We start from the raw sequence: 576,716 nt of genomic DNA, 5'->3' as shown, positions 1-576,716 counted from the left end.
GCACATGTATCCCAGAACTTAAAGTATAACAATAAATAAATAAATAAAAGGATGTTTTGCTACAATGCATAGCTTGAAAACTTAAAAAAATTATCTTCTTGAATTACTGACAATGGTGGAATCTCATAGCAATCTTCAGACTATCCTTTAAATTCTGTTTCCATAGACTCAAAACTAGACTAATTGTCTTGTTAGAGATGTAACATGGCATTCTAGCTAAGACTTTGGTTGAGAAGTTTAATTAATAAAAAAAGTGTTATGAATACTTAATTTTTCACCAAAACATTTTTTCTTATTATTTATATTATTATATCTGACTTGAAGATTATCTATCACAGATGTTCTTTTATAAGATTTTAGAGTCTGTCATGTTGCTCCCTTGAGAGGCAAAATGAACATTCTCATTTTAATTTACTTAAGATTTCCCAAATGAGACTTTTTTTTTTGAGATACCCTTGTACTAAATTGAATCAAACAACTAAAATTTAAATTCAGCTTTTAAAGAATAATTGGTTAATGTTATGAACATTAACTAGTTCATTAAATAAGTCTGCAATCATTAGAAATTTGAATTTGTGAAATCACCTCTACTATTAACTATGTTCTTGGGTTCAGATAAGCAAATCATGAGACAAAATAGGTTTTATTTGGCATCAAGCTTATCTAACTTTAAGAGAAGTAACAACACAGAATGTTTACAAAAGCACTGCAATTGTCTTGTAATTCCCAGGTACAGTTTTCAATACCCTCGTCACTCAGTACTCACAAGATCCTAAGAAAGGTGGCTGAGTGAGTAAGCACCATCTTGAATAAGCACCATCTTGCCTGAGACAGCCCCTTCAGTTTTGATTCACACCAAGTCATGTGGACCCTCTTATGTACTTTACATAGGCTCTAACTCAAGCTTGAATGTGGCTGCTACATCAATGCTTGTTGTTCCTTACTTCCTGAAGAATATGGACAATGAAGTACAGTTGCTTGGTTTAGTGCATTAGTCCTCAGCCTGATTCTGAGTTATGTTGGATCTGGTATAGGCGCACTCCTAAATAATTTCCTGCATTCATGTTTTAAGGAGTACTTGACCGGGGATGAAATGAAGTGTCACTAAGGCTGGAAAAAAAGGCTACCACAGAAGTTGTACCTTTGCTTTCAACAATCTAGTTGGTCTTATATTTAATTTTGATAAACTTCATATTAATAATTATTCTGCCTTACAAACAGAATAAATATTCTACCATTTTTACAAGTACTTACTATTTTTAAAAGAACTGCTTATATCTACTCTCTTAATGTTTGTATTAACTGTCAATCTATTTCTATATTTGACTAAAGGATATTTACTAACAACTGTTATTGTACATAAAATTGCTTTCACAATAATTAGTTATGACATTATTTTTAAAAAGATAAAATAGAAGAAAGTATATACTAAAAAAGGAAGCTGAATAAAAACCATAAACATTCTTAACTGTTATATAACCTAACTTTTGTTTATAATCAATGGTTGTTTGCAGAAAATGTAGTTTAGCTTGACAAGTCCTACTTGTCTATTTTGGTTTTGTTGCCTGCGCTTTTGTGTCAAGTTCAAGAAATTATCGCCAACACTAATGTCAACACCCTTTCCCCCTACTTTTTGAGTAGTTTTACAGTGTCAGGTCTTCTGTTTAAGTCTCTAATGGATTTTGAGTTGATTTTTTTAGAATGATGTAAGGGAAGGGTCCAATTTTATTCTTTTGCATGTGATTATACAGTTTTACCAACACCATGCATTGAAGACACTATGTTTTCTCCATTGTGTGTTCTTGACACCCTTGTCAAAGATTAGTTGACTGTATATGCATAGGTTTATTTCTGGGCTATTAAATAAATTAATTTATTTATTGTTTTAATTGACATTTGTAACTGCACATATTTATGGGGTATGTGGTGTTTTTATACATATTAATGCTATATAATAATCCATCAGGGTAGTTGGTATATCCATCACCTCCTGCATTTATCATTTCTTTGGGGTGAGAACATTCAAAAGCCTCACCTTTAACTATTTTGTAATTCACACTATTTCACTGTTAACCATAGTAACGCTACTGAACACTAGAACACCAGAATTCATTTCTATCTAATTATAACTGACAGCACTCCCAATTCTCCCCTCCTCCCTCCTCTCTTCAGTCTCTGGTAACCATTGTTTTCCTCTCTGCCTCTAGTATATCAACGTATTACTTTTTAGATTCCACAAGTGAGTGATATCATATGATATGTACTAGAAGTTCATTCATGTTATTGCAAATGATGAGTTTTTATTATTTGACAGCTGAATAATATTCCATTGTGTATATATACCACATTTTCTGTAACCATTAATCTGTTGTTGGACACAGGTAGATTCCATGTCTTGCTTATTGTAAACACCACTGCAATAAACATGGGAGTGCAGTTATCTCTTCCATATCTGATTTTATTTCTTTTAAATACATACCAATTAGTGGGATGGCTGATACAGTAGTTCTTTAATTTCTAAAAGAACCTCAATACTGGTTTCCATAATGGTTTTACTAGCTTACAATTCCACTAGCAGGGTGTAAGGGTTCCTTTTTCTCTGCATCTTCACCAACATTGTTTCCTTTTGTCTTTTTGAAAATAGCCATTGTAATTGTGGTGAGGTGGTATCTCCTCATGGTTTTGATTTAGATCTTTCTGATAATTAGCAATGTTGAACATTTTTTCATATACCTGTTGGCCATTTATATGTCATCTCCAAAATATGTAATAATGCATTCCATCTATTTCTAAAATCAGGTTATTTTGTTGTCGTTGTTAAGTTCTTTATATATTCTGGATATTAATCCCTTGTCAGATATATAGTTGGCAAAGATGTAAGTTGTCTCTTCACTTGATTAATGGATTCATTTTCTATGAAAAATCTTTTCAGTTTGAGGTAATTCAATTTGTCTATTTTTTCTTTTGTTGCCTGTAAGCACAAAAAATAAGATAGCCAGAAACAACCTTAACTAAGGAGGTTAATGATATGTACACTGAAAATTATAAATCTTTGATGCAAGAAATTGAAGAGGACAAAAATAAGTGGAAAGGTACTTCATATTCATGGATTCAAAGAACTAATATTATTAAAACAGCCATATTACACAAAAAGATCTACAGATTTAATGCAATCTCCATCAAAATACCAATGATATTCTTCACAGAAATAGAAATAAAAACAATTTTAATTCATAGAGCACCCCTAAAAACTTCAAATACCAGAGCAATACTGAGCGAAAAGAACAAAGCTGGAGGCATCGCACTACCTGATTTCAAAATACGGTACAAAGTTCTTGTAATCAAAACAGTTTGGAACTGGCATAAAAACAGACCAACGTAACAGAATACAGAGCCCAGGAATATGTATTATTTAAACATTCTTGGCTGGGCATGGTGGCTCACACCTGTAATCCCAGAACTTTCAGGAGGCCACAGCAGGTGGATCACTTCAACACAGGAGGTAGAGACCAGCCTGAGCAACATGACGAAACCTTGTCTCTAATAAAAATACAAAAAATTAACCAGGTGTGGTGGCATGTAACTGTAGTCTCAGATACTTGGGAGGCTGAGGCAGGAGGATCATCTGAGCCTGAGAAGTCGAGGCTGCAGCAAGCCATGATTGTTCCACTATACTCCAGCTTAAGCAACAGAAGTGAGATCCTGTCTCAAAAATAAATAAATAAAATAAATATTGTTGACCAACCCAATATCATGAAGTGTTTCACCTAGTTTTCTTCTGGTAGTTTCATATTTTCAAGTTTCTCATTTAAGTCTTTAATTCATTTTGGGTTGATTTTTGTATGTTGTGAGAGATAGAGGTCTAGTCTCATGCTTCTGCGTGTGGATATCCAATTTTACCAGCAACATTTATTGAAGAGACTGCCTTTTCCCTAATGTGTGCTCTTGGCACCTTTGTGAAAAATGAGTTGGCTATAGGTGCATGCATTTGTTTCCAAGGTCTCCATTCTGTTCCATTGGCCTATTTTTCTGTTCTTATTCCAGTACCCTACTGTTTTGGTTACTATAGCTTTGACATATAGTTTGAAGTCAAGTAGTGTGATGCCTCCAGCTTTATTCTTTTTTCTCAGTATTTCTTGGATATTTGGAGTTTAATGGTTCCACATGAATTTTAGGATTGCTTTTTTCTATTTCTGTGAAGAATGTCATTGGTATTTTGATGGAGATTACATTAAATCTGTAGATTTATTTGGCTAGTATGGGCATATTAGCAATGTTAATTCTTTCAATTCATCAGTTTGGGATATCTTTCTATTTATTTGTGTCCTCTTCAGTTTCTTTCATCAAAGTTTTATAGTTTTCACCTCCTTTGTTGAGTTTATTCCTAGCTATCTTATTTATAGGTATTATAAATGTAATTATCTTTTTTATTCCTTTTTCAAATAGCTCACTATTAGCGTATAGAAATACTATTAATGTTTTTAAAATTCTTTTTAATTAAAAAAAATTCTGTAGGGATGGGGTATTCTATGCTGCCCAAGCTGGTCTCAAATTCCTGGCCTCAAGTGATCTTCCCGCCTTGGCCTCACAAAGTGCTGGGATTACAGGAATAAGCCGCTGCACCTGGCTAATAATTTTTAAATGCTGATTTTGTATACTATAACTTTACTAAATTCGTTTATTAGTTTTAACAGTTTTTGGTGGATTCTTTAGAGTTTTCTGCATTTAAGGTAATGTAATCTGCAAACAGGGACAATTTGACTTCCTCATTTTCAATTTGGATGCCTTTATTTCTTTCCCTTGCCTGACTGCTCTGGCTAGAACTTCCATTAACATGTTTAATAAAAGTGGTAAAAGTGGGCATTGTTTTGTTCCTCATCCTAGAGAAAAAGCTTTCAGCTTTTTCCTGTTCAGTGTAATGTTAGTTGTGGGTTTGTCACATATGGCATTTATTGTGGTGAGTTACATACCATCTATACCTAATTTGTTAAGAGTTTTTATCATGAAGAGACGTTGAATTTTGTCAAATCCTTTTTTTTTCATGTATTGATCATATGGTTTTGGTCTTTCTGTTAATGTGGTATATCATATTTATTGATTTCTATGTATTCAAACATCCCTGCATCTCTGGAATGAATCCCATTTGATCATAGTAAATGATCTTTTTAATGTACTGTTATATTCAATTTGCTAGGTCTTATCCAGAATTTTTGCATCTATGTTCACCAGGGATATTGGCCTGTAGGTTTTCTTTGTCATTGTGTCCTCGTCCAGTTTTGAAATAAAGTTAATTCTGGCCTCATAAAATAAGTTTGGAAATATTCCCTCCTCTTAAATAATCTGGAATAGTTTGAGAAGAATGGGTATTAGTTCTCTTTTAAATGTTTGATAGAATTCAGTTGTGAAGCTATTAAGTCCTGGACTTTTCTTTGATGGAAGGCTTTTTATTAATGATTCAGTTTCCTTAAGCATTATTGCTTTGTTCAGATTTTCTACTTCTTCATAATTTAATCTTGGTAGTCTGTATGTGTCCAGGAATTTGTTCGTTTCTTCTATGTTATCAAATTTGTTGGTGTATAGTATTATTTAAGTCTCTTATGATCCTCTGTATTTCTGTGCCATCAGTTGTAACGTCTCCTTTTTATCTCTGATTTTGAGTTTCTCTCTTTTTTTTCAGTCTAGGTAAATGTTTGTCAATTTGCTTTATCTTTTCAAAAAAAAAAAAACCCATTTCATTGATTTTTGAATTTTTTTTTGTCTCTATTTTATTTCTTCTCTGAGCTTTTTTTTTTTTTTAATTCTACCAATGTTGCATTTAGTTATTGTTTTTCTAGTTTCTTGAGGTGTACTGTTAGGTTGCTTATTAAAAGATAGATAGATAGATAGATAGATAGATAGATAGATAGATAGATAGATAGATAGATAGATGTAGGCATTTATTGCTGTAAACTTATCTCTTAAAACTGCTTTTGTTGTCTCATAGGTTTTGGTATAATTTGTTTCCATTGTTTTCTGTCTCAAATAAATTTTTAACTTCTCTTTTATTTTTGTCATCGACCCATTGGTTGTTTAGTAGCCATACTGTTTAATTTCCATGTATTTGTAAATTTTCCAAAATTGTTATTGTTGTTGATTTCTAGCTTTATGTCATTGTGGTCATAAAAAATATTTGATACAATCTCTATTTTCTTAAACTTGTAAAGATTTGCTTTGTGACCTAACATGTTATCTAACATGGAGAATGTTGAGAAAAATGTGTATTCTGCAGCGGTTGGAGGAAATGTTTAATATAAATGTCTGTTAGATCCATTTAATCTAGAGTGCAGTTTAACTCTGACGTTTTGTAGTCGATTTTTTGTCTAGGTGATCTGTCTGTCCATTGTTAAAGTAGGGTCTCAAAGTCCCCTGCTATTATTGTATTGCAATCTATCTCTCCTTTTAGGTCTAATAATATTTGCTTTATATATCTGGATCCTCCAGTATTGAGTGCATATATGTTTTTACAATTGTTATATCCTCTTGTTGAATTGATCCCTTTATGTAAGGTCATTATCCTTATATAATGACCTTGTCTCTTTTTACAGTTTTGACTTCAAGTCTGTTTTATCTTATGAAGGTATGGCTACCCTTTCTCACTTTTTGTTTACTTTTGCATGGAATGTCTTTTTCTATGCCTTCACTTTAAGTCTTTAATGTTTGTCTTTAATGGTGAAGTAGTCTCCTGAAGCTAGCAAGTATTTGGGCCCTGTTTGTTTTTAATCCATTCAGTCACTCTGTATCTTTTAAACTGTACAATTTAATTCATTTACCCCAGGTAATTTTTGACAGGTAAAGATTTACCCTGACATTTTAAAAATTGTTTCCGGGCTGTCTTATAGATCAATTATACCTTCTTTTCTTGTTTAGCTCTCAAGTTTGGTGGTTTTCTGTGCTGCTATGCTTTCTTTCCTCTGTCTGGTTTGTTCCTGTAATTTCTTTCTTTATGATCGCCATGAGGTTAACACAAAGACTCCTGCAGTTACACTAGACTATTTTAAGCTGATCACCGCTTAATTTTTTTATCATAAAAATACTCTAGAGTTTTTACTACCCCCACAATATATGTTTTTATTATCTTAATTTATTACGATTTCTTTAGCCACTAACTGTAACTTGTTTTTTGATCATTTTGACTTTAAACCTTCATACTAGAGGACTGAGAGATTTACATAGCACCATTATATCACTGGTGTATTATCAATTTGATTTGTTAATTTACCTCTCATGGTGAATTTTATACTTTTACGTTTTGTTTTTATTCCTTAACCTGTAACATACTTTCACATGCTTTAATGATAGGAATTATCGTTCTTTGGTTTCCATGTATAACACTTCCTTAAGTATTTCTTGAAAGGCCAGTCTATTAATAATGAATTCCCTCAGATTTGCTTGTCTGGGAATGTCTATTTTTCCTCCATTTCTGAAGAATAGCTTTGTTGAATATATATCTTAGCTGACAGTTTTTTGTTTTTTTTTTTTAAATTTTCAGCATTTTGAATATAACATCCTATTCACTCTTCTGCTGGGTAATCTGCTAATAGTCTAATGAAAATTCCCTTAAAGGTGACTAGACACTTTTGTCTTACAGCTTTTAAAATTCTGTCTTTGACTTTTGACAATTTTATTATAATGGACCTTAGCAGGGTTTTTTGAAATTGAATTTAATTGGGGACCCTTGAGATTTCTGAATATGAATGTTCATATATCTCTCAATACTTGGAAAGTTTTCAGCTATTATTTCATTAAAAAGGTCTTCTGTGACTTTCCCCATCTCTTCTCTCTCTGGAAATGCTATCATGCAAAATTTATTTGCATAATGATGTCTCACGAGTCCCATAGGTTTTCTTTATTATTTTTATTTCTACTTCAATTTGTTCCTCTATTTCAAAAGATGGTTTTCAAGTTCAGAAATTCTTTATTTTGCTTGATGTAGTCTGTTAAAGCTCTCAATTGTATTTTTTTATTCCATTCATTAAATTCTTTGGCCCCAACATTTCTGTTCATATCTGTTTTTTAAATGTCTATCTCTGTTGAATTTCTCACTCAGATCATGTTTTCCTTATTTTATTGAATTTTTTGTGTTCTCTTGTAGCTCACTTAGCTTACTTAAAATTATTATTTAGAATTCTTTTTTGGGCATTTGGTAAATGTTCTTTTCTTTGGGGCCTGTTACTTGAGACTTATGTCTTTCTTTGGGGGTGTCATGTTTCCAAGGTTTTTTACATTTCTTATGCTCCTATGTAGATATCTGCATATCTAGTGGAATAGTCACTCTTATTAATTTTATATAGTAGTTTTCATGGTGAAAAACTTTTTTTTTTGGAGATGGGACTATGAGTGTTGGTTTAATATGGTGTAATGGCTTTGTTTTTGGGTGGATAGTGTGTTTTCCATCCATTTTTCTTCTGCTGTAATCCCTGTCAGCAATGTTTGCAACTGCCTCAGTGGTCTAGGCTGTAGGAATTTTTGATGACAGTAGAGTGGTTTCACTGGGTAGAGGCTCTGGGCACATTGTCAGGCTGGTTGCATGTGGGCACAGAAGACTGACTGGCCTTTCATTGGGCTCTCTGGAGAGTTGGTGGCTGCTGCCAGATGCCTGTCAGGCTATGCTTGGGGGCACAAGAGTGTGGCCAACTGGGATGCTGTGTGGTTCTTTCTCCAAACAGGCAAGGCTGCAGCTAGACTGGATGTCAGGCTAGGTATGCATAGGCATGGCAGTGCTGGGAGGCTCTGTGGCAATCTGTTGGGGGGCAGGTCTTCCATAGGACCCGTTATTGGGCCAGATACAGGTGCACACATTCTTCGCAGGCCATCTGACTGTGGGTCATGGGTGTGTATGGACAAAGTAGCTGACCTGCTGTTTGGTGGCTCCCATACTGGGCAGATTTGCCTGTTCCTTCAAGACAGGCAAATGGGTTTGGATACTGGGGTCTGGATTATTCCTTCTGGCCTAGGCTCTGGACAGCTGGGGTCATGGTGCTGCAGGAACCTGTGTAAACATGGTGGAATGATGGTGAGGCCTCAGAGACAGATAAACAATCAGTTGCTAGCAGCCCCTAGAAAAGGGTGCACTTTAGTAATGAGTGCAGTTTTAGGATGGCACCAAGCTATAGAAGCTTAGGTCACAAGGGCGATGAGTGCTCAGTGTAGGCTTCTACTCTGAGACAATGTATCTGCCTGAGCTCCTGGTTAATCTGCAAAATGGATTTGGTGCCTGTGAAGATTGGGGGCCTTTACTCTAACAAGGATAGCTGGCATTTGGTGGCAACAGGGGCTGTCGGACACCCACAGCTCAGCTTTTCCCAGTAAGAACTCCCTCCTGACTCTAAGTTGGTTTTGATGGGAGAGACAGTGAGGCAGGGGCAGAAGGCCTCACTCTCTTCTCTCTGGTGCTATCCTGGGCATCTGTGCTCCACAGAAATTTTGACACTCCCCTGGTGCTCTCCAGCATAATTCTTCAGCGAGTCTAGTCAAAATATAGTTATTTGTTACTTCAGTTTCTTTTTGTGGGAGGGTGAGTCCTGGCTAACTCTAGGTTGCCATCTTGCTGACTTCACTGAGGCTGCTGATTCTGTTCCACTGGTCTATGTGTCTGTCTTTATCCCAGTACCATGCTGTTTCAATTTTGAAATCAGAAAAGATGCTGTCTCCAGCTTTGCTCTCTGATTTCTCAAGATTCCTTTGGCTATTTGGGATGTTTCAGAGTTCCAAATGAATTTTAGGATTGTTATTTCTACCTCTGTTTAAAAAAAAAAAAAAAAAGCTATCGTAATTTTGATGGGGATTGCATTGAATCTGTCAATTGCTTTGTGTAGTATGAACATTTTAGCAATATTGTTTCATTCCATGAACATGAGATAGCTTTCCATTTATTGACGCCTGCTTAAATTTCTTTCATCAGTGTTTTTTTTTAATTTTTAAAAAATTTTTATTATTCTTAAAGTTCTGGGGATACATGTGCAGAATGTGTAGGTTTGTTACATAGGTATACATGTGCCATGCTACACCCATCCACCCGTCATCTACATTAGGTATTTCTCCTATTGCTATCCCTCCCCTTACCCCCTAATCCCCAACAGGCCCCAGTATGTGATGTTCCCCTCCCTGTGCCCATATGTTCTCATTGTTCAACTCCCAATTATGAGTGACAACATGCAGTGTTTGGTTTTCTGTTCCTGTGTTAGTTTGCTGAGAATGATGGTTTCCAGTTTCATCCAGGTCCCTTCAAAGGACATGAACTCATTCTTTTTTATGGCTACATAGTATTCCATGATGTATATGTGAAGCATTTTCGTTATCCAATCTGTCATTGATGGGCATTTGGGTTGGTTCCAAGTCTTTGCTATTCTCCTTGTTTAATATCTGTGCTTTTTTTTTTTGGTTTGTTTGCATTGCGCTACTGTGTCCTTTTTCATCTGTTTTAGTTTGTTTTCTACTGCTGCAATAGAATACCACAGACTGGGTAATTTATAAACAATAGAAGTTTATTTGGATCAGAGTTTTAAAGCGTGGGAAACCTATGAGCATGGTGAGCATTATCCCATGGCCAAAGGGTGGATGACAGAAGCAAATGTGTGTGTGCGTGAGAGACAGAGAGAGAGAGAGTGTGTGAGAGAGAGTGAGAGAGAGAGAGAGGAGAGAGAAGCATCATCCCATGGCCAAAGGGTAGAAGGCAGAAGTGAGTCAGGGTGTGTGTGTGTGTGTTTGTGTGTGTGCATGTGTGTGTGTGAGAGAGAGAGAGAGAAAGAGAGAGAAAGAAAGAAAGAAGAAGGAAAGAAAGAAAATAAATAATAAATAAATTAATTAATTAAATAAATAAATCAGGACAAACTCTGTTTTATAACAAATTTAGTGTTGCAATAACTAACCTATCCCATGATGATGACAAGCCATCATGAACTAATCACCTCTTAAAGGCCTCACCTACCAATACAGTTACACTGGAAATTAAATTTCAATGTGAATGTTGGAGGAGACATTCAAACTACAGCACCATTCCATATATATTATTTACTGTGTTTTCAATAGTCTATTCTCTTTTCTTTTGCTTCTAATTTAACCTTAGCTGTTGTGATGTGTTTTTCCATTTCAACATTTTTCCTGATCTATAAAAGAAGTAGAGCTGGTGTTGGCGGTGTATTCATTCTCTAGGGCTACTGCAACAAAGTATCACAACAGAAATGTATTGTCTCAAAGTTCTGGAGGCTAGAAGTCCAAGACAAAGGATGTCAGCAAGACCGGCCTTCCCCAAAAATCTGTAGAAAAATTTATCCTTGCCTTTTCTTAGGTTTTGGTGGTTTGTCAGCAATCTGTGCTCATTGGTTTGTTGCTGAATCACTCTAATCCTCTGTCTTCACATGTTCTCCCTATCTGTGTCTTCAAATAGCTACCTTTTAATAAGGACATCAGTCATATTGTATTAGCAGGCCAAGCTACATGAGTATGACTTCATCTTGTCTAATTACATCTGCAACCACCCTATATTCAAAAAAGATCACATTCTGGGGTACTGGGGGTTGGGACTTTGTATTAGTCTGTTTTCATGTTGCTGAGAAAGACAAGTCCAAGACTGGGTGATTTATAAAGAAATAATGGACTCAGTTCCACATGGCTGGGGAGGCCTCACAATCATGGTGAAAGGCAAAAGGCACCTGTTATATGGCAGCAGGCAGGACAGAATTAAAATCAAATGAAAAGGGTTTCCTCATATAAAACCATCAGATCTTGTGAGAATTATTCACTACTGCAAAAACAGAATGGGGGAAGCCACTCCCATGATTCAATTATCTCCCACAGGGTACCTCCTGCAACACATGGGAATTATGGGAACTACAATTCAAGATGAGCTTTGGGTGGGGGCACAGCCAAACCATATCAGACTTCAACATGTCTTTTAGGGGAACACAATTCAACCCATAACAAGGTGGATCTGCTCTATGCTCCTGATTCTGGCAAGTATCTTTTTTTTTTTTTTTTTTTAAATTTATTTATTATTATTATACTTTAAGTTGTAGGGTACATGTGCATAACGTGCAAGTTTGTTACATATGTATACTTGTGCCATGTTGCTGTGCTGCACCCATCAACTCATCCTTTACATCAGGTATAACTCCCAATGCAATCCCTCCCCCCTCCCCCCTCCCCATGATAGGCCCCTGTGTGTGATGTTCCCCTTCCTGAGTCCAAGTGATCTTATTGTTCAGTTCCCACCTATGAGTGAGAACATGCGGTGTTTGGTTTTCTGTTCTTGCGATAGTTTGCTAAGAATGATGGTTTCCAGCTGCATCCATGTCCCTACAAAGGACGCAAACTCATCCTTTTTTATGGCTGCATAGTATTCCATGGTGTATATGTGCCACATTTTCTTAATCCAATCTGTCACTGATGGACATTTGGGTTGATTCCAAATCTTTGCTATTGTGAATAGTGCCGCAATAAACATACGTGTGCATGTGTCTTTATAGCAGCATAATTTATAATCCTTTGGGTATATACCCAGTAATGGGATGGCTGGGTCATATGGTACATCTAGTTCTAGATCCTTGAGAAATCGCCATACTGTTTTCCATAATGGTTGAACTAGTTTACAATCCCACCAACAGTGTAAAAGTGTTCCTATTTCTCCACATCCTCTCCAGCACCTGTTGTTTCCTGACTTTTTAATGATCGCCATTCTAACTGGTGTGAGATGGTATCTCATTGTGCTTTTGATTTGCATTTCTCTGATGGCCAGTGATGATGAGCATTTTTTCATGTGTCTGTTGGCTGTATGAATGTCTTCTTTTGAGAAATGTCTGTTCATATCCTTTGCCCACTTTTTGATGGGGTTGTTTGTTTTTTGCTTGTAAATTTGTTGGAGTTCTTTGTAGGTTCTGGATATTAGCCCTTTGTCAGATGAGTAGATTGCAAAAATTTTCTCCCATTCTGTAGGTTGCCTGTTCACTCTGATGGTAGTTTCTTTTGCTGTGCAGAAGCTCTTTAGTTTAATGAGATCCCATTTGTCAATTTTGGCTTTTGCTGCCGTTGCTTTTGGTGTTTTAGACATGAAGTCTTTGCCCATGCCTATGTCCCGAATGGTACTACCTAGGTTTTCCTCTAGGATTTTTATGGTATTAGGTCTAACATTTAAGTCTCTAATCCATCTTGAATTAATTTTCGTATAAGGAGTAAGGAAAGGATCCAGTTTCAGCTTTCTACTTATGGCTAGCCAATTTTCCCAGCACCATTTATTAAATAGGGAATCCTTTCCCCATTTCTTGTTTCTCTCAGGTTTGTCAAAGATCAGATGGCTGTAGATGTGTGGCATTATTTCTGAGGACTCTGTTCTGTTCCATTGGTCTATATCTCTGTTTTGGTACCAGTACCATGCTGTTTTGGTTACTGTAGCCTTGTAGTATAGTTTGAAGTCAGGTAGCGTGATGCCTCCAGCTTTGTTCTTTTGACTTAGGATTGTCTTGGAGATGCGGGCTCTTTTTTAGTTCCATATGAACTTTAAAGCAGTTTTTTCCAATTCTGTGAAGAAACTCATTGGTAGCTTGATGGGGATGGCATTGAATCTATAAATTACCTTGGGCAGTATGGCCATTTTCACGATACTGATTCTTCCTATCCATGAGCATGGTATGTTCTGCCATTTGTTTGTGTCCTCTTTTATTTCACTGAGCAGTGGTTTGTAGTTCTCCTTGAAGAGGTCCTTTACATCCCTTGTAAGTTGGATTCCTAGGTATTTGATTCTCTTTGAAGCAATTGTGAATGGAAGTTCATTCCTGATTTGGCTCTCTGTTTGTCTGTTACTGGTGTATAAGAATGCTTGTGATTTTTGCACATTAATTTTGTATCCTGAGACTTTGCTGAAGTTGCTTATCAGCTTAAGGAAATTTTGGGCTGAGACAATGGGGTTTTCTAAATATACAATCATGTCATCTGCAAACAGGGACAGTTTGACTTCTTCTTTTCCTAACTGAATACCTTTGATTTCTTTCTCTTGCCTAATTGCCCTAGCCAGAACTTCCAACACTATGTTGAATAGGAGTGGTGAGAGAGGGCATCCCTGTCTTGTGCCAGTTTTCAAAGGGAATTTTTCCAGTTTTTGCCCATTCAGTATGATATTGGCTGTGGGTTTGTCATAAATAGCTCTTATTATTTTGAGGTACGTTCCATCAATACCGAATTTATTGAGCGTTTTTAGCATGAAGGGCTGTTGAATTTTGTCAAAAGCCTTTTCTGCATCTATTGAGATAATCATGTGGTTCTTGTCTTTGGTTCTGTTTATATGCTGGATTATGTTTATTGATTTGCGAATGTTGAACCAGCCTTGCATCCCAGGGATGAAGCCCACTTGATCATGGTGGATAAGCTTTTTGATGTGTTGCTGAATCCGGTTTGCCACTATTTTATTGAGGATTTTTGCATCGATGTTCATCAGGGATATTGGTCTAAAATTCTCTTTTTTTTGTTGTGTCTCTGCCAGGCTTTGGTATCAGGATGATGTTGGCCTCATAAAATGAGTTAGGGAGGATTCCCTCTTTTTCTATTGATTGGAATAGTTTCAGAAGGAATGGTACCAACTCCTCCTTGTACCTCTGGTAGAATTCAGCTGTGAATCCATGTGGTCCTGGACTTTTTTTTGGTTGGTAGGCTATTAATTATTGCCTCAATTTCAGAGCCTGCTATTGGTCTATTCAGGGATTCAACTTCTTCCTGGTTTAGTCTTGGAAGAGTGTAAGTGTCCAGGAAATTATCCATTTCTTCTAGATTTTCCAGTTTATTTGCATAGAGGTATTTATAGTATTCTCTGATGGTAGTTTGTATTTCTGTGGGGTCGGTGGTGATATCCCCTTTATCATTTTTAATTGCGTCGATTTGATTCTTCTCTCTTTTCTTCTTTATTAGTCTTGCTAGTGGTCTGTCAATTTTGTTGATCTTTTCAAAAAACCAACTCCTGGATTCATTGATTTTTTGGAGAGTTTTTTGTGTCTCTATCTCCTTCAGTTCTGCTCTGATCTTAGTTATTTCTTGCCTTCTGCTGGCTTTCGAATGTGTTTGCTCTTGCTTCTCTAGTTCTTTTAATTGTGATGTTAGAGTGTCAATTTTAGATCTTTCCTGCTTTCTCTTGTGGGCATTTAGTGCCATAAATTTCCCTCTACACACTGCTTTAAATGTGCCCCAGAGATTCTGGTATGTTGTATCTTTGTTCTCATTGGTTTCAAAGAACATCTTTATTTCTGCCTTCATTTCGTTATGTACCCAGTAGTCATTCAGGAGCAGGTTGTTCAGTTTCCATGTAGTTGAGCGGTTTTGATTGAGTTTCTTAGTCCTGAGTTCTAGATTGATTGCACTGTGGTCTGAGAGACAGTTTGTTATAATTTCTGTTCTTGTACTTTTGCTGAGGAGTGCTTTACTTCCAATTACGTGGTCGATTTTGGAGTAAGTACGATGTGGTGCTGAGAAGAATGTATATTCTGTTGATTTGGGCTGGAGAGTTCTATAGATGTCTATTAGGTCTGCTTGCTGCAGAGATGAGTTCAATTCCTGGATATCCTTGTTAACTTTCTGTCTCGTTGATCTGTCTAATGTTGACAGTGGAGTGTTGAAGTCTCCCATTATTATTGTATGGGAGTCTAAGTCTCTTTGTAAGTCTCTAAGGACTTGCTTTATGAATCTGGGTGCTCCCGTATTGGGTGCATATATATTTAGGATAGTTAGCTCTTCCTGTTGAATTGATCCCTTTACCATTATGTAATGGCCTTCTTTGTCTCTTTTGATCTTTGATGGTTTAAAGTCTGTTTTATCAGAGACTAGTATTGCAACCCCCGCTTTTTTTTGTTCTCCATTTGCTTGGTAAATCTTCCTCCATCCCTTTATTTTGAGCCTATGTATGTCTCTGCGTGTGAGATGGGTCTCCTGAATACAGCAGACTGATGGGTCTTGACTCTTTATCCAGTTTGCCAGTCTGTGTCTTTTAATTGGAGCATTTAGTCCATTTACATTTAAGGTTAAGATTGTTATGTGTGAACTTGATCCTGCCATTATGATATTAACTGGTTATTTTGCTCATTAGTTGATGCAGTTTCTTCCTAGCCTCGATGGTCTTTACATTTTGGCATGTTTTTGCAATGGCTGGTACCGGTTGTTCCTTTCCATGTTTAGTGCTTCCTTCAGGGTCTCTTGTAAGGCAGGCCTAGTGGTGACAAAATCTCTAAGCATTTGCTTATCTGTAAAGGATTTTATTTCTCCTTCACTTATGAAACTTAGTTTGGCTGGATATGAAATTCTGGGTTTAAAATTCTTTTCTTTAAGAATGTTGAATATTGGCCCCCACTCTCTTCTGGCTTGGAGAGTTTCTGCCGAGAGATCTGCTGTTATTCTGATGGGCTTCCCTTTGTGGGTAACCCGACCTTTCTCTCTGGCTGCCCTTAAGATTTTTTCCTTCATTTCAACTTTGGTGAATCTGGCAATTATGTGTCTTGGAGTTGCTCTTCTCGAGGAGTATCTTTGTGGCGTTCTCTGTATTTCCTGGATTTGAATGTCGGCCTGCCCTACTAGGTTGGGGAAGTTCTCCTGGATGATATCCTGAAGAGTGTTTTCCAACTTGGTTCCATTTTCCCCCTCACTTTCAGGCACCCCAATCAGACGTAGATTTGGTCTTTTTACATAATCCCATACTTCTTGCAGGCTTTGTTCATTTCTTTTTCTTCTTTTTTCTTTTGGTTTCTCTTCTCGCTTCATTTCATTCATTTGATCCTCAATCGCAGATACTCTTTCTTCCAGTTGATCGAGTCGGTTACTGAAGCTTGTGCATTTGTCACGTATTTCTCGTGTCATGGTTTTCATCTCTTTCATTTCGTTTATGACCTTCTCTGCATTAATTACTCTAGCCATCAATTCTTCCACTTTTTTTTTAAAATTTTTAGTTTCTTCGCGCTGGGTACGTAATTCCTCCTTTAGCTCTGAGAAATTTGATGGACTGAAGCCTTCTTCTCTCATCTCGTCAAAGTCATTCTCCGTCCAGCTTTGATCTGTTGCTGGCGATGAGCTGCGCTCCTTTGCCGGGGGAGATGCGCTCTTATTTTTGGAATTTCCAGCTTTTCTGCCCTGCTTTTTCCCCATCTTTGTGGTTTTATCTGCCTCTGGTCTTTGATGATGGTGATGTACTGATGGGGTTTTGGTGTAGGTGTCCTTCCTGTTTGATAGTTTTCCTTCTAACAGTCAGGACCCTCAGCTGTAGGTCTGTTGGAGATTGCTTGAGGTCCACTCCAGACCCTGTTTGCCTGGGTATCAGCAGCAGAGGCTGCAGAAGATAGAATATTTCTCAACAGCGAGTGTACCTGTCTGATTCTTGCTTTGGAAGCTTCCTCTCAGGGGTGTACTCCACCCTGTGAGGTGTGGGGTGTCAGACTGCCCCTAGTGGGGGATGTCTCTCAGTTAGGCTACTCAGGGGTCAGGGACCCACTTGAGCAGGGAGTCTGTCCCTTCTCAGATCTCAACCTCCATGTTGGGAGATCCACTGCTCTCTTCAAAGCTGTCAGACAGAGTCGTTTGCGTCTGCAGAGGTTTCGGCTGTGTTTGTTATTGCCCTGTCCCCAGAGGTGGAGTCTACAGAGACAGGCAGGTTTCCTTGAGCTGCTGTGAGCTCCACCCAGTTCGAGCTTCCCAGCAGCTTTGTTTACCTACTTAAGCCTCAGCAATGGCGGGCGCCCCTCCCCCAGCCTCGCTGCTGCCTTGCTGGTAGATCACAGACTGCTGTGCTAGCAATGAGGGAGGCTCCGTGGGTGTGGGACCCTCCCGGCCAGGTGTGGGATATGATCTCCTGGTGTGCCTGTTTGCTTAAAGCGCAGTATTGGGGTGGGAGTTACCCGATTTTCCAGGTGTTGTGTGTCTCAGTTCCCCTGGCTAGGAAAAGGGATTCCCTTCCCCCTTGCGCTTCCCAGGTGAGGCAATGCCTCGCCCTGCTTCAGCTCTCGCTGGTCGGGTTGCAGCAGCTGACCAGCACGGATCATCTGGCACTCCCCAGTGAGATGAACCCAGTACCTCAGTTGAAAATGCAGAAATCACCGGTCTTCTGTGTCGCTCGCGCTGGGAGTTGGAGACTGGAGCTGTTCCTATTGGGCCATCTTCTAACAACATATTCGCAAGTATCTTTTTTAAATAATTGTTTCATTAACAAAATTCAATCTTGAGAGGTTGTAGGTTTCCAGGAATTTATCAATTTCCTCTAGGTTTTCTAGTTTGTGTGTAGATATACTTACAGTAGTCTCTGATGATCTTTTCTATTTCTGTAGTATCAGTTGTCACAGAGTCTCTAATGATCTTTTCTATTTCTGTAGTATCAGTTGTAATGTCACCTTTATCATTTCTAATTGTGCTTATTTAAATCTTCTTTTTGTTCAGTCTAGCTAGTGATCTATCGATTTTGTTTATTATTTCAAAAAACTGAATTTTTGTTTTGATCCTGTGTATTGGTTTTTGTGCTTTTGTTGGTATGCTGAACAGACCAATATTGAAGGTATATAATAATTGTTATAGTTTGAACGCTTGTCATCTCCAAAATTCATGTTGAAACTTAATCCCCAAAGTGTTAGTATTGAGAGATGGGCCTTTAAGAGGTGATTCATGGATTAATGTATTAATGAGCTATCACAGGAGTGGGACTGGTGGTTTATAAGAAGAGGAAGAGAGGCCTGGACTAGCATGCTCAGCTCCCTTGCTATGTGATGTCCTTCACTACCACAGGACCCCGCAGAGAGTCCTCGCTAACAAGAAGACCCGAACCAGATGCAGCCCCTTGACCCCGGACTTCCCAGACTCCAGAATTGTAAGAAATATTTTTTTTCTTGTAAATTACCCAGTTTGGGGTATTTTGTTATAAGCCAGAAGAAAATGGACTAAGATACTAATTCTGTTTTAGAAATACTGAGTTCCTACATTAAAAGTGACACTTAAAACAAAGGTTAGAGAAGAATTAACCAGCCATGACATATTGGATATTTCACTTACAACATGGGGGCTGGGAAGGGAATGAAACATTGCATCTAAGTACCTAACGGGATCTGACTAAAATTTTTTCTCTAACATAAGCAACCTGAGTGGGTGACACTTATAGACAACTTCATTTGACAGATGATATTTCTTTTTACCTTCAAGTTCATGATTAACCTTGATTTTAAAAGAACAAGAGGGCTTTAAACATGTACTTACAAATATGTCATTTAGTAAAGGTTAAAAGACAGACTCTCATTATATGCAGTTCCAAAAATATCACTATTAGAGGTAGTCATTTGGAAGCTTGTCCAACTCATTAATGAGAAAAGAAGGTATTAACTTCTCTTATTTCTCTATTGATTTCATTTATTGCATGGTGCATTAAAGGAGAAAATAAACATTCAGTTGTCTTCTCTGAATTACAAGTACAGCATTTGGGTGCTGATATTTCAGTGGTAGTTCATGTCCATTAATGTCCACAGCTTTGAAGAGAAGTTATCACATCAGACTCTGTCTGCACTCACAAGTCAGGACAGCAATAAATAACAATGAATTAAAGGAGCTAGGTATAGTAATGGATTCCATGTACTCAGAATTCAGCTTAGCTCATTCCATCTAGAGCTATCTTGAAATATACATGAAGTAAATTCATCTTTAGGGACTTTCATTAAGCTGTGAAATACCTGAAAAGTCTGCTACAGAGTGAAGTATTTATTTCATGCTCCCTTTGTAGTAAAAATATAGAGTGGAAAAAAATGAATGTTTTAATATATAAATGCATGAAAATTATTTGAATATATTAAACTTAGCATTGATTCAGCAATCAGCCTTAATCTTTTTTTAGGGGAGGGGGCAGGGACAGAGTCTTGCTCTGTCGCCCAGGCCAGAGTGCAGTGGCACCATCTCTGCTCACTGCAACATCCACCTCCTAGGTTCTGGGTTCAAGCGATTCTCCTGCTTCAGCCTCCTGAGTAGCTGGGACTACAGGTGCATGCCACCACGCCTGGCTAATTTTTGTATTTTTAGTAGAGGCGGGGTCTCACCATGTTGGCCAAGATGGTCTCAATCTCCTGACCTCATGATCCACCCGCCTCAGCCTCCCAAAGTGCTGGGATTACAGGTGTAAGCCACCATGCCTGGCCCAATCAACCTTAATCTTATACTGAAATCCTTTGTTAAATGTTTGAACATAAGCTGATTTTGGGGTAGCAGTGACCATTACTTGAGTAATGGTCAGGTATAATGACACTATATTACTAAGTATATAATGTCATATACTTAGCATTGTATGTACCTGAGGAGTGACTGACATATGTATCCTGTCATCAAATTTCTATTTTAACCATAACTGCTTTCTGTATAAGGTCAATTACTGCACATATTCTACATTGTTAGCAATGTATATTGAATTTATCATTAAATCATCATCCTGGTAAACAGGATTGGATAGAAATATTCTCAGGTGGTACCATACAAACAGTCTAGAGTATATATTATTCAATTTTTAAAGGTGTTATGCTATGAAAAACTAGATTCTACTCCAAGCTATTAAAATTATTCTGAGTCACCAGCACAAGAGTACTGTAGTACTTTATAGCACAAAATTTCTATAAGAGAAAAGTTTTTGGAGGTTATCTAAAAGCTTATAATGAATAAAATAAAGAAATCCACAGATATTGTTCTTTAACCCCAGAAGACAAATGAAACAGTGTGTTGAATTAAAATTGAAGCAAGAGTCCACTAACATTATTAAAAGACTTTATCTAAAACACTTGCTTTATTCCTTCAAAGTTTTGTAGGCTCCCATGTCACAATTTAACAGCATGACTGATGATATACCAAAGACTCAAAATCAAAGTTTTTATAAAGGGAGGGAAATGGCAGCTATAAATTTACTGTGGTTCAAAAAATTCAGCAAAATAATTATACCATTAAAATATAGCATTATACGTTATCTTGGAGTGAATAGACTCATAATTTATTCAAATTATAATATATAAACTAATCCTCTAGGGCATATTTAGCAGTGGAAAGATTGAAAGATAATGGATTTGATTTGGAAAATGCTGATGGGCTTGTGGAAAAATACTAGGTGGTGTTCAAGTGACTTTTCAGAGGCAGCAGATTGAATAACTAATACACAAAAAGTATCAGCAATACTTTATATGTAACTCTAAACTCTATCATCCATACTTATACTTCCTTCTCCTCCTTCCACATATACACATTACTTGATGAATTAGAAATAAGAAGCATCATGCTGTTATATGCTCATTTTTCAAAACAGAAATCTATGTAGAAGAAATAGGTAGTTGATATGATTTTATATGTATATTAAGCCTGTTCTTTAAATTGCACAGTTATCTATTCTTAATGACTACAGTGAGCAACAAGAAATTCAACCATGCAAATGTAGATGGACATTTTTACTGAGCTGATAATTCCAGGTATTTATCTTAAAGAAGTTAACTGATATTAAATAAACTGGTATATGCAAAATCGAAAAAGCACAAAATCATTAATGTCATTAAATGTAATAAAATGTAAGATAATTCAAACCAGTTATTTTGATAAAGCATCATGTTCCAAATGGGAATTCTCCTTTTCAGTATAGTGTAGCAAACAGAGTGACCAGTGTAAAATGAATTGTCAACTATAATACATTGCCATAATATGTAAACTTTATCTAAAAAGCTAAAGTTGGCCTTGACCAATATTCCCAATTCAGTCCTCTACAATTGCCATCAGGAATTTGGTATGTATCTTTCCAAATGGCTTATAAAGCCTTTAAATTCTTATACATGTTTTTATATAAATGTTATTATACTGCTGCATAGTATCTCCTAGTATGGATATGTAATTGCTCACTTTATTTCTCCCCTATACATGAGCATTTAGTTCTAAGTTTTAGTTTTGCATGAGGTATATACGAGCAATGCTGCAGTGAACAGATTTCTCTATCCTCTATTCTCTATTCTTGTACACACAGACATTTATGTAGGGTTGACAGTAAGGGCAAATACATATAAAAAATAAGAGGCTTAAGTCTCTCTGGTGACAATAAGAAAAGAGATTCTCTCAGCTGCCCATCCCAACCCTCACTCACCCTTTTCTGAGAATATCTACATAAGAACCTTTCAAGTTATTTGTCTCTTTGAAATGCATGCACATCTTTTAAAAAACTAAATTACCCTCTCTCTAGCTTTCTCTGGAATCTGGGAGTATCATCTCTTTGAAATGTAGGAAGACAGTGACCCTATCTCCCAGTTTCTGTAGGAGGTTAGGAGCCTAACTTTGCTGGGCACCTGGCACCAAGTTGCAAATCTACTACCTGGCATAAAGATATAAGAAGTTGAGTTTTCCTTTAGATAAAGCCAATTGGCTAACACAGATCATCATCTCAATTACCAAGTGAATTTAAAATGAACTCTATAGAAAAAGACTGTTATTTGATTAAGCACTAGATTAGCTTGACAACATATATGTAATGTATTGAATCTGTGTGTCATTAAAAGAGTAAGATTTCCATCTTTGCAGTGTCTTAACAGTATTTCCTGTAGTGCATATCACATTCTAGTTTAGTACTTATTCAATAATAAAACCACTTCCTTTCTATTCTGTCTTTGTAAAGAAGTTTTATGTATTGGAAAGGGATTTTATTTTTAATTCTATTTCCCCATAGTAACAGTTCCTCTTCTTGGCAAGACATGCACTAAGAGTGAAAACCGAATAGCAATTTTGCAGGGAATCTTGGTAGTAATTATTAAAATAAATTTAGTCTAATGGTAGATTATGAATACCTATTTTTCTATATATGTTCACAAATATCAGAGATATAATCAATCTTATACATTCTTTGTGAATCTAATAACATCTTACTTTATTGAGTTCTTAAAACGTTTCCTAAGACTTGCCTCTTCTATAAAGTACTTGTTCTACATGTTTTATCTGTTTTCTTAACACCCCTTCTTAGCCCTCACAAACTTAAGTAGGTTACAAATATTTTGTCTGTTGCTTGTTATAATTTTGTTTATATCATCTTGCTATACCAAATATTTTGTTGTAATCAAACGTATCTATCTTTTCCGCCTTGCTTCCAGCATGTGATAATTTAGGATTTTCTTAGCCCAATATCAATTTTTTCCCATCTATGCTATTTTTTTTGTAGCTTTATTTCTTGTTTTTACATTTATGCTATTTTCCATATTGTATCATTTTGGGAAGCAGTGAGATAGAAATGTGATTTTTTTATTCCAAATGGCTAGCCAGCTTTAGCAACAATATTTGTAGATTGGTCCAGCCTATCAGAACCCTTTAGCTTCTGTTTTCTTCAGTGGATTGAAGCAAATTTATACTGTCTGTCCATGGTTAAAGATATGCAGGCTTTTTTTTTTTTTTTTTTTTTTTTTAAGATCAAGTCTTGCACTGTCACCCAGGCTGGAGTGCAGTGGCGTGATCTTGGCTCACTACAAGCTCCAGATATTCAGGCTTTTTAATAACAATGATTTACAAATGGGATTAAAAGTGCTATAATTTAATAGTGTTCATGTTTTGAATAATACGATAGATTTCAAACTGAATAATACTGTAACTACTGGTATTTTCTCTAGGAGGTTTTCCAAAATGAACATCAGATTTTTTGTAAAAGCAGATTTCTGAGTCTCATCCCTACAAAACTAAGTAAGTCTGAAGTAAGGCTCACAATTTTTCAGTAAGCAAATTGGATGCTTTTATGTACATATTTCAGGAAACCAAACAACATTTTGAAAAGTCACAGCTTATGATAACAATCACTTTTAGAAAACTTATTGAGTTACATACATATGCATATATATGTACTTTATAAATATACATACATGTACATATGTATTTTATGTATGTATATATAGTATATATGCATACATAAAAATGCATATACATGTATACATACATATGCATCACATATATGTGTATATACATATTACACAGGTATATGTACACATTACACATATGTATATGTACATATTTATACATACAAATTTATACATATATACACACATTTATATATACACATATTTTTATATATGTATTGTATATACATATATGTACATATTTATATGTACATATGTGTAAGTGAGAGGTGACAGTGTGCTGGCAGCCCTTGCTCTCTGCACCTCTTCTCAGCGCCTCCTCAGCTTCCGGCCTCCGCCTCCACTCTGGCGGTGCTTGAAGAGCCCTTCAGCCCGCCACTGCAAGCGTGGGAGCCCCCCTCTGGGCTGGCTGAGGCCAGAGCCTCCTCCCTCTGCTTGCCTGAGGTGTGGAGGGAGAGGCGCGGTCAGGAACCGGGGCTACCTGGGCAGGATCCAGGGCTGCGCGCCAGGCTCCCGGGCCAGAGTGAGTTCCAGCAGGCGCGGGCGCAGGCGGCACGGCCCCGCACACTGAGCAGCCAGTCGGCGCCGCAGGCCCAGGGCAGTGAGGGGCTTAGCACCGGGGCCAGCAGCTGCGGAGGTTGCCCTGGGTCCCCCAGCAGTGCCCGGCCGGCGCTGCACTCAAATTCTCGCCAGGTTTAGCTGCTTCCCCGTGGGGCAGGGCTTGGGACCTGCAGCCCGCCATGTCTCCGAGCTCCTCACCTGCAGTGGGCTCCCGCGCGGCCTGAGCCTCTGCGACCGCCGCTGCCCTCTGCTCCATGACGCCCAGTCCCATCTACAGCCCAAGGGCTGAAGAGCGCAGGCGAGGCTAGGGACTGGCGGGCAGCTCCGCCTGCAGCCCTGGTACAGCATCCACTGGGTGAAGTCAGCTGGGCTCCTGAACTGGATGGGAACTTGGAGAACTTTTATACCTAGCTGGAGGATCGTATGTGCACCAATCAGCACTCTGTATCTCGCTAACCTAGTGGAGACTTGGAGGACTAGCACTTTGTGACTCTGCCTAGCTCAAGGATTGTAAATGTCCCAATCAGCACTCTGTGTCTAGCTCAGGGTTTGTGAATACACCAGTTGGTACTCTGTATCTAGCTAACTTAGTGGAGACTTGGAGGACTAGCACTCTGTGACTCTGCATCTAGCTCAAGGATTGTAAATGCACCAATAAGCACTCTGTGTCTAGCTCAAGGTTTGTAAATACACCAATCAGTATTCTGTGTCTAGCTCAAGGTTTGTAAACATACCAATTAGTACTCAGTATCTAGCTCAAGGTTGTAAATGTACCAATTGGTACTCTGTATCTAGCTCTGTATCTAGCTAACTCTGAATCTAGCTAACTAGCACTCTGTGACTCTGTGTCTAGCTCAAGGATTCTAAAGGTACCAATCCACACTCTGTCAAAACAGACCAATCAGCTCTCTGTAAAATGGACCAATCAGCAGGATGTGGGTGGGGCCAGATAAGGGAATAAAAGCAGGCTGCCGAAACCAGCCAGCAGCAACCCTGTGGGGTGCCCTTGCATGCTGTGGAAGCCTAGTTTTTTTGCTCTTTACAATATCTTGTTGCCACTCATTTTTCGGGTTCACCCTGCGGTTATGAGCTGTAACACTCACTGGCAAGGTCTGCAGTTTCTCTCCTGAAGTCAGCGAGACCACGAACCCAAGGTCTGCAGCTTCACTCCTGAAGCCAGCGAGACCACGAACCCCCCAGGAGGAAGGAACAACGCCAGACCCACTGCCTTTAAAAGCTGTAACACTCACCACGAGGGTCTGCGGCTTCATTCTTTAAGTCAGTGAGACCAAGAACCCACCAATTCCGGACACATAAGTATACATATACGCATATAAAATATAATATAACTCAATTTGTACATACATATATAAATTACATATATATGATTAGAATATTGGTACATTTTTGATGCCTGAGACTCATACAAAAAAAATCCCTTTTATTAACGAAGTATTCTGTACTTCTTGCCAGTGTCTCATCCAGTGTGTGTGTTTTTATGTGTATCTGTGTGTGTATGTAATTGATTTTTCAAAGTCAGAGTATTCTCTTCTTTCTTTTGGCTATTTATGCAGCTCATCCTAAATTCAAATTTTATGTTTAAGTTATAAAAACAAATAGTGGCAAGACTTTAAACGTAATGTGAAATAGTTACTCAGTTTTATTTCTAAACTGTAGGAAATGGTAAATACAATAAACTATCTCACACGAAAAAGAATCCTAAGTGTTTACAAAAAACAATTTACTTACGGTATTACCAATGTTAAAATTACTCTGAGAAGTTATTAACAATTGTAAAGATGGGCAATGAGAGTGTAATACTCCTGATTTTGAATGTACTGTTAGGGGGAATTTAAGCACAATGGATTTCTTGTAAAAATGAAAATTAATATATAAAAAAGAAAATTCCAAGCAGACTGCAATCTTTTTCAGAAACTACTTAGCATAAGCTTTATATTTCTAACATTTGAGGTTAAGCACCATTTCATACTTAATACCATTGGACTTTGAAATATAAAAAAGGTTGAAAAATTGTACCTAGAGTAGAAAAAAACTTAGGAGTATGAAACATATTTTAGAAAGATAGATTTAATTCAACATTAAAAAAAAAACAGGTGTTAATAGTCATTAAAAGATATGTATTACTTAAATCAGGGTCTTTTACTTTTTCACTTCAGAAAATCTGGTGCTATGTAGATATGTAGAATACATATCCAAAGAGGTCAAAAGCGTTTTTTTTCTTTCTTAAATATGTAATATATAAACATATATGTGATTTCTAGGCAAAAGTTAGGTTTAATGAAAAGAGAGCTACATTTTATGGTTCATGACAACTATTATTTATTTCCAGAACATAGCTGTCAAAGCAAATGCACTTCTTGCCGTGTTTTTTGGAGTTTTTTGTTTTTGATTTTTGTAGAGACAAGGTCTCTCTATGTTGCTAGGGCTGGTCTTGAACTCCTGGACTCAAGAGATTCTCCCTCCTTGACCTCACAAAGTGTTGAGATTAGATCTTGCCAAGCCTAGGCCTTTGTTTTGTTTCGTGCGCAATAAATTAATGAATCTTTCCCATCCAAGTTCACTTAATGTATAAAACAAATTTGGTCAAGGTCTCATTTTGCATTAGCTTTGGATTGTGCCAAAAAACTCTTAACATTTTCTTTGAAAGAAGTAAGTTTGGATCTTTCTTAAATCAGTAAGTTGGACATGACATAAGTAAGTCCCTTAAAAATAGAAGGCAAAAGTGAACAAAGTTTTCTAAGGCAGAAAAGTACATCCCATATTATCTTTCTATTATAGAACTATAGTAATTCAAAAGTAAGACTTCAGTCAAAATATTTATTATTTTCCTTAATTGGCTTAAATGGTAATGCAAATATTGTGAGTCTGCCTTAAGTTTCTTAGATATTATACTTTAAATGTCCCAACCCTTATACAAAACCATACACGACCTAGTGTCTTTCACAATTCATACTATAGAAGCTCAGATTTAATTGTATATGCTTTGAAATACATTCTCTCCTTGACCATTGCTATCACAAACTTGAGAAAGAATTGCAACCGTCATATCACATAGGCCTTCAGTTATGAACATAAACAGGAAAAAGAGAAGAGAGAAAGGACTAGGGAGAGAAAAGAAGAAATGCTCATTTATAGAGTTTCCAAGGGGTAGTAACCATATCCAGAGGGAAACATCCATAATACAGATGTGCTGTGAGTACTTTTTCAGTCATTAAGGTCATTTTAATGTATTTAAGAAGAGTGACCACATGCCACACCAGCTATGAATGGGTAAATTATATGTAAGGAAAATAATTTTACACAAAGTTTCAAAAGGTTTGTCTTGTTTTAAGAGGTTCTCACTCTGTTGCTCAGGCTGGAGTGCCGTGGTACAATCATAGCTCACTGTGACCTCAAACTCCTGGGCTCAAGTGATCTTCCTGCCTCACCTTCTTAAAGTGCTGGGATTATAGGCATGAGCCACCATACCTGGCCTTTCCAAAGTTTTGAATAGAAAATTGCTAAAGAGAAACCTCAAGCCTTTGTGGCTAATAGAATCTAAAACCCCCCCTAAAAAGTGAGGATACAATAAGATGGCAAAAATATAGACTCAAAATGACCATAAGACTGGAGGTAACATTTTATTACCACCCCAGCACTTACATTAAAAGCTACAACTTGGAAGGCTTACCAAATCCTAAGGAACTGTCATATAAAAAGATGTTTAAAAGGATGTAAACATTATCTTCCATATGATGGCGACAATGACAAAAGCCTAATTGTCATCTGTTAAGTTACAGAGCCACTGGCAAGGATACTTCTCCCAAAGTTCCATTTTCAAATAAGTGCCGGCACCCAGTGGTGCTGCCTTTTGAAGTGCCACCTGTGGGAAGACTCACAGCTAACATGACATCCATAACCCATTCTCAGGAACTTCTTCAGAGCTGAGGCACACACGAGAGAAGCAGAAGCCCTATCAGCAACACTGGGATTTGCTCTCTGCTCTCAAGGTCTCTTGATCTAGCTTAATTTTGCCCACATCGTTTTCTTCATTAGGAAAGCTTTGGTGGTTTGCAAGAATCTTCTCCACTAGGAACCGGGCAGCTTCCTCTATGTTTATGTTATCCTGTAATGCAGAAAGAAAGAACAGGGTTAAATTTTAGAATTAATTCCTAGAATAAGGCATTAACAGTATGAATGGGACCAGAAAAATTTGTTACAGGTGGCATTGCAAGTGCACAGCTACTTTCCTGTAATACTAAAGTGTGTGCCCACTTAGAGCTGAATGTTAAAGAATAATGTGGTGATGGAAAGAATTCCCTTATTTTTATGAAGGACACTTTTTTTGATGTTCCTATCTTAAATCTTTGCCACTGAGGTTCAATGAGCTATCTCTATAGTTGAAAATGAATCTTTGCTCTGGGCTGCAATTCATATAATGAAGCCATTCCAAATAAAAAAAATTCCGGCCCTTGAATATCTAATTCAAGCAGTCAGGATACACTGTGAAAAAAAAATTGAAAGGGCTCAAACCACATTAAAATATGATAAATGTATCATGTCACTTCTCCATCTCTAAGTACAAATTATTCCTTTTAGTTGTCATGTATAAATTAGCCTGAAACAATGTTGTCAGTGCAACGTCCATTAAGGACACCCTAAGGAATTATTAGCTGTCACAGCATTTGTGTGACTGAATTATAAGTTATCATTAAACACACGGTAAGTAACACATTGAAAAAACTGTGCTTATTTTAAAAAATATTTAACTGTTCATTTTTAAATAATTTCAGATTTACTAAAATATTGCAAAAATAGTGAACATTCCTACCATTCACACATATTTCTCAAATATTAACATCTTAGATAACCAGAATACAACTATCAAAATCAGGAAATTATACAATAGTGTAGTATCAGTGTTAGTCTAACAAGCTTACTCAAATTGTGTCAATTATTTCAATGCCCTATTTCAGATGTAGGATCACAAGCTGTACTTCACTGTTGTCGCCCCGGGGTCTCTTTTACTCTAGAACAGTTCCTCAGTCTCCTTGCTTTTCATGACCTTGACACTCTCAGAGAGCACTGGCTGGTGAATATACCTCCATCTGCGATGTTTGATGTTTCCTTATCATTAAATTCAACTTACATATTTTTGGCAGAAATAAAACACAAGTGATGTACCCTGCACAGTTTATCAGGAAGCACACTGCTTAAAGTTGTTTTTGCCAGGTTTCTCCACAGAAAAGTTATTATTTTTCCCTTTGTACTTAGTGCAAATATGTCAATATCCTGTTTCTTACCACACTTTCCCCCACTAATGTTAGCATCAATTAATTCCTCCCTACAACAGTCATCACTGTGGTGTTTAATGGTGACTTTTTATTTCTGCCATTCTTTCTACATTTATTAGCTGGAATTCTACTGTTAGAAAGAGGTTCCCTTCTCCCTCATTTATTTATTCATTTGTTCATTTCTATCATGGATTATTAGTTTACTCTGTAAGTTGAACCCATTACAGAAATTATTTACGTTGTTGCTCAAATTGTCTTACATGTTTGGAGCTTGTATGGCAGTATCCTGTATCTTTGTGACATGTCCCCATCATTTCGTGAGCACTTCCTTAGTTTCTCGCACAACAAAATATCACAGGCACATCTTTACTTTCCTTGTCCCATCCACCCTGAAATCAGGCATTACTCCAGGGATTCCCATTCTTTTTACTGGAGAATGATATTTAAAAACCGAATTTTGAGCACTCGGTAAGTTAATTGGTTCCGTGGTGTCATTGCTTTTAAGCCCTCTCAGCAGGTATGGCTAGTATGGTACACGCATCTATATCAACTTCATCTGTTTACACATATGTGTGTGTACATACATACACCTACACACATTCTCACATATATATGCAGATACTCTTACACACACACACACACACACACATATGAAACCTGAAGCTCATATTAATGTCTAATCCAATCCAATGCTACAAGGTTCACTGCAGCCTTTTTCCTTATTTGTAAAGCCTTTATCAGACAACAAGGAACCTAAAAGAGCTAGGCTACGTACAGGCATCTTTCACAGCACTGAAACCAGCTTTTTAGTTATTTTTTGCCTCCACCCCCAAGATAAGTGTTAACTTTAATTCAAGTATTGATCTTTTGAACGTCCAAGTGACATTCAGTCTCAGCTATCCCTGTTATAGCAAATAATTATAAAATTCTCTAACTGTATGTGGAAGCAACTGGTTAAAATTCCAATGTCAGTGTAGTCACATATTAATGTAATTCCCATATGTTAACATTATTAAAGTTTTATATTAGAAATCCATTATTTGCCATAAAGGTGAAATGATGAAATGTATTTGCAAAAGTTATCTTTTGCCTGTATTCCTAGTGAAATTCAGATGACTGCAGTTCAAGCAAAAGTCAGATCTGAAGTCAGCTGCTGGCCAGCTCAGAAGTATACCTACTAGTGACATTTAGGCAGTACTTTAAGCCTTAAATCTAAGATTTTTAACCTAATTTTTTTATTACTGTTATTCTCTTGGAACACCCCTGGTTTACTGCTAAAGAAATTCTACAGAAGCCACTTCTACTATATTTGTAGGGAAACACAGAACAAATTTGAAACTTTTAAACAGTGCTTCACCTTTCACCTCTGCGTGTAATCGTATCCATAAATAAAATGAAACCGATGACTTACACAGTCACAAGCTACTAGTCACGTGACGTCTTACATCTGGGGGCAAATCTGGATTTATTACCTGAAAGATTAAATAAAGCCTAAAGGAGAATTTTGTCTATAATTTATAAAACTCCTCTACCAAAATGTACACTCGCATAAGCAGTTACATTTACTGCCTTTTTTTTTTTTGGTCTTTTTACAGCAAAGCTGGGAAGCAGAGCAAATCACCCAAAAGGCATACAGAGCAGACAGAGGGCATGAGTGTCCAGAAGAACATGTCTGTAATCCTAGCACTTTGGGGGGCTGAGGTGGGCAGATTGCTCCAGCTCAGCGCTCGAGTCCAGCCTGGGCAACATGGGAAAACTCTGTCTCTACCAAAAATACAAAAAGTAGCTGGGCATGGTGGCACATGCCTGTGGTCCTAGCTTCTTGGGAGGCTGAGGTACCTTCTCTATAAGAAGGCTTTCTTTCTGTGATTTTCTTCTTCATGTCAGGTTAAGTGCTCACATAGCACCCCTGGGTTTCATCTTTCTTCTACCACTGTTTTATTTAAAGAAGGAAATTTTAAGATGCTATATTTATTCAGTTAGCCTCTAGCTTAGGAGTGTACATTTCTGCCTCTAGTAAACAGTCTTTTTTTTTTTCCCAGTCACTCCATCATTACTCAATATTTTTGGAGCAGTCTCTCTTTTGCGCAGTCTCTCATTGCTTTGCTTTTATCCCGCAGATCATGATGGGCATCAAGTAGTTTTTTTACTCTAAGGGTAAGTTTCTAGTAGAGCTAAACCTAATCTGATAATAAATACCCAGAATGGGGTGGGTGATTTGGAGGAACAGTGATACATACATACGTGCAAACGTATATAAAAACACACATAAACACACACACGAAATCCACAGAACATAAACTAAAAGCTAGAACTGTGTTAAGATTTCAACAAATTTATGGTATAATGTTTATCTGTCATTACAGAATTTTTCAAACATTTCATCATTCTTACATAAATCGGACTGTCACTAACCCCCTTATATGAAACTTCCAATGCACACAACTCCCCTCCAAACATTTCATATATGTATTATTTTCACCTTTTTTCTATATCCAGACTGTTAAGAATTTTTTTTTTTTTTTTTTTTTTTTTTTTTTTGAGATGGGGTCTCACTTTGTCACCCAGGCTGGAATGCAGTGGTGTGATCTTGGCTCACTGCAACCTCTGCCTCCCAGACTCAAGTGATCATCCCGCCTCAGCCTCCCGAGAAGCTAGGACCACAGGCATGCACCACCATGCTCAGCTACTTTTTGTATTTTTTGGTAGAGACGGGGTTTTGCCATGTTGCCCAGGCTAGTCTCGAACTCCCAGTTCAAGTGATCTGCCCAATCCGCCCACCTCGGCCTCCCAGAGTGCTAGGAAACAGGCATGAGCCACCATGCCCGGTCACTAGACTGTTAAAATTTTTGAAAGCCAACTTACTGTTTTACTTTTTCCTTCAGAAAATATTTTATTCAGCTTTCCATAATCGACAAAAGAAAAAATTCTCACTTTACTATTTATGAAGCATACCACAAATGTTGATACTTTCCAGCTGTTTCAAATCTTTCATACACAGTTAACCTAAAACTCTTCAAACATCATCTGAATAAATCTCCTCTCTGATCTTTTCACATGGTCCTGCATGTGACACACATCTTCACCAGAGGCATCTTCCTATTCATTTAGCGTTTTGCAAAAATCAAAAATTCTTGTGCTTGACAATACCCCCATCCACTCCAGTTGCATGAGAAGTACCTCAGTTAAAAACTCAGACTCACAGAAAATGTCATTTGCTTTTTGCTCTAAATAACTCTTTTTGTTTTTATGGAAAATCTGCCCTTCTATTAGCCATTAGCCAATCTGGAAAGCAGTACTGTTGTGGACTGAAAGAAGCTATAACACATCCATGCTACACTTCTCATTTTCCAGACTTTCAAACACCACTCACATAAATACATCTAAATACTTAAGCGTTACAGCCTAGATTTATGAGCTAGAAAGCAAAAGATGCATAAGCAAAGCAGATCTCACCTTTGCAGAAGTTTCAAACCATCCGGCGAAGCCATGTTCTTTGCAGAACTGGTCCATCTGGGAAGGAGTCTGGCTACTGTCCTTGTTCTGGTCACATTTGTTAGCCAAGAGGACAGCAGGGATAGGGCTGCCATTTGGAAGATGAACTTTACTATCCAGATCACTTTTCCATTTTAAGACTGCCTCAAATGTAGAACTTCTTGATATATCAAAGACTACAAAAGCACCAACAGCTTCCTTGTAGTATACTCGGGTCATGTTGCCAAATCGCTCCTGCCCTAGACATAAATATAGGAAAAAAATAAAAACTTGTCATTCAGACAGAGTTTACATTTAAGTATAACTCCTTTTACCCCAACAGCAATACTATGAACAAATATCTTCCATTCCAGAGCAGCATAACCTGGTGTGATTAAGGCTATCCATACAGACGATGACCTATACAGCAGATGTGTCTGATAATTTGGTTTAAGTACCTAATGAATTAGTTTTATGTTCTGTATGATATATTCTCCATAAAACCAATATGATAATATTTAAAGCTACAAAGTCTGTCATTTATTCCAACTCCTCTCCCCTTAGTTTAAGAGAAGAGAGGCACTAAAGGAAAACACAAAGCTGGAAGTAGAGGAAGAAGAGACAAGAATAGAAGAAATGAAGCCTGTAGGAAGGAGATAAGTGCAGTGGGTAACATGCTAGTCCAATAGATTAAGGCTCGACATGAGATAAAGTAGCTCATGTTCTCAACTCATCTCTCCTTCATATCTCTAGCCCATACCCACTTCTGATGCAATATGCAAGATTTCACCCCGTAAGTAGCAGACACATGAAAATCTATTTCAGAACAAAAAGCACAACTGGTTGTGTTGTTACAAGAAGAATCAATTCCAGGGTTGTTCAAATATCATTGTACTTATAAAATAATTTAACTTATGTCAAACACTTTGGGAAAAATCTGCTTTGTACATTATATGGGACTTTGCAAAGCATTCTTACTATCTGCTGTTGTACTAATCTTTGGCATAGGAAAATCCTTCTTTTCATCTGACAGATGTAACAACAGGCAAAGGGATGCTTGGCCAGGATTACAGTATCACTGACTAAAGAAGACAGGACTAGAATTCAGGTCTTCTGACTCCCCCACACCTATAGAAGTGGGATGCTAGCCTTTCTGAACTATCTTGCAGTTGCCTTGACTTAGTTACTGACTACAGTGTGAAGGAAAAATGATTGGCAATCAATGCACATCGGAGATGTATCACTCTGTTCTATGATAAAGACACTTTCCTCTTGAAACACATGAGCAACCGGCTTCATCTACATTTTATTGATACATTTTATCTGCACAGATGCAAAGATACCCCAAAATATAAAATTCTTCCTTCTCCAAACTCTACAATGCAATATAATTTTATATATTGCTTTAGGGAATAATGGAAGAATAAAACAATGGCCAAATGTGAATGGATAAAGTTAAGGTTTGTTTTGTGATGACTCCTCATATTGTTTAACTGAAGCTGTATTGTAATAGTCCAAAGGTCTAAATTTTACTGTAACAAATGGTCACATAAAAAACCCTAATATTATGTTCATATATTATTGTAATGTAAATCTGACCAACTATATAGTTCATTGGCTCATAATGCTGACATTTATAAAAACTTCGATGATATGCCAACTGTTCAAAATCACTATTCTGCAGAAAGACTACATATGCATTGAAATGATTCAGATTCCAATTTCAAATGCAGTGCACACATTACCAACCACTTCCATTTTCATATATTTCAATTATTGAATATGAAAGGACTAAGCAACAAGATAAGATAGTCTTAAATTAGGAAATTGAAAAAGTAAGATTTCAAGATAATTACATGGTAATAAAGTATTCCTTTGGGCTATATCTTTAATTTAGAAAAGAGAGTGGGGTGTCAAACTAGTAAAAGAGCAGTCAGAAACCTAGAAGTTAACAAAGAGCTGTTAAACTTTAGTGACTATTTTTTTGGGGGGGGAGGGGAATGATCTTTAAATTTCAAGTATTTCCTTTTACTAGTGAGTCTTATTTAAATATTTACTCATATAACCTTTCTGGTAAAGCATAAGAAAATCAGAAATGTTTATGACAAGTAATTTAGAAGAAGATCCTGTGGCTTAAAAATATTAATTTTCTTTAGTTCTCAAGATTAGGATTCAAAATTTGGTGGCAGTCCTGACATCAGAGTGTACTTTTTAAACAACCACACTATATGGCAAATCAAAAGTGTCAATTACTTGGTTAAGTAAGTGAAAACAAAAGGCAATGGCTGGGAGAAAAAATGCAAACTGTTTATCTGACAAAGGGCTTATACCCAGAATATATAAACTCTCAAGACTCCCAAAGAAGAAGATAAAAAAATTAATAATGTAAGCAAAAGATTGGAACAGTTTGCCAGAAAATGTATGTGATGAAAAAAAAAATAAGCACAGGAAAAGATGTTCAACATCATTAGTCACTGGGGAAATGCAAATTTAAATCACAACTTGACACTTCACTCCCACAGGAATGGCTAAAATTAAGAAGTCTGAATACACCAAGTGTTGACCAGGATGTGGACAACTTGAACTCTCAAAGTCACTTTCATTATGTTCACAGATGCCAAATCAAATGTCAATCAACAGATTAATGGATAAACTATCATCTAGTTATACAACGAAATACAGCTCAACAATAGAAAGGAAAGGAACAAAACCATGGATACAAGCAAAAACATGAATTATCTCAAAATCATTATGCTTTGTAAAAGAAGCCAGGTCAGAGCGCAAGTGGGTAATGTTACATGAGTTCATTCATATCAAATTGTAAAAAGTGCAAACTATGACAATACAGTAAGAGAAAGCAGATAAATGGTTGCCTTGGGAAAGGCAGGGTATATATTCCAAAGGGGCAAGAGAAGAACACTTTTGTGATGATGAAAATATTTGAAATATTGACTACAGTGATGCAAAAACTTTTCAAATTGTACTGCTTATTGTATGTCAATTATACCTCCATAAAAGTATACAAAATAATACCTCCCTTTGAGGGTAACTGAGAGGGTTAAACTTAGTTCCTGCCTAAGTCTTCCAGGGCAGTTTGATGAACTACAGCCAATGACCTAATCCAGCTAAAAAAGGTTTTACTGGAATTCAGTTACCCTTATTTGTTTACATGTTGTCTATGTCTGTTTTTGTCTTACGATGGCAGAGTTGAATAGTGGTCACATACATGAAATGGCCTACAAAACCTAAAATATTTGTCAGGCCCTTTATAGAAAACGTAGCTGATTTCTGTTTTAGAAGGCTAAGAATATTTTATATCTTGAAGTGGAGGTGGTCTATGCATGTTAAGTTATACTTCAAGTTCAAAACAGTGTAAAATGCCAGGTAAGCCCTGCATAAATGTCAGCTATTATTGAGTGCTCCACAAGTTTACCGCATGATGAAAGCCTGAGTATTCTTTTTAAAAATGGTGCCAATTAAACATGTGAAAGCTTTAAACTATTAGCTCGTTATGTGCTCTACCTTGTAATTGTAAAAATGGTTTGCAGAGAAAAACAAACTTGATAAATCAAGTCTAACTATGCCAGGGATTCAAAATGCTAAGCGCCCAACATTCAAGCAACCTCAGGCAAGAAACTTTTTTGGCTTAACTATGCCAACTGGTCTCAGGGATCTGTAGGGATCACTAAGTCCTCCTGGCTCTAACATTGATATTTTAGGTTCCCGTATTATAATTTGAATGTTATACCGATTTTCTATATATTCTATAATCACTGAATCCAGACAGCAATGGAAATAAAATGTAAATAACCCAGCATCAAAAGGCCAATACCATGTATGTAGGGAAACAGTTTGTTTTCTAAAATAATAGCAAAATATACTTTCTATTTTAATGAATTTGTAATCTCTTTTTAATAAATTCTTAATTAATCCATTAATGCTTCAGAAATGGTAAAGCAAGTTAAAAAACAAAAATTTCCAAAACACATGAGGTTTAATTAGGGAGTGGGAAAAGATAAGATGAATTTAAAATAATAATTGTAACATAAAATTAAGGGTTGCTCTCCAAAAACCTAAGTAGGTGTAACCTATATTTATATTTAACTATGTTGCTTCAAAGATTTACAACACATAGATATGCTAAGTTCCTCCAGTTGTAAAACTAACTTAAATCATGTACAAAGTATCTTTTTTGCTCATCTACCACCTTTTGAAACCCAGATTAAATAAATCTGTAAAGTAAAAGAGTAACAAAACTGAATGAAGAAAAAAATAGGAAAACCACTGCAGATGATGCTTAAGAAAAATATCGGGATAAAAGTGAGTGAAAATCATGGGGAAGAGGAGAATACATGGGCATCTGTTAGTTAGAAAGACTTTGTTGGAGCCTTAAACTAAACCCTTGCCATCCATTTATTTTCACATTGGTCTGTCTTTCTCAAGTTCCGTGAAAGAACAGTGAAAAGACTAGATGTTTATAGCCTACTCAACTATTAAAAAGCACAAAAAACTTTTGAAAATACAATTGAATAGAATTCTAAAACAACTTTACCTTGCTCTTTTGTCTCACCCTCCAGAAGTCTCCCCAAATTTGTATCTATGCACTTCTTTCACCATCCAAGAGAAGAGTTCTACAAACCTAAGGCAACTTAAACTTGTGGACGTGGCCCACTACTTAAGTGTTGATTTAGTGTGAAATCCTTATTATTTTAAGGAAATACTTAATCTGAGATCTTCAAATTTTCCTTCTTTGGAAGAGTACTTTAATCTCTCAATCTTTAGTAAGTGCCTAGGAATACGTATTAATGGTGTTTTTTCTACACTTTATGATGTTTTGACAACTTGGGGCATTGCAGGCCTGGGGAGGGACTGATCCTCCCACGGGTAGCTAATTTCTAGAGACAGCAAAGGAGCTATCTTGGAGCGTACCTCTGACATGCACACCATATCAGTCAGCCCATCAATCCTAAATCCATACCACCTGCCTCCTTGCACCAGGATCCTGCAGTCTAGGACACTATCCCCTGTCCCAAATCACCCCACAGCCCAATACTGGACAACTAGAGACTACTACTATCACCCAGAGTACACCAAAATTATTCAAACTAGCCAGTCCTCAACTTGCTTAGCTTGCCTACCCTACCTCACTGGTTCCTTCCTGCAAAAGCCACAGTAAAAGCTCCAGCCCATGCATTTTCCTTGCTCCTTCTTTCTCATGACCAACCCTGCTGCTTTTCCCTGTGGCCTCATGTGGTGTGGCATAATGTGCCCCCACTCTTGGGAACTATGATAAACTATCTTTCCAATGGCAATCCATCTCCTGATCTGATGTCCCCATCATATCTGACTAAAAACAAAATCCTGGGTACATTTATTACAGAATGAGACTCGCTGAAAATTTCATATCAAAAGCTTAAGAAAATTGGAAGGTCAAGATAACATACACATGACTAATTTCATGATAACCAGAACATTTGGAAATTTTGAAAAGTATTTGTGCTGCTGTTTTGACACCAATAAACCAAAATTCTGCTATCCTTTTAAAAGTGTATTGCTTTCATATGTGAGTCATGAAACCTGTGTCCACACAAGTTACTATACCTTTCTGTGTTTAGATTACAGGACCACTAAAACCTATAATTCATTCAACTCTAAAGGTAGAATGGCAAATGGCTGAGAGCAAAGGAAAGTTGTAGAACTTCCTATCAGTGCTCTACTATCTCTACTAATAACCTGAGCATCTTTTAGCTTATGAGGGCTAATTGAGGCCATGAAGGATGGTAACACATTCAAAAGGGAAGGGCAATAGGACTGCCATTATCAGGGGAATTTCCATGTGCAGTAATACAAATATGTTATTATGCTGACCAGCTGCCTGCCTGGACAATTGTGAATGGATAGCCCAGACTGCGGCACTTAAAGGTGTCTCAGGACTCAGGAACAGTGAAAGATTTACAGATGTAAATGGGCCAGTTGGCTTTGCTTATAATTCAGCACAACAATTGAGCTTGAATAAGGCTGAGGATGGCAAGATTGTACAAGAGCCAGATTACCCATATGTAACAAAGATTTTAAAAAGCCTTGTAAATGACTTGGTATGTAATCAGCCACCAATAAACACTGGAAACTTAACTGCAGTATCTGTGTTTAAGATGGAGACTACAAATAATTACACAGACTAATTCCTCAAAGCACGGCTTCTTTATAATTAGAAATATGTGTATATGTGACTGAAAACTACCATTAAAATCAGGAAAGTGTCAAGAGGTAATATTCCAGATTCTTGCTCATGAAGGATTATAGGAGAGTTATGAAAAAAAAGACAAAGGGAGATTACTAGGTATACTAACTGACAAAGTATAAGATGGAGCAAGGCAATCAGGATCCACGTTCTATTTTGGATGGGAATCAAAACGATGGAAAATAAGTTTAGGCATAGATTATACAGTTTATATCTTCCAAGCATGCATTTTATGCTTGGGTAAATATCATTTATATGAATTCAGTTATGTTTTGAGCAGCAATCCCAAAGCATGTGTGAGTTAAGAGACTGCAATGGTCTTACACAAAAACTGCACTAAACTGCATCTGTATTTTAAAGCCAGATTCCTTCAATGCCGTAAGAACAGATTCATGTATCCGAGGATCACAATGGTTCTTAACTTGAAGAGTTCAACTGAATCTGCTTGGCTACATGTATAGAAAACATTTGATAATTCCAGCCTATTGTACTTGCCAAAGCTTTCAAGGATAGAGATTTGTCATAATTTCTTTACTATCTTGCCCTTTCACTAAAGCAACCAAAAAAAAAAAAAAAAAAAAAAAAAAGACCTAACTAGTAAAAACACCACACCTTAACTTAGTTATGGCAAGTAACTGGCTCTACCTACTATTTTGCAATCAAAGAATATTTCTATTATTTGAGAATTAAATATGATCCAACTTTGTTACTACATAAGGCAAGTATGCTTAGCCATGGGGGAAGTTTGTGGAGCAGCCTTAACTTTGCCTTCATGACATCATCATTACTTAATTCAAATGGTATGAGCTGAGATTCACTAGTAGCTCAAATATTCAAACCAAACAGTTAGTAATATAGTTCTCCAAACTTCAGGCTAAGGTTTTTTTATTTTGCTTTTTTTGGTCTCTAAAACAGTTTTTTTGTTTGTTTTTTGGTCTCTCACTAAGCTATTTTTCTCCCTCACTTTCCTTATATTAAAATTCTATCTCTGAAAATCTTACTTATAATGTGAGCCTAATCATTTCTATAAATTTACCTCTAATTTTGTAAATTGCTGGTCTGTACTTGCTGTATGGGATAACAATACTTGTTGAAACAATATCTAACATCCAGAAATCCCTTTTGGAGATCTTAAACTTTTGTTTTCCTTCCTGGTAAAACTCAAGCTTTGGATTTAGTGAAAAGTGCAAGGATATCCCATCTAGGCAGACGTATCAGAATCTGACAAAAACTGGATATGACCCCTTCCTGTCATTCGAGGTCTGTGATTAATAAAAAAAGAAGAGGTGATACCAGAAAGAAAATTTATATCTTACTCCTGCTTTTACTTTCTCAAGTCTCTAACTATAAACTCTTAAAAATCTAGTTACTCATACTAATTTACTAGCAGTAGGACCCAATTATCATCTAATAACAAAATGCCATAATTTACGTAAAGAGTAAGGCAAGGTCAATCACCCTTCTAAGCAAAGTTTTAAACCATCTTTGTGAAAATCCTCAGCTATGCTGCAGATTCCTGGAGAATGACCGTCACATGGTAAGGCAACCTTTAGAATCCATGACTTTGTCAAGAAGCAGAAATACTGCTCATTAGGGTTCTGTGCAACAGCAGGAAGTATTTCGAAAAAGTCTCTGGCTTCAAAGATGACTTTTCAAACGAACTTTTGGCTTTTGGTAACAAACAACAACAAAAAGCTGAGTCCCCGGCTGATTACTCCTTTTCTCTGAGGGACTGAGATGCATACATGTATTCTCCTATCTGAGGGAGAGAAATGTGCTCTTAAATGAATGAGTTATAGGTTACAATTATTTAACACTCTTTGTTAAGTAACAAGCTATAAATGACAAGAGCACTACCTGGCAGACAGACAGTAGACCTGTGATCCGCACCCCCCAACTCTGCTATCAGCCAGGTAGCTATACCCTTTATGGGCTTCTATGGACTGTAGAATGAAGGGTGGCCTCGGGCATCCTCTAACCCTAAACCAGCTCCCATTCTAATGCTCTATTGCAGACTGAGCTTCTTAACACCTGTAATGATTGAACAGAGTAATTTTGGCATTTTATTTATTTATTTATTTTTTCCGAGATAGGGTCTCACTCTGTTGACCAGGCTGGGGTACAGTGGCGAGAACACAGCTCACCGAAGCCTTGACCTCTCTTAGGCTCAAGTGATCCTCCTGCCTCAGGCTCCTGAGTAGCTGGGACTACAGGCACGCATGACCACGCCTGGTTAATTTTTGTATGTATGTATGTTGTAGAGACAGGGTCTCACTAACAGCCCAGGCTGGTCTCGAACTCCTGTGCTCGCGGGATCCTCCAGCCTAGGCCTTCCAAAGTGCTGGGATTACAAGCGTGAGCCACTGGCGCTTGGCTTGGTACCATTTCTATGAACTTTCCAATAGTTAACATCATCTTAAAACGCCCACTCCCAACCACTACACCAGGCAAAGTTCCAGTGTTCATAAATCAGAGCAGAGGGAAATGTACCCCCTCAAACAGAACAAGTGAAAGCAAATGGCAGAGAAACAGTGTATTGAGGAGTCATGGGGGCGAGGGCACCAGGGATGGGACTAGGTGCTGGTTTAGGAAGAGAGGAAGAGGTGAGCGTAAAGTTTCAGAAAAGCTTTCCCAAATCTTCACCGAGTGTCTGTCCTGGGCTTCCGAGGAGAGCAAAGTATTTGAGGAATGGAGTTTCCCTCACAAAGGCCAGTCTCAGAGCCAAGGCGGGTGATGGAAAATGATCTGGAAATGAACCTGACTTTTGGTCTTGGTGGTGTCACTAACTAGGAGTGCAGCTTCAGGTAAGTCACCCAATCCCCCTGAACTTGAGTTGAGACTGAGAGGCGCCGGCCCGCTTCAAGTCAGCCTTCCCAACTAGTCCTCGTGTATCTATGATACACTTGCATTATTCAGAGTTCAAACTTCTGGAAAAGGCCCCCCGGCCTCCTCGCCTCCCTCTGGCGTGCAGGACCTGCTCCAGCTCCTACTGCCCATCCCATCCTCCGGGCCCCACCGAGTCCAGCCGACCGCGTCCATCGCATCTCGCCCTTGGATTCGGCCTCTCTCTTCTAAACGTACCCAGGCAGACGAGTTCAGGCAGAGAAGAAAAAGTAAAGAGGCAGAGAGGAGCCGGGCGGCCCGGCTGGGCTCTGGAGTGGGAAACTAGCGGCCGCGCTTACCCGCGATGTCCCACAGCTGCAGGCGCACCAGAGTCCTGCTGTCCCAGTTGAGGACCTTGAGGGCGAAGTCCACCCCGATGGTGGCCCGGTAGTGCTGGGAGAAGAGCTGGTGGACGTAGCGCTTGATGATGCTGGTCTTGCCCACTCCAAGCTCGCCGATAACCAGCACCTTGAAGAGGTGCTCGCGGGTCTCAGGCGCCGGGGCGGCAGCCGCCCCCAGACCAGGGTCCCCGGCTCCCCCGCCCGCCATGAGCGCTGCGGCTGTCCGGCGTGCTGGGGCTCCGAGTCTGGCCTCCCGCCCGGCCTCGCGCTCTCCCGCCCCGCCCCCGGCGGCCGCGGAAACTCCCCCGAGGCCGGCCCGCCCTCCGCCGCGCCCGCTGACGCCGCCTGACCGGTCACAGGACCCGGAACCCGCCAGTGCTCGCGACCCGGGCGGGGCTGGACCGGGGCAAGGCCTGGCGCCAGCCTGGGGAGGACCCTGCGCTAGGTGGCTCCCGCCACTCCCTGCGCCCCCCAAGCCCGGCCGGGCCCAAGTGGACTTCCTCTCCCGGGCGGCGCCTCCTGGCGGTCGCGGCGCGGAGGGAGGCCCAGCCGCCCGCTGGTGGGCCTCCGGAGAGCCGGCCTGGAGCCTTCGTGGGCGTCGGAGGTTCACTGGGGCCCTGAAGAGGCGCCGAGGAGGCTGAGCCGGCCCGGGGCCTGGATTGGCCTGGCGTCTGGGCCCAACCTGGAAGCCGCTGGCCTGGAAATCCACATCCTGTCCTACTGTCCCCGCAGGGAGAGCCACACCTGCGGGCCTTGCCCTGGGTCGCCAGCAGTCCCCTTTAGATGGGAAAGGAAGTGGCACCGTGACTTTGAACTTAACAAAGGACGGGTAACACTGGCCTGGTAGTTCTGTTTTTAACTTTTTGAGTGAACCTCTGTAGGGTTTTCCGTAATGGCTGTTCCAGTGCACACTCCCATCACCAGTGTACAGGGTTCCCTTTGCTCCGCGCATCACCGACACTTACCGCTTATCTTTTTCATAAGTCATCCTAGCAGATGTGTGGAGATACCTAGTGGCTCTGGTTTGCATTTCCCTGTTCATTAGTGATTTTGAGCGCCTTTTCTTATACCTGTTGGTCATTTGTACTTCGTCTGAAAAAGTCCATTCAGATCCTTTGCCCATTAGTTAATTGGGTGTTTTATTAATTTATTTATTTTGGCTAAGTTGTGTGAACTTAATGTATTTTGTATATTAACCTCTTATCAGATACATGGCTCACAAATATTTTCTCCCAATCTATAGGCGGGTTTTTTTTTTTTTTTTTTTTTTTTTTTTCATTTTGTTGATTATTTCCTATGCGGTGCAGAAGCATTTTAGTTGGATGAAGTCCCATTTATCTAGGTTTGTTTTGGTTGCCTGGGCTTTTGGTGTGATATCGCAAAAATCGTTGCTAAAGCCAGTGACCCAGCCATCCCTCTTCTGGGTGTATACCCAAAGGAAATGAAATCAGGATCTCATAGAAATCACTTTCAAGTTCATGCAGCATTATTCACAGTTGTGAAGATTTGGAAACAACCAAAGTGTCTGTTAACGATTAATGGATAAAGAAATTGTGATATATACATATGCATGCACGTGTGCGTATTCACGGACGCACAGACACACACAATGGAATGTCAGCCTTTAGAAGGTGACCCTGACATTTGCAACAACATGTATAAACCTGGAAGACATTATGCTAAGCGAAATAAGCCAGACACGAAAAGAAAACCACTGTGCCATATCACTTATATGTGGAATCTTACACACACACACACACACAGAGAGAGAGAGAGAGAGAGAGAGAGAGAGAGAGAGAATACATGGAATCAGTGGTGGTTACCAGGGACAGGGAAGAAACAGAATGATTCAGGTCAAAGTGTACAAAGTTGCAGTTATATAGGATGAGTAAGTCCTAAAGATCTAATGTAGCATGACCGTTATAGTTAAAAATATTGTATTGTAAACTAGAAATTTGCTAAGAGAGTAGAATATAAGTGCTGTTACCATTAAAAAAAAAAAAAATGCAGCTGGGTGTGGTGCACCCACCTGTAGTCCCAGCTACCCAGGAGGCTGAGTGAGCTTAGTCGCACCACTGTATTCCACATGGGCGACAGAGCAAGATCATCTCAAAAAAAAAAAAAAAAAAAAAAAAGAAAAGAAAAAAAGAAAAAAAATTGTGTAACTATGTGAGATGATGGACATGTTAATTTGCTTAACTCTAGTAACTATTTCACTATATCAAAATATCATGTTGTATACCTTAGATACACACACACACACACACACAATAGTCTGTTTAAAAGCTAATCATGCTTTAGCATTTAAAATATGGAAGGAGTTTGAGAAAGAAGAGACAGGGACTCTGAAGCCATCTTATTTTACTTCCCTAACAATCCTTTTTCAGCCTTCATCTGGTAGTGTTTGGATTAGATGTAAATGTTCTAAGATAAATCCTAGGAAATCGATTGGAAAGTAGTAGCCTTGTGGGTTTTTGTTTTAAAGAAGAAACATGGAGGACAGCCCCTTGCTTTCTCCATTTATAAAGCTGAGGGATGCACCCCATCACCTTAATATTTAGAAACACCTGGAGCTGACATCCTCTGGCCGCTTCCTTAAATAAACTAAAGCAGCTGCTTACCCTACTATCCTCACTCTAATTGACAATTATTGAAAAGTATTTTTCAGAGATGGAGGCATTTTAAAATTTAGAAGTCAAGATGGGAGTAAAACCTTTTTCTAGAAGAGCTATTGAAAAACCACAGATGGGCCGGGCGCGGTGGCTCAAGCCTGTAATCCCAGCACTTTGGGAGGCCGAGACGGGCGGATCACGAGGTCAGGAGATCGAGACCATCCTGGCTAACACGGTGAAACCCCGTCTCTACTAAAAAATACAAAAAAAACTAGCCGGGCGAGGTGGCGGGCGCCTGTAGTCCCAGCTACTCGGGAGGCTGAGGCAGGAGAATGGTCTAAACCCGGGAGGCGGAGCTTGCAGTGAGCTGAGATCCGGCCACTGCACCCCAGCCTGGGCCACAGAGCAAGACTCTGTCTCAAAAAAAAAAAAAAAAAAAAAAGAAGAAGAAAAAAAAAAAAAGAAAAACCACAGATGTGCCTCTAAGGAAGTATGGCCAACCAGTACATGGCTTTTATATCTGCCCAATTAGCCCTTCCAAACCCATGTACAGTTTGGGGGAAAAAATGGAAATCCTCCAATTTTTGGACAAAGTGCAGCATTTTGTTCCATATGTATGTAATACAATAGATTTATTATTATTATTATTATTTGTCCTTCTCTGGCCCTCCTGAATTTCCACTGACTTTAGAGGTAGAACTGGGGTGGTGTTTAAAATTAGAAAAGGTCACTGCTAAAGGCAGGGTAAAGTTGTGGATCAATGATTCAAAGACAGGATAATGGTTTAGATGAATGTTTTTCAAACTTGAGTGTTCAAGGTTTGTTAAAACAGAGGGGTTCTGATTCAGATCTAGGGTGAGGCAAATAATTTGCATTTCTAAAAAGTTCCCAGGAGATGTTGCTGCTAAGGGTCTAGGAGCACAGTGGTTTGGATCAGAATTCGCTTCTCGAATTTAAAAGTTCATATGTGTCTAGTAATATATACCACATTTTTTTTGTATCCATTTATCCTTCCATAGATATTTAGATTGCGTTCACACTTTGACTATTGTCAGTTGTGCTGTATTGAACATTTGGGTTCTAATATCTCTTCAAGATTCTGATTTTCATTCTTTTGGAGAAACACCTGGAAGTGGGATTGCTGGATCATATGGTGGTTCCATTTTTAATTTTTTGAGAAATCTCCATAATGTTTTCTATAGTGGCTGCACCATTTTGCATTCTCATCACCAGTATACAAGAATTCAATTTTCTCTACATCTCTACCAACACTTGTTGTCTTTTTAAAAATGTAATAGCCATCCTCATACAATGGAATATTATTCCACCTTAAATATAAGGAATTCCCATAATATGCAACAACAGGATGAACCTCAAAGACGTTATGCCGAGTGAAATAAGCCAGTCACAATAGGACGAATTCTGCATGATTCCAATTACGTAAGGTATCTAAAACAGCCAAACTCAGAAAATTAGGAAGGAGAATGGTGGTTTTCAGGGTGTGGAGTCAGGGAGAAAAGGGAAATTGCCAATGAATGGATGTAAGTTTCAGTTATGCCAGATGAATAAGTTCTAGAGATCTGCTGCACCACATTGTGCCTACAGTTAACAATAGTATTGCACATATAAACATTTAAGAAAGTAAATTTTATGTTGTGTTCTTACTACAATTATTAAAGCTCATATAAATTATGTAGGATCTTATAAAAGTTTAGATTCTGATTCAGCATATCTGGGATGGAACCTGAAATTCAAATTTTCTAATAAGTTTCTAGGTGATGTCAATGCTGTTGGTAGACCACACTTTGGTTAGCAAGGTGTGATGGTTAATACTGAGTGTCAACTTGATTGGATTGAAGGATGCAAGGTATTGTTCCTCGGTGTGTCTGTGAGGGTGTTGTCAGAGGAGATTAACATTTGAGTCAGTGGACTGGGAGAGGCAGACCCACCTTCAACCTCAGTGAGCACCATCTATTCAGCTGCCACAGTGGCTAGAATTAAAGCAGGCAGAAGAATGTGGAAGGACTAGTCTTCCAGTCTTCATCTTTCTCCTGTGCTGGATACTTCCTGCCCTCGAACATCAGACTCCAAGTTCTTCAGCTTTTGCACTCTTGGATTTACACCAGTGGTTTGCCAGGGGCTCTTGGGCCTTCAACCACAGACTGGCAGCTGCACTGTTGGCTTCCCTAATTTTGAGGTTCAAGGACTCAGACTGGCTTCCTTGTTCTTCGTCTTGCAGATGGCCTACTGTAAGGCTTCACCTTGTGAGCTTGTGAATGAATACTCCTTAATAAACTCCCTTTTATATATACATCTATCATTCTCCCTCTAGAGAACTCTGACTAATACACATGGATTCAGATTAGAATTCAGTAGTTCCCACATCTGCTGTGCATCTGACTCACTTAGGGAGCCAGCTAGTTAATTAGCCCAGACCTTCTGTTTTAATGTTTTAGAAGAGGATCCCAGGAATCTGTATTAAAACACAAACAAACCTAGATAAGTATGATGCACACACTTAAGAAACCAGACGTACATAATACCAAGTACTATAAGTAAGTGTTGGACAATATCTGCTTGTACAGCCCTGAACTGGAGAAGGTTGCAGGAGAATGGATAAGTGTTAGAATCCTGAGCTGGTATTTTAGAGGAAAACAAGTTTTCTTTCTACACATGAAATAAAGAGAACATAATACAAGTAATCTGAGACTTGTCACTGAATTAATGCAACTGCCTTTATTTTAAACACACATTTCCATTTACTACATATAAAAATAGCCCACTCAGAAAGTCACCCTGTGATGTTCCCCTAAACATGTATTATGCTTTCTGCATTTGCTATGCCTTTTATCTAGAATGTTCCAAACCATTACCCCATCCCAGGCTCTCAAGTAAGCTGTCCTCATCCTTCCTGTGCTAGATCAAAGGATTATGTTATTTTCACTCTTCATTTTCCTGGCAGATTTATATATTCATTTATTTATTCAAAAGCTTATAATTATACCTTGAAATATTTTAGATATTTTAGCTACGATGATTAGCAGCATAGATAAATTCTTGTTCTCAGGGACTTTATATTGTAGTGGGAACAGGAAAAATAAAAAGCAATCAAATAAATGAGATAATTTGATATAGTTATACAGTTCATGAAAAATAAAATAGGAAAATGATATTTAACGAGACTCATTGAATGATGAATACAAACCACACTAACCAGCAGGCCTACCCCAAAAGAAATAGGAAAAGCAAACATCAGGTTTCATTTGGTTCCCAGATGGACAACTGATTTACTCAGGACTATTGACTCAGGACTATTCACTGAAAAACCATGCTTTTTCTATTCCTCCAGCGTGCCACCTTTATCGTAATTCAAGTGGTCCTGGAGGAATGGGTCTGTGTCTGCTCTCTCTTGTCTTAATTAGTCTGTGGTCTTTACTTGTAACCGATTCTTATTTTGTGATTGTAACTATACTCTAAATCTTTTCTGGTAAATCAAATTCTCTCATTCTGTAATTCTTCAAGTTTCCCTTAACCATTCTTGTTCCTTTATGTTTCCATATAATTTTAGTCTCAGCATCTCAATTTTCAGAAACACACCTGCTGGGACATTTATTGTCATTACAGTGAATCTATAGATCAATTTGAGAAGAACTGGAAATTATACAACATTGAGTATTCAAAAATATTGACATGGTATATCCATCATTTATGTAGGTCAACATATTTCAGTACTTTTAAGACGTCTTAAAATTTCTGTAGCTAGTATGTAAAATTAAAATTAAATTAATTTGTGTATAATGAATTGATTCAATGACCCTGATAATTCTAAAAGTTTACTTATAGGATTACATTTTCTATCTATACATTTTTTTAAAAAAAGAAAAATTTTTCTATCCTTATTTTATTCCTTTCTCATAACTTATTTCACTGGCTAAGGCTTCTAATATAATTTTGAATAAAAATGGAGATACTAGAGATGCTAGTTTTAGAGGTAAAAATTTCAGCGTATCACCATTAATTAATTTTAATCAAGTTCTCATTTTACAATTGTGTTAGGTTTACAGAAAAGTTGCAAGGATAGTACAGAGAGTTCCTATGTACTTACATCTAGTTTCCCCTGTTGTTGACATCTTAAATTAGTATGGAACATTTGTTATAATTAATGAACTGATATTGATACCATTAACTAAAGTCTATGCTTTATTCACATTTCCTTAGTTTTGGTCTACTGACCTTTTTCTCTTCCAGGGTCCCATTCAGGGTACTCATTACTCTTAGCCGACATGTCTCCCTAGGTTCTTTTTGGCTGCGACAGCTTCTCAGAGTACAGGCTAGGTATTCTGTAGAATGTGCCTCAGTGGGGATTGTCTGATGTTTTCCTCCAAATTATACTAGAACTTCGAGGTTTGGGGAGAAAGACCAAACAGGTGAAGTGCCATTCTCATAAATTACATCAAAGGTACATGCCATCAATATGACTTGTCATTATTGATGTTAATCTTGATTGTTTGACTAAGGTAATGTTTGTCAGATTTCTGCACTGTAAAGTTTTCCCCTTTTCCATATTGTTTTCTTTAGAATGAAGTCACTATCCACAGCCAACATTTAAGGACTTGGGTTAATACACTCTCTCTCTCTCTCTCTCTCTCTCTCTCTCTCTCTCTGTCTGAGAGATAATCTCTCATAAAAAGTTTTGAACTCTGCATGGTAGATTTAGATCTCCTCCCCTATTCATTTATATGTCCAAACATTTATGATGCTAGTATGAACTCATTGATACTTCTTTTCTGCTTCAGCTTACACCCCAATATAACCTTATTTTGTTGCTCATATTGTGCTAACTTTGGCCATTGGAAGCTCTTTCAGTTGGTTCCAATGTCTCTTTGATATTTCCCTGTCACTGTGGGTTTTGTGGGTTTTATATTTTAGTTTTTTCTTACTTTCTGGCACTACAAGATACTGCAAGATCATTATTTCATGCCACAGACCCAAATTGGTCATTTGTGCAACAAGTCTAGCATCCTTTCACTGGAGAATGGAATAAAAAACTAATATCTTTGAGCTAGGTGTGCTCACTGGTACTGTCTTGTTGCTCAAGACCCTCTCAGCTGAAAGAACAAGGAAGTACGTGTGTGTACTAACTCATGTATACATGCATATTTATAAATATTTCTGTATGTATCTAAGAGTATGTATTTTAAGCTAAACATGAGTTCATACTATTGTCTCCCATTCTGATCAATGATCACATGGATCCTTCTGGCATTCTCCACCTGTTTATGTGTAACCTCTCACTCCAACAGTGAGAAACCTGGCTTCTGTCATCACCCAGCTATTTACTTAATTGTGCATTTCTAATGTAGTAAATATATTATACAAGTATATATACTATACAGGTATAGTAATTTCAGAATTATTGACCCATATCCCTGTGGGAAACAATTGTATCAACTAGAATACAGAGCTTATGTAAGGTTCTTTTTATCTTCAGTGTTATAGACTCTACTTATTTCTAAAGATACTAACCAAGTATCTTTTCTCCATCCTCTTTAGCAAGATTATTTCATACATTTGTAATACAGTTGTTTTTTTAAAAAAATCATAGCCTGCATCTCATCCTAGGATCCTCTTATCTCCTAAATGTTTGTTTAATTTGCAAACATTAAGCTCCACTCTTCATGGTGTAAAGTTCTATGGTTTTCAGAAATGCAGAGAATCATATATCTGCCAGTATAGTATCATACCCAACAGTGTCACCGCTCTAAAAAATCCTGTGTGCTTCATCTATTTACTTCTCCCCTCAGAATCCCTAGCCACCATTGATCTGTTTACTCTCTTTGTAGTTTTGACTTTTTAATGGAATGTTGTTTTAATTTATATTTCCCTAACAAAAAATGGAAATGAGCAGTTTTTCATACGCTTATTTGGTCACTTGTATGATATATATTCACTTGTATGTCAATATGTGTCACTTGTATGACATATATTCTTTGGCGAGGCATCTGTTCAGATCTTCTACTCATTTTTATTTTGTTTTCTTGTTAGCTTTTAAGGATTTTTTTGTATATTGCATATTTCAGATATAATTCCTTTATTATATAGCTGTCTTTCAAGTATTTTTTCTAATCTGTGTCTTATCTTTTCATTCTTTTAACAATGTCTTTTGTAGAACAAATATTAATATGTATAAAATTCAACCTATTCATTTTTCATGTATTTTGCTACTCTTGTATTTAAATATTCATTCTTAAATCCAAAATCATCTATAGCTTACCCTATGTTTTCTTCAATAAGTTTTATAATTTCTGTATTTGTATTTATGTCTATTATTTATTTTGAGTTTCTTGTGAAAGGCATAATGTCTGTGTCTAAGTTCACTTTTTGCATGGATGTCCAATTGTTCTTTTTGCATGGATGTCCAAATTGCATGTGTCCAATTTGTGTGAATGACTGTTTTTCTCAGTTGAATAGCCTTTACTCTTTTATCAAAGATTCTTTTTTATGTTTGTGTGGGTCTATTAATGGACTCTCTATTCTCTTTTCTCATCCATATACTTATTTTTTTGCTAATATCATGCTATCTTGATTACTGTAGCTTTATAATAAATATTGAAGTTATGTAGTGTCAGCCCTCTGACTTTCTTTCTTTCATATTGTGTTGGCTATTTTGAGTCTTTTGCCTTTCCATATAAATTGTAGAATCTGTTCATCAGTATCTAAAAACATGTCTTGCTGGAATTTTCATTGGGATTGCACTGAGTCTATATATCAGAACAGACAGTTTAATAATATCGAGTCTTCCAATCAATAAACCCAGAATATCATTCATTTTGTTTAGATCTTCCTTATTTCCTCAGCCGTGTTTTATAATATTCTACATAAAGGTTATATACATATTTTGTTAGATTTACACCCCACCTTTAAAATTTGTTAGTGTTATTGCAAATGATACTGCTTTTTAAAATTTAAATTCCCATTGTTTATTGCCGAGATATAGAAAAGCAATTGATTTTTGCATGTTGACCTTGTCTATTGAGAGCAGGTTATACTATATATTAGTATATACTAAGTGTATTACTGTGTGTGTGTGTGCATTAGTTCTAGGAGTTTTTAAATGGGTATTTTGGAGCATTCTACATAGAAAATTATGTCATCTGTGAATATGATCATTTTCTTTTTAAATAATCTCCATAATTTTTCTTTTTTATGTTTTATTGCACTATCTAGGACTTTGAATAAACTTTTTAATACAAGAGGACAATCTTGCTTTATGTCCAGTTTCTTACAATTAAGATGTTGGCTGTAGATTTATAGATGTTCTTTATCAGGTTGAGAATTTCCCTTTATTCCTAATTCTCTGAGAGCTTTTATCATGCATGGGTTCTATATTTTGTTAAATGCTTTCTCTGCATCAATTGATATATCATATGGGTTTTCTTATTTAGTGTTTTGATGTGATGAATTACACTGATTGATTTTTAAATTTTAAATGAGCCCTGAGTACCTGAAATAAATCCCACTCAGCCATGATGTATAATTCCTGTTATACTTGTTGGGTTCAATTTGTTAATATTTTGTTAAGGATTCTTATGTCTATGTTAATGAGAGGTACTGGAATGTAGTTTTTGTTTCTTGCAAGATCCTTCTCTGGAATTGATATTAGGGTAATGCTGGCCTTATAGAATAATATACACGGTGTTTTCACGGCTTCCATTTTCTGGAAGAAATTGTGGAAACTTGGTATTATTTTTTCCTTAAATGTTTGGTGAATTTACCAGTGAAACCATTTGAATATGGTGCTTTATTTTTGTAAGTTTATTAAATAGTGATCAAATTTCTATAATAAATAAATGGATAGTCAGTTTATCCATTTCTCCTTGTGTGCGTTTCAGCAGTTTCTTTTAAGGATCTGATCTATTTCAGGCAGGACTAATTGACTTTTCTTACTCTAGTTTTTTAAGGTAGAGGGTGAAATTTTAGATTTTTCTTCTTTTTGAACACGTGAATTTAATGCTAAACATTTTAATCTAAGCACTGCTATCAGTGCATCACACACATTTTGATACATTTTATTTTTCCTTCTATTTGATTCAAAAAATTTTAAATTTATGTTGATTTTTTTGACCCTGGATAATTTGGAAGTGTGCTACTTTCCAAATATTTTGGAATTTCCCAGCTATCTTTCTGTTACTGATTTCTACTTTAATTATATTGTGGTCTGAGAACATAATTGAATGATTTTTATCTAATATATTGGCCACTAGCGATTTAAATTGCCACTAGCAATTGCCACATATGGCAATGTAAATTTAAGTTAACTAAAATCAAATAAAAATGTTAAAATATTTCCTCAGTCACACCAGCCATACTTTAAGTGCTCAGTAGCAACTTGTATCTAGTGGCTACTACGTGGGCTAGCACAGATGTAAAATATGTCTATTATTGCAGAAATTTGTAACAGAGTGCTGTTATAGAACATGACATAGGAGGATATCTTTATGATTTTAGGATAAGTTAGAATATTTAAAACAGTCACAAAAACCATAAACTATAAAGGAAATATGCAAAAGTAGACAATACAACTTAGACATTTCTCCCTCAAAAAAAGCCGACAAGAGAATTGAAGCCAAGTTAACAGACTAGGGAAATCTATCTGCAACACATACAGAAACAGAAAGCTCAAATTTGGAATATATAAATAACTTGTAAAACTCAATAAGAAAATACATACAACAAAATATAATGAGAGAACAAGTTGTGAAAAGATACTTTACAAAAGAGGATATCCCCATTGCCCACAAACATGTAAATATGTTCAATCTCATTAGTCATCAAAGAAATGCTAATTTAAGACACAAATCAGTGGTTTTTTTCACACTTTCTAGATTGGCTAAAATTAAAAAATGCTGACAATACCAATTGTTGACAAAGATGTGGAGCCATTAGAGTTGACATGCACTACACATAGGGGTATAAATCCATGTACCCAACTGGAGAACTGCCATTATCCTCCAAAGTTGAAGACAAACATTTACATTCCGAGGCACATACTTATGCACACTGAAAAACATGCATTTATAACAGCATCATATTTTAATAAACACAAAGTAGATAAATTATTGCATAGTCATGCAATGAACTATTATGCAGCAGTGAAAATTACTACGGCTATATGCTACAACGTGGACTACTCTCACAAACATACTGAGGAAAAGAAACTAGACACAATATATTCTGAATAGTTTGATCCACTTACTTGAAGTGGCAAGAATAATCTATGGTGTTATCATTCAGGATAGTGTTTCTCTTTGTGGAAAAAAGAGGATGTAATGTTTGGAAGGGGACCTGCTTGGACATTCTAGAGTTCCAGCAATGTTAGATTTTTGGATGTAAGATCTAGGTGCTAGATGATGGTTATATTGGAGGTGTTTATTTTGTAATACTTTATCAAGTTGTACACTCGTGACTTGTACACTTTTCTCTATGTAAATTACACACTAATGAAAATGTTTATTTAGAAAAATATTAAAATGGGCATTTCCTAGAAGCATGTATATGAATGGTCAAATGAATATATGAAAAATTTTTAAACCAACTAGTAATCATAATGAAAAAATACAAATTAAAATAAGAAAATACTTAACAACTATCACATTGGTCCAAAATATTATACTGTTACAAAATTACATGCTGGTGACAATATGGAGAAATGAACATTTTCATCACTGTTGATGGGAATATAAAAATTCTAGAATGTTTTATACATTTTGCCAGTATCTAGTGAAATTGTATGTGCACATATCTGATGTATTAGCATCTCCAGAGAAAGAAGCGATAGGGGGTGTGTGTGTGTGTGTGTGTGTGTGTGTGTGTGTGTTTCCTATTGGTTATATATACATCCTATTGGAAGGTAGAGAAAGATATTTTAAGGAATTGGTTCATGTAATTGTAGAGGCTAGCAACTCCAAAATCTGCAGATCCAGAATCTGCAAGGTAAATTGGCAGGCTGGAGCCCAGGAAAAAAAAAAAAAAAAAAAAAAAAAAGGACGTTATAGCCCAAGGCTGAAGGCAGTTGTCTGGCAGAAATCTTTCTTCTTCATGGGAGGTCAGTCTTTTCCTTATGGCTTACAGCTGATTAAACGATGCCCACCATATTATGAAGGATAATTTACTTTACTCAAAGTCTACTGATTTAAATATTACTATAGTTTGAATGTTTGTCCCCGCAAAAACTCACGTTGAAATTTAATTGCCATTGACAGTATTAAGGAGTGGGAACTTTAAGAAGTGATTAAGGCATGAAGGCTCTGGCCTCATCAGTGGGATTAATGTGATTATGGAAGGATAAGTATTGTCCCCTCTTGCTGTCTTGCTGTCTCACCTTCTGCTGTGGGATAATGCAGCAAGAAGGTCCTCATCAGATGCTTTGATATTGGACTTCTCAGCCAGAAGAACTGTGAACCAAGATATTTCTGTTCATTATAAATTACCCAGTTTCAGGTGTTATATTATGGCAGCACAAAATGGATTAAGACAAACGTTAATCTTATCTTAAAAATACCTTGACAGCAACACTGAAAAGTGTTTGACCAAATATCCTAGTACCTTGGACTAACCAAGTTAAAACACAAAATTATCATCACACTCAATAATTCAATACCTACGCTAAAAACAAAAGCCAGCTTCTTATAATTGTTCACAAGAAGTCATGTATTAATTGCATTATTGATTGTAATAGGGGAAAAAGCAGAAACTTGATCATTCCTCAGTCAAGAGGAATGAAGAAAGTGATTTATTTATATAGTGAGATAATATACAAGAGGTAAAATTAATGAAATACCATGTTTTTGTGGAGATATTCCTCCTACAGCCTTTCAGTGTCCTACTCTAATTGGGACTGAAAGCTCTTAGGCTGGCTTACACAGCTTTTGTTCTGGATCTTTTCTTACCCATCACTCCAGATTTTTCTTCACCTCTCTTCTGAATTTCTGACTTCTTGGATCTCCAGTCTACCTCATCTTACTAGAGCATATTCTTTAATAACTTCCTGAGAAAATATGCTTTGAAAGTAAATATTTTTGAGTCCTTATATGCTTGAAAATACCATTACTCCACCCTCACATTTGACTTAACTTTTGAATAGCTATATAATTTTATATCAGAATTTTTATGCTCTCAATTTTAATTTCAAAGACATTTGTTTACTAATTTTTCGCTTTCAGCATTGTTCTCATAAGTCCAATGGCATTCTGATCATATTTTGTCTAGAATAAGTTTTTGTCCTTCTTTACCCTTGATATTCTGAAATTCCATAAGATATACCTTGGTGTATATCTTTTTGTAATCACTGGACTCCTTGAATATGGAAATTTATGTCACCCAATTCTGAAAGTTTTTCTTATATTATTTCTTTCATAAATTCTTCCCCTTAATTTTCTTGATTCTTTCTGAAACTCTATTAGCCGGTTGTTTCAACTTCTGGGTTGCTTCTTTTTATTTGTTTAGGATTTTTAATTTTTGTCTTAAAGTTGGTTATTGTTACAATAATGCTGTATTAACAAAACTCTGCCTAGTTCAGTGTCATGCAATAACATGCATTTATTTTCTTGCTCATTGGTCTGCACTTGGTTGCAGCTCTGCAAAGATTGGCTAGAGTCAGCTGAATTTGGTCGGAGACATTTCCCCCATGTCTTTGTCATCTTCCTTGGACCACTGGCTTCTTGAATGACAGATGTTTAATTAAGCGAACAGAAACTCACGTGCCTCTTACAACTTTGGTTTAGAACCAGCACACTGTCCTTTCTACACACAAGTAGGGTTTGGTGTCCCTAGCCCGTCCTCAATGTAGTAAGAAAATATCTGGCACATATACACCATGGAATACTATGCAGCCATAAAAAGGATGAGTTTGTGTCCTTTGTAGGGACATGGATGCAGCTGGAAACCATCATTCTTAGCAAACTATCACAAGAACAGAAAACCAACCACTGCATGTTCTCACTCATAGGTGGGAACTGAACAATGAGATCACTTGGACTTGGGAAGGGGGACATCACACACCGGGGCCTATCATGGGGAGGGGGGAGGGGGGAGGGATTGCATTGGGAGTTATACCTGATGTAAATGACGAGTTGTTGGGTGCTGATGAGTTGATGGGTGTAGCACAGCAACATGGCACAAGTATACATATGTAACAAACCTGCACGTTATGCACATGTACCCTAGAACTTAAAGTATAATAATAATAATAATAAAAAGAAAACTATAAAAAAATAAAGAAAATATCCTCCACCTTGCAGGGAAGAGGAAAAAATATTTTCTGAAAAATTATGGAATTTATTTCAGCTGTGTTACATTTTTTTCTTTTTCTTTTTCCATTTTTGGGTTCTATCTAGATGATTTTCTGTTGATTTTTCATTTTTGCAATCATATTTTTTATTTCTAAGAACTCTTCTTTGTTCTTTGATAGTTCTTTTTTCAAATAGTGTGTTTTATTTTTAAACAAAGAAATAGTTTCTCATATTTAACTGAACCATTGATTGCTTTCTCTTTCTCTCTTTTTCCTGGTTTTTGTTCTGCTTTCTATGCTTGTCTGTTTCTTAGAGTTTTTTTCTCTTCATTAAGTCTCCGTCTTATATATGGGAGGCTATCCTTAAATGCCTAATATTACGTTGATTCAAGAGTGAAGCACTATCATTAACTGAAAGTTCTGTAAATGTGGCAAGGGATTATTGACTGGTAAGTTTCACTGTACGATAATTGGGAGACCCAGCTACTTTGTTGCCCCATTCCATGTCAGCATCTATAGATCCTTTCTCTTTGGCTGCTCAATTTCTCCAGGAAAGAATCTTCCAGTCTCCTATATGAGAGAAGTAAGCCTGGTGTCTAACTACAGGGCATGGAATTCTCAATGTTCAGTACACAGACTGTCACCCACTCATCCTCTGTCAGTATGGTACTTTGCCCTTCATTGCATCCTGCTTGATGTCCTCTCCAGTGTAATTCTCCCTGATAATAACCTCATGTATTTTTTCAGGAGTGTGGATGGGTAGCAGTCTGTTGTACAAGAATGCAGAAAAGGTCTCAGCAAGTAATTGAACATAATAGTGACTTTAAACTGTTGAGAGTCCACCTTGCAGTCTCCATTTGCCTTCATTAGAATCTGTATATTCAGTTCCTGAGCTTTTCTAGGTTTGCACTACAAATTCCTGATATGGTTTGGCTGTGTCCCCACCCAAATCTCACCTTTAATTGTAATAATCCACACATGTCAAGGGTGGGGGTTGGGTGGAGATAATTGAATCATGGGGGCAGGTTTTTCCCATGCTGTTTTCATGATAGTGAATAAGTCTCACGAGATCTCATGGTTTTATAAACGGGAGCTCCTGTGCACAAGTTCTCTTGCCTGCTTTCATGTAAGACGTGACTTTGCTCCTCATCGTGAGGCCTCCCCAGGCATGTGAAACTGTGAGTCAATTAAACCTCTTTCCTTTATAAATTATCCATTCTTGGGTATGTCTTTATTTGTAGTGTGATAACAGACAAATCCAATTCCTTTGTTTCTTATAAGTGTCCCCCTCAAGAATGACTAGACTTCTGCAGTCTCATCTGTGTGTCAGTTACCACTATCTGTATGCTTTCCACCTTCAAAGTATGTGTAGCTATTTCTTATTTCCTGTTCCATCTCCCGGCCTAATTTGATCCTTTGAGTTTGCAACTTTTAAAATTAATGTCTTGTCATGTTACCGGAATTTTTGAAGCAAATGATGATAAACACACCTGTTCAACTTGCCATATTTAACAGAAATCAGAATAATACTTATAAAATTAAAATCAAATCATGCCTCAACCCTGTTTAAATCTTCTCAGGACAGAAGATCTCTAGACATATTTATCTTGTACAATTGAGACTTTATACTCACTGAGCAACAACTCTCCATTTTTCCATACCCCAGCTTGTAGCAACCACCATTCTACTCTCTGAATCTATTAATTTGATTATTTCATATACCTCATATAAGTAGAATCATGCAGTATTTGTCCTTCTGTGACTGTGTTATGTCACCCACCACGGTGTCCTCTAAGTTCATCGATGTTGTTGTAAACAGTAGGATTTTCTTCTTTATCTTTTTTTTTTAATGTTTATGCTTTAACTGCAGTTAAAATATATGCCCTGATTTCTGCACAAAGTGATATACAGATAATATTTGCAAACATGCAGATGTGTGAAATATGCAAAAATTAATCTTACTTTAAGAAGCTATTGAATACTTACTCTGTGCCCTGCAGAGTTCATTGCTGTGTATGTGTGTGTTTTCTCAATACCTTCTGTTTGAAGTATCAACTTCTCATTTTTCTTAGGTTTCTATAGTAATGTGATTAAGAATAAAAGCAGAAAAGTGCCCCTATTAGTAACATGATTTTAAGTAATTATAAATATCTTAAATATTTTAAATATATCAGGCAATTACATTTTACAGTAATTTTTGATAGATTATGTATTATTATTTAGCTATTTTCATTGTAATTCTATGTTTATTTCATATAATTTGCCACAAGTAATGTAGAAAAGCTTGGCAAAATATAAATGAAATTCTAGCCAGTATGGACAATTCTGTTTATTGCCTTCTGTTTCTACATTGTGCAGGAGAATTTTATATTCATGATATCAGACAGCCAAATATGATTATAATCTCTTTTCAGTTTAGGATATTATATTTTATATTGCATGATTTTTGGGCAGCCGCATGGTGGTGTGCAGGCAGGATGCATTTTTTAAAATTATTTATTCACAGAGCTAGTTGACCAAATCTTCCAGAGAATGCACAAAAGTCAATTTTACAACTTATTCTCATATACTATGTATTAATATTATTAAAATAATATTAATATTATATATTTAATAATATACTTTTTGGATCTGCCAAAGGCCATTTTTTCATGAATGTATTTTATTTATCTGCAATATGATTTTCATGTCTAAACTGGTCATTGCAATGTTTATTCGATTGCCTGGACTTTTTGAAAGGAAATAGAAAAAATGGGAGAAAGAATATTTAATAAATGCCTCTTTTCTCTCTAAATCATTCAATAATATAATTTGGGGTGTGAATATTTACACATCTTAGACTGTCATGTATGAATGTCTTCATGGCTTTATGGAGTTTTGTATAGAATTATATGACTTGGAAGGCACATTTCAACACAGATTATAATCATGTGTTGAAACTTTTAATTTTATCTGTTTCAAATACATTTTGAAATGTTAGTGGATAAAGCATGTAGCCCCTGTAGGAATAGCAGCTGCTGGGCGTGGTGGTGCACACCTGTAGTCCCAGCTACTCAGGAGGCTGAGGCAGGAGAATCACTTAAACCCAGGAGGTGGAGGTTGCAGTGAGCCGAGGTCACGCCACTGCACTCCAGCCTGATGACAGAGCAAGAATCTGTCAAAAAAAAAAAAAAAAAGGAATAGCAGCTGCTTGTCTAGTAAATGAATATGGCCCTATGAGTAAATCATGTCTGGATACTAGTTTAGTGTCACTGTAGACAATATTAGTTCATTTTATTTAAACACTTGTTGTGTGGTAAATATTATTTTAAGCCCTATACATATATTAATACTCTTAATTGAACATCACTGTAACATGGGTACTTTTATTATCTGTATTTTATGGATAAAGGAAAGGAAGTTAATGATGACACTGACAAGAGGTGGTAAATCCTGGATACAAACCCAGACATCCTGTTCTAGAGTCCTCGCTCTTCACCAGTCTACAATGTGGCAGGTTCTGGCCCTCATCAGTCAGTAGTTTAAAAGAGATATGTAAACTAATCTTTATTAACGAGGCATGACAATTTATATATTGGAATTGTTTGGCCTCAAGAGGGCAAGCTTTGCAAATGCAAGCCTGCTGAGCAGTGACAGCAAATGTCCTGGAACTCATAATTAATTTACCTAGGAATTTCCTTGTAGCAAAACAACAGGAAGTGTCCGCAGTGTATTGTCCAGTGTATGTGGTTATGGCATTTTGGGTCAGTGAGAATATCAAGGGCATTTCAAGATTTGATACACATTATTTAAATGTGTGTTGAAGGATTATACATCACAAAATGCCATAGTCAAAATTTCCAGACTCTGACCTTTGGAAAACAAAACTGTTACCAAGTCAGTCTAGGTCGAGGTCCTGTTGCTTGCTGCACAGTCTACATACTGTTGCTTGCTGCACAGAAAGGCAGCCACTGAGACAAGTATTGCCAGGAAAGAAGGCTTTAATCAGGTGCTATAGTTAAGGAGATGGGAGATCAGTCTCAAATCCATCTCCCTGACTGACTAAAATTACGGGTTATATTGCAGGGAAGAATTGTAAGCATGTGTAGGAAAACAGGAATTAGGAAGGGGTAAGGAAGAGGAGTTGGTTAAAAGGAATCAAGTAGTCAGGCAATCATGATGGGTAAGGCACCTGACCTTTTATTGTCCAGATGCAGTGATCTGTTAAGTTTCAGTTCCTTGATACTGTACGGGAGGCCTGATTGTTGGTTCCTGAGGAAGGAACTCAGATACGACAAATGTAACTTGATCTCAAATTTCAAGAGCAAGGGGGTCAATTTTTATGCTTATTCAAAATAAACCATTAGTTCCATGGGATACTTGGGTCAGTTTTAAAACCCTGAGGCCATACCCAGCATACTCGTCATAATTGGACAGATATATTCTGAAAAGAAAAAAAAAACTGAGTTAATTCCCTTTTCCTTTTACTAATTTGGTACTGAACTATTTCTGAACACCTGTTCTATCCCACGAATTGTTCAACTAGAGTATAAAGTGCTCAATACAACCAAAATTGTTGTCTCTTTAAGGTGATATAGTAATCAGGTAAATCTACATTAAACTTCATTAACAAATAATCCTCAAATTACAGTTGCTTTACTTGGAAAAGGTTTATTTTCAGTCTTGTAGAATCTAGTATAGGTTTGGGCATATCTCTAGGCAGCTGTGTACCATGTGATGGTGTGGAATCCATGCTACTTCCATCCTGTGGTGTCACTATCTCAACTGCTGTGTCTATAATCACTAGGCCAGGGCAAGAAAGGACTGGACAGGTTACACCAGCCATTTAAGTGCTTTGGCCGAGAAGTAATGCACATCATTTATATATGCAAGACACTGGTTAGAACTAGTCATGAAGATCTGTCCACGTATATGGGGTATAGGGATGTATAAGTTTACTGCAGGCCTGCAAGGAGAGGAAACCAGGTGTCTCTGCTGGCTAAACAGAGAGTAAGAAAATACATTTATATTGTGAAAGATAAGGCGTTACTCTAATGGTTACAAGTAAATTATTATGATGACCCCTGTTTATGTACAAAAAAGCTAAAACTCAGATAATTGTCTAGTGGCAAATACACTAATGAAAGTGTTTTACCTATCATTTATTTTTAAGTTTGAGCCAGGGTTTCTCAACGTTGGAACCACTGACAATTTGAGCCAGATAATTCCTTGTTGTATGGTGCTTTGCTGTGCATTGAATGACGTATAGTATACATATGGCATGGCTGGTCCCTATCCACTAGATGCCAGTATCCAATCCCTCCTCCAACAGATGTGACAACCAAACATGCCTCCTGACGTTGCCAAATATCTCCTGGGGGGCAAAATTACCCTAGATTGAGAACCATCCTCCATAACATTTTCTACAGCAAACCTTTGGGTTAACACAGTAACATAGGCATGCATGTATGCCTTATAATATATAAAGCATTTTACACTGCTTCATCTCAGTTAATAAAATTATTGGAAGAGAAAGTTATTATTATATTCAACGTATGAGGAAATTGCAGGGCGTCAACTCAATCTGAGTCCTCTCGCTCCGGATTCTTACATTTACACTGTAAGTATTTATGGAGTACCTGCTGTGAGACAGGCACTGTTCTAGTTATAGAGGATACAAGGATGAAAGATTCAGTTTCTGCTCTTAGGGGACTCCTGGTCTAGTGGATAAAAGACACAAATTAACATAAAATTACATAGCAGATAATTAAACTAAGTGCTCTTATAGAAAAACCTACAGTGCTTCAGAGAGAGGGACTTCCCCATGGAACTTTGAGCAACACAACTGAAGCACAGTACAAAGGAAGAAAGATAGCAGCAACACAAAGACAGCTGAATTTTATTTCTGAGTCATCACAGGAAAAAATGAACTGAAATATAGGGAACTACAGGATCAAGAGGAAAGAGAATTATATTTTGAGCTGTGAGAAGCAAGAATTGTGAAAAACACTGCTAAGCCTTAAACATACAGGGAAGTGCTGTCTGAAGAGTTGCCAGTGACTGAAACACCCCTTACTGACTAGGCGTTCTATAATGTTAATTCTAAAGAAGCTCATCTAACTGAAAGGAGAAATCATACTACAGAAAATCATTAATTTTTTTGAAAGCTCAATCTGTGTGTCTCTAAAGCAGGAAAAAAAGGCAAATGATTAAGAATAGGAGTAAAGAAGGTAATCTTTCATATAAATGATAAGCAATATAATTTCTTTCTTTTTTTTTTTTTCCTTGAGATGGAGTACTCCAGCTCTGTTGCCGGGCTGGAGTACAGTGGCACAATCTCGGCTCACTGCAACTTCCGCTTCCTGGGTTCAAGTGATTCTTCTGCCTCAGCCTCCCTAGTAGCTGAGACTACAGGAGTGCACCACCATGCCCAGTTAATTTTTGTGGTTTTAGTAGGGACGGGGTTTCATCATTGTAGCCAAGATGGTCTCAATCTTTTGACCTTGTGATCCGCTCACCTTGGCCTCCCAAAGTGCTGGTATTACAGGCGTGAGCCACCACACCCGGTCGTGCAATACAATTGCTTAACATGTAGCCTGCCTGGAAGCTCAGTGTGCTGCTCATTTGTTCAAATTTTGAAATGAGGTCATTTGGAACTAACTTGTTTTGCCTTTTGCCTTTTGATTAGACTCTGTCTTAATATTTAAATACCTCAATTAGTTTTCAGTTCAAGAAAGGTTTTTATCAAATAGAGATCATTAGTGAGTGATTCTCTGTCAATGTATGATTTAATAATGTAACCAATTAAATGACTGGGGACTACACAAATTGTTCTAGATGTGTTTTGCTCTTTGAACTTCCTTTTGTGATACTGTGAATTATTTTGGAAAAATGTTTTAAATTCCTTGTTTGGACACTAGAGACGGTGCAAAGAACACTCTCTCAAACACAAGCATCTTGGCCTTCAGTGCTCTTTAATATTGGTCTGTTCATTTCTCTCTTAGCTTTATTCATATCATGCCATTGCCTCTGTCATCAACTTCACAAGTAGCAAATAGGGACTCATCCTTTTATCTGTCCCTGTGTTATCTCATTACTCCAGGCTCACTCTACCCTCTAAGGCCCCTATCACCCAGTCTGAAATCCTCTTCTTTTGTTGTCTGATCAAACCTTCCCTTCATCCAACCTTTCCTGATTTGAGGTATCAAAATTTGCCCTCACATTCTCCGTCCTCTCTAGGCAGTTGTGGGAAGTGACTACACTTCTTGTGTTGGTCAAGGACACTGATTCCTCACTTCTCCTTACTTCCCATTCTTATTGTCCACTTGTCTTCATCAAGAAAAACATACAGTGGGAGAGGAGCCAACTCGATCTGATAAATATTGCAAGAGTAAAATTTGAAATACTCAACATAAAGAAAATGGATAGACTGGAGGAACAGCATAAACAGAGGATGGAGAATTTTGGGAAAGAGAGGCGGGAAGAAAGTTTCAGTTTCTTTTTGACTTGGAGTAGGGAGGAGACAGAAGTATGTGCCCAAGAGGGACTACATCCTCTGAGTTGAATCCCCCAGAGGTTCTCTCTTGTGTGCCTGGGATGTCCCTGGGGGACAAGCCTCCCTGTTGCAGAGAAGAGGAATCCTGGGCTATGGGAAGGGAGGTGGAAAGGACAGGCTATAGCTTATTGATATAACGGTTTGGAAACTTCACTTCTCTAAGAAATAGAAAGAAGAAAGATGAAGGGGTGGCGTCAGGAGCAATGAAAATAACTTGGGAAGACAAAGGGGTTCAGTGAGCTTTGAGGGCCCTGGCTCAAGCAGACCTTCATATCTGAAAGGTAAATTATAACATCTGGTTAGGAGCACAGTCCAGGCCTGAGAGCTCAGCTCTACCACTACTGACTATGCTATTGTGAATAATTAACGTATGCGCTAAGCCTCATTAAGTCTATGCCATGAAGTTTTGAGAACATCTAATAAAATAAAACGTGATGAGAAATTGCACAATGCTTGGCACAGGGTAAGCACCCAATAAATGACAAGCTCTTCCTGTTTCTCACAATGGCAGGGAGCATATGGCTGTGGGGTGGTGCTAGGGCAACTTGCACAGTGGATAGAAACACAGACTTTAGGTCAGATAAAACCAGACTGAACTGTGGTTTGATTTGGACCTTGACTACATTCAGACCTGGTCTTTGCAAATGTGAGGTTTTGATAATGCTTGATAATCTTGATGAGCCTCAGTTTTCTCACTTTTAAAAGAGGCTTAGTAAAATATATCTCCAAAGGGATGTTATAAGGTTTAAAGTAATGATTAGATGTACTTTATAAGTAGCTCTTAGCATAGTTCCTGGCATAGATTAATACATTCTATCCAGCATTACTAGGATCCCAACAATTATGTAGGCTTTTTATCCTTGATTCAGCTTTCTCAGGCTGATGATCAATGAAACAATTTAGTTCTACAAAACTATATTACACTCTTATGGGTATGGCACTTGGCTAGACACTGAGGGGATTTAAAGCATTATAAGATACAATGTCTGTCTTCAATGTGTTCACAATCTGATGGGGTGAGCAGACATGTACATATAAGTAGTAAAATAGTTCAGTTGCAAAAATAGGGAAGGAGGGATTAATGTTCATTGGAGAAACCCGCAAGTTCCCTGGAAACTAAATCTTGAAGGCTAAGTAGCATTTCAACAGCAGAGAATTGGAGGAAGGGTGCTTTGAGAGTTAGAATGGCTATGCAGAAACACTAGACATAAAAATGCTTAATGCATTTGGAGAATAATTAATTTTGTGTGTGTGTATGTGTGTCTGTGTGTGAGGGAGAAAGGGTGTGTGTGTGTGATGTGTTGGGTATTGGGATTACTGTAAATAATTGTATACTTATCGTTTTGGGATTTTCCTTCTAAAATGACAGGAATTGTTTCTCATTCAATTGTACATTTCACACAACTGCTCATAGTGCCTTGAACAAGGTAAGCTTGAGTGAAACAAATTAAATTGAAATGCTTTCTCATTAGATTTAAATTTCCCAAATATCCTAAGGTTTATTGCTTTCTTTGCATGATGAATGTATTTGATAGAACCATTCCAATGAACATGCTTAGGGGTCCATCTGCTAGAGTTTCAGAAATGATAGCATGAATTTTTAAGTTATTGTAGCAATTTACTTGCCTTTAAGTAATTCATCCTTCATTCTGGATTTAGCAAAACCATGCAAGAATTTAACCACCTCCCAAGATTTTGATTCTGGCTGATAATTATGAGGTTTCTCTCTGTCAAGGAGTAGTAATAAAGAAATATTCCTCTGCCTCTTTGAGTGTAAGGACCTGGAGGTGGAGGTCTGGAGAAGAGGCCATTGCCCCAGCAAAGGAGGCAGCTGCTCCAGAGATACACAAGTGCTAAAAGAGGAACTGAGGGAAAGACTGGCAGCCAGTGTCCTTACCAAATGAACTCAGATGGATCGTTCATTTCTGGCCTATGTATTGATAAGGGAGGAGGAGGAAAGAGAAAGACAAGATAATGCCGTTAGTTTTGTTTGCACAGGCAAGAACATACTTTAGAATTAGGGGTATTGCTGGAGGGAGCCAATCCTCAAATGTATTTGAAGTCAATTTTATTTCAGTGATAAGTAAGTAAAACAGAATAATGAGATTTGAAGGATTATCATTTCAATATTTACTTTGTATTATGCATGAACTACTGTGTTGTCAGCTGTCGCTGTCTTTTTATCTTTATCTCTCAGATTGTCAGGTTTGCCCTCATCATTGGACAATTCCCTTGATCCATCCTCCTGTTCAGTTACCCTCTCTTTTTTTTCTCCATTGGCATAAAACAAATGTTCTAAATATGTTCTCTGCTTAATTCTCCCATTTTTTATTCTCCTGTTCTATGTTATAAAGATAGCAATAATCTTTGCTTGGTCAAGTCTGAGATCTTGCCTCTCACTGCACTGGCACCCCTCGGGAGCCCTCCTGACTGATGCATTCCCTTCTCTTCCTCCTGGGGCATCCTTCTCTGGTTCTTCTCCTCCCTCTCTGATTGCTTTTTGTTTCAGACTTCTTTTGTGGGGCTCCATAATCTATGCTACCATGATACATTGGTGTTCCTCAGGGATCCTGGTTCTCTCCTTTATTTACATTAGTCCCTGGGTGAAATCATCCAGTCTTACAGTTTTATAATAATATATTTGCATTTTGAAGACCCCCAAATGTTCATCTTTAATCCTCACCTGTCCCCTGAATTCTAGACTTTTATACCTACCTCCCTCCTTACCATGGTCAAAACCAAACTCTCCATTCCTACCCCAAAATGTGTTCCTCCTCAATTTTCATTATCTCAACAAGTGTTATCTCCATTTTTCTGTCATGCAGGCCAAAAATTTCAAAACTCTCCTTGACTCCATTTTTTATCTTACTCCCTACATCTAATCTGCCAGCCATTATCTGCACTCAGTATTTTAAAAACAATTATTAGTGCCCACTGTGTTCCTGTTACTGCTCTGGAAGATTCAGATAAAGAAGATAATAAAGCAGATCAAATCCCTACTCTTAGAGTCTTGTGATTTTAAAATAGATCCACAACCAAGCAATCTTTCATTGCCTCCCCACCCACACTACTACAACCCTAAATTATTGCAGTAGCACCTCTGCTTCCACCCTTATCACCTATAGTCTTTTCTCTCCATACTAGCCAGACTGATCATTTTAAAACCTAAATCAGATCATGCCATTTCTTGCTCCTAACCCTCCAAAGGCTTCTCATCTCACTCAGAGCTAATCCAAAATCCTTACCAAAGCCCACAGGGCTCTATATGACCTGGGCCCTGATGTTGCTCTGATATCCCCTCTATCACCTGCCCTTCCCTTACTCTGCTCCAGTCACACCAGCTTCCTGGCTTTTCCCCAGCAACAGTCAACAACACATGACCTTAAATCTTGCTGTTTGATATATTCCTACACTTCAGGTCTCCCCTAAAATGTCACCTTACTGAGGAGGCCTTCCCTGATCTTGAACATAAAACAGTCTCCATACCTTCATCACTCTATTGTCTTTACCCCATTTCATGTATGCACACATGTAATGTATGTATATATGTACATATGCATGTATGTGTGTGTGTGTGCACATCCTGGAGGCCTCCTGCATCTAGAATGTACACCTTTGAGAGCTAGGATTTCATTTTGCTCACTGCTGTATCTCCGTGTCTTAGAGCACTGCCTGACAAATATGCACTCAATTAAGATTAATTGAACCTGTCTTCAATCCTGGGATTTATGATTTTGTTATTTATAAACGTGTTGACATGAAGTCCTTTTTGATTACGGGTCTGCATTTGTGAGTCAGCTAATTCTAGATAAGTGTGGCATTGATGGCTTCAAAGCAAGGAAACTCCACTTCCCGGTGACCTTATCAACTTTCTATTCTAGCCAAATTAGGTGTGTGAACTTTCAAATCTAAAAATTAAGTATTCCATCTCTTTGTTGTGACTAGTTTGCAATATCTGCTAAACTATTACACAGAAACCCTGCTACAAATATGCAGTTACAAAGCCCCTTGGAGGTAGTGTAAGTAATTAGCATTTAGTGGCTTACAGCAATGTCAAATTAACCATCTCATCATTAGGCATTTTAGATCAACTATAAAGTCAGGTGAGCTATATAGAAGAGAAATAATTACATGCACTTTAATCCTTAGATTGAATTTGCTGTGACTTTTTGCCTAATCTCTGTTGGTTCCTTAAGAATAAGAGATCTTGGGTCGCTTCCAAGATGACTGAATAGTAAGAGCTCTGGTCTGCAGCTCCCAGTGAGATTGACGCAGAAGACGGGTGATTTCTGCATTTCCAACTGAGGTACCTGGTTCATCTCATTGGGACTGGTTAGACAGTGGGTGCAGCCCATGGAGGGCAAGCCAAAGCAGGGTGGGGCATCACCTCACCCCAGAAGCACAAGGGGTCAGCAGATTTCCCTTTCCTAGCCAAGGGAAGCCGTGATAGACTATATCTGGAAAAACACTCCTGCCCAAATGCTGTGATTTTCAACAGTCTTAGCAACCAGTAGACCAGGATATTCCCTCCTGTGCCTGGCTCAGCAGGTCCCACGCCCATGGAGCCTTGCTCACTCCTAGTGCAGCAGTCTGAGATTGACCTGCGAGGCTGCAGCCTAGCGGGGGGAGGTGTGTCCACCATTGCTGAGGCTTGAGTAGGTAAACAAAGTGATGGGAAGCTTGATCTGGGTGATCCCATTGCAGCTCAGCAAGGCCTACTGCCTCTCTAGACTCCACCTCTATGGGTGGGGCATAGTGGAACAAAAGGGAGCAGACAACTTCTGCAGACTTAAACATCCCTGTTTGACAGCTCTGAAGAGAGCAGTCATTCTCCCTGCATGGCATTCAAGCTCTAAGAATGGACAGACTGCCTCCTCAAGTGAGTCCCTGACCCCCATGTACCCTGACTGGGAGACACCTCCCAGTAGGGACTGACAGACACTTCATACAGGTGGATGTCCCTCTGGGACGAAGCTTCCAGAGGAAGGATCAGGCAGCAGTATTTCCCATTCTGCAATATTTGCTGTTCTGCCGCGTCCACTGGTAATATCCAGGCAAACAGCATCTGGAGTGACCTCCAGCAAACTCCAACAGACCTGCAGCCGAGGGCCCTGACTGTTGGAAGGAAAACTAACAAACAGAAAGGAATAGCATCAACACCAACAAAAAGGACATCCACACTAAAATCCCATCTGTAGGTCACCAACATCATAGACCAAAGGTAGATAAAACCACAAAGATGGGGAGAAACCAGAGCAGAAAAGCTGAAAATTCCAAAAGCCACAGTGCCTCTTCTTCTCCAAAGGACCACAGCTCCTTGCCAGCAACGGAACAAAACTGGATGGAGAATGACTTTGATGAGCTGATGGAAGTAGGCTTCAGAAGGTCGGTAATAACAAACTTCTCTGAGCTAAGGGAGCATGTTCTACCCCATGGCAAGGAAGCTAAAAACCTTGAGAAAAGGTTAGATGAATGGCTAACTAGAATAAACAGTGTAGGAAAGACCTTAAATGACCTGATGGAGCTGAAAACCATAGCATGAGAACTTCGTGACGCATGCACAAGCTTCAATAGCCAATTTGATCAAGTGGAAGAAAGGATATTAGTGATTAAAGATCAAATTAATGAAATAAAGTGAGAAGACCAGATTAGAGAAAAAAGAGTGAAAAGAAACAAACAAAGCCTCCAAGAAATATGGGACGATGTGAAAAGACCAAATTGATATTTGATTGGTGTACCTGAAAGTGACGGGGAGAATGGAACCAAGTTAGAAAACATTCTTCAGGATATTATCCAGGAGAACTTCCCCAACCTAGCAAGGCAGGTCAACATTCAAATTCAGGAAATACAGCGAACACTACAAAGATACTCCTTGAGAAGAGCAACCCCAAGACACATAATTGTCAGATTCACCAAGGTTGAAATGAAGGAAAAAATGTTAAGGGCAGCCAGAGAGAAAGGTCAGGTTACCCACAAAGAGAAGCCCATCAGACTAACAGTGGATCTCTCGGCAGAAACCCTGCAAGCCAGAAGAGAGTGGGGGCCAATATTCAACATTCTTAAAGAAAATAATTTTCAACCCAGAATTTCATATCCACCCAAACTAAGTTTCATAAGTGAAGGAGAAATAAAATCCTTTACAGACAAGCAAATGCTGAGAGATTTTGTCACCACCAGGCCTGCCTTACAAGAGCTCCTGTAGGAAGCACTAAACATGGAAAGGAACAACCAGTACCAGCCATTGCAAAAACATGCCAAATTGTAAAGACCATTGATGCTATGAGGAAACTGCATCAGTTAATGGGCAAAATAATGAGCTAACATCATAAAGACAGGATCAAATTCACACATAACAATATTAATGTTAAATGTAAATGAGCTAAATGCCCCAATTAAGAGACACAGACTGACAAATTGGATAAAGAATCAAGACCCATCAGTGTGCTGTATTCAGGAGACCCATCTCATGTGCAGAGATACACATAGGCTCAAAATAAAGGGATAGAGGAAGCTCTACCAAGCAAATGGAAAGCAAAAAAAAAAAAAAAAGCAGGGATTGCAATACTAGTCTCTGATAAAACAGACTTTAAACCAACAGAGATCAAAAGAGCCAAGAAGGCCATTACATAATGGTAAAGGGATCAATTCAACAAGAAGAGCTAACTATCCTAAATATACATGCACCCAATACAGTAGCACCCAGATCCATAAAGCAAGTCCTTGGAGACCTACAAAGAGACTTAGACTCCTACACAATAATACTGAGAGACTTTAACCCCTCACTGTTAATATTACACAGATCAATGAGACAAAAGGTTTACAAGTATATCCATGATTTGAACTCATCTCTGCACCAAGCAGACCTAATAGACATCTACGGAACTCTCCACCCCAAATCAATAGAATGTACATTCTTCTCAGCACCACATCACACTTATTCTAAAATAATTGGAAGTAAAACACTCCTCAGCAAATGTAAAAGAACAGAAATCACAACAAACTGTCTCTCAGACCCCAGTGCAATCAAATTAGAATTCAGGATTAAGAAACTTATTCAAAACTGCACAACTACATGGAAACTGAACAATCTGCTTCTGAATGACTACTGGGTAAATAACGAAATGAAGGCAGAAATAAACATGTTCTTTGAAACCAATGAGAACAAAGACACAACATACCAGAATCTCTGGGACACATTTAAAGCAGTGTGTAGAGGGAAATTTACAGCACTAAATGCCCACAAGAGAAAGTAAGAAAGACCTAAAATTGACACCCTAACATCACAATTAAAAGAACTAGAGAGGCAAAAACAGACAAATTCAATAGCTAGCAGAAGGCAAGAAATAACTAAGATCAGGCCGGGCGCGGTGGCTCAAGCCTGTAATCCCAGCACTTTGGGAGGCCGAGACGGGCGGATCACGAGGCCAGGAGATCGAGAGACGATCCCGGCTAACACGGTGAAACCCCGTCTCTACTAAAAAATACAAAAAAACTAGCCGGGCGAGGTGGCGGGTGCCTGTAGTCCCAGCTACTCGGGAGGCTGAGGCAGGAGAACGGCGTAAACCCGGGAGGCGGAGCTTGCAGTGAGCTGAGATCCGGCCACTGCACTCCAGCCTGGGTGACAGAGCAAGACTCCGTCTCAAAAAAAAAAAAAAAAAAAAAAAAAAAAAAAAAAAAAAAAAAAGAAATAACTAAGATCAGAGCAGAACTGAAGGAGATACACACAAAAAACTTCAAAAAATCAATGAATTCAGGAGCTGATTTTTTGAAAAGATCAACAAAATAGCCTGCTAGCCAAACTAATAAAGAAGAAAACAGAGAAGAATCAAATAGACACAATAAAAAATGATAAAGGGGATATCACCTCTGATCCCACAGAAATAAAAACTATCATCAGAGAATATCATAAACACCTCTGTGCAAATAAAGTAGAAAATCTGGAAGAAATAGATAAATTCCTGGACACATACACCCCCCAATACTAAACCAGGAAGAAGTTGAATCTCTGAATAGACCAATAACAGGTTCTGAAATTGAGGCAATAATTAATAGCCTGCCAACCAAAAAAAATCCAGAACCAGATAGATTCACAGCTGAATTCTAACCAGAGGTACAAAGAGGAGCTGGTACCATTGTTTCTGAAACTATTGCAATCAGTAGAAAAAGAAGGAATCCTTCCTAACTCATTTTAAGAGGCCAGTTTCATCTTGATACAAAAGTCTGGCAGAGACACAACAAAAAAAGAGAATTTTAGACCAATATCCCTGATGAACATGGTTGTGAAAATCCTCAATAAAATACTGGCAAACTGAATCCAGCAGCATATCAAAAAGCTTATCCGCCATGATCAAGTCGGCTTCTTCATCCCGGGGATGCTAGGCTGGTTCAATATACACAAATCAATGCATGTAATCCCTCACATAAATAGAACCAATGACAAAAACCACATGATTATCTCAATAGATGCAGAAAAGACCTTCAACAAAATTCAACATTCCTTCATGCTAAAAACTCTCAGTAAACTAGGTATCAATGGAATATATCTCAAAATAATAAGAGCTATTTATGACAAACCACAGCCAACATCATACTGAATGGGCAACAACTGGAAGCATTCCCTTTGAAAACCAGCACAAGACGAGGATGCCCTCTCTCACCACTCCTATTCAACATAGTGTTGGAAGTTCTGGCCAGGGCAATCAGGCAAGAAAAATAAATAAAGGGTAATTCAGTTAGGAAAAGAGGAGGCCAAATTGTCCCTGTTTGCAGATGACATGATTGTGTATTTAGAAAACCCCATCGTCTCAGCCCAAAATCTCCTTAAGCTGATAAGCAACTTCAACAAAGTCTCAGGATACAAAATCAATGTGCAAAAATCACAAGCATTCTTATACACCAATAACAGACAAACAGAGAGCCAAATCATGAGTGAACTCCCATTCACAATTGCTACAAAGAGAATAAAATGCCTAGGAATCCATCTTACATGGATATTAGACCAATATCCCTGATGACCATGGATGCGAAAATACTCAATAAAATACTGGCAAACTGAATCCAGCAGCACATCAAAAAGCTTATCCACCACGATCAAGTCGGCTTCATCCCTGGGATACAAAGCAGATTCAACAAGGGATGTGACTTTGTTGGACCTTACAAGGCTGGACCTTACAAGGGATGTGAAGAACCTCTTCAAGGAAAACTACAAACCACTGCTCAACAAAATAAGAGGACACAAACAAATGGAAGAACATTCCATGCTCATGGATAGGAAGAATCAATATCGCGAAAATGGCCATACTGCCCAAGGTAATTTATAGATTCAGTGGCATTCCCATCAAGCTACCAATGACTTTCTTCACAGAATTGGAAAAAAATTACTCTAAAGTTCATATGGAGCCAAAAAAGAGCCTGCATAGCCAAGACAATCCTAAGCAAAAAGAACAAAGCTGGAGGCATCACGCTACCTGACTTCAAACTATACTACAAGCCTACCAAAACAGCATGGTACTGTATCAAAGTGGATATGTAAATCAATGGAACAGAACAGAGGCCTCAGAAATAACACCACACTTCTACAACCATCTGATCTTTGACAAACCTGACAAAAACAAGCAATGGGGAAAGGATTCCCTATTTAATAAATGGTGTTTGGAAAACTGGCTAGCCATATGTAGAAAGCTGAAACTGGATCCCTTCCTTACACCTTATACAAAAATTAACTCAAGATGGATTAAAGACTTAAATGTAAGACCTAAAACCATACAAACCCTAGAAGAAAACCTAGGCAACACCATTCAGGATATAGGCATGGGCAAAGATTTCATGACTCAAACACTAAAAGCAATGGCAACAAAAGCCAAAATAGACAAATAGGATCTAATTAAACTAAAGAGCTTCTGCACAGCAAAATAAATTATCATCAGAGTGAACAGGCAACCAACAGAATGGGAGAACATTTTTGCAATCTACCCATGTGACAAAGGGCTAATATCTAGAATCTACAAAGAATTACACAAATTTACAAGAAAAAAAAAAAAAAACACCAAACAGTGGGCAAAGGAGATGAACACACATTTCTCAAAAGAAGACATTTATGCAGCCAACAGACATATGAAAAAATGCTCATCATCACTGGTCATCAGAGAAATGCAAATCAAACCACAATGAGATACCATCTCAGGACAGTTAGAATGGCGATCATTAAAAAGTAAGGAAACAACAGATGCTGGAGAGGATGTGGAGAAACAGGAACGTTTTTACGCTGTTGGTGGGAGTGTAAATTAGTTCAACCATTGTGGAAGACAGTGTGGCGATTCCTCAAAGGTCTAGAACTAGAAATACCATTTGACCCAGCGATCCCATTACTGGGTATATACCCAAAGGATTATAAATCATGCTACTGTAAAGACACATGCACATGTATGTTTATTGTGGCACTATTCACAATAACAAAGACTTGGAACCAACCCAAATATCCATCAGTATAGACTGGATAAAGAAAATGTGGCACATATGCACCATGGAATACTGTGCAGCCATAAAAAAGGATGAGTTAATGTCCTTGCGGGGACATGGATGAAGCTGGAAACCATTATTCTTAGCAAACTATCACAAGGACAGAAAACCAAACATCACATGTTCCCACTCATAGGTGAGAACTGAACAATGAGAACACATGGACACTGAGCAGGGAACATCACACACCAGGGCCTGTCAGGGGGTTGGGGGTTGGGGGTTGAGGGATGGGGGAGGGATAGCATTAGGAGAAATACCTAATGTAAATGACAAGTTGATGGGTGCAGCCAGCCACCACGGCGCATGTATACCTATGCAAAAACCTGCATGTTGTGCACATGTACCCTAGTATCATAATAAAGAATAATTATTGTCGTACCTCCAGCACCTAACCCAATGTCTTCTTAAGTGTCTTCTCATAATTTTACTTATATTGAAAATTTATAATCTATTGAAGTTAACGAAACAGTGTTAAGTATTATACCCTCTATAAATTGTACTTTAAACTTCCAAAGATCCTAGGACCTCATATAATGCAAACTTGTTCATATAAAACAGTATAGGGTGGGAGGAGAGTGGTGATCGGAAGAGTTCCTATTAGGTCCTATGCTTATTACCTAAGTAACAAAATAATCTGTACACCAAACTCCCAAGACACACAATTTACCTATATAACAAATGTGCATGTGTTTATATATTTGCCTGTATAACAAATATGCCCTGAACCTAAAATAAAAATTAAAAATATAAAATAATACATCAGAGCGACCTATTTTCCTATCTCAGATACAAGACTAGTATAACAACATTTTTTTAAATGTTAGTGCTCCTTTAAAGCTAGTTGTTTATTGAAAGGATCAATAATAATGTGTATCATCCCTCTTTGTGCTAAAGATATCAAAACACCATATTGGAATCAATTTAGTCATCCTCATAAGATTCTTCATTCCATCTTATGTTGAATTTATAGATGAGAGGACTAAAGCACAGAATGTGGGCTGGCTTACTCACTTATCCACTATGATATAGCTAGAAAATAGCAGATCTATTCAATTTTGCTTCTATTTCCCTTTTAGACCTACATTCCTAGTTTTTGTACCACTCTTGGTAATATGTAGATATTGAAAAAAATTTCATTCCTAACTTGGTGATTTTTCACGAATTGTTCCTCAAATATCTTAGAAGAAATCTTTACTTGTTTTTTCCCAATTGCTTGGCTTGTTTCTTCTACTTAATCTTAAATAACAATCAAATTCTGCTTTGTGTTATTATTTTTACTAGATTATCAACTCTTAGTGTCTACCTTACCTTATTGTTAGATGTTTGTTGACTCTGCCCCTGGAAGAGTCATTCATTTGGTAAATCCCTGATCTTAGAAAGTGCTTCACCCTTGCAATTCCTATGTGCAAGACCATCCTTAGATTCTCTTTTGGTTCTTGGTGAGATAGAAACTGCAGGGCATTAAAAGAGAAACCAAAGACTCTCACTTTATTCCTAGTTAACCACAATGTTGAGTGTTCCACCTTTGTAGTGTTTCCAGTCCTTTGCTGCAGGTGAGATTCTTGAATACTCATGAGCACCTCAGGGTTGGTAGAGCTGCCTTAGAAAAGGCAGAGTCATTTTGCCCTGAGCCTACAGTCAAACCCCACAGGGGGGCTCCACATGTATTTCCAGCAGGGAGAGGGTGTTCTCATCACTTCTATTTATGTTCTCCTGGATAGAATCTGGGTGTCCATGGTAGCATCCAGTTATAATTTCGTATTGCCTTATTTGGGATGCAAAGGGACAAGCCTTTTCCCAATATTTCTAGAAACATGGAATACTGGCAAGCATGATTTCTCAGCAAAGGTCTTTAAAAAGCTTTGCCAACATTCCTTTTCCTTCCCTTACTGCAGGTAGGCAATTCAGCTGTAGGATGGGGCACATGAGCAATGCCTGTTAACCTTCTGCTCCTATGAGAAGAGACATTATTACATGGCCCATGAGAGAGGTCTCAGGTCCCATGTACAGGATTTCCCACAGCATTGCCCTAATATGGCACTTGGTGAATATTGATTGAAGTATTAATCTTTGCATGCCCTTGTTTTTTCTGCTTCTCAGCTTGCCACACTACATAGCTCAAGTTCTTAAGGATATTTGTCAAATACAATTGAGGTAACATCCTCTGAAGAGCTTCTGAAATTAATTACTGGAATGTACATTTTATGCATCTTTGTTTTTACATGCATAATGCATTAGATACTGACTTTACTGTGATTTGCTTTATAGCCTAGGCAAAATTTCATCCATTCTTTCCCCCGCAGATTCAGTTCCCCAACAAGCTAAGGATGTGTGCCAAGGCTTTTATTCCTCCCCTGGAGATCCACATCCTCTTGCCAAAATATCTGGATACATTTTGATCAACTTATGACCTTTTGATTTTGCCCTAGTGTCCTACAGCTGATGTAGCTGTGCTTGTAGCCAGACTCCTAACCTTAGTGTGGTCTGGAGATTAGGTGAAAGAAAATAAGTCTTATCTCATAGGCCATACTTCTAGGAAAGCTGGGTTAATTTTTAAATGGTTAAAATTTTCAATGAATTCACCATTGAACAGAATTTGATGTCATTTCTTGGAACAAGTGCTTAAGACTGTATGAGTTATCCCCTCTCTACTCAACAGAATCCATGAGGAGGTCATCTTGGGTTGCATGGAAAATGGCCATGTTCCCAAAGCTTAACTCTTTACATAGTGCTTCTGAACCTGTTTGTACTTATAATTGCACTGTTGAAATGCGACTGTTGGGATGACTAGTGAGTGAGGTTATCTAATTCTGACATTGACTTACTGCTCTCTGATGATCTTGGAAATTCTGATTTAATGCTTTGCGAGAAGAGCACCTTACTCATTTTTTGCTATCAGATCAATGATTTAAAAATCTCTCTTCAGTATTTGGGGAAGTATGGTTCTCTTCCTTCCTATACAAAATAATAATAATACTAAGGAGAGTTCCTCTATATCAAATTTAAATCTTAAGACAATATAAAATGAATAATAAATACTTGAAAGATGTTTTGGAACAGCTGCCACAATATTCAGAGTATATTTTTGGTTAGAAATTTTCAAACCACAGATTGCAATTGATGTATAAATTTGGGGAAGCTTATGTTTCTCATTTTTAAAATTCCAAGAGAATTGCTCCTTAAAGTCAAATGTTGTTCACTTGGATGGAAAAGGCTACTCTTTTCTGCACATTTCTGAACTGTGAAATTTAATTTTATGAAGATTATTTAACTTGGAAAATATCTGAATTGCATTAACTCTAAAAATTATCTTGATAAATATCATCTGAATTAGTTCCCTTGAAATAATTCAGAAATTGACACCTAAGCACTTCCAGCTCTAGACTCCAACATCTCATGCCACTTGCCAAAATAATCTCATCTATTTTATTGATTTGGTTCAGGCCTGAGGAACAATGGTTGGTGCTCTTTATTTAGAGCTTAATTTAGAATTACCCACAAGGAACATAAGGGGAATATTGCAGTTTCTCAACTGCTTTAATGTGATGAAAAGCTGAGGGCTTTGTTTTGTGGTTCTTTGCTGATAACCCTGGCTAGGGTATATTTAGGCTGTTCCTGCTTCTCAGAAGGTGTGAAGCTAAGTCACAGGGCAAAGTTTTTGTTAGTTTCTTATGGTACTGACATTAGCAGACTGTTCGTAATGAAACTACACCTTTCCCAATCTGTTTTTCCTATTTACAAGAATAAATTGTGTTTTAGTCAGGATATAATCTTATGTAATTCCCCTGGATACTATTTTCTAATTTTAAAAATCATTGTAGATTGTGCTTTCTTAATTTTAAAATTTCCAAGGGCCATTCTCTGAGAATCTCTTCGATATCTTTGTTTCTGATGCTCATTCATTTTGACAGAAAAAAAATGGGAGACAATTGGACTGAAGCATGTTTTTTATATCAACTCTTGCAGTCATTTTTTATCTCTCTCCCTCACTGATTCTTATGTTTCAAATCTCAGCTGCAAACATTCCACTCTCTCTGCTATAGCACTGCTCAGAGTAGATTACTCATTGTTTGTCTCAGGAGTCATTATTTTTAGTAGCTCAGTCAGGAGTTTAGGGATACAGCTTGAACATATGCTATAATTCAAATAGAGAAAACCCTAAGTCTCTTAGGATCCTGGGCTTCTAACACTTCAGCTGCGAGGCAGGTGAGAACACAGGCAATTCAAATCTCATCACCATTTATGGCATATGACCAGGAGGGCTTCCATATCTCCTATATTATCTCCTATTTTACTGAATCTTAAATGTCACTTTTCATAAGAGTGTTCTGGTACAGGCCCCTTGTCTCATTTACTCTACAGGGGTTTGACCACTCCTCATGAGAAATATCTCCAGAATACAAAAATCTTTAGTACAGAGGATTTTCTCACACAACTATCTCCTAGAAACATGTGAAGGCAGTAGGAAGAGTAGATTTGCCTTCAAAACAGTGGCTTGTCAGAAGGAATATCATAGAGCTAATGAAAACTTCTTTTTCTTACTTCTTTTTCTTTTAAAATAGAAGAAACATTTCCTCTGGCAACCTATTATAACCTACTGCAGGGATTCTCCCTGAATCTTCTATTTAAGAAAATGGATAGCAAGTGGAGCAGAGGTGATGTGGGGCGATGGAGGGGAAGAGCAAGGCGACTACCTTTTACTTCTTTAGGAAAGATAAACACACAATCTGCATTCTGACACTCACTGGCTATGAGGGAGTTTGCTGGAAATAAGAAATTTCATGGATTATGAAATCTCAGTATTATTCCTGGAGCTATTATATGGCTTGATGCCAGTATGATAGTATATAAATTCTCTCTCCCTGTATAAAACACACACACACAAACACACACCTCAGGACTGTCTATCCAGAAAATGCCTTTAATGGTGAACTCCCTGCTTAAAGGCAAGATACAACCAGCTTTGTTGAACAGTTTTCTTTTCCCTATTTATGACACCCCTCCTCTTGTGAATCTTGCTGAGAGGAATGCTCTTTATGTTTCATCCATATAATTGTGCCTGACATTTTTGCAGCAACCAATCTAGTGTTTATTTTGCTGTGTGGCCAGGTACAAATTTTAATATAGAATAAGATTCATCCTTCTCCCACCCTGTTCATATTAATTGGACTGCAGAAATGACAGACTGTAATCCAACCCCACGTCAGATTTGAATATCGAATGTAAAATCACTATAACCCCACGTCAGATTTGAATACCGAATGTAAAATCACTATAACATGATAGAATCTAGCAAGGTTTATAAATAAAAGGCAGTAAATCGTTGAGTTGCTCATTACACATCAAATGTTTCTGGCTATAAAAGCTATAAAAACAAGTTTAACGAAAATCTTAGTTTTTATATAATTGTTATAATTGATCAAATATAGCTATTCAGTTTAGTAGGCGAGCTGAAGGAAAGTATGCAAATTTGAACATACATTGGCAATTATCCCTCTTTTAAAATTACCTACTTAAGATGTATCTAGTACTTTGATGCACACCTTACCATTTTTAGCATGATTTTCTCTCTAATTAATAGATCGAATCATTGGTTTCTCCTCCTTCTTTTTTCTTTATAGATCTCTTTGCACAGTAACAATGAGATGATACAATCATTTGTCTTGCTAATTATTTTGACAGAAAATGGAAAAATATATTTCATTTTAAAAGGATATTTAAACTTCTCTCTTGCCACATGTTCAATGTTGAGGCCCAAAATATCTAGACAGATTACTGTATGCATGGGAATAGGCAAATAATAAGATTGGAGAATTGCTGAAGGCTTCTTTCAAAATATACTACAAATATTATCATATTATATTTCAAAATTAAAGTACTTCAAATTATAGGAATGTTTGGATATTTATGCAAATGAATGCATTTTCAAAATATCTAGGCAGTCTCTATTGTTAAGTTGGTATACATTTTTATGGGATACAATTATCCTTTTCACCATTCATTATATTTTTACCTATGCCCACTAGTAATGTCTATGTCATTTAAAGTTATATCTAGCATTGTTTTCTTATGAATATTTGCCATTTTAACCAAACATGAGGAAATTCTTAATGGACAAACATTTACCAAGTGCCTCTTCTGTGCAAGGTAATTCACTTCTCAAATGAAAAATGATTTAAGGAACTGGGAATGCCCAGCCTATAAAAGACCAGATTGATGAAGAGCTATATAACATTGTTCACACATTTGAAAAACTGACTGTAGATAAGAGATTCATTTTACACAGTGCAGCTCCAGAGGCAATAATGCCAAATTTTATTCAGCAGACATTTATCAAGAGTCTTCCATGTGCCAGTCACTGCCATGAAGCCTGGAGATACCACAGTGCATAAGACATTTCTCTGCTCTCAAGAAACAAACTATCTATTGAAACTCAAATAGGTCAAAGCCTCAGGGAAGTCAATTTCAGATTAACACAAAGACAGACTCTCTAACAATTAGAACTCTCCAAGAATGTAATAGGCTGTCCTGTGAGCGCTAAGTTTGCATGTGATACTCCAGGATATGACAGAGGAGAGGCAGAGCCCAAGGCAATGAATTTAGTAGTGATTTAATGCTAGACTGGAGTGGCTGCCAAAGGTGTCATCAGAATGTAGACATCAGGCCATGGTCAGTAATGGGATAGCAAGTGGTTGATGGGAATAAAGTAAGGGGAAACCTAGAAGCTAAATCAGAGCAATGAAGCTAGATGTGAATCAGCAAGTGCATGGTGAAGGTTGTTGGCAAACATAGCTACCTTTCATGCCTGTGGGAGATGCCTGTTTAGTATGACTAAAGGAACCTGCAAGGTCCCTGACAAAGGGCCAACCAAATGTCAAAGTTAATAGCATGAAAATGCAAAACATTCTATTAAATTTTAATTTCAGAAAAATAACGAATACTTTTTTGGTATAAGTGTGCCCTATATATTGCATACTGTGCGTGTGTGTGTGTATATATATGTGTGTGTGTGTGTGTGTATATATATATATTTATCATTTTTCATTGCTTATATGAAATTCAAAGTTAACTGGGAAAACTGTATTTTATCTGGTCACTTTAACCAAAGTAGCATCAGCCAGGATGTTTAAAGGGGATCCATTCATAGGATCAAATTAAAATCATTCATCAGTATTTACGGGTACTTGATATAAGCTAGATGCTGTGCTCAACATTGGGAATACAAGAGTGAACCCGGAAGCCATGACCTTTCTGCTCCATGATGTTACTTCTAGTGGAAAGAAAAGATCATTATGTAGGTGCTTTGATGCAGGAAGCACAGAGTATGGTTTCCAACACATTTCAGTGAGATCAGGAAATCTCTTAAGATATGGCTGTAGCTCTTTTTGGTAAACAGCTTTATTGAGGTAAATGCTATATAAAATGTACATATGTAATCTTTACAATTTGATGAATTTGGACACATACAAACACTTGTGATACTATCACCACAATCAAGGTAATAGACATGCCAGCACTTCCCAAACTTTCCTTGTTTCCCTTCCATTTGTTTTTTTGTTTCTAGTGGTAAGGATACTTTACATGATCTATTCTCTTAACAGATTTTAAAGTTTACAGTATCTTATTGTTATCTATATGCACTGTGTTGTACACCAGATCTCTAGAACATACTCATCTGGCATAATTGAAATTTTATGCCCATTGAATGCCAGCTCCCAATTATTAAGACCTGAAGCATTTATAGGAGTTACTCAGAGGTAGGAATAGGGTGAGCATTACTGGCAGAAAAAAACAGCAGATGGAGGAGATTGAGTACAGACCCCTCAAAAGATGCAAATAGTTCACAGACTTCAGTTTAAATTGAAATTTGGGATTTACAAAAGATAAGTTTGGAGCAAGGACTAGATTTTGAAGTGCCGCAGATCCTGGTAGACTGAACAAAGAAGGACGAATGTGGGAATAAAGATAAAGACAAAAGAGTATGTTTGGAAGAAGGGGTCAGGGGGCTCCTTGCATCTAGTGAACAAGGGCCCTAAGCTTCTAGAGCCCTTTGTATTTACTGAGTAAAGGAGATAGGGAGAAGCGGGTGGTTGTTGGTTAGTTGCTTGACTTGGTGCAGGCCTGCATGACTGCGTTTTTTTGAACAGTAGGCTCCAGATGTCCCAGTAGATAACCTCAAGGAGCACGGTGCCAGGGAGTGACTGCCCTTGGCATACCTTCTGGTGGCAGGTGCAGAGGCGAGTTTGCCCACATTCTGCATTCATGAAGAACAGTTTGCTGTTTAATCATATATCCTCCAGTGGAATGCTGAGTTGGTCATGACCCTCAGGCTTTTGGCTCCCAACATTGAAGGGTTTTGGAAGCAGGACATTTGGATGCTACCCTAAAAGAAATGGGAATCTCCAGAAGGCTCAGCAGGTACCAGGTGTAGAGAAGGTGATGTGATCAAATTGACATAAGAGATATAAGTAGTGGGGAAGCACAGAAGTAGATAAATTTTAGAAATGTTTAGAAAGTTGGATGAACAAGATAAGTGATTGTTTTGATGTATGGTAAAAGACAATAGGAATCAAAAATAGTCCCCAGGTTTCTGACTTGTGCAACCAGAACATTGATAATGACATTGCCAGATGCCTCAAATGTGAACACTGTTGGAAAATAATCTCATTTTGCATAAGAAACAACTAGACGTGGAAGTCTTATGACAAGGGAAGAAGTCTCATACGCATCTGTATTTATTGGCCTAGAGCTAGGTACTCAGTACCTATCAACATGGAGACTGAAAGCAAGGGAGATGTAGATGGAAATTGAAACCAAGACAAAGGAAGGGAATGTCCAAAGTGTTGGCAAAATGAGGCAGGCCTTAGGATAAAACCCTGGGGGGACATCAACAATTACAATGGAAATGAAAAGTGGGAGTCTGGAGAGCTGGTCAATTTTGTGACATTTGACACATATCCATCAACCTCAGGTCAGTTTTGTCATTTATAAATTGAGTGATACAATATAGGATTGTGTGAGGATTGCCTGTGATAACACAGTGCCTGACATACAATAGATACTCAATGTACTTAGCTTTACAGTCTGTGCATACCATTCACACCTGCTGACATACAATAGATACTCAATGTATTTAGCTTTACAGTCTGTGCATACCATTCACACCTGCTGCATATATAAAGCTTGGTTTATTTTATACATCAGTGGTTCTTAACATTTTTTATTTTGGTTGAGTTCCTTTGAAAACCTTATCCAAGGCCTCCCTCTTTCCAGAAAAATGGATATGAACTATGCAAAACAATCCCAGTGCCTGACAGAGTGCTCTGTATATAATAGACACATTGTAAATTTAAGAATGAATAAACTTACTATGAGTAAATTATATTGTGATTGTATTAAATAAAAGGATGCAACTGATTTTTTTTTAATTGCATACCACTCAAGGAGCTTGTGGACCCTGCAAAGAGACTCCATCTCTGCAGCATTATCTGAAGGAAGGGGACATATAGATTGTGTATGCCTCAGTATTCTCTTGGGGTTTGGGTGTCTTTGTTTAAATCTATTCCAGGTGTGCAGGCTACAGCACAGCCCTAGGGGTTCTTAGATTTAAGATAGAAGTAGGTACCTCTGTCTTGGGGGCTGGTTTATTCTAATGGTAATCAGAGTATTTTTAAAGGATAAATGTCCCTCCATATCCTCTTCTTTTACTCTATTTTGGAAATTAGTGACTGCTGTCTCATAGCTCTTTCCAGATTGTATTTTTCATTTATCAGTAAAACCAGTAAGCTTTATGGCATATGGTAAGGAATGACCTTGAGTTTTTTTTAATGGAACTGTAGTCTGCATTTATAAAATTATATTAACACGTCTGCATATTTTTAAGCCTGTTGACTTTGCTTCTGTCATCAGAAGCCATGTTCAGGGAACAATAAAGACTGTCATTTTAAACTGTGTGTACACAAATCATTGGTAGTGTGCATCAAGCCATCTGCTCTGCCTGGAGATTTTTCTTTTTCTATGCATATCCTAACTGTGAAAAGTTTAAGATGATAATGTCATGCTATCCATTTCCTGTGCTACGATTCTCATTACCTTGACTTAGGAAAAGATGACTACTGATGAACTAGGTGCAAAATTCTGGCATCAGATAGGTCCTTTCACTTCTATATATCACTTGTCATCTAATTCAGTAGATGTTTTTCAAATGTTAGAAAATCTCTCCTGAATAAAAGCAAATCCTGGCTTCATTGTCTGTTTTCCCCTTGTTCCTCACATTTTTCTTCCTCTATTCTTCTATTCCCGATTATTAATCGGAAATAAATGAACCATGGTACAAAATTTCAATCACTAATCTTTGTATAGAAAGATCACATTCACTCTCAACATAACATCAACATTTTTTTGATAGTAGAAAGCAACGGTTTTCTTCTCTCAAGTTCTTTGAATAATTCTGTTTACAACTGAGTCACTTTTGGAAGTTCCTTCTTTCCTTTCTGACATCCCAGAGGAAAAGAACTATATCAAGAACTGTGTAACTTCCTATAAGACTCACCCAGATCATTCATATGTGCTGAAAGTGAAATCCAAAGATGATTGGGTAGGGCTGCCATCTCAGTATTAGGGCCTACTCAGAAAGGTCTATTCTTTTGTTCCTAACCTTTGGAAAAAAAATACGTATCTGTCTGAGCACAGTGGTTCACTCCTGTAATCCCAGCACTTTGGGAGGCTGAGGCAGGTGGATCACTTGAGCTCGGGAGTTCAAGATCAGCCTAGCCAACATGGTAAAACCGTGTCTCTGCTAAAAATACAAAACTTAGCTGGGTGTGGTGGCATGTGTCTGTAGTCTCAGCTACTCGGGAGGCTGAGGAATGAATCACTTGAACCTGGGAGGCAGAGGATGCAGTGAGCTGAGATCATGCCACTGTACTCCAGCCTGGGTGACAGAAAGAGACCCTGTCTCAAAAAATAAAATTACCTATCTATCATCCAGATACTGAAATTTAAAAAAAAGTTGTTTTATTTCAAACACTGAATATCAGAACACTTGAGTTACGTTAGAATCCATGTTTTCTGTGTGAAGCAGATTTGCCAATGCTAGTGCCTTTCAGAATTCTTTGGCAAAGAGTTTCTAGGAGTTTCCAAACCCTGTGGATCCTGCAATACCTATAATAAGGATGAAAGAACAACACTTGGGATGTGAAGTCAGGGGTCACTGGAAACGGGGAAGCCTGACCTCCTGCTATCCTTGATCTCACTTATTTCTCTTTCTCTCCAATTTCCTGCATCTGTCAAAACCTCTTCGCTGGGGTGGAAATTATTATAATATTAACACAGTTCTTCAAATATGTGACTAAGCAAAAGATTTAACCCAGTGTAGGATTCTTTGCATCATTGAAGTGGAGCTTCTATAATCAAATGCTATTTTCAAGAATGTCCTTGGAAGGAATTGAACTTTAACTGCAAATACACTGACTATCCATGCCCTGGCATGACCATGAAAAGGGTTTCCAATAAATAGAATAAAGCCCAAGGAGGGTGGTGTTTCTGAGTTAAGGTTGCTCCTCTGATACTTTCTTTTCACCCTAAATACCACATAAGGTTCTTGACATATAAACTAATGAACCACTTGTAGACATGCATTTTCTGGAGAATGCAGCACTGCCTTTTATGATGAAGTTAAAAGAGGAGACCCTATCATTTAAAAATTCTCCTTTGATGAAGTCACAGGCTGAAGAGGTAGTAGAAGTCACTCCTGTCTTCTCACTACTCCATTCATAATGATGATGAACAGAAGAAAACTAATATGCTAGGTGCTTTATATGATACTTCCTTTAGTTCTTATAGCAATGTCAATAGTCCCTATGGTCACCTCATTTTATAAAGGAAGACATTAAACTCAGAGAATTTAGATAATTTGCTCAAGATTCTTTACAGACAAAGGGACCAACACAAGTGAGCTGCCATAGCCTGAGCCAGTCACATCTGAGAATGCCCCAAACAACAGAATTACATCGCATCTTATCATTCATGAGATTGACTTTATTTTAAAGAGAGACTTCATTTTTAAATGCTAATCCATCATGTGACCCTTGACTAACCCTAAGTCCAGGAATACCTCCAGGATGTCTGGTTGATTTATTAGTCTTTATGTAGAAACACTTATTCACTATAAATTTTGTCTTTCATCCAAAACAACCTTTTATGTTATTGCAGAAGTCATAGGTTGTGATGTCAGCAGCATTCTCTCAACCACCTACACATTCCTTTCAAAGCACAGATACTTTTTTCCCAAAATATAAGCCCTGGGTCTTGGGGATGCAGCATGAAGATCTACCTGTCTTGCAGCCACTTAAGACTATGTGTCTGTCTGTAAGATCCCCATAATAGATCACCTCCCACTGACAAACTGGGCTTGTCTGCCTCATTCTTTGGTTTCTTGGGTCCTTTGGCATTTGGGGACTGCTTTGCATATAGGGCCCTTTCATGGAATAATGATTTATACAAACAGTAGCTGGCTGTGACTTTTTTTGACACACTAGTTAATTTCCTTCATGTTACAGATAAGGGTGGAGACAGTGAGCACACAGCAGAATGCCAGGCTCAAGATCCCAGATTGCTTCATATGTCAGATTCAATGGCCAAGAGTCTCATTTTCGATTTTTGTACCCAGGGAATTCTGAAACCCTGAACTATAAGAACCTGAAATTTCAGAGGCTCACTGAAGAATTTAAAATAATTTGACTAAAAATTATTTCCTCTACATTCACTTTGATGGAGCAAGGCTGCCTGGGTTCATGCCCTGACTCCAACACTTGTTGTTGTATGGCTTTGGGTAGGTTGCTTGATCTCTATATACCTCAATGTCTTTATCTGTGAAATGGGGATGATATTAGGAGTCTGCTTCATACATTATTGTAAGGATTAAATTAATAAAATATACCAAGAACGGACATATAAAATAGAATTGGCAAACATGTTAAAACAAATGCCTATAAATGCATTCTTTGTGTTCAAAAAGTTAAGTAGAAACATGATGACTAAATGCAATGCACTGCACCAGGACAGAAAAAGACATTAGGTAAAAACTAAGGAAATTTTAAAAAGTATGGATCTTTAGTTAATAATAATGTATCAGTGTTGGTTTGTTAATTGTAATGAATGTGCCACACTAATGCAAGATGTTAATAACAAGGGAAACTGGCTGTGACATATATGGGATTCTCTGTACTATGTTCCCAATGTTTCTCTAAATCTAAAACCATTCTTAAAGTTTATTTAAAAAATAAATTAGATACTTTAATAAAAATCAGGCAATAAAAAATTCTAATTTCCTACCCTCACCTTCTTTCCTTGTTTCCTCCAAAAATCCCCAGGGGTTGAGGAAAAACAGGTTATACTATTTCATGGTGTTAGAGGCATAGTTGATCTGTATAATACTGTTCTCTGTTGGGGCCTTGAACCTCCAATAAAGCCACTGTAACTCACTCTTCTATCCTTGTCTTATTCCATATTGTTCCTAGAGCTAAAGGTCTCCGACAATATTAATCCGTTTTCAAACTGCTATAAAGAACTGCCTAAGACTGGGTAATTTATAAAGAAAAGAGATTTAATTGACTCACAGTTCTGCATGGCTAGGGAGGCCTCAGGAAAACTACGATCATGGCAGGAGGCGAAGGGAAATCAAGACATGTCTTACATGGTGGCAGCAGAGAAAGAAAATGATGGAGGAAGTGCCACAGGATTTCAAACAACCAGATCTTCTGAGAGCTCACTATCAGGAGAACAGCAAACGGGAAGTCTGCCCCTATGATTCAGTCACCTCCCACCAGGCCCTTCCCCCAACACGTGGGAATTACAATTTGAGATGAGATTTGAGTGGCAACACAGAGCCAAACAATATCACCGACTGAAGACTGTATGACTCATTTTTCAGTGAGCTCCCCCTAAACACACCATAGTATCATTCTAGTCTGTTGTGGCCACCCCATGTAACCACTCTGTACTCCCAGAATATCAGATGGTGAGTAAGGCATCACCTTCCTTTCTCTGGTTTGGCTTTTTTCCTTTTCTGTATTTCTTGTTTCTTTTGGTTGTGTGTTTGTTTGTTTGATTGATTTTTACCTTCATTCAGAATCAGCCTGGCTAGATGAATGGTTTTCCTAACAAATTTATATTTTTAAGTTCACTGTTTGTCCTCTGATTACCTAAAAAATGATATAGATTAGGCATTTAAGTGGTACACTCCTATAGTACTCTGAGACCAACCTGATTCTGCATTTAGAAAATGGTTCTTCAGAGGATGACCACCAGTCTGCATCTTTCTTCTGAGTTGTCTCATTGTAAATGTCACACACACACACACACACACACACAGAGGCACACTTTCTGTTCTCCAGTAACTTCAAATGAATAGTTATGTCCAGAACATGCCATAGTCTATGGTCTATGATCTATGATGACAGGGTGGTTTTCATACATCATTCTCTCTCTCTCTCTCTCTCTCTCTCTCTCTCTCTCTCTCTCTCTGGTTTCTCTTTCTTTCTTAATTCCCAAGCTAGAATCCACACTTACGTATTAATGATCTACTTTTAAGCCTCCTTTAAGATCCAGCTCTGGGGAATCTTTACCTCCATAATCTCTCCTCCTGTAAAGATATGTCATTACTTTTTTACATGTCTCTCTCAGGCATGTGAGATCTTAGAAAGCAGAAATCCTGAGAATACATTGCTATGCTAGATATGGCAAGCATATGTGTGAGCATGTGTGTTGCAGAGGTTTATGTGTTTAAATGCGCTTGTTGGCTAGGACCAGTCTATATGAGTAGAAATAAGAAAACAAAAGATAGTCATTTCTCTGTGTAGTAGAGAAATAAGTATTTGGGGAGTCTTTACTGGCTGTCAGAGAGAAAGCGTTTGGAAGATGATAGAGCGGCATTGGGAGAAAGGAAGCAGTTCAGGAGAAAATCAGGCCTAAGAAGAACAACCAGAAAGCCATGCAGCTTTTTTGAATGGTGACATCTAATACTTGTTTTAAAATATTGTTCTGTGCAATGCAATTACCAAATCTTCAGTAAAACTTATGTGAGTGGTATGTTATGAACTAAATGTGACCCCTCTAAATTCACATGTTGAAATCTAATGTCCAATGTAATGGTATTTGGAGGCAAGACCTTTGGGTGAGAATTCAGTGATGACGATAGAACCTTTGTAAGTAGGATTAGCACCCTTATGAGAAGAGGCCAGAGAGCTAGCTAGCTTTCCTTCTGCCATATGAGGACACAAGAAGTCAGTCATCTGCAAGCCAGCAGAGAGTCTTCACCAGAACTCAGCCATGCTGCACCCTGATCTCAGACTCCGTGCCTCTGGAACTGTGAGAAATCAATGTCTGTTGCTCATAAGCCTCCCTGCCTATGGTAGTTGTTTTAGCAGACTGGACTAAGACATCGTGCCTTGAGAAAAGAGGACAAGGCTAGATGATTAGTTTGGGGAAAAATCTGCAGACAGGACAGCAGGAGAGGTGAGGTGACTGCTGAAGGGTTTTATTAAAAATTCATCAAGGGCAGTAATAAAAGTGTGATGTGTCCAAGGGAATCTAAAGACTTCCTGGAAGTTTTTGGAAACTTTAAGGATGGTGAAAAAGTTTTCACAGAAGTTGACTGAAGTAAACAATTTGAGGGAAAGGAAAAGATAATTCTGAAGTGTTGAGGGATTTGAGGAGATTTTAATCATTCAAAGTTTAAACAAGTTTAGCATTGACATTAGAAAATAATATATTAAACTCCATTTTCAGTTCTGTCAATATATCATGCTTTGCAAACTGCAGATTTTCTCCACTTAAGAGATAAGAGGGTGGTGTTTCCATGTGTTTGAGAATAACATATAAACTACAGCACTTCCAGAAAGGAACATGTCTTATTCAGGCATATGATGTAAGATGAGGCCTTTCTAGTCTATGTATTTGGGACATTTGAACCTCAAATAAATAAATTCACCAATATTGAGAGGATTATCTACTCTGGGATTTGTGATAACAAGAAAATCTTTTGAGAATAAACATATCCATGGTATGACAAGAACAAAATAAAGGTCACTAAATATTTATTTCAAAATATGTACATACATATACATTTGAATAGATACACATCTGAATATATATTTGGATACGTAATTGAATATATATATATAAATTTATATATGTATTTGTGTATATATATGTGTGTTGTATGTTTGTGTATTTTTTTAAAAGAATGTAAAATCCATATAAAGAACCCCATTAGAATATAGCTAGTATTCATTTGGGACCTCTGAAACCTGGCTGGCCAGGTAAGGTTAAAGTAAATATGCCATCCAGCTCCTTTTCAGTTCTTTTTCTTTCATCATTTTCATGTCTATTAGAATTCCAATTCTTTAGTATCATTTCATTTTAGTAGTTGTACAGTGATTGGTCTTCATTCTGGTAGATGCTTGGTGATATTTCTCTGGTGTAAATTTGCATTTCCATGATGACTCATAAAGTTGAGCACCTTTTTCCGTGTTTAGGGCCAAATATATCCTCCTGTGAAATGCCTGTTCAATGTTTTGCTGTTTTTTTCTACCGAGGTCCCTGATTTCTGCAGTTGTTCATATATGCTTTACATAAGTGCTTTTTTGGTTATACGGGTTTGTTAGTGTTAACCAGCTTTAATTTGTTTGGTGTTTGCATGTCACATATTTTAATGTATTTTTAAAGCTTTATATGTTCTTATGTTTACATTGTGTCTTTTATCCAGTCTGAAAATTTTTGCTGCATGTTTTCAATGTTGGTGATAAGTACTGATTTCCTGATATTACCACAATTAGAATATAAAGTAGTTTTGTTTAAAATAAGTTTTAAAAATCTTTGTGAATAATGTTGGTTCTGAAGTCACTCACTACCTTCTAAAAAATAAGATCTTATTAATGTGAGGCCTCAGGAAAAGTTTCCCCCAAAACATACATATTCTAGGTAAGTAGACATGTGTTCAATTTAATAGCAGTGAAAATGTCGAAGTTTGTATTTATTGAATATCATTTATATAAATACCACATTTTAATAAGCTTAAACTAAGTGAAACCAAGTACCTAAAATAAATACCTAAAGATGCTTCAAAAATGCCAGAAAGTCTGGCATGTAACTGATGAGAAAGGATTTTTAATGTGTGATTCCTCAAACCGTTGATTGAGCCTTGGGATCCGTAGAGTAATTGCAAGAAGTCTAGATATGTGGACCAATCTCTACATCATAATTTTTTAGCTGAATATAAATAACCAACCCGCTTGCTTCATGTTTATTTTGGTCCCATTGTGATTTATATACAATAAATCTATACTCCATTACCATCGCTATGTATTTTCTCAGTCAACCAATGTAATACTTACGACTGTTAATATAGAGTGACATGTGATATTTTTATGTCCTTGATAGGGTTCTTATATGTGAAAAGTTTTGGAGATCACTGATATATTGAAAAATGTTATTTTTTATCCCAGGGCCTAAGATTTTTCAACTACGAATGGAAATTTTAACATCTACCATGTAGAAATTTCGTGGATGTTGAAGTATTTAAAAACTGTTAATGTCTCTATCTGTCCTTCCCCATATGTATTAAAAGCATGTCTTTGCTTTATAAAATAAAATTTCAAAGTAAAATCAAATTTATTGATTCTCAATTTCTCACATTTCTGATTTCTTTAAAAAATTAATATAGATAAAATTGTTAGAAAAATCAAACTGTTTAGCAGAAATTACTGTTGGAGATGGGCATAAGAATAACAATCATAGTTTAGATATACAACTGGTGGTCATAACGCTAAACTTATGCATTAAAAGAGGTCATTTAAACAAGTTAATTTATGTTTCTTTCCACTAAAAAAAAACCCTGTCAGCCAAAAAAAGTAAGAGTTTAAGTGTTTTACATATATTACTTATTTTAATCCTTACAACAAACTTTTCTGTTGTAAGTGTATGCTAGTATTGTTCTCATTTTATAGATGAGGAAACTGAGATGCAAAGATGTTAAGAACTTTCCTCAAGGTTAGAGAGCACATTCTCTCATTAAGGAAACGTTGCCCAAATCTAATATGAGAGATTGTCTTTGAATTGATTCTTATGCATTCTGGATAAGTATATGACGTGTTGTAATGGTGGGAGGTGGCAAGGAACTCACTCCTTTCCTCCGTCATCCCAGGAAAGCATGGCTGTTCTTTCCCTGTTCATTGAACATAAGCATTGTGCTCTTTCTCTCCTTTTCCTTCACAATGAGCAACTTCCTCTAAATTCCTCTGAGCCCTATTATTGTGTGAACGTTCCCATTTTTAGAGATGGCAAATTAAGGGTAGCCTGGCTGATTCTGATTTTTCTGATATCAAGCAGCCTTAAACCATTTCTCCTATGAAATAATTATTTTAGGATAGTAGAGTGAAATTTCCTAGATGTGCAGAGAGAAATAAGATTCCTGAGGCACATTTGCCATGATAATTCTCTGAAGTAAAAAAAAAAATCATATCTATGACAGAGCACTGAAATAAAGTGTCAATAGCATTACTAATTCCCCTAGGGAATGTCAGTGGCACACCCTGGTCTGTGAAAAACGTTTACAGTTAAAACTACTGAAGCCTAGGCTTTTACGTTTTTCTTCTGGTTTGTTATGATTGAATAGGTATACACAAAGATAGAAGAGTATTTGACTGATGTCTTAATGAACTATTTTAATAGCACATGCCTCTCTTGAGAAAATTACTGCTACTTGAAGCCAAATTTTGCTATTCTTGTGAGCATTGATTAAGTACTTAGTAACCATGTACATATAACACTTTACTGAATAAACTGATGACTGGGCATGAACATATATTTACATAGGCAGAGAATTTCAGGAATAATTACACTCTGAAACCATAGCTATTAATGCAGAGAAGCCTTTGAGAGAATGGGTCATCCAGAGTTATGTTTGTTGATTAGTAACTGCTCCTGTCCCTTCTTTCCATTTTACTTTGCACCAGTGTTACTTAACATTGAATAATACTGTCAATACTGTGTATTTAGTCAATATTTTTTGTTATTGTTTGGGAAATGATTTAACTACATTGTGTAAAACACATTTAGAGTAACTGTTACTGGTATATATATGGCTCATTTCTACTTTTTCTTCTTTAGAAAAAAGTCATTCGTTATACAGGTCTAACCTTCCCCCCCCCGTCGGCCCCCCGCTTTGTTCCTCTCAAAGAAGAAAGGAAAGAGAGAAGACTGAAAAGACAGAGAGAGCTAGAGAGGGAGATGGATCCACAGATTCCATCTATTATTTCTTTCTTTAATTTCCGTAACTGAGCGTAGGAGAATAAGTCGTTCAAGTCCCTCTTGCTAAATGGGCATCATAGTTTGAGAGTATTTTGGAATTTTCAGGACCCTCATGCTCTGATATAAACGTGAATAAGCAAAGGCCATGACATAGGGAAAGAAGAGGCTCAAGAAGAGACTAGAGGATATAAAAAATATATTGACACAATATAAAAGCCAACAGGTGAAGTGGAGCAGAGAGCTGCTGATATCCATGTGGAAATAAGCTGTGAATGACTCAACAGGAGGCCAAGATTCCAGTTATGTCTCAAGGAGAGAAACGGGGTTTTAAATTAGTGGGCCCAGCCCTTGACCTCACCTACTGCATCCAGCCACATGCTTGGCTGATCTGGCCTCTGGTGAGACCCCATCACTCCCTTCCTAGAGTGAGTGCTCCCACAGACAGAGTGCAGATTTTTCTCTGACAGTGGAAGTCCCCACACCTTAGTGCTCTGTTTCACTGCCAAACACACATTATTTTTTAAAATTATTTTTTCCAAAGACAACTACAACGCTGTCAGTTTTTTATCCAATAAATGGTGTGGAACAGGAAGAATCTATTATTTCCCTTATGAGTTTATCAGTAGAAAAGATATAAAGCAATCCAGCTGTGCAGAAAAGGGCGTAATCTGTTAATATCACCCTGAGTGAGAAAAATATAGGCCATGATACCAAAAACCTGTTTGCCATTTATCTAGTCTTATACATAGTATAGGAGACTGGATTATCTATAAATAATCTCTGGGTCTCAATTTGTTAGAGCCCATTGGGTCATGCTTGAACAATCTTGCAATCCTAGAAGCTTGTCTATTGCTTCTTATAAATCAAGATAAATAGAATATCCATATTTCTTAGAGACAGGAAGTTTTGTTTTTAGACTCAACCATAAAGTACATATATAATAAACAGTACTTTGGAAGAATGTAAATAAGTATTTAAGTGGCATGAACGGTAGGGTCGAAGAAAAATATTGCTGTGTCAATTTTCATCCCAGAAACATCAATAGGTAGTTAAGGCTGCACCTCAGCCCCTTATAAAAACACATAATTCATTTAGTGTCTCTAATTCTCAATGCTCTACTGGTTGCTCTGGAGAATGAAATTCTCTCTTTGAACTTAAAATTAAGAAACTACAAACAAATCATACTTTTTATTAAAGTATGACCTGGATACAATTCCTTGGGGGTCGTGTTAAAAATGCAGACTCCTGGGTCTTGCTCTCCCTCCTTCCCTCTCCTCCCCAAAAAATTCCGTGGCAGAAACTAACTTATAAAGGAAGAGATGACAATATCTAACATAAGCTTCTTTAGACTGGTTTCATTAATTTATTCATTCAGCAAATGTTTATTGAGTACATAGTAAATTCCAGGTATTTTTAATCCTGGAATTTAAGTGGTTCCTACTCTATAGAACCTCAGAGTTTCTTGATAAGGAGACAGTTCAAATTAGTGCCATAAGTAGTAAAATGGAAATGTACCCTGGGCTAAGCTGGACCCAGAGTAGTGGTGGATAAAGAAGAGATGTCAGTTTGATGGAGGAAGATGCATGATCTCCACTGAAAGAAAAAGATAAATTGAGAGAAAATCAAAGGCAGAAAGGCCAGACAGGAGATCATCAGAATTAATCAGGAAAGATATGGGCATTGAGAAGAGGAAACACATTTCTTTTCTTTTTTGTTTCAAAATAGATGTCACCATTCCTTTCTGAAATTGCTCCCTGTTTCCCTCCCCCAAATATACACACATACACATAGGCCACCATCTCTCACAGTACACTATCAAATGGCCCAGCCAAGGGTCCAAGTTCTGAGCCCATGACCATTTTTGTTACCTATCCCTCCGAGTTTCAGTGGACCAGAACTCAGTCATAATAAAAAATCTGAGAGAAACCACATAATAATCAAAAGATGAAACCACAACAATTTTATAGAAGCAGAATGTTCAACAAAAGCAAGACCTAACAGTAATTTTTGGAATATAGTAACAATGCAAGATAAGCAGCAATTGAAACTATGGCCAAGTCATGACCATTCTGTTAATGTTTGTTGTTCCTTTCTTCCTTCTTTCTCCTCTCTCTCACACCCTTGCTTCCTTTCTTGACACAAGCAGAACAAGTAATGGTGGGTGGTGCCAGAATGGGGGTTAGAGATGGGAGATGAGGGAAGTCTGATAAGCTGAGACATGAGGAACATAGGAGAACGAGCAAATAAGCAAAGAGGTTGAAGATGTTGGGGCTAGGCTTCTCACCAATGAAGGAGCGAATGTAAGTATGGAATAAAGGAAGAGCTGAGTGACCTTAAACTCTGTAGTGTAGACTGCAAGAAGATATTTAACAGAAAATCTAAATAAAAGGTACAAGTCAAGCAGCGAGACCTCAGTATCAATTAACATACCTAGCACCCAGACTTTGATTTTTAGATAGTACTCTTTATTTAAAAAACGAAACTTTCATAGAGAGATGCTTTATGCAGGGCTGAGTAAGTAAAGTAGAAAATATTCTTGAAACATCTTGTTGCGCCACAAAAGAAGAAAGTGTTGGAAGAATGAAGTAAATATTTCAAGGATATCTTATCTAGCCCAAAGAGTTGCCACTGTCCAAACCTGGGGAAATTAGAGCATACAAATATTTATATTACTATATCTATGTTGAATATAGACAATTAAATGAATTATGTTAAATATATTTAAATATATTAAATATAAACAAATGTATATAAGAGAAACTACTTTTATACTTGGATATATAATAAATATAGAAATGCTGACATAGCTTAAAATCACCACTTACCACTCATTATGCTAATAATTCCATAAATGCTAAATCTAATAGATGAAAATGGGATGAGGAATGGGACATTTGATGGGCCTGAAATTTCTCCACAAAATCTGCTTGTTAATTCCAAAGTAATGTTACAGAAGAGAATCCTGGTAAATACCATTTTTATCAAGTGGTCAAATAAACACCATCAATAATAGGCCAAATTGGCATTATGTACCACCTGACAGGATGCAACTGTGTAATGTGGGTGTCTTTGGGAGGAAATATCAGATAGACCTACATGGAGAAAGACTACAGAAGGAATGTCCTGAAATTCCAGAAATGTCAAAATCATGAAGATCAAGGAGAGACTGAGAAGTTACTCCAGATTGAAGGAAACTAGAGAGACATAATAAGTGGTTACCATGCGAAATACTGATGTGGATGTTTTTATTATAAAGGACATGATTAGAGTAACTGGCACAACTCAAAAGGGATGTCTGGGCAAAAGGTATATTGGTATTCCTGTATATTAATCTTGTTATTTTTCATATGTCTACTATCTCACACTTTCAAAAAAAAAATCCATTTAAAAAGTGAAGAAAAAAAACCATTTCTTACCCAAATTGCCATTATCTTTGGTTATCTCCTGTGTACCTGAAGAGGCAGCTGGGCACTATTGTAACATGATTCTTGCTGTACTTGCTTAGTCGTATGCCACTTCAAATAGTCACAGAAATTGGAAATGGGATATTTGATGAGACATACTAAGTGTGGATAGATCAACATAAGAATAGCTTATTCGTCTCAACCATCTACTGTGTTCTCATTTAATTTGTGTACCAATTCCAAGAGTTAATATTATTATTCTCATTTTCCAGATGAGAAAATTGACATTCAGCTAGGTTTAAGTGATAGTTTTAGTAAATTATGGAGCAGAAATTTGAACCCAGCCAGTCTGATCCTATAGCCTACACTATTAGCCACTTTGGTATGCCATTTCTCATAGATAAGATCGAACTCTTGAAAGGCGGGGCTGGTGTCGGGATGGAAGCCATTGTGAGAGATCTATTGTTCACTTTGGATATGACCTCCTACAAGTTGGCCACTTGTAGGCCAAAACTCGACTCTTAGCCCCTTCCTTTGGCCAAGCCAAAGTAGGCAAGGGCACAAAGGCACATGTCAAAAAGGTAGGGGGAAGAGGAACTCTCATTTTCCCAAGTGACCAGAGCACTAGGCAGGAAGGGCAGGGCAGAGTATAGACTGGACCCCACGGCCATAGCTGAGACCCAGACACCATATCAAATGAAACCCAGATCTTTATCCTGACTGGGGACAGCCATGTAAACTTATGAAGATGTAGGCACCCAAGAGTTGTGCTGGAACCTACAGAACTCAACATGGATAACTCAATCACACATCCCAGTGGGCAGGGACTGTGGAAGTACCTGCTGCATGCCTTCCCTCTTCTAAGATTGGCTCAGGGATTGGGAGGCCTTGAGGCTGTATCTGCATGCTTACTTGCTCCAGGCTGCTGTGTAAGGCACAGACTAGTGTAGCTGAGCCTGAGTCACAAAATGACTTATAGTCATCTTATTACAAAATTCACTCCCCCAGTGAGGGCAGCTGGGACCCCTAATTTGTCTCAAGTACACAGTACTATTTCATCTTGGCATTCCTGCTCTTGGGACCCTAAGGGATACAGCAATGAAATCCTAGAGCATTTTGCTTATTTATAAGCAAATTTTGCTTATTTTGTTTTACAGCACAGTCATCAACTTTCTCCTGAATGTCTTATTTTGCTTTTGCCCCAGAAATAATAGTTTTCATAGATAAGGCAGCATTTAGGACTCCCTATTTAAGATTCTCATTTTTCACAATTCACAAGCAGATTCACCCTGTTTGATGGGCTTTCCCATCGAGACAAACTGACTAATAATCCTGAGGCCAGCATTAGCCTCTATGGCAGCCACTTCCTTCCCACATATTTTTCCACAACATCTACGTGACTCCCCTGTTTCCAGCTTTCAGATCCAAAGTCAAAACAAAAAGAAATGATAAACCTAAAATATTTCTGAAGGGCAAAGTCACCGGAGCTCAGTAGCATGGATACCGTACCTGTTGCTCATGAAAATTCTGCTAGTGCAGGTTAACTAAAAGAGATTTGCAGCAGACATCACGTCAGTAGGAAAAAGTGTGTCTGGAGTTGGTTCCTGCTGGAGGGTTTGTGGTCTCTCTGACTTCAAGAATGAAGCCACGGACCTTTGCAGTGAGTGTTACAGCTCTTAAAGACGGCATGGACTCAAAGAGTGTGTGGTAGCAAGGTTTATTGTAAAGAGCAAAAAGACAAAGCTACTGCAGCATGGAAGAGGACCCGAGAGGGTTGCTGCTGCTGGCTGGGGTGGCCAGCTTTTATTCCGTTATTGTCCCCTCCCGTGTTCCGTTTCTCTCCCATTAAAGTGCCCTTGTTGTAATCCTCCCTGCGATTGGCTACTTTTAGAATCCTGCTGATTGGTGCATTTTACAATCCTCTTGTAAGACAGGAAAGTTCCCCAAGTCCCCACTCAACCCAGGAAGTCCCGCTGGCCTCACCTCTTAAAAGTACAAGTCTAAATGAAAAGCCTTGTTGTTAAGGCTCATTTTTCAAATGTTTGTAACCAAGATTCTATGGTTTGAATGTTCCCCCAAATTTTATATGTTGGAAACACAATCCCCAAATTCATATGTTTATGATATTTGGAGAGGGTACATTTGGGAGGTAATTAGGAGTAGATACGGTCCTCAGAGTTGGATCCCCACAATGGGAATTGTGGCTTTATAAGATGAAGAAGAGACTGAGTTGGCCTATTTTTGCCCTACCACCATGTGATGCCCTCTTCCATGTTATGATGCAGCACAAACAGCCCTCACCAGATGCCAGAATCATGCTCAGAGACTCCCCAGCCTACAGAACCATGAGCTAAATAAACTTTTTTTAAAATAAATTACTCAATCTGTGGTATTCAGTTATAGCACCAAAAAATGAAGTAAGATGCAAGATAAAATCTGGACAGATAAGTTTTGCAGAGAATTGAAATGATGCCCATAAAGACCTATTTAGATTTGAAGTGTAATGGTCAATTGTGTGATAACAACTTAAAATGTAAAAACACAAGTTAATAATTCCTGGAATATCTTTCAAGAAAAAAAAAAACTAAGGGTATTTAAAATTTCAAAGAAAATAGAGGAGAATAAATGTACAGGAGAATAAATTGCCTATTTTTAGGCAGTTGAAGCCCAAAAAAACACAAACATCCCGACATAGTGCTGTGTACCTATACTTCCAACTACTCAGGAGCCTGAGGCAGGCGAATCACTTGAGACCAGAAGTCTGAGGCTATAGTCCACTGTGCTTGTGAATAGCCACTGTATTCTAGCGTGGACAACATAGTGAGACTTCTTCTCTAAAAGATTTATTATCACATTTATTCGGGAGGCTGAGGCAGGAGTACCACCTGAACCCAGGAGTTTGAGGTCAACCTGGACAACCTGGCAAGACCCCTTTTCAAAAATAAAAAAAGAAAACAATGCAAAATAAAATAAATAGAACAAAATTTTATTCTAAATCAGCCTTCAGTTTTAATTCTCTTGACAGGTATTACTCAGATAATATTCTTGCATGGTACCAGTATTATCACACAGGATGAAGTGAGTACTTTGAGATATTCTACCTTATTTGCCTATGTTTCCCAATTTTTTTTTCTACCCAGAAAGAATCCTTAAAAACTATCTGCATCCTCTTTATTGGAAAAGCTAGCCTAGATCCATTCTCCACAGAACTGCCAAATGTAATATCATTAGAAAAAAATGCCATAACAAAGCTCTTAGTTTTGAGGGGTAATTTTCCCCTGATTTGTTTAGATGACTTTTCTCAGTGTTGAGAATCATAGCAAGAGGAGATCATGCGTTCACTTTAATTAAAATATAGTTATGAACTGAAAGATTTATTTAACCATGTGAAACTAAGTAGAGAGACTAGAATGTGTTTATCTGCAGCAGAATAACAAGTTGCAAAAGAACACAAAACATCTCACCACATGGGAGAGCCAAGATTCATTTTATGGAATATTATATCAGGATTATATCTCACAAATAGTATTTATGCTGTTGGAAAGTCTCACTCAGAAGAGTGTCTTGCAGAAGAGAGAGCTGTTGTCCTTTCTCTTTCTTTTTCCTATTAAATCTCTGCTCTTAACCTAAAAAAAAGTTGAGGTCACTTGAAACTCAGAAGACTGTTAAAAACGTTTTATTGATTATTTCTGGGTCCACCCCTAGCTAGGAGATTATAGACAAACTACTTAAAAGTTTTTTGATTTCTATAATGGGATGCAAAGATTAAGTGAAGTAATAAGAATTAAGATAATTTTGTCCTTTCATAATGACAGATGCAGATTCTCTCTCTCTGGCCGAGGTCATCATCTCCCACTTTGGTCTGCTACCCTAGATGACAAGCCATCCTTCTGATAGTCAATGCTAGAACTGCAGATGTAATACCTGGAGGGAGGCAACTTGTTCCAGCCCATTGTTTGCAAGGCTCTGTAAGATCATGGGGCATGTGTGTGTGTGAATGTGCACTGAAATGGAGCTGCCCCAGCGTGGAGAGCAAAGGGATCAGCTGATCTCAAAAGGCTTGTTAGGAATTCCGGAGTTAAGTGGCTTCCAAACTTGAAGATTCTGTAGACAAGTAAAATTTCAAAGAAAATACAGGAGAATAAATGTAGAGGAGAATAAATTGCCTGTTTTTAGGCAGTGAAAACACAATAAAACACACACACACACACACACACACACACACACAAACAGCCGAGCATGGTGCTGTGTACCTATACTTCCAACTACTCAGGAGTCTGAGGAAGGTGGATAGCTTGAGATCCTAAGTTTGAGGCTATATCCACTGATTGTGCTTGTGAATAGTCACTGCATTCTAGCCTGGGAAACATAATGAGATTTCATCTCCAAAAGAAAAACAAAAATAAAAACAAAACTAAAAAAAAAATTATTCCTATACCATCTTTATTGGTATTTCATAATATAAAGACCATGAAAGAAAGAAATAAAATTAATTTATGATAAATGTATTATCCTGCTTATATTTGATTTATTTTACTACGTACTATTAGATACTCTGTGAAGCTCAATGGGTCTGTACACAGCCTTTTATAAATCATTATTCTAAAAGACCTATACCTTTCACTCAAAGCTAGTTTAGCAATGGATATCCTTATCAGTAGCGTTTAAACTTGGTTGTAAATAAAGTTTAAAGTGTGTTTATCCTTTCCATATAAAAACCTTCTTCTCTTATTATCTGATTTTGTGCATAATTTTTTTTTGCACAAAAAAATGTGCAAAAAATGTTTGTGTGTGTGTGTGTGTGTGTGTGTGTGTGTGTGCATGCCATTCATGGTCAATACCAGTATGGTTGTCTTCTGAGACATCAGAAATGCAGCTTCAGCCAGCTTCTACATTTGTGGCTGTGTCCAGAAATGCAAATATATTAATACTGACTAAAACCAAATTTGATCTGAAAAAAATGTGACTTTCTTAGAGACAAAGAATCTGTTGAGTAAAATGCAGTCATTTCTCCCAAGGCTAGCTAGACACAGCCTCTTATAACATTCTAAAGTTCCCAGTATATTGAGTTGGACACTGTCTCACTAAGCTCAGACGAAAAATATTACAAACAAGTTGATTAGCTAATGTCCTTGATGCCATTCTGTTTGCTATAGTCTTCTTATTATAAGATTGCTGTACAAATGATATATGCTGCAAGCTAGGTTCAAAGCATTACTTCCTTTCTATGACTGTGTAAGTGAAAAACAAGAGAGATAAAGAATGAGAAATAATACCTTTACAGAACTACAAAATAAACCTCCTATAAAAAGATTTCCATTAGAAGATAGATGCAAGTGAAGAAACAGATGAATCTTAATTACTATAATAGAATATCAATAGCATGGAAGCCAATCTGAACTCTCCAAAAAGTAAGATGGGGATTGACAGACATCCCCAGATGATAATGTGCATCAGGATTATGATAACTTTAACATTTTATATGTAACACAGCTTTGAAATTTCTTTCTTATTGTAAGGATAAGGTATAATATCATAGCGATATGTATAATAAAAATTAAATATGGGACTGATAAAATTCAGGTATTGGGATCAAAGTTGAATGGTGCTTAATGAAAATAATTTTTAATGTAGTTATTTAATACCCTGCTGCTCTTCTTTTTTCCTTCAAACCATACATCATTTTGTAAATACTCAATAATATATGACAATTTCCTTGTAAACATTCTGAAATTATGCCTACTTATGCTAATTACATATGGCCATTACTCTTACACTAATTACTTTCCCTTTTTTTCTTTCTTTCTTTCTTTTTTTTGAGACAGAGTTTCACTCTGTCACCCAGGCTGGAGTGCAGTGATGCAATCACAGCTCACTGCTGCAGCCTCGACCTCCTGGGCCCAAGCAATTTTTTCACCTCAGCCTCCTGAGTAGCCAGAATTTTAGGAGTTCTCCACCATACACAGTTAACATTTTAATTTTTGTAGAAATAGAGTTTCACTATGTTGCCCAGGCTGGTATCAATCTCCTGGGTTCAAGTGATCCTCCTTCCTTGGCCTCCCAAAGTGCTAGGATTATAAGGGTAACATACAATGCCTGGCTGCTGATTACTTTTAAAAGACAAGTCCTAAATGCTGAAATAGAGAACAAATCTATGTACTACCTATCAATCATGTCCAGTTTCACATGAATGATTGTAATTTAATGTCACTGAATAGCATGTAATACTTTTCATTTTTCCTCTTACTTCAACCCATGTCAGTGGTTCATCTGCATTGTATTCTATTCAGTTAAAGAGTTTATTATTGTATAAAAAATACTTGGGAATTATTAAATAAGATTAAAAACTTTTGAGCAGAGACTATGGGGTTTTCTAGATATAGAATCACGTCATCTACAAGCAGGGATAGTTTGACTTTCTCTCTTGCTATTTGGATCTGATAAACAACTTTAGCAAAATTTCAGGATACAAGATCAATATACGAGAATCAATAGCATTCCTATCCACCAACATCCAAACCAAGAACTAAATCAAGAATACAATACCATTCACAATTTCCACTAAAATAATAAAATACCTAGGATTACAACTAATCAGGAAGGTGAAAGACATCTACAAAAAGAATTACAAAACGCTGCTCAGAGAAATCAGAGATGATAAAAACAAATAGGAAAACATCCCAAGCTCCTAGATAGTAATAATCAATATCATTAAAATGGCCATATTGCCAAAAGCAATTTACAGATTCAGTGCTATTCCTATCAAACTACTAATGCTATTCTCCACAGTATCAGAAAAAACAAAACTATTTTAAAATCCATATGGAACCAAAAAGAGTCCAAATAGCCAAAAGAAGAAAGCAAACAAAAAGAACAAAGCTGCAGACATAATGCTGCCTGACATCAAACAGTAGTACAAGGCTACAGTAACCAAAACAGCATGGTACTGGTACACAAACAAATACATGGATGAATGGAACAGAATGGAGAGCCTAGAAATACTGCCACACACCTACAACCATCTGATCTTCGATAAAGCTAACATAAACACACAATGGGGAAAGGACTCCTGTATTAGTCTGTTTTCACGCTGCTGATAAAGATATACCTGAGACTGGGCAATTTACAAAATAAAGAGATTTATTGGACTTACAGTTCCACGTGGCTGGGGAGGCCTCACAATCATGGCAGAAGGTGAAAGGCAAGGAGGAGCAAGTCATGTCTGACATGGAAGGTGGCAGGCAAAAAGAGAGAGCTTGTGCAGCACAACTCTCATTTTTAACACTATCAGATCTCATGAGACTCATTCACTATCATGAGAACAGTGAAGGAAAGACCCACCCCCATAATTCAATAACTTCCCACTGTGTTCCTCCCATGAAATGTGGGAATTGTGAGAGTTACAATTCAAGATGAGGTTTGGGTGTGGACACATCCAAACCATATCAACTGCCTGTTCAATAAATGGTGCTGGGATAGCTGATTGAAATCTTCTGCTGGGATGCAGAAGATTGAAACTTGATCCCTGTTCTTACACCATACAAAAAAATATACTCAAGTAGGATTAAAGACTTAAATACAAAACCTAAATCTATAAAAACTCTAGAAGATAACCTAGGAAATACCATTCTGGATGTATGACCTGGTAAAGATTCCATGACAAAGATGCCCAAAACAATTGCAACAAAAACCAAAATTTACAAATGGGACCTACTTAAATTACATAGCCTTTGCATGGCAAAAGAACCTATCAACAGAGTAAACAGAGCACCTATAGAATGGGAGAACTTATTTGCAAACTATGCATCTGGCAAAAGTCTAATATTCAGAATTTATAAGGAACTTAAATTTATAAGCAAAACACAAACAACATCATTAAAAAGTGGGCAAACGACATGAACAGGCACTTTTCACAAGAAGCCATGCATACAGCCAACAAGCATATGAAGAAAAAAATGCTCAATATAGCTAATCATTAGAGAAATGCAAATCAAAAACCACAATGAGATACTATTTCACACCAGTCAGAATGGCTATCATTAAAAAGCCAAAAAATAGCAGGTGCTGGTGAGGTTATGGGGAAAAGGGAATGCTTATACACTAGTGGTAGGAGTGTAAATTAGTTCAGCCATTGTGGAAAGAAGTGCAGCAACTCTTCAAATAACTTAAAAGGGAAATACCATTTGACCCAGCAATACCATTAGGAGATATATATCAAAAGAAATGTAAATCATTCTACCATAAAGGCACAAGAACGCATACGTTCACTGCAGTACTATTCATAATCTCAAAGACAAGAAATCAACCTGAATGCCCATCAACAGTAACTGGATAAAGAAAAAGTGGTATATACACACCATGAAATGCTACGCAGCCACAAAAAAGAACAAGATCATGTCCTTTGCTGCAACATGGATGGAGCTGGAGGCTATTATGCTAGGTAAACTAATGCAGGTGTAGAAAACCAAATGCCACATGTCATCACTTATAAATGGGAGTTAAACAATGAGAACACATAGACACGAAGAGGGGAACAACAGACACTGAGGCCTACTTGAGTGAAGGGTGGGAGGAGGGAAAGGATCAGAAAAAATACCTATCGGGTACTATGCTTATTACATGGGTGACAAAATGATCTGCACATCAAACCCCATGACACACAGTTTACCTATATAACAAACATGTACGTGTACCCCTGAATCTAAATAAAAGTAAGAAAAAAACCTTAAAACCTATTAGCTACTAATCAAAAAGAAAATATGGAATGTCAAATTTGAAGTATTTTCACAATAAAGTGAACTTTAAAACATCAATACAATAAAATCATTTTAAATTCTAATTTTTTAAATTAAGTAATAAACCATACTATCTCATAAAATTAATAGGCATTATCATAAGACAGTTTGCCCCATTAGGGAGCTAAGAATGCCAGGGGAAAGACCTGTTGACTCATTGCCACAGTATTATTTCAAAAAGCAATATGGAATTAAACTTAAATTTTTATGAAAAAGAAAACACTGCTAATGCAAAACTAATTCCACTAAGCCAATTTCATTTCCTTGCATACTGCTGTCATAGATGAAAGCACTTTATTTTAGTTGAGAACTCAAGAACTGAATGCTGAAACAATATCATGAGCTACAATTTATAAAATGTGGAAAAGTCTGTTGTTTTGATTGTATGTATATGCCAATAGTTATGTTGACTTTTGCTTCTAAGCTGCCATAAATGTTTCTTCAACACCAGTTGTGTTTCTGGGCTTCAATTCCTTATTCCAATTTCATTGTCCTACCATCATCTGAAAATCAATATACCTAATTTTTCTTTTTTTTTTTTTTGAGATGGAGTTTCACTCTGTCACCCAAGCTGGAGTGCTCATGATCTCGGCTCACTTCAACCTCCACCTCCCAGGTTCAAGCAATTCTCATGCCTCAGCCTCCCAAGTAGCTGAGATTACAGGAGCACGCCACCATGCCTGGCTAATTCTTGTATTTTTAGTAGATGCGGGATTTCACCATGTTGGCCAGGCTGGTCTCAAACTCCTGACCTTAAGTGATCTGCCTGTCTTGGCCTCCCAAAGTGTTAATGTTGAGTTTTTTAACCTTCCATCTAGATCAGCTTGTTTTCCCAATGTGCTTTCTAAAGGTTCTGTGTCAGTCAAACATTGTAACATGTCATTTAAGAACCTCAACACTGTAACCCAACCTATTCCTATTTCTTTAGTGCAATTTTCTACTGTTACTATGTTCTATTTTCTGTTAATTTTTGTGTATTTTGTTTTGTTTTTGTTACAATTATCTTTAAAAATCTGTAGACATTTTTTCTCTGGGAAGATGCCCATGTATCTATAAACCCAACATTCTTTATGCTACTTTAGGGGGTTCAAGAATATTTAACAACTCACAAATAAACCTCTATGAGTTGTATTAGTTGGTGCAAAACATTATATTTTCCAGGTTAAGCATCCCTTTGTTCTTCATGTATATATATAGAGAGAGTTATGGAGTACATTGTGGTTCTAAATAGTTATATTTAAATCCCTAACCCCCACTGTGACTGTATTTTGTGATGGTAACTTTAGGAAAGTAGTTAGTGTTAAACAAGGTAAAAAAGGTGAGGTCCCAATCCAGTAGAACTGGTGTGCTTCCTAAGAAAAGGAAAATATACAGGATCTTTCTCTCTCTCTCCCCCTGCCCCACCACTCTCTCTCTCTCTCTCTCTCTCTCTCTCTCTCTCTCTCTCTCTCTGTCTCCATGCATACACAGAAGGGCCATGTGAGGACTCAGTAAGAAGGTAGCCATCTACAAGCCAGGAAGAGCCCTAATGGCACCTTGATCTTTGATGTCTAGCCCTAATGGCACCTTGATCTTTGATGTCTAGCCTCAAGAACTGTGGAAAAAAAAAAAAGTTTTTCATTTAAACTACCCAGTCTCAGGTATTTAGCCTTTTGCAGACTAAAGTAGGTAGGTGGGCAGGCTGATTGATAGATAGATAGATAGATAGATAGATAGATAGATAGATAGATAGATAGATAGATAGATAGACAGGCAAACATGTCCTACCCAAACTTTGCCTTGCAGGGAGATCAGAGAAAGGCTGTCAGGCTGTATATCTCCAAGAGATCTTAGCCACATAAAACGCAATGTGAATTATGTCCCCTGGAGCCATGCAATGCTGCAGCTCTGGGTGACGGGAGGAGTTACTGAGAAGTAGAAGTTTGAATTGATGCTAGAAGTATAAATTAGTCTTTCATGGAAAGACAAGGGAAGACAGGTATTCCAGGCAGAAGGCACACTTTGTGAAAGGTTATAGGCAAATATAAACATGACCTTCTTAAGAAACTTCAAGATTTAAGAACTTCTAAGGTAAGAGTAGAAGACACATAGGAGCATGTGTGCAATCAAATCTTTGAACAAAACTGAGTTACCTGTTGCTGTTATTGTTATGGCCTTTGCCTAGTTTTGCTTAAAACAAAACAAACAAAAAACCTTGAAGTAATACACATTTTTTAATCTTATTTTCATCTTTATGCTCAGTTGGTCTCCAAGTTCTAATGTTTTCTAGTTTTTAATATCTACCACTTTATCATGTCACTGTCTATTCCCACTAGCATGTTTTACTCACTGTTGGAACATTGTCTAACTGCTAAGTAGACAGTACTTGTTCCTATTCCGTTTCAACCCCTGAGCCATGTTTAGAGGATGTAATTGGTTTGCTTGGATATTTTAAGAAGATAATGCCTTGGCAATACATTATTACTGACTTTTATGTGGATTGATCAAAGTGAAAATCTATCTATAAAGCCCTGAATGTGGAGTGAGTTTACAAGCAGAAGAAGGGTTAAGTGGCTGCTTTTAAGAAAAGAATTACATTTAGTGGCAGAAGGTTTTGATTTAGCTGTAGGATACTTAAGAATTAGTGTGCTACAAATATATCTAATCATATGCTCTTTTGGTTCCTCTTTGGGGAAATATTGCCCCAAATATTTACTATTATATATTCTGAGCAATACCAAGACCCCAATCCAGTGATCAATCTTTTGTCTCTCAGTGAAGTGCTCACCCCTCTATACTCTACATTCTGTCTTGTTTTTCCAGGACTGGGGCTCCACAAGCCTTATTTTTGCCTTGCCAGCTAGATCCTTGTTAGCTTCCAACAATAGGGAGCACTAGACGAAAAATGCAAGGCTGCAGGAGAAAGAAAGGACACTCTCTTTCCTTTTGGTTCCTACCTGGCAGCTTACGGTTCCTATGAGCATCACCTTTCTTTGCTTCTTCACTCTGGCAGAGCAGTACCTTCCTGGAGCAGCAGCAGGAGGCAATTTGCAGTTTTCTGCATTTCCTCTGAGCCAGTGTTACAGTGACTACTCAGAGACACCAGCACCAGTTGGTTATCCCTATCTGCTCAGAGAACTGTCCTAGGCCCACAGGCTCTGTCCTCTAAATTTCTAAGTTTTAGTAATTCCACTCTCTGTCCTTGCACCCTAAACATTAGGGGTGGTGTCTGATTCCTCAAGTTGCTAATTCTGTGATCTACCTCAGAGTTCCAATTTACTCTTTCAGTTAGTTAATAACTTTTTGCCTACTTAACAATTATTTATATTAAATTCTCATTATTCAAATAGTTCATATATGGGTCATAATTCAACCAAAGAAGCAGAAACAGTAGAACCAGTAGAATATCTATCTATCTAATCTATACATGCATATGTATATATGTATACCTATACATATGTATCTACATATACACCTATGTGTGTATATATGTATGTGTATATATATGTATATATGTGTATATATGTATATATATCATATATATGTATACGTGTGTGTGTGTGTATATATATGATTGGGGGGGGCAGGCTAGGCATGTCTGAGATCCATAAGGCAGGCCATCAGGAATGGAATGCTGGAACTCTTGGGCATGGGCTAAAGCTGCTGTCCACAGTTGGAATTTCGTGGACAGGGAAGTCTCAGCTCTGCTTTTAGGTCTTTCCATTTATTGAATCAGGCCCACCCAGATTATCTAGGATAATTTTCCATATGTAAAGCCAACTGATGATGGACCTTAGTCATATCTATAACATACCTTCACAGCAACACTTAGATTTGTGTTTGGTTGAATAAATGGGAACCGTAGCCTAGCCAAGTTGACACAGTCAAATACCTTCACAGTTGGTGTGGTTTCTGTCTCTTTCCTGGGCTCCGACTCGCACAAACCATCACCTATATGTAGAGTGCTGGATTTTCTAGCCAAACAAATGACAGGAAAGAATAATCAGTGGGAGGGAGTCTCTTTCTAATTTCTCTAAGACATTACAACACTAGATCACTTGTAAATCTAAAGTGCAGGCTCCAGCTCTTTGTCTTTAAACATTTTTAAGAGTGATGTATATTTAGGAAACCTGCTTCTATACCTGCCCTTGGCTTCTTGTATTCGATTTTACCCACAAATTATGAAGAATGCATCTAAAAATTTTACTGACGGAAAAGAATATAGTTTTACTAGAACAGTGCATTAAATAAAGTCTTCTTGATTGATAGGGCATTAATCAACCTGAATCTATACCATTGTCTATTTGAATATTTGCATCAGATGCCTACATGTTAGAACTGCTGTGAAATGTGAATTTTTTTCCTATTCTATTCACTTAAATTGTTTTGATCTCAGGCAAAACACTTGGTGAGTTCTCTGACCTTGAGCCACTTTCCTGTTTATTTTCTGAGTTACTGTGAGGTTCAAGTGGGATAGTGTACAGGAAGATGCTTTGTGCATGCTGTGAGGCATTCTTTTTGCTTTAGGAACATCAACTGGGATTTCAAAGACATGAGCACCTAGCAGTTCTGTTTTCTCAGCTCTAATATTTTAACTCATGTTCTCTTTCCATTTTGAAAAGCTTTAGTGCCTCTCTGGATTTATTTGTTGAACTTATTATTTCAATAAAATTAATTTAGAAATAGTTTCCTTTGAAAGGTACTTAAAAAGAGATTTATGACTTTGATTTTCTAGATTCATTTTTGAGAATCATGGACACGACATGGAGAGATTGTTTAGCTTCCACTAAGTACCTAGTGTTCCTAAGGTAGCCTTTATGGAGCTGGTTAGCCAAACTTAGACCCAAGACACCAAAGGGAGCTCTAACCCTCACTACATTCCATTCTTTTCTAAAGCTCTGAAAATAAATGCAGTTGGATCCTGGTTTTATTCCATCCGGTCTTCATGCTAACACAATTGTAGTCTCTGGGATATAGCCTTGAGAATAATTTCCCACCTGCTGGGAACACAGTGTCAGAGAAGGTGGAATATGGATCTGCTGAATATTTCCTTCTGGAAAAACTGTCCTATGCTCTTCTAAGGTTTGTTTCTGAAATGTCCAACTCAGTTGGCTGGAAACACTGTGTAGAGGATGAATTTCATTTCCTGACAACAGCCATCTATTTATACGTACCCAGGAATGATAGGATATTAGAATGAGAAATTAAGGAAGGGACAGTTTTGATATGCATGTGTATTAGCTTGCTAGGGAAGCTATAACAAAATAACACAACCTTGGTGGCTGAAACAAAGAAATTTATTTTCTCATGGTTCCAGAGACTAGAATTCCAAGATCAAAATGTCACCAGATTTGGTTCCTTTTGCAGCTTGCAGGTGGCTGCCTTCTGGCAGGGTTTCACCTCTGTGCACACTCATCTTTGATATCTCTGAGTGTTCAAATCTCCTCACAAAGACATCAAGTAGAATGGATTAGAGCCTACCCTAATGACCTCATTTTAACTGAGTCACATCTATATGCAGTCACATTCTAAGGTACAAGGACTTAAATCTATGAGTTTTGAGGGTGATGCACTTCAGTCCATAAACAGCATGCAAATAGCTCAGTCCTGGTATGGTGATAAGGCATTTTGTCATTTAATTTTTAAAGCAAGTTATCAAAATAGGCTCTATTATTTTCCCCACTGTGCATGTGAGAAAATTCATACTAACTGAAGTTAAGATGGTCGATGTTGATAAGTTGGTGGAGTTGAGGTCTTGTGAATGGGAAAATGGTCCCTGCCGTCAAAAGAAATGTAAGAAAATCATAAACCTGAGGAAGCTGCTGTCCATGAATTATGTAACATTTCAAGAAGGTAAGGAAACAGGTTGGACTTCAATTTCACATCAGTGTAGTGAGACCTTTCCTATACTTTTGAGTTTTCCAAGATCTCACTCCAGAAAAGCTGATTATGCCAGAATGTATCCAGAAAAGGCTCCTCTAATTCAGACTTAACTTTGTCAGTGCTTTGCATTTAATGGGCCTTCTTCAGAGGACTGGCCTTGGGCTACTGGACTCATTTCTAGGGCTCACAGATAGTAAGAGTACCTGGGAGTATATGTTCCCTCCACCCAGGGTTGCTCACCTGGCAATGGCTGACTAGAGCATAATCAGGAGGACAAGCACCTCTGTGTAACTGCCCTTGGAAATTCCCCTGGGAAACAGATTGAGGCTGGGACTTTGCTGGAAATTTCACCCTTGCTTGGTTTCTTCTCGTTTCCTGCTCTGCTTACCTGGTCCATGTCAGTTTCCCTTTGTGGCATATTCTTAATAAATTACTTGCACATAAATCTTGGACTCAGGGACTAATTCTGAGTAACTGAACCTAAGGCACTTTCTGTGGCTAAATCTTATTCTAATTTGCTTGAATTCTTTAGAGAAAACCAAGGATTAAATCAAATCTAAATACTGTGATGGAAAAGAACACAAAACCTGGGTTTAATTCCTGGCTCTGCCGTGTATCAGCTTAGTGATTGGATCTTTCATCACTGATTCCAGTGCAAAACACCAAAAATCAAATCAGTCAGACTTTAAAAAAAAATGCAAAGGAGTTTGTTCATTTATCTAACCTCAAATCCAAGAGTGGCTCTGACTTTCAGCGTGACTGATGTTAATAAAAATTTGTTTCATCCCTTTTGACTTCTCGCATTGCAGCAAGATGGGCACCATGAGCTCCAGTTTTCACCTTAGTAGTTCAGTAACCTCCACAGAAAGAGGGCACCTAGTCTCCCAAATCAGTCCTGAGATTTATTCTGATTGGTCCAGTTTAGGAAATGTGCCTTCCCTTGAACCAATGAATGTTTCTAGTTGGCCAGTTGGGCTGGGGTAGAATCAGCCCCAACTTAACTATATTAACTGAGGGTAGGGAAGAAGTGATAGGTTTCTTAAGGTAAAACTGAGGTAACAGAAGAAAGATAAATGGATATTGAGTAGACAAAATTAACTAGCACATACATTGAGCCTGAATGACATAATTAACATTTATAAATCACTCTGTCCTTACTGTTAATTGGAAGTATAGTCCTTATTGTATAGGGTTGTTATAATGATTAAAATGGCATGATATAGAAAGAGTTATCAGCACAGTGCCTGATGCATAATAGTTGCTCAATAAATGATAGTTATTAATACACTAGTGATAGAATTATGCTTGGTCATCTCATGGTCCCTTCTGTCTAAAGCATTTTATTATTCTAAGTTTTTGAGTGATGAACTCAGACGTGAGGGAATAAACTAAAACAGAACCCATATCCTAAGAACATGTGCCTAGAATGGCAAAAGCTTCCAGGAGCAAGTCAAGTCATGCTTAACATTATAACAAGGCAATTCTAATCTGAAATCCTATTGTAAATATCATTGTGATTATTTTGCTGTAAAGATTATTTTGGGTGGAGGATATTGGGAAGGGGAAATAATTAGGGAAGTAGAGAAGCATTCAGTGTTTGTACTTCTTTTCTACTTCTCACCATACCTGTTAAATTGCTAAGAAAATAATAGGAAAATACAAGATGTATATAATTTTTTTCTGATTTTTGTGTGGGCGGCTGTGAGATGACAAAAATAAAATTTTCCTTTTATTACTTTATAATGAAGCTCTATTTTATCATTTTACATAGCTATGTGCTAGGCAACAGTAAAACAGACTTCTCCATATATATTATTTCTGGTTTAATGACTAAGAGTCACTCAATCATTTTCCTGATTGAATGTAAATATATCCAAATTAGTGTGAATTGCCTTCACAGTTAAACATTTAGCCTTTTTTCTTGGAAATAACCTTAACAATTACATTTTTAGTATTCAATGGTCCTTGTTACCTTAGAAGAACACAGAAGAAAAGAAAATATTAAATGAGAATATTAGCTTTATCTTCATTATTTTGGCTTCATAACTCTGAAATTTCATTCTGAAAGTCATTTTGTACTTACAATTTTCTGGATAATACAAACTCTTCCTTTTAAATTGATCTTTAAATTTAGGATTGTATCCTTTTCAACTTGAGAAAAACATATTTTCTTCTCTGAAAACATTTCCCTTCTTGTCACTGGGTAACATTATTTCATTCATTTTGAAAAGAAAGAAATATTTTATCAGATACCCAGACATACCCATGTATTCAGTGTTCTGTGTGGGACAGGAAAGACCTTGAAGGGATAAAAATGTACAGTTTTCTCATTAGTGATTGGGCTTATAACTTTAACAAGGCCTCTTTCCCAGTGCCTTGATCATGCATGCATCATTGGAGAAGAGGGAAAAAAAAAAAATTTCCAATCTTTTTCTAAACCCAGAAAACATTTCCTTTATCACAAATATGAACAGATAAAACAATCTCATTAAAACTGGTTAAGAGATGGAATCACATCTAAACATTAAGAAGTATGAAGCACCTCTACATATAATATTACCTAAGTCTCCAAGAGAAGTAAAAAAGCAAAGTCCAAAATGGAAAAAATATATGGTAACTTAAATAGAATTTATAAATTATTTAAACATAGAATAACTCTTAAAACGTAACAAGACCCCAAAATTGACTACATTCAAGGAAAACTGTAACTCTGAACTTGGGTTTTATTGTATACTTTTATTCTTCTCATTAAAATGTCTCCACATGAAAGTAGAGAGATAGTATAATAATCCTCCACAGAGTCACATCCATATTCATCAGTGTTCAGAATTTTCCACACTTGCTTCTTGTTTCTCATTTAAATTTTATTTTTGAAGCATTTTAAATGCATGTCCTAAACATTACATCATTTTTTCAGTATACCTCTCTAAAAATATACAGATATTTACTTGTATAAGCACAATGCTATTATCACCCCTAACACAATTGCAATGAACTAAACGTTTGTTTCACCCACCGCCATCAAATTCATATACAGAAGTCTTAATCTCAATGTGATGGTATCTGGAGGTAATATCTTTGAGTGGTAATTAGGTCATAAAGGTAGAGTTCTCATGAATAAAATTTGTACCTTTATAAGAACAAGCCAGACAGCTACCTAGCTCTTTTTGCAACAAATAAGGACACCAGGATATCTGCCAACCAGGAAGCTGACCTTCACCACCAAACGCTGGATACCGGAACCCTGATCTTGAGCTACTCAGCCTCCCAATATTATGAGAAATAAATATTGGTTGTTTAAGCCACCTATTTAATGGTACACTGTTACAGCAGTCTGCACTAAGACAAGAATTAACAATAACTTTTGATTTTGTGATATATCCAGTCCATTTTACAATGTTTTCAACAATCAACAAAAGTCTTTTAAAAGGTTTGCATATTTTTAATGGTAATGACTGTAACATTAAGTCATTCTTATCATTAAGGCATTTTAATTTAGAGTAGTGTCTTCTATCTTTTTATTTGTCATGCCATTAACTTGTTGAAAAAACTAAGTCAATTTCCTGAAGAATATCTTACAACCTAGATTTTTGTTACTTCATGATTTCTTTTAATTTGTTCCTCTATCCCCTCGCCATTGTTCCTGAAAAAGAAAAAAGGCAAAATATTGATTAGATTGAAATATGTTCATTGCTAACATTAAAACTAAATGGGATTTTGGCCGGGCGCGGTGGCTCACGCCTGTAATCCCAGCACTTTGGGAGGCCGAGGCGGGCGGATCACGAAGTCAGGAGATCTAGACCATCCTGGCTAACACGGTGAAACCCGGTCTCCACTAAAAATACATTAAAATACAACAACAACAACAACAACAACAACAACAAAACACAACTTAGCGGGGCATGGTGGCGTGCGGAGTTTGCAGTGAGCCTAGATCGCTCCACTGCACTCCAGCCCAGCCGGGGCTACAGAGGGAGACTCCGTCTCAAAAAAAAAAAAAAAAAAAAAAAAAAAAAAAAAAAAAAAAAAAGAAAGAAAAGAAAAGAAAAGAAAAGAAACTAAATGGGATTTTAACATTATTTCAACAACAAGCTTTATATTAAAGGTTCAGCTCTGATCCTGGTTCTGTTAGATGCATACTCAAATGCCCAGCATTTGCAAAATGCTCCATAACATTTCCTTTTCTTGCAGGAAATTGCCTGTGAATGAATATAAGTATCTGGAAAAGTTTGGTACTACAAGCTGGTCTTTAACACAACAAAAAGAGCTGGTCTTTGACATATAGGGGGACTTTGAAGGTCTGAAAGCCCAATGTCTAATAGATGCCTTGGGTAGTTATTAAATTCCTAGAAAATTTTAGATATGAAACTTAAATATGTTGATATTAAACTCCTAGAAAATATCAGAAATAACAAGGCTTAACACTTTTTCACTTATTTGTAGCCTGGCTGATTTTTTACTTTGCAAGTCTTAATGCTTTACATGCCCTTGGGTTTGCTTAATAAATTAGATTCTTTGGAAAGCCCACTAACTTAAAAAAAAATCACTTTTCATTCATTTAATCAGATATTCATTTATTAATAATCAATGAATCACCACTTCGTGCCTGTCACTATTCTAGAAACTGGAACAAAGATATAAAAACTCTACAATCATTTTAATACTTTCCAACTGAGTTAAAAATATTCCTCATTTAGTACGTGTGTATACAATAAAGCATGAACAAGGCTTTACTATGATACTAAGACATGTCAGGCAGGCCACGTGCCCTCTTGATATCTTAGTCTAGTGGTTGCGACAAACATACCCACATCCTTCTGGACCAAACTGTGCTACACTTGAAAGGCAGATGAGATTCTATTGATGTAAAGGAATGATCAAGATTGTTTCCAACTGAAGGCTCTGAAGTTTTTATTTCATTAAAGTCCTCATTTTGCTGGCAAAGTAATACTAGAAACAACTGGATTGATATGTGTTTTATTCATATGTCTTAAAAAGTCACATTTGGTTTGTATTCAAATGGAATTTATCATGAATTCATGAGCATTGTTTTTTATTACAAATCGTTTGTTGATTTTTTAGTGATGTTTTATCATTCACTAGCAAAAGGCACTTGAGAACTTTGTGATGTACATTCCTATTTATTATTTGTTTGTTTTGCATTTTTATTATATGAAGATCTTCTTCCTCCCATCCCCATCTTATTCCTGAACAGTGTTCAGTGACAGGTAGCAGGTTGAGTGGTCCTATGGAAAACGGGTACATGTCAAGTCAAAGACATCACCAGAAACTCATTATCCAAGCAAACATTGTTGTGGTTTGTCACAGAAGCCTGACCAGGGACAACTCATTCATGAATAAAGAAAGTGCAGGAAGAAGAAAAATAGAAAGAGTAGAGTCCTAGATTTCTATTTTTCGTTAACATGAAACTCTGGGCTTCAGAAACAGGCCTTGCTTTGCCACTCTGACATAATGAGGCAAAGATAGAGACAAGTGCAGCTCACCACTTTATTCTCATTAGTTGGCACTACCTGACACTAGGTTCAAGCAATCACACTTTGTACCTTCTGACTTGGAGCATGGTGTGATATAAATAGCCTTTAATATATCAGAAGGAAAGTGTTTTAGACCTGAATCAACCACTTACTAGCTATGCAAGTATTGGTGGAATTTTTTTAACATTTCTTTACTTCACTTTGATTTGGATGCAAAATGGGGTTTAAAATACTTTAAGGGCTTTTGTGAGAATCACATGTGATCATTAAAGTAACAACTCTGAAGGCTATGCAAAAAAAGAATCACAATTCAACTTCCTGGTAATATGTTTTGAGCAACTTTTTTATTTTTTCAAACAGGGATTTTATTGTTTTTGTGTCAAGAAACATTCACTTACCAGGAATTAAAATGGATATAGATGCTTCTCTTTAGCTGATTTTAATGTAAAGGACATAAATGTAGGTGGTGTTGGTGAGGCTGCATGCTGAATTAAAGTAATCACAGGTGTGGGAACTCATCTAGGAAGTGACAAAGGGTTAATAAGTTTAGAAATTTGGCTTGGCTTAACCTCTATCAAATAAGGGAGTTATAAATAATTTTTTTTTTAATTTTTTTATTATTATTATACTTTAAGTTCTAGGGTACATGTGCACAATGTGCAGGTTTGTTACATATGTATACTTGTGCCATGTTGCTGTGCTGCACCCATCAACTCGTCAGCACCCATCAACTCGTCATTTACATCAGGTATAACTCCCAATGCAATCCCTCCCCCCTCCCCCCTCCCCATGATAGGCCCCGGTGTGTGATGTTCCCCTTCCCAATCCAAGTGATCTCATTGTTCAGTTCCCACCTATGAGTGAGAACATGTGGTGTTTGGTTTTCTGTTCTTGTGATAGTTTGCTAAGAATGATGGTTTCCAGCTGCATCCATGTCCCTACAAAGGACACAAACTCATCCTTTTTGATGGCTGCATAGTATTCCATGGTGTATATGTGCCACATTTTCTTAATCCAATCTGTCACTGATGGACATTTGGGTTGATTCCAAGTCTTTGCTATTGTGAATAGTGCCACAATAAACATACATGTGCATGTGTCTTTATAGCAGCATAATTTATAATCCTTTGGGTATATACCCAGTAATGGGATGGCTGGGTCATATGGTACATCTAGTTCTAGATCCTTGAGGAATCGCCATACTGTTTTCCATAATGGTTGAACTAGTTTACAATCCCACCAACAGTGTAAAAGTGTTCTTATTTCTCCACATCCTCTCCAGCATCTGTTGTTTCCTGACTTTTTAATGATCGCCATTCTAACTGGTGTGAGATGGTATCTCATTGTGGTTTTGATTTGCATTTCTCTGATGGCCAGTGATGATGAGCATTTTTTCATGTGTCTGTTGGCTGTATGAATGTCTTCTTTTGAGAAATGTCTGTTCATATCTTTTGCCCACTTTTTGATGGGGTTGTTTGTTTTTTGCTTGTAAATTTGTTTGAGTTCTTTGTAGGTTCTGGATATTAGCCCTTTGTCAGATGAGTAGATTGCAAAAATTTTCTCCCATTCTGTAGGTTGCCTGTTCACTCTGATGGTAGTTTCTTTTGCTGTGCAGAAGCTCTTTAGTTTAATGAGATTCCATTTGTCAATTTTGGCTTTTGCTGCCGTTGCTTTTGGTGTTTTAGACATGAAGTCTTTTCCCATGCCTATGTCCTGAATGGTACTACCTAGGTTTTCCTCTAGGATTTTTATGGTATTAGGTCTAACATTTAAGTCTCTAATCCATCTTGAATTAATTTTCGTATAAGGCGTAAGGAAAGGATCCAGTTTCAGCTTTCTACTTATGGCTAGCCAATTTTCCCAGCACCATTTATTAAATAGGGAATCCTTTCCCCATTTCTTGTTTCTCTCAGGTTTGTCAAAGACCAGATGGCTGTAGATGTGTGGTATGATTTCTGAGGACTCTGTTCTGTTCCATTGGTCTATATCTCTGTTTTGGTACCAGTACCATGCTGTTTTGGTTACTGTAGCCTTGTAGTATAGTTTGAAGTCAGGTAGCGTGATGCCTCCAGGTTTGTTCTTTTGACTTAGGATTGTCTTGGAGATGCGGGCTCTTTTTTGGTTCCATATGAACTTTAAAGCAGTTTTTTCCAATTCTGTGAAGAAACTCATTGGTAGCTTGATGGGGATGGCATTGAATCTATAAATTACCTTGGGCAGTATGGCCATTTTCACGATATTGATTCTTCCTATCCATGAGCATGGTATGTTCTTCCATTTGTTTGTGTCCTCTTTTATTTTACTGAGCAGTGGTTTGTAGTTCTCCTTGAAGAGGTCCTTTACATCCCTTGTAAGTTGGATTCCTAGGTATTTTATTCTCTTTGAAGCAATTGTGAATGGAAGTTCCTTCATGATTTGGCTCTCTGTTTGTCTGTTACTGGTATATAAGAATGCTTGTGATTTTTGCACATTAATTTTGTATCCTGAGACTTTGCTGAAGTTGCTTATCAGCTTAAGGAGATTTTGGGCTGAGACAATGGGGTTTTCTAAATATACAATCATGTCATCTGCAAAGAGGGACAATTTGACTTCTTCTTTTCCTAACTGAATACCCTTGATTTCTTTCTCTTGCCTGATTGCCCTAGCTAGAACTTCCAACACTATGTTGAAAAGGAGTGGTGAGAGAGGGCATCCCTGTCTTGTGCCAGTTTTCAAAAGGGAATTTTTCCAGTTTTTGCCCATTCGGTATGATATTGGCTGTGGGTTTGTCATAAATAGCGCCTATTATTTTGAGGTACGTTCCGTCAATACCGAATTTATTGAGCGTTTTTAGGATGAAGGGCTGTTGAATTTTGTCAAAAGCCTTTTCTGCATCTATTGAGATAATCATGTGGTTCTTGTCTTTGGTTCTGTTTATATGCTGGATTATGTTTATTGATTTGCGAATGTTGAACCAGCCTTGCATCCCAGGGATGAAGCCCACTTGATCATGGTGGATAAGCTTTTTGATGTGTTGCTGAATCCGGTTTGCCACTATTTTATTGAGGATTTTTGCATCGATGTTCATCAGGGATATTGGTCTAAAATTCTCTTTTTTGTGTGTGTCTCTGCCAGGCTTTGGTATCAGGATGATGTTGGCCTCATAAAATGAGTTAGGGAGGATTCCCTCTTTTTCTATTGATTGGAATAGTTTCAGAAGGAATGGTACCAACTCCTCCTTGTACCTCTGGTAGAATTCAGCTGTGAATCCATCTGGTCCTGGACTTTTTTTGGTTGGTAGGCTATTAATTATTGCCTCAATTTCAGAGCCTACTATTGTTCTATTCAGGGATTCAACTTCTTCCTGGTTTAGTCTTGGAAGAGTGTAAGTGTCCAGGAAATTATCCATTTCTTCTAGATTTTCCAGTTTATTTGCGTAGAGGTGTTTATAGTATTCTCTGATGGTAGTTTGTATTTCTGTGGGGTCGGTGGTGATATCCCCTTTATCATTTTTAATTGCGTCGATTTGATTCTTCTCTCTTTTCTTCTTTATTAGTCTTGCTAGTGGTCTGTCAATTTTGTTGATCTTTTCAAAAAACCAACTCCTGGATTCATTGATTTTTTGGAGAGTTTTTTGTGTCTCTATCTCCTTCAGTTCTGCTCTGATCTTAGTTATTTCTAGCCTTCTGCTAGCTTTCGAATGTGTTTGCTCTTGCTTCTCTAGTTCTTTTAATTGCGATGTTAGAGTGTCAATTTTAGATCTTTCCTGCTTTCTCTTGTGGGCATTTAGTGCTATAAATTTCCCTCTACACACTGCTTTAAATGTGTCCCAGAGATTCTGGTATGTTGTATCTTTGTTCTCATTGGTTTCAAAGAACATCTTTATTTCTGCCTTCATTTCGTTATGTACCCAGTAGTCATTCAGGAGCAGGTTGTTCAGTTTCCATGTAGTTGAGCGGTTTTGATTGAGTTTCTTAGTCCTGAGTTCTAGTTTGATTGCACTGTGGTCTGAGAGACAGTTTGTTATAATTTCTGTTCTTGTACATTTGCTGAGGAGTGCTTTACTTCCAATTACGTGGTCAATTTTGGAGTAAGTACGATGTGGTGCTGAGAAGAATGTATATTCTGTTGATTTGGGCTGGAGAGTTCTATAGATGTCTATTAGGTCTGCTTGCTGCAGAGATGAGTTCAATTCCTGGATATCCTTGTTAACTTTCTGTCTCGTTGATCTGTCTAATGTTGACAGTGGAGTGTTGAAGTCTCCCATTATTATTGTATGGGAGTCTATGTCTCTTTGTAAGTCTCTAAGGACCTGCTTTATGAATCTGGGTGCTCCTGTATTGGGTGCATATATATTTAGGATAGTTAGCTCTTCCTGTTGAATTGATCCCTTTACCATTATGTAATGGCCTTCTTTGTCTCTTTTGATCTTTGATGGTTTAAAGTCTGTTTTATCAGAGACTAGTATTGCAACCCCTGCTTTTTTTTGTTCTCCATTTGCTTGGTAAATCTTCCTCCATCCCTTTATTTTGAGCCTATGTATGTCTCTGCATGTGAGATGGGTCTCCTGAATACAGCAGACTGATGGGTCTTGACTCTTTATCCAGTTTGCCAGTCCATGTCTTTTAATTGGAGCATTTAGTCCATTTACATTTAAGGTTAAGATTGTTATGTGTGAACTTGATCCTGCCATTATGATATTAACTGGTTATTTTGCTCATTAGTTGATGCAGTTTCTTCCTAGCCTCGATGGTTTTTACATTTTGGCATGTTTTTGCAATGGCTGGTACTGGTTGTTCCTTTCCATGTTTAGTGCTTCCTTCAGGGTCTCTTGTAAGGTAGGCCTAGTGGTGACAAAATCTCTAAGCATTTGCTTATCTGTAAAGGATTTTATTTCTCCTTCACTTATGAAACTTAATTTGGCTGGATATGAAATTCTGGGTTTAAAATTCTTTTCTTTAAGAATGTTGAATATTGGCCCCCACTCTCTTCTGGCTTGGAGAGTTTCTGCTGAGAGATCTGCTGTTAGTCTGATGGGCTTCCCTTTATGTGTAACCCGACCTTTCTCTCTGGCTGCCCTTAAGATTTTTTCCTTCATTTCAACTTTGGTGAATCTGGCAATTATGTGTCTTGGAGTTGCTCTTCTCGAGGAGTATCTTTGTGGTGTTCTCTGTATTTCCTGGATTTGAATGTTGGCCTGCCCTACTAGGTTGGGGAAGTTCTCCTGGATGATATCCTGAAGAGTGTTTTCCAACTTGGTTCCATCTTCCCCCTCACTTTCAGGCACCCCAATCAGACGTAGATTTGGTCTTTTTACATAATCCCATACTTCTTGCAGGCTTTGTTCATTTCTTTTTCTTCTTTTTTCTTTTGGTTTCTCTTCTCGCTTCATTTCATTCATTTGATCCTCAATCGCTGATACTCTTTCTTCCAGTTGATCGAGTCGGTTACTGAAGCTTGTGCATTTGTCATGTATTTCTCGTGTCATGGTTTTCATCTCTTTCATTTCGTTTATGACCTTATCTGCATTAATTACTCTAGCCATCAATTCTTCCACTTTTTTTTCAAGATTTTTAGAGTCTTTGCACTGGGTACGTAATTCCTCCTTTAGCTCTGAGAAGTTTGATGGACTGAAGCCTTCTTCTCTCATCTCGTCAAAGTCATTCTCCATCCAGCTTTGATCCGTTGCTGGCGATGAGCTGCGCTCCTTTGCCGGGGGAGATGCGCTCTTATTTTTTGAATTTCCAGCTTTTCTGCCCTGCTTTTTTCCCATCTTTGTGGTTTTATCTGCCACTGGTCTTTGATGATGGTGATGTACTGATGGGGTTTTGGTGTAGGTGTCCTTCCTGTTTGATAGTTTTCCTTCTAACAGTCAGGACCCTCAGCTGTAGGTCTGTTGGAGATTGCTTGAGGTCCACTCCAGACCCTGTTTGCCTGGGTATCAGCAGCAGAGGCTGCAGAAGATAGAATATTTCTGAACAGCGAGTGTACCTGTCTGATTCTTGCTTTGGAAGCTTCCTCTCAGGGGTGTACTCCACCCTGTGAGGTGTGGGGTGTCAGACTGCCCCTAGTGGGGGATGTCTCTCAGTTAGGCTACTCAGGGGTCAGGGACCCACTTGAGCAGGGAGTCTGTCCCTTCTCAGATCTCAACCTCCGTGTTGGGAGATCCACTGCTCTCTTCAAAGCTGTCAGACAGAGTCGTTTGCGTCTGCAGAGGTTTCGGCTGTGTTTGTTATTTTTACTGTGCCCTGTCCCCAGAGGTGGAGTCTACAGAGACAGGCAGGTTTCCTTGAGCTGCTGTGAGCTCCACCCAGTTCCAGCTTCCCAGCAGCTTTGTTTACCTACTTAAGCCTCAGCAATGGTGGGTGCCCCTCCCCCAGCCTTGTTGCTGCCTTGGGGTGATATTGCAGACTGCTGTGCTAGCAATGAGGGAGACTCCGTGGGCGTGGGACCCTCCTGGCCAGGTGTGGGATATGATCTCCTGGTGTGCCTGTTTGCTTAAAGCGCAGTATTGGGGTGGGAGTTACCCGATTTTCCAGGTGTTGTGTGTCTCAGTTCCCCTGGCTAGGAAAAGGGATTCCCTTCCCCCTTGCACTTCCCAGGTGAGGCGATGCCTCGCCCTGCTTCAGCTCTCGCTGGTCGGGCTGCAGCAGCTGACCAGCACCGATCGTCTGGCACTCCCCAGTGAGATGAACCCAGTACCTCAGTTGAAAATGCAGAAATCACTGGTCTTCTGTGTCACTCGTGCTGGGAGTTGGAGACTGGAGCTGTTCCTATTCGGCCATCTTGCTCCGCCCCCCGAGTTATAAATTATTAAGTTAGAGTTCAGAATCTGTGAGACAGTTTGAGAAAAGAATAAGCATATATATAATTTGTTGAAAAGGAAAATAGAATTTGGCTGCAGTAAAAGAGGAGAGAGAAGAGCAGAGTAGGATAGTTTGAATGGTAGGAGAAATGGGAGAGGGAGAGGGAAAAGGAAGGAAAGGAGAAGGGGAAGGGAGGTAGGGAGAACAAAGAAAGAGTCTAGCCTAGGACTTCCAATGACTTTGGAAGCCATTGGTAGCCCCTAGATTGAAATCATAGTTTCTCAACCTTAGCTGCACTTTGGAATCACCCATGAAACTGTAAACATACTGATGCATGGATCCCAGTCCCAGAAATTCTGATTTAACTGGTTGGGGGTAGACTTTTAAAAATCTCCCCAAAGTAATTTCTAATTCATAGGTTAATGTCTCTCTATCCTTAATATACAATTTGCCTTGAAAAACTGCCTGCCTGGGCTGGAGGCTGATATTCTGCATCCCTAAGTAACTTCCAGCTCCTGACAGGCTCCTGACAAGCTTACCTGTGACTTCTGGAAAGGGATGTAAGGTAACTGACAAAGTGGTAAAATAACAATGATGCTAATGCCAATGATCACTATTATTTAATGAGTCCCAAATATGTGCCAGACACTGTGCTGAGGACTTCCAGAATTAACTTGTTAAAGTCCTCAGAACAACCATGTAAAGGTTTATATTATTATTAGCTTGCTTTACAAATAAGGAAACTGAGGCTTGAAAAGCAGGGCATCTTACCGAAGTTTAGAAATCTGTATATGTATTTGAATCCTTACAGCCTGATACTGAGCTTGCGCTATTAACATTTTTATTATCCTGGTTTTTAAATAATTCTGAGCCTTAATTTTAAATATTAGGCATACCTAGGGGAGAAAATCTGAAAGAAGGAAGTAAGTCTGGAGGGATCTCCAGTATTGGCACAGATGTAAATAAGTTTAAAATCTATACCTGCATTACAGATTTTGGCCATGGGAAGAGCTGAAAAGAGTGGCATGAGAATTGTTGCAGAAAAAGCATAAGTTATTTGTTCAGGATAAGGCAAGTCACAAATTTTGCCAAGGTTCACAGCTATGGTTTCAATCTTGTCTGCTCATGACATAACTTGGTAAATTTTTAAAATCTTGGTGTTTAGGTCCCACCCCAAACCAAATAAATCAGATTTTCTGGGAATAGGACACAGGTATTAGCATTTTTTAAGCTTCCCAGGGATTCCAAATTGCAGGTAAGATTGCCAGTAACTGAGTTTGAAATATGAAATCCTGGAAGGAAATTGATGCCACTGATGAGAAGATGTCAAATGTCACATTTTCTGAGCAGCTTATTCTGGAATCTGGAGGCATTTTCTTCTTCATCTGAGCTGGTCTTCCTTCTTTCTCTACTTCTCTGAAAACACTGACCACATTCCATCTTTAAAATGGGTATTTGTGTCTTATCCAGCTCCCTTTGTAGCCCATAGCTTTGGAGACCATAGGGCAGTACAGTATAAAGCAGTACTACACAAAAGGTATTTTGCTAGTCTGGGTTCTAAGAAAAGCTCATAGCACCAAAAGTTTCCATTGCAATGTTGGGTAAATATTGCTCTTTTTGAGAATTTCAGCAAACATGGCATTTGAAAGCTCTGAGGTATTTTGTAATAACAAAACATCTTTAATTTTGTCTCACTGAGGGTTTCCAAAAATACTCAAACAAAAACTCATCATAAGTGCCTGTAGGGAGAAGGATCCCTGAGGGCAGCTGGAAGACAGTGGAGATGGAGCTAGCAGCCCCAACTTATGAAACTCAGGGGCAACTCTCCATCTGAAACAAAAGAGGTGCCAAATCAGAGAGGTAATTCAGTAGCACTGCGCTGGTGGAGGTATGCTACATGGGCCCTTTGGGCAAAAACTCCTGCTCAGCTTACCCACACAGCTGGGAAATCCCCTTCAGGACACCCCCAGTCACCATTTTGGATGAGCGAGGCTTTGACATTTTGAAAGATCCATGGCAAACCTGGGCTTAGGCCACCATCTAGTGCTGAAAAGGAGGCAGCGATCTAGGACTAAGGATATTAACAGGCGATTATCAGACAACATCTAAACACATGTACACTAGAGAGACCAAACCAACCCAGACAGTGAAGACTGGAATAAACAACTGATTCTTCCATGTGAAGACATACATGCACATCCACAAGTAACAAAAGCAAACAGGGAACCATAACCTCCTAAAATCCACAAATCAAGAAGCCAGTGAGAGACCCCAAAAAGATGTCAATGTGTGAGCTCTCACCTCAAGAATACAACATACCAGTCTTCAAGAAACAGTGAACTACAAAATAACACTAAAAATCAAATAAGATATTATCACAGAAACTTAACAAAGAAATCTAAATAATTGAAAAAAAACAAATAGGAATCCTGGAACTGAGAAACACATTAGTGGAACTGAAAAAATGCATTGAAGGGTCTCAACAGCAGAATTGTTCAAGCAGAAGAAAGAATTGATGACCTCAAAGACACACTTTTTGAAAATATATATTCAGAAAAGAAAAAAGGAAAGAATAAAAAGCAATGAAGAACGCCTAGAAAATCTAGAAAATAACCTCAGAAGAACAAATTCAAGAGTAATCAGCCTTTGAGAGGAGGAAGAGCAAGGAGTAGAAAGCTTATTAAAAGAAGTAGTTACTGAAAACTTTTCAGGCCTAGAGAAAGATATAAATATCCAGGCACAGGAAGATCAAAGAGCACCAAATAGATTCAATCCAAATAAGACTACCCCAAAGCACATAATACTTCCCAGAGGTCAAGGACAAAGAGAGGATCCATCCTAAAAACAGCAAGAGAATAAAAGCAAATAATATATAAAGGAGTTCTAATTCTTCTGGCCATCGACTTCACAGTAGAAACCATACAGGCCAGGAGGGAATGGGAGGACATATTCAAAATGCTAAAGGAAAAAAATAAAAAATAAAAAACAAACAACAAAAAAAGCCTTGCCAACTAAAAATATTGTATCCAGCAAAGCTATCCTGAAAACATGAAGGCGACATAAGACTTTTTTAAACAAACAAAAGCTGAGGAAATGTATGACCACCAGACATGTCTTATAAGAAATACTAAAGGGAATTCTTCAATCTGTAAGAAACGGGTGATAACATGAAGTAAGAAAATCATCTGAAGGTACTCACTGGTAAAAGTACACAGAAAAATTCAAATATTCTAATATTATAATTGCATTGTGTAAACTACTCATATCTCTAGTGTGACAATGAAAAGACAAATATGTCAATAATAATAATAATTACAACAATTTCTTAACCAGACATACAAAATGATGTAAATCAAAACATCAAAAAGTTAAAATATGGGACGAAAAATTATAAACTTTTTAGTTTTTTGTTTCTTTGTGTTAATGTTAAATTGTTATCTGTTCAAAATAAATTATTATAACTATAAGTTATTTTTTGTAATCTCAAATAACTACAGAAAACCTATAATGGACACACTAAAAATATAAAACAAGGAATTAAGATACACTGTCAGAGGAAAAGGAAGACAGTAAGAAGAAAAGGTGAAATGAGTTGCAAAACAGTCATAAAACAACAAAAAACCAAATTGTCAGTAGTAACTTCCTACCTATCAATAATAACATTTGAACAAAAATGGAGTAAAGTATCCAAATAAAAGACAGAGTGGCTGACTGGATAAAAAAAAAAAAAAAAAAAAGAAAAACAAAAAAGGAACTAACCATATGTTGTGCAGAAGCAAACTACTTCACCTATACTAAAAAGAACCACAAGCCAAAAGTGAAGAGATAAAAAGAAAATTCTACTAAATGAAAACCACAAAAGAGGAGTATCTATACTTATATGAGACAAAGTAGACTTCAAGGTAAAAACTGTAAAAGATTCAAAGGAGGTCGTTATATAATGATTAAGGGGTCAGTTTGGCAAGACGATATAAGAATTGTAAATATATATGCACCAAACACTAGAGCACCACAATATCGAAAGCAAATGTTAACAGATATAAAGGGAAAAATCAGACTGCAATGCTATAATAGTAGGGGACTTCAACACCCCACTTTCAGTAATGGACAGATTATTGAGGGATAAAAGAAAATTAAAAAAGAAACATTAGAGTTAAACTACACTCTAGACTAAATGAACCTAACTGACATTTACAGAACGTTTTGTTCAACAGCTGCAGAATACATGTTCTTCTTATCAGCACATGGAACATTTTTCAAGACAGAAAATATGTTAGGCCACAAAACAAGTCTCAACAAGTTAAAAATATCAAAGTTATATCAAGTATTCTTTTTGACCCACAATAAAATAAACATAGAAATTAATAACAAGAGGAACTTTGGAAATTGTAAAAATATGTGGAAATGGAACAACATGCTCTTATATGATCAATGGACCAATCAAGAAATTAGGAAGAACATTAAAAAATTTATTGAAAAAAGTAAAAATGGAAACCCAAAATACTAAAACCTATGGAATACAGCAAAAATAATACTAAGAAGGAAGTTTATAGTAATAAATACCTACATTGGAAAAGTAGAAAAGCTTCAAGTAAACAACCTAACAATTCACCTCAGGGAACAAGAAAAGCAAGAGCAAGTAAAACCCAAAATTAGTAGAAGGAAATAAATTGTAAAGACCATAGTAGAAATAAATGAAATAGAGACAAAAAAAAAAAAAAAATTAACAAAATGAAAAGTAAGTTTTTTTAAAAGACAAACCAAATTGACAAAGTTTTAGTTTGACTAACAAAAGGAGAGCAGACCTAAATAGATAAAATCCAAGCTGAAAAAAGAAACTTGAAAGTTGATACCAAACAAAAACAAAAGATCATTAGAGACATTTATGAACAACAACTACATACTAACAAATTGGAAAACCTGGAATAAGTGGATAAATTTCTGGGGGGAAAACACATACAACCTACTAAAATTGAACCATGAAGAAACTGATAATCTGAACAGAACAATAATGAGTAAAGAGATTGAAATGGTAATTTAAAAGTCTCCCATTAAGGAAAAACCCTGGATATGACAACTTCACTGCTAAACTTTACCAAAGACTTAAACTGATACCCATTCTACTCAAACTCTTCACAGAAATTGAAGAGGAAGAAATACTTCCAAACTCATTCTATGAGGCCAATATTATCCTTATACCAAAACCAGTCAAGGACACAAGGAAAAAAAGAAAAGTATAGGTCAATATCACTGCAAAAATCTTCAATAAAATGCTAGCAAATAGAATTCAACAACAGATTAAAAAGATCAATCACTATGACAAAGTGAGGTTCATCCCAGGGATACAAGGATGGTTTAACGTATGCAAATCAAAAATCATGATACATCACATTAACAGAACCAAGGGCAAAAGCTATATAATCATTTCAATGGTTGCTGATAAAGCATTTGATAAAATTTAACATCCATTCATGAGAAAACCTCTCTGCAAACTGAGTATAAAAGGAATATACTTAAAACAATAAAGGACACAGCTAACATAAAATTGAATAGGGAAAACTGAAAGCCTTTTCTTTAAACTATGGCAGAGGACAAGAATACCCACTTTTACCACTTTTATTCAACATGCTACTTGAAGTCCTAGTCAGAGCAATTAAACAAGAGAAAGAAGGGGCCTAGAAATTGTAAAGGAAGAAATCAAATTTTCCTTGTTTGCAGAAGACATGACCTTATATTTAGAAAAACCTAGAGACTGTACCAAAACACTGTTAGCACTAATAAAAAATTCAGTAAAGTTGCAGGATCCACATACAAATAAACATACAAAAGTCAGTACCATTTATGTAATCTAACAGTGAATAATTGGAAAAAAAAATGAAGAAAGAAACCCCATTACATTAGTTTCCAAAATGATACCCAGGAATAAACTTAAACAAAGAAGTAAAATATCTCTACAATGAAAACTATAAAACACTGATAAAAGAAATTAAAGAGAACACACACACACACACACAAAATGAAAAGACATTCTATGCTTATAGATTAGAAGAATTGATATTGTTAAAATGTCCATATTGACCAAAGTGACGTAAAATTCAATGCAATCTCTATCAAAGTACCAATCATATTCTTCACAGAAATTGAAAAAAAATTCCTAAAATTTCTGTGGAATGACAAAAAATTCTGAATAGCAAAATCACTCCTGAGCAAAAAGAACAAAGTTGGAGGCATCATACTGCCTGATTTCAAAATGTACTACAAATCCATAATAACCAAAACAACATTGTATTGGCATAAAAGTAGACACATAGATCAATGGAATGGAATAAAGAACTCATAAATCAATTAATTCATTTAAGCCAACTCATTTTTTACAATGGTGCCAAGAACATACCTTGGGGAAAGGAAAGTATCTTCAATAAATGGTGCAGAAAAAACTGGATTACCATATGCAGAGGGATGAAACTAGACCCCTCCGTCTTACTGTATACAAAAATCAAATCAAAATGAATTAAAGATTTAAGTTTAAAACCTGAAACTACTAGAAGAAAACCTTGTCAAAATGCTAAGGATATTGGTCTGGGCAATGATTTCTGGGGTTGGTCCTCTAAAACAGGTAACAAATCTAAAAAAGACAAATAAAATCACATCAAGCTATAAAATTTGTGTTCAGCAAAGAATTAACAAAGTGAAGAGATAACTTCCAGAATGGGATAAAATACTGGAAACTGACCAATATCCACTGTATAAGGGACTCAAACAACTCAACAGAAAAAAAAAAATAATCGATTAAAAAATAGGCAAAGAACATGAATAGACCTTCTCAAATGAAGACACACAAATGGCCAACAATTATATGAAAAAATACATAATATCACTAATCATTAGGGAAATGCAAGCCAAAACCACAATGTGACATCATCTCATCCCAATTAGATTACTATTATTTAAAAGACAAAAGATAAGTGTTTGCAGCCATTTGGAGAAGGGGGAAATCTTATACACTGGGTGGGAATGTAAATTAGTACAGGCATTATGGAAAACGGTATGGAACTTCCTCACAAAACTAAAAATAGAACCACTGTGTGATTCAGCAATCCCACTTTGGGGTGTGTATTCAAAAGAAAGGAAATCAGTGTATTGAACAGATATCTGCACTCCCATATTTATTGTAGTACTATTCACAATAGACAAGATATGGAATCAAACCAAATGTCCATCAATAGAAATGAAAATATGGTATATATTCACAATTAAATATTGCTCAGCTCTAAAAAGAATGAAATACTGTCATTCGCAGCAACATAGATGAAACAGGAGTTTATTATGTTATGCGAAATAAGTCAGGTACAGAAAGACAAATATCACATATCTTTACTCATAGTGGGAGCTAAAAAAATTGATCTTATTAAGGTATAAAGTAGAATGATGATTATCAGAGGCTGAGAAGGGTAGGAGGATGGAGAGATAAAGAAAAATTGGCTTTGAATATAGACATACGATTTGAAAGAATAAATTATTTTTTTCCACAGCTTAGTAGGTGACTATAATTAATAATTTATTGTGTATTTCAAAATAGCTAGAACAGGAGATTTAGAATGTTTCTAGCACAAAGAAATGATAAATGCTCCAAATGATGAATATCTCAAATACCCTGATTTGATTATTACATGTTATATTCATGTCACAAAATAACACAAGTATGTGAGACATTTGTATAATTACTAGTATCAATTAAAAACAATAATAGTACCAAAACAAAGAGTTGTTGTGAAGGATTAAATTAATTGAAATTAAAATAATAAATATACTTAGTGATTTAAATTAAATGACATCATTTATATAATATTCCATACATACAGTTCCCAATGTTGGTGAGTTTCTTTCTTTTTTATCTTCGTGGCCTCAAAAGTACCTATTACAGACCTTATGTTAAACACACATGCACAACCATGATCCTGGCAATATTTTTTTTTCTTTCAAAACAGTAAGAAAATCCATAATTCATAAGTGGGTGTCAGGATTGACATTCAGCATTTGTTATTCATTTCTTGATTGGATATTTGCTGGATAATTAATATATGCAAGGTACTCGGAGATACAAAAATTGATAAGATGTGGTCTACTTATGGACTCACTGCGATACCTCTTGCTGCACAACTCTCTTACTTCTGGGCTGTCAGAAAGGCTGATGACGCAGCAAATGCTGGCAGGAGTTATCCTGCTGGTTGAGCAGAGGGAAGGCTCTGAATGGCACCAGAGCTGGCCACTCTTACCTTTGTGTTCCTGGGCATTTTATATATATATCTATTTATTGAATCAGCTGTGGAGTCAGAGCAGAGCACAATGCCTGACCCTCAACAGATCTTTTATAATTGGCTACTTAATGAATTAAATATGGGATTTAATGTTGTTTGACTCTGTGTCCCTACCCAAATTTCATCTTGTAGCTCCCATAATTCTCACATGTTGTGGGAGGAACAACAGTGGGAGATGATTGAATCATGAGGGCAGGTCTTTCCTGTGCTGTTCTCATGATAATGTATGGGTCTCATGAGATCTGATGGTTTTTAAAAACGGGAATTTCTCTGCACAAGCTCTCTCTTTGCCCACTGCCTTCCACATAAGATGTGACTTGCTTCTCCTTGTCTTCTGCCATGATTGTGAGACCTCCTCAGCCATGTGGAACTGTAAGTCCAGTAAACTTCTTTCTTTTTTTAAATTGCCCAGTCTCAGGTATGTTTTTATCTGCACTGTGAAAACAGATTAATATAGTAAATTGGTACAAGGAGTGGGGCATTGCTGAAAAGATAACCCCAAATATGGAAGCAACTTTGGAACTGGGTAACAGGCAGAGGTTGGAACAGTTTGGAGGGCTCAGAAGAAGACAGGAAAATGTGGGAAAGTTTAGAACTTCCTAGAGACTTGTTGAATGGGTTTGACCAAAAGCCTGATAGCAATGTGGACAGTAAGGTCCAGGTTGAAGTGATCTCAGATGGAGATGAGGAACTTGTTGGGAAGTGGAGCAAAGGTGACTCTTGTTATGTTTTAGCAAAGAGACTGTCAGGATTTTGCTCCTGCTCTAGAGATTTGTGGAACTTTGAACTTGATAGAATGATTCAGGGTATCTAATGGAAGATACATGATTCAGGGTATCTAATGGAAGAAATTTCTAAGCACCAAAGCATTCAAGATGTGACTTGGGTGCTGTTAAGGGCTTTCAGTTTTATAACGGAAGAAGAGCATAAAAGTTTGGAAAATTTGCAGCCTCACAATGTGATAGAGAAGAAAAACGCATTTTCTGAGGAGAAATTGAAGCTGGTTGCAGAGATTTGCATAAGTAATGAGTCAAATGTTAATCCCCAAGACAAAGAGGAAAATGTCTCCAGGACGTGTCAGAGGTCATCACAGCATCCCCTGCCATCACAGGGCTGGAGGCATAGGGGAAAGTGGTTTCATGGACTGGGCCCAGGGTCCCCGTGCTGTGTGTAGCCTAGGGACTTGGTGCCCTGTGTCCCAACTGCTCCAGCCATGGCTGAAAGGGACCGATGTAAAGATCAGGGTGCAAATCCCAAGCCTTGGCAGCTTCCATGTGGTGTTGAGCCTGAAAGTGCACAGAAGTCAAGAATTGGGGTTTGGGAACCTCTGCCTAGATTTCAGAAGAGCAGAAGTTTGCTGCAGGGGCAGGGTGCCCATGGAGAACCTTTGCTAGGGCAGTGCAGAAGGGAAATGTGGGGATAGAGCCCCCACACAGAGTCCCTACTGGGGCATGCCTAGTGGAGCTATGAGAAGAAGGCCATCCTCCAGACCCCAGAATGGTAGATCAACCAACAGCTTGCACCATTCTCCTTAAAAAGCAGCAGACACTCATTGCCAGCCTGTGAAAGCAGCAGAGAGAGAAGCTCTGCCCTGCAAAGCCACAGGGGTGGAGCTGCCCAAAACCATTGGAACCTACCTCTTGCATCAGTTTGACCTGGATATGAGACATAGAGTCAAAGGAGATCATTTTGGAGCTCTAAGATTTGACTGCCCTACTGGATTTTGGTCTTGCATGGGGCCTATAGCCCCTTCGTTTTTGCCAATTTCTCCCATTTGGAATGACTGTATTTACCTAATGCTTGTATCCCCTTTGTACCTAGGAAGTAATTAACTTGCTGTTGATTTTACAGGATCATAGGTGGAAGGAACTTGCCTTGTCTCAGATGAGACTTTGCACCGTGGACTTCTGAGTTAATGCTGATATGAGTTGAGACTTTGGGGGACTGTTGGAAAGGCATGATTGGTTTTGAAATGTGAAGGTATGAGATTTGGGAGGGGCTGGGGTGGAATGATATGGTTTGGCTCTGTGTCCCCACCCAAATCTCATCTTGTAGCTCTCATAATTCCCATGTGCTGTGGGAAGGACCCGGTGGGCAATGATTGAATCATGGAGCCAGGTCTTTCCTGTGCTGTTCTCATGATAGTGAATGGGTCTTATGAGATCTGATGGTTGCAAAAATGGGAGTTTCTCTGCAGAAGGTCTCTGTTTGCCCACTACCATCCATGTAAGATGTGACTTGGTCCCACTTGCCTTCCACCATGATTGTGAGGTTTCCCCAGCCATGTGGAACTGTAAGTCCAATAAATCTCTTTCTTTTATAAATTGCCCAGTCTTGGGTATGTCTTTATCAGCAGGGTAAAAACAGACTAATAAAGGATTCTTCAAGAACCAAGGGGATTTTGATGGAGTAGAGATTAATTTAATAGAAAAGTGTGTCCACGTCTACATGAAGAGAGAAATGTAACAAATAAAACTGATGATTTTGTGGTGGTGTTTGTCAGGGAGCATACAGAGTTTATATCAGACATTGTCTCTCACATTCCCACCCTGCCCCATTTGGTATTGAGTACAAAACCAACTCTTATTGGAGGACATTGGTCTGGTTGGGAGATGAAGAGAATGAGGAGGAGGAAAGAAAGCTCTTCATCCCCTTAGCAGTTGTTTTTTAATGCTTAATGTAGCATTTCTTCCTCCCTTTGGCCTATTCTATTGGGAGCCTCTGGGGCCATGGGTGAACTGTCAGCTTGTTATACAAAATGTGAGCCAGGATTACAGGTAGGAATGTAAAAATTTTCAAAAGTAGACTTTTCTACAACTCTTAAGAATTTTTTAAATTCAATGTCTCTACTCACATTTTTGAGACAATAATTCTCCATCCTTGCTGCACAGTAGAAAAACCTGGGACAGTTTCTGAAAGATATGGATACATAGGCTGTATTTCTAAAGGCTGCAAATTGTCTGAGAGATTGGACCCAGGTATCAGTTTTGTTTTTGTGTTACTTTGGTGCTCTAATGTACAGTCCACAGTAAGAACCATGGCCTTAGAAGGACTCCATTAAATTTCCACCGTTATTAACTGATTCATTGGTTATTATTGTTAGCAGATTTATCAAAAATTTGGGGGCTGAAAAGACTCCTATGATACTGGTTGGCTAGCTGTTTCCAACAATGAGAATTTCTTCTACTAGAAGAAGCATAGTCACAAACCATTAGGTCATGAGGGTCCTATCCTAACTGGTGACTCTCACCAGCAAATTATGAGGTGTGTCAAATACTGTAGATTTTTGTACTTTAAAGGTCAGGAAAGAAAACAATTCTAGTGCCTTTTGCCAAGTGACACATAATTGGTGACACAATAAATACCTATTGACCTTTTTATTTAAAACCTTTGGAAGAATCTTTAATAACTCCCTGAGCAGTTACATGATCAAATTGTGCAGTGGTGTAGACAAAACATCATTTTCTAACTTCAATTTTGAATACAAGGGACAATGGTATTTGCTAGGAAATAACTCTCCAATATTTAGTCTTTTTTCCCAATATGCTGACTGATGCTGCAATTTGTGGTTTCCAAAATGCAAAATAGATTTCCCTCTCCTTCCTTTAACGTTAGCAATGGGTGCAAAGTTTTTTTAAGATTCAGATGTGGTTCAGGACTTATTTTAAAAAATTTAAATATACAGAGATGCTGTTTCTTAAACTTTGCATAAACATTTTGAGATAAAATTAAAACCTGTCACATATTTGTGTTGGTTTTAAGGAAGTAGAATATAGATAACATTTGTTTTCAAGTGAAACTGCTTTATATATTATGCATAATGCTCTGCAATGTCATTACTTTAACATAAACAAGAGGCAGAGTAAAACAATGTTTGTCATTCAATTTTACCTGCATATGCCAACAGATATGGTAAACAGAGATGATAATCGGGAAAAACCAAATCTTTCATGAGTATATTTTTTCCTTTTAGCTTAGCCTTTATATGCCAGGCAAATTTAGAATGGTTTAATAGGAAAAGGGAAGGTAGATAATATTTACAGTTTCTAGGATTTCAGACCTCAGATCTAGAAATTTAAACATAGGGATTCAAAAAAGAAGAAATGATGATCAACAGTCTTTCTGAAGGTAAAACAGACTGAAGCTCTACAACATTGGACTGGTATCTTATAACCTGTTATAATGGATAGGAAATATATTGACACCATTGCAGCAAGTTGATGGGAGGCATAAGTGTAAATCATGCCATAAATTACATCCTCCTCATATCTTGGGAATAACCATGTCTTCAGGTCACTTGGTATTGCTAATGTGGGTCATTGGTCAGAACTTCTTCATTACTCACATCTCTTTGGATCTCAGACCCTGCACCTCTGAGGCTCTCTGCTGCCAGGCATTGCAATAATTCTTTCACAAAGGGTATGCTTTGAACAGGAGAAATAGAAGGTATCTCATCAAGTAGTAAATTATACATATTTCTACAGGAGAAATAGATTGCATTTCATCAAGAAAAATATCACCCTGAATGAACAGAAATCACTTATTAATTATAAGTCCTCTCTTCTAGTAAAGCATTTTCATTTTATCACTAAGGTTCTACTATAACCCTGCAGGAGTAAGAATAATTTGATCCCTATCCTATATTTTTATATATTTTTAATGTTGGGCAAAAATTAATTTGTATTCATTAAAAATTATTTTAAAAATTAAAAACTCAACTGATGCCTTCAATCATTGAAAAAACACTTCTCTCCGTGACCACTACTTGTAATAAATTAAATACAGTATTCCAATGTGAGAGGATTAAAGTTATTTTAACATACATCTGTTTACTAGTTACGTGGGATGGACTTGATGTAAGTCTTCACTATCAGACTGAGTTTTGATAAATAGAAAGAACTGGTTACAAAATTCTGTGCTAAAAATTTCTTCCATGTGCTCCTCTGTGTGGCTACATGGAAAGAGACTATACATTGTAGCAAAGAACTGAAAAAAGAAAAACAAATCAAAAGAATTTGTGCTATCAATTACTCTGTTTTCTGGGTGCAGTCATGGTGGTGACAATACTGAAAATGGAAGGAGACTTAGAGGTTTGCATAATTAAGAGGTTAGTTAACCCTGGATTCTTTTGATCCTATGTCTCTCATAATCATCACTTATTAACTGTGTGACCCTAGGCAAAATACTTAGTATATCTAAGCCCCAGTCTTTTTATATATAGATTGGGTCAAATAACTATGGCAGAGGCAGTGAACTGTGTTCACCATTTATGATGTTAGACATTAGGGTGACTATATTTCTTAGCCTCCCTTACCATTTCAGAAGATACATGACTGAGCTCCACCCAGGAAGTGTTGGTGGAAGTGAAGTGAATCCCTCCACTGCCGGTTCTGGTCTTTACAAGCATCCTGCACAAACCTCCAGCTCATGCAATTGCCCTGTGTAGTGACTTAGAAACTGCAGAGTCCAGCTGGGGTTGCTACTGCATGAAAGAAGGTAGCTCAACCAGCATGTAACTTTATGTAAGCATGAAATAAACGTTATTTTATTAAGGCACTGAGATTTCATTTCCTTCCTTCCTTCCTTCCTTCCTTCCTTCCTTCCTTCCTTCCTTCCTTCCTTCCTTCCTTCCTTCCTTCCTTCCTTCCATCTTCCCTCCCTCCTAGCTTAGTCTATTCCATTAATACAGCACTTCATACCTACTTCACTCAGCTATATGGATTAAACAACATCAAAGATATAATGCTAGACACATAGGGGCGCACAATAAGTCCTGAATGCACTTATTATTATTTTACATAATCAACTCATTATTTTAGAGATAAAAATGCTGAGGATTAAAGGAGTCAAGTGATTTACCCACGACCAAACAGCTAACTTTTGGAGCAGCTAAATATTTCTAACCTAGGTTTCTTTTATTATGGATTTCCCCCTAAATCAGATGTACCACCTTAGTGAACGAAATATTTAGACATGCTAATTCTGAGTGAGGTTAGTCTATAAAAAATAAGAACTGAGTTTATTTTTAAAATATAGCCAATACGTTGAGGGTTTACTGATACCCACACCATGTTGGTCTCAATTTTATAATTGTTGGTTGGTTCTCAGTAGGAATTTAGCTGACTATTTTTACATTGACTCATGAATATCTTCACATTTTTGAGGATAGAGTAATTTCTTCTCTAACTGTTTTTTTTTTTTTACTTTGAAATTCTTTAGTAAATATTTTGGTAGTAATAATGACCTATTTTTTAAATGTTACTTTTAGAATGACGTTATGTTATTAAATTGCCGAACCATAAGACAATTACTACAAATCTTCTTATTTCAAGTATTTTTCTAATATATCTATAAATTACCACAATTAAACTGTGACTCAAAGGTAGAATTGGGCTTTCTTGTGGTAGCTGTCCATGGCAAGTCAATGAGTGGTGGTAATTCTACTTACGTAGTTAGACAAACTTCCCCAATTCCATAGAATCTTGAAGTCCCTAGGGAGATAATTCATACCCGCTTTCCAACTGGTGATTCTACAGTCAGCAGTATAACATTTCCATTATTTTTCTATTCAAACTAAGTGTGTTTATTTGTATCAAGAGCTTTCAGAATAGTGTTTTTAGCATAGCTTTTCAGCATAGTATGGTGGTTAAGAGTGTGGGCTTTGCAATCCAATGGATATACTTCACTAGCCTTGTGATCTTAGGCAAGTTTATATTTTTGAGCCTCAGTTTTCATATTTATAAAATAAGTCCTATCTCAAAGGATTTTACCAAGTCAATTGTGATCTAAAAATATATTGTTTGACAATCAAAATAATAATTATTTCTAAATAATTGATAAACTAGTAATCTCAGAAACTAGCCTAAAATGATATTATACATAGAAAAATCTTTTGGCATGAAATAATTTCTCATACTACTTACAGAATTCAGAAAACTATAATAATCAAAGTGTCTAGAAATAGTGAAATGATTAAATAAATTAAGATGTATTCACATAATGAAGTTTATGAAGCATTTTTGTTAATGTCAGTAAGAAATACCTTCAATGCTTTACCTTTTAGCTGATGAATACTAAGCAAGTCACTTTAATGATTTACCCAAGCCCCCTGTGTGCCACATGGCAAAGCCCATGGCATGTCTCAATTGTGCTAAGTCTTTGGAGAAGGGAGAGTGTTGGCCTTCATATAATTTGCATACTGCCTGTATCTCTGCCATCTTTGTTTCAGCTGCTAATTTTATGCTGTTTTTGCTCTTGCCTATGGATACTTTATTGCTCCTATGGCTGTTCCATGCATCTGTCCACAGGCACCTAGCCATCTATTCCCGGCTTGAGTTGGCCATGAGGAAATGCTTATACAGCATTGACATCTTATGTCCTATGAGGTTCTCTTCCTTGCTGTCATTAAGAGCTCATGTACTCAGGTACCCTCTGCTTCTGACTTCTGTTATTGACGCCCCATGATACGTTCTTACTATTGAGCCACACAGTCTTCTCTGTTGCTGAGTGTGGTAGATTCTGATTGGTTTAATCCCTGCTCCAGGATATAATGAGTTTAATTTTTGCTTCTGTCCACCCACCACCCAAGCCTTGTGGCTGATTTTCGCCCAGATATCATGCTTTCTTCTTCTCCTTCTCGCTCTCCTTCTCCTTCTCCTTCTTTTATTTCCTTCCTTTTCTTCCCCCTCCCCTCCCCTCCCCTCCCCTCCCCTCCCCTCCCCTCCCCTCCCCTCCCCTCCCCTCCCCTCCCCTCCCCTCCCCTCCCCTCCCCTCCCCTCCCCTCCCCTTCCCTTCCCTTCCCTTCCCTTCCCTTCCCTTCCCTTCCCTTCCCTTCCTCTTTTGGGTCTTGTCCTATCACTTCACTTACGCTGCAGCGTAGTGGTGTGATCATGGCTCACTGCTGCCTCATGCTCCTGGGGCTCAATGGATCCTCCCATGCCATATCAGCGTCCAGAGTAACTGAGACTATAGGTGTGCTACTGTGCCTGGCTATTTTTTTTTTTTTTTGTAGAAATGAGATCTCTCATTTATTTCTCATAACTCTTTTTTTCTCCTTCTTTCACACCATCTGTTGCCTTTCTCCATAACCTAGTTTCCCCAGGATACTACCACCTGTTGGTTATGGTGCTATATATTTGAACCTCAGTTAGGAACCAGGTATTAATTATTTCCCAAAGGTTTCCTGATTCTGTGGGAGATGGAGACTTGTCTAATTCCATAAACAAGTGATTCCTCAGATCTGGTCAAGTGGAAACTCCTGCTGTTGGTCATAATGCTAAATAAAAAAAAAAAAGCAGGAAATCCAATTATCAGATTGGTGCCAAGGTAACTGGGTTGTACCATTAAAAGTAAAAGCAAAAACTGCAAACTACAATTACCTTTGCATAAACCTAATATAAATGAAAGCTGATTCTAACTCTGTTAAAATGAAACTTACATGAAAGTCACTGGAAGGAAAAATAAAATCTATTTGGATCATATGACTATAGGTTTTTTCTTTAATTCCCAATTTTCTACAATGTGTTTTATTACTTTTGTAATAGAATAATACTAAATTTAAAGAATCATTGCATGGAAGTAATCCAGAATCTAACAACATACTTATTTAAAGCAAGTTTCACTTTAATTTTCTTTTGTGATTTTCCTTGCTATGAAGAAATAGTAGTCTTTGTGGGTGATTCTAGAAGTGCCTGTTCCCACTACAAGTGTTTCGATATACCTTTGCTTTGACTTCTTCAGGTCTTTGTTTTCAAGTCTTTATCTGTAGTGTTATCTACGTGTGTGGAAATATCCTCCCACTTTCTCTCTTTCTCTCTCTCTGTGCCCCCCTGCCTCCACCTTTCTTTCTCTCCATAATCACATCTGTAGCTGGTACTCTGTTGTTCTGACCACATGCCCTTGGTGCCTACCTTCCTCACACAAACCAACATTAAAATGTCCAACCTCCAGCATCTGCAACTCTTTCCCTGAGGGCTTTCTCTGGAGACAGGAGCCTGCACTTGGGACACACAGGGAGTAACTAGAATTTGACATGTACCTCCCTCCCCAGCAACGTTCAACCATGATTGACAGGAATTGCTCCAATTGCTACCCTGAATTCTCTTGCCCCAGAGGGAGTAGGGACACTTGTGAGGCAGGTTCTCCTCTGTCTCCCAGAGTTCCCAGCAGGACTGAACTCCTGTTTCCCATGGTGGCAACCCTGCATGGTAATGTCCCTTTATTGCCTGCATATTGTTTGCTTCCTCTGTTGCCTGCTCTTCTACCAGAGCTTCCAGGGATTGCTTCCCCAGTACACAACTTGTGGGAAAGTCCCCCTCTCAGGGTCTCTTTCTGGAGAAATTCAACTTAAGAAAAGATTCATATTCATATCCATTTATTGCAATTCATATAAAAATGGCTTAAGGGTTATAGCTGGCTCTGAGGTAAGTGTGAACTCAAAATGTGGCAAGACTGCGAACAAAGTTAACACAAATTTAGGCAGAAATAGGAGAATAATGATTAAAGAGAGTCAAAGTATATGTGTGGTATTGTGTCCAGTTCTGGATACAATATGTTCTTAAAGCATATTCAAAAATTGGGATATGATCATGGCCTGATTAGGAGATTAGGAAAACAATAACAAAGGTAACAATGGAAAGAAGTGAAGCTATTTGGCTTGAAGAATAAACTGCTAAAGAATGACATAATCACTGTATTCAAGTAGCTGAAGGGAAGTCATGTGCACAGTGGACTAAATTTGTTCAGTGTTTTTCTAAAAGGCAGAACTAAGGAAAAATTAGAGAAAAGCAATATTCAACTCAGGAAAGGAAAGAATTTTCTAACAAGTAAAGCTTTCCCTTATCAAATATAAGATTCTAGTCTCTGGAAATACTTAGGCAGAGGTGAAAAAAAGTCACCTAAATCTATCCTGACCCTTAAAATAAACTCTGGTTACATATGTAATCCTCTGAAAAGCTCATTTTTGTCCCTAGCATTTTATCTGCAGAATTTCATAGCCTACCACCCTGTTGCCTGCTTTGATGATTTTTCCTTGTAGATTCCCTGGTTCCTGTCATGCCTCCATTCTGGATTTGGGCCTGAGTTCTGCTCTCTGACCAGCATTATGGTTTAACAATGTGGTTTTGGACTTCTTCTCCCAGTGTCTAAGGCTCTCTGCCTTCTCCTTTGGCACAGCAAGTGCAGGTAGTTGGCCCTGTACCCAGTCCAGCCCATCAGTGGTGGCTTCTTGCTGTCTAGGAAGAGGAACAGAACACAGGAGAATAGAATCCTAAACAGGGTGAAAGTTTATTTTAAATGACTTTTAAGTTTACTTCCAACTCTAAGCCTCTGTCACTATTTTCCTTTTCAGTTTTTATGATCTTCATTCTTAAGCTTCATTTCTCTTGTTTATTAACTAATAAGTCTTTCTTCTGAGGCTTCCCTGGGAAAATCAAGCCCAAAATCAAGGTTTCTGGTGTTATTAGTTCAAGTCCTTACCAAAGCTCTTCCTCTCGCTCATGTTTCTCTAACTCCTGATAATTGGTTTTGTTTGCCTGTGTCTGAAGACAGGTACTTCTTTAAGAAAGGAAACCTGCCCCTGCTTTTCCCATGGGTGATTTATGTTGCCCTCACTTAAACTGATGTCCCACTTCAGTAGTTTATGTCTTACCTGCAGTTCTTCTGCAGAGGACACTGTCTTCCACACCCAACACTGATCTCTGGTTGGGCTCAATGGACTCTGCAGGAAAGGGGGACCTGCTGTCCATGGGCCAGCTCTTTCTGATGCCAAAAGGAGAGCTTGCTTTTCATGATGAAAACATGTGTTGTTCCAGCTGGCAGAGTTAGAATTAGTAGGTGGAAATATAGAGCTCTGGACCCCATAAGGATCTTGGAATAAATCTTCAGGGAATTGAGCTGGGAAATCTATATGGTATTATAACATTCATTTTCTATAATACTTTCTCAACAAACCTTTATTGAATATGTGCTTTGCCCTGAATTCAGAAATCAGAAAGAAAACTTGATCCCAAGCACAAAGGAACCACGTCCTTCATTCTTCCCTGGGCTCTGGAGAGGAACATGAATTAACAGGCTCTATATTGGATGAAAATGAGGATGGAAGCCCTGTTGGGCTACTTACTAGCTGAGAAATTTGAGGTGCGTTAGTTCAGTTATCTAAAGTTTCTATATGACAGCAGTAATGGAAAGATTAAATGAGAATGACTTCAAAGAACCTAGCACACAGTGGCTGGAACACAGCGGGTTATAAAAGTGTTGCTTCCCTTCTCTTTGATTCCCTCACAGGGCATTCTCTGTAGAAATCATGGGGCAGTTACTCATACATCATTTATGGCATCTGGACCCTAATCCTTGCCTCTCCAAATGCCTTCCATATTGTCCAAGGAAAGCTTCTGGACTCTCCCAAATGGAGTCCTTTGTGACCTACCATGACATTTGGATACGTCTTTGGACTATGGATCTTCAACATTTTTCTTTTTCTTCTCTATCATTTTTCTTTCCTATTTTTGTTTCTCATTCTCTCTCTTATGACTTTTCCTCTTGAGACGCAAACATTTCATAATTAATTATTCCATCTTTTAGGCACATTGAAGAAACCTCTGGTGTCCCAGCCCCTGTTTCTGGTTCTTCAACATTAGACTTCCTGTATGGTGCTTGCTCCTGCCATCAAAACGCATAACGAATCTCATGGTGTGGTCCTTGTACCATCACATTCTCTTTTTGAATGATACTTGGGAAATGCCTTACTTTGCAGGAATCTCATAGCAGAAAATGTGAATAACAGAGACTCCTTTGTTTGGGAACCAATGAAGTGTCTGTTGAAATGTAGAGGAGTAGAACTTAGGGTGAACAGAAGAGAAGCAGTAAGATTGGAAATGAGGTCCCCCTAAAGTGTGAACCATGGAAAGAAAAGCCTTGCAGGGTGTGAATAAAACAAAGCCGGGACCATTGGATGCCTTTGCCCCCAGAGCTCCACTAGAATGCCAGGAGTTTGTTCAGCCTCACACCCTCATCAAAAAGATGAATGACAATATCTGCCAAGGGCACTGCAAATTTTAATTTTGGAGTTCATTTAAAACTGCTATAACATGAGCTACCACTTCTTCATGGTCAAATTGTACTTCTCACCTACTTGATCTGTAGATCTTGTGTGGCATTCTCCAGCTTTCACCCAGAAGACATGTTCTGAGTCAAATCAAAACCTTGGAATTGTTTCTTCTACTGGTCTATTTCTATTATTATAACTCTCACAGACTACAGAGAAAGAACATACACATTTAATAAATAGAAAATATTTATTATACAGCGTTATCAAGATTATTTGACAAAAGGCAGTAACAAGCCAAAGGAAAACACGTTTACAAGAAGCTGAACAACTTGTATCAGCACATACATTAAGGTGAAGAGTTTCGGCCCTCTTGGTATAGGGTATGTATGTGTACATCTCCAATTTTGAACAATGATGACATAAGGACTAATACTCTATTTATTCAGGAGACCCCGTAATCACAATAATCATAGGCATTCAGAGTAATAAAGTGATCACAGTTGAATGAACATGTTCACCAAATGTCTTAGACCAACCTAATATCATCTTATACTTGAATATAAGTTGTTTTCCTTATCTATTCTAATTTTTACCAAATCTGAATACACAAGCCCTGTGATATTAGAGATGTATATTAGTGGCATTAAGAGTAAAAAATAAACATGATTCACTAATAGAGATCATATGCTTTCCCTCATGAATTTGTCAATTACTAAAAACCCATCTATTAATCACTGTAGCCATTGATTTTCCTCTGTCTGCTTTCTTACAATGAAAACATGGAACCGAAGTCCACATCTCAGTCATGAGATCTTTACAATAAAGGTGTTTTAAAATAATTTTTAAAGGAAATGCAGTTCATTCTTGGTGTGGAACTGACTAAACTTGGCAGTAGAAGTATAAGAAATATAATCCTCCAACATTGGAGTGGATGTTAAATTCTGAACAAATGATGCACTGGATATTTAAAGATTCTAAGATGATTTTTGGCTGAGAAATCAGCAGCTTCAATATGAAGGAAGCATATTAAAATATGACTGAACATAAGGCATAAACAAAGATATTTAAGGGGGTTTGAATTCATTCCACCAATAATAGAAGAAATCAAAACAGCAAGAAAAATCCTTTTATTGGGGATAAAAAGGGATGGTAAAGATGGAATAAGTGGATTACATGTCAATGGATATTACACAATAGCAAATAACAGAAACAAAACGTTATGACAGCAAAGACACAGGAATAAAAGTCCATGAACATAAAAATTAAAAGAAGGCAAAATGTGACTGATAAAGATTTTATAAATTATGAGCTGAGTTAGATGTTACTGTATGTTAGACGCTCAAGTAGCTGTGGAAAATCTTTTAAAAAAGCCTAATATAACCTGGAATAATCTAAATGCTTTGTTCAATCTTATGTTTTAATAATGTGTGCAAGCTTATAAAATGTACCGTTTATTTTCACTCTCAGTTTTTGTGCACTTTTAATATAACAAATTTTCAAATCACTTCATTAATAACATGTTGCCACATCAGAAAATATCTGAAAAATAAGTTCCATCTTAGAAGAAAAATGTCCATCCAAGCCGCATATGAAAACATTGAGCTATAGTATTCAAACCTTCAAAGAGCTTCTGTAGATATTGATGACAATGATGTATAAAACATTATTGGAACATAAAAAATATATATAGTATATTCAAAAGATAATTTCTAATTGCAGTTAGATTGACTACTAGGTTGACATTTGACATTACATTGCACAAATTTTACGATCGCACATATACAAGGACACAGGAACATATTCACTCGCTAGTTACAAGGACTTCAGTGACAATAGGATAGAATTATTTGTCATTTAAACCAGTAATAGTTGCTATGAGTACACCATTAGATTCAAAGATGGATTTGTTTCTGTAATACGTAGGAGAAATAATGGCACCAAATTGTACATATACGCATCTTAGAAGTTCAACTGGTGGGTATTATTTGCTACAGTAAGTGGAAGGGTAACAATTTTGCCACATGGTTTGTTCTTTAACTGAAGGTCAATGGAAAGCCCGCTTGGCACAAACACAAGTTAATCCACAAAAGGGTTCCCGCCACTCTCGAAATAATCTCTTCTGGCCTTTTCCCCAAATCACCAATAAGTGAATATGGAACATGAGAAGCTGATCATGTGTTGTTGTTTTTTTTCCCAAAGTCCCATGCTGATGGATTGTCCTATTTCTAGCTCCTTCCTCCGGTAGCACGCCTGATGAAGCACTTTTTGGTGATAATTTTGCTCTTATTCCTGTTTTCCTAAATAAAGGACATCCGCAGAGCAGCAGGGGGGTCCATGCACCTTTCTTCAAGTGCAGTCTCAAAGCTGGCACTGGATGGGTTGCGGTGGATGAAGAGAGACCCCTGTGCGGCTCCGTTCCTGAGTCTCCTGAAGATGAGGAGTCTAGTTAGCCCAGCGGAGAGAAGGGTTTCTGAGCAAGGAGCTGCTGTCCCATCATCCCATCATCCGTTTGGAATGGGTCTGGCCTGGCCCTTCCCCTCCGCGCACCTGCTCTGTCCGGCTCCACCAACTCACTTCGAATGCCATCAGGTGAACTCATGATCCGACTGGCATGTCCACGTAGGCTGTTCCTTAGCAAGCATGGCCCAGTGTGTGTGGGCATATATATATCTATGCACAATTGTGCAAAAGAGGAGATTATGTTTGTGATGTCATTATTTATTGATTTGTGATAAAAGTTATATACCATACGGAATTGTGCTTTGTCAGAATTCCCTTTCTTCCCAGAAAAGGCTTTGAGTAATTCAAGAATCCGAATCCTGACCTGGAGCATTTTTTGCTTGGTGTCCTTCCCTCTCTTCCTACTTAAGGCGGCAGCAGCAGCAGCGGTCTCCTCCTCTCCTCCCGGCGAGGTCCCCCACTCCCAGGTTTCTCCCCGCAGCTGTTCGCACATCTCTGGAGGTGTAGGAGCTCTCTGGCTTGTCTTGCTTTTCTACGTGGACCCTTCCCCCCTACAGGGTGGAAGAGCTTTGCTTGTAGTCCCGCAGAATGACGGAGGCGTAGGACACGTTGGGAGGGGTGCAGAGCACCGACTCGGACACGGGGGAGCTGGGCACCGAGCTGCCCGAGGCCACCGAGTCGCGAAAAGGCGACGGAGGCGTCAGCGCAGGCGAATCCTCCGGGGTCAGTTTGCTGGCCGCCTGCAGGTCCTCCTCCTCCTCTTCCAGTTCGTCTTCTTCCGTGTTCCCTTCCCGCTCGTGCTCATACACGTACTCCTGAAGGAGCTTAAACCTCTCGCTGTCGTCGTCGTCGTCCGCGGGCGGGGAGACCAGCTCCTCCTCGAAGGTGCTCAGCTGCAGTGGCAGCATCTGCAGGTGCTGCGGGGGTGGCGGGGCCTGGTACAGGGACCGCAGCCCGTTCCCGGGACCCCCGGGGCCTGCCAGCACCGCGTGAAAATCCGGGATCGCAGTGCTGAAGTTGCTGACCACTCCTTGGAGCTGGTCCATCAGCGATTTCTGCTGTGGAGGGGGCTGCTGCTGCTGCTGCTGGAGAAGAGGGGGCAAGCCCTTGGGGAGGGCTGGGTCAGCCAGGAAGAGGGGAGTCTCCTCTGAGGTCAGGTGGGGCGGCAGAGGCGGAGTGGTCGCCGTGCTTGGCACGCGCCTGTGCACCACCATGGAAGGGCTGCCAGGAGGGCTAAAGCGAACCGGCTGGGCATCCTCCTCCTCCTCTACGTTGTAAAGGGTCTTGGTGCTGGTATCTGAAAAGGTAAGGCTCTTGCCAGAGCCTTGGTAACTTTTAGTGAGGGGCTTGATGACGGCTGTTTGGTTGCAGGCCGTCTCATTAGTCTTCACGTGCACAGAGAGGCGCTGCCACATGTGCTGTCCCTTGGACATCTGTCCTCCACCTGGTTCAGACCATGACACAGACTTGCCATTAGAACTATGAATAAAATAGAGATGGATTTATTTGCAGATAGATCATGCACACAGGATAAAATACATATAAAACATATGCAAACCTAGCTCAATGTAATTTAACTGCTGTCTCTGCTGTAGGCCTTTGCTCCAGCACCCCATACCGCCTCTTACAAAAGGAACACCAAGAGCTGTAGTTACCACGGGATGCCACTGGAGCTGCAGCCAGTGATTCCATCCCGAGCCAAGGAAGGAAATATTGACCCTGAGAAAAGTTGTTGAGGAGAAAAGCCAGTTTGTTGTAGAAATAGCTATTTTCATTTAGGTCTAAGATTTCACAAAGCTCTTTTTCTCCCTTGCGCTCTCTCCCTCTCCCTCGCTGTCTCTCTGACACACACACACACACACACACACACACACACACTCTTTTGAAAAACTCCCAACTGATGGAGGAAAACTTTTTTAAAAAAAATCTTAGTTACATATGAACAACCAAAATAATGGCTATTGTCCTTGGGACAAATTAAGAACCACATACAAAGCTACTCTCGTTGTGTTGTGGGATTATAAAATAGATCCTCTCAGTTGCCCATTCTCATATGCAAGTATATCCCATGACCAGGGTGGCGTGATCACACAGGGTACCTATAAGGAACATAAAAAAGCAGATGACAGAAAAACTCGGACTCATGGTCAATTTATGAGCTTCGTAGCTTTTGATTTTTTTAAAAAACATTTCAATGCATAATTTCTCACACATACAGTGGATCACAATTCACATAAAGGCCCTGATTCACAGCAACTAGTTTGGGATTTTCACACTAGGAACATTAGGAACAAGATTATGATTGAGACAAAGCAGCAGTTACTGAGACAAAGACCTCTACTCATTTAGCCTTGGTGAAGAAAAGTCTTAGGGTGCCAGCAGTCTCCCAGCCGTATCAACTCTCATCTTCATGGCACCCACAGAAAACCAGACATATGGAGTTTCTCCCTGAATAAGAAAATAATGAGATGTACTGTGGCATACACCCCAATATCTGTCCTATTGTAATAACTCTGATCTTACTTCTGGACTTAGCTTCTTTTCTGTATAACTTTTAGCATATGGTGGTACCTTACCATAGCCTTCTATTAATAACAATGGTGGTAATCCTTAAATCAGGAAATAATTGTTTCTTTTTTTTTTTTTAAGAAGTCTGTTTTTTCTCTGTACTCAGTAAAATGACAGAGAAAGTAGCATAATAATAACACATGTGTGACATTAAAAGAAATATTTTTTTTCTTGAAGTGGAGGTGTGAAATAGACTATATTCTAGTTTTTGTTTGGAAAAAATGTAGGAAATGATTAGTAGTTTAAATAATGGTTTATTTAATCATCTTGAGAATACAAGAACGAATACTTCAAAAATTATATGTGAGCACCATTTATGATGAAGGCAATGTTTTGACATTTCATATTTTATAATCTTGAAACGTAAAGTGAGACAGATAAGTACACATGAGTGTAAAAGTCTGATATTGATTATAGAAAATTTTGGATATAAAGGCTCTAAAACAGATAAAACAGTTAAAAGTGTTGACCTCATTATTTGGGAAATAGGTGGTTCCTCCATATATCTGATAACCTACACTGCATTTTTAATTTTCTAGGAAAAAAAGGTCATCTCTATTATATCAAAGTTAATATTTCTTTCAAATATATGCTTTACACTTTATCTGAGACTGTATAAGTACTTGTAAAGTTTTAAAAAATTGTCTCATTGACTTCCACACTATGTAGTTGGAATAGCTGACTCTTTTCTGAAGTGAACAAACTAAAGAACAGGCCAGTGGCGTTCCTGGCAAGAACAGGTAGTCAACCAGCCAGCCAGAATCACTGCCAGAATCTGCAGTTGTTCTGAGCTTAAAACTCTAGGTAAGCTCATCCCTCACTTAATATTTCTCAACAACCCCCTCATCTACCACTATACACACTTTGTTTCTCTTTATGCATTCAATATGCCTCTTCTAGAAAGGCAAATATAAAACTTATTTGCCCTCCTTAAGAATGTCTTACTACATACAACATCCAACTCAGTGATTTGCATCATTTTAAATTGCAATGAAAAAAATGAAACCATCATTCTCGGCAAACTATCGCAAGAACAGAAAACCAAACACCGCATGTTCTCACTCATAGGTGGGAACTGACAATGAGATCACTTGGACTCGGGAAGGGGAACATCACACACCGGGGCCAATTACAGGGAGGGGGGATGGGGGAGGGATTGCATTGGGAGTTATACCTGATGTAAATGATGAGTTGATGGGTGCTGAAGAGCTGATGGGTGCGGCACATCAACATGGCACAGGTATACATACGTAACAAACCTGCGCGTTGTGCACATGTACCCTAGAATTTAAAGTATAATAATAAAAAAAAATACAAAATTTAAAAAAAAAAGAAAAAAGAAAAAAATGTTTCCTTCCCCACCTTCCCACTTCTTAATAGGCGTTAGGAAATGTCTTCTTAATGTTTACCAGAAAAATGCTTAAACAAAATGTTATCCTGTATCTATTTGGTTGTGTGTATGTGTGTTAAAAAAAAAATAAAATAAAATAATAAAAATAAAAACAACAACAACAAAAAAAACAGGTCCCTTGAGAACTAGTCTGCCTCTAATTCAACCAGCAGGCTTAGCTGTCCCTTAGTTTCCACACATAATAGCAAAAAGGTAGCTTGTTTCCTGGAAAGCCCTAAGGTGATCCCACTCATTCACATGGGCTGTTTTCCTCATTGTCCACAGGTTCTATGCGGGCCTCTTTTTAAATCAAAAACGCCCATAAGTTAACGGTATTATTAATCATGTTGCAGACAGATATAATCATAATTTAATTCTATTTTAATTAAATCCAATTTTTATTGTTGAGATGGGACATTTTCACTATGGCCTTCAAAACTGGTAACTGTTGTTCCCCTCAGTCTTGCTCTAGATTTGCTGTGAAGTACTATTTAATTAGGAAACAGATCTCACGCCTCAGGGAATTTATCAGATTAACAAAATTAGCATAATCTTTTTTTCAAGGACAAAACAAATTGCTTTTTAAAAACCAAAGATAGGAGAAGGAATGTATCATCTCACAGACGTTGCAGCACTGAGTATAAACTTTGGTCCTTCGGGATGAGTCATTTCTTACCTGTGGTCCATAGATAATCTGAAAGGTCCATGTATCTATACCTGCATTAAGCATTGTTTTTAGACTGAATAAATATTATGTATTTGTAGACAACGCACTGCTGTTTTTAAATGTATGTGGATGCTGTTATAATAAAGTGTGCTATTCAATACATGTGTAACTAAATTCTGGGAAGCTTTTATTTTGTTCCATATTCAAATGGCCATGAATAGAGGTACATTTAGTAATAATAGATTCAGGTGAAGGCTTAAGAACTGTTTTGTTGAGAAAAGAGAGCATCTTATTTGAGAAGGCTGGGAACCAACTACTGTGATATTAAGAACAGAAAAATATATAAAATCAAATCCCTTTATATCAAAAAAGAGTAAACACATTATAAAAATACAGTATTACCCTGCAAAATGATATTTATTTAATCCCAGATAACTTTAATTGTTTCTGCTTATGCCACCAGCTTCCTCCTTCTATTGTTTAATTTTATTTGGCCTCCTAATCTTAGGAAAAGCAATCAGGTTTAGAAAACACCACATACTTGTTACAAAACACCCGAACCTTTTGCTCAAACTTCAAAAGACAGACCTGAGACCTAAAACAATCTCATATTTGAAGATCAAATGCAGCAGCATTTAGAGTAAATATCTCAGGTGGCTCAATTGGAGGAAAACACAGTTAGGCCTACAGAATGTATAGAATAATGTATAGTTACTGTGTGGACATCTGGGCAGGCCTGAGGCTGCAGTTCCAGCAACAACAGGTTCAGGATCTTGCTTTGATTTTTCTTTCATTAGATAACTATCTCAATCCCCCAAACAGAAAACCCAATATTTACAGCACTCTTGAGAGTTGAGAGTGGGTGGTGTAAACAGATTAGTGTATCTTTGGCATTCAGTGATCCTGTCTGTTTTATTTGTTTCAGTAAGTACTAGTTACATCAGCAGAGTACACTGTTCTCTGATCCAGAGAGGTTTAAAATGGAAATAACAGTGGGTGGGTGTTTGAGATCATCAGGAGGGAAGCCTCCTGCACAAGCTGCCTGAAGGGGAAGCTTACACAACACCTGTCTTTCTTATGTCCAAATCAAGTCTTTGCCTCTAGGCTTAATCTTCACAACAGAATAAGGACAGTATCCAGAAAGCCCACAGATAATGCAAGACCTTCGCATAAGAAAGAGAGGCTCACTCTTTGGAAACTGAGGAGGGTAGTCTTTGTTTTCTCTGAAAGTGAAAATGGAAACAGAAAACACCATCGAGTCCCAGGAAGGAGAGAATTGGTTCATCAAGAAAAAATATCAAAAGGCACAGGCTTCGGGGCAGTTCTGCTCTGGCTCCTGCAGCTACAGCTAGAATATGAGGCCTGTCAAGGAAGGGGAGGTTCTGACCCCACCAAAACTTTCCCAAAGGAATGCTGGAAATACAACTGTCCAAATAGTTCAACTTCACATTCATCAGCCCTCTGGTACCCCAGTGCAGCTTCAGAAGTAGGTCTTGTAGAATCTCAGGCCTAAGAACTATTTGACACCAGTTGAATCAGACTTCTGTTTTCCCAGGCAACCCCAAGTTTGTCATCAATACAAAGGACTCCCACTGACTCCAGCTCCACTTCTTGAAAGTCTTCCAGAAAAATCTGCATATTTAGAATGTATTCTCAAACTTGGGGACCTATCTGAACATAATTACAATTTCTCATCTTTTTGACTCATCATAGAGAATCTCTGAGTGTGCTTTCTAATTATATGAGAACGTGGTAGTTTCTGTCGATATTACATCTTAAATAGTATTGTGAAGCTTAGCCTTTTCCCCTTTAATTCTACCTTCATCTTAAGCTAGTCAGAAAGCCATTGGCTTGCTGAAATTAGAGAATATCACAAAGTCTAAATATGCAGTTCTTCTTTTAGGATGTTTAGATCAATTACATCCTACATCCTCAAGTTATATGACACCAGATAAAATACAATACAAAGAAAATCAGTTTGCCTTTATTAAGACCTGTGCTTTCTTCATTTGATCAATAAAGAAAAAGACATTCAGAGATAAAATTACCTAATCAAATTCAGTAAAGTATGGAAGGCACCATAAACTTTGGGTAGAGGCTCCACTCTTCCGAGAAAATTGCTCAATTAATTTCATATTAAAGAATAGAATTCTGATGGATACTAAAATTTTTCCAAGTACATTTTGAATGGTCTTTGGTCCAATGTAATCATGGTTACCGGCTGATCTAAGAAATTCTTGTACCAAAGTCTATTTAAGACAATATGTTGGTACCATGGCATTGCTGTAGCAGAGGTATAACAAATATGATTATATTTCTTCAGGAAGTATAGATGAATGTAAATTATGCTCCCTTTAAAGGAACTTCAGATCAAACATTATTATTACTTCTATGCTTTGTGCTACCAGAAACAATCTCTTAATAGTAAGAGATTTTGATGCTCCTCGGCTCTACCTGGAGTTCTCACAATTTACCCTGGGAAATGGGAAAACTGGTAAATTTTCCAATTTGCTGATTTCCCAACAAAGAAATGCAACTGCCATATTTCCTGAAACTGGAAAATTTGCCAATTTTCTAACTGCGATAAAAATTACAGCTGCATTGCTCTGTTGGGATTATTTCTCAGGAGTAGGATACATCTAGACAGATCATAATGGTCCAGTAGGCAGCTTTATTTCCGTCATCACTAATCTCTTTGCCTTGCCTATTCACAAAAACAGTGGGAACTGAAGGTCACAGAAGAACATATCTTTAAAAAAAAAAATTTAACAGGAACAACCATGGCTAAAAATATCCAGTCTTAGTTTAGTCTATGGTGCACAGATTTAAACCTACTTATCTCTTCCTAATCCTTTATGGTCTGAAGAAGGAGTGTTTGAATAGATCCTATTCTGAAAGTTCTTAATGGCCAGTCTGTTAGCTTTGCTGATTGTTACTTTATTTTCTGTCACCCACCAGGGAGGTACCACATTCAGCTTTTACTTTTGCTTTTAGGCACTCACCTTTTAGTCTCAAAATGTCAGTCAACTCTCCTCTCTCTCTGGCCCTGCTGTCATGATAAGACAAGCACATCTACCCATTCCCATCAATCCTTTTTGACAGGCAGCCAGCAGCTCTCACAATTAGAATCTCCTTGCTGTGTCCTTGGTTAGACTCACCCCATGATGCAAGAAACACTCAGTGCCTTCTGAGCTTGGGAGAATTACAGAGAATTCATCCAGCCACAGTAGAGTGGCTCTGGCCTAGATGTACAGACGCCTCTCAGTTACTACCTGGAACACCAGCAGGACTACCGTATTTGTTCCTCTAAGGATCAATATGATTTGATGGAGACCACACTCTTTCTATTTGGGCTTGTATGAGGAAAAGCAGAAAGGCAGACAACAGACTTCCCAGTGCACTCCACTGAGTGAAGGGAAGAGATGTTATGGCCCTATTCACCAGCCTCCATGGCCAGGTTCAGTAGCAGACATTTGAACAAATCGGGCTCTTCTCATCTGAAGAGCTATTCAAGCCACAGGCACCTCATCAGTGGACTCCCTCCTGCTGCAGGAATGTGTACCTTTGACTCTCCCAGGAGTTTGAAGGGCTGTAAAGGAACAGCTGAAAATGACCACAGACTCCGTGCACAACGAACTGAACATGGTCTATGTTCTTTTGTTAACTTAAAAAGACACTGTCAAGATCTAAAGGTCAAAAATGAGACCAAACATGCATCGTTTTTATCAGACGAGGAAATCTGATAAAAATCACTCATAATGTTAGGAAAATGACTGCTTTTCCTTTTTGTAAAGTGTACTTTCTGTGGGACACACAAAACTTTTGTTTTGTGCTCCCCAGGGCGTGGGAGGCACCCAGCAGAGGCTCATGTTGGCACCCACCCCCGCAAACTGACATGATAGAACTCTTCCATAAATTCAAGCTATGACTTTTACTTTAGTGCAGACAGCATCATTTCAAACATTTGTGCAACCGCAAAAAGGCAAAAAAAGAAAAGAAAAGAAAGAGCTCTGTTTGCCAAGGAGAAGCTGATAAATTTCTGAAGGGGGAAAATTCACTTTCGAGCTTGTGAGTGGGAGTCACAAACAAAAGTGAATCTCCAGAATCAGGAAAAAAAAAAAAATAGTGCATCAAAACATAAAAAAGCAAAAAGACTAAATGAACAACTTGACAGTGTCCTTTTAAGAACGATGGACAATAAATTTAAGGCAGTCGTGCAAACCATGGCACGTAAATGAATTCTTCATTCTGATGGCATGCATCACATCTGTTTCCATGTTAGAAAGTGGAAAAACCCAGGAGAGAGAAAGCAAGGGGCAAAACACTAGATTTTCCATGCAGCTTCTCTTACACATTCACTGCAGTGTGGGGGTTTTCAAAGCTGCACATGTGCCGACGGACATTGGCTGGTGGGCGAGAATTCTGGCTGCCTCTTCCTGAAGATTGAAAAGAAAAAGACACCCAGTGAGCGAGGGGGTTATACATGTGTACAGATATGGCAAGTCCACCACTCAGGCAGTGCCTGGCCCTGAGCCTTGCTCTGTATTGCCTCCACCTCCATTTCCTGTATGGTCTCTGCTCTGCCTGGCTGTTTCTTATTGCCAGGCTATTTCTTAAAGCCATGTCAGTGGGGTGCATCTCTTTCCAAGTGGCAGATGTTTTTTTGCTCTCGGTGTGTGTGTCTATCCTAGGTTGGCTCTTTCCCTCCACTGTTGACACCTTTCTTTATCCCTGGTGGCAGTGGACTTCACCTATACTCACTTTGATGTAGGCTGATTCTTCCCGCCCTCTACCCTTCTTAAAGGAAGTGCAAGAGTTTGTCTGACACTGTGACTTAATTGCACTCTTAATTTTCCTGCATATTATGGCATCATGAATGCATTGCTGTCACTTCATATAAAGTCACATTTATCTCTTGGCATTCACAAGACAGAAGGTGTCCAATGGTAGAGAGATGGGGAGCAGCAAGAGACCCACCTGTTGAGACTGGAAGAATCTGTACAAGGGAAGAATATCATCTCATTCCCTAATTGGATGTCTCCCTATACAGTACCTAGGATAATCTGTCCTCTGTGCCCCTTTGGCAGATGGAGAAGAGAACTGGCTAAACATGACAAGGCTGATGGGCAGCCATGGGTAGTTGGTCTTTCCATCATTTTTTGGAATAAGGATAAGTGCTTTTCCCGTAAGTCAGCTAGCACTGCAGAAGGTGGTGGGATAAAGCTGTCTGGCTGTCATGCCACATAAGTGGGCTGCCTGTCATAGAAAATAATTTCAGGGACAAGATGCTTAGGGTGAACTATCAGCACATGCTACAGGTGGTATGGATGAGGTTGGTTCAACTGGAGAGAAATCTCTCATGTCAGGGGACTCTGCAGTGATGCAGTTCCCTATAGGGCTCCTCAAACTCATCAGTGCTCTCTATGAGTCAACATCTGACCCTCTACCCAGAAGATCCTGGTAACAACTGTCCAGGGTAACCTGGAAGAGGACCACAGTGGCTCCTGGCAAGTCAAAGACCTTTTCCTTCTCTTCTATCTCTTTTTCCCATCAAAGTAGACAGAAGAGTGAAAACTCGGAAGAAAGAGGAGGAAGAGGCATTGCAGGAGGAGACCATGCCCCTTCCCATTCCAAGTCTTTCAGGCTGAGTCATGACACGTGCTGGGAAGAAGAGCTGTGAGTTTTAACTTTTAAAAAAGAATACTCTGGAACAGATGTTCACTACCTGAGAGCAAGGGATTTGATCTGAATGTATAAGTCAGGAAAAGATTTTCCAAAGCACAATGAATGTAACAGAGAAGCAACAAAATTAATCCATATGTACGATTCCATCAAGTTTGGACCATTCACGAAATCATTTAAAGGTGCATGATCTACCCACAGTAATTTGAAATCCTCATCCAAAAATAAGAATTTGAGACACCTTGCTGTAACTTCATTATTACTGCAATAATCCATTCATTTAAGAAACTTAGGAAAAGAGACACTGCTTGCTATCAAACTTGTCAAGGTAATATGCCCCTGACATTCAAGATGCCCACTTGAAATCACAAAGATCATTGAAACAATGAAAATGTTAGCAAGGAGATGATCAGGAGTAAAGGTATGTCTGAATATATAAATGAAGTTAGTGGGAAGTAATATGTAAAATAATATTCAAACAACTTTATTTCTCATGAAAGAAGATAGAAAATACACTCAAAGCATCAGGCGTTGCCTTGTTTGCATGCTCTTGACCCTCTAATTAATTCTACTTTTGAGGAATGTCTGTACATGGTCTATTCAATTGGCACTGGGAACTGGGCCCTGGCAGGACCAGCTTCACGGGCCTGTAACCAGCACAGACAGACAAACACAATCCCTCCCTCTAAAGAGCCCTGCACTTGATGTTTAGTGCTCTGTGATCATCCTCTTGAAATTCATAATAATGTTATCTTTTAATTTGTGTTTTGTAAGTGATGGTCAATGGGAAAATAGAGCATGCGCTGGGAGCCTCAGTTTACACATGGCCCCCATCTTGCAGCCTCCCTGCCTTTCTGGACAGGCTATGGGCTTTTTGGACTCTTGTCCCCTGGGTCTCAGCCCTGTCCAGCCTCCCACTATCTGTTCCTGCCTAGAAATCACTGCCACTTTCCCTCCCTCCCTCACCTTCCCTCCCTTTCCCTCTCCTTCCCTCCTCTTCCCATTCCTTTTTCCTTTCCTTTCTGTCACACACTGATGGATTCAGCATAGCTTTACCCATATATTTCCATTGCCCACCACTGACAAGGGGTTGGGCACAAGTCCTGACGAGATCAGGGTCTGATGTATGTGCCCTGCACTATCTCAAGACAATGAATGGCAGTGGTTCTCTCCTCCCTGGACTGGCAGTGCCACTACACTTTTGGTAGGCAACACGCAGTGGCAAGCCTCTTGCCCATCCTTTATCCAGATACCTTAGATGTCTCTGCACTGTTATTGCAATACCCTTGGGAGTCGCCTGTCTAATGTGGACTGAGGCAAGAGGCATATGAGAAAGAAAGGGAACTGGTTCAACTTCCCTATGGCCTCTGCCTGGTAACTGGCTGGAGGGGAACCTGGCAGCCTGTGGGCCATGCACGTGCAGTCACAAAATGGGGGCGGCCGTGTCTGGTGGGACTTCATTTGCCCCACACAAGGGAACACAGCACTAAATGGAAAATACAAAACACCATGACAAATCAAGAGAAGCTATGGCTTTATAATGCAGTACCGTTAACACTTCCCCTGCTTTTTGAATCAGGGGCTCCGTGTTTTCATTTTGCACTGGGCCCTGCAAATAATGCAGCTGGTCCTGCCTGCTGGGGATGTCTAATGATAAAAACAAGGGGTCGGGTCAATATGCCTTGACAACTTAGAGACTTGATGTACTGACCGTAGCACAGTTGCACAGTGTGGTGTACCCGGGCTGCATCTGTACTTCTGTGTCTCCCGGGAACTGGACAGGAAGCTCTGTGGCCTCTGTGACTTACATTCCCTCTTTAAACTACTCCTGCAGTTAGGGGACAGTTCTGTGGTTCCTTTGAGGCTTTCAGGCATATTGACAGCCAAGCTTCACACAGTAACTCTGAGTAATCCCAAAGACACCCTAATTAACTATTGATGGAGAGATTTGAAAAAAAAAACAATAAAGCATCTCCTTTATGATCCCTTTTTTTTTTTTTTTTGGTCTCTGACTTTCACTTTGCATTGCAGTGAAATATAAATGGCCCTGCGTACAGACCTTGCTTTTATGAAAGGAGTGTTTTATTAAAGGTTACAGGCCAAGCCATGTAAAATCTGAGGCCAGAGTGGCCATTTTATCAACTGCATAAAAACTGAGAGAAAGAGGTTGACTTCAGGGTATTTTTAGTAATTGTAAAACCACATATTCAACCAACCACAGATTCAGCAAGCCAGAGTAAAAGCTTGGAGGTAAAATGTAGCATATGGGGGCTTGTCAAATATAAGTCCCAAATCTGTGCTTGAATCTTTTGGCAGAAGTTGTGGATTTAAAGAAACCCCAGAAGTAGTTTAGTTAGAAAGAATCCTCTTCAATTTATTCTTAAAGTGCAAAGATCTCTCTCTCTTTCTCTTCCCTTCTCTCCTTCCTTCCTTTTTTCTTTTCTTCCTTCCTTCCTCTCTTTCCCTCCCTCCCTCCCTCCTCTCCCTTTCCTTCTCCTCCCCTCCTCTTCCCATTCCTTTTTCCTTTTATTTCTTCCTTTTGTAAAGTCACTGCTTATCATACACTGATGGATTCTGCATAGCTTTACCCATGTATTTCCATTGTCCAAATAATCTTCCTTGATATAACAACCTATCTGTCTTTGAGAGATACTTAACTCTGTATGACTTTGCTTTAATATGTTATTTTATTTACATCAGGTCACCCATTCTTCCCCACTTTCTATGTAAATATTTATTTTTTAAATGAAGTCAGAATTTGGTACAAATAAATTTTACTCAGTATGATGTTAGCAATGAGATCTCTGGACATTGAGTCAGGAGGCCTGGCACTTTCCAATTGTATGATCACTTCTTTCAGACTCAATTTTTTCACCCTTAAAGAAGGATTGTTGAAAAGGTATTGTGAAAATGCTTTCAAATAGCAAAATGCTATTCCAGCCTAAGCCATAAGCCATTGCTATTAATACCCTTATTTTGAAGGATGGAAAAATAAAGACACAGACAAAAGACCCAGATATTTTAAATATCAGTGTGTATTTAGCTTAGACTTATTTCATAGGATCTCAAACTTCCCTTCACTTTACTCGTTGACTTTAACCACTTTCCTTACTTAAGAATGTCAATAACTTCTGGTAGAAAATAAACTAGACTTTATTTTCTCTCTCTTCCAGACTTTTTTATTTGGGCAACAGTGACTTTGAATGGATTTGTCAGGAACAGGTGAGGCACACAGTCAGGTTAGCTGTCTATGAAGTTGCATGTTTATGGAAGTTTGGAGGTTAATCTACTTTTTAGCAGAGATAAAATGGTCTATACAATTCCAGATGGTCAGTCTCAAAAATATAGAAAGCTCACCATGGAAATAATAATGCAGCAGCTGTCCAAAGTAATCATAAAGAATGACAGCCACCACTCAAGACCATTTTAGCAGGGTAAAGTCTATTTTATGTTGTTTTTATAGATAAATACATAATTTGTGCCTCTGATTGCTGTCAAAAGCCAACTGCATTTTTGCCTATTTTCTGAATTTTAATATTTGTTTTTCAGCATTTGTTCATAGGAATGGAGAATGGAGCTCTGAGTATGTGTGCAGGCTCTCTGAAAACAAATTTTTTTCCACCCTTCCTTTTAACACATGCATGTATGTCAAAACTCTTATATGCACAATGCAGTTTTTCCATATAGGTGTAAAATATTGCTTCATTTCAAAATTTTTAATATTAAGATTCATAAACTAGTAAGAGACTACAGAGAAAGATTTAATAACATTCAGTTTAGTTACTACCATAGATTTGCCAAATATTAACATTTTGCCTTATTAAAATCTTCTTTCTTTTGAAAATACTAAGGATATGTTTGAAGCCCTCTGTATATTATTCTAAATATGAATCTTCTCCTTTTAAAGAGACAAATTGGTATGTATTGTCACTTGGCATATTTTAATGCTTTTACAACATGTATACTCATATGTGTCAGTAAATAATGCATGACAGTGTTTAGCATATTGTATTTTATATACTTGACATTACTCTACATTTCCATCCAACAATTTCCCTTTTTGCACAGTATTATGTTGGTATGTATAGCTCTAGTTCACTCACCTAAATTAAATTGAATAAATACCACACTTTAACAAATAATCCATTCTTCTGCTGATGACCATTTAGTTTGTTTCCTACATTCTGCTATTTTATCAATGCTGCAATAACCATTGTCAAGTATGTCTTCTTGCACAAACGTGGGAGATTCTTTCCCATGATATTTACTTAAAACTAGAATTGGTACTTTGTTGAGCATGCACATTCATCTTTCTTATATATTGCCAAATTGCTCTGCAAAGTTCTTGCACAATTTACACTAGTGTATGAGGTTTTTAGACATTCTGTTTGGTTTTCAAACACTTTTAAAATTAACTTTTTATTATGACAATTTTCAAAGATATCAGATGTTGTCATCCTGATGCATACTTTGTAAAAACATCCCATCAATCTTTCCTCTGGTGGTTTTAGCAGCCATTAATTATCAGAGTGTAGATAAATTATTTTATTATGAGACTTCAAAGTGGTGATGCAATTCTACCATCCTTTTTGTATCTGTCAACTATATTTCCTTTCTAAAGAAGAAGTTTCCCTCATCATCTATTTAGTTCCTCTGAGATAGAGTTCAAACGGAAAATGCAAGGCAAATAGATGATTCTTTTCCTTTATTTACCAATGTTAAGAATCCTGACTTGATTTTCTAACATTCTCCAATAGTGTATCACATGGGGGTCTGCTTCTACTGTCTGTTTCCCTAGGTTTTCCAGAAATATGGTCCTATCTCTTGGTATGCCTAATAGTATTTTATATCAGATGAGACTCTGTGAACATATAAAATAAGATTATGTTGAGGCCCTAGAAAGTGCTATCTTGCTTTACTATTTTCTCTGCGAAGTAGAGGGACACTGCTTAACATAATCCAACCAGTGACTCAGCTGACTCACAGTCATTTTGCAATTTTGATAAAAATCAGTCTACCATAGGGCATATCCCTTTAGGACTTTCAACAGAAAGCCTGGCTGTGCACTATTGCACTTCATCTGGTGGGTCTTTCTCTCCATCACCTGCTTTTTGGTGTGCTGCAGATAGCTTCAAAATTAGAAAAAATATCTCGACAGGGAACCTTGATCATGTGTTTGAATGACTTTGAGTCTTCAATTTTGTCATTTTAGCTTCACATGATTATGAAAGTGTTTTTGAGCTCTCTCCTCGATGAGTCTGTCTCTCAGCACTGGAGAACTCTATGGAAATCTATTCTGTATGTCAGATGTATTCAGCTTATCTTTTAATCTTTCTGACCCACCCAACGGCAGACAACAAATCTGCCGTGTTGAGGGAGAAGCTGGACCTGTAGTGAAGCCTCTCTGGCCTTTCATTTCCTCACCCCAGTCCTTCGTGACCAAAAGATTTCCTGTTTCCTCTGCTCCTTCCATTGATTCTCCGCTGGGCTCAACCCTGGAAACTCAGGGATATGGTTTAGCTCTCTGTCCCACCCAAATCCCATCTCGAATTGTAATCCCTGTGTTGGAGAAGGGGCCTCGTGGGAGGCGATTGCATCATGGAAGCAGGCTTCCCCCTTCCCCCTTGATATTCTTGTGATAGTGAGTGTGCTCTCACGAGATCTGAGTCTTTGAAGGTGTGTGGCACTTCCCCCTTCACTCACTTGCTTTCCTGCTCTGCCACGGTAAGACGTGCTTGTTTCCCTTCGCCTTCTGCCATGATTGTAAGTTTCCTGAGGCCTCCCAGTTGTGATTCCTGTTAAGCCTGTGAAACTGTGGGTCAATTAGACCTATTTTCTTCATAAATTACCCAGTCTCAGGTAGTTCTGTATAGTGGTGTGAGAATGAACAAATACACTCAGCCTCCAGATAGTGCCCTGAATTGGCAAATTTGCACTATCAGTGTTTGCCTCATAGAAACACGGCTGCAGATAATTGTCTCAGTTTTCAGTTCTCCTCTCTCTCAGATTTTAGTTTCATTAATCTTCGTCATTTCAGTAGTTCCCTGCTGTAAATAAATTACCTTTGTCTTTCCTATTGTTTTTCCAATTATTCTTCTTGGGAGCTATTCGGCCACAGTCTCTTTCATTCTACCCAAAACAAAAGTCTCATCAGGATTCTTTATTTCTTAATTTTTGCCAAACTGAGGGTTGCAAAATGATATCTTATTATTTTTCTTCCCTCTGTTTCTTTGGTAATGTTTAGGTTCCCTAAAGGATCCTTAGCCTTCATGGAATCTTGCATATGTTTCCTTCACAATTCCAACATGTTTGTCAAGTTCCTGTACAATTCACATTGCAATGTAGGTGAAATTTCGGTATCTCTCCTGTGATCCTTTTTACTCCTTATATGTTATTAATGTAAATTCTAATCTCCCATAGGCCATGGTCTCTAAAGACTGATACAATTCATGTCAGAATTACCTTACGTGCCACATTATTCTGCTTTCATATGCCCCAATTTTTTCAAATAATTAAGAAAACCATAGAATTTCTCATGCAAACCTATTACTTTTAAGAGTGAAAGAAGTTTTCTTTATAATTAAGCCATAAAAAAGGGATAACTTGGGACTGTCTGGATATGTACAAAGACATATGGCCACTCTACTTATTATGAGTGTTAAATAAATGATTGAATAAATCAAAACAGAATATAGAAATATTCTTAATATGAATATTAGCAAGAAATAATTTTGAGCTTCTCTATTACTTTGCTAATTGCAGGGATAGGAAAAGCAATTATTTTATTATAAATTCTTAAATTAATTTTAAAATTTAATATTGAATGTCATAATGTCCCCAAGAAAATTTAAATTTAAAAAAAATTGGTAGAAATAATGTGTATGTATATGCTTGTATGTATATATGTGTGTGCTAAAATGAGGATATACATAAAAATATCAACGGTGATTTTTCTTTCTAGATACAACTGGAAGTAATTACTATTAGCTTCCTTGTGCTTCCCAATATATTCCAAATTGCACACTGTAAGTATTTATTATTTTTAATATAAAAATAAGCAATAACTTCTATTATAAAAATAAAGTTATCATGACCTAATAATTCAGAGTATGATTCCTTTTCCTCTTAGCTTTACCCCAATAACTGAGATACTATATGGGGCTGCACACATATTTTCTTTCACTTAAAAAAAGATATAATGTAAACATTCTAAAACTATGTATTAAAAGATATGAAGAGCTACTAAGGAGACATGCCAAATTTAAATGATAGAATTTGGCACAGTACCAATATTTTTTAAGTTGATTACTACTGAAGTTTTTCTTATTTCAGAATTCTACAGTAGAGTACAGTTAGTACTTTTCATGTTGTAAATACATTATTTTATTGTACCTACATTTTAAGTGTTTGTTCTCACATATAGGCATCTTTTCCAATGAGAAAGCAGATGCTCAAAATTAGGAGGAGAAAAAAGGCAAATCAAATTACACAAAAGGGAAAATAGCCTGCTGTGCTTCCAGATAGACTTTAGATGACAAACTGCCAAAGTCAGACTTTTTATTATCTTACTTTGATTTATCACGGACGAGAAGAGAAAAGGATGATGAAAACAACTTGCCAAAAGTTAAAATTTTCACCTCAGAATATTTTGAAAAAAAGAAATAATTACTTAGTAAGAGGCTTAAAACTGAGGATGTAATGATAACTATAAAGGACTTATAACACTAAAACCTAAAATTTTGTGAGGATTTATGAAATTCTTGGCTATAGCACTAACCTCAATATTAGACACCTATTTCCACTAAGGTTTATTTTACACTGGTATTTGTCTTTAAGCAGAGGCATTAATACCTTCATGTCAGCACACATGGAACCTGAAAAAGAACTGAATAAGCAATTATCATACAACTTCTCTTATAGTATTACAAGTATAATCACCATAGTCCTAAAGAACAACATAGTCACATCAAAGCCTGTTGAGAAAGTTATTGGTTTTCTAACATCCTCCAATAATATTAAGTGGTAGATATAATATAAAAGGGAGGGATCAAGATTGGTATAAGAAGATTTCTGCTTTCAGCTAATAGGTAGTACCCCAGGGCAAACTAACTCTACCACTGAAAACAACAAGAAAAAACACATAAATTTTTTTAAACCACTGGACGATATTGAGAAGCTGTCATGGCAACCAGAATCCAACAGATCAATAAGTTGGAAGGAACAGGACTTCAGAGAGGTAAGCAGATCATCTTCAAGCTATTTTTCTCTTTGGAATTTTTGATGATTCTTGATACAGGACAACAGACTAAGAATCCAGGCAGAGAGTCTTAACTAAGAGGCAAAGAAGCAAGGAAAATTGTTGATACATTCACAAGACTGTAGACATAAAATTTTAAATACTCAAATGCTCCAAGGCAGCTAGAACTTGAGGAACTAAGATCCTGGAGAGAAGGAAGTAAAGAAAAGTGAGACTGACACTTGGTGGTTTCCCTCTAGAAAGATTATCACATTTTAGGCTACACAAAGCACAGGATACAAAACCAAGCAGAAAGCTGCTGAAAATCAGAGTAAAGTTTCTGGAAGTCTCACAGCGCTGAGGAATCAAAATTGGAGTCAAGACTTTCAAAGAATTACAGGTTCAAGTACACAATCAGAACCCAGAATCTCAGCCAGGACCCCTGGATAGCTCCACCCTCAGAACAGGATGCACCAGGTGAAGCAGAACAAGTTTTATAAAACCACAGTCCACATCAAATCAGCTCAGTCTGTAACTGGATTATAACACAAAGGAGAAACATATGGGGGTACATAAATATTGATTATGCAAATCAATCACATTAATAGTAATATAAGATAGGATGTAAAATATGTGTAGAAATGGAATGCATGTGAAAAAAGCACAACAGTGATGCAAGATAAATTTAAGTGTTTCATGATCCTTGACTTGCTTGGAAAGTGATAAAACTACTAATTTATGTGAGATTGTAAGAGATTAAATAATTTTTTTGTAATTTCTATGGTGACCATAAAAAATAATAAAAGAATTTAGAGCTAACAAACTAATACAGGAGAAGGTTGAATATTAAAATATTAGTGATTATTATTTTGATAAATATTAGACTAATCAATAAAAGGAAAAAAAGCTAAAATGGAACATAAATCCAGTGAAATAGAAAATAGTTAAGTGGTAGATATAAATATAATTATATCAGCATTTACATCACATGTAAATAAACTAGATATTCTAATTTAAAGGTAAACATTATTAGACTGAAAAGCAAAATCAAACTTATATGCTGCACATATAAGACAATCCTTAAACACATAAACACGAAAGGTGAACGTCAAAGGTTAGAAAGCTGAAAATCAAAGGATGGAAAATGGTATATCATGCAAGCACCAAACAAAAATAAAAGCTGTTAGTTATACTGATGTCAGACAAGGTATACCCTGTTTCTAGTAGTCTATATAGCGGACAAAGGAGGGCTTATATTAGAAATTCAGGGTTTGATTAATATTTGATAATTCAATATATTTCCCCAGTAACATAGAAAAATATAATCATTTCAACCGATGCAGAAGAATAACTTGACAAAATTCAATGCCTATTTGTGATCAATTTCTCAGCAAACTTAAGAGTATGAGGGAATATCTTCAACCTTATTAATGGGCATCTCTGCAAAACCTAGAGATAGCGTCAAACGTAACGATGAACTTTTGAATAATGAAAATGATATCCTAAACCTAGAATGGGCAAAACAATCATGGAAAATAAGAGCAAAGTTGAAGGACTTACACTAGCTGATTTTCAGACTAAAGTTTCAGTAATCAGGTCAGTGCGGTATTTGCAAAAAGATAGATGAATACATGGATAGAACAGAATAGAGGGTTCATAATCAGGACTAAACATGTGTTCAGTTGATGTTGACAAAAGTACCATTCGATGAGGGAAGGTAATATTTTCAAAAATTGATCTGGGTGAACGTGAATGTATATTTAGAAAAAACAAAAACAAAAACCTCGATCCACTCTATTATGAACTGAATGTTTGTGCCTCCTCCAAATTTATGCATTGAAATCCTAACTCCCAATGTGATGATATTAGGAAGCGGGGCACTGGGGAGGCACTTAGGTCATGAGGGTAGAGGCTTCATAAGTGAGATTACTACCTTTATGAAAGAGACCGCAGGGAGCTTTCCAGTGTGTCTGCCACGTGAAGATACAACAAGAATACAACAGTCTACATGGTGAAAGAGGGCCCTCACCAGAACCCGCCCATGCTGGCACCCTATTCTCAGACTTCATCCTCCAGAACTGTAAAAAATAAACTTCTATGGTATATAAGCCACCCAGTCTATGGACAGCTTTGTTATAGCCACACAAACTAAGACCTGTTGCTTATGTATTACAAGATGTAGTACAGTAATAATGTATTACAGTAATAAATGTAAAAGTTAAAACCATAAATCTCCTAGGAAAAACATAGGAGAGTATCTCTATGATCTAGGAATAGGCAAGGTTTCTACACTGAGCTATGCACTAACTGAAAAAGGAAAATTTATCAATTGGACTTCATCAAAATTAAAAACTTTCATTCATCAAAAAATACCAATAAGGAATAAAAAGTCAAAGACTGAGAAAAAATATTTGCAATACATAAATCTGACAAAGAATTCAAATCCAGATTATGTGATTAATAATAAAAGGCAAATGGCCCAATAAAAAAGCAAGAATTTGGATAGACATTTCACAAAAGATGGTGTATAGATGGCCAATAAACACATAAAAAGACTCTCAAGATCATTAGTCATCAGGAAAATGCAAATGGAAACTATAATTAAATACCTCTACATACACATTAGGTGGCTAAAAATGTCAAAGACTATCAACACCAAATGTATCTCATACATTCTTGGTAGGAGGCAAAATGACAAAAGCATTGTGTAAATTTGTTTGGCAATTTCTTATAAGTTAAACTTGCACCTGCCTTATCAAGCAGCAATTTCATTCCTAAGCATATAACCATCCTAAATGAAAATATATGTTCATAAAATCTTGGGTATGTATGTTGATTGTACCTTTGTTTGTCATAACGAGAGCTGGAAACAACCCATACGTTCATCACCAGAAGAATAAACATTGTATATTCATGCAATGGAATATTACTCAGCAATTACAGGGAATAAGCTCCTGTTACATGCAAGAACATGGATAAATCTCATGTTGTGTGAAAAAATAGAGACATAAAATAATATCTACCTTATGATTTCATTTTTATTAAGTTCAAGAACAGGCAAGATTAACATATGGGGCTAGAAATCAGAATAGCAGTTGTCTCTAATTAGAGAACAGGATAGATTAAAAAGAGACACTAGGAAACTTTCTAGAGTGAGGGCAATGCCCTAGGTTTTGGTTGTAGGTTGGTTTCATGAGTGTATTACACATTTGTAGGATACATCAAACTGTCATTAATGTCAATGCATATTACTGTATGTAATTATACTTCAATAACATGTAGATGAAATGAGAGAACAAAAAGGATTAGAGAAAAAGTGTAAATATTGAAGCAAACCAAAGATGATTGAATATATAGATCCTAGGAATTCTTGATGAAGAAAACTAAGGCAAGGAAACAAATACTGGAGACTGTAACTCAAGAAAATTTTCCTAAAATTAAAAAAATGTAAATCCATGTTAAAAGAGAGTATTACATTTCTAAGAATATTGACCCAATACAATCAGTACCAATAACTGTTCTAGTAAAATGACTAGACTTTATAGAAAAAGAAAAATATATTTTGGATGTCTAGGAAAAATCAGTAAGTGTTTTATAAGGGAAGAAAGATTATTATCAGATTTGGGGGCAGCAAAGCTTTTATACTAAATGTAACTGGAACAACATATTGAAAATACTTAAGAAAAATAAAATGTGCACCCTGAATTATATCCAGCAAAATTGGCTTTTGAGATAAAGATTGTAGACAAAATTTTTTCCAATAAGCAAAATCTAAGTTTTAGTCCCATGAACTTTTCCTGAGAAATCTACTCTAGAAAAAGATTATAAGCTTCAGACTAGTGAAATAACTAGGGAGACAGCATCATAGGAACAGGAGGTAAGTGCTAAACGTATCCTTAATCGTAGAACTAAGATGAAATGAAAGTTAAAAGAAAGACGGTACTGTACTCTAATAATGTAGATGTAGTAAAACTATTTTAAAAGGAGGAGATAGGAAGATAGTATGAAATTTGTTTTAACTCTTCTCAGTAATGAGTTGGTAGTGGTAGTATTAGTAGTTATTCTAGGACTTTTGTATGACTATCGTGGAATAATAAAAATATATACTTATGAGATATTCTGACCCTCTCATCCGTTTTCTTGGGAGCTAGGATTCTTACTGTGGGAGAAATGAAATATAGATGTAGTACATGTTAACACATAAGCTGTCTATGAATTTCTGGTCAGAAAAGCTAAGCACAGGTATAATAAGGTAGGCTTTGGGACACAAACTGAGCTGATTCTTAAAATCTACTTACTACATAATTCACTATCTTAGAACAGTATGATGCCATATGAATGTAGTATGTTCATGGGTAGTGTGATAAGCAGAATGTGGGTATTGTCATCTCTACTGTAAATAAACTGAACGCTACAAAAAAAAAGTAAATGTGAAAAACACGGTGAGTTGCCTTGAACCCCAAAGAGTGCACATTCCTAATGAAAGTTTTTCCAAGGGCCAGTCAGGATCTGGTTCTCAGTCTTGCTGTCATCCTTCCCACAGCTCACTCTCAGCTCAATCCTAAATGCAGGGCTTATTTTTGTCTGCCCCCAAAAGAATGATATGTCAGCTAGGATGAGACTTACATCAAACAAGTTCATGAAATAAGATTGACACATGCCAGAATTCATTCCATTTTCATTTGCAATGGAAATAACATACAGCATTGACAATGCTGCAACATATATCAATAGACTTGTAAGGGGAGACAAGACTTGACCATTTCTTGTTCACACGGAGGCAGAAGGAGGGGATGGAGGGTTATAAGATTCAATAGTTAAACATTTGATTGCATCAAATGAAGACAGTTAGGTTCATCTTAAATTTGTAATGAACCCATTGGTCACCAAGCCCTTCACCCACCTCCACCTTATAGAGATCTGTGGTCATTTCCAATGTTTGTTTGGGTGACTGTTTTGCTCTGCTCTCCTCCTTTTCCAGATCAGTCATGTTGTAGTATGTTTATACATTTATTCTGGTTATAGTTCAACTTTTATAGGTCTTGGAGCCTAACAATCCTGAGGCAAAGGCATGTCTCTCTTGGCTCTGTGTAGCTCTTAACATTGAATTTTTTGAGGAACTTTACTTTTACTTTTGTTCTTACTTAATGTTTCTCTTTGTTCACTGTCTTCATCTTACCTGTCAAAGCCACAAGTCAGGCCACTGTAATGTCTGCCCTGGACCCTGCACCAGTCTCCTCCCAGAGCTCAGGCTCATATCTTGCTCGCCTCCTAAGCATCCTCCATACTGGGGATAGAGTGATAGTTCTGAAACACACATCTCACCAATCACAGTGCACCCTGGTCTGTGACTTCAGTGGATTCTCATTGTCCAGAAGATAAGGTCCAAGCTCATAAGGCTTCCTCTAACTAGTTCCTGAGTGATCTGGCCCCAGAGACCTGTCGAGTCTTGTCTCACTATGTTTTCCTTCTTACTTCCTCTGCTCCAGGCATTCTGGAATTGCTTCATTTCCATCATCTGTGAGTGCTTCTTTTTTCCCATCTTTACATCCAGATTCCCTGACTGCTCTATCCCATCAGTCTTCTTCCTTTCCTAACCAACCCCTTCTCCTTCTTCAGAAATCTTAGCTAGGGTAATGCTTCCTGGAAACATTTCTAGCATTCTTGGACTGGTTGGAGACTTCTAATAACACTCATATAACACCAGTACTTCTCATAGAAACACTCACTACACTTGTATTGCCTTGTTCAGTGCCCAGTCTACTGGCTAGATTTCAGTTTCCACAAAGTCAGGAGCCAGATGTGTTTGTTCAGCACTGCAGTTGTCCTAGTGCCTGACACAATTAGGTGCTTGAAAGTTGTTTATTGAATGAATGAGTCAACAGTGTTTATCTTCTGGATCTTAAGAGGTATGTTTCAGCCCTTGAAACCAAGCCTATGATTCTAACCATCCTAGCAAAAGTGATTTTACACTAGGATCAGCCCTGAAATAAATTTTGGCTTCACATACTTGAAGCTAAACAAACATTCCTTACAAGGAATACCAACCCTACTGAAACCTTTTATTTTTTATTTTTTCATTTTCCTAGTAAGCTATGGTCTTGTTTGCCTCCAAATCTCTTTACATCATGGTCCCTCTGCCTAGAATACTCTCTCTGCACTTCCCCCACCTTAACCTCCTCTTTCTTAATCTCCTTCTTGATCTAGCTAATGGAAACTATTGTCCATTGAGCTTCCTAGACCTTCCCTGCCTCCAAGGCCTTTACTAGAGGCCCTCTAGGTGCCTCCCAAACATTCCCTACTTCCTCTGTTGTAGAACGTCACCGTGTCACATTGTCATGGCCAGGTTTCTTGCTGGTATTCCTCTACTCCACTACACTTGAAGTTCTGTAAGATCACACACTGTGCTATTTTCCTTACCAAAAAATTGTCCACAGTTTGTAAAATAGTTGACTCTCTGTAATTTTTTAAAATTAAGGACTGAATTATAAAAACCTTAATTAAAGTTTGCAATAAGACACTAATGGAATCAACAACTACAGTCACAGAACTGGCTGACAGCATCCCTCTTCTTCCTCATCTCTACTGCAACTCCATTATCATAATTTCTTTTAATGTACTTTTATTACATAGGTCTATATTTTTTCATACCCATCTAAGTCAAATAACATAAGAAATATAAAGTTTGATCCAGTGGAAGATGATATTAATTCCCACAGTATTTGAGGGTATTTGCTAGGAGCACAATAACTTGAGAATATATTTTTATAACCGGAAAATCTGGGGAAGGAAAGTATTTCCTATTGTTACTGATTTCTTTCAAACAGTTGTGTTTCATTACCTGGAGCAGCATCACCTAAGGGCTTGGCCTAATTTTGTTAGCAGCCAATTCCTCATATGTCTTACAGATAACCTGCATGGAGGCTAGTATTAAGTTGCCTTCAGTTACAGGCAGCTTCCCTTACTCTGATGAAATAAAATCTTCTTACAGGTACATTTTTTGTTAAATGGATTAAATAGTCACAGATTTTCTTTTTTTTTTTATTCTGCTAACTAATGTTAACAATAATATTTTATTGTTCTGTAACTTATAATGTATTTTTATTAACTCAGAAGACAATGTTCTAATGATCTATTTTCTTTATAAGACAGCAAAGCAAAGCAAAACAAAACTTAACTTTTGTCTTTTCTTAGTCTTCATCCTGAGGCAACAGAGAGATATTTTATAGCCAGAAACCCATATAATAGAAGTGAAGATAAGGTCTGGCTTTTAAACTTAGTTGACTCTACACCTCAAACTTTCATAATAAATGGATCCTCTAACAGCCATGGAGTTTTCTTCCCCCTCCATGGACAGTATTTCTCTCTGTGCTGTGGAGAACCCTGTGGGTGGAGGGAATTCAGTCAGTCTCTTTGGGTATCTGGACCTATAACAACATGTGAACTCATGAACATTGGCATAGCTATCCTTAGACTCACCATGAGTGCTCATGAAATAAAGATATCTGAGGAGAAGATGAAGAAGGCATAGGGTGAGACAGGAGACAGGAAGATAAAAACCTGGAGCCTTTCTGCTCTGGAGCCAGTCCTCTATGTCACATGAGATACCCGATATTATTTCTTATATTTTTACATTAAATACCCCACCGCATTTGCTTAGGCTAGCTTAAGTTGTCAACTATAACTTGCAGCCAAAGTGTTCTAATTAATGATCCTTTAGGCTCTATTCTTATGATTTGAAGCTTCCAAACCCACTGGGACTTTCTTCTTATTTTCTTTGTTCTCTAAACTCTCAATACGTTTGCTCCCCCTGACTGGCTTTCCAATACATTCACACAGTCTGCTTCAGCTTCAGTTTTAAGTTGATAACACTTTATACTGGACACTAAGGCTAGCAGATGGGATGCAAATGACCTCATCTTTCTTTAGCTGAGGCCAAGCATGGACAGGTTGCCAAACTGTGTCATACAGGGTGTCCTTCTTCACACATCTCACACTGAGTAACAGTTGCATGCCTCCACTTCCAGCAGACTTACAGCCCCTCCATTTTTTATAGCATGAATATAATGAATGCATAAGGCTAAGGCATATCCCCAGTTTCTAGAACTCTCTTTACTTGAAGGGGTAATTAAGAATTTTATGTTAGTATAGTATATGAACTTTCATATACCTTCCCATGTTTTTATAATTTTAATGGCACTGGCTAACAATTATTGAGATTTTTCCCAATTATTTAGATATCGTGCTGTGCTCTTTATACACATTTTGTAATTTTATCCTCCTCAGAACCCTATGGGATAAGCACTATTATTATCCATTTTTGTAACTCAAATACATAGAAGTTAAGCAATTTGCCCAAGGACTAGTAATTTGAAAGAAAACAGGTCACTCGGTAGACATCTGCTATGGACTAAATGTTTGTGTTCTCCAAAACTCATATGTTGAAGTCCTACCCCAATGTGAGAGAATGAAGAGGTAGGGCCTTTGAAAGATAATTAGGTCAGGAGGGTGGGGCCCTCATGAAAGGATCAGTGCCTTAATGAAGATACAGGAGAGAGCTTGCTTCCTCCCTCCTCTGCTCTCTATCATGTGAGGATACAATGAGAAGATGGCCATCTTCAAACCAGAAGAGGACCCTCACGAGGACCCCACCTGCTAGCACCCTAATCTAGGACTTCTCAGCCTCCAGAACTGTGAGCAATATATTTCTGCTGTTAAGTCACCCAGTCTACGATATTTTAGTTATAGCAGTTCAAGCTGACTAAAAACATCTGACTCCAAAATTTCCCATTCACATGAATCACCACATTATACTGTTTCTTATCATTTCATGCACACAATGTTTTTGTAATCATGTGTTATACCATGAACTATTTGGGAATGGGCTCTATCTCTTATTAATTGAATTTAATGCATGAATAATAAAAACATTGTTGAGGTAACAAACATAGAGAGCCATTGAATGATAAAAATAAATGATTTTATCCAGAAAACAATGATTTTTGGCCCCATTTCTTCCTCTTATAAAAATAGCATTGAGTTTTCCAAGTCTCAGATTCTTTATTTGCATGATGGTGTAATGAATGTACCCACCTTGAGCCATTACAGATAATTATCTTGGAATATTTATGAATTCAGTTTAGAAACTACACATTAACATATGAGAATAAAATATTAAGTTTCAGAACTTGAATATGTATTGACTCTACAAGTTTATTTGAATCTGAAATATAAAAGGTGACCTATATTTTAATGGAATTATGTTCTCTTTGAAGCCATAGCATAATAGGTGTCCATGGTCTGTCTCAGGTGAGAACTTGAAAATATGAGCCATAAGTATTAAAAGTAGCTATTTCTGTGTTATTTGTGGAGCAAGTGTGTTATTTGCAAGGAAAAAAAAAAAAAACAAGGAAATGGTGGTGACTGCAAATTTGCCTCACCAGGTTGGGGACAGGGAATGTGCATCTCCATTATTCTGGGGCTGTTCACCCCTTCCTTTCACTTGAGTGTGTGGCTCTCCAGGTGGTCCCCTGCAGCAGCATTCTCCTCCACACGCCATTTACTTACTAAGCTATGTTCATTCTAAAGTATGCCAAGGGCCTTCAGGTGAAGAAAAAGTGTTGCATCTTTCAGGAAGTGAGAACACTCTAGCCTGAATTTTTGAGGAGCACAAGACTTTACCTCAAACAAAACATCCTTGTGCTGGCATCTAGGCACTATGACTGTCTGTGCTTCAGGGATGGATCTAAGGATTTCTAACTCTTTCCAGTCGCACAGAACAGATGTGCATGCTGTATCCCCAACTGAATCCAACTCTGGATACACAATACCCTTTCTTCTTCTCCTTCTTCTCCTTCTTTTCCTTCTTCTCCTTCTTCTTCTTTCGTTTTCTTTTGTTTTTGAGATGGAGTTTCACTTTTGTTGCCCAGGCTGGAGTGCAGTGGTGTGATCTCAGCTAACTGCAACCTCCGCCTCCTAGGTTCAAGCTATTCTGCCTCAGCCTGCCAAGTAGCTGGGATTACAGGTGCATGCCACCACACCTGGCTAATTTTATTTTTGTATTTTTAGCAGAGATGGGGATTCGCCATGTTGTCCAGGCTGGTCTTGAATTCCTGACCTCATGTGATCCACCCACCTCGGCCTCCCAAAATGCTAGGACTATAGGCATGAGCCACCACTCCCAGTCTACCCTTCTTTCTTCTACAAAGGGCACCTACTTACAGGCTGACAGTGCTCCAACCCATCAGTAATTCCAGAAGAGCACACCTTCCTTTCCAGGCTTTCCCTCATTTGGCCCTTCTCAAATCTTACTATCAATATTTATAAGTCCAGAGGTACAATAAAAACAGTAGGATGCGTTTTATTTTCAAATTTTAATAAAAATGATTATAAGCTCCCAGCCTTATTTTTCAAACTATTTTAATATCAACCATTATACACACAGCTGAGTGAGAACCAGTGTCACCCACACACATCCTCAGAGTTGGTGCTTCATTATCATAGTTCCCCATTAATGTCAGATGGCTCTGCTGTAACAGCCCAGCTCTCGGCCAGGCCTCCCAGCACACACCAGATGATCTCGCTCCTACATTTCCAACTTTTCTTTCTTTGTCGCCTCTTTTCTCAGGTATTACAAAGAAGCTTAAGGTTCTCCTCTATGATACCCTTCCTCCCTCCTCTTCAACCTTCTTAAAAACTGTCAGAATCTCCTACTTCTTTTAATGTCAAACTCCTCAACTTACTGCAGTATAACTTCTACCCAGATTATAGCACTGAAACCTGTTAAGGTTAACCATACAGTCCCCATCCTTGGTGATTCCAAGGATAAGACCTCAAGTTCTATTTTATTGAAACATTCTGTTATTGACTGAATATATAAGTCATTCTCCCCAAAATTCATTTATTGAAGCCCTAGTAGAGATTGTTTTGGAGATGGAGCCTTTGGGTAATTAGGTTTAGATGAGGTCATAAGGATGGGGCTCCTAGGATGGGATTAGTGCCCATGTAAAAAACAAACAAACAAACAAAAAACACAACAGAGCTGTCTCACTGCCTCTATCATTGCTTTCTATATCCTCTATATCTCCCAAAGAAGAAGTCATGTGAGCACACAGCAAGATGGTGGCTGTCTGTGACTCAAGGGGAAAGCCTTCGCCAGAAACCAACCATGTTGGCACCCTGATCTTGATTTTCAGCCTCCAGAACTATGAGAAAATACACATCTTTTATTTCAGCCGCTCTGTTGGTAGTATTTTGTTTTGGCAACCTGAGCACATTAATACAAGGTCTCCTTGGTTTCCATAATGTTGCATCCTTTTATTTCCCACATTCTTTTTGATTACCTTTGTCTGCTGCCTTCAGATTTTCCTTATCTTACCTCTTAAGAGTTCCCTAATGTTTGTTCTTCCTCGTACTTGTTTTTTCTCATGTCATAACCACCCTCTTGGGCACTTTAAGTATTTTGACAATTGATCTTCAAATCTAGAGGTCTGGCCTAGACGTTTCTCTTAAGCTCCAGACTTAAATTTCTAAGAACCTTATGGATCCCTCCCTTTGGATGACTTTATAGCATTTTCAATGAATTAATCTGAAACCCAGCTTGTCAATATCTCCTCTGTCCCACTCCTGTATTCCTTATCTGTTTCAGTAGTCACAGTAGTTTACCCAGGCTCAAATCATAAGAGTCCTATTCTATTTTCTTATTATTTCTTTCACCTCACATAACTGGTATTTCAAGTCTAGTGAATTAAGCTCAGAAAACTTTTTCATATGCATGCCTTGGATTCAACTTTCACTCTACTGCTGTAGTTTAAGGTTTTTATTTTTACCTGTTATTGGATTACTGTGGCACTCTATTAACTGGTCTTTCTATAAGTCAGTTTCTTCCCATTAAGCTTACACATGATGATGAAACTTCACAAAAACCTTTATTGCACCTTGTGGTTTATAGCAAAAGTACTGAAACTTCCTCTTGGGACATTAACCATTATCTATATTCTATACTCTTCTTGCATTTGCAAATTTGCCCAACACTACACCTCTCTATGTGCTTCATGCATAACAAATTCTATGTCGTGGCATGAAAACGCATTAACATTTTTGAATCTTCACTTATGTTATTTTCTCTATGTAAAATGGTCTACCATAGTACAATTTCTCCAGTTGAAAAACACCCATTATGGTCAAGTTCAAATGTACTTTTACTGGAAGATCTTTCCAGTCCTTCTACAGATACTACTCCATTAGCTGGACTTAATCTCTTTCTTCCCTGGGCACTGAGAATGTTATATTGGTTTTCTACTATGGCACCTAACATAGTACATTTAGTTATATTTTTTAGTGTCTCCCCTCCTGTATTGCAAGAGTGGTAGAGTCAGTGCCTGCCTCTTATATATATATATATTTTTTTTTTATCTTGACTACCTAGCACCATATCAAGTACCTAAGTGCTTTTAAGCTTACTGTTGAAACAATGATTGATTGCATAAATGAATGAATGAGAAATTGGTCCTCAATAAATATTACTATCCAGTAGTAAAATTATATTACAAATGTTTCAATAAAATCTTCTGATGTTTACTATAAATATCATGAAGAATTACAATAGCTTTTAAAGCCACATATTGTGTGATTAAGAGAAAAATAATTTCAAAATGACAAGATTATCCTCTTTGTGAGCCAGAATAGTAAATGAGTTCTTTCAAATAAGTTCTAGTAGGGTACAGTGACTATAGTTAACAATAATTAAAGAAGTTAGAGGATAGGATTTTGAATATTCCCAACACTAAGAAATGATAAATGTTTGAAATGATAGATGTGCTAATTACCCTGATTTGATCATTACACACGGTATTCAGGTATTGAAATATTACAGTGTACCCTATAAATAGGTATACTTATTATCTGTCAATTAAAAATAATAAAAATTTAGCAGAGCTATAAACATAAATGAGAACTGTATCAAAAATGAAAAGAGGAGAACATGTCACTTCTATTTGGCTGTGATAGCTGTAAGCTCACTAATACATCGCTTTTCATAATCAGAGGAAAGAAAATCAAAATGCTTACCCAGGGCATAATGACTAATGCTGCAGGCTTATTTGCTTCTACTGGTGGACAAAATATGTTTCTAGCAGAGAACAAAGTGGAAAATTTCCTCAGAGCATCATTCCATTTAGAATTTCACTTGGTTCTTGACTAAGTTAAAAAAAAATACTCAAATACTCAAGAAATAATCAAGGTAGCATAATAATATCCATTTACTTAGTAACCTATATTTTAAAATTACTTCCTTGTGTCAGTCTGATGCCTTTAGGGAGGAAGGATTGTAACTGTTTTTAGTTTTGTACACAATTCTGCATGCAAAACGTCATAGGAATGTATTGTCACATTTCAGCTCCATGTGCCATCACATTGTTTGGCACTCAGTGATTTTATTTATCTAGGATTTAACTAGAGATGTTAGTTTGGCATGTAATCATTGATATAATTGCTCTTTAAAGAAGTATGTCATTTACATGATATTTGAATTTTTCAGTTGAATAATATTAACTCATTTTGCCTTAAAAGGAAGTGTTAAATTACTTGGATCTAATTAATTTACTTCCTCATTTATGTCCATGGATTTCTGTTTTTTTCTATTTCCAATAAATAATTTTTTTCAATATTTTTAAATCTACTGAGTCCTGAATATTTTTTCCATGCATGTTCATTTTTTAAAAAAGCTAAAGAAATGAGAGGCGTCAAAGGTAACTTCAGTTGATCTCACAGGCATACTAGGAGTATGGGACTTCTAATTATAAATAACTCAAGTAACCCAAACACCCAGTGTATTGATAAAACTCCTCCTAAATTATATTCCAGAAAATGTAAAGCAAGTGGCCAAACCTTTGATTGTGTCAGATATTCAGCTGTGAATAAAATAAAAATTGAAGTAAACTTTGCTAAAAACAGACACGCAACATCATTCCAACCACGTATCTCAGAAACAGCCTGTCATGAGAATGCTGTTGGACTTGCAATGCCTCAAAACAATGTTCAAGCAGATAGATCAGTTGGAAGCTCTTCATTACAGCATCTGTTCTGTGTTTATAGCTACACATGCAGACTGCTGAACACCCTCAGTGTACCATAAATGTAGGAATTACACATCCAGAATAGCAATAAACTCATTGGGTGATGTGTTCTCTAGAGTTTTTAGCCCCTTTGCTTCAGTTGGCAAAACTCTAGCAGATTTTTGCTGCTGTAAAAATATTAGATTGTTTGTGGTTTTTGTAACTTTAGAGACAAACTAGGAAAATATAAAATGGCAATGAAAAGGTAAAAACATAAGCACTGAGATTCTTTTTTATATACTAAAATTACAGTCTCACATAGTTACGACAGGAGCAACAGGCAAATAAATGAGAAAAATGAGTAAACATATGATTGTTTTCCATAGAAGGTTAGCCTCAAATACTCTCTCCGGGTCAGTTCATTTGCTTGGTGCATATTGGAGTAGGTATAAGTTGTATTCAGAAAGCTGCAGGTTAAAATTTTTAATTAGAAATGTATCTCTTATTAAACAAATTTAATAATGCTTGATAAATTACAGCTAAGAGTTCAACAATTTACTGATGAAAGCAGTACTTCCTAGACAACCAATCCAGTTAATTTAGATCATGCTGATTTTTCTCTCAAAAGCAAGATCCCACATGAAATTAATTTCTAAATTTCTAATAACGAAGGGAATGTTCTCAGTTTCTAAGGAAAGTGGTTCCAGGTGTGGGAAGGTAATCTCTTGCAGCAATGCCTGGCCATGAGAGAAATGCTCAGCATTGTTAATGTGACATCAGATAGCTCCAACTCATCTCTACAGCACTGCATACTCTTCATTAGTCACTGTTCTCTTAAACAGGTGCCCATATCTGTCTGTACATAGAATCACTGGGAGAGCTTTCAAAAATGCATATGCCTGGGAACCAACACAGGATAACTTAATTATGTAGGTTTTCTCTTTACCTGAAATGGTTAGAAGAACATCTTTCAAAAATGACCCATACCCAAAAATTAGAAGAAAGCTTCTGAAGAACCATAATAAAGGCAAGGTAGTTGGAAACACGGAGTGGAATAATGGTGGATGTTGTAATGGGACCCTCAGAAAACCATAGGTGATGCAGTAAAGTGAATCTTTTAATCCTTGTGAACACTCCAGTTTAAGGGATGCCTTCTTTCTTTTCATTTTCTTTCCTCTTATTTCTTACCTCTTAATGGAAATTGTTAGTGATGCCATTTTACATCTAGACTAATTGTTTATTTTTTTCTTCCATTTCGTGGCACTGTTGGTTTGCTTTCTTGCTCCCTGTTAACTCCCTGCCAGGAGTTTGCTACTGAGGGCAGTTTGGCTAGAATAAAAAAACATGGTAAGAGAAAAAAAAAAAAAAAAAAGGCTAACCAAATTTTATGATCAACATCTTATAACGAACTTAAAAATTGATATACCAAGAAGTAAGCATACATTATTAGCTTCATCCTAGTTTTGAAAAAATTAGGGATGTCTTTACTTGAAATCCATAAAATGGATTTCAAAGATATGTTTTCCCAAAGATTCCCTTGTTAGATTCTCAAGGTACATAAATTCTGCAAAAGATGCCCATGTTGCTGCTTGGAAAGTAAAGATACAAAACCAAGAAATTTAAAGAATGTAAAATTTTTGGCATGTGTTAAAGTGATAAGTTTCATACAAGTTAAGACCTAGACAAAGAATAACTAAGGGGAAATACATTGAAAAGTTACAGAAATTCTACTATCACATTTGGGATTAAGAAAATTTTAATAATAATCATGATAATATACACATTGTTTAATAATTATTTTATCCATCTGAATCTTTCAGCAGTAACATTATTTCCCCTCATTTTGTAAGTGAGAAAAGTAGTCTGCTGTAAATTTTTATAATTTGTATTTATTTATTATTATAATTTTCTTAATCCCTTTTTACTTTTAAAAGATTGTTTGAAAGAGTAAAATTAATGCTGCTAGTGGAGAAAATGACTTAAATTTTGGATAAGTCGGTTACCTTTAGAACTTCAAGCATCCCTGCTATTTTTGAAATAAAAATCATTACATGAAATTTATTTTCATGGGTCACAGAAAGAGGTGACGTGCAAATTTTAACATATGCTTCTTCTCAAAATAGAAAAAAGATAGGAAAGTGCTTATCATACGAACAACTCAGAAGAATTATAGAAATAGAATTTATCTGGACTTTGAATAGAATTCATCGGGACTTTAGTGTTCACACAAAGTCTCAAGATTTGGGCTTATCACCTGGTTCCCTTTTTTTTTTTTTTTTTTTTTTTTGGTGCTTTATGACTAAGAAACTATTCTGATCATGACATTGCAGTAGCAGAGATGACCCAATGTATGTATAACATCGTGGAACATGTTTATTACAATATACATTCAAGTTCAATAAATAAGAGAGATATGATAAGATAGTTGCTTGCAGGATCTTACTTTAGGACATACTTGGTGCTCAGTAGTGATCAAATTTTGACATGGCAATTTCTCCAGGTGCTAGGTTTTCCTCCGCTTCACCCCAGTTTAGAAGTGGTGTGATTCCAGAATGATTAAAAAAAAAAAAAAAAAGAAAGAAAAACAGAAGCTACCTTCACCATGGTCAGAACCAGACATTATAATTAGTGCTTGCCTCTCTGACCCAGCCTCCAGGGGCACAATGATGCTCCATAGGAGGACCCATGCAAAAGGGAAAGTTACTGGCAGAACCGAAGCTTCCGCTTCTAGGCAAGAATAAGGATTGTTTCCTGCTCCTGTTCTTTCAAAGAAATGAAAACAGAGAGGAGCCTCAGTTCTGCATTCTTACTGCAACAGAATGTGAGATTTAAGAAAGGGAGAAAAGATTAAGAAAGGAAGAGGAAGACACTGGAGAAATGGAAGAGACAACTCAGAAAACTAGAGGAAGATGGGGGGAGAGAGAGAGAGAGAGAGAGAGAGAGAGAGAGAGAGAGAGAGAGAGAGAGAAAGCGAGACAGAAAAAGGAAGAGAGAAGAGAGATAAACCCAGGTCAGATAACTCACTTGGCATTCCCTGTCCCTGCCTTCTTTCTTCGGAAGATGTTGAGGAAAGTGTTGGAGCGGCAGGGCAGCTTGCCATCGCCAACATGCATGCGGACAACATCAGAGGTGGTGAAGGCACTGCGGACATTCCTCTCAGGCTTGGCAATAATGATGTACATCTTGGGAGTGAACATGCACCCCAGAGCCACTGTTACACTGAGACTCACTGCAAAGCAAGTTGTGATGATCTTGTAGTTGCTCCCAAAGTAAATGGGCACAAAAGCTAGCCAGATGATACAGGTGGTGTACATGGTGAAGGCGATATATTTGGCCTCATTGAAGTTGGCGGGCACGTTGCGGGTCTTGAAGGCATAGTAGGTACAGCTCATGATGAGGAGTCCATTGTAGCCCAAAGGTGCCACCACACCCAGGTTGCTGGTATTGCAGATAAGGTAGACTTCCTTGATACTTGGGTAGGATAGAATGGGCATAGGGGGCTCCATGATGATCAGGGTTACCACCAGGGTAAGTTGCACACTAATCAGAATTGAGGCAATGATCACCTGAGCCCAGGCACTCATGAACCTGGGCTTCCGGGTGCAGATCTTCTTCTTGCTGCCAGCCAGGATGCGTGCAATGCGATTGGTTTTAGTCACTAAAGCAGAGTAGCACATCGCAGAGGAGAGGCCAACCAAAAGGCGCTGGAGGTAGCAGGAAGTGGTAGTAGGTTTGGCAATGAGAGTGAATGGGCACACATAACCAAGGAAGATGCCAGCTAGAATGATGTAGCAGAGCTCCCGACTGGAGGATTTGACCACTGGTGTGTCCCGGTACAGTACAAAGATTAGGGTGACAAACAAGGTAACAAGGATTCCCAGGCATGAGAAGGCGATGGCTATGATGGATTCGATGTTGCTCCACTCAAGATAGCGGACAGGAATGGGCTCACAGCCTGTGATGAGAAAAATCATTTTAGCATGAATCCAAGGTTTCTGCTAGGAATAACAACATGCATATTAATCACCAGAGACACAGTCATCTTTGCATCCTTCATGATTTATGGCATTTAATGCTTTTTAAAAAATGCTCACTATTACACAAATAAGGATGCATCATTGTCTTACCTGACAATTATATCCCCAAACTTAATCTCATTACAAGCCTAATGTGACATACTTGAACCTATAAAAATGATTTTTTCTTCCAACATCAGCATTATAAATAGATGCCATTCTGTGGATGGGACTCGGTTCTACATGTTCAGAAAAAGAAAACACCCAAATAAAACTTTATTTCTAGTGAAGGTTAAATGATGATTATGGGATAGAATAAATTATTAAGAAATAAACTAACAAAACTTTTCTTTTGATGCAGTCATTGTCTATAAGCAAGTCCAGCTCATAGACAAGTCGTTTTTGGCCAGCAGAGTGCTTTCAATGTAAATTTCATCGACTTCTTTACAAGAATCTGCATTCTCCTGTTTACTGCATAACTCTATATTACACCTTAAATCTCACTCCTCGACTCATGAATCATGAATGATTTGTATCTGAAACTGGAGGGCCTTTGAGTTAGTAACCTCTAATGAACTTATCCAAGAAGAATGAAATCTCCCCTAACCCATCTCTGGAAAGGAAAGACCAGAATTTGTTTCTAAATGCCTGGCTTATCTTTTCTCTCTAGATGGAGAATCAAATGTATTTTGTATTTCGGGGTGAGAGAAAAATCTGTCAGGCTCTGGGACAACCCCTTCACAGAATTTTGTAATCACAAAATATTTGGTCTGGGCCAATATTTCCCAAATTGTGAGAATAAAATCATTTCCATAAATTTAGGAGAAGACTCATTGTTCTGTAGCCATGACAACAAGGAACCACCAGAACCAGTGCTAAACCTGTCAGTCAATCAACAACTTGCCTCAGTGAACATGTGTTTGGATGCCAAGAAAGTACTGTCAGCCTTTACTTCTGATAATCACTCAGGCAGGATCAGAATCACTTCAATAAATGAGTGCCAACTAATCAACAGTCTCATATGAGTAATCGTATTGCTACAGGTGATGTCAGCCAGCTCTCAGAGTCTGCAAGGTTTTCAATCCCTAAACTCCACACTTTCTAAAAACTCCATATAAAATGAATAGTCTTCTGCTCAGATAAAATGTATCTGCCTAGCATAACTATCCCTTACTATAGTAAGCAATTTGTTTCGCTTTTGTGTTTTTTTTTTTTTTTTTTTTGAGATGGGATCTCACTCTGTCGCCCAGGCTGGAGTGCAATGGCACAATCTGAGCTCACTGCAAGCTCCGCCTCCCGGATTCATGCCTCCACCTCCCAAGTAGCTGGGACTACAGACGCCCGCCACCATGCCTGGCTAATTTTTTGTATTTTTAGTAGAAATGGGGTTTCACTGTGTTAGCCAAGATGGTCTCCATCTCCTGACCTCATGATCTGCCTGCCTTGGCCTCCCAACATGCTAGGATTACAGGCGTGAGCCACCACACCCAGCCAGCTTTTGTGCTTTTTTTTAAAAAAATTATGTATTTAGCTTCAGCATGTTTCATATTTCTAGAGGCTTCACCAAGATAATATTGAACACCCCTTATTTGATAACATTCCAGGAGATGCTCTGATCAACAGGGTCACTCACTGGATCCCCTCATGCCCACATTCTGTCCTTCCCACACTACCATGTGAGTCAGTCTCAACGATTTTCTTGCTCAGGCTAATTTTACTGAGCTCTTGTTGCTGAATTTATGTGGTTATCCTAGGATTTGTAATCATGTAGGTCTTTATATAGAAGGCCATTAAACTTAGGTCTTTGGGTAAGGTAATTTCACCGGTATCTTTATATATTAAGTCACATAACCTTTGGTTTTGAAATGCACCATTTGGTAATTAGACATAAGCTTTTTATTATGTCAACAAATATATCACTTTAGAGATACACAATTTGATAAATATTTTTTTCCATATCTGTTTATTTTTGCTGTTTCTTTGCTTTTGCTATTATTTAGATACATATACAAAGTCTTATTTTATGGGTCTTTTTTGTTTGTGAGTTTCTTTTGTTTTGAGTCATCTTTTTCTGTTGGCTATATAAGCGATAGTACCTAAGCATTAGAGGAACATGTAAGCCTAAGAAGTGTCCAATCCAAGCTGGCCCTGAGTGCTGTTTGGAGATCCTTTAAATTGATAACCAATTTGTCAAAAGTGGTAGATCACTCAGCCTTAGGTTTCTTAGAATACCTTTACAAGAATACTTCCTGTGTTGTCAACTTATGAAAGATGACTTTATTTTAGTGATTGTGTGTTGCCTTCCTACACTCTATTTGCTTTGGGAATCTAAGACACCATTAGCAAGCACACACTTTTGACAGAACTTAGTGGCCTCTCTTCCTTGTGTATCAGGAATTCGTCTCTGTCTAAATACAAACATTTTTCTGGAAGAACTTATTCTTCCCACATAAAGTTACACATTAATTCTATTTTTTTTTCCCCAATACAGGTCAGACAGATGATACATAAATGATAGATAGATAGATAGATAGATAGATAGATAGATAGATAGATAGATTGATAGATGATGGATAGATAGGAAAATAGATATTTAAAATAACAATGGCCGTATGGGAAGTTTTGATATGATGAAGTTGATAAATTAAAATATTTAAAAGAAGCTCTAGACAAATTGGGAGATAAAATACCACAGTTAATTGTCAATTTCTTTAGCTGGCATCCTACAAACAAATTTTCCAATTCAAAGATGATTTTTGTCAAGGCTTTGGTAACCTTCTGAACGCTGCCTTCTTTTAATTTCATTCTTTTGCTATGCAACTTTACCTGACTCTCTAAATGAGCTACTCTGTCATCAGAGTTTTTACTGGAAAAGAGTATAACATTTTAATCTTTCTAGAACATAAGTCAGATCTATAGAAGTTGAATTAAAAAACTGGTATAAAGCCAAATTAAGATCTATAGTTAATAATTTTCCTAAACTTCATGAATACAGAACATAATGCTTGCTATAGAATTTGGAAATTTTATTAGATATTTATTGTCCATACTGCAAGTATGTACCAATTAATTCAATTAGTTGTTAGCCTTTGATGGAGAAAAATGTTTAAATGCAAGAGTAGAAAAGAGAAGATTAAAATAACCCATTGGTGTAACATTTAAAAAAGAAAAATAGAAAAGGTATTGCATAAGGCACTTTCAGAAGCTTTTCTTTCAATAAATACTCAAAGTTGTAAACTAAATAAAGATGAAAAATAAACTTTAGGAAACTTTCAAATGGTTCTAAAATAGACTCAACAACTAACATGAAAAGGATCATATTCTCTCCCTCTGTAAGTAGGCTTAGATCTCCTGAATTAGTTGAATCAAATGAGGAAAAAACAGTTAAAATGTAAAATTACCAATCTAGAAAATATCTAATATGTGGCTTGACATTTCCAGATAGAGTTAAAAAGTAAATAACCCAAATCAACACAATTATGGATCTTTCAGTAAACAAACTAAAAGATCTCTGTTCTCTGTGGCTTGGGAGTCTATGGAAGAAAATCTGTAGATATCTCAAGCAGAAGTTTCATTTGAAGAATATTTGTGAAAACTCAGTATATCTCATGAAAAATGAGCAACTTATTCTGGAAGGACAAGTTGGCCAATTAAACAGCAATGGAAAGACATTTTCAAGATAGTAGAAGATATGTCCTGCTCATGCTTCATTTGTAATTAAATTAATTTGGAAAAAAATGTATGGGACATTGATAAAATTGCAAAAGAAACCTTTGAGCATCTCCAGATGGATTGTATATGGTTGTCCCTCTCCGTGAGTTATTACTAGGTACTAGTTCAAATAGTGTGCTTATTTTATGACTCTGTTTAAGCATTCCCCTGTTGAAAAGCCACAATCCTCACAATGGCTAAAATACAGTTAGATTTTTATTTCTTAGCTGAAACATTCTAATATATAAATCCAGTGATATGAGTACATTTTCACTAGAATATTTATTCATGACCTCATCATTCCCAACCCTCTAGAAAAATGAAAGGGAACCTTGATACACTGATGTTCACACCCATTAGTGATTTTAAACTGAAGTTCTGCACAAGCCTCCAGAAGCAGAAAGAGCATGGAAGTTAACTGCCGACCCAAGGACCTTAAGGCATGCTAATAACCGTATGATGATCTTCTGTGCAAGATCACCATTATAAAATTCTTATATATATCATTCTCTCCTTTGTATATTCTTGCTTATTCAAACTTCTTTCCTTACTGATTTAAAGATATACAAATCTGAGTTCATCTTTACTATTTCTCTTACTACTAAGAGGAATTTATCTGAACCTAGATATTACTAGCGACAATCATCATACTAACTCAATAGTTTAGTTATATCAAGCTATCTTTAGTGGACATCATTTTAGAAATTATATAAAGGTCTTTGCCCATGCCTATGTCCTGAATGGTATTGCTTACGTTTTCTTCTAGGGTTTTTATGGATTTAAGTCTTACATTTAAATCTTTAATTCATCTTGAGTTAATGTTTCTATAAGGTGTAAGGAAGAGGTCCAGTTTCAGTTTTCTGCATATGGCTAGCCAGTTTTCCCAGCACCATTTATTAAATAGGGAATCCTTTCCCCATTGCTGGTTTTTGTCAGGTTTGTCAAAGATCAGATGGTTGTAGGTGTATGTGTTATTTCTGAGGCCTCTGTTCTGTTCCATTGGTCAATATATCTGTTTTGGTACCAGTATCAAGTTGTTTTGGTTACTGTAGCCTTATTGTATAGTTTGAAGTCAGGTAGTGTGATGCCTCCAGCTTTGTTCCTTTTGCTTGGGATTGTCTTGTCTATACAGGCTCTTTTTTGGTTCCACATGAAATTTAAAGTAGTTTTTTCTAATTCTGTGAAGAAAGTCAATGGTAGTTTGATGGGAATAGCATTGAATCTATAAATTTTGGACAGTATGGCCATTTTCATGATATTGATGCTTCCCATCCATGAGCATGGAATGGTTTTCCATTTATTTATGCCCTCTCTTATTTCCTTGAGCAGTGATTTTATGACTAAAACACCAAAAGCAATTGCAACAAAAGCCAGAATTGACAAATGGGATCTAATTAAACTAATGAGCTTCTGCACAACAAAATAAGCTATCATCAGAGTGAACAGGCAACCCACAGGATGGGAGAAAATTTTTGCAATCTATCCATCTGACAAAGGGCTAATATCCAGAATCTACAAGGAACTTGAAAAAATTTACAAGAAAAAAACAAACAATTATATCAAAAAGTGGGCAAAGGATATGAACAGACACTTCTCAAAAGAAGACATTTATGCGGCCAATGAACATATGAAAAAAACTCATCATCACTGGTCATTAGATAAATGCAAATCAAAAGCACAATGAGATACAATTTCATGCCAGTTAGAATAGTGATCATTAAAAAGTCAGGAAACAGCAGATGCTGGAGAGGATGTGGAGAAATAGGAATGCTTTTACACTGTTGGTGGGAGTGTAAACTAGTTCAACCATTGTGGAAGACAGTGTGGCAATTCCTCAAAGATCTAGAATCAGAAATATCATTCAACCCAGCAGTCCCCAGCAATTCCATTACTGGGTATATACCCAAAGGATTACCAATCATTCTACTATAAAGACACATGCACACGTATGTATCACAGCTCTATTCACAATATCAAAGACTCGAACAAAGTCAAATGCCCATCAATGATAGACTAGATAAAGAAAATGTGGCACATATACACCATGGAATGTTATGTAGCCATAAAAAAGAATGAGTTTATGTCCTTTGCAGGGACACGGATGAAGCGGGAAAACCATCATTCTCAGCAAACTAACACAGGAACAGAAAACCAAGCATCACATGTTCTCACTCATGGGAGTTGAACAATGAGAACATATGGGCATAGTGAGGGGAACATCACATGCCAGGGCCTGTTGGGGCATGTGGGGCAAAGGGAGGGATAGCATTAGGAGAAATACCTAACATAGATGATGGGTTGATGGGTGCAGCAAACCACCAAGGCACGGGTATACCTATGTAACAAACCTGCACATTCTGCACATGTATCCCAGAACGTAAAGTATAATAATAAAAAAGAAATAATATAAAGGTATGTTATGCTAACTTTTCCAATAACAACACTCTGCATATGCAAAGATTGCATGAGTTTAGTTATTTGAAAAGATTCAGAAGACTTGCAGAAGACACTCATGTAACAATTTCATTTAAAGTCAAAAGGTATAATATAGTGTGAGAAAGACAGTGCACATCAACACCAAGGGACCGACAGATAACCAGGTGCGAGCTCTCTAGGTGCCTATTCACACATGGATAGACTTTATCTGTGGATTGGACTACCAGGGTCTCTATCACAAACAGTGGCTTTGGGTTAGCTAGGGCAGAAGTTTCAGTGGAGTCTTTTTATCACCCCCAAGTCATGTAGCCAAGTCAGTAATTGGTGGTTTCAAGAGAAATCCATCAGTGAGCAAACTGGATTTGGTTGCCACCAAACACATTTTAAACTTTAAACTGCATATCGTAAATCCAAGTTCCCCTAAAGAGACCAATAGTCAAAGATAGATACTAAAGCCTCTCCAAGGATAATCATAAAGTTGTCCAAATCTAGCTATAAAATAACTCTGTCCTATACAGTACATCAAATACAAATGAAGAACAATGTTGTTATGCTAGAGGGGATATAAGTAGTCTCGTGTTGTAACAGTAGCAGTTTTTCATGACCCCAGAAACACACTTGCAACTCTACTACAGTTGCTTTATTTCTTGGGAAGATCCCAGAGTCTTTTTCATATATGAAAACCAGGCTCTTCAATGCCAATCTGGAACCATCCAAAACAGAATCCCTTGAAGACTGGGACTAATAATTTATATTTTGAGTAAGTTTCTTAAAAGTTTTAGATTCCTTTTCCTTTTCTTTCTTTTCTTTATTTTTTATTTAGGATAAATTTAAATTTATCCTAAATTGGAGAAACATTAGCTTTGCCATTTTGAGGGAATTAGCTATAATGTCAGTTTTGTCCAATTATGTAATGTCATGTTATGTGGTTTTTTTCGAGGTCCTGTTTTGAAGTTTTTAAAAAACAGTTATCCAACCTCTAGGTGTGTTTGGCTATCCCAAGACTAGAAAGAGGGGAGACTGCCTTCAACCAGTGGTGAGTAGTGTTCACCTGACCCCAGAACCCAAAAGGGGGACTTTGTGAGAGTTGTGCATACCATATCTGAACCCTGAGAACCTCAGGTCCTGGCCAGTATTTATGGTTAGGGTTATTACAGAGAACTCAGAGCTATCAGACAAGTCAGTTCCTTCAAGCTGACTACAAATTACTGAGCAAAACCAAAGAAAGGTGGCAAAAACTCTGATCTGAGGACTGGTAGCTACTTCTATTTTTTGAATCAAATGTTGTGCTTATAAGATCCAGATGTATTGGAGGAGGATGAAATTTGCTATCAGACTTTTTTCCAATTAGGTCAAGTCAAATTTAACATGAATTAAGGAATAAAATTCTATGCAATATGTCTTGGGGTAATTCATAACATTTGCAATACTACATCATGATCATATAAAGCTTCATCAAAATGCTTCCCTGATTGTTTTAAAATCAGTATAAATAGTAATTCTATTATAATTCAATGAAATTCTACCAGGTGAAATTCTGTTTGTAATTCAGTGCTCAGTTCAAATGTCTCTTCTTCTGCAAAGGCTTTTTTTCTTCCCATGGGAAAAATAGCTGCTCCATATTTACCTGACATTTTACACATAACTCTATTGTAGGACTTATAGTTGGCTGTTTACATGGCTAGTTTCATATGAAGCTCCTCCCTTAGGATATAGACATTGCTTCATTCACCTGTATATTCCCAGTTTTTAAAAAGTACTTGGCAAAAAACAGATGGTAGTGTTTATTACAGAATGAAATAAATTAGTAGATTCTAGTGTAAGAGGTTACAACAACTGTTGGGATGGAGAAAAAGTTGTTAAAATTAATGTTTATAAAGCATTTTCTGTTTGTGTGTTTTTTTTTTAATGAGAAAATGTGGCGTAGTCTGCCTTTTTGAGGAATATTCTTATTTTATTTTTACAAATAAATTAGTAGCATTGGATTACATATAATTGGTCCACAAATTGTTAAACTACTGTCAAGCTATATATCATGGCAGAAAAGATCCCTGTTTTTGTATCACAAGAAATAAAGTGTGAGATTTAAGTGCTGAATTAAAATGTGCAATTTCACAAGAATAAAATATCAGAAACTTTTTAACAGTTTCAAAAAGCACTTTCTCTAAGAAATATACTAATTTCTTCATAGCCAAAAAAAAATGCATTTCAATGGAAATAAAAATCACAGTAAACCTGTTTTTATTCATTAATATTATAATGTATGGAGTATATATTAAAAGTGGCTACCTTTTAAAGTGATTTAAAGTATCTTTTATTCAACTATTAAAAATAAAATGTATATTTTACTTCAGTAGAATACACTATTTTTCAAAGAAGAATGATTTCTCATTTTAACTAAAATTTAGTAAAATACCTATAAATCAAACACCTACTTAAAGGCAATGCGTTTACTTTTCTGAGTAATTCTACTGATTTTTAGTATTCTGTACCCGTGAGTTTTCTCATTTCACAACTACTGCTACCATGGACTATGCCCTTGCTCTGTGCTTGACATGGCACCAAGCAAGTGGTAAATGGGATTTCATTTTCCATTCATGTATGAGACCAAAAGAAACACAGAATCAATATGGATCATTAAAACATAAGTATACATTAGAATGAGGAATCTATATTGTGAAAGACCCTAAAGATAAGATTTGCAACATCATCTGAATATATGACCGAATCATAGCTGCATGACTATTGTTATATAGCTAAGGGCACAGTCTGAGGAGTTGCTGGCTCAACTCATTAGAATGTTAAAGTGACTTTTATGCATACAATAGATCATGGCATATTAAATTGTTAGAAATGTAATTGTATTAATATTCATCTATTTTTAATCAAGGAGAATTTTAAAAATATTTTACCAAGTTAAAGATCCCTAATCAACAGAAATGATCATTCGGCAGTGGACAGAAAATATACAATAATCCCACAATAGAGCATCTCCAGGGAATAAAAGTCATGACCTTGAGTTCCAGTATTACATCATATCAGGTTTTTTTAAAAAGTTTTTTTATCTTAATATTTTAACATAGGATAGAAAAATTTTTAATGTGTGAGATAAGCCCTAATGAAAGTGAAATACAGCAGTAGGAGAAGTTTGAGAAAGCCCAAAAAATGTAGACAAAAGAAAAATGTTTGTACCTGAAAGCCAAGACTTCTGACTCCTGAGATTAACCTGATAAAGAGGTCACTTTTGTCTTTGAGCTTCTTCCCAGTCAGCTGTGATCTCAGTCAAACAGAAGAGCGGGATGACTGTCAGTCAACCCCAGCTCTCAAACACAATGGCCATCTATGCGGACCTACTTATACAAGAAAAAGAGGCCTGGCAGGAGGCACATTGTATGAAGGAGGATAAAAATTGGAAGAGAAATAGTCTAAGTGGAGGGAAGGCATGAGTCCAAAATGAGGTTGGAAAAGCTTTTCCAAGCCAAGCCATTGCATGCAACCATGGCAGAGTGAGAGCATTCATTAGATCCAGTGACAAACAATCCTGAATTCTCATGGTGGTTTTTCTATTAACCAACTGCATTGACCTCGATGACCTTGGGTGAATCCCTTCTTCCTAATTACCTCAATTTAACAAATGTGTATTAAGTAGCTATTATGTTTAAGGCATCAGGCTATGCGCCAGAGAGTGGTGTTTCTCTATGGGTGGGACAGGGAGTAATTGCATCAGGATCTTCTGAGTTCCACTCCAGAATGAGCAAAGAGGAATCTCTGGAGGTGGGTAATTCCTGGGTAATTTTTAGGCATGAAATTTATCTGGCAAATAAAAAGATGAGTGAGATGAAGTTCATACCTTCAAAAATGTTCTGATCTACTTTTCTTCTCTTTAAAAAGGACTTTTGTACTAGCTGACTTATAAAAGCTTTCTGCTGCTCAGTTTAATTTTTTCCTAACAAAATTAACATTTTACAAGATATTGTCACTTAGTAAGTATAATTTTAGTTACGTGACCTAGTTCTACTTACCTAGTCATTTTTGACGTACTTTGAATAAACTGCATGATTTCTTAGTTGCATATTCTTACTTTGAAACAAGTAAAAAAGTGTCCAACCATTAAGAATATTACATTTTCGGATGATTTTCAACAGCACCCAGAAAGGCATGGAGTCAGGGGTTAGTGGACTAGGTTCTGCTTCTCACTATTTTCCTGACTTTGGCCACACGACTTCACCTCTCTAGGCCTCAGTTCCCTCTTTCTAAGATGACAAGATAAGGGGCTAGATTATTCAGATGATAAAGTGTCTATATACTCAGATAAAGAAAAGCCTCTATGGCTCCTAAAATTTATGCAAAGTTTTATGAATCATTTCTCCTCTGTAAGCTCATAACAAGCTCTGTGAAAAACAAAACTCATTTATATGAACATCACTCTTAGGAAACTTACAAACTCATATAATCAATCCCACTGCATTTCATTGGTTTTACTAGTGAATCATCTGTTGCATTCATTTATTCCTTTCCATTCCTACTCTAGCTGTCCTAATCCACTCCTTTTCAAATAACTCACTTGCATCAATACAACAACTTTCTATATCACCACAAGAAGCATACCAGAAATACAGATATCATGATGTCACTCACCACTTTAAAATTCTTTAGTGGTTCTCCTGTGCTTAAAGCCAAAGTCCAAACATGTAGAGGAAAGTCACACAGAAGCACTCTGCCATCCCACCAGTGTCCTTGTCGATTCTCATTTCTGACCACTACTCTACTGGGCCGTTGTGCCTACCTAACAACCCCACATACTTGTCCTACGGTTTTCTGCAAAGGTGTCATCAACTTTCATGTTTCCTGTGTTCTACTTTAGGCCTGAAATTCCTTTCATCTTCTTGCCTGCCTAACAAACTTTACGCACCCTTTATAGATATCTCTATTATTTCAATAATTATATTGTGTTCTATTATATTTTTCCATGTTTCTTCCCTGATAGATTTTACACAAAATAAAAGCTGGGATATTTACCTTTCTATTTTTAGGGCCTACAGTAGTGCCTCATCCACGGTAGATGTTCAAGAAATGATTGTAAATATAAATTTGTATGAGGTTTATGCATATTCCTTGACATGAGGACTAAAAAGTGTGCATTGTAAATTAACATTGAGAAGACATGAGCTAATGGTTCTCATTTGAGCGATGGACACATTGGAAAGGCAAATAGTCAGGGACAAGGTTTCCAAGTGAGGCAGTTCCTACCTGTTAGATCTGCATTGGGCCACCATCCCAAGTCACAAGCTTTGCAGGTGAACTCATCTTGCACATATTCGTTCTCTTTGCAGGCCGTGCAAATCCAACAGCAACTCACTTCTCCCTTCCGTATAACCTATAACATAGATATTTCATGAATTTTAAAGATAGTTTTCCCAGAAAAGTTTCTATTTCAGATGAGGGCTTGTTTTCAGACTACGAATAAAGAAAAAAAGACTAACTATGAAATAATCTTATATACTGAGGAATCTTAAGAATGTGTATACTTGAGTGTTTTAGAGTTCAGATGGAAATGTCAATTCACTCCATGCTGGGTTTGGAGGCTTTTCAATAATAATTTATTCTATAGAGTTATTTGACTACATTTTTTTTTGCAGAGTTAAAAATGAAACAGTTTAATTTAATCCTTGTTTATATTAATATTTATTACTCTCAAAAAAGTAAAAAGTATACATTTTTCCTCTCTGAGAAAGTAGTTTTACCAAAAAAATGTCTATAATAAAATCTTATTAATTCATAAAAGTTAAGTAATTATACAATTTTGTTGTAATTATGAAAACCTGAATTATTAGACAATTTCACTCAAGAGCAACTATATATACGTAAAAACAGAATGATACCTAAGAATACAGAATCAAGTATTACCCTGCCTGACTTTCTCTAGTGAATTCAAAAGATCATAACAAGTATTGGTAGCAAAATTACTAGTTCAAAATTACTGTAGAGCTGCTTAATATCTGAGCAGTTTAAACTTTCCCCATTTTCAATTTGTTTGGTGAACACTTTCACACTCCGTAGTACAAAAATAAACATAAAAACAGATTGCATTTAAAGTGAGTGTTTTGTAGACAACACACAATTTGGTCTTGCATTTATCTCTAGTCTGGCAACTTCTGCCTTTCATTGTTTAGTACATTTACATTTTCTATAATAATCAGTATAATAAATCAATCATCTCTTATTTTTCTTTTATCTGTCCTATCTGTTCTTTTTTCTGCCTTCTTTTTAGCATTCTATTTTATCTCCATAGTGGCTTATTAGTTAGGCCTCTTTGCTATGTTTCAATGGTTGCTCTAAAGTTGACAATATGGACTACTAATTTATCACAGTGTACGTTCAGATAAGATTATACTACTTTATTTATAATGTAAGAACCCGACAGTAATATTCTTCCATTTTCCCCTCCCATCCTTTAGGTTATAGTTTTATACATTTTACTTCCACATATTTATTTAATGGACCCTCACCAAATGAATTATTATTTTTGCTTTAAACTGTCATCTCTGAAATATGTTTTTTAAAATAAGAAAGACATTATATCTTATATTTACCCATATATTTACATTTCTAGTTCTTTTAATTACTTTTTATAGGTCCATATTTTGGTCATATTTTCTTCTTCCTGAAGACCTTTCTTCAACATTTACAGCAGTGCCAGCCTGAGAATATGGCCTCCCTCATCTTTTATTTGTTTGAAAAACTATTAATTTTGCCTTAGTATTTCAAAAATAACATTTTCACTTGGTATGGAAGTTTAAGTTGAGTGTGTGTGTGTGTGTGTGTGTGTATATATATATATATATATAAAATTTCAGCATGTTATGTCATTCCATTGTCTTAGGGAATAGAATTCTAGGTTAAAGATTATTATTATTATTATTATTATTTCTGCTTTCAGTGCTTTAAAGATGTTACTTCTTTCCTGTCTCACCTATAGTTTCTCATAAGAAGCCTGCCATAATTGTTATTTCATTCCTCTGAATGTATCAGCCCTTTCTTATTTTGGATAATATTAATTTTTTTATCACTGGTTTTTAGCAACTTAATTGTAATGACTTCTTTGTGTTTATCCTGCTTAGAATTTGCTGAGCTTTATGGATTTGGGTTTACATTTTCATTACTTTTAAAATTTTACAGCCATTATTTCTTCAGGTTTTCTTCTGATTTGCTTCACTCTCCCATCCTTTTGGAGCTTCAGTTGCACTTATAGTCTACCCCCCAGGTATTACTCTGAAAGTAACTGAGAGTCTGCTCATTTCTTTCAGTATTTAATTTTTTCTCTTTGTGCCTCATTTGCCTGTTTCCTATTGCTATGTTTTTCAGTTCATTGACCTGTAGTTCTACAACAACTAATGTGTTGTTAATCCAATCCATTAAAATATTTTTTTCTTAGATATGTTATTTTTCATCTTTATAATTTCTATTCTGTTATTTTTTATATTTTCATTTTTCTTCCTTTTATATTTATATCTTCTTTTAAATCTTTTAGCACGTATTTATCCTTGTGTTTTAATGCCCTTGACTGCTAATTTCAACATCAATGTAATTTCTGGAACTGTTTCTATTGCTTGGTTTTCTTCCTGGTAATGTGACACATTTTGCTGCTTGGTCAAATCTGTAAATTTTTGGCCAGATGCAAGACATTGTGTGTATTAAGGTGTAGAGTGCGGATTTATTTTTCTTCCTTTTTTAAAAGAGTGTTGGACTTTGTTTGAGCAAACAGTTAAGCAACTTACAGCTCAGTTTGTTCCCTTTGAGCTTTGATTTTAAACTATTAGAGCAAGTCTAGAATAGTCACTGCTCGAGGAATAGTTTCGCCTCATTATTAAGATGTGACCTTCCAAGAGCTTTTACTTAATTCCTTACGTATTCAGCAAGATATCTCTACTCTGGCTGGTGAAAATTGGAAAATTCCTGGCTCTATGTCAGTTTGGGAATCCATCTCCCTAGTAAGTGTTCCTTACCTGGACTCAAAATTCCAACCGGCTGACATGTAGATTAGTATTCTATCAAATACTCAAGGGAATGCCTATGCTAATTTCTGTGACTTCTTTTTTGCACAGATCCATCATCTTCCATACTTTGCACTACAAATTCTAGCTATTTTGGTCCTCCTAAACTCTGATTCTGTCTTCTTAAATTAGCAATATGGCCAAGCTCCATTTGTTTTCTCTCTCAAATGAACAACAATCAGGAAATTGTTTCTGTCTTTCTGTCTCCAGGCAGAAAGCATGAGTGATTTTAGGGTTCACCTTATTCGTTTCCCCTCACTTCCATGAACTCAAGGTCATGTACTGTTTTCCAATGTCTGAATATAGTTGTTTTGTATATTTCATCAAGATTTCTAGTTGCTTATGGCAGAAGGCTAAGTCTGGACTCTGTTAATCCCTCATCTCTGGGAACAGAAGTTCCTCTCTAACACAATAAAAGTGATCAAATATTCCCATATGTAAAATCAGAAACTAAACTCTAATTACTGCCATACTTTAAAATGATAGAAACCATAGCCTTCATAAAAATAAAATTATCTTCCTGCACATCAGGTTGACATTTATACCACTGTTTTAGAATTACACAAAAAGATTAAATGACAGAATATTTTCAGCAAGTATATAAGATTTTCTATTTCTACTTGTACTTTCAAATAACTTTTGAAAGTAGAGCCAAATTAAGTCCTTTTGAAAAAACTCACACCTATCCTCAAAATAGGCATGAGAAATTTAAATTATAAAAGATATCTTTTCTAAATGATATAACAAAAATTGAATTAATAAATAAATGCTACTGTCTTACTTTAATTAGGATAAACAGTACAGTAAGAACCATCATAAATTACTGTATTTCACTTCAACCAGCTGTATCTTTCTCTCCATGTAAAATTAGTACTGCTAATTAGACAAATTCAAAAGACAATAATGCTAAACAAATTTACTCATGCAGGATGACTCGTGAAAGTAGATTCTGCAAATAACTAGTACATGGAAGCTCTTTGACATTAGCTTTTGACTGACTGAAGACATTAATGAATAAGTTATTAGCTTATACCTTTAATACAGAATGAAAAATAGAGATGTTTAAACGGAGTTACTTTTTTAATCCTCCTTCTTTATGCACCAAGTGCATCAAGCATGTGTACTTTCACCATATAATATCTGTAGGATGAAATGTATCCTTTCTATCTTCATAGTCACCCCTCTAGACTCAGACTTTATTACTTTACACTGAAATTATGCTCCCTGCCCACAGTATGATCCATTGTATATATCTAGGGACTTATATACCATGCCTCTAATTTCTTCTCACTCCAGAGTAAGATGCACATAGCTACCAAGATCATCCAAATAGCCTGTAGCTCCTCAGAGAAAAGGACTATGCCATCCTTTTAGTGATCAAGGCACAGAAATATATCAAAAATACATAGCCAATGAATGAGTAGTGAATGGAATATTTTTCCAAAATATAATTAGATCACTCAAAGAACTTTGGTGCTTCCTATTTTAATACCTTTGAAACACAAGTTCTTCAGTCAGGCATTCACTTGGCCCCTAGTTTTTGTTTCTGTACCTGATTTTGTTTGTTATTAATTTCTTACATTTGTATGTGAAAAAAGGAAGGGCAGTTTCTGTGCTTAAATGCATATTACCTTCTATTTAGAATGTCATCTTTTCTACATAAGACCCTCCATGTCACTGCTTTCAAGATGAGACACAAAAGTCACATGCTTCAGTGAGTATTTTAGAGCAGTGAGTCTTTCAAAACATTATTTTATTTGAAACTCTTAATCAACAAAAATATGGTTGATATTTTATTACCACAGGTTAGCTTTTGTCCTCTAATTGTTTTACAAATATGTGGTAGATAAGTTTCATTCAGACAAGTTGTTTTTAAAAAAATTTCTTAAGTTATTATATCTTATATATGTTCTAGTTTCCCCAAAGTGACAAATTTAAAATTATTTTTATATTTGTTATTGTAACTGATATTTCCTTTGTATGATGTATACATTCAATAAGTGAGTAAGTGTTTAATTTTTGTCACACTAAAATGTTTTTTATGTCAACTCTGTGTCATAGTAAAAGTTTTGACATTTCACTGAAACCTCCCTCGAAGGACTAAGGCTTTCTAAGACCTACCTGCCTTGATTCTTTTTACATCCTGTGTACATGGTTCTATGCTTGTCAGTGAGACTAGGTGATCTGCTGCTACACACAATGTTATGATTCATTTTATATACACTGTGAGTGTCTTAAAACATTTATAGCATAGGAAATTAAATGTCCACTTTGTGACTGCACTTCTGAAGCAACATGAAAAGGATTTGTTTAGATTAAAATTTTATTTACAGAAATGATGAAAGAAAGTCAACAGCATCAAGAGAACATAATGGTGGAAAAGTAACTGAAAAAAGGTAAAAGACAAAATTTTCTTTGTAAGAGAAACATCTGAAAGACTAAAAAGAATGAAGGAACTGTTGAGAAATGTCTGTTCATATCCTTTGCCCACTTTTTGATGGGGTTGCTTGTTTTTTTCTTGTAAATTTGTTTGAGTTCTTTGTAGGTTCTGGATATTAGCCCTTTGTCAGATGAGTAGATTGCAAAAATTTTCTCCCATTCTGTAGGTTCCTTGTTCACTCTGATGGTAGTTTCTTTTGCTGTGCAGAAGCTCTTTAGTTTAATGAGATCCCATTTGTCAATTTTGGCTTTTGCTGCCGTTGCTTTTGGTGTTTTAGACATGAAGTCTTTTCCCATGCCTATGTCCTGAATGGTACTACCTAGGTTTTCCTCTAGGATTTTTATGGTATTAGGTCTAACATTTAAGTCTCTAATCCATCTTGAATTAATTTTCGTATAAGGAGTAAGGAAAGGATCCAGTTTCAGCTTTCTACTTATGGCTAGCCAATTTTCCCAGCACCATTTATTAAATAGGGAATCCTTTCCCCATTTCTTGTTTCTCTCAGGTTTGTCCAAGATCAGATGGCTGTAGATGTGTGGTATTATTTCTGAGGACTCTGTTCTGTTCCATTGGTCTATATCTCTGTTTTGGTACCAGTACCATGCTGTTTTGGTTACTGTAGCCTTGTAGTATAGTTTGAAGTCAGGTAGCATGATGCCTCCAGCTTTGTTCTTTTGACTTAGGATTGTCTTGGAGATGCGGGATCTTTTTTGGCTCCATATGAACTTTAAAGCAGTTTTTTCCAATTCTGTGAAGAAACTCATTGGTAGCTTGATGGGGATGGCATTGAATCTATAAATAACCTTGGGCAGTATGGCCATTTTCACGATATTGATTCTTCCTATCCATGAGCATGGTATGTTCTTCCATTTGTTTGTGTCCTCTTTTATTTCACTGAGCAGTGGTTTGTAGTTCTCCTTGAAGAGGTCCTTTACATCCCTTGTAAGTTGGATTCCTAGATATTTTATTCTCTTTGAAGTGATTGTGAATGGAAGTTCATTCCTGATTTGGCTCTCTGTTTGTCTGTTACTGGTGTATAAGAATGTTTGTGATTTTTGCACATTAATTTTGTATCCTGAGACTTTGCTGAAGTTGCTTATCAGCTTCCATTCATACAGCCAACAGACACAAGAAAAAATGCTCATCATCACTGGCCATCAGAGAAATGCAAATCAAAACCACAATGAGATACCATCTCACACCAGTTAGAATGGCGATCATTAAAAAGTCAGGAAACAACAGGTGCTGGAGAGGATGTGGAGAAGTAGGAACACTTTTACACTGTTGGTGGGACTGTAAACTAGTTCAACCATTATGGAAAACAGTATGGTGATTCCTCAAAGATCTAGAACTAGATGTACCATATGACCCAGCCATCCCATTACTGGGTATATACCCAAAGGATTATAAATCATGCTGCTATAAAGACACATGCACACGTATGTTTATTGCGGCACTATTCACAACAGCAAAGACTTGGAATCAACCCAAATGTCCATCAGTGACAGACTGGATTAAGAAAATGTGGCACATATACACCATGGAATACTATGCAGCCATCAAAAAGGATGAGTTTGTGTCCTTTGTAGGGACATGGATGCAGCTGGAAACCATCATTCTTAGCAAACTATCACAAGAACAGAAAACCAAACACCGCATGTTCTCACTCATAGGTGGGAACTGAACAATGAGATCACTTGGACTCGGGAAGGGGAACATCACACACCGGGGCCTATCATGGGGAGGGGGGAGGAGGGAGGGATTGCATTGGGAGTTATACCTGATGTAAATGACGAGTTGATGGGTGCTGACGAGTTGATGGGTGCAGCACAGCAACATGGCACAAGTATACATATGTAACAAACCTGCACGTTATGCACATGTACCCTAGAACTTAAAGTATAATAATAATAATAAATAAATAAATAAATAAATAAATAAATAAATAAAAGAAAAAAAGAAGAATGAAGGAACTGGGTCTACTTTAATTAGAATTGTAGAAGAGATTAAACTGCTTCTGGTCCTCTAGGCGGAACAAGATGGTGGAACAGAGAATTCTACCTATTGTCTGCCTCCCCCACCAAGGACACCAACAAATATTTACAGAGAATCAAAAATCAAGTGAACACTCAGTATCTGGTTTTAACTTCGTATTGATGAAAGAGGCACTGAAGAGTTAGAAAAAACAGCCCTGAGTTGCCAATGCCTCCACTTCTCCACCCTCTAGATGCTGCAGCATGGTGCAGAGAGCATCTCTAGGTGTTTAGGGAGGGAAAACACAGTAATTGTGAGGCACTGAACTCTGTGCTGTCCTGTTAGAACAGAAGGGAAAACCAGATCAAACTCAGCTGATGCCCACCCACAGAGGGAGCATTTAAACTAGCCCTAACCAGAAGAGACTCACTGATTCTATGGGTTCGAACTTAAGTGCCTGCAAACCTTGTCACCGAGGTCTACAGGATACTGTGTCTCCAAGTAAACTTGAAAGGCAGTCTAGATCATAAGGATTGGAACTTTTAGGTGAGTCCTAGGGCTGAACTAGGCCCAGAGACAGTGGACTGGTGGGGGGCAGACAACATACTGGGACAACAGCTGGGGCAGGATTAGGGAGTGGTGGTATCACGCCTCCCCTAACCCCAGGCTGTATAGTTTGTAGCTCCAAAAGAGACCCCTTCTTTCCACTTGGGGAAAGGAGAGGAAAGAGTGCAGAGGACTTTGTCTTGCGTCTAGGATAACAGCTCAGCCACAGCAGGATAGGGCACCCATCAGAGTTGTGAAGCCCCTGTTCTAGGCCCTAGCCCCCAGAGGACATTTCTAGACACATCCTGGACCAGAAGGGAACCCGTTGCCTTGAAGGAAAGGATTCAGTCCTGGCAGCATTTATCACCTGTTAACTGAAATGTCCTTGGGCCCTGTATAACCAAAAGCAATACACAGGTACTACATTGAGGGCCTTGAGTGAGCCTCTGAGACTGGCTTCAGGTAAGACTCAACAGATTACCAGCTGTGGTGAATATGGGGCAAAACGCCTTCTGCTTGGGAGAAGCAGAGGGGAAAGAAAAGGGGCTTTGTCTTAAGTACCAGCATGGCCACAAGTGGATAGAGTACCAAATGGGCTCTTGGGTCCTTGATTCCATGGCTTGACTCTTGAACTACATTTCTGGATCTGCCTTGGGCCAGAGGGAAGCCCAGTGCCCTGAAGGGTATGTCCCATGCCAGGCAGCATTTACCACAAGCTGACTTCAGAGACTTGGGCCTTAAGGGAACATCAGGGGTAGTCTGCCAGTACTCCTTATGGCCTGGGGTGGCAGTAATTATGGAGTGAGTCTCCTTTACCTTTGGAAAGATGCCAAAGGGTACTCTGACAGATGCCTTTTGGAAAAGGGGAAAACGTGTGAAGAACTGCATCTTGTGGTTTGAGTGCCAGCTCAGCTACAGTATGATAAAACACCAGGTAGACTTCTAAGGTTTTTGACTCTAGTCCTTGACTCCCAGATGGAACTTCCAAATCCACACAGGGCTATGGGAGACTTTGCTGTCCTGAAGGGAAGAACACAGACCTGGCTGGCTTTGCCACTTGCTGTTTGTAGAGCCCAGGGCCTTGAGCAGACATAGGTAGCAGAGAATGGTTATAGCAGGCCTTGAGAAAGACCCAGTACTGTGCTGACTTGTGGTTTGACCTGGCAAAGCCATAGTTGTGGTGGCCACAGGGGTACTTGTGTCACTCCACTCACAGTTTTAGGTGGCTAAGAACAGAGAGAGAGAGAGACTCTATATGTTTGAGAGAAAGTAAGGGAAGAGAACAAGAGTCTCTGGTAACCCAGAGACTTGTCCTGGATCTTGTCCAAGATCATCAAAGTGGTACCTCTGAGTCTGCAACAACCACAGCATTACTAGGGTTGGGAAGCCCCTTAAAGCAGATACATCTTGGATCACAGTACCCAAGTACTTTCAAATATCTGGAAAGCCTTCTCAAGAAGGATGGTTACAAATAAGCCCAGACAGTAAAAGCTACATTAAATACCCAAATCCTCAATGCCCATTCACCAAAGAACATATACTAGCATCAACACCATCCAGGAAAACATGACCTCACTAAATTAACAAAATAAGGCACCAGAAACCAATCTTGGAGAAACAGAGATATGAGATCTTTCAGAGAGAGACTTCAAAATAGCTATGTTGAGGAAACTCAAAGAAATTCAAGATAACACAGAGAAGGAATTCAGAATTCTATCAGATAAATTTAGCAAAGAGATAGAAATAATTAAAAAGAAACAAGCAGAAATTCTGAAGCTGAAAAATGCAATCAGCATACTGAAGAATGCATCAGAGTCTTTTAATGCAGAATGGATCAAGCAGAGAAAACAATTAGTGACCTTAAAGTCAGGATATTTTAAAATACCTATCAGAAGAGATAAAAGAAAAAAAAATAAAGGACACCTACAGAATCTAGAAAATAGCCTCAAAAGGGCAAATCTAAGGATTATAGGCCTTAAAGATATGGCAGAGAAAGAGAGAGAGGTAGAAAGAATGTTTTAAAAGGTAGTATCAGAGAACTTCCCAAATGTAGAGTAAGATATCAATATCCAAGTACAAGAAGGGTATTGTATGAGTCTGTTCTCATGCTGCCAATAAAGACATACTTGAGACTGGATAATTTAAAAAGGAAAAAGTTTTGACTCACAGTTTCACATGGCTGGGGAAACCTCGCAATCATGGCGCATTACAAAGGAATAACAAAGTCACATCTTGTATGGTGGCAGGCAGGCAAGAGAGAGAATGTGCAGGGAAACTCACCTTTATAAAACAATTCACTTATTCACTATCACGAGAATAGCACTGGAAAGACTGGCCCTCATGATTCAATTACCTCCCACTGGGCCCCTCCCATGACATGTGGGAATTATGGGAGCTACAATTTGAGATTTGGGTGGGGACACAGCCAAACCATATTATTCTGCCTCCTGGCCCCTCCCAAATCTCATGTCTTCACATTTCAAAACCTATTATGCCTTCTCAACAGTCCCACAAAGTTTTAACTCATTTCAGAATTAACTCAATAGTCCACAGTCCAAAGTCTCATCTGAGACAAGGTAAGTTTCTTCCATCTATGAGGCTGTAAAATCAAAAGCAAATTAGTTACTTTCTAGATACAATGAAGGTACGGGAATTGGGTAAATAACATCTATTCCAAATGAGAGAAATTGGCCAAAACAAAAGGGCTACAGGCCCCATGCAAGTCCAAAATCCATGAAACCTTAAAGTTCCAAAATTATCTCCTTTGACTCCATGTCTCACACCCAGGTGATGCTGATGCAACAGGTGGGTTCCCATGGTCTTGGGCAGCTCCACCCCTGTGGCTTTATAAGATATAGCCCCACTCGCGGTTGCTTTCACAGACTGCTGTTGAGTGTCTGGAGCTTTTCCAGGCACACGGTGCAAGTGTCACTGGAATGGGTCTACCATTCTGGGGTCTGGAGGATGGTGGCCCTCTTCTTACAGTTCCACTAGGCAGTTCCCCAGTGGGAACTCTGTATGGGGGCTTACACCCCACATTTCCCTTCTGCACTTCCCTAACAGAGGTTCCCCACGAGGGTTCCACCCCTGCAGCACACCTCTGCCTGGACATTCAGGTATTTCCATGTATCCTCTGAAATCTAGGTGGAGGTTCCCACTCCTCAATTCTTCCATGCACCCACAAGCCCAACAAGTGTGTAAGCCACCAAGGCTTGGGGCTTGCACCCTCTGAAGCAATGGCTTGAGCTCTACATTGGCCCATTTTAGCCACGGCTGGGATGCACAGCACCAAACTAACGCAGGAAGCCATTTTTTTTCCTCCTAGTCCTCTGGACCCAAAGGTCTCTCACATGCCCTGTAGATATTTTTCCCATAGTTTTGGTAATTAGCATTGGGCTACTCGTTACTTATGCAAATTTCTGGAGCCAGCTTGAATTTCTCCCTAGAAAATGGGTTTTTCTTTTCTAATGCATCATCAGGCTGCAAATTTTCCAAACTTTTATCCTTTTCACCTCTTGAAGGCTTAGCTGCTTAGAACTTTCTTCCACCAGATACGTTAAGTTGTCTCTCTCAAATTCAAAGTTCCACAGGTCTCTGGGGCAGGGGCATAATGCCACCAGTTTATTTGTATAGCAAAAGTGGCTTTTACTCCAATTCCTAACAAGTTTCTCATCTCCATCTGAGACCACCTCAACCTGGACCTTATTGTCCATATCACTATCAGCATTCTGGTCAAAGTCATTTAATAAGTCTCTAGGAAGTTCCAAACTTTCCTACACTTTCCTATCTACTTCTGAGCCCTCCAAACTGTTCCAATCTCTGCCTGTTACCCAGTTCTAAAGTTATTCCACATTTTCAGGTATCTTTGCAACAGTCCCCCACTCCCAGTGCCAATTTACTGTATTAGTCTGTTCTCACGCTGCTAATAAAGACGTACCCAAGACTCGGTAATTTATAAAGGAAAAAGGTTTAATGAACTCCCAGTGCAACATGGCTGGGGAGGCCTCACAACCTCCAAGGCCTCACAACCAAATAGAAGGCAAAGGAGGTGTAAAATCATATCTTGCATGGTGGCAGGTAAGAGAGAGAACATGTGCAGAGGAACTCCCCTTTATAAAACCATCATATCTTGTGAGACCTATTCACTATCATGAGAACAGCACCAGAAAGACCCACCCTCATAATTCAATTACCTTCCACCGGGTCCCTCCCACGACATGTGGGAATTCTGAGAGTTACAATTTGAGATTTGGGTGGAGACACAACAAAGTCATATCAATTATAGAACTCTGAGCAGTTTGAAACCAAAGAATGCTACCTCAAGGCATTTAATAATCATAGTATTAGGTAAAGAATGAAGAAAGAATTCTAAAAGCAGCAAGAGAAAAGAAACGATTAACATAAAATGCAGCTCCAATATGTCAGACAGCAGACTGCTCAGTGGAAACTTTACAGGCCAGGAGACAGTGTGATAACATATTTAAAGTGCTGAAGAAAAAAAAACTTTTATCATAGAATAGTATATTTGATGAAAATATCCTTCACACTTGAAGGGCACATAAAGGATAAATAAAGACTCCCAGACAAAAGCTGAGGGATTTAATTAATACCAGACCCATCCTACAAGAAATACGTAAGGGAGTACTTCCAACAGAAAGAAAAGAACGTTAATGAACAATACACAATCGCCTCAAGATACAAAATTCACTGGTGATAGTAAGTACATGGAATAAAAAGAATATTATAACACTGTAACTGTGGTATGTAAACTAATCTTAAGTAGAAAAGCTACATAATGAACCAATCAAAAGTAATAACTGCAACAACTTTTCAAGACATAGTCAATATAATAAGATATATATATAGAAACAACAAAAAGTTTAAAAACAGGGATACAAAGTTAAGGCATATAGTTTTTACTAGTTTTCTTTTTTGTTTGTTTATTGAAACAGTGTTAAGTTGTTATGGGGTTAAAATAATAGGTGATAAGATAGTTTTTTCAAGCCTCATTGCAACCTCAAAACAAAAAACATACAATGGAAACACACACAAAAATGAAAAGCAAGAAATTAAATCATGTCTCCAGAGAAAATTACCTTCACTAGAGGAAAACAAGAAGGAAGGAAATAAAGAAGGGAGGGAAGTCCATAAAACTACCAGAAAACAAATAACAAAATGGCAGGAATAAGTCCTTATTTATCAATAATAACATGGAATGTAAATGGACTAGATAATCCAATCAAAATACATAGACTGGCTAAAAGCTGCTGCCTACAAAGAACACACTTCACTTATAAAGACACAGTTAAACTGAAAATAAAGGGATGGCAAAAGATAGTCTGTGCTAATGGAGACCAAAAAAAGCATAGGTTGCTATACTCATATAAGACAATATAGATTTTAATACAAAAACTACAAGAAGAGGCAAAGAAGATCACTACATAATGATAAAAGGGTCAATTCAACTGAAGAATATAACAATTGTACACATATATGCACCAAATACTGGAGCACCTAGATAGGTAAAGGAAATATTATTAGAGCTATAGAGAGAGATAGGCTGCAATGCAATAATGACTGGAGATTTAAACAACCCACTTTCAGCATTAGACAGATCTTTCAGTCAGAAAATCAACAAAGAAACATTAGACTTAATCTGCACTATAAAACAAATGGATCTAATAGATAATTACAGAATATTTCATCTAAGAGCTGCAGAATACACACACTCCTCCTCAGCACTTCCTCTCTTCCTCTTTCTCGAGAATGAGTCATTATCAAGGATAGATCATACATTATGTCAAGAAACAAGTCTTAATACATTCAAAAAAACTGAAATAATATGAAGGATCTTCTCTGACCACAATTGAATAAAAGTAGAAATTATTAACAAGAGGAATTCTGGACACTACACAAACTACGTGGAAATTAAACAATATGCTCCTGAATGACTAGTGGGTCAATAAGGAAATTAAGAAGGAAATTGAAAGATTTATTGAAAAAATTATAAAACACAATATACCAAACCGATGGATAGTATGGATAGCAAAGATAGTATTAAGAGGGAAGTTTAGAGCTATAAGTGCCTACATCAAAAAAAAAAAAAAAAAATAGAAAGAAAGATAAGAAAAAGCTTTAAATGAACAATCTAACAGTGCATCTTAAATAACTAGAAAAGTGAGAGAAAAACTGAAGCCAATATTAGTAGAAGAAAACATGAAGATCAGAATAGAAATGAATCAAATGAAATGAAAAACAACAATATGAAAGATCAATGAAACAACAAGTTGTTTTTTGAAAAGTTAACAAAGTAGAGAAACTTTTAGTCAAACTAACAAAAAAAGAGAGAAGATCCAAATAAAATCAGAAATGAAAAAGGAGACATTACAACTAATATTGCAGAAATTCAAAGGATCATTACTGGCTACTATGAGCAACTATATGCCAATAAAATTTAAAAATCTAGAAGAAATAGACAAATCCGTGGATACACAAAACCTACCAAGATTGAACCAGGAAGAAATCCAAAGCCTTACAGAATAATAACAAGTAATAAGATTGAAGCCATAATAAAAGGTCTCCCAGTAAATAAAAGCCAGGGACCTGTTTGCTTCCCTGCTGGTTTCTACCAAGCATTTAAAGAAAATCTAACACCTATCCTACTCAAACTATAACAAAAAATAGAGGAGGAGAAAATACTTCCAAACTCATTCTATAAGGCTAATATTACCCTGATATCACAACTAGATAAAGATACATCAAAAAAGTGTAACTGCAGGCCATTATCTCTGATGAATATTGATGCAAAAATCCTCAACAAAATAGTAGCAAAACGAATTCAACAATATACTAAAAAGATCATTCATCATGAACAAGAGGGATTTATCCCTGAGATGCATGGATGATTCAACATATGCAAATTAATCAATGTGATACATCATATCAACAAAATAAAGGATAAAAACCATGTGATTATTTAAATTGATGCATGAACAGCATTTGATAAAATCAACTTCTCTTCACGATAAAACTCCTTAAAACTGGAGAAAAAAGGAACATATCTCAACATCATAAAAGCCATGTATTACAGAACCACAGATAGTGTCCTACTGAATCGGGGAAAACTGCAAGCCTTTCCTCTAAGATGTGGAGCACAACAAGGATACTCACTATCAGCACTGCTTTTCAACATAGTACTGAAAGTATTCACTAGAGCAATCTGGCAAAAGAAAGATATAAAGGACATCCAAATTGGAAAGGGAGAAGTCAAATTGTCCTTGTTAGCAGATGATATTATCTTATATTTGAAAAAGACTAAAGACTCCACAAGAAGACTATAAGAACTTGTATACCAATTCAATAATGTTACAGGATACAAAATCAACATACAGAAATCAGTAGCATTTCTATATGTCAACAACAGTGAATAATGCCAAAAGGAAATAAAAAAGTCATCTCATTTACAAGAGCCACACTGATATGGTTTGGCTCTGTGTCCACCCCCATCCCCAAATCTCATATCAAATTTTAATCCCCAGTGTTGGAGAAGGGGTCTGGTTGGAGGCAACTGACTCATGGGGGTGTTTTCTAACAGTTTAGCATCATCCTCCCTAGTGCTGTCTCATGATAGAGCTTTCATGAGATCTGGTTGTTCAAAAGTGTGTAGCACTTCCCCCTTCACTTTCTCTCTTTCCCGCCAGCCATGTGAAGGTGTGCCTGCTTCCACTTCACCTTGTGCCATGATTGTACGTTTTGTGAGAAGCAGAAGCCTATACAACACAAAAAACCATGAGCATATTTAAACCTCTTTTCCTTATAAATTACCCAGTCTCAAGCAGCTCTTTATAGCAGTGGGAGAACAGACTAATACACACACACGTAAAATTAAAGGCCTAGGAATTAACAAAAGAGGAAGAAGATCTCTATAATGAAAACTATAAAATGCCAATGAAAGAAATTGAAGAGGACACTCAAAAATGGAAAAATATTTTATGTTAATTGATTAGAATAAACCAATATCATTAAAATGCCCATACTAGCTAAAGCAATTGACAGAGTCAAGGCAATCCCTTTCGCATTTTTCATAGAAATAGAAAAAAAAAATCCCAAAGTTTATATGGAACCACAAAAACTCAGAATAGCCAAAGTTATCCTAAGCAAAAAGAACAAAAGTTGAAAAACCACATTACATTACCTGACTTCAAATTATACTACAGGGCTATAGTAACCAAAACAGCACAGTACTGGCATAAAAACAGACACATAGACCAATTCATCAGAATAGAGAATCCAGAAACAAATCCACACACCTATAGTAAACTTATTTTTGACAAAGGTACTCATAATATACACTGCAAAAAGACAGTGTCTTTAATAAATGGTGTTGGGGAAACTGGATATTCATATGCAGAAGAATGAAACTAGACCCCTATCTCTCCCTGTACACAAAAAAATCAAATAAAGATCAATTAAAGACTTAATCTAAGACCTAAATTATGGAAATGCAAGAAAACACTGGGGAAAATTTCCAGGACATTGATCTGGACAAAAATTTCTTGAGCAATACCCTACAAGCACAGGCAACCAAAGCAAAAATGGACAAATGGGATCATATCAAGTAAGAAATGTTCTTCACAGCAAAAGATACAATCAATAAAATGAAAAGACAACCCACAGAATGGAATTAAATATTTGCAAACTACCCATCCTGGAAGGAATTAATAACCAGAATATATAAAGAGCTCAAATAACTCTATAGGAAAAAAAAATCTGATAATCCAATCAAACTATAGGCAAAAATTTGAATACATGTTTCTTAAAAGAAGACACACAAGTCTTCTTACATAAAAGGCAAACAGGTGTAAGAAAAAGTGCTCAACATCATTGATCATCAGAGAAATGCATATCAAAACTACAATGAGTTATCATCTCACCCCAGTTAAAATGGTTTATATCCAAATGACAGGCAATAACAAATGCTGGAGAAGATGTGCAGAAAAGGGAACCCTTGTACATTGTTCGTGGGGATGTAAATTAATACAATCACTATGGAGAATAGTTTGGAGTTTCCTTAAAAAACCAAACATTGAGCTACCATCTGATCCAGCAATGCTACTGCTAAGTACACAACAGGAAATCAGTATGTTGAAGAGATATCTGCACTCTTACGTTTGTTGTAGCACTTTTTCTAATAGCTAATATTTGGAAGCAACCTAAATGTTCATCAACAGGTGAATTAATAAAGAAAAGGTAATACATATATACAATGGAGTATTATTCAGCCATAAAAACAATGAGATCCAGTCATTTGCAACAACATGGATGGAACTTGAGATTATTATGTTAAGGAAAATAACCCAGGCACAAAAACACAAACATCACATATTCCCATTTATCTGTGTGATCTAAAAACCAAATCATTTGAACTCATGAACATAGCAGAAGAACGGCTACCAGAGGCTGGGAAGAGTAGTTGGGGAATGGGGAGGAGGTGGGGATGGTTAATAGGTACAAAAGAAATAGAATGGATTAAAGCTACTGTTTGATAGCACCATAGGGTAACTATAGTCACTAATAACTGGATTGTACATTTTAAAATACTGTAAAATTGTAATTGGATTGTTAATAACTCAAAGGACAAATGCTTCACGGGAGGAATACCCCATTCTCCAAGATGCACTCATTCTACATTGTATGCTTGTATCCAAAAATATCATGTACTTCATAAATATATATACACCTACTATGTACCCACAAAAATTAAAATAAAAAGGAAAAAGAACTGTGGGAGAGTCAGCTGTAAGAGAAAGGAGCTAGCTCCACTGGCCTGTGTCCCTATAGCACTTCATATCCTCCTTGAGAGTTTGGGCAACAATAGAATCTAATTACTGATCTGTTTTGTTTTTACCCCAGCTACACTATGAGTTCCTCAAAAGAAGAGGCCATGTTTATTTCCTTTGCATTCACAGTGCTAGCACAGTTCTTGGCACATATTAATTACTCAACAATGTATGTGAAAGAATGGAAGGCAATAATATAGAATATGAGAGAAAGAAAAAATGGAAATGAAGAATTCAATTGTAATAAAAGAAAGATATAGAACTACAAAACATATACAATGTAGGACTACATTGTAATTTATCACAGACAAAATATAATAAAATGATAAGAACATAAAATGATCAAAAAGTTGACATATATTAAGTCAAACTGTGTGCTAGGCACTCTACATAGAATTACACGAATCTTGGCAACTACTCCACAGGGTGCAGTTAATTATGTACATTTTGTAAATGAGGGGATATGTGTAGATAGACTCAGTACCTTGCACAAACCTCAGCCAAGTTATTTCCAAGAATTAGGCTCCTCCCAGTATCACAATGGCTGCCAGCATGATGACAGATTATGATGAGAGCGAAAATTGCATCTCAGGGTTTGGCATATATATATTCAATTAATTAACTTTTGTTTAGTGACCCACTGTGGTCGACAAGGTGTTATGCATGTCAATAAAGAGATGGAAAGACCTGATATTTGAAGTTAAAGAGCTCAAAAATCTTATACAATGGATTAAGTATCTCTCTAGAAAGGGAAACAAAATGCCAATGAATAGATATTTATTCAATTATTCATTAATTCCTTCATTCACCATTTATTCATTTACTCATCCAAAATTCTATTTGAGTGCCTACAATGCATCAGGCACTATGTCAAGGTTAGAAATAATCAGTGAACAAAGCAGATAATATCACTACCTGTGAGGAGCTGTCATTCTGGAAAAAGGCTATGGAAAAAGTTAAATCAAGAAAGAGAAATAGGGTACAGAGCAGAAACGGAGGTGAAGAAAGAAAAGGGCCTAGGGAACAAACTTAACAAGACCTTTCCTTCAATTATATGCAAGTCTTCACTTAAACTTGCCCAACATCAAGAGAGGCTGCATCCTTAAAAGAGCAAGAGTAGCTATACTCATATCAGATGAAACAGACTTCAAGTCAAAACTGTAAAGAGAGACAAGTGTTATATGTCTCTTTATTTTATAATGACAAATGGGTCAATTCAACAAGAGGATATACCGGTTGTAAATATCTACGCACCCAACATCAGAGTACCCAAATATACAAAGCAAACATTCTTAGACATAAAGAGAGAGATAGACTGCTATACAATAATAGTTGGAGACTTTGACACTCCACTTTTAGCAATGGACCAATCATTCAGACAGAAAATCAATAAAGAAACATTGGAGTTGAATTACATTTTAGACCAAATGGACCTAACTGACATTTACAGAACACCCTATATAACTGCTACAGAGTGCATATTCTTCTCACGAGCAGTTCATGTAACATTCTTTAGGATAGATCATACACTGGGTGACAAAATAAGACCCCAAAATTCAAAAAAATCAAAATTATATCATATATCTTTTCAGATCACAATAGAATAAAACTAGAAATCAATAACAAGAGTAATTTTGGAAATTGCAAAAATACAGGGAAAATAAATGACATGCTTCTGAATGACCAATGGGTCCGTAAATAAATTAAGAAAAAAATTTAAAAATTGAGAAACAAATAAAAGTGGAAACGCAAGATACCAAAACCTACAGTACACAGCAAAAGCAGCACTGAAAAGGAAGTATACAGCAATAAATACCTATATCAAAAATATAGAAAAACTTCAAATAAACAACCTCATAATGCACCTAAAAGAAATAGAAAAGCAAAAATAAACCAAACCCCAAATTAATAGAAGAAAATAAATAATAAATACCAAAGTAGAAATATGAAACAAAAATATACAAAACATAAAAAATTAGTTTTATGAAAAGATAAACAAAATGGACACACCTTTAACTAGACAAGCTAAGGAAAAAAAGAGAGAAGACCTAAGTAAATAAAATCAGAGATGAAAAAAGAAGGCATTACAATTGATACCACATAAACAGAGAGGACCATTGTGAACAATTATATGCCAACAGATTGGGAAATCTAGACTAAATAATGTCCTGAATACATATAACCTACTGAGATTGAACCATAAAGAAACAGAAAGCCTGAACACACCAATAATGGGTAAAAAGATTGAATCAGTAACAAAAATCTCTTAAGAAAGAAAAGTCCTGGATCCGATGGATTTACTGCTGAATTCCACTGGACTTTTAAAGAAGACCAGTACCAATTATTCTCAAACTATTCCAAAAAATTGAAGAGAAGTGAATTCTTCCAAACTCATTCTACAAAGCCATCATTATCCTGATACAAAACCAGACAAGGACACAACAAAAAGAAAGCTACCAGTCAATATCCCTGATAAACATAAATACAAAAATCCTCAACAAAATACTGGCAAACCAAATTCCACAGTACATCAAAAAGATTTTTAACTACAATCCATTGGGATTTATCTCAGGCATTCAAGGATGGTTTAATACCACATCAACAGAATGAAGAACAAAAACGATATGATCAGCTGGGCGTGGTGGCTCAAGCCTGTAATCCCAGCACTTTGGGAGGCTGAGACGGGCGGATCACAAGGTCAAGAGATCGAGACCATCCTGGCTAACATGGTGAAACCCCATCTCTACTAAAAAATACAAAAAACTAGCCGGGCGAGGTGGCGGGCGCCTGTAGTCCCAGCTACTCGGGAGGCTGAGGCAGGAGAATGGCCTAAATCCAGGAGGCAGAGCTTGCAGTGAGCTGAGATCCGGCCACTGCACTCCAGCCAGGGCGACAGAGCTAGACTCCGTCTCAAAAAAACAAACAAAACAAACAAAAAACCGATATGATCATTTCAATAGATGCAGAAAAAGTATTTGATAAAATTCAACATCCCTTAATAGTAAAAATTCTCAACAAATTAGTTATATAAGAAACATCCATCAATATAATAAGGCCATATATGACAAACTTGCAGCTGACATTTTACTGAACAGGGAAAAACTGAAATCCTTTTCTTCTAAGATATGGAATAAGGTAATGTTGCCCACATTCACTATTTTTATTCAATATGGTACTGGAAGTTCTAGCCAGATAAATTAGACAAAAGAAAGCAATAAAAGGCATCCAAATTGGAAAGGAAGAAGTCAAATTGAACTTGTTTTCAGATGGCAAAATAATCTATTTAGAAAAATCTAAAGAGTCTACCCACCCCCCCACCCCCCCAACAACAACAACAAAAACTGTAGAAACTGATAAATGAATTCAGGACATTTGCAGGATGCAACATCAACATACAAATATTATTGGTATGTCTATATGCCAATAGTGAACAATCTGAGGAAGAAATAAAAAAGCATTTTTCATTTAAAGTAGCTACCAAAAAATACCTATAAATAAATTTAACCAAAGAGATAAAATATTTTTACAATGAAAACTATAACACACTGATGAAAGCAATTGAAGAGGATACAGAACAGTAAAAAGATATTCCATGTTCATGTTTCCAAGAAATAAGATAGCTTAAATGTCTATACTACTCAAAGTGATCTACAGATTAAATGCAATCCTTATCAAAATACCAATAGTAATCTTCACAGAAGACACATGTATTCATGTATTCATCATGGCATTCTTCACAATAGCAAAAACATAGAATCAAGCTAGATGCCCATCAATGGTGGACTGGATAAAGAAAAATGAAGTCCATATACACCACAAAATATTACACAGCCATAAAAAAGAAAAATCACATCTTTTGCAGCAACATAGATGTAGCTGGAGGCCATCATCCTAAGTAAACTAATTCAGGAATAGAAAACTTGCAAACACTGCAGGTTCTCATTTATAAGCAGGAGCCACACATTCGGTAAACATGGACATGAAGATGGCAACAGACACTGGGGACTACTACTATGAGGGCCATGGGTTGAAAAACTTCCTGTCTGATACTAGCTCTCTAACTGGGTGACTGGATCATCCCCACACCAAACCTCAGTGGCATGCAATTTATCCATGTAAAATCTTTGTACCCTCTGGGAAGTTAAAATAATAAAAATAGAATAAAATATCCTAAAATTCTCATGGAACCACAAAAGAATCCAAATAACCCAACAATCTTGAGCAAAAGAACAAAGCTGGAGGCATCACACTATCTGACTTCAAAATGTACTACACAGGTAGTTAATTAAAGCAGCATGATTCTGGCATAAAAACAGACACATAGGCCAGTAAAACAGAAGATAGAGTCTAGAAATGAGTTCACATATTTACAACCATCTTATTTTCTACAAAGACTCCAAGAAAATTCATTGGGGAAAGGACAGTCTCTAATAAATGGTGCTAAGAAAATACGGATATTCACATGCAGAAGAAAAAAAAACTAAACGCCTATCTCTCACTATATACAAAAGTAAATTCAAAATGGATAAGAGACTTAAATGTCAGAGCTGAAACTATGAAACTACTAGAGAAAAATATTGGGGAAACATTTCAAGACGTTGGTCTGGGCAAAGATTTTCTGGATGAGACCTCAAAAGCACAGGCAACAAAAGCAAAAGTAGACAAATGAGATTATATCAAGCTAAAAGCTCCTTCACAGCAAAGGAAACAATTAACAGAGTGAAGAGACAACCTACAGAATGGGCAAAAATATTTGCAAACTATCCATCCAACAACAGATTAATAACCAGAATATGTAAATAACTCAAACAACTCAAGGGCAAGAAAACAAATAACCTGATTTTTAAAATGAGAATAAAACCTAAATAGACATATCTCAAAAGAAGGTATACAAATGGCCAATAGGTATATGAAATTCTGTTACTTGCAGAAACATGAATGAGCCTGGAGGACATCCTGTTAAATAAGCAAAGCACAGAAAGAAATATATCACATGTTCTTAGTCATATGTGGGAGTTTTAAAAGTTGGTCTCATGGAGGTAGAAAATAGAATGCTGATTACCTGAGGCTGGGAAGGGGAAAGGAGAGGGGTGAATAAAGAGAGACTGGTTAATGTGTATCAAAATACAGACTTCAAACTATACTACAAGGCTGCAGTAACCAAAACAGCATGGTACTGGTACCAAAACAGAGATATAGACCAATGGAACAGAACAGAGTCCTCAGAAATAATACCACACATCTACAGCCATCTGGTCTTTGACAAACCTGAGAGAAACAAGAAATGGGGAAAGGATTCCCTATTTAATAAATGGTGCTGGGAAAATTGGCTAGCCATAAGTAGAAAGCTGAAACTGGATCCTTTCCTTACTCCTTATATGAAAATTAATTCAAGATGGATTAGAGACTTAAATGTTAGACCTAATACCATAAAAACCCTAGAGGAAAACCTAGGTAGTACCATTCAGGACATAGGCATGGGCAAAGACTTCATGTCTAAAACACCAAAAGCAACGGCAGCAAAAGCCAAAATTGACAAATGGGATCTCATTAAACTAAAGAGCTTCTGCACAGCCAAAGAAACTACCATCAGAGTGAACATGCAACCTACAGAATGGGAGAAAATTTTTGCAATCTACTCATCTGACAAAGGGCTAATATCCAGAACCTACAAAGAACTCAAACAAATTTACAAGAAAAAAACAAACAACCCCATCAAAAAGTAGGCAAAGGATATGAACAGACATTTCTCAAACGAAGACATTCATACAGCCAACAGACACATGAAAAGATGCTCATCATCACTGGTCATCAGAGAAATGCAAATCAAAACCACAATGAGATACGATCTCATACCAGTTAGAATGGCAATCATTAAAAAGTCAGGAAACAACAGGTGCTGGAGAGGATGTGGAGAAATAGGAACACTTTTACACTGTTGGTGGGATTGTAAACTAGTTCAACCATTATGGAAAACAGTATGGCAATTCCTCAAGGATCTAGAACTAGATGTACCATATGACCCAGCCATCCCATTACTGGGTATATACCCAAAGGATTATAAATCATGCTGCTATAAAGACACATGCACACGTATGTTTATTGCGGCACTATTCACAATAGCAAAGACTTGGAATCAACCCAAATGTCCATCAGTGACAGACTGGATTAAGAAAATGTGGCACATATACACCATGGAATACTATGCCGCCATAAAAAAGGATGAGTTTGTGTCCTTTGTAGAGACATGGATGCAGCTGGAAACCATCATTCTTAGCAAACTATCACAAGAACAGAAAACCAAACACCGCATGTTCTCACTCATAGGTGGGAACTGAACAATGAGATCACTTGGACTCGGGAAGGGGAACATCACACACCAGGGCCTATCATGGGGAGGGGGAAGGGGGAGGGATTGCATTGGGAGTTATACCTGATGTAAATGACGAGTTGATGGGTGCTGACGAGTTGATGGGTGCAGCACAGCAACATGGCACAAGTATAGATATGTAACAAACCTGCACATTATGCACATGTACCCTAGAACTTAAAGTAATAATAATAATAATAATAAACAGTTAGATAGAACAAATAAATGCTAGTGTTTGATAGCACAACAGGGGGACTGTAGTTAACAATAATTTCTTGTATATTTAAAAATGGCTAGAAGAGAACATTTGGAATGTTCCCAACACAAAGAAATGATAAATATTTGAAGTGATGGATATCCCACTAACCCAGATTTGATCATTACACATTGTATGCATGTATTAAAATATCATGTGTACCCCATAAACATGTACCATTATTATGTGTCAATAAAAATGCCTATGCAGAGCATATGTATTCAGTCATTCATTGACTCTTTCATCCATTCATTCATTTGAAATACGCATTTGATTGCCTAGCCTACATACAATGTGTCAGGCACTGTATCAAGGCTGGAAATAATCAGTGAACAAAACAGATAATATCCCCACCTTTGAGGAGCTGTCATTCTGGAAAAAAAGCCTTTGGAAAAACTAAAGCAAGAAAGAGGAATAGGTCATAGGGAAGAAACCAAGATGAGGCAAGGAGAATGTCTAGGGACCAAATTTAAAGAGACTTTCTCCCTCAGGGACATGCGAGTCCTCACCCAGCTTGCAGGACCTTGAGAGTGACCGCCTTCTTGAAGTCTGTACCATAGGTGCCTGCCTTTCTCTGGTCCTCGTCCTGATAGGAAGACACCTGAAATATGGGGTTGCCATTTTGCATATGGTGGTCAGGTAAGGTCCCACTAAGATGTTGCCATTTGAGCAAAATCTTGAGGGAGGGAAAGGGCGTAGCTATCTGGTGAGAGAGTGCTCTAGACAGAGTGGACAGCTAGAGTAAGGCTAGGTAAGATGCGTACCCTCCATATTCATACTTGTGCTGTCCTCTGCTACTTTTCTGTGTGTACATTACACTTCAATAAATGTCTACTTAAAAAATTAAATGTGCCCCATTTTTGTCACTGCCACCAAAGACATGTCAGCCTTGCTGTGTCCCCTGTTCTGCCCAATAGCCCATGATTCACAGTGTTTCTCCATGGGGATCTCTCCCTGAAAGTGATGAAGGGGCTGGATCTGAGGTAATAACAGAAAAGTTCAGTGAGCAAGAGAACAGCACAGATATAGGTCAGAGGGGGAGTGATGAAGGTATAGGCATTACTTAGAGTGGTTGTGGATAAATTAATGATACTTCCATGGAATTTTTCACTTTGACCTGTGTTTGCGAAGTTTCCCCTCCTTCAGAGATACTATAGTAATTTCATTTTTTGTTTTTTACATTCACAATAAGACACTAAAGACAATGTTTGTGCTTTGATTCCTTTTCAAAATTTTAGTAGCACAGGCAGATCTCATCATTACGTAATCATAGAGTTCTCAGGTACGTGATTTTTTGATATGCCTGTGGGCAATTTGTACTCAGAACTTGCCATTTTGCAGTAGAATTGAGAAGATATTACACAGTGGAGGAACTGAACCATTGTTTTACTAGATGCCAAAATGGTTACATTAACTATATGATTTAGATGGTTAGCTTGTTTTGATTCACAAAGAGGGAAAAAGCTGGGGTGGATGTGACAGATATGGCTGAAGATGTTATTGTTAACTTTCTTAGCTGGTTTGACAACTATATGAGAATTGTCCTTATTAGAAGATAAAAGCTGAGGTATTAAGGTATAAAATTTGATGATATTTTTACCTTTTAAATGGTTCTGAAAAAAATAGAAGAGGGAGAAATAGAGACAGAGAGAGGCATGACATGCTAAAAGATTTATAATTCTTGAATGAGATTGGTGGATATATGAGTAATCATTGTACTATTCTTTAATATTTTCTTTTATGTTTCCAAATGAGAACAAAAGATAGGTATTCATTAACTTGGTCAAAATTATAAGACACAGCTGAACAAGAATAAAAATACTCATTACAGATGTGAAAAGTGTTCAGAGATAATCCACGTTAGGAGGCATGAAATGGTTAAAGAAAAAGGAATAATCTCATTAAGCTATTGCCAGCCGGGGCTGGCTGGACTGGGTCATGGGGACAGGGTCATGAGACGCCAGTGCCAATCAGGTAGTAATCAGATAGTGATGATCGTTTGAAGAATAAGATAATTTACTTGAGGTAGATTTCGGTCTAAACAATTCTCTTTCTATCATATTCAAGACAACATTCCTCCTCACACTGTCTGGAGGAAAGCAAATGCATACAAGCAATTTTGAAGCACATGCACTGGAGGAGAAAGGAACTATTTCTATATTCTATGGTGTAGCCTCTACAAACAAAAATAAATAGCTAGAGGTGAAAGGAAATACAGCCACAATGTGACACACTTTGAACTCTGAACTTGGAGCAATTGCAGATGGAAAAATTGAGTATAAAATCATCAACCCAGCATTATTTACAATGTGACCTAGAAGTAAATCAGCAGATGAGCTACTTGCATTCAATGTGGGAGTAGGAAAGGTGGAAGCTGATGCGTTGTCTATCCTCTTCCCAACACCATTTTCCTCTGCCTTTTTAGGCTCCCGTTCCCTCAACCTTCCAACCACTGCCAGCGAGATCAGAGGGGCAATATCTTTCGAGTGGTAGCTCTTATCAGGAAATGGTGTTATAGCTTTTTTTTTAATCTTGTATTTTGACAAACATGTTGCAATGTTTCCATCACTGCAAAGTAAGTGGAATCATAAGGCTTTTCAAAGTTCATCTAGCTGATTTCCATAGAATATTAGTTTCATCTATCACATTATTAAAGTTGTTTTTCTCCCTGAGGACATCATCTATTTAAATAGCTGAGAACACATCTATTTCATGTAGCTGTTTCTGTATAAAGCAACAGGAAGAACTGATTACACATAGTAGAAATATATTAATAGTACACCCACACATATGTGTACATACATACACATACATAGACACATATACACAGATTTTATATTAAGTTCTAGAGTATCACTTTCACCTCATCACATTCCTTTTCTTATTATTAGGAAAAGTAGGGTTGTACTAATTGCTTGACTATCATGGTAAAGAATGGGAGAATGGGTATCCAAGCTTCCAGATAAACAGCATTTTTTACCCAGTAATGTGGAAGCTAGGCTAACTAAGCAACTGTAAATATAGAGAGCTCTTTGAATAGCAGAAAAATGTACAGAGGAAGAGGGAAATGATGTTAAGATAAGGGAGCTAAGGAAGAATCTTAGGTTGCTGATGATGACAAATGCTCTGGAATCTGAGACTCTAATCCCAGTCTCTGCAGAGGCTTGAAGAGACATGACCGAACACAACTTGGCTACTTTTTAATCAATGGCCTATGTTGAAAGGTGTCAATCTGAAAATTAATATGAGTAATTTTATTTTTTTAAAGAAGGATATTATTAGAAATTATAAGTTTTCTCCACTGGCGATTTCTCTCAAGTAGCTGTATCTACTAACAGGAAAAGCCAGACACGAACTCCTGTAGCAGCATTATTTAATAATGCTCACGGCACAAACCTAGGCATATTTAACGTTCCAATTCCAGCCAAATATAAATGGTTTCTTAGTGGACCTCTCTTACTTCCATCCATTTTTAAGGGTATGTTAGGTCGTAATGAGAATGATCATGTTCCCTTTGCTTTGATTCTCAGTGAATCTGCTCTTTGGCCTCTTTGCTCATCCGTGGGAAAAATCAGTCATATAAGAAGCTAAAATTGAGCAAGGAGCATGCTAGAGGTTTAAATTAAGCAGGCTTCTTTTGTTAGGGCTACATTTCTAATGCCTTTTAAAATGAACATTTTATTTCTCTGGTAGATAATTCCAAGAAATCAGATGAAATGTCTTATCTCATAAATGAAAACAGTTAATTCTGAAGTCTATAATGTGTAAGATATGTGTGAGTGGACTTTGTTATATATAAATAAGGTGCCACTTTACAACAGCAGGGCATGTGTAAATGAGGAGAAACATTTATGATGTATGCCATATTGACCTAGTATCTCCAGAATTCTGTCATGATTGGCTGGGTGATGATAGGAAGAGGTGAGATTATCTCTATTCTCTTACCTCAACCTCCCAACCCAAAACCAACATCTTGGAGAAAAGAATTCAAATATAAACTTAAGAGAAAAAGAAAGCAGAAGAGAGCAGGGAGAGGAGAGAGGGGGAGAAAGAACAGGAGGCCAGTGAAATCAATCTTCAGTATCCTTGACCTCACTTCCCTGTCAATGTCTCAGTCTCTATTAACTCTGCCAGCCTCCTTCACAAACATTGCTTCCTGAATTCTGGATTCTGTTCCCTCAGAATTTTAAAAGTGGCTCTTTACTTATGATTTTATTGTGAGCTATTGAAAAAAATAAGGCTTAGAAATTGAAATATGCATTTGTAGGAAATGTGCCAGTTCATATAATGAAAGATAGTTGAACAACATGTGTCCGTGGGATGATAACAGCTTTGAGTTGGCTCCAAGCCCAGCTTTGGCAATTTCTAGCTGAGAGCTCAGGGGCAAGTGACTCAATCCCTCTGGGTCTCAGATTCCCTCGTCTATAAAATGGGGGGTTGATAATACCTGCTTTCAAAGGGTCGTTTTAAGGAGTAATTGAAATGATGTCTGTAAAGCATCTATTGTACTTGCTTAAGAACATACTTGACCAATGTTAGTCCCTGATCTTGATTACCTCTCTTCTCCTTTCCAGCACTTTCTTTTCCTTTACCTTTCCTCCCCTTTCTGCCCCTTTCCTGTCCTTCACTACAGCAAGGAAAACAGCAGTGGGTTCTGTATGTGAGATCAACACACACACCAGGTACCTGATGTTTGCCTGCACAACACTGTTCAGATTTTATCTGTCGCCGCATACTCTCTTTGGCTGCACTTGTGTCTTGGGCCCTTGGCTATCAACACTCGGAGAGTTCTAGACATTGCTGTTATGTCTGCTACTGCAGTCTCGACACTGCTCCTTCATCTCTGTCATCTCTAGTTGTCTCTCCCTCCCTTTGAGTAGGCTCTGGGTTCCAGAACTGTCCCTGCTGGACTCACCGTAGCAGGACCCAGGCCAGACCATAGGAGACCCACCTAGGCTCTCACTCCTCATATTGCTTCCAGAATCTGAAGAAGCGCTGTGTTACAGGGCCTGGGCTCTGGCTTCCTCAGCAGCTGCCTGAAGGGATCTGGTGATGTAACTTCCTGTGAGCATAACCTTTGGCCACACGAAGCAGAAAAGAGGATGAAGTGAACACATTCATTCCTCTCCCATCCTTCCTCCAATAGTCTGAATAGCCTATCCAGTGACCTCTTGAGGCAATGTGATTAGTTATGTGCAGTGAAGCAATCTCCTCCTCAATAATGTGTCACCTTGTTTTGTTTTGCTTTCCCCCATCCTTCCATATCTCACTTCCCTTTCTCCCTCATTCTTGTTTCTCTAGGATTGAATCTTCCATTAATGTATTAGCAATTAAGCCTTGCATAGTTAGTAGAGTTCAAGGGAACCTGAGCGAAGATACTTGTGAACTACATTTTCCAGGATCTCTTGCCAGTTGTCTTCTGGATGGATTTGGTAAAGTAAGAGGAACTAATAGGAGGCAAAAGAGAAGGAGAAGAGAAAAGCCAGGGTGCCCTCACTCTCCCACTTCAGAGACAGCTCAGAGGTAGTAGCTACGAGGTTTCCCTGGGTCTTTCTAGCTCTGGAGTGGGAGTAGACACTGCTGTTGGTCACCTTTGAGTTGCCTCAGTACCCCTTTTTACTTTGGTAACCATTTTCTTCTGTTAAATTTCCCCTAGTAAACCATCTGGCGTGGGCTCTTTATTTCCTGACAGGACACTAAGGTTACACACAACAATAAAAAGTATTATTTTATTTACTTGTGTTTGTGGTATGACTGCAATTATTTCTTCCTCCACAAGATATTGTATTTATAAGATACATTTGTAATTCTAAAAATCAATAACACAAGAAAACTGGGTTTTTGACAAATTCAAAGGAAATGATCATAAGAAAGTTCTATGGGTTATCAGAAAAGACATCAAATTATTATTTTAGCCGTTTAAATGGCATTTGATATTTAAAACAAATAACCCTTTCTGTATTTCCCAGTTAATACAAATGTATGTCCTACAATCACCTTGTAAGCTGCCTGTTTCTCTTATATCTTGACAGTGGCTACTGATCTGGCTGTATGCATCCTGGGCCTGGTAGGTGGCAAATTAGTGATGTTAGAATGTGCATAGTATTATTTGGTAAATGGGACTCAAATTTTATTTGTTTCCATACCTCCCAAGGTGCTTGTGAGAAACAAAACAGACATCCCCCATTACCTCCACTCCATGTTGGTATTGAGAACACGCACATTTTCTTTCTGTAGTATATACAATTTTCTAATATTGGCCCCCAGGTGCTTTGCATTTATAGTGAATGCTCTGTAATGGCTCAGCAACAACTTCTGGGATTTCCTTCGATAATACGCATGGGCATAGTGTAAACATGATGGTAGAAATACTTCAGGGTCTAGGTGCAGGGACATATGCGGACAGGCTTGCCCCTGAATTGGGGAAAACAAAGGCCTCTCCTCTGGAAGGTGTAAAGGGGAGCACACGTGGTATGTGAGCACCCATTCACGGCCACCTGGCAGTCAGAGTAACAGTAAGGAATTTTCACAATTCCTTCCTTTCAAGTGATCTTGAAAGGACGGCAAATCCTTGCAACAATTTGTTTTTTCCTCGCCAGGTTTTATTTTTTCCATATAACCTGCAAAACTGAACTTTGTAGTTCCAAAAACTCTTTCCCAGTCATTGTCTGCACAATAACCTCAGTGCTATACCCAAACTGGAGAGACAGCCTGAGCCAACATGTGGCATCCTTTGGGTGGCAGAAGTGCATGTGCTCAGGGCTTCTGTCCTCTCCCCACCTATGACTTCAGTCCACAGATATCCTATTTTTTCCCATTATCTAGAAAAGATGATGCAACCAGAATGCCTTGGTCTGGCATCTCATGATAACAGGCAAGGAGAAATTTGTGGCCTCTGGATTTCAGAGAACATACCTTATATCATCAGCAGCCTCATGTGGAAATATTCCACCTAGACAGGAATCAGCCCATACATACTACTTTTACACATTCTTAGACTACTGAAATACTTCTGCACTGCTTGGAAGCTAGCAGTGTCTCCATATCTCCTGAATCCCCCACATGACCCCAGCCATGTAGGACACATTGGCCAAATCTTCCCATAATCCACCAATTCAAAGGTTTACCATAGCCATGGCATGAGGCCTCCAATACCATGTCACAGCATGAGAATGGAGTCTATACTGATTGACTGGTTGTCATAACAACTATTAAATAATTTAATATAACTTCTGCAGAGAAGGCACAAGACACTTAAAACTAGGATGATTCATCTCAGAAGTTTGTTTCTTTGTCCAAGTGACTAGAGTGACTGAGAATTTGAGTCTACCAGGATAGCTCTTCTCAGCTACCAAAAGATGTTACAGGTTGCAGATCCTGCATTTTCTTTAGTCAGTTGAGATAAGGCATGTCCAGCCTCTGTCTAAACTTAGCATTATATGACGAGATTCTCGCCCCGGGGACCCTTCCGTGAACTTATCAGAGAATCTCTCCTGCATGCGTGGTTTTACAGCTCCCAAGCAACGAATGGCATGGCGGCAAGTCAGCATGGCGGGAGCCAGAGCCTCATGCCTGATTTACCCCAGCTCCAGCTGTGCTGTGAGACATTTACGTGACAGCCTGTCTGTGTCTCAAGATGAATCACAGAAAATTAGGGATGCGAAAGACCTATTAGGTCTTCTAATCCATATCCTGCCATTCACAATCCCTCCCCTATGCTCCATTTCCTAGTGCATCACCCAGTTTGGTTTTAAATAGCCTGGGATACGGAGAGTGTTGCCTCCATGCTTTCTCCATCAAGAAGCCTCTTTAGCACACCCAACTGAGGATATGATGCTTGATTATTGTCATTTTCTATATATAGTGATGTCATAGTTATTCACTTGCCCCACTCCACCCTCCAAATAGCTCCTGAAAATAGTGAGAAAGTGGGGACACTCTCTTGTATTGAAAAAAAAAAATGCCAGTCTCAGAAGAAACAAAGGACTTGGTAGAGAAACAGAAAATGATAACCAGTCTGTGTTACCTTATTTCAACTTCTGATATTTTAGTTATTTGCTTATTTAGCATTGTTCAGCTTCTGCTTTCTTTAACAATAGCTAGAACTATGACTAAGCACTATTATTGGCTTTGGTTTTCACATTTACTTCTGTTTTTGATTTTTAAAATTTGATTACTCATCCGTTTCCTGACTAGATTGTATTGAAGATTCCAGCCCATCATTGTGATTCAAGTAAAAACTATGCAAATATTATAAGAGTTTACCCACTCTGTTTCCTAATCCTTGTCTTTTCAGTTTTACCGAAACTCAAGAGCCAAAACTGTAAGTGTGGCACACCCTTTCTTGACAGTCATGTTTTTAAAATTGTCTGTGTTGTTCTTTACTAATGTCCAGGCAGCCGACCACCTCACAGATAGCATGCAAGAATGCATTTGTGGCTTACCTTAATCTGGCCTTTTAAGCAAGGCTCACTGCACACAGACCGCACCATTCCACTCTTGTTCATCTGGATTTTGTAATCATCAATGTTCAGCACTCCTTCATGCCAGGTTCCAACGTGAACATAGTCATAGCGATTAGCTTCAGTGTACTGCAGATTCATGATATCATACCTACAAAGAGCACAACGTGCATGTCTTATAGAATATAGACATAATGTAGAAAACAAAGGAAGTTGGGAAGTAGATAATAATGGAAATAAGAAAACAGCTAGAATCATCTTACATCAGCTACTGCCAATATTTTAGTTTATTTCTTATGTTTCTTCTGATTATCCCAAATATGTATATTCCATTCTTCAATCTCTGTGTATCATCCATATTCACTAAAATATAAATTACTCTTGTACTTTTCTCTCTGCTTATCCTCCAAAAAATAATGTTATGTTTGCTAAGTTGATCATGTCCTTCAAATTATTGTTTACTAAGTTATTCTTTGAATAAGTATCAATAAGAACATTAATTTTTTATTTGATTACTTTAACCCAAATTTCTTTTTCACATTCAATTGTCATTTTCATTACACTGTATTAAAAGGGGTGAGTTTTATCAAGTCTGGAACCTTTTTTAAGGTGCTAAGAGAGCAAGAAATCTGAGAAAGGGATCTTTAATTAATAAGGATGTTGAGGATTTAATGTCTTGTGCACTGACATTTAAACTAATCTCTTCCCTGATTAGGATAAACATTTTTGAAACCAAATAACTGGTATCAGTTATTGCAGTTATTTGAAATTCCGGAACACTACACAACGGCAAAACCGACACTTACAACTCTTCACTATAGTAATCATTTCACTATATACATACAGTATATCAAAACATCATGTTATACAGCACACACCATATATATATATGATATAGGACATTCTCCGATACAATCTAAAGAACACAAGATCTAACATCGGAATGTACAAGCTGGTCTCTTTTCTAACATTTTAACAGTAGATTATACTACTTAGGAATGCCACTAAACTCTTTAAGCCTCATGTGATTCTTGTAGAGATTTATTAAGATAGGCATGTACAAAACTACTTTATAATCTGGACAAATGCGTATGTCCTATGATCGAAATGCTTATGTTCACCCCCTTCCATTCATATGCTGAAAATCCTAACCCCCAAGGTGATGGTATTAGGAGGAGGGGCCTTCAGGAGGTGATTAGGCCATGAGGACAAAGTCCTCATGAATGAGATTAGTAAAAGCAGCCTTAAAAAGCTTTCTTGCCCCTTCCACCACACAAGGAAACAATTAGAAGGCGCCATCTGTGAACCAGAAAGCAGGCCCTCACTAGACACCAAATCTGTTGGTGCCTTGTTCTTGGACTTTCCAGCCTCCAGGACTGTGAGCAATAAATTTCTGTTATTTGTGAACCATGCAGTTTATGATATTTTGCTATAGCATCCCAAATGAAGAAAGACAATCTATAAGGCAATAGCATGATTTCATTCCTATTTCTATTACTATTAATGTCCTAAAATACTCTGGTTATTTTCATTACTACATGAATACTAGAGAACAACTTTGTACTGGCATAATCATTTATGTCTCAGTCATGGGAACTCCAGCATTCTTACATCTCCTTTCCATGTTGCTGTTCACTCTATAATTAATGCTGCAGTTTCCCAAAGCTGCATGCTTGGTTGCTCCTTACTAGTTTTGCAAAGTGGGTTTCTTTTCTGCAGTACCTATGCAAAGTGCTCATCCTCCTGGAGTAGAAGATGAGTCACGAACTCTTGCTCTTTGTGCTTGACTGAAGGAAATGGCAATTAATCAACACATACTCTTCTTCATCAGCTCTCTTCATCCCTCTCCCATCTCACACAACCCTGCCTAATCCCTCCTGCAATTATTTCTCTCTAAACTGACTCATGCTCACAATCCCTCTCAGCCTACCACTCCAGGAGGCTACAGCCAATCAAACTAAGTTGGCATCTGAAACCTATTGGCTGTATCTAGCCTAGACTTGTATTATTATTATTATTATTATTATTAGTAGTAGTAGTAGTAGTAGTATTTTATCTAAACAAGGAATGTCAGTTGATTGTCTCTTCTGCCTGTTCTTAATGTGCAAATGCATTCTGTCACCCACAGGGTAGCTAATGGCTTCTCCACCTCCAGATTCTTGCAATTTCTACAAATAGTTGTCCCCTAAAAGAAAAGGGTACTCTGGGAAAGTAAAGAAAGCTCTCCTTTGCCAGGTAAACGAAATGCACTTAGAATGAGAAGAGAGAATGGTACACCCAGAGCACATTATTCATCTCTTTGCTGTGTGGACTTTTGACTAATAGAGAGTTATTATCCCTCAGTTGCTAGACGTACCAGAAAGTTCTTTAGAGTATCTTTCTGAGTGATAGCCAAGTGAGAATTAACTGTGGGCTGCTGGCTCACACTCATCCTGTTGATCAATGACACTAATCTACACCTCTGATATCTTTCCATTTTAAATTCATTAGAGCTATGGAACCTGTTGTACTGTTGTGAGTGCTTGATGTGAGTAATTTCCATTTTCATTTCCAGGAATTTTTGTGTTTTATTTCAGATTACATTATTACAGCTTCTCACATACTCACAAAGAAGGTTTCGCTACAATGCTGACTCTAGAATGTCTTTTTCCTTTAAATCGGTTTCCAAAGACTTTATTTTAGCTTCCTCATTTGCTTTTTCATAACAGAAATCAGTTCACACTTCATTAGCATTTAGAAACAAAAAAAAATTCACAATATTTTGGTATAAAACACATTTTTTTAAAAAAGTCCTAAAAGCTGGGAAAAAATCTTTTGAAAAATATCAAGGAAAAATTACTGACTTCGTTTTAAAAAGCCTTCCTCATACTGCGTGTATTACTGAACACCGCCTTTTCTTTTGACCCCAGGGTTCCTTCCAGGCATGTTGGTCTTTATTTTGGAATTTTTTATGCTATAAATTACATATTCACAACATCCTCTCAATGCATTCAGTTTACGTTGTGTGATGATTAACTGAAGTAATTATAAGCGGGACCAAAAGCATGAGCACTAGTATGACAGGAGGAGGACGTACAGGGAGATTTTCGAAACAGAAATTGAAAACGGATTATGCTAACCAATTGCAAGCAAAAGGATATGATCCCTAAGAAAAGACCCAGGGGAAGGCTTAAGTAAGATCTGAATATTTAATTAAAGACGGAGAAGAAACAAGCTAAAATTATGCACCTACATTTTAGATAACTTGTAAAGAGAGAGGAGTAAACTTGAATTTATGAAGTATCAAAAATGCATCTGGCCTTGTGCTAGGCACATTGTATGCTATCTTTGGGAATCATTGAAGGAAGGTTTACATTCTAATTCTGACCCCTTATTGAGCCTAGTGTCCAGTGGAACACAGGATGAAAGAGGGTTTACAGAGGCAGGTAGTCAATGTTCTGAATCTCAGACCCACTTGTTGCTCCTGGTACCACTTCCTCGAAGCTTTTCACATGCCCAATTCCTGAATCATTCCATCTACCCCACTTGCATTCCAGTCAAAATCTGTTCCCACCTAACTAGCAGCTTGGAAGAAATCTGATAAATTGATCATTTTAATTGCTGACAATGACTAATATCATTTATCCTTCCTAGAGCTGTCAGATTTTAACAGGGAGAATCCAGTTAGGTCTCACAAGGTACTCCGTAAGTGCAGGACTTCAAGCTGACAATAAAGAGATACATGGAGGCTTATTTAGGGTCAAACAGTCCCTTACAGTACTTCTGAAATGACATTAAGAAGGTTGCCAAGGTCGGGCATAGTGGCTTACACATGTAATCCCAGCACTTTGGGAGGCCAAGGTAGATGGATCACTTGAGGTCAGAAGTTCAAGATCGGCCTGGCCAACATGGTGAAACCCCATCTCTACTAAAAATACAAAACAATTAACCAGGCATGGTAGCACACACCTGTAGTCATAGCTACTTGGGAGGCTGAGGTAGGGGAATCACTTGAACCCCGGGGGTCAGAAATTGCAGTGAGCCGAGACTGCGCCACTGCACTCCAGCCTGGGCAACAGAGTGAGACTCTTTCTCAAAACACAAAAAGAAGATTGCCAACCATGTTGCTAATTTTAGGATCTGCTAAAAGGCAGTGTGATGTTGCCTGATTAGAAGCCTCAGAGTGAGAGCACTTGCCTCCACAGCTTGCAATCTGTGGACATTAGGTGAGTTCCTTAGTTTCTCTGATACCCAGTTTTATTATCTGTAAAAGAAAGACAATGATCCACCTACAGCAATGAAGATTACATGATTCGATGTTCCACTTGAACACAGCATATGCTTTTCTAAAAAGCTCTAAGTCTGGGACATCATACACTGAAAGGTGACAGGGCCTATAAGGCCCTGGGCTTGCTGAGTGGCAGCCAAGCTGAGGGCCTTTTTCCTTCCTCCTGAAGGTGTTAATTCTTCTGCCATTCTGATTATGCCTTTCCTAGGAAATTGCGTATGAATGAACACAACTATTCTTGATACTAACAAAATTTCCTATGTACCAATTATGCTTGAGCAACTGGTAGTATCAAAACAAGTATTGCAGAGCAGACTGTATGTAAAATGGCTTGGAGAGGATTTTGTGCATATACCTTGGTTTACTTTTCATCTGCTTTTTGTTTGATTAATTCTTTAAAAGTCATAGGGACTCGATTCCAAAAAGAAAGTTGTTTCCTTTCTTGCTCCACGAGATATGTTAGCAGAAACATAAGTTAGCCTGAGGGGAAGGGAGACACATGCAGGACCTAGTTCTCTTTGCATATTGAGCTCTTTAACCAGGTGTAATAGTCAAAATATTTCATAACCGGAATGGTATATAGTTAATCAATCAGAAAGACGCTGGCCCGGTACTGGCAAGGTCTGAGAGGTTTCTGTTGGCCAAGTGTACTTTCTTTAGTTTCCTGGGCTTGCAGGGAGGTCCCAAGCATTCTGGAAAAAGGGTTAAGTGATAGCTGAGTAAGGGGGTGGCACCAGTAGAATACTGGGTATCGGGTGTTGAAAAAGAAGTATTTTAATATTTTAAAAAGTAGTGTGGTCTTTGGTAATTTCATCTGATATTATCCCTGGACTTTTTGCTACCTAGTTGTATCTATCCTCATGACACCCAGAAACCATGGAACCAGATGAAGCCATAGTTGCCATCTGTCTGGCACAGGAAGGCTCACAAGGTTATTTAGATTCATTACTGAAAAGATTACCTTCCAGGAGCATCTCCTTTCTCATCAAACCACACTTCCTCTCCAGATACGCCGATGAATGAGGACTTGATGAGGAAGTCCAGGAGCTTGCTGCCGTCGATGGGCTTCATGGCATCGCAGAGGCCCACGTGGCCAGGGCAGAGGGCATGGTGCATGTTCTGCAGCCCATGTGCCATGGCATAGATGGCATTGATGACAAACCCCATCTTACTGTCCTGGACATAGTTTTCTTCTAAGCTTTCATTGCCTGTAACAATAAAAATACATCACTACCAAGGTCACAATAATAAAGACTAGGCTTCTAGGTTTAATTCTCAAATGCTTTTAGGGGTTCTCAGAGTAAGGGAATGAGCAATGACACTGGCAGAAGCCAAGCCCACCTGTGCAAGCTTTGTACTTGTGGCTAGCTCTAGTGGATTCCACCTGCAAATAGTTTATTCAGTTTTATTCTCTCTATTCAATAATGGTTTTGTGAGATATAAAACAAATTCCAGAGGGGTGAAAATAAAGGACTTTCAAATATTGTAAAGAAATCCTGAAGGAGTAACGGAAATAACTCTTATTCCCCCTTTGTTTACAGGAATTTATATTAAAAATCTCCTATATCATGGTATTAAAAAAACATTTTTTATTCCTTTATGACAATCCACAGTTTACAGAAATTCAGTTTATGCATTATCTAAACCATGGTATTTTCTTTTGGTGATTCCACTATTTTTTTTCATTTCCAGGGCCACAAAACTCCAGAGTTAGAATTGGTCAGTATGAATCTCTTCTTATAAATGGTTGATGGGACAGAAATATTTAAATCAGATTTGCTAATTATTGGAAACTCAGGTAAAATATTTCTTGATGAAAGAGTCACACTACACATTAATTTTAGCCTTTAGATTTTACCTGTGAATTTCAAAAAGCCTGCAATCAATTCTACCTATGTCACAGGTGATCAAAAATCCCCTACTGCCAAGCAGATTCACAAGAATGGTGTTGTATTAGATATAAGCTCCATATTGGAAGTCTAGACTTCAGGACACATATATGGATGAGAAATTTGGGGACCAACTGGGTTTGCTGAAATAAAGATAGCAGGTTAGGAAAACAAAAAATATATTTGGGAAACATCACTGGCATAATTCAGAGACTTTAGTTGGTTCCTGAAATTTGCTTCTCTCTGCAGTGAACTTTTCCTCCCTCATTTGACTGACAGTGGGGGGTCGATGTGATGTGTGCTTGAAGTACTAGAAGGTGGGGAAGTCAGCAATTTAGCTGCATATGGGGTTGAGAACAACATGGGGCTCCTCACACTCCCTGCTGGCTGCCCTCTTTGTTGCAACCTAAATAGGTCACTGGACACTAAGGTTCCCAGGCTAAGACTAGCAGAGGAATATTTAGGAAGTTAGACAGTTTGAGTCTTTAGAAGAAACGGTAAAGAGTTTTGACTTTGATGTCGAACTTGGGATGAAAATGGACATTTTTAAAGAGTTCTATTTAAAGGCCTATCTATTTAGATGTAGTCAAAAGCTTGAAAAAGATTTACTTATATCTACCCTGAGAGTGAGATATAAAATACCCAGGCTAGGTTAAAGGGGAAGAAGATTAGATTTTAATCCATTTTTGAGCTTTTCATGATAGGACATTGTTAAAAGTGTAATTTGCTAAAGCAATATTTTCCTGATTGGAAGGAAATTTTCCAAGTGGAAATGAGGAGTCAGAAAGACAGGAAGGGCATTTTAAAATCAAACCACACAAAATAAGTATAAAAAGTTATATAAGAAAGAAAGCAAATTTGTGCCATCTGCCTGGTAACTCTGAAGCAAGCCCTTATAGGCTCGTCCAGAAGACCAAATGCTAAATATTAAAGCTACTAGAATCAGAGAAATTGCCAAGAGTTAAAGAAAAAAAGGAAAAAAGAAAGAAAGACAAAAACTGAGTGGCAAAATAACCTTCAAGACAGCAGTCCCTTAAAGGGTCCTGGTCAATACTAAAACCATCATCCAAAGTGGAGTCATTACAGCCAACACCAGGATCAAACTGTAGAAAAATATCAGAAGAAACACACAACGTTCTTTACCAAATGAAAACTCATCTGTTAGGGACAAGACTTATGGACACTGAGTTTGCTCTTCCTGTTTTTTATAACTACTATTTAAGATTTATTTTACAGCCTGTAATCCCAGCACTTTGGGAGGCCGAGACGGGAGGATCACGAGGTCAGGAGATCGAGACCATCCTGGCTAACACGGTGAAACCCCGTCTCTACTAAAAAGTACAAAAAACTAGCTGGGCGAGGTGGCGGGCGCCTGTAGTCCCAGCTACTCGGGAGGCTGAGGCAGGAGAACGGTGTAAACCCGGGAGGCAGAGCTTGCAGTGAGCGGAGATTGCGCCACTGCACTCCAGCCTGGGCGACAGAGCGAGACTCCGTCTCAAAAAAAAAAAAAAAAAAAGATTTATTTTACATAGATAAAAAATTATGTTGGTGTCCCCAGTACAAATTTCTTAAGCCAGTGCCAGTGGTTGTCTAGTGGATACTTCATTCATCAGTACTGAGACAGGAACTGTTCCTGTATATCTGTGAGACCAGCGTTTTCCTTTTGATCCTCATTTAGGGTGATCATATAACTTATGACTTGGGTCATTTTTTAGAGTGAAAGTTAGTGTTGACAATAATTATTTTGAGAACACAGGTGTAAAGGCAAACCAGGCAAATTGTGTCATCTCTCTTAAGCCAGGTGCCTTCTAACTGTGTCTTATCTTCTGAGGTTATTATGGGTAAAATTAATGTACAAATATGTATGTATAGACACACATAAACATAAGTACATAGATGTATACATATGTGTATACAAACAATAGTCAGTAGAATGTTATTATTTTTTAACTAATTTCACACTTATCTAATTTTTAAAAGATTTGTTTGACAAATATTTATTCATACCTATGCTATATCTGGCACTGCTTTTGTCAATGGGGTATTATGTAGACAAAACATACAGGAATATCTGATGTCACAGGACTTAAATTCTTGTAAAACGCTACAGAAAATGTTTTTAAATTAACATGACTAAGAAAAATATGTAATAATTACAATCAAATCAGTGTTACATAAAAACATAAAAGAGAACAGGAAAGAAAAAGTGGGTATGTTGAGACAGTATCATGTTGATCGGTTACAGTCGACCTCACCAAAAAGAGGACCATTGAGTGAATAATGGAAGAAGAATAGGGAGTGAATCAGGCAAATATCTGGGCAAGAGCATTTAAAGTAAAGGCAATAGCTTCATGTCTACAATAATAATAACACGGCCGGGCACGGTGGCTCACGCCTGTAATCCCAGCACTTTGGGAGGCCGAGGCGGGTGGATCACAAGGTCAGGAGATCGAGACCATCCTGGCTAATGCAGTGAAACCCCGTCTCTACTAAAAGCACACACACAAAAAGAAAAGAAAATAGAAAAGAAAAAAGAAAAGAAAAGAAAAGAAGAAAAGAAAAGAAAAAAATTCGCCGGGCGTGGTGGCGGGTGCCTGTAGTCCCAGCTACTCCGGAAGCTGGGGCAGGAGAATGGCGTAAACCCAAGAGGCGGAGCTTGCAGTGAGCTGAGATCGCGCCACCACACTCCAGCCTGGGCGACAGAGCGAGCCTCCATAGTAATAATAATAATAATAATAATAATAGCTACCACTTCTTAAGTGTTCGTTATATACAATACGTAATAAATGAGCTATAATGCTTACCATAATCCTGCCAACTAAACATTAGTCTCACTATTTTACAGGTGAGGAAAGCATGTGGTATAATTTGGATCCAAATGCCTCCTCAGTCCTTGTTCTTCCTGTCACACTTAGTGGCAACGCAGGGGCAGGTATAGAAATCTACAGAGGAGACACTTTTCTGGTGACAGAGGACAGGGCATCCTTCGGTGCCCTGGCATCATTGTCAAGCCTGGTTTAGGACTTCTTTCTGGATCATTCCAGATGTGCACAGCTCTCTCTCTGACTGCAAGTACTGGCACCCAATCTACCAATAGCAAACGATGACAAAGAAGCCCATTCTGTCAGCGCCATATAGAGAGGAGGGGAGCTAGATACATGCTTCCGCGGAATATTTGCAATGTAATAGCTCACACCCCTTTCCAAAATAGACACAAAGTTTGTGTGTTTGTGTCCATCTGAAGTGAGTACCTGTGCTCTCTTACTCTGCCAGTTCCCTGGCTCTGTACACCCAAGGGGGTCCTACTGTCAGGAAGAACTCTCTTCAGCTACTACCTCAGTCTCAGCCCTGCTGGCTCCAAGTCTAATAAACTAGCATGCAGGGACATGTGACATAAAGTTGGAAAGTCATGTGGCTTTTACAGGGCCATTTCCTTTACCACAGCAACCGTCCAGATAATGTTGTAAGGGTCTGTTATTGAACAAACAAAATCTACTATAGGATGCCCTGTCCTCTAAAGATCCTATATTTTCATGGCTAGTGAATAGAGAATTGTAAACCAATAACATTGTCACTTGGTGGGAAGGTGAAAACACTTTGGTTTCCTGGGGTTTAGTGCCTTTTCATAACACTTGTCTCAGAGTTATTAGTGAGAAGGAGATTTTATGAATCATTTTCTGTGGTACGTTAACTATTTGGACCACTAGGATTCATTAAACCATTACTTTTTGTAATATGTTAAATGGAACCAAATAATTGCAGTTGGCTCTGTTTATTTACTTTCAAAAGAATACCTGCCTAACTGCTTCACAGCGGGTTATGAAAATAACTGCCTTGGTTCTAAATAGTAATCGTGTTCTTATTGTGAAAGCTCAACAAAGACTATAAACTGCTACCTGAGTGCAGCAGCACACAGGCTCTCCATGGGGACAGGAACAGAAAAGGTAGCCTCTGAAAACAGGACATTTATGGTGACTGGGAGAAGGGTCAGCAACTCTATCTGCTGTCATTTAGGATGGTTTTTCAGCAGAGTGGTGAGGCGGAAAGAACTCTGGACGAGGCACATGAGCAGCTGGGATTAGATACAGTTCTGCTATATCATATCAACAATGTATTTCTGACTGAGCGCCGCGGCTCACGCCTGTAATCGCAACAGTTTGGGAGGCCAAGATGGGTGGATCACCCGAGGTCAGCAGTTCAACACCAGACTGGCCAACATGGTGAATCCCCACCTCTACTAAAAATACAAAAAATCAGCCAGGCATGGTGGCAGGCACCTGCAATCCCACCTACCCGAGAGGCTGAGGCAGAATTGCTTGAACCCATGAGGCAGAGGTTGCAGTGAGACAAGACTGTGGCACTGCACTCCAGCCTGGGCATCAAGAGAGGAGCTCCCTCTCCAAACAAAAAACAAAAAAAACAAAACAAAAACAAAATAATGTATTTCCAAAAAGCCATGAAGGTTGGACAAGGGTCTTGACCTCCTTAGGCCTCAGTTTCCTAATATATAAAATAATAAAATAATGAAGGGGTCATATTTTTCTGTGGAACAGAAATGGATAACATAAATGGATGAGATTATCTTCCTGAAGATCTCTTCCCCCTCTAAAGTTTTATAGTTTGTTCCTCCAATTCCACATTTATTGGTACTTAGCAAAGCCATTCACACCACTGTGTGAAATAGGTTCTATTATCACCATTTCGCAAAAGGGAAGACTAAAGGGCAAAGCTAAGTCTGGGTGGGGAGGGACACCCTCCTTTCCCTTCACAAAGGGAAACAGACTATCGCCTTTGTAAACAGACTCACATTAATTTCTGAGCTTCTCTTACCTACTAGGAAGAGAGAAGTGTTTCTACTTATTGGTGGATTAGAAAAAAACAAAAACAAATAGAAGGTATGTTCAGCTCAGTCTTTCCTCTTATTTGGAACCAGGCAGTTGACTCGAAGATTCGGATTGGCTCTTCATCCTTCGGTAAATGTGGACTGTAGTTGTCCAGCCGTATCAGTGACTGGACAGGTTAATCTATCTAGTTTGGGGATCAAGTACTCAAAAGTCTATTGTGGGCACATATCAAAACCATGTCCCCGATCCAGTTTTGTCTTTAGTTTATCAGTTAGTTTTGTTTTTCATTGAAGTATAAATCACATATAGTAAAGGGCAGAAATCTTTACAGGTCAAAAAGCTTTTTACATATGTACACATTAATGTAACTGCTGCCCAGGTCATGGTATGGAGCATTTCTAGAAGAAAGTGTTCATTTATTTAGTTTTCTTAATTTATCTCAGCAATTTTTTCATTTATTTTTCAGTGTGTAGGCTCTATGTGTTTGATTTTTCTGATGCTACTATAATTGGCATACTTTTATTTTTTAATTGTTTGTTGCTAGTATACAGGAATACTGTTGATATTTGCATACTAACTTTGAATCCTGCAAGCTGCTAAATGTACTTATTAATTCTAATTTTTTATAAATTTCTTTGAATGTTCTATGTACACTCACAAGTCTATTCCTAGGTCTACTTCTTATTCGGATCTAAATTTGGGAAGGAAATACATTGACTGGCCCACTAACATCTCAGAGGTCCTGAGTTCAAGGTCACAGACTTAGTTAGCAAGGACAGATGAGGAATTCGTATGGAGGCACTCCCTGTTAGGTAGCACTGTGCACGCATGCAGCAGCCCTACCCAACTAGTGGAGCAGTCCCATTACAGACAGCAGGACATTCGTTAGCAAAAATCATTAGCTTAATTAATGTTTGTTCTGAGTTCTTAGTAATATTGTGCCCGTTTGAATGTTCAGAATTAAGAAATATTGAAAGAATGTTTAGCTCAATAAAGTACCTTTGTTGATGCCTGTTTGATTTCGTTAATGCAACCCCATCACTATGCACGTAGGTCCAGTGGTACCTTTCCAAATCTAAATTATTGGCATTAACTTCAAATTAAAGAACAGACACCACAAGCATGATTCTATCTCCTCGTAAAGCAAGGAAGCATTTGGGGAAACAATGGTAAACGTGACTCCCCCTGGAGAAAATACTCTTCTGATTTTTCGACATTTGTAGCTCTCCACTGCTTATTTTTGCCTGACAGAATTATATATTCAATGCTTAATTTGATACAATCTCAATTCCGATCAAAATAGAAAGGGCTGTAATTATTTTATATTGTTAAAATATCGAGCAAAGAAAATGAAGTTCATATTCCTTTAAATTGCCTGATTCTTAGATTTACTGAAAGAAGATTAATCAGGTCATTTTTTAAATGATGACCTCAAAGGGATAAAGTGCCCTCAATTTTGTTTGAAGGCCTGGCTGCTAAAATTTCTTTATGCTCTTCCAGAGAGAATTTGAGATAAGATTCAGAACTGTCTAGCCTTGCCTGTGCCCAAGTCTAGGACCTGGGAATTGTTTCTTCTGACACTATATTTTACTCTTGCCTTAAAGGGTTATCTTTGATCACATCATAGGAAAATATAACAAATCCATTATTTTCTATTCAGTTTATTAAAATGTAAATTAACTTCTATGTAGGATAGAAGAGAAGAAAGAAAAGCTCATTTAATCAAGCACATGTTATCATCACTGTTATTATTAGTTGAATTTCTATTGCTTAACCCCACCTGGGCTTTACATGTGCAAACAATACAGACACTTTTCTAAATGCATCCTTCCAATCTATTGTTAAAACAGAAATTTCTCATGTGCGTGACACATAAACAGCAGGCTCTTTGCAAATTGACAACAATGTATGGTAGATCTTGAATCTCTGAAAATACAATTGCATTTAGCTGATTCATATTTCAAAAAATTATGGTGTATCTGGAAAACAAATAAGGGCAATCACAAGAGTGTTAAAGTGATGCCAAGGATCAGTCAGTAACAGTTGAATTGTGGGGTTCTTTGTTTCTTTAAGAGAGAAAACAAGGGCTGCTTGCTGTGTGCCTTCGCTGTTATTATTGATCTGGCTCAAAACAGTGTTGTGGAGTTATAAACCACTCCCCCTGAAGTAACTAATCTTTGCAGGCTTGCAGGAGGCATTTGGCAGGTAATCATAGAGACAGAGTATGCTACAGAGAGCTGACTGCTTTAGCCAGTGTGGGAAGTTAGACTGTTGTAAGAATCCATCAGGAACCAATTCCTTACTCAACAACCTGCTGGGTCAGAATCCTTGCCAAGCCTATTCCTCTTGGCCTCTCCCACACTCTAAGAAGGCAGATCCATGCTGATAGTACCACCTCTACTTATTTATGGGTGACAGGAAGGATGCTTTCCTTTAGATATGTAAGGAAGCTTCAAAGTTTATGCCATTATGGACAAGCAATGGTATGTCCTTTCTGAGTATCTCTATTTTCATGCTGCAGTGATTTAGGCTGAGCTAATAACACAAAGGGAATAATACAGAGTGAAATACAAGAGCTGTTGTAAAAACTCTACTTATTTCTGGCCTGTTTCATTCTAACGTAACATCTTCTGGTAACCAATACAAGGTCTTGCTTATTACAAAAACAAAACCATAAATGTTATATGGCATTAACATTATAAATCCACTTTTATGATTGACTCCTGATGAACGCAACAAAATACCTATAACTTGACAAAATGTTGCACTTAAAAAGTTTATTTTAGGACATATTACAGAGTATCCTTCAGCCATTTTCCTGAAATTAATATGCCAAGTAGATGAAATGGAAGCATGGAACAGAAGCTGCCATGTTCTGAACAGACTTTGTGATTTAAATATAGACCATAAGGTTTACTACTGTATCAGCAACACATGGGAATAAGATATACTGTGGATTTTTGGCTGGGCTTGGGGGCTTATGCCTGTAATCGCAGCACTTTGGGAGGCCGAGGTGGGTGGATCACCTGAGGTCAGGAGTTTGAGACCAGCCTGACCAACAAGGAGAAACCCTGTCTCTACTAAAAATACAAAATTTGCTGGGCATGGTGGTGCATGCCTGTAATCCCAGCTACTAGGGAGGCTGAGGCAGGAGAATCACTTGAACCTGGGAGGTGGAGGTTGTGGTGAGTCGATATCATGACATTGCACTTCAGCCTGGGCAACAAGAGTAAAACTCCATCACAAAAGAAAAAAAAAAGAAAAGAAAAAAGAAAAAGATACACTGTGGATTTTTGTTTAAGGTTCATTTCTTCAGGGCACTATTAGTTGGTACTTTATGTAGACTTATCAACCCAGTTAAATGATGACACTCTGTCCCAGTGTTTTAATTGTGAAGATTTCTTGAATGTTACCTTTTATGTGGTGTCTCCCAATAGCATCTCTTCAAAGAGTCAAATTTAGAATTCCTAAGGACCTAATAAAAACTCATGGCTAGTGAAACTTTAGTCAATATCTATCCCAGAATTTAGGAAGATTAATGTTGTCAAGAGCACACAGGCAAGGAGGTCGCAGTAACATCTGTTGATAAAACAAATGTAGGGTCCAGACTTCATGCAAATCTATTTGGATATGTCAGCCACTCTGCTCAGGTTGTAAAGGGCATATTTACAGAAACAAGAATGACAAATACAGATTCTACAATAAAAAGGATCACCTTGAGAGGTCACAGTCTGAGCAAAATCTATTAAAATTACACTCAGGAATGAAGTATCAGCACTGCACTATAGATAGTAAAGTTGTCTCTCATGGGGTATGTGTTAATAATTTTCAAATAGCTACACATACATATACGAAGACTGAACAAATAAATGAACAGCAGGTGTTAGAAGCCAGCATTTTATCACTGTTGGGTTGGGAGGTTACAAATAAGCAAAAGGAGAAAGCTAGAATAAACCATGTGGTACAGAAAAAGGGTTGTTGCAAACATCAGCATGAATTTAAATTTTGTTTGGTATATAAACTGATAAACTTATAGAGAAATGATTACAGATACATGTTTACATGTGGTCTGGCATACATATATTACCTAGTTCTTTTCACGGAATCAACAACACTCCGATAGCAGTAAGCACACCCAATGCCCAGATCTTGGTTTCTAATACAATTCTTCAATAAAAGGGATCAGGACTTTTTGGAGAAAAAGAATCATGTGTGGTGCAGGTGAAGGAAATATACAAGATAAGTCTAGAGCGCTTTGTAGGGCCAGAAAGTGAAGAAGTGCTCAAAAAACAAAACAATGGAGGCCAGGCACCATGGCTCATGCCTGTAATTCCAGCACTTTGGGAGGCTGAGGTGGGCAGATCACTTGAGGTCAGGAGTTTGAGACCAGCCTGGCCAACATGGTGAAACTCTGTCTCTACTAAAAGTACAAAAAATAGCCAGAAATCACTTGAATCTGGGAGGGAGGCAGAGGATGCAGTGAGCCGAGATTGTGCCACTGCACTCCAGCCTGGGCAACAGAGAAAGACTCCATCTAAAATAATAATAATAATAATAACAATAAATAAAAACAACAACAATAACAATTTAAAAAATGGAGATATGTCAAAGGGACACAAGAGCCAACTGAAAGACTGCCAACCATCAGAGCCAGAAAAAATCGAGTAACAAAATAAAAAGGATGATAGCGGATTATAATCCAGTGTATAAAATAAATACCCATGCTGATATAAATAAATGATTAAGTAAAAAACAAATGAAAGGCCGGGCGCGGTGGCTCAAGCCTGTAATTCCAGCACTTTGGGAGGCCGAGACGGGCGGATCATGAGGTCAGGAAATCGAGACCATCCTGGCTAACACGGTGAAACCCCGTCTCTACTAAAAAAATACAAAAAATTAGCTGGGCGTAGTGGCGGGCACCTGAAGTCCCAGCTACTCGGGAGGCTGAGGCAGGAGAATGGCGTAAACCCGGGAGGCGGAGCTTGCAGCGAGCTGAGATCCGGCCACTGCACTCCAGTCTGGGTGGCAGAGCGAGACTCCGTCTCAAAAAAAAAAAAAAAAAAAAAAAGAGAGAGAGAGAGAGAAGAGACAAATCTGTACAGGAGAATTTCAAATAATTTATGTAGATACTCTGTTCTCAACAAGTTGAAACATAAGTCCCCATTCTTTAAGTGGGTCGTACACTGAGTGACTAGCATTCAAAGAGCATAGCATTTTTTTTTTTTTAATAGGCATAAAAAGTAAGTTTATGGTAAGTCTGGTAAACACCACCTTAGCCGAGTGATCAGTGTTAACATCATCAGTGATAAATTGATCATATATACTTGAGAATGCCACTTTATCTTTTGGCCTTCCTCTCCCTAATCCCAACTGAACTATGAGAAATAAGCTAGCCACAGTCAAACTTAGGGACATTCTGCAAAATACCTCACCAGTACCTCTACAAACTCTCAAAGATATCAAAAACAAGGAAAGGTTGAGGACTGTCACAGCCCAGGGAAGCCTAAGGAAACAAGGAAAATAAATGAAATGTGATGTCCTGGATAGAATTCTGGGAGAGAAAAAGGAAAAAAAAAAAAAAAAAAGATGAAATCTGAAAAAAATAGAGTTTAGTTAATAATAATGCATTAATGTTGGTTCATTAACTATGACAAATGTTATGTGGCAATATAGGATATTAATAATAGGGAAAGCTAGATGTGGGATATAAAACAACTCTGTGCTATCTTGGCAAATTTTCTTTAATAGTATTCTAAAATGCAAATGTTAGTTTTAAAAATATGTCCAAGAACTAGTCTAACATCTGACCCAGTATCAGGTAATAAGTGATAATGTGATTAAATGCTTGCTCTGTGATAGGAGCTCCATTAGGTGCTATACATGTGCCATTCTATTCATTTCACAAAGACTTATGAAATGGGTGATAGGACTAACCTCAACTTATCGATGAACAATCTAAAGACTAGTGTGTCAAATAATTTGTCCAAGATCACACAGCAGGATGTGGATGTGGCAGTCACTAAATTAACACCCAGCCTGCCTGACTCTGCAACTCTCACTCTTAAGTATGAGGTACTTCTGTCTCTTGCTTAGTTACTGTCCAGGAGTAACATTACACTCAGCAAGCTAATGAGAAGATGTGATATTTGTTGCAATATTAACAAATGTTTGTGTGTGCAAAATAAAATTTGTCCCTGATTGCAGACCATATATAATCTATAAAGAGACCTTCCACAACATTGTATCACATGTAATGTTGCTGTGATTTATTTCACACGAATGATGTTAATATAGAGACAGAATTTTTGCATAGCTCTTTATATAGATGCTTTGTTCATCACTGCATAGAGAAGGTTAAAAATCAACAGGCAAAACTAATTTGGAAAGACGCTCACCACTAAAAGTCAGGATTATAGATTCTACAACCCTCAGACCAACACAGCCACAATAAACTATTAACTGATTCCCTAAGGTTTTGTCTGAGTTCCCAGACTGTTACGTGGTCACTTCTTCTGAACATAATCGTTGTCCATGCACTTAAAAAGCTTCAAGTGCGCCTTCTCTTCTAGGGGTAAATACACAAAAACGGTTAACTAAGACTCTAATTAAATGAGCGGCCCTTGAGGCAGGCATACAGTCATGGTTGTTGATATTAGTTTAGAGCCCAAATAATAATAACAACCTTTAAAGAAGCTCTAAGGTGCCACAAGGAATTATCTCAGAGAAGCAGCGCCTACGCCTACAAGGCTTCTCATTAAGGCTGGCTGCACCATTGGGGTTAGGTCTTTGCAAACAGACCTTGCACAAGCTTACCAAAACACACTCATCAGAAATGTGATTGAGGAACATATGGAGTTTAGCATCTCTGGGCCAATATTTCTGTTGACTGTGGAACTTTTTTAGTGCTTTGGGGAACTTGGCTTTCTAGAAAGTCACGTGTTATTCCCTTTTTGGATGATGTCTTCATCATGGGATTCAGTCCTACCAAAATACTAATTGGGCAACATATCAAGATTCTCCCTGATGGTTTCTAGTTATTTTGAGATGAGAATACATGAGACAAACACAAATGTGGTCAGGTGCTTATTTGTCTACACTTTTTCCATGTTCGTTTTTGTGCCAAAAGTAGATTATTTTCTAATATTACAAGAAAAACGTCTTCAACTAGAGCTTGGAATTTAGATGAAATAGGAGTGGTCCCTCTACGCCCTCAATGTATGTATTTGATTCTCAAAACCGCATAAACAAGGAACCAATTCTAGAGAGAAGGAGGGAGACAGAAATCTTAACATACTACTAACCACTTGGTTTGTCTAACCAAAACCAAGAAAACAGAAAAAATAGACCATAGTTAGTTATACATAACCAAGGCTAGATGGAAGGAATGAGCAATGGATACCTTTACCTCAACATAAAGGAAGAAGTCTGGACTAACGTACGAGATTTACACCAAAGCCTGTGTTAGTCGAGGACGGTCCTGGTTCTGGGTACAAAATGCAGTGGTAGTACAGCAGAACTCTCTCACCATGTGTGTGCATGCACGTGGGTTTGCACATGCTTCGGGCTGAATACTAGAATGTGTGCATTCAGAGGACCCTACTATTTTGGGGCCTGTTGTTTTGTAGCATCTTCTAACTGAACTGAACACTGAAAGAGGCAACCTTTTCAATAAGAGGACATGCTAAGCTGCGAGTGAGGTTAGAAATGTGGCTTTGGGGCTGGGCATGGTGGCTCATGCCTGTAATTCCAGCACTTTGGGAGGCTGAGGCAGGCAGATCACAAGGTCAAGAGTTCAAGACCAGCCTGGCCAACATAGTGAAACCCCGTCTCTACCAAATAAACAAAAATTAGCTGGGTGTAGTGGCGCATGCCTATAGTCCCAGCTGTGTGGGAGGCTGAGGCAGGAGAATCCCTTGAACCCAGGAGGTGGAGGTTGTAGTGAGCTAATATTGGCCACTGCACTCCAGCTTGGGCAATAGAGTGAGACTTCATCTCAAAAAAAAAAAAAAAAAGAAAAAGAAAAAGAAATGTGGCTTTGGTTCCATGCTCTTATTTCTCTCATCCAAGTACTAACCAGACCTGACTCTGTCTAGCTTCTGAGATCAGATGAGATCAGGAGCGTTCAGGGTGGTATGGCCCCTGCACTAATTTCTTACACAGCTAGACACAAAAACAAAAATGCAGCAGCAGAGATTACTATGGCCTTCAACAAGGGACAAGAAAGTCATTGCAGAGACTAGTTTGCTGAAAAATGGGCACTAGTACCAAGATAGGTGTATTAATTCTATATATGCTCAGAAATAGTTAAGAAAGAAAAGCCAGGGAAAAGATTGATCAGTATGATACTGCCTCACTAATTAAATATGACAGATTCTTCTATGGGCTAAGTCAACAGGAAAACCATTAACAGAAGCTTCTCTAAGTACAAACCTGGCATTGATTTTTCAGTAGTGTCCCCTGAAAGCTCACAGAATCTAAAGTGAAGGCAGAAATGATTTCCTTTTGCCTCAACAACTGCTGAGTCATAGTCACCAGGTATGTCTGCAAATGCTAATGTAAACTGAAACAGCATACAAAATTCCTTGCTGGATTGTTTTCAGACTGTATTCATCAAGGAGGAAAAGCCTGTTTTGTGTGCCAAGGGATGTTGCAGTTTAGTGGGTTTCCATGGTCCCTGGCTTCCCGCAGTGGAATGTTATGGTGGTACAAGTTATAGCAGCCCAGTGTAGCTTATGATGTTAAGGGAAAGGATAGCTGAGGGCTAGTGTGCTGACAGAAATGCAGCACAACACTTCCCCTATTCCTGCCGCCAACTGCAAAACCTTCTTCGTATCGTCAGAGGAGACTTTGATATCAGCACACTTTGCTTATTTTCATGCAGTAATAAGTTATTTAGACAATTGTCTTTCATATTATCTCAATTATTCTCAGAGTGAATGACTTACAACTCTGCAATAGGATGATGATCTAAGTGAAGCATGATTATTATTGATGGTGACAATACATTTAAGAATATTTAAAAGAAAACCCGATATGATGACTATAAGGTATCACTCAAGATTATTGAATAAAAGCTGTAATACAAAATGAGGTGTCTATTTAGTATATTAGTCAAATTCAGAGCTCTTAATGTCTGTGGAAATAAAATAAGCTGTGTATAAATGGAAAAAATGAAAGGGAAAAGTTCAGATTATTATTTTAGTTTGATACAGTGAGATGTTCTTCAAGTCCCTTAAATGTAGAAAAAAAATTATGTTCCATGTTAAGGTTGTGAATTGAGTTTGGGTGGAAGGGAATCGTTGAATGCTCATGTCCATTCAGTTCTTTGGTGGGATGAAAATGTCAGCACCTGATATAATAGGAATTTTTACTTGCTTTTAGAATAAAATTAAAATGAGAATGCCAGTTCATCCTTTGAAGTTATTCAAGAGAATAAGAATTTAATACCGCAGTGATTGCATTTCCACTTGGAAAAGTGCCTACTTAGCTGTTCATGGAGTATGTTTCATATGTTTAACTCTGTGCTATTTGTATATAATAGAGTCAAGCTTTGTGGGTCCAACTATAAGGACACGGATTTAAGAAAGGCTGCAGTCAGTGTGGCATCCCAGGGAAGATTTGTGGGGGAGGCTGGGCATAAGATGGCTATTAAGCAAGAATAAGACACAGAGTAGAGAAGAGAAGAAGGGGGAAGGGGCTGCTAAGTAACAATGGAACTGATAGTGGTGCAAACAGAGTGTGGAGGGGGCAGGGCAGATCCAATCCTTTGTGAACTTGGTTAATAAAGAGCTACTCTGGGCTTCTATAACTTGTACCACCATAACGTTCCACTGCAGGAAGCCAGGGAATAACAACAGATAGTTGTTGAACGTTAACAAATCAGAGGGCTTTAGATTTGAAGCAATAAGTCAAAAGGAGCCCCTATAGACTTTCAGCATAGACAGACTCAGTAGATTATCATTTCTTTGAAGGTCTTATCTGCTAGATGATGTTCAGTACACAGTGACTATTTTAAACATACATAAGCTCACAAGTCCTACTCTAAGCCATAGACATGCATGAGGCCCTGAGAAGGATGTGTGAACTGTAGAGGCAAAGAAAGCAACGTTAACACTCTTTGATTAGCTGCGGCTTGGACCCCAAACCAAATTCAGAATTCAAACAGGATAAGATAGACCACATAGAGGACTTGTTGGAGCTGAGCTTGTTAGATGCCAGTAACTTCAACCCTGCTCCGTCTTTTCCATGCCAGTCTTAGGAACTTTTGAGCTTGGATTATATCACCATGGAAAAAGCCAATTCATAGCATACCTGACATAGCCCAGTAAAATGGAGCCATTATAGTTCATGTAAAAATATATTAGCATTTATCTAATATTTGACCTGTTGGAGATTAGGAATATTGGAAGTTTTTATTTTTCCTGTTTGCACACAAATATTTCTAGCATTGCATAACATGATCATTTCCTTGGTATGAATCATTTGCAGTAAACTTGTTCAATCAAGATGTTTCTTTAGACTCTTGATCCATATTGGAAAATTGCCCTCCAGGAAAAATTGTACAATGTATTTTACCATTAGCTGCATATCTGAGCGCCCATTTTACCACATCCTGACCAGCAGTAGATACTATCATTTTGTAAAATATATGCCAGTTTGACAAGTGCAAAATTATTCTTTTTGTTTTCTTTAGTTACTAGGGGAAGTAAACCATTTTCTTTTGGGGGAATTGTATATTCCTGTTTGTGACCTCATTATTTTAAAATTATAATGATAACATTTATTGTAATATTTTTAAGTTGTTATAATTTTTTCACTTTTGTTAATTTCCTGTAAATAAACACAAAATTTGCGTCTGATTCACCAAGTACATCATTGTGCTGTATCTTTAGAAGAGAGATTTCCTGGCAGGGAAGAAGCTGGAAGCAGCGTTTTTGAATGTCTGCCATAGCACACAGACCCTAAATTTCATGAAAAGGCCAAGTCATGTGCAGGCAGCAATCCCAGAGACTAGGAAGCTGGCTTAATATCCCTATCCCTTACTTTCCATATATGGCTTAGTTCCTTTGTTTACACTGTCCAAAGAACATTTTAGGAATATCTTCCTCAAGTGATTTGATTGAAACATTTAATTTCATTATTAGTTGGCCAAATATGAAACATTTGACAGCCTCTTGTGATTTTCCAATTTTTTAAAAAAAATTAAAAGTGAAAAAGTATTACAAAGAAACAGGCACAGAGAAGTAAAAGCATTCCTGAATTCGTATGGATTATCTCCAGGCAGAACCTGGGACATGAGAGAGACTGGAAGAGGCTGGGTCTGGGCAGTGGGCTGCCAGGTTCTGCTGCAGAAGAGTAGTCCTGAAGCAGAAACTTACCCAAGGAGTACTGCCTGGACTGCTGTACTGCACATCTCCAGAGGGCACCATCCACAGAGAACATGATGATAATGGTGTCCTTGGAGCTCTGCAGTGTGGAAGCCCTTCCCGAAACCAGGAAGAGGGACAGGCATATAAGTTCAGCAAGAAAGGGAAAACCCAGGGTGGGACCTTGGAAACAGGCAGTAAAGGAAAAGTCATGCATACACCAGTAACCCAGAGAGGGCAACCTTTCAATGGACAGGCCCCAGGGCAGGACATCACTCTTTAGGAAAAGCATTATTCAGAACAAGTTTTTACTTAGTGGTGGTATCATAGAAGCTACCAAGAAAGGGACTCAGGCACAAAAATATACAGAGTCAGGTACTGGAACTGGGTTCAAGGTGGGACTGTGTCTCAGCATCAAATCAGAAGAGTTGCCAATACTGGAGAAAGGGAAAAGCAAGGAGGTCAAGGCTAGGAGCAAAGGTGACCTTTGGTGAGTGTAGAGATGGAGCTGATACTTTTGGTGACCAGCCTAGATCACCTTATCAACTAGAACACTCACAGCACAGTTGATGGAGTGTTGCTAAAAGCAACCCACAGCTGGCATCTTCTGTACAGAATTGCTCTCAGACGAACAGGAAATGCGTCATCAGGAAGACTCTGTTCCCCCATTCTTTGCCCCATGCCAGAACTCAACCAATGACTGACACTGGAGTTCAAAAGGTTGGACCCCTTGTTAACTCTCAGTCAATCTGTGTTTCAGAGGATTCCCTGGAATCAGATTGCAGCTTCTCTCCAACTGAGACATTGCTTAACTTACTCCCCAGTCCTAGCCTACTTCCTTCCTCTCCTCTTGACAGCACACCTCAACAAATCATTTGCAGAGGAATCTCTGCCTCTGGCTCTGCTTCTTGAGAACTCAATTCAAGAAAGAATGGATGACCTAGATTCTACTACACCATAATGCTCAGGCTCAAGATACTAACACTCTTTCCAACTCTCCCACTCCACATCCAAACTGCTTGTGAGATATATTAGTCCATTCTTAAGCTGCTACAGAGACATACCCAAGACTAGGTAATTTGTACAGAAGAAGAGGTTTGATGGATTTACAGTTCCACATGGCTAAGGAGGCCTCACAATCATGGCAGAAGGTGAAGGAGGAGCAAAGGCATATCTTACACGGACATAGGCAAGAGAGCATGTGCAGAGGAACTGCCCTTTGCAAAACCATCAGATCTCCCGAGGCTTCTTCACTATCACCAGAACAACATGGGAAAAATCTGCCCCCATGATTCAATTACCTCCCACCGGGTCTCTTCCTGGACACATGGGGATTATGGGAGCTACAATTCAGGATGAAATTTGGGTGGGGACACAGCCAAACCATATCATGAGGTATTTAAAAAATTATAAGCATTGTACTCTTTTAATGTATCTGTTAAAATGGAGATTTCTGGGCTCGTCATAGACCTACACATAAAATAATCACCATTTTGGGGGCCCTGGGAAAGTTTCTTGAACTTTAAAGATTAAAAATGATGTTCTAGGACTTGGAGTAGGAAGAAGTTATTGATGGAAATCAAGTGGGTGGGCAAAGAAAGAGAAAAAGAGAACAGGAGCTGGGATTGATGGCTGAAGCAGAAGTTGAGACTGAATGTGTATTTAGCAGGATGTGATATAAATAAGACACATCTCAATAGTGAACGCAGCTTTCCTAGGGAGGCACTCAGAGCACAAAGAAACCTCCTAGAGTTTTATGTGGCCTTTGCTAATTTGTGTCACTTCATTGACCCTTAGGGTCCCTATTTATAAATGGGTACAGTGAGGTCTTCCACATTAACAACTCATTTGCATGTTATGTAGATGACTGAAACAATGCGTTAGGTACTTTGTGTTAGGCAGGGATCTAGACCCGACATGGTGGCGCCACTCCGCGTAGCAGGCCCTTTGTTCGAGCAGGCCCTTTGTTCGAGACTTCCCTTCCTCTTTGGACACACCCTCAGACTTACATACATCAGAGGTTCCGGCTGGGCAACGACACTCCCCCATGACCTGCAGCTCACCTGCATTCCACAAGTTCGTAAACAGCAGTTTCGGTTAACAGTTTCCAAAGACCCCTTCCTCGTGACCCTTACTCAACTCCTGCCCTAGTAGTTTCAAGACCCCCCAGGCCCTGTTTGCACAACCGGCTTCCCTACTTCTCAGGCTATAAGAAGCCCCTACCCTCCTCCCTCAGCGCGACTTCCTCGGCCTGCACCTTTGGACTGAGGAACCTTGCCCCGAGTCCTAATAAAGGCTATTCTCACCACCATTTGCCTTGTGTCTTCATTCCCGGTTTGGCTCCAGCCTCAGTTTATCTTTACACTTTGAACCAGCTGGAAGAAACAGCATTACATAAATACAAATTATAACACCATTAATACCTCCCTGGCTGAGTTTCAAAGCCACAGCCAAGTTTTGAAGCCTTACAATATTCATGAAGATATAATTAAGTTCAAGAGGCTGCAGATTTCATTTATAAGATGTCAGTCAATGGGAAGGCTTTCTAATCTGATATCTAAATTGCTCTTAACTGTAAGCAGATAGCACCTATAACACCCCTGCAACTGGAGAGTCATATTTGCTTTAAAAGCAAGACCCCCATAATGCATAATTTTTTCTCATTAAATTTTGGCTAAACTTCAAAGGGAAAAAAATTCCAATAAAGAGAAATTCTTTACACAGGAATCCACGTGACTATGAGGTCTCATCATATATCACCAAGACCATGAAATGCTCTTGGACTGAGAGAAAATGAGGTTGTCAAGACAAAGGTCTCAAGCTTATGGTGATTTATTAGTGGGAAATAAGGCATCCTGGAACACAAAGGGCATATGAAGTTGCAAATAATGATCCATCAGGTGCTTTCCTCCCCACCTATCCACTCCATTACAGTAAGCACACTTTCTCTGCAACTCTTCAAAACCTGGCCAGACATAAGCTGGTGGGAAGCCTGTATGGAGAAAATACATTGGATTTGCATTCTGCTCTTAGTTTATTCATACTGACCAATACAACTTTCAGTAACAAATTCTGAGGACAGAATGGAGAACCATATGTATGAATGAGGATCACAGGGGCAATTTTCTAAATATCGTATGAGGAAATGTACATGGTGTTTTTGTTCTGTGCCCATGCAGAAGACCATTTTTAGTTGGCCAAATGTGTAGAAGCATTTGATGGCTTCTTAAGATTTTCGGATTTTTTTTTAATTAACAGAGGAAAAGTATTAGAAGGAAACAGGCACAGAGAAGTAAAAGCATTCCTGACATCATATAGTTTGTCTTCAGGAAGAACCCGAGACATGAGAGAGACTGGAAGAGGATGGGTCTAGGCAGTGGGCTGCCAGGTTCTGCTGTGGATGTCTGGTCCAGAGGCAGAAACTTTTACCCAAGGAGTACTTTCTGGACTGCACATCTCCAGTGGATGTCATTAACAAAGAACATGATGATGATGGTGCCCTTGGAGTTCTGCAGTGTGGAAGCCCTTCCTGAAACTAGGAACAGGGACAGGCAAATAAGTTCAGCAAGAAAAGGAGAACCCAGGTTGGGACACTGGAAACAGGAAGCACTGGAACAGTCATGCAGACAGCAGCAACCTGAGGGTACCCAGAGTGGGCATCCTTTCAGTGGGCAGGTCCCAGGGTGGGACTTCATTTATTTTCCTTATTATTTACTAAACTCCTTTTTTTTTTTTTTTTTCCAGATTTCATCATTTTTTGTTCCTTTTTCTGTCCCAGAATTCTACCCAGGATATCACACTTCATTTATTTTCCTTGTTTCTTTAGGCTTCTCTGGGCTGTGACAGGTCATAAACCTTTCTGGGTCCAGGTTTTTCATCTTGTAAAATAAGAAAGGATTATCTAGCTAAGCTCCAACCGCTCCCACTTGGATTCTAAGTATGCCCAGGTCTTTATAGTAAAGGCCATCTATAGGCTACTTGGATTGTCACTGGGATCCTGGGGACAAGTAATGATGACTAAAGAGCCCACTCTTCTGGCCCCTGGTTTTCACCATCTCGTTCTCCAAACCGCATACTGGTCTGATAATTAGAGTAAGATATAACTGTCATTTCTCTGCCACCGTTTGCTTCCTGGTAGAAATTACATTAGCAGTGAAATGGCTGAAGGACAAGTAAGCCAAAGGAAGGAAGAAGAGAAAAGCAGCCTGAAGAACAAGGATTTTACAATCTTACAGTAATAATGTGTGATTTTCCTCAATTTATCTTCCTACACTAAAAGGAAGTAAATACTAGGGGAAAAAAAAAGAATTAACACTGAGGATGTAGGCTTTTGTCTCTTGGTCCTTTAGGAGTTCACTCACATCCCAGGAGTCATTGTTTGCACCCTTATGAGGGAGAGTCTCAGAGTATCCATGTCAGTAATGGTCTGTCATCAGCCAGCCTGAGCCTTGTGCCAGCTGAATCCTACCAAATGACAACAGATGGCTCAGCATCTACATTTTCCCACATCACTACCAGGAAATGTGGTCAAATATATTTTTAACTACTTTCCTGATTATTGTCCCATATAATATTCACAGACAAGTATTCAAGTGTAACGAAGCATAGTTATCAATAAAAACCACTTTCTTTTAATTTGATAATTTAGAAAATAGATCCTACAACTAAGAAATATAACAGGGATGGGGGAAAAGACTCAGTACTCATGTTAGGAGGGAATCCACAAAAACGAGTAAGTGTATATTTGAGGCACAGCAGTCAGTGTCATGGTTACCAGGAACTAACCCTCTGAGAGTTATATTATGGGTATATTAGATGGCAGGGTTGCCAAGCTCATGGAATTGAAATAAAAGAATGACTTTGAGGAGGATAAAATACCCTAAAAAATTGATACAGAGTAATAGCTTTTAACTTTTTGTGGTGGGCAGAATGGCCCCCTACAGATGTCCACACCCTAATCTCCAAAACCTGTGAAAGTTATGCTTCATGGCAAAGGAATTTTACATGTCTAATTAAGATTAAGTGCCTTAAAATAATGGGGTTAATCTAGATGGTTCAAGTGGTCAAAATCCAAACCATATGGGCCATTAAAGTGAGAACTTTCTCTGCCTGGGATTAGAGAAACAGGGCACAAATTTAACGACTGGAAACACAGGAGGGACTGAGCTCATTGTTGCCAGAGAGGTCATGTGGAAAGCATGAAAAAGGATGTGGACAACCTATAGGAACAATCTCTAGGAACAACTGCTGGCTAACAGGCAGCAAAGAAATGGGGACCTCAGGACAAGAGCTGCTAGGAAGAGAATTCATGCAACAACTAAAATGGGCTTAGGATTGATTCATCCCCAGAGCCTTATGGAATGCTAAACAAGACTCAATGGAGCCATGTTCTACTGAGACTTCTGACCTACATAACTGTTATATAACAAATGGGTGCTATTTTAAACTGCTAACATCATAATTTGTTAAGGCTGCAGGAGAAAACTAAAACAACTCTCATTGACAGATATATATGACGCATTACCCCCAGTCTTGTCCATGGAAAAGATAATGGGCTTTCACATTTCATGAAATCTACCATTATGATCAATACTGTAGTGGTCTAAGAGTACTTCCTCTGAGTATTTAAGAAATAAAGAGTGCTCATGTCCTTCAAATGATAACTGGATAATGTACTGTCTCCATACTAGTCCTATGATTCTTTTTGATTCCCAAACTATCACATGACAGTTTCACTCTGAAGGCCAATTTTTTTCAACCAATGAGCTGACCTTAAGGCCATTCTTCAAGGGCAACTGATGACCAGACTAGACTTTTTACTGCTACTTAGCACAAGCTCAAAGTCATCTTCAAAAATAAACATGTTTGGGATTAGAACATTTTTAAGGAAAACAGGACAAACTAGCATTTGTTTGTATTCTGTTTGTATCTTTTCAAACCTTATGAGGAAGATACAAAGGCCCTCATTCTACAAAGGATGAAATTGCCTTTGCTCCGAGACCCATACCTAGTAAGCAGCATACTAGAGATGGAAATTAACTCTGTCTGTTTCCTAAACAGGCATCTCTAGTCTTCCTGATAGCAACAAATGATATCCCTTGCTTATGACGGGTTTATAAATTTATTATATGACGGGTTTATAAATTTATTATCAGAGTTTTAACACCCTTCACATTCTCTATTATATATATAGTGAAATGGTCTCTCTTATTTGCTTTGCACAGTATCATTTCCCACTATTTCTTGTTTATCATCAATTTTTTTCTCTAGCTAGTAAAAATGTAAAAACACAATATTGTTCTACAGAGATTTATTCTTTCTTCCCTAATGTGTTCTCTTGGGGCTGGTACAAACTCTTAGAGCCATGGACGTGGTGCGACATAGCTCTAAGAGGGCATGAGACAGACACATTCCACCAAACAATCCAGTATAGCTCATGGATCATTTCCAATAGTGACTGGAAATCCATTCCTGCTCCTCCTGCTGCCAGGGCAGCAGCCCATATCAGCTGCTCTTCTGAGACTCCTTCCCTGGTGATACAAGCACGCTACAGGGCGCTCTTGCACTCTCTGTCTTTCTGCATGAATCTGAACTTCACAATGAGCACATTTTGTATAGTATGTGCTTCCTTGTCCTATCAGTCTGCATCTCACAATTTGGCATGCTAGTATTTTAGCTTATCTTGCTGTTATGTATGATTAGGTCCTGTTAGTCAATTGAATCATGTAAGTATGCCCTAACACCTCAACTAGACTATAAACTTCTGTGGGCACAGATATCAATAGTCTTTTTCAGCCCATAGCATGTCCTTACACACTCACAAGTTAATTGTGATGTAATAGTATATAATGAACATCTGCTAGATTTACTTACATTTCACACCAAGTAGTTAATTGATTCTTCCCTTATTGCAGATATATGTATTAAGCCCTGTTAGTTTTCCTTAAAACATTAAATAATTTAAAACAAAGCAGCATTATACATAAAGGTAACCAATAGATTGGGGATAACACCAGGCTGATGATGTATTGTTTAGACTTGCCAGAATTAAGAGAAGATAAGGGAAGGGCTACAGATATATTGGGAAGGGAAAAAGATTTTTTTAATCCAATATAAAATTGAAAAATTAGATTACAAGACTGGATCAAAAATATCTCTATAACATGTAGGAGTTTGTTTTGTATAGGATAAAAATCTATAATATAAAAAGACATGTGATGGCAAATTTGATAAAGTGATGGGAGTGTGGGAAAATTCCCAATAGGTTTTCATTGTAATTTTACATTGTTCCCCTAGTAAAAACTCATTAAAAATGCACCAAATCTCTCCAGAAACTTTTCTCTTTAGATCCTGAGTAACTTTCCAAGATAAATCAAACAATTGTATCTAAGGCAACCAACAAAAATCCATTTAACAAGAAAAAAGAAAACCAATGTAGCATGAATCTTCACTATGTTTCCCTCCCAGCCAGCAGAATTAAAGGGAAGTCCAGCGTTCCTTGAGTTGTTCAGTCATAACCACACAGTCATCCTTTCTGCCATTCAAGAAACTTGTTACTGCTCCATTTGGTTAACTAGGTTCTTATAGTTTTACACATTTATTTTCCTCTGAAACTAGCAAAAAGTCTACTTAATTAACACTGGCATGTTAGACCTCTCTGTAAGAACTCTTGGGAAGTTTGAGAAATACAGGCAGTCCCTGACATACAATGGCTTGACTTACAATATACACATTCAGAAGAAACTGTACTTCAAGTACGTATAACCATACTGTTTTTCACTTTCAGTACGGTATTCAATAAATTACATGAAATATTCAATACTTTATTCTAAAATAGGCTTTGTGTTAGATGATTTTGCCCAGCTGTGGGCTAATGTAAATGTTCTGGGCATACTTAGGGCAGGCTAGGCTAAGCTATAAGGCTATGATGTTTGGCAGGTTAGGTATATTCAACACATTTTTGATTTACAGTACTTTCAACTTATGATGGGCTTATCAGGATGTGATACCATCATAAGTCAAGGACCATCTGTGATTTGCAGGAAACCACATAAAGTTATGTTTAGAAATTTAATAAGGTTTGATTTTGGTGCCTTTCTATCTATATATCTTTGACCACTCCCTCTAAGGAACCCAAATTCTTGTCATTGCTTTCATGATGTCCTCTCTCTCATAACACCCTGCCTTAGTCAAGCAAGACAGATGTCTCAAGATCCTAACTGCTTGTGACCTCAATCCTCCACAAAACACATGAGCTTGTCCTTCAGATCCCTGTCCTCCACTGTGGAATTTGCAGCAGCATTAAAGCTGGTAAGGTGCCCCATCTGAAATAGCACTTGAATTATAATAGGTAAGAGATTCGTGCCAGGGAACTTCTGAGGGATGCTCAACGTCACCTCTTTTCCATTCGTTCAGCTCTGTATCACGCACTCACCTTTTCATTGTGCTTGTTGGGGAGGCAATAGAAAAATGTATCCTACACTCACAATCTTCATGGAATCTATGATCTAAGAGAAAAGTTTGACAATGGCAACAAGGAAAACAGAGCCTCCTCAGGAGGAGATCAAAGATGTGCAGATGGTAACAGATGGTCCCAGGGTGTGGTAAGGTGGGGTTAGGAGGGTTCACACTAATGGCATTTACCATCAGATGGGCAGGTCAGGTTGGCCCATGCCACTGGCATAGCCTGCCCTGTTGAGGATGAAGGATAACATGCCCACGGTAGTGTCTGTCCTCTGCAGGGTCATGGGTCCTTTCTCCTTAGGTAAGGATCAAATGAAGATCAAGACAAATTCCCAACTGCACCTAATCAATACAAATTTCCCCTGAGATGAATATCTTGAGAGCCTGTGCATAGATCTGACAACTGGAAAGGTGAAGAATTCAAAAGAACAGAAAGAAGTACCAGGGGAGCCTTATGACAAATATCACAAAGGAAAGGGCATATGGATCTGATTGTGATATAGAAGATAGACATCATATATCATGATTAGATAAGTAAAATAGTATTGAATATATGTACATTATGTATGTATATATAAAGAGATAAAGAGTATTGTTAAGATAATATTACTATTTAATGTTTGTTTAGGAGGATCACATAATTTATTTCATGTTTCATTGGCACATTGCTTACATATGAGGCAACTGAGGCCCAGAGATGTTAATTTTCCTTTTCCAAAGCTACACATACCAAGGAGTAAAGCCAGAAATCAAATAAGAGTCTACTAATCCTAGCATACAGACCTAGGTCAGCAATAACAGTTGTTGTGTCAGTGTGTCTTTATGTGTATGTATTTTGTCAGTATGTGTATGTGTGTGCGTATGGGCTTAGGGATAGTGCATAACACTTTTATTTTAATTGCAGAGATGATTTAATTGACAATACTGTTCACATAGGAATTCTAAATCTAGAGAACAATACAAATGATTGCAATTACAGAAAATCCCATCTGGTTTTTGGCATATTAGAACTGCCTAGAGAAGGTAGCTTCAAACTTTTGGCAAGCATGCGCTATAGACAGATGTGGCTAAAGAAAATATGTTTCATTTTTATGAGCAGCTGCCCCTGACCAAATAAACTGTGATGTATGAAAAAACAGAGCAGGGAGCTATTCTACAATCTGCGGGGTGCCTCAAATCCATGCCTGTGGAAATACAGTCCCTTATAATCCCACCAGCCTCAACAACTACCTGACCTGATGTCCACTGACCCTAAATCCCCCATCGAAGTCTCTCTTCAAAAAGCTAGGTTTAAAAGTCATTTGCTTGAATTGCATCAAAGAAGAAACTAGGGAAAGTAGGGGGCGGGGTGGACTCAGTGGGTATATTGTGAACTACACACGGTGATGACTGAGTTGGATAGTCTTTTCCGGAAGCCTGGAGAAGAGCCCTATAGGATCAGCTACCTATTATTTAAGGGAAGTTTCCCAGCCCTCTGATGCACTTGCATAGCTTCATGCCTTAGACTCCACTGTGATCCTTCCTCCCCACACCTGAAATGCACTTAGTCACCATGACCTTGGCTGACCTCAAAGATGCTACAGAAAATAGCCTTTACAAGCCATTTTTTGCTTTGCATAAAAATATGTTAAGGAAAGTGCTTAGGACACTACAAAGTGGTCTCTTATTGAAGGCTGTACAAGGAGGTTATCTCAGGACTCACTATCAGGAAGAGTTTCATTTCTGTGAAGCATTGTAAACAGTGGGTATATTTGTTTCTTTTGGACACTGTGGGTTCAAGGTGATATTTGCTGTCTATCTCTAGCCACAAAACATAATTTCATAACACCCATTTTGTCTCTAAATGCAACCTTGAATTTATCTGATTTTACTTTACACTTATTATACAAAGTTTCCATATTTCAAAAAGTCATTAAGAATCACAGTCAAGAGACCTATGGTGATATGATGACTAAATGCAAAGTGGTATTCTTTGGATGGCATCCTGGGACAGAAAAAAAAGGCATTAAATAAAAATTAAGAAACTATGAATAGCAGATGGACTGTAGTTAATAATAATGTATCAAAACTGGTTCTTTGATGGTGATAAATCTAACATACTAATGTTACATATTCCAGTGGGGGAAACTGATTGTGGAGTATATAGAAACTTTATTCTATTTTCACAATTTTCCTGTAAATCTTTAAAACTTTTCTGAAATTAAAACTTCATTTAAAGAAAATGAAGGCACATATTGGGCACCTTATATTATACCACAGCTAACTTCCTGGTATTCTTATTTTCTGTTCACTCAACAACCCCCAGTCATATTGTCAGAATTTTTGTACACTGCCTTAAGTACATTTTGGAAAACAGCTGTGTATTAATGCATAAAACATATCCAGCCAGGCATAATACATAAATTTTTAGTTATTCATAAATAAATAAATAAATCATAAATAAATAAATTCATAGTAAAGTTTTTCAAAATGTTGTTAGCTAATGTGTGCTGTGCCGTGTAACTGGGACATTGCTGCACAGTATCTATATATCTTGATTTGCTTTCTACTTATTAATTTTACTATTATTTATTCATATCACTTTTTTTAACTTTTAAGTTCAGGAGTAAAAGTGCAGGTTTTTTACATAAGTAAACTTGCGTTCTGGGGGTTTATTGTACAGATTATTTCACCACCCAGGTATTAAGTCTAGTGCCCATTAGTTATTTTCCCTGATGCTCTCCCTCCTTTCACTCTCTGCCCCTCAAAAGGCCCCAGTGTGTGTTGTTCCCCTCTATGTGTCCATGTGTTCTCACCATTTAGCTCCCACTTATAAGTGAGAACATGTGGTAGTTGGTTTTCTATTTCCGTGTCAGTTTGATAAGGATAATGGCATCCAGCTCCATCCATGTCCCTGCAAAGGCCATAACCTTATTCTTTCTTATGGCTGCATAGTATTCCATGGTATATATGTATCATATTTTCTTTACGCAATCTCTCTTTAATGGGCATTTAGGTTGATTTCACGTTGTTGCTATTGTGAAAAACTGTGATTTATAGGCATGTCCTCAAACACCATTTAACTTTTGTTTCTATTTTTATATTTTCAATTAAGTCAATTCCAGTAGGCTTGTGACCGCTTCTCTGACTTATTCACCTCATTTTAGAGTCCAACACTTATGTTCTTATAACTAAATGTGTTCTTACTTACAAACCAAACCTGGCACTAAGGACATGGTTTTGAAAACTTAAAGGCCAAAACTAATTTTCTATATGACTTAAGGGTTTAAATATAAGGAGGTAGATGTTTTATAATAAGAAATTTAAAATAAAACCAATTTTAATTTCAAGAAAAGGCACTCTGACAAAAGACATAAGCAAAGAAACTCACAGAAGATAAAATTATAAAAGCTGAGAAATTATTCAGCTTCAGTGATATATAAAAAGATATAAATTAAAATGTGACAGAAATCTTCACAGATTAATTTAAGGATTTGAAAAGTATAATGCCTAATAATAGTGTTCCAAGGACCCTTGGACAATTTTGTGAAGAACGTTGGATCAGAGAATGTGGGATTCTCAGCTGTTTGCTACATAACAATGTTTCCTTAACCTCTGCACATGTAGACTTGGAAAACTGTCACTAAGACAGCATGGTACAGCCAGGCTGAGGCCATTTTATTCCTAGGGTATGGTGTAAATAAATCCCTTTCAAATGGATGAAATATGGACTTGAGGTGTTCAATAATCTTTTTACCATATCATAATAATTTGTACATGCTTGTTCTTTTGCAAGAACAATCTCTGTTGTTAGAAAAGATTATATTGGTTTCTCACACCCATGCAAGAAAGGAAATTCTACAACTGCGCATCAGTGTCACTTATCTCAGGATAGATCTGTCAGCTGGTATCCCCCTGTAGAAAGAAGGTCATTATATTGGGTGGACTATGTATAAACTCCTTTCTTTTTGTCCCATTTATGATGAAAATAAGCTCTAGTCCTACTCAAAACCTTTAAACAAAGAAGAAGACTTCACCAGTAGAAACATGAAACTCAGGACAGTAATGCCTGATTATTGCTTAATCTTACTTTGATTGGAAAATAAAGCTATTTTGTTGACAAGTTCTTCTGACAAATATCACTCTGTCTTGGAGCTGAGAATAGTTCATTCCCTGCCTTAATATAAAGTACCTATAATTAATTTACTGGAGTCTTGGTAGAGAAGGAGGAAATTTCTCTTCATCTTTGGTAAAAAATTTCTCAAGGCATTTTAACACAGTAATTTTGACAGTTAAAATTTTAATTAAGTTTAAAATTTTAGGTGGCTGGCAAGATGGTCGAATGGGAACTGTGCAACTCTGCAGCGCCCAGCAAGATCAACAGAGAAGGCAGGTGGCTTCTGCATTTCCAACTGAGGTACCCGGTTCATCTCACTGGGACTGGTTAGACAGGGGGTGCAGCCCACGGAGGGCGAGTTGAAGCAGGGTGGGGCATTGCCTTACCCAGGAAGTGCAAGGGGTCAGGGAACTCCCTCCCCTAGCCAAGGGAGGCTGTGAGGGATGGTGCCCTGAGGGACGGTGCACTCCCTCCCAGGTACTACGCTTTTCCTGCTGTCTTCGCAACCAGCAGACCAGGAGATTCCCTCAGGTGCCTATACCACCAGGGCCCCGGGATTCAAACACAAAATTGGGCAGCTGTTTGAGCAGACACTGAGCTAGCTGCAGGAGTTTTTTTGTTTTGTTTTGTTTTGTTTCATACCCTAGTGGTGCCCGGAATGCCAGCAAGAGAGAACTGTTCACTCGCCTGGAAAGGGGGCTGAAGCCAGGGAGCCAATTGGTCTAGCTCAGGGGATCCCCACGGAGCCCAGCAAGCTAAGATCCACTGGCTTGAATTCTCACTGCCAGCACAGCAGCTGAAGTTGACCTAGGATGCTGGAGCTTGGTGGGTGGAGGAGTGTCCACCATTACTGGGGCTTGAGTAGGCAGTTTTCCCCTCACACTGTAAACAAAGCTGCTGGGAAGTTCGAACTGGGTGGAGCCCACCACCTCTGCAAAGCCATTGTAGACAGACTCCTTCTCTAGAGTCCTCCTCTCTGGGCAGGGCATCTCTGAAAACAAAGCAGCAGCCCCAGTCAGGGGCTGATAGATAAAATTCCCATCTCCCTGGGACAGAGCACCTGGGGGAAGGAGCACCCGTGGGAGCAGCTTCAGCAGACTTAAACGCTCCTGCCTTCCAGTTCTGAAGAGAGCAGCGGATCTCCCAGCACAGCACTGGACCTCTGCTAAGGGACAGACTGCCTCCTCAAGTGGGTCCCGGACCCCCATGTCTCCTGACTGGGAGACACCTCCCAGCAGGGGTCGACAGACACCTCATAGAGGAGAGCTCTGGCTGGCATCTCGTGGGTGCCCCTCTGGGATGAAGCTTCCAGAGGAAGGAATAGGCAGCAATCTTTGCTGTTCTGCAGCCTCTGCTGGTAATATCCAGGAAAACAGGGTCTGAAGTGGACCTCCAGCAAACTCCAGCAGACCTGCAGCAGAGGGGGCCTGAGTGTTAGAAGGAAAACTAACAAACAGAAAATAATAGCATCAATATCAACAAAAAGAGCATCCACACCAAAACCACATCTGAAGGTCACCAGCATCAAAGACCAAAGGTAGATAAATCCACAAAGATGAGGAAAAAACAGTGCAAAAAGGCCAAAAATTCAAAAAAAAACCAGAATGCCTCTTCTCCTCCAAAGGATCACAGCTCCTCACCAGCAAGGGAACAAAAGTGCTCCAATTAAAAGACACAGACTGGCAAATTGGATAAAGAGTCAAGACCCATCAGTGTGATGTATTTAGCAGACACCTCTCATGTGCAAAGACACACATACATTAAAAATAAAGAGATAGAGGAATACTTGCCAAGCAAATGGAAAGCAATAAAAGAGCAGGGGTTGCAATCCTAGTCTCTGATAAAACAGACTTTAAACCAAAACAGATCAAAAAAGACAAAGAAGGGCGTTAAGTACTGGTAAAGGGATCAATGCAACAAGAATAGCTAGCTATCCTAAATATGCACCCAATACAGGAGCACCCAGATTCATAAAGCAAGTTCTTAGAGACCTACAAAGAGACTTAGACTCCCACATAATAATAGTGGGAGATTTAACACCCCAATGTCAATATTAGACAGATCAACAAGACAGAAAAGTAACCAGGACATTCAGGACTTGAACTCAGCTCTGGACCAAGTGGACCTAACAGACATCCACAGAAATCTCCACCCCAAATCAACAGAATATATATTCTTCTCAGCACCACATCACACTTATTCTAAAATTGACCACATAATTGGAAATAAAATAGTCCTTAACAAATGCAAAAGTACAGAAACCAAAACAAACAGTTTCACAGACGACAGTGCAGTCAAATTAGAATTCAGGATTTAAAAACTCACCCAAAACCACATAACTACATGGAAACTGAACAACCTGCTCCTGAATGACTATTGGGTATATAACGAAACTAAGGCAGAAATAAGTTCTTTGAAACCAATGAGAACAAAGGCACAACGGACCAGAATCTCTGGGACACAGCTAAAGCAGTGTTTGGAGGGAAATTTATAGCACTAAATATGCACATGAAAAAGAGGGAAAGATCTACAATCAATACCCTAACATCACAATTAAAAGAACTAGAGAAGCAAGAGCAAAAATTTCAAAAGCTAGCCAAAGACAAGAAATAACTAAGATCAGAGTAGAACTGAAGGAGATAGAAACAGGAAAATCCCTTCAAAAACATCAGTGAATTCAAGAGGTGCTTTTTTGAAAAGATTAACCAAATAGACTGCTAGCCAGACTAATAAAGAAGAAAAGAGAGAAGAATTTAATAGACACAATAAAATATGAGAAAGGGGATATAATCACTGATCCCACAGAAATACAAACTACCATCAGAGAATACTATAAACACCTCTATGCAAATAAACTAGAAAATCTAGAAGAAAAGAATAAATTCCTGGACACATACACCCTCCCAAGACCGAACCAGGAAGAAGTTGAACTTCTGAATAGAACAATAACAAGTTCTGAAATTGAGACAGTAATTAATAGCCTACCAACCAAAAAGAAGCCCAGGACCAGACAGATTCACAGCCGAATTTTACCAGAGGTACAAAGAGTTGCTGCTAACATTTCTTCTGAAAATATTCCAAACAATAGAAAAAGAGGGACTCCTCCCTAACTCATTTTATGAGGCCAGCATCATCCTGATACCAAAACCTGGCAGAAACACACACAAAAAAGAAAATTTCGGGCCCATATCCCTGATGAACATCGATGCGAAAATTCTCAATTAAAAAACTGGCAAATCGAATCCAGCAGCACATCAAAAAGCTTATCCAGAATGATCAAGTTGGCTTCATCCCTGGGATGCAAGGCTGGTTCAACATACACAAATCAATAAATGTAATCCATCACAGAAACGGAACCAATGGCAAAAACCACATGATTATCTCAATAGATGTAGAAAAGGCCTTTGATAAAATTACACATGCCTTCATGCTAAAAACTCACAATAAGGTAGGTACTGATGGAATTTATCTCAAAACAATAAGAGCTATTTATGTCAAACCCACAGGCAATATCATACTGAATGGGCAATAGCTGGAAGCATTCCCTTTGAAAACTGGCGCAAGATAAGAATGCCCTCTCTCACCACTCCTATTCCACATAGTATTGGAAGTTCTGGCCAGGGCAGTCAGGCAAGAGAAAGAAATAAAAGATATTCAAATAGGAGAAAAGGAAGTCAAATTGTCTCTGTTTGCAAATGACATGATTGTATATTTAGAAAACCCCATCATCTCAGCCCAAAAAACTCTGTGAGCTCATAAGCAACTTCAGCAAAGTCTCAGGATACAAAATCAATGTGTGAAAATCAAAAGCATTACTATACAGTATTAATAGACAAACAGAGAGCCAAATCATGAGTGAACTCCCATTCACAATTTCTACAAAGAGAATAAAATACCTAGAAATACAACTTACAAGAGATATGAAGGACTTCTTCAAGGAGAACTACAAACCACGGCTCAAAGAAATAAGAGAGGACACAAATAGAAAAACATTATATGCTCAGGGATAAGAAGAATCAATATAGTGAAAATGGCATACTGCCCAAAGTAATCTATAGATTCAATGCTCTCCCCATCAAGCTACCACTAGCTTTTTTCACAGAATTAGAAAAAACTACTTTAAATTTCATATGGAACCAACAAAGAGCCTGTATAGCCAAGACAATCCTAAGCAAAAAGAACAAAGCCGGAGGCATCATGCTACCTGACTTCAAGCTATACTACAAGTCAATAGTACCCAAAACAGCATGGTACTGGTACTAAAACAGATATATTGACCAATGGAACAGAACAGAGGCCTCAGAAATAATGTGCAACACATGTACAACCATCTGATCTTTGACAAACCTGACAAAAACAAGCAATGAGGAAAGGATTCCCCATTTAATAAACGGTGTTGGGAAAACTGGACCCCTTCCTTACACCTTATACAAAAATTAACTTAAGATGGATCAAAGACTCTAAACGTAAGACCTGAAGTCATAAAAACCCTAGAAGAAAACCTAGGCAATATCATTCAGAACATAGGCATGGGCAAAGATATTATGAGTAAAACACAAAAAGCAATGGCAACAAAAGCCAAAATTGACAAATGGGATCTAATTAAACTAAAGACCTTCTGCACACAAAAGAAATTATTCATCAGAGTGAACAGGCAACCTACAGAATGGGAGAAAATTTTTGCAATCTATCCATCTGACAACGTGCTAATATCCAGAATCAAAAGGAACTTAAACAAATTTACAAGAAAAAAAAAACCAACAAAAAGTGGGTGAAGGCTATAAACAGACACTTCTCAAAAGAAGACATTTATGCATCCAACAAACATGAAAAAAAGCTCATTATCACTGGCCATTAGAGAAATGCAAATCAAAACCACAATGAGATACCATCTCACACCATTTAGAATGGCGATCATTATAAACTCAGGAAACAACAGATGCTGAAGAGGATGTGGAGAAATAGAAATGCTTTTACATATTTCTCCACATATATGTGGAGAATAAACATGGATATATTTCCACATATATGTAGAGAATAAATATGCGAGTATAAATTAGTTCAACCGTAGTGAAAGACAGTGTGGTGATTCCTCAAGGACCTTGAACCAGAAATAACATTTGACCCAGCAATCCCATTACTGAGTATATACCCAAAGGATTATAAATCATTTTACCTTAAAGACACATGCACACGTATGTTTATTACAGCACTTTTCACAATAGCAAAGACTTGGAACCAGCACAAATGCCCATCAATGGCAGACTGGATAAAGAAAATGTGGCACATATACTTAATGGAATACTATGCAGCCATAAAGAGGATGAGTTCATGTCCCTTGCGGGGACATGGATGAAGCTGGAAACCATCATTCTCAGCAAGCTAACACAGAAACAGAAAACCAGACACTGCAAGTTCTCAGTCATAAGTGGGAGTTGAACAATGAGAATACATGGACACAGGGAGGGGACCATGACACACTGGGGCCTGTCAGGGGGATGGGGGGTTAGGAGAGTGACAGCATTAGGAGAAATACCTAATGTAGATGATGGGTTGATAAGTCCAGCAAACCACCATGGCACATGTATATCTACGTAACAAACCTGTGCATTCTGCACATGTATCCCAAAAATTAAAGTATAATTTTTTTAAAAGTTTAAAATTTTCAAGATTCTAACCATAAGGTTTGCCCTCTTATGAATAAACGGCTGTAGTACTAAGTCTCGTTTATTAGTTCGATAGATTGAAGATTACCCCCAAATATTAGGCACCCTTCCCCTGAGAGAGGATTATATTTCCTCTCTCCATTGGTATTTGGCTTGACTATAAAACTTGCTTTGGTCAATGAAATGTGAGTGGAAGTGACACCTATAACTTTTAGTGGAAGCTTTAAACTAAGTTCACATTGGCTATGTTTGGTTCTTTATGCTGCAGCTATCAATGTTCCAGATAGAAGCTGTTCTATAGTTTGGCTTCCAGAAAACAGAAGGGAGTTTTAACTAACATATAATGAACATGTTGCATGAATGAGAAGTAATTATTTATTGTGATAAGACATTAAACTATTTTTAATTTGTTGTCACAGTATATCCCAGCCTATGCTGACTAATACAGAAATTGGTACCTAAAAGTAGGGGGATTGCTGTAACACCAACAAAACCAACAATGAAACATAAAATACAAGGCATATAGATACAGGAAGCAATTTGCAAGAAACTGTGACCAGGGTCTAAAAGGACATAATTATTCCATTATTATGCAATAGCAAAACACTCATTAACATTGTCACCTACAATAACTTGGAAGGCAGCAGTTTTGTCAACTGAGCTTACATGTTTAGGCAAGGAGGTAGAAAAATTAAATGTACCAAGACAAAAGTGAAATGGATTTGTATTTCCAACTCTTAAAGAGCAAGCTGAGAAGGTCTCTGTACCATAAAAGACCCAGGAAAACTCAGATTAATGGCAAGAACCATATCAAGACTCACATTCTTTTGTTAAAAATCTCTGAAAATAATAATTTGGCACACATAAATCTTTCAGATGAAGGAAATGGCTAAGAAACAAGAGACTAAGACTGTGGCTTTTCACTAGTAGTCTGTTAGGTTCAATGTACCTAAAAGTAAGTCTGGAAGGCGAGGCTTGTCTAACAAGAATTGCAAGCATGGCTATTAATGCAGGTTGTGCCTGATAAACTAGTTAAAAAGGAAACTACATTTATAATAAGATTTTTCTTAGAAAAATTAAAAAGCTGGCAGCCTAGACTAAAAGAGACTGTGAGCATCAGATATCTGAAATGGACCTTGGGCCTTCAACATTTTAGGGTCAGGTAGCAGAGGAAGGCAGCCTCCTGGCCCTCAAAAAGACAGTCCCCAGGCTCTCAAAAAGACAGTCCCCAATCAGAAGAGCATGCTCCATCAGAGGAGGCCAAGGAGGATGATGATGCGAAATAAGAGACTTCCCTGAGACTGGATGCAAGAAATATATGTCGTCAACTGCCTGGATGTTTTACCTTTCACAGGAACACAACACAAATGACTTTTAAAATCTGTTTCCAAAGAGTTATATCCAACAGAATCAGGCTGCAGCAGTAGAAGGCACTGAAGAAGCCGCCGGTAGGGACTTAGAGAGACTAATGCCATGCTGTCTTGACACCTAGTGTGGTAGACAACATGACAGTCCCACAAAGATGCCCACGTCCTAATCACTGAGCTTGTGAATAAACTCATTTTCATGGTAAAAGAGACTTTGCGAATGTGACTAATCTTCTCTTGAGAAGGAGAGATTAGCCTGGGTTACCTGGGTCTCAATCACATGAATCCTTAACAGTGGAGAAATTTCCCTGGTCATGGCCAGAGAGAGGTGTGGTCGAGGAATAAAAGTCAGATAGATGTAATGTTCCTGGCTTTGGATATGAAGGAAGGGGGCCATGAGCCAAGACATGTGAATGGCCTCTAAAGGTTAGAAAAAGCAAACGAACACTCTCTCCTAGGGCCTTTATAAGGAATGCAGGCCTGCTGATCCTCTAATGTTACCCCAGGGAGACTCTTGTCAGGGACTTAGAAGTTAGGTCATAGGCTTCTAACCTACAGAATTGTAAGGTAATAAATTTGTATTGCTTCCAGACACTGAGTCTTCGGTAATTTGTTACGACAGCAATACAAAATTAATACATCGAAGAATTATCCAATCTGGACAGGGAGGCACACAGTGTTTGGTTATGACTTACTGGTTTCGGAATGCCAATACTTCAAATGCAAAAACAAGCCTACCAATAAATAAATAAAACAAACAAAAGAGACTGATTCAGATTAGGAATTACTAAAATCTCATTAGCTATCTCAGATGCCACAGCCAGGACCAAAACCTTAGCAGGCTCTCAACTTGGACAGGGACAGATGGTTCTGAATTTTGAAAATTTAAATGGCTCATAAGTTTTAAGTATGAATTTCTTCTTGTCCTTAAAATAAATGCTTGGCCTCACTCCAAAGATTCTGATTCAATTTGTATGGTGTAGGACCCAGATTAATATAGGAAAGTTTTGTGTAAATGCTTTCCCGATGGTCTTAATAAGCCATGCTTGAGAACTACGACTCTGAAGGACCAGATTCTTATTTACATCATTCAAAGTCGTAAGCTATTAATTTAGCCAAATGGATTGCATAATAGTATTAAGCTGACTGGAGTATTCAGTCCAAATCTATTTACATCTCTATGGATTCAATTCACTGGCATTTCTTTTTTATTTTTATTTTTTAAGAGACAGATTCTCACTCTGTTGCCCAGGCTGGAGTGCAGTGCTACAATCATAGCTCGCTGCAGCCTTGATATCCTGGACTCAAGTGGTCCTCCCACCTCAACCTCCCAAGTAACTAGGACTACAGGTGCATGTCACCATGCCCAGCTAGCTTATTGTAGAGACACAGTCTTGCAATATTGCCCAGGCTGGTCTTGAACTCCTGGCCTCACACAGCTCATTGGTGTGAGGTTTGACAAATAGCTCTTGGATATAAAATATAACTCCCCAGTATATTACTGTGGCCTGGAGACATAGAAACTATACCACAAATATAACTGGTGGGCTGATTATACAAGGCAATCTCCCAGTCATTAGGGTAAAAATGAATATTTTAAATTTGGGTAAGAGGTTAGTTTTCAGAAAAAGCAGTCACTGGAGAGTTTATCACTAGAGAACATACTCAGGAAATTGTTCGGAAATACGACAACCTTGATTCCATACGAGCTAATAAGAAATCATGTTTAGCAGCTATTATGACCCAAGATTTGGCTCATAATATGGACATCAAATATCCCCTTCACTTTAACTGCCACCTGCAAATAAAAAAACATAATGGAATGATGGAATACACTTTTCAAGAAGCAGTTCAGAAGTTTCACTGGTTTTTGAACTTTAACGAGCCATTTATCTTCTCAGTGTTCAATCCCTTTATGATGCTATTTTCCCAATCATATATCTCCATAGTGAATAGGACCAACAGGTGAATTAAAAGAAGTTAAACACACGCTTACCACATGATGCAGCCATTACACTCCTAGGAATTGACCAAAGAAAAATGAAAGAACATGTTTATGCAAAGATTTGTATAAAGATATTCATAGCAGTTTTATTTGAAACAACTAAAACCTGGAAACAACTCAAATGCTCATTACCAGGTAAATAAATAAACAAATTATGATATATACAAATAATGGAACACTACCCATCAATTAAAAGGAGTTAAGTGTTGTTCCAGCACTTTGGGAGACCAAGGCAAGTGGATCACTTGAGGTCAGGAGTTCGAGATCAGCCCAACCAACACAGTGGAACCCCATCTCTACTAAAAATACAAAAAAAAAAAAAAATTAATTTGGCATGGTAGCACATGCCTGTAATCTCAGTGACTTGGGAGACTGAGGCAAAAGAATCGCTTGAATCTGGGAGGTAGAGATTGCAGTGAGCCAAGATCCAGCCACTGCATTCCAGACAGGGTGACAGAACAAGACTGTCTACAAAAAAAAAAAAAAGGAATTAACTACAATGCAATTATGAATCTCAAAATAATTGTGCTGAGTAAAAGAAGGCAGGCAGAAAAGAGTTTATAATGTACTCTTTTATAAACATTCAATTTATATTAAAGTATAGAAATTATGAATAAAATATAGTGTCAGAAAATCAATAAGTGACCACCTGGGGATGGGATGAAGAGGGGTAGAAGAGAGGGATTTTCAATGAGGCACAAAGGAATTTAAGAAGTAATATGTTCAGTATCTTAATTGCAGTAAATGTTTCTTGGGCATATACATATATCAAAATTGATCAAATTTTGCATTTTAAATATGTGTAATGTATCTATTATACCTTAATAAAAAAGGAGAAAAAGTATATTGGGTCACACCCATCCTGAACAACTGTTACTTTTTATCATGACTGAAAATATGACTTTATATGAATTTTCCCGGCAGCAAATGTGTACAAGGCATGAAACACAAAGCTATTCTCCTGATGAGAAGCGACACCTGTAGAGGACATGGAGAAATGCCATAGAAAAAATCTAAATAGATACTAACCACTACTCATCCAGGGTGAAATCTTTATGAACATACATTTTAATCATTGAAAACACTCACTTCAAACTTGTTCAGAAGGCAAGCTGAACCACATGACAGAGCATTCAACTTCAGAAACACATACATGATTCAATTAGAAGAAAAATGATCTAATTAAAGAATTTATTAATAGTTTTAACCAAATTCTAGTAATAACTAAAGTACATGAAACTTAGATCAATCTCTAGGTAACGGGTTTGCAGGCATAGTAAAAATAAAATTCACTTGCATATGGAAGATAAAATAGTAACTGTTCAATCTCTCAATGGCGTTAGATGCCTCAGATACTTTCAAGTCTGTATCTGCTACTAAAAATTATGTGAGGTTTTTGGGAAACAAATCAAGATTAATATAAAGTAAAAGAACGAATAACTCATGCCCCTGCATCAATCTTTATAATTTTTGGATGACAGAACATGTGCCTGTTTCTCTAATTAAATCCAATATTAAAAATGACATGGATTAAAAACCTAACTAGGCTAGTTAAGACATGCCTGGTCTGTGTGGGAACCAGTCCACCCTGGGTTGGGCATCAGATCTGTAGAAATTACCAAGCAAACTGGCAGCCTTGGCTCATACCAAAGAGTGAGTCAACTTCCAGCTGTTTTAATTGGTCAGGATATTCAATAAGTTGATCGGTCTCAAATCACTAACTTGTGAATTATATCCAAATACTACAGAAACAATCAAACTTGTACTTGTGGAGTTAGGAAAGTCTAGAGCAGCACAGTTCAATAGATCTTTCTGCAATAGTAGAAGTTTTCTGTATCTGTGCTGTCCAATATGGTAGTCACCAACCACACGTGGCTATTGATATATGAACTGCGGTTAGTGAAACTGAGGAACTGAAGGTTTCATTTCATGTAATTTCACTGATTTAAATTTAAATACAAATAGACACATGTGGCTAGTGGCTAACACATTTTGCAGTGCCAATCAGAGATAGGTAGGTCAATATTGCACCCATTGAATGGTTACTTTTAGAGCTTCATCTGTGTGATAATAAGATTTGTCTGAGAAATTATAATGTCCAGATGAGACACACAGTCAGTTTACTTTCATTCTTCCAATTAAAATATATAAACACATTTAAGACTTGTAAAAGCTATTTCCATAAAGCAACTTATAAGAGTACTGTATGAGAACTTATGACTGCTTTATTTTGAGAGTATTTGTTTGACTCAGTTATAACTGTACCCCATTTTTTCAGCATTTCCTGTATGCATAGCAGATTTCCCAAGTAGAATAGTTTAACTGCCTTGGATCGGGGAGGAGGGGGGGTTAAAATTCTTTTGATTGCAGGATCTATAAAACTTTTTGGCTTTGCTTGACGAGATCCTGGGTGAAATATTGCACCATTCTTCATATGACAGGAAAAGACTGAGCATTCTACTATTGGGTTGAGGAATTATGTTTCCATAATATAATTAAACCAACTATTGCTCCATGGATTATAAAGCTATGAATACCTTTATCAGTTATCAATGGCCACACACACACACAAAAAAAAACCTGCATAACAAACCATCCCAGGGCTTAGTGGTTTAAAACAATAATTATTTAGCTCATGAATCTGGAGTCAACTAGGAAGTTTTGCTGCTCTGAGTTGGACATAATTCATCTCAGCTTGGCTCACTCATGTGTCAACTGTCAGGTGGTGGGTTGGCCAGGGACTGGCTGATCTAGGACATTTTCAATTGAGAGGTTGTTGTTTCTGATCCATGTTATTTCTCATCTTCTACCAGATAAATTCAGGCTTATTCATATGGCTAAGGTAAGGTTCCAGGAAAGAAAATGAGAGTAGGTCAAGTCTCTTAAGGCCTAAACTTGGAGTTAATAAATGGTAAGGTCAATTCAGATTCAACAGGTAGGGAACAAAACTCTACCTCTTGAGGAGACAAGTTACAAAGCCATATTTCAAAAAGCATGGAGACAAAAAGGGGTGAAGAAACGTGATGTCGTCCACAAACCCCAACTAATAATACCAACTTCTGGGCTGAAAGCAAATGATATTCTTCAGGAGTGCATATTGACATTTGGGTCAAACTTCCTGAGACAAAGAGACGTTATTACCAAAGGACCCAATGGGCTGAAATAAATTGGAACCCATCTCAGTTTATGGAACATCTTAATCTGGATCAAACTATAATGGATTGATCTTATCTGGACTTACAAAATAAATTAATTCTAAGTGGAGTTCATAAAATTTGAAACCTAATAAGGCAAATATATTATGGAAATCTGTATCAGTCTAAAATTGTGAATGGCAGCCTCCAAACTACTGGAGTAAGAGTCCCCTGGCTTGAAAGTCTTAAAATGTTTTCATTAGACTAGCTATCATCTTACCGGTCCTGAGCTGTTGGTGAGAATTACAGATACCAGCCAAATTCTTTCACTGTATCTTGTAAAATAGCCAAATGTAATATAGACTAATTTGAAAAGGCATTGTGTCCATCTGCTCTCAACTGGTACAAAGAATGTGGAGAGAAAGTAAAATAATGGCTATAACTTTACTGAGCTGTGAAAAAGGCTGATAAGGACTGAATAAACCCCATGAACTCATACAGTTAATATACTGCTAGCCACAGCAAATATTAAATATGTAAATATTGCCATACTGTAAGAAAATGCAGTATATATTTTCAAGTGACCCCAAATTTATCAAGTTATTACTAATAATTATATTTAGGAATCTACTGTAAAGGAACAATCCAAAAGCAGTAACAACAACAACTGTGAAAAATCTGTGTACCATATTCAGTGTTTTTTTTTTTTTTTTAATGTAAGAAGGAAAATTAAAAGTCGTCTAAATGTCTGACAACATAAGAATGGCTAGTAGTTGTAGTATTTTAACTGGTTAGAATATTACGGAGCTATTAAAATGGTGGTTATAAAGACCATGCAGCAACATCAAAACTATGTAAAATATAATCTTAAGTGAAATAAGATACAGAATTGTATGCACACTGTGATGATAATTATGCAAAACAAAATGGAAAAGAATGCATAGAGTTTCAAGCAGCTTTTGTAGGAGTTGCCTTTTGGAACTCCTTTCAAAAGCTTGAAAATGTTCATATCTTTTTTTTTTTTTTTGAGATGGAGTCTTGCTCTGTCACTCAGGCTGGAGTGCAGTGGCGCGTTCTCGGCTCACTGCAACCTCTGCCTCCCAGGCTCAAATGATTCTCCTGCCTCAGCCTCCCAAGTAACAGGGATTACAAGTGCCTGCCACCATCCTGGCTAATTTGTGTATTTTAATAGAGATGGGGTTTCACCATGTTGGCCAGACTGGTCTCAAACTCCTGACCTCAAGTCATCTGCCCGCTTTAGCCTCCCAAAGCGCTGAGATTACAGGCATAAGCCACCACACCCAGCCAGAAATGTTTATATCTTTTGATTAAATTTCTAGAAATTTAACTTATAGAAATACAACTTAAGAAAATTATCCGAAATGTAAAAAAATAAAGTTAGAATGAAAAATTTTTATATCACTGCAACATTTTAAAAAATTGTCAATAACCAAAAACAGCCTAAATAGAAAGAATGAAATGCCTAAATTATAGCTTATCTGAATGCAAAATGTTAAGCAGTCATTAAGAATAAAAGAATTTAACGACAAAGAGAAATGTATCAATGTATAAAACATTTTAATACAGCAATATATAAAATAATATTAATACACAATTTAAAACTATATATAGAGAGATGAAAACATACCAAAAATTTAACAGTGACTAATAATGTTTAGATAAGAGCAAATTCTTAATTCTCTTCAGCTTTCTAATGCTTCTGTATATTTCCAGGTGCATGCAATAGCAAATTAAGTATGTATTATTTTTATCATCAGAAAAAAATTATAAAAGATTGCATGGAAATATATAAGAGAAAATATCTATATTGACACTAACTGTGTAAGGGTGATTGATTAAAGATTGTTGTCTTGTTTCTTTCTAGTTTCCACATCCTGGGATGTAGTTAAGTTAAACTTACAGTTACAAAATATATAATTTTTATGAAATGATCTATGTCATGACCTCTTTTCTAATAAGACATGACACTAGTAGTGACATTTTACATTTATGCTAAGTATTTTCAGCTTGTAAAGTATTTCACTTGTATTATTTTATTGTAAAGTAGTTCATTTGTGTTATTTCATTCAATTCATGCAGAGTTCTGTGTGAGGTGAATATTGTCATGTTACCAAAACTGAGGTTCGGAGGTTAAGTGAGGTCATGCAAGTCATGCGGGTGATACATAACTGAACTGGTACTGGACCCAGTGATAGTGCTTCAAAATGTTACACCCTATCAGCTTCTATGGAATCTTTCTAATGAGTCTCATTGGGAATGAAAAAGCACTATGCCATTGCAAACATGATACAAATCTTTCAAGCAGCTAAGACATTTACTGGAAGAGAGTGACTCTGATTTGCTTTACACCTCTTTCCACTGTCCTACAATGATTAATTTTTTAGAAGTTACGCTTTGATGTTTCAGTTAGTGCTTTTCTAACACAGCTCCAATACCTCGATATATTCAACTAATTAAGCAGTGATGTGTACTTTACATGAAATGCTTTTAAATTAGCCACAGTGATTCCTAAACTACTCAGTCTGGGCTCAGGACCTTTAACATCCAAACTGGCATTCTAGTGCCCATAAACTCTTTATCTAAATAGTGACATCTGGGATTAAGTTCAATAATGGTTTCTATGGAAACTAATGGCAATATCAAAACTTTCCAAACCACTAGAAGTGACCCAATTAGAAGAGGTAAAAATGAGTGACAGAAACAGTAGCTATCAATAGAACGCAAGGTTAATTCTACTTCCTCACACTAATATTCATAAATGTGTCTGCATATTTATTAGAAGATTATGGAATTCATTTGATATTTAAGGATCTCAAATGGATAAGAATAATACGTGAAGTGAAAGTTTATTGTTCTTCAATAACACTGAAGCCAATTTCACAGAAATACAGAGATTAAAACTGAACAACGTAGGTATACATGAATGTATACATTAAAGATAATATAGATAAACACTGATAAAGATAAAATTATAAGAATTTTGCTGCAGAAAAGATAAATAAGTTTCAATAATTAATTCCAAATTGAAAAGTTAAATAAACCTCCTATCTTCCTTAGACCTAAAAAAAGAGAGAAATATTTGCTGAACTTGACTCCAGAATAAAATGCAAATATAAACATATTTCATAAAGATTGTAATCACATAAGAAGCTCTTAAACATAGCTTTGAGATTCAAGCACAGCATAAGAATAAAACAAAATTTGTAAATTGTTATTTCTTGCTGTGAGTACTAACCCAGTTTAAGCTTTAACCTTAACATTCTATGTACTGTCACAATTGAAAACCCAAAATATTAGTGTAACTGGTTGCAGAGTTTTAACTTGTTTTGAGAGCTCGGGTAACAAAATATCTTCCTAGAAATCCTTATGTAAATGATCCAAGCATGTATAATAAGTAGTATCCTGAATTTTACTATTAAAACACAATGACAAAATGACATCTATAGTTGGACCACCATCAGATATCTCAAACTTAATTTATCCAAAATCAGCCTCTTGGACTTTCCCTAGTCTTTTTATCCTGAAGTCTTCCTCTGTCTCAGTCAATGGTGACACCATCTTTCCAATTGCTCAGATTACAGTTATTCTTGACAATTCTGTCAGAAAATCTCAACTTTCACTTAACATGTCTTCAGCATCAAACCACTTGTCTTCACCCTGCTTGCCACTGCCTTGCCCGATTCACCACCCTCCCCTGTTTGTTCAGTAGGCTCCTTACTGCTCTTCTCCTTGGACCCTTCAGCAAAACTCCCTACCCTGAATGAAAATGTAAATTAACTGATCAGTTAGCTAACAAGAATTGACTGAGTTCCCAGAGATCAGTGTTGTATAGGGTTCTATGAAGAAAGTAAGGTTGCTTTGACTACAGTTGAAGATGGCAAACATTTCTTGGGAAACAATTAGAAAGCAATGAATGATAATATATTGCCAAATGCTAAGTCTAAAAGCAGGCACTATGGTTCTGGGGGGTGTGGGTTCTCTTCTTTTTTTTTTTTTTTTTTTTTGCTGCCATTAACCTTATGAGCCTAGGGAAACTGTTTCCCCTGTTCACCCTCATCACTTCTGTTTTGCAAATAAGGAGACTGTCCTGGATGATTTATTGGTTCATTAGAATCCTTATTCTTGGTGGGTCTATTATTTCAGCGAAAGTAGAAATACCTAGGTAGTAGAGGTGGGTTAGCAATGTCTCCCCTTTCTCCTGCCTTTCTCAGCCTCCCTAGAAGCCAAACTGAGGAAGTTCTAAAGGATTGAAACTTCCTTATTTGAAAAGATTCATACCAGGCAATTTCCCAATGAGCTCTGCTGAACCTTATGAAGTCACATATACATCGATGCATTTACATATATTGGTATCTGAAAGCATTTTCTAACATCAAACTATGAATACTGTTGAAAATAGAAATATTTTATGTAGTTAGCCATATTCTTACCATCCCCTGTAAAAACTCATTGTCCTCTATTGTCATTTATCTATTTCACGTATGTGAACTGTTTTGATTTGCCCAAAGAGATGGCAAGGCTCTCTAGGTCAAGAGTGATGGATTATGTTTCTCTATCCATTGTTTTGCTATATACAGTGTTTTATACATGGGTGTGACATGATTCTATGCCTTTATAAATAATGTCTGCTCAGCCTACATACAGGATATACATGTCACACCACTGTTCTACAACACAAATTAGGTCATGGGTAGATTCCATCACCCATTATCATGAGTGCTCCATTATTCTATGCTATCGACCCAGTAAGAACAACTTGCTTTGAATGGCATTACGAAAGGACATAGATGATTTATCTTGGCAGCCTAGAAAATACTGAAAAAGGAAAGGGGACAGTAATGTTCCTATGCAATAATAATAATACTCATAAAAGTTACAGTCTTCAGAATCTGGGTTATGGGAGTACTAGGGGTTGCAAGGATGACATCCTGTGGATTTCACCACGCCCCTAAAGGACTTGGAACAACGTGCTGCTGTTTCTTGGCATGGCATCAGTGCGTAGTGCATGGTGCTCGTCTGTCCAGCTGTGAACCATTGTTCTGACTGAAAGATCAGAGTGCAGTTTCTTGGCTCCTGTGCCCACAAACACCCTTGTTGATGGTGTGGCTTAGGGTCACATTACCTCATCGTCTCCTGACTTCTGTATCTAAACAAGCCACAGAGAAAAAAAGAGGATCTAACCAGTACTGCTGACTTATGTCTACGGCTAAGCTCTCCTAAACATGTTTGTCATAAAATCTCTTCCCTCTGGCTTAAATACTAGATACCTGACTCCTCAGTTTGCTTTTCCTTTACTTCTGTTATCTCCTATCACTTGCTCCAACAGAGACCAAAGTTGTCTTTCCAGATTTCCATGAATCCCTGGGGTAATACACACTTCCTCCTCATTCTAGCATTTTATAAACACAGATGGCAATTTTGTATTTGGAGCTCTAGCCCTGGCACCTTCTATTCTCATTCAACAAGCTGCAATAAATCTAGAAGAGATGACCAAACCTCTGAGTTGTTATTTTGTGAACACAAGTTACCTGTGCAGATTCGTTTAAAGTTGGGATTTTCCAGAAGGTGTCCTGGAAGGCGGCACTGGAACCGATGTTGCCAGAACTCAGGGAACCAGGGATTCCTTGTGTTAGTGTCCAGCCTCAGTTTCAGGAAATAATCATCGAATGACCTGACCTCCGGAGACTGCAGCTTTATCGTGATTCCCCCGTTGGCTTCCACCTCATAACCTTCAATGACTTCATCTCTGTCTGCCCATCCATCACTAAAAAAATGCAGGGATTGGGGTAGGGAGAGAGAAAGACAAACATCTCACAAATAAAGCTCAGGGTTATATATTAATGAAGCAATCCAGCAAAGGCTACAGTCTGTTTTAAGCCAGCATTACTACCCAACAACTGTTTTTGTTTTTTTTGTTTTTTTTTGGTAGAGAGTAGAAAGTTTTGAAGGCATAATATCCTGTTTGTTTCTTTGTTTTTCACAATTGTGAAAGTGGTGATGAGATGATGACAGCAATACTGACAATTAAAGTTCAATGAGTTCACTAGTCATCAGATTCTGTGCTATTCACTTTTACTGAGAGGGAAGATGTTCAGCCAAAAAGGCTATCAGCCACTCTCCAAACCAGAAGAAAATAAAATATAGGCACCTCAGAGGCTGACCTTCAAAATAAGAGCTCAACAAGGTTTCAACATTGCAATCATGACCACTACATGAGCTCCATTATATGGAGCAGAAAACTGATATAGCTCTGAAACATGCCAACCACAGTTTAACCTCCTGGGACATCATTCAAATCTGCCTCCCATAGAAGTAGCCAGATATTTTCATTTGTTTAATGTTACTTCAAAATAACATCATTAAACAATATCACCTCAAATTATAAAAAGAATTATCCTTCTTACTAAATGGGAGCTCACTGACATTGTATTCAGTGAGATAGAATTTTTGAAATGTGATCACCTTCTAGAGCATTCCTATCTACCAGGAGTGATGTAGCCCTAGTTTAATTCAGGCACACATGTGAGCCAGGTCTACGAGGGTATCAAAGACAAATTGCACCAGACAAAGTCAAACACGCAAAAAAAGACTCTGTTCAAGACTATTACAAAATATGAGAGATACTGAACCCAACTCTGCTAAAATAAAAGATGGGAAGGTTTTTAAGTACTGGGTGAGCTAGTGGAAAAGTACTGGAGGGCCACTGGCATGAGGTTGGCCCATGTGATTAGGCATCTGTGTTTGCTAATTGACACATTAGATTCCTACCGTCCCACTGAAACTGGAAGGGAGGGGTTTACCACTATTCTTGACGATTACATTTAAAGGGATGGCTGTCAGGTCCTTGTCGTTCAGTAAGACATCCCTGGTTTCTGAAATTAGCAAGAAACTAGACGATCTACATCTCAACAAGGCAGAGAAAGAATTTACAGTTTTGGGTTTTCCAAAGTAAATGCTCTTAGAAAAGGGACGTCAGGGGCCTGTATTCAGGAAAAATCCTGTCTAAAGTTTAGTCAAGCTAAAGACAATATTAAGGCTGTCTTGTTCAGGGGATGGATTTATTCTTCTCTGCACAGAGTGGTGCCCTGAAGTTTGTGGAATATAAAGATGCAGTCTCTGCCAAAGAAAGCATTTTACTGCTTGTTTCTCACAGAGAAGGGACTGGGCAAACATCAGTGCCCCTATCTCACCCTTGGCTACCTGAGACCAACTGAGATAAATGTGCTCTTCACTTAGCTGAGCTAAGCAGTGCAGTTCCTCTCTAGAATCTTCCCACTGACCCACACATGAGCTGCATTTTCAACAGATCAAGGGTTGTTGAAGGTATAGATGACTTAACCTGACCCAGAACTAAAGGGACTTTGAGGTACAGTAGAGTCTAGCCAGTTACACCAGAGAATGTCTTTTTTATATGCTTCCAAATCCACTAGGATAGAGACTCTACAATTTTGTATAGATCCTTCCTTTCTTCCTTCCTTCCTTCCCTCCTTCCTCCCTTCCTTCTTTCCTTCCTTCCTTCCTTCCTTCTTTCCTTCTTTCTTTTTTTCCTTTCTTCTTTTCTTCCTTCTCTGTGTTCCTAGCAGTTACTGTGCCAGATGTTCTGCTATGAATTCAACTGAGAATAAGACTCATTATCCTCTGCCCCCATGGTGCTACAGCCTTGTGGGGAAAACAGACACTAAACAAGAATTGCAAACTCCATGGGGCTAAAGAAAGAGAAGCGCCTGTAATCTTAGGACTTTGGGAGGCCAAGGCAGGCAGATTGCTTGAGCTCAGGAATTTGAGAACAGTCTGGGCAACATAGAAAAACCCCATCTCTACAAAATGATAATAATAATAATAAAAAATCTGGATATGGTGGTCCACACCTGTAGTCCCAGCTATTTGGGAGGTTGAGGTGGGAGGATTCTGTGAGCCCAGGAAGCTGAGACTGCAGTAAGCCATGATCTTGCCACTGGGCAACAGAGGAAGACCCTGTCTCAAAAAAAAAAAAAAAAAAAAAAAAAAAGGGCGAACAGTATCATGGGGAGAGATAGCTTGGGGGTTTAACTTAATCTAGTGTGTAGATATGGCACGTGTGCATGCTTTTGTATGTGCATGCAAGCCTGTGTGTGTGAGGCAGTGGGGGATAGAGGTAATTAGAGATGGCTTCTTTAAGAAGGTGATGGCTGAGCTGAGAACCAAAGGAGGAGTCAGCTTTAGTCAGGTGAGGAGAAGGGAGGGTTTAGTATAGAAGGTTCCTGGCAGATTAACATACAAGAAAGAGCTTGGCACATTTAAGGAATTTAGAAAGAGTTCGTATAGTTAGAGAATAGAAAGAAGTATGGCGTGAGATGGGGGTGGGCGCATAAATACCAGCCTAGACACTGTTAGTCTGAAGCCCACGGGAAGTCCTCAAAGTGCTGTAAGCCTATGACTCAATCAGGTCATTCTGTTCTCCTCCCTCATGGTAAATGACCTGCCTATTGTTCTGGTGAGTCCTCTGCTTACCGTGGCTGAATATGATGGCCAGTCAAATTGACTTTAAAAAGACTGACTCATTCATTTTTTCATATGTTCGGTCTGCTCAGAAAGGCTCAAACCGGTTTAATTATTTACATTTAAATGTACTTATATTTACATCTTAACTACATCTACAGCAATTTGAAGATTTGAGCTATAGTTCATGACACAACATCTACAGCAATTTGAAGATTTGAGCTATAGTTCATGACACAAACAAGGACAAAAATAAGACCAGTTAGACTATGAAGAAATTCTGTCTAAGGGTAAATATTTAAAAATCGAAATGACTTATAACTTGAAAAAATTAACTGCTTTTTGACATGAAGGTTAGGGTTGAAGTGTGTTTCTCCCCAAGGTTTAATAATATGTGAAATTTGTTTTGTTTACAGTCTATACAAGAAAGTCACCATCATAAAAATGTGTACGAAATGAATTTGCTGTGATGTTTATGTGCATTTTTAAAGCATATTAACAGCTTAGTTTGTAAAGGCAAATGCTTTGCGTCAATTCTAGAAGGAGGGAAAAGTGTGACTTCCTGCCCTTGAACCCACCAGCATTGAAGGGATTTTTATAGCATGAAAACTTTGTGAATATGTAGAAATTTTAAGTCACATGGTTTAGTGGTCTGGAATTCTAAGTCTCCTTAACCACTAGTTGAAGACCTTCACCCTCACTATAGGTGCCTCCTCTTTCAGAAGTTAGAGTTGGTGTTCAATCTAAGAGGTCATAAAATCAAGGAGAACCAGGATACAAGGAAAATATTCAAGTGAGATTACTTGGTGGATATGTTTTAAAGACTTAATCGCTAAAGGTTTGCATGATATCTTAAATCTATCACAGGTAAGGTGTTAGAGAATGCTATCACAAAAAAAAGTCACTGGAAAACATCTCTAAAGCAATTCTCTGTTTTTATGCTTTCAAAGTGTTTCATCTTTGTATGACCTGTCAAATGCATTTTCGGAAAATTTTAAAGGGTTTTTGCTATTTTGTTGCATTGGGATTCTGTGTGAGGATATCGTTTTGATGAATTTTCTCTGAAGTACACTTTAAAACACCGAGCCAGCAGCATAGCTGATTCCTGGTAGAGGATCTTTCTTAGATGGTGGTGGCAGGGTGTAAACTAGGCTATGCTTGCCCTGAGATGACCTGCAGGTACCTGGTCACTCTCCAAGTGTCTGGAGTGAATCCTGCTGTGCTAGGTAGTGACCCAGCCTCAGACAGCACTGGACTCTCTGTGAAGCACATTCACTGCCTCTAGCAGCTTCTGCTGCTCCATCTGCTTCTCAGTTATGAGTTCTTTTTTCTAGCTGGGGTCTGGAAATAAAACAATGTATTGTGAACTGTTTAACAGAAAGCTGTATGTCTTAAGTATTTCTCATTAACATACAAGAATTCTTATTTCCTATGCCCCCTCAATATTTTTATACAGCAATTCTTCATGAGGCTATTTTCCAATCAGCCTATAAAATTTCACATTTCAAACCTGAATAATTAGAAGATTTCTTCTACCTTATACATTCTAATATTAACAACAGGAAAACACTATTTCTGCTTCCACCAATTATAATTTGACAGGGGCTGCATGAATGTTACTTTTGCATTATACCAGTTAAACTAATTTAATTAGCAAACTGACAGTAAAAAACAGAAATACAATAGTATTTTTTAAATGTGCAAAAACATTTTTTAAAAACCTATTTTCATTCAATTAAAATAATTACAGTCTAGGTACTAAAGCAATTTTATTTGTGTTATGAGTTCAAGTAATTGTGTGTACCTGATAATAAAATTATAATTCTTTAAAATATTCCAGAGATTACAATATAATCAGGAAAAGATGGAAACTATAATCAAATGATATTTTTAAACATATGTAAACAAACATGAAATTCTATTATTTACAATGTTAACCACATTCACAAATGCTGAAGAAATATAGCATGTGTCATATTCATTTGACATTTATCAAATGAATAAGTTTATTAATTTATTGAACAAGAAATGAGGTGAACACTACATTTTTTTGAGCTTACTGCTTGGATATTTTCAAACCATGGCACAACAAGGTTGAGGTTGTGGGGAATTCAGGTACAACCCAGTAGATTTGCAGAGTTGAGAAAAAGGAGCTGGAAGTCTACCAAGCTAGGGTGGCCAGGGTTTACAGGGCAAATGCTGGAGAAGAGATGCTACAGCAAAAGAGAATGGTCTGCAGTACATCTCCCACAAGTATTCAGGTGAATATTAGCCATTTATGTAATGAAATTACCTGAGGCTGAAGAAATAATCAACCAGTATGATTTGAAGGAGTAGCAGCTGGAGGCCATTTATTGTTGGGAGTAGTAACTGTTTCTAACAGCTAGAGTGAAAAACTTTATATTCCAAGGAGAATTGGTTAATGTATTAGGAAGGGTCTTGCCTCAATAGTGAAGAAAAATTGGCTTTTGACTACATGCCACTCTGGTCCTGCCTAACAAACCATAAAAGCAAAATACAAGATGATCAAAATAATTTAACTTCCTCCCACAACTAGTTCAACAACTTTTTTAATGCAAAATATTTGGTACTCAACAAGGTAAATTTCACAATGTTTGGCATCCAATAAAAAATTACCAGGCATGTAAATCCATATGTGGATGGAAGGAGAAAGTGATATTAAAGTTACACTTAAAATAAATTATCACATGATGATATAGGTCAGATAGAGGAATTTTTAAATAGTCGTGTAATAGAAATGAAGAGGAATGTATTTTTGATTGGGTGGCCAGGAAAAGTATGAAGTGCTTTGAGAAGCATCTTTGAAGAGAAAACACTTAATACCGAGATGTGAGCTACATGAAGGCTCGAGCCAGGTGAAGGTCAGAGGGAAGGAAGTCTTTGGGCAGCTTGTGCAAAGGTCCTAAGACAGGAACAAGCAACTATGACTGAACATTACCCTTTGCCATGAAACTCTAGGCTAAGCAGGTTTACATTAATCAGAAGACAGGGTATTTGTGTAGACACTTTTGTTTTTCAGCTATCTACTGTATATTTGATACTCTTTAAATTTTTGATGTGTTTTCATTGTTTTGTAAAGTCTTTGTTAAGAAGTGAAGATGACATTTTCTATAAGAACATTTTGATAATCTAGATTAATGAGTCACTTGTGAGAGCAAAACTAGAGAAATCAATGAGCCCATCAGGGCTTAGAGCAAGCCACAGCTCTCTTCCTTACACCTTACTCTGTAGACCCTATTTCTGTCATTATGAGCTCAGAAACACCTCACTGTTCAAACACCTCATGAAGATATGCAAAGTCCTTTCCAAAAAAGTCTTAACATTTTGTTCTGAGAGTTTTCCATATGGCCCCAAAATCATCTTGTGTTATTGCAAACTGTTGGCTACAGGACTTCACTAGGATTCGGTTAGAATGGACCCAGTTTTGAAGTTGAAGTTCTGCAAGGTTTGAGTGGAATTTGAAGTTTTAGACTTTGGCTTCACTAGGTCATAAAGTGAACTCATCCCATAGTGATGAGATCCCATAGTGAACTCATTACTAAAATTTCTCTTCCCACCTATTTTTTAGTAATCTCTCATTCTAAAGCAGCCCTGGAGTTCAGAGTAGGGCTCTGCTTCAGACAGGGGACTGGAAGCAAGAGCTATGCACATTTCTGTAAAAAAGAGAGAGAAAAAAAGGGGTCTTTAGTAAGGACCGTAGATCGTCTGACCCTCAGTCAATTTAAAGTCATATGTGAAAAGGGCACAAAAGTATATATGGAGTCAGGGAGGGTAGGTATCATGAATAATAATGAGTGAGGGGTTCATAAAATGAATGTAGAGAATGAATGAGTTATGACTAAGTTGTGAGAATATTGAGTTATTCTTGGCAATCACACCTGGCTGGGCAGTTTCTTGGGTTGTGATGTCATTGCAATGGCTAAAATGAAACTCCCAGCTCAGGGGCCTCAGGCAGCAAGAATAATTCTTCAGAACCACAGAGACTGTAACTGTATGTTTTCAGAAATTTGAGGAAGAAAGGAAGAAAAGAACACAGAGTGAAATGGAAAGAGAGACTAAGAAATGAGCATCTGAAGACCATGGCAGCAGAACGGGCAGCAGTGCACATATAGACAGTCAGTTTTCCAGCGCTGCTCCCTTGCATTCTGAGATGCCAGCCAGGTTGTCAGAATCTCTTTTAGTTCTTTTTGAATACTGATATCTTTTTCTTATTTGAACAAAAGGTCAAAGCACAGCAATTTGTGGCTTTTCAAAAGCGAATCCAATGGTGTAGTAACTCATTAACAAATCCCCCTAACAGACCCAGTGCAAGTGATTATAATCTTTAATTTCTAGATCCTGCCATTTGAAGAAAAAAAAAAATGTCCTTATCAGTTTGGGGTCAATAACTCTATGAATTGCTAATTCACCCTAAGTACCCAAAGTATCCCCTGATGTTTTCATTAAAAGCAGAATATTTTTTTAAAAATTGTTTACACTTTTTGGCCGGGTGTGGTGGCTCACGCCTGAAAACCCAGCACTTTGGGAGGCCAAGGGGAGCAGATCACGAAGTCAGGAGATTGAAACCATCCTGGCTAACATGGTGAAACACCGTCTCTACTAAAAATACAAAAAATTAGCCGGGCATGGTGGCGGACGCCTGTAGTCCCATCTACTGGGGAGGCTGAGGCAGGAGAATTGCTTGAACCTGGGAGACAGAGGTTGCAGTGAGCCAAGATAGTGCCACTGCACTCCAGCCTGGGCAACAGAGCGAGACTCCATTTCAAAAAAAAAAAAAAATTGTTTACACTTTTCAAAATGTAGTCAACTAAGTTAATGCAGATATTCTCCTGAATACAGAAGTATATATTAAAAATGAAATATAATCAAGAAACAAAAAGTAACTCCCAGGTGCTAGCAATGGTGAGAGAAATCAAAGCCAAATGATATGCATCAAGGAATGCTTATCAACAATAGCCTGTAAGGCCCTGGAGACTGGAAACAGATTCTAACACCTGTCTGGTGCTGTGAAAGATGGCTTCATGAACTGTAGAAGTCAGACAGCTGAAGCTGAGACCCAAGCAGAAAACTGGGATATTTGAAGTCTTACAAAATCCAATAGAATGGAACTGGAAGTGTTGCCTGAGGAGGCTTGAAGTCAGTCCAAGGACTGTGGTAGAAAAAGTAATAAAGGAAAGTCACCATGCACATGAGTGATGTCTGAATTTACACAGCCTATATAAGAACTATAAGTCTAGATATTATCACAAAAACTCATCTAACATTATTGAAAATCCCTAGGATCCAAATGAAATGCCGTCGGAAGTCAAAATTTAAAGACACTTTTAAAATCAATGGAATTCTGAATTATCATTCTGGGAGGCAGGGTAGATGGGGAAAGGGGAGATGTTAGTCAAAGGGTACAAAATTCAGTTCGACAGGAAGAATAAATTCTAGCAGTGTATCATAGCATAGTGACTATAGTTAATAATAATTATTGTGTATTTTTAAATTGTTAAAAAAAAATAGATTTTAAATGTTCTCACCACCAAGCAGTGATAAGTATGTGTAGTGACGGCTATGTCAAGTAGTCTGCTTTAATCATTCCAGAATGTATACATGTATCACAACATCACATTGTACTCCATAAAGATACAGGATTAGTATTTGTCAATTAAAAGGAGCTAAAAACAGAACTACCATTCAACCCAGCAATCCCATTACTGGGTATATACCCAGAGGAATATAAATCATTCTACCATAAAGACACATGCATGTGAATGTTCACTGCAGCACTATTCACAATAGGAAAGACACAGAATCAATCTAAATGCCCATCTATAACAGATTGGATAAAGAAAATGTGGTACATATACACCATAGAATACTATGCAGCCATAAAACAGAATGAAGTCATGTCTTTTATGAGAACATGGATGGAGCTGGAGGCCACTATCCTTAGCAAACTTAGGCAGGAACAGAAAACCAAATACCAGATGTTCTCACTTATAAGTGGGAGCTAAATGATAACACATGAACACAAAGAAGGGAACGACAGACTCTGGGGCCCCATTGAGGGTGAAGGATGGGAGAAGGGAGAGGAGTAGAAAAAAGTAACAATTGGTAATAGGAGTACCTCAGTGAGGAAATAATCTGTACAACAAACCACCATGATACAAGTTTACCTATGTAACAAACCCGCCCGTGTCCCCTAGAACCTAAAAGTTTTTAAAAGAGAAAATATACCTACTAAGATAATCTCTCAATAATATACATATATATACACACACTAGAGCACTAAACTAACATCAGATTCACAAATGAATTAAACTTTACTTTTAAAAGACAATTATTCTAAAACTAGATAAAAAACCTAGCACTATGCTTTGAGAAATTCCAAAAACATAGTGATATGGAATAGTTAAAAGAAATGGATAGGCCGGGTGAGGTGGCTCATGCCTGTAATCCCAGCACTTTGGGAGGCTGAGGTGGGCGGATCACCTGAGGTCAGGAGTTCGATACCAGCCTGGCCAACATGATGAAACCCCGTCTCTACTAAAAACTACCAAAAAAAAACAAAAAACAAAATTTGCCAGGTTTGGGGGCGGGCACCTGTGATCTCAGCTGCTTGAGAGATGAGGCAGGAAAATCTCTTGAACCCGGGAGGCAGAAGTTTCAGTGAGCCGAGATCATACCATTGCACACTCCAGCCTGGGTGGCAGAGTGAGACTCTGTCTCAAAGAAAAAAATAAAATAAAATAAAACAAATGGATAGATGATACTATTCTCAGAAAAATGGCCAAAACAAAATTAAATACTGTTTAAAATATCCAACTAATCCAATCATAAACGATCAATCAAATATCTAAACTCTCCAACAGAAGGCAGGAAAGTAGGGGAGAGCACTGGAAAGGTAAGACAAATAGCAAGCGTAAGATAAGCTGATGGCACTAATTCCACATATATCAGTGATTACATGTAAATTCACCAGGTTAAAACAAAAACAGAGATTTTCTATTAAATTAAAAAGCAAAACATCGATAATTATATCTTGTTTGTAACACGTTTTTCTAAAATATGAATGTACTGAATAATTAAAAGTAAAAGATAGTAAGAGATTGACCAAACAAATATTATCCAACACAAAGTAGAGGTTGTTATAGTAATGTAAGATACAACTTATTTTCAGGCATAAATCTTTATCAGGAATAAAGAAAGTCAGTGTCTCTGAAGATAAAATAATTTGAAATTTGTACAATAAGTAACATAGCAAGATAGAAAGTAAATTGATAAAAAGAAACCTGTCTCCTCTATGTGAATCTCTCTGTTTGCAGTCTAACTTACTACTCTGTTATTAATAGAAGAAGCTGGCAAAAGTTGTTAGAGATTTAGAATATTTTAACACAATTTACATGCTTGATGCTTGGTCTAATGAACATATATAGGATCTCCTTAACAGAGGAGAACATGTTTCAATGGCATACATGGAAATTTTAAAATTAATCTAGTTAATAATATAAGTCTCAACATATTTTAAAAATTAACATACAGCCCACATCTCTGAGCATCATAAATTAGAATCTTCTTTAAAAAAAACCAACAAATCTACCTCCAACTACTTGGAAACAAAAACTTTAAACTTCTAAGGAAATTGAAGTTAAAGAAGTCATAAATGGTTTCCAGCTTCATCCATGTCCCTACAAAAGACATTAACTCATCCTTTTTTATGGCTGCATAGTATTCCATGGTGTATATGTGCCACATTTTCTTAATCTAGTCTATGATTGATGGACATTTGGGTTGGTTCCAAGTCTTTGCTATTGTGAATAGTGCCGCAATAATCATTCTCAGCAAACTATCGCAAGGACAAAAAACCAAACACCGCATGTTTTCACTCACAGGTGGGAATTGAACAGTGAGAACACTTGGACACAGGAAGTGGAACGTCACACACTGGGGCCTGTCGTGGGGTTGGGGGCTGGGGGAGGGATAGCATTAAGAGATATACCTAATGTAAATGACGAGTTAATTGGTGCAGCACACCAACATGGCACATGTATACATATGTAACAAACCTGCACGTTGTGCACATGTACCCTAGAACTTAAAGTATAATAAAAAAGTAAAAAGAGAAGTCATAAGTGAAACTTAAAACATATTATTTGAATGTAAAGAAAAATACCAGATATTGAAATTCATAGGAAGTAGCTTAAAGAGTTCTTAGGAGGAAATTTATTCCCAGAAATGCTTGTATTTAAAAAAAAGAGAGAAAAGCTGAAAATAAATGAGCTTATTTTCAACTTAAGAAAATAGAAAAGAACACAGAATAAACATAAAATAAAGGAAAAACTAGTAAAATTGGGGGAAAGATGCGATAAAAATGATAAACCAACCTAAAACTTGGTTCTTAGAAAACATTAATAAAATATTCAGTCCTCGAGATTATTGTCATGGACGAAAAAGAGAGAAGGCACAAATAAACAATATTTAGGATAAAATTAAAATATGATGTAACTTCAGATACAAGATGAATTTTTTAAAAATTATTTAAAATACTATGAAAAAGTTAATGCCAGTAAATTTTAACTCTAAGCTGATAAAATTTAATCCTAACCCTTTTCTTAGAAATGCTTAATTAGTAAGCCTGACTTAAGAAGAAATGTAAGATCTGAACAATCGTATATTTAAGAATGAAATCAGTAGTTTAAAATGTACTCACTAAAATAATACTAGATTTACCAGATGGTTTAACAAGTGTTCATAGAACAGATAATTGTTATCTTATATAAACTCAACCAGAGATTTAAAAAATGAATATTACTCAATTGAGGATATTATAACTTTCCAGTTAAGGATATTATAACAATACTAAAACCAGTCAAAGACTGAAAGATTTCTGAAACTATATGCTAATATCACTCATGATATTGTTGCAAAAAATATACACAATCAAATTAAGGAAGATATAAAAAGAGACTATATTACAATCATATTTACTTAAGTAATGCAAGAATTTTTTTGTTTTTTGCATTTATACCTGGTTGGCTTTATTAGAGAACTAGCAAAAGTCAGTCCTGTAGAGACGTCAGCTCAGGCTGATGTTTACAGTTTACCTGCATCAAGCATCTCCTCTCCATTGTTTTTTAAAAAATTATTCAATTATTTTTAAAACAAGGTGAAATTTACATAACATCAACCATTTTAAAGTGAAAAATTCAATATCATTCAGAGCATCCAAAATGTTTTCCAATAATCACTTCTATCTAATTCCAAAATATTTTCATTACCCCAAATACAACCCCATACCCAGTAAGCAGTTACTTCCTATTTCTCCCTGTCCCCAGTCCCTGGCAATCAAGTCAGTTTTTTATCTCTATAGATTTACCTATTCAGGATATTTCATATGCAAATGTAATCACACAATAGGTGAACGTTTGCATCCAACTTCTTTGACTTAGCATGATGTTTTAGAGATTTATCCATTTTGTGGTGTATACCACTGCTTCATTCCTTTGTATGGATGTAGAGTATTACATCGTATCCATATACCATGATTTGTTTATCCATTGGTCTGCTGATGAGTTTTCGGGTTGTTTACATCTTTTGGCTATCATGAATAGTGCTTCTATAAACATATGTATACATTTATTTGTTTGACTATCTGTTTTCAGATCTTTTGGTTATATATCCAGGAATGAAATTGCTGGGTCATATGGTAATTCTGTGTTTAGCTTTTTGTGGAACTACCAAACTGTTTTCCATAGCAGCTGCACTATTCTATATTCCCACCAGCAACGTACAAGGGTTTCATTTTTGTACAAATTGATTAATTATCGTTATCTACCTTTTTTGAATTCTAGCCACCCTACTGGATATGAAATAGTATCTCATTGTGATTTTTGATTACCATTTCTGTAATGATTAATGATGTGACTATTTTCCTGTGATTGTTGGTCACTGGTATGTTTTCTTTGAGAAATGTCTATTCATGGCCTTCATCTATTTTTAATTGCATTTTGTTAAGTTGTAAGATTTATATATTCTTGACACTAGGCCCTTAACAGATATATAATTTGCAAATATTTCTCCCGCTATGTATGTTGTCATTTCACTTTCTTCATAATGTTTTTTGATGTATAAAAGTTTTAAATTTTGAAGTTCAATTAATCTATTTTTTCTTTCATTGGTAATGCATTTGATGTCATAGCTAAGAATTAAATTCCAAAGTCATAAAGATTTACCCCTATGTTTACTTTTAAAATGTTATGGTATCATCTCTTATATTTAGGTCATTGTTATAGTGAATTAATTTTTGTATATAGTGTGAGGGAAGGGTCCAGCATTATCATTTTATATACAGATATCCAGTCTTCCCAGAAATATTTGTTGAGACTATTTTTCCCATGGAATGATCTTGGCTTCTTCACTGAAAATAACTTGGTTTTATTTCTGGATTCTCAATTCTATTGCACTTGACTATATATTAATATCTATCCTTATGTTGGTACTACATTGTTTTGATTACTATGGCTTTGTAGTAAGTTTTGAAGTATTAAAATGTAAGTAATTAAACTTTCTTCTTCTGTTTCAATATTGTTTTGGTTTTGGGCAGTTACTTATGAATTTGAGAATCCATGTTGCCATTTTTCCAAAAACAGTTCTCAGAATTTGATAGAGATTGCATTGAAACTTACAGATTTGTTTAGATAATTTTATCATATTAGTAACATTAAATCTTCTAATCCACAAATATTGAATATTAAGTTTTCCAATCCATGCATATCTTTCCATTTATTTGTGTCTTATTTAATTTTTTCAGCAATTTTTTGTTGTTTCCTGTGAAAAAGTCTTTCACTTCCTCATGGTTATGTTTAAGAAGCATTTGTGGTAGCAACTGGAAGAGAATATAAGGGGACTTTGTGGGTGCTAGAGATACTCGATTTCCTTATCCTGGTAGTGATTACATGGGTGTTTTCAGTTTGTGAAAACTCACTAAGCTATGCATATTTTGTGTAGTCTTCTGTATGAATGTTATACTTGAAAATCAAATGTATTTAAAAGTCAAACATAAAATCAACTCTTAGAATAATAATAAAAATTTTCCTAAATATCAGAAGATCTAGACGTGCGTGCCTACATATACACATGCACACTACAGAAGCAAAGAGATAAAACACCTCATGGAAGGCTTTACAAAGTATGAAATAAACAATAATATGGCAGAAATTTAACTAAATATATCTGTCATTCAAAAAAAAAAGCAATATTGGCTTAACTCACAGATTATAATAAAAATAATATATTAAATTGGATTTCAAAGAACCAAAACTATGTTGCATACAACAGACCCACCTAAAATAAAGCTTATCAGACTGAAGAGTTGAAAACAACATGACATGCAAAAGCATACCAGGGAAATGTAAATAAAAAGAAACCAACTAACATAATTTTAACATCAGAGAAGCAATAATTTAAGGCAAATGCCTATTTTAAATTAGTCTGATTAGCAACCTTAATTCCATCTGAAATATTAGTTCCCCTTTGTTTTGTAATATAACATAGTCACAGGTCTGGGAAATTATGATGTGGACATCTTTGGGGGGTCATTATTGTGCCTACCACAGTCTGCCCTCTGGTGCATAAAGATTTATATCAATCCCACCTGCAAAATACAGTCACTATATCCCAACATCCCCAAAAGTCTCAACCCATAACAGCATCAACTCAAAGCCCAAAATCTCATTTACATTTATTCAACTCAATATTCCCAAGTCTCATCACCTCAATCCTGTAAAGCAGGTATGAGTGAAACATGATGTATCCTGGGGCCAAATTCCTCTCCAAGTATGCCTGTGAAATTAGAAAACAAATTATCTACTCCTCAAAATACAATAGTCAGACAGGCATGGAGTACCAGTATATAGACATTCCCATTCAAAAAGAGAGAAAATTGAAAGAAAAAATGAGTCACCAATTGCAAGCAATTTCAAAACTCAAATGGCCAGACAACATTGGGTTTCAAAGCCTGGGAATAATTCCCTGTGGTTACAGGCTCTGCCCCTCTGGTCATGAGACTTGGCTCTCTGAGTCATGCTTCTTTTTTATGAATGGTAGCACATGTTTGCAACTGAGTAGTTTATCAGTCTATTTCCTGCCTGTATAATTTTCTGAGTCTGACAGTTACGCTTCATTTCATAGTCTCTGTCCCTTTCAGTCAGAGCTGTCAGTTTTTTACATTGTTAAGAAATTCTCAAGAACCTTGTGTACATCAAGAAAATGTTTCCCATTAAACAAGACTTGCATCCACGGATCCTTCCTAGATAATCTGATCTCTATTTTTGGTTTCTCTGGAGATGGCTAAGGAGATCCATAAAGTGCACTAATCTGTTCAAAGAGCCCCTTATATGACTGAATACACTTACTTTTTGATCGTTTTAATCAGGTAACAAAAGGCTGTCCAGCCACACCCTTGACTTTCCCTACAGATCATGCTTTCCTGACAGTTATTCTCCTAATTTTAGCATATTTGTAATCTGGACAGGCTGAGAATTTCCCAAATCTATTATTTTTGCCTAACATCTCTTTCATTTCCTTCCTTTCACATTTCGCTACCAGTGCATCATGTATCACTTGACAGTGGGGATACATTCTGGAAAATGCATCCTTAGGTGATTTTATCATTGTGTGAACATCATAGAATACATTTACACTTACCTAGAAGGTACAGTTTACTATATTCTTACACTGTATGGTATGACCTATTGCTACCAGCATATACATATATATATATAGTACAGCCTGTGACTGTATTGTAGGCAATTGTAATACAATGCTAGGACATCTAAACATAGAAGACGTACAGTACAAATAATGTATAAGAGCTAAATGGTATCCCCGTTCAGGGCACTTACTATGAATGGAGCCTGTGGGATTAGAGGTTGCTCTGGGTGAGACAGTGAGTGAGTGGTGAGTGAATGTGAAGGCCGAGGACATTACTGTACACTGCCATAGACTTTATAAACACTGGGCACTTAGGTTACATACATGTATTTAATTTTTTCTTCCATAATAAATTAACCTTAGCTTACTATAACTTTTTACTTTATTAACTTTTTAATTTTAAAAATTGTTTTGACTCTTTTGTAATAACACTTAGCTTAAAACACAAACACATTGTATGGCTATATAAAATTTTTTGTATCTTTATCCTATAGACTTTTTTCTATTTACATCACTTTTTAAAGGTTTTAATCATTTTTGTTAAAAAATGAAGACACAAACACATGATCCTAGGCCTACACAGCGCCAAGATCTTCCATATCGCTGTCTTTCACCTCCAATTTTATCCCTCTGGAAGGTCTTCAGAGGCATTAACACACATGGAACTGTCATTTCCTATAACAAAGCCTTTTTCTGGAATAACTCTTGAAGGACCTGCCTGAGGCTATTTTACACTTAACCTTTTCTTTTTTTTTTTTTTAAATATGTAGGAGTATACTGCAAAATAACCATTCATATAGCATAGTAAATATATAAACAAGTAACAGTCATTTATCATCAATATCAAGTATTATGCACTGTACACAACTATAAGTGTTACACTTTTATACAATTGACAGTGCAACAGGTTTGTTTATCGTGGCATCACCTCAAATACGTGAGCAGTGCATTGTCCTGGGACATTATGGTGATGGGAATTTTTCACTTCTATTATAATCTTATGGGGCCACTGTAGTATACATGGTCTGTTATTGACTACAACATTGTTCTGGCCCCGCACGATGGCTCACACTTATATTCTCAGCACTTTGGGTGGCCAAGGCAGGTGGATTACTTGATGTCAGGAGTTGGAGACTACCCTGGCCGATATGGCAAAACACCGTCTCTACTAAAAATACAGAAATTAGCTGGGCGTGGTGGCTGACACCTGTAATCCCAGCTACTCAGGAGGCTGAGGCAGGAGAATTGCTTGAACCCAGGAGGCGGAGGTTGCAGTGAGTCGAGATCGCGCCTTTGCACTCCAGTCTGGACAACAAGAGTGAAACTTCATCTCAAAACCAAACCAAACCAAACAAAACAACCCCCTGAAAAAAACCAAAAACAAAAACAAAAACCATTGTTCTATGGTTCATGACTGCATAAGTAACCAAAAAAAAAAAACTAAGTTGCACTTCTAACACTTTACTTGGAAGTCACATTAGCTAAATATCCAAGTTCATAGTTTACAAGTTTTGCTTTCCACAATTTAGCTAAGCTCTCTGCTACTGTATAATAAGGATCCCCTCTCCTCTACTTTCCAGTAGCATGGTCCTCATTTCCATTTGCACCCTTTCCAGCATTGCCTTTAGCATCCTTGTTTCTATCCACTCTCTGCTCATTATGACTTGGGTATTCTCTACCAGGCTCCTCACACCCTCCAAAGTTCTCCTTAACAGCTATATTTCCACTAACATTCTGCTCAAGACAATCTAAGCTATTTCTATCATGCTCCTTAAAATTCTTCTAGCCTCTGTTCATTGACCAAGTCCCAAGATCATTTCACATTTCTATGTACGTGCTGCATCAGCAACCCACTTCCAGGCAACCAAATCTGTATTAGTTCCTACTACTGCTATAACAAATTACTGCAATCTTGATGTATTAAAACAACACAGATTGATGATCTTACAGTTCTGGAGGTCAGAAATCCAAAATGCATTTCACTGGGTTAAGACTAAGATATCAACAGATTGTCTTCCTTTTGAGAATGTTAGGAGGGAATCTCCTCCTCATCATTTCCGGATTCCACTGGCTGTCTGCATTCCTTGGCTTGTGGCCCTTTTCCCTTTTCAAAAACAGAAGCTGCAAAACTCTGACCTCTTCTATTACCATACCTTCCTCTCTGACTCCCTTGCCTCTCTCTTTCCCTTATAATAACCCATTGTAAAGCCGAGAGGATAAATTTATATTGTAAACATCACTTGGGTCAATATTTTCAAGGGTCTGGCACATCCTGTTGGGGAATGCTAAATTCAGGAGATTGACTATTCTGATGGAAAAGACCAATATAAAATCTCTTTTAGAGATAACTTTGGTGGCAGTACAGGAGATAAATGAAGGAGTGAGAAAACTGAAGCCTATACAAACAGCCATAAATAGTACATGAGCTGAGTTAGTTTAAGAAATGAAACTTTATATCTGTACCTTAAATTAAGACCCTCCTAAATGTGCTGAAATAATTTCATGCTTAAATGATTAAATGCAGTAAGAAAAAGGAAAGTAAAAGGTCCCAGAGAAGGACTTATCTAGAACCCTGACCTCTTATATAAGGTGAAAAGTTATCAGTAGAACAAGACAGGAAGTTTGCCCTGGACTGATTTCATCACAACTCCAAGCCAAAATTATGGGAAGAGTCTCTATACCCTACTTATTACAGAAAACTCCTCTTTCCATTAAGAAGAAACTCTATCTTGGCCAATGGCCAATGACTTCATAATCAAAATTGAAGCGATACTTTCTGGATTATTTGAGCAATAATCTGCCACAAAAACTCTGAAGCTGTATTTCTTGTTCTCCCTGAGTCAAAAGATTGGATTGCCTGTCCACACTAATCAAAAATAAAGAATAATTGTTCATCTTGCCATCTTGTTTAATGTTTATACACTGCTAAAACATTTTATTTTCATTACATTTTCCCCTAGAAGGATACTATGCCTGCCATTTAACAGGATTTTTATTTGAGGTTGTTTACTATTTAACAAAAATCTATGCAAGAGGCTGTCAGTTTCTAGATATTTTTCAAATATGGTTCTTTTGTAACTTGTGGAGGTCATCAATGTCAGTTGAGCCAGGTTTTTAAAAGCAGATTTTCAAGTTCCTTGCAGCAAAAACTTGTTAACAACTATGCTTTCCAATTGTTCATTTATTTCCTTATATCTAACATGAAGCCCTTTCAGTTGCCACATTTGTAGTTTAACTGAAAGTGTATTTTTCCACTGACACATGGCAAAATCTAAATAACTCATTCTTGCAAAGATTCCTGTGATTCATTTAAGAACTTGCAGTTACTGTATTAATAAAACACAAGTACTTGATTTAGTTTGTAGAGATAATCCTGACATTTCAGCAATCTATCTAAATCTAATCTAATCTAATCAATTAACTTTCTGATAAAATAAGCAAGTAGATATGGTTTTTTAAATGTAAAACTCTTTAAAAATAAAATATCATTTCATAAGTTAAAAAATGCCTCCTCATTTAGTTCCTTTCCATTTTGTATTTTTATATGTATTGAGTTTTCTTAGAATAGACAGCTTTGTCAATTTGGAGGAAATTTAAAATAGTTATATATTTAGGTGTCTTAATGACTTTTATAAATATTTAAGATTTATAAACTTTTTAGTGCTTAAAGTACTTTAAATTGAATATTTTTAAAAGAGGTGTTGATGAATTTAATGTTGATTCAGTTGTGATAGCAGGACAGATATAGATGTAACTGTTTTTAATTACAAAGACAGTATAACTTAGTTTGAATGTTCTAAAGGTGTGGGAAGCCCAACATTTGGATAGAAGCTAAGTTTCAACTCCATGCAAAAAATAACTTCCTATAGGCTAGAACTCATTAAATATAGATTTCATTCAACATATGTTTAAAAATATGAAATATGCATATCCAATTTTCCAGGTGTGCTAAGAGCTATTAAGCTATGAGCTATTGAGCACAATAGACACAGCTCCACCTCTCAAATTCTAGCAGAGGAGCAAGCATAAAATAAATAAACAGCAGCAGAAACCTAATAAAAATGTCTAACTATATACCTATGTGCTAGGCACTATTCTAAGTGATTTACATGTACTGTATCACTTATCTCTTACAACAACTTGAAGTATGAATGAAAATAGAATATAGTGCAATCAATGGAGGTCACCATGCAGAAACACTATGCAAAGAGATAAGAATAGCATAGCTTTCAGGGTCAAAGATTATAGTTCTTCCTGAGCACAGTATGAATCTAATGAAAGATTGAGAAGAAAGGAAGAGATCTAATTCATGTTAATAAATAAAAAATCTTCTGTAAGGAAAACAGAAGAAAAGTGTGTAGAAGCAAAACCAGATAAATTAGTTGGAAGCCAGCAAATCAGTCTAGACCAGAGATTATGGTGCCTGGCACTCTGAGACAGTAGACACATGGAGAAGTGAAGATCTGTTTGAAGTTACACTCAGCATAACTTGGTGATTGAGTAGATGTGAAAAATGAAGAGGAAAGGGTGAGAGTGATTATTTCTGACTCGAGCAACAGGTGGATAGCAGTGACGTTAAGAGAGATGGAGAAAACCAAGAAAGGGGAAGCCAAGAGTTTGGCCTGAAATGTGTTGAGTTTGAGACAGTCAATAAGTGTATCAGCTGTGAGGTTGAGTATACTCCAGAAATGATACATTCCTCCATCAGAGGAAATTCTAAAATCCAATAGAAATTTGTCTAGATGACATGAAAGTCTCCTCCATTTTTTAAATTCTAAGATTGTATGAAAGAAGGAAAGAAGGGTGATCTGAAGGGAATGCCATGAACTATTAAACTTGCTCTCACTGGGTGAGGTGCTTGAAACTAGAATTTGTGCATTTATATTTCATTTGATTTCAAGGACTTATCCATCACTAGCTTAAAAGCAGATTGGCTGAAGCTAAAATTTCCAATATATTCTATTTTAGTTCATTCTCACATTCCTATAAAGATACTACCTGAGACTGGGTAATTTATAAACAAAAGAAGTTTAATTGACTCACAGTTCTACATGGCTGGGGAGGCCTCAGAAAATTTACCATCATGGTGGAAGGTGAAGAAGAAGCAATGCATGTCTTACATGACAGCAAGAGAGAGAGAGAGAGAGAGAGAGCACATGGGGGAAACTGCCAATTTTAAAACCATCATATGTTGTGGGAACTATGTCACTATCACAAGAACAGCATGGGGGAAATCGTCCCCTTCATTAATCACCTCCCACCAGGTCCCTCCCTAGAGACATGGGGATTACAATACCAGGTGAGATTTGGGTGGGGACACAGAGCCAAGCCATATAATATACATTGATTAAAATTCATAGAAGTGAATCTTAAAAGCCTCTCTTTGCTTTGCTCATGTAAGGAAGCATTCGTTATAATTTTAGAATCCAGCACAAAGAACATTCAATTATGCACAGTTGTTCTCTTTAATATGTATGTAGGTAGATTACAAAACAACTGTACCTGTGCCATAAATTAAGATAATGGTTTTGGATGATATTTTCCTTTCTTTTTTAAAGATAACTTCAAGGTTGCCATTGCCCATCTTTGTTAGTAAACTAGTGTCTTCATATTATTACTAATGGTAGTAACATTGTTAAGCCAGCATTCCTGGATCAGCTACAAAGAGGGGGGTAGATGTGTGACTACCAGTCTTCTCATATATTTCCCACATGCTTTTCAGAGCTAGCACCCCTGGGTTTTCATCCCCTGTGTGCTGATCTTTGATGTTCTGCTGCCTGCTCTGTTCCACAGATAGAAGCCCAAGCCCATTTCCACAAGATTCAGGCAAATAGACAGACACAGAACACCTGCACTTACAAACCTTGAATTGCCGAAACTGCAGTATTTGAAATCAATTTGGAAGTACTTATAATTTTTAAAGGAAATAGTATTGAGAAACCAACTGTTTCTGTATTATCTTTCATACATGAGTAGTAGGCCAGAGACACTTCACTTCTGCATTGTGGTTAAGCATGTGGATCCTGGAAGCCTATAAAGGTGGAATCTCAGCTATGTCACTGTCCAGTTCTGTGACCTTGGGCAAATTACTTAAGTGGTCTGCTCCTTAATTTCCTGATCTGTAAAATGAGAATAATATATTTATCACATATTTTTCAGAGTCTAACATCAATGATGAGCTCCTGGAACTATACCTGTCATAGCAAGTGTTTAATAAATATGAGGTATTATCATTTTCTTCCACTCCTTTTCTAAGGATAAATGGGTTAACACAGGAGATAAACACCACAGGCCAATCCAAAGTTATTTTATAACATGTGACATTGGCTTTAATTTGCAAGGTGAATATGACTAATGACAGCAAAACTTGCTTCGTTTCTTGCATAAGTATGCCCATAAAACCCTGCTTCTTGTGCCTTGCTAACTCACAGGACCACCTGATGTTTTCCTAAATAAATTCCACGTATCCAACAGCACAAAAACAAAGCACATGCATTTGACATTCTTAACTCAGGGCTTCAATAGGGGTTTGGGGCTTGTATCAGGCTGATTTTTCATTCTTTAATTATAACAAACCACCACAAAAATTGGCAGTTTAAAACTGCAATCGTGTATGTTCATTCACACATCTGCAGATGGCAGGGGTTCAGCTGATTTAGGCTGAGTTCTGCTGGGATGCTCTGCTTCAAGCTGGACTTGCTATGCACTGGGCTCAGGTCTGGTCCTTATATATTCCTCGGGGACATGGCATGGGGCTGAGGGAGCAGCATCTACTTCAGGGAAGCTCTATATGTGATGATGGCAGAAGCACAAGAGACAAGACCAACTGTGCAAAATATGACACCTCTCTTCTTGTAGGGGGTTTGCTAGTGTTTCGCTGGCCTTGGCTGAGCCCCAAATCAAGGGACAGGGATTATGCAATATTTCTGGAATGAGGGTGTTAAATGTTATTTCTTATCAGTTATCTGGTCTATTAGAACAGATTATGGTGCTGGTGATGCTCTAAGTCACTACTATGTATACATACTCAGGTTTGAAATGATTCATACCAAGACCTAACCTTTTACATCTTTTTTATTACATTCATTTTAGTTCTAGTTTGCTGACCATCTGTAGAAATAAATTAATATTGTTCTTAATAAGTGAGAATGTTATTTTTTACGCATCATGAACTCTGGCCTATAATAGCATTTGACTCAATAAATATTTTCTGAATTAATAATTGAGAGTAATTTTTTGTACTAACTTTCCAACCTTTTTTTGGTGGGGTGTGGAGGGCTGGAAGGGAAGACATTCATTCTGTAATTTTCTAATGCCTTCCTTCCTTCATCTTTTTTTTCATTCAACAAATATTTTTTGAGTGGCTGCTATGAGCCAGGGGTGTTCTAGGTTATACGGATGTGTAGAAGTGATACAAACAGGTTCCTACCATCTGGTCAGACATACAATAAACAATGACACAAATAAATAAGTTAGCTGTGGAAAATAGTAAGTGGGGTTAAAAAGTAAAATATTAGAGAAATTAAACTGTAAAGGTGATACAATTGTGGAGAAGGTGAACAATGAAGGCCTTAAATAGAATATTTCAGCTGAAAATTAGATAATGGGAAGTGAAAATACAGGGAAAGAACATTCTAGTCAGAGGGTGCTGTGTGTGCAAAGACAGACAGGAAAGAGTGTGGCCTGTTTAAGGTACAGAAAGGCATCGGTGCCGACAGTATTATCCACTCCACTCTAAAGACTCACTCAAATTTCCTACATTTAATTTCTTGTTTATGATTGCCAAGCAGCCTGTGCACTGCTCATCTGGATTTAGAATTATTAACTTCCCTGTCAACCTCCTCCACTAGAATTTGAGCTCCTTTAATACAGATATAGTATCATAACAGTTTCTTTATCCACAGCATCAAATGCAGAGCTCTGTTCAACACAAGGTTGCCAGATGTACACGTGCATGAATGCAGTTTCTCATAGTCTAGGAATCAATGATGGTGTGTGCCCAGATGGGATCAAGCCACTTGGAACACAGATGAATAGATGAAAGAAGTAGTGAGTCACAGAAAACACCACAATTTGAAAAGAAGAAAGCCATATTTATTTCATCACAATAGCGATTTCAACTGTCATTCTCCTTTTCCAGAAGTATATTAATCATAAAATTAAGAAAGTATTCAAGATCTATCACATATAATGTATCACAGGAACATTAAAATGAATATAGCCTCCAGAAATGACAATAATTATAATCTAAAATTACATTGCTAAAACACTTTCAACTTTTTCAAATTGCTTTTATACTTATTATCACATTTTGTGCTTTGTCAAATATAGAAAAAGGCCATTTTTAATTACAATTTCTTTAGGAGTCTGAGTTCACTCAGAGGCAAAAGAGAAACATTTCAAATTGTATCTTTAAAGATAGAGCTTAGAGTTGCACCAGAAAGCATCTTCCTTACTAAGGGTTAGAATGCTGTGACCAAATGTGCTAAGTAATTTACTAAACATCTTACAACTAGTCAGGAGCAGAGCTGTGGTTGGACTCCTGGTTCCTGAGTCTCTGGTTAGTTTACTTCCTGTTACGCTAGTCATAAAAGAGCTGGAGAATTTGGTTTATAATGAAATTAGCAATCACAAAAGTTAGGCTCAAAATAAATTACCACCAAAAAAAAAAAAAAAAAAAAAAAAAAAGTAGAAAAGCAGTACTAATGAGAAAATAATTCTTCCAAATGTTTTTATTGTATTTTTTAAATTTTTGAGCATTATTTTGAAATGTGAGTCAGTTCTTAACTGGACAATAAGCTACCTATAAATAAAAAAGTAGCTTTCTTAGTATAAAGTTATCTTCCAAAGGCAAGAAAAGAAAGGATGGGTGAGGTTAGTATTAAAAACTGAAGACATAAAACATGCTACTTGAGTGTGGTGGCTCATGTCTGTAATCCCAGCACTCTGGGAGGCCAAGGCTTGAGAATTCCCTTGAGGCCAGGAGTTCAAGACCGGCCTCAGCAGCATAGTTTGACCATATCTCTACAAAAAATGAAAGAAAAAAAATTACCTGGGCCAGGTGGTGTGCGTGTCTTTAGTCCCAGTTACCAGGGAGGCTGAGGTGAGAGGATTGCTTGAGCTCAGGAGTTTGAGACTGCAGTGAGCCATGATCATGCCACTGCACTCCTGCCTGAGTGAGAGAATGAGACCTTGCCTTCAAACAAGCTAAATGTAAATGAAGTAATAAATAGAAATAAGGGAAAGGAGATATAATCCATTATGTAGAAAATGTACATGTGTTCAGGTAAGAAAAATTATACAATTCTGGGCCCATAATGTTCTGTGTATATTAAGGGATTCAACTATTAATCCAGTTGTGTCCCTTACAACTAGGTTATATTACCAAATTAGAAACACTGAGGTTCCAAACAGAGTGATAGTAATCACAGCAACAGTTATGAAAGAATCGTAGTCATCATGTGTTAAGTTCTCCCTTAAATAACATTAAAAACTTGACAAATATCTACAGTAGCTATTTTCGAGCATGGAACAGTGGATAACTCAGGGCTGTGATCACTGGGATAGGGGAACTGCACGAAATGATCTCTGCATTAACCTCCGCTTTCCACCAGGGATCATTATCCAAATCACATCACTAGACACAGAAGCCCAGAGAGCTGGGGTCTTGGTGGGTGGAAGAAATAAAATTCATAGTTCAGGGTGGAAGAAATATGCACGTAATTGAAGTATAAGAAGGAGATGAGAGCAATTAGAATGAAAAAAGTATTTGAATGAATAATGATGAAACTTGACAATTTTGACCAAAAGAAATCAACCCACACACCCAAGAAGCTCAATAAAATCCTAGTGGGATAAATACAAAGAAAACCACACCTAGTCCCACCAAATATCTGAAAAACAAAGTAAAAGAGAAAATCTCAAAGGCAGCCAGAGAAATTACATACTGGTGAACAATAAATAAGAATTATCATACCCTTGTCATAGAAAAATGATGCAAGCAAGAAAGCAAGTCATGAAAAAAAAAATCAATAAATAAAACCCATCAACCCAAATTTCTATAGGCAGTATAATATTATTTTAAAATGAGGGCAAAAAAATGGTGCTTTATATAAGTAAAAGTTTGGGCCACAAGCTCACTAAAACTCAAAGGATTAAGTGATATAAATAATGTTCTCTAACCACAACAGAATTAAACATAAAAATCAATAATAACACAATCTGGAAAATCACCAAGTATTTTGAAGTAAGCAACACACTTATAAATAATCCACAGGTTAAAGAATAAATGACAAAGGTAAATAGAAAATTTTTTAACCGAATAATAACTAAAACACAATCTATTCAAATTTATGGGATGCAGTTAAAATAGTGGTTTAAAAATTTTTATGTCTCTAAATGCATATGAAAGAAAAATAAAAATATTAAAAAATTCCTGTTTCAACTTCAGTAAGCTAGCAAATTAATATCAAACTAAATCAAAAGTATGTAAAAAAAAAGAGAGTACGTAACAGAAGGTAAAGCAAATCAAAGAAACCAAAAGTCATTATTTGAAAGTATTAGTAGCATTTATAAACCTCTAGATATACTGAAGGAGAGAGACAGAGAACAGATATAAATTATCAACAGTAGCAATTAATTTAAAATCATTATAGATTCCATACACATAAAGGAACAGAAACTATTATAAAATTTTATGCCAATAATGTTGACAGTTTAAAAGAAATTTTAAAATTCCTTGGTAGACACAATAGAAAAACTGACTCAGGAAGAATTTAATGGTTACAATTACGATATTTGTTAATAAAAATGAATTTGTCATTAAAAAAAATTCTCAGCTGGGCGTGGTGGCTCACGCCTGTAATCCCAGCACCTTGGGAGGCCGAGGCAGGCGGATCAGGAGGTCAGTAGATCAAGATCATCCTGACTAACAAGGTGAACCCTGTCTCTACTAAAAATACAAAAAATTAGCCGGACGTAACCTCTAGCTCTATATAACTTAACTGTTGATTTCCATTAAATATTTAAGGAAGAAGCAAAGTTTTTGTTTTGTTTTGTTTTGTTTTGTTTTGTTTTGAGACAGAGTCTCACTCTGTCAGCCAGGCTAGAGTGCAGTGGCGCGATCTCGGCTCACTGCAACCTCAGCTTCCCAGGTTCAAATGATTCTCCTGCCTCGACTTCACAAGTAGCTGGGACTACAGGCACGAGACACCATGCCTGGCTAATTTTTGTATTTTTGTATTTTTAGTAGAGACAGGGTTTCACCATGTTGGCCAGGCTGGCCTTGAAATCCTGACCTTAGGTGATCCACCCACCTTGGCCTCCCAAAATGCTGGGATTACAGGAGTGAGCCACCATGCCCAGCTAGAAGAAGCAAAATTGACGTATAAGCAGCTTACTCTCTCTACTACCAGAGAAGGAATAAATAACATGTCATTAAGGGTGAATATATGGAGTAACATAATAGAACAAGCATGAACTTAATTCCTAATAGACCCTAATCCAAATACTCTCTATGCCACTTCCAGTTGTATGACTGGAGTAATCTCTTTAACTTTCTAAGCCCAATTTTTCTCACATATAAAGCAACGTTAATATATCAGCTGATTATGCTGAAAATTAAAAACTAAAGATAATACATTTAAAGTACACAGCATAGCTTCTGTTTTTTAATGAGTCTTCCAAATAAATATGATTTGAAGGTACATAATGATATTTCTTTTGGGGTTCTTTATCAAATGGGTATTACAATAATGAATCAAAGAGAAAAAATATAATCACTTTTATCTTGAATCCAAATGATCTGGAATCACTGAAAGTTGAACACTTGGTAACAGATATTTAAAAATCTCAGATACCCTAAAGATAGTATGTTTTCAGTAAAGTTTTTTCTCTTAATGTAATTTAAAGTGAACTATTAAACTTTTAATTAAAAAAATCTTGCTTGGCTTTAGAAGCATTTTAGGAAAGCTTTCTGAAGTGATATTATTAATTAAAAGTACTGTCTTGAACCATACACTTTGGGGTGACATAGGCACAATTCACCCTCAGTCTCAACTATTCACTAATACCACTCACGAGACTTGAACAACTGTTAACATTCATAGTTAAAATATATTGTAACAAATGGATACAGATTAAAAATCATCGAAGGGAAAAAATGTAAGAAGTGAAGCCCAGGAGAAACCAGGAGCAAGGTTCCAGGTGTCTTCCCCCAAGGCAGCTGCAAGAATAGTCTTTTTTTTTTTTTTTTTTTTTTTTTTTAGACGGAGTCTCGCTCTGTCACCCAGGCTGGAGAGCAGTGGCTCAAACTCGGCTCACTGCAAGCTCCGCCTCCCGGGTTCACGTATTCTCCTGCCTCAGCCTCCGAGTTGCTGGGACTACAGGCACCTGCCACCGCGCCTGGCTAATTTTTTGTATTTTTAGTAGAGACGGGGTTTCACCGTGTTAGCCAGGATGGTCTCAATCTCCTGACCTCGTGATCCATCCGCCTCAGCCTCCCAAAGTGCTGGGATTACAGGCGTGAGCCAGCGCGCCCGGCCGAATAGTCTTAATTCTCCTCGAAATGTGTAAAAACATCTGCAAAAGTCTGTCAACCAGGGGAACTCCCTCAAATCTTGATGTCCAAGGTTTTTAAATAGGAGTCAGTCAGATGACCTCAATCTCTAACTCAATCTCTAACCCCTCAAAAGCAAAATCAGTTTTCACCACACATCACATTGTTAGCCTAAACTATTTGATCTAACTGCTGCTGGGTGGCCCAAGGCCTTAGGCCAACAGAAACACTCTTATCAGGCAGAATATTCCAAAGGTTTAGCTCATCTCCCAGGAGCTACCAGGGGGCATTCCAAAGGCAGACAGACCTTTCTTAGGAGTCTGCAGGGTTTGAGCAACTCAGAGTTAACCCAAGATGAACAAATTAACCCTTTCCTGAGCACAGACTCATATTACAGAATTCACTATGCAAACAATCACACATCAAACTTGCTGGGAAACTACTGTACTGTACTGTACTGTACTGTACTGTATTGTATTGTATTGTATTGTATTGTATTGTATTGTATTGTACTGTATTGTATTGTATGGTATGGTATTTGTAATCTCTTTGAAGCCAGCCACTCACCCTGTTGCCCAGGCTGGAGTGCAGGGGTGCAATCATGGCTAACTGCAGTCTCAATCTCCCTGGCTATTCTCCCACCTCAGCCTCCTGAGTAGCTGGGACTACAGGTTTGCCCCAACATGCCCAACTAATTTTTATTAATTTATTATTTGTAGAGATGGGTGTCTCACTATGTTGACCAGGCTGGTTTCAAACTCACGAGCTCAAGCAATCCTTTCACTTCAGCTTCCCAAAGTGCTGGGATTACACGCGTAAACCACCGTGCTCTGCCTCTGGAGAACTTTACAATCAAGAATATTAAGATAAAATATACAAGTCTATGTAATTATTAGACTATTTTATTCTTTAGTCAAGATTTTTAACTAACAATTCATTTTTTCTGGGAGAAAAAATAATCGAAGTATTTACAATTGTTCTGGTTGTCTAGACTTGACAAACTGATAGATTTCATCTTTTGGCTGTTAATTTTTTTTCTTTGTCTCTACATATTATAATTTAAAATTATTGCCATAATGAGCCTTGAATAAAACCGTTCATGCACTAAAATCATTAACATAAAATATAAGAGGAATAGTTATGTTCTATAATAACAATTGGAAAGATAGAATTCCTAATATAAATTATTTGCAAATTATATTTGCTTTAGAAGAAGGGGAACAAAAATTCTATTACATAGTATCAAGGCTGGAATGAAATTTTTAGATTATCTAATGTAAGAATGCCATACTTTTTTTTCTCTTTAATGATGGTATTACCCAAGGCTCTGAGAGATAAATTTATATTATTAAAATCACATACTGGTGAATGAAGAATTAAAATCCATTTTTTGGGCATATTCTAATATTCTTTTCACTGTACTGGTGGTACCCAATAATAACTACAAATAATGGGCTTAAAAGAAATGTTAAGATCGCTCTAGGCCGATAACATGACTGTGTTACTTAATAATAACGAACCTTGCACGATGTTTTCACAACCTTCCGGCAGAGAGTCCAAAACATTTTTAAATTGCTTGATACAACATTAATGATTTTACCCTTTGTGCTCCCTCTCTCTCTCCCTTCCTCCTCCTCTTTCTTCTCTTCCTCATCTATTGGAAAATAACAAGATGTACAAATAATAGTTTCAACAGACCCATTGGTTGATCAGAAGAAAATTCCAGTAATGTGTACAAAACCACAATACAGAATAATTTTTAAGAAATTATATGGAATGATAAAACTAAATAAGTACAGAATTTCAGTATCATCTGTGCTGACTCTTTAAAGTAAAACACCAACAATATTAGATGGTGAGAACAACGTGCTAGAAGAGAGAATAATGAGAAAAAAATGTTTAGAGCAGAAAAAAATGAATTTTGTTTATGAAAGAGTGAAACTTTAAACAAAGGAATTGTCTTGGCTTTGGAGGCTGATTGGATTCTAGTAAGAGCTAGAGATAAAGATAGAGTTATGGATAGGGATAGAGATAGGAAAAAGAAGAGAGGGAGGGAAGAGAGAAAGAGATAGGGAGAGAGAGAGAGAGTCAGAGAGAGAGAGAGAGAAATAAATGACATGGGTGGGCGGCGGAGGGAAACTGGAGCAAAAGAGATTGAGGAGTCCATGAAATGAACTTGATTCCCATGCCTTCTAACCCTGCTCTCCCCCTCTTCTAGAGTGCCTACATGTACAAACTGTCCCATGTACATGCCTAGCAACCCCCAGCTGTCATTCACTCACTTAGATGCCCTTACCGCTTTCCTCCTGCAATCCAAATTTCACCCACCTTAAAAGGTCTAGTTTCATTATGCCCTGCCCGCTGCAATTTGTGGTGACACCTCCCACTTCTGAAGCTCTGTGGTATTTACATGTTTTGTTTTGTTTTGTTTTTCTCTCTGTCAGTTTCGCTTTTTGAAATAAGCATCCACTTAGTTTAGCTCATTGCAGTTCCACAATGCTCACTGCAATCCTTCAACAGACATTTTTTGGCCAAGTGCCATCTTTTTCTTTTTACTTTTTTTCTTTTTTCTTGTTTTGGATACAGAGTCTCACTCTGTCACCCAGGCTGGAGTGCAGTGGCAGGATCTTGGCTCCCTACAAACTCCACCTCCTGGATTCAAACCATTCTTGTGCCTCAGCCTCCTGAGTGGCTGGGATTATAGGCGCCCACTGTCAAGTCCCGCTAATTTTTAGTTGGCTAAGGGTCCTCTGTCTGGACATTAATTTCTTAGCATAGACATTGACATCTTGGTCCTAATGCATTTTGGTGTCATGTAACTATTAAAGCAAAGGGTCTTATCCGGAGCTAAGCTAAGTTATCCTCTGTTTTTTTCATTCATAAAGCAGGCATTCTTTTACTATTTCAAGCCTATATGATTGAAATGAGATAAATATTAATAACTAATATATTCAACATTCTGAAGCATGCAAATAAGCTTCATAATTGCAATCTCTGCTTTCTGCATTTAATCTTAAAATAGTTGAAAACATCTCCTTTTTGCAAAATTTTTAAAGTATATTTTAGATACTGTGAGAATAAAAATAATCAATAAAATTGACGAGAGTTTGTCCTACTCAGAGAATATTTTGGATCCAAATTAGATGTTACGTATACAATGAAATTAAACATCATTTCCACAGATTATTTTACTGATTTCTTCAGTGTATGGAGGCGATGTTCTTTGCAATATTCTTAGAAAGCAGCCTATATAAATTGAATTTACTGAAAATAGTTCACAAGTCTGGAAAATATGTATTGCAATTATGCAACTTTAAAAAAAATATGTTAATTGAATTGACAACATTTAGATATAATTATGTAGAATATTTTAAAAAGTGCCATATTATTTGCCATTTTTCCCCAAGTTTTTACTTATTCAAAAGAAATCTTAATTGATATTCCTGTGTTTGGTTCCTCTTTGAATGGCTTTAATAAATAAAAAACACTCATATGCATATCTTAAGCAAATCCAAAAATACATTCTTATTGTAGCTACATAAAGTAAGAAAGACTTGAAATTTACTATAATAGAAAAACGATTGCAGAGTGATGGACTCTGTAATACATGTTTTATTCCTATGCATCTGCATAATCACATATTATTGAAGAACATTTTAACAAAAGATAAAAGGTTGAATTCCATTACCAGGAACACACAACAAATACCACGAATGCTCCAATATTCAAATCAGAATGAAGGCAGATTTGTTCATAGTCTCCTTATAATTGCCTTTTCATTTAACTACTTGTAATAACCCTTTAACAATTATCCATCTGGAAAAAAACAAAGCAAGTTCCAAAACACTGAGTCCAATCATTTTTACCTCTTAGCAGCCTCCTTTAAAGGGGACATTTTGTATTTACCCTCTGGTTTATAAAAGAAACACTTTCTAAATCTTCATCATGGGAAATTAACAGAGATCATGTGACTACTATTGTAACTCTGTAAGAATGGTGCATCTTAAGCCCTAGGCACTACTTAGAGCTTGTAAGAGTGAGAATCAACTCTGTGGGTGTTTCTGCTCTTTGATGACATGGCCAGATTTCAAAACATTTAGCTGAGATTTTAGGACACCTAGGAAATAGTATTAACAAAAAGTCATTTAAGAAATAATCATAGATTCTTTTGCAGGGCTTTGGCTTTGTGTTTGAAGAATACCTCCTTGACTGACTTCTTTTCTCACATAAATAAAAGCTGTAGGTTTTTTCTCCTTTTCCGCTGGGGCATGTCTTTCCCAGAGCAGGCCTCACATCTTCCACATTCCTTCAATCCATCAGCTGAAGGGCGTTCACCTTAAAAGTCCTACACCAAGGAAGCCCCATACTATTCACCAGGATACTATTTATCAGAATACATTTATCAAAGGTATTAGCTAATTCAAATACCAGAGGACCAAAAAGGAGAGGGCATTATATTTTGGTGGAAGAAGTATATCTGGCACAAGAATATCTTCTTATGTAGACACTCAGCATTCAAAGAACTACATTCTTCTTGGATTCATGGCGCTCTAGGCCAATTTTGTCTACGATGCTGGAAGAAAGACACGTCTTTTGCCCCCAAATCATTTTGTGTTTCCTTCTCAGGTGCCCAGCGATCTCATTTTGTTACTGTGATAGTCATACTCTTGCTGAAGAGCCTTCAGGAGCTCCTGATTGCTTATTTTAGGAATAATGTCTATGTTCCTTTACAAGGCACTCCCAGGATTCCATTCACGGTTGCAATCCTTGTTTTTCACTTCCTGCCCTGCTCTACTACAGGCACTAGCTGATTTCCCAGACAGTTACCCTTAAAAAAATTATCTATGTCTTTTTTGCTACTCTTGACCCCAGTAGAAATTCACACAAGTCTCCTCAATCCTATCCAACAATCAAGCTAAACGAAACATCCTTTATGAAGCCTCTACAAATCCTCTTTTGTCTTTCCTCATTGCTAAAATATTTGTAATATTCTCATGGTGTTCCTAATATACTGTATTGATCATAGATATTTGTGTGCATGGGAAATCCACTGGAATCATTTAGTAACGTATTTATTCAGCAAGCACTATTTATTAGTTCTACTATTCTAGGCACTATAAAAGACAGACTTTGAGAAACTCATTCTCGTAGTCTGGTCACCAGTTTCAAGGATAACTTTCTACTTAGTTTCAGGTCCCACAACATAAATAACCTTGTATCTCAAATATAAAATGCAACCAATAGTGTTTGCTGAATTGAAACCTATATGATAAAATAAATCTCAGCTAAAGTATTATGAGATTCTGATGTTCATTCATTAAGGATAATTTGTATTTTTTTAAATGAAGAGCTCAAAAGAATCCCCAAGCACACTTGGGTGATATATGTTTGGCAAAATGGGTTTTCTTAAATCTTTTCTAATTAGAGAAAATAGCCAAATACTTACTTTATGTATCTATATCCATAAGGTATGTATTTATGTGTATCCATAGGGGGAAGGCAGAGCTAACTGTATTGTATATCTGGATACAGTCTTGGAACACTGAAAACACTGAGGAAATGCAGGAATGTGGAGAATTACTGGACTAAATTGAAAAGGAACTGCCATTTACTTCAGTGCTGTGGCCACAGGCCGGAATACATACCCTGACAAAAGCTGTAAAGTATTAGTGAAATATAAGACTACCAGATGTTAGAGATAATAAATTATGTTTGATCTGACCATTGAAGACTCATTCTTCTAATGGGCGAGTGAATTGGCTCATAAATCATTATGCAGCAACAGCTGTGAATTGTGAGATTCCTTTGAACTTGGCCATTTAGTGGACTGTCCTCACACACAGAGAAAATCAGTTGACTCACTTGGGCAGCTGTTCTTCATCCTTTTCTACAAACAAGGCCAGAAATGTTTAAGGTGACAAATTGCCTACATTTAAGAAAATGCAATTCTATGCTTACAAAACTTAATGACAGGCAAAGCTCAAAAGACTTAGAAATCATGTTGGAACGAGATAAATGTTCAAAAGACCACTTGCCTCTCAGAAGCCTTTCTGAACTCCTAGTCCTCTTTCCCTCTCCAGGGCCCCTTTGTCTCCTTTTCCACAAGCCTCCTCCCCTGTCCACCTCCACCAGCTTCCCAACAAGCCTTTTTCCTGAGCCATAGTAAAACCCTCCTACATAATTACAGTCTGGTTCCAGGCTCTGGGCCAGGGAGCCCTGGCAACCTCTCAACTGGATATCACTAGAGCTTACTTAAAAAAATGAAAATCTGGCCGGGCACAGTGGCTCACACTTGTAATCCCAGCACTTTGAGAGGCCGAGGAGGGCAGATCACAAGGTCAGGAGATCGAGACCATCCTGGCCAACGTAGTGAAATCTCGTCTCTACTAAAAATACAAACAACTAGCCGGGCATGGGGGCGTGTGCCAGTAATCACAGCTACTCAGCAGGCTGAGGCAGGAGAATTGCTTGAACCCGGGAGGCGAAGGTTGCAGTGAGCTGAGATCGTGCCACTGCACTCCAGGCTGGGTGACTAAGTGAGACTTCGTCTCAAAAAAACAAAACAAAACAAACAAAACAAGGAGAGAAGAAAGAAGGAAGGAAAGAAAGAAAAAGAAAGAGAGAAAGAAAGAAAGGAAGGAAGGAAGGAAGGAAGGAAGGAAGGAAGGAAGGAAGGAAGGAAGGAAGGAAGGAAGGAAGGGAAGGAAGAAAGAGAGAGAAAAGAAAATCTTTAGTGGTTACAATATTAAAAATTCTGCAATTAGGACACTCCATAAGTATGTTCCTCCCTGAAATGGTGTTCATGAAAATGAGTTTGTAGTTTCAATTTACAAGTGGTTTAGGGCAGTTAATTTTTTCTTGGTCACCAAGATTGTGACCAACTATCTCAGGTGTCACAAAAGAGAAAGAGAAGGAAAGTTGAAGGAATTCAAACTTTGGGTTGGGGGTCATGGGGAGTCATCAGCAACTCCAGTCCTGGGTCCAGAGCAACTCATCCTTTGGTGATTGACTTTTTTCCTACATTTGTTCTGAAATTCTTCCCCATAAAAATTAACTAGGGAGAAAAAAATCACTTGAAAGCAACATTTCTTTCCAATATTGCTCTTAAAATCCTGACATAATGTAGAAGGTTCTTCTGTCTGAGGAAGAAGAAGTTTTAATTAAAGATTTACAGACATTAAACTGGATAAAACACACTTATTGAGTTTTGCATTGTTTTATTTTATTTTCAAAATATTCTGAATGCTGATCATTTCTTTTTGAAAAATAAAAGAAAAAAGTGTTGATTCCTGAATCGTTTTTTAGGGAAATAATTGTCACAAGTGCCTTGCTTGCTTACACACTCTCTCTCTTTTCTCTTTGGAGTTCTTGGAAACATATACTATTAAGGAAAAAGTTCAACCTACCTAAATCTAATTTTTCCAGCTAGCAGGCCCTTGTGATGGCCAAAAACATAAAACCTTAATATACTATATGCAAAAAATATGTAAACTTAGGCATCCTCAACATCATTTTGTGTCTGAATTTTATGCAAATTGATCCCCTCATTTCTTGTTTTTTTGTTTTTTTTTTTAATTTAAACATTACATTATTCCATTTAATCCAGTTTAGCAAGTATTTATTGGACACAAGCTTCAACCATTCCTCATGAGTTTGCTCACCATCATGGTCATTTTTCTCTGACACTTTGTCCTCTAAAATAATGGTCCCCAAACTTTTTGGCACCAGGGATCCATTTCATGGAAGACAATTTTTCCATGGAGGTTTTCAGATGAAACTGTTCCACCTCAGATCACCAGGCATCAGATTATCATAAGGAGCATGCACCCTAGATCCCTTGCCTATGAAGTTCACAATAGGGTTTGCATTCCTATGAGAATTTAATGACCCTGCTGATCTGCTGGAGGCCAGCTCAGGTGGTAATGCTTGCTCACTGCTGCTGCTCATCTCCTTGCTGTGCAGCCCGGTTCCTAACAGGCCACAGGTTGGTACCAACTTGAGCCTGGAGATTGTGGACCCCTGCTATAAAACATCTTGGTAATTGTCCTCTGGAACAACCAGCCTGAGTCCAGATTTCATTCTCTGTGAGGTGTGAATGTGAACTCCATTCTTTCTATCAGTGTTTTAAAGCTGTGCTAATTCATAGAATTTTTATGAGGTTTAAATGACACATGAAGCATGAATCCTCTTATTAACTATAAAAGGACATGTAAATATACATTAGAGACATGCAAAATTATACATTGATTATTGTATTTTTATGCAATTGCAACATGAAATTTGGCTTGATGCTCCCCTTATGAATCCAAATTGGGGATTTTATAGGTCAAATGATAAAATTATAATGCTATCATTTACTTAACATCACAGGTACTCATGTCACCTGGTTTGCTTCAGAAGAAGCCGTCAGGGTGGATAAAAGCAAGTCTCTTTCTTTAAGGAACACACATTTTGTTTGTTTTTCTGTACTTACCGATCTTGAGTACCTTTTGTTAAGTCTAGGGAAAAAAAAATTAGAACTCTAATGAAGAGTCTGTTCTTTCCCTATTCAATGCTCTGGGTGCCTTTGTCAAAAATCAATTGGCTGTAAGTGTGTGGATTTATTTCTGGGCTGTCTTATATTCCATTGGCCTATGTCTGTTTTTATGCTTTGGCTACAATAACTTTGTGGTATACTTTGAAGTCAAGGAAGTGTGATGCCTCCAGCTCTGTTCTCTTTGCTCAAAATTGCTTTGGCTATTTGAAGTCATTTGTGGTTCTATACAAATTTTAGAGCATTATGAGTTTTAAGAGAGGAATAACTGAAGTACTGCAGGGACTGCAAGGTAGGAACGGTCATATCCAGTTGACAATGGTGAAGGATCAGAAAAGTTCTATTGTAGGAGGTATTATGTGAGCTGACTCATGGTGGTCAAGGATGATTTTAATAGAGTATTTTATAAATCTCTACACCAGAATTTTCATTTATCTCATTATTCAACAGACAGTTACTGGGTGCCTAATACTATCAAGCATGTGACTGGCATTGAAGATACAAGTATTAATAAATGCTTGTAATCAAGGAATGCAGGAAAGACAAATAAGTAAATGGATAATGACACAAATGTAGTCAGTATAGATAGAGTAATATTTCTCCTACCCAGAAAGAGCACCAGGAATTAAGAAAGCCTTTGGAAAAGAAGTGATGAAGGAATGAACTTTTTAAACATAAACATAAGAGGACATAATAGGACTCAGTGAGGTAAAGTGCTGAGAGGTGGCAATGGAAAGTTACTGTAGGTCGGGGGCTTAACATTTTTATATGTTCAGCCATTAAAAATAAAAAGTGTGTCAATTACTTACACCTTACTAAGTAAAAACAAAAATCTTGAGATAAGTGAAAGCGTAAGTGAGGAATATGTTTAGTAGAGGTGGAAAGCAAAGTGGTTAGCAGAAGTGATCAAAAAAGGGGTGAATTTCAAGAATGAATCAGAATTCACAGGGCTTCAAAAGTCTTGTTATGACCATTGTGGAAGACAGTGTGCCAATTCTTGAAAGACTTAGAGGCAGAAATATCATTCAACCCAGCAATCCAATTACTGAGTTGTGAGGCTTAATACTGAGTGTGAACCTGTTTGGATTGAGGGATACAAAGTATTAATCCTGAGTGTGTCTGTTGCCAAAAGAGATTAACATTTGGGTCAGTGGGCTGGGGAAGGTAGATCTACGCTTAATCTGGCCTGCACAGTCTGATCGGCCACCAGTGAATATAAAGCGGGCAGAAAAACATGAAGAGACGAGACCGGCCCAACCTCCCAGCCTACATCTTTCTCCCGTGCTGGATGCTTCCTGCCCTCAATCGTCAGGCTCCAAGTTCTTCAGTTTTGGGACTCAGATTGGTTCTCCTTGCTCCTCAGCTTGCAGACAGCCTATTGTGGGACCTTGTGATCGTGTATGTTAATACCTAATAAACTCCGCTTATATATTCTATTAGTTCTGACCCTCTAAGAGAACCCTGATTAATACAAGAGTATATTACTCAAAGGAATATAACTCTTTCTATTATAAAGATACCAGAAACATATGTTCATTCCAGCACTACTCACAATAGCAAAGACATGGAATAAACGTAAATGCCCATCAATGACAGACTGGATAAAGAAAATGACATACATATATACCATGGAATACCATGCAGCCGTAAGAAGGAATGAGATCATGGCCTTTGCAGGGACATGGGTGGAGCTAGAAGCCATTACCCTCAGAAAACTAATGCAGGAACAGGAAACCAAATTCCACATATTCTCACTTATAAGTAGGAGCTGAATGATAAAAACATGTGGACACATGGGGGAACAACACACATTGGGGCCTGTTGGAGGGTAGGGGGGTGGGAAAAGGGAGAGCATCAGGAAGAATAGCTAACGGATGTTGGGCTTAATACCTAGGTGATGGGATGATCTGTGCAGCAAACCACCATGGCACATGTTTACCTGTGTAACAAGCCTGCACATCCTGCACATGTACCCCTAAGCTTAAAACAAAAATTGGAAATTAAAAACAAATCTTGTTATGGAATTTGTTCTTTATCACTAACATTTGGAGGACTATTCAACAGGGACCTTGAATGGGGAGCCATCAAAGGATGGACACTAGGTGGTGATACTAGCAGAGTTGTTTTCTAGCCAGAGCCCTTTGTTAGCATGTGGTGAATGGATGGGAGCTGGGCTTGCTGTAAGACTAGTTACAAAGTTACCAAGTTTGAACAAGTTACAAAGAGAGAACAATTGGATAAGAATTTATAGGGTTCTTCACTAGGACAGGGGGAGTGTCGGTGGGAATAAGTGAAGATGGGAGATGTGGGAAAGAGGAGTTTCCTGTAGAACCCGGTGATTAATTAAATGCTGATATTAAAGAAAAGACTGAAGAACAACAGACAATTCATTCTTGTTGGACGATTAATGTCTGTGGTCAAACTACGATGGAATTAATTAAGACAAAGGGGTTCCTGGGAGATCAAGGGAAGGAAAAAAATGAATAGGAGAATGAGAATTGAAGGTATTAAGAAAACTAAAACTTTATAAACACCCTGTTAAATTATATTTAAATTATAATTCAAAATCAAATATTACATGCAAATATTTAAATTTCATTGTAAATATTATTTGCTCATTTCATGCTGGATTATTTTATGTTTACTAACATATATTGTAGTTTTAAAAGTTACGTCTCTAATTTTTTTTTTTTTTTGTAAGACAGAGTCTTGCTCTGTCACCAGGCTGGAGTGCAGTGGCACAATCTCAGCTCACTGCAACCTCTGTCTCCTGGGTTCAAGCAATTACCTTTCCTCAGCCTCCCAAGTAGCTGGGATTACAGGCACACGTCACCATGCCTGGCTAATTTTTTGTATTTTAGTGGAGACAGGGTTTCACCATGTTGGCCAAGATGGTCTCCATCTCCCGACCTTGTGATCCATCAGCCTCGGCCTCCCAAAGTGCTGAGATTCCAGGCATGAGCCACCGCTCCTGGCCTCTAATACATATTAAAAAAATAAAAATAATAAAAAAAACACACTTAACAAAAATAGACACATAGTTGAATGGAACACAATAGACAACCCACAAGTAAAACCACACACAATGATGGTTGACAAAAATAAACAATGGGCAAACGATGCCCTATTAAATAAATGGTGCTGGGAAAATTGGCTAGCCATATGGAGAATGAAATTGGGTCCTTATCTCTCACAATATACAAAAACTAACTCATGATGGATTAAATACTTAAATGTAAGACCTGAAGCTATGAAAATCCTACAAGAAAACCCAGGAAAAAGTCTTCTAGACATTGGCCTAGGCAAATAATTTTTGACTAGACTCTCAAAAGCAAATGCAACAAAAACAAAAATAGACAAATGAGACTACTAAACTAAAAAGTTTCTGGACAGCCAAAGAAATAAACAACAGAGTAAACAGACAACCTAAAGAATGGGAGAAAATATTTGCAAATTATACATCTGACAAAGAAATAATACTCAGAATCTACAAGGAAGTCAAACAACTCAACAAGAAAAATAACAAGGGACATGAACACACATTCCTCAAAAGAAGATGTACAAGTGGCCAGCAAACATGCAAAAATGTTCAACATTACTAATTATCACAGAAATGCAAATTAAAACCACAATAACATATCATTTTACGCTAGTCAGAATGGCTATTATTAAGGTCAAAAATCTACAGATGTCGGTGAGGATGCAGGGAAAATGGAATGCTTATACACTGTTGGTGGGAATGTAAATTAGTAAAACCTCTATGAAAAACAGTGTAGCAATTTCCCAAAGAACTAAAACTAGAACTACTCCTTGACTCAGCAATCTCACTCCTGGGCATTTACCCAAAGGAAAATAAATCATCATATAAAAAGTGTTATACTGTGCAGTAAGAATCTTACTGTCATGTTTTTATTGTTGAGCTAAATCTCTTAAAGAACTTAAATTTATGGTAGAAATATAGTTAAAGTTCTACCATGTGAGCAACACAGTATATCATTTTCATATCTATAACTAAACTAGATTATCTAATGACTCATTTTAAAACACTGAAAACACCATTTGATTCCTTCTATGGGACAGTAAGCAAAATTTCCAAACCATATAGTCCTCAAACTGAATGTATTTTCTCTTTAATAGTAGCTCTGAATATCAGAAATACAGCAAATGCTCAGTTGCAGCATCATACTTTCCAAGACGGTGATTTTTATTTAGCAAAAATTGAATTCCTTGATTTATTAGAATTAAATGACTGTTTAGGAACAAGAGCAGTATTAATATACAATTTTCATTAAGATGTTAATTTAACATTACTTAACTCTCCAATGAGTACGCATTCTGCAAAGAACAGTGTTCTGAGGTAATGCAATTGCTGTGTATTCCCAACAGTAAAAGACTAGCACACGTTCTCTCAAATTGATTTTTAATGTCATTACAGCAGAAAGTGAAGAACCTATGCTTTAGCCTAGTTCCGTTTTTCATGAGAAAATTAAAGATCCAAATATAAATGAAATACTTGATTTTTCTATAAACGTGTACTTAGATTTGTTTAATAGATTAAACTAGACATTCTGTTATTTTTTTCCTAAAACATTGTAGAGATTGTAGTAATTGAAATGCAAAATAATAAAGCTACAAAAGGTTGCAGGGCTGGCATTCAGATAGACATAGAATATATTATACTAAAGCATATAAACAAATTTATGCTTGTGTATGAGGTAAGATAAGGATATAAACTGAATTGCTTTTAAATTGCTATTTATCAGCACATTGTTTACTGAATAACACTTCCCTGCTATTTTATCATTTTTTGACCATATATTTAGAATTTTATATGTAAAGGCATAAAGAATAACATATAAAGTACCTAATATCTCACCATTTAGAGAATAATAGCACTATGTTTGGGTAATTCTTTCCAATCTTTTAAAAACATAATCTATTTTCCCAAAACTTCAGTCATACTAATAATTTCACATTCAGTGATTTAATTATAATTATATAATAAACTATTCATCACACCATGAAAAATCGTTTTAAAATGTTTTTATGGTTGTAACAAAAACATTTTCTCCTAACCAATAGCTAGACATTTTATCCATTTCTAATTTTTTTTCTACTACAAATAACATTGAAGTACACCCTTTTTCATGCATTTTGGTCAGTAGCCTGATACTTTCCTAAGAACAGAGTCAAAAAGGGAAGTATTGAGTCAAAAGAGATAAATATTTTAAAGGTTCCTAATACGTATTGCCAGCTTGACAGTGTTATTTACATTCAGCAGCAGTAACTGCGGTACTGTGAAGGTGTTCATCTACTCACAGTTACCAACATGAGAAATATCATGTGGATGGTTGTTTGAATCTTTGATAATTTAATAGGTGAAAAATTGCATTAGGTCATTTATTTAATTTGCCTTTGTTTATTAGTAAATTGTTTATTACGAGTAAATATATATATGTATATATGTATACATTTAAATTTGGGGTTTAAACATTTACTCAACAAATATTTATCAATATACTTACTTTTAGATTTGTAATTCCTCTTCATGTCATTTGCCCACGTCAGGGTTCCATATGTTTCATATTTGTTACATCATTATAGTTTGGATGGATGTATATGTGTGTATTGTGTGTGTATATATGTATATAGGTATGTGTATATATACACACATATACAGAGAGAGTATAATATATACATGTTGAGAGTATAATATATACATTCCTATTTTGTTGGTTTTTAAAACATTTTGTTTATGATGATTTCTGTTGTAAACAGATATTTAAAGAGTCAGTGTTATGAATACTTTCCTCTTTGATCCATGCATTACCTTGAAATATTTATGTATATTTTCATTGTTCTGTTAGCGCATATATATATATGAAGTAAATTATAAATAAATAGAGACACACACATATAGTTTAATTTACTTAAGATACTTTTGGTATATGCTGTGAGATGAAAATCTAATGACTCCTAAAATCTAGTCAGATGGAGAATATGTTTATACAATTTTTCAGCAGGTTGTCAAGATAATTTTTTCTACATAAGATTGTAAATAATTTTTTTTTTAACCTTTTCTTCCACATAAGGACAACATCTTGACTGAGTGTAGAGAACAACAAACTGTTTTTCACAAAATTCTTGGCCGTTTTTATATTTTCTTCTATCATAAAAACCTGAAGTTAGCTCAGGTTTATACCTTTGTGTCTTTTCCTTCCTTTTTTTGTTTTGTTTTGTTTTATGTTTTGTTTTCCACTAGAATTTTTTTATGATTTTGAAATTCCTAGATATTTCAAGAATGTGCCCAGGTGCCTCTCTTTAAATTCATTTCGACTGAAACATGGCGCGCCCTTTCAAGGGGACTTTCCTTTGTAACTTTCTAAAATTATGCCTTCTATCATTGCTTCTGTTCTAATGTCCTGTCCTCTCTTGAGAAAATAACTATAATTTGTAGCTTATATGTCTTTTCTATTTTTTTTTTCATATCTATAGTCTGCTTTTGCTTTCCTTTATTTTATTTTTTTCTCTGAACTTTGGGAGCCCATATGCTAAAATCATATTAAATTAGATCATCTATGCCAGCAGTTCCCAACACTGGTTTTTCATTCAAATCACATATGAAACTTAATAATAATAATTATTATTATTGTTAATTAATTAGGGCTACTTTCCTACAGATCTCTAGGTTTTTGTCTATTCCAGGTGAGAAAGTACCTGTCAGTTGCCAACTAGTTCTCAATTAAATTAATGTTAAATTAATGAAGATTTATCCAAGATTGACAATGGTTTATCATCAGAATTAGTTTAGAAAGTTTTGATTTTCTTTCTCCATGTTAAAGAGCATTTTGTGGGAAATTGAGAACCGTAATATCTATCCTGTTTGAACTGGCACATTTAAACAGTTCCTTCCCTTCACTCTATGCTCCAGATTAGAAGATCCACAAAACAACTCCTAGACCAGGTTCCAAAGCCTTTGGGTTCTTCAGCCTACCCTCCTTTCCTACTCATTTACAATGTCACTCTGTCTTTTGTTTCAGCCTCTGTTGCATAATACCCACTTCCGCTCATCCCCTCCAGACAGATCCTTCAGTTGAATTTTCTCCTTGGCATTTTATTTGTGCTTCATCTCTGAACACTGTCCTTCAGATTTTCCATGATTCCACAGTCTGTAGCTTGCTAGTTAATCCTTGCTGACCCTTCACTCACAGTACAGCCAGCTTGGTCAAACACCCTGGGATTCCACTTGATTTTTTCAAGTAAGTTTAGATAACAGCATGAATGACTAGCCAGGTTAAGCCAAAGTCCCATTTTAAAAATTTCAATTAATGGCTTTCACTCAAAGTCTCTACCCTGGCATTTGCCAAGCAGTATTTAGATGCTAAAAATATAGAGGTGGGCAAGAAAGAGAAGTTTTCTTCCCAAATGGAGCTAACAGTCAAAGGAGAAAGAAAAAAATCAATTGAAACTCCTACACCTCAATTGTAAAAATAAATAAATAAATAAATAAAAACAAATAACCTAATTAAAAAATGGGCAAAGGACTTAAGACATTTTCCCAAAGAAGATGTACGAATGGCCAACAGATTTATGAAAAGCTGCTCACTAACCATCGGGGAAATGCAAATCAAAACGGAGATGAGATAACACTTCACACCTTTTAGGATGGCTACTATTAAAAATATCGCTTTTACACTGTTGGTGGGAGTGTAAATTAGTTCAACCACCGTGGAAGACAGTGTGGGAATTCCTCAAGGATCTAGAAACAGAAATACTATTTTACTCAGCAATCCCATTACTGGGTATATACCCAAAGGATTATAAATCATTCTACTATAAAGGCACATACACATGTATGTTTATTGCACCACTATTCACAATGGCAAAGACATAGAACCAAACCAAATGCCCATCAATCATAGACTGGATTAAGAAAATGTGGCACATATATACCATGGAATACTATGCAGCCATAAAAAAGGATGAGTTCATGTCCTTTGCGGGGACATGGATGAAGCTGAAAACCATCATTCTCAGCAAACTAACACAGGAATAAGAAACCAAACACCACATGTTCTCACTCATAAGTGGGAGTTGAACAATGAGAACACATAGACACAGGGAGGTGAACATCACACACCAAGACCTGTTGGGACGTGGGGGCCTAGGGGAGGGATAGCATTAGGAGTAATATCTAATGTAGATGATGTGTTGATGGGTGCAGCAAACCATCATGAGACATGTATACCTATGTAACAAACCTGCACATTCTGCACATGTATCCCAGAACTTAAAGTATAATAAATAAAAATAAAAATAAAATAGTGTCACTAACATATATATAAAATAAGTATTGGTTAGGATGTGTAGAAATTGGAACCCTTGTACTCTGTTGATGGGAATGTAAAATGGTACAGCCCCTGTGAAGAAAGTTCTTAAGAAAGAAAATCCACTATATGATCTGGCAATTCCACCTTTGGTTATGTATCCAGAAGAACTGGAATCAGAAACTCAAAGAGATAGTGTATGCCATGTTCTTTGAAGCATTATTCACAATAGGCAAGATACAGAAACAACCAAAATGTTCATCAACGAATGAACAAAGAAAGAAAATGGAATATATACACACAATGGAGTCTTACTTGGCTTTTAAAAAGAAGAAATTCTACCATCTGAAACAACATGAATGAACATAGAGGGCATTATGCTAAGCGAGATAAGCCATCATAGAAGGACAACTATTGCATGATTCTACTAATATGGGCTATCTGAAATAGTCAAACTCATAAAAGCAGAGAGTACAATGGTGACTGCCACTACCTGCAGAGCACAGGAGTTGCTGCTCAATGGGTATACAGTTTCAGTTATGCAAAATGAATAAGTTCTAAACATCTAATGTACAACATTGGGCCTAACGTTAACATGCACTTAAATTTTTGTAAAATGGGTAGATCTTATTTTAAGTATTCTTACACAATTAAAAACCAAAGTCAGTGTGATAAGCACTGACAGAGGAAAAACTTGAGATCAAGTCACCACCCTAGATTTAAATTTCATCGAAACTGATTGTCTAAACTAGGACCTGATGGATTAATAAGAGTAAGTCAAGGAAAGAGGTGGAAGGGAAAGGGTTCTCTAGGAGTATTAACCTTTAACCATGAATATGCCCAGGTGATGGGACCAGTCCAAATTTACTGGGCAGACAACTCATGGAAGTTTAGACAGAAGAGTCTTTGCCAGCCCCAGGAGTACAGCCAGGGCAAGAACTCTTCAGTATTTGCGATGGGATACAAAAGCCTTTTTTATGTATTAGCGTTCTTGTCAAGTCATTATTCAGCAAATATATCTATTATTTCAATGCACTGAACAAGATGCTGCAGGTAGGATAATAAGAAGAGTAGGTATGACCCCTGCTGTTGTGAATTTAGTGTCTGCATGTATTAAGGTCAACTTCTAGGCTATTTGGTTCCAGTGATCTCTCTGGTATTCTCAGAGGCTTCACAACTGAGGTAAATTTGGTGAAACATTTTAACACATGGGGCCCCTGAGCAAACCCTCTGGCAGGTAAGTCGGGGATAAAATAAAGGCCCAGCACCATGAGTCACACCTGTAATCTCAGGACTTTGGGAGGCCATTGCAAGAGGATCTCTTGAGCCCAGGATTTCAAGGCTGCAGTGAGCTATGATCATGCTTCTGCACTGCAGCTTGGGCAACAGAGCAAGGCCCTATCTCAAAAAAAGGGTGAATAAAATACAATTCATAGGAACAAAAGAGAGCAAGATATCAAGGAGACTTAGAAACAAAAAGAGGCAGAAAGGGAACTGCAATAAGGGAGAAAGAGGAAAGAATGAGCATATTTCTGGTTGATAAAGGCAAAGTGCCAGGAAAAGTCCTCTTGGGTAGAGCAGGCTGCCTACCTTTGCATTTAGGATTTTTAAATTCAAGTTTAGCTCAGTCATATGCACATAGGCACATGATACATATTTTATAGGATGAATTCAGGAAAATGTACATCCCAAAGCATTTTTTAAGTGCTTAGGAGCTCATTTTCAAAGAAAATTTTGCATGAATATCACTGTTGCTGATAGAAATCAGGCCAAGTCCTCAAACCAGCATTTCAATGCCTTTAATTCTATTAGAAGTTGTAAAATCTTGGCCGGGCGCGGTGGCTCACGCCTGTAATCCCAGCACTTTGGGAGGCCGAGGCGGGCGGATCACAAGGTCAGGAGATCGAGACCACGGTGAAACCCCGTCTCTACTAAAAATACAAAAAATTAGCCGGGCGCGGTGGCGGGCGCCTGTAGTCCCAGCTACTCAGGAGGCTGAGGCAGGAGAATGGCGTAAACCCAGGAGGCGGAGCTTGCAGTGAGCCGAGATCGCGCCACTGCACTCCAGCCTGGGCGACAGAGCGAGACTCCGTCTCAAAAAACAAAACAAAACAAACAAAAAAAAGAAGTTGTAAAATCTTAAACTAGCTTCTTCAACCTGAAAACCTGAAGAAAATTGCTCATACAACAGTAACTACTGGGCAGTTTAGTTAATTCTGCTACTAAAACCACAAATATTTCCTTAGAAAAAAACTAATTTTTTTTTTACGAAAGAACAAACGGATGGAAAGTGTGTTCCATGTGTATCCTGGATGTGTTGGTTAATTTTATGTGTCAACTTGACTGGGACATGAGGTGCTCGGATTAAACATCATTTCTGCATGTGTTTCTGCAGGGGACTCAGTAAGCAAATTGCTCCCCACTGTGGGTAGGTATCCTCCAATCCATCAAGAGCCTGAATAGAACAAAAAGATGAAAGGGGAAATTTGCTCTCTTTACCTGAATCCTTGAGCTGGTTCATGAATCTTCTCCTGTCTTCATCTGGTTTTCAGAACTATACCACCAGCTTTCTTGGGTATCCAACTTATAGATAGTGGAACATGGAACTTCTTAACTTTTATAATTACATAAATCAATTCTTTATAAGAAATTAAATGTAATATATATTGTATATATACACACATATAAATTATATATACATAGGTATACATATTACACAGACAGACACACACATGCACACACACATATAGGTATGTATTCTACTAATTTGTTTCTCTGGAGAACCCTAAATAATACACTGACTATTCATTTTAATTTAAATCATAAAATACTTAGTGGCTTAATGAACATTCATTAACTACAGGACTCTCTGCTCAATACTCAATGCTACATAGCCACTATGGGGCTTAAAAACAAGAGGCTGTATTTCCTGTCCTTAAACAGGTTATGATCTGATTGTGTAAGGTGAAAACCAGTCCCATTATAATTTTCAAATAAGGATGCCTATGTATACACTTATAAGTGCCTATAGGCCATAAAAGAATTGAAAAATACATGCTAATGAACGAATGAATCATATCAGAATGGGGACAGAAAAGGCCTTTACTGAAAAGATGATAGCAGAAGAGATAGACTTAAGTTCCAGAATTTCAAAAAACAAAGAAGGATGAGAGACTCTTCTTTAGGTGGAAAAAAAAATGGCATAAAACAAAACACAGAGGCAGAAAACTTACATGCTGTTCAGGAAAACATTTAGCTCATCTGGAGCACAGAGTAACACAAAAGCAGCAGTGGGAAGGCCTTGCAGTAGAGGGCCATGAACACCCCTGGGAAATCCACACGCAATTGTGTAAATAACAGGAAACAGTTTTTCTGGTTGCAAAGGAAACAATTTCATGAGAACTTTAGGAAGATGACAGGCAGCATTGTATAGGATGGACCACAGTAGAGAAAGCCTGGAGTTTAGAATCCAATGGAGTAGGGGAAAAAATCACTAAATGTTGGGGTTTGAGAAGGCCCACGGGGTCACCACCCTTTTTTTCTCGGCTCAAATTCTTCATCAACTGAAATAGATAAAGGAGATGGCAGATGAATACAAAAGTGCTGAAGATTATGGCTTAGGAGTACAACACAATCAGCTTCCTAATATAGAGCCCTAGCCTTAGATAAACTTATCATACGCAGAGTCCTCTACAAAATTTAGGACATAAAGGAGGAGAGTGGAGAGAAAGGAAGATGGAGGGAGTTAAGCTACATAGGAGGACTCTTTCCCCAAACACACTGGGGGAGAAGTGAAGGGCCAGATAGAGGCCTAGGGTGGTATAGTAGAGGGACACCCTCTTCAAGAATTTGGAAAACGTGTTCTTCCATCTGCAACAGAAGTGCCTCTATTTCCTTGGTGGGAAAATGATAACTGACACTGAAAACCAGCCAAGGACTCTCTAAGCACTTTACCAGTATTTTATCATTTACTATTCAGAAGACCCTAGGATATGGGCTCTATTATTTCCACTGTACAGTGCTGAAAAGGGTAGGACAATTAGGCAAGATGGCATAGCTCACAGTGGCAGACCCCAGATTGAAGCAAAGTTCAATTATTTGCCTATTCTCTTTGACTCAAGCTGTATCCAAGCCAGCAGACATAAGTGTATCCTGACCCTCTACCAAAAAGACCATTGATCAGGCTTTGGGAAATGCCTACTGGTTAGGATACAGCTTGAGTCAAAGCACCAGAATAGTGCCACAACACGGAAACCAACTGAAACAAATACAACTCCTGGATATTGTCATGAGAGACTCAGGGAAGAGTTTTAGTAGATTGAAGAGAGTGAATGCTTGATTAGAGACACAGGAATGAGTGGACTGTATAAAATGGAAGCAAAATGTATATACAGTACTTTCAAAAAATTTAGCATGCGAAGAAAGATGGAGTTATGGAATGGTAGCTTGTGGGAACAGGAAAGTTGAGAAATTGTGTTCAGATAGTTTGTTAGGGCATCAGAGAACATTTGTAAAAAGAGATGATATTGCCAGTAGAGAGGGCCAATTTGAAAGAAAATGAAAGAGGACAAATTCAAGAACTTGAGTACCAGGAGATGCCAAAAGGAATGAGATCCAGATGCAGGAGAAATGATACACCTTAAAATTTGAGGGATTCTAAAGAGAAATCTCAGAGAGGAAGGCTTCAGATACAAGTTAGGGAAATCACCCCATAGTTTGATAAGGATAGATCAAACACTAAAGGTTTGAAGAGAGATTGCCACAGTTCTCCTTGGAAATGGGATAGGGAATCATTAAAAATAAAATAATTACAGTAAATTACCCAATTATATTAGATTGAAGATCTTTGATCAAATGTATTATGAGTCTAATAATGCTTTGGTGAAAGACTAAAATAAAAAATAAAGAATTCAGCCAATTATTTCATTAATTCAAGCCTCAAACCTCTAAACCAATTAACTCAACATCTTAGGCCAAAATATATTTTTGTACCAAAAATATCCAAATAGGTTTTTCAATACAGTCAAGATTAAGAAAAGGTGTGCCTAGCCTCAGGAATCTCATTTCAGGGAGCAACAGCAGATGTTTGTGTGCAGAGCAGAAAAATTATGATATTTCAAGAAGGGAGTTGTAGTTTTGCTGAGGCTTAATATTACTAGTATTATATATATTATAGTAAAAATATTTTATATTATAACAATTATATATAATAATATTAATATTAATTAATAATAATTGTACAAATCTATATTATAGCAAAATGTGTTCAGCCTGTAGGTTGTAACCCATTCATAAGTCATGAAATCAATCTCGTAGGGGCATGACTGGGCTTTTAAAAAGTGAAATAGAATAAAATAGAACAAAACAAAGCAACATATATGGTAAGAATAAGTGTGGTAAGAAAAGAAACATCTTTCTTGGTTATATATAAATACAAGCATACATATACATATGTGACTCCTAGGTCATGATGTAAAAGGCATTTCTTGCTATGGATTGTGATCAAAACATGTCAAAAGTGATTAATTTAATAGATCACTTTAAAGTCATCACTTTCATGGTTTTGGCTTGCAAGAATCCATTCTTCCTTCTCAGCATCCCAATTTCCTTTTGCAGAATTATTTCTGTCTGAATGTCTACAGATTTGCTGGGATGGAAACCCCAGGGCCTTCCTTCCAGTGTGGAAGCTGGAAGGGGTCGAATCTGCCAATTCAATACTCTCCCCTGGGACTGAGTCTCAAGCAGGTCATATAAAGAGGAAAAACAGGAACAGCTGGCACACACTCTTTCTTGAGGTGGCATCCAGACCAGTTTGTTTCAGCTATGAGACCATTTCTGTGATTCTTGTTGCCTTAGTTTCTGCCCATTCTCTGGCTTCACGTCAATAATTTAAGTCCTGATTTCCTTCCAATAAATCCTATTTTCCTAATTAGCCAAAGTTGTTTATACTCAGAATCAAAGGACCCTCAAACTTATACATACACACTATCTAGTTTAAACCTCACAATTATCCTGGGACGTAAGGTTTTCAAAAAAAAAGTGTAAAGTATTGTTTTATGAAGAAAAAGTAAGATTCATGGTGGTCTGGTAATTTTGCCAAAGATTATCTCACAGGTATGGGATTTAGCCCATGTCCCTGTGACTCACAGTTTATGTCTTTTCTACTGAACAATGCACACTGAACTGCCAATAGCAGACAGCCATGTATTTCACATGCAGAATAATTTTATGCAAAGATTTGTCAGTGAATAGTTCTTATTTTGTTTGAGTGAACTAAAATCAATAATTTTCTGTTCACTTCAGGAAAAAGTTCAGGAGTCGAGATTTTATACAAGGTCTTAAGATTATGCACCCGAGAAAAAAACACAGCTTAGGGTGTTCTGCTGATTGTTTCATTGATTTTAGGAAACAAAGGTCTATCATGCTACTAATTGCATTCCCTAAGCAATAAACCAGAATTCTGGAATGCTTAAGATATATCAAATGAATGTGAACAGCTTAGGAGTTACCTCAAGAAATATATCAATGTTAACAAACAAGAGATAAATTGAATAATTCAGCTGAATAACCCCATTTTTCATCAACAATAAAGTTAAACTTCTTCATTCCTCTAAACCTCCTCCCAAAACACACACATATTCACAGAAAATCATTCAATCAATCATTTATTCATGTTAATTCTTTTGTTACCATCCCTGTCCCTCCATCCTATACTACAATGTTCAGGTACTGAAGCCTGGACTGTTGCTAATGCTTTTAACTTAAATCTCTAAACAAATCCTCAATTTCTGCAAATTCATGCTTCATATTGCTGCCACAGGATCTTTATGAAAGTAGAACAGAACATAATTCTCTATTACTCATACTTAAAACTCCCAGTGTACTTTCCATGATTTAAATAATAAATACTGATATCTTTATTTTAATATCATACAATTTATCAACTTTTTTTGAGATGGATACTTGCTCTGTCACCAGGCTGGAGTTCAGTGGCACAATCTCAGCTCACTGCAACCTCCGCCTGCTGGGTTCAAGTGATTTTGCTGCCTCAGCCTCCCAAGTAGCTGGGACTACAGACATGAGCCACCATGCCCAGTTAATTTTTGTATTTTTACTAGAGACAGAGTTTTACCACGTTGGCCAGGATGGTCTCGATCTCTTGACCTCGTGATCCACCCACCTTGGCCCCCCAAGCTGCTGGGATTACAAGTATGAGCCACCGTGCCCAGCCAATTTATCAATATTTTTAAACTTGAGGTATTCTAAATGCACCATACAGTTTTGTATCTGTGCTTTTGCACATATTTTTCAACTATGTAAAATTTCCTCTTCTAACCTGTCCTCCTGGAAAATTCTAAAAGTCTAATTTATCCTTTTATTTTATTTTTTTTTTTTTTGAGTGGGAGTTTTGCTCTGTCTCCCAGGCTATAGTGTAGTGGCGGGATCTCAGCTCTCACTGCAACCTCTGCCTCCCGGGTTCAAACAATTCTCCTGCTTCAGCTTCCCGAGTAGCTGGGATTACGGTGGCCCACCACCATGCCTGGCTAATTCTGTATTTTTAGTAGAGATGGAGTTTCACCATGTTGGCCAGACTGGTCTTAAACTCCTGACCTCAATTAATCCACCCAACTTGGCCTCCCAAAGTGCTGGGATTAAAGACGTGAGCCACCACACCCAGCCTAATTTGTCCTTAAAAACCTAGTCCTGATGTCACCTCCTTCAGGAAGTCTCCCCATATATTTTTCAAACATTATTAAAGAGTGAATCAAACCCTTCTTTATTATCTCTGTTTCTTGCAGATAAAATCTTTGCTTCTTTATTTAGTCAACAAATATTTTTCTACTTACTATTTTCAAGGCACTTTTCTAGCCTTTGGACATATACCAGTGAATTAAATGAACAAAAATATCTACCTTCCTGACAGTAAACTAATAAGGAAAAATAAGTAAAATATATAAAATGTTAGATAGTGATAACTTCTTAGAAGAAAAAAGAGGGACAAAAGGAAGTGTCAGGACAGAGAGTTACAATTCTATGAAGGTGGTCAGGGGATGCTTCACTGAGATGTATTTGAGAAAAATCCATGAAGAATGTGAAGGCATGAGCCTGGGGAATGTATGAGGAAGAGCAATTCAGGCAGAGAGAAATACAAGGTCAAAGGCATCCTGGTAAGAATGTGCTGGGCAAAATCAAGAAAGAGTAACTGATTCAAGGTTGAAAGATGCCATCAGGGGAGACAAGATCACAGAGGATCTGGGCATGAGCTTTGAATGAGATAGGAAGCCATAGAAGAGACAGAAGTAAATAAGGGATATGGTTGGAGTTGATTTATAAGGATCATACTCACAAATTCTGCCCTTATCCATGTGCCCAAGTCAAATGCTGAGAAGAGATTAGACGGACAAGGTGTCTTTACTTAAATGTCATGCTTCTGAACAACTGTGAAACACAGCATCTGCTGCTTTCGGCCTAAGGTAATTTCAAGTAGGACCTGCCAGATATATGCAGCAAGGCTGCCCCTCACTTCTAATATTTAAATTTTAGGTCACAAATAATTCAAAGGGGAATAATGTATGATCTACTTTCTCTAGGTTTGCTGATTTGTGAATATGACACTGATACCTGAAAATGGAATGAATGCAGGGACAAACATAAAAGGACCTTGGGGTTAGAAAAGCACCATGAAAGAGGACTAGGAAAATTTGGAGGTTATTCTACTGATGAAGCTTTAGGAACTTACACCAATTAAATCAGAGTGGGAGAAAGAAGGGATAATAGACATGGAGTCAGTATTTAAGATGCCTGATTGTAAGAGGGCCAAAGAAGGGAGTTTCATAATATATTTTATGGTTTTAATGTAGGCAATTATCTGTCTGCAATCATTTAAATTGTCCCATTTAGAAAGAGATAGATGGCCACTAACGTTTTCACTTAGGCTTATTGTATATTCTTCTAAGCACCTTATGTGTAAGCCTGAAAATTAGGGAAACTAAAACCAGTACTTCATTAATCAAAGGATAGCATCTGGACTGCAAAGTAAAATGTCAGAAACCTCGAAGTTCTTTAAGACATTTGTCTTGCTAAAATAGTCCCATCTGTCACCTTAGAACCAAAAGAAGTACAGGAAATTATGGTGTAATTTTTCTCACCTTTATGTAATTTTATAGTTCTGATTTATTCAAACATTTCCAGTAACATACCCTTAAATCTGTCAGCTACATAATTATCATGCCACTGCACCTACAGTGAAAAGGTATGGGGTTCGTAATAGAATGGGCTCTGGGACCAGACTCACTGGGTCCAATCCTGGCTTCACCATACGGTGTTGGTCAAGCTGTTTTACTTATCTGTGACTCAGTTTTCTCCTCTGTAAAAAGACGTATCCTGAGTAGGTAGTATCTTTATAGCAGTGTGAAAACACACTAAGAGAATTAGAATCAATTTATAAACAAAAGAGCTTTATTTGAGTCACAGTTCTGCATGGCTGGGGTGACCTCAGGAAACCTACAATCATGGTGGAAGGCAAAGAGGAAGCAAGGATCTTCTTCACATCATGGAAGGATGGTTTGTGAGGAAGAACCAGACATTTATCAAACAACCAGATCTTATGAGAACTCACTTACTATCATGAAAACAGCATATGAGAAACTGTCCCCATGATCCAGTTACCTCCCACTAGGTTCCTCCGTTGACATGTAAGGATTATGGTGATTGCAATTTGAGATGAGATGTGGGTGGTAGCCCAGAGCCAAACAATATTATTCTACCCCAGCCCCTCCCAAATCTCATGTCTTTACATATTTAAAAACAAATAATGCCTTCCCAACAGTCCCCTAAAGTCTTAACTCATTCCAGCATGAACTCAAAAATTCAAGTCCAAAGTCTCACCTAAGACAAAGCAAGTCCCTTCCACCTATGCACCTATAAAATCAAAAACAAGTTAGTTACTTCCAAGATACAATGGGGGTACAGGCATTGGGTAAATGTTCCCATTCCAAATGAGAGAAATTGGCCAAAAAAAAGGTGCCATAGGCTCCGTGCAAGTCTGAAACCTGGTCATTACATTTTAAAGTTCCAAAATAATCTCCTTTGACTGCATGTCAGCAGGACACACTAATGCAAGGGGTGGGCTCCCAAGCCCTTGGGATGTTCCGCCCCTGTGGCTCTGCAGGGTATAGCCCCCTCAACCCACCCCCTGGCTGCTTTCATGGGCTGGCATTGAGTGCTTGTGACTTTTCCAGGCACATGGTGCAAGCTGTCAGTGGAGCTACCATTTTGGGTTCTGGAGGATGGCGGCCTTCTTCTTACAGTTTCACTAGGCAGTACCCCAGTGGGGACTCTGTATGGGGGCTCCAACCCAACATTTTCCCTCTACATTGTCCTAGTAGAGGTTCTCCATGAGGTCTCTGCCCCACCCCTGCAGTAGACTTCTGCCTGGACATCCAGGTATTTCCATACATCCTCTGAAATCTAGGCAGGTTCCCAAACCACAATTCATGTTTTCTATGCACCCATAAGCCCAAAACTACATGCAAGCAACCAAGGCTTGCAGCTTGCATCCTCTGAAGCCATGGCTGAGCTGTACCTTGGCCCCTTTTAGCCACTGTTTGAGCTGGAACTGGGGGGATGCAGGACACCATGTTCCAAAGCTGCACAGAGCTGCAGGGTCATGGGCCAATCCCAGGAAGCCATTTTTCCCTCCTAGGCCTCTAGACTTGTAACGGGAAGTGCTGCTGTGAAGGTCTGTGACATGCCCTGGAGACATTTTCCCCATTGTCTTGGCCGTTAACATTCAGCTCCTTATTACTTATGAACATTTCTGCAACAGGCTTGAATTCCCCCCAGAAAAGTGGGGTTTTATTTTCCACCACATGGTCAGGCTGCAAATTTTCTAAACCTTTATGCTCTGCTTCCCTCTCAAATGTAAGTTCTAATTTCAACCCATTTTCCTTGTGAATGCATTCAACTGAATGCTTTCAGAATAAGCCAGGTCACATCTTGAATGCTTTGTTGCTTAGAAATTTCTTCTGCCAGATACCCTAAATCATCTCTCTCAAGTTCAAAGTTCCATAGATCTCTAGGGCAGGGGCAAAATACTCCCAATTTCTTTGCTAAAGCATAGCAACAGTGACTTTTGCTCCAGTTCTCAATAAGTTCCTCATCTCCATCTGAGACCATCTCAACCTGGACTTTGTTATACATATCACTATCAGCATTTTGATCAAAACCATTCAACAAGTCTCTAGGAAGTTTCAAACTTTCCCGCATCTTGTTGCCTTCTGAGCCCTCCAAACTGTTTCAATCTCTGCCTGTTACCCAGTTCCAAAGTCTACTTTTTACCTCACTCCTCATTTTACTTCCACATTTTACCTCACTCCTTGTACCAATTCTTTGTATTAGTCCATTTTCACACGGCTATAAAGATACTACCTGAGACTGGGTAAGTTAGAAACAGAAGAGGTTTAATTGGCTTACAGTGCTGCATGGCTGGGGAGGCCTCAGGAAATTTACAATCATGGCAGAAGGCAAAGGGAAAGCAAGGACCTTCTTCACATGGCAGCAGTGGGGCAAGGAGTGCCAGACACTTATCAAATAACCAGATCTCATGAGAACTCCCTCACTATCACGAGAACAGCATGGGAGAAACTGCCTCCATAATGCAATCACCTCCCACTAGGTCCCTCCCTCGAAATGTGGAGATTACAATTTGAGATGAGATTTGGGTAGGACACAAAGCCAAACCACATCACAATCCAATCCACCTATCCTGACAGTAATTTATACAGCTTTTCTTGTATCTTTGTAACTCTTCTCATTCACCATGCCTAAGGGCTTATCACACTAGTGCTTTTTAGAATGAAAGCAGCTACACTGGTATGGTTTGCTTCTGTAGGAAGGAAAGAAGAAAAGGAAGGGAGGGAGAAAGGAAGGAAGGAAGCAAAGGAGGAGGGCTCATTAAGCAGAAAGCTTTTGTCTAAAGATCTAGTATTTCTCCCAGAACAGAGCTTCCTTCCCAATTCTTAAGACCCAGCATCCAACAAAAGATTCCTAGGGAAACATCTAACAGAGGTTCTTTCATTCTTAGTACAACTTGATGAGTCTCTAAAATGTAGGTTGATTTTATCACATATGTATATATTATATATACTATATTAGTGATATAGCATACTATATTATAATATATAATATATTAGAATATATTGTTATATGGTTATATTACTTATAATACATATGTAATATTATGTGTGTGTATATATATATATAGTTTACTTTTTTTTTCTTGAGATGGAGTCTTGCTCTGTCACCCAGGCTAGGGAGCAGTGGCACAATCTTGGCTCACTGCAATCTCCACCTGCCGGGTTCTAATGATTCTCCTCCCTTGGCCTCCCAAGTAGCTGGGATTACAAGCAGGCACCGTCATGCCCGACTAATATTTTTGTATATTTAGTAGAGACGGGTTTCACCACTTCGGCCAGGCTGGTCTTGAAGTCCTCACCTCAAGTGATCCACCCACCTCAGCCTCCCAAAGTGCTGAGATTACAGGCATGAGCCACCAAACCCGGCCATATGTACATCTCTTAAACTGCTTTAACATTGGTTCCTCTAAAGCAGCAGGCTACTTATTTTCAAGTTGTTTCAAGCCTTTTTCTAAAAGCTGCCTCCCCACTCCTTTCACCATGCAGCTGTATCACTAAGTTAGTGGCAGCTAGGTCACTAATGACATACGACCCTTGCCAGATAAGTGGCCCCACAGATGGGCATTTGATCCCAAGATGTAACACAGTCTCCCTCCCCAGAGAATTTAGAATGGGGACTGATAAAGAAATCTTTTCTCAGCAGCAGATTGACCCTGCTTGTCTCATGTAAACACAGGTGCCTACTGAGGGCCGTGTGTTATACTGTGTGGACTGAAGAAGAAGAGAAGCTGGCCTACAGAGAGAGGGAAGTATATTGCATGGGAGCAGGAATGTGAGAACATCCTATTGATACTGATGTCCCTCATACCAGTTATTTTCCTGATTCCTGGATGTGGCCTTCCCCCATATTATAAATTCACCATTTTCACCTCAGTTAGCTCAAATAGGTTTCTATAACTTGGATCCAAGAGAGACTCCCTTAATACAACTGGTTTCATCAAAGTTCAATGTATATCAATAACCTATTATTATCCAGATACTTTGTAAATTCACCATTTTCACCTGAGTTAGCTCAAAAAGGTTTTTATAAATTGGAACCAAAAGAATCTCTGTTAATATATCTGGTTTCATCAAAGTACAATATGTATCAAGAACCTGCTATTATCCAGATACCTATTTCATATATTGGGTTAAAAAAAATAAAACAAAGGCTGCATTGTTTTATTGCACTGCATTTTAGATGACACATTTCTCTAGAAATAGCAGAGATGAAACAGATAGACTGTGATAGAACATGGTGAACTTCCCACTCTCAGTGAGAGTCCCTAACCTTTCTATGGATTCTGTTCAAGATACAGCTATTAATAAATAGTACTTAACCCTTGGCTGTCAGCATAATCTAGCCTTTGATCTTCTCTTGCTGAGAGTGTACATCCATAGATTGACTCCCACAGATCATTAGCTGTACCTTCCAAAGCTATTACAAAGAGCCATCAGTCACCTCACCTGGCTGGCGAGGTCCCCATTGAGCCCTGCCCCTCCATAGCAGCCTGATCTAGGAATCTTACCGACTTTCCAATCAAAAGAATCTGTCACCAAAGCTCTCAGCTACAGCAAACTACTCTGGTCAAGCACTGGCAGTGTCACCTGAGCAGTAGGTACAGACTCATCTGTTGCTAAGTTGTTGAAGGCAAATTGGTCCAAATGCCTGCTCTCTGGAGTATAACTGCTCATGACCGAGAATTTTCCCCTGGAATGTTACAGGCCAAGACTTCAAGCACAAAGAGACAGCAATAAAAAGAAAGCCCTGCTCATTTGTTGTTGTTGACTCTGATATTTACAGAATTTAAAATTTATAAGCATCATTTAATTTATGTTTAGAATAAGAGTGTACATCAGAAGCTACATATTTTTAACAGCAGGAACTGTGGAAGATTGAGACAAGTTAACCTATTGAAACAGGGCTTACAGAATACAATTTAATAAAATAGCCACTATGTCTTACTGTATTGCTAAGAGAAATATTCACAAGTCACATCCTTTGAAAGGCACTAAGACCACAAATCTTAGACAGTTGAAAATGAAATTCTTTCTTGTAAGATTTAAACAGTTGGTTTATAGCTATTAGAAAAGGATTCTGTTCCTTAGAGGTTCTCAATTATATTTTACTTTTAACTATAATGAAAAATTGTCATATTAGCATTAATCTTGAAATTATGAAGTGTAGGCACTCTGAGAAAATGAATGTATTCCCCATATGTTTGTGGTGGGAAAATGGAGGTTTTGAATATTTAACTACTCTCTATAATCTTGCTATAATTATCCCAACCTGTATAAAATCTGATCATCTGTCCTTGACTTTTAAAACCACCTATTTCAATCTTTGCATCACTTTTGGTAACAGTATCAATAAATAGTAATTATGATAAGTATTTTGAAGCACATAGAATGTTAATTTTTTATCAAGGTGTTTATTTGTAGAAACCTTGAGATTTTAGAAAACATCAGTTTCACATCTAATGTTTTGCCTCGTATAATTGTTGAGCCCAGAGACTGTTTTTACTTGAACAGTTGAGGAAGAAAAGAAGTAGAAATCATTTTTGTTGCTGCCACATGTCCTACTTTTTTCTATGAACTTAAACCTCTCTCTTGCACATTTATATTACCATTGTTGCCCCTGAACACAAATGAATTTTTTATCTTTATTTTATGTTACCTTTCTATACAATTAAATTTATATTTTCAATCGTTTGTTTGCTTGCATCCATTAGGAGTCATTAAAGTGTAAACAGGGCATAGGGACTGCAATTAACCTTGAGAACAAAAGAACAATTTATCACTTTACCAAACAACAAAACTCACTCTTATTGTTAATAATTCATAATAAAGGCAGCAACTATCAATTAAGTTGAGAATAGAAGTGGCAAAACAGGCACAGTCATCAAATTTACAATAGCTAACTGCTCTCTTCTGAATTATCAGCAATAGCTGAGAACTACCCAAAGGTCTGCTGATGGCCACAGTAGAGAATGATTAGTGAATTCATGGCTGCATGTCTGGTTTACTCCTATTTCCCAAACTGAGTAAATAAATGAGAACTCGCTAATCAGGACTATATGGGGTTGCTAGGAAATAAAAAATTTGCTATTATGGGCTGTATCCAACCTAGCAAGGAGTTTGATCCAAAACTTCTATTACACTAGTTAATTAGCACTTAAAACAAATATATCTACAAGAATTTATCAGTACTGGTCTGATTTGTAGGCTCCCCCAAAACCCTGCCCAGCCAATGAAGTAGCTGGAATAGAAGGAAAGGTAACTGTTGCCAACTGATCCAACAACTTTTGGGTTCTTTTTATTTGTAACAGTATACCCCATAAATCTGAGGTGCTTGAGGGTTACCTACCTCTGCCAAACACCTGGACATTTACTGAATCGACTTTTACTGCTAAGATGGCAGAGAACTGTTCATACATTGTATTCTGTAAAAGAAGCCCCCATTCTCATCATCTTTAGGTGCTCTCACTATTCTATAATTCTGGCATGAAAGAATTACTCAAGGCAGACACAAGAACATTCCAGAGATAGGATTCTGTTACTCCTCTGGTTTCCATTAAGAAAACAGAAACCCTCCTAAAGTAATGGCTGGACAGAGTACCATTTAGGAACTGAGTACAGGAACTTTCTTGAGGTCCGGACTACAGACATTACTAGATACTTAAACCCTATTTAGAGCATCTTTAACATATTTTAGCTGATGCATATATTGTGAATACATTCTATTTCACTGATGAAAGGCCATTTATGACACTCTTCATGTTAATTAAGACAACAGTTTCACTAATATAAATTCATGGCTTGCATTCAATATGTCTTTTAGCCAAGGTTGCTGTGTTAAGATCTGGATTGCTGACAGGTTTGTTGCTGCTGCCTCTGGCTTACTTAATTAAAGGTCAGGTGACCTCTCAGGGACTGAGCATAACTGATTAGAATGCTTGAAGTACATGGGTTATAGCTTAACCTAAATAACACACACACAATAGCATACATATTCTCCATAGACAGGGAATGATAATATGAACCCACAAGCATTCACTTCTTTATGTTAAACAATTTCTGTATCTCAGATGGAATCATTACAAAGTCTCTCATGTCCGGTGTGCTGTAAAATTCCTTTTTAAAGAGAAAGGGAAATGGAGAAGGGAAAATATTCTAGGCCTTCAGATAGAGAGGCATTACAAAAAAGTGCTTGCAATATAGAGGGAGGTACAGCGGAAGCTACCCATCGTTCATTTTCTGTATTTTCCCTACTACCTCTCAGGTAATGAATAGAGAAAACTAATGACCAGATCCAGAAGGGTGTCGACAGAGCACAGGAATTTCATGCAACTGGCTTTATAGAAACTGATTGAAAAGTATTTTCAAAGTCGAAAAACTGGAAAAATGTTTAAACTTTTGAGAATCTTGGTGGGTGACATGTGATCATTTTAGAAAATATTCTTCCATAAATTATGCACATGAAGATCGGTGTCTAAGGTCTGCCAGGTCTTTTCCATACTCTTTGTTTCTGGTTCTCAAAAATCCTCAACATCTGGTCTTCTTTCATCAATCCTATATTACTTATGAAATAAGGCAGCAAACTGCTGTGGAGTAATTTTGGGCTTCGAAAGCAGACAGAGCTGAGTACTGAAGAGGGCTCTACTGCTTGCTAGCTGTGTGACACAGGTTTCTGTGCTGTGAGGATTAGAGCTCATATACGTAAGCAATCTGGCAAAGCTCTAGACACATGGTAGTCACACAATACATTGTAGGTGGCATAATCACATCTCACCTGGAGCTCTTTACCCCATATAGGGCGATGCTGTCACTGCGCTCCTGAACACAGCTTGCCCATTCCTGACTCCGAGCCTTTACACATGCTGCTCCTTGGAATGCTATTCCTTTTCAACTCCAGCTCACATTCAAGTCAATGAAGATGTCCTTGTTCCCCTTTGATATTGCTGTAAGATACTTCATAACTAAATTTTTAGAAGCCTAAGGCTTCCCTGGTTATTGGTCCTAACATCCTGGTTACTGAACAGTCAGAAACTTTCACCACTGGACAAAGAGAAAAGAATAACAGAATATTTACCATCTGCAGGTGCCCAGTAGGTATTTTATAAAACCACTGTATTGAATCTCACTTCTGCCAAGTGGGAATGGGGATGAAGATACGGAGTAGGGCTCTTACAGAAATATAACATAAAAGAATAAAATACTGAGTTAGGATAAATTATTCAGGACAAGGCTGAAAGCTGGTGGAGAATCAAATAGTGTCAGAAATGAACCAAGGCATGGATGTTAAACAGTTGGTGAACCTTGGGAACCTAAGGGAGGGAATTGCCAGAGAAGAGTGGAGCCAAGAGGGACTGCTTGGCAACCCCAATGCATGTGAAGTGCTGAAAGAGTGTATGGAGACCATCGTTTACAAAAAGAAATACATGCATCATTAAAAAATACAAATGCAGGAAAATATTACAAAAGAATACCAAGATCTTCAATCCAATATTATTCCCTTTTAAGAAATGTTTCATTTCTGATTCCTTCCAGAAGGCCATGAATTCCTCAAAGGTAGAGGCAACACTATTCATCTCTCAATCTCCAGGTTGTTCTCAAGAAAGGTTAAGTAAAGGAAACAAAGCAATGGGTATCTTATACATGTCTCATTTGTTGAAGAAAATTAGCACCAGCGGAATGCCTCACTCCTCAACTTTGCATTTAAGTAGATGGCATCTTTCCTCCAGAAGAATGATCCTCATTTCCCTCAAAAATCTCAACCTTGTAATGAGGCGCAGGTGTTCTTCTCATTTCTTAGATGGATAAATTTGAAAACAAAGTGGTGAACAGAAGGCTCAGGAAAACCAGGCATCTGCTGAGGCAAGCATAAATTTTGGTTATTCTGTATCCCTGGCAAGTAGACCCTGCAGGCTGGTTTCCCTCCTGAATCTACTCCAACAAAAGGGCCTGTGTTTAGCTGAAAACTGTGTCTCTTCTCCAGCGGACCCACATTCAGTAGTCAAGTTTTGGTTTCACTGCCTGGGAACATTTATTCATGGTAGAGTTAGCAGGTATATATGTAAATTCCTGGCAAGGAAGACTGTACCACAAACAACATCAGTCATTTTTAGGTAATTTATGTTCAACCGAATAAGCCTCAAAGCAACACGTGTTGTAAAGACATCCTGCATAAAAAGTACCAAGCATAGAGTAGAAGACTGGAGATTTCCTAGATATCTTCTATTTTCCCTTCTCCACCCTTCTTCATCCTGCTCTGTGTCACCAGAGATTGATCCTTAGAATTGCTTCAGATGGACATTCTCCTTCTCTAGCTTAGCCAATGTGACTGCCACCAGAAAATCAGAGAGTAGGAGGAGAGGGAGATTCTTTTCCTGGCTCCCTGAAGGGAGGCTGCAGTCTGGCCAGTAGCTCTGTTCCTTTCATGTGGATTCAGCTCTTGCTAGGAATCCATTTCTTGCAGCCACAGATAGCACCAGTTTCCAGTAACCACTCTGACCCCTTGGTCTGGTAGCCCCTGCCTTGCCTCACAGTTTCTTAGTGGTTCCCTTAACCTCTCCACACCTTTGAAAAGATTCTTTTATAAACACTCTTAATTTACCCTTTTGGATGATGCCTCATGAGTATTCTGCAGGGATCCTGACAGATATGATTAATGCTTGCTCCTTTCCAGTCAAAACTTTGGAGCCAGAGGTATCCTGTGCAGTTCCACACAGCCCTGAAGTGTCTGGAAGTCAGCCAACAAAGTACTCTTCACAACGTGTTTGCAACTCAGAGGATATTGTGAAGGGAAGAGATGATCCTTGCCAGGTTCCCACCAGCGTGGTTCTAGGTGCACTGCTCAGGTCATATCATTAAGTTTCCCCAGACATCTCACAAGTAAGTATTATTTCCATTTTATAGACAGTGAGGCTACAGTCAGACAACACATGATAGGCAGGTGACCTAAAAGCTTGTGCTCTTCTCACAACCTCGCGGTTCTCACTCCTCTGGGGCCATTTTCTCCACCACGAATTGAGACTGTTGGACTACATCAGTGATATTTTGGTTCCTGAATCTCCTGGGGGAACTTTAAAAAAAGAATACCTCATTTCAAACTGTCACTCGAAACTTCTAAGTTCCAGGTGTGATTCAGATGAGAACCACTAGATTAAATGTCCCACAAAGTTTCTTTTAATTCTAAAATGTGATTATTATTCTAATATTTTTACCTAAATGCTTCAGTTTTGTCCTTATTATAATTTAATATTGGTAGAGCTTTAAATTGAACAGTTTCCTTCTTTCTTTCAGGTTCTAGTAAGAAAATGATTTTGTAGAACGTGTACAGCACAGACACTGGCATAAAATCATTTCCTTCACGCATCCATCAAACATTGGTGAAGTCCTGCCTATCTATAAAGAACCTTTCCTGTATGATGAGAAGAACACAATACTTGCCCCCAAGGAACTCACAGTTCAATGGGGAAACAGACCCCAAACCAGATAGTTATAATGTAATATGGCAAGTGCAATGCCACATATAGATAGTGGGTGTGTCAATTTCAGAACCTCCTACAGAATAGTAATGCCATGACCTACAGCCTAAAATATTAGTGGAAATATCTCAAAGACTTTGTAGATACATTTTTTAGAGAAGGAGTGGGTCAGTTTTATCCACATATGAATATAAACAATTCAGCCCACATGAGCTGTGAATTCAGGTTGCTTGGCAACAGCTTTTACAGTTGTGTTATTTGCTCTGAAATGAGAGGAGCTGATACTTTTCTCTTTAAAACAAAAGAATATTAATAACAGCAACAATGGTGGGTATTTATAAGTCTTTTGTAGAAGAACGGCATGATACTTTAGTTCATGCATTCTCTGGAGTCAAAGTTAGAAGGTTTTTGGAAAGGTATGAAGGTTAAGGAAGAATCTCATAGTCAAATGTTTTATTTATATATATATATATATACACGAGTTTCCTATACTCAGGTGAACTGAATTATTAATGCAACGTGCACTTATTGAGCATACTTTTTAGGTTTAACCTTCTATTTACAAGGAGTTTTGTGAAAAGTGGGGAAAGGGTGTATGTTAAGGAAAGAGCATAAAATGTGTTAAATGCATATTTCCTGTGCTTAAGATATTTCATTAAATTCATAAATCTGTCCATTTCACTTCAGCTTAAAGAAACAAACATGGAGCATCTCCCAAGCACAGCTGCACCACTGTTGAAAAGGGATTTGGCAGTCATAGGGAAAAAGAAAAAGTTACACCTCCCAATAGGAATAATTAAGGATATACAATTCACAGAAATTCACCTCTAACTTATAGAGAAAGTCTTCCACAAAATGTCAGCAACTGTAGTGGAAAAAAACTCTCTACTGAAGGGTATGTACCCTTTTTCTTCATTTCTAAAAAAATATTTTAGATAATGAAACAAAATACCAATCATATCACATGTCCACCTCTTTCTATAAAACCCAGCTCCAGAAAGGGAGGCAGCTCCTCTACTACCTACTGGTGTAAAATGTAACAATTAATTTATTTTACAGCATTGGAACCTTTTGGAGAGAGGTAAGTTAATTAAATATAAAATGAATAACCAAGTGAATGCAAACTACTGTCCACTTAAAAATACTGCTGTCAGCTTATAGTTATCATAAAAATCATCCATTTTCAAGGTCCCATCTATTTTTCATTTATTTATCAGTTATGAATGTTAGCATATTAGTAAAACCAAATGATAGAAAACAATCTTGGAAATGTGAACAATATTTCCTATGTTGTGTTTGTCGTTTTGCTTGTTGCTGAGCAGACAGATGGGATCTAACTTGTCATGCATGCTCCAGCAAAAACAACGTAAAATGCACACAAAAAATGGTGGTGTCAGGGAAGCCACAGACTCATAGTGCCCATTAGTTAGTAGCTGTGATTTGTAACCAGGGATCATTGCAACAATCAATACCTGGAGGTGAAATGTGTCAGATCGGAAAGAATTTGTCCAAATACTTTTCAAACATTTACGTTCAGCACCCAGCATAGCTGGCTACATAAATCTTGAGTACGCAGTCCTAGCTTACCCCCTTGTAAAACAATGAAATTGGATCAACCCTGGATACCCAATCATAGGTCACCCTATCAGATGGCATGACTTCAGATGTCTAATAGGATACAAAGATTGACACTGCTTGGTCTTACTTTGCTTGTTCACCAGTGACACTGATCAAACTCTCATTTCTCCAGTCACAGAGAAATGTCTGTATCACTGATTTCTAATCTATCTGGAAGTGGGGTAAGGGAAAGTTCTCCTTTTGTCTGGATATCAGCTTCTCTGGAGGAGAAAGTATGAGATAAAAAAGAATATTTAACAAATATTCTTATTTGTTAAACAATTATTTTATAAATAAACAAATATTCATTAAATAGTTTTGTAGATAACTATTTGTAAAATTATTTTACAAATAATTTATATTTGTAAAACAAACAAAAGCCCATTGCTTCTTAATACAGCAAAGCATAATAAAATATGACTTAAGAAATCCTTTGAAAGCAAGGCTTTACTTTCTACATATCCATGATTTTCAGCAAAATGCATGAGAGATTCCTTGGGAATAGGAGAGTTATATTTATCAAAAATAAGCATCAAGGAATTCCCATTTCCTCCTGCTGTATGGAAGGTTGAAAGGATTATAACTTTCACAGTTAAATTTTAAAAAAATATATAGGAAAATCTGCAAAAATCACAATGTTTCTTGATTCTACTAGATAGCTGAGTCACAAAGCAACCAACTAACCTGAAATCTAGGGAAAAACAAGTGTTTCTAAGGAGCACACTAGCCTCTGATGAGCCAAGGCAGATGCTAGACACCCAGTGCAATACAAGCCAGTGAGACAAATTTTACTAAAATTGAGCAGCTTTAAAATGTGAACTCTTGTGACAGCATACAGCCCTTGGGAACCAAAAACACTTGTGGAGCTTGACCCACTTCCAGACTCTTCACAAACCTCACTGGATGCCATCACACTTGACTGGGGGCAGGGCAAGAATCTTGAGAAAGTCTCTATTGGGCCTGGAGGATCAGAACAGCAGCCCTGCAAGAAAGGCATGAAGGCCTACCTGGATCCTTCTCTCCTATCTCTTCATGACGAAATCCTTAAGACTGGAGGAATGAAGAAAATATAATCATCCTTAAGTGCAGATAATGACACAGTGTTGTTAAGGGAAGGGAGCAACAACAACAAAAATTCCCTCACCCTTGTGGAGGAAAAGAAATATATATGGGCCCAGCCCACTGAAGGGAGAAGAAGAATCCTTGAGAAGGCTTTACCCCTGAGATTCAGGGACAAAGTGATTGGCTAAGAATGAAGCTAGACCAGAAGACCAGAGAATGTTCCCCCAGTGCCTACCACCAGAAACAAGTAACAGCAGAGAAACAAGTAACCACAGAGAAACAAGTAACAGCAGTGTATTCCTAGGAGAATGTCAAAAATATAGAACAAACGCTTCTCCAAGGACAAGTATTAAAGGAAAATCCAAAGGTGATGGTGGAAAAACCATTGAGAACAACCCTCTAGCAAACAAACCTCCATTCTAAAACAGAAAATACCCAAATTTTATGGTCCAATATTATAGTCACAAACCACATGTGGCTATTGAGTACTTGAAATGTGAGTAGAGCTACATGTTATAATGACAGTATTTTGGATATGTTGCATTTTTATTTTACTTTTGAAAATAATGCTACTAAAAATTAAAATCATGTATGTACCATGTATTATATTTCTATTACAGAGGACTGCTTTGGAAGAATTGGAAGCCTATATTCTGTTCAACTCCAAACAGGAATGACACAACTCATACTAATAAAGGCCTGCCCCTCCCCAAAAAAAAGCAAACCCATTTCCAAGAAAAAATGCAATTTCTCTGCATTTCCTACCAAAAATGGCACATCTTTCAACAAAAAGTATAAGGCACACAAGGAAGCAAGAAAAAATAACAGAACCAGGCACAGACACGACCCAGATGTTGTCACTATCCTACAGGAACATTAATTTAATGATGATATATATGTAAAGGGCTCTAGTGAAAAAGGTGGACAACAGATATGAACAGACAGATCATTTCATCAAAGAGATGAAACTATAAGGAAGAAATCAAATGAAAATGCTAAAAACAACACCACCAAAAAACGTACACACACACACACACACACACACACACAAGGTAACAGATGAAAAATGTCTTTGATGGCTCATCATTAGACTGAAAACTGAAGTGAAATTGGAAGTAAAATTGTAAAATTGGAGATAAAGGATAAAAATCAAACTGAACGCAAGGAAAAAAAAACCAGAATATTCAAAATATGTGAAGAAAACACCAGACAACTTAACATGCATAATTGAGATCTCAGAGGGAAAAAAATAAAGTAACACATGAAATTTGAGGGTATTATGGCAGAGAATTTTTTATCCACAAAGTCACAAATACAATAAGCTCAGAGACTAACAACAGGAATGAACACATAATACACAAATAAATCCTTGGACATATCGTATTCGAACTTCTGAAAAATCAACCACCACGAGAAAATAAAACATATTACATCTAGAGGAACAAAGACAAGAATAAGAGAAACATTTTTATCATAAATTTTACAATCCAGAATACAACAGAGTGACATCTTTAAAGTGTTGAAAGACAAAAAAAAATGGTCAAGTGAGAATTTTATGCCCTGTGAAAATATTTTTCAAAAATACAATGGAAAATTAAAGAATGGGAGAAAGACAGAGAGAGAGAGATAATACATTGCCAGCAGACCTGCACTACAATGTTAGAGGAAGTTCTTTAGGCAGAGGAATATGATGACAAAAAGAAATTTGAATAAATGGCCAGGGGCAGTGGCTCACTCCTGTAATCCTGGTACTTTTGGAGACTGAGGTGGGAAGATTGCCTGAGCTCAAGACCAGCCTGACCAACATGGCAAAACTGTGTCTCTCCTTAAAATGCAAAAAATTAGTTGGACGTGGCGGCGCATGCCTGCAGTCTCAGTTGCGTGGGAGGCTGAGGCACGAGAATTGAGAATTGCTTGAGCCTGGGAGGCAGAAGTTGCAGTGAGTTGAGATGGTGTCACTGGACTCCAGCCTGGGTGATAGAGTGAGACCCTGTCTCAAAAATAACCTAGTAATTAAGATAAACATAAAACTCATTTTTTTCTTATTTTAGTTTTTCTAAAAGATAATTGTCTCAAGCAAACATAGTTGCAATGAATTTATAAAATATGTCAGAAGAAATTTATGACAAATATGACACAAAATATGAGAGGAAAGAAGTGGAAGTGTACTGTCCTTACACTGCATATGAAGTAGTATAAAATCATTGGAAGGCATAGTTTGATTAAAGATGAGCATTATAAACCCAATGATAACCACTAAAAAAAATTCAGATAGATATAAATAATAAGACAATAATAAAGACAAATGAATCATTGAAACCTCAATCCCAAAGAAATAAGAGAAATAGAAACATATATAACAAATAGGAAAGCCTCTAAGAAGATGATAAATGTTAATACAATTATACCATGATTAATATGATGAAAATAAACCAATTAAAAGGAAAGAGAATGCCAGAATATATAAAAGCAAGATACACTTGTATGTTGTCATATGCAACCTGAAAGATACCCACTTTAAGTATGAAAGAAATAGGTTAAAACTAAAAAAAACAAAGTTGAATCAACCAAAGTGCCCATCAATGGATTACTGAATAAACAAAATGTGAAATAATATTCAGCCATAAAAAGAAATGAAGTACAACTACAGCATAAATGAACCTTGAAAACAATTATTAAACAAATGAAATATAGAACATTACATAATGATAAAGGGATTAATCCATAAGGAAGACATAGCAATGCTATATGTTTATGGATCTAATAATAGAACCTCATAGTGTATAAAGCAAAAACTTTTTAAATTTGAAAGAAGAAATTAACAAATTTATTACCACAGTTGAATTCTTCAAACCTCTTTTCTTAGTAATTGATAGAACAAGTAAAAAGAAAACTTAAAAGATATAGAAAACTAAACCACACTCTGACCTAGCTTGGTCTAACAGATATTTTTATTCCATCTAACTATAGTTTGATATATTATTATTTCAAATGTACATGGAACACTCTAGACTATAAATAAACTGTATTTTAATTATAAAAAAATCCTACCAAAATTTTTAAAAATTGAAATTATACAAAGTATGTATTTGGATTATAAATAAAATAAACTAGAAATTAGTAACAGAAGGATATCTGGGGAAATCTTCAAATACATCCAAATTAAACAACACCCTTTTAAATAACTCATGAGTCAAAGAGGAAATCAAAAAAGAAATGGGAAAATATTTTGGCTTGAGTAAAAATGAAAACATGATCTACCAAAATTAATAGGACATATGAGAACACTGTCATAGTAAATGTTCAACAGTCAGCTCTCTGGGGAAAAAAAAGATATTGATTTGTAGCATTTGCCAATTTTCATGTTGTAAATGTTTCCATCATGACTGACATCACAGAAAATGGAGTTGTGCAGAGACTCCACAATTAGCTCTCATGAGCCAGTATAAGTTGAACCTAGCATACCACTGGATGCAGCTAAAGCAATGCTTAGAGGGATATTTGTGGCATTAAGTATTCATATTTAAAAAGATTACAAATCAGTTATCTAAGTTTCAGGCTTAAGAAAATATAACAAGAGAAAACTGAACCCAGGGCAATCAGACAGAAGAAAATAATTTAGATAAAGTCAGAAATCAATGACACTGAGAACAGAAAAACAATAGAGAAAATAAACTATAAGCTGTTTCTTGGAAAAGACAGTATAATTGGTAAATATGTGACCCCATTGATCAAGAAGAAAGGAAAGATACAGAATGCCACCATCAAGAATAAAAGAAGAGGTACAACTCTAAACTCTACAGAATAAAAGTTTAATAAGGAATGCTATGAACAACTCTATACTCATAATTTTGACAACTTAGATGAAGTAGACAAATTCCTTGAATGACACTGTTACGGAATGAATTGTGTCACCTCAAAATTCATATGTTGGAGTCCTAACCCCTAGTATGTCAGAATGTGACTAGATTTAGAGATAGGGCCTTAATAGAGATAATTAAGGTAAAATGAACTCATATAGGTGGGCTTAATGCAATATAACTAGTGTGCTAATAAGGGAAGGGTACTGGAGGGCTGGAGGGCAGGTGGGGATGGTTAATGTGTACAAAAAACTCAAAGAATTAATAAGACATACTATCTGATAACACAACAGGGTGACTACAGTCAACAATAACTTAATTGTACCTTAAAAATAACTAAAAGAGAATAATTGTATTGTTTGTAACAAAAGGAATAAATGCTTGAGGGAATAGATATCTCATTCTCCATGAAGTGATTACTTCACATTGCATGTCTGTATCAAAATGTCTCATGTATCATATAAATATATACACCTACTATGTACCCACAAAAGTTAAAAATTTTTTAAAATTAAAAACAAGGGGAGATTAGGACATAAACCATCTGGACTAAGGGATGATGATATGTGGATAGACAGAGAAGATGGACATCTACAAGCCAAGAAGAGAGGCCTCAGAAGAAATAACCTTGTCAACACTTTGAACTCTGACTCCTGGCCTCTAGAACTGTGAGAAAATAAATTTTCACTGCTTAATCCACGAGTCTGTGATACTTTGTTATGCCAGCCCTAGCAAACTAATACAGACACAAACTGCCAAAGCTCATCCAATAAATAACTTAAATTGTCTACTCTCCATTGAAAAAATTGAATGTGTAAGCAATATACTTCCAGAAAGAAAACTTTAGGACCGGGTGGCTTTACCAGTGACTTTTACCAAACATTTAATTAAGAAATAATACCAGCTCTAAACCAACTTTCCCAGAATAGAGGAGGAGAAAGCACTCCCTGATTCACTTTATGGGGCTAAGATGTACCCTTACAGAAAAGATAGACAAAGGTATTACAAGAAAACAAAATTTCAGACCAATTTCCCTCATGAATATAGATGTAAAAGCTCAATAAAGTATGAGTAAATAAAAATCCAATAATATATACAAATAATAATATATCATGCTTAAAGTAAGGTAAATGAAATAATAAAAAAGGCTAATTTAACATTCAGATATTTATCAATATAATTCACCATATCAACACATAAAAGAAAACAAAGATATGATTATTTCCATGGGAAGAACTTTCAAGAAACTAGAACAGAAGATAACTTCCTAAACCTGATAGAATATGTGACATGACCACAACTAACATTATATTTAATCATTAAAAACTATATCTGTCATCTTGCCATGGTTTCTTGCATTTCCATTTGATTTTTTTATAGTTTTCATCTGTTTGTTGAAATTATCTGTTACCCTAAGATCAGGAATAAGGTGAAGTTGCCCACTCTCACCATATTCAGCATAGTACTGCAAATTCTGGTTAGTGGAATTTGATCTGGCATTGCTGTGGAAAGACATTTAAAAATGTTGCCCTTAAATCCACTCCCTTTTAAAGACTATTTTAAGAGCAATGTTACATCCTCAGTAAAATTGAGTAGAAGATATGGTGATTTCCTATATAGCCTTGACTCCATGTGTGCTTAGCCTCCCCCGTTATTAACATCCCCCACCAGAGTGGTACATGTGTCACAGTTCATGAGGCTATGTTGACACATCATAATCACTAAAAATTCATAGTTTACATTAGAATTCACTCTCAGTGTTGCACATTGTATGGGCATGGAAATGTTTAATGACATATATTCAACATTACAGTAGCATACAGAATAGTTTCACTGCCCTAAGAATCCTCCTGTTCTTCCTGTTCATCCTTCCCTGCCTTCAACCCTTGGTACCCACTGATCTTTTTATTGTCTTCATAGTTTTACTTTTTCCATAATGTCATATCATTGGGATTATATAGTATGTAATCTTTTCAGATTGACATCTTTCACTTAGAAATATGCACTTATGTTTCCTTCATGCGTCTTGATGGCTTGATAGCTTATTTCTTTTTAGCAGTGAATAATATTTCATTGTCTGGAAGTGCCAGTTTATTCATTCACTACAAAAGACATCTTGATTGCTTCCAAGATTTGGCAATTATAAATAAAGCTGCTATAAACATCCATATGCAGGTTTTTTGTGTGAATATAAATTTTCAACTCTTTTGGGTAAATACCAAATAGTGTGATTGCTAGACTGCACGGTAAGAGTGTGTTTAGTTTTGTAAAAAACTGCCAAACTGTCTTTAAAAGTGGCTGTGCCATTTTGCATTCCCACCAATAAAACATGGGAGTTCCTGTTGCTCCACACCCTTGCCAGCATTGTGTGTTGTCAGTGTTCTGGATTTTGGCCATTCTAATAAGTTTGTGGTGGTATCTCTTTTTTGTTTTAATTTGTATTGTTTTAATTTGTTTTGTGTTATTTTGTATTTAATTTAATTTGTATTGTTTTAATTTGTTTATTTTTGTATTAATTTGTATGTAATTTTGTTTTAAATTGTGATTAATTCTCTGATGAAATGTGATATGAAGCATCTTTTCATATGATTATTTGCCATCTGTATATCTTCTTTGGTGAGGTGACTATGAAGGCCTTTGACCCATATTTTAACTGGGTTATTTGTTTTCTTATTAGTGAGATTTCAGAGTTCTTTGTATATGTTGGATAAGAGTCCTTTATCATATTTGTCTTTTGTTAATATTTTCTCCCAGTCTATAACTTGTCTTCTCATTCACTTGAAATTTTATCATTGAGTTATTTATTTATTGCTTTGCAGCAGCTTAGTAGAAAACAATGTATGCAAAGTGTCACAAACAATGTATCAACCACTTTCAGTCTTGTAATGCCAATAACATTCGATCTGATAAATGCATACTACATACAGAGCTTCACTTTAAGCATTTTGTCATCACTTTCCCAAATAATTCAGTCCTTTCATTTATTTCTGAGAGCAACTGACATGTTGCCTTGATCTTCTAATGTCTGATATTAGACAGAAAGTATATATAATCGTAGTTAAGTGTTAGAGCTATAGAGCAAGTCAGGCTGGGTTCAAATCCTACCACCTATATTTATGTGATCTTAGATATAATGCCTATAGTGCCAATCTTACAGGGTTGTTGTGAGCACTAAATGGGTTTATTCATTAAGTGCATATATAAGTCTTAGTATAAACACCCAGTACATGACAGTTATTTTTATTTCAAATATACACTATTTTGTTTGGGTGTTATCCCTATAATATTTTACTTACTCCCATTATTTTTTGGAGAATATAATGCCCAAGAGATTTTTAGGACAAAACATAAATTCATAGAATTATGGGAATCTAGAAGAATTCTTAGACTTTTATTCCATTTTTGTAAACATTGAAGAATCCCTTATTCAAAAGCAATCTTGAAAGTTTACTTAGTGGGTAAAGTTTAATGTGACTTTGGTTATTTTTGTGAAAGGGTGGTGAGGAAGTTAAGCAGCACAACAGCTCCAGCTCATGCCCTTTCTACTCTGCTCTCTCTTAATGACTAATAGGAGGCTCTTTCAGGTCCCTATGGCTCAGGTCCCTAGAGGCAGAAAAACCACTGATCTGGTATGAAAATCACCACTAGCTACCCTTTTAATTTTACAGACCAAGACACTGGTACCCAGAGAAGTTAACCCGTGCAACGCTATTCAGAATGTCACAAGTTCGGCCAGGCATGGTGGCTCATGCCTGTAATCCCAGCACTTCGAGAGGCTGAGGCAGGTGGATCACCTGAGGTCAGGAGTTCAAGGCCAGCCTGACCAACATGGAGAAACCCCATCCCTAACTCTATACATTAGTGTCATAGGAACACAATTTTCCAAATATTAAAAATAAATACAATTTTAGAGTTGACTTTTTTCTGCTACTAAAGCATATTTCCTCCATTAAAGGCTAACATGGATAAGCTTATAAAGAAAGGATGTTTATGTATTCTCTACACCCTCACCTTCATACTAAAATCTCTTTTACCATTTCATAATGATTATGTTTTCTAGGTTGGCAGACAGAAATTATAAACAAAGATATTTAGTGGAGTTGAAGAGGAGAGTAAGCAGATCACAATACAGCAAGGAGTAAGGAATTAGCATAAAGATAATAAAGTTTAGATGCTGCACTTATAGATGATGTAATTGATAAAAAGATAAATTGGAGAAGCTACAGGAATCAATAGTTCATATGCGAGGTAGACTGTCAAATATCAGGCATCTCAAGAGAGCCTTTGACAGGGTGTGGACTGCAGTAAATGTATGATTGAGTTATCTTATATATACTATTACTATAATGCAATTTATCTATGTTGTCAGTTGAAGGAGAGTTATGTCCTTCAGAGTTACAACTGTCATTGCACTAATTAAGCTTAAGAACCAAACCTAGGTTCCTGGTTGCTATGATTTGAATGTCACCACAAAAAATCATGTTGAAATTTCATTGCCACTGTGACAGCATTAGGAGTGTTCAGGTCATGACGGGGGAGACTTCACGAATGAACTAATTTGTTATTTTGGTAATGGGTTCATTATCACATTAACAGGTTGTTATAATATAAAAGTGAGCCTAACCCCTGGTGCTCCTCTCTTTTGCAGGCAAATGCTTGTCCTTCTGCTCTTCTGCCATGGGATAATGCAGCACAAAGACCCTTACCAGACACCAGCACCAGATCTGGGACATTCCCTCCTCCAGAACTGTAATAAATAAATTTCTTTTCTTTAGAAATTACTTAGTATGGTATTTTGTTACAGTGAAATAAAACAGACTAAAATACTGATCAAAAAGCAATCCTCTTCAGCAACTGTAGGCTCTGAAGGTGATACCAGAAGGACAAAGCACTAGTTTTGGGTTCTATTCAACAGTTGATACACGCTTTGTAGGTACATACGAGGCCTTAAAATTTTGTACAATTTACCATAGAAGAGATAAATGTCAGAGAAAACTTTTAGAGTAAGTGTTTCAATCTTGGTCTCGCTTGAAAACAACAACAAAAGAAAACAAATCTCTAAGAAGTGTAATATAGAAATCTAATGAACTCATAATAATGCCTTCTAAAACTGAATAAATTCTTTTGCCAAAATGAATGTTCAATACCTTCAGAAATAAATGGTGGTGCACAACTCTTTTACACAATGACGTCAGTTTGGATGCAATGGATATTCAATTGTGCTTCTTTCTGCATTATATGCTTTCCCTTCAAAATAAAAAGATTTCCACATCCTACAAAGGAGGTTGCCTATGTTTCTGTTTCCTTCATAAGAAGCCAAAGTTGCAATTTATTTAATTGGCATCTCTGTTATTACTGAGACTGGTCCATATGAAGCATTGATAGATTGGCAGCATATTAAGCATTCATGAATCATAACTGTAGTCTGTTGATGGGATCTCTAAGCTATCTTCTAAGATTTCTTAGTTCCTATTTGTGAAATCAAAGATTGGAGACAGATTAATTAGTGCAATAAATGCTATTTTTAAAATATTGCTATGCAACTATTCTGTGTGATACTGCAATGCTGGACACGTGTCATTATACATGTGTCAAAACCCATAGACTGTATACCGAGTGTAAACCCTAATGTAAATCATGTATACCATGAGTGAACCCTAATGTAAATTATGGACTTAAGGTGATGATGTGTCAATGTAGGTTCATCCCCAAACCCCATGGTGAAAGTGGGGCCAGAAAGCAGAAGCCTTTCTGTGTTATAAATACGTGTATGTGTGTGTGTGTATAATGTATGTGTGTGTAGATACACACACATTATATACCATATATATTTCTGTGTATTTTAGTTATTTCTGAATATTTAGATATTTTAGATATTTATATATGTTATATATAATTGTTTTATATAAAATTGATATAATTTCACTAAAGATAGATAATAGATTTTTAGTGAAATGATATAATAAAATTAATAAAACACTGAGATAATCTTATTCTATTAAAATGTCTGTGTTGTGGGAAGTCAGGGACCCTGAACGGAGGGACTGGCTGAAGCTGTGGCAGAAGAACATAAATTGTGAAGATTTCATGGACATTTATTAGTTCCCCAAATTAATACTTTTATAATTTCTTATGCCTGTCTTTACTGCAATATCTGAACATAAATTGTGAAGATTTCATGGACATTTATCACTTCCTCAACCAATACTCTTGTGATTTCCTATGCCTGTCTTTAATTTCTTAATCCTGTCATCTTCATAAGTTGAGGATGTATGTCACCTCAGGACCCTGTGATGATTGCATTAACTGCACAAATTGTCCGTAATCACGTGTGTATAAACAATATGAAATCTGGGCACCTTGAAAAAAGAACAGGATAACAGTGATGTTCAGGGAACAAGGGAGATAACCATTAGGTCTGGCTGCCTGAGAGCCAGGCAGAAAGCAAATAGGAGAAATACTGCTGAATTATTTTTCTCAGCAAGGAACAGCCCCGAGAAAGAGAATGCGTTCCTCGGGGGAGGTCTCTAAAACCCGCTTTAGGAATGTCTGTCATTTACCGTTGTAGATAAGGGATGAAATAAGCCCCGTCTCCTGTCTCCCGTAGTGCTCCCAGGCCTATTAGGACGAGGAAATTCCTGCCTACTAAAATGGTCAGACTGATTGTCTGCTCTCAAACTCTGTCTCCTGATAAGATGTTATCAATGACAATGCATGCCCGAAACTTCATTAGCAATTTTAATTTTGCCCCGGTCCTGTAATCTTGCCCTGCCTCCATTTGCCTTGTAATATTTTATTACCTTGTGAAGTATGTGATCTCTGTGACCCACACCCTATTCCTACACTCCCTCCCCTTTGAAAATCACTAATAAAAGCTTGCTGGTTTTGCAGCTTGGGGGGCATCACGGAACCTGCCAACATGTGATGTCTCCCTCAGATACCTAGCTTTAAAATTTCTCTCTCTTTTATACTCTTCCCTTTATTTCTCAGACCAATCAACACTTAGGGAAATAGAAAAGAACCTACATGAAATAACGTTGAATTATCAGGGGTAGGTTCCCCTGATATGTCTGGAGGATTATTTGTATATAGCCTCAGGGTGTATTTCTTTAAATGCACAGGTCTCCTATTTACTGAGGGTTAACTTCATCTCTCGATGGTACAATCTTGAAGAAAAGAGCAACTGCAGTAACAGATACTGTGGCAGAGCCTGGGGAGTGAGTGAAAAAGAATCATCTAGGACTTGTGTTCAGAGATCAACAACAAAGTTAGCATAGAATCACAGGTGCCCATATTGCAAGTCTGTCCATTAGAGCATTTTTAACAATGACTGTAGAAGATACAGCATCAGCAGTAATTGGTCAAACCAACCACCTACCAATCAATTGTAGAGCAAATAAATGATCAGAACACAAATACAGAAGTGATTTTAATAAGACTGCTCACATGCCTTTAGTAGAAATAATGAACACCCAGTTATATTCCCAATAGTGGGCTTGCTAGTGATACATAGATAACGTTCTGAGCAGGCATTGTGTCACTCCAGAAGTGACATTTGCAAGCAACAGAAAATCTATTATATCTTTCCTGAAGAACAAAGGGAGTTTACTTGCTCAGATAGCTAAAGAATCCAAAGAAAGAGAAAACTTTGAGCTAGTTTTATTACAGTCACTCAAAAAGGCATGAAAATTCTGGTTTCTTTTCATCTCTTTTTTGTTTCTCACAGTATTGTTATCATTTGAAGTTGATTTTTCCTGAAATTTCAACATGCCTGCCAAAATAACACTAGGGCCACAGTTTTCCTCAGTTCATGTCCATTAGGAAGAGACAGCAACTCCCTGAATTGTTCTCTGGAAAGAAGGAGGAAGTGCTTTTCCCAGAAATCACCAATGGCCTTCTCCTTTTGCCCTATTGGTCCAAATTTTGTCTCCTATCCCTATCCTTTAGCCAATGATAAAGCTAGGAAATGGCTTTACTGATTGGCTTAAATGAAGCAGAACTTGCCCTTGAGGTTCAGGATACAGTCATTCCTCCACACTCATCTCTAAAGGGTATTTACAACACAGTTATCACAAAGGAATTTGAAAGCAAACAAAGGTGCATTCCAGGTTATAACAAAATGCAAGCCAAACATCTGGTTGAGTCATTGTAGGCAAAGAAAGGGAATTTCTCTAGTTGTTCAGATTTGCCACACTCATTTATACTAACATATTGCATGGTTTAAAAATATCCTTCCTTCATTTGTTTTGGTAAGTGAGGTTAACTTAATTACATAAAATTTCTATTATTTTGATGAGCATCCAAATACTCTAATAATCCCATTATTTAAGAATGTGCTCAGTGCTCTCATAACGTAGTTAATAATTACACAGAACTTAAATTTATTTTCAGTGTTAAATTTGGTGTTAATTTATTATTAGAATGTAATTTATTTTCCAAATAAGAAGAACATTAATGGCTACTACATCTGAGTGTTAAAATGGGAAACTATTTTATATTTCTGATTGAAGTCCCAAGAAAACAGATTCTAAATACATACCCCAAATTGAAAATGAAGTATAGCCTATGCAAGACTTCTAAAAGTGTTGTTTAAAAACAGTTTTGTCATCTTTTCCTTTCTTTCATATCAGGAGTTTGATGTTGCAGTTGAATTGGCCACAGACTGCTGAATATCAAAGGGAGGACTTCGCTGGAGATTATTATACTGTGGTACCTCCCCTGTCTTCCTGCTCTTTCCCCTAAACTAGTGAGAGATCTTCAAGAGATTACTCAAGATATGTTTCTTAATCTTTTTAGATACCATATCTGAGACATCTCATAGGTAAAAAGCTGGAGCTGTCTGTGAAGGAGCTGAAACAAGAGGATCACACTCCCACACATGATGACTCAAAGCCACTGTGATTCCCGTGGACCAGATATTGGTCATACCAAAGGGAAAACAAGGCTGAGAAATTTTCTTAAGTCTTCCCACAAGTGCTACCTAGAGGGCTGAGGAAAATTTAGCAAAGAAAAATTGGAAGAGTATCCGGATGCTCAGGGATAATGGAAGAAATAAACAACCATGTGGAGGAGATGCATCTCTTGTATTTGGGGTGGGAAGAAGGTCTCCACAGAATCCATGAAAGTGCCCCAAGAGAAAAGTCAGCCTTGAGTCCTAGTAGCTTTACAGAGGATTGATACTAACTGACCATTGTCTGTTAAATAAGACCTTTTATGTTTTCTTGACTTTTCTCCCCGCTTCCTCCCATTTCAAGCAGTAGTTGTTAGGTGCTGATTGAAGAGATATTACTGCTAAGGAAAAAAACTGCATAAAGCCCTCCCCAAGTCAGACTGAGGACTCTTACTTTTACCAGGCTCTCTCCAAGGGAAGGCAGAAGCTTTCAGCTTACTCAAAATACAAAGTTGTTTCCTATTACACCAGACTGGACATGTTATGAAACACAGACTCTTGTGATAAGAAGTGAATGTAGGACTTTTCATTATCTAAGCTATCAAGCTTATTTTGTCACTTAAAGTCAGAAGAAAATTATTACTCTTTAATGCAGTTTAAAGATAACAGCCATTGTGAAAAATAAAGTTGCCTTACGATGGCAACCTCTGAGTTTTCTCTAGAAAACATAATAGCTACAAACCCCTTCTGTTGTTAGGATAAGATTAGAACTAATTTAGCAAGTTGTACTTAGCTTTTATAACCATCATTAAAATAGTTTTGTCACTAAGACATATTTTCAGAAATTGTTTGCTGCATTTAAAAAACTAGTAAATTTCACCATTTCAGCCAACCCTTCCCACCTCCCTCTGATATTTCATTATTGACCAATCATATTTAATGTGTATTTTCTGAACTTCTTAAAGAATTGGGGAAAGTGTTATCTGTAATCAGTAATTAGATGATTCAATATTTACTTGAATTAACAATTTGTAATAGAGTGGTTGAATTTTAGCTTTTCTTGGCTGATGACATCTAGGCCAATGAGGTTTCTGTGGGAACACAGCTGGATTTCTGGAGGGCCCAAATTATTCATAAGTAATGAAGATATTAGGTTTTTTTCCACCCTTAAAAATAGATCTGCCATAATGTCAGGAAACTACATTATATGCCTGGACTCTAAGGAAAACTGTTAATACTACATGAAAACAGTAAATTATGATGTTCATATTTAAAATATTTAAAATTAAAACTCCCTTTCTTGTGATGGAACATGAGTTATAATGGGTACAATATCTATGAAAGAGTATCAGCATGTGCATGTGGGGTATGAAGACTGCAAATGTAAGCCTAGAATCACAGTAGATTTCTTTTACTATGGCACATGAAATATGTGGCGGAGAAAGGGTATTCCGTTGATGCTAAAGAGATGGTGCTAAAGAGACGGCGCCAAGGCAATGAAATTGCTTTGTTTTTTCCACAACAATAACTGTTTTTATGCAAGTATATTTTAGTGATATTCCTGAAAAAAATTGGCATTTTTCAAGGCTGTTATAGAGATGACTTTTTATTGTTTCCTCCTTTTGGCATGAAATCCTTTGTTCGTGGTCTGTCAAACACATGTCTTGAGGTCAGCAAAACCAAGTTAGAGCTTGCCGATGAAAAGTCTAAACTACTTGCCTGTGGTCGGCCACAGGTCTATCCTACCTCAATCTAACGGAAAGAATGATGTGAAAACATCATGACTTCTTCCTGGGGTGTTTTTCAAGGAGCAAGGACTCTGAAGGATAAAATCAGGACATAAATATGGCTTAGATGGGAAGTTTTTCTTGTGGATTATTCTTTTTTCTTAGATGTTATTTAGATAAGACTGGGGCATAAGTGTGTGCAAAGGTGCAGGAAGCTTATTGCTTAAAAAGAGTTCTTATTTTTGAAAAACTGAATAGCACCAGTGATCCACTGTTTACAATATATCACTTGGCTGTTTACAATATATCTCTACTGTCTGGCCAGAATAGAGCCAGCTGTAAGTTGCTTACAGCTATACATTGCTTACAGCTGGCTTTACTCTGGCCAGATAATAGAGAGACACCAAGAGTTCCTGGGCTTTCTACATTACTAGATAGAAATAAAGTGCTTCTTCTGATCTTTCCTATGCTCTAATATTGTTCTAGATTCAAATGTGTAACGCCCCCATCTAAACTTCTCTTACCTGCCTTCAACACCCCCAATGACTCCACTACCTAACTCACTCATCTGAAGGCCCCAATTTAATGTTACTCTTCAGAGTAACAGACCTTCCAATTATCTCATTCTGACTTACAAACCCACTTGTTTTGTGATGATTAATTTTATGTGTCAACTTCACTGGGCCACAGGGTACCCAGATATTTGGTTAAACATTATTTTAGGGTGCATGTGTGAGGGTGTTTCTCAATGAAACTAACATTTGAATCAGTACACTGAGAAAAACAGATTGCTCTTTCCAACGTGAGTGGGCCTCAACCAATCCATCAGCAGCTTGAATGGATTAAAAAAGGTAAGTAGGAAAAATTCTTTCTCTGTCTCTCCTTTCCTCTCTCTTTCTGCCTGTCTTTAGTTGTGACATCAGTCTTCTGCTTTGAGACTCAGACTCAGACTGGAATTTATAACACTGGCTCTCCTGGGTCTCCAGCAGCAGATCTTGGGATTTTTCAGCCTTCATAATGATGTGAGCCACTTTCATACACGCAAACACACACACACACACACACACACACACACACAAACACAGAGAAATATACATGTTCTATTGGTTCACTTCCTCTAGAGAACCCAAACTAATATCTTTACCATGTATATCTTTCTTATAATGCCTGTTTCCATCATTAGCATGTGAAAATACTTGAAGGCTTGATTTGTTTTAGAAAGTCTTAATTCTCCTTAAACATATCAGAATGGATAAAAAGTATGTATTGTCCCTCCAAGGCATCATCTTGAAGTCTTTACAATTGTACATAATACTTAAAGTACCTTTGCATTCAACCATTAGAATTAGAGTTAGAAGCAGGGATTAATCAGGTGCTTTACTCTGTAGGTGTCCTCAGGCACCACCCAAATGTTGCTGCCTAGGTTACACACCTGAGTTTTTCTCTAGAGTAGGGTTCAGCACACTAGAGTCCGTGGGCCAAATCTGATGCACAGCCTACTTTTGTATGGTCTATGACCTAAGAACCATTCTTAAATGGTTGAGAAAAAACAATAAAAAGATGAGTATTTTGTGGAACATAAAAATTATATGAAATACAAATTGCAATGTCTGTAAGTAATATCTTATTAGAACATCATCTCGCTCATTTGTATGCATATGGTTTATGGCTGTGTACATAGCACAACAACAGAGTTTAGTAGTTGTGACAGAGACTACATGGCCCACAAAGCCTAAATTATTTAATACCATTTGACCCAGCAATCCCATTACTGGGTATATACCCAAAGGATTATAAATCACTCTACCATAAAGAAACATGCACACGTATGTTTATTGCAGCACTATTCACACTAACAAAGACTTAGAACCAACCCAAATGCCCATCAATGATAGACTGAATAAAGAAAATATGGTACATATACACCATAGAATACTATGCAGTCATAAAAAGGATGAGTTCATGTCCTTTGCAGGACATGGATGAAGCTGAAAACCATCATTCTCAGCAAACTAACACAGGAACAGAAAACCAAAGACTGCATGTTCTCATTCATAAGTGGGATTTGAACAATGAGAACACATGGACACAGGGAGGGGAACATCACACACCAGGGCCTGTCAGGGGGTGGGAGGCTAGGGGAGGGAGAGCACTAGGAGAAATGTCTAACGTAGGTGACAGGTTGGTTGGTGGGTGCAGCAAACCACCATGGCACGTGCATACCTATGTAACAAACCTGCACGTTCTGCACATGTATCCCAGGACTTAAAGTATAATTTTTTAAAAATCTCTGATTATTTACAAAAAAAAGTTTCTTGACCTCTGGTCTAAGTCTACACTGGATGTTGAGTGGCTTTGGGCTGTTTTCAGAAATATATTCCTACTCGAGTGGAGCTGGAGTAAATGCCATCAGCAAATCCCCATTGCTTTTATGATACAACCAGACTCTTATCTGGTTTCAGTAGATTTCATAATGACATGGAGCCCCTTCCCACCTCTCCACCTCTCTGTGGTTGTCTCTCACCTCTCTCTCCCATGTTCATCTTGTCACCCACCCTATGCACATGCTATTTCTTCTTCCTATAACACTTTCACCTCATCCCAGCTCTGACTTGCCTGGTCATGCATTTCTCATGCTTGAGGTAGCATCTGAGATGTCATTTGACCCAGGGACCTCCTCCAACCCCCACACCTATGCTAGATGCCCACCGACGTGCACTCTCACACCTTGTCCTTCCCCTTTACTGTAACTCTATGAGGACAGGGACAGTGTCTGTCTTCCCAACTTATGGCACATGGGAGAAGCTCAGTTTATATATGAAAAGAAGGAAAGAATATAAAGGAAGAATGGATAAGAGGAACGAAAAAGGAAAAATATTTGTCTTAATGAAGATGCTAAAAAATATTCAGCAGTTTATGAAATACTCCCAAAATTATTTAATCTACAGATTAAGATTATGAATTGTAGAAAACAGAGTAAACCATGACATTAAATTCTAACACAAAATATTAGGACATATATGCAGAGGAACTCACACTCTCTCATATAGGTGGACTTTTCAGACTAATGCTTTTGTGAAAAAAAAAATTAAAAATAGCATACTCTGACTATCTTCCTGATAGTACATTGAAATTCAGCAATGTGAAAAAAAATTCTTAAAAATAAAGTGACTTTTGGCATTGGACCTGATAATACACATTTAATCGTACATGTCGTTTCAAGTGAGAGAATTCAAAATTAAATTGAATAATTAAGTAACTACCTGTATTCACACTGCTTTCCATTTTCAGTAAAGCTATTTGAAATATATTAGTTTGTCACCTACCGATGGTATTATTTAAAGGTATCCAAAAATTTAAATGCAGTATCCATGATATGTGGATACATTAAAGACACACAAATATGGACACACGCACACATGTAATTCTACATATCCATATACACAGATATGTAATTCTACATACTCATGACCATTTGTTCTTTTCTACCTCCTTGATACATTCCCTGTTCATAATACTAAGCTTATACACTCCCATATGTGTGCACAAGTGCACACATACACACACACACACAAGATTCATTTTATCAGAGGTATTTGTAACAAGGTAGAATTTACTGAAGTTTTTGCAAGAGAGATGGAAAGGGTTTACAAACTCTTAGTTTTATTCTTCCCCAAAGAAAGCCCCTGTCCTACCATTAATTCACATTCCCTTTCTCTGGAGATCATTTTTTGTAACTTATTTTTACCAAGGTTCTATAAGAAATATATTTACCCAACACATATATACATACATAAAATTGAAACGTTTTACAAAACAATACTTAATCTTCACTATACATGACATGCAAATATTTCCTTAAAAATTATTAATCTTTGCTATGTCTTACATACCAGTATTTCCTATTCTCTTCTTCCTCTTTTTTTATTTTTATTTTTTTTTTTTTAATGGCTGGTTGACAGCCATCAACTGATTCCATGACTTACTAACAGGATATGTCCTACAGTTTCAAAACCACCGTTCTGGGCTGTCCCACACACTGACCATTCGAACTCTTATTTCATTCATTCTTCATTTTTCAGCGCTATTCTCTTCCTTACATGAAACCTAGGCATACGTTCTACCCAAGACTCCAAAGTCTTGTTCTCACCCCCTGGTGGCTTTATCAAAGCCTCTTCTCAACAAGCTTTCTCACACCAGCTGCTGGGAAGATAACATATTCTCTTTATCCTCACACATTTAAAATATTCCCATGGGCAGAAACTTAGTTAATAAAATGCTCTCTGCTTTAAAAAAACTACTTCAAATTCATCCAACCAGATCTTGATTTGAATGCTATTTCTTAAGGCAGATGTACTTGATCATATCATTTCAAACTCTAAATGAGAAATGAGTGCAAAGAAAATCTAAAGCTTTTAAAAATAACCCAGGCTTGAGCAATCAAGGGATTTGGAGGAAAGAGAAATCAAAAAATCATTTCTAAAACATAACATAATTTAGCTCTTCAAAGATGAAGAAATCAAGCAAACCGTGGGTAGGTGACTCCACATCTTTTCACTAAAGAAATAAGAGAACAGATTTAATGGTGGTGCAGCCATGATGTTGTCTTTACAATATTATTTCCACAACGATATGTTATAAGCTATACCTGTGGCAGGAAGAATGTCTTCTTTTCTTGGTTTCCCTTGTATTTAAATATCAAATTCACCTAGTGAACCTCCAGAAATTGATAAACAATGTCACAGCAAAAGGCAGGCTGTTATATCTGGAATTGTGGATGTATTCACAGAAGTTGACGTTTTGTGGCAAGTAGATTTCACTACCCATATAATTAAGCCAGGATCTGAATCCTTTAAGACTCATTCTTCTGATTTTTTCATATGTGTTATTCAACAAGGAACTAATTTATTTATGTCTCTTATTTTGATACTAACTGACTTTGTCAGAATCTTGCAAGCACATCACTGATTTATGTATCATTTATGATTTTGTAAAGTTTCCTTAGTCAAGAATCAATACTCATGAATCAACGGCAAGGAACTTGCTTCAGAGAACACCTTTATCCCAAATATTTTAAAAGTTGCACTTCGTATCTGTAAATGACTTTCTGCTTCAAAAATATTTTCACACATGCACACAAAAAGAGTTCATGTCTGTAATTACCTAGGAAACGTATCTAGGGCATTGAAAGGGATGTAAAAGAAGCATACGATCTGGACCTTATTCTCAAGATCTCACAATCTCACCAAAATTGAATTCCAATAGCCAGGGCCAGAAAATCATGCTAAGTTTTTCACAACCCTTGTGTCTATTCCTCTCACCAGCACAGTGACACATGGTTTCATTTAGGTGGATAAGAGATCAGACTCTGCAGTGATCCCTCTCCACACACGGGCTGGGAGACGTTGACAAATTACTAACCTCTCTATTCTTGGTACTTTTTTCATTCTCTAACATGGAGATGACAATGGTACCTGACTCACAGAGTTATTAGGATAATTAATAAAAATGTATTGCAAAAAAAATGTATAACAAAATAGTTGGCAAAATGTACATGATAAAATGATTTTGTTATTACTGTAATACAGCCTATCTGCCTTACAACATCTATTCTTCCTTCAAGATAAACCTCTAAAGTCACCTTCTCTGGGAAGCCTTCACCTTGTAAATATTCCTCTATTCTTGATGCTCCCCAGACATGTTTTACTTGTACCTATTAATGCTTTCATTTTATGTTGTAATTAAGAATGTTATCTATCACTTCATATAGACTATGGGCTCTGCATGCATAGTCTTGCTGAAAACACACAAAAGAAAGGTCATGTCTTAGTAAGTGTTGCCTTTCAGCTCCTACCATAGTGCCTGGCACACAGTAGGCACGTACATTCCTCTCAGGATTTGAATAAATGAGTGACTCCATTGTTGGCATAATCTGCCTCTTACTCTAAATATTATGAGAGCACAATAATATTAGAGACCTTTCATGACAGGCTGTGTCATTATTGAGTTGATCAGATAAATGCCTTAAAATATTAAGTCAGGGCTCTATTGAACCTGTGCTATGTTTATGAATCATGATTTTTATCTGTAAATAGAACGATGTTACCAGTGGAGAAGAATGCAAGTGAAGTCAATGCACCAACTCAAGGTATTGCTCTCTGGGCAACAAATTTGACAATGAACACGCTACCATTTAGCAGCAACAGTACAGAGATTTCCAACAAGAACATACACAAAGATTACTTTATTCTAGTAGGTATTCTATGTGTCACAATGGACGAGAAATTTTCATTACTTTGCTTTCTCCTCTCCTATCTCACTGACCTATGACTCATTTGCACTCTTTAAATATAAGAATCATTATAACTAGGTAATTATATATTCTTGTCTTCTCAAATTAAGTATAGATCCCACAAGGCTCCTCCGGTCTTACTCACTTTTTTATAACATATTAATAAACATGTATGTCTATTAATGGAACTACTAATGGAGTCTCAATAAATAACCATTATTCATAATATTTAGACTTCACCTACACCAAATTTTCTCTAGTTTTTCAATGCTATAGGTCTGGAAAGACACCTTAGAAACTCAAACCAATTGGGCTCCTTGATTGGGTACCATGTTGTTCAAAAAAACAGGTGGCCTCCAGAAGGTGGTGCTTAGTTGGAAATGGTTTCTTAAAAGATTTCACTGCCAATGAAATGTTCTCAACAATTTATTGGGTGATAACTTGACTTCAGTGTGTGAGGTTGCTCATGAAAGTACACAGTGACTCTGCTGTGAATGTTTTACAGTTTGGAGGAACAGGACTCTTCCATGCTAAATGCTGCACCTTCAAGCCACAGTTTCCATTAGCCCCAGTTGCTGTTACACTGTTAAATTGTGTGGCCAACTTTAATAAACTTTTCTAAGAGAATCAGTCAACTGAAGGATATTTTTCCACTGGAGGCCAAAGAAGGCGAACCTCAGATCAAGCTGTTAACATGGCAACAACAACCATTCAAAAGAAGGTGACAATGTAGGTCAGATGATTTTAACTGGTATTTTGAAACAGCAATGTTTGATGCTGTTCTCAAAGCAGAAGTCTACTATGTTTTTCTACCACTAATTATCTATTTCAGATTTATAAACTGGATGTGACCTTATTGAAAATATATATTTTAAATGAAAGAAAAAAGCATTAAAATTCTTAATGATGTTTGGTATATTCCTAATTTTCAGTCTCTAGAGTTGATAACATTTACCTAAAAAGAAAACAAAATTAAGACACAATGGTATTAGCACATTTTTCAACTGGACAAATCTAATACATACTACAGTCTGATACATACATACACATATGTATATATAATCTAATGCATACATAGAGTCAGATTTACAGAACAATTTTAGAACTTTTCTACAATATACAGTATTTTTAAAAAATGTTTGACTGGGCACAGTGGCTCACGCCTGTAATCCCAGCACTTTTGGAGGCCGAGGTGGGTGGATCACTAGGTCAGGACATTGAGGCCATCCTGGCTAACACAGTGAAACCCCGTCTCCACTAAAAATACAAAAAATTAGCAGGGTGTTGTGGCAGGCACCTGTAGTCCCAGCTACTCGGGAGGCTGAGGCAGGAGAATGGCCTGAACCCAGGAGGCAGAGCTTACAGTGAGCCAAGATCATGCCACTGCACTCCAGCCTGGGCAACAGAGCGAGACCCCATCTCAACAAAAAGAAATATATATATATATATATAATATATATATGTGTGTGTGTGTATATATATGTGTGTGTGTGTATATAGATATATGTGTGTATATATATATGCTTGTGGGTACATACTAGGTATATATATTTATGGGCTATATGAGATGTTTTGATACAGGCATGCACTGTGAAATAAGCACATCATAAAGGAGGAGACTTTTTGGTATTGTTGTAAAATTTTTTTAATGAGAAAACACATCTTTAAGATATTAGCCTGGGCATAGGCATGGGCAAAGACTTCATGTCTAAAACACCAAAAGCAAAGGCAGCAAAAGCCAAAATTGACAAATGGGATCTAATTAAACTAAAGAGCTTCTGCACAGCAAAAGAAACTACCATCAGAGTGAACAGGCAACCTACAGAATGGGAGAAAATTTTTGCAATCTATTCATCTGACAATGGGCTAATATCCAGAACCTACAAAGAACTCAAACAAATTTACAAGAAAAAAGCAAACAACCCCATCAAAAAGTGGGCAAAGGATATGAACAGACAGTTCTCAAAAGAAGACATTCATACAGCCAACAGACACATGAAAAAATGCTCATCATCACTGGCCATCGGAGAAATGCAAATCAAAACCACAATGAGATACCATCTCACACCAGTTAGAATGACAATCATTAAAAAGTCAGGAAACAACAGGTGCTGGAGAGGATGTGGAGAAATAGGAACACTTTTACACTGTTGGTGGGATTGTAAACTAGTTCAACCATTATGGAAAACAGTATGGCAATTCCTCAAGGATCTAGAACTAGATGTACCATATGACCCAGCCATCCCATTCCTGGGTATATACCGAAAGGATTATAAATCATGCTGCTATAAAGACACGTGCACACGTATGTTTATTGCAGCACTATTCATAATAGCAAAGACTTGGAATCAACCCAAATGTCCATCAGTGACAGACTGGATCAAGAAAATGTGGCACATATACACCATGGAATACTATGCAGCCATCAAAAAGGATGAGTTTGTGTCCTTTGTAGGGACATGGATGCAGCTGGAAACCATCATTCTTAGCAAACTATCACAAGAACAGAAAACCAAACACTGCATGTTCTCACTCATAGGTGGGAACTGAACAATGAGATCACTTGGACTCGGGAAGGGGAACATCACACACGGGGGCGTATCATGGGGAGGGGTGGGGGAGGGATTGCATTGGGAGTTATACCTGATGTAAATGACGAGTTGATGGGTGCTGACGAGTTGACGGGTGCAGCACACCAACATGGCACAAGTATACATATGTAACAAACCTGCACGTTATGCACATGTACCCTAGAACTTAAAGTATAATAATAATAAATAAATAAATAAATAAATTAACTAATTAATTAAAAAAATAAAAAAATAAAAAGAGAAAGAGGATAATGAATAAAGTAAGAACAAAATAAAAAAAGATATTAGCAATATTATTAAAAATATGTTTAAAAGGCCACTGCTTATAGGAACACTATTCTAATAAGAGTAGGGGCACAAAAATCAGGATGTCTCTAGAACATTATTCACATCTATTTGTTGCTTCTTGCAAGAAAAAGTTTTTTGGGGAGGCAGCTATAGATCTGTACATTAGGAAGTATGATGGAGAAAAGCGGTTCAGAAAGAAGACAGAAAGTGGTTGAGAAAAAAAGAGACAAGGGCCAGAGAGAAAAGACAAAAAAAAAGGAATACTGACATAGATGGAAAAATAAATACATGCTTGATTATCGTAAGACTAGCCATCATTAAGGAAGAGACCAATTTGGAAGACTTTGAGATCCCTTTACACTCTTAAAACTAAATTGAAATGATTAATGGACATGTTTAGTAACATATTATGTTGGTTACTCTGGAAAGCCAGACAACTATCTAAAGGCAAAAATGATATAAAACAATAACAAGTATGGAGTGACAAACTTTGAGCATCACAGTCAGACCGTGGAAAATTCAAAGTCAAATGGGGCACCATCATAAAATGGGTCTATTTTAGTCCAACTCTATTATAAGGTGTATTTCTGGGTTAGCAGAGTAAGACTATCCTTTCAGAGCAAGGTAGATCACAAACCCTCTGCTACCGACTATGTTAAAGCCCATCCACTCCTGTCACTGTTCCCATGAATATTATGCTTTTTTGTTGCATCTCTCATGCCTTTACTCAAGCTCAGCCCTCAGACGGGCCATTCCTCACTGAACTTCATGCATTTCTCTCTCTGGTGAAGTCCTACCTATTTTTCAAAAGTAGATCTAATTCTACCCTCTCTGTGAAGACTTCCTCTATATATATCCAAAAGAAGTATTTATTCCTATATTCTCTTGTAGCATTTTGGACATAACTCTATTATTCTTCACACTGTACTACAAATATATTCCCCTAGTCTGCCTCTACCCCCTACTTAATTATGAGTTCTCTGAGGATTGACCTATTGTACTGATACTTATCATATCCTCTCTGGGTCTTTGTAATAGCTCCCAACTGATCTTACTTTTTGTGGTTTATTCTAAAATACTCATTTTCCAATTTATGTCTTAAGACTACCACCTCCTTAAGCAGGTTTTCTCTGACAACCTTACCTAAAGTAGCACATGCTGTTCTCTATTGGAGCAATCTTTGTTTTCTTTCATGGAGTTTAGCACAATATTTAATTATCTTATTCATTAATTTATTGTTTATCTCCCTCTCCCATGAGACCCATTATGGCTTATACCATGCCAATCCAATTTAGTACTTACTATCTTCTTTGCATACAGCATGGAGTATTACAGAGAGCCGTTGTGATGGTTCACCTCAGGTGTCAGTTTGACTGGATTAAGGAATATCTAGAATTAGAGTATTTCCAGAAGAGATTAGTTTATGAGTCTGAGAGGACTTCCTGGGGGAAGATCCACCCTCAAAGTGGCTAGGCACCCTTCAATTAGCTGAGACCCAGGAGAGAGCAAAAAATAGAAAAAAAGCTGAATTGGACTCTCTCTTTTTCTCTGGGAGATAGGAGACATTCTTCTTTTACTGCCTCAGACATTGGGACTCCAGGCCTTTCAGCTTTTGGACTCAAGGACTTACACCAATGGCCTCCTAGGTTTTTAGGCTTTCAGCCTCACACTAAGAGTTACGCCATCAGCTTCCCTGGTTCTGAGGCCTGCATACTTGTGCTGAGACATGCTACCAGCATCCCAGGATCTCTAGCTTGCAGACAGCCTGTCATGAGACTCCTCAGCCTCCCTAGTCATGTGATCCAATTCCCCCAATAAAACCCCTTTCATCCAACTATCTATCAGTCAATCAATCTATGTATTTATTTGTCTATCTATCTATCTCCTATTGGTTCTTTCTTTGGAGAACCCTGACTAACACAGCAGTTAAGCAGCTAATACATATGGAATGAAATGAAAGAATACATTAATAAATCAATGCCTACTGTATTCCAAGCACTGAACTAGTCAGTGGGCATATGTACAATAATGCGGAAAATTGAAATATCCATTACCCTCGGATTTACAGGATCCCTTTCTTCAATCTGTCCCCCATACTACAAGCAGAGAGATTTTTCTAAAATGCAAATCTGTCCCCTTCTTGTTTTTTCACTTCCAGCTCTCTGATGCCTTTTGATTTCCCACAGGTGAAGATCAAAATTAATTTCTTCTAATATCTAGTCTTTACTTACCAGCACCTACCCAGTCTCATCTATCGATACTCCAACACTCTCATTTTGAATTCTATGCTTCAACCTGATAAAACCTCTCTCATAATCCATCATGTTATCTCACTTCTTATCTTTCATGCATATGCTTCCTCTCTTCCTGCCCTTTCCATTCCCTTCTATCCTAAACCAAGTGAATCTCAGTTTAGCTATTAATTCCTCCAGAAAAAAAAAAAAAATCATAAGAAATCCCCTGATGCCCCCATATATTCTATTATAGAATTTTCTACTTCCCTTATTATACCGATTACCCTAAATTGAATGCACAATTAAGCTCTGTAAGGCTGTTTCCTTCACCTTTGTGGTTTTATACCACAGCATCTGCTATCAAGTCTAGCATGTAGTAGAAACTCAATAAATGTTACCTTATGAGAAACAATTGGAAATAATTCTTATACTAAAAATAGAATAATTTAATAAATGAATACACTAGGAAGCAATATCAGTTAGGTGCATATGTACTTCATAAACTAGCTGTAAATTTGTGGTATGGTTGCCTTAGGGAAGAACTCTCCAATTGGGGGTAATACAGCTAAAGGGTCCAGTTTTTGATCTTTGAACTGAGTTTGGAGGGGCAAGCCTGGGAACGTAACCACCATGTATTCAACATTATTTTATACATTTTAAAAATCCTATTACTTCTTTACCATAGCAGCAAATAATCAATTCCGTGAAAGAATGGTTTCCTCTATTAAGACTAAAAAGAAGTTGGAGAAAGAAAAGGAGAAGACAATCCCATGTCCTCCAAATAACAGCTATATGCTGACATTTATAGGCCTGGAGCATTAATATCTGGTCTAGATAACTCAGGGATTGTCTCCAGATGAAAAACCAACCCAGGTCACCTACTGATTTATTTATTTGAGGTTATACTGAGAATTAGAAGGCAATGCTGAAGCATCTTCAAAACGAAATCTTTTTGGGAATGCAAAGATAAGCCCTGTTTGAATAAAATAGTCAATTAGTATTAATTGTTTGCTATTCACATGGATCAGTTACATGCTGACATGTTGTGATGATCTTTAGGTGTGTCAGCTTAGCTAGGCTACAGTTCTCAGTTATTTAATCAAATAGCAGTCCACATGTTGCTGCGAAGGTATTTTGTTGATATTTTTAAAATTCATAATCAATTGACTTCTGGTAAGGGAATTCTCCTAGATAATTGAGTGGGCCTGATTCCCTTAGTTAATAGATATTAAAGCAGAGTTGAGGCTTCCCTACTGAAGAATAAATTTCACCTGTGAACAGCAACTTCTGCTAGTTTCCAAGAGTCCCAGCCTGCCGTTCCTGATGCCCTGAACTGTTGATTTTGGATTTGCCTAGCCAGCCTTGACAACTGTGTCAATCAATTCACTGCAATGAATCTCTTACTATGTACCTCTCCTAATGGTTCTGTTTCTCTGGTTGAGCCCTGACTGATACTCTTGTTGTTCTCTGGGTTAGCCCAGTTCCTGAGAGCCAAGCCAGTTAGTGGAATGTAAAAATGAAATTGAAAAAAAAAAGAACTGTATAATTAATATTTAGAAAAAAGATTAGAAACAAACACTGTTGTTCATTATTTATTGTTGTTTATTGTCTGAGCAATTAGCTCATAGAAATTTAAGTATAGTCATGGATTTCTGGAAGATGTAATTTGAGATGTTTGATGAAAATTTACAGGTGCTTTTTCAAATAAGATCTTAATAAAATATGTTCTAGCCACCAACACATTACTTAGCAATTAAACTGAACCCCTAATGGATGTCATATAACAAAAAGCCTCTTGATAATCAAAATGATCTTATTTGATGATATTTTAATCTGATTAAATATCAAACTTCCCCCATTTAAGAGAACCAAGAAAAATTTCAAATTTTAGCTTAAAATATGAACTGTCCATCCCTATAACGGTGGCTAAGAAAACACATTTTCTTTGCTTTCCTTTTTTTTTCTGTCATTAGAGACTGGGTTGTCTCTTCAAGTTTCACTGGAGACACACAGGTCACCAAGTACGAATGACAAGTGTCAGAACTGTCAACTTCTTCCAAGACAGTGGATAAAAACTCTCTGGACCAAAGACAAACTCAATGCTCATTACTTTCTAAGAACTCTAGGGATGCCTGAATTTTGAAAAATACTATACCAAGTTAAGCCAAATGTTTTTTCTTCCCTATATAACTCAACTAGACAGTTACACTGATAGAAGTTGAACAACTCAATGGAGCTGAAAGCAGGGAGATGATTTGTTTGAGTAGGTCATAATTTCTTTATATTGAGAAGTCTCTTTCCGAAAGGGTCACATAAGAGGGTGGTGTGCATAACAGGCAGTCTATTTCACCCATATGCTTAACTTACTGTGAGGTTTAAAGGTTTCTTCCCATTCCTGCTACGAATCTCCATTCTTTAGCATACACAAGCCTGCCTATGTGCCACTGGAGCAAGAAGCATGCCATGCAAGCAACCCCTGCATGTGGGGGGCTCAATGTCATGCAAGCAACCCCTGCATTTGGGGGACTGCCCTGAAATTAATATCCTTTATTTTGGAGAACTATCAATTCAGAATAAAGAATTGGTAAATGAATGAACCCTTTTTCAAATACTTTCCCTAACATTGGGGTAGGAGGTGGACTCAGGATGTTTGGTAAAAGGGTATTAACTTTCACAACAGTGCCATGGGCAGGCTCCTGGGTCTTGTTCTCACTATTTCCTTCCTCTTCCACCTACCTCAAACTCCTATCCCTGTTCCTGCAACACCTACCCATAATCCAGCACTCCCTGACATTACAAGAAAAAAGGAGCAGCAGCTTTTATGCCAACTCTGGTCCCAGTACTAAATTGTCTTGTGTTACTACAGTGTGGTATGGTAAAGAAAGCATAGGATGTAGAATAAGTATAATTAGTTTCATTGTAACCTTACAGCATCTTGCAGTGTGTCTGCTTCATACTGTGTTAAGCACTTATCACCTATTTTCTAGTTTAATACTATAGTAACATTATGGATAAGGGTTATTATTATCCTGATTTCATAGATTTCATAGAACTCTGAGGATATACAGTTCAAGAACATATTTAGAAACTGTAAAATTTTGGACAAATTGCAAAGCTTCTGGGACCTGGTTTTCTTTATTTTGTCCCTCAAGGCCATGCTTCTCAGGTCCTTCCTTTTGACATTGCAACTCAATCTGCTGAGTCACTGAAAAATTCTAAGAGTATAAAAGCCAAGAGACTCCTATGATATTGCATCTGAAAATGTAATTGCTTATAATTCGACCCCAGTTGTGCATTCAAAAATAACGTTACCTTCAGGAAATATAGTATGGTTGTTCTTTGTATAAAATCCCATGTGCAAAGTAGAAATGCCTTACTCCTTGAGATTACTTTCTATTAAAATATTTTATTGTAGTACCACTACATTTTTTAAGAGCACCAAGACCCTTAAACCTGGAAGGCATATTTCAACCTCTGCTTTCCTTACACTCTTCCCCACTGCTGCCTAACAATCTAAAAGTGTTTTGAGAATAAAGTATCTACTACTCTTCAGTAACACTAAGGTTCATTGAATCACTGAATCCAAAATAACGATACCAATTTGATTTGTAATGTAAATGTAGAAAATCCTAAATAATTGATATCACATCTCAATGATAATGCCTCAGACATCCTCCTTCCATGAATGAAATATACCCTTCCATCCCTAACCATCATTCTGTTCTGTGTAACTTGCCTCCAAACCATTTTCCATGAGTCTTTCAAATCTATACATATTTTTTTTCTGAAACCCTATATAGTAGAATAAATCTCATGTGCCTGGAGCCATGGACTGTCAACCTTTTATGTGATGGTTCATTACTTCTTGGTTCTATGAAATCACATTTAAAGTACAAAGAAGTGAATGAAGTCAGAATGGAAAAAGTTGGCAAATTTTACCAACCTTCACCTACTTAATCAAAAATGTCCCAGATCTTTGAAGCACTCTGGGACCAAGTTAATTGCACTCTCTAGGACAAATCATCCCAGGTGGACGATTTTCTATTCTTGCCTCTCTGACTCTTAACCTAAGATTTGGAGCATTTGCACAATTTTCTAAAAATAAAAATATCTATTATCTGCAACATGGTCACAGGAAAGAGCATAGGATTTGGATCTAAAGGATTTAGATTTCCGTCCTGGTCATGCCAACCTCTAGCTTCATACTCTTAGATAAATGAAATGACTGAGGTCTCTATTTCCTGTCTAAAATATTAATAATAACTAATTTATAGGTTTGCTGTCAGGAATAGAGTGATAAATATGATATTGTTTTATAACTATAAAAAAATTATAAAGTAATATGTTGAGGTTAGTATATATCATTAATATTTTTACTCATGGATGACACATGTCATTTTTACAGATTTTCAAACTTTCATTGATTTAGTCAGGTCATCTCGTGTTTTTAAAGAAATAAACTATGCTGTTTGTAATCACTGGCATTTATAAAAATTTAAGAGGAAAAATTAAACTGAGAGCTGGAGACTACTCAAAATTGCAACACAAAATGAATTACTATGATTGACAAAATACTGCCAGTAATTTATCTTTCTTCTAGGGAGAACTATGTGTGTGTGTCTGTTTGTGTGTGCATTTCATACATATATGTATACATACATATATATGTGAAATTCAAAGGTAAAATTCCTAACAACTTCAAAATGCGTAATGATAGTAAATGATCAAGACCCTGACATGAGTAGAATGACGAAAGATTGGCAGAGTCCAGAAATAAGGTTAAGTATTTATTTAGATGATATTTTTAATAACCAGATAAAGAGGTGGAAAGGGGAACACACTTAACACTTTGTCTGTATGAATAACGAACGTTACTTGTTTATGAATGACTTAAAATTGTGAAATGAAAGATAATTCTAAAACAATTTTTACTGCTTCATTACTTATAACAAACTACACTATACACAGAAAAAAATATACAATTTTTTTTTCAATAGAAACTTTACCTGTTCACTCTAAATAAAAGTCGAAAAGTTATGTAAGGATTATCGGTCTGAAAGCATGTTATGCCATTAGCCTTCTTGGGTTACCAACAAGGATCATCGAGTCGCCTGACGGAGAGGTGACCTATGTCATATCCCTGTATTCTCTAAGTCACTGCAACCCCGCAATACTTATATCCTTCTATCTTACTCAACCCTCAACTGCCTCTGGGTCTATACAAGTGAAGTCTGACGACAGTGAATCAGGGCAACCTTTAAGAAAAAAAGAGAAGTCACAGAAGGATGACAGGCAGCCTGAGGGTTGTTGTGTATGAAAGAGAGAAAGAGGTCTTTTGGGAGGGGGAAAAGAGGGAAAAATCTCAGAAGCTGATTAGATTAAAATGCCTATAAATTCATGTCTATTATATGTCAAAGACTGAAATGTATTATCTGAGACTTTTGCAACAATTCTTTGGGGAAAATATTACAAATCCCATTGTAGGGACAAGAAAATAGGCTCAGACCAACCACTTAAAATGTAATAGATAACTAGTCACTAAGTTTAGGCAAGGATTCAAACACATGTCTATCTGACCCCAAATGTCTTTTTTGCCCTCTCATCAAAAAAACCAAAATTGTCTTTCTAAACTTTTAGTTGCCTGACTATTTTAAAAGATGGGGTTTGGGTGGTATGTGATAGTATTATGGACAGATATCTAGGAGTGTCTCTAGCTTTTCCTGCTCATTACTCCTTCTCTCTGCAGAAAAGTAGGAATTGAAATATTACTTAACTAGTAACTATGCAGGTACCTAAAATAGAGCTCTGATAGAGAAAATATTTGCAAACTATGCATCTGACAATGGTCTAATATCCAGCGTCTATAAGAAACTTAAGCAAATTTACAAGAGAAAAATAAACAACCCCATTAAAAAGTGGGCAAAGGACATGAACAGATACTTCTCAAAAGAAGACATACATGTGGCCAACAAGTATATGAAAAAAAAGCTCTATATCACTGACCATTAGAAAAGTGCAAATCAAAACCACAATGAGTTGTTATTACAAACATTTATACACTGTTGGTGGGAGTGTAAATTAATTCAACCATTGTGCAAAGCAGTATGGTGATTCCTCAAAGAGCTTAAAGTATACTACCATTTGACCCAGCTATCCCATTACTGGGTATATACCCACAGGAATATAAATCACTCTGCCATAAAGACACATGCACATGAATGTTCATTGCAGCACTATACACAGTAGCAAAGACATGGAATCAACCTAAATGCCTATCAATGAGAGACTGGATAAAGAAAATGTGGTACATACACTCCATGGAATACTATGCAGCCATTAAAAAGAATGAGATCATGTCTTTTGTGGGAACATGGATGGAGCTGGAGGCTATTATCCTTAGCAAACTAATGCAGGAACAGAAAACCAAATACCACATGTTGTTATTTATAAATGAGAGTTAAATGATAAGAACTAATAAACACAAAGAAAAAAACAATAGACTCTGGGGTCTACTTGAGCGGAGAGGGTGAGAGAAGAGAGAGGAGCAGAAAAGATAACTGGGTACCCGAAAGTGCCCAAAAGATTGGGTACTGGGGTTAATTCCTGTGTGATGAAATAATCTGTACAACAAACCCCCTTGACATGTGTTTATGTAACAAACCTTCACATGTACCACCAAACCTAAAATAAAAGTTAAACAGAAGAAAAAAACACTATTTAAAGAAACTAACAAACTTCCAAGTCTGTGTATAAGATCAAGTAGATTTTAGGGGGAGAAAGAGAGAGAGACAGAGAATACAAGAATGTGGCTGCTTCTTAATCAAGCTCCCTGAGACCCTAAGACCACTTGCCCACTCAGCTGCATAAAGCCAGGAAGATAAAAATAAATAGGCGTAACTTTGTAATTATTAAGGAATGATAACCCTGGCAACTGAGAGTATTGAGATCCCAGGCATGGGATAGCAACTCCTCCTTCCTCTCATGGGAACATCTAGCAAGAAAGTAAGGAACTAGAAGTGGGGATGATCTGGGAAGACAAGAATAAAATTGCCTTCCCTGTCAAGTGTACACTGTAAACACTATCTTCCCCCACATGCCATTGGGCTTAGCTCCTGCTTCTCTATCTGTAGTTGCTGAACACATCTTTCTGCCTTATACTCAAAAGCAGAAAAGATTTCAAATGATACAGGTCCTAGAGAAATGGTCCTGATTAGCTTTCTCAGGATATAGGAAACCATACTGACCATGCTTGGCAGATGTCCCCACTTCTCTTTCTCTGCTACAACATACATCAACCTGTTCCTTTCTTTAACCACCTTTCACCTAGGTTTAAACATCCTGGAACCTACAGAGATCAAGAGAACATGAGGATGCTGTCCACTAATTGACCTCTGCTCCTGCCTCCCTGGGAGAGCCTGCCTGTGACTCTGCGCATGCCTGCAAGTTTTTGCTTGGAGAATGTGGGAAAAGGAGAACCTGGTAAATGTCCAAATATTAATCAGGGCAGGGGCAGGGTAAGGCTGAACCTCAGTTTGCTTACAATGCAAAGTTCTCTCAGATTGCCTTCAGAAAAAGTGTGTGCCCCAGAACAGGATAGAAAGTAGACAAACGGCTGAGTCCTGCTTAAAAGGGAGAAAATAAAATTAAGTTTTAATGTGCCATTTCTAAGTATAGTTATTGAGTTTTTAAATCTGATTTCACTTACCTCCTTAGAGAGAAGAATATGCTGCATTGTTATGATAACAATTCAGGTTCAGACTAACTTAATGAAAAATAAAGTTTCAAAAATTTTCCGCATAATAATTCACCAGGCTCCTGAAATGTTCACCATGTTACCTCTGTTGCTTTACCCTTTTGAATATTCACTGTCAGATCATCTAGCTATTAAGAATTTGCTTCCTAAATATTCACTCATCTGAAACATACATGCTGGGTTAAATCAATCCTCAAAAAGGAATGAGGCAAAAAAAGCAGAAAAAGGCAGAACACCACAAAATTTTCCATAAAATGAACATTACCTTTTAAAATAAATTTTGTTTGCTATGAAAGAATATTAAACAGTGTCCACAATAAAGAAAGAAATTAGCTTTGTGGAGGAAGGGACTAAAACTCAATGACCTCCTTTGTCATTTTCTAACAAAATCTTTGAGTGCTATAGATATTTTTTACTCTAAAATATGTCCTCAATTGAACCCCAAAGTATCCTGAAGCCACTTTTCACATTACTTAAAAGTTTACTAATTAGAAGTAGATTAAATGCAGAATATAAATGAAGTCATTGGACATTTTTCATGCATGTGTTTTCATGTAGTCATTCAATAACAAAATATTACATAACACTGTAAAGGGGCCAACTCTATTGAAATGCAAGGATCCTATGAAACAAAGCCCTGTCCTCATAGAATATGAGAATATATCTTAAAGCATTACATGAATTTCAAGGGCAGCTATAGAGTGGCTGAAAATAAGGCCATTGCCTTACACATTGGCTCTGTTCCCTTAGTCCTGTTTCAGAACTCTGCATGCACAAAAGCCCCCTGCTGTGTTTGCTCATGAACCTGAGCATCCCAAAAGCACACAATCAAGGCTTCTAAATTGGTTTAAAGTTCAATATTCTCTTCCAACCTTTTTTGCAGTATTTTATTTGGCAAAACTTATAAGCAACATTTAAATGAAATCTGAATTACTTCTGAATTATCACAAAAATTCAAGAAATTTGTTTAAAAAATGAAGTTCTAAACATGGACATGGCATATTCTAATATCAGGCCCATCTATAAATGTGATACCTGGGCTACACCTTCTGCACCCATTTCATTGGACCCTATGAAGTTACATGAAAATGTTAACAATAGACAGTGCCCTGCAAATAATTTTAAGCACAGTTAAATGGGTCTTTTCCAAATTAAAGGGCGTAAATTAAGAAAATTATAGAAAAATAGAAATAGATTTTTCTGTGCTTATGTATACTTTCTTTGCTAACCATAAAAGTTCAGGAAATTAGGGTAAATTGGTAAATGCTTTCATCAATAGAAACCTCTGTGCTAGAGCACTTCCGCCCATTGTCTTATTACAAAATTTTAAACAGAAGCAATATATCTGCATTTTTTTCTTTCATCACTCTCATCACCAAGCAGACCAAAAATAAAGGGCTTGTGAAGTTCCTGCTAATCCACCTTATAAATTAACACATGCGTAAAGCTAGAGAGAAGACTGGCTGTTATCAGTTTGACAATATCTAGTTATCACTTCTTTGAAAGCTGTAGGTGCATGCAATTAACACTCAATAAGAACATTATATTCAAAAATAACACAATCTACATGTGTTGAAGAACAAGGGAATTTATTCTTATAAAACGTTGGTATAGTAACTGAAAAAAAATACTTCTTTTTAGTTGGAAAGATTTTTGCTATCCACATACCCAAAGGATAAGGGAATTCCCAAGGGTGACAGTAATTAAAGCTCCAACATACAACATTGTGGGAACTTACATGAGAGATAAAGTTTTTCATAATCTTTTCTGGTTTTCTCTTTGCTGTGGAATTCAAATTTAGGATCCAAATTCAAGTTTCAGAGTTTCCAAAAGTTTTACAACCCTTGTTAAATAGCAGTTAAGATTCCTCTATACATACTGTGCTTTAGGCATATAGTCTGATAATCTTGACTGCCATCAAGTTCTGATAACCTTGAGGGCCATCAAGTTCACTGAGTCACAAGCCTGGCCACGGAAGAGAAAGCTGGTGGTTCACAGAAGAAATGAGTTCTCTTCCTTTCAGCATAAAGCTGTCCCTGAAATAGGACTATCCAGTCAGCTAACTGGAAGCAGAGGATTCCAATGTCCTGGTGGAAGACAGAGGAACAACAGGAAAGATGAAACCCCCATAGAGGGAATAGCGGCACAAATGGCAGTAACCCCTTCCCCAGACTGTCACATGACCAGGAAATAAACTCCTCTGTATTAAACCACTAAAATCACTAAATTTCAGGGATTTATTTATTTATTTAGAGACAGAGTCTCTCTCTGTCACCCAGGCTGGAATGATGTGGCGCTATCTCGGCTCACTGCAAGATCCACCTCCCGGGTTCATGCCATTTTCCTGCCTCAGCCTCCCGAGTAGCTGGGGCTACAGGTGCTCACCACCACACCCAGCTAATATTTTGTATTTTTAGTAGAGACAGAGTTTCACCATGTTAGCCAGGATCGTCTCAATCTCCTGACCTCGTGATCCGCCCACTTCGGCCTCCCAAAGTGCTGGGATTACAAGCGTGAGCCACTGTGCCCGGCCAATTCAGGGATTTATTTCTTACAGTTTCTAGCATTATCCTAAGGAATCAAATGCTATCAGACAGAATCACTGAGGTAGAGCCTTCGACTACAATTTTAAAAAATTTTCTGCTGAAGTTCTTGCAGCCAACCCAGCACTCCTCCATGGTCCTGAATCTGAGAATCTCAACTCAGAAACAAGAGTGGAAAGTTGCTTGTCTGGAATCACGCAGCTGACCAGTGAGAGTGCTAAGAAGATAATTCAGGACCCCTGATGATTTCAGCCTAGAGGAAAACAAGAAGGCTGGACTTCACAGTAGAAACTGCAGGCTACATATTTTGAAAACAGTTCAGGTTAAGATAATCCACGTTCATTTTATTAATAATCAATTAGAAACCTCCATCGTGTTAAGAATTGTAAATAATATTTAATTCAGCTTAGCACAATGTTCACTGCTCTCCTGAGTACTGGAGCTGTGTTAGGCAGTTTCACTTCTCTTCTCTCATGTGATCTTCAGAGCAACCCTGTGAGACAGGTGTGATGATAGCTGCTTTTATTGATGAGACAACTGAAGCTCAAAGATGTAAAAGTACCTGCTGAAGATCCCACTGCTAATTACAGTAAAAGTCTGTATGACTTCAAACCCGACAGATCCCATACTAACCAGCTACTAATACATTTATGAGAATACTAAAAATAGGTCTGACTGTGTATACTTAAAATGAACACATTATAAGGCATGGGATAGCTACATGATACATTGATGTGTATGGAGCATGTGCATGCAGGTTTATATATGTATTTATCCATGGTGCAAATAATAATATGGAGTGCATATTTCTACATGTGTTCATTGGGGGATGCACTCTCTGGCTATCCGAGTCCCACTTATCTGAGTCATCCAAGATACGTTGCATCAGCCACTCAGGGTCCTTCATTAACAGTAACCTGCTAAGTCACATTCAGCATTAGCTTCCAAAGACTCTTCTGCAGAGCCATAGACAACATAGGAATGCCCACATGTCAGCACTGCACAGTGGTTGAGAGCACTGACTCTGGAGCCAGACATTGTGCGTTCAACTTACAAGTTGCACAACTTACAAGTGGCACAACCGCTTACTAGCTTCGTGATTTTTAGGCATGTCATGTAACTTCTTGAAGCCTTACCCTCTTCATTTGTAAAGTGGAGATAATAAGAGTGCCTGTCTCAAATGTACAGTTACGAGTTAACATATAGAGAAATTGATATGAACTGAATGTCTGCATATCTCCAAAATTCTTACGCTAAAACCATAATTCCCAATGTGATGGAATTTGGAGACGTGGCCTTTGGGAAGTAATTAGGTCATAAATGTGGAATCCTTCTGAATGGAATCAGTGCCCCTAAAAGAGATATGAGAGAGATGATCTCTGTCTCTGCTATGTGAGGATATAGCAAGACGGCCCTCTGCAATCCCAGAAAAGGGTCCTCGCCAGACACCAAATTGGCAGGCACTTTAATCCTGGACTTCCCAGACTCCATTGTGAAGTTTAAAATATACGTTTTTTAACCCACCAAGTTTACCGTGTTGTTGTAGCAGCCTGAGCTGACTGAGACAGAATCCTTGAACATTTTCTGGTACATAGTAATCTATTATACCAACATTTGTTTTAAAATACAGTAAAAATAGAGAGCATTCTCTTGACCAAAGAAAAGCAATGAAAACCAGGGACATTAAAAGAGGTATCATTTGCACTCCTAAGTTAATTTATATCAGCAACTCAAATTTTAACAATTATAAAGCCAGAGTTTTAAAAAGTATATTTCACTGAACATCCCTCGAAGATGTTTTACAGGTAAAGTCCATGATCAAAGAAGTTTGAAAATGCAAGACCTTTCACAGCCATGAAATGCACCACTCAGATCTCTTGTGCGGACACAGATCCACCACCATGTCTGCGTTGAGACATGAGGAATCTCATGTTTCCCTATGAGTTCCTAACAGCCAAGAAATGAGCAGAGCAAAAGAACTAATACAAGAAACAGGACCCTTCTAATGGACAATTTTGACTCAAGGCTCCAAATGAACCTGACCAAAACCTTCTTTGAAATGCACAGCAATCTGATTCTTTTTCTACCCAGTTCTCCTCTTTCTCTCTCCATTACAGATTTCAGATTTGCATTGTGGCCTGAAGGCTCTCTCCACGTTATGCTCCCTTCCCCTTATCCTTCATATACTTTCACCATCCCCCCAAAAAAAATTATTTTGCACACTTAATCCCATCTTGGCATGTACTTCTTGGAGCAGCTGAACTATCACAGGGGGTCCCAGGAGTAACACAAGAACACAGATGGAAAAATAGAGTTTGGATGCTGGCTCACTTACTGCCGAGAAGACATAGAATATATGCATGCTTCTGCATGATATATGGCCAACACAGAGTTCCTGGAAGGAGGCAGTGACCCAATGACTAAAGACTATTAATGGTGATCTAGGAAAAATGTATTGGGGAATATGCCTGGTATGAGCACAAAGGCATTTGATAGAGATCATGGGAACAATCTCTAGAGAATAAGGCATTGTCTGGTTATTGCTAAGTTGGATTGATGCCCTGAAGAAGGATAATGAGAAACTGAAAACCATGACAAGCAGTTTAAGACTGAAAGATGAGAGCAAGGGAGCCTTACTGGTAGTTTGCCAAAAGACTAGTACCTCCTGCAGTGAACGGCAGAAACAGATGAGCAGCAGGCTGAAGACTTAACTGTTAGAGTTGCAGAGCTCCAGAAATGTTTTAATGCTCAGCCAAGGCAAATCTATGTTTAGTTCAAGTTCCAAATGGGAAAATCTGGAACTCTAAAACATAAAGACATTTGGATGGACGCCTCTGAGGATGTGAGTGCTGCAGACCCTATGAACCCTCAAAGTTTGCTAATGTAGTACACGCTTCCTTAGAAAGAGTTAAGAGTTAGCACTTCTTTTTTTTTTTCTGTTTGAGACGGAGTTTCACTCTTGTTGCCCATGATGGAGTGCAATGACATGATCTTGGCTCGCTGCAACCTCCACCTCCCGGGTTCAAACAATTCTCCTGCCTCAGCCTCCTAAGTAGCTGGGAGTACAGATGTGTGCCACCATGCCCGGCTAACTTTGTATTTTCAGTAGAGAAGGGGGTTCTCCACGTTGGTCAGGATGGTCTCAAACTCCTGACCTCAGGTGCCTCGACCTGACCTCATCTGCCTCGACCTCCCAAAGTACTGGGATTACGCCTCGACCTCCCAAAGTACTGGGATTACAGGCATGAGCCACCGTGCCTGGTGAAAGTTAGCACTTCTCTCATGCTTAAAAATGCAGCAGAGACCTCCCTACCAACAATGCAGTCATACCAACTTCAGGAGCTGTCCCATACCTCCTCTACTGGCAGTCAGGCAGATAATAGGCTACGTCCCAGCATAACTCTGCTAGGAAGATGGTGAGTCTGATAAGCAAGGAAAGAGATGATATACTAAAAAGCTGGAAGAATTAGCTAGCCTATACTGGTAGGAGCCTGGGAATTACGTCTGGGTAATTGAATTTTGAGGTAACTTAATTGAGAGGGTAATAATTTAAGGCTGGATAAGCAAGGATTCATTGAGTTGGGTACACAGAATTTACTATCCCAGCAAGGACACCGGGGGATAGGGGATCCTGACTTTAGGGTAGCTCCTAGAAGCCTGATAAAGCAAATGCTGAATGTGCTTGAGTTGCTTGACTTGCCTTGGCAAATGATAGAGAAGGGAATAAAGAGACTGAGCAAAGTGGGCATGCTATGATGGATATATTATGTGCAGTTAGACAACCCCTCAGAGAGTTGAGCTGAATGGGAAGCCTGGTGGACACACCAGTCTCTATCAGGTATACACTAGTGAGAGGGACACTAGCATCACAAAATTGTTCAATGGTGACTCTCTTCTGCTGGCCTGGTCTAGGAGAAGAGTCACAGAGATGAGCTTGTTAATATTCATGAGGATAATAGGGCCCCGAATAATAGAGGCCATGGAAGAGTGATTTTCCTGTTAAGCCAGGAAGCTGAACTTATTGTAACAAACACAGAAAGTAAGAATGGAGGATTGGATGCTGAAGGGAATTAGCTCAATAGAAAGTCACCATCCTTTGTTCAGTTCACAGACTTGAGCCAGTTTTCAGATCTGGAAACATCTTACTGATGAATTGACTGGGTCCCTGGGAGGAAGGACTTAGCATTTCCCTGGTCCTTCTGCCATATATTCATATAATAGTACACTGGGGACAGGGAATGCCCATACATGTCAAGGATAATTGAACATAAGGTCTGAATTGAAGTTGACACTCAGAAACCCAAAGCATTATTAGAGCCTTTCTGTTTAAGTAGGGGCTTGTGATAGCCAAGTAATAAATAAAGTCTCATCTCAGGTCAAGTTTAAGGTAGGCCACTAGGTCTATGGACCTACCCAATGGTGATTTCTTCAGTCCCTGAGTGTACACTTGTTACTGACATACTTGGAGTTGAAGTCACCACTGTATTAGATCTCTGATCTTGGAAAAGACCAAGTAGCAACCACTGAAACTTTCCCCCACCTCTAGCTGAAATTTAGTAAATTAAAAATATATTTTATCCTGGGGGTGGGAAACTGTTAGACCTGATTGCCATTATTAAATTCCTAAAGGAGGCGGGGTCAATGCTGTATCACATCTCCACTTAACTCCCTGAACTAGCTCTAGCAGAAACCAGATGGAACTTGGACAATGACTATAGACTACCACAGACTCCACCAAGTCATATCCCTCATCTCAGAGGCTATGCTGTATGTGGCATTGCTAAAGCAGATTAGAAAGGCTTTGCTAATTTTTAAACAGCTTTACTGAAGTATAATTGATATACAAAGAACTGCATGTATTTAATGTGTACAATTTGATGAGTCTGAATATCTGCAAACATCCGTGATACCATCACTACAATCAAGGTAATAGAAATACTCAACACCTCCCCAAGTGTCCTTGTATACCTTTGTTTTGTTTTTTGTTTTTTGTGGTAAGAACACTTCACATGAGAGCTACCATCTTAACAATTTTGAAGTGTAAATACTGTATTGCTAACTATAGGCACTATATTTTACAGCAAATCTCTAGAACTTATTCATTTATTCTAACAAGAAATTTATACTCATTAAGTGACAATGCCCCATTACTGTATTCTCTGCTTCTATGAGTTTGACTATTATAGATACCTCCTTAAAAGTCATATGTTGACACTCTTGGCAAATGTGCTCTTTTTCATTACAAATAGAAAAGAAAATCACAAACAGTTGTCATTCACAGATGATAAAGAATACTATTCATTTACAGTTGTGCCTCAAGGCTAGACTTTTCTCCTATCATCTCTTATAATAAAGTCTAAAAAGATCTGGGTTGTCTGAACATCCCACAGAACATCACTTTGATCCATTTGATCAATGACATAATTCGGTTGAACAGGATAAGCAAAAGGTGGCTAGCATGCTGGATGCTTTGGTAAACCCCATGAGAGCTGAGATGATTCAAGAGGTTTCCACTTCAGAGGTGTTTTCAGGGATCTTACCCCTTTTGGCATCTGCTGCTCCAAGAACCATAAGTCAACTGGTAAATACCACAATCCTTCTTGGAGCACCACATTGCTCTTTAGCATTTTAAAGTCTCTGAGATGTGTATGCAGTAAAAGAAACCTGTGTAATGTTATCTAATCTCAAGTTTTGAAAACATTTCATCTTGGAACCTGTTTTCAATAAGACCAGTGCAGAACCTTATTGGCATTGATCTTATCTCCCCAGTTAGACCCTCCTGGTTCCTGCTATTTCCCATCTGTTCTCATTTCTGAGTTCTATGTCCTCCACAGAGTATCTCCTGTCTGTGCTCTCCCATTGGGAATTCTCTCCTGAACTCCAATAGACATTTTAGCTTGCCTACTTATTTATTGTTTTCTATTATTAGACAACTTCTTATGGGTGTAGGTGCAATTTCCTCAACCCAACTGCAATCTTCTCAAGGGTAGAGAATGCTTATTTTACTATCTTCGTGTTATTTTGCATCTTTCACAGAATAAAGCACCCAACACAGGGCTTTGTATGGATTCTTAACAGATGATTGATTGACAGATTATATTGACATATAGCACTATTGTATTTCTTCAAAACTATTATATATAAATGAAATCACTGGCTCTTAAACATTCCTGTGCATAAGATTCAGCTGGAGAGTTTATTAAAACATAGATGGCTGAGCCCCAGTCTCAAAGATTCTGATTCAGTAGGTTTGGATGGGTCCTGAGAATCCTCATTTCTTAGAAGTTCCCAGGTGGCATTAATATGGGTCCCCTTAAAGGGACCACACTTTAAAAACCACTGAACGGCCGGGCGCGGTGGCTCACATCTGTAATGCCAGCACCTTGGGAGGCCGAGGCAGGGGGATCACGAGGTTCAGGAGATCGAGACTATCCTGGCTAACGTGGAAACCCCATCTCTACTAAAAAAGGAAAGATAATAGTAATAATACAAAAAATTAGCCAGATGTGGTGGCGGACGCCTTAGTCCCAGCTACTCAGGAGGCTGAGGCAGGAGAATGATGTGAACCTGGGAGGTGGGGCTTGCAGTGAGCCAAGATAGCGCCACTGCACTCCAGCCTGGGCAACAGAGCTAGACTCCGGAAAAAAAAAAAAAAGAAACCCACTGAACTAGATAAATGCAAATAGTCTCTTTGACCATCTTTGTGTTAATGACAATGTTTCCTCAAAGAAGGGTTATGACATCCAATTTTCAGATGGCATTTAAATCTAAAGGCATATAATTACCCATCACTTAAAAATCACGTTCCTTATGAAACTGCTCATCTACGGTTTTCTCCATTATCATGCACCAGAAACAGCCTTATTTTTTCCACCATACCCGTGGTGACTATATAATTAATTATCCAAACTGAGATACCTTTGTCCAGGAAAATACTAAACTGAACAAAACGCTAAGACTGTAGACACACACCTGGACTGTCCCAGCCAAATTGGGACTTGTGGTCTCTATTTGTAGCTATCCCTCTCTCAGTACCTCCTGCTGTTGAATCTATTCTTTTCTTCATCAGTCACCAGCACTGCAATTGTATGAACGTTCCCACTTTACGAAACAAATGAAGAGGTCTCCATCCTTTCATTTACCACTGTCCAGCTCCCTTTCTATTTGTCTGTCCATGTTTATTCCCTCTCTATCTCCTTTCTTTATCTTGCTATGCATCTTCCCTTTTATTGGGACTTCTGAAGGGACAAACTAAGTGATAAAACACAGAAGTCAGTAAAGAATCAAAACATCAGCTTCACTGCTAGTAAATTTGTATTAGAGAATTTAGTTTGCATCTGGGACAAACACAGGCTTTCCTACTTCCCCTGGCATGGATACCTCCCCACACAGGGTCAAGGCCTAGCCATGTGCACTTACTGTTGCAGGGGAAGAGAAGAGACTTGGCCTACAGGAAACCTGGGTGAAAAGAAAGAGCAAAAACAGGGCTCAAGCAGGCATACTTAGTAATCCTCTCCATCTCACCCATCAGTAGAGCCTTGCTGCTGAATGGCGGGTCTGAGGAGATGAAGAGATAGGTGAAAAGTTTTCTCCTAATATCTGTGAAGTTCTCATTTTTATGGGCCAATGCTAAAATAGAAAATGAATAATAGAAGATGGTTGCAACTACATCTTCCATATGCTGTTGAAGAGAAGGTAAACAAGTTCAGCTACTAAAACACACACACAAACAAAAACCCAAAACCAAACAAACAGAAAAACAATCTGGCAGTGTTTCACAGAAATCAAGAATGTCCATGTCCTAAGACCTAGTAATTACAGTCCTAGGTATGTATCCCAGAGAAATACTAGCACAGGACTAAAAGGGGACAGGAAAGTTCATTGTGGCAGTTACTTGCAAACTACATAGGTCTCCATCATCAGAGGAATGGAGTTAAAAATACAGTAGAGGCCGGGCTCGGTGGCTAAAGCCTGTAATCCCAGCACTTTAGGAGGATCACGGGCGGATCACGAGGTCAGGAAATCGAGACCATCCTGGTTAGCACGGTGAAACCCCGTCTCTACCAAAAAATACAAAAAGCTAGCCGGGCGAGGTGGCAGGCGCCTGTAGTCCCAGCTACTCGGGAGGCTGAGGCAGGAGAATGGCGTAAACCCAGGAGGTGGAGCTTGCAGTGAGCCGAGATCCGGCCACTGCACTCCAGCCTGGGCGACAGAGCGAGACTATGTCTCAAAAAAAAAAAAAAAAAAAAAAAAAAAAAATACGGTAGAATGCACAAGTAAAAAGCAACAACCTAGACATATGACCTAGAATGCATTTTTAAAATATGATTTTAAAAGAAAAAGAACAAAAAATGTATTGCATTATAACAATTACATATTGTAAAACCTGACACATACAAAATATGTATCTCACACTTTTGCTTCCACCCTACCAAAATGGTGCTTGTATACATCATCAATTACCATCAGTGGCTAAATACATCATCTCCACCTGGTGATCCACTGACCGCCCTTGACGCAGGTGACTACTCACTCCAGTTGCACTTTTATCACTCGGCTCCAGGACACCACATTCTCCTAGGTGTTAATCTCCCTTTCATTGGCTGCAGTATCTCAGCCTCTCTACTTGCTTGTAGTTATTTTCTCATGGTCTAGCTGTCACAGTACCCCAGGGTTCAGTCTTTGGACCACATCCCTTCCCTAAATTCCACTCACACCCTTGATGATCTCATCCAGACACATGACTTCAAATAATATATATATCCTAATGACTCCCAAATGTGCTTCTTCAGCCCAGAACTCGCCTTTGAATTTAGACTTGTATATTCAACTATCTATTTAACTTCTTCACGTCTATAATAATAGGCATCTTAAATTTAATATACTCAAAATTTTTCTTTCTCTGCTCTAGTCCACAAACCTACCCCACTTAGGGGCGTCCCCATCTCAGAAAATGGCAAATGCATTCTTCCAGTTGTTTGGTCCAACAAAAAACTCTTACCTTACATCCAGTAGTTAACAAAACCTGTTGCCTCTACCATGAACTCTATCCATAATCTGGCCACTTTCCACCTGCAACTATTCCTTCCATGCCAGTCATCTTCCTCACTATTACTCACTTGGGTGACAAAAAGCTCCTTCTTCCAGCTGTGCCCACCTAGAGTCCATAGTCCATATAGCAGGCAGAAGAGCCTGTTTAAAATGTCAGTCAGATCATATGTAAAACTAAAAAGTTTCACAAAAATACTTTTTGCTAGTACATGCAATTCACTCTAATATTTTCTATTATATTACATTTTAAAATATAGATCAGTAAATTGACTTCATAACCCACCAATCGGTCACAACACAGTTTAAAAGTACTGGTTACTGGTTTAAAAAGAGTAAGAATAGTGAGAATTTTGAAAGTAGGCATTTAAGTTGGATGACAATAATGAAGGGAACAGGAGGATGACAGAGATAAGCCAATGACAATCATTATTTTAATTTTATACTTACATATATCGGGTATTTTATATGCCAGGAACTGTGCTAAATACTACATTGTTCTTTTTAATCCTTACCCAAATTGACATATGAGGAACCTGAGGTTTTGTCCAAGGCCAAGTGCCTAATAAATTACAGAACCAGAATTCTAACCCAGTTCTGTAGATTTTAATGCCCAGCTTCTTTAACCAGGATAACATTTTCTTCCATGTATGTTCCATTATCATTCTCCAATTTGGTTGTGCTAATTAAAAAACCCAGATAATAACCCCATTTCTCCTATTTCAATGTACTGTCATGTAGATGTTATGATATATTTATTTCAAAACATTACCATAACCATTCTCATTAAAAGGAGGATGGCAGAACATTATTATTCCACAGACTTTCCCCTTTTCAGTAAGTGAATGCTAGCATTTGGAAATTGTCTTAGACCACAATAAAATTTCTTTACCCTGAAAGTTAAGCAATCTTAAAGTGTGAAGAGGTTAGTAAGTAGTCTGAATAATTACTTACTTGGTCTTAGCACGAACAAAAGATTGCAATAGATCAATATGTTTATCCCAATTTTTCCAACTTCTTCTGTGATAAATAGTCCTTTCCCCAGCTTGTTTGTGTGCTGTGTGTTCCCTTCTAAACGAGAAACCATTTATATTCAGTACAAAAGCTTGTCAGTGTTAATCTGTCATGGACCAGAGATTGACTGACAGGAAAGAACAAAAGGTGATAAGATTGTTTTCAGTGTCAGCATGAAAGAAAGGAAACAGAAAAGATCCAACCAAAGATGCATACAGGAATGAAGAAAATATCTGGAAAAAAGAAGAGAAATTGGGAAAGCAAAAGAGATTACACAAAACAAAAAGATTAATTAAAGAAACAAGATAGAAAACAGAGAGGATTCAATATTTTCTCCCTTTAGGTAATTATTTAGGTAAAACTATCAAGTGTGATCCCATGTAGAGGAGCATAAAGGGGCAGTGATGTGACCCTGAAACTAGGGGTAGAGGATTCTTAGAAGCAAATCAAATCCATTTTTAATACTTAAGAAAGATAGCTGAGAAAAGCTTCAGCTTAAGTTGGAAATCCAGTCAGTAATAGGGTTAAACAGAGAGGAATCACCTCAGATGGAAACCATCCAATAAACCACCTCACTCAATAATAGCACAGGCTTCATCACAGTGCCAGACACTGTGCCTGGCACAGTCTACCATGCCTACCATGACACCCATGGTAATGCCATGGCAGAGAATGTACCAGATGCTATAGATGGAGACACTGAAAGGAATGGGGGCACTATGGCAAGAATCCGGACTAAGGAAGAATCCAGACTAAGGAATCCAGACTAAGGAAGAATCCAGACTAAGAAAGAGGCTGTGGAGAAGATGAATCAATGAAGCTTCCTGAATGGGGAGCTGACTTAGGCAAAGGGGACTTGGAGAACTTTCCAAACAGCAGTGATAGAGCATGCAAAGGCATGGAGGTGAGAGAGAGAGAATGGCAAGTGCATGGAGGATGAGGCAGCTGTGTGATGATATTGAAGAGGTGGTCTAGGGTCCAGTCTTAAGGAGATATGAATACAATGCCAAGGAGCTTGAACTACATCCCAAAGACTAAAATCAGCCTCTAATATGTAAATCAGAGGGAGGATGTGTTTTGATATAGCAATGTGAAGAACAAGTGGGAATGCAAACAAGATTGGGGAGAGAGAAAATTGCAATGCTGAGCCAAGAAAGTCAATTAGGAGGTGAAGGCCTGAACTGAAGTAGTGGCAATAGTGATGGAGATGAGGAGACAGAGCCAAAAAACTATTGAAGAGTTAAAAACAACAAAACGTGGTGACCAAAAATTGTATTTTCTTATTATTTGTGATTATATTCCTCTTTTTACTTTTTAACTTACTTCAACAGTAAATATTACCTAGCCTTTTTGTAGTTGTTCCATCATCTCCAGTTTTGAGAGCTTCTCCTCCTGAGTTCGTGTTGACAGACTCCCTCAAGGCGTGATATCACCTCGTGTGCTTTCTACTTTTTCTCATGAACTCATTTTTAGTGAAACACTTTTCCCTTAAGAATCTCATGTACCCCAGTTTGGTTTTTCATCTTTGCTTTCTTAACACTCCCAGGATGTTTACTAGTTCAAAATATTTTAAAATTAATAGCTTGGCTTAAGGTGTCTAACAAAACATTCATAAACTAACTTTAGACTCCATGCTCATTTGTGGCTCTGGCCTAGGATTTCAGCTTTTCACTGGAAAATTTTATTTCCCACCTAGGATTTTGGTAGAGTCAAGTTCTTTGTTGCTTCCCAGGCAGATGCGAAAATTTTCCCTGCTTCCTCTTTTACTCCATTTCTTGTAAAGGTCCAGCTTTAGCATTGTTATTCATTCCCATTTCTTCAATTGAATCCAAGGTCACAGATTCTGTTCCCCAATGGATACTGAACTCCAGTCAACAACCCCAAGGCCCTACATCCGAACTTAACATTCCTGCCTTCCCATCTTTGAGCTGCCAAAGCAAAACACTCTAACATGGAATTCTGGTTTTAGATTTCCTTTTGACTTTGGCACCATGGAATTTCCTTTATTTAACAGTGAGGATTTGATTAATTAAAATGTATCCAGAAATTTTATGTGTTATTAGCAGAAGAAAGATTTATGCTACCTCAGTGGAAGGTCAATGTCTAGAGAAGGTTTTCACAGCAGATAGAACCATAGTGGAAAGAGCCATGACGCTGCTTCTGCAGAGAACGTGGCAGATTCACACATCTTAAAATCAGAACCCCTGGATTTAAATCCTAACTCTCGTACTAACTACAACATTGCAACTAAGTGCCTGTCTTCACTTGTACTGAAGGCTTTTATTAATAAGGAAAATGTAAATGACTTTGAGATATATAAAGACCTCTAACATGTGATGATGATATGAAAACATCTTTTCTTTTACTTGAGAGTCTGAGAGCAGCAAGTGGAAGTTTCAATATTTTAGGTCGACAGACCAGAATGCTCATAGAAAGAACTACATGAAAAAAGAGTTCAGAGGCAAGAGAATCGAAGAAGTAAATTCACTCACTGCATTAGGCTCATACTTAGAATCAGAATAGGAATTGCTATAGAATTTATAGACAGATGGAAAAAGCAGCAGGATGTCATAGTGGCTTAAGCCAGAGCTGAGCAAGGCTCAAAAAGCTGGTAGGAATCCCACAGAAAGCAAAAAGCAGGCCAGGTCACTGAGGAAAACAGGAAAAATAGTCCATTGCATAGGAACCAGATCAAGGATCTTAAGGCTTAAGAGGCATGAAAAAGTTTATTTAATGAAGTGAAACAATGAGAAAATGATACTTACACGGAAAAAAATCAACAATTAAGAAGTAGGAGCTTTGGAATTATTTCAAATGTTTCCCATTATACTCAATTGTATTTTAGTCTAAACACTCATAACATTATTGTGCATATTGATTTAACTTCTCTCTCACTACTACATTATGGACTGTTTAAGAGCAGAGATAGTTTCTCCATCCCCAGCCTTTAGCACAGTAGCCTAGCATAGACTATGTTTTCAACAATTGAATTGTGAATGAACAAATAAAAAAACTGATAAAAACGTGAGGGCAGAAAGCCAGGGAAAAGAGGAATGTGTAACTACTATTGTTGTTTGAAAGTGAGGCAGCAAATTCTAGATTTAAAAGAGTTTCTGGTTCTAGAGAATGAGAAACTAAAATGGGTAGTCTAATTTGGTGGCTAATTTATGAATTTGCTGGGAGATGGAAAATAAGCCAATGTTACATGGCCAAAAAAACTAGCAAACGTTTCATCAGCATTCACTGTAAGCTTGGTCCTGTGAAGAAATTTAAAAATATATTCTTTGGCTTATGAAATCATCTCATTATTTAATAATCGGGGATGTTTAAGTTATTGGATTACGGGAGAATTAAACATTCTGACATTAAAATTTAAGAGTAGGATAATATTCATGACAGTCTTCTTGAATTTTGAGTCTTAGTACAAATTGCAAGGGAAGGTACAATATTTCAGTCCAGAAATGGGATGCCTGTGGCAATTGAGGAAGCAATAGATAACTCTTATTCTCTTGGAAGCGAAAGGCAATAGAGAATTGCTATTCTCTTGGAAGAGAAAAGCAATGGTTATAACATCTGTGAAGGACCTGAGTGCTACTACAAGAGATCTAGACTGTATCCTATAAAACATAGGGCATCAAAGTTGCTTGTGTCTTAAACTCATATTGACGAAGAAGGACTTTTAGGAAAAAGGATGTGTAGACAGAATGATTTAACAGTGGAATAAAGGATGGGTTTGAAAGAAAAGATGTCTGGAAGAAAGAAAATCAGAGAAAAGGCTGTTTCTGTCATCTCAGTGGTACAGTGACCACAGGAGTTCTTGAGATTCCTGTTAATTCTATAATGTATGGTAGCTGTAAGAGAAAATTAATCATTTTTTGAAACACTTTAAATGACTGTGATAATTATGTGCAGAGATAAACATAATGAACCTTAGTCTTACAAAGAAAGCACTCTCTGCACAGGACAAAGGCTTGCTATTTTATCCACTGGATATTCAGTTTTGAGAACTTTTTAACCATAGAATAATAACACAAATAATAATAAATAAACAACTATTCTACTAGACCTCATGAGATGCTGCATTTGCCTGGTTGTCTTTACTGATCATAGAAAATTATTTCCCAAACCTCATCTATTCATTTGGCTTCTTTTGTAGTGTTTTACTTTTCTGTTGTTTGTGTTGTTTTATAAAAAAGCAAAATAGCTAATTATATATATACATTTTGTACAGAGTTGTTGTATATATTTGTCTTCTTATTAGCAAATATGAATTATATTTCAATTAAAATAACCCAGGAATAAGAGAACATTCATTTTTGTTGTTGTCTGTGAAATATGTCTTCACCTCCCCTCTACTTGGTGCATTGATGAGTACCATAGATCATTTAAAAGAATATGATATTTTCCCATCACAAATTTTAAAAGTTCTAAGACACTTAAATGACATCTTTATAAATGTGCCCTAATGCATACCTCTCACACAAGTAAGGAGGTTAGCGGAAAATGAGAAGCAAATTCTAGTTGATCAAAAACTTCGTGATATGGCATGAGTTATGAATGTCCTCATTTGGAAAACAAAACGCCCTCTGTCTGTATTAGCAAGTAAATATTCTTGATACAGTCTTCATTTATTTTATAATGGATTCATCTTTTTCTTCTGAAATTTAACAGATATTATACAAATATTTTACTACAGTTAGTTGATTAATATATTCTAGCCTTACAGACATCTGAATAATGAAATCACATTTGTTTGTTACCTGTGCAAACACTAGCATTTCAGAGCTTCAGACCTTCTAGACTTTAAAGACAATCGACCAATCTTTTATCAAAATTAGAAGAAGCAGGGTAGTCATTAATGCTGATAACCAATATTTCTAGTTCTCCTTCTTTTAAATACATAGTAATATTGCGTTTCTTCTTCCCTTTAAGTCACATGGGGTCAGGTGACTTGCTCTGACCAATACAAGGTAAATATAACTGACTTTTGTTATTTCTAGGCAGAGACCTTTGAAGTTCCCTTCCATCTGCCATGATTCCCAGTTGCACTCCAAATAGGAAGACTCCCTCCTTAGATAGTTGAGTTAGGACAATGTACAATATAACCCCTATAGCCCAATGTACATATAGTGCGAACAGTAAATAAACCTTTGTGGGTTTAAATCACTAAAATGTTGTGGGTGTTTGTTACCAGAAACTAATTTAGCACATTTTGATTGACATAGACATTTGTACAAGAAAAGGAGGCAGCTGTAACAACAACAAAAAAAACTATGATCTGTGGTTTTGCAATTAAGCAGTAGGTAGGGAAGAAACTGTTATCAGTTAAGCAGTAGGAAAACATCTAGTAAAACTATTAACCTTTAGTAAGTTGGTAAACAGATCATGTACCCAGTAAACTCATGACTCTCAGAAAAGAGGCTAAGAAACAATATCTGTGTTGTGTAGGGAGCTATTGGCTGCATTTGGCAAGGGGTTATAAGAAATTTGGTCAGAAAACAAAATGGTTTGGAATCAAGAATGAAAAAGAAATCTGTGTCCTTGAATTCAGGAATACAGAGACAACTGATTCCCAGCCCAATCAGCAAAAATATAAAATTCATAGTCTTTGAACAACAAACGCAAAGTAAAATCAGTCTTAGAGACAATGGTCATATTAAGAGTTTATCTAGGCTACTGGGAAGGCTGAGGCAGGAGAATGGCGTGAACCTGGGAGGTGGAGCTTGCAGTGAGCCGAGATTATGCCACTGCACTCCAGCCTGGGTGACTGAGCGAGACTCCATCTCAAAACAAAACAAAACAAAACAAAACAAAACAAAAGAGTATATCTATAAGTCAGGTGTGATGACTCATGCCTGGAATCCCAACACTTTGGGAGGCCAAAGTGGGTGGATCACTTGAGGTCAGGAGTTCGAGACCAGCCTGGCCAACTGGTGAAACGTCATCGCTACTAAAAAACAATAATTAAAAAAAAAAACACACAAAATTTTTTTTAAAAAGTAGCTGTAATCCCAGCTATTTGGGAGGCTGATGCAGGAGAATCACTTGAACCCAGGTGGTGTAGGTTGTAGTGAGCCAAGATCGCACCACTGTACCTCAGCCTGGGTGACAGAGCAAGACTCCGTCTTAAAATTAGAAAAAAAAAAGAAAGAAAAAAAAAGTATGCATATAGCACTAAGTGGATAAGGTATCTCAGAGTGAGATCTAACTAAAGGTATGCGTCCCAGAAAATGAGCTTAATGGGATTACTCTCCTCTAAGCCTAAGTGGCTCAAAGTATCTGTGATGGACAATAGTTAGAGATATATGGATAAGCAAATTATAGAATATAGCTGTCCTAAGAAATGTATTTTAAGAAGAACAGTGGGTGGGATTTCTAGCATCAAAAGCTAATTGGAATCAAATAGGTGGGACACCCACAAAGTTTTCAGAGAATTTTACTCCCAAATCACCACAAATCACCAATCTGGACTGAAAGAGAATGCCACTGATCTGGGTTTAAATTACTCCTTGAGCTGTCAGTCATCTGTAAGCAGAAAGTGGATGTGGAAACCTGCTCAGGCCTGAAAGAAGGCATATTTTCCAATACCAGTTTTTCAGAGATGCCTATGAAGGGTAGCAGAAAGGAAGGAATCTTTCAGAAGGTCACAGAGAGCAAAGGACAAGGGAGCTACTTCCAGGTAGCCAAATCAGGGCCTATGCAAGGAATATTTCCCAACCTCAAGGTAGGCAGCTTTCACAATCTTGGCTGTATGGCACAGCACAATTGCTCTGGGCCAGACTAGCCCCATGTTCTTTTATTATTCTTTTTCCAAAGTGAAATGTTTATTCAAATTATCCTCTTCTTCTTTGGTCAGTGTATATTGGACTGTGAAAGTTAATGTGCATTTTTAATTCATATGTGTTCAGATCAAAAAAGGGTTATATTCAGACCTGATACTAAGGCTACTGCATATCATCCAGATGTCATGATCTAGAAGATTTATGCTGTCATTGAGTGGTACTTTTGAGTTACCTCCTTTTGAAAGAGGTTAATGTATTGTGCACATAGAAATAAAAATAAGCTGACCATTTGTTGACCAGATATTACATGTTTGTTACTAATATTTTACTGGAGAATGAGTATTTCTTGTTCTCCACCTTTCAGCACACATGGCACTATTTCATTTCCTTTCCATAAAATAAAGTTTATCAAGTGAAATGTGGGTGGAAGTTATGTAGTCTTTTTAAGGTAAAGGTTTTTAAGGGAAATACTCTAATTGACATGTTCGTTTCTTGTCTCCATGTTAAAGAGCAATCTTGTTGATCATGAAGGCTTCATCAGGCTATATCCCTGCATGAGAATGAGATGAAGCAGAGCCCCACACACCTGAGATGATATATAACATGAAAAATAAATATTTATCAATTTAAATTTCTAGAATGTTGATTGTTTTTTATTGCAGCATAGCATAGCCTATCAGACTAATACACGATAGAGAGGTATGGGAAATCTGTGCTTTGCTTTCCATAGGACTAATAAAAATTCAGTTAATGGTACTGAATTTATGCAGGCATTTTAGTGTTAAGTAACAAAACTCTGACTCAAGGAGAATAAAATTTAGTACATTATCACAGCAGTCCATGAGGTCCATTCAGATAATTCACAGATAGTTAATTTAAAAAACAGAAAAAAGATACCAGTCACTATTAGAGGATTTCTCAGTATTGTAAACAATAGAACAATAGACTATCTCAGAAGGAAGTGAGTTTCCACTCAAGCAAAAATAGAATAAACATGTTTGGGAAGTTGGCGAGACAGTACTTCTTCCGGAGGGAAATTAAGTGAAATGACCTTTATGTTTTCTTCTGATTCAGAGATTCTGTGATCATAATTATCTCCCCCTCTGTCTTTTTCAAACTGATTTAAAACAAAATAGGGAAAAGTCAAGTGCTCAGGCTGGACCCAAGATTTATGATCACACTGTTAAACCTTTTTTTATCATCTGGCAAGTGCTGTCATGTGTCTGAGGTGACCCATGTAAATATTGAATTCCTGGCTAAATCCAGCAGGGCTCCAGGTTCTATGTTTTACAATGCTTCAGGGTTCTCAGTGGGGAGGAGACCTAGTTAATTGCCCACTCTAAGTGTGATTTACAGACTAAGTGGCCTGATTATTGCCGTAGTTCCAGAGATACATCTTCCTGTTTTTCAGCTGTGTTCCTGTCTTTACAGAAACTGCACAAAGAACTTACAAAAACATGAGGATTTATGCCATATGCAAGAGAGAGAAGTCAGGGTAGATATTGGAACCACCAACATTAGGAGTCAGACCAAGGAGTGGAAACTGATAAAGGAGAGAAACGTACATGAATTAGACAAGATAAAACCAAGCAATCAGCCTGCACATGAAGGTTCTAGAAAGAATCGCAGAGTTACTTAAGAAAGACACAAAGAACTTTAAGATCATAATACAAGGCATGGAAAAGGAACATAAAGATCATGTATTCAGGCTGCTTTTTTATAGATAGAAACTAAAATTCAGAGCTGTGTTCCCACCCAGGTCCCAGTAGCTGATTTCAAGACTAGTGACTACTGTTTTTATTTTACTATGTTATCAGTTAATATACCTCCTCTCCTTTCATCACTTTATTTGACCCTCACTGCAATCCTAAGAACTGGGAAGTGGAATAGAAAATGATAGTTGCCTCCCACAATTTATTCTCCTATTCTTAAGTAATAAGAGTTCCTAGTTGGGCACATGGACAACCAAAAGAAAGAATAAACTCTTCAATCTCTCATGGAGCTAAATGTGGCATGTTATAACAAAGTTCTTGTCAATGGGATGTGAAGAGAAGTGATAAATATGTAGAACTTTCATGTCCTTCTTTTAAAGGAAGAGGATCTCCACTTGTCTCCTTTTCTCTTTCCAGTGACTAGACCGTAGATGATATGGTAAGCCATCGAACCCTGCAGATGAGAACCAGAGAGGATGATGGAATGACAAATGTGAAGGAGACTGAATCTTTAGAAGACCTCATGAGGTAGAGCTGTCCTACCAGCCCTTAACTGCCTACCTCCAGATTGTTACGTGTTAGTTTCATTTCTACTGTAGTAACTAAATTCATACCCTAATTCTATGAATTAGGATAGAATATCTGACAAATTCAACAAATACCTGACAAAGCAGGTATTTCTGTTACTAATTTTATGAGAAAATGTTAATACCCAGTTTTTCTAGGATATTTGATCTTTGGTTAGTGTCTCTATTCAAAGAAAACATCAGTGGAATGTTTTATTGACTTAATTCCTAGTATGTATGTCTTATTTCATGTTGTAAACTACTGCATCTCATTCCACTCCAGTAAAAAAAAAAAACGACAACAATAACTTGTATTCAAATCTGAAATGATAGAGCTAGCACTCCATTTTTCCAACCTAAGAAGTTCTTTCTGAGAATGTACTATATATGGATAATATAACATTTTAAGGCAAATTTATGTACAGTTTGCAAAGTACTTTATTTAAAGAGCATGAGGAAAGGACAAGTAATTGTTGTCATTAGAATTTTGCCTGTTCTCTTAATAGGCATGCAAATGAATGATTTTTGAAGTATATTTCCAATTCAGATAACACAGCATGTACAGCTGTAACTGACTGGGGGGGAACTGAGGGATGAAATTAGCTAATTTCTTGCAATCAAGACAAATTCAAAAAAGAAAAAGTTTCATCCACCTGTCGTTTACAAATTCTACTAAAAATAACTCTAGACAATGTATTTCAAAGAGAAACAATTTGCTAGAGGAAAAAACAAACTACTAATCAAGCTTCTTGTCTTTCCTGCTTATTAATGAAATAAATCTGTTTGCAGACCCTGTGTTGTAAGAGCTTACAGTTCACCACAAAATAATTTTTAAGCTATATTCTATGTAAATGAGATGTGGATGGAAAGGTTAACAAAATAAGCCAATAATTTTCATGTTATGTCCAATCCATTTCCTTTACTTTCAGTAAAATAAGAACTTCTTGAGAGGCAGAGCAAGATGGCCGAATAGGAACAGCTCCAGTCTCCAACTCCCAGCGCAAGCGACACAGAAGACCGGTGATTTCTGCATTTTCAACTAAGGTACTGGGTTCATCTCACTGGGGAGTGCCGGACAATCGGTGCTGGTCAGCTGCTGCAGCCCGACCAGTGAGAGCTGAAGCAGGGTGAGGCATTGCCTCACCTGGGAAGCGCAACGGGGAAGGGAATCCCTTTTCCTAGCCAGGGGAACTGAGACACACAACACCTGGAAAATCGGGTAACTCCCACCCCAATACTGCGCTTTAAGCTAACAGGCACACCAGGAGATCATATCCCACACCTGGCCAGGAGGGTCCCACACCCACGGAGCCTCCCTCATTGCTAGCACAGCAGTCTGTGATCTACCGGCAAGGCAGCAGCGAGTCTGGGGGAGGGGCGCCCACCATTGCTGAGGCTTAAGTAGGTAAACAAAGCTACTGGGAAGCTCGAACTGGGTGGAGCTCACAGCAGCTCAAGGAAACCTGCCTGTCTCTGTAGACTCCACCTCTGGGGACAGGGCAATAACAAACGCAGCCGAAACCTCTGCAGACGCAAACGACTCTGTCTGACACCTTTGAAGAGAGCAGTGGATCTCCCAACAAGGAGGTTGAGATCTGAGAAGGGACAGACTCCCTGCTCAAGTGGGTCCCTGACCCCTGAGTAGCCTAACTGGGAGACATCCCCCACTAGGGGCAGTCTGACACCCCACACCTCACAGGGTGGAGTACACCCCTGAGAGGAAGCTTCCAAAGCAAGAATCAGACAGGTACACTCGCTGTTCAGAAATATTCTATCTTCTGCAGCCTCTGCTGCTGATACCCAGGAAACAGGGTCTGGAGTGGACCTCAAGCAATCTCCAACAGACCTACAGCTGAGGGTCCTGACTGTTAGAAGGAAAACTATCAAACAGGAAGGACACCTACACCAAAACCCCATCAGTACATCACCATCATCAAAGACCAGAGGCAGATAAAACCACAAAGATGGGGAAAAAGCAGGGCAGAAAAGCTGGAAATTCAAAAAATAAGAGCGCATCTCCCCCGGCAAAGGAGCGCAGCTCATCGCCAGCAACGGATCAAAGCTGGACGAAGAATGACTTTGACGAGATGAGAGAAGAAGGCTTCAGTCCATCAAATTTCTCAGAGCTAAAGGAGGAATTACGTACCCAGTGCAAAGAAACTAAAAATCTTGAAAAAAAAGTGGAAGAATTGATGGCTAGAGTAAGTAATGCAGAGAAGGTCATAAACGAAATGAAAGAGATGAAAACCATGACATGAGAAATACGTGACAAATGCACAAGCTTCAGTAACCGACTCGATCAACTGGAAGAAAGAGTATCTGCGATTGAGGATCAAATGAATGAAATGAAGCGAGAAGAGAAACCAAAAGAAAAAAGAAGAAAAAGAAATGAACAAAGCCTGCAAGAAGTGTGGGATTATGTAAAAAGACCAAATCTACATCTGATTGGGGTGCCTGAAAGTGAGGGGGAAAATGGAACCAAGTTGGAAAACACTCTTCAGGATATCATCCAGGAGAACTTCCCCAACCTAGTAGGGCAGGCCAATATTCAAATCCAGGAAATACAGAGAACGCCACAAAGATACTCCTCGAGAAGAGCAACTCCAAGACACATAATTGCCAGATTCACCAAAGTTGAAATGAAGGAAAAAATCTTAAGGGCAGCCAGAGAGAAAGGTCGGGTTACCCACAAAGGGAAGCCCATCAGACTAACAGCAGATCTCTCGGCAGAAACTCTCCAAGCCAGAAGAGAGTGGGGGCCAATATTCAACATTCTTAAAGAAAAGAATTTTCAACCCAGAATTTCATATCCAGCCAAACAAAGTTTCATAAGTGAAGGAGAAATAAAATCCTTTACAGATAAGCAAATGCTTAGAGATTTTGTCACCACTAGGCCTGCCTTACAAGAGACCCTGAAGGAAGCACTAAACATGGAAAGGAACAACTGGTACCAGCCATTGCAAAAACATGCCAAAATGTAAAGACCATCGAGGCTAGGAAGAAACTGCATCAACTAAGGAGCAAAATAACCAGTTAATATCATAATGGCAGGATCAAGTTCACACATAACAATATTAACCTTAAATGTAAATGGACTAAATGCTCCAATTAAAAGACACAGACTGGCAAACTGGATAAAGAGTCAAGACCCATCAGTCTGCTGTATTCAGGCGACCCATCTCACACACAGAGACATACATAGGCTCAAAATAAAGGGATGGAGGAAGATTTACCAAGCAAATGGAGAACAAAAAAAAGCGAGGGTTGCAATACTAGTCTCTGATAAAACAGACTTTAAACCATCAAAGATCAAAAGAGACAAAGAAGGCCATTACATAATGGTAAAGGGATCAATTCAACAGGAAGAGCTAACTATCCTAAATATATATGCACCCAATACAGGAGCACCCAGATTCATAAAGCAAGTCCTTAGAGACTTATAAAGAGACTTAGACTCCCATACAATAATAATGGGAGACTTCAACACCCCACTGTCAACATTAGACAGATCAACGAGACAGAAAGTTAACAAGGATATCCAGGAATTGAACTCATCTCTGCAGCAAGCAGACCTAATAGACATCTATAGAACTCTCCACCCCAAATCAACAGAATATACATTCTTCTCAGCACCACATCGTACTTACTCCAAAATCGACCACGTAATTGGAAGTAAAGCACTCCTCAGCAAATGTACAAGAACAGAAATTATAACAAACTGTCTCTCAGACCACAGTGCAATCAAACTAGAAATCAGGACTAAGAAACTCAATCAAAACCGCTCAACTACATGGAAACTGAACAACCTGCTCCTGAATGACTACTGGGTACATAACGAAATGAAGGCAGAAATAAAGATGTTCTTTGAAACCAATGAGAACAAAGATACAACATACCAGAATCTCTGGGACACATTTAAAGCAGTGTGTAGAGGGAAATTTATAGCACTAAATGCCCACAAGAGAAAGCAGGAAAGATCTAAAATTGACACTCTAACATCGCAATTAACAGAACTAGAGAAGCAAGAGCAAACACATTAGAAAGCTAGCAGAAGGCAAGAAATAACTAAGATCAGAGCAGAACTGAAGGAGATAGAGACACAAAAAACCCTCCAAAAAATCAATGAATCCAGGAGTTGGTTTTTTGAAAAGATCAACAAAATTGACAGACCACTAGCAAGACTAATAAAGAAAAAAAGAGAGAGGAATCAAACCGACACAATTAAAAATGATAAAGGGGATATCACCACCGACCCCACAGAAATACAAACTACCATCAGAGAATACTATAAACACCTCTATGCAAATAAACTGGAAAATCTAGAAGAAATGGATAATTTCCTGGACACTTACACTCTTCCAAGACTAAACCAGGAAGATGTTGAATCCCTGAATAGACCAATAGCAGGCTCTGAAATTGAGGCAATAATTAATAGCCTACCAACCAAAAAAAGTCCAGGACCAGATGGATTCACAGCTGAATTCTACCAGAGGTACAAGGAGGAGTTGGTACCATTCCTTCTGAAACTATTCCAATCAATAGAAAAAGAGGGAATCCTCCCTAACTCATTTTATGAGGCCAACATCATCCTGATACCAAAGCCTGGCAGAGACACAACAAAAAAAGAGAATTTTAGGCCAATATCCCTGATGAACATCGATGCAAAAATCCTCAATAAAATACTGGCAAACCGGATTCAGCAACACATCAAAAAGCTTATCCACCATGATCAAGTGGACTTCATCCCTGGGATGCAAGGCTGGTTCAACATTCGCAAATCAGTAAACATAATCCAGCATATAAACAGAACCAAAGACAAGAACCACATGATTATCTCAATAGATGCAGAAAAGGCTTTTGACAAAATTCAACAGCCCTTCATGCTAAAAACGCTCAATAAATTCGGTATTGATGGAATGTACCTCAAAATAATAAGAGCTATTTATGACAAACCCACAGCCAATATCATACTGAATGGGCAAAAACTGGAAAAATTCCCTTTGAAAACTGGCACAAGACAGGGATGCCCTCTCTCACCACTCCTATTCAACATAGTGTTGGAAGTTCTGGCTAGGGCAATTAGGCAAGAGAAAGAAATCAAGGGTATTCAGTTAGGAAAAGAAGAAGTCAAATTGTCCCTGTTTGCAGATGACATGATTGTATGTTTAGAAAACCCCATTGTCTCAGCCCAAAATCTCCTTAAGCTGATAAGCAACTTCAGCAAAGTCTCAGGATACAAAATTAATGTGCAAAAATCACAAGCATTCTTATACACCAGTAACAGACAAACAGAGAGCCAAATCAGGAATGAACTTCCATTCACAATTGCTTCAAAGATAATAAAATACCTAGGAATCCAACTTACAAGGGATGTAAAGGACCTCTTCAAGGAGAACTACAAACCACTGCTCAGTGAAATAAAAGAGGACACAAACAAATGGAAGAACATACCATGCTCATGGATAGGAAGAATCAATATCGTGAAAATGGCCATACTGCCCAAGGTAATTTATAGATTCAATGCCATCCTCATCAAGCTACCAATGAGTTTCTTCACAGAATTGGAAAAAACTGCTTTAAAGTTCATATGGAACCAAAAAAGAGCCCGCATCTCCAAGACAATCCTAAGTCAAAAGAACAAAGCTGGAGGCATCACGCTACCTGACTTCAAACTATACTACAAGGCTACAGTAACCAAAACAGCATGGTACTGGTACCAAAACAGAGATATAGACCAATGGAACAGAACAGAGTCCTCAGAAATCATACCACACATCTACAGCCATCTGATCTTTGACAAACCTGAGAGAAACAAGAAATGGGGAAAGGATTCCCTATTTAATAAATGGTGCTGGGAAAATTGGCTAGCCATAAGTAGAAAGCTGAAACTGGATCCTTTCCTTACTCCTTATACGAAAATTAATTCAAGATGGATTAGAGACTTAAATCTTAGACCTAGTACCATAAAAATCCTAGAGGAAAACCTAGGTAGTACCATTCAGGACATAGGCATGGGCAAAGACTTCATGTCTAAAACACCAAAAGCAACGGCAGCAAAAGCCAAAATTGACAAATGGGATCTCATTAAACTAAAGAGCTTCTGCACAGCCAAAGAAACTACCATCAGAGTGAACAGGCAACCTACAGAATGGGAGAAAATTTTTGCAATCTACTCATCTGACAAAGGGCTAATATCCAGAACCTACAGAGAACTCAAACAAATTTACAAGAAAAAAACAAACAACCCCATCAAAAAGTGGGCAACGGATATGAACAGACATTTCTCAAAAGAAGACATTCATACAGCCAACAGACACATGAAAAAATGCTCATCATCACTGGCCATCAGAGAAATGCAAATCAAAACCACAATGAGATACCATCTCACACCAGTTAGAATGGCGATCATTAAAAAGTCAGGAAACAATAGGTGCTGGAGAGGATGTGGAGAAATAGGAACACTTTTACACTGTTGGTGGGATTGTAAACTAGTTCAACCATTATGGAAAACAGTATGGCGATTCCTCAAGGATCTAGAACTAGATGTACCATATGACCCAGCCATCCCATTACTGGGTATATACCCAAAGGATTATAAATTATGCTGCTATAAAGACACATGCACACGTATGTTTATTGCAGCAGTATTCACAATAGCAAAGACTTGGAATCAACCCAAATGTCCATCAGTGACAGATTGGATTAAGAAAATGTGGCACATATACACCATGGAATACTATGCAGCCATCAAAAAGGATGAGTTTGAGTCCTTTGTAGGGACATGGATGCAGTTGGAAACCATCATTCTTAGCAAACTATCACAAGAACAGAAAACCAAACACCGCATGTTCTCACTCATAGGTGGGAACTGAACAATGAGATCACTGGGACTCGGGAAGGGGAACATCACACACCGGGGCCTATCATGGGGAGGGGGGTGGGGGGAGGGATTGCATTGGGAGTTATACCTGATGTAAATGACGAGTTGATGGGTGCAGCACAGCAACATGGCACAAGTATACATATGTAACAAACCTGCACGTTATGCACATGTACCCTACAACTTAAAGTATAATAATAATAAATAAATTTAAAAAAAAATAAAATAAGAACTTCTTAGGTAAGCTGTGAAAATGTTTGACATAACTTTTCACAACTTTTTTATTAATAAAATAACTACCCTTTCTCAATTGTTTTTCCTTTTAAATGATCTCTTACTTTATATCCCTAAAATTCCACTGCTGTGTGTTCCAAGAATAAACTTTTGTATGCTCTTATTAACTATATTGTTTTCATCCTGCTTATAATTAATAACTCTCAGTGAAAAATGATTACAAGTAGATTTTCTTTGTCAATCATTCTGATACCATATTTATTCACCTCTCTTTCTCACCTGGTAATAGACTCAGGCACTTAGTCCTTAGTACATTGACAAACGATAAGGAGACAAAAGTACCCTACTTGCTAGTTATTTGAAAGAAAGGAGAAATTGACAGTTTGAGCTATAATAATATTTTGAATCAACCTAGGAATTTCTAACATTATACCATAATTCAGCCCTCTATCAATATTTTCCTTCTGAAGTCATTCAACAGAATATATTAAGTGACTATTATATATCAAGTGCTGTGGGTATATTCAAAATACAACAGTAATCATGGCGGAGTGAACTTATATTCAATACAATAAGGAGTTAAGGACCTTGATCTTCTTTTTGAAATGTTCTTTTCTCACTTGAAAATTGAAAGTTATTTTGAGTTTTCTTCCTAATCTTGAATATGATCATATCCTAGGATGGTGACATAAGACATATTTTATTTACTGAACTGAAGTTATCACAGAGACTTCATTATTCAGTGCCTCAAACACTTCATTTCTCACCATTAGTCTTTGGAGAACTTGTGGATTTTTGTTGTAGTTTTTTTTTTTTTTTTTTTTTAAAGGTGGCAAGTTATGTGTGAACATTTCAAGTTTCCTAGCCTCTTTCTAAGTCCATTTTGTATTCACAGCAATCTCTTGCTGAAGTGCATGTTATCCATGGGCACTGCACATCTATTTATGTACCTGAGGTGTGTTATTGCCAATTATCCTCAGTTGATGGGCAGTGAAAATAGTGTCATCCCTTCTTTGGCACAAATGCTCCTCAGCAGAATTTCTCTTATAATTAAATGTTTCATAATCCTATGGATTTTAAGTATGTTATCACATTGAGGTTATTTCTAGTTATACTAAGATTATATCTCCTGCCATTATACCTAGAGCTAACAAGCAAGGTCCACTTTTAAAAATATTCGCTGTGAGTTCTTATTCAAAAGTTACATATTAGAGAAGCACTATTTTATTAGATCATTTTAAACCTAAAGTGCAGTGTGTTAAAAAGAAAAACCAGGCTGTGGGTTAGAAAGAGTAAACCATGAGAAGCTAATGAAAATCCTATGAAGAACACCAATTTTAATATAGTTTAAGTTCATGACATTTGGTTGTTACAGTCCCTTTGGATTTAGAAAAAAAAAAAAGAAAAAAGAAAAATGATCAAGGTTGCAAATCCTATAAGACAAGGAGAAGAAAAGAGTTAGTTCTTTCTTAAATAGAATAATCAGGAAAAGGAATTTCATCAACTATCACTCCACACAATATATATTTCACATTTATTCCTCCAAGAGCTCTAACTTGCTTTGTGTGTAAAGATAAGAAAAAAGTTATTCTGCTTTTAAAAGAGATAATCCTCTAAGTATAACCCTGTTCTATAAGAATCAGTTAAGATACCTTTTCCTCTGGCATAATCAATAGAAATAAACCAGTATCTTAGTTTTACTTCATATTGTCAGTGAAAATAAACTATCCTTAGTTGGAAAATCTGGTACCTAACACTAGCAGCAATAAAATCTAGCAAATCTCTCATATGATTTGGTCTATAATATTAAATAAAAGTTAATATCTGCATAAAATAAATTTAAAGTTAAGAAATGACAGAAAAATACAGATAATCTTTTAAGAAGAGGTTTTTTTGTTTGTTGGTTGGTTGGTTGGTTGGTTAGTTTTTTTGTCTGTTTTTTTGATGAGTTGGGGTTTTGCTCTGTCACCCATGTGATCGCGGCTTACTGCAGTCTTGATCTCCCGGGCTCAAGCGAATCTCCCACCTCGGCCTCCCTAGAAACTGGAGCCACAGCTGAACACCACCATATTCCAGCTAATATTTTTCTTACTTTTCTTTTTTTCGTGGAGACAAAGTGTCCCTGTGTTGCCCAGGCTAGTCTTAAACTCCTGGACTCAAGCAATCCTCCTGCCTTGGCCTCCCAAAGTGCTGGGATAAGAGGAGTTTTTCAAATTCTTAAAAGATGAAGGAATAAAGAACAAAAAAATTTTTAAGGGTTCTAAGTTCTAAATCTGGGCATGCTACTGACTCTACAATTTAAACAACAGGCACCCTGTCTTTTAATTTTCTCTCATATAAATGAATGAGCAGAAAGTTCAATCAATTGACCCTACACTGATACCCACCCATTCCTTCTCCAAAGACTTAGCTGGCTGGGGTCATAAGGTCATCTCTCTGCAAGCTCAAAGTCAAGATAAAGTAAAACTTTATGCACGTGAGAGTGTGGATTTATTTTCTTCAATATACCCTTTTCTCCCGATTTGTATATTTGAGATTCTCCAGTGGTTTATAGTCTGGTACTCTATTTCCTATCTGAAAATGGATTACTTCCAAGACAAAAAATCCATATGTCTAGGTTCTGACCACTGTCTATTTCTCACAGGATTCTCTTCCAAGGCATTAAAATCAATTCCCATTCTTATACCACCAGCCCAGATTAGAGGTCTTGTTGTGGGTAGATTAACATCTTTGCATTAAATCACAGGGATGTTCCTAACCCAGCTTCACCTTAACAGTGCCAGCCACTGGGTGATATACATAATGAACAGTACGCAAGTTGGTCTAGGGCAGATAGTACCAAACATGAATATATAAGCATAGACATTTGGTATCCAAATAATAATGGCTTCTAAATGAGAATTTTTTTTCAAATACACAAAAATTAGATGCTCAACGTCAACATCAGCAGGAATAAGTCATGTTGATAGGAGTTAAGCATCCCTAATCCAAAATCCAAAATGTTCCAAAACCTAAAACTTGTTGAGCACAGAAGACATGAGATAGTGACATCTTTGCTTTCTGATAGTTCAATGTGCACAAACTTTGTTTCATTCACAAAATTATTTAAAACATTTTATGAAGTTATCTTCACGCTATGTGTATAAGGTGTATATGAAACATAAATTAATTTCCATGTTTAGACTTGGGTGCCAACACCAAGATATTTCACTGTGTTTAGAAAAAATATTCCCAAATCAAAAAGACATCCAAAATCCCAAAGCATTTCAGCTAAGGGTTACTCAGCCTAAATAATATGATGAAAATGGCACTTCACTTCCGTGGTCTTAATCCCCCAAATTCATAACGTCAGTCTACTAATGAGAAAAACATTACACAAGTCCTAGATGAGAGATATTCTACAAACTACCAGACCAGTACTCCTCAGAACTGTTGAGGTCGTCAAAGCAAGGAAAGTCTGAGAAACTGTCATACTCAAAAGGAGTCTAAGGAGACATGACAACTAAAGAGAAAGTGGTATTCTGAAACAGAAAATGGACATTAAGTAAAAACTATGATCTGTGTAAAACATAGACTTGTGTTATAATGCAGTATGAACATTGATTCATTAATTGTAACAAATTTTGTCAGTAGAGTACTAACAAAATATGTTACTGAAGCTTACTAAGGGAAATTGAGTGCTGAATATAGGGGAACTTTCTTGACTATCTTAGTGGTTTTTCTGTAGATGTAAGAATAGTAAAATTCATTTAAAAAGTAAAATTTATCAAATTAATACACAGAATAAAGAGTTCTGTAGGCCTGTTATAAAAAATAATCTCTACAAACCTATGATGAGCAAGTGTTTATATGACTACGAGATTGTGATCTTTCACAGTCATTTTTCTTGGCTACAATTTTAAAATGCATTTTTCAAGGCAGAGACAAGAAATGGTCAAACTCAAATTGCAAAAAATGTATTTAATGAGAGCAACAGCAAAAGAAAAAAATTCAGTGAGGGCAGAGATGCCATTTAAATAATGATAACTGAGAAAGGAATACAATTCATTTTTTCTTCGAAACAGTACTCATAAGTTATCCAGGTTCAAAAAGTTGCAAATATGTGAATATCAGATTTTAGTGTGATATAAAAGCTCTGAAACTGAGTGCCAGGAATTTAAGAACATTAAGAGCATAAAAATACATACATTAAGCCATATAAAAAATCAAAGAGAGCCAAATTAAGACAAACACACCTAGAGGAACATTCCTAGAGGAAAGAAGTGAAACTTAACTTGTACAAACTATTTTCAGAACACATCTAGCAGAAAGAGAATGAAGATAATCTAAAATTTTTAACTCAGCCTGTTCTATTCTATTCTAGACTGCTATGAGTTGTCAGAGGAAGTCACTCTGGGAATACATGTCAGTTCTTGTTATTCCCCTGGGTTGAGATTAGGAAATCATATATTGAAACAGTGGACTAAAGGTCAGACATAGAGGGCTCACTTACTTTACTTTGCTGCTTCCTTTCCTGGTCCTCTGTTAGGAAAATGAGATACAAACTTGAAGCCAAATACTTAAGGCTTAAAGAAGAAAAGAAAGCTCAGGCTGAGTCTATTTAGTAATATAAGGCTAAAATGTGTAGCTAATATATATTGGTCTAATGGCATGGAGGGGAATTCTGTTAAACATTTAAATTCCATTTTCTTCATAAAGGTCACAATAGCCCTAATATGGTCGATGTTAATTGGTATCACTTTATAGAAAGGTTAAGTAACTTACTCAAGTTCTCTTAGTAATGAATGGGGAATCTGGAGTTTAGAATGCAGTTATTTCTATTATGGATGCTAGTTAAAAATTATTATATGAGTAATTATCTGATGTAATTTATTGGTTATTTAGAGAACTAACCTAGTTAAAAGATCTAATCCTCTTCTAAGAACTTATTGAATCAACTAATTATTTTGGTATAGAATAGTACAACTTCATTGTTGCTTAGAAAATATACAATATTTAATTTATCTTGAAGGAAAACTTACAGACTTCCTTTTTACTTTCTAATATTTTTGAGCTGTTGATTCTACAGGAGATAGAGCCAAGTGAACTAAACCAAAATTTTAGTATGTTAAGATCTCTGAGTCTTTATTACTGATTTCCTTACCTCAATTGACCAGAGAATCTCACGGGGAGACATTCAAATTATAGCTATTCACTTTAATCCTCAAAAAGAGGTAAGATTATTAACCCAACAAGTCTAAAACAGCAATTACAACACATCATGACTTAAAGTCAAGCACACCAATAAATTTCCTAATTTATTAATCCCTTCCAGTTCCTAATAGGTGTTTCAAAACTTCTGCTTGACTCTTGACAGTTAAAGGATCCTTGCTGACACCTAGAGAAATCTATTTTATTGTTGAATATTCAAAATTGTCAACATTCACTGAGAACTAAGGCGGGCGGATCACAAAGTCAGGAGATTGAGACCATGGTGAAACCCCGTCTCTATTAAAAATAAAAAAATTAGCTGGGCGCTGTGGCGGGCGCCTGTAGTCCCAGCTACTCAGGAGGCTGAGGCAGGAGAATGGCGTGAACCCGGGAGGTGGAGCTTTCAGTGAGCCGAGATCGCGCCACTGCACTCCAGCCTGGGAGACAAAGCGAGACTCCGTCTCAAAAAAAAAAAAAAAAAAAAAAAAAAAAAAAAATGAATTGAATACTTATGAAGCCTAAAGCACTGCTGAAAGGGCACTAGAGTCAAAACTAGCTAAACAAAACCGTGCCCTTATTATAATTATATTTTATTATTTAATCTTCAGAATAACTTAGGAGATAGTTACTATATTTAGTGAATTTTTGTCTGTCCGTTAAAGTGGGGAAAAAGGTTTCCCCAAAACCGCAATGTCTATTGTAACATATAGATTCAGACAACCCAAGTATTATTGTAAGCTCTGTGAAATACAACCAATATATTTTTATAACCTAATGTAACCCCTACCCTATCATCGATAGGGAAGATGGTGGGCCTTTCTCTTCTAGCCAGTAAGGTATAGCATATACATCTTTTTTTTTTCCTTACCATATGAATTGTGCATGAAGACTTGAAAACTCCAGTTTGTGACTTTAAAAACTTCCAATGACCCTGAAGAGGATATTTTGGATTTATGAGATGGATTCTGCATTTGTATTTATGTGTATTGTATTGTTTTATTTTTACTGTTTACCAGTTTGAAGGAAAAACTAGAAAATCAAACCAACTTCTATAAAGTAAAATGCTCCTGGTTTTCATATACTGCTCCTCAAAGTCAAATGGAAAATACAATAAACTCAGCAAGGAAACACCATCTGTATAGACATGTCCAGACAACTGGTGAGAGGCGTTACCTAAAGCTTTTAAAATAGATGACATTTAAGGAAAGTAGAGATTGTAACAAGTATCTATTACAAGTCTCAGAAAACTCAAATGATAACGCTAGCACAGGTGACGTATGTCCTCTAATGTTGTCATTGAAAAATTTTCATTCTGATTTCTGCTTTAACCTCATTAGCATAATAGCTTTAAAAGCAAGACTATAAAATGACTAACAGCCAGACATATTTAATTAGAAAAAGTGATTTCCAAATGCAAATACTATGGGTCTGTTTCCACCACCGTAATAGGCAGCCTCTAAGATGATCCTGCCTCCTTGTGTTCATTCCCTTGTGCAATCCCCTCCCCTTGAATTGCTGGACCTAGTGACTTACTTCTAATGAATAGAATATGGCAAAAGTAGCAGTATATCACTTCCACAATTAGTTACCAAAAGACTATGACTTCCTCCCCTCTCTCTCTTGATCTCTCTATCTGCCCCCCACTTCAGGGAAGCCAGATCTCACCTGAGCTGGCTCCACACAGAGGCCCACATGGCAAGAAACTGATAGCTCCAACAAATAGCCAGCAAGAATCTGAGCCACGGCAACGGCAAAGTGAATGAGTTTGGAAGCAGGTTTTCCCCAAATTGAGCCTTGAGATAATGAGATTTTGGATGGATGAAAATCATTTGCATTTCACAAGTCTTTCTCTACAGAAAGTCAGTCTCAGCCAAGACTTTCCTTTCTTTAAAGAAAATTTAAGGCACAAAGCCTTGGGGATTCAAGTGTAAACATTCCTAATCTAACAAACCAAAACATAGTTAATAAGCTCTTGTTTACCTTTTGGAAATTATAAGTTTAATTAAGTGATTGTATAACAACATAACATTTTCCAATAGTATGTAGTGACCAAAATCAGTACATTGATATAATAATTTTTAATATTCTACTTTGGCAAAACATGTCAGCAAACTACACACAGTATACCTCTTTACTGACATAATTTTTGCAATTCCAGCTCCTTTGCATTTATCTAGGTTTGCAATCCCCACAGGAATGGACTAGAATAAAATTTAATAACTATATAATGTGCTATATTTGATGAGCAAAGAGAAAAAATAATATTCATATTTCTCTATTAGGAATGCTAAATCCAGAAGCCCATAAAGTCATATCCAGTAGTTATTGTGTAGTGTTTCCACACATCCCTGAAGCTGTGTCTACCTTTTGGGAAAAAAAAAATGCCTATGGCAATTTCGAGGGAATATACCTGTGCAGGGAAAATTTAACACTAGGAAAAAAAAGTATAAAAATTTCTCAAACTGAATTTTAAAATCCTTAAGGACATGTTTTTTTCAACTTTCAATGTTGTCTTAAAAATGCATAGAAACATCTTATCTTTAAGAGATAAGATGTCAGATAACAAGTAAGGATCCATATTCTCCCAAATACGTGAACACACCTGACACAGACATAACTGAAACTACAACTCTGAGTAAGAACCTCAGGGAAGGGCCAGGCATGGTGGCTCACACCTGTAATCCCACTTTTTGGGAGGCAGAGGCAGGCAGATCATGAGGTCAGGAGTTTGAAACCAGTCTGGCCAATATAGTGAAACCCCATCTCTACTAAAAAATTAGCCAGGCATGGTGGCGGGTGCCTGTAATCCCAGCTACTTGGCAGGCTGAGGCAGGAGAATCACTTGAACCCCGGAGGCGGAGGTTGCAGTGAGCCAAGATTGCGCCATTGCACTCCAGCCTGGGCAACAGGGCGAGACTCTGTCTCAAAAAAAAAAAAAAAAAAAAGGATCTCAGGACAAAAAAAACTATTCTGTGCAATTTTCAACCATTTCACAAAATTTTTATTTTTATTGTCTAGAATGATGAAGGCAGTGGCTCTTAATTATTTTACTATTCTTCAAAATTACTTTATTCACAAAAAGAGATGGGATATGATAAGATTGCAAGAATCAAGAGTTTTCTCTTTTTATTTATTTATTTATTTATTTATTTATTTGAGACAGAGTTTCACTCTTGTTGCCCAGGCTAAGTGGAATGGTGCAATCTCAGCTCACTGAACCTCTGCCTCCCGGGTTCAAGCGATTCTCCTGCCTCAGCCCCCTGAGCAGCTGGGATTACAGGCATGCACCACCATGCCTAGCTAATTTTTGTATTTTTAGTAGAGACGGGGTTTCTCCATGTTGGTCAGACTGGTCTTAAACTCCTGACTTCAGGTGATCTGCCCACCTTGGCCTCCCAAAGTGCTGGGATTACAGGCATGAATCACCGCATCAGGCCAAAAATCAAGTTTTCTAGTCAAAGAACTTTCAATGCAGCACATCTGTTTCTGAATCCATTTATTACCAAAATCCATCCAAACTTTTACCCAGCCATTAATTCGCTCAGTGTCCTGGGTCAGTGGAAGAAATGTCGCCTCTTTCTTCAAACTCCAGCCTTATGTATTTATTTATGATCCTATCTCCCTGATCAACCTATCAGTTAGTGTTTCTCCACTCTTCCAAAACTTATCTCTTTCTGTGAAAAGTATAAAGTGTTATACATTTTTCAATTTTTTAAATTCAAGTAACATTAAATATGACAAAAAAAAATTCTAGGACTATAAAACATACTGTTTTAATTTCAAACCACTAACCTACCTCTAAGACTCATACATTGTCTTGTGAAAATATACCCTCATCTCAACCCCACATTGAATACCACTGTGCTAAGACCTTTCTTGGCTATCCCCCACCTCAAATAGCTTTAAGATTCTTACTTTCTATCAAGTTTTTCCCTCAATCTACCAATCTCTTAAGGCTCCCTCACTCCTCTACCAAATATTTCCTAGATACTGCTTTTTCCACAGACTCTAACACCTGTCCTCTCTTTGACATTCCACTCAAAATAATAGCCAGCCAAATGTGTCCATGCTCAAATCTCTGGAACCAGTGAATACAATAGGAAAAAAGAAATTAAGATGGTAGATAAAATAAAGTCTTCTATTCACCTGGTCTGAAATTATGGAGAATGTTCTGAGTTATCCAGGTGTGCCCAATGTATATACAATGATCATTAACAGTAGCAGAGAGAAACAGAAGAGAGAACAAGGGAGATGGTAGTGTGAGGAAAACTCAGCCCAATGCTACTGGCTTGAAAATAGAGGAAGAAGGCTGTGATCCAAGGAATGTAGGCAGATTTCTACAATCCAAGGAACGTAGAAAAGGCATGCCAATATCTTAATTTTAGCCCAGTAACACTCATTTCAAACTTCTGACATCCAGAGCTGCTTTTTTTTTTTTTTTTTTTTTTTTTTTTTTTTTTTTTTTTTCCCCGAGTAAAGAATATCTTTAATAGTGACTGGAAAGAGAAGTAATATCTGCTGTCTCTTCTGCCACCATCAAGCTCATGGTAGGACCATATTAACTTATACCAACAGAGGCTTCTAAAAGCCATCTGGATTTGCCACAGCACGGAGGAAGGCATGGGAAAAGAAGAGGCAGGACTCTATGACCTATGATGGAGTATAGAGGCTGGTGGCTGGAAAAAAAAAAAAAAAAAACAAGAACAATAGAAATGAGGCCATCCTCCTTATAATGCCATGCCAAGCAGAAGACCTCTGAAAATTCCCCTAGTCATTAGAACATTCTTCTTCACAAATGATACCACCTCCTCAACTTTGCTCTTGACCTCAGTAGGTATCTGATTGTTCTTATGGATCTTCAGCTCTTTGGCTTTCTTCATGTCCTCCTCCAGTTGTTGCCAGTCATCTTTGATGTACTCAGTATGACTTGCAAGCCAAAGGAGAAAAAGTTCACCCCCTACAGCTGTTGCAGCCAATTTTCAACCTTTTGGAATACGAAACTCATGCACCATCCAGTGAAGCTTCCAATTAACAGCTGGGTTGCCACGGGATACTTTTTAGCCATAGATCCAGATTCCTGTCCAAACAGCTTACCCCCATGGCTGATTTTGAGCAAATTCTGCAAGATCCAGTGACTCAAAATTTCCCTCAAAGTGTCCTTGACTGGACATGGCCATTTCAGTGAGCTCATCTCCCAAAGACACATGCAGAGGATCCACGCTGTAGGATGCAGAGTGGTGTGTAGTTGCCATGCCAGGTGGCTTTTGGCACGTGAGGGCTCAGAACTCAATATTAAAATTTTGTATTTTTAAGTCATTAACCTTGTGGTAATATGTTATAGTAGAAAATAGAAAATGAATACATACATCCTCTGCAACCTTCATCACTGTAGCCAATTTACACAGGAGAGTACTCTTGAGTTAGACAAATTTTTATTTGAATATCTTTGCTGTAGTGACTAGGTAAGTGGCTCCGGAAAAGTCATCAAACCTCTTTGAGCCATAGTTTTCTCATATATAAAATACGTACTAGTACGTAGCACAAATTCAAAAAAGATTATTTCAAGTGATTTCACACTGCAAAAAAATAGACTTCAATAAAATAGTCTACCCAAGATAAAAAATATAAACAATAACAAAAGCAAGCCCCAGAAAAGAGGAATAGAATTAGTGTCTGGAATTGTTACAACATATTACCAAAATTTTCCAGTTTATAACAAAAAAATGAGATATTTTTTAAAAAGTGTGACTCACATACATGCAAAAAAAAAAAAAAAAAAAAAAAAAAAGCAGGCAACAAAAACTGCCTGTGAGATGGACCAGATGTCAGCTATAACAAAGTCTTAAAAGTATCTATTATAAATATATTCAAAGAACTAAGGAAACTATGCTTAAAGAAGTAAAAAAAGGATGCAATGACAATGTCTAATTAAATAGAGACTATCATAAGTTATTTAAAAAAAACAAGAACCAAAATTAATTCTGGAGTTGAAAAGATAAACAAAATGAACAGTTTACTAGAAGGGCTCAACTGTAGGTTTGAACTGGCAGAAGAAATACTAAGTGGATCAATAACGACTACAAAACCCAAAGAACAGAGAGAAAATAGAACAACAATAAAAACAAAAGTGAACAGAGCCTCAGAGAAATGTGAGATACCTTTAAGTGAGTGTACCAACATACATATAAAAAGGGTACCAGAAAAAGTGGAGAAAGATAAGAGAAAAAAATATATTTAAAGCAATAATGGTTGAAAACTTTCCAAATTTGCTGAAAAACTTTTATCTACATATGCAAGAATGAACTCCAAGTAAGATAAACACAAAAATATTAAGGCTTAGCATAGTAAAACTGATTACATTGGAATAAAGAAAAAATCTTGAAAACAGCAAGTGAAAAACCACTGATCACATAAAAAGAAAACCACAATAAGATACAGAAGTATCCCTTATGAAAAACAAAAGAGGCCAAAAAACAGTTGAATGACATATTCAACATGCTGGAGGGAAAAAAAGTTGTTAGCCAAGAATATTATGTCCAGCAAAAATATTTTTCAAAATTAAAGTCGAAATAAAGATATTCTCAGATAAACAAACATTACAGAAAGGCAAATCAAAACCACATGAGATATCATTTTATGCTCACTGAGATAGCTATATATAAAGGACAATAATGATAACAAGCCTTAGTTAGTATGTGGAAGCTTCATACATTGCTAGTAGGAATGTGAAATAGTGGCCTCCTGCCTTCAACAACTAGAACACAAAATAAAATATATGAATCAACTGTTATCAGACATTGTATAAATGTCAATATAGGAGTATCATATTCCAGAAAATTAAAATCAAAGAGATGAACCAAATTGCCCATGTTACTGTCCGGTGGTAGTCTCTAGGCTGCAGAACAGGGAGGGGGAAATTCAGCAAAGAATAAGAAAACAGGGATCAGAGTTTGGGAAGGTTGAAGCAGGTAGACTTACTGGGACAGAGCACTGAAAAGGAGAAAAGTGGGTTGAGAAATAAATCTGTGGAGGGATTCCCTCCAGTCTTTAGCTAAGTTCTGATGTGCACATATCTGAGAAAAAAATATCTAAGGCTGGAGAAAGACTCACTGGAAAACATAGAACAAACAAATCCTGGAACTTACACAACACTGAGAACAGCACACACCCCATAAACTGTAGTGGAAAGCCTGCCTGGCAAAAGAGAGAAGAATTTTAAAACAACTACTCTAAATATGTTTTTGTATATCCCAGAAGAACCACCATGTTAAGAAAAGAAACAGAAAGTGTCCGGAGCTGCACGCCCCGGCCATAGCAAATAATAATTGAGGATTAAACGCCTGAGCTATATTCACTTCCACCCCACACCTTCTCCCTATCTTTGCCTTTTTTCCCTGTACTAATACCCCATTAAAGATGGCGCTCTTCCTGCTTCTTCTTCACTCACTTTTCCCGCCCCGGGAAAATTGTTACTTAATAGCTCAAGGGCAACATGACCTCCCACCGGAGAAACTGAAACTAACCTGGCCACGCCCTCGGCAATGAGATCATTTCCGCCTTAGCCCAACCCCTTCCCTTCCAAGTGTATATAAGGCAGTGCATTACCGCCATTAAACGAGACTTGATCAGAGCACTGTCTTGTCTCCATTTCTCAAGTCTCTTGTTCCCCAAATTCCCACCCCCTCTTCCAGGGCCTGCTCTGACTATCCTGCGGGCCGGGATAAGAAAGTAAACAAAATATTCAGGTATAACTTCTAGATGAAAAATACGATATCTGAAATTTTAAAATGACATGATGGGATTAACAGCAGATTAGATGTTACAAAACAAAAGATCAGTGTACTCAAAGTTACAGCAATAGAAACTGTTGAAAATGAAAAAGAGAAAAAAGTGGAAAATAAGTAAACAGATAAATTTTCTATGTAAAAATATCAAGAGATCAAACACATATAAATGGAATCTCAGCTACAAAGAATATAACAGCAAAGGCAAAAATAATATTTGAAGAAGTAATGGACATTTTTCCAAATTTGATCACACTTAACTAAAACATTCAAAAAGCCCCAAGTCCCATAAATATTATAAAACTACATCAAGGCTTATCATAATAAAATGACTCAATACTAGTGATAAGGAAACATGCTTAAGAGCATTCAGTGATAATACATATTAGAGAAACAAAGGTAAAAAGAAGTACTGCAGATTTCTCATCAGAAACCATGCAAGTCAAAGTATAATTAAGTAATATCTCTAAAGTATTGAGAGTAAAAGTCAACTATCAACCTAGAATTCTATACTAGGGATTTTTTATTCAGTAAGACAAAATTAAAACATTTGAAGGCAAAACAAAAAGTAGAAGAAAATTTGTCTCAGTAGATAAGCCCCACAAGTGATGTTAAATGAAATTCTTTAGGCAGAAGAAAAAATACAGATGAAAATATGGATTAATACAAAGGAATAAAGAAGGCCATAAATAGTTTTTATATTGATAAATATAGAAGTTAATTTTTCTCATTTTATTTCTTGAAAGATAATTCACTAAGCAAAAATAACGATGTATTTTGAGTTTAAGAATAGATATAGAAATAAAATATATGATAACAATAGAACCAAAAGTGAGGGAGAAATAGAAATTTACTACCATAAACTTCTTACATCATATGTGATGCAGTATAATATTCTTGGAAAGTGAACAATAACAATGTAAAGAAGTATATTTTAAACCCTAGATTCATAAAATAATTGTCATAGCTAGTAAGCCAAAAATAGAGATAAAATGGAATGCTAAAAATTCAATTAATCTAAAATAAGAATAAACGCACACATGTTATATTATATTTAACAAAATGACAAGTTAATTTAGTGAAGAAATAATATTTCTTTCAGTAAAATGTTCTCAAATGACTGGGGTATTCTTATATAAAAAGAACATTCACCCTTATGTCAAAACATATACAAAAATAAGGTCCAAATGAGTCATATATCTAATATGGGGCAAAAACTATAAAACTTTTAGAAAAATGTTTGTGACCGTGGAGGAGGTAAAATATTTTTGATAGAACACAAAGAGTATAAACCATAAAAGAAGAAATTATTAACTGCACTGTTAAAATTCAAAATGTTTCATCTTCCAAAGACATTCAGCAGAATTGAAATTTCAGATACATATTGAGAGAAAATATTTATTATACATACATATGATAAATCACTTGTGTCCAAAAGTTATAAATAACTTTTACGACTCTGTAATGAGAAGATAAACAACCTGAAATCCAAATGGACATAGATGTGTAAGATATTTCACAAAAAAAGATACTAAAATGCCAGATAAGTACATTAAAATGTTCAACATTATTAGTCATTAGGAAAATGCAAATTAAAACCACAAAGAGTTGCCATGATACACCCACTGGAATAGCTAAAAGTAAAAAGACTGACAACACTATTTTGGTGAAGATGTGGAGGAATTAGAACTCTCATACATTGTTGGTGGAACTGCAAAACTGTACAGCCACTTTGGAAAATAGTCAATTTCTTATACAGTAATTGACAAGGGTAAACATACACTTATGACCCATAATCTCACCTCTAGATAATTCCTAAAGAGAACTGAAAATACATGTCCACACAAAGACTTGTACAAGAATGTTCACAGCAGTATTATTCAAAATAGTTACAAATTAGAAACAATTCAAATGTCTATCAATAGGTAAATGGATAAGCAAGTTGAGATATATTTATGTCATGGAATACTACTCAGCAATAAAGAGAAAATTAGTAATATGCCCAACAACATAAGGGAATCTCAAAAGTACTTTGTCAATTGAAAGAAATCAGACACAAGAGATTACATTCTGTATGATTCCTTCTATATGAAATTCTAGAAAAAGTCAAAGTGTAATGCCATGGTTGCCTATTTCCAGGGGTTGCGGAGGAAAGACTGCAAAGGGGCACTAAGGGGCACTTAGAAACAATGTGCAAGTGTTCCACAACATGATTGCCTTGGTGCTTAAGGCAAAGCATGATTGCTTTGGTGCGTATGTCACTGTATAGAGTTATCAAAATGCATCAAATAAACACATAAAATTGGTGAATTTAATAAAGCTAATTTGAAGACCACAGATAAATTCCTAAGTCCTTTCCCCAGCATATTAAACTGGAATCTGAAGAAGGTGGAGCTCAAAAGCTAAAGTTTTTAAAATATCCCCAGTTTTATGATATAGACAGATAAGCGGCTATGGAGAGGGTCTAACTTCAGGAACAACTCAATCATCAGACCCCATTCTGGTAATTAGCAAGAGATAGTTCATTGGTAGGCCCCAGGCAACTCTAGACTTGGAGATAGCTAAGGCTGACCTTGAGTTATGCTTAAATGCTCCTACTTTGCATTTTGATTAGTCAGAAAACTGGAACATGACTATGTTTTCAGAGGGCAGGTCAATAGGCTAATTTGGGCAGCAGGAGAAGACACCAACACAGGAAATAAACAGAACTTCTAATAGTTTTGTACTGCTCCTACTACTATTAACTAATCTCAAATGTATCTGTAGTTTAAGACAAAAACCTTGAAGGCAAGTAAATTTCAAGATAAAAAAACAGAGTTGAATTGGTAGAGTCACAGGCAATAGAGTTAAACTTTCATTTTGTCTTCCCTTTCAAATATGCCCTATAAGCAGTTCATTCATAGTGAATGCCACGTGAGTGCCAATCCCTGATCTAGGCATCATAAGGTAGTGGTTCTGAAAGCTAACTCATCAGAGAGGGCGAAAAAAAGAAAGAAGATCCAAAGTCCTGACCAAGAAATTGTACTGATGGTCTAAGGTGAGATCAAGGAATCTATTTTCAAGTGTGTCTGCTGATTCTGATTTAAACCCAGGTAAGAACTGCCACAGGTGCTACAAGAACATATTAAGATAAATTCCATATTGTCTCTGATCAGCATCAAAGACAAAATGAACTGAATCATAATGACATCCTTTTCCATCTATTCAAGTTGGGTAGTGCCATACAGATGCAGACAGCACCAGATATCCTTTTCCTCAATGTTTTGATACCCTAAAGGCAGGTAAAGACCATGAAAGTGGAATCTTTCATGTTTCAGATGTCCGGTATCTGAAACATGAGACTATAGGTGTTATACTATAAGAAGGGTTTATAATTACCAACTTTAAGGTAAATCAGCCATCTCAGTTATTATGAAAATCCTGAGCAATTCTGTGCCAGAGAGCTATACTCACAATAACTGTTGATATCTTACAAATAATATTTATTCTCTAGAGTATTCTAAACAAAATTCCTTCTCCTCCCCAAGCAACATTTCTCAGTCTTTTTCTAGCAGTGTAATTTTCCACAAAGCTCTCATCAATCTGCCTGTAGAGCAGGAGTGTTTTAAGAAAGGTATAACCTGTCTACAGGTTTGTAATCATTTCCTGCCCTTGGGAGCTGAGAAAAGGCCAAGTCATATATCTGTAAGTCATGATCATTATGCATCAGAAAATGCTTATCTGCCTTGCTCGCCTTCTGATTATAATCCATTTTTGGAGATGTCACACTTCAATGAAAGTCCATATTCTCTTTAAAATAAAACCTTTGCAATTTTTCCTGAAGGCTGCAAACTTTAGATTCTTCCCCATTTTTTTCCCATAGTGGAAAGATGAAAGCTAAAATAACCCATATTTTATTTTTAAAAAGCATATGAAACATAACACCATGCTATATAATCTTATATTTCAAGGATATAGAGGTCACTTTTCCAAATATGTGTTCTGAAAGAAAAAGATTCCAAAAGGTACACAGTAAAAACCAAGTATTTCATTTGCTTTTAAATGAAACTGTAATCTTCTTTCCAAATAAAGCTATTGCCATTTCAACCATTTTTTACATGTGTGTTTGATGTGTTTGTTGTGTTTCAACTAAAAAAGCATGGCATTTAAAATTTTCTTAGACCAACTTTTAGCTAAAGGGCCGGAGGTGGTGTTTCTCTGCAGTGAGGAGTGATAGAAAGTTGGCCTAATGAGTGAGAAGATCACAGAGATGCGAGAAACAATAGATAAAACAGTACACACTAGTAAGGGACAAGGAACTGAAATGTAAGAACGGTGTAAAAAAAAATGTAGTCATAATCCAGTGAAAAAGGCTAGCAAATATATAAATAAATGTGGTACACCTAGTATGTCTGCTCAGAGACTCCTAACAAAGCAGAATGTAAATTTACAGAAAAGTCTTCCCAAGATGAGGAAACCAGGGTGGAGGCTCAGGATAATGCCAACACTAAGCAAAGGACTAAAGACAGGAGGCTCTCACTCAACCTGAAAGAACAGTGTGTCTTTAGGGGAGCTAAGGTACCCCCAAGGGACTTACTAGTGAGACCCAGTGATGACTCATCAGGCAAGCAGGCATTTTGGGATTAGACAAATACAACAACCCAAATGGGTTGTTGTTCCAATTTTACAGATGAATTGTAGAGATACAGGCTGATTGAAAAGCATCAACCCTTACCAAACCAGGTAAAATTTACTGATTCTAGACTATCACAGGGAAATCAGGGGTCACACAGTGAAGCTACCTGCTCTGTCTACTACCCACCAAGCACTTCGATGTAGTTATTAAAAAGTTATCATGACAAAACACGATGCTAGGCATGAAGGAAAATAAACAACTGTGCAAAACTTGGTTCCTACAGTTGAGGCAGTTACAATTCAATACCTATATATATATATATATATATATATATATATATATATGATAATATGGTGCAGTAGTAAGTTTGAATATTGACTTCACCACTTATTAAACTTAGGAATTTGGAGTAATTATTGAACTTCTCTGCTTTTCAAGTCAACCTTTCAGGGTTGTTGTTGGAACTAGAGACAACATATATCAATAGCCTAGTACCTACCAAACCCTCAATAAATAGTAGCTGATTTTTGTATTCATACACATCAATTATTCTCAGTTTTAATTTCCTCAGATAAAAAAATTAAGAATTAGAACAGATTCATCAGTTAACTATTAGAATTTTAATAATTGTAACTTAGAATTTTAGAGAAATAGCACTCATTCCAAGTTGGCTTCTACATAAATATAGTTCTATAGATAAAGCCTGGTGTGAAAAGAGAATGATATTGTAAAGTCTCATGTTAAGATAAAGAAATCAGCTGGAAAAGAGGTTAAATGAATTATCCTTTAATGAATCATCATAGGAAATACTTAAAACTAAGCACAAAATAAAAGAATGCAAAGAAACAAAGAATAACTAGAAATGTAAAATAATTTTCTCATGGGAGATACTTTAGCTGATTTTCCCAAAGAAGGTGACTCTAAACAATGAAATAAATCTCTGAGAGGGCAAGTTAAAAGGAAACTAAGATTAATGCCAATATCTCTTAAACAAAATAATCATGGTAAAGCTAGAACTCTTATCTCATGTTTTGTTTTGTTTTTCCATTACTCCACAAACTTACTAATTAATAGCACAGATTCTGATGTTGCAGTCCCTAAGTTCAAATCCCAGCACTGACACTGCAGCACTTTTTGACAAGTTACTGTATTCTATAAATTGAGAGGGGAATAATATTACTACCTATCTTATCACATTGTTGTGATAATTAACTGAGTTATGTGCAAAGTTCTTAGAACAGTGCTTATATATAGTAAGTCCTAAACAGGTATTATCAGATGCAGGTGCATCATCAGCATCACAATCATTATTAAAATTATTATTATAAATATAGTGCACATAATTCTGAGAAGCATCTTAAATAAAGCTTTCATAGAGCCAAGAAGAAATTATTCTTTTGCACGATGATTAACTTGATTGTGATTAGTTAATTTGCTTGGTGGAGAATACTATGCCAATTTGTTCAAAGTCAAAGTTTGAGTCTCCCCTGGGTCTGCTGGCTATATTCCATAACCACAGATTTATCCTAATATTGACCAACTTATTCTATGAATTCTGGTTTTAACAAAGCGGCTGGTGAGAAAATTGATCAGACCCAATTCATGAACAATATTAGACATATCTATAAATACATCCTTATTGATCTTAGATTAGCCATATTTTCTTAATATGTTATAAATTCTAGGACTGGAAAAATGTTTAAAGATGACCTGGAGCCAAATATTTTATTTTTATAGAAAAAAATAGGCTACAAGACAAAAAGCTACTAAGTAAATAAGATCACATAATTGCTCCGTGGCATAGCTAGAGCTCTTAGCCCATGTTTTGTTTTGTTTGTTTTTTTCATTACCCCACATTTATTAAATATATGATATTTTTATTCTCTATGAGAGCTTCCTTTTTTAGAAGTCTATTTTTCTATCAATATAGTTCATTATTCCATTCTAAGCAACTCATTCCAAGTGATCAAATATGGAGCTTTGAAGGCCTTTGTAATGACTTTGTTATGAAAGAAATAAGGGATCATTTTAAGGCATTAGGCATGTAAGGTAATGAGTGACATTACTTGACTTAATTTTTTAGACGATCACTTTGCCTTATATGTTGAAACTAGATGGCCAAGAGGTCCAATTTTGAGGTTATCACAATAAGCCAAGTGAAAGATGATGGTGGCTTGGACCAGGATCATAGCAGAGGAAGTGGTGACAAGTTGTGCACATCTGAATATGTTTTGATGGTACTGCCAAGAAGAGTTCCAGACACATTGCATGTGAAGTGTGAGAGAAAACAACAGACATGGAGACAAGGGCACATAAGTCTTCATTTAAAAAGTTCTAATTTTTTTTAACCAAATCTCTCCTGCTGCTGTCTACACCATTATTTACTATCTTCATCTGTATGAAAAGAAGTTCATGACACCTACACAATGCCCTCTTGTGACTCTGGCAGTAGCCAGAATCATACCATGTGTTATGAAAGAAACCAAACAATGGCTTCTGATCTCAAAAAAGTTCAACATTTGGTACATAAAAATCCCTTGGAAAGGGAGGGAGATATATTTGACAGCATTACTAATATAGCTAGAAGTTGCAGCTTGAGGTTAAACTGTAGCCATTCTGGACACGTCTGCTGAAATGAGGGAACCAAGTCCACCACGTGTCCATTGACATGAGTGACAGAGCACCATTTAGGATAGAATCCATCCCCAATGAAAAGAGAGAATCAGCCACCTGAAGGGAAGACTAACTCTAAGGATGGCATCGTTTCACTACTTGGCTCTGTCCCCAGCTCAGCTCCTTATAAACTCATATCTGGATATCAGGGAAGGGAGAGAAAATTGTGAACAAAAAAAATTTTAAAGGCTGCTTTCATCAAAATTCTCTAAGAGCGGCATTAAAAGCCAACACCATTTTGAGAGCCACTCATGGAAAGTAGCCCAGAAGAGCAGAGACACTTTCCTTCACTTGGCAAAGAGTATGGTATAGCTTTGTCATCTCAAGGATTCCATGCATCAGTGACCATAACTATTACCACAGGAAGCAGTGTCCTCAGAAGCTCAGGTGTTCATTGCAACAATAGCTCCCTCGGATATGTCAGTGGAATCCAGCAGAAGTGGGGCATTTAAGAGGAATAAAAGAGGTAGACATCACATGTAGCTGACCTCTTCACAGACAAGCACATAAACAAACACATGTGACTCTCAGAAATACTTGTATGAGTTCACCTGCATTATTAGGAGGTAAAAAACAAAGAGCTAGAAAGACTTAAGTTGCCATTATCATTCTTGCCCAGCTCATAATGGTGACAGAATATATTTTTCACACTCCAATTACACATAGCACAATTTTGTGTAATTATGTTTCATAATTAGGTAGTCTATATGCCCTGAAGTTCACAGGTTTGCCACATCTGTTCAATATCTCCAGAACCCAGGTAGATAGCCATTTTTGAGGATATTATAAAAAGAATAAATTCTGCAAAACAGACTATTGTTGTTTTGTAAATTATAAATATGAGAATTTTTTAAAAACAAGCAATCTTCCTAAAAGCAGTCATGTTACAGAAGCAATGGAAAGGCCTGAATGTCTGTACATCCTTTGTCCTGGTGCATTTATTAAGAATATTACTCCATGAAACACTTCAAAAATACTGTTTACCTTCTTTTCACTCCTAAAAGAAATAACATTTCTTATTTAAATACTCCTTAGAAGACCAGTTTTCTTATGAACATATTATTGGCTTCCAAAAACTGCACCATGTTGAAGAAGCCAAGTTGACTCTGTGTGCCAGTGTGCCAATTTTGCCCACGTTTAATAATTATCTTTATCATGAATTACAATTTGACCTTGGCTCCACACCTCCTCATGCTTGGAGAGTATCTCTTTGTTTCTTTATTCATTTATTTGTATTTCTATCCTACTTTCTTTATTTTTTTTTTGAGATGGAGTCTCGCTCTGTCGCCCAGGCTGGAGTGCAGTGGTGCGATCTCTGCTCACTGCAAGCTTCGCCTCCTGGGTTCACGCCATTCTCCTGCCTCAGCCTCCCGAGTAGCTGGGACTACAGGTGCCCGCCACCACGCCTGGCTAATTTTTTTTTTTTTTGCATTTTAGTAGAGACAAGGTTTCACCGTGTTAGCCAGGATGGTCTCGATCTCCTGACCTCGTGATCCACTTGTCTCGGCCTCCCTCTATCCTACTTTCTTTTAAAAAGTCCCTGAAGTGTCTTATACCTCTAATTCCAGGTGATGGCAAAGTTAGTCTTACTAGAATTGCAATCATTATTATAAACACAAGGACAGAAGGGAAAGGTCCAGTGAGCATGTCCACACCAGTACTACCCAACTTCCAAGAGCAGAAGATCAGTGGTTGAAGCTCTTTAATGGGTGTGATATGATTATAGTGTACCCAGAAGAAGAGATGGGAAGAGACAAAGAGATTTGGAAGATAAGTGTGATAGGGTTGAAGATCAGTAAAGATCAGGTAAACTCAGTAGGTTCCTGGGGAAAATTGAGCAGTTTCTTTATGCAATATTAGAAGCTGGCAAATTAAACAAGATATCTGTTAGGTCAAAAGCCCTGTGAAAAATCCAGTGATGATTACCATCTGTTGCCAAACAAGTACACACGATTTAGAAGGAGAACAGAAATTTTGGGACCCACCACCAGCAATTCCAGAAATCACATGCAGAAAGCATCAAAATTAGCTAACTCATAAATGGGACAAGATATATTATAAACTTCCACAGTTCTGTTGCATATCTTCACTTGTCTTTAGACAACTCTATAAATTTCAAATCTTAATACATATTTTCCATTTTCACTGCTGTTCTTTATCCACTGATATCTCAATAAGATGCGCATGTTTAGGAGGTAGGAAGACATAAGCATCAGCTTGGGTGTGGAGAAAGCAAGTGAAACGAATAATTCTCCAGATCAAGACATATTCTGCCAAAAAGCTTTCCATGTTTTTTTTCTGAAAAAGTCTCAATATCTTGTTATATGCTGCTCTGCTCTTGTTTTTCTTTCTTTCCTTTTTTTTTTTTTTTTTTGGACAAAAAAGGCTACAATGCAGTGGCACCAATCATAGCTCACAGTAACCTCAAACTCCTGGGCTTAACCAATCCTCCCTCCTGAGCCTTGTTCTTCTGTTGTCTAGCAGGAAGATGCCAGTATTCACATTATCAGTGAGATCCAGAACTAATGTTCAGCTCAGCACTGCACGTCACTCCCACTTTGGAGTTAGCAAGTCTAGTTTTGTGAAAGTAAGCATATGTGTTTCAAAGTGTGTGTGTGTGTGTGTGTGTGTGTGAGAGAGAGAGAGAGAGAGAGCGAGACTTACCTTCCAATGAGTGAGAACTCGCCCACGACACCAAGGCGCCGCATGGCGCTCAGGAGTCCTCGCACTGTCATGCCTTCGCAGAAGCAGACCACCACTCTGGCCTTGGGAAGCCTCTCTCGGAGTTTGCGCAAGAGTCGATCAAAGCTCTTTTCCCCAGCATTGCTGTAGATTTTGTCAGAATGGGCGATGCAGAGGCCTTCCTGGGCAGCCAACTCTTTGAAAGCGTCCATTCCGCTCTCCCCGTAATTCCCTGTCCGGAAACAATCAGCAGATGTTCAAGACAACTGTGGCAACAACACTACTTACAAAATGGAATAACAACTTGTTAGTCACAGGAATGGCAAATAATTTGTAAATATAACTGAGACTGAAGGAAGATCTGGATGGATTAAAGAGAGTAATGAAATGTAACCAGACAATCAACTCTGTGGAAATAATGAGAGACAAGCTGAGCTAGGGAACCTATAATGAGACATGTTTTATAAAATGAAGGATTGCTGCCCTATTTTCCAACCATTGTTAATAGTTCTTGTCCCAGATTTTAACCACGTAGGAAAGATCAGTGCATTGGACTAGAGAGGTCAAAGAAACACAAAGAGAAGGACTCTTCATTTGAGGACTTGCTTCAGCTGGCTGCCAGGTTAACAAGCAGCCACTCTTGGTGACATAAAGCCCTGCAATATTTCCACAAAGAATGAGTAAGCAAAATAAATGGAACACCTGGCCAGGTCAGAGATCGGCAGACCAGAAACAGCTATAGGGCCTCGTCAGAATCCACCATCCTCTGACAAAGTGATGGGTTTATGAGAGGTTTGTGTCTTATATTATGATTTTTATTTTATAGCATTCTTATAATAAAAAACACTTTAAAAAAACTGAAAACTCATAGAAACCAATGAGATAAATATCGCACTTTACAAGTTCCCTGTCTCTCTATTCCACTGATACTTTAGCTCCCATTTTATGAGCCTCTGTGTCTCTATTCCTCTCCCGAAGTTTGGGGATTTTCATATGCATGTGGATGATAGATCTGATACCATGCCCTCATGGTTTCTCAAACTCTCGCCTTCCACTGATGTTTCCTGTAACCAACACAAGTCCAGGGTCACACTTTTGACCTTGTTATCACAGATGTTTCTAATTCCTCTGAATGTGGATGTTAAACATCCGTCTCTGCTACCTCATCTTATCATACAAACTCATATATTCTACTACCCTTACCACAGCACTTCTTCAACCTCATCAAAATTTCAAATCCATTAACCTTCTTATTTTTTCTTTCCATTCTCCCTCTCGTTTCCTTCTTAGCCCAGCTTAGATTTCATAGTCTACCTCTTAATTGCTTCTGGCAAATTCCTTAACTCGTTTGTGTTTTCCTGACATTAATGCTAGTTAAACCCAACCATCTGCCTATTCCATGTCTACACCTGAGCACCTAAACATGACTAAAAAAGACTCATGACCTTGCTGAATGGTTTTATTTAAAATTCATGAGCACACATACCAAAAGGGATATTCAATAGCACAAGGAAATTATACTACATCACCCCTGTAAGTAAACTTTCTTACAGAACAAATTATTTCGTTAATTATTAAATATTAAATATTTCATTAATTATTTCATCCATACTCTTCTCTCTTCAAATTTCCAAACCACCAAAACCATTCCCACTCCCCATTTCAACTTGGTCATCATTTCAAATTTCAATAAGAACATAGAAACAATCTATCTAAAACTACTTTTGCCTCCCACTACATCTATAAACATTTCTTCACCGGCATGTATATTATCTATCAACCTTTCTGTTGTAAATTTGAAGTGTGTCTACTCTAGGTTAGAGCCAACCCCTGCTCACGGACCCTAGATCCCATCACTTTTTGTCTGTTCAAGGAGTTTCTCCTACAATTGTTCTCTCTCTTGGATAATCAGTTTATCCCTCCTATCAGTGTCAATCAAAAAGAAAAATACCCCTGACCTCATTGTCCCTCTTGAGTTACTGATTCATTGCTCCTGTTTATAGCAACAATAGTTGCTTAGGTCAATGTATTTGCTTCTTCCATTCTTTCCTTTTTAGCATTTTTTTCTCTTTTTCTCAGTTGACATCTAATTGATATATAAAAACTGTACACGTTTAATGTATACCTCTTGATGAGTTTAGACATAGGCATACCCATCACCTCAGAATCTTCTCTTATCAAAATCTTCTCTTGTCAAGATCAGCAATAATCTCCCTGTTTCCATATCTTGTGATCTGTTGTCTTCATCTTCATCAACCACCCCGTTGCATTCAACAGTTGGCCATACCTTCCTGGAAACATTTTATTCTCTTTATTTCTGTGATACAACCTTCTCCTGTTTTCCTCACTTCACTGGTCACTCCTCAGTATGTTTGTTGGATTTTCTTTCTCTGCTCCAATTGTCATACCAGGACTCAATCCTGAGAAATTTTGTCTTTTTCATCTATACTCTCATCATAAGTACTTCCACTCTGTCACATGCATTCAAATAATATTTATTTAATTGCCTACCCAGTGGTATCCGTTTATAGACACTTTAACATATCTGAAATAAAATTATTTCCTTCTCTACCTTGCAAATCTACTTCTTCCAGACATCCATTAGTACATGATGCCATTACCCACCAAGTTGTACAATAACAAAATTTGAGAACTACTTTTATTTCTGTCTTTTTCTCACATTCCAGAACTATTCCTGTAGCCCTTATCTCTAGAGCATTCCTAATCCTTTCTCTTTCCTCTATTTCAGCCTCTACCATTGTAAACTGTGTCTTAGGTTAGGTTATTCAAAAACAGAGCCTAATATGAAGATTCTTATTCAAGTAATTTATTGAGGAAGAGAAGACAAAGAGAAGCAGGGAGGAATAGTAGGAGGCAGCTAAGCAGAAACATCATTTAAGCTAAAGAATAGCTTCAGGCTGACAACACAATAAAGTGCTAGAGCACATTATACAGAGAGTTAACCCCACCTCCAGGCAAGGGATCCCCTTGTCGGTCAATCATTGGCTAAGGTCCACAAGAAGGAAGACCAGGTACCACCTCCTAGGAAGCAGGCAACTGGGACTGATAGAAGCCTACTTTCTTATTTATTTATTTATTTATTTATTTATTTATTTATTTATTTTTATTTATTTATTTTATTTTTCTCACTCTTGTTCAGTCTGATATGCAGTGGCACGATCTCAGCTCACTGCAACCTCTGCCCCCTGGGTTCAAGCAGTTCTCCTGTCTCAGCCTCCTGAGCAGCAGGGACTACAGGCATGTGCCACCGTGCCTGGTTAATTTTTGTATTTTTAGTAGAGACAGGGTTTCACCACATTGGTCAGGCTGGTCTCGAACTCCTGACCTCAGGTGATCAACCTGCCTCAGCCTCTCAAAGTGCTGGGATTACAGGCATGAGCCACAGTGCCTGGCCGATAGAAGCCTACTTTCATGGTGGCTAGGAGACTGGCACACCCAACAGGTAAAGGAAATCTGGGTGGGCCAAGTATAGTATCCTCTACACCAACTAAATATCAGCTCTTACCTAGACAAGTGCTGTAGGCTTCTGATTGGCCTCCCTGCATCCATTCTTGTTCTCAGTGATTGATTTCACACCTAGCAACCAGAGTAATCTGTTAAGGTATAAATCTGATTTTGTTACTCCTTTACAGAAAGCTCCACTTGCATTCTAACATGCTTGGAATAAAATGGAAACTCCTTCCCCTGGACTACCAGGCTGTGCATGGGCTTCTCCATAAGGCTGGAAAAGGTGATGGAGGGAAAGTAGGAAGAGATGAGGTTGGAGAAATTGGAAGGTTCACCCCAGGAACCTTTTGTCCTTTTCTGTTGGCGGAATACCCCAAGCTCATGCATGCTATTTCCATCACCTGAAAAGATGCTCTTCTACTGGGTGATCTTATCAGTAATATCATGAAAGAAATATCACCTCCTTTGAAAAGCCTTTCTTGATCAGTTAGCTTAAAGCAACCTCTAAGTAAATCCTTGCTTTTATCTCAATATAGTCATGTGTCACTATACCACAGGGATATGTTCTGAGAAATGTGTTGTTAGGTGATATTGTCATTGTGCAAACATAATAGTGCGCTTCCACAAACATAGATGGCATAAGCTACTATACACCTATGGTATATCGAATAGCCTATTGCTCCCAGGCTACAAACCTGAACAGCATGATACTGTACTGAATACTGTAGGCAACTGTAACACAATGGTAAGTATTTGTGTATCTAAACATAGAGAAAGTACAGTAGAAGTACCATATTATAATCTATGGGACCACTATCATATATAGGTGGCCCATTGTTTCCCAAAACGTCATTATATGGTGCATGACTGTACATATTGCTGATCTTTTTGTTTATTTTTCTTTTTTCTCTAGAATGTAATCTCCAGGAGAAAATATTCTTATGGCTTTTTCAATGATGTACTCATGATAGTTCTAGATGCTTAAATGCACAGCAAAGGTGCATTTGTTGTATCAGCCCAATAGAAAAATGGGCAAAAGTTATAAACAAAAGCAATATAAACAAAATAAGTAAAAGTGGGTAACAGGCATATGAAACAAATCACTGAACCATATTTGTTATCAATAGAGTACCTTTAAAATGAAACATTCTTTTTTCGCCTATTAGAATGCTAGAAGTTCAAAGATTAATAAGATTCAGTGTTGGCAAGGTATAAGTATATACACTGTTGGTGAAAGTAGTTCTAACTTTTGGTACACAATTTGGTAGTACTTTTCAATTTTTTTTAAGATAAATATCAGATAAATGCAGCAATTATTTAAGAAAATAATTGTAAAATTATGACAGTAGTCAGAAAAGACTTGGGACTTAAATGTCAGCATCTGTAAAAGTTTCACGAGCATTGTAATTAAATCTAATGAGATGTTCTTGTATTTTTTAAAAGAAGCTTTCTTATTTCCTGTTTTATGAGATTAAATGATCAAATTAATGCATTTTTCTCTTAATTCAACCACCTTCAGTGACCTAATTCAGCCCAGTGAAGCCCAAAAGAAGCATTAACACATTACAAAATCTTTAGCTCCAAAGACTGTGGAAACGTGTCACGATTCAAAAGACACGCATTGACTGGTGACAAGGGAAAAAACCACACACAGCAGGCCAGCGAATGCCTTATTCATCTGCACAAGAGGGCACGAGGAAGGAAGTCAGATGCCACTTTCTCACAATAAATGCAGGTTCAGGAATCTGCAAGGTAAATAGGCATCACTAGCAGACTCTCTCAGCACAAGTCACTGTCAGCCTGTCAGAAGATTGTGTTACAAGGAGAATGAGTTTACTGCAGGGTGCCCACCCTTGGACTTCAATAAAAGATGATTTTGCTCCTTTTTGAAAACACATGCAGGTTAAACAAACAAGAATGCTCTTTGCATTCGATTAAGAACATCCTTGTGTTTTAAACCTAATAGAGACCCTTAGGCATATTCAGAAAAACAGATCAGCTTACAGACAAGGAAACTGAGGCACAGAGAGGTGAAATATCTCACCAATGGGCACGAAGCTTATTGATATGAGAACTGGAACAGCTCTGTAGTGACTCTTAGGTTACTTCTTATTTCTCTTAGTAGCAAAAAGCAATTAAACATGTATTTTTCATAATCTAAAATGTCTGGATGAGTTAACTGGTTTCATGAAATGTTTGTCCCAATTTCTTTATTTATATGTTATTGTTTGAACAACAGTTCTTTTTGTTGTTGTTGTTGTTGTTCAACTTTTAAGTTCAGGGCTGCATGTGCAGGATAGGCAGGTTTGTTACGTAGGTAGACGCCTTCCTTGGTGGTTTACTGCACAGATCAACCCATCACCTTGGGATTAAGCCCAGCATCCATTATCTGTTCTTCTAAATGCTCTCCCTCCCTGCACCGCTTCCCATGACAGGCCCTAGTGTGTGCTGTTCCCCAGCATATGTCCATATGTTCTCATCTGTACAGCAATTCTTAACTATACATATTGATAGAGAGCTGAGTATTATGCATTAGACTATGTTAAAACTCCCCATTTTGCTCATGATACATAAAAGCCTTCAAACTTACATATAAATTTCCATGAGTGCAACACTAATGTAGAAAGAACTTGTCCTTTTGTCAATCTTTATACTTTATTGCGGCACTATTCACAATAGCAAAGACTTGGAATCAACCCAAATGTCCATCAGTGACAGACTGGATGAAGAAAATGTGGCACATATACACCATAGAATACTATGCAGCCATAAAAAAGGATGAGTTTGTGTCCTTTTTAGGGACATGGATGCAGCTGGAAACCATCATTCTCAGCAAACTATCGCAAGAACAGAAAACCAAACACCGCATGTTCTCACTCATAGGTGGGAACTGAACAATGAGATCACTTGGACTCGGGAAGGGGAACATCACACACCGGGGCCTATCACGGGGAGGGAGGAGGGGGGAGGGATTGCATTGGGAGTTATACCTGATGTAAATGATGAGTTGAGGGTGCTGACGAGTTGATGGGTGCAGCACACCAACATGGCACAAGTATACGTATGTAACAAACTTGCACGTTATGCACATGTACCCTAGAACTTAAAGTATAATTTAAAAAAAAAAGGAAAATACCAAAAAAAATAAATAAATAAAATAAAAATTGTATTTGTACACATTATCTTATTTGATTCTCAAAACAACCTTGTTATACTCATCATATTGGTAACAGTGTTAGATGCAAAGAGCATACAAACTGAAAAGGAAACCACCTCCCATTGAGCTTAACATTCTATTACTTTCATTTACTAAAAACATAGCTAATGACATGACCAGGACAACTACAAGTATCTAATAGAGGTGCTATGGGTTAAGAATCAGGAAAACTGTCTAAAGAAAGTATCACTTGTTCTGAGTCTTAAAATATAAGCAGATTCTCCATAAATGGAAAGAAACTAGGAGACATGTGCTCTTTGGCTATCTACCAGGTCATGAGCAAGCAATGTCAAGTCGAAGATAATACTCTCAACCACAAGCCTACCCTCTGCCTTCCCCCAATCTCATTCTGCCACTCAGGCCTCTTTCTGCCTTTGCTGGTTTGAAGAATTTATCTAGATAATTCTCTGTGTCTAGTATCTGTGGCATTGAAAGAAAGTTGTGAATATATAAGAAGGTGACCTGGCTGGGCGCGGTGGCTCACGCCTGTAATCCCAGCACTTTGGGAGGCCGAGGTGGGCGGATCACGAGGTCAGGAAATCGAGACCATCCTGGCTAACACGGTGAAACCCCGTCTCTACTAAAAAAAAATGCAAAAAACTAGCCGGGCGAGGCGGCGGGCGCCTGTAGTCCCAGCTACTCGGGAGGCTGAGGCAGGAGAATGGCGTGAACCCGGGAGGCGGAGCTTGCAGTGAGCCGAGATCGCGCCATTGCACTCCAGACTGGGCGACTAAGCGAGACTCTGTCTCAAAAAAAAAAAAAAAAAAAAAAAAAGAAGGTGACCTATAATAAAACACTTAAGAAATAAAAAGGCTATGTAATTGTAAACACTCAGGGCTGGTAGAGAGCTGCATATTTTCTTTGGATTAGCAAATATTTTATTGAACTCTTAACCTGAAAAATTACCTGTGCGCTGCCCTTTAAGAGTTGCCAAGAAATGTTAGACACGGACTCTCCCTTCAATTTGATGAAAATTTACTATGTGTCTGGCACTGGGATAAACACCTAAGTATTTCATGTATTCATCATAATAACTCCATATAGAAGTTATAACCCCTCTTTTACAAGTGAGAATGTGGAAGCTCAAAGAAGTTAAGTAATTTGCCCAAAGGGACATGGTGGTGGATCTAGGATCTTAACTTGAAAATTCTTGCTCATAACCACCATTTTGTACTGCTTCCTCCATGGACTTACAGTATAGGTGTGAAGGCATGACACAAGCACACAAAATACAGCAGCGATACTGAGACATATATGCTACATGAAAAATAAAAAATACCGTCATCCTAGATTTTAGGATGGGAGAGCAGAGATAATCAGAGAACACCTCTTCAGAAAAGCGAGAAGGAAAGTGGGCTTAATGCCAAGCAAGGCATTGGCATTCAGGGTGAATGGGAGTGAATGTGAATCTATAGAAGGTATTTTTAGAGTCAGTAAGTAGAGAGGACCCACTGGAGCAGAAGTGAACTTTCACGATTTACAGAATGACACTCTGTCTAAAGATCTTTATTGAGGCCTCTGGCATACCCTTACAAGATTGCAACATGGTAATGTGCTATATGTTGCTGCATTGTAGAAGATTTGATAACAGACTTTATCACTGTTTAGATCCTGCCTAAAACCTAGAGAGTACGAGAGAAAGGGAAGAGCAGTGTCTGACAAAGTCCATAACATATACAATTTAATATGCTGAAAAATCTTCACTTTATCTTAGTTATGTGACAACAGTATTTACAGAGTGTAGGTTACATCAGATATGCTCTAAAACCAACTTCTAAACAGAACTGATGGGATATTTATGAAGGAGAACACATGGAGCTTACAAAGAAACCGTATTATTTGAATAATCATGAAAGTACTTTAAAATAATAGAAGTGGACATTATTGTTTATATCAGGTAAAGTTAAGATAGGCACTGAAAATGGGGGTAAAATGGGAGAGAGAAAATAATGGCAACAACTCTGAGTTCTCTAAACTATGTATGATTTTGAAAAGTCAGACAATAATTATCCAACTGAAAAAACAGAAATTTATTCATAAAAATTGATTTATAGTAACTTGGTGGCTAAGTTTCATTGAGCCATGAAATAGATTGTGTTGCATTTCATAATCACCTCTATGAACTGCCATCATGGCAAAAAAAGTAGGCACTGAAAACTAGGCTTTATGTTGATTTTTTTCCACTCCTAAAATATTGAGGCTATATTCAAGAAACAATCTGAGCTCCATTTGGTGGCTCAAGTAACATTTCAGACATCATGTAGCACTTAGTTCAAATCCTGTTATTGCATCTTCAAATACTTTCTTGGTCAAACAACTTAATTCAACATTGCTCGTTCTTGCATATTTACACATCAGTTACACCAGGGGAAACATTCTTATAGAGAAAATATGTAGATATTTGTTTGTACACTTTCACTAAAAAAGAAATGGTTTCACTTTGGAGAATCCACCATCTTATACTCTAGACACTCTCAATTCCTGGGTTATTCCACATAGTCTCTCTCATTCTCCTGTGATGATGAATCCACTCCTGGTCTGGTCTCTTGGGTCACAGATAATTCCCTGTCATTTGCCTGTCAACCAACTACTTTGCCTCCTAGGACATCTTGGACAAACAAGAGAATGTCCCATTTAAAAAATATTTCTGGGAAAGTCTTTATTTCTCCTTCATATTTGAAGTATAATTTCACTGGGATGAATGGATAGAGAAAATGTAGTGTGTGTGTGTGTGTGTGTGTGTGTGTGTGTGTATTTATACAGGAATATTATTCAGCACACATACACAGGAATATTATTCAGCCATTAAAAAGTGAAACCTGTCATTTGCAACAACATGGATTGAACTGGAGGACATTATGTTAACTGAAAATAGCCAGGAATGCAAAAACAAGTATTGCATATTCTCACTCATTTGTGGGAGCTAAAAGTTAAATCTCATGGAGATAGAGTAGAAGGATGGTGACAAGAAGTTGGGAGTGGTAGTAGGGAGAGAAGATACAGAGGGTTTGGTTAATGAACACAAAAATACAGTTAGATAAAATGAATATCTACTATTTAGTAGCACCATAGGGTGACTGTAGTTAACAAAACATATTGTATATTTCAAAATAACTAGAAGAGTAAAATTGGAATCTTCCTAACAAAGAAATGATCAATGGTTGAAGTGATGAACATCCGAAGTACTCAGATTTGAACATTGCAAATTGTACGACTGTGTCAAAATATCACATGTACCCCATAAATATGAGCAACTATTATGAATCCAACAATAAAAATAAAAAATTTTAAAAACAAGTATTAAAAGGTAAAACAAAAATAATATTTTTTGTGAATAAAATTGATTTCACAGCACCTTCTGGAAAACTATTATAATACTCAACATCTATAACTATTAGGAAATTCTTCTTTGTTACCTGAATTTCTTATGATAAAATCTGAATTTGTTTGTTTCCTCCTTATTCTCAGTGCAGACAGATGTCAGCTGCTTTAAATTCTTTTTTAGGGAGAGGGGAGGTGGTCCTTCTTGAAATCATAATTCAGATTTCTCTTCTCCCAGCAGAGAAACAACCCCTATTACTTTAACTTTTCCTGGTAGCCTTTGAATTTGTTTGGTTCTGCTCTGCCACTTAACACCTAGAAAATGTTATGGGTTCCCTGCCTCCATCCAAACATCTGCTGAGTCCTCTAACACAGTCAGCATGATGGGTTTGGTCAGTCAGAGGTGAGTGAATCATCACCTGTCCTGGTGTTCCCAGGTGGTGGCATGTAAGGAAATTTATATTCAAGGTCAGTGAAGGAACTGCCTCACACAGGGCAATCAAAGAGAAAGAGAGTCTTACAGGCAATTTTCCAGCTTCACCTCTTTTCCCACTTTGGCAGGCACAAGTATAGCACCCCCAAGTAGAAGAAGGAGATTTACTACTAATTGGGTGTTTTCTTTAGGTAATAGGATAGAAACCAAGTAATCTTTGTCCTCTTGTTTCACTGTGTTCTCAGCATCGTGTTCCCATCGTGCCTTACAGCTAAATGATTGAGAGGATGAGACTTGAAGGCAAATCAATCTGGTCTGAATCCTGCATCTTCAATAAAGAGCTGGATAACCCTAAAGTATTTCCTTCTCTAACTTTTGGTCCATTTTGTGTAAAACGAAGGTCATAATGCACATCTGAAAAACTCATCAAGGTGTATAAGAATGCTTGTGGTTTTTGCACATTGATTTTGTATCCTGAGACCTTGCTGAAGTTGCTTATCAGCTTAAGGAGATTTTGGGCTGAGACGATGGGGTTTTCTAAATATACAATCATGTCATCTGCAAACAGGGACAATTTGACTTCTTCTTTTCCTAACTGAATACCCTTTCTTTCTTTCTCTTGCCTGATTGCCCTAGCCAGAACTTCCAACACTATGTTGAATAAGAGTGGTGAGAGAGGGCATCCCTGTCTTGTGCCAGTTTTCAAAACGAATGATTCCAGTTTTTGACCATTCAGTATGATATTGGCTGTGGGTTTGTCATAAATAGCTCTTACAATTTTGAGATACATTCCATCAATACCGAATTTATTGAGAGTTTTTAACATAAAGGGCTGTTGAATTTTGTCAAAGGCCTTTTCTGCATCTATTGAGATAATCACGTGGTTTTTGTCTTTGGTTCTGTTTATATGCTGGATTACGTTTATTGATTTGCGTATGTTGAACCAGCCTTGTATCCCAGGGATGAAGCCCACTTGATCATGGTGGATAAGCTTTTTGATGTGCTGCTGGATTCAGTTTGCCAGTATTTTATTGAGGATTTTTGCATCGATGTTCATCAGGGATATTGGTCTAAAATTCTCTTTTTTTGTTGTGTCTCTGCCAGGCTTTGGTATCAGGATGATGCTGGCCTTGTAAAATGAGTTAGGGAAGATTCCCTTTTTCTATTGATTGGAATAGTTTCAGAAGGAATGGTACCAACTCCTCCTTGTACCTCTGGTAGAATTTGGCTGTGAATCCATCTGGTCCTGCACTGTTTTTGGTTGGTAGGCTATTAATTATTGCCTCAATTTCAGAGCCTGCTATTGGTCTATTCAGGGATTCAACTTCTTCCGGGTTTAGTCTTGGGAGAGTGTAAGTGTCCAGGAAATTAACCATTTCTTCAAGATTTTCTAGTTTATTTTCGTAGAAATGTTTATAGAGTATTCTCTGATGGTAGTTTGTATTTCTGTGAGGTCGGTGGTGATATCCCCTTTATCATTTTTTATTGTGTCTATTTGATTCTTCTCTCTTTTCTTCTTTATTAGTCTTGCTAGTGGTCTATCAATTTTGTTGATCTTTTCAAAAAACCAACTCCTGGATTCATTGATTTTTTGGAGGGTTTTTTGTGTCTCTATCTCCTTCAGTTCTGCTCTGATCTTAGTTATTTCTTGCCTTCTGCTAGCTTTTGAATGTGTTTGCTCTTGCTTCTCTAGTTCTTTTAATTGTGCTGTTAGGGTGTCAATTTTAGATCTTTCCTGCTTTCTGTTGTAGGCATTTAGTGCTATGAATTTCCTTCTACACACTGCTTTAAATGTGTCCCAGAGATTCTGGTATGTTGTATCTTTGTTCTCACTGGTTTCAAAGAACATCTTTATTTCAGCCTTCATTTCGTTATGTACCCAGTAGTCATTCAGGAGCAGGTTGCAGAAAGAGAGCCAAATCATGAATGAACTCCCATTCACAATAGCTTCAAAGAGAATACAATACCTAGGAATCCAACTTACAAGAGATGTAAAGCACCTCTTCAAGGAGAACTACAAACCACTGCTCAGTGAAATAAAAGAGGACACAAACAAATGGAAGAACATACCATGCTCATGGATAGGAAGAATCAATATTGTGAAAATGGCCATACTGCCCAAGGTAATTTATAGATTCAATGTCATCCCCATTAAGCTACCAATGACTTTCTTCAAAGAATTGGAAAAAAACTGCTTTAAAGTTCATATGGAACCATAAAAGACCCCGCATTGCCAAGACAATCCTAAGCCAAAAGAACAAAGCTGGAGACATCACGTTACAGACTTCAAACTATACTACAAGGCTACAGTAACCAAAACATCATGGTACTGGTACCAAAACAGAGATATAGACCAATAGAACAGAACAGAGCTCTCAGAAATAATACTACACATCTACAGCCATCTGATCTTTGACAAACCTGACAAAAACAAGAAATGGGGAAAGAATTCCCGATTAATAAATGGTGCTGGGAAAATTGGCTGGCCATAAGTAGAAAGCTGAAACTGGGTCCTTTCCTTACTCCTTATAAGAAAATTAATTCAAGATGGATTAGAGACTTAAATGTTAGACCTAAAACCATAAAAACCCTAGAAAAAAACCTGGTAATGCCATTCAGGACATAGGCATGGGCAAGGATTTCATGTCTAAAACACCAAAAGCAACGGCAACAAAAGCCAAAATTGACAAATGGGATCTAATTAAACTAAAGAGCTTCTGCACAGCAAAAGAAATACCATCAGAGTGAACAGGCAACCTACAGAATGGGAGAAAATTTTTGCAATATACTCATCTGACAAAGGACTAATATCCAGAATCTATAAAGAACTCAATCAAATTTACGAGAAAAAAACAAACAATCCCATCAAAAATTGGGCAAAGGATATGAATAGACACTCTCAAAAGATGACATTCATACAGCCAACAGACACATGAAAAAATGCTCATTATCACTCACCATTAGGGAAATGAAAATCAAAACCACATTGAGATATCATCTCACCCCAGTTAGAATGGCAATCATTAAAAAGTCAGGAAACAACAGGTGCTGGAGAGGATGTGGAGAAATAGGAACACTTTTACACTGTTGGTGGGACTGTAAACTAGTTCAAACATTGTGGAAAACAGTGTAGTGATTCCTGAAGGATCTAGAACTAGAAATACCATTTGACCCAGCCATCCCATTACTGGGGATATACTCAAAGGATTATAAGTCATGCTGCTATAAAGACACATGCACACGTATGTTTATTGCAGCACTATTCACAATAGCAAAGACTTGGAATCAACCCAAATGTCCATCAGCACTATTCACAATAGCAAAGACTTGGAATCAACCCAAATGTCCATCAGTGACAGACTGGATTAAGAAAATGTGGCACATATACACCATGGAATACTATGCAGCCATCAAAAAGGATGAGTTTGTGTCCTTTGTAGGGACATGGATGCAGCTGGAAACCATCATTCTCAGCAAACTATCGCAAGAACAGAAAACCAAATACCGCATGTTCTCACTCATAGGTGGGAATTGAATAATGAGATCACTTGGACATGGGAAGGGGAGCATCACACACCGGATCCTATTGTGGGGAGGGGGTAGGGGGAGGGATAGCATTAGGAGATATACCTAATGTAAATGACGAGTTAATGGGTGCAGCACACCAACATGGCAATGCATACATATGTAACAAACCTGCACGTTGTGCACATGTACCCTAGAACTTAAAGTATAATAATAAAAAAGAAAACTCATCATGATTATCAAATTATATGTGATAATGATTTTAAATTTCCCAGAGCAAAGAAAAGTGCAGGGCATATTCTCCATGTCTTTCTACAGCTATAGAATCTAAAAGTGGACATAAGGCTTTAGCACTGACCCAATAGCTTTAGCTTCATGCCCATGTTCCTATTTATAAAACCCAACCTCGTGATGGTTTCTTTACTGCAGTGCTTCACTGTCCACTCATGGTCACCTTTTGTCCACGTTGTCCCTATAGTTTTTCTGCCACACTTGCACAAATAAAGTCCTTCTCTTTTTTTATTTTGTGGCTTCTAGTGTTTAGGTTTAAAAAAATGCATTGCAAGTCTACATTTATCTATGTCCAGCCTCTGTCATTGAGTCTTCTTTAAGTTACAAACACTCATGCCTCATTGTATCCATTTTAGAGCTTCATACAATGACCCACTTCGTTGATTCTCTAACTTCAGTTAGCTATTTATGAAATGGAGAAAGAAGTTAAGAGAAGGCAAAATCTAAGTGGTATAAAAGTACAAAAGGAGATCATCATTCTTGGGAAAAGAAACCCAGCATTTCCCACTGTGGTTTCCACATGCAAGAAACAGGTTCACAGAAGCAATTCTATCTCACCTGTCTGCTATCCTTACTATCCTTACCTATGTGGTACTGGTATATAATCAAAAGCAGGTAGGTTGTATATAGCAACAACAAGTTCAGAAAACGTACCTCCAAATTACACGCACACACACACACACACACGCACACACACACAAAAAACTTTATATGTGTTTGTTAATGATAATAACCAGTGTTGGCAAGAGTTTCTGTTAATGGTGTAATAAATTTTTCTCATCCTTTTGGTAAAAATTGGTAATATTAATATCAATGCTATGAAGTATGTTAAATTATGTTCATATCCTTTGACTCGGAAATTATTTCATTATCCACCAAGTTTCCATCATAAAAATTATAACAGCACATGTTGGAAATAATAACAAAAACAGAAAGCAATTTGTGTCCAACAATAGGAAGTTGGTATGTATTTATAAAAATAATACATGCAACCATTTTCAAGGATGATATAAAACTGTATTTAATATCAGGAAAAATATATATGTCATATTTTTAAGTGTCAACATGGTTTAAAATAAAACGTAAATATAAATCCAATTTTTTAAAAAATATATCAATACCTTTACATATATAGAGAAGAACAAACATAAAAATGTTAACAATAGTTTTATTTAGATGACAGAATTATATGTAATTGTGTTTTAATATTTTTAATATTTTTGGTTTCTAAGTTATCTATAATAATCAGGTATTAGTTTGTTAATATAAACAAGTTTGAAATAAAAACACATAGAGATGAAAACTGAATGCCATGCCAAGCACAGCTATTACAGGGTATTTGGGAAATTTTTCCAGAAGGGAATTGAACCACTTATAATGCCTACATAACAATTTTTCTTCCTGAAGGAAATAAGAAATCCTAATGTTGTACTGACTGCCCTTAAGTAAAGTTGTCCATAGGCTATGTGCCACTTTCTGTGATAGCTACATTCTTAGATTAAAAGACCATGTGTAATACATACACATTTCTTGATAGAAATCCTGAAATCTGATGTGAGAGCCCTAATTTACTAAAAAAGCAATTTGTCTTTTTTTTTCTTTCTTTCTTTCTTTTTTAAGTTAAAGATTCAATGATACTGAGCTTGGGAGATATAGATTTATTGATCTACTGAGCCTCTGCCTTAAGAAAAAATATACAGGACTCAGGACACCCTCTCTGTTTGATGTAAATTTCCTACAAGGGCTAGGCTGCAGGCCTAGTCACTTCTTCTCCAACACAAGGAAGCACTTCAGCTTGAGGACAAGATGGCTGTCTCATAGAGGACTTCCCTTTAGGCAAAGGGTTAGAAGCAGAAAGAATAATTATTTTTAATAAGAAATAATGCTGAATAAAACCTGTTTCACCAGCTTCTGTGTCTTGGTATTCTGAATATTCTGTCTCACTAAAGTTAAAAGAAATTAAAGTATGACTTTGTCCAGGGAGGATAAGAAACACAAATGCCTTGTGATTCTAAAACGGTGGTATAATGTGAACACTAGCATTTATGGAGACCTTACATCTTAATTATTATCTTTCATCTTTACCACAACTTCGTCACCTTATTTATCGTAATTCTCTCCATTTACAGAGGAAACTGAGGACTAGAGAACTTAAGTAACTTGTCCAAATACTGTCAGAGCTGGGATTTGAATTCAGATGTGTTTGACTCTAAAGCCTATCACTCTTAATTACTTACCTACAACACGTTCTACGTTTCAGACTCTGGTAGTTTTCTATACATTATCTATTTCCCTGTTCTTCTTTAATAAAAAAAAAAATACCCACTTTTGTTTGGAGTGACTGGGTATAAAAAACACCTACCTGCCCAGATGCCCTTGTAGCCAGAGAAGCAAAGTGACCCAGTTCCAGGCAATGAGATTTAAGCAGAAGTTGTCAAGTGAAGCTTCTGGGAAATTTTTGAAAAAGTCAGATGGCAGATGGTCTGCTTCTTAAGCCTTTTGTCTCTTCTTTTTTTAGCCAGTAAATGGACTTGAGCCTGGAGGTGTAGCAGCCATGCGGTAACAATGAAGGGTCAAATATGAAAACTGTATTACTCTGTTTTCTGTTGCTTATAACATAATACCAGAAACTAGGTAGGTTATAGAGAAAAGGAACTTATTTCTTAAAGTATGGAGTCTGAGAAGTCCAAGGTCTATGGTGAGCATCTTGTGAGAGTCTCCTTACTGATGGACACTCACTCCAGTGTCCTAAAGTTGGCACAGGGCATCATATGGTAAGGAATTTGCATGTCCTCATGTGCTAAAATGCTGGCTCAGGCTTAATCTATTCATGAAGGCAGAACCTCTTAATCCAATCACCTCTTAAAGGCTCTACTTCTCAATACTGCCACATTGGGGATTAAGTTTCAACATAGTTTCAGAGGGGATGTTCATATAATAACATTCCACCATGGTCCCCAAAACTCATGTCCTTCGCAAATACCTTCATTCCAGTCCCATCAACCCAAAGTCTTTATTCATTCCAACACCAACTCAAAAGTCCAAAGTCTAGAATTTCATCTGGGAACATGCGAAATCAAAGCAGGTTATCTAGTTTCAAAATACAATGGTAGGTCGGGTGCAGTGGCTCACACCTGTAATTCCAGCACTTTGGGAGGCTAAGGCGGGCAGATCACGAGGTCAGGAGATCGACACCTTCTTGGCTAACACGGTGAAACTCCGTCTCTACTGAAAATACAAAATTATTTAACCGGGCGTAGTGGCAGGTGCCCGTAGTCCCAGCTACTCGTGAAGTTGAGGCCGAAGAATGGCGTGAACCTGGGAGGCGGAGTTTGCAGTGAACAGAGATCACGCCCCTGTACTACAGCCTGGGCGACAGAATGAGACAAAATGTACATGTTGAAGTTTTAAACTCCAATGTAGCTGTATTTAGAGATTGGGCCTAAAAGGAGGTAATTAAGGTTAAATAATGTCATAAGGGTGGGGCCCTGATCTAATAAGATTAGAAGCCTTCTAAGAAGAGACACCAAAGTGCTCACACTCTTTATGTGCAGAAACCAAGTATGTGAGAACCTGTGAGGGCACAGCAAGTGGTACCCATCTGCAAGCCAGAAAGAGAGCTCTCACCAGACACCAGATTTGCTGGAAACTTGATCTTGGACTCCCCAGGCTCCATAACAGTAAGAAAATAAATTTCTATGGTTTAAGCCTCCTAGTCTGTAATAATTTTGTTATGGTAGCCCAAGTAGGCTAATACAATATGAAATTTCACAATAAAATTTTCAGAATGAGAGCCAGGAGTCTTGATTGCCTCTAACTAGTTATGACCTTGAGTTGGGTATCATTCTGTCTTCTTTATTCATGTACAAAATACAGGGTTTGTACTAGGAAATCTCTAAGATTTCTTATAGCATAAGCATTTGGTGATTCTAGAGCAATATGAATCAGCACTCTTTCATAATCTGTAGCCTCATGTCAAAACATTTTTCATATTCTCAGTATTCAAAGTAAGCACCTGCTTAGCAGATATTTTTCAACAGCTTTTTTCTTTCCCAATCTGATTTCTTTTACAAATGTATTACTGTAGGGGAGGACAAAGCATTTGTTGTGCAACCACTTAAAATTTATCTTGCCTGCAGATTCATTTTTGCCAATATTCATTTTTAGGTATGCAGTCACTGAAAAACAGGGAACAAGGTACTGCCCTGCAGAAACAGCCAACGTGTGATAAAACAAGGCCACTTCCAGAACGAGCTCATTAGGTGAACCTGAACTAACAGAAAGACATACTGCCCAGCATCATTGGACTGACATTCATCACGATCCAGCTCTTCTGTTATCCCTCCAAGTAGCTGCTTGTAGCCACCTTATGCTCAGTGGAATGAATTAAACCCTATTACTAAGCTCTCAGTCTCCTCCTATTTAACCCCATGTTTTATATATATTTTACATCATCAGTAGAAAATAACATTTAGCTAAGTCAAAATAGATTTTACCCAGGGTCAAAAGGAAATTAGGGTATGGAGGAAAAGTTTCCTTTAATTCAAAGAACATGAGGACCTCTTGCAGTCAAGGTAGTGCATTTAAAAGTCCTTGGAGAACCCATTGCCTTGAAGGTAAAGACCCAGTCCTGGAGGATTCATTATCTGCTGACTAAAGAGCCCTTCGGCCCTGAATAATCAGTAGTGCTAGCAAGGTAGTGCACATCATGGGCCTTGGGTGAGACTGAGATGTGCTGGCTTCGGGGGTGACCCAGCACATTCAGAGACGTGGTAGCTATGGTGGGAGACTCCTTTCCTTGAGAAAAGCAGAGAAAAGTGAAGCAGACATTGTGTTGTAGCCTAAGTATCAGCGTGGCCGCAGTGGGTTAGAGTACCAAGCAGGCTTGCAGGGTCACCGATTCTAGGCCTTGGTTCTTGGGTGGCATTTCTCAACATTCCCTGCGTGAGGAGAGAGCCCACTGCTCTGAAAGGGTGAGTCTCAGGCCTGACAGCATTCACCACAAATTGACTGAAGAGCTGTGTGGCTTGAGTGAACATAGGCCTGTGGTGGTGGTCCATGGGGAGAAACTCCTCTGCTTGTGGAAAGGGAAGGTAGGGTGGGAAAGACTTTGTCTTGTGGCTTGGGTGCCAGCGAAGCTGGAGTAGACTACAGAACAAGGTAAATTCCTAAGGTTTCTGACTCCAGGTCCTGCCTCCTAGATGGCATCTCTGCACCCACCCAGTCCTAGGGGAACTCATCAACCTGAAGGGAAGGACACAAGCCTGACTTGCTTTGTGATCTACTGATGGTGAGCCCAGCAAACATAGGCAGTAGCCAAGTAGTAGTTAGAGTGGGTCTTGTGTGAGTTCCACACTACTGTGCTGGCTTCAGGTCTGACTCAGCACAGTTGCAGTGGTGGTGGCCACAGGAATGCTTGTGTCACCTCTCCCACAGCTCCAGGCAGCTCAGCACAGAAAGAGAGACTCTATTTGTTTGGGAGAAAGTAAGGGAAGATAAAAAGAGTTTCTTACCGGAAATCAGAGAATTCTTCCAGATTTTATCCAAGACGACCAAGGTGGTACCTCTTATGAGGTGGTACCTCTTATGAGGTGGTACTTATATGAGAGCTACAGTGTTACTGGGCATGAGGTGTCCTCTACTGCAGACATGGCTGCAATGACCAAAAATGTAGATAACAACACCCAAGTCCCTTTGAATACCTGGAAAGCCTTCCTAAGAAAGACAGGGACAAATAAGCCAAGACCATGAAGACTGTATTATCTAACTCTTCAGTATCCAGCCACTGACAAAAATCCATAGGCATTAAGAATATCCAGGAAAACATAACCTCACCAAATGAACTAAATAAGGCATCAGGAATCCATCCTGGAGAGACAGAAATATGTGACCTTTCGGACACAGAATTCCGAATAGCTGTTTTGAGGAAATTCAATGCAACTCAGGGTAACATAGAGTAGAAATTCAAAATCCTATCAGACAAATTTAACAAACTGATTGAAATAATTAAAAAGAATCAAGTAGATATTCTAGTTGAAAACTGCGATTGACTTGCCAAAGAATGCATCAGAGTCTCTTAATAGCAGAACTGATCAAGCAGAGGAAAGAATTTATTAGCTTGAAGACAGATTATTTGAAAACACATGGTCAGAGGAGACAAACAAATAAAAAACAATGAACCATGCCTAGAAGATCTAGAAAATAGTCTCAAAAAGACAAATCTAAGAGTTTTTGGCCTTAAAGAGGAGATGGAGAAAGAGATAGGGGTAGAAAGTTTATTCACAGGGATAATATCAGAGAACTTCCCAAACTGAGAGAAAGATATTAACATTCAAGCACAAGAAAGTATAGAACACCAAGCAGATTTAACCCAAAGAAGACTACTTCAAGGGATTTAATAATCAAATTCCCAAAGGTCAAGGACAAAAAAAAAAAGTCTTAAAAGCAGCAAGAGGAAAAAAACAAAAAGAACTAATAACGTACAATGGAGTTCCAAATATGTCTGGCAGCAGACTTTTCAGTGGAAACATTACAAGCCAGGAAAGAGTGTCATGACATATTTAAAGTGCAGGATGAAAAAAATATTTTACTCTGGAATAATAATATATTCAGTGAACATATCTTACACACATGAAGAAAAAATAAAAACTTTCTCAGACAAACATAAGCTGAGAGATTTCATCAACACCAGACATGTCCTACAAGCAATGCTAAAGGGAGTCCTTCGATCTGAAAGAAAACAAAATTAGTGAGCAATAAAAAATCACCTGAAGGTGCAAAGCTCACTAGTAGGTACCTGCTAGTGTAACATAGAATATTGTAGCACTGTAATGGTGGTGTGTAAACTACTCATGTCTTAGCTAGAAAGACTAAAAGATGAACCAATCAAAATTAATAACTACAACTTTTCAAAACATAAATGATACAATAAGATATAAATAGAAACAACAAAAAGTCAAAAAGATTTTAAATTTCTGTTAAAAAAAGCTTAAAAACTTTTTCAACAAAAAGTTAAAAAGCAGACAAAAGTTGAAGTGTAGAGTTTTTATTAGCTTTCTCTTGTTTGCTAGTTAATGCATTTATGCAATCAGTGTTAAGTTTTCATCATTTTAAAATAATGGATTACAAGATATTATTTGGAAGCCTCATGGTAACCTCAAATCAAAAAACATATAACAGGCTGGATGTAGTGGTTCATGCCTATAATCCCAGCATTTTGGGAGGCTGAGTTGGGTAGATCACATGAAGCCATGAGTTCAAGACTAGCCTGGCAATCATGGGGAAACTCCATCTCTAGTAACAACACAAAAATTAGCCAGGCATGGTGGTGCATGCCTGTAATTCCAGCTACTTGGGTGGCTAAGGTACAAGAACCACCTGAGCCCAGGTGGCAGAGGTTACAGTGAGTTGAGATCATGCACTGCACTCCAGCCTGGGCAACAGTGTGAGACTCTGTCTCAAAAATAATAGTAATAATAATAATAATACAGATACAAAAAATAAAAAGCAAGAAATTAAAATATACCACCAGAAAAAAATCACCTTCACTAAAAGGTAGACAGGAAAGAAAGAATGAAGGAAGGAAGGAGGAAGGAAGGAAGGAAGGAAGGAAGGAAGGAAGGAAGGAAGGAAGGAAGGAAGGAAGGAAGGAAGGAAGGAAAGAAGGAAGGAGAAAGAAAGAAAGAAAAGAAAGAAAGAAAGAAAGAAAGAAAGAAAGAAAGAAAGAAAGAAAGAAAGAAAGAAAGAAAGAAAGAAAGAAAAAGAGAGAGAGAGAGAGAGGAGAGGAGAGGAAAGGAAAGGAAAGAAGGGAATGGAAGGGAAGGGGAGAGGAGGTGAAGGGAGGGGAGGGGAGGGGAGGGGACGGAAGGGAAGGAGAGGGGAGAGAAGGGGAGGAGAGGGGAGGGGAAGGGAGAGGAGGGGAGGGAAGGGAACAAAGCAACTGGAAAACAAGTAACAAAATGGCAGGAGTAGGTTTTTAATTATCAATAATAACATTGAATATTAAGTCGACTAAACACTCCAATCAAAAGATATGAAATGATTGAAAGGATTAAAATAAATAAGATAAAATAAATAAAATAAATAAGACCCAATGATCTATTGCCTATAAGAAATACACTTCACCCATAAAGACACACACAGACTAAAAATAAAGAGATGAAAAATGATATTGCATGCAAATGGAAGACATAAAAGAGCAGAAATAGATATATCAGACAAAATAGATTTCAAGACAAAAACTATAAAAAGAGATAAGGATCATTATATAGTAATAAAGTGGCCAATTCACCAAGAGGATATAACAATTGTAATTATATATGGACCCAACACTGGAGCACCCAGATATATAAAGCAGATGTTATTAGAGCTAAAGAGAGAGATTGATTCCAGTACAATAATAACTAGAGACTTCAACCCTGTGCTTTTGGCATTTGACAGATCATCCATACAGAAAATCAACACAGAAACATCGGACCTAATCTTTGCTATAGATCAAATGGACGTAATAGATATTTACAGAACGTTTTATCCAGTGGCTCCGGAATGCATATTCTTCTCAGCACATGGATAATTCTCAAGGATAGACCACATGTTAGGCCACAAAACAAATCTGAAATAATTCAAAAAAATTGTAATTGTATCAAGTATCTTCTTTGATCATAATGAAATAAAACTAGAATTCAAGAGGAATTTTGAAAACTATGTAAAATGGAAACTAAACAGTATGCTCCTGAATGACCAGTGGGTCGATAAAGAAATTAAGAAGAAAATTGAAAAATTTCTCAAAACAAATGATAGTGGAAACACAACATACCAAAACCTATGGGATACAACAAAAGCAATATTAAGAGGAAACTTTAGCACTGTAAGTGTCTACATTAAAAAAAAAAAAAAGAAAGAAACACCTCAAATAAACAACCTAAGTATGCACCTTAAAGAACTAGAAAACAAGAGCAAATCAAACTGCAAATTAGTAGAAGAAAATAAATAATAAAGATCAGAGCAAAAATAAATGAAATTAAAACAAAGGAAACAATACAAAGGATCAATAAAATAAAAAGTTAGTTTTTTGAAAAAAGATAGACAAACCTTTAGACATACTAAAAAAAAGGAGATAAGACTCAAATAAAATCAGAGATTAAAAAGGATCATTAGAAGGTACTGTAAGCAACTATATGCCAATAATTGGACAGCCTAGAAGAAATGAATAAATTCCTAGACACATACAACCTACCAAGATTGAACCAGGAAGAAATCTCAAACCTGAACAGGCCAATAACAAGTATGATCAAAATTGTAATAAAACATTTCCCGGAAAACTAAAGCCGGGGAGTTGATGGCTTTGCTGCTGAATTTTACCAAACACTTAAATAACTAATACCCATCCTACTCAAACTATTCCACAAAAAAAAAAAAAAAAAAAAAAAAAAAAAAAAAAAAAAGAAGAGGGAACACTTCGCTTGATGCTGAAAAAGCAGTTGATGAAATTCAACATCCCTTCATAATAAAATAAAAATCTCAAAAACTGGGTATAGAAGGACCATATATCTATATAATAAAAACCATATGCAGCCAGGTGCAGTGGCTCACGCCTGTAATCCCAGCACTTTGGGAGGCCGAGGAGGGCGGATCACGAGGTCAGGAGATTGAGACCATCCTGGTTAACATGGTGAAACTCCGTCTCTACTAAAAAATACAAAAAATTAGCCGGGCGAGGTGGCGGGCCCCTGCAGTCCCAGCTACTCGGGAGGCCGAGGCAGGAGAATGGCGTGAACACGGCAGGCGGAGCTTGCAGTGAGCCGAGATCGCGCCACTGCACACCAGCCTGGGAGATGGAGCAAGACTCCGTCTCAAAAACACAAACAAACAAAAACAAGCAAGCAAACAAAAACCATATGCAACCACATAGCACATCTAGTATCATACTGACGGGGAAAAATTGAAAGCTTTTCCCCTAAGATCTAGAACACAACACAGATGCTCACTTGAAGCACTGTTATTTAACATAGTACTGAAAGTCCTAGCTACAACAATCAGACAAGAGAAAGATATAAAGGGCATCCAAATTGAGAAGGAAGAAGTCAAATTATCCTTGTTTGCAGATGATACAATTCTATATTTGAAAAAGCCTAAAGACTTCCTCAAAAAACTGTTAAAACCAGTAAAGAAATTCAGTAAAGTTGCAGGATACAAAATCAATATTTAAAAAATTAGTACCATTTACATATGCCAACAGTAAAAATCTGAAAAAGAAATAAAAACTAATCCCATTTACAGGAGTCACAAATGAAATGAAATACCTAGGCATTAACTTAACTGAAGAGGAAAAAATCTATCCAATGACAATTATAAAACACTGATGAAATAAATTGAGGACACAAAAAAATGGAAAAATATTTTATGTTTATGAATTGGAAGAACAAGTGTTGTTTAAACGGTCATATACCCAAAGCAATCTATAAATTCAATGTGAGTCATATCAATATACCAACAATATTCTTCACAAAAATGGAAAACACAATCCTAAAATGCTTATGGAAACACACAAGACCCAGAATAGCCAAAGCTATCCTGAGGGAAAAGAAATTGAGAAATCACATTACCTGACTTCAAAATACACTACAGAATACAGTAATCAAAACAGCATTGTACCAGCATAAAAACAGACACATAGAATAATGGAACAGAACAGAGAACCCAGAAACAAATCCACATATCTACAATGAACTTATTTTTGACAAAGATGCCAAGTCCATACAATGGAGGAATGGACAGGCTCTTCAATAAATGGCATCAGGAAAACTGGATATCCATATGCAGAAGAATGAAACTAGACCCCTGTGTGCCATATAAAATAATCAAACCAAAATAGACCAAAAACTTAAATCTAAGACCTCAAGCTATGAAGCTACTAAAAGAAAACATCAAGGAAATTCTCCAGGATATTGGAGTGGACAAAGGTTGCTTCAGTATACTGCAAAAGAATAGACAACCAAAGCAAAAATGGACAAATGAGATCACATCAAGTTAAAAAGCTTCTGCAGCTCAAGCCTGTATCTCAGTACTTTGGGAGGCAGAGGCGGGTGGATCACCTGAGGTCAGGAGTTCGAGACCAGCCTGGCCAACATCGTGAAACCCCGTCTCTACTAAAAATACAAAAATTAGCCAGGTGTGGTGGTGCATGCCTCTAATCCCAGCTACTCGGGATACTGAGGCAAGAGAATCACTTGAACCCAGGAGGCGGCGATTGTAGTGAGCTGAGATCGTGCCACTGCATTTCAGCCTGGCCGACACAGCAAGGCTGTGTCTCAAAACAAACAAACAAACAAAAAAAGCTTCTGCACAACAAAGGAAACAATCAACAAAGTGAAGAGACAATCCACACAATGAGAGATTATTTGCTATTGGCATATATAAATAGTACTAATTTTTTAAATATTGATTTGGTATCCTGCAACTTTACTGAATTTTTTTATTAGTTCTATTTGCAAACTACCCATCTGACAAGAGATTAATCGCCATATTATATATGGAGCTTATACATCTCTGCAGGAAAAAAAGTAAGAGTCATTTTAAAAAATTAACAAAAGATCTGAATAGACAGTTCTCAAAAGAAGACATACAAATAGTAAACAGGTACATGAAAAGTTGCTCATCACTGGTTATCAGAGAAATGCAAGTCAAAACTACAATGAGATCTCGCCCCAGTTGAAATGGCTTTTTCCAAAAAACAAGCAATAAAAAATGCTGCTGAGGATGTGAAGGAAAGGGAACCCTCATACACTGTTAGTGGGAATGTAAATTAGTACAATCACTATGGAGAATAGTTTGGAGGCTCCTCAAAAAACTAAAAACTGAGCTACCATATATTCTTGCAATCCCACTTCTAGGTATAGCCCCCAAAGAAAAGAAAACAGTATATTGAAGAGATATCTGCACTGCCATGTTTATTTCAGTACTATTCATCACAGCAAATATTTGCAAGCAATCCAAGTCTCTATCAACACACAAATGGATAGAGAAAATGTGGTATATGTACACAATGGAGTACTATTCAGCCATAACAAGAATGAGATATTCTCATTTCCAACAACATGAATGGAACTGGAGGCCAGGCACAGAAAGACAAGCTTTGCATGTTGTCACTTATTTGTGAAAGCTAAAATTCAAACAATTGAACTCTTAGAGATAGTGAGTAGAAGGGTGGTTTCCAGAGGCTGGGAAGGGTAGATGGGGGGTGAGGGGAAAGTGGGGATGGTTAATGGGTACAAAAATAGAAAGAATGAATGTGATCCAGTATTTGATAACAAGGTGATTATAGTTAATAATAATGTAATTGTACATTTTAAAATAACTTAAAGAGTAGAACTGGATTGTTTGTAACACAAAGGATAAATGCTTAAGGTAATGGATACCCCATTTACCCTGATGTGATTACTGTGCATTATATGCCTCTTTTGAAATATCTTATGTACTCCATAAATATATACCCTTACTATGCACCCACGAAAATTAAAAATAAAATAAAAGCCCTTGGAAACCTAATCAGTGGTTAGTTCTCCCTCATTGTAACTATGACTGTGTGCAAGTTCCTGCACTGCCCTGGGTTACAGTGTCCTTATGTACAAAGTGAAGGAGTTACACTGAGTAATCTCCGACATCTCTTACTATGTGTCTGTAAGTCTAGCCCAGGTTTTCTGCATCATGGTAGGAAAAGCTCATTCCACACCACTTCGCATCACAGAACCTTAGTCAGATCTGCATTTCACTTGGATTCAGATTGTGCAGAGGAGTTTTCCAGTGGCTTTGCCAATACTTTTGGAGTGATATCATCCATCTATAGAAGAGATAGCATTGCAGAATGGTGATAAGCAGGCACTCTGGCAGCAGAGAGTCCTGGGCTCAAATTCTAACTCCCTACTATTTACTAGTTATGAAACTTTGGGTAAGTCAGTTAATCTCCTTGTGCTTTGGCTCCCTTACCTATAAAATGGGCATAATAGTAACCACCTCTTACAGTTATCATTAAGAATTGAATAATTTTTATATATGCAAATATTATCATATAGTAAGTATCTGATAGGGTCTGGCTCTGTGTTCCCACCCAAATCTCATCTTAAGTTGCAATCCTGAATTGTAATCCTCATATGTTGAGGAGGGGACCTCATGGGAGGTGATTAGATTATGGGGGTGTTCCCCCCATGCTGTTCTTTATGTTTCCTTTTGTTTTTGAGACAGAGTCTCGCTCTGTCATCCAGGCGGGAGTGCAGTGGTGCCATCTTGGCTCACTGCAAGCTCTGACTCCTGGGTTCACACCATTCTCCTGCCTCAGCCTCCTGAGTAGCTGGGACTACAGGCACCTGCCACCACACCTGGCTAATTTTTTTTCTGTATTTTTAGTAGAGATGGGGTTTCACCACGGTAGCCAGGATGGTCTCAATCTTCTGACTTCGTGATCCGCTGGCCTCAGCCTCCCAAAGTGCTGGAATTACAGGCTTGAGCCACCGTACCTGGTCCATGCTGTTCTTTTAATAGTGAGTGAGTGCTCAAGCGATCTGATGGTTTTATAAGGGGTTTTTCTCCACTTTGCTCTGCACTACTCTCTCCTGATGCTATGTAAAGAAGGACATGTTTGCTTTCTCTTCCGCCATGATTGTAAGTTTCCTGAGGCCTCCCAAGACACCTGGAACTCTGAATGAATTAAACTTATTTCCTTTATAAATTACCTAGTCTCGCGTATGTCTTTGTTAGTATCATGAGAATGGACTAATACAGTACCATATGAGAGTTTGTAATTATTTATTTTGGTAACATTTAATGAGCTCTATGTGTTAGGTACCAAATTAAGCCCTTTATATTCATTATCTCCTTTTGTCTTCAGAAACACACAACATGCCATTTTGCATACAATAAAAATTAGGCTCAGAAAGGTTGCTTATGTTCCCACATACAGTAATGGGAGAGAGGGGAACACAGCCCAGGCAGTGAGACTCCAGAGCTCACAGTGGTATTCAATATGCTGCAGGAGAACGAGACATATAAGTAGGCATCTATAGAGGGTAGACCAGAGGGAGGGGTGACGCACTGTGCCTGTGTGAAACACTGGGCAAGCCCAAGTCAATGAAGTGCCAAGAATACAAGCCAGTAAATGTCACTGGGCATCTTATCTGCTCCACAGGCCAGGATTTTGAGGATAAGACTTACATATGATGCTACTGAAAATGACGGTAGAGGCTCTTCTAACCTAAGATACTCTACCACTAGCAAGATGTTACTTTTCTCTTGCTCCTGAAAAGAAAAATGATCCTAGGAGAGGTAACCCATTAAAGCCCTGACATCCTAACATGCTTTGGTTCCACAGATCCTTCTGATGGCAGTGGGCAGCTGAGGCATCATGTTGCCAAGGAGGTGAGGACTGCAAAGCACAGGATTGTAAAAAAAGGTTGATTTTGTCAATTCCACATACAGTTGGGTCCCAGGTGCTTTGATCATCCTTAGACGATCAAAAGAACCAGAATGGAAATCATCCTGTCATCTCCTGTCATCTATATGCCATATATTTTCCCCTATCCTTGTGTACAAATGCAATTTAATTAGTAGCCAAAAAATGAGAATATGTTAGTGTCTAATTTTCTGTTTTGATATTAAGTCATCATTAGTTTTCACCAATAAAAATTAAGAAAAGAGACATTATTTCTGAGAAACCCAAAATTAGGACTCCAGCATTTTAGACAAATTTGGCTGTAATGTTGCAGTGCAGAGTGAGTCAGTTGTAGGACTAGATCCCCTCTGAGGCTCCTTCCAATTCCAAAAGCTTTAAGTTAATGAACCACATAGGTATTGTTGATTTGGCTTTTCCAAGGACACTTTGCCAAGCTCTATGACTGTCTGCCATATGATAGCCTCCAATGTCTCTGACTCATTTCAGAGAGATGATAGCAGAAATGAAAAACCTCCGGTAAGCCACTCTCTAGTCTTCAGTTTTCACACTATCACCAGAGGACATAGAAAGACAACTATTACATCCTACGAATCAATATGATCTCTTTGTTGTTCAATGTCTTCCAGCATGTACATGCCAAGTAGAACTAGGCCTTCAGAGACAAACAAATAAAGGAAATCCCATGCACTAGATAAACTCATAGGTTTCTGGAAGAGTGAGACCTGCAAAGGAATGATTGCAGCTGTGTACAGGGTGCTGAAGTGCAGACCAGAGGTAAGAATATCTATACCTAGTTAAGAATAAGACAGACTTCCCCAGGGAAAAAAATCTATACTAGATTTTAAAGTAGGTCTTGATTCTGATGGATTAGGAAATAAGGGCATCAAAACTATACCTTCATCATATGTCTGTTTCTTGGACCCATTCTAAAATAGGAATAAATTACAGATCTTTTCAGTTAACAAAACAAGTAAGAGGGGAGGAATACACAATAAAATGTGGGACAATTCCAAATACACCCACACATACACACACACACACACACACACACACACACCTGTGCATGTGATACATGAAAAAGTTGTCTTTAATGGAAGTTAATTTAGATATATTTCATATGCCCATTCATGATGAAATCATTTTATTTCCTTACACTTGCTCACCTGTAATCTATCAACTTCTTAATAACATGTTGAATCTATCCGTATTATTATCTTAATGTAAGTCTTCATTGGCTCTCTCCTTGACTATTGCCATATCCTTCAGTGTGGTCCCCCCACATCTACTGTTTTTCCTCTCCAATCCATTCTCAACCTAGAAATCATAGCTATCTAGATTATCACTCAGAATTTTATACAAAAAGAGAAATATAACAAATACAAAAATCTAACAGTCTACTTGAGAATTACAACATTCTAGGACAGTACAGACAAATTCATCATTAGCCACTGCTCAATGACATAATCAATGAAATGTGTGCCTTCTTCTTAGTGCCTAAGTCTTAACTGAGTAAATCAACACCTAGAGAAGTAGACATTGTTTAATTCTTCTAACTCCTGAAACATTATGTAATATTTTAATAGTTATTATGGAGCAACCTTGTTCCAGGGAGAAAAGGTAGGCCTTGGGGGAAAGAGAACATACCTGGATCTCCCAGCTTACTATCGTTAGGATGACTCAAAGAGTGGCAAGAACTTCCATCTGTGATCATCAGGAGTGCTGATGGTGCTAATTCTACTCTAAGAAGAATTACTTAACAAAAAAAGTTGAAGACCTATGATGGTAGATAACATTTTCGTGCATATATTTATCTCCTTCTAGAAGTTAGAAGGAACTTGAGAAGGGAGCTAGCCTCACAGTTGCATCACTCTTGCACTGCAATGTCACAGCCTGAACTCAGGTAAAACCTTTTGCTTCCTAATATTGTATTTCTCAAAAATTAGGTGTCTCCTTTCTCAGATTTTTCTTGGTGAAACTAGTGAAATTTTAGTACAAAAATAAGATTATCTGGAGTTTTACCTTCTGGAAATACTGAATAAATTTATTATTAATAAACTACAGTAAAAGGTGAGTTCACTGTGGTGAATGAAAAGCATATCAAAGTTTTCTTTAAAACTTAGCACAGTATTGAGCTTTACCTACCATGGCACTTTAAATAAAAGTATTAAAACTTAAAAATATATAAAATTAAACCAGTTAGCTGATTCTCAATTGTTCAATATTCACTTTCTCTTAACTATCTAACATCCTCCATCTACTTTTCTTAAGAAATTTATTTTCATTATTTACTTTCAGGAAATACACAATTGTTAAAACTCGTAAGTGTACTGACTGATAAAATTCTTCACAAAATTATTTGTCTTTTTCTTACGAAGGAAGGAAGGAAGGAAGGAAGGAAGGAAGGAAGGAAGGAAGGAAGGAAGGAAGGGAGGGAGGCAGGGAGGGAGGGAAAGAAAGAAAAAACTAAATCTAGAGCCTCAGAAAACAACAGTGGGAATAAAGTAAATTTTTAGTGAATTATCAGGATCTTCAGCCATTGCAGCGAGAGTTAAAATTATATGGTGGTAGAATTCCCCATGACTTCCAATTACACTAATCATCTTAATTATACAATGAAGCGTTGGATTGAGCATTGACGACTGGCAATTTTTTTCCTACAATTGCCTTTCTAAAGCCAATACATCTGAAATCTTATAGTCTGACCAGCAAGAATGTCTAGTTTGCAAAATGGTGCTCTGAGTGGTATTTTTGTTCTGGATAGAAAAACAAAACAAAAAAATCTGAACATCTGTGACTCTAGCCTTAGGAGTCCAGACTCAGGACAAACCACGATACCAAGATGATAACCTGAGTTCCCTGGGGAGTCAGAGAAGTCCCGACCGGCACAACATTCAGAAATCAAGTTGGGCCCTTCCTGTTGCAGAAGTGTCTGCAATAGGGACATCCTAATAATGACCACGCAAAACAGACCCAGGCTAGAGTTTGGAACCTTTACCAACATCCAGTTGCCATCAAATCACGACCTTCTATCTCAAGCAGCCTTAGAGTGGCCTAGCTTCACTAAGAACTCAGCCTGAGGTTCAGCTCAAGATGAATCGAAGGCCACAAATCCTTGTCATCTTCCCAAGTTGCTCTGTGCCACCTCTCAGTGAACACCTGCCATGGAGATTCTGGCTTTTTCCTGCCCGCAACTCTTCATAGAAGGCTTCACGTAGGATAAGAATATGGTGGTGTGCGGTATAGTTGGAATTGATTTCCCTGCCGCAAACATACTCACATACACACACGGGAGTTCTTTGTCTTATTTAATGAAACACTACACTTCAAGAAGAAGGCCATATATCCTAGATAATAAGTGCCTGCTACTCTGAGACCAGTCACTGCTTCTGGAGGCTGCTTCTATATAACGCAAGCTCTAGGAACATGGGAATGTTATATTCTGTTCTCCTTCCTGTACTACACACATATTGCTATTTGGTTAAATATTAATAGCTAAAAAAAGAAAACTTCCAATAAAATGTTCAAATATTTAACCACCAAAAGAAATTAAAAAGAAAATTTTCACCCTAAGTCAGTCATTCTTTAAAGCTCTAAAGTCAAACTGCTAGAAATTTTACATTTACTGGAAAATATCAGGGAGAAAAAGTGATTTAAATTATTATTTATTCTCAAAAGTCATTTAAGCTTCTGGCAACCACATCTAAAGACTCTAGAAATACAAAAGGGAGTTGGGCCATGTAAAATCTTAGGGTTTTTACAGTTTTAACTAACATTCTCTGATTTCATAATGAAACTGCAAGGGGTGGTCTGTACTTTTCGGGAGATGACCAAGGATACTGAGATGAGACAGCAGAATGATCATAGACAATCCTTTAAAGAAAAGATTCTCAGTGTCCTTTGTAGGGACACAGATGCAGCTGAAAACCATCATTCTTAATAAACTATTGCAAGAACAGAAAACCAAATACCGCATGTTCTCACTCATAAGTGGGAATTGACAATGAGATCACTTGGACACAGGAAGGGGAACACCACACACCAGGTCCTATTGTGGGGAGGGGTTTGGGGGGAGGGATAGCATTAGGAGATATACCTAATGTAAATGACAAGTTAATGAGTGCAGCACACCAACATGGCACATGTATACATATGTAACAAACCTGCATGTTGTGCACATGTAAGCTAGAACTTAAAGTATAATAATAAAAAAAAAAAAAAGAAAAGATTCTCAGAAGTTTTACCTCTGGAAACACCAATACTATTATAATATTATTTATTATATGAATTTTGTAGCCAACCAGACACACATTCACTGTGTGTCTGAAATCTAAAATATTAATATTTCTGTGAAAGTTTCCCAAAGTCTTTCCTTTAAAAAGACTTAAATTTGGAGAGCGAATTTAGAGTTCACAAAGCATTTTTATGTATATGTTCTTGTTTGATCCTAAAAATAACTGCTGCGAAGGATTAAAAGCACAACCTCTAGAGACATGGGTCCAAATCTCAACCCCACCCCTTAAATATCTTATTGGTGAAATAAGACTCCCTATGCTGCATTTTTCTCATCTGGAAAATAGAGATGATAATTACAGTACCTACCTCAGAGTGTTGTGGTGATAAATTAAATGAGGTGATGTATGTATGTAAATCTCTTAGCACTTGATACATATTAAATGCTCTTGATAAAAGTATGCTATTATTATCTTAGCAGCAGGATTGTATTTTCTAAAGATAGTCCCAGGGATATATCCCCTTCCACATGTTTCTCCTACAACGTGAATTATAACTCCTCCACTGAGACATAGACTCTGCTCCCTCCCTTTAAATTATAGTAGGTCTGTGACTCTGACCTAGATGACTTCTGAAGCTACGTCATGAATGTGTTACAGGTTTTTCCTGGACACCCAGGGATACTTGCCCTTGGAAACTAGCCACCATGCTAGGAGAAAGCCAAGCAGTCACGTAGAGAGGCCATGTGTAGGCCTGCCAGCCACATTCTGAGGTTCCAGCAGACGGCCAATGTCAACTGCCAGGGAGGCTTGTGAGCAAACTCAGCAAATGATGATGATTCCTACCCCCAGCCTTTGAGCCACCCCAGCTAACTCTCAGTAGCACAGAGACAAGCTGTGCCACTGAGTCCTGCCCACATTACAGAGTCATGACAAACATGCATGTTATAATTTAAACCACTAAATTTGGGAGTGATTTGTTACATATCAATAGACAACCAGAAAAATACTTAATATCATTATTTTACAAATAAGGAAACTGAACCTCGGGGAGATTGAAATCTTGCTGAAGATTACACAGCTCCTACCAGCTAGCAGGAGATCTAAGACCCAGATTTTCTGATTTCAAATTTTGCTTCTTCAGCAATTTAGAATTTGGAGTTGTCTCACTCAAGAATGCCCAGCTAAACTGAGAATATTCCTGGTTCATTGTTATGTTGTAGGTCTGTTGCACCCCATCTGTAATCGTTTGAACCCAAGTGGACCTCCCATCCATCAAACCTCAGGAGTAAGCACCAGCCATGAGCAATATTGCCTGCATCTCCCCGGGAAAGGCCTTTCTGATTACTTTCTGAATTCCTGAGATGGGAATTTCTGTTTCTGCTTCAGATCTTCCCCCTCATTTGACTACCAGCTTATACTGCCTTTTCTGATTTCTGAACATTTCCCAATCATTCTCTATTAATATGTCACTGATGAAGCCATCACCTGAAATTTCAGGTACATAACCCCTCTCTTAGTCTTGACTGCAGAATGCTCAGTGTAGCCCCTGGCTCTCCCCACCATGCCCTCACCATTTCTTTCCAAGGAAACTATAAATCCATTTTCAGTAATGTAATTTGTAAAATGTAACTATACTTCTGAAATGAAAACTAATGTTAACTCCTGAGTCAAGGCAAATTTAATATGAAGAAAGCTCTAAGCTTCAGGGCTGCTCGCTCACATGGGCTCTTTTCAAGACACTGGGAAGGGCCCTAGCAATGTACTTATGGAAATATCTTTTTATTACCTTCACCAAGTGTAATATAATTTCATATATTTTTATTCTAAAAGGCTCTCCAAATCATACTAACAACCTTGAATCCACACTTACTCCTGAGAGGCTTAGCTGAAATGGATCACACACTATAGCTATTAAGTTCTATTTCCATAAGAGGGGTTATTGCATTTGTTTGAGATCTTAGAACATTTTGGCAGCAGCAAATTTAAAATAGTTTCTTCAGAGCAAATTTAAAACTTTCTTCAACAGTAGATTTCATAATAAATTTTTAAAAAGAGCTTCTAAAACTAATGAATAAAATTAGGATTCCAATAACCAAACACACAGGAGAATATTTCTCCTATCCCTTAATGATTAAAATTACAATGATATGATACAACTAATGAGACTATTTAGAAGAATACTTAAGAATTTGAAAAAGGTATCTGTAATAGATCGATTTGAAATGAAATAATTGTTCAGTACAAAGAATATTTTGATTATCTGGTTTATTGATTTTAGAAAACGAGGTTGGTTCCAGTTGAACCAATTATATTAATAATTTTTAAAGGCTTGGCTATACACACAGTAAGTTTTAAAATATACGTATACTTGTATACAAACAAATATGCACCAAAAATATATAGAAAAGCAATGTATCAAATTGTTGTAGTAAATATTTCTTGGTGATGAGGTTATGGTTGCTCTTTCTCTCCTTTATATTTTTTCTCTATTTTAGAAATATTATGTAATGAGTACAAATTATGTTCATAATCACAAATAAAAGATAAACATTCATTGTCAAGAATGTATTTTTTTCAAGTGGTGGTTCAAATGTTTGTGTTTAGTTCAGCCTTCATTAAGATTAATTCCATTTGTTCCACAATTCTGGTCAACGTTTGATCCTTGTTGGTATAGGAAGCATCCCTAAAGGTTTCCACAAAAAATATAAAGCAGAAATTTTTCGTTCCGAAAATCATTTTTTCACTAGTTTCTGGCTGTAACTACAAACGAATAGAAATATATCACTTCGTCAGAATTAAAAAATAGATTAAAAACAAAAATGTAATTAGAAAACAATCTGAGCTTTAAGAAAATAAGACAAATACAGTACTCTGATCAGTCAAATTACATCATGAATTCACTTTCAGGTTATGTTTGATTTTCATTACTTTTAAACATTTTCAGAATAGGCTGCTTCCTTCAAGAACCAGGTGATAAAATGAAGAAATAATTGACCACTACTAAGGATTCTGACTAAGTGAATTAGAAAAAAACACATGCGAGTATGATAAGCACTCACATAAAGAGCAATTCAGAATGGAGAAAAGGGGTGGGGGGAAGAATAAAAGAGTTTAGATGGTTAAAGTGCTACTAAAGATGATAAACACAAAATGATTACCTTAGCCTCAAATACACTTAGTATATAGACCTACACTCTTAATTTGTAATTTATACCTTAAGTCTAAGAATAAAATGATGACAGTCAGAAAGAAAAAATAATGGGAGGAAAGGAGAGGGAGAGAAAAGAGAAAAGGGTAGAAAAGGTGAGAGAAAGTTGAGGGTGGGGGCAGAGAAAGAAAGAAAAGAGAGAGGCGTGAGGGAAGGAATGGAGGAAGGGAAGAGGAAAAAATACCATTATGTTCTAAATACCAGCTCTACCCACACTAAGGGCTTTGAAAATGGCTGAACATGACCAGAAAGCAAAGAAAACATAAAGTCACATTTAATAACTAAATTAAGATATGTTTTCTGTGTGTGTTTAATTGCTCCAGTTAAAATATCAATTGAAAATAAAAAGTTAACTATTTGGGTGTTGGGAGTGGTAAATATATTTTTGTTTACTCCTTTTTTTTTTTTTTTAAGAGAATGTAAAAATAGCTTCAAGTCTAATTCCAGATTCCATGATTCTACAAGTAGCAGTTACCGAAGAAATACAAAAACTAACCTGGGTCATTCTTGATCTCAAACCTATTTGGAGTGACAGCAAGTAACACCAGTGGTAAAGCATGTTAAAGAATCCTTTTAACTCATTTACATGATGTCATTAGCATTTAATAATTAACACAATTTTTTACTCCACTAACAGTTTTCTCTTGTTTAAATGAGGAACTGGAACTTTAAAAATTTTCATTTTTCAAGAAACCTCAGCAATATTTCTCTCCCAGAGCTCTGTGGTTATTAATGTCAACCTGCAGAAGTGCATTGCACTGGATTCTTGAAGTTTTAGATAACCACAGATGGGTTGTAAAAAGATAAGCATGTATTTAAAGTTATAAAAATGCTCTGTTTTATTTCTATTGATGAATATTATTTTTGCTTAGTTTTTCAGAAGTATTTATTGTAATATATACCAATTTTGTAGTATATGGGTATATAGTTGTACCATATTGTAGTATTACCAATTCTTATGCCACAGAAATAGGTATAGTTGATACTAAGATTATGAAGATAATTGTTGCCAATATATCACCTTATTACTGTGATACAGATATAAATGTTGTAAACATATACATATTTATTAATGTATAATAGTGATCATTGTCTCTAAAAGGATAACAAAAATGGTCCATATAATAATGGATCTGGAAAAACTAAATATTTAATGAATATAGAGACAATCTCTGCCAAAATCAGTGCAAACATTTAATGTCCTCTTCGAAATCAGCAATGAAGAAATTATTACTAAATTATTGTATAGAACTAGCCTTGATTGAAATTACAAAACCACAAAACTTAGTAGTTTAAGTTATGCTATGAAGGCTTCAGTGTTTTATATTTGAATCAATTTATCCTTTGGAAAAGTATGATTTTGGAAAGCATTACATTGTTCAAATCACTTACTAATTAAAACTTTCCAAGTATTTATTTTTTCATCTGTAAAGTGGAAAAAATAATACTGAATTTGCATAGTTATGAATAAATATATGTGCAGACATGTGACAAAACACTTAATATTTCTGGAACTGTTATTCAAAGCTGAAATCAAAAGAAAAATGATGAGTTTTGTAAACTCAACTATGCTGATTCCTTAGAAGAAATCAAGTTTTATTACTAAAACTCAAAACAGAGTTTTTCTGCTTCGTGATGGATATCTGAGCATATGTATCAATCTTTCCTGCTTCCCATGATGCCACTCAAATAACAGCAGAGATTTAAAAATAAGGATGAATCCATGGTAGCACTAGAAACCTGGGAAGGATGCCAGCCAGAGACCAGAACAGTGGGAGAATTTCTAGAAGATCTGAGGCAGATGGGATCAGATTGGTGGTAAAAATCAAATAGAGCTGAACCTGTAGCATTGAAAAGACATGAGGGAAGGCTACTAACAAAGTGAGTGTTCCTCTCAGAATTCATGAAGAACACCAAGATCAAAGACAGCAGAGACTAGAGGCACAGTTCGGTATTGAATGGTGAGCTGTAGAATTGCTGTACTGCTGATTGTATCATAAACCTCCAGACTAGAGCTCTGTAAATAAAATGGAGACTCTACCATAGGAAACTTACAAATGTTATTGGGGCAAAAGAGCGAGAGCACTCCAGCGGTGCTCCAGATAACTTCTGGTCCCTTTGCGGAGAGGCAGCCCCTGCATCCGTCAAGCAAACTCTCTGGGCAACCTAGAAAAAGGTTTGCCTGGTCCAAACATGCATTCTCTCTTCCTAAAAAGCTCCTCTAAAATTAGAATATAAATTCACTCTCTGAAAGAATTATATTCACTTTTGCTGGGAAGATCATCTCTAACCATCACTGCTTACTAATCTCAGTCTTCAATTAGAAATATAAGTATGTTTCAGAAAATCTAACAATGTGAAAACTGGTGTTAGACCAAACCAAGGAACTAAAGTTAATAAAAGAAATCACAGGTCAGGCACGGTGGCTTACGCCTGTAATCCCAACACTTTGGGAGGCTGAGGTGGGCGGATCAAGAGGTCAGGAGTTCGAGACCAGCATGGCCAACATGGTGAAAACCCATCTCTACTAAAAATACAAAAATCAGCTGGGTGTGGTGGTGTGCACCTGCAATTCCAGCTACTCAGGAGCCTGAGGCAGGAGAATAGCTTGAACCCATGAGGCGAAGGTTTCAGAGAGCCGAGATTGTCCCATTGCACTCCAGCCTGGGCGACAGAGGAAGACTCCGTAAAAAAAAAAAAAAAAGAAAAGAAAAGAAAATAAAGAAAGAAAAAGAAATCAGAGAAAACTTCAAATAGAATTCTTAGGGATTTGAAAACAATTACACCCACAAAAATGATTGAGATTACTCTTAAAAAGAAGCAATTAAAAATAAGACAATTTAAATGTAAAAGTAAAATGAATACCAAATATCAGAATGATATAGGCTTAAAGCTAATTTGTGAAATGGAAGTTTGTGCTGAGATATTCTCCAGTGTTCAATGCAACAGAATGAAAACATTAAATAATAAGAGAAAAGCAGTCACAGAGGAGAGAACCAAAGGACCTAACACCTAACAAGAGAAAAGTAAGAAGTAGAAAATAATGAAGAAATTAATAAAAGAAAATTTACTGGAACTAATGAAACACTAACATCTTCAGAGAGTGAGAACTTCATAAAATGTTTATAGGAATGTTGCAGTGGGGGGTTGGGCAAATTTGTGAAATACAATCTAGATACCACCTAATAAAATTTGAAAACTCCAAAGATGAGGAGAAAAATACATTATCTTGCCAAGGAAGAAAAAAATACTACAGAAGAACTGAAATCAAACTGGCATCAGAATTATTGTGTAATCTCCAAAAAAAGAGCCTAGAAGGGGGCAAAGACCAACTACAAAATGCCAGTGGAAAAAGACTTTTATCTAAACAAAATTATTTAAGTCAAAAAATAAATATATCTCAGATATATAAAGACATAAAAAGTTTGCTACTCATGCATCTTTTTTGAAAAAATTATTTATGCTACATTGCAGCAAAATAAAAAATGAATTCAAAACAAAAGGAGACAGAGTATTAAGTAATAGTGGTAAGCAAGTTGTGTAATATGTATAAAAAGCTGAATAAATAATTGTTTATAAGTAGTTACATGTTAAAGTAATAGTCATAAAGTAAAATATCTATAATGTAAAACAATGACAATCAGAACTTAAATTCTTGATTTTTAAAAAATTCTGAAGAGAGCAAAAGGAAAGTAAAATAAACATATTAAAGCTCTATTGTACATGTGCAAATGGCAGGGGGGTCTTATAGAGGCTATAGATATTGAGCTTTGAAACCGATGGGAAAACTAAGCATGTTTATATAAATATATTAATTAGCAGAATTGTAATAAAATAATACCTAAAGTATTTTATAGTAGATAGTAAGTGAAACATAATCAGTTTGACCTTAAAATAAGTAAAAATAAACCAAGAAATAAGAAGTCATAAAATGAAAGTGCAAAAAGAATATATAATATAGAATTGATCACAAGAAAAACAAATAAATTAGATGCTCTTATTGAAACACAAATTTTTTCATTGGCCTAACAAACTATATGCAAGTTACAAAGCAAGTTACAAAGCAAATAAACAGATCAATAAAAAATGAAATGTTACAGAAAGGTAAGAAATGAAGAGTTAGATGTATCCACTGGATGAATACCAGCAACAACAATTTTAAAAAGGGAGTAATAGCCATATATTAATAACAAAGTATGTTTATAGCAAAAAGAATTATATAGAAAGTTAAGTATTTTATACTCCTCATTGAAATACAGAATAGAATACAATAAATATAATTTTTGACCCAAATTCAGTTATCAAAATATTAATAGATAAGCATAAAACTCAAGAAACTAGAAAAAAATAGAGCAAAATAAATCCAAGGAAAATTGAAAGAGAAATTTATAAACAAAAACACAGAAATTCATAGACTAGAATAGAAAACATACTAAAATAAACACACCAAAAATAAAACCAATAGAAGACTTAAAAAAATAAAAATATTGTCAAAATTCTTCCAGATTTACTCAAGGAAAAAAACAAAAGAATGCAAGTAAACCATATTGAAAATAAATATGGGAGTGGGAGTGGTGAGAAATACCATGGTAAAGACAATAAAGTACTAAAAAATTAGATAAAATTTTATGTCAAAATAAGAAACAAAATAGTACAAAAAATAATTTAAATTTTCACATTGACAAAACAAAAGTTGGAAATTTTCATAGATTAGTGACCACAGATCTATGTATGGGTAGAAAAAAAATGAAAAATTTAAAAGACTTATCTCTCCACAAAAGGTACTGAAATCAGATGACTTAACTGGTAAATTTTATCAAAGCTTTGTTGAAGCTACAATTTTCAACAAATGGTAAGAAATGAAAGTTAATACATTCTTTGATTCTAAAAAAGCATGTGAAACTGATAACAAAACTGGAAAAATATATACACACATACACACTCAATTTACTGTGGATTTATCTCTTATGTAAAAATCCTAAGTATAATATATGAACAAAGCAAATATAGAAGGATATTGAGAGAATATTATTCAGTTACCAAATAGGGTTTATTCTAGAAATACAATAATCGTTTAACATTAAAAATGTATTAATATGATTCGGTGTTGTAGCTGTTTACTGACATGATCATTTGGAAGTGAGGAAAAAGTCTTTGATAAAATTCAAGGCTAATTCCTTAGTTTTAAACTTTACCCTGAGTTAAAAAATAAATAAAAATCTCTCTTAAATTGATGAGTGGTGGCCAGGTGCTGTGGCTCACTTTGGGAAGCCAAGGTGGGCAGATCACTTGAGGCCAGGAGTTCAAGACCAACCTGGCCAACATAGCTAAACCCTGTCTCTACTATTATTAAAAATACAAAAAGTAGCCAAGCATGGTGGCACATGCTTTTAATCCCAGCTACCTGGGAGGCTAAGGGAAGAGAATCACTTGGGCCCAGGAGGCAGAGGTTGCATTAAGCCAAAATTGCGCCATTGCACTCCAGCAGCCTGGGGGCAATGTGGGGAGACTGTCTCAAAAAAAAAAAAAAGATGAATGGCATCTATCAAATATAAATGATATAAATGATAAAAATGATAAGGGTTAAATGCTGAAAATATTTTAAATGAAACAACTATATCTACTATGAATGTAATTACATACAATGGTACATAGCTAATACAATAAGGCAAGAAGAGAGATCAATCATTAAATATCGAAGGAAAATCAATGTCATTTTGCAGACCACATGTTTGTCTATTCATTAATACCAGAAAATATCTCAAAAATCAACTAGAACTGAAATGAAAGCACATAATAGTGACCAGATATAAGAATATCCAATCAAAATAAATAGCTTTTCTAATAAATCAGTGTAAAATACTATGAAATATCTCCACTTCACAATTGGAGTAGCAATTTTGTAGCTCACAGAAATAAACACCAGAAATGTGCCAGACCTATATGAATGGGAAGACGGTATTAAAAATTTATATATTTATGTAATTAAGGTATAGAGTTGCTAAAATAGTATTTTAACAACTCCATAGCTTAATTCCCCATTTCAAAAATGAAATTTGGCAGTTAGTACTGAAGTTAATTTGAGGAATAAGCAGATAATTTAATCAAGAAATATTGAATAAATACTGGTAATGCATAGCATACTACGAAAGTAAAGCTACAACTAGATCAACAGAATTGCAATACTAGCTGCCACGTATTGAGAACATACTATGTGTCAAGCACTGCTCTAGTGTGAGAGACTATACATATATAATATTTTATATGTACAAGTCTATATTGACAAATATTACACGTGTGCTACATAGTATATGTATAGTATATGTGTATGTATGTGTGTGTGTGTGTATGTGTGTATGCATTTAATCTTCAAAACAGCCCTGTGATTCTTATCAGCATTTTAAGATGAAGAAATTGAACTACAGAGAAATAAAATAACATACCTAAAGTCAAACAGCAATTACTTTTCAAATCTGTAGGTTTGAAGGAGGTTACTCAGTTTTCTCTCAAATAGCATGTCTCAATCAGATTTTTGACCCCAACTATAATCTTAGTATCTGAAAGTGTAGATTTTCTGAGTTGTTAGGGAGAATTTTCATGTCCTTTAGTCTTTAGGTAAGTCATTGATAAACAACAAACTTGAACACTAAACATCTAATCTAAATTCTTATTATTTATGTATTTTTAATCCTTAAAATGAGGATAACAATGCAAATCTGCAGAGCTCTTACAAGGATTAAATGAAAATGTATGTAGTTTATATAGTCTATTTGTTGGATGAATAAATGAATAACCCCATCACCCAAACACAACTAATATTATAATTTTAATATACTCCTTTCTATCCAGTCTGATGCTTATAATATTAGAGTAATACAATTTGAGAATCAGCCTGCTTTTACTTACTATTGTACAATAAACAGTTTTACCATGTTTATGATACCAGTTTACCATGATTTTGAAGGCCTCATAATGTACAACTGAGTGAAGGCATCTTAATTTTCTTAATCATTCTACAACTATTATTTATTTGGATTTTGATTTGATTTGGTTTTGCAATTGCACATATCACCTCACAGAGTTTGTTCATGCTTATAGTTTTCTCCATAATTTCAGTTATTTCCTCAGAAAATGGAATTCCTGGGAAAAGATTATACACATTTTTAATTTTAGAACATATCCTAGTTTTATTTCCAATTATTAGAAAAGCAATAATACCATCAATATACGAGAATACCATCTTCAAACTCTTTGTAACTTTGAATATTGATTATTTAAAGTTTTTTGTCTGTTTAATAGATTCTAAACAACCATTACTATTCTATTCTGAAATCTAAAACCAATGCTTCTAACAGCATAACTGGTTTTTATAAATGAGATCATCTTTTCCAAATTCTCGATGTAGAAAAATTACACATCAGAGTCCACCAGTCAAAATGTTAAATATAAGTGATCTACCTCTCCTTTTTCAATTTCAACACATGTGTCAACAAATATAGTAATTATGTAAGAGAAGTTCATGCATGTAGATCCAAAATTGTATTAGGGGAAGCTGATTTGGGAGGAGTACATGGCTCAGTTCAAGGTTTAGGGCAAGAAATAATGTCCACACAGTGTTTCTCAGTGTGCAAATAATTAAGCAAGGATTGAGGACTGGTGGCCCAAAGAACCTCTCCCCAAACAGCCATGAACTCACCCATTCTTCTGAGAAATAGATACAGCCTAATGATTTGTCCAAATCTATCACAATACATCTGAGAGAAATGAATCTTATTTTTATTTTCATGAAACCTTTTCTCTGAAAAGTATAATTGGTTTCACTGTCACTTATAGGCTTTGTTGCAAAAATTTGGAGAGAAAAACTGTCAGTGTTCCAGACATCAAAACATCACTAGCCTCACACTGAGTGACCTTCAGTAAAAAGGCTTCAAAAAACGCTGTACTGCACTACACAGATTCAAGAGGAACGAAATGAAGCTATCCTCATTTGCATTCTCATTTTTGAAGTCTTCAATCTTTAAAATAAGGAGTACATATACTTTCTTCTGGAGGGCCTGGATTATGCAGCATAAATGCAGCAGCATATTTAGCATAAGATAAGGCCTTGTTAGTGCTCTATCCTTGCAGCGTGCCAAATTCAAGGGCTCAGAAGTTAAATATAGTTTAATTACTGTCACAAGCGGAATATCATGAAGCTTTAAGTTGCAGCAGGGAGTCATCAAATAACAATGCAAAGCTAGTGTCTCAAAATATTCTACGGAATTTACTATGTGTTTGTTGAGTGTCTATTCAATCTACGATGTGTTTCTTGGCAGTGTGGGGGAAACACGAGGACATGCCATGATCTATTCCCCTAGGAATTTTCCATTGCAGTTAGAAGACAAAAGTTAAACCACACTTAAATTGAAGACTGAGCATATCAATGGAGTAAGAGTACTTTTAATTTAGTCTCTTCACTGCTCTCTTGCTATTGGCTTTATTTTATGTTTTTTTAAAAAGGAAATATGGAGCTTAAGACTTAAGAAGAGGAAAAGAGAACAATATAAAATACTGGGTTGCCATTAACTTATTAAAGTTTTACCCTGTCTATTGATTGTTTCCAAAGTGTGCTAGATGGCTGAAAATCAAACAAATGTTTTTAAATGTGTGTTGAAGCTCAAGCTAGTGCACCTATGAATCATTTGAAGGTGACCTTCTATGAAGAAAATGAGAATAAACAACAAAAAGGGCCACCAATTCAAGGGGGAGCTGACTTGGCTCAGATTTGAAGTTGCATAAAACCCAAGAGGCATCTGTAATTCCAAACAGCAGACAATTTAAAAATCAGTGTATGTCCCTGAGTGAGTGATCTGAATGTGAACATACAAAGGAAAAATATAAAAATCTTCCTACTTCTTATGCATAGAAACAGTGACAAATACCTCTTGGGAAACTTCCATTTAGGAAGAAACCTTTACCAGGGAGCCCAGATAGAGGGGTCTCTATCTTGATCTCTATTCTGTCAGAGAGAAAAAGAATACATGCTCTAAAGCACAGAAAAATCTAAACACTTGGCATTTCTAAGAAGAAATAAACCTTCAAAGTCTAAGTAACAGTATGTATCTCAATAAAGAACTCACTAGTTCTGCTTATCTCAAAAGCAGATGGTGTGGCAAATAAAAAGAAAAAAAAAACTTTTCTGAAGATAGTCCCTTTCCAAAATGCTAAGTAAATTCTTCATTGCTTATTATACTTGTGTTGTTCTTTTTTTTTTTTTTTTAGATAATCATACAAAAGTCAATGTTATTCCAGAATGACAATTAAATATAGATCAAGCTGAGAATGATGCATGCTTACACACTCCACTGTGTGCAAGTTGTTATTACAGAACTCATCAGATAGCCTCATGTGTATGAGATGATGTTAAATGGGCAGAATCAGGCAGCTTAGCTGAATTACTCAGAACAGTGCATGTCATCTGCATGGGAAAAGCTGTTGCTGAGTGGCGCACTAGGGTAACACTCACATCTAACAAGCCTGATCAAGTTATGTGTGTCATAGAGTACCACATTGTGCATGCAATAGTATGATATATAGGCCCTGTATTTGAAAAGTTTATGGTGTAGTTTTAATAATAAAACACATATTAAAGCAGAATAAAAATAAGTTAAAGAGTGAAAGTGTTAACTACCAAGCATTGTACCACACGTTACATCATCTGTGTTAATCCATTCATGACTCCCAACAGCAAGAGAGCCTTGTTACCCTTCTCATTGACTTCTTATTGCAACTTGAATAAAACCCAAACTCCTAACTACTGCTTAAAATCCCCACATGATATGCTGCCTCCTTCTTCAGCAACCACCCATACTGGCCTTCTCTCTGTTCCTCTAATAAACCAGGCTATCTCAAACCTTATGTTGTCCTGCACGAACAACTCCTCATCACATCTTTGCAAGGCTGGCTTTACACATCAGTCAGGTCTCAGGTAAAGTATCATCTTCCTCAAAGAGAGGCCTTCTACAACCATCTTCTCTAATGTGGATTCTTTCTGCCGTGGCTATGTTGTCAACTGTTTTTATTTTTAAAATCATTTAATATTGCCTGCAACTCTTGACAATCTGTTTTACTTGCCTATCTCCCTCACGGTCTTTGTGTGTCTTGTTCATTGATGTGCACACCTGGGATATAGTATGCATTCAGTAAATTTTTTCTGAATAATTCCCCACTTTACAAATCAGTTAGCAGGGACCCATCGTCGTGAAGGCTGGTAGGTAACTGTCAGGATTTGAACCAAATCCAGGTGGCTCCGAATCCCATGTTCCCCAACCCCATAAAATCTTATCTTTGAAATGGCTATGCTATGATTCAGAACATCTAAAATGGAGCCTGGAGTCATTTTGTTGAGAAAGTTCTGCACATCCACAGACAGCTGTACATGGAACTTCCTGTGAACTTTAGAACTGGTCCAAATCACAAAGACCACAGCACCATGGAACACTGCTGAATTTAGTCAACCACTCTTGTAGCCAACTGTGTATGGACTCATGTACTTTACAGTGCCCTAACCAATGACGATTTTTGAAAAGCAACTTTTGTAATGTTTTAAACTTTTATCTTCTTTCTTCTTTAAAACTCTTCTCTCACCTTCCTCCTTTAGGAACACAATTCAATTTCATATTGAGTTTATGTCTACCAAATAGCAATTTCTTTTTTTTTTTTTTTTTTTTTTTTTTTTTGAGACGGAGTCTCGCTGTGTCTCCCAGGCTGGAGTGCAGTGGCGTGATCTCGGCTCACTGTAAGCTCCGCCTCCCGGGTTCACGCCATTCTCCCGCCTCAGCCTCCCAAGTAGCTGAGACTACAGGCGCCCGCCACCACGCCCGGCTAGTTTTTTGTATTTTTAGTAGAGACGGGGTTTCACCATGTTAGCCAGGATAGTCTCGATCTCCTGACCTCGTGATCCACCCGCCTCGGCCTCCCAAAGTGCTGGGATTACAGGCTTGAGCCACCGCGCCCGGCCCCAAATTGCAATTTCTAAGACTCCTAATAAATGTCAGTAACTAGCTGCTTCTTGCCTGGTTTCATTTCAGTTTGATTCCTTATCTCTAATCATCTAGTTTGGCATAGTTAACTAACCATACAAAACAGCCTATGAGAAAATACAAAATAAATGCCATAAATAACAAGCATTTACAGAAAATAACTCTAGACTGGTTTTGTCAGGAACAGCTTTTAGGAAGGAGGGAGACTTGAATGGAGCCTTGGAAAGTGGGTCTTCTGATTCATTGAGAGAAGGAGCTAGGTGAGAACAAACAGATGGGAAGCCACATGCCATCTGTGGGATAGTAGGGTGTATTAGTACATTTTCATGCTACTGATAAAGACATATCTGAGACTGGGCAATGTACAAAAGAAAGAGGTTTATTGGACTTAACAGTTCCACATGGCTGGAGAGGCCTCACAATCACGATGGAAGGTGAAAGACACATCTCACATGGTGGCAGACAAGAGAAGAGAGCTTGTGCAGGGAAACTCCACTCCCCTCTTTTTTTTTCTTTTTTTTTTTTTGAGAAGGAGTCTCACTGTCTCCCAGGCTGGAGTGCAGTGGCGCTATCTCAGCTCACTGCAAGCTCCACCTTCTGGGTTCACACTACTCTCTCCTGCCTCAGCCTCCTGAGTAGCTGGGACTAAGTAGAGAAAATGAATGGGAGCTAGAAAGTAGAAAACAATTAATGCCAGCTGATATAAGTAAATAATTTCATAATAAGAAACTTTTATGATTAAGTCCCAATAATTAGAGAATCGAAAAGAGAGAATTATAAGGAGGGAAAAGCATTCCCTTATATTAGGGAAGTGATCTCCCAGATAATCCCAAGTCTTTTTAGGAAAATGAGGCCCTCGGGTGAGAGGAATAGGAAGGTACCTTGCAGATTCCTTGGATACATTAAAGCATGCATTATCCCCAAACTTACTTGTCAAATGTGCAAACATCTACTGGTTTATGAGATAAATACAAATGAAAGATGATTAAAAGGAACAGAAATCAACAACTACTGAGAGGGACTTCTTGAGTTCCCAGGAGAGTTCAGAATTTTGGAAACAACTGTAGCTCCGTTTTGGGCTTGAAGGGGTGAAGGCTCCAGTAAGAACAGCCACCTCAGGCCAGTAATAGGCAAAGCTGCAATTGCCTCCAGGAAGCCTCTGAGGGATCTCAGCCCAGCCAGGCCCTGTGGCTGTTTGTCAGTGTCTGAAAGCATTGTAAGTAAGTCAAGGAATGTTGACACCATAAAAAAACCTACCTGGAAAGACAACAACAAAATATGTATTTAATTGAGCATACTACTACATTACGCCTGGATGTTTCTATTTATTTTATGTATTATACCTGTATTATATTTCTTGATTTCATCTCATATACAATAATAGTAGTATTTGACATAAATATTCATAGAAAAAATTCAAGAATGTGCTAAATGCATTTTAATTTTAGAGGAGAGGGAATAGAAGGAGTCATAGAAGGCCATCTTCCTGCTAAAAGACATACAACATTGCCGGAATGATGTCAAGGGAGAGATTGCAAATTCAACCTACTGGAGTAAAGGCACAGTAAAGGGCCACTGAGGCCAAAGGAGAAAACACTTAAAGTCCTATTGTCATTTGCTACCCCGAGGTCAAAGAGTAAGTTCGCTACTCTCAAAGTGCAGAATCAATAAAGTGATACAACTAAAAAACATTTATCATTTTTTAAAATAATTTATTTTAGTTTTACTTTCATCTTCAAAGCCATTCTGGGTATTACTAACTACAGGTTAATCTAGGGGAAATCCTTGGGTTATTTTTTATTATTATTATACTTTAAGTTCTAGGTTTGGCTAATAATTACTGAGAGCTCACTCTGTGCATACCACCATGCTAAATAGTTAAGTTACCCAGCCTCATCACCTGCCTTCAAGGCACCCACAGTGTGGCAAAGGTGTTTGTTAGTTCTTATACATAAGGAATGACACCACAAGGTCAACTAAATTTAAATGAATTGAGCGTTCTCAGTGATGACATGGCTCAGTGAAGTGATAAACTAAAGGATTTTGTTGGCAGTCACTTGGAAGGTCAATGGCTACAAAGATCTTCAGGCTGCCTGAATACAAATTTCTCATTTTAAGAGACGTAGCCCCTTATGACAAAATCAATGGTTAAAAAAATCCTGATGTGAACTGAATTGGTAAGTTTTGCCTTGTATTATATGATGTGTCACGTGGGACACTACTGTTCAAAGAGGATAACTTTCCTATAAGTATAGGGGCAGACAGTAAATAAACTCTGAAGGCCACAGTTTGTATGGGGCGTATTGTCTGGGGCCCACCACCTTTATAGCCAAGAATCCATTTCCTCCTATCTATAATGAAAGCAGAAGCACTTGCCATCCACAAAGGTATCTTAAGGGTCTGTAATGAAGCAACACAATATTTCTCATATTGTAATATTAACAAAAAGTGACAAGATGATGCAGTTGACCTTCTGTGTCAGGATTTAAATCTGTATTATGAGTTGCATTTAAAGAGAATGTCCATTAATAAAGTGGTGTTCTAATCACATTCTACAAAAGAGATAATTCCCCCTAAATAAATGTTACCACCCCATGACAAAATACAAATTATTCTTAACAATACATTAAACCTTTTTAGAATTATGACTTGAAAAAAAAAAAACAATTTCCAAATACAGAATATTTTATATTGGTACAGACCAAATTCTATTGTAACAACGCCCTAGACCCTATTTAGAATCTTAGGTAACAAGAAGATTTGCTTTATGAGATATTGCTCAAAGGTACTGAGTGGAATTATCACTAGACTGAGAGGTGAGAGACCTAAGCTTTAGTTAGGCTTTCCACTAATTGTGTGACCTGGGTACTGACGTTCAGTCTCCAAGCCCGTGGAGTCCCAATCTGTCAAATAAGCAAGTTAAATGAACTATCTTAACGGTCTCCTGTTATTCTTAATTTCTTGACTCTAAAGAAATTTTGAAGTGTGGACTTCAAAATTCTGTTTTCAATGAAGTTAAATGTGTTGTATTTTGCTGTATCAAAAATATCACAAAATACAAATACTATGCTAAAACTATAAAAACACTAATATAGCAAAGATTCTAGTGTCTTGAAATGATTAATGACATATACTGAATTGCCTGTCCTTTTAGATAGTTCATCTTTTTTTTTTCAAGCAGTCCCATGTTACAACTCCAAGTTTCTAGGAATTATTTATGATATTCACAAAATAACAAATATCAAAACCTGACTTTAAAAAAATTGTTATTTGCTTGCCACCATGCATTTTCATCACTTACTACTAATGTTTCATTTGGTTATTTACAACTTACTCCTATCTACTTGTATGTGTTACAGATTTTAACTAAGGGTATTTGCCTTGGGAGTACTAAGTTTACTAGTTTAAAGGCTACTTACTCCAAAGGGCTACTTTATCTTTTTCTATTTCCCATCAGCATACAGAAGAAATAATTCACATTTCTGGATTTTGTTCTTTCAGTTTCTCAACCCAGGACAATCAGACTTCTACCACCAAACATTCTACTCAAGCTTCTCAGCAAAAGTCACAATGATTCTGAAATTAATCATTCCAATTGTTTATTTTTAAAACCTTGCTTATTGTAAAATACAAATTGCATCATAGAAACTTTTACAAAACAGAAATGTACAGCCCAAAGGTTTACCCCAAGGGAAATATCCATAAAAAATCACTCAGGTCAAGAAAGAGGACTTTACCAGAACCCAGCAGATCCCCTTATGCCTACTTTATTACCCCCTCTCTCCTTACAAGGGCCCATTTTTTTCCAGCTTTCTTTTACATTTGTGTCACCTATACAAGTATCGCCAAGCACTACAGGTTTAACTAAACCCATCTTTGTAGAAGATCTAACTTTTCTCACTCAACATCACATTGCAAAATTATCCATTTTTCTCAGATGAACCTGCAGTCATTTTTTACAGTATGGTATTGCATTTATTAATATATCCCCACTTATGTGTTCATTTCACTAGAGCTCGAGGGCTTCTTATTTTGAAGTTCTCAACCTGCTGAACATCTCTGGAGCATGGAACAGTGTTGACCTTTGCCTTTCTGAAATTCTCTACTCTCCAGCAATGTTCCAGTTTTCCTTCTTCCACTTTGATGGTTCTCCAGTGGTTCACTAGTTGCTCTTCCTTAATGCATCCCATATGAAACACTGGTCTTCTTTAGGTATCTTTCGTTACCTCCTCATTTTACACATTGTCACTAGGCAACCACTCCTTCTTTAGCTCTGGCACCAAACTATTTCCTAGCTCATTTTTTCGTTACTTCTGCCATTGTTCATCCTCATCCCAGCCTACCTCTTTGCTTCTCCCGAGACATCTTACACAGCTGCAAAACAAGCTACTCCCAACCATACCGTTCCCTTTTTGCCTTTTCATGTGCTGCTCCTCCAGCCTGGAATTCTCAAATTGTTTTTTTTTTTTTTTTTTTCACTTTAGATCAAATGTTTCCTCATCTTCCAGGATAACTGGGCAATTTTAATTGCCCCCTCATTTGTGTTCCCTACACGCATTGTGCAATCCTCTGCAACAGAACTTATGATGTCATATTGTAAACACATGTTTGTGCCTACCTCCCTCACCAGAGAACAGGAATCTTGTCTTAATCATCTCTGCATCCCCGAGAATGATGTGTAAATGTTGCCAGGATGAATGAATCTGTTTACTTGGTAACCTTTGTGAGCTTCCTGTTCTAGGGAAAAGCCTCACAGCATTCCCATGAATGTTATGCTTCTCTGGCAAAGCTGCATCAAACTTTTACGTGGTGGGAGTTGCAAGTTAGGTTCCCTTGGAAGCAGACTCTAAGATGAAGATTAGCATACAGGATGTTTATTACAGAATCAGTGCCTGTGGAAGGAAATGGAAAGAACGAGAAAGAAGGAAGATTAGGCAGAGGATGATGTCAAGCTGTGACTGTCTCAACAGAACCCGTAGCTGACACTATAGGAAATTCTGAGGACAGAATGTACCAAGAGCAGGTGACAGAGCTGGGCCTTCATGTCCCTTCACCTGTCTCAAAGCAAAGCATGACCCCTTTGGCTTAGGTAATCCCAGAAAGGCTCTGATAGCCAAGAGTGACACTGTCAATAGCAAACTACACATCATGGTGTCCCTCACTATATAAAACACTGTTAATAATTTTTCATTAATCAATCTCCTAAGTTATATATAATGCTGGTTAGGATTTCTAATGCCGTCAAATATACTTATATCATTATGCAAAAATGCCAATTGCCAATTTCACCATGTTTGGTATAAAAGTATCTGTTCTAACTTAACAACTTTAGTTTTGTTGCCTGTGGCACTGCAGAAGGACAGCCACACCATCAAAGATACCCCTAAAAGCCATCACAGAAGCTGCACAGAGAAACCCCTGCAGCAAGAATTTAATGTGACTCCATCTGAAAAGACTGAGGTATCCCCAAATATTTGGTTGCTCACCCATTAACTTCAATGAAATGCACATTTTTATGTTCTCAGCCACACTTTTGTGAACATTGAAAAAGAAATTGTGAAAATCTCAACTTAAGTTCCAAAGTATTTGAATATCAGTTTCTTTACAAGTTTTCTCTTCCATAATTTTAGACACCTAAAAGTGTTGGAAAAAATCAGTGAGTACTTGTATGATACTCTGCTGGACAATATCAAAGTATAAGCTGCTAAACTGAAAGAATTATTTTCAATATATGAAAAAATAGTTACTGTATCCCAAAAAAGGATAAAATCTGCAGTTATTTTATTCTTTTTAGAATAGTCCATCAAATTACCAACATATCAAGCTGATACGTGCTCCAAATGGGACAGCACCAGGAGATGGGTCACGAAAGACCAGAATGCAAAGAAATCTGCATTGGTAGAAGAGATTTCTGAGGCTCGCATGGTAAAAACAGTTCTACGATTACCAGTTTTCTGGAATGAGCAAATGGATGAAGGGTGGTGCTTTAAACCAGCATAAGATACACAGGAGGAGAAGGAGGTTTAGGAGAAAAAGATTTATGAGCTCAGTTTTGTAAATATTGAGCTGGGATGTCTAGACTCCAACCAATGAAGATATAAGATAGTTTACCATTCAATAGTTACAAGACAGGCATCATGCTAGGTCTTAGATATAATGAAATTGGTATGTTAAGTGAAAGCTTATGTTGTGGGAGAGGATATCATACAAGGAAGGATAAGAAGAGTGAGAAAAGGACCAATGGCAAGATCCTGGTGAGGAGCCAGATTGAGGATATGAGCAGTGGAAGAGAACCCTGAAAAAAAGAGTAAGAGAAAGAGGCAGGATGGACTAAAGGAGAACCAGAGGTGAGCGAGATCCATGGATTTAAGGGAGAGACAGAGTTTAGACTCTGGGCAGAGTTTAGACTCTTGCATGAGGCTGACTTCCCTGTAGAACTTACTCTTCATGACCTTGGATAATGGAAAGACCATCTCCTCTTTGATAATAATATCCTGTGTGTAAAAGTAGTGGCTATAAAGTGCTGCTCCACAAAAGATACTCAGTAAGTTGCTATTAATTTTATCACTAATATTATTATTAATATAATTATGTATTACTATAATTATATTATAGTAATTATATATTACAGTAACAATATATAATTATAGTGTTATTACTATAATTATAATTATAGCTATAAGTATAGTAATAATAATACCAGTGATATTTACCAGTGATATATACCATTTATAATTACTATGGCTACTATTAATACTTTTAGCATTATAGCAATGTTCTATAATGCAGAAAAATCAACATAAGGACCTTGAAAAATAGTCCTTGACTTTAATCATGAGAGGATCCTCTGGCAGAGCAGTTGCAGTGTGGTGGTGGAAGCAATCAAATCACAACAGTTTGGAAAACGACTGGCTAAAAGGTAAGAAGGAATAGACAGAAGCATGGCCCATCATGCCTAAATCATTGACCATAAAAGGAAAAAGATGTGTAGAGTATATAGGGAGCTACTGAAGGGCTTTTAAAAATGGGTACATAATGGGTTCAAATTATGTTCATGTAATAAAGAGAGTAGCTCAGTGGAAGAAAAAACAGTGAGAACACAAGTTAGTGAAAAGAAATGATAAGCAAGATCTAGGAAGATTTTGATAAGCTATGATAAATAACAAAGATGGGTTTATATAGCAGTATCAAAATATATCAGGTGACTCGGAAAAAGTCCAACAAGGATGTATAAGGCTACTACAGAAAAATCATAAACTGTTATTAAATTACATTTTAAAAGACTTCAGAAAAATGAAATATATAGCAAATTCATAGATTGAAAAACTACTGACTATAAATATTTCTCCTGAATTTTTGTTATGAGATAGGTTCTCACTTTGTCATTCAGACTAGAAGGCAGTGGTATAATCATAGCTCACTGCAGCCTTGAACTCCTGGGCTGAAGCCATCCTCCCACCTCAGCCCCCTGTGTACCTGGTAGCCTGCCATCATGCCCAACTTTTTAACATTTTTTTCCTAGAAATAGGGTCTCACTATGTTGTCTAGGCTAGTCTTGAACTCCTGGCCTCAAGCAATCTTCCCACATTGGCTTCCAAAAGTGCTAGGATTATATGTGTGCACCTACTCTCTCCTGAAATGAATATATAGATTCAATGAATTTCATGTTACCAGCAGATTATTTTAGTGTGCATGTGGAAGTTCACAAGTAGATTTTCAAATGTGTATGTATATTAAAAAGGCCAAAGTTCACCAAGAAAAATAAGGTAGAAAGGACTTGCCCAGATATCAAGACCTATATAAAGCTATAGTAATCAAGGCAGTGAATTTGTATTGCAGAAATAGATATTTAGACCAAAGAAATATATTTTAAGTTCAGAAACAACTTCACACACACAAAGACACTTGATTTATAACAAATTAGCACTCCAGGGCAATGAGGAAGGCCACTTTTTAATCACTGGAACTGTAATAATGGGTATCCATATACAAAATCAATTAAAAACCTAAGTGGAAGGTGCTGGGGAGGATGTAGAGAAATAGGAACACTTTTACACTGTTGGTGGGATTGTAAACTAGTTCAACCATTATGGAAAACAGTATGGCGATTCCTCAAGGATCTAGAACTAGATGTACCATATGACCCAGCCATCCCATTACTGGGTATATACCCAAAGGATTATAAATCATGCTGCTATAAAGACACATGCACACGTATGTTTATTGCAGCACTATTCACAATAGCAAAGACTTGGAATCAACCCAAATGTCCATCAGTGACAGACTGGATTAAGAAAATGTGGCACATATACACCATGGAATACTATGCAGCCATCAAAAAGGATGAGTTTGTGTCCTTTGTAGGGACATGGATGCAGCTGGAAACCATCATTCTTAGCAAACTATCACAAGAACAGAAAACCAAACACCACATGTTCTCACTCATAGGTGGGAACTGAACAATGAGATCACTTGGACTCGGGAAGGGGAACATCACACACCGGGGCCTATCATGGGGAGGGGGGAGGGGGGAGGGATTGCATTGGGAGTTATACCTGATGTAAATGACGAGTTGATGGGTGCTGACGAGTTGATGGGTGCAGCACAGCAACATGGCACAAGTATACATATGTAACAAACCTGCACGTTATGCACATGTACCCTAGAACTTAAAGTATAATAATAATAAAAAAATAAATAAAAAAAAAAAACCTAAGTGGAAAGGGCAAAATTTTTAAACTTTGAGGAGAGAATAAAAGTAAATATCTTCGTAATTTTGTGACAGGGGGTCTTTAATAGGACAGAAAAAGGAGTCATTATAAAGAAAAAGAGACAATTTTAACTACATTAAAATTAAGAATGTCTGCTCATCATAAGACTTTATAACAATACTCGATACACAGTAAACTCAATAAGAAATACAAATTAAAAAATACAGGTGATTCAATAGAAGAGTAGGCAAAGAACTGAACTTGAAGAGAAGCTTCGCAAAAGTGAAAATCCAAATTACCAACGAACTTCTGTTTTTTAAAAAGGTACTCAACCTAACTGGTAAAAGACTAAATGGAAATTAAACAAAATGAGTTTTCACTAAACACTCTTAAGATTGGGGAAAAAATGCAAAAGTAAATACCAGTTGTTGGTCAGGATTTGGAGCAGCAGGAATTGTCATACACTGCTCATGGAAATATAAATTTATACATGCACTCTGGAAAACAGTGTGGTGTTTTCTAGCCTACTTGAGGCACACATACCCTTTGACCCAGCAATTCCACTGCTAAGTATATACCTTAAAGAAATGCATGCACCAAGACATATTGTTCAAAATAGCCCCAAACTGGAAGCAATCCAAATTACCTTAGAAGTAGAATGGATAAACTGTGGTATATTCATTTAAAGGACACTGTATAGTATCAAAAATGAATGGACAAACTAAAGTCACATAGAACAGCATGAATATATTTTACCAACCTAAGGTTAAGAAAAACAAGCCACAAAAGAATACATATAAATGATCCCATTTATATAAAGTTCAAAACCAGAAAAACTTATCATTTTCCTTAGGGAAATTATAAAGGTAAGAGAAGACATTAACACTATAAAAGCCAGGATAGTATAAGCAGTAGAGGAAAGGAATGAGTCTGCAACTGGCAGGGATAATCAGGGAGATGCTTGTGCTTGGCTAGCTTCCTCTCCCTCTGACCTCAGTAGATATTCCAAATCTTTTAAATGAAAAGTTCTATTTGGTCTAGGTAGTTTTTAACACAGATTATTTGCTTTTTAAAATTATTTATTTATTTATTTATTTATTTATTTATTTAATTATTTTAGACAGGGTCTTGCTCTGTCACCCACGCCGGAGTGATCTGGGCTCACTGCAACCTCTGTCTCCCAGGTTCAGGTGATTCTCCAGCTTCAGCCTCCTGAGTAGTTGGGACCACAGGCCAACGCCACCACACCTGGCTAATTTTTGTATTTTTTCTAGAGACAGGTTTTTGCTGTGTTGCCTAGCCTGGTTTCAAAGTCCTGAGCTCAAAGTGATCCACCCACGTTGGCCTCCCAAAGTGCTGGGATTACAGACATGAGCCTCCACACCCAACCGACACAGATATTTGCTTTATAGTTATTTCTAAAACTGTTAATATGGGTTGCATGTACTTTTCTTTGAGAAAGTTACATTTCTCAATGAAAAGTGTGAAAAAAGTATACGTGGTGTATTAGTCCATTTTCACACTGCCACGAAAAAATAATTTTTTAATTATTTTTAAATTTTTTTTTATTTAAAAAATAAACTGGGAAATTTACAAAGGAAAGAGGTTTCATTGACTCACAGTTTGGCATGACTGAGGAGACCTCAGGAAACTTACAATCATGACAGAAGGGGGAACAAACAACCCCTTCTTCACATAATGGCAGGAAGGAGAAGTGCCAAGCAAAAGGGAAAAACGCCTCTTATAAAACTATCAGGTCTCATGAGAACTTACTAACACTAGAACAGCATGAGGGTAGCCACCCCCGTGGTTAAATTACCTCCCACTGAGTCCCTCCCACATGTGGTGATTATGAGAACTAGAATTCAAGATGGGACTTGGTTGGGGACACAGCCAAACCATATCAGGTGGTAAGATTAGCTTTAGGTAATAGTAGGAAAATAACATTTACCCAATAACTTATTGACCATAATCTATACAACATGTTTAGTTACACATCTAACACAAAGCAACTTGTATGACAATTACAATAGTGAAGTATTCATTTTAAAAGACCACACTTAAAAAAAAGAAAAATTCTATTAAAATCTTGATGTTTTATTTCAACTCAGAAATACTTCAGGCAATATTTTTACTACTTAGGACTACTTGTGGTTACCAGTAATCATAGCCTTTTTATGTAAATTCTCTATAGAACCATATTATCAATATCCTCTTGAGATGGATAAGCAACTTACCAAGGCATTTGGTTAAATGTTATCCTATTGAAATAAGTGGTTTGATCTATACATTCTAAAGTTTAGCATGCCAATATATTAAAAATGATTCTGTCTTAGATATTTCGTTGTCTCCCTGGTTCTTTAGTATACAATTTTGGAGATTAATTTGGTACAGTGGTGTCAAATCAGCTAAAATAATCACTCTGATTCATTGAAGAATTACTGAGACCTGCAGACAATATTTTATTCAATTAATATCAGTTTTATAAATACTTACGGAGCTTGTGCACCATAATAAAAATTGTAACAGGGATGAGGATAAGGAGTGCTAAACAGAGGAATAACGTGTGGCCAATAAGGAGATCACAGAATTTAAGTTCAGTAGATGAATATGAAATAACTAATCAGAAGACAAAGCTGGTAAAGCAATAAATAGAGGTGTTAGTAATATGTTGTAGGAATATTTAATTCTGACTGTGTAAATCAGGACAGACTGTCACTGAATGAGACTGGCAGATGATCCAGATTCGACCCTCAACAGTTCATGAATTTGAACAAGGTCCTTTGGCACATCAGTGAGGAAACTGCAATAGCAGAGGACAGAAGTTCTAGATATGCTCAAGAATCTTAAAGGAGATTGATGAAGCTTGAGCATTCATTTTGTGGAAAATGTGGAGGGAGAAGATACTGGATAGGTAATTTGGAACCCAACTTTGAGAACACAGAAGTAGTTCTAGCTTTTCTAGAGTAAGAGGGTTAAACTGGCTATAACGTGAGACAGAAAAATACAACCCATCATGTAGTTTTGCAAATGCATTACAGAATTATTTATGAAATTCTATTTAACAAATTTTTCTCACCCACACTTACTTGTTATCTTAGGTACTTCCTACCCTGTACTAGCAAACACCTATCCCACATCTTCATACATATTTTTCTATTCACAGGATTAAAACTGGTTTCTACTAAAAATTTTTAGAATCATCAAAAATCAACTAATTTATTCAGAATATGAATTTAAAATAAAGCAATATTTTTAAAATGCAGATACAAAGAGTTTTCTGAAGTGGCATGTCTGAAAGATGAGGAAAAGAGTAAAATCATAATTTACTTTGGAAACAGCCCATTAATCAAAATCTCCCTAAAATTTAATTTAGCATATTATCCCACAGATTGTCTGTATTTTAATTCCTGAATAAAGTTTAGGTATGTATAATATCAACTTTTTGGAGTATGTTCCTCATAAGCAGAACCACTTTTTCACCCAAATCTTTTATTTCCTCAATTTACTATTGCCAGTTACATAATCTAACATAACTATCATTCCCTGGCATAGTAGAACCTAAAATTTTTTAAAAAGTAAGCAACAATCTGTGAAAAAAAAGTAAATTCACAGTGTTTTCAGACCAAATATCATCTGTTTCCTGTACTAAACCCAAATGTATTTCAGTAGATAACATTAAATGTGACTTAAAATTTTCAATATAACAAATTTTCCTTTTTTATGAGAAACAAAACTGTCTCACAGCTAAAAATGGTATCATCATACTTATTACTCAAGCATGTTCCTATGATGAATCTCTGATTCTCTCATCTTCCTAAGAATTAACACCCACCCAACATCACTCCTTAATCAGTTGACAGAAGAAAAACAGTTGTCTGCCTGGTCATGGGTGATACACCAGCAAGTGAACAAGTAAGAGATTCAGAGGGAAAAAACATTTGCTATGCTTGTGATTAAGTTCGTGAGATTAATATCATAGCTCAAAAGTGAAAAGCTTCTGTTGGAGCATATGGTATTACTGCATATAAGAAACGTGTGGAATAAGTAGCCGCTGAGTCCTCTCAGCAGGCCAGCAGCTGGGAATGCACCCTCCTTTCCTGTAGAGCTGATGGCTGCAAGTAAGGTGTGCGACCTTTAGCAAGTCCCTTCCTCTTAGTTAGGCTGCACTGGATCATCAGAAAATTAAGTTGAACTAGCTAATCTCCAGGTCTCTTCCATCCCTTTGAATCTATGAAGGGAAATAACAGTTTAAGAAGAATGGTGATAGTATCACAGATGTATGCATATGTTCAAACTCATCAAATTGTATGCATTAAATGTGTGCAGGTTTTTGTTTATAAAATCAAATATATCTCGATAAGTCTGTTGGAAAAAAACAAAACTAAAAAAAAAAAAAAAGGATCTGAAGAAAACTTCAGCAAAGACAGGAAGAATCTGGATAGCTCTCAGCTTGAGACTGATTAAAACAAAAGACTATTTTCAGCCTTATTAAGTTAAAGTACCCTTAGCTCAGTTGATAATAAATCTGAATCTTGAGGTCAAAATATTGTCAGGAGAGAGGGGGAGAGAGCCACATTAGAACCTGTCTGAAATGGAAGAGACTCCCTCTAGAAGAGTCAAGTTAACCATCACTGGAGATATTCAAGAAAAAGCTGGGAGATCACTTGGCAGAGATGTTGTGGAGAGGCTGAGAAGCTTCTAAGTCAAGCTGCCTCCAACCTTAGAGTATAAAATGCCACCATAAGCTGCTGTACAAGAATTCGGTGTCGGTTACTCTCATGAATCTCATGGCAGAATTGCAGCTCATCATTCATCCAACACATTTATTGAAACCTACCCTGGGCCAGACACTGTGCAAGTCCTATCAGGCATACAAACATGATCCAGAGAATACACTGTAATACAGAGGGATGAGAGAGGAACATGATAGCTACCAGATAGGTGGTGATAAGTGATAAAGAAGAAGCACAGAAGAAATATGAAGATATTTCCAAGAAAAGGAGATACTATTTCTAGCTTCACAGAGCAAGGATGGAACACTAATGAAGAGTTTTTGGAAGATAGGAAGATGGATCCACACCTGAAGGAAAGCAAAGGGAGCAGAGGGAAAACAAATGGCTTCTAAAACCCTGCCATTCCTGAGCTTCCATGTGTTTCAATAAATAGCTAAGAATGCCATGAAAATGAGCACATATATGTTGGTTCCCCCTGCCTTCAAGTGATCAATCTGCTCACCATTTGACCATAAGGGACTAAATAGGCAAGAGCCAGTTGGGTACACCCTGCTATCAGAAGAACTGGGGCCCGAACAGGAGTTCACACTGGTGTGGAATCAGAATCACATGTTGGTTGTCTTTGAGTGATGCCAGCAAACTTAAGGCCTCACATGCAATTTTAATGGCAAGAATTTAGTTTTATAAAGACATTATAGAGTTAGCTAAGACTCACTCTATGGACATTGCCTTAAAACTTCAATTTCAGTGATACATATACATTCATATTAGTGCTGAGCATATGTGTATTTTTATCCCTTTGATCATTTACTGAATATACAACTCTATGAACATCTGAATTCACTAATAGCCTTTTATTTTGATTATCTATGAAACTTCACCTTTGGATCTTTGGAGGAATTGTCTTGTGGCAACTCATATATGACTTCAGTCTTTTTAAAAATATAACCACTGCCCTGGTCTCCCCCTTTAAACTAGTGCATGATTCTCAGCACATTTTCTGGGATTTGAGAGTTTAGTCATGAATCTATCGTAGATCCTCAATGACATATCTCAATGAGTATTGATTATTCTCCTATTCCATTGCAAGATTATAATTATAATCTAAAATGAATCTCTGAGTCTTTGCCGTGTAGAATAACTATGCACCATTTAGAATAACATTTTTTCAGTATTTGTCATCATACCATTAACAATGAAATGACTAATTATACATGCATAGGGTAACCTAAGTAAGTTGTTCAAAATTCAGACTTGCTAGTGTTACCAAATAGTATAATTAAAACAGTAAAGAAAATTGAGCAATACGTCCTGTAGCAGTCATGCAAAGATAGTATTTTGTGATTGATTCCAGAACTTATGGCATAGAAATGCTAATAATTACAAGTATGATAGAGAGAGAACTGTAAGGCCTCATTCCGTGTTATTGTAGTAATGACCAGGAAAAGCTAGGCCCCTGACCACGACTACTGGTTGTGTATAACCTAGAGGGACAGGCTCCTCCGTCAGAAAAATGGACAGTCATCACAGATTTATCATTCCCAGCACTCACACTTTCTCAACAATTTTGTGCTGCATTCTCATACCTGGTGTTCGTTGTGTTTAATCCTTATTTAATAAGGTTAATAAAATGCTCTTTTTTGTCAAAGATTTTGTTGTCCCTAGTTTTATTTATATCTAAGAAAGTCATGTAGCCAATTATTATCAGAAAAGTTTTAGGGGTTGTTTGTTTTTATAAGCACTATCAACAAAAGAGAATGTTTAAATCCTGAGCCTCTAAACAAAATTCTGCAAAATTTTACTTATTATCAAACTCATTTTCTTCCTATATTTTAGGAGGCCTGATATGATATGAACTCTGAGACTTTTTAATACAGTTTTAATATTCATTCCCCTGTTATTCAAGTAGGAGAAAATCGACCTAGAAATGAGAGGATAATATTCTAATTATAATAGAAAAACCTGCTAATTATATTCATAGGGCATATAAGCACCTAAGGAGAGTGGCCCTTGGTTCCTGGCAGTCCTTTATTGAGCACCTTGATGGATTTGTATATGCAAGTTTGAGAAAAGGAGCTGGAGAAAGCTAACTTTCATAGTAAAATTGAGACTGAAGTATTTAGAATTTCTAGGAAAAAATGAGAAGTGGGTATGGGAGACAAGAAAAGAAAAAAAGAGGAGTTCACAAAAGGATATAAAACATTGTAATGTATGGGGCTAGAACTGAGACAGGAAATTTCAGTGAGGGACAGCCACAAATGATGTTAGAGAGGAGGTATCCAGAATATGGATTGTTTTTGAGCTATGCATCAAGGGACTCCTCCCTTTAACTAGCAATGGTAAAATCCAGTGTGCTCATAAATGCTCTGAGTGTGTGTAAAACAACTAATCAATATTCTGAGAATCATCTCTGAATTAACTGCATGCACAGCCAAGACAGCAAGGTGGAAACAAGAGTCTGGCAGTCAGAGGAGATCACAAGAAAGAGGGAAACTGACAGAAATCTTCCAAAGATGTTGAAGCATTGGATTCAAGCCAATCTTATGTAGATATTTAGTGACAGCAAGGCTTTCCCATCTGACATTGCATTTTGCATATTTCCAACTAAATATGTTTCTTTTCTGAATATTTATTGGTATGGGAATAACCTGAAGCAATATACATGGCCTCTAGTCTCAGGAAGATTTCAAATTAGTAATAAAAAGCATATACCTAAAACTTAGAGAATAATACCTAAGATGAGTAATGTGGTGGAAAATTCTAGTCCTGTTCACCCCACATTCTTTCCCCAATCAAAACTCAAAATTCTATTCTGATCTCTGAAAGGGGAAAGAACTAGTGATATTATCAGCAGTGTTTCACACTCTATTTCTACTCTGTAAATTGTTCCTCCTCTTGGAGAGAGAAAAACTAATCAATTTGGCAAAATCAGTAAGATCCTAACTTTCATTGAACAATGTTTCTGGTGGAAGTCGCATTGCCTCAAAAGTTAGAAATGGGCTCTGTGCTCTTCCCTTGCTTCCTCTTGGTTCTGCTTCTTCAGATGCAGCAGGGGTCAGGCTTCCAGCTTCCATGCAGTAAACCCTCTCAGATGTGCATCACAGCCTCTCACCTGTGACAAGATGGGTAAATTCAGTCTGGGGAGAGTCAGAAGACCTGCCAGGGTCCTTGATCCAGGAACAAAAGAATAAAACAAATGCCCACACTCCATGCCCGTGTGACTCTGTATGTGTAAATTCTCAACCAGTTCTATGAAGGGAAGGAGAGACCATGCCATGCGTCTAATCTCTAAAGATAATACAATACCAAAACCACATAAAAATGTTAATATTTTTAAATGACTAGTGCAGGCAAAAATGACCAAGGTGTGAGGTAATAGATACCTGGAAAAGGTGAAGAGAGTTGATGTTAGAGACTGTATGTTTGTATTCTTCCAAAAATCATGTTGAAATCCTAGTCCCCAGTAGGAGTGTCAGGAGGCAAATCCTTTTATGGAATTAGTGTCCTGATAAGAAGAGAAATATACTAGAGCTCACTCTCTGGTCATGTAATGGTATAAGGATAAGGTAGCTGTCTACTACAAGCCAGGAAGCAGGGCTTCACCAGATACTAGGCCTGCTGGAGCCTTGATCTTGGACTTCCCAGCCTCTAAAATTATGACAAACAAATGTTTGTTGTTTAAGCTACCCAAATTATGGTATTTTTGTAATAGCAGCCAAAACAATGAAGACATTTGGAGAATGGAAAAATGAAGTGTGTCTTTGAAATTATTTCAAAGAAAAATTCACAGCCTGGTTGATTGATGGGATACTGGGTAAATGAAAGATGACAGCATGGAATCTCAAGAGTTCAAAGATGCCAGCATGTTTGTGTCTCCTAAGCTTGACTTTTCTGAGTTTGCAAAGTGCCTCCAATCATATGCGATACTATTAATGACTAAAGTATTTTAACTCCGCGCAATTAATCTGAATTTTTGTTTCTGAATTCTATTAAGATTGCAGACATAGAATGTTTCACAATTCTTCATGACAAACTCAGCTTATCTGCTGAGTTCCATATCTACATTTAAAAGCTGCCCTTCATCGCTCTAGTTACTAATTATTCTTCAAAAATATAAATACTATAAAAATGATTTCCCTACTCAAAACTTCAGCTCCAGCCAGTTTCCCCAGTGTCCTTGCCACACTGACCCCTGGCTGCTCCCTGAACACATTGGGCAATTTTATGGCTCTCCTTTTATGTTGTTCTTCTGTCTAAAATGCCACTCCAGCTACCAAACATCTCGCACACTTGTACTCATTCGTTAAATCTCAGCTTCAATGTCACAACCATCCACCTAAATCCCTATTGGAGCTAAGGACCCCATCAGCTATGAAGAGCCTTTTATGAATACACTATCAAAATATTAGGAGGGGTACTCATTCACCCTGGCCTCCTCACATTCCCACAGTAGAGAGGGAGCTCTGTTTCCTGAAAGGATACTCTCTGTCTCCTTGCCCACACTAGTCCAAGGGAGGAAAGACTTCTTTGATTCTGCCAATAGGAAGAAGGAACTCAGATAAACATTTCAGCTTCTTTATCTTTTTCAGACAGCAAGGTCTTCAGGACACACATCTTTTCTTCCCATCCCTGACCAGGGCAGTTCTGTCTTTTTAAGGCCTGACATTGTGAGTAGACAAGTTTGATTCACAGGTTGGGGGAGCAGAGTAGGGAGACGGAGTGTGTCTATAGGTCAAGTGGCATTCTCTAAGTCATCATCAATAAAGTAGCGGATATTTTCCCCATCATCTGTTTGGACTCCTGTATGTTCTTTTTGGGTTGTCTTTTTTCCCAAACTCAGGAGGTGAAGAGGAATGTCATTGACTGGTTATCTTCAGCCCTAACTTAAGGGTTCATGGATTGGAAATTCTCAGCGATAAACCATGGACCAGAATGTGGGCCATGCTTAGAAAGAAAGGGAAGGAGGCTAGAAGCTCTCAACACCTTGGTAACCTTAAGCCTCCTGGGTTTGGACTTCATAGGATTTCTGTAGTTTTTATTGTCACCATATGGCTGATTTTTAATTGTTGAGGGAGTGTGGGGCTTAGCAATCATAGCCTGTATGGTTTTCTGTGGCTGAACTTGCCCTGACTCATGCCAGCACAGCTATGGCTTAAAACCACCCAATGGGGCAGGGATTACATTACAGTTAAGAGAGTTTCTTTTGCCTCAATAAAGGCTAACCTTAATGTAGGCAGCATTTTAGTGTAAAAACCTTGTAGGCACTTATGAGAAGCTCAAAAGTAGCTGATTTTATTATATTTCTTAGATCTATAGGCTGGGTCTTAAAATGCAGAAGCAGCTATGTTACAGTGCACAGAGTTATACTAAAGTAGGTCTCATACCACGAATAGGTAAATAGTACTAAATATGATGCCCCAAATTGCATTTCCTTGTATTTTGTTTTGAAATACAACAAGAGTAAAAAATAGAATTTAGGATAAATTAACCTATTGGCATCATGAAGACTGTTGGCAAGGTTTTAAGAGTTGCTCTCTAAACCCATGGCCTTAAGGAAGCTTCAATTTGCTGTTGGAATAAACAAAAACCAGGGCTTGAATTTCAAAGATTTACTATAGCTTCACACACAGAAGGGACATGGATGCTATTAGCAAAAATTTTCATTTTTACCATAAATTTTTTTTCATAAAGTCAACAGAAAACAAGATTTGAATAAAAATCTGCAACATACAGGTCTGAAGTTTAATATCTACAATACATATTACAATAAAAGAGACATAAAAAACAGAGAAGAAACATTGGCAGAGTTTTAAAAAGCAGTTCACAGAAGAGATAACTCCTGTAACCAGAAACATTAAAAAATGCTTAAACTCACTAGTAGGCAGTGAAATTTAAATTAAAGTAACAATGCGATATCTCTTTATTCTTTTGAGACTGAAAGGATTTATAAACCTCTATTAGGGCCCACTGCTAGTAAGAATAAAAGAAAAAGGATACTCTTACACATTGCTGGTAGCATGTGAATCATTAGAGCTTCTTTAGAAAGCAACCTGGCATCACCTATTAAAATTTAAAAGAACATGCAGTAACCACATTCCTGGAAAATCTAACTATAAAATAAAGGCAACAATATATAAGGATATACGAATAAAAATATTTTTGAGTATTGTTTCCAGTGGCAAAAATAAATAAAATCAGGGTAGGAGTGAAGTTGTATTGATTTTCTATTGCTGACTAACAAATTATTACAAATTTGGTGACTTGAAACAACACACACGCATTATCCCTTAGCTTCTGTGGGTCATGATTTGAGAGGTACAGTTTAGTTTAGGCCTCTGCTTAGGGCCTTATCAGGCTGCAACTGAGGTCTCATCCAGGCTGCATTCTCATCTGATGGTTTGACTGGGAAAGAATATGCTCCCAAACTCACTCAGTTTGCTGGCGGAATTCATTGCCTTGATACTGAAGGACTGAGTGAGCTCTCTGGCTTCTTGCTGGTTCTTGACTAGAGAATGCCCTCACTTCTCAAAGGTTACCTGTAGTAGGTCCACAGTGCCTTGCCAGATGGGCTTCATTAACGTGGCCACTTATTCTATCAGGCCAGCAAGGAGAGTCTCAGAGTGAGTCTGTCAGCCAGACAGAAGCTTACATAATGAACAATAACAGGAGTGACCTCCATTTACCTTTGCCATATTCTGTTGGTTAGAAGCAAGTCACAGGCCCTGACCGCATTCAAGAAGAAGGAATTACACAAAGGTGGGACATCAAGAATGGCCATCATGGGTCTGCACCTCCACTAAAGTTAAATGTCATTGATTCAGGGAGGATAGGTAAATTGGTATGTGTTTATATTTATATTGATTATTATAAAGTATTACAAATAATACATTAGTGATGTAGCACTTGATTTAACAGATGTGGGGACAAGGGAAAACTACCCCTAGGAAGAAGATTTCATAGGCCTCTTTCATAGACAGAGGCACAGGGGGCAGTTACTGTGGTGGGAGACCTGCTCATAGATAGGTGGATTTTCTCCCCATTTATGGTAAATGCATCTTTATTAGTAATTTCTTACAGTTCAGTTTAATTTTTAGATCATGGTGTTTGGACCAATGATATCCACTGGCATCCTGGTAAGACTTAAAACAAGATTGCCTCTGTCCACCTTCCTTTCCTCAAATATCAAGGAATTTCCATGAGGATCTTTGGCAACAATAACAGGAATCAGAACTAGAGTAAACACTGGGTTCTGGAAAATTATTTTGCTTAGGATTACAACTCCAATCACTCAAATTTTTGCTTGACTCACAATTTCATGGCTATGGAGTTGATCTTGAAATATCAGGTGTTTCAGTATTATTTTTGAACTTTAAAAATGAGGCACATGAACACATACCTGGCAAAGAACATATTTCTAGAATACACAAACCCTCAAAACTCAATAGCAGAAAACAAAAATCAAACAATCCAATTAGAAAATCAGAAAAAATATATCGTGACATTACACTGAGCACAAGGAAAGATGCTCACTATCACGAGCTTTTAGGGGAACACAAATCAAAACCTCAGTGAATTATTAGTACACATATCAGAATAGCTAAATTAAAAAATAGTAACAGAACCAATGCTGGTAAGATGTAGAGAAAATGTATCACTCATATTTCTAGTGGGAATGTAAAATGATACAGCTACTCTGGAAAATAGTTTGGCAGTTTCTTTAAAAAGCTAAACATATACTCAGCATGCAAATGAGCAATAGCACTTCTGGGTATTTATCCTAGAGAAATGTAAAGTTTGTTCACACTAAAACATGCACACAAATGTCCATAACAACTTTACATGTAATATCCAAAAACTGGTAACAACTCAAATGTCCTTCAACAGAGAATGGTTAAGACAAATGGTGTAAATCCATGTGATGGAATACCACTCAACCAAAAAAAGGAATGAACTTTTGAGGCATGCAACAAATTGAATAGATTTCAGAAGCATGATGGCGACTCAAAAACTTCAATTTCAAAAGGTCACATCCTGTATGATTTCATTTATATAACATTCTTTAAATAACCAAATTATAGAGATGGAAAAGAGATTTGTGGTTGCCTGGGCTTAGAGATGAGGTAAGTGTGGAGAGTGTGGGTGTGACCACCAAGGACAAACCCAAAGGATCTTTGTGATGGTGGAGTAGTCTGCATCGATTGTGGTGAGGGCCACATGAATCTATACATGTGACAAAATTTTACAAAGCTACACGCATGCGCACGCACACATACACAAGTGCATGTGAAGCTGGTGAAATTTGAAGAATGTCTATGGATTTTACCAATGCCAATGTTAGTTTCCTGGTTTTGACATGGTACTGCGGTTATGTAAGATAGTATTTATCACTGGGGAAAACTAGGTGCAGGCAGATAGGAACTCTTCATACTAATTCTTGCAAATGCATGTGAATCTACAATTAGGTCAAAATAAAAAGATAAAATAATTAAGGCACAGGACAGGCTTAGGATTGAAAGAACCTTACTCACTCCAATACAAGGCAGCTCAAACTGAAGCTGATTAAAAAATTTAATTATGTCTAGACTGTGGAGTACATGCCACTATCTGAGATTGGACAGAAAGAAAAAATGGATAACATAGATTTTGAAAGTTGATTTCTTTAAACTTTAACATAAAAGTTTTGGATCTTAAAATTTCAGATGAAAGATAATTTTCATGTGTCTTTGACACAGGAATGTTTTAAAGGGGGGAAATCTGCACTTGGGGACATTTATATATTACCATCATAATATTATTGGAGTATCTTTATGCGGCTGTTTATCTTCCCGAATAACATTCCTGGAGCTATATTGATCACGAGGCTAGACATACTTGGAATGAGAATTAGAGTAGGAAATGACTGCTATCCCTGGCTAACAGCAAGGTCTGATAATTGATTTAACTAATGTGCAGTTCTGATCCACTGCATATCTGCACTGCCTACCAGTTGTCCCAGAAGACAGACAGGTCAATTGTTGGTACTGGGAAAAGGAGTTCATGAAGGGAAGAGCAGGACGCATTAATGATCTCCTCCTCCGAGAGAGACATCACACCCCTGGGTGACCTGAAACTTAGGTATTAAAATCAATATATCTATCTCCTACCTTTTATATCCTATCTAGGATAGAAAATGCCAGTCCTTGGTTGTAAATAGTACCAAACCCCTCTTTCACTTCTCTCAAAGAGGAGTGACTTAACTGATAGCAGCTTTGGCAATGAGAAAATGAGCACCCTTTCTCTTACAGAGTACTCTGGCCTTGAGACACATACTTTTCCACTAATCTGTTGTAAAGTTGTGTTGTAGCTTATATTGTAAACATGAGGACAGGTTTTGTCCTTCAGGGAGAAAGCTGAAGGACAAAACAGACATGTGTGATTCAGTGAAATGACCTGGGTAAGCGGAGCAAATCAGAGTTTGTATAGCTATCACCATAGGTCAAGCCAAATAACTAATTTAGTCTTTACAAAAATGCTACTTTGATTACTGGCTCCCTCATTCCTTGGTAATCATTTTCGAACTAGAAAGAGGTAGAGACTTATTATGTGTGGCTCTTTTCAAATCTAATAATAAGAATACATACTATTCCACTATCAAATCACCTACATAAGAATGCACTCTATTCCACTCACATACCCCAGAATTGTTTTGGTAGCTGGCACAGCTTATATTTCTATATCCCCGTCACATAGAGTATGCCAGCACAAAGCAGTAACTTTCTCAAATTCTATTAAATAAACCACAAATTCCATGAACTTTCAGCAGTCATATCAGAGTATAATTCTCAGCTTTAAAAAGAAGTTATCAAAAAAACCTCAAGTCCTAATTCCTCAAAGCAACTAAATTCTAATTCCTCAAAGCAACTAAATGTGTAACCCACTGATTGATGACAATAAAGAAAAATGCCAGTACACTCTTAGGGTGTTGAGATTAATGTACAATCGAAAAGAACAGCGGTTTATACATGTCTACAGTTGGTTAAGCAGCAAAGATTTTCTCCTCTTTTTATGAATATAGAAGATACTACTTTCTTCTATTTCTTTTTATCAAGAGATCTAAATTAAAAAGCACTGAGAAGATATTGAAATAAACTTTTAAAGCTTGTCACTTATATTGAACAAAGGATCTAGTCAGCTTAAAAACCTAGTAGATACTATTCACCTCAAGAAAAGAGCCTTACTAGTGATCTAAAAACAGCTGGTCACGCAGAGACATGTTTGAATCAGAATGAAAAGAATAGTCTATGCCATCTTAAATTTCTTCTCCGAAAACTGGTCAAGTTCTTTCTCCATTTTTCCTTGAAGCATTAATGTTTCTTTTATTGTTTTGTGTCATTCATTTATGTGACAAAGATAGAACCTATTTATCATCTCCTTTGTTCTCCCAGTTTCTCCCTTTTCTTTAATTTTCTTTATAATGTATTTAAACATGCATCATTGTATTTAAAATATTATATTTTTATTGATATGTAGTTATATTAGTCAGCCATTTCTGTTGTTGGTTCTTCCATTGTTTTAATGTTTAGAAAATCATTTTCTTCCCAGAGATTAAATAAACCTGCACTTATACTTTCTTATAGTTTCAAAAATTACAAATATTCCTTTGAGACTTAAAGAATAACATGACTAAATGGAGACACTTAACATGCTTCTGTAAGACAAAAGTAACTATTTGTCAGTTCTCTTCAAAGCACAGTTTTGTATAATCCTGAGGATTTGTGGGCTAATCTAGAAAAAAATAGGAAAATTCATAAAGCAAGTTCTTAGAGACCTACAAGAGACTTAGACTCCCACATAATAATAGTGGGAGACTTTAACAACCCACTGTCAATATTAGACAGATCAACGAGACAGAAAATTAACAAGGATATTCAGGCCTTGAATTCAGCTCTGGATCAAGTAGACCTAATAGACATCTATAGAACTCTCCACCCCCAAACAACAGAATATACATTCTTCCCAGTGCCACATGACACTTATTCTAAAATTGACCACATAATTGAAAGTAAAGACTCCTTAGCAAATGCAAAAGAACTGAAATCACAACAAACAATCCCTCAGATGACAGATCAATCAAATTAGAACTCAGGATTAAGAAACTCACTCGAAACCACACGATTACATAGAAATTTAACAACCTGCTCCTGAATGATTCCTGGGTAAATAATTAAATTAAGGCAGAAATCAAGAAGTTCTTTGAAACCAATGAGAACGAAGACACAACACACTACAATCTCTGGGACATAGCTAAAGCAGTGTTAAGATGGAAATTTATGGCACTAAATGCCCACATCAGAAAGCTAGAAAGATCTCAAATCGACACCCTAACATCTGAATTAAAAGAGCTAGAGAGGCAACAGCAAACAAATCCAAAAGCCAGCAGAAGACAAGAAATAACTAAGATCAGAACAAAACTGAAGGATATAGAGACAAAAAAGCCTTCCAAAAAATCAATGAATCCAGGAGCTGGTTTTTTGAAAAAAAAATTGACAAAATAGATAGATTGCTAGCTATACTAATAAAGAAGAAAAGAGAGAATAATCAAATAGATACAATGAAAAATGAAAAAGGGGATATCACCACTGACCCCACAGAAATACAAACTACCATCAGAGAACACTAAAAACACCACTATGCAAATAAACTAGAAACTCTAGAAGAAATGGATAAATTCCTGGACACATACACCCTCTCAAGACTACACCAAGAAGAAGTTGAATCCCAGAATACACCAATAACAAGTTCTGAAATTGAGGCAGTAATTAATAGCTTACTAACCAAGAAAAGCCTGGGACCAGACAGATTCACAGCTGAATTCTACCAGAGGTACAAAGAGGAGCTGGTACCATTCCCTCTGAAACTATACCAAACAACTGAAAAGGAGGGACTCCTCCCTAACTCATTTTATGAGGCCAGCATCATCCTGATACCAAAACCTGGCAGAGACACAACACAAAAAAGAAACCTTCAGACTAATACCTCTGAAGAGCATCAGTGCAAAAATCCTCAATAAAATACTGGCAAACTGAATCCATCAGCACATCAAAAAACTTATCCACCATAATAATCAAGTCGGCCTCATCCCTGGGATGCAAGGCTGGTTCAACATGCACAAATCAATAAATATAATCCATCATATAAACAGAACCAATGACAAAAACCACATGATTATTTCAACAGATGCAGACAAGGCCTTCAATAAAATTCAACATCCCTTCATGTCAAAAACTCTCAATAAACTAGGCATTGATGGAACATATCACAAAATAGTAAGAGCTATTTATGACAAACACACAGTCAATGTTACATTGAATGGACAAAAGTTGGAAGCATTCCCTTTGAAAACCAGTACAAGACAAGGATGCCCTCTCTCACCACTCCTATTCAACATAGTATTGGAAGTTCTGGCCAGGGCAATCAGGAAAGAGAAAGAAATAAAGCGTATTCAAATAGGAAAAGAGTAAGTCAAATTGTCTCTGTTTGCAGACAACATGATTCTATATTAGAAAACACCATCGTCTCAGCCCCAAAACTCTTAAAACTAATAAGGAGCTTCAGCAAAGTCTCAGGATACAAAATCAACATGAAAAAACCACAAGCATTTGTATACACCAATAATACACAAGCAGAGAGCCAAATCATGAGTGGACTCCCATTCATCATTGCTACAAAGAGAATAAAAGACCTAGGAATACAGCTAACAAGGGATGTGAAAGGACTTCCTCAAGGAGAACTACAAACCACTGCTCAATGAAATAAGAGATGATACAAAAAAATGGAAAAACATTTCATCCTCATGGATAGGAAGAATCAGTATTGTGAAAATGGCCATACTGTCCAAAGTAATTTATAGATTCAATGCTATTCCCATATAACTACCATTGACATTCTTCGCAGAATTGGAAAAAAACTACTTTTTATTATGGATCAGAGGAGGATGAAATATGAGTGCCAGTTCTAGCTGTTGGAGCAATTCAGTAAAAAATGATTGCAACTTGAATAGGTGAGGATAATGATAGGGAAAATAAAAATATTTGAGAGAAACATTTAAATATGGATTTGATAGAACTTGCTGATTGATTGGATATGGGAAGAGGTAGAGAAAGGGAGCAGTTAAAGATAAAGACATGGGATCCTTACTTCAAAAGAGATATCAAAATAAATTCCATATAGGAAAGAAGGCAAATGTTTAAAAAGATGAAACCACAGGCCAGGTGCAGTAGCTTACACCTGTAATCCCAACACTCTGGGATTACACGCAAGGCAGATGGATCACCTGAGGTCAGGAGTTCAAGACCAGCCTCACCAACATGGTGAAACTCTGTCTCTACTAAAATTACAAAAATTAACTGGGCGTGGTGGTGGGTGCCTGTAATCCCAGCCACATGGGAGGCTGAGATGGAAGAATTGCTTGAACCTGGGAGGCGGAGGTTGCAGTGAGCCGAGGTTGCACCACTACACTCCAGCCTGGGTGACAGTGTAAAGCTCTGTCTTTAAATAAATAAATAAATAAATAAATAAATAAAAATTACAGTATTCCTTAAGGGAGCTAATGACTCTAGATTTGAGATCCACTCCACCACACCTATTTTCTAGTCTCAAAGCAGCATTATGAAGAATGCCTCCATCTGCCCAATTCCCTATACCTACATTTCAGCATATGTTCTTCCTTTCATGAGAACTAACCTTAACTTCCCCATCTCTACTCGCTAAAATCCTACTGACCTTTGAAATCCAGCTAAAATGTCACCTCCTCCACAAAACCTTTCTTGTCCCTCAAATAAAAATAATTTTTATTTTGTTGCCACAGTATGTTACTTATAAACTTTGTATAGTTATTATTAAATTCTATTGTTTCATGGTTGGACTCATATGTCTGCCACCTCCAGAGAGCCATAGACATCTTGAAAGAAAATCTTCATAGCTACAACCTAGCTCTACTCGTCCTAGCTCGCACAACACCTAGCATAGACTGCTTAATGTACACTTCATTGATGAATTAAATAATAAAGAAAGGCATTAAATTTAATTTGAAAAAGTGCTTCCAGGTAAAATCAGACATTGTGCCACTTACTTACCAAAAGCTCAAGATTTTCCAAAACTCATCTTTCTGCAAACTACAGACTGCTCCAGGCCATTCATTTTATATTAACTTCAGCTTAAAACAAATTAACACTCTGCTTCCACTCTTGCCGTGATATGTCCCCAAGCTTCTGCGAGTTGTTCTTCTTTTTTTCTTTTCTGATGTGAAGAGGTGGGCCCCCAGATATTACTAATTCAGTACTGCAGGGCTGCTCTTTTTGAGTAAATGATGTTCTGCAGATCTCGAACATGACCTAGTCCACTCTACATACATTGCTTTATTTTATTTTTTGGCCTCTCTCTGTAACTTCTTAACTTGTTATTTTGAAATAATTTCAGATTTACAGAAAATACAAAGTTCTGTATACCCTTCCCCATATTTCCCAAATGTTAACATTTTATCACAGTTGCCTTTTCATTCTCCCACCCACACCCTCTCATACTTAGAGCAAGTTGCAGTCAAGATGCCCTTTTATTTCCAAGTACTTTGGAGATTCCATAGCTTTTAAATGATGCTTTGCTGAGGCGGACCTTATTCTTCCTGGACTTGGGTCATCTATTCATGGATGCTACTGCATCATGCTTCACTGCCAGCAACAAAGCTGCTCCAGGGCCTGCTGTCTCTGAGCCATTCCCACATCACCCTTGGGCACTTGGGAAACATTTAGCTGTTCCCACTCCACCGTGGGTGTGGGAAATTCAGTAGGAATGTGTAAGGCTATGTTTGGGCATATGTACAGCCATGTGCTGTCCCCACCCTTTGGTGGATACAGAGAACTATGAAATTATCTAAGCCGTGTCTGCCTGGACACCACGTGCAGCCAATTCTACTTTATTGCCTCCAACCCATAGTTGGGAATACACACAAAAATTAGTCTGGCTGCCTGCATTTCCTCCCCTTTCTACTCCCTTTACTGCTCTTGTCCTCCCACCCAATCCCATCTCACACCAACAAGGCTTGGATCCTCTCTGCTCTCAGATTCCCCCGAATTACCTGAGGACCAGAGACTCTGACCAGGGAACTAGGGTAGGGGCCCCTTGCTCAGGAACCATCAACATCTTACTCTTCTGCTTACCTTGTAACTTCCTCCCTTCTCTTATCACTTAAGGACCTTTTCTAGTATAGGGAATGAAGAACTGGCTCTCCCTATGTCACGTGTATTTTTACATCCTGTCTCCCCAGGACCTAGGCATTAGAAACACAAAAAGTAAGACCGGATTTCTCTGTTTTTGTGTTTTGTAGTATCATCCCTTCATTGAGGCAGTGAAGGCAGAAGACAGCATATTCAGAAGAGGAAAAAAGAGGAAAGTAATTGATGAATATTTCAAAGTATTATTATGCAACCCAGAGGATAGTGTACATAAAATTCTTACATTCACAATTCGAACATGGTGGGTAAACTTAATTGCTACATTGCCCTCAACATCAGCCTCCTTCTACACAGTAACAGAGTCAAATCACCATCCCCGGTGAAAATTATAAAGTTGCCTCCGACTAATAATTTCTTGAAGATGCTCTGAGTCCTTGGGCCACCAAAATCTCACACTTACCTACTTTATTGGTGACAATCTGCCAGTGCATGCTCACTTTAAAATTATGGGTTGTCACCAGGGCAAACCTATAGTGAAGAATTCTGAAAGCCTCCCAAGCCCCATTTTCACTGAAAAGAATGAGAGAAAAATACAAAATGAAATCCAGGCATCTGTTTAAACCTTTAACAACCTCTTAACCCATCCGTAGTTGTAAAGAGATATGGTGGATGTGCCTGCACAGGCAATGAAAATGAAAATGTCACTGATAGTTCCTCTACAATCCCTGGCATTATAATACATCAGTCTGGTTTTCATTTTTGATGTTCCATGAGCTACTAATATTCTATATTCTCATGATCAAAAAGACAAGGCTCTTTCACTGACTGCTTAGGAAGAAACAGACATTTCAATGCCTTGGAGTACTTGCTCTCCATGCCCAGGTACCATACAAAATGGGAGGAGGGAGGTTCGATACACTCTCATCTGTATCAAAGTTTTCTCTCATAGAGTTAAATAAAAAGTATCATCTTTTTGATAATTGAGACAGGATAATAAATTTTTACTTATGGAAGTGTTTCTTATAAAGTTTGAACAACTTAAAAACAAACACAAAACTGTTCTCCATCTATCTGCTCCAATAAGGAAGATAAATTTGGGGTCCTTTCTTTGGCAGAGTACCCCCATTTTATTTTAACCCTTTCCTCTCTTGCATTCAGTAGAGATGGCCTTCTCATCCCCACCCATTCCCTCAAAGCTGGATCTCACATATCACATCTCTGAGGCGCTGAATGGAATGTTGCCTTTAAACTAAAAATCACTTCCGAAACTGAATGCTGCTCAACCTAATTTCCAGCCCATAGACGTTGCAACAAATGCTTCTGGACAACCACAGTAATAATGATTATGGTATTGGGACAGCCAAGTAAAAAGGGCTCCCCTGATAATCTCCAACTGGTCTGTGCACTGGGAAGACAGGGTGATGCCTCAGGAAGTTCATGCGATTTGCAGGGAGCAGGTGCCTGGCCTCTCCAGTTCCTGTGTGCTAACCTGGGATTCAATCTGTGAGATGGGGCCTGTTAACAGGAACCCCTCTCACTTTGTGGAGATTTTTCCTTTTCGCCCAGTAAACTCCATTCCCCCCCACCCTTCAAAGTGTCTGTGAGCTTCATCTTTTCTGTCGTGTGACAAGAACCTGGTTTTTCCTACAACAGTGGGGATGATGGAGATGGGAAAGGGAAGGCCAGAAAGAGCCTATTTACAGGGAGAGGAGAACATACCATTCTCCTCTCCCTGTAAATAGTACTAACAGTATCATGTTAATACTAACAGTATCATAAAATTACAAGAACAAACTACATGATTGGAATGACTAAAGTCATCCCACCACATTGTTTTATTAAGTTCCTGCTGAAATTACTCATTTTAAATACTGTATAACATTCTATAAATAATAGAACAATTTTACCCAAGTATATGTATCCAAATATATTTATACATTATCTAGTGATAATCAGTCTTTCTTAACTTCTATATCCACATTTTATGCCAGTGGAATGGTAATACATACATTTCCTTCATCTTCTTTAATATTTGTGTCCCGGCATATTAACTATCAACCATGCCCAGTGGACCCTGACTGAACCATACATATCCAAATGCCAGTTCTAGCTAGCACTTGTACTGAACAGCCAGAATCTTTTTCTTTTTTTCCTTCTTTTTTAACAATGTATTTCCACAGCCGCTATTTCAAGTGAGTTATCCATCTTGAGGTCTTTCAGACTGCCATTGAAAACAACACATTAGGAAGGCAGTTCAGACAAGGCAACAAAATTTAGCAACAAAAATCTTGTCTTTCATCTTCCATCACACCAGCAGATCTCAGCCTGAATAATAATGAAGATGCTGTCAATGTGATGTTACACTAAACACTAGGAAACATTCCCAATCCGTGTAAAAATTCTGCTGACAGTGCTTACTCCTCTCATCACATAGAGTAACAAAGGAAATCTTTTTTTCTAATAGTGCTCATTTGCTTATATTTTGTTGAATGTGTCAACTAAGCTAACATCTGCTTTGTCAAAGGAGTTGAAACAAAACTCAGTGTCTCATTTTAATATGGCGCACCTTTATCAGGCTGTCTACATTTCCTTCTTCTTCTCAGCTTCACAACTACTCTATTTCTGCCATCTTCATTAGCTGTCCTCCTGGCTCACCTGAAGCAGCAGAGCCAACATTGAGTTGCCTCGGCCCTGTCTTGACCTCCTAGACCCAAGTCCTTCTGCCAAAGTGAAATAGAGAATCACCTCTATACCCATACCAGGGCCTGGTGTATGAGGGCATTTGGCAAATATCTGTGGAAATAAATGAGCTAGATAATTTAGAAATTATCTTTAAAGATAAGGAAATTTCTTCTGAATTGCCTGGTAATTCAGGCTAAGTAAGATATTTCCCCCTTCACTATCCAGATATAAAATTAATTTTCCAATATTTGTAAGCAATGGGTGATTGGCTATTATTTTTTTCCCTTCCAAAGTTCAGCAGAAATCTATTGACACCTGTTATGCTCAGTCCAGCTAGTGCTTGTTCTACTGCACTACTCTGCTTCATGATTTGTCTTTGTGTTGAGGAAAATGTCTATCTCCTGAGTGCTGAATTGAAGATGGGAAAGGGAAGGTCAGAAAAAGCAATGTAGGGAGAGGAGTGCAGAAGGGTGTCTCTGGAACAAAGCAGCCACTAACTGAAATCACCAAGGTGTAGCTAACCACCCTATACCCCCAGAAAGTACCCCATCCAAATACAATTTGGAAGGAATAGAGGTGTTGCATGGATCTGTCTGTGTATGCCTTAGCAATGGTGGTACACATAGCTCATGTTTGTATTAGAACCAGAATTCACAGTGATCTTCAAGTCTAGTGATTGGAAAATCAGACCCCAAATATTTTTATTTTGAATATGTATCCATCACTCCATACTGTAGCTTCAATCACGAAATCCATAACAAATTTAATTGAAAATGAGAAAAGTTAATTATTATTTTTCATTCAAATTCCAAAATAACAGAAATATCCTACTATCAGTCTCTTTTATCCATTGCCTTCACACGCCTACCCTCTCTAGACTTGTCCAAGGTGATTCTGACTAGAGGGATAAAAAGCCAGGACCTGGCTTCCTGTGAAGAACGGAAAAAGAAGTGGCCTGTTGGATATACTTCCCATGGAGGGTATAAGCAGGGCTAACACAGCCTGAAGGCTTTCAGGCAAAGGGGAAGTTGGGTTAATGTATTTGACCCAGAGAGTCACTGGTCCTGAAGAAGTGCCGGTGCTAATTTTCACAAATACTATTTGGCAAGAGGCAGCTCTTCTGTGAGATCTCTCACCTCAACTTCAACTGTTTATGCAAAACTGACCATCCAACCTCTCCACTACAATGTTAAAAAGGCATCTTGTACATTACATGACCTAAATAGAGCTTCTAATCCTACCTCCAAACTTGCTCCACCGGCTTCTGCATACCACTCAGTGTAACTCCATCCTTCCGGTTACTTATGTCAAAATCCTTGGATTCACTCTTGACTCCCTTCTCACACCTACATCCAAACAATCAGCAAACCTTCTAGCTATATCTTTAAAATCTACCCAGAATCCATCCAGTAACTTTTTACCACTTCTGCTGCCACCACCCTGATCCAAGCCCACATCATTCTTCACTGGAATATTGCGATCAGATTGCTTCTAATCACATTCCCTGCATCTTCCTTCACCCCTGAAATTTATTCTCAACACAGCTGACAGAGTGAAGCATTTAAGACATAAATCAAATCCCTAAAGCTCCCTATTCTGCCTCACATTAAAAAGCCAAGATCACTAGTGGCCTACAAGTCCCTGGACAGGCTATCTCCTAGTTCTTCTCAGACTTCAGGCCCTCTATTCCGCTTGTCACTAACTCTATGCAAGAAAAATAAGCTGCTTGAAGTTTTTCAAACACACCAGTCATGCACCCTCCTCAGCACATTTGTACTGGTCCCTGGGCCCCAAACACAAATACCTGCATGGCTAATTATCTCATAGTCATAGATTGAATTTTGTCCCTGACAGGAACACAATTGTTTGATCTTCAACAAAGATATGTTGAAGTCCTAATTCCCAGTACTTATGAATGTGATCTTATTTAGACATAGGATCTCTGTAGATTTAATCAAGTTAAGATTATGGTCTCTAAAGCAGACCAATATGACTGGTGTCCTTATAAAAAGAGGAGTGGACACTCAGAGACACACACAAAATAGAGGCCCACGTGAAGAGATGTAGCGGAGATTGGAGTGAGGCAGCTACAAGCCAAGGAATGTCAAAGAGTGCCAGGAGCCACCAGAAACTGGGAAGGAAAAAGGAAGGATTCTCTCTTACAAGTTTCAGAGGAGTCATGGCCCTGCTGACACCTTTATTTCAGACTTCTAGCCTACACAACTGTGAGACAATCCATTTCTATTATTTTAAATTATTCCGTTTGTAGTACTTTGTTATGGCAACCCTAGGAAACTAATACACTCACCTCCAATCCTTCATGCAGATTCTACCTCCTCAATGCAGCTATCTTCACCATTTTATTTAAAATGTAACCCACTCTAGTTCTCCCCATCATCCTCACCCTGCTCTGTAGTCTCACAGCATTTAGCTTCTGAAATATCATATAATTTAGTTATCTATTATTTATTGTCTTCTTCCAGGAGAATATCAGCTCTCTGAGGATAATTTTGTTCACCCATGAATTGTCAGAGCTAGCACAGTGCCTGACAATAGTAGATGATCAATTAATAATTTTTTAAATAAATAAGGAACAGTCGTTGTGCTTTTTATTAATTTAGAGCATAACACTGGGCTTTCTAACAATAATTGTGCTGTGAGTTTGCTTTGCTAATCAAAGTAATAATATATCTTCTTTTATGGAGTATATCAAATATCTCCTTATTATTTGCAAAGGGTAAATATCTAATTCTTCTTGATGGAACACTATCAGGAAGCAACAGAGCACTGAGATCAATGACATCCAGTTTATGATATATGATCACATTGTTTCATAGCATATGAACTCTGGAAAATTGATGCTTATTTAAATGATAAAGGCAAAAAGATGTCAAATAGGCATATAAAAGCAAATTATAGTTTCTATGAATTAAATGCTCTTATTTGGCAGCATAACTGTATTTCACTAAGCTGCCACAGCCTTGATTATATGTAATTTGCACAGGTATTTTGGACTTCTCTAACTTGTCACAGAACCATGGTTTAAGGTCATTAAACTGTTATGTGAAAGTAAATAAGCATTGCCTGTGGGATATTCGTGTCGGATTTATTACTCTCAACTATTCAATAAAAATTGTTGTTACAAAAAGTCCAAGTAATTCCAGCCAAAAGCAAAAGGGGCCAAAGAAATTTAAGAATAAGGCTTGTTGGGTAATACTCGTTTGAGACCAACTTCTAAAAGCAAACAACAATTTATTAAAAAAGAAACCTGCCAGGAAGTGGCTACCCAAGCCAAAGGTGACTGCAATCCTGGGCACAGGAGAAATGCTCAAAAAATGTCCCACGACTGACAAATCCATTCTCAGATAAAAAGACTTCCAGGTCTCTTGGTGGAGTCTAATGTAGGCACGGATTTGTGACTCTGAATTTGAGGGAATCCCAATAACCCTGTGAGTTCTCAGGCATGGGGGATGCCTGAGGACTGAGAGGCCAGGGAGCATGGAAGTCACACACCATCAGCCTTATTACTCTTCTTAAATTCCTCTGAAAAAGCAGGTGACTAGGAAACAACCAGGCAAAAACACAGAAATGTACACCCTGCAACCTTTTTGAGATGAAGGTTGCACAATCTTGCCCACACCACTCCAACTCCACTCTAGGGAGGAGGATTAGAGATACGAGGCAATCTAGTCTTGATATCTCATCCATCAACATTTGGCACATTGTTTCCCCCAGGATAATGACCTCCTGGGTTAAGTAGGTCTTTTTATCTCGGTATCTCTTTCAGACATCAAGGGACAGCTGCTCCCCAAATCCAGTACTCCCACACTGATAAAGCATTCAAATGATCCTTAATCTTGGTGATTTTTATAGATTTGAATTCATACATCATGTTAACTACCAATGTTTTTAGACTATTTAGAATCAATATTTCCAAATAGTGTCAACATCTCTTTTCTCTCCAGACACGGACATCTCTACATTTACCTGATTACCATCATGGCCAGTTACTTTTGTGATCCACACATTTATTTTTTCCTCAAAATGCAATTCGAGAATTTCATCATTCCAGATACACATACATAAAGTTTCGTTCAGTTGGAGCTATTTTTCCCTGTGCCTTTCCAAATAATGCCTAGTATTCTTGTGGCCATTTTAATTATTACTTATAATACTTGTAAAGTTTTTTGTCCTACTTTCCCCATCATTGCTGGTTTTGCAGACAACACTCTACAATAACACTTGGATTTTTTTTTCTTTATTATTATTATTATTATTATACTTTAAGTTCTACGGTACATGTGCATAATGTGCAGGTTTGTTACATATGTATACTTGTGCCATGTTGCTGTGCTGCACCCATCAACTCGTCAGCAACCATCAACTCGTCATTTACATCAGGTATAACTCCCAATGCATTTTGATGACACTTTGTGGGTTATAATCTATAATTTTATAATTTATTGCATTTTCATTATGTTTAAAAGTTTTAAAATTATATTTGTATATGCCTGTGTCCTTTGATCCTCTTATATAAATAGGCCAAATATTAGTACCAGAATACAAATGAAAAGTAAAGTTTAACAATTTGGCCATTTGCATAGCAAACAGTGGTAGAGTCTTTTGACTCTTATCTCAGATCCACATTTTACTACACCATGCCTTACTTTAAAGTCCAATCCTCTCCTTTTACAAGAAAGGATGCTTTAATAATGTGTGTTCTAACCCACATTGAAAATGTTTTGACTTCTTAAGCCTCAGTCCCCTTCTAGCCAACAAGGTCAACAAACTACCATAGGGTTTGGCATGCTGATAAGTTTAACTTCTTCCTTACAGATCCATCATTTCTCCCTAGTCTCTGCAATCAGAGTAATACATATCCTGTCCCAATAAGCACACCCTGAGATATGTTATTATAATATTACATAATATTCAATTTCCTTTATAGATAATTAACTAACCTATAATCATCATCATCCCCCCCAAAAAAAGATAGAGTAGAAACTGGGAAAGTTTGAGGAGTGTTACCTAAGAGTGTAAGCGTCTGAGTATACATATTCAGGTGGCCACTGAGACCCCTGTGCACATCTTCCCTGTGTATTACCACTAAATAGTAATTTGGTTGGCAGCAAGTCCCATTTCTTATTAGTCTTTATATCCCAGGCACCTAGCATACAGCACAGCACATCAAGAAAACTTAATGAATATTTGCTGGTGAATATATCAAGTGTCTTCAGAAATTTATAGACAGTTTCTACTTTTATCACCAATTTTTCCTTTGAGCCTTAGTAGTTTATTGTCTTTTGCTTTATAATTAATTCTTTCACCCACACAATCTCTTCCTTCCTCTGTCTGGCATAAATTAATAATCCCCATATTTCAACATATATTCCTATATAATATATATCTAATAGCTATATATGCCACTTGACCTCACAAATATGGTCAAATGACATCTTACACCTTAAATATATACAGTAAAAAAAAGAGTCAATACTCTATTCAGGACAATAACATTTAGGTTTTGTTTATTTATACACTTTGCTTTTGATGTGGAATCTTGCTAAAAACTTTTGAAAGTAAAAAAAAAAATTATCCATTGGTTCTACTTTATACATCAATCACTTGATTGTCTGTGAGCATTTAGTGCAGGATATTATCGAATAATGCATGAAAGGAGGGAGGGATATCACAACATCACTGTACAGATTCTATCCTGCTCATTTTGCAGAAAAGTATTAGGAAATGTTACAGCTCAGATGCCCTAATGGGAGTATCCGGGAAGGTCAGTTAGGAGAGAAGGAAAGCAAAGGAAAAGAAGTATCTCTTAATGTATACCAGGGCTCAGGGTGTATTCTTGTCCAGTGGATAGATATAAAGAATGCAGATTATCAACCAGAGCAACACCACTCCTTCCTCAGGGAGGTCTATCAAAATAATGTTTTATGTTTATCTAAAAGAAGAATGGTTTGAAATGGTTGAGATAGATTGGCCTAATCTATGTCATTATTTTCTCTTCATGAAATGCTAGTGTCACGAATGCTGCATTGTGCTGCCAAGATCCTGTCTTTAGCACTGAGGGATTTATTCCCCAGCTACTGGGACAGCTCTCAGCTGTTAATCAAGACTATACTTAAGTGACTTTTGAATAATAATCACATGGACAAAACTCAAGAAATTCCTGTCAATGTAATAATAAACTTGATGCAAAGAAGCAGACCAGGATGAGACAAGAACAGCATGAACAAACAGAATGACTCGCAAATTTGGAAGAGAAATCCAGACACACAAAAAGCAGGTGATTCCCAAGCCCCATAGGCTAATTATTTTGATAGTTTCTTAGTGAATTAAAATAAGCAGTTTATACCAAACACTGCGTTATAGTACTTTAGTTACTACAAGTTATTATGTTTCAGTGAAGTGTTAATGGTTATTACGTGGTGTGGGTTCAGCCATTTTCAACTAATATTTTTGTTGTAAAGTCCCGAGCTGATAAGTCTTTCCTGATAATTCAAGTAGATTCCTGAATGACTAGTAAGGTCAAGATTCTGCTGCCAATAGTTGACAAAATAGGTTAAGAAACACTCCTTACTGGACGGATTTCTAACTAAATTTATTTAAGTCTGTTTTTGCTACCTCTTAATTTTATATATTTGTACAGTGAATCTATTTTAACATAGATTCTACTAATCTACTTGGTATAGTAGAAAAACTTGCTTCTCTATAAACCTCAGTTTCCAAAGGGAACCTTCTCCCAGACTAGAAATCAGGTACCAAAACTATGTGGGAGATACCATGATCCAATTGGAAATGCAAAAGCCTTGGATATCACTGGATAAGGCTGAAATCCTGGCATCTCTGCTTACAAGTCAGGTGCCTTGGTCATATCTCTTAACCTGTAGGAGTCTCATTTTTCCCCTTCATAAATCTTATATAAAGTGCATACCATAAGACCGTTGTAAGTATTCAATAAAATCACGTGTATTGAGTGCTCAAAATGTGCCCAGTTTTTTCCTAATGTAATTCTCTCACTTATATTCTTCATGCTTTCAGCTGTAATGACAGCTTTCTTGGATATTTTTAAATAACATTAAAAAATTGGACTTGGTCACCAACACTGAGCAATAAACTTATTAGAGGAAAAAAATAACTTTAAGAGCACTGGAGGAAAGATGAAGAAGTGTTTACAGAAACTTTTCTGAGATTCTATGCTTCCAAAGGGCAGCAACCAGGTCCTATTTATTTTGGTTTCTCCAAGGCCAAACACAGAAATTGGCACAAAACAGATAAACATTTTTATTAGACTTCTGGGGTATTTATTATGGGAGATAAAGGTGTGCTTTGGAAATTTAGTTTAAATCCAATCTCCTCCATCTTATAGCTGAATGACCTTGGCTAAGCTACTGAAACTATCTAATGCTCAATTTCCTCCTCCCGAGTGGAGTCATTATGAAGATAAAATGACCTTGCATATTTAAAACACCTTGCATAGCATTTAGCATATAGTGAAAAACAGTAGTCGTAGAAATAGTGGTGATGATAGCAGTGGTAGTACAAAAAAGGCGCAACATAGATTGCTTCATTGGCTTTCCAGTAGTTTTCATAACTTTCCTAAGCTAATGTTAGGAATCTTTCATCATAAGAAAATGTTGTGCCATATTTTAAATTCAACTTAGAATTGACAGTGTTATTTAAACACAGCCAAGGGTACTTAACTCATGGACTTTTTGAAAATAATTTTATGGATTGGGTACCAACTACAAAACTGGCCTCCAGGGAGGCAGAATAATATGTGTTAACAATTATAAATAAAATAAAAGACATTTCAAACATATCAAAACCTTATCTGTATATTTTTAAAAGATTTCATATTCCTATTACTTGTAACAGAATCCAGAGTTGGTCATAAGTTCTTAAAATATTTAACATATAAAAGTGACTTTAGAAGATTTTTTGAAACTCAGCTATAATGTAATGTAATATAAAGTAATATAATATGAGCATTGTCATTCAGAAGCTTACAATCTGATGAAAGATATTTAATAAAATGTTCAAAATAACCGGTAAGTTCAGAGATTCTCAGTGTTGTACAGGATCAAGGGCTCCCAAATATAAGTAATCATAGTCACAAGGAAACATAAAAAGCAATTGAATGTTGGGACTCAACTTCTAGATATTCTCCTTCAATAGGTCCACAAAGAAGTCTGATAATCTCTTTATTTCAAAAGTCAAAATGTGATTTGACGTTTGGGGACCACTGACATCAAAAGATCATAAGTTTAACAGTTCAGAGATTTAGGAATTTAGAAGCTTCATAAGAAACACATAGATCAAGAAGCAGAAAAATTCACATAGTCAACCTGAAACATAAATTTCATATTAAAAATTTGAAAGAAAGTGTGACTTACATTTTCAAAGTATGATTTTTTAAATATGTATCAATTGATGTTCAAGGATTGTTGGATTAAGCAGGTAGCTTTTTAAATGAGGAGGTGCTATTATGTAAAAATTGTGTTTTGTTCAGGTAAGTAATTAAAATCACAAAGTAGCATTTGGCTACTGTTTAATTGTCCTCAAGACAGTCAAGCCAATTATTCACCTTTATTCTGATTCATGAAATAAATTAGCCTTTTCTGATATTACTCTCAACTGGATGGGCTGTACCATGGGTTTGCAGCAATTATTATTTTCCAAGACAAATCATTTAACAATTATCTGATTATTCAGTCTGTAGATTAGCTCTGGCTTGAAATTTAATTCCAAACAGGCCCTCCTCATGACTTGCCACCTTCCTTGGTCTTCTCTCCCTATCTTGTGAATAGATTTTAGTTTTACCCTCAGGAGAATGGGGGAATAAAGTTAAAAATGTGGATGCAACGACATCATTTAACACAATGACAAAGTCTTTTTAAAATTATTTGAAGGTTCAATGATATTTAAGCTACACATTCCATGAATTCTAACAACTATTGCCAAAAAGCAGAGTTGTTTTGTAGGTAAGCTATAAGCGACCTTTTAAAATGCAAAGAGCATTACAACTGTTCCCCTAAAACCCTGAAATTACATGATTAGAGCTGATCAAAATAAAATCAGTGAAAAGAAAGATAAAACCAGATTGTTTTCTCTAGTATGAGAGTTCTAAGAGTTATATTTCATTTTATCATACCACAGTATAAACTTATCAGGTTTAGGAAACTATTTTTACAACATTTTGAGAATTATTTGCATAATAACTTGAGGAATTCTCTTTCAAAATCTTTATCTTTGTAATCTTATTTTGTTGTTTTGCTTTGTTTTAAGAATGTAAGAAGCCTTTTTTAAAAAATAAGAAAAATCTAAGCCCAGTCCTTATCTTAGGCTTTTATTTGTATAACAATGAACTTGTGATAGATAGGTATTTTGAAACCATTTTAATAGTTTAAGATTACTTTAAGTTACTTTACTAAGGATCATGTTTGGTTATTTATTTATTAACTCTTTACTACTTAGATAAGCATAATAGTTAATTTCTTTAACTGTCTTATTCCATTTCAAAAAAATGTAAACATTTCAGAAGGATATTTATATGTTTAGTAATTGACTCTCTAAATTACGGTCAAATTATTACCCAGAAGCAAAACATATGTCTAAGACCCTTTATAATAATAGTGGTTGGAATGTGTCTAAAATAAAACACAAAATTAATTTATACACTGCCTACCTTCACCCTTCACAGGAGATTTAAGGCATATAACATATTGAAACATAGGTAAGCAATGGACAAACAACCAGGTTTCTAATTCACTTGCTACTCTCTGTAAGGAATATAGCCATTCTCATTGCAGATGAGCAAATTTAGTTACTTTGCTAACGTGAGATCAATCAATCAAATTGTTCTCTCAGTGAAATTCATTAATGCCAGAGTCAGGGGTGTAATACAGAAACTCACTAGTTCAATTGGAAATATTAACTAAAATGGGTTTGGAGAATTAGCTACACTTCTGAACTCTCTAATAAGCATGGATTATACTTATGTGGTTAAATGTAAAGACAAAAATAAAATTACATCCAGACTATAGCTTGGAAAAGTCAAGAACTGAATAAATATGTTAACATTTTTATTAGAAATTTGGAAGACTGAGTATCATACAACCATTAATAACAGCAAGTTCTCAAAGATCTGAGCTATTTCCCTAAATATCCCACATTTGCAGAAGTCATAGATTTAGGCATATTTACTATGCATTTACTGTGTTCTCTCTGTCTCTCTCTCTTTCTCTCTCTCTCTCTCTCTCTGTGTGTGTGTGTGTGTGTGTCTGTGTGTGTGTGTGCCTATTATTATGTAAAACCTGTTCTCTAAAGAGTGATTTAGACCTCTGTTTAAAAACCTTCTCCAAAAGGGAGCACATATACACTGTTGGTGGAATGTAAATTAGTTCAGCCACTGTAGAGAGCAATTTGGAGATTTCCCAGAGAACTGAGAGTTCCACTACCATTCAACCCAGCAATCCCACTACTGGTATATACCCCAAAGAAAATAAATTGTTCGACCAAAAAGACACATGCAACCATATGTTCATTGCAGCGTATTCACAGTGGCAAAGACACGCATTCAAATTAGGTACCTATCAAATGTGGATTGGATAAAGAAAATGTAGTGCATGGAATACCATACAACTATTTTAAAAAATCATGTCCTTTGCAGCAACATGGATTCAGCTGGAAAGAATTATCCTACATGAACTAACACAGAAACAGAACACCAAATACCACGTATTCTCACTTATAAATGGGAGCTAAAATTCGGGTATACCTAGTCACACACATGGGAATAATAGACACTGGGGAATACAAGAGAGAGGAAGGAGGGAGGAGGTTAAGGGTTGAAAAAATTGTCTGTTGGGTAATATACTGTCTTACCTAAGTGACGGATTCATCTGTGCTCCGAACCTCAGCATCACGCACATGTACCTTTGTAAGAAACCTGCACATGTACCCCCTGATTCCAAAATAAAAGTTGGAAAAAGGGAAAAAGAAAAAATAAGAAATAAAAGCCGTCTCAAGCAACATGCATCTCACAGCTTTACAATACAGTTCATTCAATTTCAGAATTCTAGTCAGTTTTTTTTTTCCTTTGAGTCATGGGAATCTGACTTCTTGCCTGTCTTATGTGCATGTCCTATTCTGAACTTCTAAAACCACATGGAGCAAGACTAACATCTCTTTTGCAAAATAGTGCTTCTGCTAATGAAAATGACAATACAGTATTTTTCCCCTTTATGATTCCTTTAACATTCCCCCATATGGAGTGTACATCTGTTGCTTGTACTTACCCAACATTCCTTCAGCCTTCTCCTATCTGGACAATTCCCTTCTTTTACTTTGGGAATTTAGTTCCATGTGGATCAGGAGTGGTCTACCCTGCTTCTATCCTTGTTTACAGGGCTGAATAGCTCAGGCCAGCATCAGATATCCTGTTTTTCTATGTAGTTTATATAGGGTATCTCACTTGCACTGAATGGGTAGTAATCATGGCAGCAAACTCTATAACAATATACTGTGGGTCAGGTATTATTTCATGTACTTGTCAGTCAATTATCCTAAAAGATAAGTATGATTATTATCTCTATTATTATCTCTATCAGATTCAGAAATGGAAGCACAGAGAAGTTCAAGAACTTGTCCAGTAAGTGGCAGAGTCAGAATTTGGACCAAAGGTTTCCTGGGTTCAGAAACTGTGCTCCTTACCACTTTGCAGGGCTACCTATTAATGTGGCTTTGAGACACAGAGTATGGCTAGATCTGAATGTGGTTCACACACAGCCTGAACCCACACCAGCACAAGACCATTACATTTTCCTCCAAAATCAACACCAGGAATTCATAGAGAACATAAAAATAAAGAAAATTTTGAATATGTTTTTACAGAATACACATTAAGAAGGCTCTCTCCTGCATTTAAAGTAGTTGTTTAGAGATCAAGGAAGAGTTCATAACTGAAAGATAACACAGGTTTAGGGAGTGATTATACTTTTTAATATTAAAACAGTTTTATAGGAAGAAAAATTTAAGTGTAAATCAAGATAAAAATTCAGGGCTTTGAAGATTATCTAGCAACTTTGGCAATTATCTTCAATAAGGTAAAACAGTGCACAAATTGCCATCTAGTATTTAGATATTGATGGTTTGTTAAGACTCAATATCGAAAAAAATTCTGTAACTATTAGAATATAATATAATATTCTGTAACTCATCAAATATTCATTAAGAAAAAGAGAAGATATAAAAACAACAATTTTTTTTTTTTGAGACTGAGTCTTGCTCTGTTGCCCAGGCTTGAGTGCCCTGGCATGATCTCAGCTCACTGCAAGCTCCGCCTCTCAGGTTCAAGCGATTCTCCTGCCTCAACCTCTCGAGTAGCTAGCCAAAAAAAAAAAAAAGATCAAATCTGACCCCTTGCTTTTTATTTTGATTTTTTTGTGAGAAATTAAAAATTAGTGGATCAACGAAGCAGAACAGATACTATATACTGATAATCAGAAAAAGCATTATCATATTTTAGCAAAAAGAGTAATCCAGGCTGGGCGCAGTGGCTCAAGCCTGTAATCCCAGCACTTTGGGAGGCCGAGACAGGCGGATCACGAGGTCAGGAGATCGAGACCATCCTGGCTAACACGGTGAAACCCCGTCTCTACTAAAAAATACAAAAAACTAGCCGGGCGAGGTGGCGGGCGCCTGTAGTCCCAGCTACTCGGGAGGCTGAGGCAGGAGAATGGCGTGAACCCGGGAGGTGGAGCTTGCAGTGAGCCGAGATCCGGCCACCGCACTCCAGCCTGGGCAACAGAGCGAGGCTTCGTCTCAAAATAAATAAATAAATAAATAAATAAATAAATAAATAAATAAATAAAAAAAAAAGAGTAATCCAAATGGATTTGGACACAAATGTTGTCATACGTTTTAATATTTTCTGAAAATGGAGAAAGCATGGCTAAAACATTGGTACAGAAATGCAGGGCTTAGAATTAAATTTCATATTGGTTAATACATTTATTTATGAAATAATTTTAAGTTAGGCTAAAGTAACTATAAAAGTAGACTTAAAGTATTAAGATGAAAACCAGGTAATGATTCTATTGTTCAACTTAACACTGTGGAAAAAATACAGCTGCAATCCTCACATTAATTATACTTTTTATACACACAAACATATACATGTGCACACATGTGCACACACATGCACATCATGCCAGGAATTTTTACAGATTCATAAAGAAGACTTGCTAATTCTTAACTATTTGTGGATTATCTATTTTAAGAATTATCTACCTCAAATTATATATCCTGGATTTCTATTTTTTTTGTTGCAAACTAACATGCTAATTTAGGCAATTGGTATATTTTCAGAGAATCCAAGTTAATTTGCATATAAGTTTAGGTGAGGTTGCAGTTATCCAAATATGAAGAAAGTCAAAAGTTATAATGCAATTGATTCCAAAATAATGCATAGTTTCCAGATTTCATTGTATTTCTGTGACTTTGCATCTCTTAATTAGCATAGATAATAATTTGGGTGTACTTGATTGAATGTGCAATATATTTAAATATCATGAACTCCTATTTCATTAACACAGGATTTGCAATGATTCTGATGTGATATGTGTGACTGCCCATGACTTCAGTATGCAACATAAGAGCTACATATGGATTCATAATGTTGATATTAATACATGGTATTAATATCATGTAGTCTATGAATGGCTTCAGCGCTCAAATAAAAGCCAAACTATAGCCTTAAGAAATGACCTGATTTCACTGTGCATGTGGAATTGAATAAGGAAAAAAAATTACAATGTGACATAGAAAAGCAAACAAATGAAATTCTGTAATTTTTGTATTATGCAGAAACTAAGTTACAGAAACAAAAAAATAAAAGTAACAAAAAGCTCCCTTTCCAAATGCCTGTTAAGACGTCCAAGAAAATGTCTGAATTGAGAAAAAATCTTAGTAAGCCTTGAAAACAATTAACACAAATAAAATAATCTTCCACATCAATATCAATGTTGAATTGAATATTCAATTCAATAATCTTCAATGCTGAATCTAATCAACATTTCTACAAACTACCAAATCAATGAGACTGGATTAAAAACAGCATAACTAGCAATCAGAGCAATCAGAGGTCTGTTAACCCATTTCAAAGATTTTTCCCATTAACTTGAATTCTAAGTAGTTCATTCACAGCAGGAAGATAAACTAAAACTTGTTCAGGCACTGATCTGGTGTACTTTGCACTGGAGGCTATGCTGGATGTGCTGAAATCAGCCTGCTCTCCAACCTCAAATCTGCCAGAGGAGGTTGCTCTTAGAGGAGAAGACAATGGTAGCTCTAAGAAAAGTCTAAGCAAAGGTGACTCTTGGTTGCTTTGGACTATCACATCCGATTGGACTTAGCCTCACTCAAAGACAAATACAAAGGAAAAAGAAAAAAATAGCTTACAAGGATCCATAAAAGAACACTTACAGCAAAAAAGTAAAGGAAAAACTTTGTAAAGGCATGGCAAGGGTGAGGGAGAGCCTCAAAAATCATTTTTGAAGAAATATAAAATAAATTTAGAAAATATCTACTTAATGTTCAAAAATGAGGTTTTCAAGCAGGTATTATTTGAGGGCAGGCCAGAATAAGAGCAGATTATAGACAAATGAAAAACAGAGTAATTGACCAAAAACAAATCACACTAGAGGAAGAAAAATAGCAAAATAGTCATTACAGAAACATAAATTGATGATAAAGTGGACAAACCTGAATACAGAACAAAAATAGATTAGAAAGGATGAGAAAATAAAAAAAAAAAATTAAAAGATATATGCAAACTACTGGATAAATTGAAGAAAAAACAAAAACAAACCAAAAACCATAAACATCCTGAATGCTTAAAACAAAGGGCATTTTATTTTATTTTATTTTATTTTATTTTATTTTTATTTTTATTATTATACTTTAAGTTCTAGGGTACATGTGCATAACGTGCAGGTTTGTTACATATGTATACTTGTGCCATGTTGCTGTGCTGCACCCATCAACTCCTCAGCACCCATCAACTCGTCATTTACATCAGGTATAACTCCCAATGCAATCCCTCCCCCCTCCCCCCTCCCCATGATAGGCCCCGGTGTGTGATGTTTCCCTTTATTGTTATACTTTTAAGTTCTGAGATACATGTGCAGAACGTGAAAGTTTGTTACATATGTATACACGTGCCATGGTGGTTTGCTGCACCCGTCAACCCGTCATCTACATTAGGTATTTCTCCTAATGCTACCCCTCCCCCAGCCCCCCAGCCCTCAAAAGGCCCCGCTGTGTGATTTTCCCCTCCCTGTGTCCATGTGTTCTCATTGTTCAACTCCCACTTATGAGTGAGAACACACGTTGTTTGGTGTTCTGTTCTTGTGATAGCTTGCTGAGAATGATGGTTTGCAGCTTCATCCATGTCCCTGCAAAGGACATGAACTCATCCCTTTTTGTGGCTGCATAGTAATCCATGATGTATATGTGCCACAATTTCTTTATCCAGTCTATCATTGATGGGCTTTTGGGTTGGTTCCAGCTCTTTGCTATGTGAACAGTGCTGCAACAAACACACGTGTTTATGTGTCTTTATAGTAGAATGATCTATAATCCTTTGGGTATATACCCAGAAATGGGATTGCTGGGTCAAATGGTATTTCTGGTTCTAGATCCTTGAAGAATCACCACACTATCTCCCACAATGATTGAACTAACTGTGTAAAAGCATTCTTATTTCTCCATATCTCTCCAGTATTTGTTGTTTCCTGACTTTTTAATGATCGCCATTCTACCTGGCATGAGATGGTATCTCATTGTGTTTCGATTTGCATTTTTCTAATGACCAGTGATGATGAGCTTTTTTTCATACATTTGTTGGCCACATAAATGTCTTCTTTTGAGAAGTGTTTGTTCATATCGTTCACCCAGTTTTTGATGGGATTGTTTGCTTTTTCCTTGTAAATTTGTTTAACTTCTTTGTAGATGCTGGATATTAGCCCTTTCTCAGATGGATAGATGGCAAAAATTTTCTCCCATTCTGTAGGTTACCTGTTCACTCTGATGATAGTTTCTTTTGCTGTGCAGAAGCTCTTTAGTTTAATTAGGTCCCATTTGTCAATTTTGGCTTAACAAAGGGCATTTTAGTACAGGCATTTCATTACAGGCATTAAAAATGCAATATCTGTGATGCACAATAAATCAAAGTGCAAACACAGATATTGCATTTTTACAAATTGAAGTTTTGTGGCAGTCCTGCATAAAGTAAGTCTATGAGTGCCATTTATCCAACAGTATGTGCTCACTTTGTGTCTCTGTCACATTTGGGTAATTCTTGCAATATTTCAGACTTTTTCATTATTTTTATATCTCTTATGATGATCTATGATAAGTGATCTTGAATATCACTAGTGCAATTATTTGGGGACACCATGAACCATGCCCATATAAGACAATAAAGTTAATCAATAAATGTTGCGTCCACTGCCTCGGCGTTCCACCATCTCTCTCCCTCTCCAGAGGCCTTTCCTTTCACTGAGACACAATAATATTATAATTAGGCCAATTGCACAACATCACTGATCGTTAGAGAAACGCAAATCAAAACCACAGTGAGATACCATCTCACTTCAGTCTGAATGGCTATTAAAAAGTCAAAAAGTAACAGACACCGGCAAGGTTGTGGTGAAAAGGGAGCACTTATACACTACTGCTGGGAATGTAAATTAGTTTAGACACTGTGGAAAGCAGCACAGTGATTTCTTAAAGAACTTAAAACAGAGCTACCATTCAACCCAGCTGTCCCATTAATGGGTATACACTCAGATGAATATAAATCATTCTACCATAAAGACACCCACATGCATATGTTCTTTACAGTTCTATTCACAATAGTAAAGACATGGAACGCACCTATATGTCCATCAGTGATAGCCTGGATAAAGAAAATGTGGTACACATACATCATGGAATACTATACAGCCATAAAAATAAACAAGGTCATGTCCTCAGAAGCAACATAGATGGAGCTGGAGGCCATTATCCTAAGTGAGCTAAAGCAGGAACAGAAAACCAAATGCCGTATGTTCTCACTTATAAATGGCAGCTAGACATTGAGTACGCAGGGATACAAAGGAAGGAAAAACAGACACCAGCGCCTACTTGAGGGTAGAGAGTGGGAGGAGGGTGAGGATCAAAAGACTACCTGTTGGATACTATCCTTATTAACTGGGCAATGAAATAATCTGTATGCCAAATTCCCACAGCATGCCATTTACCTATATAATAAACCTGTACATGTACACCTGAGCCTAAAATAAAAATTAAAAACAAACAAATAAGCCCATACAATGGCTCCTAAATATTCACTTAAATCAAAAGTTAGAAATGATTAAGCTTGGTGAAGAAGCCATGACAAAAGCCAAGATAAGTGAAAAGCTAGACCTCTTTCACCAAAAAGTTAGCCAAGTTGTGAATGCAAATAAAAAGTCCTTGAAAGGAATTAAAAGTGCTACTCTACAATGAATACACAAATGATAATAAAGTGAAACAGCCTTATTGCTGTTAATGAGACAGTTTTAGTGATCTGGAAGGATCAAACCTTTCACAACATTCCCTTAAGCCAAGCCTAAGCCTAATCCAGAGCAGAGCTCTAACTCTCTTCAGTTCTATGAAGGCTGAGATAGGTAAGAAAGATTCTGCAGGAAAGTTTGAAGCTAGAAGGGGTTGGTTCATGAGGAAAGGAGCCTTTTTTTTTTTCTTTCTTTCTTTCTTTTTTTTTTTTAATTTATTTATTATTATTATACTTTAAGTTGTAGGGTACATGTGCATAACGTGCAGGTTTGTTACATATGTATACTTGTGCCATGTTGCTGTGCTGCACCCATCAACTCGTCATTTACATCAGGTATAACTCCCAATGCAATCCCTCCCCCCTCCCCCCTCCCCATGATAGGCCCCGGTGTGTGATGTTCCCCTTCCTGAGTCCGAGTGATCTCATTGTTCAGTTCCCACCTATGAGTGAGAACATGCGGTGTTTGGTTTTCTGTTCTTGTGATAGTTTGCTAAGAATGATGGATTCCAGCTGCATCCAAGTCCCTACAAAGGACACAAACTCATCCTTTTTTATGGCTGCATAGTATTCCATGGTGTATATGTGCCACAATTTCTTAATCCAATCTGTCACTGATGGACATTTGGGTTGATTCCAAGTCTTTGCTATTGTGAATAGTGCTGCAATAAACATACGTGTGCATGTGTCTTTATAGCAGCATAATTTATAATCCTTTGGGTATATACCCAGTAATGGGATGGCTGGGTCATATGGTACATCTAGTTCTAGATCCTTGAGGAATCGCCATACTGTTTTCCATAATGGTTGAACTAGTTTACAATCCCACCAACAGTGTAAAAGTGTTCCTATTTCTCCACATCCTCTCCAGCACCTGTTGTTTCCTGACTTTTTAATGATTGCCATTCTAACTGGTGTGAGATGGTATCTCATTGTGGTTTTGATTTGCATTTCTCTGATGGCCAGTGATGATGAGCATTTTTTCATGTGTCTGTTGGCTGTATGAATGTCTTCTTTTGAGAAATGTCTGTTCATATCCTTTGCCCACTTTTTGATGGGGTTGATCTTTGACAAACCTGAGAGAAACAAGAAATGGGGAAAGGATTCCCTATTTAATAAATGGTGCTGGGAAAATTGGCTAGCCATAAGTAGAAAGCTGAAACTGGATCCTTTCCTTACTCCTTATACGAAAATTAATTCAAGATGGATTAGAGACTTAAATGTTAGACCTAATACCATAAAAATCCTAGAGGAAAACCTAGGTAGTACCATTCAGGACATAGGCATGGGCAAAGATTTCATGTCTAAAACACCAAAAGCAATGGCAGCAAAAGCCAAAATTGACAAATGGGATCTCATTAAACTAAAGAGCTTCTGCACAGCAAAAGACACTACCATCAGAGTGAACAGGCAACCTACAGAATGGGAGAAAATTTTTGCAATCTACTCATCTGACAAAGGGCTAATATCCAGAACCTACAAAGAACTCAAACAAATTTACAAGAAAGGAGCCATTTTTAAGGAAAGAAGCTATATCCGTAACATCAAAGTGCAAGATGAAGAAGCAAGTGCTGACGTACACGTTGCAGGAAGTTATCAAGATCTACGTAAGATAATTGATGAAAGTGGCTACTTTAAACAACTGATTTTGAATGTAGACAAAATACATAATATTGGAAGAAGATGCCATCTAGGACTTTTAAAGCTAGAAAGGAGAAGCCGATGCTAGCTCCAAAGCTTCAAAGGACAGGCTGACTTCTGTGTTAGGGGCTAATGCAACTGTTGACTTTAAGTTGAAACCAATATTCATTTATCATTTTGAAAATCCAAGGCCTTTAAAAGTTATGCTTAATCTACTTTCCCTGTGCTTTATAAATGGAGCAATAAACCCTGAATGACAGCACTTCTGTTTATAGAATGGTTTACTGAATATTTAAAGCCCACTGCTGAGATCTACTGCTCAGAGAAAAGAAGATTCCTTTCAAAATGTTACTGCTCATTGACAATGCACCTGGTCACCCAAGAGTTCTTAGGGAGACGCACGGGAAGATTAATGTTGTTTTCATGCCTGCTAACACAACATCCGTTCTGCAGCCCATGGATCAAGGAGTAATTTTGACTTTCAAGTCTTATTTAAGAAATGCATTTCATGAAGATATAGCTGCCATAGATGTTGATTCCTCTGGTGGATCTGGGCAAAGTAAACTGAAAACCATCTGAAAGTGATTAACCATTCCAGAGGCCATTAAGAATATTTGGGATTCACTAAAGAAGATCAAAATTCAAAATATCAACATTATTAAGAGTTTGGAAGAAGTTGATTCCAACCTTTATGAAGGTCTTTGAGAGGTTTAAGACTTCAATGGAGAAAGTCACTGCAGATGTGTTGGAAACAGTAAAAGAACTAGAATTAGAAGTGGAGGCTGAAGATGTGATTGAATTAATACAATTTCACGAAAACACTTGAAAAGATGAAGAGTTACTTCTTCTATATGAACTAAGAAAATGGAATCTTAAGACAAAATCTTCTCCTGGTGAAGATGCTGTGAAATGACAGCAAATGATTGAGACCATTACATAAACTTAGTTGACAAGGCAGCAGCAGAGGTTGAGAGGATTGACTCCAATTTTGAAAGTTCTAATATGGGTAAAATGCTATCAAACAGCATGACATGCTACAGGGAAGCCTTTAATGAAAAGAAGGCTCAATTGATGTGGCAAAGTTTATTGTTGTCTTATATTAAGAAATTGCTGGAAAGTGCCACCAGGAAGATGGCCGAATAGGAACAGCTCCAACCTCCAGCTCCCAGTGTGAGTGACACAGAAGGTGGGTGATATCTGCATTTTCAACTTAGGTACCAGGTTCATCTCACCGGGGCATGTTGGACAGTTGACGCTGGTCCGTGGGTGCAGCCTGACCAACAAGAGCTGAAGCAGGGCGAGGCATCGCCTCACCTGGGAAGCACAAGGGGGAAGGGAATTCCTTTTCCTAGCCAAAGGAAATTGAGACACACAACACCTGGAAAATCGGGTAACTCTCACCCTAATACTGCACTTTACAAAGGGTCTTAGCAAATGGCACACCAGGAGATTATATCCCACACCTGGCCCAGAGGGTCCCACACCCACAGATCCTCCCTCATTTCTAGCACAGCAGTCTGAGATCTAACTGCAAGGCAGCAGTGAGGCTGGGGGAAGGGTGCCTGCCATTGCTGAGACTTAAGCAAGTAAACAAAGCCTCCGGGAAGCTCGACTTGGGTGGAGCCCACCACAGTTCAAGGAGGCCAGCCTGCCTCTGTAGACTTCTCCTTGGGGGACAGGTCATAGCTAAACAAAAAGCAGCAGAAACCTCAGCAGAGGTAAATGCCCCCATCTGACAGCTTTGAAGAGAGCAGTGGATCTCCCAGCATGGAGGTTGAGATCTGAGAATGGACAGACTGCCTGCTCAAGTGGGTCCCTGACCCCTGAGTAGCCTAACTGGGAGATGTCCCCCACTAGGTGCAGACCGATACCTCACACCTTACAGGGCAGGGTATACCCCTGAGACGAAGCTTCCAGAGCAAGAATCAGATAGCAACACTCACTATTCAGCAATATTCTATCTTCTGCAGCCTCTGCTGCTGATACCCAGGCAAACAGTGTCTGGAGTGGACCTCAAGCAATCTCCAACAGACCTACAGCTGAGGGTCCTGATTGTTAGAAGGAAAACTAACAAACTGAAAGGACACCAACACCAAAACCCCATCAGTACGTCACCATCATCAAAGACCAAAGGCAGATAAAACCACACAGATGGGGAAAAAGCAGTGCAGAAAAGCTGGAAATTCAAAAAATCAGAGCTCATCTCTCCTTCCAAATGAATGCAGCTCATCACCAGCAATGGAACAAAGCTGGACAGAGAATGACTTTGACGAGTCGAGAGAAGGTTTCAGTCAATCAAACTTCTCAGAGCTAAAGGAGGAACTACGTAACCAGTGCAAAGAAATTAAAAACCTTGAAAAAAGATTTGATGAATGGCTAACTAGAATAACCAATGCAGAGAAGTCCTTAAATAGAGATAGAGATGAAAACCATAACACGAGAACTACATGACAAATGCACAAGCTTCATAACTGACACAATCATCTGGAAGAAAGAGTATCAGTGATTGAAGATCAAATGTATGAAATGAAGCAAGAAGAGAAGTGTAGAGAAAAAAGAGTAAAAATAAATGAACAAAGCCTCCAAGAAATACGGGATTATGTGAAAAGACCAAATCTACATCTGATTGAAGTGCCTGAAAGTGATGGGGAATATGGAACCAAACTGGAAAACACTTTGCAGATATCATCCAGGAGAACTTCCCCAACCTAGTAAGACAGGCCAACATTCAAATTCAGGAAATACAGAGAATGACACAAAGATAATCCTCGAGAAGAGAAACTCCTAGGTACATAATTGTCAGATTCACCAAAGTGGAAATCAAGGAAAAAATGTTAAGGGCAGCCAGAGAGAAAGGTCGGGTTACACACAAAAGGAAGCCCATCAGACTAACAGCATTTCTCTCTGCAGAAACTCCCCAAGCCAGAAGAGAGTGGGCGCCAATATCCAACATTCTAAAAGAAAAGAATTTTAAACCCAGAATTTCAAATCCAGCCAAACTAAGTTTCATAAGTGAAGGAGAAATAAAATCCTTTACAGACAAGCAAATGCTTAGAGATTTTGTCACCACCAGGCCTGCCCTACAAGAGATCTTGAAGGAAGCACTAAACACAGAAAGGAAGAGCAGGTACCAGTCATTGCAAAAACATGTCAAAATGTAAAGTCTATCGATGCAGGAAGAAACTGCATCAACTAGTGAGCAAAATAACCAGCTAATATCATAATATCATAATGACAGGATCAAGTTCACACATAACAATATTAACCTTAAATGTAAATGGACTAAATGGTCCAATTAAAAGACACAGACAGGCAAATTGGATAAAGAGTCAAGACCCATCAGTTTGCTGTATTCAGGAGACCCATCTCACATGCAGAGATACACATAGGCTCAAAATAAAGGGATGGAGGAAAATCTACCAAGCAAATGGAAAACGAAAAAAAGCAGGGGTTGCAATCCTTGTCTCTGATAAAACAGACTTTAAACCATCAAAGATCAAAAGAGACAAAGAAGGCCATTACATAATGGTAAAGGGATCAATTCAACAGGAAGAGCTAACTATCCTAAATATATATGCACCCAATACAGGAGCACCCAGATTCATAAAGCAAGTCCTTAGAGACGTACCAAGAGACTTAGACTCCCATACAATAATAATGGGAGACTTCAACACCCCACTGTCAACATTAGACAGATCAACAGACAGAAAGTTAACAAGGATATCCAGGAATTGACCTCAACTCTGCACCAAGAGACCTAATAGACATCTACAGAACTCTCCATGCCAAATCAACAGAATATACATTCTTCTCAGCACCACATAAAACTTATTCCAAAATTGACCACATAGTTGGAAGTAAAGCACTCCTCAGCAAATGTACAAGAACAGAAATTATAACAAACTGCCTCTCAGACCACAGTGCAATCAAACTAGAACTCAGGACTAAGAAACTCAATCAAAACTGCTCAACTACATGGAAACTGAATAACCTGCTCCTGAATGACTACTGGGTACATAACGAAATGAAGGCAGAAATAAAGATGTTCTTTGAAACCAATGATAACAAAGATACAACATACTAGAATCTCTGGGACACATTTAAAGCAGTGTGTAGAGGGAAATTTATAGCACCAAATGCCCACAAGAGAAAGCTGGAAAGATCTAAAATTGACACCCTAGCATCACAATTAAAAGAACTAGAGAAGCAAGAGCAAGCACCTCTACGCAAATAAACTAGAAAACCTAGAAGAAATGGATAATTTCCTGGACACTTACACTCTTCCAAGACTAAACCAGGAAGAAGTTGAATCCCTGAATAGACCCATAGCAGGCTCTGAAATTGAGACAATAATTAACAGCCTACCAACCAAAAATGGTCCAGGACCAGACAGATTCACAGTCACATTCTACCAGAGGTACAAGGAGGAGTTGGAACCATTCCTTCTGAAACTATTCCAATCAATAGAAAAACAGAGAATCCTCCCTAACTCATTTTACGAGGCCAACATCATCCTGATACCAAAGCCTGACAGAGATACAACAAAAAGAGAGAATTTTAGACCAATATCCCTGATGAACATTGATGCAAAAATCCTCAATAAAATACTGGCAAACTGAATCCAGCAGCACATCAAAAAGCTTATCCACCATGATCAAGTGGCCTTCATCCCTGGGATGCAAGGCTGGTTCAACATATGCAAATCAATAAACGTAATGCAGTATATAAACAGCACCAAAGACAAAAACCACATGATTATCTCAATAGATGCAGAAAAGGCCTTTGACAAAATTCAACAGCCCTTCATGCTAAAAACTCTCAATAAATTCGGTATTGATGGAACATATCTCAAAATCATAAGAGCTATTTATGACAAACCCACAGCCAATATCATACTGAATGGGCAAAAACTGGAAGCATTCCCTTTGAAAACTGGCACAAGACAGGGATGCCCTCTCTCACCACTCCTATTCAACAGTGTTGGGAGTTCTGGGCAGGGCAATCAGGCAAGGAAAAGAAAGAAAGCATATTCATTTAGGAAAAGAAGAAGTCAAATTGTCCCTGTTTGCAGATGACATGATTGTATATTTAGAAAACCCCATGCTCTCAGCCCAAAATCTCCTTAAGCTGATAAGCAACTTCAGCAAAGTCTCAGGATACAAAATCAATGTGCAAAAATCACAGGCATTCTTATACACCAGTAACAGACAAACAGAGAGCCAAATCATGAATGAATTCCCATTCACAATAGCTTCAAAGAGAATAAAATACCTAGGTATCCAACTTACACGGGATTTAAAGGACCTCTTCAAGGAGAACTACAAACCACTGCTCAGTGAAATAAAAGAGGACACAAACGAATGGAAGAACATACCATGCTCATGGATAGGAAAAATCAATATTGTGAAAATGGCCATACTGCCCAAGGTAATTTATAGATTCAATGCCATCCGCACAAGCTACCAATGACTTTCTTCAAAGAATTGGAAAAAAAACTGCTTTAAAGTTCATATGGAACCAAAAAAGACCCCACATTGCCAAGACAATCTTAAGTCAAAAGAACAAAGCTGGAGGCATCACGCTACCTGACTTCAAACTATACTACAAGGCTACAGTAACCAAAAGAGCATGGCACTAGTACCAAAACAGAGATATAGACCAATGGAACAGAACAGAGCCCTCAGAAATAATACTAAACATCTACAACCATCTGATCTTTGACGAACCTGACAAAAACCAGAAATGGGGAAAGGATTCCCTATTTAATAAATGGTGCTGGGAAAATTGGCTAGCCATAAGTAGAAAGCTGAAACTGGATCCTTTCCTTACTCCTTATACGAAAATTAATTCAAGATGGATTAGAGACTTAAATATTAGACCTAAAACCATAAAAACTCTAGAAGAAAACCTAGGTAATACCATTCAGGACATAGGCATGGGCAAGGACTTCATGTCTAAAACACCAAAAGCAATGGCAATAAAAGCCAAAATCGACAAATGGGATCTAATTAAACTAACGAGCTTCTGCACAGCAAAAGAAACTACCATCAGAGTGAACAGGCAACCTACAGAATGGGAGAAAATTTTTGCAATCTACTCATCTGACAAAGGGCTAATATCTAGAACCTACAAAGAACTCAAACAAATTTACAAGAAAAAAACAAACAACCCCATCCAAAAGTGGGCAAAGGATATGAACAGACATTTCTCAAAAGAAGACATTCATACAGCCAACAGACACATGAAAAAATGCTCATCATCACTGGCCATCAGAGAAATGCAAATCAAAACCACAATGAGATACCATCTCACACCAGTTAGAATGGCAATCATTAAAAAATCAGGAAACAACAGGTGCTGGAGAGGATGTGGAGAAATAGGAACACTTTTACACTGTTGGTGGGACTGTAAACTAGTTCAACCATTGTGGAAAACAGTGTGGCGATTCCTCAAGGATGTAGAACTAGAATACCATTTGACCTAGCCATCCTATTACTGGGGATATTCCCAAACGATTATAAGTCATGCTGCTATAAAGACACATGCACATATATGTTTATTGCTGCACTATTCACAATAGCAAAGACTTGGAATCCACCCAAATGTCCATCAGTGACAGACTGGACATGAACTCATTGTGTCCAGATTAAGAAAATGTGGCACATATACACCATGGAATACTATGCATCCATAAAAAACGATGAGTTCGTGTCCTTTGTAGGGACATGGATGCAGCTAGAAACCATCATTCTCAGCAAACTATCACAAGAACAGAAAACCAAATACCGCATATTCTCACTCATAGGTGGGAATTGAACAATGAGATCACTTGGACACAGGAAGGGGAACATCACACACCGGGTCCTATTGTGGGGAGGGGGTGGGGGGGGAGGGATAGCATTAGGAGATATACCTAATGTAAATGACGACTTAATGGGTGCAGCACACCAGCATGGCACACGTATACATATGTAACAAACCTGCACATTGTGCACACATACCCTAGAACTTAAAGTATAAAAAAAACAAAATGAATTGTGACAGACACCCCAACCTTCAGCAACAACCACCCTGATTAGTCAGTAGCCGTCAACATCAAGGCAAAACCTCAGCCACCAAAAAAGATTGAAATTTGCTGAAAGCTCAGCTGATCATTAGCATTTTTTAGCAATAAACTGTTTTTTAATTAAGGTATGCACTTTTAGGCATGATACTATTTCACACTTAAAAAATTATAGTATAGTGTAAACATAAGTTTAATATGCACTGAAAACCAAGAAATAGGTGTGACTCACTTATCGCAATATTTGCTTTATTATGGTGGTCCAAGACTGAATCCAAAATATCTCTGAGGTATGCCTGTATAGTCAGTTATAGAATATCATGCACCACTCTAAATCATGAATACTGAGACTAGGTAGAAACTTAGGAAACTGTTGATCATGTAAGAATACACAAAGAGAAGATGACAGCTCGTTATCTACATAATTCTGTATGTGATGTTATAATCACCCAGAGTCCTCAATTCTAACACTAACGTGGAAAAACTGAAAGAAGTCCAGAGAGAAGGAAAAAAGGAATATTAAATATGTAACTCTTGTTTAAAAGTAAGTCCAAAAGATTACAAATTGGATTCAGTGTATACTGCTCAGGTGATGGGTGCACCAAAATCTCACAAATCACCACAAAAGAACTTACTCATGTAACCAAATACCCCTTGTTCACCAAAAAACAATGAAAATAAAAAATTTCTTAAACCACTGCTCAGTGAAATAAAAGAGGACACAAACAAATGGAAGAACATACCATGCTCATCAATAGGAAGAATCAATATCATGAAAATAGCCATACTGCCCAAGGTAATTTATAGATTCAATGCCATCCCCATTAAGCTACCAATGACTTTCTTCACAGAATTGGAAAAAAACTGCTTTAAAATTCATATGGAACCAAAAAAAGAGCCCACATTGCCAAGACAATCCTAAGTCAAAAGAACAAAGCTGGAGGCATCACGCTACCTGACTTCAAACTATACTACAAGGCTACAGTAACCAGAACAGCATGGTACTGGTACCAAAACAGAGATATAGACTAATGGAACAGAACGGAGCCCTCAGAAATAATACCACACATCTACAGCCATCTGATCTTTGACAAGCCTGACAAAAACCAGAAATGGGGAAAGGATTCCCTATTTAATAAATGGTGCTGGGAAAATTGGCTAGCCATAAGTAGAAAGCTGAAACTGGATCCTTTCCTTACTCCTTATACAAAAATTAATTCAAGATGGATTAGAGACTTAAATATTAGACCTAATGCCATAAAAACCCTAGAAGAAAACCTAGGTAATACCATTCATGACATAGGCATGGACAAGTACTTCATGTCTAAAACACCAAAAGCAATAGCAACAAAAGCCAAAATCGACAAATGGGATCTAATTAAACTAACGAGCTTCTGCACAGCAAAAGAAACTACCAACAGAGTGAACAGGCAACCTACAGAATGGGAGAAAATTTTTGCAATCTACTCATCTGACAACGGGCTAATATCCAGAACCTACAAAGAACTCAAACAAATTTACAAGAAAAAAACAAACAACCCCATCAAAAAGTGGGCAAAGGATATGAACAGACATTTCTCAAAAGAAGACATTCACACAGCCAACAGACACATGAAAAAATGCTCATCATCACTGGCCATCAGAGAAATGCAAATCAAAACCACAATGAGATACCATCTCACACCAGTTAGAATGGCAATCATTAAAAAGTCAGGAAACAACAGGTGCTGGAGAGGATGTGGAGAAATAGGAACACTTTTACACTGTTGGTGGGATTGTAAACTAGTTCAACCATTATGGAAAACAGTATGGCGATTCCTCAAGGATCCAGAACTAGAAGTACCATATGACCCAGCCATCCCATTACTGGGTATATACCCAAAGAATTATAAATCATGCTGCTATAAAGACACATGCACACGTATGTTCATTGCAGCACTATTCACAATAGCAAAGACTTGAATCAACCCAAATGTCAGTGACAGACTGGATTAAGAAAATGTGGCACATATACACCATGAAATACTGTGCAGCCATAAAAAAAGGATGAGTTTGTGCCCTTTGTAAGGACATGGATGCAACTGGAAACCATCATTCTCAGCAAACTATCGCAAGAACAGAAAACCAAACAACGCATGTTCTCACTCATAGGTGGGAACTGAACAATGAGATCACCTGGACTCGGAAAGGGGAACATCACACACGAGGGCCTATTATGAGGAGGGGAGAGGAGGGAAGGATGGCATTGGGAGTTATACCTGATGTAAATGACAAGTTGATGGGTGCTGACGAGTTGATGGGTGCAGCACACTAACATGGCACAAGTATACATATGTAACAAACCTGCACGTTATGCACATGTACCCTAGAACTTAAAGTATAATAATAAAAAATAAATAAATAAATAAATAAAATAAAACATAAAAAGAGAAAAAACAATTAAAAAGTCAATCCAAAGTAATATTCTTTAGAGTTCTTCAGGGAACATATCAAATATTTTTCTCTGAGATTCTGACTTTAATTCCATATACTCAGTGTCATAAATTAATTAAATGGTTGAGAAATAAGACACAGTTTAAAACGGGGAAAGAAGGAATGGTAGGAGAGAACAAGGAGGTCAATTCTAAGCTGCTTTATTCAAGTTGTACTTTCATTCCTTATGTTTGAATGAGTTAAGTGATTGATTGGTATGTTATCTCACTGACATACAGTGCTCTATGTTTTTGCAAAGCACTTTCATATCTAATTGCTTTCCTGTGATCCTCTCAACTACCTATCACATTTTTTAAAGTAGCATTTTTATAAAAGGATAAAATAGAAATTCAAAAAGGTATGCCGTTTTCAAGGTTACTCAGCTGTTATCAGTGAAGACAGAGGTGCTTAAGTGTGATGCCTAGGTTGTTTCACTACACTGGGGATAGTTCCCAATTTATGATATAAGATGCTGTGTTGAGGCATTTATCGTATTTGAAGCATCTAAAGTTCTACATTGAAAAGTGACTACAAAGGCAATGTACTATTCTGATTTCTGGCTCCAAGGAATTGTGTCACAGAATACAAGAAATTGTGTGACAGGATGAAAAAGTAAAAAGCCTTCTCATTACTTGTCACTGTGTAACTTCCCTTATGACTTAGGCTCTGTGTATCAAAGATACTGGTTACAGTGATTTTTCTACTGAATTCGTGAACTATGATCTGGTTATGACATAACAACAGAATATTTACTAGGATACCACAAGCAAGTCTTGCTCACTAGGAGAGACAGACAAGTAAATGTGACAAGGACACTGTGTTTTCAAGAACTGCATCTGTTCACAGTTCTTCTGGTGAGAGCTTATTAATATGTTTACTGCAGCAGGAGATAGCCAAGTACTGAAACTCTGCTAACAATTTGCTTAGACTCAGAGACAAGTTGACAGTATTTTCTCTGGTCAGTTTCAACAAATGTTCATAAACAACTCTCAGAGAGGCCAATAGGCAGATTTCAAATATTTGGAGAAATCACATAGCTCACAGTGAAAACGAAAATGTTAATGACTGTGAAGATCAGTTACTGTTCCTTATGAAAGCATAGATGTTGTGAAAGTTTAAAAACTACTCAAATACATATCACTTGGCACAAATCCCCAATTTTAAAAATGAGAAGGCCCTGAGTAAAAGCGTGACATGCCCAAGGCTCTACATTAAATTCCTGCTTAGTTAGAACCCAGGAAGTCCAGTTCTAATGGTTGCATTCTTGCCACCACACTTGACTATCTAAGGCAGTGCTCTCAAACTAGCAGCTTGGGCACAGTTAGGCTTTCTGGGGTCTATATGGTGTTTCAAAAAATTAATTAGTTGCTGCAATGTAAAGACAGGGACATTTCACATACAATCCAATTTCTATTTTTTTCTTCAAATAAGAGACCTAGCAACAGCAGGTCTACCTTCTCCCATGACCACAGTTGACTGGAGAGGGTGCTGGTTCCCGCTCACTCAGGTTCTTGCATGGTTGTGTGTCCCTATAAACATCAGAACTTGTGGTCTCTGTGTCCAGATTGTCCTGTGCTAGATAGTTTTAGAAAAATAAATTTTTAAAAATAGCTAATTATATAGAAAGATACTACATTCTAAACATGTCAACTTTCCCATTATGCCACCAAGATAAGAAATATGAGTTCTAATCTATTTTTGAAAGCATCCTTTTTATGGTTTTAAGTGAGACTGAATTCATATAAACAGTAAATATGTTAACTAACTACTGAATCAGTTGGAGGGTTTTTCTCACTTATTAGTCTCTAACTGCTTCCCTTCAAATCAATTTAGTGATTGAGTAAATTCAATTGTTTTGACTTTTTATTTAATAAGCTTATGTGTATAAATACAATTCATTAAAATTAACTAAATAAAGTAAATACACATTTCTTTCCCTACTGGCAATCCAGCTTCCATTTCCTCAAGTTATTTCATTACAGTTATGTTTTCATTTTAGTTGGCAATCATTTATATTCCATTTGATTTATAAATATAAAACCACATATTACCCATCTTTACAGCTGCTGAGGGAAATTATTTATTGCTCTACATGCTGCCTACATGCTGTCAGAAAAGAAGCACACCTCCCCAGCCCTTCAATTCTGTTCCCACAAACACAAACACACACCACTCAGTGAAAGACTCATTGAATTTACATTTGAAATTTCAATCCAAGAGTTAGTATCTACAAAAGAAAGAAAGTTAATATGACATGTTAGGAATCGAAAGTCATAATTTTGGAATAACTTTGATTTTGGATGAAATTTGTCATTCTCATGAAAAATTGTTTGATGGAAAATGAAAACGAGAGCACGCTTTCCTAAAAATTAAAAAAAGGTGTGTTTAGTTATTTCAAATGTATTTAAAATATTAAAATATGTAAGACTTAACTCAACATCCATGCTAGAGGTTGGGCTACAAAACTTCCTTATGCGCCAGCTATATCCATGATGTTATGCTAGAACCAATACATGCATCTAAACATCACTCATCCTATTTATTAACCTTCATTTTTCTCAAAAAGTGTGGCATAATTCTGTAAGCAGATCTTTAACATACATTTATTCAAGTATACATTTATTCAACATGTTTTTAAAAAATAGCTCGTATGTGCCAGGTACTATATTAATTGCCCATAGCACAGTATGAACAAGAAATGCAGATTCCTTCTTTTATTGGAAGCTTAGCATGAACCCAAGGCAAATCTCCCTATTCCTATCTCCTCACACATCCAGCACTCAGCTCCCCACTCCCTCATCCACCCCCAATTATTACCCGCACCCATCACTTGCCCTCCACACCCACCCATGCATCTTCCCTGCCATAGTAGATAAGAGAGACAACTCTTGGTGGCCCTAACAATGACACAGACATTCCTCTCCCTAAACTCCATAGTTTTCTCCTCTGGGGAAAAATTATACACATATATGTTGTCCTGTCAGTTGAATCTTTGTCCTACTCTTTCTATGAAACATTTCTGGTAGGGCATTAAAAAAAATATATAAAAATACATATTGCACCCAGTGTACACTGGATCTCTCAATGGCTCTTGGAGTCTAACAACTGTCTAAAATGTTTCTTTTCCTTTCCCTTCTCCATAAATGTGAGAAATGAATGTCTATGCCCCTTCACATAAAATATGTTAGTCCCAACATTCTGTGAAGAGCATACAGAGAATTGTTTATGGATAGAATATTTTACTGCTGAAAGATACTTTTGGATAAAATATAAGGTATAGAAAGGGAAAACTGGTCAGTAAAAGCAGAGCTTGCTATGGAAACAGGGCATGCTACCTCCACAGAAAAATTAAATGTTATATAATTATTATATTTTATATAATGAAATATATTACAGCTCAATCTGAAAATATAGGAGAGACAAAATATGATGCTTCTTTTCCATTTCTTCTTCCAATCACCCAGAGAATGTAAATAATGAAAGAGTACTTTAAGTACTGGTACATAATTCCATGAGAGTTTAAGTCAAAAAGCTGATACTTTCATGTAAGAGTAAATCAGAACAAATTAAACATCTCTGTGCACTTTACAAGGTATAAGACACATTGCTGACAGCCCAACAAATAATGATTATCTAAAATTCAGGGGAATATCAAGGTCCAGTAATTTATTGTCCTCTATTTAAGCAGGACTTAAAGCATCTATATTAAGAAGTATATCTTATTCATATTTTATCTCTGATACTCAATAACTGTTGGATTTAATTAAATATCAGAAGCAATCAGTCTTTAGTTTATTGAGATTTAGCTCAGACTGGTTCTGTGTAGCTAAGCAAAAAGTAGAGGGTTTCTTTGAAAGTCCTATAAATGATATTCTCCATACATTATATGGAACCTCCTTATCTCTTCAGTTAAAACTGAGGCGCATTCATATATCAATAATATCATGTACATAGTGGTCCCAAATTTGGCTGTGCAACAGAATTACCTAAGGAGGAAGGGGATTATAAAAATTTGAGTCCCAGGACACCATTCCCAGCATGTTTTGCAATATCCCCAGATGTTTCTAATTACATGCATTTTGGAATCACAGGTGGGGATGAAAGATCCCTGGACGGAGAACTGGGTTCAGAGATCTGCTGTGCCACAAAAAACTCACATGACGTTCAGCAGGATTCAGTCCATCAGTCCTTTATTCATCTTTCGAGCATGAATGAAAAACAAACTATTATATCTCTGGTTTTTAACCTCCTCATCTGCAAAATGAGGTCACTGGAATAGATGATCTGAAATGCCTTCTGCCTCCAAGTTGATCCTATAATCTACACTATAATCATCCCACCTACATTTGTCATATACGCCTTATATAAAGTAATTTATGTATCAGTTTTAAACTATTGAATTAAATTCTGCAAATATATATTGAAAAATATATTATGACCAAGCATAGGACAAAATCAAAGTTCTGGAGATGTATTGGGCAAAACTTTGTACAAAATACTGCTTCTTGTATTCTAAATTCTCAGTAAATATTTTTAAGTGAATAAATTAAAAGAATGAATAAAAAATAAAATTTTCTAAACCTATTTGAGCCTTAATTTCCTAAATGAAATAAGCTAGGTCCAAAAAATTACTTTTTAAACCAGGGGTATTAAAAAAGGTTTCATCTGAAGGCTAATGATGGATGACTGAGAACTGTGTTGAGAAGAACTACGTAACAGAATCTGGGAGAAAGGATACCATAAGTCAATTAGCAACATCTAGTCACATATTTGTCTTTTCTGTTATAAACATAAACCCTTGGGTTTTTCATTTCAAAAATGTATACTGCAAGCTTTTGGGGCATCAGGCACTGTTCTAAGTTCTGGAAATACAACAGTGTCCTGTTAGTAGGTGAGTATAACAACAAATATGTAAAGAATTGCATAAATGAGATAATTTCCAATAGTAGGAAATGGCATGAAGTAAATAAAACAAAGCAACAAGATAGAAAGTGAAAGGGGAAGGGTTATACCTTATATAGAGAAGGACTTCTTGAGGAAATGATACTTGAATTAAGATCTAAATGAAAAGAAGCAGCCAGTCACAAAAATAGCTGAAGAAAGTGGATTTCAGCTGGAGGAAACAGCCAACACCAAGGCGTCAATGAAGGTACATCCTTCATGTGCTTAAGGATGGCATGGCTGAGTGTGATGGGATAGGTGGTACTAGATTACACTAGGCAGACTCACCCTATATACATTTGCAATGCTAGACCCACTCTCTACCCCTTTCTCTCTCTAACTCTCATTCTTCTCCCCATGGGAAGGGCTGTGGACACCTGAGTCTGATTTCCAGGCTCTAGCAGAGCCTCCACAGCTGGGGTTGGGCATCTATAGGTTCTAAAACTCCCTAGTTAAATCTAATGAGCAGCCAAAAGTGACAACCAGTGCCCTAAGCAAAAAATAAAAAATAAAAACTTAAGTTATAAACCAAAGAGAGGCTGAATTTACGGCCCATAAAAGACTAAGAAAAGGGAATATAGTAAAGTAAATATAATACTGAGGAAAGTTTGGTTACAGAAATTGCCCCCAATCTCTAATTCCTTCCCTCAGACAAATAAAGAAAATGATTTCCTCACAGCCTCACAACTCCGATTTAAAATAAAAAGAAAAATCCTACTACGTAATGGTCAATTTATTTAAACTAACATTTTCAGTCTATGTACATGCAGTTGTAATGGATGCTATATGAATCACAAGAGATATAAGATATATCCTATTCTTGAAAAAGTTACAAGCAGCATTACAAATATCTGATTTCAGCCTTATGATCTTGTTGACATGACTTCAGCCTGTGTCATCTTTTGCAGCTGGTATTTTCTTCCCAGTGCCTTTTCAAATGGCAACCTTGTACAGAGTAGAAACCATTAGTTTATATAAACCAAGAAGATTATACAAGGGTGCTTGGGAAACAATAGTGATGATGATTAAAGTTGATTCTCAGGAACCTTCAGGAAATGCTATACATATGTTCATAGCTAAAATCAACTGACAATTATGAAACAGGAATAACCTTTGATGTCTTCCAACTGGTCTGTGAAGGACTGGCTCCCTGCTGCAGGCACTACCCTGCCATGACCCCCTAAACACTTACCTGAAAATCCTGAGGTCATAACTGATCAAAACTTTAAGTGCTGTATTTTCTAAAGGCATTACCTTTCAACATGAGCATATTAAATACTCCAAATTTTCCAGATGCAAAGCAGTCAAGGGATGGGAGAAGTTAGATGCCTAAGAGGCTCTCAGACTATTCTCTATATGAAACCTCCTCTTTTCCCCTTTACCAATAAATTATGTGCCAGCTCCAGTGTAGGTCTCTGAAAAAGACTTAGGATGAGCGCTGTATCATATTTACAGATGGAAGGGATGTCACTTCCAATAGAAGCTAACCAATGTAGGATACACAATATCAGACCACTACCTTATTAGCTTGTGTGTGTGTGTGTATGTGTGTGTGTATTTATATGTAAAATACATATATATGTATTTTACTGAGTTCTCATTATATGCCAGCGATTATCTTGTCAACTGCATCAGAAGTAAGTACAATTATAATCTCTGGTTTGCAGATTTGAGGAGTAGGTTTAGAGAGTCTCAGTGACTCACCTAAAGTCACACAGCTCAAAGATAGGGTAAGAAAGCAGATGTGTCTGAGTCCAAGTCTCCTTATTAACCACTAACCCCTCTTCCTTCATACCCAACCTTTTTATTATGTGTCTGCTTGAACTATAACTACAAATGGAGGAACCAAAATTTAAAAGGCTAGTAGCTCTTTGGATAACCCAGAGTCATTGGTAGACCTTCCTAGGAAGGGTTGATTGCAATGCTCTGTTATGAAGCCATAGACTCTATATACCCTCCTCACTGGATCACAGGTTCACAGGTCATCAGCTTTATTTGGTCCAACCGAATGAGCCTAATACCGGAATTCCTTCCACAAAAGCAAATGAACAAATAAACAGGAAACTCATAGCCATATGCCATGATCACACTAGGGACTAAATAAGAGAGGCTGGCTTCTGCATGAACTAACACTACAATGGAAAATCAACTGGCAGTGTGTAGATTCTGTTTTGGAGAATGAGTAGTTAAGAGTATTGTCAAATTTAAAAATGCAGTAAATTCCCCATTACTAATACCCTAGAAATTTCCAAAGAGAGGATATAGCTTTTTTTCCCCTTTCCCCACTGAAAAATATCCCTTGTTTTTAGAAATATGGATGTATTTGTTTCATTTAATTACAGAATTGTTCTAAATACAGAAGAAAAGAAGGCATGCCTTTCTATCATCATTTCCAGGAGTTACTGTGCTTGAAGGTTTTTCAAGGATCAAGTGTGCTTTAAAACAAATCAGTGTATAGCTACTCTTACCCTCTGACAATGCCTCCCTGTGTCTGTCACTTGCAGCCAAAGAGGAGCAAGCTTTAGAGTAGAACTGCCTTTTCTAGAGAGATACACATTTTGGAACATGAAGAAAACAGAAAAGGAAGACCCAGTGTGCATTTATTTTATCCTTTTCTGAATTGGTAATGAGTTGGGCTATGTCCTTCTGGTTGACAAGAGCAGGTGTGTTGAATGCAATATAGCTCCAGGACCTCATTTTTTAAAAAGACTTTGCCCTCACTCATGGTAATACAGTCTTTGCACTGATTATTTACATTTTCCTTACTCACTTAGACATTAAAATGCTGATAATATCTAGCTCAAATTCATAAGCCTGTTATGAATCTTAGCATCTCCTTATACAGGAGATAATATTCAGTGATCAGACACTAGGGTTTTGGAATGAGACTGACTGGGTTTGAACCCTGTGTCTGCCATTTTTTACTTGTATGACTTAGATAATCATTTTTAAACTTCCAAGAATAATAATAGTACCTACCTTCTAGGGTTATTGAGAGGACCAAATGAAGCAATGAACATTGAACAATTGCACAGTGCCTGGCACACAATAATTACTCAATCCATGGTGCTGCCATCATTATTATTTTTTAATAATAATAACTGTGTTAGTCAAGATTCTTTAGAGGGACAAAACCAACATGAGATTATAGATAGATAGATAGATAGATAGATAGATAGATAGATAGATAGATAGATATGAAAGGAGGTTTCATACGGGAATTGGCTCATGCAATTATGGAGGTTGAGAAGTTCCACAGTAACTTGTTTACAAGCTGGAAAAACAAGGAAGCCAGTGGTGTGACTCAGTCTGAGTCCAAAGGTCTGAGAACCAGGGAAGCTGATGATAGCATAGCCCTCAGTACAGAGTCAAAGGCCTGAGAATCTGGGCGGCTACTGGTGCAAGTCCTGGAGTTCGAAGTCTTGAATCCTGGAGTTCTGACGTGCAAGAAAAGGAGAAAAGGGGGATCCCAGCTCCAGTTCTATCCAGGCCCTTAGCTTATTTCATTACTGAGCGCAGCTCTTTCTTGCTCAACCCATTGATTCAAATGTCAGTCTCTTGGGAAACACCCTCATAGACCTACTCAAAAATGATGTGTTACCAGCTATCCAGGTATCCCTTAATCCAGCCAATCTGATACCTAAAATTAGCCATCACAGTAACATACATCTGAGTTATATTACCGTTTATGAGTAGAAGGTGGTAGTTCACAAAGTAGGGGGAGGGTAAAAGTTAAACAATTAATAGTCAATAAACAGACGAGCATCAGTTGCACCGTGAACACTAGTTTTTTTTAGCACACGCAGAAAGTACCAAAACCTAGAGGACGTTTTACAATATAATAACCTCGAAAGAACTGTATTAGTTCTCTAGGGCTACTGTAACAAAGTACCATAAACTGGGTGGCTTAAACAACAAAAATTCATTCTCTCACAGTTCTACAGGCTAAAAATCTAAAATCAGCATCGATAGAATTGGTTCTTTCCGACAAATGTGAAGGAGAGTCTGTCCTATGCCTTCTCCTAGCTTTTGGTGGTTGCTGACAATCTTTGGCATTCTGTGAGTTGTAGATGCATCACACCAATCTCTGTCTTCATCTTCAAATTATGTTCTTCCTGTGTGCGTGTGTTTTTCTGTGTCCAAATTTCTCCTTTTTATAAGGTCACTAATCATGTTGGCTTGGGGCCCACTCTAATGATACCATTTTAACTTTATCATTTAAATCACCTCTGTAAAGCCCATATCTTTAAATAAGCCCATATTATGAGATATCAGGCATTAGGGTTCCAACTTTTTTTTGGGGGGTGTAGTGGGACACGATTAACCCGTAACAAAAACAGAGGGCAAAACTAAGAATTATATTTGAAATCTTTTGGGAAAGCATATGTTTTAATATGGGTTTTTTGGAATCACTCAAAAATGCAAAGGAAAATGCTTTAACTCTTAAGTATTACACTTGTGCTAAGATGGCATTATTATGGCAATAAGAACATGCATCTCTTCCTAAACGTAAGTCTCAGTGAGGTTTTACATAGGTCCTTCCTAGAGAAACACGAAGCCAAGGAATTCCAATACCCTGGCCAGCCCAAACATCTATTATATTGCCTCTTAACAAAACACCATTTGATTATTCATTCAACAAATATTAATCAAGCAATCAAGCACTTTGTGCTTAACCCCATATCAGACCTTAGAAAGATATGGAGGAAATCTAAAATATGGTACATGCTGTACGGGGTGCTTTACCTGCTTGTGAGCATGTGAATTATATTTCTTGTTTTCTATGCCTTAAGAGTTGATGAGGCATGGTTCTAAGGATCCAAAATGTGTTCACTAAGGCTGATTTCCAGGAACCCATGCATGCTATTAAGGAGTGATATAAGGTGTGATCTTGTTCTATCACCAAGGGTGGCATCATAGCTAGATGTCAGGTGGAAATATGCCTGTCATATGCCATCTTTCATGTGAAACACAATTCAAATTTTCACCCAGTGCCATTCTAGGTTATAACCATTCTTTTGGATTAAGATTTGTCCAAGAAGTATGGGCAATAATTCCCAATTCAATAAGTATCAAACTAAATTCTCCACTAGATAAATGCTATGGAGAAATACACTGCAAAAGGCAGAGAACACAACTTCCCCACATGCAGAAGTGAAGCAAAGTTATCTGTGCAAGATGCTAGAGGGGACAGCAGCTTTGGGTGACAGGTGGCATGCCTCTCTGCCAAGAAGAAGGCGTTGCTCCTGGCAGGTTTTTTTTTTTTTGTTTCGTTTTTTTTTCCTGAGACATGTGACCTAAGTAGTGGCATTTCACAGCTGAGAACCCAGCTTGTGATATGCCTTTTGCTTCACTGAGAGGCGGGCCACATGTCCACAGAGGCTGCAACTCTAGCTGCAAAACATTGCAATACGTTTGCCTGTATCCTTCTTAAAATCAAATATTTATGTTGCTCTGGAAATGTAATAGGACTGTATGATTAATGACATTTTTCTAGACGAAGAAGGTGGCTTCCTTGCAAAGGTGTCACTTTCTAACACAAATTCTACAAGGAGGAAAAAAGAACCAGAAAAATGAGTGGGCAGGAAATGTTAAAAATATTTATCAGTCTTTGGTAGAAATTTGCAAAAGAGGGTCTACTCTATTTTGACTAACATAGCAGATGGAAGACAAATTTGAACTCTGACATTCTCAGCACTCTGACATCTGGGTCCACTTTTCCAACCAGGTCCACAACTCACCTGTAAGTACCTTCTGCTCCAGATGAATTAAACCACTCACCATTCTCTGCATACATGTTAGCACCTTACTCAGATCCCTGATTCACGTGATCTTATTGATGTGAGATTCTTTTTCCATATAGCTTTGCATTTACAATGCTAGCTATCATGTAAGACCCAGTTTTAATGCCTCTTATTCCAAATACCTACCCAATATCCCCACTGGAAGTAATCTGTCCCTCCCTTGGACCTCATACCCTCTCACAATGATGTGGCAATAATCCTTTCTCTAGCCCTCCATCTGGACTAAAAATAATGGTAAGAACTGCAGGGTACCCACAAAATTTGGAAACATAAAAAATATTATTTTATTGTACTGTAATATAATATCTGGATAATTTTTTACAGATATTTGCTTATGTTACCAAACTTTATTGGCTTCTGCACACCTGGATTGACTTTTAATATCTGATGCCTGGTGCACTGTCTAATAATTAGTAGAAGTGTATTTGTAACATAAATTGACTAACTTGTTGGCTTATTGATATGAATATGAGGGTTACCCTTCAAACCAACATACAAAGAGAAAGGGTGGAAGAAAATCAGACAGTAGGCAGGGCATGTGAAGAAATGAATGTCAATGATCAGGAGATCCTTCAGAGGCTGTAGAGAGAAAAAGCTGGGCTACAATGATAGCCATGCATCATGCATCTTGTAGTAACTAGCTGTGTGTAACCTCACATCTAAGTTTTCTTTTCGAATCAAGGACTTAGATACTCTCTTTTAACATAAAATCTATCATTTTAAATAAATGCTGAGTAATAGTGGTTGTTTATAACTTTCTGGTAAATGTAGAGGCTAGGAGGAATTATTAATAATAAAAATGAGAAAATGTTAATACAAGCTATAGTAGAATATAAGGCAACTAATTGTATGTATATAAAAGTATAGTTTCCAAAGCACTTCCACATCAGCTATCTGGGTCTCACAGGAAGTGTGTAAGAAAGGCAAGACAGACTTTTTACAGATGAGAAGATAGATGGACTTAAAGCAGTTTCCTGGTTTGTCCAGAGTCATGGGGGTTGTCGTTAGAGGATGTGAGATCAAATCCGGGTTCTCCTACTCAGTACACCTCTCGCTGCCCATGGGCACTAAAGTATAAAGGGAAGAGAGGGTACTAGATACCAGTATCCATATAAAGAGAGAGATTGAGAAAAATATAACATTTGTGAGTTTGAATTGCCAGTAAATGTAATGATTTTTCCTTCAATGATTAAAAAGGGGGAAGGGGAAGAGTGATAATAAGTAGAGTTACCCACAAAACATGCAATTAATTTGATTTTTTTTTTTTTTTGCTGTATTCCACTTTGATGAGAAACAAGCAAATCAAAAGAAAAATAATCTACAACAAATTTAGTAAAAACAAAAACTTCTAATGTTGTTAGTTCTTGGAAGTTGAATAAATAATCCATTATCTTGTTTCATTTACATTTACATTTACATTTACAGTACTAGACACTAAGAATTGATGTGAAGCCCTATAAGCTCTTAAATCATCAAACCCCTTGCTAAGGCAGAAAAGGCATTTGAAACAAAAGCCTTCCATACTTAATTCAATTGAACAAATGTGTACCAAGTGTCTATGGTGTCCAAATCTGCGCTGTAATTGCTGAAAAAATATCAGTAAATGAAACAAAACTAAGATCTTACTTTCCAGCAGGACAGATACTTTTGGTGGGCAAAGTATTCTAGTGGGAGAAGGCATTGATGTAACCAGAAATTTGATTAACTATAATTTAGTAATTATTCAAGTTAGCTAATGCATATTTTTAAAATCACTGAATGTAAGAAATGAATAGATAAATATCTTTACTATAATTTTCTAAATTTACACATTTTAAAATCCATTTTCTGCCTATGCGAGAATCATACCATGTTTCTCTTAAACATATATAAATGATTGTGTAGGAAATAATTCATAAATGTATGGAAAAGGATCTAAAATGCACTGTCATAAGAAGTAAATTATGAGAAGGGGCTTCCAGAGGTTCTGTCCATATTGTGGTCCAGAAATTAGCAGCATCAATACCACCTGAGAGCCTATAGAGACAGACGCTCAGGCCCACCCCAGATCTACTAAGTCAGAATCTGTAATTGAAGCTCCCCAGGTGATTTGTATGAACAATAAGGTTTGAGAAGACTCCTTGACTGCATTCCTCCGTACCTAGGAGAGCCTAAAATAACCTTGTAAAAGGGAGAATATAAGCACTTCAAAAAATCACTCACTCGATATTTTTTTCATTTTTAAGAGGCAATTTCTTTTCGAGTAAGATTTTACTTTTAAAATTGTACATCAAAGATATTTCATACTAAACTTTCCTTTAGCATGTACTGACATAAACCAAAAAATGAATTTGCCTTTTCATGGTTTCAAATTTGGTGCTTCTAGCCAAAGAGTAATTTATCCCTCACATCTATTAACACATAGCACCTCCCCCTATTATCTGTGATTGAATCACCATCTTATTAACAGGTTTAAGAGACACAGGGTGTCTTCTGTTTTCTCATCCTATATCAAGCTCGGTTTCCTAAGTTAAATCATGTTGTACTTAAGGCAAACAAGAATGAAATAGAAGACAGCATCATAGGTACTGAGCCTATCTAGAACATTCAACAAAACTAGCTGTCAGGCTACAAGTAATTATGGCTAGAGAAGCACATGAGAACACCAGGAGAAGTTAGAAGATGGGTAAAAAAAAGCTTCCTCTCCATTTCTCACTGAGCAGTCACTTTACGAACAGATTTGCCTTTCCCAGATTTTATATATTTTTATTTTAAAGATGAGAAAAGGGGAAAACAGGAAAGGAGACTGTTATAAATCCACAGAGGCACCCATATCGAGGTCGAACACAGAAGAAAGAGAGAATGTTTCAGCCATACATATGCTCTCTCAAAAAGAGACAAAACACCCAAACACAGCCTCATGGCAGGCCCCAGAACGCACTAAGAAAGAGATAGCAGGAACGGGTGAGCATCTGAGCCAAGAAAGGAATTTCAAACAATCTGAAAGAGCATGATTCTCCTCTGTTATGTGATCAACACTCAAGGATTCTTCTGTACACACTAGATCTTCTCATCTTTAGCATATTAAACTATGAATATAAGATACCTCCCATTTCCACTATTAAAAAAACACTTTCCACCTGTCATTACCATCGGCTTTATAGCACACAGAAATTCTGGTTGAGATATATACCTATGAGGAGGTCACTTCCCTTTATATGTATATTAATAAACTGACTCTTTCCAAAAATAGAGTTGAGATATTTTACAATTATAAAAAAGTATAAATTAATGCTATTGAAGTAAGGTGGAAGAAGCTAGTACCTATGCACATAAGCTAGAATATGTTCTGTGATTGAGCATTAATTTCAGTTTTGAGCTTCCTGGTAGGCAAGAGATAAACAAAAAATGCAATGTTCTCATTACCAATTAAGATGAAACATGTTAGCTCTTTAAGAGAAACAAATAGTATCATAATATTTAAATATAAAAATATTATGTTTCCGATGGACTTATACAAGTTGCATTAAGCAGCACAAGCAATATCTTCAACAAAAAATAGATGAAAATGTTAAAACATTGTTTAAATTTTTAATTCCTGTTCTGACCTTTAAGAAAGGAAAAAGTAAAATATTAACATGTAACTTAGAAAAGGCAATTATTCAGGAAGAGTAAACAAAGTCAGGTATGTAATATTCTGGAAACCTAATTTTTTTTTAGACAAGGTCTCACTGTTGGCCCGGCTGAAACACAATGGAATGCATCACTGCTCACTGTAACCTTAAGCTCTTGGGCTCAAGTAATCCTCTTTCTTCAGCCTCCACCTACAGGTTCCTCCTATAGGTTCATGCCACCATTCCCAGTTATTTATTTTTTTTTTAGAGATAGGGTCTTGCTATATTGCCCAGGCTGGCCTCAAACTCCTGGCCTCAAGCCTCCCACCTTAGTTTCCCAAAGTGCTTCTATTATATGCATGAGCCACTGTGTGTGGCCCCTGGAAACCTACTTTCATACAGAAAGGTTGGCAATGATCTCTCAGATGACACTGTTAAATATAAGTTCTCTCATCTGGCCCTTTGACAGTATCTGGATAAAGGATAATTCTTGGCTCTGATCTCTGATGGGCACCTGGTAGCCTATGTAGTAAATTAAAGAAAGATTCTGGTGTTTTGGACATTGGGCCAGTAGGTGGCCAAGTTAATGAACTGCTATGAAAGCTGAGACTTGTTGCTTATATCTGGGGGCTGTACAATAGTGAAGAGAATATCAAAACAGTATGAACTAACACTAGTGGGAATATGTGGTTTCTGATCTCATTTGGCGCCTCTAAAAATATGCTCTATTTGTATTTGACCTGTTTCTTCTCTCTTTCCATTTCCCTCATTGAATAATTCAGAAAATAAAGGCTACCAAATGTTGTTTTCAAATATTCTCTTCTCCTCTTTCCCAAACTTCACTACATCACTACACAGAGGAAAGGCTTCTGTTCAAGGCTAGCCCTGCCACAGCTTTGTCATGGCTCCTCAGCAACCTTGCTTGATGAATTATCTTCAAACTTTCCTTTTCTACTCACTCTTTTTCATCAGCCTTTAAAACTGCTTAATTGTTCCCCTCCTAAAGAATTATTTTACTTAGAAGTACATCTCTCTCTAGCTATCATTATATTTCTCATTTTCCTTTCTCAGGAACAAGGATGTATATTAGCAGCCTCCACTTTCTCCTGGCTTCTGCCCTTCCAATTGATTTATAAATTGACACGCTACTGGAAAGACAGACCTAGGAGGAAGTGGAGGCTACTTGCTAGGGTCTGAGCGTCCCCCAAAATCCATGTGTTGAAATTTAATCCCCATTGTGGTGGTATTAAGAGATGGAGACTTTTGAATTCGATTGAGTCATTGAGGGCCCTGCACTCAAAAATGGATTAGTGCCTTATAAAATAACTGGAGAGAACTAACTTAAGCCCCTTTTGCACTTTTGTTTCTTCCACCACAAGGACACAGAGTTCATCTCCTCTGGAGGATGCAGTAACAAGACACCATCTTGGAAGCAGACAGCAACCCTCACCAGACACCAAACTTTCTGGTGCCTTGATCTTGGACTTGCCAGTTTCTCCAGAACTGTGAGAGAATAAATTTCTATTATTTATAAGCTACTCAGTCTATGGGTAAGACATCACCAAAATGGTGGAGTAGAAGAAATCTGGCTTCAATCTTCCTCACAGAAAACCAAAAACAACTATCTAGCGCCAAGATTATCATCACCTATAACCCAGAATTCAAAGCTGAGGCTCTGAATATCCTTGAAGCCACAGAGAAGTGAAAAATTATGAGCAGAAGAGAAAGGAGATACCAAGTCAGAGAGGCAGTTTAGCAGCACCACATTGTAGGAGGCACATTCATGAGTCTTCTGGGCATAAACTCCTAGCCAGCCTCCCAAACAGCTGGGAAATTCTCTTTGAAACCCCTCTCCCCAGTCCAGAATGGGCAGTGCTTCCAACTTGTGTGAGAGCTGTGGGAAACTTGGGCCTAGGGCACCATCTAGTGCCAAAATAAAAGCAGCTGTCTAGGGCTAAGGGGACTTAACAGGCAACCAGCATAGAACCTGTAAACACACATCACTAGACAGACCACACCAATACAGGCAATGAAGACTGGGATAACTAACTAGTCTTTCGATGAGAAGACACAGATATACATTCATAAAAAACACTAGCAAATAGGGAGCCGTAACCTTCCCAAATGGATAAAACAAGGAGCCAGTGGCTGACTCCAATGAGATGGCAATATGTGAGCTCTCAGGTCAATAATCCAAAATAAGAATTCTAAAGAAACTCAGTGAACTCCAAGATAACACATAAAAGCAATTTACAAATTTATCAGAGAAATTTAACAAAGAGATTGAAATAATTTTTTAAAAAGTTAAACAGAAATTTTGGAACTGAGAAATACCTTCAGTTGAATCAAAAAAAAAATGCATCAGAGGGTTAAAACAGCAGAATCGATAAAGTAGAGGAAAGAATTAATGAGCTTGAAAACAAGTTATTTGAAAATACATTCAGAGGAGAAAAAATAAAAAAAATTAAAAGGAATAAAGAACGTCTCTGAAATCCAGAAAATAGCCTCAAAAAGGCAAATCTAAGAGTCATTGGCCTTCAAGGAGGAGTTAAGAAAGAATAAGTGGTAGAAAGATCACATGAATAAATAATACAAGAAAACTTTCCAACCCTAGAGAAAATATACATATCTACGTACAAGAAGGGTAGAGAACACCACACAAATTTCACCCAAATAAGACTACCCCAAGGCATATAATAATGAAACTTTCAAAAGCTGACAACACCAAAAGGAGCAAGAGAAAGAAAAACAACATATATGTGCTCCAATTTGTCCGGCAACAGACTTAGTGAAAACCACAGGCCAGGAGGGAGCAGGATGGCAAAGCACTGAAGAAAAGAAATTGTCAACTGAGAATACTCTACCCAGCAAAGCTAACTTTCAAACTTAAAAAAGAGATCAATACTTTTCCCAGACAAACAAAACCTGAGGGAATTTATCACCACCAGACCTTTCTTAGAAGAAATGCTAAAGGTAATTCTTCAATCTGAAAGAAAAGGACACTAATATGCAATAAGAATGTCATCTGAAGGCATAAAATTCACAGGTAAAAGTAAGTATAAAAATTCGGAACACTCTAATACTGTTGTTGTGGCATATAAATTACACAGTCTCATGTATCACTACTAGTACAGAACACTGTTTCTATAGTTGCTTCCTCTTTTACCCATCAGCTCTCTTTGTCACTGTTCTATTATCGAAACTGTCTCCTCCCTTGGCTTTCATTACATGAGGTTCTTCCTCTTTCTTTTTCTACTTTTTAAACTGTCCTTCTTTTTCCCTTTTCTGTAGACTTTTTCTCATTTTCACATGCCTCTAAGTACTGCCCTTGACCATCTCTTTGTGTTTTATATCTTACCCCCTTGGCAATCCCATCCACTTTCACGGTTTTAACCACAGATATTTGCTGACAAGTTTCAAATATAACTCTCTTTCCAGATCGTTGTTGGCCTATGGGATCCCCTGACTTTATTGTCCAATGGATACCACAAACTCAAAGAGTCTAACTAATTCTTTCCCAGTCTGCAATACCTCTTTATTCCTTATTTATTCCTACAAAATAGAAACCTGGGGCTTATTCTAGATTTCTCTTTGTCCTTGATTCTCATAACCAATCATTCACTAAACCCTAACCTCACTGCTACATAGAAAGTCAAATTCATTCTCTCCTTTCCTTTCCCACTGACACTTTCTTTAGTAAAGCTCTAATCATCTCTTGACTAAATTAATTAATTGAAATGGCCTTTCCTTCTCCACTTCCCTCTACCATCGATGGCCTTCAGATTTGTTTCCTAATTTCCAATTTGACTCCTTTTCTTAATATGTCTTCTCCAAAGCTTTCCAGGTACCCTTTCCAAAATATAATCTGATCTTGGTTTCTTCCTGAATAAAATTCTTCACTGGCCCACCATGTTTGCAAAAGAGTCAAAATTTCTTGACTTGATAAGTATGTCCCATCATGACCTAGGCTCTTTCTCTCTTCAGTTTGATCCTTCCCCACTCATTTTCCCAGCACATATACTTTAGAATTAATGATATTCTTAGAGGTCCCTGAACATACTTCGCTTTCTATGTCAGTGCTTTTACTGATATTTACTCCTTTGTTTCCTCACACATAGTGAACTTCAAATGTCACCTTTTCTGGGGAGCTTCTATGAGCTTTCCCTCACTTCTTCCCCGGACCAGAGGGAGCTAATCACTGTTTTCTCTGTTGTCTCACTACCTCATGCCTACTCCTATGGCTGCACTTAGCAAACTGAATAGTAATTATTATGTGGTGAACTTCTGAAATGAAAGACTATAATTCCACTATCTCTACTCCTCAATGATTATAGCATTGGTCAAACCAAAGAATGTGCTCACAAAACATAAAGATTGAGATAGGAATCTAGACATGACTTCTTCTCTGCCAATAGGGTAGTACCTGTTAATCAAAACCTGAAAATAATAAATAGTATATTTATTTATCAAAAACAGGGATATTGAATTTCTTTATTATAAGCTGTTTCCACTATTTTTATCCTCATATAACCTCTCAAAATCTTTCATAAAGTTTTTTTTCTCTTGAACATACTATCAGCAATTTGCTTATTGATTTTTTTTTCTACCTTTTATAACAGACAAATTATAAAATGTGTTATAGCACCACAGAGAACAGAGGAAACTGCCCCTGATTATTTAACAATAGCTGTGGAATACACTGTCCAATCAAAAGATTTACACTGAGGGCCACATGCTGTGAGTACAATTGTTATTAAGGGAGAGAATGAGAAGTTGAATATGTGCCACTCATGTTAGTAAATCAGCATTTTCCCTCTTTATTTTCACATCTCCCCCCCGGAACTTCCCTGTATTTACTTCACACAGGCTCGTCTAAGCTAAAGGCATCTTCCTAATTAAGGTTAGAATAGCATGACAACAATAATGATATCTTACATCTATTATATCTGCCTAGCCCTATATGGAGCACTGTCACATCTTATCTGCATAATAAACTCAGGGGACTGTTTTCTGTATATTTCACCCTGATGACTTTCTGAGCATACCTAATTTTATGAATTCCTTGGGTCAATCCTATTCCAGACCTCTGGATTTCAACTCTAGCCACTCTTCTCTAATTTTCTCAAACTTATCCACTCCATACCACTTCTAGTCACTTGTCGTAGAGATGGTGTCACAGAGATGTCTGACCATGTGTCATCAGCCACTGTTAACCACAACCCTCACAGAGAAGGCATCCTTTCTTCTTTCATTTTAACAAGGTGTTTCATTCTGGTCTTATTTTACATTTCTGCACTGAAGGAGATGGAAAAAAAATAGCTAATTTATAATCTGAAATAGAGTTTCATGCAAAGTAGTCACTCTACATTGAAAGTTTATTTTCTCTGTGAAAGGAGCTTTATTACAAAATGATAACAAGCACAAATATGGAGGTAGAGTTGCTCAGATGCAGAAGGGGAATCAGATCAGCTGAGAAAATGGCTTCATTCATTCAGAAAGAAAGAAAGAAAGAAAGAAAGAAAGAAAGAAAGAAAGAAAGAAAGAGAGAGAGAGAGGAAGGAAAGAAGGAAGGAAGGAAGGAAGGAAGGAAGGAAGGAAGGAAGGAAGGAAGGAAGGAAGGAAGGAAGGAAGGAAGGAAAGAAAACTTTGTCTTAAGAAAGTATCTAAAACAAAGCTAAATTAGTCCTAGCTTTGCTACTGATGAATTTTATGATCTTGAGCAAGTCATTTTGTTTTATTTTTCTGTGCTTTTTATTGTCATTTGTAACAAGAACGTTTCCTAAAATCTATGGTAGATGCTGCACCTTTATCTTAACCATGAATTTCATTTTAATCTTATGTTACTAGGTCTAGGGTCGAAAATCCGCATTCAATTAATTGGCTTCTTGGACTTGCTTAATATTCATCAGCTGAGAAGAAGTCATCTCTTTGGTGGCAGTTTAAGAAAAACAATTGAAATGTATTTATGGGTATCATTTTCTTGTTATTTAAAATGCTGCTGTGAAGAATATGACATGGTAGTGATTATAATTCCCATTTTACAAATGAAACTGAGATGTGCATGCATACAGTATTTCCCATATGTTTTGTGCATTTTTCAAAACAATAATTAAACATTTTCTTTATAACCCATGAGGCTATAACTGTCTATATATTTCTGTCTCTTCCAACAAATACGGGACCCTTGAAGAAAATAATAATAATAGTAGTAATAATAGTTATTATTTTGATTTTTATTATTTTAATTTACGTGTTACCAAGCACCAAGAAAAATATGTGATGCATAATAGACACATTTGTTTATTTATAAATGTCTTTATTAGAAAGCAAATACGTTACTAGCTAATCAAAGAATTTCCGCCTCCCAAAATCCTGTGCTTCAACTACCAATTAAGGCTTTTACCTGGATATTTAGATAATTGCCTTGAATCTTCAATTTGTTGGCTATGAAATGAATAAAATCGACAATCCTAAAATTGATAAATGGGGATTTCTGAGAACCAATTCTCTGCATAAAAACATTAGTGTTCTATTTGGTACTACAACGCCTTAAGTTTAAGAGAGTAAAGCTTTCTGCAATACCAAAGGTAATTAAAATTATAATTTCTCATGTAAGTTAAGATTTTAAATGTTGTAGACATTCATAGAGAATAATTAAACAGGAAAAAGAAGCAAATATTTCTATATAAATTTAGAATCTAATGATAACTCTCTGTTGCATAAGACAGTGACATTTTGACAAGGCTTTATGCCTTGTCTTGACTCTGGTTTTCAACTACAGCTTCTCTGAAAATTGACAACCTTCTCCTACTGACATGCTGCTTCCAACATATATCAGAACAGCATGTGCCATGAGTTTTTTTAGTGGTTGTAGGTGTTCACCAAACTATTCTTTTCTGGATGTGGTTCCCCAGCCCTCTGTGTTCTTACAAAAGGGTATGCTGAAAACACGACTTTTGGTAAGTCTCTTTATGAACCCATCACTCCAGTCACTGCCCAGTTATTGAAAATCCACAAAGGAGTTATTGTACATTAGCTCGCTATATCATAAGGGCAAAAATTTTAATACTCGGAGAAGGATGGCTACTGCCAAGCCACAAGGTAGAAACATAAAATGGAAGCTGCCACCACCACCTATCCTATGAAGGAGAGCTTCTTACAAAATTTGCAGCAAGATAAATGTAGTTGTAGGGTGATTTTGTGGCAAAGGAATCACAAAGAGTTCAAGCTTACTCAGAATAATGAAAGTGTCATTTTTTTCATTTTTGGACTTCACTCTAATTCTATGCACATAATAGCTGTTTGCTAAATACTGATTAGTGTCTTTAAAAATGAGTTTAAAAAATCCATTCAAGATAAAAAAGAAAAAATAAAGACAAAAATTTTTAAATATAGCAATTTGTGGCCATTTTGAGTAGTAATAAATGGCCTTATATTTTTTTAATAGGCTCCAAGATTACCACCATATCCCAGCACAAGGTAACAATTTATGTTCATGATAACTTGGTATATTCAAGGGAAGTGTCCATTATAATGAGCACTGTCTTTAAAAGAAGTTAGGGAACTTTACAGTAGTGTTTGCAAAGACCCCCTCATAAAATGTTTTAAATGTAAATGTTAGTATTTAAAGAGACCAACTCTCAAGTATAAAGTAGACAGCTAGAGAATCAAGGTTATGGGTAAACAAGGTTTTACTTGGATATGAACACTTTTTTAAAAAATTACAAATAAAGTATCTCATAACAATATCTGGCTTTTCTTTTGTCCACTTACCCACTCTTGCCAATAATATATGTTCTCTTGGCCAAAGTTCACATGTCTAACTTTGCTTGGATGTATCTTTCTTGAAACCAAAAGTCTTTGTCACACACTTCAAGATTCTCCATTACTTGTCCTTCATGTCTATAAAGACTGATGTAATCACAGATTAGGACCTACTTCTGTCTTTATTATTAGTTCTTAGCCCAGACTATTTTCTCCAGATAAGCAAATCTGCTTTTCTTTTTTCACACCATGAGAGCACTTTCAATACTGCTTCTTCTACAAATGCTATAATTCCAAACAAAACTCTAACCAAAATTCCCTTTTCTCCAGGTTTTCTCTAGATAATTGCACCACCATTACATTCTTTCAGTTCCCTACAATTGAATAAACTCATGTTTATAAATGTCTATACTGTGATTGCTTTTAGTTACTTTACATGTATTTAAACTGCACTCCCCTCAAAGTAAAAACTACTTAGTAACTGAAATTAAGTCTTCAAAATTGTTATTTAAATTTTTTATGCAGTAAATCTTTACTTAAAGTCATCTGTTGTGATGACTTTTCATTTAAACGACATATAGCCATTCATACATTTGCAAGGTAGTATGAGGAGGAAAAGCACTGTACAGGAGGAATTCATAATAGACTGAGTGAACACCAGAATTATCCAGGTAGTTTGCTCATGAAAGAGTTTGAGACTTTAGTTTTGACCCTTATCTTATTTAGGTTTTAATGTATACAATTAAATCCTGGAGACACAAAGCTGGAATACTAAGATAAATTAAATAATCAAAATCCCAGAACTTACTGATGTTAGAAAGGCAGATTGAAGCTAATAATTTTACATTTAAAGGGAAAAAATTCAAGTCCTCCTCTTGAATCTAATGGTAACAGTAATAAAATTAATAACTGTTCAAGCATAAAAGGAAGGAGATACGGCTTAATAGCAGCACTTTTGAAAAGACCTTGGGATGTTAATTGATGTAAGATCTACTCTAGTCAGCTATAATGGTAAGTGAAGTAAAAAATGAAATGCATGAGTGAACGAACTGGAGAGGCATACTATAAAAGAGAGATTATTCATTGATGATAAATGTCACGTGGAAAAGAAGCTTGAGTGTTTTGGATGACTGCTAGCCTTCAATGAAGGATTGGTGGAAACTTCAAGAAATATGTTTTAGGTCATTATATAGAAGAACTGACTAAAAGTCAGGTGAAATTCTGTTCTCAATTTAACTCCTGTATACTCCTACTCTAATTAGAAACCCTAATCACAATTAGAAAGCTTTGAACGTGGGCAAGCATGTAATGTGATGTTCTAAGCATCTTTTATTAGTTGGTCTGAATAACCTTTCAAGACAGTCCTATTTCTTACTATATGATCAAAAGAGCAATGTATTAAGATAATTTCCTTTGAAGTAGGTTGCTTCAATCAAGACAAGAAAGATATAGAGAAAGTTGCTGTTACATAGGAAATATGATATTTAGTAGATATGAAATTATTAAAGGTAATTGTATTAACCAAAGTATGTATTTATGACTTAGGAGGACGTTTTTCTGATGTCATTAGACTTTTTAATTGTTTTATATAAACTATAAAAGTACTTCAAAGGCAAAAAATCAGATCTTGGAAAGAAGCTCAAAAAGGACAATTTTATATAAAATGTAAGCAAATGTAAAAAAAATGTTGCACCAACATGAAAATCTAACTGGAAAGAAAAGTTTACCTTAAAGTGGATATTTTAATAAGGGAAGCAGCATCACTAAATTCATTACTATATCAAAACTTATCTAAGTATCTGAGACAACATAAATAATAATAAATAAATAAATAAATAAATGTAACAAATGAAAATTTATCCACTCAAAAAAAATCTTATAGCTACAAACTCAAAGAACATTTTTATTGGACTTGTTCAATGCTTCGAATTTTATTAACTACAGTTATTTTTAAGTACTGTTGTCAAAAATCGTTTGAAATGATAAATTTGCTTTGTGATAGGGAATCTACATTTTATCAGAAGAATAAAATACAATGTACTTGGCTGAGATATTCTTATCAGCGGTAGGCTATTTCTGTATTATACACTTAGCATATTTAAAGACTCACATTCCAGGTGGGCAACTTGCTCCAAAGCACATTCAAATTGTATTTGTGGATAAGGCTCCATTACTCCAATATCTTGCTTCCCTCTTGACAGACCCATCTTAACATTTCCCTCCAGAGCCAATCATGAACAATTTCTGGAGAGTCTATTGCATTGCAGGTAACTTTATGTGTACTGATTTTCTTTTATTTTATGTAAATTGATAATTGTCATGTTTCAAGTGTAGTACAAATAATACAATAAAAGATTGAAAAGAATGTAAAAGAATATAAAAACTAAACTGTACTGGTTAAAATACAAAACAAAAGAGAAAATATCTCCAAGTTTAGCTTAAATGTAAAATACAGTAATATGAAATCAACTGTGCCATTCAAAAACAATATGATTTCAAGGTAATCTCACAATTAACTACAGAAATGAAGGTACACTAGTCCAGTCAGTGCTTTTCGTATTAACTACACTTGGTTAACTTCTAATACAAGAAACAATGATAATGAATTGATTAGGGAATGGTTGATTTGGAAAGGAGAGGTAAAGGTCATGGGAGGCCCTGGAAATTCTAAGCCCTAAGTTGCCAATATCCAGACAAACTGGTTTCCTTGCTGAATAGTGCTCAGATGACAGAGACAACCCTGATATGTGGTCTTCGCTGCTATTTGACAGGGAACTGTCACCAGTAGGCAACCCCATCAGTCTGAAAGCAGGAAAATTACTAAATGATCCAAGAAAGTGCCTGTAGGCCAGTACACTATGGGGCCCTGAGAAGCAGGAGGGCAAAGCCTCAGGAAAAATGAATCTTCAGCGGGAGCTTACACAAAATTCCATTCCAGATAGAAGGAAATAAATGCAATTTAGTTTTTACAGATGTTACATTTAATAAGAGAAGTAACTAATTCCCTTCGAGAAGAAACAAGGTATTATATATGAATGGCAAGGTGAATGATGTAATTGTTTGGTAATAAAATAAACACCACATATTGCTATGATGCTGTTCTGTGAACACAATGTAGTCTGGAATCAATCACTAGAATAGTACAGAGACATTGTCTTTGCCATACCACACCAATCAGAAGGCAGAAAGGAAACATAGTAATCCAAACCAACACATGGGCAAAATTGTAATATTAGTCCTTTCTCAGCAAAATTAGTGAAAACAAGTTCAATTAATTTTCCAAAAACATAATTCTACTTCTCAGAAAGCAACCCACTATTAGCCACCTCTCACCAAATAAAATAATCTTATAACAAAATTATGGAAAATGAAAATACTGTTTAAAAATGATGAAATATTACTTCTTCCTGAATAAATAATTTATACTTCTAATATCAATAATCAATTATCTAGCTCAATGGGGGAAATATTATTAAATGTTTAAATAAATCACATTCAATCTAGATTTTGCCATTCTCTTTGCCATCATCTTTGGATCTATCCAATGATGATATTTAACACATTTTTAACTTGCTCTTTCAGGATGTTTCATGTAAGCAAGCACTAAAGGAAACTATGCTAAACATTAACATGTAGTAAAGTTAAATATTAAAATATAAGGAATTAACATCTGAACTTAAGCTTGTGTCTTTAAAAAGTAATGAATTTTTGTTCAAAAAGAAGTATGTAGTTCATGATTAAAAATCAAGCTTCAGAAGCATAAGTCAGTTGTTACAAAGTTATATCACAGCGGATAGATTTTTTCCAAAAGCAAAATCTGAAAATATAATATGTAATTCTATATCATTTATGTTTGTTCTGAAAATTCTGTTCCCTTTATAAAGTATATGTTTTCATTAATGATAACCATATAATCACTTCACTATGTATGCTGCCAATTTCTATAATCAAACCTCACACCAGTAACTGAACATTGTGGAAATATTAAAAGAACGTGGAGCTATGTCTATGGCTTCTTGAAAATCATTTGACTTGAAGAAATATGAATGCAGAAATACCATCAAGATTGTCTTCTTACGTCAGACAATCTTATACATGTGAATTGTCCTAGATGTTAATTTATAACCAGGGCCTCAGTTTTTTCATAAACCTACTGGGAGAATTAAGAGTAGCTGAGCTCAGAAATCCCCTTTTATTAAAAAATGTATATAATCTAAGCTGAAGAGAGTGTAGAAAATCTTTATATACAAAAATTTTTGAATATTCACATCCATAAGTTTCTGGAAAAATCAAAGCTTTTAATCTTAGGTTAATTTATTGCATTTTAGAAAGACATTATAAACCTAATATCTGCTATCCATTCATTAGTACTTTATAACTGATCTAACTTTAATTCTAATATGTAAGTTCATTGTGTTAGAAGAAAAAGACTAGAAACAAAAACTCAAATCCAACTGGTCACCAGTGTTATTTCTCATAAAACAGGATAATTCTTGGGGGAGTGAGGGAATCTGGACAATTTTAGTCTATCAAGTAAGAAGAAAATACATGACTTAAATTACTTACTTTTTCTTTGTAACTAAGGTACTCCAGAAGTAAAAATATAAGTTTCTGATATACTGAGGGAGATGACTGCATTAATCCTATATTCACAGGAAAGTTTTCGATATGTAAGAAGGGGTACAAGAGGACAAAACACCTTCAACTGTTTAAGAAAGATAAAGCCTTGAAGTCCAATTTGTGGAATAGTAACTTCTTTTTGCCAGTCACTCACACTGAATTAACTCCTTACACCTGGAAAGTCATAGCCGGTCACTGAAGGGCAATATAACACCTTGGACAAATAAGCCTTCCAAAAACAAACTCAAAATATGAGGGCAAACAAGTATCCAAGTCAAATCTACTGCTGGACACTTTGCATGGAAAGTTTGATACCATTTCAGCTCCTACTATCCTCAGATATTCTATGGGGTACAATTTTCTTACACTATAATTGTAAGGAAATGGGTGGGCAGTACTGAGAACGGTAAACTCCTTTCTCCACAGTGCTAGAAATAAACAGGAACAATACTATGATCCCAGGGACACATAGTGCAATGCCCTGGCTTTCTCAGTACCCTTCTTTCCCAAATATAATGCCTACCTTCGGTGTGGACTGCAGAGACATAGGTCCAATTGTAACGTTTGACTATGTCAAGCATGGCCCTTGCCTGCAAAGTGTCAGAAGGGACAACCCTCAGGAAGTATTTGTACAAAGTTTTGTCACTCAGGTCGATGCTTGTGGCTGAATAAGCGATCTGCGGGATGTCGAAGAGCTGGAGCAGGTTCTGCACTTGAATGGCTACAGAGCTGGAGCCAGGACCGATCACTCCCGCAATGGGCTTCTTAGTCCTGCCGGGGGGGAGGGACTGGCCGTCAGGCAGGCACCGGTTAAACCCATCCTTCTCATCTCGAATGGAAATCAGAGAGTCCCTAATGAACTCAATGCTCTGTTCCAGAGCCACGGAAGAGTGCCAGCAGGAGTCCCGGATCTCACTGCCCAGGGTGATGTTGGGCAGGAGGACTGGGTCCGCGTTGATCTTATCCAACGTGTGGAACATGGCCTCCACCCTTTGGATACCATACTGCTCCCTGATCTCCCCACACTTCCTCTCGGGCACTTTCTCGGCCGGAGGTTGGTGATGGACTGAGAAGAGGGCTCCAATGATGACATCTCCGTCCATTCTGGCCACCGAGCGCTGAGACGACGCTCCCGCCAGCAACACTTTCCTGCCGGGGCTTCTGGGGAGAAGGGACACTTCCAAAAATATCGCTGGGAAAAAAACCAAGAGGAGCCCGACCATGGTGGTGAGGACGCAGTCCACAGCCTGCCAGCCGCGTTCCCACGCTGGTCCCGCTGCAGGCTCCCAGCGCTCACCCCCGAGATGCCCAGCGCCGCCTCTCCCAGAGTGGTGCCCCTCGCCAACAATGGTCGTCCAAGGCCTTTGCCTCCTCCACCACCGCCTCCTTCCCCTTCGTCTCCTCCTCTAGGTCCTCCGCGACCGCCTCTACAAGCTGGAGGCGTTTGTAGGGAAATTCGAATCCCCGTTCTTCACCGGTGCATCAAGGTAAATTGATCAAGAGTACAGTAGAAGTCGTGTTGGCAGCGGTGAGCTGGATGCTGCTGACAAAAGACAGAGAAAAATCACGACCTTGTCATCAGAGGACCTGTGTTAAAACTCTGGGGTCCGTGATGTTAACAGTTGCCTTGACCGTTTCATTTCGGCACATCCTGATATCGGCTGCAGGAACAGCTTGGAACGCAGCTGTGGTCACTGAGGAAGGCGGGGTGTCCTATCCCCTCCGTCCTCACCGGTCCAGGCGGCTCAGAGCCCCGCCAACTCGCCCGCTCCTCCAGCCTTAAGTCTGTTCCTGGTCCCCTAAAACCTATCATGCCTTCTTACTTGGAGGGCTGTGGGGAAGGTGAGCAGAGAGGAGGGGAGGAGCTAGGTCCTTCAACCCAAGAGAACTTTCCGGATTGGAAAAGATCAACTTTTTTTCCAGAAGAAAATTTGGAAACTGATTGTAAAGGTGGAAGTGCGACTTTAAAATAAACGTAAACAAGGGATGCACCTTTTACTTTAATTTTGAGGGGTTGAAGAAATCCTGACATACAATGAACTGTAAATTTAATTTGCCAGCTTGAAGAAAATCCATATTAGTTACTAAGGCAACGCCTGGTAAAGTCTCCGTATGGAGGAGTTTGGTATGTTTCCCCCCTAAGAAATCAGGCTTGCTGTGTATGTTCAAGAAGAAGGGGTGCAGATAAGGTAACTTGTTTCCCGCAGTGGGTGGACGGGTTAGAGGGGGTCCTGCGCTCTCCTAAATCCGGACCTTTGGGGTTTGCATAGTTGCTAGAAAGGGAACGGAGGGGAGCTTCCGGGTTGCTCTCGCCGCAGCAGCCTGAGACGTGCCGCCTTCAGGACCCTGGACAGTGCTCTGTCCAGCCAGCTATTCCCTGACAGGGCCTGCAAGGGACGCTTTGACCAGTGAGTTGCAATTCCCTGACACGCTTTGCTCTTTCAACCTCCCTCCTCTGCGTTCTTTACCCCCCCCCCCCCCCACACACACACACACACATCTCTCCACTCGAGTCCCCACCGCCCCTCCGCCCTCATTCTCGTCACCTTGCACCGCTTCTGCAGGTATATGTATCCAAACCCACCCGCTTGAGGACAGAGGCGCCAAATCTCAGCCGCCTGCGGGGGGCTGAAGTTGGCTCCCTCTCCCGTTCCTCCCCTGCTCCCTTTCTCAAGGTGAGAGTCGACGAAAAGGTGGCTATGGGAGCGGGCGAGGGGGGCACAGGAGGTGAGGCAGAAAAAGGAGAAAGACAACCCAGGCACCCATGGGTCCCGACCCTTCCTGAGGATACAGGACGAAAAGAAATACATAAGCGAGAATGCGCCTGGGACCCGGAGGGAAATCTGATAGACTGGGACTTTGTCTGCCGTTGCGGGTTGGTTTCACCCGAAGAAGTGTCCGCTCACCTGAGTCTGTTTGGAGGACATGGACTTGAGACTTACCTGAGTACCTGAGTCGGGGTAGACAGTGCTATGGTCCCGGGGCCAGAGAACCGTGGCCACCCTCCGCTTGCAGACGCCTCAGCTCTAATCCAGACGGTGCAAAGATGCGATCTGGGCTGTACACTAGTGCCCTCTTTCTTCAGCACTATTTTACCGCAAGGGAAAAAGAGGGGGAGGGAAGAAAGAAAGAAAGAAAAAAAAACAGGTCACCCAAGGCTTGTCTATTATCTCATGCATAAAAATCAGTCGTTTGATAGAGGGAGGAGGGGAGACAAGCTAGGGGAAAGTGGGGAATATTAATTCCTTTACTATATGAGGGGTCGTATAGAAGCTGCCAGATATGTGAACAGTCAGACAATCTGGCCAAAGAAGTGAAGAACTGCCTAAGCTGCTTTGGGGTAGATATCTTTGTATATATCTCAGGGACTCAAATATATTTTCTCTCTCTGCAAGTAAAGTCCCTACAGAGGGAAACAGAGTCTAAATACATGTATAGACATCTAAAGAAAGGCTCTATTAGTAGATTGCAAGGGAAATCAGGAAGAGGCTGCATAGGGTGGGAGAAGAATAAGGATAGGCATGCCCATTATGAATTAAGGTATGTCATATGAAGAGAGGAATATTGTGGATGTATTTTCAGGTCAAGATGTAACTAAATTGAGAATGAGAGTCAGGTCACATGGAAACACTGGAGTGACAGTTATCCAAATTCCTCTCAGGCGGTCATCACCTTCCCTACAGGTCTATGGTGTTACTTCTTACTGCGTGAAAAGTGGAAGTTAAATCACATTCCTCTGGGAACATGTTGGCTGAGCAGAATGTGACCCGGCTTTTTCAGGGGAAAAAGACAAGTGACAGTGTGTCTTTCTACTCTTGTTCAAAGCTTTCTATTTATGTCATCTGCAGAGCAAAGAGATCAGCTTACGTTGGTCCCTTATGGGTCAGCTTATAATCGCCTTGCTCATGTCATTATTAAATTATGGAATGGTGCCATGTCAGACTGGAGGGGATAAACCACATGAGGCAGTTTCAAATACTCTTCAGTGTGTTCCATGAAACTTAGGAGGGAAAACAATAACTCTAGTCAATAACAAAACGTCTTTCTCATTCTGGTTCTGATCTTTTTTCCCTAAGTGTCAGAGTTTTCTTGATGTTTTTTAGACAGACCAAAGAATATATTTTTTCTTTTTCCACAAACAATGCACTAAACAACGTTCACATTTTTTAGACTAGATGATCTCAATTCGGGAAGTAGCCACATGTTTACATAAGGAAAATGGGAAGAGGTAAGTTCTGATCATCACATATGGGACTAAATGGTTCTCTGCCTCTACCCTAGGAATATGTCTGTTCTAAGAACAGCAAGTCACAGGTATGTATAGTATCCCATAGCATCTGACTTCCTCTAGTAGCCACTCAAGTTCAATTTTAGATAATTCCATTAAAGTGTGATAAGTTCTAAACATTATTTTCCTATAATATTTCATAGATACAATCTCTGAATGTACAAAGATTTCTGTGCATATATAAACCCTTAATTATGATTTTCAGCATTAGAGAAAGTAATGTCTCTGAAGTCCACATTTAGTTTCAATATGTGCTCTTAAAGCTGAATATCTTTAATATATCACATTGCTGTACTGAAGGAATAATTAAATGTTCAGATTTATTGGTTCTCAAATTCATTTTACAGTCCAAGTAAAAACTACACATTCAGGTTGGCTGAAACTAATCATTTTAAAGAGGATGAATTTGAGGATTATATCATGCCAGATGCATGCATATACAAAAATTACATATTAGAAGAAAAAAATTCAAATGTATAAAGTTGAAATGATCAATTAAACTTATTGATAATGATTTAAGAGTTAACTATAGAAGGTACCAGGACAAAAACAAGAAAAGAAGGAGGCATTGAGACAGAAGAAGACAAGATCACCCAAATATACTTTCTCTTTCTATAAATGAAGACTTTACATAGGAGGTAGGGTCTAATACATGTGCAGACATCTACGGGATGGTTCTGTCAGTAGGATTGAAGGGGATTACTACAACAATGAGCTACATACAAACTAGCAAATACAGGTAAATACACTAATCTGTAAGAGTTCAAAGAATGCTAAAGGTTCAACAATCCAGAAATATTGTTAGTATGTATATTTAGTATTAGTATGAAATCACATTACAATCAGTATGTGATCTGTAGCAGGGTGAAAAAGTGTTATCAGTCTTTAGGTTTGGGAAATCTATACACAATGTGGTGGAGATCAAGATCAAAACCAAAAGAATATCTAATCTAGTATGTGATTTGTAGCAGGATAAAAAAGTGTTATTGGTATTTGGGTTTTGGAAATCTATTTAATACACAGTTTAGTGGAGATCAAGATCAAAACAATATCTGAACTGTTATCTCAAAACAATGATTTAATGTGCTGCTGTAACAATAAGAACAACAGAATGCTCATCATCCTTATATGGTAATAAGGTCAATAATATCCATCAACAAAACTGTGGTCACCCTCCTTATGAATGTATGTGTAATTATTGTTGCTTTCCATCATAAAGTATTTCATAGAAGAATGAGTCTACGCTATAAAAGAGCAAAAGGATATAAAGTTTTCCACATAAAATCAGCTAGAAATTTAAACTCTTCAAATGGGAGAGACAAGAAGTGAGCAAGAATAAGATAAAAGAAATAACAGGATGAATTAAGCCTTGTATTACGTATTTCTTACACTGCTATAAAGAAACATAATCATGGTAAACGGTGAAGGGGAAGCAAGAGACATCTTCCCACAGTGGCAAAAGAGCAGGGGAAACTGCCACTTATGAAACCATCAGATCTCATGAGAACTCACTCACCTATCATGAGAACAGCATGGGGGAAACTGCTCCCATGATCTAATCACCTCCCACCAGGTCCCTTCCTCAACACCTAGGGACTAAAATTTGAGATGAGATTTGGATGGGGACACAAAGCCAAACCATGTCATTTCAACCCTGGCCCCTCTCAAATCTCAAGTCCCATTCACATTTCAAAACCAATCATGCCTTCCCAACAATCCCCCACAATCTTAACTCATTCCAGCATTAACCCAAAAGTCCAAGTCCAAAGTCTCATCTGAGACAAGGCATGTCCCTTCCACCTATGAGCCAGTAAAATCGAAAGCAAGTTAGTTACATCCAAGACACAATGGCTGTACAGGCATGAAGTAAATGTTACCATTCCAAATGGAAGAAATTACCCCAAACAAAGAGACCATAGGCCTCATGCAAGTCAGAAAGCCAACAGGGCAGTCATTAAATCTTAAAGCTCCAAAATAATCTCATTTGACTCCATGTCTCACATGTCTCACATCCAGGGAATGCTGATGCAAGGGGTGGACTCCCATAGCCTTGGGCAGCTCTTTTGTTTACTCGCATTGAGTGCCCGTGGCTTTTCCAGACACACAGTGCAAGCTGTCAGTGGATGTACCATTATGGAATCTGGAGCATGGTGGGTCTTTTCTCACAGCTCCACCAGGCAGTGCCCCAGTGGGGACTCTGTGTGGGGCTCCAACCCCACATCTCCCTTCTGCATTGTCCTTGCAGATGTTCGCCATGAGGGCTCTGCCCCTGCAGCAGACTTCTGCCTGGACATCCAGGCATTTACATACATCCTCTGAAATCTAGGCGGAGGTTCCTAAGCCTCAATTTTTGACTCCTGTGCACCTATAGGCTCAACACCACATGGAAGCTTCCAAGGCTTGGGACTTGCAGCCCCTGAAGCAATGACCCAAGTTGTACCTTGACCCTTTTTAGCCACAGCTGGAGCTGGAGCAAATGGCATTCAGGGCACCAAGTCCCAGGGCTTCACAGAGCAATGAGGCCCTGGACCTAGCCCATGAAACCATTTATCTCTCCTAGGCCTCTGGGCCTGTGATAGGAGGATCTGCCTTGAAGATCTCTGACATGCCCTGGAGACATTTCCGCATTGCCTTGGTGATTAACATTCAGCTCCTCATTACTTATGCAAATTTCTGAAGCTGGCTTAAATTTCTCCCAAGAAAATGGGGTTTTCTTTTCTATCAAAAGGTCAGGGTACAAATTTTCCAAACTTCTATGCTCTGCTTCTGTTTTAAACATAAGTTCCAGTTTCAAGCTATATTATTTGGGAATACATATAACTACACTTTCAGGTCACCTCTTGAATGCATCATTGCTTAGAAATTTCTTCTGCCAGAGATCCTAAATCATCCCTCCAAGTTCAAAGTTCCACAGATCTCTAGGGCAGGCGCAAAATGCTGCCAGTCTCTTTGCTAAAGCATATCAAGAGTGAGCTTTGCTCCATTTCCCAATAAGTTATTCATCTGCATCTGAGACCACCTCTGCCTGGACTTCATTGTCCATACCACTATCAGCATTTTGGTCAAAATGATTCAACAAGACTCTAGGAAGTTTCAAACTTTCCCACATCTTCCTTCTTCCCATGTCTTCTTCTAATCCCTCCAAACTATTCTAAACTCTGCCTGTTAACCAGTTCAAAAGTTGCTTTCACATTTTCAGGTTATCTTTATAGTGGCGCCCCACTTTCTGCCTCTGTGATGCCAATTTCCTGTTTTAGTCCCTTCTCACACTGCTATAAAGAAATACAATCATGGCAGAAGGCAAAGGGGAAACAAGGGAAGTCTTTCCTTTGTGGCATGAGAGAGAGAGAGCAGGGGAAACTGTCACTTATAATACCAAAAGATCTTACGAGAACTCTCTATCATGAAAACAACATGGGGGAAACAGCCCCCATGATCCAATCACCTCCCACCAAGTCCCTCCCTCAACACCTGGGAATTACAATTTGAGATGAGATTTGGGTGGGGACAAAAAGTCAAACCATATCAAGCCTGTATTTCAAATTATAGTATACTCTAATGGGTACTTTGAAAAGTAAAATTTATGCAGTTACTTACATATGCAAATGAAGTATACACAAGTGGTAATAAACTCATTGCCAAAAAGATAGTAGTGACTGAAAATAGAAATAAGATAAAAAAGTCTTTGAGGAAATTGATTTGGAGAGCATTGATACGTAGTGTATTACTAAGGGAATATAATTGATGTTCAAGATAGATCAATGTTGTGGAGAGAAAATATTATGCTTTTCCATAAACTATCATGCTCCATGGACAATTAATTTAATTGAATATAACATTTCTTACATTCTTATATTTTATTCATAGTGTCAGCAAGATAATTCAAGTCCCACTGAGAATTTTCAGTTTATCTTTTTTTTTTTAAATTATATGTTTTTTTTTAAATTATTATTATACTTTAAGTTCTAGGGTACATGTGCATAACGTGCAGGTTTGTTACATATGTATACTTGTGCCATGTTGGTGTGATGCATCCATCAACTCGTCAGCACCCATCAACTCGTCATTTACATCAGGTATAACTCCCAATGCAATCTCCCCCTCCCCCCTCCCCATGATAGGCCCCCATGTGTGATGTTCCCCTTCCTGAGTCCAAGTGATCTCATTGTTCAGTTCCCACCTATGAGTGAGAA

The 576,716-nt window shown here is 37.3% G+C and overlaps 2 protein-coding genes and 1 pseudogene across 6 annotated transcripts; all 3 read right to left on the bottom strand.

Moving 5' to 3' along the window:
* Positions 1–28,059: 28,059 nt before the first annotated feature.
* On the bottom strand, positions 28,060–42,931 carry LOC105488982 (RAB32, member RAS oncogene family). Its single transcript, XM_011753532.3, has 3 exons — positions 42,623–42,931; positions 33,182–33,459; positions 28,060–28,557 (listed from the first exon to the last, which is right to left on the bottom strand). Exons 1-3 carry the CDS (start codon positions 42,870–42,872, stop codon positions 28,408–28,410), a joined length of 678 nt encoding a protein of 225 aa, XP_011751834.1. The 5' UTR covers positions 42,873–42,931; the 3' UTR covers positions 28,060–28,407.
* A 102,935-nt stretch (positions 42,932–145,866) lies between these two features.
* Positions 145,867–571,615, bottom strand: LOC105488979 (glutamate metabotropic receptor 1). Of its 5 annotated transcripts, none has more exons than XM_071096567.1 (10): positions 571,178–571,611; positions 568,759–569,778; positions 434,212–434,461; positions 281,441–281,676; positions 234,023–234,269; positions 228,777–228,945; positions 196,104–196,230; positions 183,715–184,645; positions 157,070–157,154; positions 145,867–149,537 (listed from the first exon to the last, which is right to left on the bottom strand). In XM_071096567.1, the coding sequence occupies exons 2-9, from the start codon at positions 569,456–569,458 to the stop codon at positions 157,094–157,096; spliced, it is 2,721 nt and encodes a 906-aa protein (XP_070952668.1). In that variant the 5' UTR covers positions 569,459–569,778; positions 571,178–571,611; the 3' UTR covers positions 145,867–149,537; positions 157,070–157,093. The 5 variants fall into 5 exon arrangements, with proteins under 5 accessions (XP_070952668.1, XP_011751832.1, XP_024650871.2 ...); XM_011753530.3 differs by having other exon boundaries at positions 145,867–149,572; positions 571,178–571,610; XM_011753528.3 differs by lacking the exon at positions 157,070–157,154 and having other exon boundaries at positions 148,509–149,572; positions 571,178–571,615.
* LOC105470744 (FUN14 domain-containing protein 2 pseudogene) lies at positions 420,920–434,201 on the bottom strand (annotated as a pseudogene).
* Positions 571,616–576,716: the final 5,101 nt, after the last annotated feature.

The sequence above is a fragment of the Macaca nemestrina genome, chromosome 5 (genome assembly GCF_043159975.1).
Source record: "Macaca nemestrina isolate mMacNem1 chromosome 5, mMacNem.hap1, whole genome shotgun sequence".
Lineage (NCBI taxonomy): Eukaryota > Metazoa > Chordata > Mammalia > Primates > Cercopithecidae > Macaca > Macaca nemestrina.
This window is presented reverse-complemented; position numbering and strand designations above follow the sequence as displayed.

What these genes read in the sequence shown, in the direction of transcription:
- LOC105488982 (XM_011753532.3), bottom strand. Translation starts at nt 42,872, where the DNA reads ATGGCGGGCGGGGGAGCCGGGGACCCTGGTCTGGGGGCGGCTGCCGCC. An exon ending in GCAGCTGTGGGACATCGCGG is followed by an intron (nt 33,460 to 42,622) that starts GTAAGCGCGGCC and finishes ATTTATGTCTAG; the next exon opens with GGCAGGAGCGATTTGGCAAC. An exon ending in GGTTTGAAACTTCTGCAAAG is followed by an intron (nt 28,558 to 33,181) that starts GTGAGATCTGCT and finishes TCTGCATTACAG; the next exon opens with GATAACATAAACATAGAGGA.
- LOC105488979 (XM_011753528.3), bottom strand. Translation starts at nt 569,458, where the DNA reads ATGGTCGGGCTCCTCTTGGTTTTTTTCCCAGCGATATTTTTGGAAGTG. An exon ending in GAGTTCTCACTCATTGGAAG is followed by an intron (nt 281,677 to 434,211) that starts GTAAGTCTCGCT and finishes GCATTTTTTTAG; the next exon opens with TGATGGATGGGCAGACAGAG. An exon ending in GCCCAATGCAGATCTAACAG is followed by an intron (nt 184,646 to 196,103) that starts GTAGGAACTGCC and finishes TTCTCATCACAG; the next exon opens with GCTGTGAGCCCATTCCTGTC.